At 35.2% G+C, this 576,716-nt stretch overlaps 8 protein-coding genes, 2 long non-coding RNA genes and 1 pseudogene across 13 annotated transcripts; 6 read left to right on the forward strand and 5 right to left on the reverse strand.

Moving 5' to 3' along the window:
- Positions 1-29,446: 29,446 nt before the first annotated feature.
- On the reverse strand, positions 29,447-46,877 carry LOC106622730 (serine-rich adhesin for platelets). Its single transcript, XM_036368275.2, has 6 exons — positions 46,594-46,877; positions 46,317-46,385; positions 36,470-36,592; positions 32,618-34,877; positions 30,603-31,017; positions 29,447-30,116 (listed from the first exon to the last, which is right to left on the reverse strand). Exons 1-6 carry the CDS (start codon positions 46,804-46,806, stop codon positions 29,981-29,983), a joined length of 3,216 nt encoding a protein of 1,071 aa, XP_036224168.2. The 5' UTR covers positions 46,807-46,877; the 3' UTR covers positions 29,447-29,980.
- Positions 46,878-51,673: 4,796 nt separating this feature from the next.
- LOC106620550 (uncharacterized) lies at positions 51,674-93,611 on the forward strand. Its single transcript, XM_014239075.3, has 5 exons — positions 51,674-52,161; positions 65,107-65,535; positions 69,334-69,447; positions 80,974-81,145; positions 90,857-93,611. The coding sequence occupies exons 2-5, from the start codon at positions 65,146-65,148 to the stop codon at positions 91,426-91,428; spliced, it is 1,248 nt and encodes a 415-aa protein (XP_014094550.2). The 5' UTR covers positions 51,674-52,161; positions 65,107-65,145; the 3' UTR covers positions 91,429-93,611.
- Nepl15 (Neprilysin-like 15) lies at positions 87,105-89,467 on the forward strand. The gene has a single exon (XM_036368274.2). The coding sequence runs from the start codon at positions 87,248-87,250 to the stop codon at positions 89,297-89,299; it is 2,052 nt and encodes a 683-aa protein (XP_036224167.2). The 5' UTR covers positions 87,105-87,247; the 3' UTR covers positions 89,300-89,467.
- Positions 93,612-100,376: 6,765 nt separating the features above from the next.
- Positions 100,377-173,526, forward strand: Nha2 (Na[+]/H[+] hydrogen antiporter 2). Of its 4 annotated transcripts, none has more exons than XM_070105576.1 (11): positions 100,377-100,508; positions 101,565-101,812; positions 124,513-124,774; positions 155,737-156,024; positions 156,083-156,265; positions 157,868-158,043; positions 158,152-158,261; positions 161,947-162,144; positions 167,314-167,457; positions 167,873-167,974; positions 172,604-173,526. In XM_070105576.1, exons 2-11 carry the CDS (start codon positions 101,584-101,586, stop codon positions 173,093-173,095), a joined length of 2,184 nt encoding a protein of 727 aa, XP_069961677.1. In that variant the 5' UTR covers positions 100,377-100,508; positions 101,565-101,583; the 3' UTR covers positions 173,096-173,526. The 4 variants fall into 4 exon arrangements, with proteins under 4 accessions (XP_069961677.1, XP_069961676.1, XP_014094553.2 ...); XM_070105575.1 differs by lacking the exon at positions 100,377-100,508 and adding an exon at positions 100,594-100,700; XM_014239078.3 differs by lacking the exons at positions 100,377-100,508; positions 101,565-101,812 and adding an exon at positions 121,124-121,321.
- Positions 128,306-133,404, reverse strand: LOC106620552 (odorant receptor 94a). Its single transcript, XM_014239079.3, has 5 exons — positions 132,490-133,404; positions 132,317-132,416; positions 129,729-129,995; positions 128,502-128,560; positions 128,306-128,395 (listed from the first exon to the last, which is right to left on the reverse strand). The coding sequence occupies exons 1-4, from the start codon at positions 133,278-133,280 to the stop codon at positions 128,507-128,509; spliced, it is 1,212 nt and encodes a 403-aa protein (XP_014094554.2). The 5' UTR covers positions 133,281-133,404; the 3' UTR covers positions 128,306-128,395; positions 128,502-128,506.
- Positions 136,259-138,558, reverse strand: LOC138855735 (odorant receptor 94b-like; annotated as a pseudogene).
- LOC106620548 (odorant receptor 94a-like) lies at positions 150,129-151,801 on the reverse strand. The gene is made up of 4 exons (XM_014239073.2): positions 150,898-151,801; positions 150,707-150,806; positions 150,259-150,525; positions 150,129-150,182 (listed from the first exon to the last, which is right to left on the reverse strand). The coding sequence occupies exons 1-4, from the start codon at positions 151,653-151,655 to the stop codon at positions 150,129-150,131; spliced, it is 1,179 nt and encodes a 392-aa protein (XP_014094548.2). The 5' UTR covers positions 151,656-151,801.
- Positions 173,527-238,840: 65,314 nt separating the features above from the next.
- LOC118681837 (uncharacterized) lies at positions 238,841-327,966 on the forward strand. The gene is made up of 5 exons (XR_004977588.2): positions 238,841-239,435; positions 316,293-316,599; positions 319,254-319,578; positions 322,239-322,516; positions 327,496-327,966. It is a non-coding gene; the product is annotated as an uncharacterized lncRNA (long non-coding RNA).
- On the forward strand, positions 253,286-253,972 carry Gbp3 (Growth-blocking peptide 3). Its single transcript, XM_014246029.3, has one exon. The coding sequence runs from the start codon at positions 253,416-253,418 to the stop codon at positions 253,896-253,898; it is 483 nt and encodes a 160-aa protein (XP_014101504.2). The 5' UTR covers positions 253,286-253,415; the 3' UTR covers positions 253,899-253,972.
- On the reverse strand, positions 257,729-481,973 carry klg (klingon). The gene is made up of 11 exons (XM_070105577.1): positions 480,390-481,973; positions 436,382-437,900; positions 310,185-310,322; positions 288,869-289,069; positions 287,545-287,666; positions 278,140-278,290; positions 275,732-275,829; positions 272,959-273,080; positions 268,774-268,954; positions 262,321-262,494; positions 257,729-261,818 (listed from the first exon to the last, which is right to left on the reverse strand). The coding sequence occupies exons 2-11, from the start codon at positions 436,851-436,853 to the stop codon at positions 261,585-261,587; spliced, it is 1,893 nt and encodes a 630-aa protein (XP_069961678.1). The 5' UTR covers positions 436,854-437,900; positions 480,390-481,973; the 3' UTR covers positions 257,729-261,584.
- A 3,383-nt stretch (positions 481,974-485,356) lies between these two features.
- On the forward strand, positions 485,357-528,868 carry LOC138855656 (uncharacterized). The gene is made up of 4 exons (XR_004977592.2): positions 485,357-485,568; positions 485,633-485,691; positions 505,559-505,769; positions 527,988-528,868. It is a non-coding gene; the product is annotated as an uncharacterized lncRNA (long non-coding RNA).
- The last annotated feature ends 47,848 nt before the right edge of the window (positions 528,869-576,716 follow it).

Raw genomic sequence — 576,716 nt, forward strand, 5'->3', positions numbered from 1 at the left:
AATATATTTATTAAACTTGTGATGGCAACCCTTTCACAACTTTTTTGTTTTATTCAAAACCAAAATTTTAGAATATAATACAATATGATAATTGAACTATTTTATTACTATAATAGCCTATTTTTATTTATATTACCGAGAAATATTGTAAAATGATCAATGTTGGCACACTTATCCCAGTTTATATTGTTTATAAGTTTAATTTTCAAATGCTATATCTTTTAAAATTTCTAAAAGTATTTATTCTTTTAAATTATATAAAATAAAATGCTTCTAAAATTAAGTACATTTTTTTTTCAACTAATATATGGAAGAAAAGTTTTATATATATATGTTTATATATAATATATATATCTTATGTATATTGAATACACTTAAAAATTTTAGTGCTTCCTCTTGAATTTCCCTTTGGTGATTAAAGCGTCTTCCCTTTTCGTATTGTAACTATGATATCTACTATAATTTGTAAGAACTATCCTAGTAAACATAGTTAAAAAATATATATAATCTACTTTTTAAACTAGGTTAATGTCATACAATTTTCTTTTATTGGCACATATTTAAATGTTTAAAATAAATACAAAGAATTGTTTGAAAAATTAAATTTTTAAATGTTTTTCTTTTCTACCAAACAACGTGCAGTTAAGAGAAATTATACGCTATCAGATTCCTATTGAGTTCCGCCAAACAATTTCGCACATTTATGTTGTTTTACTATGCGTTTTAAAGATTTGTTAACAAGATAAACCACTTAGAACTATAATACTAATACAGGACTAAGGTCCCACCTTGCCCTTCTTACCTCTTACTTTAGTATAAATACAAGTATATTATTATTTTTAATTAATACATTTTTTGTTCAGTTAACATTACAGTATCTAGTTGAAACCATAAATCGAATATTTGATCCAACGTGTTTTTCGTAAGAAATTATGGTAATAGTTTTTGAAATGATTTTATCATTAAATATGTAAGTGTAGTTTGTGTTTGATTTCTATCGCAAACTATTTTGGGTGTTAGAATTAAATTAAGGTTTGCACCGCGACCTAAGATTTATTGTGCTCACGATTTTGGGTGTCACGAATATCCTTGCGGTATTTCATTAAGAGTTTAGTCTAGGTCTAATGTATTTAAGACGGTTAATAATGTAATTCGCGCTCTAGAGTGTTATTGCTTAAATTTAGTCTTGGCTGCTATCTTCGTCGACACACGCAATGTCGGTATTCGGAATTATGTTTTAAGTACGCTTATTAGGGTAAAGAACACATATCGCATACTACATATAAAAGAGTCACAACTCAAACATTCTTAAAATCGATTTTATTCCGTATATCAATTCAAAATATATTTGTCTATTTACCCCTGCCATTTCATTGTTAGTGTTGACTTAATTGTAAAATCACCGCTAGGTCTTCTTTTGTGTTAATAGCGTCGTTTGCCTCGCTCTGTATTTGAAAAAAGTGAGTTTAATCATCTGAATTATTTGAAATGTGTTACTTTTGATCAGCTTAGATACTATATTTGCTTAGACCATTAGCTACTCTTATCGTAGTGCTAACGGAATGAAACTTTTGGTGCAAACCTACAAAAATTACTTGTAGATAAAAATGAAACTAGTGAGTCGACTTTTTGGGCATTTTAAGCATTTCAAAAGGACTCAGATCGGCTCCGCCAAATAAGTAGCTTCTTGGGGAGAAAAAGATGTGTGCCAAGTTTCAGATCGATATCTAAAAAACTGAGGGACTAGTTCGCCTATATACGGACAGATAGAGAGATATGACTAAATCCATTCAACTCGTCATGATGTTCATACAAGTATAAGTACATATGTACACACATGTCTCACATGGTCTGCGATATTTCCTTCTGGGTGTTACAAAACTTCGTGTTAAACTTAATTTACTTTGTTCTGGGTATTTTATATTTCATATGTTTCTATACATATTTTTAGTGCAATTTAATTTGCTATTTGGCGTAGATGGTTGAAATGGCACGGGTTTTAGTGCGTATGAGAAAAGTATTTTCAAAAATTTTAAGCAAAGCCGCCTGAAGAGAAAAATTTCCGGCCTGTATCCATTTGTAGTCCAGATATTTACTGGAGTTATCAAATATTCTTATTTCAAGTGCAATTTTCTCCAACGCTTCACTGTGTTTTAACTATGGAGTTCAATCAGTGATTTTGTTTGGTTAATATTTAATTTGGGTTAATTGAGCTTTTACTTTTCCTTAATTAAAGGTCGGTGCGATGTGGTTAAGGCAGACGTAAGTTGCCTTTGACTCACCATTTTTCTGCTCACATCTGCTCTCTTGTAAAAAAAAAATATCATGTAAAAGCAACAACAGAGTTATCGAGTTGAATTCTTACAAGAGAGTATGCGGTTGCCACAATAAAGTGGTATAACGGCAATTTTCTACCAAGTTTGGTTTTGTATACTTTAGATCAGTTTTACTATTGTGAATGGTTCAAATGACAAATATATTTTTTATACTTTTGCAACATGTTGCTACAGGGTATAAGAATTTTATTCACCTAAAGGTTGTTTGTATCATCTAAAAATAATCGAGTTAGATATACATAAATGATCAGGGTAAGGATATGAGTGGTTCCGAGTGATTGTCTGTCTGTCCGTCTGACCGTCCGCTGTAACTTGAGTAAAAATTGAAATATTATAATAAAACTTCACACACGCGTTCCTTGTCAAAAAAGTGAAGTAAACGAATCACTGCAACGCCCACAACTTCCCATTAATCAAAAACCTATAAATTGTCATATAGAAGCCGCCAATTAAGATACAAAACTGTAATTTGGCACAACGAACCGCAAAGGGGCACCTGTGTTTGAACATTCTTCAAAAGTGTGTGTGACCCCGCCCCCTTATAGGTTTAATGTTTATATATCACCAAAACTATTCAAGCTATATCACTGAAATTTGCACAGGATATAAAGTTTCGACATGTCTTGTGACAGTTGTGACCGGAAATGTGGACCCCAGTGTCTATGGCTGACTTTTTGCCGAAAATATCGGTCAATCTGTAAGACATGTCATTGAATTTCAGCGTTTTTGTTTTTTTTGATATTATACCTTTGTGATAAAAATGGTTGGAATCGGATTAATACTTCCATTACTCCCCGGTTGACTTTATACCACATACTTGTATATCGGCCAATGTTGGAGTGATTTTAATGAAGTTAAAAAACGGGGTTTTTCTAATAACAGTGTATTTTTGGGCCTAAAATGAATAAAACCGGGCGAAAACTTGCCTATGTCCACATATAACTAATATTCACGATTTTGAAACTCCAGCTGACCTTACTCCATATATATGTATATTTTAATATAATATAATCAAAAAATTGCTTGAATAGAAGAGCTTAAGTATGCCTGAGAAATGTCAAAAATTAAAGCAATTCCTTCCCTTCTATTTCTATGCCCCCAAGGATTTTAGTATGATTTTCGATGACGGGAAGTAAAATTTAGTAAAAAAACTAATACTATGTTCGTACCGAATTGAAATCCTCTTGAAAATACAATTTGTGGATTGTGGAACCAAAGTCGTTCTGACCGACATTGTGTGTTTTCGATGGGTTTTCATTGACAGTTCACACATCAATTTGTATACATTTGTTATGTACCCTACAAGAACAGTGACGGTCATCTGATGGGTAATATGACAGTCAAAGCTGACCATAAGTCCGTAATAGCTGAAAATTGTCAGTTATGACTGAAACGTTATCAGAAGTGAAAAATTCTTTTGCGCAGTAGATAATATAATTTTTATTTTTTTAATAAATTTCTAACTTTTAATCAAAATTAGTTAAAATAATATACTTAAATATAAAAAGGAATGCAACCAAAAATATAATAAAATATGAATATATAAAAATAAGTTTTCACTTGATGTCATCTCCTCCTCTCAATAGCTCTGCGAATCTTCTTTCTGAATTTAAAAATGCAAATGTAAATTAACAGTACTGACATATCAAATGTGAGTGTATTGGTGAACCCATCAGCAGTTTCTTGTAGGGTACGCTTAGGCCCATTATGGAATGTAAACAAATTGTCAACTGACATTTAGGGCTAGCAAAATATGTATTCTAATAATATCGATTAAACTAGAGCAGGCACCGATTATAATGAGTGGAATGTTTTCGTTTGTTAGATTTTGTATGGATGAAAATACAAGTTTTCGTGTGAAAACCTCTTTTGCTTATGAAAACACGAATTTTGTGTCGGTGCGAACATAGTGTAAGTAGTCTATGGCCTTCAAAATAAGTTAATATGATATCAAATTGAATCTTTCGAAAATAGGGGCAACAGGGAAAATAGGGAAAAATACAACAACGCTTTTAAAGCGACAAAATAATTGCTCCACCAAGAAAGGATCATAACACTGTTGCTCATGCGTCAGAAGAAATGTTAGCGCAGGGTTGCACCACAAGTGCTGTCGCTGGAGTGTAACGTTTGCCGTTCTGTCGAAGAATGGAATGGTGTGGACAAAATATTTCTTTTATATATGAAAAATGTATAAGAAGGCTAGGGAATTGACATAATTTCTATCACTTATAGGGTGTATTTTCGATTTATAAATCTTAAACTGATGACAATTGATATATGATTTTCGAAAGCTCAGACCACTTTTCATTTACACGTAATTACTCCACTATATCAACAACAATAACGTAATTTATCCAAACAATGCCAATTACTAGTGTTTATAATACAATATTACGTGGTTCCACACACACACACACAACAAAAAGAAGCATGCACACGAAATGACTGCAATAAAACAATTTGTTAAAAATTTAATTAACCGAAAAATAAGCTTACAGCTGAACGAAGAAGAAACAAGCAAAAAACAAAAGTGCAACAACAAAAACAATGCAAAGAATGTGCTGGTTGCGCAAACAACAACATAAATCAGGCGTGAGCAACGGCTCATGAAAGCAGTCTAACGCAAGCACTTTTCAATAGCACACACACACATACGTGCTCGTATGTACATACATATATATATGCGTGTTTACAGTAACATGTGCAAGTGTGAGTGCCGAAAGTTTGGTAGCGCCACACGTGAGGCAACAACTTTTAATGCTTAACTACAAGCGCATTTTGTTGCAAAAGCGCACACACACACATATATACATACATACACATATGTGCATTCCAGTGTCAAGGAGCTGCCTTGAAAGTGGCTGCTGCCGCTGCTGCTCCGACAGTAGCATTGGAGCACATAATTCATGCGCAAATTAAGTTTCAACTTTTGCCACCAATTTATTTATACGGCGCAACAACAACAATTTGTATTGTTGATATTTTGCGTTGTTTTTGTGGAAAGTGAACGTCGCTTTGCACTTTGCTCGTTGGTGTACGCATACATATGCGCTAAAGCAGCAGCAAAGACTTGCAACGTCGAAAACAACAACGACTATAACTACAACAACAACAACTTTCAATAACCGCTTGTTGTACTAATAACAATATCACGCGTATGTTGAGTGCAACAACAACAATAATAACAACAACAACTATACTACCACACACTAAACACAATAAATTAGATTTTCTTGTATGTTTCGTGGCCACTTGCATGTTACAACAACAAGAACACAGGAAAGTTATAATGTGCTGGTAGTAAGTTTTTCTTAAGACGGTAATGAAAATGTTGCTTGTAGCATGTGACACTGGGGGTTTTGTTGCAAGTAAGTACAGCTGTATATGCATGCATAGCTATGTGGCAGAGACAGAAAACGCAGTTTTTTCTTAGAACTAATGATGGTATTATGTATAGTTAACAACAACAATGGAAATGATGGAATACTCTCTATTTTCTATCTAGTTAAAACAAATAAACAATATTTTAGATCGCCACTGCTGGAATAAATGTTTCAACTTTTAAAAGGACGATACATAATGTAACCCGATATGGACGAAAGAAAAATAAAATTGTACGAAATCATAAGGTTAAAAAGGATCTTTTATTGGAAAGTATTTCAAATTTAAGACTATCCGATTGTTTTATTAAAAATTTACTTAGTCAAGGAATGTCACTGTCTTGAGGTACGCTGTTTTGTTCAAAACCCAGATTCTCAGTTTAAGCAATAAATTAGCGAACTCATTACTAAAAATTCAGCTGATTGCCGCTAATTCGATTTATATAAGTATTTATAGATGTAGAGTGACTTTGTAGAGGAATGAAATTTTCTAGAGAGAGAGAGCTATCAGCAAGCTGTCAAAATAAAAGATTTATGTTCAATACATTTTAACAAATTACCATATAAAGGCTTACGCCTGAATAACGCACACAGGCGTATTTGCATGAGAAATTCGGTCAAAAATAAAAGTCCAATCTCATCCAATAAATAATATAATTTTAAGGATTTTTAATAACCACCAGTAATGGACATACATGTGTCTAGAAGATCTAGTAGGCGATCCAGCAACCTTGCTCGCGCTCACAGGTGTTAATATTTAAGTATAAGTAAGTATTTCATAATTATTTTTGAATATGTCAAGTGGAAGCGATCAAGGGTCATAAAGTTTTAATGCGTGGTGCCATGGCAGTCACCCATTCCAATTTACCAAGTGAACAACGATCAGAAGAAGCAGCAGAGATCAAAAGTAAATACTTCAGAAGATAATTTATCGTAAATCATTAAGCATTAAGGCTATGATATAATATGCAAACAAATTGTTCAGATAATAAGAGGATATTCTTTATTATTTATGAATTATTTAAGATTTAAGATACTTAAGGCATTGAGAAGCATCAGCAGAATAGACGAATCTCAAATCAATGCTTATCACTTTCCTCGATTGATTTTGCCTAGCGCATATATTTGTCTTAAAAGTTAGTTGAGTTATAATTTTCAAAGAGAGTATATTCTAGGTTCCACAAAGCAAATAAAAGACTATACGTATTATATTTCAATCTCAGAAGCGATGGTGGAAATTTCTCAAATATCCTATATATTGCTAAAAATGTTCGCTTTTTGTTCTTATATATGATTTGAATGTTTGCTGATTAATTTTTATTGTACACAAATCAATTGAATTCTCCATAATCATTGCCGGAGAAAAAGAGCGCATACATTGATGGTAATTTCTTTGTTGTATTTAAAAAATGGTGGAACAGAGAAATGATATAAAAGTACGGTTCATAAATTACTGAATACTTATAGTCAAGTAATTTTCTTTCCCATACATTACCAAAAAAATACATTGAATTATAAGAGCAACTGTTTGATATGAAATTAAAATGACAGACCAACACACAGCTTGGCATGAAAAACTTCGGGTGCATCATAGCGTATGTGAAGCTTTTTGCTTATACATTTTTTATGTTTTTATTGCAATAATATATTCACGTTAAAAAATTACCTTTGATTATAAATTGGAAATACGGCATTACATATGAGGATAATTCAATTGCTCGGTGGAGTTTGGCAAGGCGATCAGCGAGAATGCAATTATTACGTGTGAGTATACACATACATATGTATTTACGCATTTATAAATAAAAAGCAAAAATAGCTTTTCATTATTTTATGAAGACTGCATGCTATGTAAAAGGAAAATAAGTCCAACAAATAGAGAACTGTTCTACTGAAAAAGGGTTTAAATTTGGAACAAGAGAAAAATGGTTTTTATTCTCTAGCAAAATGCTGCTACTGAGCATTATAGTTTTGTTCACTTAGCAATTGTTTGTATCATTTAAAAAAATTTAGATTGATATACGATTTTGTATATATAATATAAAAGATCTGGATGATGAGACAAGTTGAAATCCGAGTGACTATCTGTACGTCCGTTCGTCCATAACTAAGCTCCACAACAAAATACAATACTGTTATTTGTTACAACGAATCGCTGTAGGGAGGATCTTCTGTGATTTTAACATTATCGAAAATGTTGGCGGGGCTCCGACCTCTAATAGGTTTAATTACGAATTAAGCTCATATCGTTATCGTACATTATTTTCTTTTAAAAAGTCTAACAAACAGCTGCTGAAACAGCAACAACGGCTTTTTTCTTGACTAAATTGTGAAAATAAAACTCCGAATCGTCTGGACCACTGGTCGCAAAAATTTGGCTTCTCTAGTCAAACCAGTTTTCTCAGCAGCTTTTTAAAACGACAAGCCTTTGTAAATTGGTCACAATAACCACAAGATTTAGGCTGTTGAGTAGATTATATCACTAATCTACTTTGATTTAGCAAGATTTCGCAATACAAAAATTAAAATTGTTAATCTCGTCATCGAGCTGATTTGAATCTAATCTACACGACTTTGCCCTTTGCGACTCTGATTTAGCGCCATCTGTTTGTCAGAAGGGTATCACATTATCACAGCATCTGAATTCGCCTGGCAATAAACTTCTCAAAACATTTGGCTACGAGTCTGTATTATGTACGTATTTTATTTAAACGAATCACATTATAATATACATATTTAATACCGACAGTTATATATATACATACCTTTATCCAAATAGACCTTGTTGAATTTGCTTCCTACTGACTAGTCTCATTGCTGGCCGCTTAATATCAAAAAATGCGTCCATTATTTCCATTAAATACAAAATATTTAAAACAAGACGACTTTTATAAAAAGCACGAGGATACTATGTTTTCTTTTAATAATATTGAATGATGTGAATATTTCATTGTTAAAAACAGCTGTTTTATAAATCTCCAATGGCTGTGACAAGATGTTTATGTGCATGTGTGGCAAGATTAGTGAATAGATTAAATGTACAAATCATTTAAAATTTTTGATGGGAGCATCTTTGCTGCAAAACGCTTGCAGTTATTCTACAAATACAGTGTGTTTAAATCTTATGTCACCTCGAAAGGCACCTAAATTCTTTATAAAATATTTTCTCCTCGGAAATCAAACCGAAAAAGGTTTGGTGGGAAAAAAGTCACTAATTTAAATTCTCTAGAAAAATAAACGAAAAACCTGGTGGTGCTTACGTATAAAAAATCGGATTTAATACTTCGAGAGAAATAAAGAATGCGCTTACAGTGTTTACGAAGCCAGAAAGAAATAAAACTTGTATTTTAAAATTGAGGGTTCGAAATTTTGCTCCTTATAGCCATGAATATTACGAAACGGTTTAGCCAAGTCAATTTGTTTCAAAAAACTTCACGATCTATAGTCTTCTAGCTTTTTTATCGTGGCTATCAAAACTTGTTCCATTAGTTCCATTTGCGTTCTTTCGTTTTTAATTTCTGCTCTTTAGTATTTGTTTATATTAAGCATCAGTGACGAAGCCTTGGTCCAACATGTCGAGCAACTGATTTTATCAATAATATGTGTGTGCGGCCACAATCGTGCGTTTTGACTCTGAAGCTTTTTTGTATAAATACTTTATAAGCAGTTTCGTTTCGATGTAAATTCACCGCTTTCTGCATGCACTTACACAACCACACCGAGTATTTATTTACTTGTATTGGTGCGAGTGTTTATTTACACACATATAGAAGTCCATTGGTAGTTGTGTGCGGGTACAAGTAGTTGCAATGGTTTCATATAAATGACTCACTACATTTGCATTCGCAGTTCGTTGTGGTTGTTGGCGGGCAACGTGGCGGTGGTGAAGCGGTGAGTAAGTAGGGCGTACGAAAGGGAAAAAGGAAGTGGCAGGTAACCAGCACACCACACTTGTATTTATAAAACAAATTTCAACTGGTTTCGCTATAATTAATTAATCACATTAAATGCTGTCCGTGTGTGTACGTGTATGCTTGTGTGTGTGTTGACTTCTGTTGCTTTATAATTTAAATGTATTTTAAATATTTCTCTCACAATAAGGCGTGGCAGTGGCGTCAGTGGAATTTTTGTTGGACCATTTCGGTTGTCTGCTGGTTGATGAAGTTGATGATGATGATAATGATGATGACGATGGTTTTATTGAAGTACATATGGTATGTTGTATTCAACTCTGTGGTTAACCGTTGGGTAATAAATGAAGTAAATATGCTGGAGCATGCATTTAATTGTATGTGTGTGCTTACAAAGCAGCTTTGAAAGCACTTTTAAAGATTATATTTAATTATATGAGTGCGGTTTTATTGATGATAATGTGTAAATTAATGGATATTAAAATTGATACATTGACAAGTTTAATTTTTTCCGTTAACTGCTTGAGAAGTTATACAGTTATATGTATTTACTGATGATTGGCGAAAGTCATTGCAATGAGTGGTTTTGTAAAGTGAAAAAAGCAGCTTTAATTTTTAGTCGAAAGTGTTATCGATAATAATAATTTCGTGTAGTTTTTCGAAATATCGAGAAAGGTAACTATTAACTTTCACTTTTCTTCAAGCTAAAACAATTTAAGCAAATATGTACTTATTTATATAAATCTGTACTCAAAATCGATAAGCAATATTTATATATATATATTCAAAACAAACATTTACTTCGAAATTCAGTCCATATATGTACATACAGATTTTGAAGTTCAGAATTTCAGAAGCAATTTACTGTTGTAAAATACATTCTCGAAGACTTCAACTGTCAAAATTTTCAGCTTAATCGGAGGTTAAGTGACATTAAGTACATGTGACAGGAGTCATGAAGAATTCCACTTAGAAATCACATGAATATATATAGGATAGTGTCCAGTCAGAACTACAACAATTGTGGAGAGATGACTTTGCTGAGAGCAAGCAGTTGAATAGAGCTCTTACGTACCACTCCGGGGCGAATGTATTTCGTAACTGCACATTCACTGATTGCTTACCAACTCTGGCTAAGTTCTTGCGAGGTGTATAGATCCAGTCACAGAACGCACGAGGACAGGGAAACGTCTGCTTATTTACAGCCTGATTAGGTATGGGTAAGGGTGCCCGTGCAAACTAATTGGTTTAGCAGTTTCCAACAATTTAGCTGTAATCAGGCACTCAAACAAGTCTAATGTCTACGAAGTAGCTTGCCATTATTGCTAGTGTGGTCATTCACTTCTTGACTATCCTTGACCACACTGTCAGCTAGCTCGAGGCCTGTATTGCGGCATGGATGCTGACTTCGGTGTAGTACATCTACTGCTACCTTGATGGTTGCCACTTCTGCTTGAAAGACATTACCGACCCGGAGACGTAATTAGTTTTGATCTCGTGTAACAACGGACGTATCCGTAGATTTTTGAATGTAAAAATGACGGTATCGCCAATCTCTTTAGTTTTTCCGTGTTTTATTTGAACTTTTTAACAGAGTACCTTTTATCTACTATATACAATACAATAAATATTCGCTATCCATTGAAGAGCTGGTATATGAAGTTTGTTCGCTTCGGTCATAACAAGATGGCTTAAGTAGTCTGTATCTTGCCTTATATAAGTGCGATCAGCTTACGCTGTATAGCGTTAGGAACAAAAAACCAGCACCAGCGAAGATAAATTCGTCTTCACTTTTTTGCCAAGGAAGAGTGTAACAATTTTCAGTAGGATATCTCAAATTTTACTCAAGTTCCAGCTTGCACAGGCAGATGGACAGACGGACGGACAGAGAGACATCCGGATTTCAACATGTCTCGTCATCGTGATTATTTATACAAGGTGCGTTCCAAAGTAAACAGGACAAATGTAACAAAGTAAACTCTAGTGGCGTTATCTATATGTCGATCTGGAGAAGTCAAAAGTGAAGACAATGCTGATTTGTTTTTATGATTCCAAGGGTATTGTCCACAAAGAATTTGTTCCACCCGGCCAAAACGTTAATGTGGTATCCTACTTTGGAGTTTTGAAGCGTTTGGTGCGCCGTATTCGACGTGTTCGGCGCGAATATCGCGAAGATGGAAGTTGGCGTTTGTTGCACGATAATGCGCCGTCTCATCGATCGACGCTTGTGGCCGATTATTTGACCAAAAATCATATTTTGACAATCAACCACTCCCCGTATTCACCTGATATGGCATCGTGTGACTTCTACCTTTTCGGAAAAATGCATTTACCGATGAAAAAAAAGCGTTATACAGACGTGGAGGCCATGCAAAAGGCTTGCACCGGCATACTGACGGCCATACCGGACAACAAGCTAAAACACTCGATCGGCATGCTTTTGGACCGTGTAAAAAGCTGTATTAAAGCAGAACTATTTTGAATAAAATTAATTGATTTTGCCGATAAAACCATTTGTTCTGTCTTTTTTTTAAAGTCTTGTTTTCTTTGGAACGCACCTTGTATATATATATATATGTAGATATCACTCTGTATCTATGTCGTCTATTTGTGTTAGATAATACAAACGACCGTTAGGTGAACAAAACTATTATACTCTGTAGCAAATATTTTTCAGATATTTTTTCTATTCTTATATTATATTTTTGACTTCTGAGAAAATGCCGTTGCAAAAATGTAATTAAATTGAGGCTGATATTTGCCTCACGTATCAGTTCGAACTTTTTTTACAAATTATAAAGAAAATGTAGATGAATATAGCTTCTATGAATGCTAATGCACATCCTCGTTCGGCCCAAATACATTTCCGCTGAGATAAATTTTCTTCTACATTTCGATACAAATGGCAACGCCAAGCTAAGGATGCGTTACATTTTCAATGGATCCATTTGCAAGCGCATAAATTAGCCAAGCCGTGCTTAACGCATTACCACCAGTCCGAAGCGATAATGCGAAGGACATAATTTAAGCAGACTCCTGTCATCTTCTGTGCCTTTACTACCACCAGCACTACCAACACTACTATAGATTTTTCAACAGCGAAAATGAATTTTTATCATTGCTTTGTTGGCGCCACTCGCTGGCGGATCAGCGACCAGTGAGGCATTTGTGCTTGTTTCATTGACTGGATTGTAATTTGTTCTCGTGTAATTTACAGCGTTTCAACGAAATGTGGCGCAGTTTGAAATGTTGCAAGTACATCAGCTGGTCCTTAAATGCAATAAATATGTTTCACGTATATGTGTGTGTGGCTGTGTGTATGATACACGCCCAGCAGATATCATATTAATGAGCGGTGAGAGAAAAATGTACAAACACATATACAAGCACACATACATAGCCACTCAGCCGTGTTGCAACTCCATTTGCCTGCGCTTGTAACGGCGGCGGTCAATGGTGTGGATTTAACGCTGAGCTGTGGTCAACTTCTCACCCGAGAAAGCTGCTTTTCGTGGTCGCACACGCATTGTTGTTGTTGCTGTTGCATGCAACTTTATTGCAGTGCTGTCGCTGCAATTGCCGCCAGCAATTATTTTTAAATCAATTTTAAAATGTTCGGAAAAGAAATTACGCGCTGTCGTTTTTAACACACACCTACATACATATCTATCTGCAAGTATATGCATTTTCACACACACACACGAGTACACAAGTTTGGTTAAATATTGGTGGCGCTTGTATTTTTAAAATGTAATGTATTGTATTTTACGTTATTGCTGCTTGGCATTTTTTATTATTTTTGTTGCACGAAAAGGTTATCGCGTTCATATTTTATTGTTGTTGTTGTACTTTTCATCATGTAATCGACGTTTCTGTGTTTATTTTTCCAGGCGTTGTAAGCAACGCGTGCGTGTGTGTGTGTGCTCCGCCCAACATTTGGCTGAAGTAAATGCGGTTTTTGCGCTCATCATTAATTTTACAGTTGTTGCAAGTATCCAGCAATCATGGCACAGGTAATAATTTACGTTCATTCATGAATAATTAATGTTTGTTTATTTTCATATGTACTTAAATTAACAAACACCCAAATTAACATGCAACATAAACGTGCATACAAGCTCATATATATATAAAAATATATATTTAAATACATGTACCGTTATGCCTATATTTGTGCATATTATTAATTAAACGATGTCACGCGTTTACGTAAATTTGAAGATTTATTTACTTAGCGAAATTGCCGTACAACTGTAAGTGCACACACATTCACACACAACTGTAAAGCACAGTAAGTACTCGTTGTAATTGCCTAGATGTGTGCGGTAATGCGCTAGAGGCCCAAATTAAATATTTAAATGATGCATTGACATGTGTAAGTAGTCAATTAAAAGTGGTAATTTATTAAGGTTCAATGTAATGCCTAGAACTGAAGAAATCACTACTTTTTTATGTCGTTTGTATGGAACACTGTGTAGACATCACTTCAATACTATTCGAAATGTTCAGGTAGAACTTGTGTATATAGGTGTTTATTTGAGCAAACCTTTCGATTGCCCACGGAAAAATCGGAACTGCTTGTTTTCACTAGAAAATACAAAATCACTGCATGGAGGCTCCCTCTTTTAAAAGGGGCACAACTTTCTATGAAGGAACGCACCAAATACCTTGTAGTGGGCTTGAACAGCAAACTGCACAATGTGGAAGAAAGAGTAAGAAAGGCCTGTGAACTTTTTCCCTGTCTCATGCACTGGCGCTACACAGTGATTGTGAGACCAATTCTACTTTGCGGTGCAGTGGTGTGGTGGACAGGCTTACGAAAATCTACCTACCGGAAGTCAATAGTAAGGTTTCAGCGACTCGATGCGGTATGCATAACAGGTGCTTTAAGAACCATTCCAGCGGCGGGTCTTGAATTACTGCTAGAACCGCCACCTATAAACCAATTCACTGTAAACCGCGCGGCAAAATTGGCGGGGTAATTACCGGCTGCAGGAGCATTTATATAATGAACTTACTGACATAGCTCGAACATTTTATACTCCGGCAATTTGCAAAGATCAAAGTCGGGGTAATATATTGAAAATTTATGTATATTCTATTTTGGGGTTAGAGAAAGGTATGGGCTAATTGAGTTAATTTTGACATTGCTGAGATATATTTGAGATCATATTTGCAAGCAATTTTATAAATATATAACTCACCCTTTGAATGTTATGTTCGGCATAAGGTTTGATAAAATAACGAAAATCGATATATGTATTATTTGGGCGTTGGGGTGATTCGTAGACTAAATTCACATATTTTCGGCATCAAACTATAGTATATCCAATATTATGCGTTGAACTATAGTATGTAATATTCATCAAATTATTTTTCTAAGATACCTTACATACTGACTGATATATACATGTGGCATAAGGCCTACCGGAAGTGAAATACACCGTTACCAGAATAAAATGCTTCCTGAGTTTCATTAAGGTACCTCACATATCACCATCAATACATATAAGTATACGGAAAAAAGTCAACCGGATGTTTGGAAGCTCTGATATTAGTTAAATGGGGGCTAGGGCAAGTTTTCACCTGAGTTTAGACACAAAGATGCACCATTAATATAAAAGCATACCTACATAATTTTATTAGGATAGCCGGACAATCGAAATTTTTTCAATTAGGTATATGGAGACTAAGGGAAGTATTGACCCACTTCCATTAATTTTTGACGTACAGGCATACTATTAACGAAAAACACAGGTGGACTGTTATTTCCGGTAAAAAGCACCAGGGTCTCCATATTCGGCAATTGGGGGCTTGAGCAGTTTAGATCCGATCTTGACATATTTAAGACGTATTGCCTGATTTCTCAAATGCTATATTTAAGCAAACTTTTATCCCGATATATTCATTGGTTCTTGATTTGTATGCTGGAAAGTGTATGAATCAGATGAAATTTGAAATTGTGCTTAATGGAAAGTAGGTATGGTTATATTCCGATTTATTCCATTTTCACACTGTCACAGTATAGAATTTGTCCTTAACGATTTTGAGGCTTAGGAGATATATACATTACACCTATTAAAAGGCGTGACCACGCCTGCTTTGCCCTTTGTTGCTGCAATCTCCTGTACAAAACTACAGTTTTATAGCTGGATTATGTGATTAGCCTTCCTTTCAGTTTTAGTGTTGAGGAATGACTCAAATTTAGTTGATATTTTAGTACCCATTTCGTAAAGTTAAGCGTGCGTTAATGAATTTAAATACTTTACCAGTATCTATTATTTCTACACTGTATAATGGAATATTGATTTTGCAGTATTTGACGTTAAACATGGGATGTCACCCACATATTTCTGTCAGCTTTGGTATTAACTAGATTTGAAGGAAATGTGAGGAAAATGTAGTGGCCAAATCATTTGGAAGAAAATAAAAATAGGTTTTTTAAAATTTCTTATTAAAACTGTAAATATAACGCTTTAATTTAAATTATAATAATATGAAATTAATTAAATCAACAAGATAATTCTTGAAAATTTAAATTGAATTTAAGTAATGGAATAGTAATATAATTACTATTATAAAACAAATATTTTTTTTAAATAATAGATGTAAAATTCAACAGCCAATGTATAGCTATAAGACCCGAGCATTATAGGCCATCTATATAAAACGGGTTGTACCCTTTGCGAGTCCCCTCAAATCCTCCACATAAATAATTAAAATTTTAGTAATAATTTTCAGTTAGCCTTGTTTAAACAAACTGTCATCTACGACAAGAATAAGTGATAGCTTAAAATTAATTTTTACCTGTGCTCGCCACTAAATTTTTGAAATGATTGCGCTTGCGATATGATCACCGATTTGTATGCACAACAACAATATTCGCAGGAAGCAATTACAAAACTAATTTGTATAATTTTGTGGAAAAAAGGTCCTGCGGCCATAAAATTTTACGCTCATTGTGATTGTTGCACGATTTTGGCACCGATAGTGACAGCATAAACAATGCTAAGCACACAAATGCAAACACAGAACAGTGCATTGGCGCTAATGCGCTCACCGCTGAAAGCAAACAAATATGCACATGCCACCTAATGCATAAACAAATATGGCTCGAAAAGAGCGCGGCTTTGACAGCATCCAAGGATAGCGGACAGCGGGAAGTTTGCAGCTTTTGTTGTTTTCTCTTTTGTGTTTTGTTTGACGCCAGCCACCTGCTGGGCGACTTCGATTCGTGCGTAAATTGGATTATTGATATTTAAAGCATTTTTGCTTACCAATACACGTATACTTGTATATATGTACGTGCTCATATGAAGTTGCAGAAGTACATATGTATGTATGGTATGTATGCAACAAAGCAATTAACATCAGCGCTCCAGCTCCACAAAAATATTTGCTGGCATTAAGGTGTGCTTAAATTCCCTTTGGAAATGGAAATCTCACTATTTTTTTTAGGTATATATGATTGTATGGTATTGAATATGACTCCGGTGCATATCCGGTTGAATCATGTAATGATATGCCTGAGTTTCGAAGTCATTAGGCCAATGAAATGTTGGTCTACTTTCGTTTTTATACTCTGAACAAGGTATATTAAGTTCACCACGGAGTGTGTAACACTCAAAAAAGAATCGTCGGAGACCTTACAAATACATAAATACTGTGCGTCCGTTTGTCCGTCTGTCAGTATATAAGCGAATTAGTCCTCAGTTTTTATGATTACGATATGGAATATTGAACAAGTCCCTTTCTTCACAAGAAGCTGCTCGTATGTCGGAACTGCCGTTATTGGGTTACTATAGCATATAGCTGCCATATAAACTGACCGATCAAAATTAAGTTCTTGTATGTAAACTTTTTTATCAGTAAAGTTTCGGTGCAACTAAGTAACGTTTTTTTTTGAGAGTCTACTTTATCACGAACATAAATATTTGAGTGCCATAAAGCATTCAGTGAAAATCTTGATCCATCCACATCTGTTAAGAAAGAAATATGATAGTGTTACTCGTCGAGTTTGCATCAGAGAGATAGCAGAGGACGTCAATATCTTTTATGGATCGATCGTGGGTTTATGAATATGACGACGAAACTGTTAAACAATCTAGCGCTCCAAAAATGAGTTAAACCGAAAAAATCTAAATTCGCTGAAGGCCTAATCGAGACTTATAACAAGTGCATGGAAAATTAGATTAAGTGTGGCATGCTTATATTGGTAAAGGTCTTTTAAAGGCGATAGTAACGACTTGTATCTAAATACGTGATAATATATTTTTTTTGTGCCTGTTTTGTATTGTCCAGTCAAATTTATCTGATTCAAAACTTTCTTCATCGATATTCAAGCCTTTGGTGTGTCGTTCATAAGATTAAAGGCATGCTTTAATGTGAACTATGTGTATGACAAACTAATTCTTTCTAAATGGTAAAATTCGCCTTAGGTTCGAAACATACGGTGGAAATAGTTCAACGATACGCAAGTTATTTGTTATTAGAAGTTACAGTACTTAATTATAACTAAGGTCAAACTCACAGAGAGCTGGAAAACTCATTGAGTGATTCGTTAGACACTGGAAGAAATTTTGGAAATGGTTTGACATTTTTTGGGTTAAAACAAGTGGCCGAAACTATCAAAGATTTGCGGATCTGATTCCGAATAACAATAAAGAATGGATAAAATGCTTCAAAATTTCCTTAACATTTCATTACACTTATTTCCAATGAATTGAACAGTGGAGATCATTTGCAATTAGATTTGGGATTATAGCCATGCAGGCAACTATTAATGAAAGTCCTCAAGGCTGCAACACTATTCATAAACTACAAAACTTTAAACATATTTTGCTCAAAACAAGAGTGTTGAAAACTTATTAAATTATATATTGATTGGCATGAAATATATGCATTTCAGCAAAATTTATTAATAAAATTTAAGTTGTATTCCAAAGTTAAATCAGAGAGAGAGGATTATTATATCCGAAGTCTTACAGTGATCGCAGGCCTTGCATAAGCAATTTAATTAGGCTTAAAATAATCCCTTTTAACTAGAGTTCTTTGTTAGCCTTTTTTGATAGTTTAATAAAACTTAACATATCACTTTAGTTATATTATATTTCGTAAAATAAATAAGAGCTATTGAAATATAATTTTAAAATCATACCTTTGAATTATAAATTATGAATTTAATTTAATAAACCAACTTTGTATGCTCAGCGATAAATAACTGGTATGAGCACGTCTGTGCACACTATTGGGTTTTCATTCACACCAAGGGTCTCGTAAAATCTGCTTTGTTTGGCGCCGGGTACGTGCAATCATTTTCGCCAATAGTGTTTGCAAATTTACTAAATTTATTCTAGCCAACCGCAACATGTGGAATAAGAGTTGAATAACTTTGTTCGTTCCGTCGACAATTTTACCTAATAGTAACAAAACATTTTGAGATTCTATGTGGGTAAGCAAATTGCTTGCTTTAACCACTCGGAGACATTGTAAAACATATAAAAACTATGAGTATAATGAGCTGAGTCGATACAGCCATGTCAGTCTGTCGGAACCGCCGCTATGGAACCACTAAACCACTTTTTTTTTGTGACGAGATATCTGCACCACATTTGGCGTTGATTATTGTCCAATCTCCGAACAAACTGTACAGTTCGGACCGCTATGACACATAGCTGCCATACAAACTGACCGACGAAAGCTCAATTATTTTGCTAAAGATATAATGGTTTAAAATATAAGGGTAAAGGCGAGCAATCAGGCCTGCCTTAGGTCTAGATATATTCTAAAGCATATCCCAATAAATCACTGAGATAAAACGAAGTTAGAAACAATGCTCCGAATCCCGTTCCCACAAGCGTCGGGTCCATGGGTGCGAGATGATCCCATGTTAATAGTTGTCCTATCAAGAACACTCAACTTGCCAGCCTTACTCCAAATTAATTGAAAAATGTTAGGCCCCAACAACAACTCTGATCAAATTAAGCCACCCTTATTACATGTATGTGTGCATGTATTTTTTATGGTTTGCTTGTGTTTGCTCATTGCATTGGATTGCATATTTTCCGAATCTGTGTATATTGAGCGGTGTGTTTGGTTAAACACGAACACTTGTGTATGCTTACCGACAGTGACTACACCCTGTGCATAGTTGTTTTTGTCGTTATGCCTGCCTGCGGCAAACGAATTATCATAAACAATACCAGCCACGGTCACTGGACATAACAAACAGCAAGCGCCTGTTGTGTTATGCTCCACAAACCCACACACATTCACATATACATACATATGTGTGTATGTATATGTTGAGCATGTGCATGTGGTGCAAATTCATGGCGAAGTTGCATGGCATCATTTATGAAATTTCGCTAAAAGACATTCACAAAATGGAAATTGCACCAAACCAATAGCATTTAATGGACACTGAGCATATTCTGTGTTAATAGCATCAGAACAGCAGTTATGACCATGAAAAGTATTAAAATAGTAAATTCGAAACACTGCTTGTGGTCTTAATAAATATTGAAAATTCGTTTGACTTTGGCAATTATTGTCAGGGATGCATTGCAGATATTATCAAACAGCACGTGGGAGGCTTAAAGCCAGTAAATATATTAATGGAATATGAGATTAGGTAAATACAATATTCGAATGATTATTGTCGTTAAAGGAAAATTCTGAGTCATTTACGTTTCGAAATAAGTAAGTTAGAAGGCTTAACATTAGGGACTTCCGCACTGCAGATTGTGACTGTATGGGGAGTAAATGTGCTTGTGAATACAAACTTCGGTGGTAGAAATCTAAACGTTATTACAGTGGCACGAAGCATTTAGTCGAACTGTTGGAAAATCCTAATTTTGTATTTATTTATCTCTCTAAAAGCTATAATTATATCTACATAAAAAGAGCTTAAGTAGTATAATATTATTTGATTGAGTGTAAGTTAATAGTAAAGTGTATTCAAGGCGTTTTTAAGAACAGCTCGAGTTGATGCAAATATTATAATTAATTGCTTGAAAAATATTAAATACTCAAAATTCCAGACCCAAAGATCTTGCGATTCCAGTTTATATAAATATATCAGTATACTTGCATATGAATACATATTTAGAACTTTATCAACTACTTAATGCTTTGAATTTTATGAAAACCTTACTCTCACTCAACGACCAACTGAGCTGCATGAGGCCTCGTTTCAAATCTAAGGTAACCTCAAATCTCAAGTTCAAAACGTGACTTTTTTTGATATCCGAACTTAACAAATTGTTCCAAAAACTTTTCTCTCTCTCTCTCTCTCTCTCTCTTCTCATTCAGTTTTAATATTTCTTTTGTCGTCGATGTGTTTGAATATGCAATTATTACGAGTTGAATATCTTGCCAATAACCTCAAGGAAAAACAGCTTCAAAGTTAAGTTCGGGAACAAAACAGAATGCTTATACTGTGCTCTTTCTGTAGCTGAAAAATCAAACAAGACCAGATTTGCCAGTGAGAAATCCAAATATATCTCAGAAGTGTTATAACATTGTAGAGATCCTTAGTTAGGCAGACGTAATCAATGTCAGTGGTTTATAAAGTAATTGCTAAACTTACTGATAGATTTAATACGAAGTAGGTCGCAATATAACCGTGCATTTATTTCAATGGATTATTTTTATTTTAGACGTCATGAGAAATGAATACCAGGTATGGTGTAAAACTCCTGGAAGAGCACCAGGTACAACGTAATGATTATTTGGGATGTTTTTATTTTATTTTATATGACTCTTGGTTCGTATTTGGCTAAAAAGTCGGTCACAATCATAGTCAAATTTGACGGCGCATTATCGTAGTAAAAATTCATGGAAAATTCAGTCGTTTACGACAAAGTATGCTTTATTGACCGTTTGGCCCTATGGAACGAATTCATGGTTAACAATACCACGATAATCAAAGGAAATGATGAGCACCACCTTGAACTTTGAACGGTTTAAACGTTATTTTTCGGTTTCGGCTCAATTTTGGAGCGCCATTCGGTAGATCTTGCACAATTTCGACGTCGTATTCATAAAACTGTTTTTTTTTTTTTTAAATATTCAGTTATTTTGGTACGAGTCTAGCATCGACACGTTTCTTGACCGAAAAACAAAAAAGTGTTGAGTCGACCCATAAGAGCTATTGAGGTTCTTTGTTTCCTCTCTGAAGTCAACACGAAATTTCCAAGTACTCTTTTTTTAACTTTTTCGCTGTTAATGTTATTAAGAGAGGTGGATGGACGACTCACTCGAGGCAAGTTTTCGATGACTTCACAAACCTCACTGAAGTTTTGTGCTTTTAAAATACTTGTGTGCGTGATAAAGTATACTTACAAAACAATTCTGCGATATTTGCAACAGTTCGGTAGTCTTGTTTGCTTTAGAAACATAATATTTCAAGCAAATTTGTTGTTACATTTTTTTGCACGATAGAAATCGGCAGATAAACTAATTGACATATGTGAATTCGGGTAGCTAGGCAAGATATCATACAAAATATTTTACTTCCGGATTCTATTTGAAATGAAAAAAGTAGGTGTAGCTATACTCGTTGTGCTGCGACTCTCCCATTAAGTTCGATTTCTCGGTCGAGGTAATGGAAACGTTCAAAAACTTATTACTCTTTGACCTCAAATTTTGTGACTGAATATATTTGTAAAATCAAATAATATAAAATAAGCTAATTATGATCTTCAGTATCAATTAGAAAAATCTGATTTTTTAGTCGAAATTACTTCTAATTTTTTGATTATGCTTACATCCCTCCTTCCGATTGCTGAGCAGCGTTTTCCATGCGGCGGCATAACGTGCCCGAGAATCTAATTTTGTTAGTGGTAAACCAATTTCACCTTTTTTTGTTGTTGCATACTCCACGCTTCACAATGGGAAAATGTTATTAAAATTGAAATAACCGCACACTCGTTGCAGAGCGCGAACAAACAATGGCAACAATTTTGCTTAACAAACCAGCCACAAATTTCACGACGTGAAGCAGCAAACACAAATCGCTACGTGAAAGCACAGGCGCACACACACATAAACACAATACTATATGTATGCACATTTTATGGGGGTATGTGTGTGTGTGTATTTGCACTCGTACAGCTTCATACTTAAGTAAGCATAAATAAACGCGGAAAACACAATCAAATTGCAACCAACAGCAGCACAAACCACAACAACTATAACAATAACAACAGAAGCAGAAGCAATACAAACACATGCAACGGGCAAAAGGTAGTTGATAGTCGGTGGAAGCGACTAAAAACCGACACCGCGGCGACCAAAGCGAATGCCAACGCGCGTGTAACAAAAGCAAGAACAACATACAAACTAGAAAACGACTAAACAATATTGTGGGTGGATGAGCAATGGCTGCTGTTTGCTGTTTGCTGCCTGTTGGCTGTTGGCAATGGCACGGGCAATGGCAACAACAAAAAGGCGATTGGTGTGGCATGTTGTTTGCGCTGTTAACTATATATGTGTGTGTGCATTAATGTTGGTGTGGCGTACCGGAAGCCAAGCCATATAAATAAAAATTAAATTTCCATTGATTAGAAAATTGTAAATGCATAGAATTTTAGTATCGCTGGCGGAAAATCGCTACCAAACGCCATCTTTGATTTACATAATTGCTGCAGCGGATGGCGGATGTGCGCGCGTATACATGCCTACACACTTATATACATGTGCATGCGTACAAGTGAGCCAATGAATGCAGCGGAATTGATGTTGTGTGCTGCGGTTGGCGCTGGTCAGCCCTTTTGGCGCACGGACACACACACACTTACAAACCGCTAAGTGAACAACCGAAAGCGCAAAATGTGTATGCATGTATGTGCGCATGGTTGTGTGCTGGCAAAAAAAAATCGACGCATAAACAAATGGTGATGCTAATCGCTGGCCAAAAGCTACAAACCTGCTGTGGCCAGCTAATGCGCGCCGTGCCTGGCCAACTGCGCGGCGTTTTTTCCCAGTTTCTTAGCATTTTTACCGGGCACACGCACACCGGCCGCGCAGCAGCTCAGCGGATGCTTGTAATTTGCCATGTTCGCCGTTTGTCTGCGCTTCCGACAAAGCGCGCCAAAGCAACCGCGCGGCCGGGCAGCAGGCACGCTCCTCTCGTGTAGCGCGTCATGTACATAGCTTCCAGGGTTGTGCAGGATTTCGCTGTGATTACAATATTATTGAGCACAAATTTTTACACACTCCACAAATTTGTGAGTATTCGTAGCAACAACTACAACCACAGCGCTTGGCAACAACAAATGTGTACCGTCAACCGCCAAAACCAACGGGATCAGTGAAATATGTGGGGCTCTTGCTGCAGGAATTAGCACCAAAGCGTATACACAATGCAGAGCTGTCGCTTTTGCTGATTTCGGTTGGAAAATTGTGAATATTTATGGATATTTAATATTTAGCGCAATCCACGAAATGGCAGATTTACTTAATAAATATCTCGTATGGTTTGATTGCATTGCATTCTGTTACTGCTTCACCTAACGGTATATCGGTTCGGAAACTTTTAATTAAATTGCAAATTCAGGCAGAAATTATTTCTGGGCATAAGGTAAAGGTATGAAAACGGGTATTTTGAGAATGTGTGTAAAAGAAGACATTGCTTAGGTTGTTTCACATTAATCGCTTTAGCAAAAACGATTTAAAATCCAATTATGTTAGAGCTTGTATTTAAAAATGTGGACGTAGCAAATAGAGGATCGTACACCTTTTTTAAGTTGGTTGTTTATGGAAATAAGTGTATACTTCATCTTATTCTTCCCACAATTTATCCACAGGTAAAAATGCGCTGCGGCTAAATGTTTAAAAGGCGCTCATCCGGCAGCCGTGCAAGCTTCAAAGAAAATGCTTCTCGCACCCAAAGAAATGAGTTCAAAAATGTCAACATTACTTTATTTGAAAAAACTAAAGTGAGCGTCAGAAGCCCCTGTAATTTCAGTATATCTATGACTATAAGATATATATATATATATATATCTATAGGTTTAAAGAAAACGTTAACGCTTGTAAACTAAAATAAATTATTCAAAAACTATATCATACCATAACATTTCATTAAAAAATAACTTCAGCTTTAATATTATTTATTATAAAGGACTTCTGCGTATTTCATTTTCAATATAATTATATCAAACTCTCTACATTTGGTGATTTGAACATCAAATTCAACGCTACTTTGGTTAAGAATTATCGAGTTTCAGAATATTTTACTCAACCTTAAAATTGTCAGACTTAAGGACCAATAATTAGGGGGAAAAATCTCTAGTCTTGTACAAATATCAATTCGTTGGCATGTTGTTGTTGTTGCTGTTGTAGCGAAAGAATTCTGCCGAGTTGACAGTCCTTGGCCGGAATAAATCCGGGTCCGTTCCGGTTACGTAGACCCGACTGTCGACGGAACTGGCATGTCGTTCAGTTTGGCTAAAGTGCTCAACGTATTGCGGTACATGGCGTATACGTAACAAAATACTTCAGGTATTTCTAGTCAAGCCTTTTCGCTTTTATGCGCTGCGACCTTGTAAAGTATATATATAAATGATCAGCGTGACGAGCAGTCAGGCGAAAATTCAGTCATGTCCGTCTGTCTGTTCATCTTTCTATCCGTCCGTCTGTCCGTATATATGCGAACTAGTCCCTAAGTTTTTCAGATATCGATCTGAAATTTCGCATATAGCTGCTGTACAAACTGACCTATCAAAACTCTTGTAAGGCATATTTTTAATTTTTAAAGGTGCAGCCAAAGTTAAGGTTTTTTCTTGTTTCCCTATCACTATGGTGTCAGGTTGGACTTAATCCCATTTTTGCCTCAGCCATGAGTTTCAAGTTTAATTCTTTCTTGATTATGAAAAGTGGATAACATACCGTGCCAAAAACTATGTCACATAAATTTGTAGAGAGGCTCACGCCAGCTATGGTGTGTAGTAAAGTTAACCAAAGTGTAAATTAATTTAGTCTTCCCTTGCAACCTCTGAGTGGTTTGTTATATTTCCAATTTTACAAGCACGTTTATTAACCAAGAAAATTTACGAAAACAATGCTCTTTTCAAATACTTTAATATATTATTGTATATTTTCTACCTTGGATTTCTTGGTACATATAAACACTACCTGCGATGTAAACAGCAGATCGCGTAAATTGCTGGATACAAACCTGTTGCCACTGCACCGCCTTATTCCTGAAATCAGTGAACTGATGTCAGCACACCATCACACACAGACTTACAAACTGTCACTCATTCTGAAGCAATTAATTGCACTCAATATAAATTTAATGCGGCGCCTTCCCTCAACCGCTACCTTTCACTCTCCAAATGCAATTATAACTTCATTTTTTCCCGAGCAAGACTTTTCTCTTTTTTCTTCGCTCTGTTCGACGCTTTGAATTACACTTAATTCGTTTCTTCTTTTACGGCACGGCGGTTTCAGCTAACGCACCGCCAAAGCCCATTAGCCCGCAAAAATCAATTTAACCCCACAAATGGCGTCAAATACAAGGGGAAAAAGTGCAGAAATAAAATTCAATTATCGCTTTTAAATTAAACTGCCACTTCCGGTTTTGATGACATTATAATCAGTTGATTGCGAGGTGGTGAGCCGTGACAGGCGGGGAGCGGGGCGAAAGTGCTCTTAGTGCGGTTGCAACGTTAGCATAATAACCGATTAATCCGGCGAATGGACAAGCGGACGAACGTATGCAGAAATGAAGGGTGGGGTGGCGCGGTTGTATTTGCTTTTTGCTATTTAGTTAGTGGTGGTCGCCAGTCATCGGCGCTGCAGTTGCAATTGACACGCTCGGCTAATGGCAGTTGGTTAACAGACGCGGATTGAGTGGTTAACTGAGTTGTAGGTTAGCCGCACGATTTCTTTGCCTACTACCACCCACATGCCTACAAATCTACGCTATATTTATAAAGCTATTGTATATGGTTTTCTATTGTATATACATATATTAGGATGGTTCTTAATTTGTGAAAAATATTTTTTTTTAATCTCCCTTGAAATCTTTAGTTTAAGCCACAAATTTTGGTCACGGTTGTAGATGAAATAACAAATACAGCGTCATGTTTGGACTACCGTAGTCATTTCCAACTGGGTACAAAATCAAAAAGTTTCGATTTCGACAATAGTAGAGTAACAAAGGTATATTTTGTGGGGCTTAATAGGACCCTTAACTGTCTCAGGATTACAACTTATATCTACACCATAATTCGTTATTCGCTCTGCGCTTTTAGCAAGGATGGGTTTTCCTTAGCAGAAAAGATTTTAGCTGGGCATTGTCCAATCAGTGTCTAATTTAGTTGGAAGAAGCAAAGGAGGAATTATCTCAATATCTTTAGGACTGTCCCTCATTGTTTGAAGTAAGACGAGGAGGAATTCTCAAGAATTTTATTGACCACCTTTGCGAGCTGAAAGCAAAAGCTGTTTGGATTTCACACTTTCAACCATCCAGGTAAACTAGAAGAAACTATGAGCCAAAGTAGATCTGGGATGCGTTCATAAGGTTTTTCTAGCCATGAGACTCATCTGCAGGATTTTTCTTGTTTCCGAAAGGTCTAGCATTTAGTTATTTCAGCCATAAAACCTAACACAACTTTATCTAAAACCATATCTGTTTATAATTAGGATAAAGGTGTTGAGGTTAGGAAAACTGATAAAAAAATTTTTGTATTCTTAAGGTCCACCCTAATATAGATATTTACAACACAATATATATGTAGTGTGCATCGTTTAACACTGCAATTGATTTTAACGGTGTGCTGTGCTCGTAGGAGTGCACGAAAGGATGTGAACGAAAACTAATCAACATGTCATTGTTTTGCATACAAGAGGCTTGGCGCGCACAAAACAACGCCGCCTGCAGTTTTCGATTCAATATTGAGCTTCTTTGCAATTTGCGTTGCAGTTTTTATTATTTTTTATTTTTTGATTTTTCCAGCTTCAGCTCGAGCGCCATTTATACACAGTTATTTAAATAACAGCCACGGTTGCAAGTTGTGTTTGCGGTAGCAACGTCCACTGACATACGTCAACGCTTGAAAGTGCGTGTCACCCTCAGAGCTTTTGACCATAACGCAGCTGTCAATATTTCGTGGCGGTTTAACAATATTAATTGGTTCAAAAGAATTATTTTATGCAAAATCAGTCAATGAAATTTATCTCGGTTGCAATGGCGAGTCGTTACTCTAAGCAAAGCACGAAGGAATGGTCATGCCACCACAATCGCTGCACATGTTGAGAGGGGAACTAACAGTTAAGATAAAGAAAACTTTTTGGGGCGATATAAATAAGGAGTCTACACATAGCCAATAAAGTCCTCGTTCACCCGACACATTTATTTAATAGGTAATTCAGTTCAAATTTTCTGCATATATTTCTTCTTTATATTCTTAAGTTCAAAATGCAAAAACAAAAATGTATATCCCTATTTTCATTTTTGTGGCAACAGGATTTTAGTGTAAGAACAAGTAAACATAGGCAGCATTGTGTTTTTGAATCAGTCTCTCTGTAACAGCTTTCTTTCAGATCATTCGAGTATGTTAGTCGTTGATGACATTTATGATTTAAGCTCTGATAAGCAAAAAGTAATTATTTTTCCAATATATAGCTTTAGTAATCTGCATCTCATATTAAACAAACTTTCCCGCCAGTTTTAAGACAGCTTCAATCATTATTGTTTGTGTACGCGTTAAAACGACACCAGCGAAAAGAAAATACGACATAATTTACAGTTTTTCTACAATAAAAGAAAAAACGCTGCTGAAAATTTAATAGTGCTTTTAGTCGTAATTCTGTAACAGCCAAACACATTGTCGAAAATATCGATAAAATTATGAAAATCGTCTAATCCAACCATCATGTGGGCACTGTTTTAATTGTCATGGATCTGAAAATTTGCACAAAAATCCATTTGGAACTATTTATATTAGACTGGATACAAAAAGAAGTTCGATGTATGAGTGCCACACTACAAGTAGTTAACGCAAAAAAGAAAACTCATGGGCCAAATTTCCTCCAGCGAATCATTGTTGAGTCGCGACAAAATCGATTCATTTCTGAAGCGGACGATCACTTACGACAACATTAAGTGAAAAAGGGTCAAGGTCGAATCGGTGCATATGGTGACCAAGGCAGGAATGACTGTCAAGAAGGTTATGCTTTGTATTTGGTGAGATTGGCAGATAGTGATTTATTATGAGATGTCGCCTACGGCCAAACTCCTATTTCGGATCATTATTGTCAAGAATTGAACCGCTTGAAGGAAGCAACCGCTCTGGAGCGGCAAGCTTGGGCCAATAGGGATTGAACTGCGTTAATTCGGAACAACGCCAGGCCATACATGTCGATAGTGACTCGGTAGAATATCCGGGATCTTGGTTGGGCGGTTGTTTTGCAACCACCTTACTTATTTATCTTGGATTACTTATTTAATGGTTTTGGTTGTGAAAAACTCGCCTTAAGAGCAGCTTGTGTAAACCGACTGTCTAGTTCTTAGGCCACAGGGACGAGGATTTCTATGAGAGTGGCATTATGAAACTGCTTCAAATGGCAACAAGTTATTGAAGAAAACGGGAACTAAGAGTCTTTCCATCCGCCGTCGAAACTAATTATCAAGGCTTAAAATTACAGAGTAAAAGTTTTTTGGCCTGTTTATCCACTACTGGTATCTATAAGAAATAGACTAGATCTAAGACAAAGGCTAGGTTATACAGGTCTAGACAGAGGTTTTTTAAGCTATGTTCTCAAAAATACAATCATTACAAAAAAAATATATTGATTGTGGAAAAAATTCGGTTTCTATAGAATTTACTTCTTTACTTTTTATTATATATATATATGTATATATGTTAATGTATATAATAATTTCAGCAATCATTTTTCTCATTTACGCTTAAGGATTATCGTAGAGTGTTTGCTAAATTTGGCTTATTTTTACTAAATACTTTTTATAAAAATATAATTATGGGCCAACTAAACTTGCGCTTTAGATATATAGAATATAGTGTTATTGTTGTGGTTTTTCACTTTTGAACTTTGTAGTCATGAACGCGCTTGTTGTTGTTTTTCCTATTGGTGGTGTATAGGACCATTGCCTGCCGCCGATGTGGCATTAAGCCGTGCCCAAAGTGCTGGTGGCTCTAACAGCCAGTTGTTTTGTTTGTATTGTTGTATTGGTTGCATGCTGATGTTGCTGCAAGCAAACGCCTTTTTGTTGTTATTATTACTATTTGTTGCAGCATTAACAGTGTTCTGTTGTGGTTGCGTTTAGCTCAGCCACGGTGTGGCGCTGTATACGCCACGTCGATGGTGACCGTTGCACCAGTTACAGCTCGATGGCCGCTGTGGGTCCTTCTGTCGTCGGTGTCGTATCACCAACACAACTTAATCGCATTTTCAACACATAATCAGCACTTTCCGCTGCGGTTGCTTGCAACAACGCCGTCGTGTGAATGAAGTCTCTGAAAGAGATGTGAAAGTTTTTATAAAAAAGTGTGTTTATTAAATTTTGTTGAAGGAAAATGTGATGTAATTTTTTAATGACTTTATAAATTTACAGTTTTACAATGGTCTGTTGTTGTAAAACAATTTTAAAGTGCTTTTAATACACTTAAGCTATTAAAAGCGTGACTTCGTTGCCGCAGATGTTAAGCGGTTAGAAAATTATGCAATTTCAGCAGCAATGGCAAGCACTTGAAGCCTTCTTTTTGCAATTCTACTCTTTCACTTTGACATTTCTCAATAGACGCCTTTGTCTTTTTGTTGCAAAGGATTTCGCTGAAGTGGCGCCTTTTTGGTTATTTTTTATTTCCCCTCTCTTCTTTTGCACTTCAGCCGCTTTTGTGAGCAACACAGAAGCTTGTCAATACATAAGGGTCATATGGAACATACACACACACACATAAACATATATTCGCAAGTGCCGTTAGATGCACTCGTACACTTACTCGTGCGCTTTTATTCTAATCCAACATTCTCTAGCTTGCTCTAGTTGCTTCTCAATATGCCTTGAGTACGCATTCACCCTGCTTCCTCCCATATCTTGTCCGGCTTTGTGCATATCCTGCACATCCTTGTTGTCCTTGGCGCATGGTCCGTCTACGCAATCCACATTGTCCTTCTGGTCCACTCCACGCCATGCATCACTGAGCGCATTGTCCTCATTGCAGTGATCCGGATTGTTTTTGTTATTGTTGTTGCTGCTGTTGTTTGCACTTTCGTTTGCGCCCGCTTCCAGTATAAGCACCGCATCCGGCAGAGGCTGCCCCAGTGGTACAGCGACGAATGCGCGCTCATCACCAGCGAAGCGCAATATTGGTAAGCGATGCTCCACTTTGACATGTCGCTGTAACTGTGATGAGACTATAAACAAGACAGTGAATGAAGAAATTCAAAATTCAAATGAAAAGAAAATCTCTTTCTAAGAAACTATACCAAATGTGGTGAGCAATTTAAAATTTGTTTTAATAACATTAGATTTTAAGTAGTTGGTGAAATGAGATATAGTGCCCTGAAAAGCTAAAGAATGTAGAAACTAATCGCCCAAGAATTTGTCCAAAGTTAGGGTCTATAATCAAAAAAGGGGTTAATGCAAAGGACGCGGAATGACGAGCAGACCCAGTCTTCCACCAAAATAAATTAAGAAAGCTTCTCAACTCACTTACTGCAACCTCAGAAAGCCTCAGGGCACCATTCAAACCTTGTCTATCTATATATTTAGTCATGATCCATATAAACCGAACCGAACCCCAAACTTAAAGCTTTGGTTTGTGGTATAATCAGCCGAACACCTTTTAGCATGCGCCGAAGTGCTCGGCGAACACACAATCTTTCGTCAAACTATTTCGAAACGAAGAGGCTTGGTCGCTGTCGCAATGTTCAAGAAAATGTTGATAAACTTACAGGAAGCTACATTTCTAACAATGGAAGTATTGTATCTTTGCTTTTGCTAAAAGTAGTTTGGAAAAATCAATGCATTTGGCATTCATTTTCGAAGACTCAGGGAAAGCTCTCCGTGAAAAAGCTCACACATCTTCGGATTTAGATTGAATGTTCGAACAATTTAAAAAGGATCCAGAAGAGAATAAGAATTTGATCTTATGTGATATTTAGAACTGCCGCAATCTCTTCATAAGAAACGATGATTTCTCTACAAAAGCTTTGTAACCCAAATCACTAGTCTCTTGTAGCGTAAAGTAACGCAAAAAAACCTTAACAATTTCTGCGGAGCTTCCACCATTGCCTTAGGCAATAACCCATGCCAAAATTCATGAAGATTTCTTGTCAAATGAAAACGCTTTTCATACAAAAACTTGATTTCAATCTTTCAGTTTGTATGACCGCTACACGCTATAATGGTTGTTATCGGCGGTTCCGACAAACGAGCAGCTTCTTTGGGGAGAAAAGAACGTATGCAACATTTTAGATCGATATCCCAAAAACTGAGGTACATCTATACATAGCTCAGTACAAGTTTGCGTATATACAGACAAACAAACAAACATGGCTAAATCTTTATCTATACTTGTACATTTTACAAGGTCTCCGATATATCTTTCTGAGTGCTACAAGCTTCGTGGCAAACTTAGTATAGTGGAGAAACATAATCTTTAACCTCACTTTGGCCCTCGATGTGTAAACAATTTTTGAAACTGTATAAGATTGTTCTATATCTAACTCCTTAACCCAATATTAAGATTTCCGCTCTTCTGGTTATTGCTATCCTATAAATATCGGTAAACGGATAAGAAATCTTAACAAAATCAAGAAGTTTCGAACTTGGCTCGCCCGAGCTTGCTTCAAATGGTTAAAGATTGAAGTTAGGTTATTATAATCGAAACTAAGGAAGAACTTTACCTCCAGGGACCTGTACTCGAACCAAAATATTCAGTGGAAGTGGTCATTAGACAAGAGTCCTTATTGATCACATAATTCAACCGAAACCTACCAACATTCTACTCACCGTTAAATCTTACGTCGCAACCGTCGCAAGGACAACGAAACACGCCGCTCGTGTGTTCATCTTCAGCTTCATGAAAATGTTGGCGCCAAAATGTAGATTTCATATTGGACAAATGCGAAGGTGTGACTGCTGTTGCCGTAGGGTAGAGCTGAGCAGATTGCTCCGAAGAAATGAAAGTAGAATTAAGTGCGACATCAGAGAGGCACGCTTCAGCGCTTGCAGCCGCCATTAAGGGAAGCGGCGCATTCTCTGATGCCGTTGATGGAAAGAGCGATGATGCCAAAGACGATAAAGAACGCAACGACGAAGTTATTGATGATGACTGTCCCAAGCTGTCCACTGGCGATAACAACGCATTTTTGTGCACAGTAATAGCAGTAATTTCTGTAGCGTCATCAGGCGACGCACGGCATGCTTCAATTGACGCCGTTGAATCGTTTGGATCCACTGAAGTGGAGAACACACCGGACGAAAGCGATGAGGCAGGTGTTAGAAGTGAAAGCGCTGAAGAAGTGCAGTCACTGCGACTGCCGCTGCTGCCAATGCTGTTGTTGGAGTTTTTCCTGCTGCTTGCCAAACACTCTTCGCTGCACTGCCTCGGATCGGCAGATGTACGGAGCGCTGCATCTGTTGCTGCTGGCTGGCAGAATTTATTTAAATATTCAGTGGTAGAACTCAGCGTGCGGCTGGCGGGACGGCGCGTGTCCACGTAGAGCAACGTGGATGATGGACAATTGCAGATTTTATGCTGTTTGTTATTTTTGTAGTCATTAAATATGCTTTGAGACGGCGGTTGACTTCGCAGCATGGTCGGGCAACGTTCCACGGCGATGGCGATGACGTTGACTGCTGTCGGCTCTGTTGACTGGCTGTCAGTTGAGCTGTTGGCAGTTGAAAGCTGCTGTCGCTGCCTTTGATTTTGCTGCTGCTGCCACGTACTCAATTGTGAATGCGGTTGAACGTGCTCTTGCATCGGCGATATTTCTCCATTTATCCATTCTTTAACTGCTTCAAATTCTTCTTTTTCCTCTTCTTCTTCTTCGGCCGTTGGCTGCTTGTTTTCGCGCTCTGATGTGGAGTCATTTGTATTCGGTGTTGCTGTTGGTGGCGATGTTGCCGTGAAAACCTTTGACACGGCATTTACCTGCGCCAGCTCACTTGTTGTTGTTGTAGCATTTAAAATTGTTTTTCTTGTTGTCGCACAATTCAATGGCATTATCATCGCAACACTCGTCTCGGTCTGTTGCTGTGTGCGCATTAACAATGCGGGAGTTTTCGTTTCGGCTGCTGTGTCTTCCACCGCCTCACACATGCCGCCGCTGCCACCGCCGCCCCCATTGTTGTCACTCAAAGTCGAGTGGTTTTGTGCATTTTTCATCACCGTTTCCACTTCGCTGCTGGCATTTCGCACAGATCGATGCGAAATGGATTGCGTTGACTGGTGTGGACGCGCACTGGAGGGTTCCAAATGAATTTGCGTCACTGTTGCTGGGGTCGTTGCACCAACAGACATCGACAATCCATTATCAATGCTGCTCATACCAATAACTTTGCCATTCAGTTGTCCACTTGTAGCTGCAACACTTGTTGAGATATTCTCCATGGTTGTGGCTCTAGCATGCCATAATTTCATTAGAATTTTTTTTCTTTTACTCGCACACTTCGTAGCACACATTTCCGTTGCCTCAGCTGTGTCTGCCGTCTGCGCATCCACCTTCGATGGGGTGTTCGTTTCATTCGTGAAGCTAAAATGTCCCGGTTGCCCACCACCGGGTGCCACATGTTGACCCGCACATGACGCCGCTCCGTTTCCCTGTTTCGGTTTCAGCCAGCTCCGCTTTGCGTAGATACTCGCTGTTCTAACTTCCGTTTGCGCAACGCAGTCATCAATCGTTTGTTTGGCCGCCTCGGCGCGTCGCCAACGTCTAGTCAGCACTTTCACTTCACATTTTCCGCTCGGTCCGTATAACTTCTGGCGTAATTTGTCTTCATTGCCGCTACACAAATTGTATGCGCTCGTGATAGCTGCGTAGATTTGCTCGGCAATTAAAGCGCGCTGTGGCGTATAGCGGTCCCGGCAGATGGGACAACGTTCAGCGCGTATGCGACAGTTAAGGCACAGCAAGTGACCGTTCTGGCATTGCATTACCGGCGGTGCGATGGTGTCCAAGCAGACGGGACACTCGATTATGGTCAATATGGATTGTACAATGGTGGCGAGTCGTTGGAGTGTGCGTGGCATTGGCGCACAGCAAATGCTCTGTGTGTTGGTGTTGTTGTTGGCAAGTTGACCAAGAGTGAGAACGAGCGTTAAAAAATATAAAGAATTGCAATTAATTATAATGTAAGTGAGGAAGTTCGAATGAATGATTGAAAGTCTATGAAGTGATTGAATGCTGAGTGGAATTGTGTTGTTATCGACTGGTGATTAATTATCGGGTAGTTTTTGTTGATTGCTTTAGATAATATGCTTTTTAAAGTTTAGTTCAGAGCAAGTGAAAATCTTTTTTCCTTTTCGAGTATATCTAATGAGATGATGTTGGACTTCAAATCTGAAATGTAGAAGATGAATGGTTGGTTGGTTGTTCAAAATGGTATGCTCCTCAGAGTAGCAATAATAATGTACTACAGACTGTCAAGAGAAAGTTTTATATTTTCCTAATAGACTACTCTTCATTTTAAGGTAAATTCTTTATTTTGCGGTCTTAAATTTTAAGGTTTTAATGAATTGTAAAACAGAATTAATACCTTTCTGTTGTAAGTGATTCTCAATTGTCAAGATAACGACATAGTGTTTCTGGTGGACGTCTGCTATTATATTAATTATATGTTAGATGATTATGGGCTAAGGCAAAGTACCAATCCTGTTCAAAGAAGAAAGAACAAATACTTTATGCTATTTAATGTTATTCTAGCAACAAATTATTGCTTGGTTTTTTTTTATACACTAAGTCCTTATAGGGAAAATGAAGTACCTGTAATTTTCGGACGTGAGAGTTTTCGCTAATTTTTGAATTTCTCAAGATACTTATGTCACATATACAACAATTTCTTACTAATGAAGTATTCTTAAACATTTTTTTAGTTTCGCAATATTTAGGTCATCATCTAGTACGTCCATGCCATCTTTAAACATACTTTATTTTTTCTACTGTAAGGGGTCAACCGAGAAAAAATCTCTCTACGATGTAAGATTTTAGAAATCTGAACATAATTTTTGTATGTGAAGCGAAAGTCTTCGGGTGTTTGCTAATCTCAAAGCGATCTTTACAACGAAATCGATTGACTGGAAGTGTAAAATTTATATGTAAGTTTCGTTTGATATTTCGAAATTTTTTCTAAGAGTAAAAGAAGAATACAGAGTGTATATATTGCCTATAACTTAAGCCCTTTCCTTTTATATATAAATACCAAGTCTTTATTTGCCACAAAACGGTGGCTACTCTGAACTTTAATACACTAAATTATCCTGAAAATTAAATATTTTAAAAGTCTTTACCTGTTGTAAACTAAATTTACTGCTCATTATAAATTTCTACTTCCATTCTACAAAATTTTAGAAATTATTTATTAAATTCCAGTCGCCATTCCATTTTCACTACTTCCTGTACTTATTACTTTATTTCTTTATTCATATATCGACAACAATTTGGCTTACAGCAAGCCTTATGACTTTTCAACTGCAAAATAAAGCGGTAGCACAGTAGACTAAGCAGTTTTTGCTTTCACTTTACTATTATTTCCACACAAACTATGTCATAATTTACTTAAATCACAAATACACACACATACACATATGAAGGCAAATACATAAAACTATTTGTGAGGATGCAATGTGAATGCAAAATTTACCTCCGGGTCACATTTGAAATCACTACCACAGTTCCAAAGCAGCAACGTGACATGTCCTGATTTGGCTTGAACCAATTTTGCAATATCCGTTATGCGCAATCCCAACACGTCTTCGCCATTAACCTAAAAATGAAATTTTAAAAATTGTATTTTCCGCATTTTGCAAACGAACAAAACGAGTAACGCGCGCGCACACCCTCACACACACATATATATATAAATGAGAGTATTAGAGTTCACATATGCAAGTGGAAATAGAACGGCATAAATCACACATACACGCATATCAAGTAATAAACTAAATGTGAAGCAAAGCGGCAAAGATGCGAGATGCGAGATATACATATATATATATATATATATATTTATAGATATATATTAGGGGGAGCGAAAATTTTTTATTTTTGAACATCTAGAGGCGGCCCACACTTTTTGAGTTAAACTTTTTTTTGGACAAAAAATTTTTTTTTGGTTTAAACTCTTCACATTTACATATATAAAAATTACCGAATTTTACGGTTTCTGACTCAAAATAAATTTTAACGCTTTAGGAAAGCATGTTGTCGCTTAAGATTTTTTTAAAACTCCGATAATGACCACAAAAATTTGTTTTTAAGTTGATAACTTTTAACTGGTTAGAAGGAGGACTCCTACAGCTTCTAGACACTTACTTGAAATTTACTTTAAAAGTGAGTGGACCGCCTCTAGATGCTAAACAAATTTTTATTTTCCAAAAATTTTCTTTTTTTTATAATCCACAAATTTTACCCTCAGGCTAAGCAAACAAAAAAAATTTTTTTTGCTCCACCCTAATATATATATATATATATATACATACTCACAGTTATCATCTGTTTGTGCGTATGTATTTGTGACGAGCGAGAGTGAATTTGTGGTTATATTTACCTGCAAGTTTCTCTTGTTATTTCTGCTTGTTGTTGTTGTTGCTATTGCGGCAAAATTCGGCAGCTTGTATTCACCAAATCAATGACAGCGTTGCAACAACACAATACAACAAAGCCCGAAAGCTTACAGAAGGGTAGACAGTCCTATATTCTATACTAGCATTAGGTTAGCACAATTCTGACTTGGTCAGTAAGAATAAGAAATATTTATATTCCAGTAACACAGGAGTTTCTTTTCGCTAAATCAAATGAGTTTATTGTGGTCGCAATACGAAATGTTTTTAAACATTTTCAGAGAACACTGTGGTTGCAGTTCTTCACTATATCCAAATCTGGGTTCGCTCCGGTTACAATGGCTAACGAAAAAAATATCGAGATCTCTTTGGCGCAAAGCAAAGGTACTTTCAAGAAATATTCGCTGATATGTACCTACGGTCTCTAAAAACTTCGACTCAAAACTATATTTATACTGAACTAGCAACAAAAAAATGTGCGCCTATGTTAGCCAGCAGTGAATGACTGACAATTATTCCGTTAGTTTCGAGTGAGCCACCGCGAAGTCAGACAGCGTCAGCACAAGTCAACTTGTTTGCTGTCGGTGTTCACTTAGCGAATTTTTCTAAAAAAAAGATGCTGTGTTTGTTGTAAATGATATTGTTGGGAATCAAACGGAGTGAAGTGTTAGTTATGAGCAGCCTGGTTCTACAAGTAGATGGTTGGTAATTTGAAGTGCGAGTGAAATTGCAGATTGATATCTCTACTACTGATTTTAGACTACCTGTATGTTAACTACCAACCGTATTGCGAAATGCACTACTAATATAAATTGATATACATGTATGTATGTAGGGATATATGTACATATGTATGCAGTATGTGGATATATACATATATGTGAATGTACAGCTGACCTTTTATGCGGTTTTATGCACATATATCATTTATGTATATGCCTATGCGTAAGTATTAGGGTGGAGCTAAAAAAAAGTTCTTTTTGTTGCTTTGTCTAAGGTAAAATGGAAAATCGATAGCTTAAATTGACGACGCTGCGCTTGAAAGTCGGAATAATGACACCGAATTATTGCTTTTGTTTTTGTAACGCAGTTCAATATATATTTGTGTATATACTTATATTTATCTTCTGATTATCACGGCATTTGTGTGCCGGGGTACAAACTATGTCAGCACGACAATTAGAAAGAGATAATTGTGCCGGTAAAGCTTCCTATCAAAGGCTTGGCAAAGTTTCATTTACCGTTAAATGTCAAAAATGTGAAATGAGTGAAGAATTTTGTACTCTCTTGCTTTTCGCTACTCATAAAATTCAAACTCACTGTTGCAACTGCTTTATCGACCGCACGGCTTAAGCGCACTTTAAGCTTAGTTGAGAGGTACTCACATATATATGTACAATACATACTTGGAAGCTTTTCTATCGAGCTCAATGCTTTACAATTTGGAAACCAGTTTGTTAAGTTACACAGCTTCCGCAGCCACTTTTTATTGCTATTTTTTTCTTTCTTGTAATTTTTATTGGTTTTGTTCGTTTCGTTGGCTTATTGCTTAAACGCATTTTTTGATGTACATACACCACTACATAAAATATATATATATTTATAATATGTACATATAGGTGTGTAGTGTGTATGTATGTAACTGGTTCTAGTTTGCTCCCTGAACCTGACCTTGTCTACAAATAAGTGCCCATTCAATTTCTAAGCTGCGTAGCGTGCGTATTCAAAGCGTGTTGGAGCAAGAGCGGATGAAAAGCGGCAGGAGGGTTTCATTACATGCCTGAGCAAGTGTTCCTCTAAATGCTGGCAATGCGGAAAATATATGCGTAACACATTTCAAAATGACAAAAAAAAAATGCAATAGCTTTTGAATAAAAATATTGTTAGTAGAATACTCGGATGAGAACGTTGTGCCCAATTATAATTTAGTCGTGATTATATATCGATTAAACATATGTAGTTATGTGAAAATAAAGTTTAGATAGTGAAATGGTTATATAAATATTACTCTTCGGAAAAAATTAACTTTTGAAAACAATTAAGCGAAAGTGTCTGTAAGTTTTTTAACGAAGGTCAAAATTTTTAGGAGGTTAAGTGTTCCGTCAGCTTGTGCATCTTGCATACCTTTCCAATTTAGGTGGGTCTGGGTAAATGGTTACGGATAAATGAGGTATTAGCTTTCCCAAAGTTTACTGCAGAAATGCTTCACAGTATTGGCTCGACTTATCATAGATTAGATTCTATCTTTATCATACTTGACAATTATATTTAGCCAGAAACCTCCTGAAGTAAGGCATCATGTATATAGAAAGCGCATTAAATCTATTATAAATCTGTTTTGGGTGATTTAATTATACTCTCACTACCTTACTTGTAGCCCAGATCAAGGTATATTAAATTTGACACGAAGTTTATAACATCCAGAAGGAAACGTCAGAGACCCTATAAAGTATAGGTATATATAAATGACCAGTGTGATGAGTTGAGCTCATTCAGCCATGTCCGTCTGTCTGTCTGTCCGTCTATATATATGCGAATTAGTCCCTTAGTTTTTGAGGTGTGGATCTGAAATTTTGCACACACCACCGATATCGGGCCGCTAAAGCATGTAGCTGTTATAAAACACGGACCGATCAATATCAAGTCAAAAGAAGATATTTTCTTCAAATTTGACCTGGATTATTGATCAAGAAAACGGTATAATCTCTGAAAAAACTGTTCAGATCTAACTTTGCTAACATTAAATTTTTATAAAGAATATTCACTTAGCCCTCTTCGATCTGTGATAAAATACATCACATAGAGACTACATTACTTGAACAGCACTTAAACAAAATAGTGAGCTAATAATATAACGTCATTAAAATCTTGTTAAATACTTTGTCAACGCCATTAAACAAGCCTTTGTTAGTGTAACAATATGCGATCGGAAAATTTTACGAATGAAACATGTTGATTGCATCAAAAAGTGACACTTATGATACATACATATAATAACATATATATCCCAGAGAGCTGTTTTTGTTTGACGGTCGGGGTTTACTTTAAAAATTGGAATAGTTAGAAAAATATATGCCATATATTATACATAGTATATTAAGTTATTACCAAGCTCTTAGTCCAAAGTCACCTCGACAAGTGTTTGCTTTTTATTCACTCACATTAAATTCTTTAATTTGTGCGACTAGCAATAAGCGTTGTGGAAACAAATACACTACAAGTAGAATTTATTACATGATCCTATATTTACTGCAAATATTTGCTAAGCAAACGCTTTAGGAATTTCCATAACAACTCACTTTGGTACATTTTCAAATATTTATTGTCTATATGTATGTATATGTACATACATATATATTGCAGCAAAACAACTGTACATATTTATTTAAGATTGTCGCGGGTATTTTTATCTTGTGTGAAATATTATCCGTAATAATTTCAAAACAATTTGCTAATTTATTCAGTATAAAACATCATACTATACATATGTATGTATCATATAGGCATATTTGCAAGTATACAAAAATACTTTATTTCAAAATGTTCTTTATATACTTGGTTTTACATCACACGAAAATGGTCCATAAGTTTTTTCTTATCAAGAAATACTAATTTATTACACTGAGGAAGTCCGAATTTCCAAATTGATTTAAGAAAGGTAGCTCGACGTATTTCTAATATAGGCTATCTGGAATTGGTGGTTTTATATGTTATAGTTTATCATCCTTTCAGTTAGAGTATTAAAATTTTCTTCAAAAAAACTACTCGATATAGACATAAGGTTATATATGACCCCACACACATATATAAAACTGATTTAAACTGATTTTGGTGCCTCAGATTTTGAGATAATTTGTGGTAATTGTGAGGTAATAAGAAAATATATATATATAAACCAGAGCTGTCAGCTGACATCTAGTAGCAGCAATAAAGTTTAAACTAACTACCTCACCGAGTACAGATGTGGACAAAGCTACACCAAACCAAACAATTTAATAGTGGATGAAATTTCTTAACTCACAACACAAAATAGTTAATAAAATAGAGAAAATTTCTTACAATATTGCCATTGATTTATTTAAAAATATTAGAAAAATGTTTTCATAATAATTTAAATATTTTCAATGAAAATAAACCAAATTATAAATATATGAAAACATTTTGCAGATTCCAGATTTAAAAATTACCAAAAAATCATGACTTTTGCTGTCTAAAATGCAAAATGTTAGGTAAAGTAAGAAGTTCGTTCGGTTTTTATCTAAGAGATGGCGTTATTGTCCATTGTATTAGTGTTACGTATCGCATTATGTCATACGATACGGCGCTGAAAACGTGTTTATACGCGCCAAAAGTTTGTCTTTGACAGTTTTTTGATTGTTTGACTCAGTACGTTGTGAACGCTCGTCAAAGATGGACACCAGCAAAGAGAAAATTCGCTATATTTTACAATTTTTCTTCGATCAAGGCGAAAAAGCAGCCAAAGCGACTGAAACAATTAATTTAGTTTATGGGTCCGATACTGTAAACGAACGTGTAGCACAAAAGTGGTTTGCTAAGTTCCATTCCGGTAATTTCGATGTCAAAGATGTACCACGCGTCGGGAGGCCTGTCGTCGAAAATTGCGATAAAATCATGGAAATAGTGGAAACAGACCGTCACGTGATGGATTCAAAAAGAAGCTCGATGTTTGGGTGCCACACGAACTAACGCAAAAAACATGATGGATCGAATTTCCATCTGCAAATCGCTGCAGAATCGGACCAAGACCGGATTGACGGCCAGGAAGGTTTTGCTGTGTGTTTGGTAGGATTGGCAAGGAATCATCTACTACGAGCTGCCCCCCTATGGCCAAACGCTCAATTCGGCCCTCTACTGCCAACAACTGGACCGCTTGAAGGCAGCACTCATCCAGAAAAGGTCATCTTTGATCAACAGAGGCCGAATTGTGTTCCATCAGGACAACGCCAGGTCACACACGTCTTTGGTGACGCGCCAGAAGCTCCGGGTACTCGGATGGGAGGTCCTAATGCACCCACCTTATAGTCCGGACCTGGCACCAAGTGATTACCATATTTTCCTGTCCAAGGCGAACGCGCTTAATGGTGAGAAGTTAGCCTCAAGAGAGGCCTGTGAAAATTGGCTCTCCGAGTTTTTTGCCAATAGGGACGCAGCCTTCTACGAGAAGGGTATAATGAAGTTGGCATTTCGTTGGCAACAAGTTTATGAACAAAACGGCGCATATTTGACTTAAATCGGACAAATGCACACAAAGTTATCATCTTTTGAAAAACCGAACGAACTTTTTACTTTACCTAATAAATTTGAAAACAAAATTAAAACAAAAATATTTGCCGACTAATTTAACAGTGGTGTGAGTAGAACATGTAGATAAGGCGTGTAGAACGGCATGCAATACTTAATGTGACAACAAATATTTGTGTTTTGCACATAAAGATGAGCAATTATGAGTTAAGAAAATTAAATGGAGCCACGTGACTTCGCGTAATGGTATCACTAGGCATAGCAAAGTCTTTGGAATTTGGAATAGCTAGATTGGCTAGATTCAGAAAATTCAAGCAAATAATTATCAATAATAATTTCAATAAGGATGACGATTTAATCATGAGAAATTTCATAGCTCTGAAATATATATCAGATAATGAAGCATAGTTAAGGGCATGATACAAACTTGCATGAAAATATATTTTTTTGTGAGAAAATATATATAAATAAATTGAAATTTATATTGAAACTATCCATCCATTTTTAAAATGAATCCATTGTACCTAATTTTATGTTAATAAAAGATGAATTTTATATAAAATTTATGATAGATAGGTAGATAGAAAACTAGCTCTATCTACAAACCAAATGTATTCAATTTTTGTTATTGTTCAGTCTGCCTGGAATTTAAACAAATTTAGGGGCATACCTTGGGACAGCAAAAGAGGAAAGAAATTTTTAGGATTAAAAAAATACTGTAACAATTGTTTTAAAATATTAAGCGTATATTTATAAATATTTTCAGAAGAAACATTAAACTTTTGGGAGAAAAGTTGAAATATTTTTCGAGTTACATACGATTTCCGAAGGCACGAAAAAGAGGTCTCGCCACAGCTTTAGTGATTTCGACCTTCTCCGTAGATGAAATTTCAAACTAGTTGGTCTTTTATGAATATAATTTATTTACAATATAAATTTTTCTCATCCTATCACAAGCTTATTATTACCATCGGGGTATGTAAATGCAGTCAAAGTTGCTCTTGCGCTCATGCTATGTGCAAAAATAAAATAACTATATCTCACATTTCATAAGATGAGTCAACCACTCAATGATATAATTAGAACAAGTGTTCCAAAAATAAATTAATCTTGAGCGCATGCCAAGATATCACATTTGCCAATTCATTATACGTATTACAAACTGCGACAATTGTTTACAAAATCAAAACAAATGCAAATACATAAACAACAAACCGAATGCATTTGACGGTCTCGACACGAGCTGCATATGAATCACAAAAAGAAAACTGCAGCTCACATTACGGCAATGTTAAATATATGTACGAGTACATGGGTGTGAGAGTTATTATTTAATGAGAGTCATGAATGAGAAAATAAAAGTATGTATTTTTGACAAAAACTCTCAAATGCTAAAAATATAGCACAGCAAATGAATCCACCTCAAAGGTAAAAAAAAAATTAACATTAAAGTAATAACTGGCGAAAATGACAACAAAAACAGTAAAAAATCATTACATACATTGCGACATTGTTACGTCATAAAAGAGTAATAATGATAACAAATGCTTTTTAATACTTGCACAAATAAGTGATGAAAGTAATTAACACTAATTTAACAGAGCGTGTGTTCGATTGTAAAAATTTTGTCTGCCGCTTTGATGTAACTTTGATAAAAAGCGTAAAAGTTGATAAGTATACATATGTATTTAGAACACTAGCTAGAAGTTATATTATTCTTAGAAATTTAGGATTATGAACTTTATTTTTGATAAAATATTGTGTAAATTTGCCATACAAGCACTCGATTCCGATCGGTAAATTTGTATGCGCCATTTTATACTGATTCGATCTGAAGAATTTCTTCGAAAATTGCACCATTGCCTTCGGCTATTATATATGATGCAAAATTTAGTGAAGATATTTCGTCAAATAAAAAAGTTCTCCATACAAGCACTTGCTTCTGTCGTTCAGGAAAGGATTGGTTGAACTCTCACCTAACCATCCATTTAAAAATTAATATTTGGCAGCACTTCATTTATTTTTGCTTTAGTTTATAGCCACGACAACTCCATACCCACCACATTAACTCGATATTCGAAAGTTTCTTTTTCTCCGTCAAAAATTACGTATACGACATGGATGTCCTGGCGATTCGCGACTATTGTGTTGAAACAGTAGGTTTGAACTTGGAAAATTATGAAGTAAAATCAAAGACAATATTAAAAAATATCGGGAGCGAATGCCAAAGGAATATTAAAACCCTAACTTAATTTTAAAATTATTCTAACGTAACAACTTGCCGTTTTGAATATATAGGATCATGAAAATCGACGACTCTTCTAATGAGACATAGCAGCACTAATAACATCGGGGGTAGGTTTTGCTGTTAGAAGTGACGTCAATAGTTTTCAATATACCTTTAACATAGTATTTTACTCAAAACAGTGGGAACTTTCTTTTATTTAACGTTTCTAAAATTTTTATCTGCGTTTGAACCCGCTAAAGTAGGAAAGTGAAGTGGAAATGAAACATTTTTGGATTTCAAACAAACTTTTGTTAATATTGAATTTTTACACAACATATAATTAAAAAATTTAACAATGTTTTTAAACATTTTCTTTACTATTGTGACGCTTTTGAAGAGTTTTATTTTGAATTTAGAAATATGCGAATCTAGCGCTGTGTAATTTGGTTGTAAGAATTGAGATTCGAGTTTTAGCGATTTTGGACTTATTGTATTTTGAATTATTTTAATTTGGAATTGGGTAATTTTTGAATTTCGCAGTTAAGTATTTCAATTAAATTATGAGAGAATTGATTTTGATTTTAGAACTTCGTACCGACTCTGATATGAATTTGATATGTTAAAATGTTATGTATTTAATTTTGATAGCATTTTATATGATTTTGAATAAAAGGATCCTAAAACGTTGTAATTTTAATTAGTAAAACTTTGAGCTTCGATTTTAGGAATTTTTTTCCGCTTTCTAGTGCTCTCAAATTTATAAATTGCTTTGTTTTGAATTTAGAAATCTGTTGTCTTTTATTTATATATAATTTCAATTTTTAGGTTTATAAATTAAAAAGCGAATAGAATTTGGCTATTTTCACTTACTTTACTTTGACTTTTAAGGTTTTCAAAATCCAGATATTGATAGATATATTAAATGCTATTTTAGTTTTTTGATTCGCAAAATGTTTAACTTGATCAATTTTGAAGTTCGGTATTTTGTGGGCTTAGAATTTTTAAGAGTTTTGATTAAATTACTGTTGATAGAAATCGGTTTCGCTAAATTGAATTTCGAAATTATTATTATATATGTATTAGACTAATATAAGCCATCTCAAAATAATTATTAACAAAATCCCCGCATACAATCTCTTAATTCCTCGATTTGGTGAAACTCTTAGACAATTAACTAAGCATACATATGTAAATTATTCAACTAATCTAGTAACGATTTCACTTTCAAGCATTTGTGCTAAAATTCTTGACTAACTTAAACTAAAAATATTTTATACTTATTCCATAAAAGAAACCTGTTTGAGCGATTTATGAATGAATACAAATAGAATATTTTAGCACACACACATACACACACATTGAAGTCTTAATAATTGGCAATTAATTGCATTATATTGCATTTATATTAAATTTTCATGCTTTTGGTGGAACTCACTGACCTCCAGCACACAATCGCCCGACTTCAGACCGCTCATTTCCGCTGCGGTATGCGCATCGACCGCGCTCACCTAATGACAATGGAAATCGAGAACGAATGCATGAGTGGAAACGGCAAGGAAAAGTGGTTAGCAAATAATATTACAAAATTACATAATGTATTTATGTATCTACAAATATATTTATTTATGTTGAGCTCAGCGATTGAGAGCCGAACGCTAGGCGTTTGTTTTATCGCTAAGCATGCGCAATGAAGCCGTTGTAATCACTTATACGCACCCACGGATAGGGATCCCACTTGGTGCGTGTCAAATGGAAACCACACGATTCCGTTATAGTCTTTCGTATGCGCAACAAACGCACCGAGGGCTCATAATGTGTGTAAATGTTGTCCGAATCGGAGGCGATTGATTCGTCCCCCTCATATTCATGAGCAAAACTATTCTTAAAATCCGAAGAACTTTTACAATCGTTCGCACATTCGTTCTTCATCGTTGTGAATTTTCCGTTAATTTAATTTACAACCGTAACATTGGCGGCGTGTATTACACCAACCGCGGCGTCTAAATTCTACTGACTATGCAGCGCACAGCAGATCGTCTTCACACCGGTAGGTGCTGACATTTACAATACAATACATTTGCATATTTAAGAGCACATACATACATACACACGACATAAACAATGGCTCGGTGCGGCTAAGATCGTGTGCACGCGCCGCAATCCGCTCTGCTAAGCTAATTTTGATCGCAGGTGTGCTATGCGCAGAGTTGCTAACGCGCTCACACACACATGCTCACGTATGTTTGAGAGAGAGCGACCATACGCTCTCATTTTGCATATTCACGTGCGAGCGACAACAATGCTTCCTTTGCGCATGTATACACTTTGTTGGTGTGAGTTTAAATGTGTAAGCTGAGAGCACCACCTTATTTGAGAGATTTGGCTTTTTTCTCAGCTGTGCACAAATTTTGTTTGTAATCTAGAGCATCGTGCTATGGATGATATAATGTAAAGTATATAGCCACCTATTAATTTACTCTAGGGACAGGTTTACGAGCCAGTTATTTATTTTAATGGTTTTTATTTGAATTATATTACTCATTCATCAAGGTCAGCGCTGGACAGCTGATACGCGTTGAGATACGAGTTATGGAAAGATAAACTCGTTTTAAACTTTTGAGGAATTAGAGAAAAATATTTAAGCCTAGAACCTGGTTAATGTTTAGTTGAATGCTCACTTTGAAGGATTCTATAATTGATTTGTAGGAAGTTACTCCAGAGCAAGGAGCTGCTTTAAAAGATATTTAAGTCTATCAGATGAAACTTCTTTGTTTCGTAATGACTACTGCTAATTGTTTAAGGAGTGTGATCAAGCGACTGGAATTTCTGGTTCGGAATATATTAGGGAAGATACAGGCTAATATAACTTAAGATATAAGTTTGATGTGGGAAAAGGAGGAGTTAAATAAATCTTGCAACTATAATAATGAGGTAAACTAGACAGCTTTGTGATGGGAATCTCAATCGCCGAGTGATAGTGTTTTTTTGGTAAGTGTATTAGTTAGGACGATTTTAAGTTATTAAGCAATAAATCTTTTGTTCTACAGTCGAAAAAATCTCTAACAAAATCTTATAGCAATAACTTGCTATAGTCGATCGATTCTACTAGAAAGCGTTAGCTGATTATATGGAATATGACTAAGTGTACTCCATAGAATAAAGATAATGAGAGTTATGAGATACGTAGTTTCTGTAGAGGTTCAATATGAAGATGAAGTTACCACGACAAAAGTTCATCGACGATTAGACCCCCAAAGAATATTCCTTATGTGAAAGGCTGTGCTGCGGAATCTACTAACTATATAAAGGAAGAGGAAACTTGTGAAATACTACGCTGGGATAGGGCGCAGCGGTAAGGAGCGTTATCATGAGCTCAACTGTTAAGATAAGTAAAAAGACGATGTTTACAAGTGCTTCAGAAAATATAATTATTCGTATAATAATTATATTATTTATTCTAAGCAATAAATAGTCACTTTATCTGCCAAATGAAGTCACTAATTAAATATATTAACAAAAATATAAAAATAAACAAAACGTCGAACGCTTACAAAGGAAATAATCTTTCAGTATTCTACCTTCGAAATTGTCAATTATGGTGATAAGGCCTCCACTACGTTCTTACGTGACAAGATATTAATTAGTAGTGTTATTCAATTGTATTACTTGAAATGTCCCAATAAAAACTGTAATTAAAATAAATAAATTATTTTTTTTATATCTTCAAATTATTATATTACGAAATTTTCGTGATCTAAACATAGAAATAGGTGTATCAAGGAGTTTTCTATATCCTTACACAACTTTCTGTAGGCTTATGTCAAGCTCGCGACTTCGAGTCATTTGCAGAATATGCTGATTGACCAAAATTAGTTTGGTGGAGGTCGGTACTGTCCGATTTAGCCGATGCCAAAATCACCTGGGAGGCCACATTTGTTACGTTACGGCTGAGATATTGTTGGATATGTGCGAAGTTACTAAATACATAAACTTCCCAACTATTTAAGTCAAAATTGGGGCTTTGTTTTAATACAAATATAGGTTATATACCTCCAAACACCAGACATATTAAATTCGTTTTAATTTCAATAAAGCGATATAATGAATTACAAAATTATATCGAAAAAAAAAAATTGTTAAAATTTTTTATCATATCAGATTGTCCGTGTGAAAAGTCGTTTTTAAGTTTTTTAATTGCTTTCACAATTGTGTTTAGTGGTTTTATACTCATTATTAATATAAAAATAAATGGCTGTCAAACAATTTGGTAGAGTAAAGTAACAAAATATAAGAACCTAATTTTAAGATTTAAATGTTTTCATATGAAAAATCTACATTTTTCACACAATGAACCCTTTTTACAGTCTTTGAATTGATGATAGAAATATTTTTATTTTTTGTGGTTTAAGCCCTTTATAACCGAGACAATGTTAAGCTCGTAATGACATTTTAACCGACTGACCCACATACAATTTAAGGCGAAAGTGTATGAAATGGTATTATTTGCCATTATCACCATTGTAACCACAATTTCTATATATAATATAATATAATAAAGCACAGAAAAGCACAAATGATGACTTTTCACAAAAAAAGTTCAGAGTAAGCTCCAAAAAGCATACAAACGGGCAAGCGTCTCTTTCTATGAAATTTGTAGCAATTTCTGTACATAAAGGAAATTATGGCTTCATTTTTCACACCTTAGTAAAAATACAAAAAAATTACAGCTAATACAAATATTACAACAACAGCGTTGTCGAAATCCATTGAACAGATAATTAAGCTCCAAGCAAGCATGACAAGTCTGCGTGCAAAGCCTTTTATTGCACAAATAAATATATGATCGTGTGCGTGAATGTGAGCCATTGTTTGTAGGCAAACAGAAAAATTTATAGTATATATTTTAGCACATATGTGGTATGTGGCGTTTTAGCGCTCTTTGTAGTTCTCGCCGTCTCGGCTTGTAGCCATGTCTTCCCACTGACCATACATGCGCTGGCACGCAATTGTTTGTTTGCCATTTCAATAACGTCAATTATAATCAACTGTGCGACCCACAGTGTAAACACACACACATATACGCATACAGATGATCTATGCGCTTCGGATTGACTACATGACAGCGGCAGCGGTTTTACAATTGCTCTTTGACAGCATCCGTTTAGCAGCCGCAGCTTCTGTACGATGGCCCACACACACAAGTACACACAGAAATGAGTACTTGAACAGCTGATTGTGCTAAATAAGCAACTATAGTAATTTTTGTGAAAAAAATAATCAATAAAATTGAGTTTGCGGTTGCAAAAGTTCAGCGCTCCTCTGACGCAGCGACTGTTGGTGACTTTTGGCAATGAGCGCAGCTGTTGACTCCCCGTTGAACTCGAACCAAAACAGTAATTGTCTTGCAATTTATCTAATTATGTTTGCAAAATAGTTTTGTATGTTCGAAATCGAAAAAATGTATATATTTTTAAATTAATTTGTAAGAGTGCATTTAAGGGGTACCCAATTTGACAGAGTGTCACTGACCAAGCTTGAGTTGTACTTCACGGCTTTCGGCTGTGACGTGCATATACTTTATTGAGGACAGCAGTTTAATTATAAAAGTATCTAGTTTTACTTGGTAATCTGGAATGGCTTGAAACCTCATAAACTAGAACAAAATCGGCTGGAGTATTGATTTACAAATTGTCGAAGATATTTTTAATTACTCAGATGAAAAATAACTTATACATCTACTGATGGTAAAGTGGTTCAAATTCAGAAAATAAGGTCTCAGTTGCTCTTTCTATTCACACATTTTAGCCTTAAAAAACTATTTTAGCTTCACACAAGAAGTAGCTTACAAAATACTCTATATATGTCCGTCTATCAATGCATACGCAAACTAGTCCCTCAGTTTTTGAGATTACGACCCGAAAATTTTCACACGTCCTTTTCTCCCCAGACCACTACATCCATGCAAACTGAACAATCGGCATAAAATGCTTGTATGAAAAACTTTTCCATTTGACGAGATAACTTGACAGATTTCTCATAGATTATTATCTAAAGCATTGCTGAGTCCCCGAACATATTGTTTAGATCAGATTATTATAATATACCGACGCCATATAAACTGGCCGATAAAATCGGGATAAAGATCTTTTTATACCCTTTTATTCTATAAAAATTACACCTGTGATGGGTATTCTAGCTTTGATCTAGCGGAAGTTAACGTTATTGTTGTTTTTAGCTACCCTCGATTCGTAATATTTCTACTCGCTCAACTTGAGCGCTGCTCTCTTCTCATGAAATGAACATGTGAGCGTAGCAGAATTAGAATTTCCTACCGCATATGACATACATATTTGAACATCTTGTTAAATTTGTTCGCTTCGCTATCCTATAAAACAATATGACTCCAGGACAAAGATTTGAACTTTATACTCGCAAAAATAAATGGAAATGCTTTTACAACGTTAGGTTTAAACCAATCTTGCAAACGCGTTACATTTTCACCCAAATTGCTTATTTTTATCACCAACTAGTCAATATCCTAAATAATTTTTACTTCCAAAATAGTTTCTTAGCAGTAAGATTTCTAAAATTATAAAGAACTTTCCACATCAAACATTTGAAAGTAATTTTAAACATAACAGGCAACGAATAACTCCCACACAATCCGCACTCACTCAAGAAAGCTACTCAAAAAGCTCCGCCACGCAAGCTTACACTCAACTTTGGCTAAATGCAATGTTTTTAGCCACAAGCGCTAATGTGTTTGGCAGTAACAATTTTCAGATTAACACGGGTCTTTAAGTGGCGCGCACATATGTCTCTTAGTAAAGCTCGCGCATGCGCATTGAGAAAGCCAAAGTGAATTGTGCAAACAAGCCAAAGTTTTGCGAATTTTACGCGAAAAGAAATAGAAGAAAATAGCAAAGTTGTGAAATTATTTACACATGTGCATAATATTCGATTGCACCGTTTAACTAACCGACTTGAGCAGAGCGCGCGCATGCGTTGGCCGAAGTGTTGCAAGATCAAGCGCGTAAGTTAAAAGCGAGATTGTGTTTCAATCATTTCAAAAAAGATGAAATAATGTGAATAAATGCGACAACTATTGAAGTAAATCCGAGCTTAAAAGAAAATCAAATAAAAAAAATTTTAATTTGTAAAAAAAAAAAAACTAAAAGTACTAAAAAAGTGATATTTTTGTGAAAATTAAAAAAAAAATATATATATTTTCAAAGAAAATATTGCGCTAAAAGAAGGTCTTCAAGAATATTTACGCTGCTTTTGGTAAGTTTCGAAAACCGGTATATAGTTCTCGGAAATTTATGTATAATATTTTCTGAAAAAAATGCAGAAATTTAAATAAAATTGTATTCTTCAAATAATTGAGCATAAATAGCTTTTATTTACCAAAATATATTTATTTTTGCCAACTAATGTAATAATGACTAAAAGCCATAAATATTTTCCAAAAATATTTTTCAAATAATCAAACAGTTTGTACGCATTTAATATTTACCAATTATAAACTTTTTTTTACCAACTCATGTCATGTTTATGTGACAATCATCTGTAAGCATTTGATGACTAAACACCTTTAATTTCAAATTAGGTCTTATGCAAATGCTTTGAAATAAAGCCCTTCGTATTAGTCGTTCGTAATCAAATCATGTTTTGCCGCACGTGCATCGAAGCAGTGCGACCAACGTGATGCTGCGCCAATCAGTCATATGTGGGTTTCACTGAACTTTTTTGTTTATTAAGGTGACTTGCTAATTGACACAGGTGCTTGAAATATTTTCTGCTTCTTCTCCTTTTTTTTCAATATGCAAATTTAAATGTTATTGAACTGATTAATTTGATCAAATAAGAGTTTTGACTTCATTTCCTTAAATATAAACATATAGTTACATTAAAACTGGAATAATGTTACTCAATGCCAACCGGTATTCTTATTGTGGAGTGTTTTAACCGGAACAGTTTATATTCTTATTAATTTCGCCGCGGAGTTTATAACAGCCTGAAGAAAACGTCGGATATTATATAAAGTATATTTATATAAGTGATTAGCGTGATAAGCTGAGTCGATTTAGCCATGTCCTTTTGCTTGTCTTGCCATCTGTCAGTCTGCATATGCGCGAACTAATGCTTCCATTTATGAGATATCGAATTAATCGATTATCGTTAAACTACTTATATGATTGAAACGCCGATATGAGACTATTATTGCATATAGCTGTCATACAAACTGATAGATGAAGTCCTTGTATGGGAAACTTTTTTATTTGAAAAAATGTTCTCATAAAATTTGGTATGGCTTATGGTCCAAGCCAATACTACAACACTAATATTGTTCAGATCAAACTACTATAGCATATAGCTGCCATACAAACTCGCCAATAAAAATCAAGATAAAGATATGTATAATTTTTTTTTTTTATTAAGTAGCCTTAATTCAACTAACGGCACCATAACAAAAACCACAAAAAGTAATCTTATTGAGTTAAATTACATCACTAAGTTGCCAATTAACAGACTACATTTTCATATTATTTGGTTAACAAAAGTTGTTTTCTAATAAAGTAAAGGTTTCACTCGCTGTATAGTTTGCTCCAAAAAAGGATCTTAAAATTAGGCAATTCTGCTCATTAAGAATTTTTTAAGTTAGAGGTTCTCAGCGATTCATTTTTTTTAGTAGTCGGTTTGAACAGTAAGTATAGTTCACTTTTAACGTTCCGAAAGGATATGCTTAATCCTGGAGTTTGCACGTCGTTGGGAAATTTCAGTGTCTGAAAGCTCATTTTATTATTTCGCTTTGCTCAGTAGTGCTTTAAATCCGTTGCAGTATCTTTGTGTATCTGTGAACCTATCTAAGTCGATTGAGGACGAAGCTTTCGTCGAACATTTACTCAAATTTAACTCGGGAAAAATGCGGTCTAAAATTTTACTCGTAAGACATAATGTATTTAGAATCTAACTACGACCATATTGCTTTTGCATTCGCTAACCTATTTCCTACATTCTGTTAGTTGATTTCACTCCTTTTTGGATAATATTAAAAACAATTTCGTAACTCACAAACAAATAAAATGCCGTTAATATATAGGTTATCACTTCAGTATCTACCATGTCCACAACGAAGGTTTATAGAGTTCTGTAGTGTTACTATACATACAAGTACATATAGTTTCAAAAATAATTGTGATCCAACCACTTATGATGAAACTTTTAGGGGATGAAGTAAAGGTCATCTTAATGTGCTACTCTATATACAAAACTAGAAGCCTTTTATTCATTTTCCTTATACACCAAATGAAGTGATCAACCCTAAGTTATGAGGGATCGAATATTTTTAAATTGTTCCTTAGCAATTGGCTCAGATTATTTAAATATTATATTCTTAAGTTGAAGATCTATATTTACTAATTTGTCGTCATTAACCTCATTTACGTAAAAAAATCAGATTTTTTTTATTCGTGGAATACCATGTGTATTAGTAATGACAAATTGAATGACTGAATTGAGGTCATGAATTTTAATTTTTACTGATAACACTTTCCACAAATAATACATTTTCTACTTTAGTTGTTTCAGAAATAATTTATTAATAAGAATCAACACATCAAAACTAACAATCAGTCTGGAGTATAGTGAGGAAAGAGGGTTGCAATTACTGTCAATGCGTCGACAATTTTACTTTATTTGAAAAAAAATGAAATTTTTCATAATCATTTCCACCACTACATCACCTAAACTCCTTAAGTGGGAAATTTTTTAGAGTACTTTCTACCTTAAATTATTAATCAGCAAAATAAATACTCGATGAACTGTGAAGCAGTTTCATTAGCTCATATTGTTAACTTCCGTCTCTTAATTAAAACAAACATTTGAGCATGAAACTGGTTTCGTTAAAAAAGTACATGAGTACATACATATAAAAAAATAAACAAAAATTTGTATAGAAAAGGTATAGGTAAGCCTATGCAACTAACAAATGCTTTGGTCGCACCTATGGCCACTTAAATACAAAATAAACTGCAACTAAATGAGGACACAGCCAACTATTTGTTGGTTTGTGACCACTAAACGGTAGGTAGTAAGTCCGACAGCCACTACAGACCTCTAGAGGAAAGTAAATTAATTTTTTAATTATTTTAGACGATGCAAAAGTTAATAATGTAAACATATTAAACATTTTCCGAATCCCCAATGCTATTGGATCGCTAATTTTCCTATTTTAGTAGTCTTTTGTTGTGAAAGCACCGCCATAAACCTGCCGCATCTATATCAGCAAAAGATCTGCTATTTTTAAGTGAGCTGCGTTGAAGTAACATGCCACTTAAATGCAATGTAAGCACTCGTTTGTCTAGCGAATGGCGATATCACAAACGCATACACGCGGAAGCTCTGCGCACTCCGCTTAACTGTCAGGGGAATAAAACGCATGCGCAACAATTGTTTGCGGCAAGAGGCGATTGGGCCACATTGGCGCGTTTGTTTGTATACACTAAATAGTAGTTTCGCATGCTCTGCGGCGGTTTTTGTTTTCGTTTTAAAGAGCTTTATTTGTTTTTACACATTTGTGGGTTGGCGCTGAGCTGCCGGTATGACGGCTTTGCGGCGGGTCTGGCCGATATATATGAGCTATGAATTTGCTAATGCTTTGGGAGCGTATACACACAAGTAAACCTACAAACACACAGACGAGGTGTGGTTTCGGTATTGCCGCTTGTGACGTAACCATTTTGCTTGGAGCCGCCGACTATCTTTTCTTTTTGTAATGTTGCTGCATTTTCGCAAAGATTTTATTTGAAGTCGCTTAGGTACTGTGAAAAACTAAAAAAAAATTATCTTGTATGGATAAATATAAATATATATGCAACATATATTTACTTACTTGTATGTATATATCATATATTCCCACTAACCAACTTTTTTATGTAATTTATTTTTTTCACTTGCACTCCCGTTGCATTCCTCCTACAATAATAGATATGTATGGGTATACAGGTATATACGTATATACAGTTATGTTATTATTATTTATGTGCAATGTGCTTAGAAATAAACCGCAGTTAATATCTGACTAACCGCAAACTGAGCAATTGGAGCATGAACGGCAGTACTTAATTATTTATTTACGAACGTTTGCAATGCTCAGGCGCCACATAAAATACACGCGTTAATTGTGCATCCAACGACTTTTATTTATAACTTAATTTTGTAATGATTTTGTAACTGTTCAATTGTGATTGCCTAATGGGGCATTGCCTCTGGAATAATTGAGCTCATTAAAGTAGACATAACTGCTAATGGCGAAAGAATATATACAAACATCCTATATATTATATATATATATTTAACTAATATATATAATAAAAATATAACTTATATAATATATAATTTATGTAACATATATTAGGTCAAGTAAAAAGTTCGTTCGGTTTTTATCTAAGAGATGGCGTTATTGTCCATAGTACTAGTGTTACGTGTCGCATCATGTCATACTAAAAGTTTGTCTTTGACAGTTTTTCGATTGATTTACTCAGTTTGTTGTGAGCGCTCGTCAAAGATGGACACCAACAAAGAGAAAATTCGCTATATTTTACAATTTTTCTTCGATCAAGGCGAAAAAACAGCAAAAGCGGCTGAAAACATTAATTTAGTTTATGGGCCCGATACTGTAAACGAACGTGTAGCACAAAAGTGATTTGCTAGGTTCCGTTCCGGTAATTTCGATGTCAAAGATGCACCACGCGTCGGGAGGCTTGCGAGAAAATTGCGATAAAATCATGGAAATAGTGGAAACAGACCGTCACGTGAGCACTTATTTAATTGCTGAGGAACTAATGATAAGCCAGAAAACCGTTTGGAACCATTTGCATAACCTTGGATTCAAAAAGGAGCTCGATGTTTGGGTGTCACACGAACTAACGCAAAAAAAATTGATGGACCGAATTTCCATCTGCAAATCGCTGCAGAATCGCAACAAAATCGACCCGTTTCTGTGCGTCACTAACGACAACATCGAGCGCAAACGGTCGTGGTCAAAGCTCGGGGAAGCGGCCCAGACGGTGGCCAAGACCTGATTGACGGCCAGGAAGGTTTTGCTGTGTGTTTGGTGGGATGGGCAAGGAATCATCTACTGCGAGCTGCTCCCCTATGGCCAAACGCTCAATTCGGCCCTCTACTGCCGACAACTGGACCGCTTGAAGGCAGCACTCATCCAGAAGAGGCCATCTTTGATCAACAGAGGCCGAATTGTGTTCCATCAGAACAATGCCAGGCCACACACGTCTTTGGTGACGCGCCAGAAGCTCCTGGAGCTCGGATGGGAGATTCTAATGCACCCACCTTATAGTCCGGACCTGGCACCAAGTGATTACCATCTTTTCCTGGCCATGGCGAACGCGCTTAATGGTGAGAAGTTAGTCTCAAGAGAGGCCTGTGAAAATTGGCTCTCCGAGTTTTTTGCCAATAGGGACACAGTCTTCTACGAGAGGGGTATAATGAAAATGGCATCTCGTTGGCAACAAGTCTACGAACAAAACGTCGCATATTTGACTTAAATCGGACAAATGTACACAAAGTTATCATCTTTTGAAAAATCAATAAAAAACCGAACGAACTTTTTACTTTATATTTATATATTTATATATATATATATATATTCAAGCAGGGCGTACTGTCCGCGATGAACCATAACACTATTTATTAATTACCTTGAGAAGTAAAAATTATTAACTCATAGAGAAGAAAATGGCGAAAATTCTGTGCCATTTGAAGAAGAAGAGGAGTTGATGTCAAGAAGGTGTCAAGATGTCTATTTCTATCTTCCCAACGAAAGTTTCAAGCACTTGAGTAGAAGGTTTTCGAATTTCTAAGACATCGTCAAGTCTAGATACAAATAAATGAAAGTTCTTGAAACTAAGTCTACAATTCGTTCCTGAACACATACCAACGAAACACGAGTTGCAGTCTACTCTGATGTTGGGATTCTAAGAAAGACTTTGTTTCGAAATTTCAAATAATATATATAATTGACGAGACTTGTCAGATTTTACATTTGTATTTCTTCCGATACTATAGTGTCCGCGGATCCATCTTTTTAAGCTTAGATAAGGTTTAAATGTTTTCCACATACCGATTGCAAATATTTAAGAACGCTAATGAAGCGTTCTATGACAATGGTTGTCGAAATAATCTGCCAGAATGATTCCGTTCCTTGTTGATATTACTAGAATGCCACTTTGAAAACCTGTGAAACAAATAATTCATAAAATCTACCGTTTACGTAAATGCGAATTTTAATTTCGTCTTTTCTCCTCGATCCTTCCTTAAATAGTGAATATAGTTAGGAATGATGTTAAACAGCTCACGAATTTCTATTTTAAATATTCTGCAAACATATTTATTATTCTATACCGTCAGAAAACAAACCCTTTAACCATAGTTTCTTTGTAGAAAATATCACTCAAACCTTCCAAAAATTGATTTCGCATGAGATCTGCAGGTGACATATCGCCATCGCGTAAAATGTTAACCCAGCTAAGTCTTCTTGTTTGACTTCGTGTGTATTCCAGTACCTGTAATAGGTCTATTAAGAATGTTTTTTGGCTGGCTGATCGCCGCAGCTCAACTAAAAATTATCGAGTGATTTTGCTAACAAAGCAACAATTGAGATAACTCAAGTAGATGGAAGCGAAACAAAGCTCGTGGTATTGAGTCACTTGACAGCAGATAAAAATATTATTTGGCGTTTGAAGCACTTCCGTAATTGAGCTCACGCTTCTAATCTTTGCCTCTACATTTTTTACCAAAGCAGTAAAAAATAGCTGAAGAGCTCAAGAACCAAAGCCGTTAAAGAAACAAAAGAATATGTTAAGTTAACGCGGATGCCAATAGCTGATTAACTGTACCATAAATCAAAAGTGTTGACAGCAAAAGTTTATTCGAAACACCGTCGAGTTGGAAGTACAAAAACTACAGAAAACGTGAGCTTGCAAGCCGCGAGCAAACAATTATATTTATTTGCATACAGTTGTACTTATTACTATCTAACTCTTTATACTCGAATCAACCGGTAAACTATAAAAATATGTATATTGTATATATATTTTCGAAGCTACCTCATAATTAATATCTCTGCTATGCCAGACTTTTACATTCAAACAAGTGACAGTGTTCTTTTGCCAGCCGCCAAGCCGCCAAGCGCTATGTGCTCGCGTATTAAGTGCGTCTGATCAACGTCACGCAATGTCAATTCTAAATACTTGAAACCGGTATTGAAAACGATTTCATGGTCAATGTCAGTGAATAAAATTTAAAAAATTGCATGAAGCAGAGTTATTCGACAAAACCCGTTCCGAAAAAATATGATAACTGCATTTTTGAGAACACTTTTCAGCGCTTTCATAATTTAAGTTTAATAATGTCCAAATATGCGAGAATTTCCACGTCAATATTGTGGTCCCATAAATATATTTACTAAGCCTTCTTCTTCTGATATCGATCTGAACTTATGGTAAACCTTCGATTAGATAGGAATATCAATAACCGATACTTTTATTCAGGAAATCTATCGAAGAGGCCAAATAATTAGAAATTTTCTAACTATTATGAAGAAATATAGCTCAGAAGATTTCAGATGATCATAAACACATATGTAATTAACAACGAAATTCATTCAAAAAATATATATTTGGTCTGACGAAGGAATGATTTTTATTATATAGGCTCTTCTTTTTAAAATTTCAATTAAAAATTTAGGTCTACTGAGTTGTATGTGGCTCATCGCTGGAGATTTCCCCAATACAATTACAACTGAATCGACAAAGCGATTTTGGTCGAACGCGATTTATTCACGAGAAGGTTCACATCAGCTATTCAGTGGATAGATCAATTAAATCGTTTGTTCTGAAGCATCTTTAAGTCGAAATATATTTTCTATCATAAAAAACGAGAAAAGTTGTTAATTTCGGTTGCACGGAAGCTATAAAACCCTTCCAAATACAAAAGATTTTTTACAAAAATTTTGTTAGGTCAGTTTGTATGGCAGCTATATGCTATAGTTATTCGATCTGAATAATTTCTTCAGATATTGTATTATTGCTTTAGATAATAACAAATGCCAAATTTTGTGAAGATATCTTGTCAATTGAAAAAGTTTTCCGTACAATAACTTGATTCCGATGATCAGCTTCTTAGGGATAATAGGAAAATTTTAAAATTATATCTCAAAATAAGAGGGACTAGTTGATATATACCATATGCGGACAGACGAAGGGACATACTTCGAGAGATTCTTTGAGCTTTGCTTTCTGAGCACAAAAATTATGTTTTGGAAATGCATATAAGCCCATATGCTTAATATAGTTTTAATTAGATGATACTAAAATAATCTTAATTAATTTTTGGTGTGTGACGTGATCTTATGATATTCTAATATTTTTTTTTGTTTTTATTGTAAAACTTTGGCAGTTTATCTCTTCTATGTATCTATATAGAATATTTTTGTGTATATATTATATGTGTATGCTAAATACGCAACCTCCTCATTTCGTAACATCAACTTAATGAAAAGTGCGTCACTTTGGCATTTTGCCTTTCAAGTGTCATTCTAAGCGGATCTGTGGCGGCTTGGCTTCAGCCAAGCACATCAGCTGTCAGCAAGTTGATAAATGAAGTGCGAACTGTTAAACGAAAATAAAATATATTAAATAAAAGTTAACATAAAATTAAGAAAAGACACAAGAAAATATTTCGCTTACTCAATCAGAACTCGCAAAGCTGAGTTACATTCAGTATTCGAGTTATTCTGTTGAGCTTGAACGTGAGTGGGGGTATTGGAATACGGATATTAGGGAATGTTGGTATAAAAAAAATTAAAAATAATGCAGCAGCAAAACTTTTTCCGGCTGAAAATATTGCCGCCGTTGTTTGCCGCCAATTGTAGAGTCGAGCATGTGAGTTAATGAATTGCGCTGGCCATTTAAGCGAGCGAGCACCTACTTGTTACCGCATGTGTACATTTATTTGTATGTATGTATGTGTAAGCGGCGCTTAATACGTTTGGCTTGAACATTTATTAATAACTTTGCCGTTCGACAGCTTTTGCGAATTCGTTTTATTTGTTTTTACTTTTATTTTTTGCCTTTTATTCATTAAATACTTTATGTTTTTTTGGTTGCTGTTGCTGCTGTTGTGATGCTGTTGTTCATTGTTGTGTGGTTAAATGCGCTTGGGTGCTGCCAACATTTGCTCTCGTAGTTCCGGTATGAGCTTAAATACCTGTACTCACATATATAACTGTGTATTTATACACATATATATGTATGCATGTGTGTACGTGTGGGTACGTGAAGTTTTTTTGTGCGCTCATAATTATTAGTGTTGCTGTTGTGATTACTGCTTAAATTCGCATCTCACTTAAGTACGTAAATATGACCGCCTTGTGGTGAAAATATTTTATGGTGAGACAGTGGCAAAATTTTCTTGATTTAAAAAGTTATATACATTATTATACAATACATATATATATATATTTATTTTCCGTATGCGCATTTTTACTTCCCCCTTTCCAAAGTAAATCACACAAAATCTCGCACAATGAAATGTATGTGTGTGTGCATGCTCCTTTATATTAGTAATAGTTTTACTTAAATGTAGCAGCTAAAAGGAAATTATGAGCTCATTTCCAGTAAATTAAATAGTTTAGGTCAATAAGTAAATGAAAGTGGGCGCTTTGTTTTATATACAAATATTTCAATGTTTAATAAAAACAAAAAAAAAAAAAACGTTAGCTTCGGTTGCACCGAAATACAATGCAAATCACAATAAAAGTTTCCTTATAGGAACTTGAATCCGATGGTTCAGCTTGTATAGCAGCTATATGCTATAGTGGTCCGATATCGGCGCTTCCGATAAATGAGTAGCTTCAAACGAGGTAACCGTTAAAATTATGAGCTTTACCTGCTCTAATCGTTCCGTCAATAAAAAATCTAATAAAACCTAACACGATTTCTTAAATGCAGTTGAGACATCCATTAGGTTAGTTATTGAAGAGAATAAATTAATACCAAGATACTAGTGTTTTTCCAGAGAGATTTAACGAGCTTCTTTTTTTTACGGGTAGCCTAGCGGCGGATTATACAAAATCACTAAGTTCAAATGTGGCACAATAGACACGAAGGAGTTGAAATTAAGAATATTGGAGAAGCTTTCAAAGAGAAACATGGTAATAGATACTGGACTCCAGAACGTTATCAACAATTGTGTATATAATTATTGTCTCTTCAGTTGGTAGTAGATGATGAATGATGGATGCGCAATATTTGTGAGGATATTTTCAATGCAGGAAGAATAGAAGTATTACTAAAATTGAAAATATTCTTTGTTTAATCCTACTTTACAGACAACCCTTTTACCATACTCTGAAAGACTCCTTATTGAGCAATTTGGTTGATTTTCATGATATGATATAAGAGTATTTAATTAATTGTTACATAAGTATTTAATTGGCAATAAATTTCAGACCTGTGCAGTGTGTTCATTGTGAGAAGAGAGCATTTTTAATGAGAAAAGGTTTTAAAACTCGATTGTACTGACCACAAAAGTTCAATAACTCTGTTTTGCTTTTCTTAGTTAATTATTCAGACTGCTGTCAAATTTTAATTATATAAAGTAGATTGAGTATGTTTGGATCAGTTGGCAATGCGGCCGAGAAAAAGAGACCCATGAGGAATTAAACACAGCATTTTCAGTCTCCAGAAGAGAAGAATGGAGCAATGGTTCTGTTATCGACAGTTCCAAAGCCGTAATCTACAATTAAGTATTTCATGCCGAAATTGTGGCCATAACAGACCAGCAAAACTATAAACCTGCTGGTGAACAGCTGACTGGCAATTAAGTCTATGCTGGTTGCTAGGTTGTGCAAGCAAGCATTAATCAGACTCTCAGTGGGTAACAGAGTATCCAGTCATGTAGGAATAGAAGGCGTAGGACAGTCGAGGTTACCAAATCCACTGAGTTGATGGATAAGGCTTAATTTGGTTACCAACCGGGAGTACAATGGGCCTAATGATGGAGTAAGTGTGACTGCCTGTGACATCTTTTTTAACCAACCAACCAATCAACATCCAGTTGGACTACTTCGGGAGACGAAAGCGGGCCACTTGTGGCTAAGGGCTTATTACTCTCCTTTCTATCCACTCAAATATCAAATAAATCAGAATACCATAAAAGAAAACACACTCATTTAGTTCATATACATTTCTTCAAGTATGAAAAGCTAGATTAGATTTTGGGAAAGATGAAGGTGATCCGATCATTGTGTTGTCAATATTTTCTGGGTATGAATCAGGTGACTCTTGAGTTTTGATGAAACACTTCGAGTCTATCATAAATAAAAATATTATGTAGCTAATTCTCTCAGTTTATTTCTTCTAAATATCTGAAAATGTTGCAATTAAAATTTTTCTCAAAGTTACAGTAAAGCAATATGGAGCACCTAAATTTGAACCACCTTTCCGCTATACAGGCTCAAGGTCACCAAATGACGTTAACTTCCATTTCGTCTTCACCCGTTTCAGGGTTAAGCTAGGCAATTACTTCGCTGTCATCGAAAATGCCGCCAAGCCAAAGGCTTTTAGCCATTAATGCGTTCAAGCGATGCACACGACGGCGGCTTCACTTTCGATGGCGATAACGTGATCGTCATGTAAACGATGTCATTTGTAATACAACAAAAACAATAACATTAGCAACAACAGTAGGAACCGTACTAACGAGAAGAGGGCAACAACAGCGAGGTAACACCTGATCGACAAGCGACACACGCCACCAACAAAAACAACTAAAATTGCAGTAACAAAACAACAACAACATATGTGTACCTTTTAAGGCTGTCGAAGCAAGCAAAGAGACAAGCAAATAACAAAAATTAAATGAACATTTGGGCGCGTTCTCCGTTGCATACAAATAGACGCAACCATACATATACTTGTACATAAACAGTAATCCATGTTCATATATGCACGTAGTGCCTTGCTCAGGTGTCTACTCACGTGTGTTGTAATGACGCTGCGCACTTCGTTGTTGTTGTTGTTTCATTTTATCACATTTTGTTATTGGGGTTTTCTGTGTTAGCTCACAGCTCCGAAAAGGGTTATCAGCTTTGTTGCTGTCGTTGTTGTTTTTGTCATGTTTGCACACCGATTTTGTAGGTGAAGGCTTTGTGCCAATTCAAGCGGCAATTAAATTCACGTCAACAAACACGCATCAACGGCCGGTGATCGCCAGCGAACGCCAGTGAGTGCCAAGTGACAAGCACTTTAGCCCAGCGTCAAGCGTTGAGGGCACGTTGTCACGCCCGCTCACGCCGTTTGTATGTATGTATGTATGCGAGTGTGTGGCAGCTGTTAACTGTGTCTTATTATTGTGGCTTGGTAAATGGTGTGCTGAGGTCGCTGGGCCAGTGACTACCAAATACGAGTATGATTGTTGGATTTTATCTTTGTTGACATGTTTGCTATGCTGCTTGTTGGTTGCCGGGGAGAATCGCGAGGAATGATAGCACACTGTGTTGTGTGGTTATGTAAAATAGTTTTTTCTGAAGTATTTTTTTTTTAACTGGATCTTATTTTAATTATATACAAATTGAACCGGTAGTAATAGACCTCTGCCGAATTCCAAGCTTGCCCCAATAGGTTATGGAAGCAGGATTTATTAGTTTTTTTTTTTATCTACTGTATCGTACTTGAACCCAATCGGGTTGATGGACATAGCATTGAATTTTGGCAGTCAAAAATTTCGAATGCTAGATTAGGTTATGTTTTGTTATACTGGCTAACTGTCACGCCACATATATAATCACTGTTCATTTGTAATGGAGTTTCAGTTTATTTCAAGCTAAATTATTCGTCATACAGGATGTCAACGCAACTGCGAAGTTTCCAAATATCTGAGAAAAGTTCTAGGTCTAGTTCTCCTGTATTTTAGGTACTATAGAGCCCTGAATCACATAATCCAGTTTTTGCTAACTGAAATCCATCCAATTTGAAATTGTTGAGATTTAATTAATAATGATAAATCTTCCAAAAATATAACAGTTAAAATCGATCTTGACCATCCTGCGGCCATCATGGTTAGAACTCTTTGTAGATTTTTGAAACAATGTGACTAAACTACTGTCATCAAACAAGCTCACTGATAATATACTATTTTTATTTCCAGGGATCACTATCAGACAAGGGAGAAAGTAACAAAAAATAAATGTTGAACATCTGCAAAATAAATGCCTGTCCGAATGGCACACTGGGCTTGCATCTAAGTCGAGCACCCTGGGATCCCTACCCGTGGGTGAGTGGCATACAGGAAGGCTCCAGCGCGGAGGAAGCCGGCATGCGCGTTGGCGATACAGTGCTGGAGTTCAATGGCAACGATGTTTTGGGACAGAAAATTTTCGAAATTGCAAGCAGAATACGGGAGCACTGGCAGAGTGGTGCAACCGATGTCAGCGTGGTGATTTGGCGCAATCAAGCAGCGGTAGACAGCAGCTGCAGTGAGGACAATGCTGAAAATACCGATGATGATGAGGAAGAGAATGTAACGAATAGTAGTGATAGTGAGACGATGGCGTCACAGGTGGAGGGGCAACGAAAGGTGAGTGAAGTATATGAGTTTTATGTGTTTAACATAAGCTCTGCGTAATGTGCTTGGAACACAAATTAAAATCCTCTAGTTTTCATACTTGGGAATATGTATACAATCGGCAATTGAGAAATAACTACGAATGCTTTCAGCTTGGGACTACAAAAATTATGTTGGATAAATTGGATTCTGCGGCCTCATAAGAACCAACCTATATTGAGAGCATAATTGGTTTTTTTGAATGAATATAAAAATGAATTCAATTGATCTGGAGGTAAAATATCGGAATACGAAATAAAACAAGCAAGTGAACAATGAATCTACTTGCGTCTTAAGCCAATTGGTGGTGCAATAATTTTGAACTTGTCTATAGCTTCGTCTATCTAGAAGCCAACAACAACTTTGAATTCCAACCAATATTGCCCTGTTCAAACTGAGTTCACAATACAGCAGTAGATTTCTCTTACGACCCAGACAAATTACTTTTCTAAGTTTTTATTACCGTAAGCATCTAAATAGATGGTGTAAAATCTTGGAGATGATATAATTTCTATCTGATAGCATCTCAAGAGATTTGCTGAAGAATTCGAATAACAAAAATAATATATCTTCATAAAGAGAGGGGTTACTTTGCAGTTTCGATATTTTAGTCTCCAACTTTGGAAATAGTATAAAGAGTCAAATTATGCAAAAAGATTTCGTTAGAGTGTTGGGATAGTATGACTGGTTTTACAGCAATTCACAGACATAACCTTTTACTCTCTTTCAAGGTTGACAAATATACGACTCGAGAAAAACTTTATGCGATTTCACGATATCCGTTTGCTAAAACTTGAAAAAAAAATTCTCCATTCTGAGAATTTAGAAAATGATTACTGCTTCTGATGCCACTAAAATTCCGAACGCTCAGTTAAATGCAATTCCGTTGAGTCAGCCATGTTTTAAAACTACAACCATATATCTCGGAAATTATTACGCCAAACTACTGGTACCATAGCAACTCCAAGCCAAAGTTGCAAAGCTTCTAATGCGCGCCAATATAGCCCTTCTTTACTGTTTTTTTACTGTTGCCAGAACATCCAAACGTGTCGAACATGTTGCAACTTGCATGTCACGCGATGCATGCATTTTGTTAGCGTATACGTATTTTTGTTGTTGCAATTCGTTAACAACTTCTTCACGCAATCATCGTTAATTAAGGTAGTCATCACGCTTTGCTATTACATAAAAGCCAGTGAGTTGGTAGATGTTTTTCAACAGCCCGCTTGTGGTTATGATATGGTTTTTTGCAAGCTTACGCCGAGAATGTGGGTCAGTGTGACTCTGCAACGGTATTACACGCTTCGTTTGTTTCCAGCCATAACGGTAGCACTTAGCATTGGCTGGTAATGTTTCACGCGTAGTTTCCGAAGTTATTACTTAACCGTTTAACGGAAACATCTTGAAGGTCATAATACCGTATGTGGAGTTTTAGATTAGAAAAGCAATACAAAAATTACAACAAAAAACATTACGAAATTCAAAAATTTATGAAATCCACTGTACTTCATAAGCGCAAAGTACTATTGCAAATAATAATATTTGAAAGAGTAATCATTACATATAAGGGTGGAGACCCAGCGGTCTGATTTAATTAAGCAAATTGAGCTTATGAGCGATGGCACATGCAGTGTGGAAGACTTTCAGTGAATGCGAGCATTATCCAAAACCAAATTTAATAATGTGAATATCAGCAGCTCAAACATATACGTACACATGTATATATATGTCCGTCTGTATGCCACAGAGCACTCAAGTAGCCAGCAGCCATCCTGCTGCTCTCTTTGAGTTGAGTGCAGCAGCCAAACAACTTTATTGAATTATCCATGCAGAGGCAATATACTGACTATCATTATGCTGCATTACAATTTAATTGACCTAAATATGCAAACGTAAGCTATAAACAACCGCAAGCACACACGCACATAGCCACGCACACACACACTTGTAGTTTAATCGTCAAAGGTTTCTAGGCTCCTGAGGAGAGTGAGTTCATAGAATAGGGTGCATTTCAATTTCAATCAATTTTCAAAATCTGCCTCACACTGCGGTCAAACGCTTTGATAATTTACAAGTATATTTCTTACTTACGTCCGTAGTTTATACGATCAAAGTTTAATGATCATCATCTACTCAAATCACTTACAGCTTTGATCGGTTCCACATATTTTCATATATATATTTCATGTAATGTATAACCGACCCATAATTTATCCTTCCTACCAGCCCACTCAGGTGTTCGCATCACATGTACCGATGTACTTACTGTCGGAGCATTTTAGAATCTTGGGAGGAGATAGAGTAAAAACTGGCATATAGCATCTATACTGCTAGCCTAAGTATTGAAAATGACTCCTATATATAATATTAGAGAAGTTTTACAAATGAAAACAGTAGCAGTTTCTATTATTCAAAGAAATACGTTTGAAAATATCTTATGACTTTGAAATACCACTGGCAGACGTGGAAGCATTTAGTTAGGCGCTAGATACTCAGAATTTTAAATAATGAAGTCCAAATATCGTTATGGATAAACTAATATGTTGATATTGTATCTTCATCTTCACTGACTTTATAGACATATCCATCATGCAAAAGCTTCAAAATTTATTTAAAAAAATTTCTCTATGAGAACTCAACGACTTAAAAATAATTCTCTGTCTACTAGCATCGATTGCAAATCAAGGTTTATGGGAGTTCCAGGAAAGGCGTAGCCGATCAGTCGCTCTAGAAGTATTTTAGAAATTTTGTATGTGATCAAAGTGCTCAAAATATTTTTAATGACTATTAAATCACGCTTCGGTGAACGTACAAAATTTTCTAATAAGTATAAGGTAATAAGTGGATATTTATAAACTTTCAAACAATTAGCGCACATTATACCATTTCGGTTTATTAAAATTATTTTAAATTTTAGGGAAAAGTTTTAATTTTTACTTTCATGATTTTAGCATACTGAAGAGCTAGATATTAGTAAGAACTAAATTTGCTTTTTCTAAGCTTCTAGACCTTTTAAGTTATTAGTCGTCAGTAATAAGTCACGAAAGTAACTAAATCTTAAGATTTCAAAAGATTGAAATTTTTTTAGTTCAACTTCACCAAATACTCGTATATCTTTAAAGGTTACCCCTATCTAGGAATGAGAAACCTGGTCCAAGAGATTTTAGAATAGCAATCAAAATAAGGTAACTTTTAACTGGATAAGAAAGTTTAAATTAGATTCAATTATCTACAAGATAGCAGAATGTGTACTGAAACTACCAAACATGGACGCTGATAAAATTAAAATTAATTGGAAGAAATATTGAGTTACAAGTAGATAGTTGAGATCATTTTCTATAAGTAAGGCTGAAAGCTAAATAAAGAGTTTATTGAAGGAGAAAGCAAACTTCTGGCAAGCTAGTGGTATATCTTACATTTTTGCTAGGTCTCCCTTTACCAAGATATCCATTTCATTATTAAAAAGTATTCAAGCAGATCGTTGCAATCGATAGCTTTACCTGCAACTTCATTTATTTGGCCAGGAGAGTCTTATTTACTTACAGCTCAAAGGATTTACTCAATAAATTTTTATTTTTGATATGGACTACTTTGTTTTCTCACCAATCAACAAAAACTTTAAAAATGCACAAACTCTCATACTGTACTCCTTAATTGGAGAGATTTATTTAGAAAGTTTCCAAAATTTTTCTCAAAAATTTCCTTTGCCTCTTTCTCTTTTCATGCGAACACCGCGACTTTGCAACTTTACACTGCGGCGCATATTTGCAGCGTATGCAGCGGGCGCATCAGCAGCATTCCAGCATTAATCAGCAGTCACTGCAGAAGTTCGCCACATGCCTGCAACACATTGCCCAATTATTGGAGTGTCCTGTTTGCCTTGAGGTAAGTGGCATGCCTTGCATATCGATGAGTTGGTAATAGTTTATAGAGTGGGTCGCATAGAGGGGGGCAGCGGGCAGCCGTAGCACATGTTAAGTTTGTTGTACGCCTAGTTGCCGCTTCATGGAAGTACTTTATGGTCAGCGGGGGGAGGGTGGAGTGTGCACACTTTGTGTTCATGCATATTTGCGCGCTTTCAATATGCTTAAGTGTAATTGAGTCTATGTGTGTGGTTGTGTCGGTTTATTTGTATTTGTGTATATATGTGTGTATATTATTTGAGTCCTTAACGTGCATAGTTAGGCAATGATAGCGTCAATATGAGTTCAAAAGCATGTACTTGTATGTATGTGTGCATACACCAATTTAGCTTGTTAAGCCCTTTAGCTGCGTTGCGAGCCGAAGCGGCGGCGCGGAGTAGTCAACTGGTCAACTATTAGCTCGAACAATTGATAGCGTACCCATATACACATCATTCACATATGTGTGTGTAGGTGTGTGTGCCCTTGCTCACATATTTATGTTTGCACTGGATTGCAGTCACAATTGCTAATCACAGCCTTCGCATTTGTGTTTGTATTTGCTATTTACTTTAGTCGTTGCACGCGTTGCAATTGTTATTGTTTGTTTTGCAGCGCATTGCCAAAAAAGGACAAGAAAAATATGCGCAAAAACACACACCAAAAGTCTTCAAAAACAATATTAAGTACACACTTGAAATTTTATTTATGTGCACCAAGCAAACACACAAACACTCGCTGGGGCGGCATATATTCAAGTACAGCGGCTTGCTTGCAGCGGCAAATTGGGATGCCATGCGCTAAGTAAATATGAACAACTACAACAATAATGCATATATGTATGTGTATGTGTATGGCTAACTAACAAGCGCATCTAGCGAAATTAAGTTTGGCTTTGCCGGCGTTGCAAACTTTTTGCGTGCACTGTTTTCCGCGCTGCTGTTTACTAAGCTCCGTGTTTCCATGTGCGCTTCGCTGCTTGCGTTACTCGTGCTACAAAATAATGCACAAACACTTGCGCACTCCCAGCGCACCTGAACTAATACTAACATAAATAAAACTACAACAAAAACAAGAACAACGAAAAGTTAAACGTAGTCTGCCCAATCAATTTGCGTGCTGAAATGCGAGGCTATTGCGTTGTTGATTTCCTTGCACGCCAGGGCGTATGAGTAACACTTGCAGGAGCACTGAATGTAAGAAAAGCGGGTTGGCGAGGCGTATGAGTAACATGTGTTGGTAGCTGCTTGAATAAATCTAATGAATATGATGGCGGTGATTGCAGCTAGCTTTGCATATGCTAAATTTAGGAAAATAAAAGATATCGACTTAAAATAATAATAAATTAAGGAACAGTAAACGAAGTGAACGGTTTCGGTGTATCGGTATTAAGTGAGCGTTAAGGTACAAATGTGTTGGTAATTTTATTTTTTGGTTTGGGTGCCACATAAATGGTCAAATTGAATTGAAGACAAATGGAAACCCGAAAAAACACTAGTGAAATTTTGCTTCAAAGACATGAAATCGATGAAAACTATTTTTATTTTAAGAATCCCAAACGTAGAAAATTATGTGATATTTCGGGACAACCATCAATATCGACTGCAAAAACAGATCGATTCGGTAAGAAGGCAATGCTCTGTATTTGGTGGGGTCAGAAGGGTGCGTTATATCATGAGCTTTTAAAAGCTGGTGAAACGTTTCATACTAATCGCTACAGACAACAAATGATCAATTGGAACCATGCATTAATCGGAAAACGTCCAGAATGGGCCAGAAGACACGGCAAAGTAATTTTGTTACACGACAAAGCAACTCCACTTAAAGCAAAATCGGTTCAGGATACAATCAAACTACTTGGCTGGGAGCTGTTATCCCACCTGCCGTATTCATCAGACTTCGCACCTTCGATTACCATATATTTTCATCGCTGAGCAGCACTTCGATTCATACGCTGAAGTTGAAAACTGGTTGTCTGATTGATTTGCTTCAAATATTTCTATTCACTTGGTATCCACAAATTGCCAGAAAGATAGACAAAAGGTATAAAAATCAATGGTCAATACTTTGAACTGACTTTTTTTCAATTTTAGAAAAAAAAAAAATCATTCCGATACACCGGTAGAAAGTAATGAAGAAATACCTAAAGTTAAATGAAGAGAGAGAGCGGAAGAGAAAAGTGAGTGAAGATTTTATTGTAATTTAGTTAAATTCTTCAATTTTCACTTTTAATTTCACTATTTCGCTACTTGTATTACAATATTAATAATCATATGAAAAAAATTTTCATATATAATATTACAATTACTTGTAGTAATAGATAATAATTTTTCCTTTTTTCAAGGTTTTATGAGGAATAATAAACTTTATCCCATTTTACCTTTCTAAACTGTAAATATTCCTTATGAATTTAAATTAGGAAGCAAGTTTGTTCAACTCAAACGTTTCTTGTGAAAGTAAGCGTGTCTTTAAGGCAATATGCAATGTTAAGTGACTAATATTCATCACTGAGATATTTACTCTGAGTTTAATAAAGTGGAGCCAATGCTTAAGAAAAATGTGTGCCATAGTAAGTATTCATAAGTATATAAGGTCTGCTGTGGAAAAATGAAGATGAGACTAATATATATTAGTATGTATACAAAATTTTACCATGCGATCAAAATTGACTCGGACTGGAACATATAAACTGTTCAACAGTATTTAGCTGCTCTAAAAATTAACCGAACCGAAAGAATAAAAATTCGTTGAAAGCACCAAAAGCCGAGGCTTATAATAAGCGTAGATATGGAAAATTAGATTAAGCGTATTCTGAAGGTGATAATAAAGATTTGTACTAAAATACGTGAAAAAGGATTTTTTTTTTGTCAATCCGGAGTGTTTATAATATTAGTTACTAAATACATTTGGTATTAACTGTGTATTCATTTTTAATTATTTAATGATTTGGATTGACAATATTCCAACAATTATTTCTTTTTAATAATTGAAATATATATTTTTTTGAGAAATTAATAAATTTCATAGCTTCAAGATCATATTTTCACAAATATTCTCGATTAATATCAATGGAATTTACTCCATATAATTAAAGTGCAATGTTTCCGCTGTCTGCTACAAATGTGAATATTAAATTACCAAGCAATTAAAATTATTTGCATTCTGAGTTGGAAATAAGACAGCAAGAAGGAAACTTTTGCACCGAATTTGGAGAGACAAAATATGAATGCGAGTGTACTTACACACATACATACGTGCATCTGGAGAGATGTTATTGACACACATGCATTGGCACAATACTATTCACATACAGTTATGTAAATATCAGAGCCAGCGGCATTGTGTCTGAGAATTTGAAAGCACAACTTCGTTCAAATCAAAATTATTATGAAATTATTTATTAAATAGTGCAGCAACAAATTATCATTGCCAAGTCTGAATTGCCTAAGTGTCAATGTGGAAATTTTGAAATGAAAGGATGCAAAAGTAGAAATTGCAAAATTTTACCTACCAACGAATGGAAATTGAAGTGGTCAAGCAACAAAGCTTTGGGATTAGGCTGATTTTAGTCTATGTATGTATATAGTTGCTACTGTGTAACCCAGTTCGAAGTGTTGTGATATTTATTATCTAAAGGTGGTTGGAAAATTCTCAAGAAAGCCTTTTCATGTGAAAAATATGAACGCAGTTCGACATTGTCTGCCGAGAATATAACTTGTTTGCGTTTTTCTGTGAATCTACGAACTTTTGTTGTTTAGATTTCAGTTAGGTCAATGGAATTTGGAATTTGACAATCCTTTAATCGAAATTGGTGGAATCACTGCTCAAAAAGTAATGATTTATGATCTGATTTGACTCGGACTGAGAACAAAAACATTTTTTTAACGTATTTTAATACAAATCTTTATTATTGCCTACTGTGATGGCCCTCAGTGCTTTTAGCGAATGACATTTTATTAACTTCAATTGACACACGACGAGTTCCTCCGAGTGACTTTTTCAGTTTCGTAAACAGAAAAGGTCACAGGGATCCAAATATGGCACATACGATGACAGAGCCATAACTCACGTTTCATGTTTGACTGAAAGTCAGTCACAACTACGCTCAAATGTTCCGCCGAATTATCGTGCTGGAGATCAAACTTCGCACGTACATAAAAGAAGATTATAGCAATTCAAGAAAAAATTTTGATCGATTCGGTTTGTGCGCGCAATTTAAATGGGTCAGTCCGTATCAAATTTGATCGTGCGTGTAAGCATTATACATAGCAACCCAGGAAGGCTCTATCTATAATATTTAAAGTTATTTATTTAACAATTTTGTGCAAAGATCAATAAAATTTTAATGCGAATATGTAGTAGTTAATTTTAATACTAATTTCTCATATATTCTCTCTAACACAGCAGATCTCTCTACAATACATAGTAAATATCGACATATTCCCCTTAGGCTTATGTATTTATATTTGTATCTTTACGAAATTAATTTTATACCATTAACATATCTTTGCGTAGCCATAGAATATTCATGAAAATTAAATAAGTAATAAATTCTTGTACTGCACGAATAACGATAACTAAATGCAAGCAACAGTGCAATCTTGCCATGTTGACTACATACAAATAAGAAATGCAATTATAAATACTTCTAAGCCTATAGACACACAGGCACACACATACAAACACATATATATTCAGGCAATTATCTAATTTTCGAAAGCTACTAAACTGCTCGAAAACTAACGCTTTTGAGCTGTAATACACTTAATTTGCTTTAATGAATAATTGCTGATGTGCACACACACACACATAAATACATTGGGGTGTTCGTAATTTCCCAAGTTGATTGTCTTTTTGCAAAAACCCAAAAAAAAAAGTTTGCCCAGAAAAAAAAGAATACAACGTAAATAAGCTCTTTATTTTCAATTAGATCCGCGCCTAAATCATAATCTTTTGGCATTTATTTACAATAATGTGGGAGTTTTTGATATTTTGCATTTTGAAAGTAAGCCTACTACAAATTTGAAAAAGTAATATTCTTATATAAAATTTTCCGCTTTACACAAAATAATTTTTTTCACGAAAACATTACTTTAAAAGTTATCTGTAATTAAATTTATATATTAAATGACCAGAGCAATCATATGGTACAAACAAATGATTTATGTACACATTCTGTGTTGCTCATACACCATGGCGTACTCTGAATGAATACAGTACATCTGATGCAAGACTTTGACTGCGTGTAACTTTTAAGGAATGTTTACGTGAAAAACAAATCATTAAGGGCTTTGTTTGTAAAATTTTGTATTAGAATATCAATTTTTCAAAGTTGTAGATTTATTTGCTATATCTAAAGCATCTAAAAAATTTATTTAAAAAAAGTAAAACGTAAAAAGGAAAAGAAAAAGAAAAATGATTTAGGCACGAGTTTATTTCAAAATAAAGAGCTTGTTGGCAATGAATCCTTATTTAGACCAAATATTGAAGATTCCGAGGGCGTTTGCAAAAAAAACATCGACTTGGGAAATAATGAACATCCTAATATTCGTACAAGTTTATTATTAAATTTGAGTGAGTATTTGTTGGTGAGAGCTGTTATATGTGATTTTTAATTCTTCTCAATACTCGTGCTAGCTTCCAAGCCGATGCGTTGAAGTGGAATATTTTGAAGCTTAAGGTGAGCGTAGCTCGAGAAAGAAGAAGAAGCATAAACACAATTCACATTCGGTTTATATTATGATTTTAGCCTTCGGTAATCTGTTTATTTATTTAAACACTGTATGTGGTATGCAGTAATCTTAGCATGACTTTCTGTGTAACAATAACACCAGCAACTAACTTGAACTAGACACAACACTTGGGGAAATAATACCGTTATAAAGCTTTGGCAAATATGCTGCTGAGATCATTTTACAAGCACTTGTAGACAAAAATTATTTACAAATGTTCTATATGTCTTTGTATAGGTCTATGTATGCATGTATGTGTGCGTGTACAACTTCTGTTTATTGCTCAAGCTTTAATATTAAAAGCATTTTCACTGGGGAGATGCCAAATTTATTTGCTTGTTGCACTCTATATAAAGGGTGTTTTGTTTTTGTACATGTGGTTTTCAAGAATAAATATTACGCATATAATTAAATGTTTAGGCCGAGTATTTAGATTCATTATAAAGATAAGGGTTTGCCATTATCTTTTAAAAACGTTTCGAGTTAGTGACCACCGCGGCTGTCTTCAATAAATTCCAGTCGAGAGGCCCAATTTTCGACCACTCTTTGCAGCAATGTCGTATGTCATTCTCCTCCACAGCTTCAATCGTCTCGGGCTTATCTGTGTCGACAATCGACTTCACATAACCTTACAAAAATAGTTCAGCAGTGTCGAATTGTTCCCTATTCATGGTCATTCGCTTTCAATCTTTACACGAGTGAGATTTTGTAAGCCTGCAAGCCAAGATCCTTTCGCGAAATCTTTCATAAAATGGTGTTAGTTTTCCCACGGTAGTAGACAGTCCTAATTTAAAACTCAAATAAAACAACAGTGAAAATGTTTTTTTCGGAAAACCTTTCAAGTTACACCTATATTATTCACAAGAAAGTTTCATACCTGTTTAGACGAGATCAGCATTGATACAATTTGTTTGCACAACTCGCACTTGATTTGGCTTTATTAATATGAAATAAGACAAAATTGGCATTCAGGAATAATAATTTCGTGTATTTTTAGAGACATATTATAATTTAATTGCAACAATCTCTAACATGCCGTGTTAATTCATCGTTCATGTATTTCTATCTGCCAATTCTTATCTCACTGCACGTGAATCAGCAATTTCTAATTATGTTGCATAAGCAGCAATGTTAAGCGTTGGTAATTGTTGTTTTTGCTTTAATTGTTATACTGGTTAGTTAATATTTCATTCCTGCCGGCTACTGCCACAAACAGCAACTATGTCCTTGTAGACCTAACACACATAATGTATACAAATGAAATTCTGTTTCTTTGCACGTGTATGTGTGGAGTAACAGAAACTACCGCACACACACATACACATAGAGCCGAAGACAATATTTAATGACTACCTGCTTTACAGTTAAGTGTTGTTTCATTAAACATTTTCTTAACAAATACAAACATAGGGAAACACAGAAATTATTATTTCATTTGTTGTGCGCACATACACACATACATACACATACTTATAAATACATAAATACTCGTACATATTATATACGAGTGTGCTTTAGTTAGGCACACAATTTTGGCTAACTTGTTCGTAGCAATTATAGTTATAAATACGTTATTTTCGTGCAAAGATCACTTGAGGCTATGCACACTTGTATATATATATATATGAAGATAGAGAAATTTGTGTTAATAATGTATTTATGTATATGTTTGCGTAAGTTTACTTGTTATTATAATTCGCATGCTTGCATATATTCTAGCGTTTAAGCATATATTTGCTTGGCAAACAATTTGGAAGGCCATCCATATTGGCAATACATATGTATTTACAAAAACATTTCTCTATACATTTATTTACACATACGCATTTACATATCTACAGTTAAATAAATATTTATGATCATCAATTTATATGCGCGCTTTGCAAGTAAGCAATGATTTCCACAATGTAGAGACTGACTTAGACACACAAAAAACATATAGATGATAAATAAGTGAAATAAACATATATATATAAATATATGTATATATAAATATATATGTATAAAAACATTTCTATATGTATACAAATTGTAAATTTCCAGAATTGCGTTCTCCTATTTGCAGCTATTAATTTTCTTCTTCTTCTTTTTCTTCATCTGCCAGCAAATGGAATTAACATTTTTGTCATCATTTAATTCTATCATTGTGGTTGTATTTGTGGTTGAATTATGGTTATATGAATAGTTTTTGTTATCTTGACTTCAGCATTTGCACACTTATATCTACCATAAACATATATAGCATACATAAATATATGTGAAAGTGCATATGCACCCAGCAGTGAAGTCGATTGTGTTAGCGATGAGTGAGAGAAAAAATGCAAGTTTGTTAAAATGTTAAGTTATATAAATAAGTTCTACAACAACAACATTATAGTTACAACAACAACATTAGAGTTGCACAGGGGCATTTCATACAACATATAAGTCAAATTGCTTGGCAGCTATATGCTATAGTTGTCCAATCTGAACAATTTCTTCGGAGCTTATAGCATTGTCTTGGAGAGTAACCTATGCCAAATTTTGTGAAGATATTACGTCAAATAAAAAACATTTCCATACAAAGATTTGATTTTGATCGGTCAGTTTGTATGGCAGCTATATGTTATAATGGTAAGATTTTGGCGGCTCCGGCAAATGATATTTATTATAGTCTCCGACGTTTTTTTCTGGGTATTACAAACTTCGTTGCAAACTTAATATTATGTATCCTGTTCAAGTTATAACAAGATATGACTTAGCGTTTACAAGGAAAATCCCCCTCTCTATCTCTCTCTCTCTTTATCACTTTCAGGTAATCGATTAAACCTTCACATTTTATGACGCTACTTAACGAAATATTCATATTTGTTTAGACGATTCCTTTGGGTTGACCCTGGCATATTTCACTCTACACCAAAACTCGCAAAGTTAGGTTGGTTAAGGTTCGAGGCTTTGAAAACAAAAGTTAGGATTTCTGTGTTGCCAAAAATGTAGTAAATTTGTATCTATGTAAATCTTCATGTGTTGGCAAATCCCCTTGCACCTTAAATAAATCTGCTTAGACAGTTGATTTTTATTCTACCATAATTAGCAGCAAGTTCACCTGTGTTGCTAAAGATATAAGATCACAGGTGTCTTATAAAAGCTGGTTAGTCGAGTGTTCCGTTTGAACAAAAGCCAGTTAGAACCTTGTAATTGTGGAAAAGCTCTTGCCTTTGACTGGGTGTCAGAGAAACTTTGCAATGGCGCAACTACAGATGCCGTTAATAGTAATCAGTAGTAAACCGTAAGAAGACCACGGTGCTCCCGACAATAATTCATTCCCAATATAATGATATTACACTAGATGGGCCTTCCTCAAGCTCATCACCTTATCATACTAAAACCTGTTTCTAAATAGTTTAATTATACATAAATTTCAATTTTAGATGTCTTCGAAGAGAATCTTTTTCACTGCAGCTTTCCTAATTTCTTTATATAGGTACCTTCAATATTCAGTAGTAGTCACCAAATGAACCAGTCGCGCACTATCGCCAATCTCGTTATATTAACTACATTGTAGTTTTTCCTTTGCTTAGTTAGCAAAGATATACATATGTATGTATGTTTCCAATTTAAAGGCAATATTATTTGAATGAATTCGAAAAATTTGTAATTTGTTTACTTTTACTTTAATCAGCAACAGTTGTCATTTAAAATGGAAAATATCCAACACAGTTGACATCTTACAAATTTATCTGTATCATTTATTTGTGAATTATTTCATCAATTTTGCCTTAAGCTTTAATTGCTTGTGCATTTAATAAAAATTTAGTTTTGTATACATACAAGTTGTATATCAAGTAAAGTATGTAAGTTGTGTGTTCAAGTAAAGTATGTTAAGCGATCATTAATTTTTGTTAAGAATTATTATCTTTGTCGCTTAACATATCATTGCCATTTAATCGGATAATTGTGTTGAAAAGATCGATAAAGCTGTAATAGTTTTATTGAAGAATTTGATGGTTGAGTGCAGTTTAGTTGGAACAACTGCAGCGGTTCTTCACTACTTTACTACATATTCTTCATCACTGTATAGCTATAGGTACTTTTCTATATTTACTCCTTAAGTATTCAACTATGCTCCATATACTAAATAATTTATAAGTAGGGCTGACTTAAGAAAAGCTTGTTTCTAAGCTCAAAGTTACCTGATAGTTGTGGCTGACAGCATCTTGCCTACATTTAGAAGACCAGAGCCACTGGACTTTAATATTTCCAGTTATCCAGTATGTAGATGAAGATAAATATGACGAAATTATTCTTATCAATAATGATAGCAGCGAATTCACAATAGCCTATAGCATACTGGGGTCGGTCTGGACTGAGAACACAAAACTTCACCATGGGTCTCGAATCAAAAAAACCTTTCCACTGGAGCATCGTCTTCCATGCAAACGACGTGGCGACTAACAAGCGTATTCACAGAATTTTTATGCGCTTTACTATAGCCATGCCGCTATAGAGCTTATACAATTCCACCTTCTTCGATATTCATCGCGCAAACGACTCCAAAGATCTTGCGGAGTACAGTTCTTTCGAATGCTCCCAATCAAATCAGTGCTTTCTCATCTCGGTTCGTCTTCATCCATATTTCTGTACCGTATAATAGGACGTTAAAAATGAGAGACTTCCAGAGTGTAATTTTCGTTCGTCGAGAGAGGGATCTCCTTCTCAATTGCCTACCGATCTCAAAGTAGCATTTATTGGCATGATATATACTGCGCTTAATCTCTTGGCTTAGATTATTGGTTGAATTTATGTGGGTTCAAAATATACAAATGTCTTAACTTATTCAAATTTATAGCTTTCAACAGTGACGAAGTACCCAAGACGGGCGGAATCTTTATCCCAGTACCACTGCGGTTCAGATTATCAGCACATATCAAATTTTCCAGCTTTATATAGAAGAAGACGCACGAATGGAATCACTATGTTTCTAATCTGGTATCGAGTGGCTCGGAGAGAACCTTCCCGATTTTGACGGAGCTGATGGTTGTGCTCAACGTCATTCTGCATAACCGTATGAGTATGCACATCGAATAGGCGGCTTTGAAATCGACGTTTGTTATGGGTCTTCTCCAGGGTTTGCCATACAAACTAACAGCTCAAAAGTTCCTCTAAGGAATATTGTGAAGGCTATTAAAGCTTTAATTAAATTAAAAGGAAATTCGAAAGAATTTCCTCACATTCAAATGATGATCCGAAGTAAAATTGCAAGAAAGCTCTGTAGTTTTTCTATTATTTTATATTTTTCTATATAAACCACACGTAATGCTCAAATGAGTACTTGTAGATATGTCTATTTGTTTAGCTATGTCAATTTGTTGTTGCGTGTTTAATGCGGTGTACACGGTGTGTCAATGGGACCACTGAGCTTTACTATAACATTATGATTATGATAATTAGTTCATGTAATTGCGATGTGTTAGAATTTCTACATTTCCTTGTATAAAACCATACGTTGTTGTTGTAGATAAAATTATATATATGTGATTGTATGTAAGTGTGCACGTACGTATGTGTCTTTGCGTGTTAGTTATGCGTGCTTGCTTAATATAATTAATTTTGTAACGTTTTTTTTTTAATTGCAAAAAAAAATAATGCACTCATACACAAAAAGAATCCACAAAACGTGCGGCATATCAACAAGCGAAAATAAATATATATAAACATTTATGTTTGTATAAAATCGCTCAACAACATACACACACACAAGCGTATCTCACATTTATTTGCTCGCTCTTTATTTGTAGGTGATTCGCCCACCTGGTTGGCAGTGCTGTAACGGACATGTGTTGTGCAACAACTGCCGCAGTCGTTCGGTCAAATGTCCGGTGTGTCGTGTGCCGTTAGGACCCAGAGGACGCTGCCTACTCGCGGATAAATTATTCACCGTGTTGGCTGAGAGTTTTCCCTGTGATGGCGGTAAGTTAACCACAAAAACAACTCACTCACTTAAACCAGAACGCTTAGTTTTTGGAAATTAAACTTTGCCTCTTTTGCAACTTTTTCTAAAATGTGAATGCATTAGAAGTGTACTCGATGGGGGGAAAGTCTGGCTGAAATGTTGTAGCATTTTGTAAGTATCTTGCCAAACTCATTAGTTCGCTGAAATGATATACTTATACCGGAAGTTGGTTGGATTTAAGGTGATTAAGTGTGGGGATGCGTTTAAAACGCAGAGTTTACACAAAGTACCGTTAGAGAAATTAGAATACATTAGGGGTGCTCGAAACGTGAACTACTGTTAAACAATGTAATCATAGGATAACCATGTAACCCACGGTTTTTTACTTACTTTTTATATAGGACAGAAATCAAATCCACGTAAGGACTAATGTTAGACCTTTTGACCAAGTGAAGCTTTTTCAAGTTTAGTACTTGCTAAAATGCCTTGATTCAACCTACATAAGGACATCTTTTTTCTAATAATGGTCTCGACTCAGCAGCAATTGAATACTTACTAGCGACTTTCGGGCACAAAAAAGTTTCTTAACAACAGTTAGCCGTTCTAAATCCGCTTAAAACTTATATATCCTTATTATATCAAATCTCCGAAGAAGTTTGAAAAAATGTCTGGAAAAAACAAGAAAATTATAGCTTCAGTGCAACCGAAGTTAACTTTATTTTGATCATTCAGTTTGTGTGGCAGCTATATGCTATAGTAGTCCGATATCGGCAGTACTAACAAATGCAGATTCTTCGTGAGATACGGACGTGTTTAAAATTTCAGGTGATATTTCAAAAACTTAAGGACTAGTTTGGGTATATACAGACTGACAGACAGAGGGACAGAGGGGCATGGCCAAATCGACTGAGCTCGTCATGCTTGTCACTTAAATATTTTATAGCGAAACCGACGCTTCCTCCTACTGCCAAACGTTGGTACTCGTATAAGCTACTAAAAAAGTAATATTTCATTTGAAATTTAAGTCGTGGTTGCTCGTTGGAGTGGTTGACAAGCAGACGTCTTGAAAAAGAATTCCAAAACTCCAGTAAAATCGTTATATCGTCGTTTCCTGAAAAGTGCGAGGGTGAGATGAAACATATGTATATAAATTCGATAACCGCTTTCTGTACTAAGACATCTCCCAAACACAATATATGAAAATACGTGCGCATCACCTGTCAATGTACCCCACTTTTCGTGAAAATACGGATACCCTTAACAAACGGATTATAATACAGTTTTTCCGTTTAACTAACCACTATGCGATTTTCTTGTCATGACAACAAACTTCGTATATAACGAAGACAAAAATGTTAATAAAAACAGAAAAAAAATAGAATAAATAACTAAAATTCTTAGAAAAAAATATACTTCAACTTGTTGCCACTAATGACCTCTCCAGTGCCCAATTACGGTTATGCAGCACTGAGCCGCTATATGCTGATAACTTTTGCAACAATCATTAGAATGTGCTTATTAATTTCCGTTTAGTCGTCGTTGCCACTGACAGCACTTAGCTCGTTCGTTCGTCGGTCCACTCGTTCACTCACTTTTGTCATTCGAGTCTTCAGCAGTTTCGTTTACACTCACCGTGACTGCCACTGCGTGACGTGTCGAACTCTCGACGCTATCTTACTTCTTTCCTTACACTGTTTTTTTTTATCTTTTTGCTCTGTTGGGGGCCGTAAGTTTCATCTGCTATTTTTCCGAGATTTTTCTTTTATGTTTGATGCAGTTTTGTTTCTTCACGCGCTTCAACTTGTTAGCGCTTCCTCAAGTTTTCCAGAATGACGTTCAAATTTGCGTTAAGATTAAGTTTATGTTTACAGCCATTAATGATGTCAAATAGACCTCTGGGCGTCAATGACAGTGTAAAAGAAATAAAATAAATTTAAGAGCGAAATTATTAGAAAATGTAAGACAGTCTTGTGTGTGGGTGTAGTCCATTGAATGTTGAAATAAATTGGTGGAAGACACTGGCTGATTTTATGTTCTTTAAGTGCTCTTTGCCTGCATTAAAGTCGCGAAATTTAAGAGATAGAGACATTTTTGTTAGTATGTGTTAGCAGAAAAAATAAAATAAAAAGGAACATAAAGATTAGTGTAGAAGCTATAGGTATGAAGTCATGGTAAAAGTTGAACCCGCTTTCTACTGAATGTTTGCTATAAATTGAGAGTATCAAGTCATGGTGATCCTCAGCTAGAATTACGAGTTAATATCGAGTTCTTTGGTGGCTTGGTCTTACTTTGTAATAGGTTTCGAAGAAATTCTTTTTCCAGTGACTATACATTTTGCCTACAAAGAGTGGACAAGCTTTTAAAGAAACTGTTTCTCTTTTGTTAAATTGAGACATTATGAACTACACTGTGCGGCATTTTTGGGTTTTTACTACAAGAACATTCCTCTTTACCACCAACTTAAATGAGTTGTGGCTATTTATTATATTGTTGTTTCTACTCTGAACACTTAGTGACATCTTTGGAAGCCGTCTTACTAGAAATCTTCTGGGAGGCTCATTCTGGTCAGTGTGCCTTTCAGCTATCGCTCTAAGTAACGGTCAATAAACTTTACTCAAACGCTCTTTTCTTATTCTCTCAAAGGCCCACATAACAGAAGAGTGAATATTCTGTATCATGAAGTCGACTTTGGAGAGTTTTTGCCTCCTAAATCCAAAGTATGTAAAGTTTGGGTAGTCCTACATTAAATAATTGGAAAAAAATTGAGGTTTCAAAGAGGATGAGAAAGGGTATAAGCTGCTTATGAGAAATATAGATGTAAATTGTATGCTTGTAGACAATAGTTGCACCGAATTTTCCTTTTTTTCCATCTCTCCGTTTCATTCTCGCCTATTCGGAATCTTTTGTCTCAATATTTTATTCAAGCCATCCTACCATAGGAGTACCTTTTTGCTTTTGCACAGCGAAGCGAATGCGTAACGTCAGGTGTTAAAACAGTTTTTAAATGAAATGATGCCTTTAAATTTGTACAAAATACAACCGCGCTCTCTGATAGGCACAGATTTAAGAACATGTTTCTCACAGCTTCATAGTCCCATCTTGTAGTCCTTCGACTTTCAAATCACTAAAGTACCCGCCTGCTCTGCCCGTTAATCGCGTAAAGCATGTAGATGTTACGTTATGTGCTGTCGTAGCTGTCACAGCACGCATTTACACGCTGTTTCTTTCCTCTCCGCCGCATTACCGCTCGTTACCCGCCCCTGGTTTATTAAGCTTTATTTTATTTCTCTTTTTTACTTTCATGGAATAATTATGTTACATAAATTACTAAAGTTTTTCCATATCGTTAGTGTTATTGTAAAAGTAATCGCCGCATCCGGTGTGCCCTACGCATCACACCGCAACTCACCGCGTCGCGTCGCATAGCATAGCATGGCGTGGCACCGCATTGTTGTTGCGCTGATGTTTTTATGTTAATGTTGATGTGCAGTCTGTTTTGTTGTTATTGTCGTTGTTCTTTAAGTAGTTGCAGTGGTTATTATTATTACGCTCGCCGTCGCTTGTTGTTGTACGTTTTGTTGTCCCGCTATGTTTGTACGTTATGTATGCGCTGGCGTTTGCGTTGTCGTAAACTTTCCGCGTGTTTGTGATTTTCAATCTGCGCGCATTCATAATCTTAAACTCATACCGGTCCCACTAACGGATAACACCGAGCAAGCGTGCTCGCCCTACACCCCCACTTTTAGGTTAGGATTAAGTGAAGTTGTTCACATTGTGTTTTTTGTAACAACTTCCGTAGCTAGCGTTGTTGTTATGTAGTTAGCTCTTTGTTCTTTTGTTTTCCCAGGTCTTAAGGCTCATCACCCGCAGTGGGGTTGTATTAGTTAACGGTATTTTTATTTTTTTCCGTTATTTATCTTTATTCTATTGCAATACTTGCCTCCTCACACTCCTCCCACTCGCACAATCAGCTAGACTTGATCTCCACTCAAGAATAGCGCTCGGCGCAAGCGAAAACTTTTTTATGATGTACCCTAACGAGGCCAAGGGACACTTTCAACTATAATAAAGTTGAAATTGTGTAAACATTGACTGTGAAAGCATATTGTTGTAATCTTTGCGAGTATCCATTACAACAATAACAACAACAATAGCAGTAATAATAATAATAAACTATAAACACAAAAACAAAGGCAACAAAAGGCATAATGCGTTACTCGGTACTTGGTTGAAAAGGGTGACGAGAGAAAAGAGAAAGAAATACGTGTGAGCTTTAAATATTCTGCATAAGTATTAGTGCAGCGTTATTTACTGCTACTTACGAACTTATATGGTCGCATACTTGCAAGCGCATTTAAGCGTTTTTTTACTTTCATTAAATGTTGCACTTTCAACTTCCAACAGTTTGATCAGACTTCAAAGTAGGATTAACGGATAATGGAATTATTTTGTAATGCGCTTTTTTTTTCAAAAAACTGTTTTTTACCAGTTTCGCTGTAACTTTCGTGATTTAGTTCTAGTTTCATATAGTTTTAAGGATTGATATGTTACATGGAGCATATTCAAAAGGTTTCGGTCTCACCTTGCACATATAATATTATGAATCCGAGGACTTACAATTCCTCGATTCCGCTGTGGCCGGGCACCCATACAAGTCTAATACGAAAGAAGCTTGAAACGATGCCTTGACTAGTTTTGAGCGCTTAATGTCAGCATTGACGCTCAGTTATAGGAGTAAGTGTACACCTCCCTGAGGAAGCTGCTTGACATTATTGATTTAACTACGGTTTCATAGAGCCAAACACCACTTTTAGTGAAAGGCTTCACCTATTCCCAATTGCTTCTCTGTAACAGTATAAGGTGACCGATGCCTTCTTTACTCTCGCTTCGATGTTTGGTTCCATGTCCACTGGTTGAAGTATGGAGCCTCACCTGGTCACCTGGTAGCCTTGTTCCTCAAGTTCCTTCAAAAGATTGCTCACAATTAGGTTCCAGATCTACAATACAAAAAAACTTTTCAAATCGGGTCACTACAGCATGAAGTTAATGCCACTACTGATTTCATAAAAGATCTTTTGTCCTTATTAAGTAACCTCAAGTCGCCTCGAAGTTTGTTCATATCAAACAGCAATGCTATAAAGAACTGGCAAAGCGTTTTACGTTGGTGGCAGCTGTTTGCCGGTTATTTTTCAGATTTAGTTGCTGCTTCAGTATAGCCGAGGTTAACATTTTTTCTTCTTTTTCATTGCATTTCATTGAAACCTTACATATCGACCGAAATTTAATACAATTTGAAGTTCGTTGTGGTAATGAAAATTGGTATTTAATTTGAAAATTATTGGACGAACATAAATATGACTTATGTAATTCTTGCTTGCAACCGGCAGAAATTTTCTCATCAATCAAGTGCAATGCAAATGATCAAAGAAAATCTTTAGGTGTTTGACTTCTTATGTAAACTCATTAAATTTGTTTATTTTGTGTGAAGGCGCTTACTAAGTAATTAACGAAATTAATCAAATTGACCTTGATGAGGCGGGCTTTGCAAAACAAACACTGCTGTTTGACTCAAACTTTTAAATACTTTACTATAATTGGAAATAATAGAGACATTATATAAAGAAAAATAAAGAGACGGCGGTTGCTGTAATTAAATTAGGTCATACGGCTTAGTTCTGTTCTCAATTGCTATAGTGTATATGTGCAAATCTATGAATAAGTGTACAGTAGTTTATGACCGAATCTAAGCGGAGACGCACCGATGAGTAAAGCTTAAGAGCAGCAGTCTCGAGCCAGCGTAGCGCGAAGTGTGAGCGGCAACTATGCGCCAGCGGCTGATGAGTAGCGCGTGCTAATCGCTTAAAATATGTTCAATTAATTAGAAGAAAATATTAACTCAATTAATGAACGGCAGCGTACAGTTTTCGTGCGAGATGAGTGTACTGATATTGCGCTTACAAGGCGGTGAAGATGCTGCGGCAGCCAAACTTGATTAGTCAGTGTTGGACGAACGGTGTGTACGGTACGCAGTAACAGTAAACGGAAAAATAAATTGCTGTAAAAAAACAGTCTAAAACTGATATTCCTCTACTGAAAGAATCTATAAATTCCATAGTGAAATGTGCGCTGCAACGCACCACAAATACCTGCTTGCGGCCCTGGTGCTCCTGGCCAGCCTTAGCGCCACGCTGCAGCAAAACATCGCGCAAAACTACAGCAGCGGCGTCTTGCGGATGGCCAAGGCGGCGCAAATACGCGCCTACATAGATGCCGAGCGGTCATCTTGCGAGGATTTCTATGAGTTTGCCTGTGGAAGATGGCGAAAATTGCATGCGAGCAGCGCGTCAAAGCCGCGTTCCGCCTACTTGGATCAGCTGCAGGATCTGTATGTGCGCAAGAGCGCCGATATGTTGCAGAATGGACGCGAAACAGACAACACAGCCGATCGCAAGTTGACGAAATTTTTCGAATCTTGTCGCAACGAGGTTGCAGTGCAGCGATTGGGTTTGTTACCGATTATAGAGTTTGTGGATTTTCGTGGCGGTTGGCCGGCGATCAAATTGCAGAGCTGGTATGAATATGAATATGATTGGCTAAAAGTGGTTGCCGAGTTACGACGTCGTTTAGGTGTAAACATACTGATTGCCTTGGATGTAGTGCCGGATTTCGAGGAGAATGATATGAATCGGCTGAAAGTTGGTGCACCACAACTGAAGCTGGGTGGGAAACAACTTTATTTGGATAGCAGTTATGACGATGAACGCGAGGACTATCGCGATGATATTGCCGAAAAGTTGCATACATATTTTCCTGACATGGGTGAGCGTTGGGCCAAAGAGGTGGCACAGCAAGTGCTCGATATTGAGCAAAATTTAGCTAAAGGTCTGCCGGATAATTCGAAGCTCACGCTGCCGCAGATGACGCGCCAACGCTTCGTCAGCGAATTGAAGTCCGCTTACGGCAATTATGTTGACCTAAATCGTTACCTTACTATTGTGGTGAATCAAACGATCTACTCTAAAGTCTATGAGACACCTGACGAGTACTTCTTAAATCTAGTTGAGGTCATAAGAGACACACCTAAATTGCATATAGCCAACTATACGATGTGGCGTGTGCTGGAGCATCTGGACTTTGCCGGCGAGATCAATACGCCGAACAATGATAACTGGTGTGTGCGCAAGATTAACTCATTCCTACCCTCGCAATTGCAGAACATGTTCAATCGCAACTACAACAACATATTGATGGTGAATGAATTACAATCGACTTGGGCCGATATCAAACGCACTTTCCATGACGAACTTGGCACCGAGCTCGAGTGGCTTTCGGATGGCACACGTCAGCATGCCATACAGAAATTGGAGAAAATACGTCTGCGCTTAATTTCGCATGAGGACGCCGAGTTGGCGGATCAATTGCGTGACATTGACATACAGCCAGGACAATATTTCAGCAATTTGATCAATATTTTGGAGTGGGAGGCACAGTATAAACTGCAATCATTGTTTTCCAAACCGAAAAGCGCACAGCCTGAGGCACGCTTGCCCAGCTACAATCCACTGAACAATAATATAGAAATACCTATTGTCTTTCTGCAATCGCGTTTCTTCTGGGACGCCGAGTATCCGCATGCCTTACGTTACGGCACACTCGGTTATCTGCTGGCACATGAAATGCTCCGTGGCTTTGACGCCGCTGGTCGTCGTTACGATCAGCAGGGCTATCAACGTTCGTGGTGGGATGCGGCCTCAACTGAGGCTTACGATGATCGGGCCAAATGTTTTGCCGAAAATCACTATAACAATTTCAAATATCGCGGTCAGAATATGTTTAGCGCCAAAGCGGAAGCTCAGTCAATTTTGGAAAGTGGCGCTGTGGCGATTGCTCAACACGCTTACCAGGATTGGTGGTCTAATGTCGAGGACAGGGAAGATGTGCTGAGTAAGGAGTCACTGCCACTGTTGGAATATACGCCACAGCAGTTGTTCTTTATTGGATTCGCTCAACTGTGGTGCGTCGATTACCATGACTCGGTAGAGAAATTTGAGGCAACGCCGGAGCCACTGCGTGTGAACGGTGCATTAGCCAATCTGGTTGACTTTGCGCGTGAATTTAAATGCGAAATGGGCAGCAAAATGCATTCACAGCGAAAGTGTGAACTATTCTGAAGCACAGTTAAATATAATGGACGGATATTTGATATATAAAAATATTATGTATATATATATACTACTAAACTTTGTTTAGTGTTATGCACTGTATTATAATTAATAATCTACGATAATTGTCAGAAAAAATTCTTGAATAAAAATGTGTTTCTACCAACTAATAATCAATTACAATTATTTATAAAAAATATATACCAAGTATATTTTGATGTATAACGTTCAATGTCGACGCCTGAGTAGCGATAACCCGGTGACACCTACTAATATAACTCATGGCTTACTTTGATGACTTACAAATATATACTTACGAGTATATATGTATATGTATATATAGACAAAATTTCTAATCTACCTGTAGGGTGTTGTACGTTTGTTTGTTTCGTTATTTTATAAAATTTTTAAAGTCAATGTACCAGTTTCGTATTAATTTGATTATGGAAACGAGAGAAAGTTGAACTCTTATCACTGCCAAGCCATAATTATTAGTCTTATGAACCAGATTTCAAGGTCAAAACTTGTTTACTTTTAAAAATAGCTAAAATCTAATCATTTTAAACATAAATATGAACACATTAATTAAAAATATATTCTATGGTAATATTTGATCTTCACTTTATATTTCCACAATTCCTCTCTCAAGACAGTGAGTAACACTTTGTCACTCCTCACTCTCTGTTTACATAATCTTTTACTAAAAGTGCCCTTGTTATCAAGTTGAAGTAAAATACAGATATTGAAAGCAGTAACTATCCTAACACACATTATTTGTGAAACTGGACCTCTGTATCAGTTTTTGATACCTTTAACTTTTAGCTCTTATTCAGTATAAGAGTTTGAGAGTGCAGAATTGAGCGTTGAACTCCAAGGAGCCTGGAATGATATGGTATGGCGTTGTATGGTGGACGACTTTTGGGCTTCTTTTTTATCTTTAGAGTTAAAGATAAAATGAAGGGTAAAACTACAGATGATCTCTTTTATGAACATTAAATCCAAATGGCTCAAAGTATATAATACGGCAATTAATATAGTTTAAACTTAGAAGAGATTTTGCACTCGGTTTGTTAGAAGCGAGGTTAGCTTTTGTTACACTAGAGAACTCCCAATTGTATTTGGAGGAAATTCCCTGGAAGCATAGTGAGCTTTTTGATGTTTTCGTAACTTTTTAGCGACCGACCAACAAAGTAGATAGATTTAGACCATGTACGTCACCTCACAGAGTGGTTTGGGATCGGGAGACAAAATGTGATTGTGCTTGCCTTTTCTGATAATGGCAGTGAATTTTTGAATAAAACAAATACATCTAAAACTCGAATAGCTACTCAAAGTGATCTGAGAAGTTTAGGAACCTCTATTTATCGAATTTCATAAAGTCATAACCTAAAAAAATTAGAAGCTCTTAGTAGTAGCTCTATAGTACTTAATACTATAAACTGTTATATTTCTATGAATATTCATACAGAACTCTCCATAATTAAAAAGCTGCTAAAAATTTAAAATATTTTTGAATAGAAATCAGAATCTTTTCTCATTTTTTATTTAATTTTTTCTTCCTTGCAGTTCGGAGCAGTCGAAATTCCCCAAATGAGAAGCGCAAATGTTCACCTGAATCCAAAGGGCGTCCCAAGGCGACCACGACAGCAAGAATTCAGCAAAATGAAAGAGATCAGCAACACCCACATAACCAACAACAACTACAACATGAGCAACAAATCAAAGCCAAAGAAATGCAACAGCAAGATAAGAAGAAGGTCAAAACTGCTGTTGGTAGCCAAAAGAATGTGTCGAATGGAAAAGTTGCCGTCAAGGAATGCACAGCAACACCAAATGCTCACGCCGTGGCAGCACAACAAGTGAACAGCACGACTGACAATTGCACGGAGAGCAACAAAAAGTTAGCGAAGGCTGCTGGAGCTGAGGACGGTAGCTCAACACATCGCTGTCACTGGCAATGGCGGCGGAGTCGGGCGCGACTTGGCAAAGAACAGCAGCAACAACAACAGCAGTCGAGTGCAGCACCACAGCAAGTTTATAAAAGTTACGCAGATGAGCAATTGTCCATCACATCTTCCATGGCGGCGACAGCGTTGAGGAGGGTCCCGACAACGACGACGACGAATGTCAGCTGTTGAAGAGTCCTATAACTTAAGAGAACTAGCGAGGGGTGAAGGGGGTGCTTACGTTGCATTTTGTTTAACCAACTGTGGGTTCGGTCGGGGGAAGGGCGTTAAAAGCATCGCTGGGCGATGGCATGTGCGTGGCGTTGTGACGGAAGGAAATGCACTGGTCAACAATGTGCTCGTTAAACTCAAGTTGGAGTCAAGTAAGAAATCAGCAGATAACACAAAACAAGGTAGCAAAGTCACGCAATGTTCAACAAAAAGGAGCGCCAAGTAACAAGTACGAAAGTAACAATTTAAGTCGAAAACTAAAAATTGAAATAAATAAAGTAAAAGAGTTGCAGTTGCAATGATGAAGTTGCAAACAGCAACAACAACAACAACAACAATAAGTTCTGCAACTAAAATAAAACAACATTTATAATGCCCAGATTAGCAGTTGTTGGCATTAGCCCAGTCGTATTGAGCAGAACCGCGTGTGGCACGCCGTTGTGTTTTGCTGGTGGCAGCTACTGCTGGGGATTAGCAACAATATCAAAATTATCATTGTCCAACTGGGAAATCATGTGGCATTTGGAACGTGCAACATTCAGCACAATAAAGTGTGGTGAAAAAGCGAGCAAAACAATGAGTGGCACTGTTACAACAACAATAATGTTTGCAACAAATTACGCAAAACAACAGTATGTAACGACGGCACTACAAACAACAACAAGCTGAAACAACACAATATGTAATAAGGCAACAATCAAGTTGTTTACATAAAGATGAGGCAATACACCTCTACGTACAGTGTGGCAAAAATTGGTATAGGATCGCTCCCGCTTAGGTATTGAATTATGTAGTTTATTTGCAGCTCACTCTAAATGAAAATCAAACGGTGCAACAAAAATGTTCTTGAAAATTTTTGCTCTTTAGCATAAACATAACATGTTATGTAACTAGTTAGAAACTAATTTTTAATGTACCAGTTTGTAACTAGTCATTTGTTAGATATATTTTTAAAATGCACAAACTAATAGGAAACAAAAGTTTAAGTATTTGGTTTGAAAAATACTTCTAAATTAAAAAAATATATACAATTTTCATAAAAATTCAAATTAACAACATAATTTTATTTTATTTAAAAAATAATGTTTTACCACTCAAAAATCTTAAAAAATTCTAATGCTGAAAGTTTCTATTCCCTCAAAGAATTTTATGAAACTTAGTTAGTAGTTTCGTCCCACTGAATCTCTTGAAATTTTTGAAAAAGCATACAAAATTCTCATCAACAGTCCAGGTACATTGCAGTCATTAGTTGCTTCGTCTAGTTGTAGGCATATTCTTCTTTGCCAAAGCAGCAAATTGTAAAGTTGACGGAAAGACAATCTGACAATTTCCTGTAATAACAAACAATTCATCAGCCCAAATGAAGTTTTTTGAAGATTAGTGCTCAGTTGCAGAGATTTGCAAAGTGGTCGTAACTTCAGCGTCGAATATTGGTATAAAGGAAGTAAACTTTAAGTCTATTGTAGGTAAATTGTAATGAAATCATGCATTGCATCTGCCTCTTCACGTATCATATTACTTACTCACTGTCTAAAAATTAGCTTCAAAATACTAAGCCAAGCGTATTCAACTTCAAATTGATATTTCAAATGCCGGAAAGTGGTGACTAACTTTTGTCTCGTTTTTTGAGTAATATCTCTTTATCTATCTCTCTATCTTTCTTTCTCTCTCTTTCACTCCTCCCCTCGACCAGTGATTTCAGCAGTCATTAGAAGAATCGCGTGTTGAGTACTCGTTTTGAAATTTCATTTCAAGATTAATGGACTCTTAAGAATGCTAAACATAAATCTTGGGTAAATTCTAGCATTATAATCTTTATTTGAAATATATCGACAAACTATAATTGGAATATACTTAGAGTTGTATATATTTTACCAAACTATACTTACGGTCTTTCTTCATAGAAAATAGCCAGTCGAACCTCAATTAAATTTAGAAAACACAGATCCTGAAAATATGGGTATAGCAGCGATTCGGATGAGAATTCCAATCGAATTGTATCCATAAATTACTTTTATTATTTCTAGGTTAGTTGTCTCCAATTCTGTTTTTTCACCTAAACTTAATTCAAAGTAGTTATGTCCGAACTTGAGTTGGATTTGTTTTGTTCATATTTTTGTAATATTATTACTGTTATCCTTTAAACTTTAAAAATATATTTATTTTATTTCGTTAATTAGAAATATAACAATTAATTAAAAGCAATTAATTATTGTTTTTTAGTTATTATTATTTGAGTACAGGTAAGTTCAATGGTTCCAAGCCCGATTAAAAATGAAATATTTTATGAGGCAAGCAATGATCACAAGCTTTGGTTAGCTTAGCCTTACCCACTGGTGTTTGAAGTTCATAGTGTCTTCTCGCCAAGCAAGTAACAAGTAGATTGATATCGATATACGTCAGAGCGATTTCAACCCTATTTATAAGTTCAAGGCAACGTCAATCATTATAAGACACCGAACATTCATTTTCAAAAAATATCTTTAAGCATCATATTATAAAAAATAGTTTGGAATCACAAGTAAAAAATTTCATTGCACTTTGTGTCGCCTAACATAGCGCCATTTGTAGTTATCGCAAGTAGGGATTCTTTTTCCTCATCCTCTCTCGTTAACGATCCAAACCCGGATTTTATCTCTAACGATATGCTGATTATAGCAATATATCAAGGCGCCGCACAGACTTGAGTTCTTGACGTTTCCAGGACTATTGATCTGTTTTAATTGATTATGTATATTGAAAAAAAAAAAAATGCTAAATTTGCCATTTAAAATAGTTGGTCTGATGATTTTTGATGCTAGAAAAATTGATCTGAGACTCACCTGTTTAGACGAGAATACTAAGACTCTTCTATCTTAAACTCAATATGCTTTAAAGTTAAAGAGAAGTAAGATGTTGACAGCCAATAGCAGATCCTATTTTCAAAGTGATAACTTTCTTTTAATGATTATAAGCTACCGATGTATTTATTCTTCAATTATTATGCGGAAAAATGTGGGCCACCTCTAAATATACATATATGTTTGAAGTCTGAGCATGGATTTTCTTGATATAATTTTTAATGGACACGCATTTACAGCGCAAAACTAACCATCCATGTTGAGACAATGATCTTTACTCGTAAGCTTCTCTTTAGCGAAATAATTTCTTTTGGAGTCGAATACTGAAAAAATTCCCAAACTATCTTCTCACTGCTTTCTCTGCTAATAATATCTCTAATTAGTTTAAGAACTTAACGTTTCAATAAAAATATCAGGAAAGTAGATAAAAATGGATTTGTTCTAAATGCAAGTTGACATTCTAGAATTCTAGCTGTCAATGTGCATATTTTCGGAGCAAAATGTAATTGCGAACGTACCAAGTACTCTTCTGTAAAAAGCGCAGAAAATAAACCAAACTATATCGCCTTTAACAAGAGTGTCGAATGGAAGAAAAAAGAGGAAATAAATACAAAATATGCTACCATATTTTTCGAAGTAAACAGAAAATAGAAATTGCGAGCGAAGATGAATCGAGGAAGAATTCGCAAAAAAAAAACAAAAAGAATGTTTGGTAAAAGTGAAATCACTTCCATGGCACAGCAGTAATATGGGGCGAAAAAGTGAATTATTCGACAATTGCTACTATGAGTTAGCGTCTTGGTTTCCGTTGAACTGCCTGTCAGGCAATTGGCTGCATGTCTCCATCTGCTATTTTTGTCGTAACTGCTGCAGTTTGAGCTGCTCATTTCCAGTGACAGTTAGGTGGAAGTGCAAGTGGACGAAAATAACACACACACACATATCTACATACACACATACGAATACTTGAGTCAAAGTGTATATGTGTAAGTGCACGATGGGAGTGGAATGAAACTGCTTGGGCGTTGTGTCTGCCGATGTAGGACAGCTGAATTAAAATGTTCAAATGTTCGAGGTCTTCGGAAGAAGAAACATGGCTCAAATTGTTTGTTCTTTTACTGGCAACAAATGGAAAGTGAAAGCAAGTGAAATGAAATGACAGTCGAGAATGGTTGAATTTGAAAATGTACCGAGTTTAGACAGAAATAAACAGACGAACTGTGCTATTTACGCAATTTCAATTTTGAGCTCAAATGGGTATGGATGCAGGTGTACTAAAATTCAGGTGTACTAAAATATTGAAGTACTTGTTTTTTTTTTCTTTAACTACACTAATTTATATTAATTACAGGTATAAATCATTTTATAACAGCGCTTTTGTTTTTGAAATGAAGAAAGACCTTCATTATTTCAGCTTCAGATCAAAGGTCCTGGAAACGTCAGAAACTCAAGTCTCTTTGGCGCAGTGATATGTTGCTATAAACAATAAATCGTTGGACATAAAAACCGGTCTTGCATTGTCACCAAAAGAGGAAAATTAAATTACTTCATGGTATACAAATCAGTTAGGAGAAAAAACTCTTGATATTTTACTCTCCCGTCTCGAGGTAAACAAGCTTTAGTCTCTTTAAATAACGTGAATTGCAAAATAAGTTTGATTGCAATTTCTTGGGAGAGTATCGAGTCTAACTAAAGGTTAACGTCGTTGTTTAAACGGTTTATTCTTGTCCCGTCTCTCTCGTCGAAAGAAATGATTGGCAAGTACTGCTAGTTAATAAATACTTGTGTGAAACTAAGACAGACAGGATATCTGTACCACTTGTCCTTAGCAAAGTTCATCGTGCCAGTTGGAGTCAAATTTTCAAAGTTGTATGGAAGAAAGTGAGGTAAAAACATTCAAGCATTTTGAGGTTGAAACAGCTGGGCAGTCATAACATTGGCAAACCAGGAGACATAGCCGAAACAAATTTGTAATCGGCTCAAAGCGCTTTGTCGATTTATGAGGGTCTTTAACATCAATTTTATAAGATTTCTAGGTACCGAAACAGACCGGCGATATAAGCTGTCTAAGTGAGATCCCTGTAAGGATCGAGCATACTTAACACAATCTTTTATCTTATGAATTCAACTCGATCATTTTTTTGTTGCTCTTAAATGTAAATTTTTTGACAAGAGAGCTACGCTCCAGGATAGCAAGCTGAGAAATAGCGAATCGGAGAGAGCTTATATATTTTCACAACTATCGTTTACTTCTTTTATTGGTCGATTGACCAGAGATTTTTCCGCTTGTGTCATCGGTACATGCAAAGTGAAGTGAGTTTAAAGAAGGAATGGTTGATTCTAAGAGCTTTTTATTGGCAGAAATGTACACAAGTTTTCCAGTATCGAAAGATGAACCACCTCTAATATATTTATAAGATATTTGATTATCACAGGTTAGGTTAGGTTAGTCTGGTAGGCTAAAGTGTTGATCTTTAGCGATACCAGCCGCCTCGTAGTCCATGAGTAGTAGTGATACTTTTTGATACCGCTTGACGCGAATTTCAACAGGTTTTGTGGCCTCACTAACGATACCTCCTCTAGTATTTTATGCTCTGGAACCCCCAAAGGCTTGAACCGTTACCTTGTCAAAGCGGAACAAGAGCACAAAAGATGGTCAATTGTTATCGTGATAACTTGCTCTGGAATCAGTGAGATCTTGCGATCGTGGTTGCGTACTGGATTTTGTGGAGTAGTACTACATACTACCGAAAAAATATCAACAAAAAAAAACACACTTATTTGCAATACATACAAACATCCACACAAAGTACCTACATATTTGCATGTTAAATGGATTTTAATAATTTCAATAAATAAATTTGCGTCACTATTTGAAACGAGATTTTATTTTTCAAATTAAACGCAATAATGTTGCGACTGGAAAAAATTGCATACATATTTCAATCAACAAGGGCAATATTCTCTTAATAAACCAGTGCCACATGTACACTGAAAGCGAAAAAGCTGTGTACTCGTTGTAAAAAGCTCAATTTACATAATTTTAAAAATGACATCGCTTGCAGATTTTCAATAAAAAATAAAATAAAAAATGTCTCCATTATAATGCTGGACGCTTGTGAGCCGGCGTCCATGCAATGTTTGGCGGCTTATAAATTGCTTATGGCAATCTTTTTTTATTTAAATTTTTTTACATTTCTTATTTTTTAGCAGCAGCTTGCATGCCAAAAAATATTTATATGTCGACATATTTTACTCTATACGGCTACGGTTTTTTCAATTAACGGTGATTATATGGAAAGCAGATTGGAAAAAATGGCGTTCTGCTCGCTGCGCAGTGCAACATTTTTCGCAATTCCTTTTTGTAATCAATATTTTGCTTGATCAGCAAAGTGTTGCTGAAAATGTATGTATGTGTGTTGGTGGCGTGTGTGACAGCAGCGTGCGCTATGACGCGCTTTAGTTGCTTTTGTGTGTAGTTGTGTGTGTGCGTGCATTATTCGCCGCATTTGTGGTGTTGCGGGTGCGAGAATTAATAGACAGCGGTTTTTAAATTTTCATATTTCAAAAGTGTGAGTGGAAGAACTAAAAAGAATACAGGATATGTCGTATTATAACGACAAGCTGAGTGCTCGCAAATTGAAATGAAATAAATAACAACATTATTAAATTGAATAGTTTCATTATTCTCGTTGCATTTGTACCCAATAAAGTTATGTAAAAGGCATAGGTTTTTTTCGGATTAGCGAATATTTTACATTTAAATCGGATAACGGTCTAATAAGCACCACATTTGGTATTGTTAAAACATATCAAATTCATATATTACGCCTAAGAGTATACAATGAAATTTTAGTCTGCGTAATTTTGTCTTTTAGAACGATTTGAGTGTTTTTGCACTGAAATTGAGTACTTTTCTGTAAAGTTGAGTGGTTTGGGAGTGATTGAGCAAGTTTACAGATGTTTGTTCCATTAGTGATGTTGACTTTAAGGTGACCAGATTTCCAGTGTGCCGTTTAAGTCTGCAATTACCAATATTTTATATGAAGACTAATTCATTTAAATTTATTACAAAGAAAAAAATCGAAAACAATTGTTAAGTTTTTTATCTTGCATAACTCTTATGGTTACAATAAGATCTTAAAAATGTTTGTAATTGAATACAGTCTACCTCTTTGACGAAAGTTTCCTATTTAAAGCGTTATAATATTCTAGAGCTTTATTACCTTCGTAACTCGACTATAATTTAATCTCTTATCTTGGAAACGAAATGAAGCCCGCGTAAATGGATTTGGAAAATATTTGACGCTGTTATGTGTTTATATTAAGCTTCTGACGATATTGAGGTAGAGAGACTTTAAAAATTTTCTCATCATATAAATAATGCTGTAGTATATTTTAAAGAAATTCAGGCAGTCTTTGTAAAAAATAAAACACAAGAAAACCCGTTACTTTCGTTGCGACGCTTCACAAAAAAAAAGGTTTGCATACAAGAACTGGACTTTGATTGGTCAATTTGTATGACAGTTATATGCTAAGTTGGCCGACCACAACAAGTTGTTAGGAGATTATTTCGTTGTCTTCGTCAATAGATCCTGTCGTATAGAAAAGTTTTTCACACAAAAGCTTGTCTTCTTGGGTGGTATAGACTATGTGCAAAACTTCAGAGCAATATCTCAAAAACTGATGGACTAGTTCTCGTATATACATACAGACATACGGACAGACAAACAGTCATGGCTGAACCAACTCAGCTCGGAACGCTCATCATTTATTTATACATATATATTTTATAGGGTCTCTGACGTTTTGATTTAGGTGTTATGAACTTCATGTCAAACTTAATTTACCCTGTTCAATTCTACAGTGTCTATTCATGTGATAATTCGAAGATTTTATATTGGAATTTTCTTGGAAACTGTTATATATTACGCAGTTTAATTTGTAAGCAAAAAATGAAGCAAGTGATAAATGAAAAAAATTCTTTCATGGCTTTGCAACTAATTACTTATATTATCTGAGAGAATATTCAAAAATTATTAAATTGTAAAATATAAAATTTAGCATGTTAAACGAAATATGTATACCAACGATATGTCATAGGCATGGATTATCATTCTATTCTATTAGTCTTTTGAATCAAATTACTATTTTATTTCTTTTCTGCTGAGACTGTCATATTTTATATAAAAAATTGAAACTAGTAATGGGAAGCTACGGAAAGCACGAGCAAGGCAAAAGCATTTTCTTTCAAAGAAAAAATAAAATCACATAACGAAATGAATCAGAAGTGGTCCCATATGATCACAAGCGACTCTTTAGAATACATGCATTTCTAACTAAGTCTGGTCACCCCAATCGAGTTTCAGAGAAGCCACTTTCGAGTACATTTACATACACACATATATACTCTCACATGAGTAAGCAACAAATTCTTTGTTTATTTACTTTAGGTGCGTCCGCATGTTAATAGGGATATGTAATCGGCAATTAATGAACCAAACCGTGAAGGGCGTAAGCGACCTCTGAGACGAGTTAGTATAGAATTTTTTTATTTTATATAGTAGAAAATTCAGTAAAAATATTCTAAAAGTGTGATACCATACACTGGATTTTTTGTAAACAAATTCCAAAAGATAAGGAAAGAAAAATTTTAATCAAACAAAAATTATAATATAGAAAGAGAAGAGAGACGATCAGAGTTGGTAATGAAACTTGGTATCTTTTCTAATATTATTATTATTGTTATTATTATTATAAATCTTTACAGGGTTAACTTAAATTAAAATGACAGCTACTAGAAAACTTAAATTTTTTTTCAAATTCTCAAAATTTTCATATATTGACTTGAGCGATTTTGTGTCAAACAACCCGTTGTATGCACTATGTTTCCACTATTTCTGTTCGAAAAGTAATCCGCACTGCACTCATTGCCTCCGGCGCGCTCTTTTTGAAGGAATAGCCATTAATTGTTATTTTGTTCAATAGTTTTTTGTTTTGAGTCACATTTTATTGATTAAAAAGCGAACGTAAGCAACGCAAGAATACTCATATGATTTTCACCAGTGAGCAAAACCACTGCACCGCGTTCATTCAGAAGAGTTTAGTGCTATTGCGCCGACTGTTTACATATTTATATACACATTTGTATCTATAAACATATATGTACATATATATACATATATGAATATTTATTTTTATGTAAGTGAATGCTTGCTATATCAGTCGAGTCGACAAAAATTTTTGCGCTGTGATTTTCTTTAAGAAAACTTTTTTTCATTCGTAGACAGTGATAACGCCAGTGATGCTTGTGTTGTAATAAAAGTGCAATTTTGTTGTGTTCAAATTATTATAAAAATCTAAGTTCTATATATCCGAACAAAGTGCTTTGGGGTATGTATGCACATATGTATGTATTTACATATATCTTAGTTCATTTACACACTATACACTAATAACAGCACGTGCTTTTAGTGCTTTCTCTTACTTATATCTATTACCTAAATTTTTGTGCTCAGAATTTTTTCATATTCCCGCCTCTGCACTCTGACTGCCCGTAAGGAAATGATCGGGTGTTTAGCGCGTGTGACGTTTTATGCGGCACTCGGAGTTGAGTGAGTGACATTTGAACGCAGAATGCTGTTTTTACTATAAGCATTTGGTTGAAGTCTATGGAAAATATATTGTATTTGAAAAGTAGTTAGAGTTATACATTTTTTCGGTAGCTTTTTATAACCGGACAGGCTATATTAATATAGGTTATAATAATATACAATACGAGAACTAGTACCTCAGTTTTTGAAATATCGATCAGACATTTTGCACATATCCTTTTCTCGCCAAGAAGCTGCACATTTGTCGGAACTACCGTTATCGGATCACTATAGCATATAGCTGCCATTCAAACTAAACAATCGGAATTAAGTGCTTGTATGGGAAAGTTTTTCATTTGACGAGATATCTTCACAAAATTTGACTTGAATTATAACCTTAAGCATTACTACAATATATATAATAATATAAATTTTCTAGATCGGACGACTATAGCATATAGTCGCCATTCAAATCGACCGACCAAAATCAAGTTCTTGTAGGGAGACTTTTTTTATTTCTGAAGGGTATTTTAGCTTCAATGCAACCGATGTTAACGTTTTTACTTGTTTTAACTCCCATACCAATCCCCCACCCCAGAGAAAAAAAATTTTGTATCTTATTTACTACATTAACATATAACAGTTTATTCAATATTTTCAACAGCTAATTACAATTCAAATAAATGGAACCAAAACATCCGGAAGATAAGGCGGAGGCAGTGCCCTTATTAGCGCAAAGCAATCAAATAGAAGGCGAACCGGTAAAAGATGTTATAATATTGACGCAACAGCGAGGAGGAGTGAGGGCGGAAGTAGATAGTGAGCAGGTGGCCAGCCAAGACAAACAATGTCCAGAAGTGAAACAGTACTTACAAGAAAATAAAACGGATTTGGATATTGGCTTAAATAGCGGTAAGTTTTTTTATTCTTACTTGGTTTTAGTTGATTGTGATCACAAAATAATTACAATGTATAGTAAAAGTAGAGCGTATGTGCATATTTTGAAAAAGTATTAATAATATTATGATAATATGATAGTTATGAAGCTATCATCGCTTTTTAATTGAACGGCTATGTCTCAAAGTCGCCATAAATATCAATTAATTTTGCCATTTTCTGCCTTATCGGATGAGAAAATTACTCTCTTCTTTCTTTACCCTATCGGAGTTTTGAGTTTATTATCGAATAGAGCGGAGAAACTTAAAATAAAAGCAGATTTATAAATAATTAGATTAAAGTGTTTTTTTTTCTTTAACGGTTCAATTTCAGCTCTTGGAGAAAAACTTCAAAAAGCCAGTTTAGACCCAGATAGTTAATTTTGGAAAACAAAAAAAGCGTATCAAGATGAGAAACATCGCAACTGAAATCGACCATGTTGTAGGTAATGAAAACACATATAACTTTTAGCCATAAAGTTATTTAGCCATTTTTCATATCAGCTCAAAATTTTTGTTATTTGAATTTTTCACATATTCAAATAACCAAATTTTTCTCTCACTAAATTTAGTATAAACTTACCTTTTTATATCTCAAATACGCTGTATTTTTAAATTTAAAATATTTATTTTTGCTCCTTATAATGAGCTAATATCGATAAAAAACTTTGATTTTGAATCAAAAATCTCAAAACAAAATATCTCTTTTTTTGGAAAAAGTCGGTAAGCGTTTTCTTTGTTGATATTTCTACTTTCTGATGTTATAAAAAATATATACAATACTATAGTAAATTTTCTCAAAAAATGCAAACAAAGTCCCTACCAAAAGACTCTTGGAACTCAAAATTAATTTATATAGAGAGTAGTGATCTGAATTTCAGCATTTTAGCTGCACAAATTAAGTGGTTGGATTCGTTTCGAAAAATATTGTATTGCCCTGACCCCGTAGTCATTCTTCAACAGAACCACCGAAAAAAATATTTGGTAGTCAATATTTTAATTTTTGAGTAATCATTGATTTCTCAAAAATAATTCGTTTTTGTGGCAAAATAATCGAAATTATTATCAAAAATCTTATTCCTTCGATCATTATCTGGCAAACACAGTCCCTACTAATAAGGATGATGTGACTTTGACAGCTCATGGCGGCCTAACAAGGTCATGTAAAAAATTCAGGTCGAGCCTTCTAGCCGTTTCGGGAAATTTTTCACACCAAACCTGAAAAAAGCATTTCGAGTTAAACACGTTTAAAGTTTGGACAAAGTTAAAGAACTCAAACAAATATGCTCTTAACTGCGAAACTATTTTCCACATCAATTTAAGATTTGGTGAAAATATTTTCAATTAAATATATACTCGATACTTTTTGTTAAATTCAAATGTGGATGTATCCCCCTTAGAAAATTGCGAGAAAGGTATAAATATAATGTTCGTTCCAATTTCTCAATTCATATAGACTACACTCTGTTATTTCTTGCACTTCAATAAATGTCACAGCTGAGATACGTCAAACCTCGAAAAGTTGTGAATCGAACAAGTAACTGGAATAAATCAAGACTGATATATAATGGAATAGAGGTCGAATAACAGGATTAAGCTCTAGTAAATTAGTTTTAAGTGGAATTTTAAATTTATTAGACCTTTCTATATATTATATTATTTATTTAATACTTGAAACGATCAGTATTTACTTACTTCGGTGATATAAGATTAATAACTTAATATTTAACGAGGAACTCAGCAGTCTCCACTTTGTTGCAGTCAACCGCCAATCGTAGTAAAACGAATAATATGGTGTTGACAGCAAAAAAAATCTATTTGAGTCAAATCTTTGCAATAAGAAGCGTGAAAGCAAGCATTCTACACATTTTATGAGGCATAAGTTGAAGAAAACGGCATATACATATATGCATGTATGTGTGTATGCAAATAAATATGTTCAATATATGAAGAAGAAGAGGAGAAGTGTGGAAAAAATGCAAGCTGTAACCGGAATTCGCTTAACTTTCTTCACATGTAATACGCCCCGTCTAAACAAAAACATAGTCGGCTTTTAGGCGGTCGTTGACTGTGAGTGGCGGCAACTTTGCGGCTATGTGTATGTGTGGGCTTGTGTGCGAACCATAAAACTCAAGTGTAAATTGTGACATGCATGAATTGACTGCGGAAGCAAACCGACACAACCACACACATATTTATATCTCTGCGTATATGTGTGCGTGTGTGTATTGTTGAGTAAATAATCGTATGCCAACAAAATTGCTCGCAAACATTTGCAGCTAAGACCGCAACTGCTTACGCTATGACTTGCACTTCCGCCCGATTGCTTTGGTGGTCGCCATGGCGGCAGTCTTAACGGCGTAGCCACAGTCAACACACGCACACACATACAAACAGAAACTATTATTTGTTTTTATTTTTAGTACAGCAATAGGTATTTTCCATGCGTTAACACTGTCTACTGTCTTCTGTCTGCAGCGCTTCGTAGTAGGATAAGCGGAATCCTTGCCAAACAAATCTGCATCGCTGACAACATGCTTTCCGTTCAGCGCACTTACAAACACACACAAACACATTTTTTTACTTTCATATAACATGGCCTTGTTTGGGTTGCAGTGGCTTTGCTTGCTGCCTGCAGAGTTCGGAGCTTTAGCTTTAGCTGCAGCTTCGGCTTATGCAATCCTACATGCCAGTTTATCTCAAGGAATTTAACACGCTCTGACTGTGCTCCTGCTCCGGGCTGTGCTTGCTCCTTGTCTCCCTCTGCATACTTGAGCCGCTGGGACTTGTGCCTTAAACCGACATAATTATTACTGAGCACTGCCGAGCAGAAGTTGGGTGCGCGGCATTAGGCGCTGTCAGTTTTGGCAGCCACACCAAAGGACGTCCTTAGCCGGCTGCAAGGTGGAGTTGTGGGCTCAGACTCTAACACGAAGGTATAAAGAGAATTTCGCAAAGCAAAAACAACTGATAGGAATGTGTGATATAGATGTGATGTGTTTGAGAATATAAACGGAATGTATTTAAATCAATAAATGTGCATATGTTTTGAAGTCTAAATCATTGAAGTTCATCTGGAAATTATAAGTAATAAAGCTGAGTATTTTGTAAATCAATTCTACAGATCTTGGCTACAAAAAGCTGATGTCATGAAACGCACAGTTTTCTCTATATCAGCTCATTTTACATCGCTAAAGAGTCTGACGCAGTGATGGCTGAGCTCTAGAAGTTGCTTTGCTACGCTGAAGACAGTAGATTAGACCAAATCTTTCTCCACTTGATTTTTTAATCGTAATGGTATTTCTAGTCTAGGAAAGGTTTGTTCTCAGTAAGCCAGTGCCACTACGCAACGCCGAATTCGATATATAAATTGACCTGTCTATCGGTTACTTCTGGTTTCTTTCAACTTCTCATTGCCGTACTTTAAAACCTGTCTATACCATAATTTAAGGAGAGATTTGATAATTCCTCGGGTCATGGTGTTTTACTATGTGCTAAGGCTGCTCAAACTTCTTAAAAGTAGGGTAGTAAAACAGCCTGGATATTCTTATTTATTATATTTTCCATACATATATTTCAATTAATATTTCCGCTTTGTACGTTGTAGTAGTGGTTCCTACTTTTTTTGTAGGCGACATTGCTATATTATTTATTAATCGGTCTTTTTAAAATCTATCTGTTATCCTGAGGGTCTGGTAAACTATATCTAGGTATATATAAATCAGTGTTTCGAGCTAAGTCGATTCCACCGTGTTCGTCTGTCTGTCCGTTAATACGTAAACTAATCTTTCAGTTTTTATGATATTGATCTGAAATTTTGCACCCGTCTTTTTTTCCGCAAAAAGCTGTTCATTTGTCGGGATCACCAATATCGGACCACTATATAGTTTGGCTGACATAAAAAGTGAACGAGCGGAATCAAGTGCTTGTAGGGAAAACTCTTTCACTTGTTGGGATATTTTCACGAAATTTCGCATGTACCTAAGGAAATAATGCAATCTTCGAAGAAATTGTTCAGATCGGATCACTACAACATGTAGCTGCCCTACAAACTAAACGATCGGAATCAAGTTCTTGTAAGGAATCTTTTTGCTGGCTGTAATAAAAAAATCTAACAGAGCCGATTCTAGTTTATAAAATGTATTAGAGCTATCTTTGGTTTTTTCTTCTTTGACAAGCCAGCCTGGCTACCTATATGGCTATAGGCGTCCTGCCCGATATCAACACGTTTCGTGATCGTTATTTTTAATGCTTGGCGCTTTCCTTCACAACCTTGACTTGATGTTGTTTATAAACAGCAAATCGATAAGGAGATTATTTAAGAACCTTGCTGATCTCAAAAGGTTTATCTACTTTTATATTGTAGGTTTTTCCTGTGCCCATACCTAACATATGTAATATTTCCCGAATCTTTGTATTCACAACATAATATACGTATACAAGAACTACATAGTATATGCTTACCATTGAATGAGCGTTTTAAGTATGTCAGAAATTTGACAGTAACTGGTAAAAAGCACAGTTAAATATAAATTATTATAACACGTACATACATGCATATAAGTTTTTTTAGGAAGCACCAAATATGTATAATGAGCTGCATAAACTTTCCTCAGGGTTTCATACCACAATTTGTTGAACTACGCTGATGAGAGAGTTGCGATGAGCTATTTCTCATCATTGCATTTGCATACGAAAAGTTTTGACATGTGATGTTAATGTAGATATGTTTCTGAGTATCCCACAGTGCAATATAAACAATAGTTTTAAGCGTAAGTTTTTACAATGCTTATACGTGAATATTATTATGCATAATATTCTGTAAACAATAAAACTGTTATCCAATGATGAAAATTATATTAAAATAACCAATGCATATTAACAAAAAATTATATGAGATGAAGTTGAAAATGTTCTTTTACTTAAGCTTTCATCGCATTTATTCTGCAAATTTATCATTTAATGCGAAAGTTATCACGAGCAGTTTGCTTACTAGAAGCCTTACAATTTTGTTTGAAAACGTTTAAAGGTCAAGATAATCCGCGAATTCACTTCTGGTGATTTAAGTTACTTGCGAGGGTTTTTAAACACTGCACAAGTTAACTATAAATACTTAAAGCCGTTCCATTTTGATAGCGTCAACTGTTTCCAATTGCCTGCGAAATGGGTTCTGTCGAATGTATTTATGTGAGATTAACAGCTCTTGGTCATTGGTAAGTCACAAGTTGTAAAAAATATTGAAATCTTAGAGGTTATAATGAGATGATTCAATAAGTCGGTTAAAGCGTTCGGGTAAATCACTAGAAATATATTTGATACATTTTCTTAGGAACAAATATATAAAGTACTCTCAGACTATCGCAACCGGAAGTACAAACAATCCCAAATAAACAGTTTGAGAAGCAAATCAATGTTATCACATTCCCTATAGAGCTACATTGGGAATCAAAGAAACAATGTTGAATAAATTGTACTTCCTAAGATATTTGAGATACTGGCCCAAAGCACCTGCAATGGTCTGCTATGGGTCACATGACATTTTGCTTATTCCTTAATAGAGCTAAATCTCCTTAACATATAACGGGTGTTTTTTTAGACATGTGGTTTTTAATGAGGTAATACTTTTTTGGGAGTTAGTCTTTTTGACAGCTGTTACTTGATTTTTACTATATATTTGTAGAGTTTGGTTTGCCATTTCATAATGACTAGATTTACTCCGGGACAACGTTTTAGAGTCGTGCAAATTTATTACCAAATAATGGTTCGGTACTAAAATAATGGAACTGGCGAATGTAGATATTTTGGATCTTTAATTCTTAGCTTGATAAAATCCGGTGATGATATCATAAAGACCGTTCTGCTTAGCCATATAGGTATCATACTTGTTACCGATCTTAAAACTTTTTAATCTGCCCTAGATGGCACTATTTTCATTGATAAAAAGTTTTACATACTTCACAATTGTTTCATGCAGCCAAAAGTGTATGGAAACAATCAGAAGTATCTATCAGTTGTTGTACGAAAAATTAAGATTCCTTTAGCAAAACCTCCAGGTCTAAAGTAGTTGAATCCACTCGAATGGTTAGCTAACTTTGTGGCTTGATTTCAGTTGCTCAACTCTGTCGACGTCATATCTTTATAAATATCACTTCTGCTAAGTACTTTTTCCAGCAACATCTTTCATAGCTTTTATTCTCTCCACAAGAGTCTTGTACGCTCTCATCACTTACTACTTACTCTGAATCCTTTACTTCATCAGAAGCATAACTGCCTGACACGTTAACTTGTCGTACTTATTGAATTTTTGCTTCCATATCCCAAGCCTTCAAGTAGTAGGAAAAGAAGAATGTATCTTACAACTATGTCGAACTTCCATTTTCATTGGACTGAATTTAAGGTCATCACATATGATCGCTTGTAAAATTTATTTTCACTAACTAAGTGAACGAAATACAGCACAGCTGCACTTGAAGCCACTACTTACTTAAGTCCTTGCTTTTGCTAATCCTGTAAAAGAGCTCGCTTCATCTTAATTCAACCCTAACTCGCTGGCCAGAGGAATGTAATGCACTGAAATGTTGCATTAAAGCGCAAAGTAGTGGAAAACCCAAAGGCAAAGTTGAGTGGCAAAGTGGAATTGTTGTACTGTGGCAATGTGGCCGGGCACTTGGAGCTCTAGAACTGTTGTTAGATGAGTGTATGTGCGCGTCTGCGTGTTCTGGTCTACTCAGTAATGCTGAAAGCTTCACAGATAATCAACATCACATCACATCGCATTGCATGGTATTATATCATCTTGTTTTCGAACTCAATTCCACTACTCCAACAAATGTTTTTCATATTTGCCAATATGGTGTTGCTGTTACTTTTGTTGTCGAAAAAATAAAAAATAACATATGTTTATATACATGTATGTGTGTGATTGTGTGTGTAAAAATGCATATGAATAATCTGTGCGCACTCGCTCGCTTTTTAAATGCTTATCCAGTGCAAATCTACAACTGAGTCGTCAGTGTAATCCTTTTCGAGCGGCCTGAAGCAAGTCGAATGAATGAATTTCTTTGCAAAGCCAGTTAATTATCAAACGCAGCACATCAAATGCCTTTTACCCCCCTTCACAACACACTTACACACATACACACTTGAAAAAAAGTTACAAGTATATTCATTGGCGTCCAGTTTGAACTGTGTGTAAAAGTGAGTATATGCGTAATTGAGTACTGAAGCAGTTTTAATGGTGAATTGCCTACGAATGCATCAAGCTCTGAGACTGTCCGGGAATGTAATCAACCTAAATGACAGCCAAACAAGCGGACTGAATGAATGAATAGCAGCGCAGGCAAATAAAGCAGCACCTAAGCATTGACTCCCATATGAGTCAATGTGTGTGAGAGAGAGAGTGAGAGTGATAGTATGTTTGAGTGTAAATGCGAGAATCCTGTTTTTTTTTTGGTCTGTGGCATGTGTAGCTTTGGTAAGACAACTCCTCTCTTTGCTGATGCTCGGATTTGTCTTTTTGTTTCCCCAACTATACTCCCACTAAGTCTATGCACATTTACCGTTACTAGAATTCCGTATTAAGCTGTCCGAATTGAGGCATTCATTTACAAACATATATTAAATGTTATTTTTCCAGCTAGTTGGCGAACTAAGTTGCTTTGCTTTAATTAGGACTAAGTTACTTTAGACCGAGATACCTACAGACTGGGGCTGTCCGAAGGGTTGCGTTTGTAACCTGAAACGGATTATTTTATTAATGTCACAAAGAAAATTCTTATAAAATCAGCGATTCACACTTACTGTGATACCACAATGAAAATTGATACTAAATCGAATGCGAAGTTCAAACTTCAAAAGCACCGATAGAGAGGTCTGTGAACCCTGTTCTGTATTATTTCAAGCTCATGTTAAGTAATTTGGCTTGCTAAGGATTTTCTCTGAAACGGAAATAGATCAAACTTGAACAGCAATGAATATACTATATATATATACTTAAGGCGAGCTTGAGATTTCTTAAATCGGATCAAAAATTCCAGATGTAAATATAAAATGTGTTCGAGAGATTCGTGCCTACATAACTCTATAACTTCATGATTGATAAGTCTCACTCAGTCATGTTAAAAGAAAGCGCAGCTTGTATTTTTCGAAACACTAAGAAGACTGCATCGGTCTTATGCAAAGGTTTTCAAAAAAAAAAAAAAAAAATTCAATAAGGTTTAAACCTAATTTTATAAAAAACTTATTTCCGGTTTAATTTGAAAGGAAAGTTTTACGCTTTCTGAAAAACGATGATCATTTTTTATGTCCATGTGTAGTTCTAGAAAGAAAACAATTGACTCATTGATGAACAAAATAGACACTGATAGAACAATGGTAAAACCGCTTTAACGGCTTGTCCTTTCTAAGCTGGACAGCTAAAAGTTTTCTGAAACTAAAATACATTCAACGAAACAAATCTGTCTTAATAGTGGCCTCTTTAATTGTTATATAATCCCTTTCGATCATCGAGGCAAATATACAAATTGGATTGAAGTATTCGTCAGAAATGGCCGTGTATTTATGTATCTTTGGCATGTATATTTGAAATTTAGCTGTTGTTTAACAGTCCTATAAGAACTTACACTGAGAATCAAAACCTTCACTGCATACTACAAGTATTTAGAATGATTTCAAAACTAACTCAGATGGCTATGAAGCAAACGATGTAATAAATGAAAAACTCCGTAAAAATAAGCTAAAATACGCTGCCATAAAATTTAAACAAATATGGTAAATGTAAATAAAATCGCCAAAATAGAATGGAACTCAACTGAAACATAAGTAAGAAAATAAGCAAAAGAACAAGATGAATAATAAAGGGTACAAACAAAAATCAGCATAAGTAAGAGTAAGTGGAACATCCTTATATTCATTTTCCTCTGAGTAAGTCAGAGTGTACCACAAATGCTAAAGAGAAGGTCGCTTGAGATACCGCGGCTGCCATTTTTGATACACCACTCATCGTCTCCCCGCTTCAAAAGTCAAATGTCGACAATATGTTGCATGCTGCTGGCAACGTCGCTGACGGGCATTTATTTATGTGTCTTTCATTCAACGGTTTTCACAGTTTCTTCCTCCTCTCGTCTACATAACTGTGCTCTGTGGCTTCCTGTGCAAATAGTAATACAAATCATGGAAATCAAATATAAACATGACACAACAGAAAATTCTATGCGAGCAAAGTTGAATGCAATGTAATGTGAAAAAAAGTTGTAGCACAAAGGTTGTGAAAAAGTGGAAAAGTTTATGAAGAGGTAAAATTTTGATTAAAGCGGAATATTGTTGAGCGATGCTTTAGGTGCTCCTTTTACCTTCGTCCGCTAATGAGTTCGGCGAATTGTCACAAAGAAGACCAGAATTTATGGGTGGGAACTACGAAAATGTGAGCGTGAGTGGTCTACGAAAGGGAGTGTGAAGAAAGGGGTGTATAAGCAAATATTTGCATGTGTTCTGAGAGTAATGTAAACATTTACTTTTGTTATAAAATTGTAAAAAATTTGTAGCTAAGCAACAACAGCAATATTGTTAATCCCACTTTCTGTCTTTAAAAAGTTGCGCAGAGAATAAAAGTGTTTTAAGTATAGCAATATTTGATAAGCAAGAAGCTACCATTTTAGATAAATTCGTCAGGTCACAAAAATCAACTTTGGTTTTTAAATGCTGTTGTGAATATTTTTAATAATTTTGAATTAAGCAGATCTGCGTAAAACTTTAGTGTTGCCTCATTAAGTTTAATACCCTGCTGATGATGCAGCTGATGTGGTCCAAAACTAAATCGCTTATACCTATCCATCGCATAAGAAACAGGAAGAACAAATGCATACGTATGTGTGAATGTATTTGTGCTTGAAGAGGATCACCCTGAATGTTATACAGCAGACGGCGGTGGCGCATAAGCGACATAATTGCTTTCGACTACACACACACACACGCACACACTTTTAATTTTGTAATCTAAGTGCCTACGACGCTGGAAAGTAGGTGAGCTGCTTTCAGTTATTTATTTTACGAAATACTCCAGCGCAAGTGCATAATTTACACGCTGTTATTTTGTGTGCGTGCTGTGCCTCCAGTCGCTTAACAAAACTACTTCCTTACTCACACGAGCACACCAATTGTATACACACGTGAATGCCTTCAGCACACACAGCAGTAAATGGTTGCACCTCCATTTGCATTTGCGGCGACAGCCCATAGCCGGTATTTGGCTTAAGTAGCGCTTTTATTTAAATGCATTTAATTAGCGGCCTCAAAACTGCATAAAAACGCCGTTGCGGAATTCTTTTATTTACATACATACATACATGCCACATATCTTTTCAGCTGGCGTGTGCATTTTTTGACTTTGCTGATTGAGAAATATGTGCCGGCAGGAATTTTTACCACAGTTATTTGTTCGTTAGGTTGTTATGACTTTGTGCACATCGGTATTTATTTAATTGTTTTGATTAATTAATTCTCTCGAGTAAAAGTATGCCTTATGTAATCTAAAAACTAATTAACAAGAAAAAATGTTAACTTCGGTTGCACGAAGCCATTATACCCTTCACAAATACAGAAGATTGCTTACAATAACTTGATTCCGATCGCTCTGTTTTCAGGGCAGCTATATGCTATAGTGGCCCGATATCGGCGATTCTCACAGTTGAGCTGCTTCTTGTGGAGAAAAGGATTTTATATCGATATCGCGATAATTGAGATACTAATTCTCGTATATACACACAGGCAGACCGATGGACATGATTAAATTGACTCACCTTGTCACACGGATTATTTATATATATACTTTATGGAGTCTCCGAAGTTTCCATTTGGATGTTACAAACATCGTGCCAAACTTAATATTATACCCTGTTCAGGGTATAAAAGGAGAGGAAGAATGAGAAAAGAGAGGTTGTATAAAAAATTGTTGTATACGTGAAAGCGTTTCAATTGTTTTTCTATTATTTGTGGCCTTTATATGCTTTGTAAAAAAAATTTGCGCTAAAAGGGGCGAAGTAAATTTTTTTAGAGAACAATTCTGTAGAATATTTTACCCTCTAGCGACCGCGCAAATTCATTTTATATAATATAAAGCGTGTGTAAATAAATGTGGAAAATAGCTATTCGTGATGATTGAGCGAGTTATATTGCTCTACAAAATTATTGCTCGTAAATTATATTAAATTAGTTTATTCATTCTAAAAAAGACTTTAACCCTTCCTTTTTTATGAAAGAAAGAAGTATAATATGGCAACTAAAAATAATTGGCAAGAGTGCAAAAAAAAAACAAACACAAGAAAATTCCTAACATCGTCTGTACATAAAGACATGTGTAAAATTTCAGTTCGATATCTCAAAAACGGAAGGACTAGTTCGCGTATATACAGATATTCGGTTCCACTAGCACTTGGGTTCCCTTACGATATCGTTGCTCCAAATATATATACATATATTCATGCTTGTACTCAGAGATTTCATGCCAATTTGTACATTAAATCATTGAATACTTTTCACATCCAACACTGCGCTCTTTGGTGCCTTCAAGGGTTTCCAGGTGCTTAAGAAATTCTATTGAAAACACCGCACGGTTCTTTTTTGCCAGATTTACACATACAAAGTCATGCACTTGGCGCGTGTGTCGAAGTGTGAGACGAAAAAATTAGCAAATCAAGTATAAATGGCTTTGCCCACATATACACACACAAATACCTTATACACATATACGAGTATAATCCACTTTTCACTTGTTGGGTAATTAAATGCAGCTATTTGTTAATTAACTCAATACTTGAAATTACACGCATGAGAGCATACATAACTCGCTCATGTGCTCCAATTAAGTTGAAACGCTTTTTTCTCTCAGTATTTATCAAATTATCTACAGGTCACTTGGCAAGAAAAATGCCGAAAGATATAAGAACTCGACCATTTTGGGGTGCATTGGTAAAAGTGCTCAAAGTGGTATTGCATTGTGGATCCTAAGGTAATAGGTCGGATATGGTTGGGTATAATCATATTTAAATCATATTATGTGAGCTCTCAGAGAACTCCTTTCTTTTGTATCAAAATTTATGTAGAAATCCAATATCACGGATCAACGGTTTTTTATAGTTTCCTCTCTCCTTCGCCTAAATATTTTGAACCTTCCGAGGTATAAATATCTACCGAATTATGGTGAAAAATTAAAAAATCGCTTAAAACATATCAGTGTGTGTTCTAGAAGACCAAAATCCCAACTTATAAACTTTCTTTATTATGAAAATTTCGTCAGAATTAGATAAAACATTTTCAAACTGATATGTTCGAACGAAAACATGCTCGTAGATGGGAACCTAAGAGTGCTCCACCCTATCCGCAGAAAAGGCACTTTAATCTGTACTAATTACCATTGGATAAGCCAATCCTATCGAGCGTACTGTGTTAAATAGCAAAGCAAAAAAAAATCATTTGTGCTACAGAGCTAAATAGAGAAGGTACAGCTGCTGTCGGATGCCAATGATATTGACACCAAACAAACAGTCATCGCTTTAGCGACTTGGCTCCTACGTTACTGTTGATAGTTATACATAACTTTGAAGTTGTGGTTAATTTAGTCTATCTTGGAATCAGCATTTACACCAAAAACAATGTCATAAATCCAATGCAGATTCATTCTTTGCAACAGGTGCCATTTTGTCTTGAGTAGCCAATTGAAAAATATAGTCTTCTCTAGACGAACAAAGCCCAAACTGTACAAGTCCCTCATCATTCCCGTCCTACTATATAGTGCGGAGCCATGGGTAATGACAACATCTGACCGCCCAGCGTGAATGGCGATCGAAAGCATATTTTTGTGCTGAGATTCAGATGCTTGGTGGATTTGTGAAGTTTCCTTACATTTTCAGCAATTTTGGGCAAAAAGAAAAATCTTATAATTGTAATCTTCATATCGGGAATACGCCATAAAACCAAAAGTTATTTAAAATGGTACGGGGTACAAGGTTTCCATGGCAGGAGCTAATATATCAATCCGTAGATAGTTTATTTGATAATTCAAATGTTTGGGGCAATGGCGCAGTCGCTCAACCTCAGCCAATCACGTCCATCTTGGTGCAATATTATGGTCTGCGAGCAAGTTGGTCAAACTCAGCCCTTCTTCGGAAGCGCCTCGACTTGTATAGAGTCGAAACATGATTAGAATATTGCTACTGTTTCAACGACGAACTGTCAATCGAATACCAATAATTTTAGGTGCTCTTTTTTATATCAAGTAATTATGCATCGTAATTGTGATTTTCCTCACCTTTGGGAGGGAGTTATCTTCAATCTAACTATCGAAAACTATTATATTTCAATATTCATAACTCCTGCGTTACCGCTGGGCATCCGACGATGGCGCTGTTAAAAATCTCAAATTTTATGACTTCATTGTAAGTTTTTTCCCGCCGATTTTGTAATTTTTTGACTGACACAAAACTTCGGCGAAAATTATTGTGCAAACTTTTGGGTAACAATTGAAAAACTCCGGTAATTTATTTCACTTGCAGCTGCATAAATGGACATTCGCAAATGCAATGAGTATGTCGGTATGCACGAGCCGACTCGTAACTCTAAAACAACTCAAGCGCTTGTGGCCTTTGCCTTTGCAAAGCCTTCAACGATGAGAACAGTGAGAGAGTGAGCAAGAAAAAATTGATTTCAAAATTTACATTTCAGCCAAAAGATAGAAAAAATGGGAAATTTCATAAGTTCTACACAGCTCGTACTCGTCGTGGGCGCTCGAAATTCATATTCAAATTGTAAATTTCGTGCAGTGACTACCAGTTTGACAAGACAAAGTACCAAAGTGTGCCGAACTACGTCGAGTTCTTGTACGCGTGGCAAATGAAGCGTTTCCAAGAAGTTGCAAAAAAGTATTAAGTGTTAAAATAATTCAGCAGGCGGTAAAAGTGCAGTAAGAAATACCGAAATAGAGTTCGGTGAAAGATGGAGGAGGACTTAGCTTAACTTGGCATACAAGCTGTAAGGGTGTACATTAGGGTTGAGCATAAGTATTGGAAAAACTTTCTTTATAGAAAGCTCAAGGGATATACATACTTGTATAACCGGAAACTCATACCGACAAAGATTCGGAGTCAGAAAAAACTACTTCTCATCTCATCCATTACTGAAGGTGGTTGAAGTTTCTAGACTTTGGCGCCCTCTGAAGACCTGCCGCTTACTATTTTCACTCGGATCTATGCTAAATCTACACTCTAGTATATTCGACTTTAGTATTATCAATTAAGAGATTGAACCTAAAAATATCGTTGTTTGGGTTTTGAGCACCACCATAGGATACATACCATATATGTATGTACATACATTCCCAGCTAGTTACCCATATATTTGTAAGTAGCTGAAGTAGACGAAGTTCATTTTCTTGCGAAGAGTCGAGTCATATCTTATCAACTTGCATTCTGCATTAATATAACTTTTTAAGACATTTGGCAAGGGTAAAAAGTTTCATTATTTATTTGTTTGAGAAAATGACGAAAAATAATGTAGTTTGGCAATACTGGACTGATTTATTTTATGAAACTATAAAGATCTTTTTCTTTTCGTTTCATACACAGTTGTGTAAAATTGTTTAAGCTCTCATATAACATTTTAATACGATTATTTAGGGTTCGTTGGTTATTTTATTTAGTGCAAGGATCAATTAGCTTATGAAATGTCGCTTTACGGAGTGCTAAAGTTTTCTTCTGATGGCTAATAAAGCTTTTGTGCTTAAAGCTCAAAGAGGTTTTAACAAAGCTTCTACTACTTTATGTTCACTACTACTATTTACTACTACGTAGTCGAACATAAGTGCGAAGGCCGTACAAATGAACATATTTAATCTATTTAAATATCAATCCACATTTATCAATTAGACCATTCTCATCTAACGTTTTTGTACTATCTGACTTGCTCTTCTTTTTCTACGTCGACAAAACAATATATGTACAATATGTTAGGGTTAATGGAAGGTTTGGATCGACTTCATAAATTTTTGCACATAATATACTTATAAATATATTGAGAAATATTTTATGGGGCCTAAGAGCAGATCTGAAGCGATCCCCTATAAAATTTAAAAAGCGAACACTTTTAAAAGATTTTCAAACTATACATATGTACATCCTCTTCTCTGTAGACCTTAAACCAAATTCGACTTTTGTAGCATAATTTTTGACTTAGTCTTATCACTTCATATTTTTTAAATCCAGAATAGGGAATATTAATTCTTCCACGGAGTTTGAAACATCCCAAAGAAATTGTCGGAAACCCTATAATATATATACATATGTAAAAGATCAGGGTGACGAGCTGAGTCGATTTAGCCATGTCCGTGTGTCTGTTCGGCTATCTCTATGTACGCGAAATATTCCCTAAGTTTTAGAGATATCAATCTAAAATTTGGCATTCGGCCTTTTCTTTTATTATATGGAAAACTTTTTTGTTTGATAAGATATACTCATCAAATTTGGCATGGATTACATTATCAAGGCAATGTTATAATTACCGAAGAAATTGTTAAGATCGGACTAATACAGCATATATGTAGCTGCGATACAAACTGATCGTTCAAAATCGATATGACTACTTGTATAGCCTTTTTTATTTGACGATATAAGTATAATTCATGAAATTTGGCACGAATTATTGTCCCAGGCAAAGATTTATGGACACGGCTTCAGTGTGTTAAGGCAAACGAGTACCAATCTTTATCTCAATTTTTACTCAAATTATAGGTTAAACGGTTAGACGAATAGAGAGAGCGAGAGAGAGAGATATCCAACAATTGATCATTTTCTTCATACTGATAACTTAGGTAATAGTTACTGATTTCCAAACACCGCTTTTCCAACCACCGTTAGGTAAACGATACTAATATACTCCGTATAGAATGGGCGAGAGTATTTGTATAGGAATGATTATAAGATTGTAAATATTTCGTTGCTTTAACTGCAAAGAACTTCAATTATAATTTATATCCGGTTATTTACAATGTTTGTAAATTCAATTAAGTGCCTCATGTAAACAAACGAATAACAACAAATTACGGCAAAAATTGTGTAAACAACGCCTTAACATCTCTTTAATAACTGTAAAGATAATATTTTTGTTTATCAAAATACAAACTGGCGATAACAGCAACGAACGAAATGGAGCAAGTAAAACAAGTAAAAGCAATAACTACTCTAGCACAAATATTTGAATTTCCGTGTAAGTCGTCGGGTATTTCTAATTAGATGCAAACGCATATATACGCACAAGCCCACATACATATATATTTACGAACCCAGTGTAGTTAGAATTTAATAAGCTTTGCGGCTATGAGTAATATGGGTAGCCTAAAACTTAAAATTATTAATTCTGTCTTAAAGTAATATGAAGGGTTATTAAAGCTAAGGTTAGGGTGTGTCACTTGAATGTGTGATTTTGCCGACCACTGCTCTAGAGTATAGCATATGATGGGTCTGTGCGAGTTGTGGTTTAAGATGATAAAAAATTAAAATTTAAAAACAATTATTTATTATAAACTAAGGATGATCATTTTTGGTGCCATTCAATCCGGTATTTGGGATTAAATTTTTCTTTTTCAGTACGGAAATTGAGATCGTCAAATCAAAGAAACATTTTTTTAATTTTTTCTGCGTACAGAAGTTTAATTTAATACAGTAAATTAAATATTTAAATAATATGATATTTGAAGAACTGATATACCTTAACTGTTTCTAAGTCCCATGTTCCATATTTATAAATCGAAGTTTTAGATATATTGCTCAAATTGGGTACACGCTTTGTTTCGACACGGTATTTCTGTCTGTATTCGAATTTATCGGTATATTATAATATAATATTATAAGCACTAGCTGTTCTTTTCACCACTTTACATGTTTTTGCGAATCGAAAGCAACTGTTTTAGTTGGCATTGCCAAAACGAATATCATCATAATGATATTGGAAATGAAATATGGGATATTAATAGTTCTCTCCAGTAATCAAATATAATATCAATATAAGTATATATCCTTGATTGTATATATACTTATATAATTATATTATACCTATGTATATACAACTCAGGATTCAAGCTGTGAATTAAAAAAATTAATTATATTTTTGCATATTTGAGAATATTCTCCGAAAATTAGAAGTTGATTAGATTGTTGGTGATATTTGTAAGAATGTTTTTGAGTTAGTTAGTGTTATCGGCTGCCAAAATTTAAACGCGTTTTTTTCGAAACGTTTTTTTCAGAGTCGGTGAGAAAAAATTTTCGGGAACGGCCGAACCGACTAAATTTTCAATCGCTCGACCTTCTTAGATATAAGTTGTTTAAGGGAATCAACATTTTTTAAATATGAATCGCCGATTATAAAAGAACATTAAATTCTGAACGCGTATTATTTTTATTTCTTTATTAAACAAAATGACTTGAAAAAATCTTTAAAAAAAACGAGATTCTTCTGGCTTACATGTATACCCGCTTAAAAGAATTTTGTTATATTATTTTTGTTTTCGCTTCACTAAGACTTATTAGTGGTACCCAATTACTAAAAAAAAAGGATTTTTATGGGTACTAGTATTGATACTTAAACCAAATATTATTTTTTAATAAATATTGCCGTCTAAATTTACCTGTTACCAGAGATCGCTAATATTAGCGTAAGACAAATAAGGTTATCAAAATTTACTAATTAGTATTTCTATATTTAAGAAAATTACGTGAAATATGCTAAAGATAAGATAAAACAAGAAGAAATGTTAATTTCGGTTGCACTCAAGTTATAATACCCTTCACAAATATAAAGGTTCCTTACATTCACTTGATTCCGATCGTTCAGTTTGTATTGTAGCTATATGCTATAGTGACTCGATAAATTAGGTTTGGGGGCACGTACTACCCCGCAGGTGCAAATTATAACTTTACCGCAATGGAGACTTTTGTAGAACGTTCAATTCTGAGGAATACCTAATGGCGGGTGAGATAATTCCATCAAATGCCGCTGAGTTATAAAATTAAAAAGAAAAAAATATCAAGTTTTACGTGTATTTTAGATGGAAAATCTTTACAGGCCTTGGTGTAGTACTTAATATGAATATTAAGGGCTCAAACTTTCAGGGATTTGTTTTTTTTGGGTATTTCCAACAAAAAATCACCATGGGATCGAAAAAAAAAGTTAAAAAAAAACTTTGAACAATAACCCGTGTAAATTTCGTAAATATATCTCTCCAAATAAAAAATTTTTCTATACAAGCAATTAATTGCGATCGGTTTGTATGATAGGTATATGCTATAGTAATCCAACTTTGTTGATGTTGAATTCGCATCTCTCTACGCTCTTAATTTTTCATATAAGCATATAAGTATGTAAGTATATAACATACGTATATACCATATTATAAATGGATATTGGCGTCATAAAGTTATGACGTACCTCAACTCATAATAAGGTGTTGGTCTTTTATTTCGAATCAGACTTGAAAGTAGTCATACAAGTAGATCAATGCAAGAAAAGAACCGTTTACAATCTGTCCTATCAACTTCCACCCCAAATTTGACACTTTTCGTATATTTCTTGTAAAAAAGTTCTCTAATCGCTAAATATTTTCCTACAGGGTTTCCTTCTACTTACATATTATGTTGAACTACATCTTCATCACCGCCTGTCATCGTACTACAAATAAAAGTTGTGTCGATATTTTTCAATTTAATAAAAAATCATTCATACAATTTACCCAACAAGTTAACAGTTAATTTAAAGTGGTTCGATAATGTGTGAAATATCGAGTAAACATTGATGCTCCCGGTATTAAAACAACAAGCAAAGAAGTGCAAATAAAATTCATGTAGCGGTGGCTGTTAACTGTTGTCAGTGTATTTATGTTTTTTAGCTTATTGACAGTTCGCTCAGCTCACGTGTTGGCAGTAAATAAGAAAAGAGCTTTTCTCTTTTTGTGTGCAACAATTCAGCACGGATGCTCAGTTAAGTTATGGGTGTTCACGATCCTTTAGTGTTGATCTCTATAAGTGTGTCACCTGAAGTTGCGGTATGTTCAATATTGTGTCTCTCCCATTACTGCCTCATTGCTTATCAGTTGTTCGTTGTATTCAATTTTAAGTTTATTCATAAATATACGTTAATTTGTTTGTTTGTTTTTATTTGCTCGTCTTGTTTATTTTGCACTGAAGTGACAACACAACGAGAGCATCTTCGCTGCTCAAATCTTTCTTTATCTCATCGACACTGAGTAATCGCTTGCGATCTGCGTCGGTTGTTCGCCCTTTAAGTGCTCCAGTTGAGGTTTTTCATTGCGTTAATTCGGTTCGCGGCTGTTGCGTAAATGTCGCCAACTTCGCTCGTCTTCGCGGTGCTCTGTTGATTTCCGTATTGTTTATAGTTTTTCAGAACAAGTATTTGCCCAAAAATATTGTGAAATTGCAAAAGTTCTGAAGTAAGTTTCTGAAGAATAATTTCAATTTCACTTAGAAATGTATCTTTTTAAAAATATTAATTATGAGTATATGTGTGAGTGAGTAGGCAGCTTCTGATCTTCGAAACAGAAGCTCGTTAATCGTGTCACTCTGACGTCATCTATTTAAGGGTCCGTGTCATGAGCATATTTTCAGTTCTTCAATTTAATATTTTATGACTCATACTTAGAAGCAAAGTATTTATAGATCGAATTTGGACGATTCAATAAATAAAAGAATATAAAATAAAAAAAAAGTCTTTAAATATTAAGTCTCATTATTTTTAACTCCTTCATTTAAGTCTTCATCACACCGAATAACAAATCCTGTTCCTCAGAACAGATACTATGCATTATATGCTCAAATTTCACGCTAACTACAAGTATTCGCGATAGTAAGATAAAACTATCTTAGAAACTTTTATGCCTAGACTTAAGGAAGACAGCGAACCTTCGAAAAAATTTTCCATTTATTTTGATAAAGTTTTCAATTATTTTCGCATTAAAAATTATCTAAATTATAACCTTTAAAATAAAAAATCGGCTGGTTTGATAAAGACAATAAAACATTGATTTTTTGGAACGCCTTTGCGTGCTTTCCCCTCTTAAGCTAAGCCAAATATTGCCTTTCCTAATTAATACGGAATATGCCCAAAGGGTTTGAGTAATGTTTTTCAAAGACAATTTTATTAATTTTTTTTCAGAAAGCTAACTATTTTGACTATTCTGTCATCTTTTGCACATATTTTTGGTTTCACGAACTTTTTAAACTAAAGGCACATTTACAATGCAACTTACAAATATTTAAAACCCTAAAGAACTCTCAATCTTCCTCCAACGCTCTTAAAAAAGCAGAGAAACCTATACTTCTTAAACTTGGCTAGAATATCATCTGAAGAAATATAACCCAGGCTTAGACCAGTTTGGGCGAATATTACGCAAAAGTTAAAACAAGTGTTGGTATTCTTATATCGGCTCAGTAGCCGAAGGCCATAATAGATATTTGTTTTAAAAAAAGTTCTCTTTGTCAATCCGGGTCAAATGTGATCAGATGTTATATTCATAGCCGCGACATTCGTGACGTATGAGACTTAGCGAGTACTTTGTATTTAATGGAGAACTGTTCATGGAATGCGATGAGAGTGAAAAAATTCCAGCATTTTAAGTTTCTCACGCCACGTTTTAACCTATCTCTCATTGGGATATGATATCTAAAGCCATTTTTATGCAAAGATCTGCTATCTTCATTTAAATGTTTCTTTTCTAAAATTAGTCTGAAGATGCCAAAGTATGGTAGTTGATGACATTAACTCTACCAACCTTGGTGTAATTCAATCTCTCGAGTTAGGTAAACCAGGGCTGGACGAAGTAAGGACTGGTAAATAATATAGCGGTCTAGCTAAAATCGATTTCTCATCTATATTTTGATATATACCTTTATGCTATACCTTTAAAAATAACATACAAAAGCTTTTAATTGATATCTCGAATAGTTTTTGAGTTATAGCCTTCCAAACTGTAGCCGCTGAGTTCAATCACCTCCTTCAGTTTACCTTAAAACACGTTTTTCTTAAATTTTCTTGCGTGATTACTCAAATAAATCGATCACCATCAAGTTTTTTCTTTAAAATATGTATAAATATATCTTTAAATTCCAAAGAAAAGTTAAGTAGTTTTTGTAATCTCAAAAATCGTGTTTTGTTAAGGCGATCACATTAGGTGTGCCCCTTAAGGTTGATTAGCTCAGAAGTTTTCTCTCAGAATACAAATGCTACAGGAAACCTTTAATCAGTCTATTATGTACGCTGTCATTTCAGTAATCCAAATTTTAAATATTTTTTCTATTGAGTTTTTATATTCACGTCCATTTTCCACAGTTTCTGTCGCTGGAAAGTTACCGCAAATTAATTATACAGTATTTATTTGACAGAAAATTTATTTGGTTGCGCACAACCACTCATATAATACGATAACAAGCAACAAAGTAATTTAAAAAAATAAATTAATCAACATGCAGATTATTATAATTCACACCTCATCAAAATTGCTTGTTAAAAATTATTTGCGCAGAGGTAAAACATGGAGGCGCTTGAAAGCGGGCATTAATCAAGTTATACAGTTGGGAATGATGTTGACACATTGATCGATCCGCAAAAAAAAAAGCCAATAAATTCAAATATTTGCACAAACAAGTAACGGTTAATTGCAATATTTAATTTACACGCAATAAAAGTCGGAGAGAGAAAACTTTCGCGAGGCAGCTACTTCGCGCACGCCCTTACGTAATCAGCTGTCTATGAAGCGGAAAATTGGTGTTGCGACATTTGACAGGGCTACTTCCGCTGCCGTGCTGCTGCGTACGCGTGTGCTCGCAGCGGCAGCAATGTCGACAATGGCATTCAATTTAAATTATTAAACGCGTGAAAATGCGCTGCAAGGAAACGAAATGAAGCCAATTAAGCGACCAAAGTTGAGGCGCCACGTTTTGTACTGGCAAACTCGTGGGTGGAAGCAGTTGTTGCGGCGGCAGGTGGCAGGTGGAAGCGACGTCTCAGTTGTTATATAGCTTGTGTTGTTGTTGTTGATGTTGCTGCTGTTATCATTATTGTTGTTGCTTATATTGTTGTTGTTGTCATTATTATTATTGCTGTTGCTGTTAAGCTTGACGCCCTCAACGTCGTTGCTGACGCGTTGACTCGCGTTGTGGCAGGTGCGAAAAGTGGCAGCTAAGTAATCAGTGCTTATCAGCAGCTGACAATCTGTTTATGCCACTCGCCACAATATGCCAGCGGGCTGAGAAGCGAGTTGCTCATGGAAGCGTAATAAAAGTCGGTGCATACCATATTGCAACATTGGCGCACAACTGTGGGCAACTGGCGCGCTCATTCAGCTCTTATTTAAAGGGGCATAGACAAGATAATGGGGCGACACAACAAAAAAGGAAATGTGGCAAAAACGATGCTACACCGTTAGTTGTTAACGGTAGGTATACACCAGCTACGCCACCTTAATAATGGCCAAGGGCGCGTACGGCACACAACACGACACTTGCGTGCAACAAAATTAGTTGAGGAATGCAAGTGGCGCGTTAATTTTGTTGCAGCGCAAGCTTTTCGTTGCTTCCGTTTACATTTGCATACAATAAAATTTATGTTTTTCTTGCCTTATTTCAGGAAAAACGCCAGCCCCAGTGCAACGCTTAGAATCTTTCAACGAAATGACACAATATGGCAACGCAATGCCGGACCAAACATTAGACGGTCAAAAAGCGGCAGTCTATGGCCAAGGACAGGCAGGCGGACAAATGGAGGCGACATCACCATCAACACCAAGTCCAACAACAGCTGACAATACTATAGAAATCGGTGTTGGAGGTGACGGCGGTCCGGATGCCCCGGGTGCAGATGGGCATCATGATTACAAAGGTCCCAAAATGTAAGTTTATTTGTGTATAAACACAGAAATGTTTAATGTTTACTTAGTTTGCAATTTAGAGTGTTTATTCAATGCGTAGCTGCATATTACTAATGGTAGCTGTCAAATTCTAATTAGATGAACGACGGACAAAATTTTATTCGAAATTGTTACCCTTTGCTTTGACAAAAGCCCTCAAATGATTCGGTCATTGCTCAATAGCAGCACGGAACCCAAGTTTTTTTGAGATTCTCCAAATTTCTGTGGGGTATTTGACATGTTCTTCAGCTCTAACCATTAATTTTAGTCGAATGAATTTTAATCTGGACCTCCAGATGGCCAATCAGCTGCAGTTATGAATGCTATTGACCGTGTGCCACTGACGAAGCCACAAGTCTTTGCTAAGCATAAATTACTTCCATCGCGTTGTCAGAAGATGATTAGTTGACTGACGGGAGGCTTAAAAGTGAATTTGTTTGTGAATTCTTGGTTAAAAATAATACTGTGACGACATCCCAGCTTCCATGTTCGCCCGACATGGCTCCGTGTATTACAATCAAAGATGACATTTAAAGCGCATCGCTGAAAGAGCTAAAGACTGTAAGGGGAAGAAGCGCTGGCATAAGTGCATAATATCGAATGAGGGCTATTTCGAGGACGAAAACATGAATATAGGCAAATGAATAAAATAAATAAGGTATATGCATTAATTCGTGCGGGTTTTTTACGAAAATTAAGACTTTATTGTGAAAAAATTGTTATACATTTAATGTTCAAAGTATTGCCCATCGGAAGCTATGATGTTTGCCCATCTTTCTGGCTGTTTGTGGATCCCATCCCAAAAGAACTTCTCCGGCTTGGAGGTCAAGAAAGAATCAATCCAATTTCTGATACCCTGTTCTGAACTGAAGCATACTCCGGTGAGGGCATTCTGCATTTATCTGAACAAGTGGTAATCGGAAGGTGCTATGTCTGGGCTATAAGGCGGGTGAGGTAGAACTTCCCACCCACAGTTTTCCAAATACCTTTTTACTGGCCTTGCAACATGTGGCCGAGCGTTGTCATAATGAAAAATTATTGATTCTGGCCGCATATTATGGTCATTTTTCCGCGATGACCTTTTTCAAACGAATTAATCAGTAGAGGTCCCCATTGATCGTCTGACCCGATTTCAATAGCTCATAATAGAGCACACCCTTGTGGTCCCACCAAATACATAGCATAACCTTAGCAGCATGGATATTCGGCTTTGCCGTGGATGTTGATGGTTGGCCGGGCTTCACATACGATTTCTTGCGCTTTGGGTTATCATAATGAATCCATTTTTAATCGCCAGTGACAATCCGATGCAAAAACGACTTCTTTTGGTGGCCTTGAAGCAACATTTCCGACATGCAGAATCGACGTTCGACGTCTCTTGACTTTAATTCATAAGGCACCCAATTTCCAAGCTTCTGGATGAGTCCTAATGATTTTAATCGTCTGGAAACGGTTGCTTGATCAACTCCTAATACTTTTGCAAGTTCTTCTTGCGTCTGGCATGCATCTGCGTCGAGCAATGTCTCCACTTCTTCGTCTTGAAGTTTGTTTGGCTGTTCGGGTCGTTCTCCGTCGTCTAAGTCGAAATTGCCACTTTTAAACCGTGCAAACCACTTTTGGCACGTTCGTTCGGCTAAAGCATGGTCACCATAAACGTCCAGTAAAATACGATGGCTTTCGGCAGCACTTTTCTTCATGTTAAAATAATGAAGAAGAACTCCCCGCAAAAACACTTTATCTGGTACAAATTTCGACATTTTCAAATGAATGAAACAAATTGTTGTTCACGCTCAAACAATTTATATCTACTGAAAACGACGCGAAATGGCAGTACCTTTGAAATGAATATAGCCACAGATGAATACGACGCGAAGTAATACTAGTAGAGCCCTCTCTTAGAAAACCGCACGAATTAATGCATACACCTATATTTTTTCAAAAACTAAAATTCCCGTTGTTATTTGAACACACCATCTTTCCTTCAAATTTATTTTAGTTTGTGAGGTTTAAACATGCACAGATGTTTAGCTAGAAAATTATAAAATTGTTATCCTTTACCTGCTTAATCTAAAACTATAGTTATGGAGTTCAAAAAAGGTTCCTCAATAGTGAACTACATTTTGAAATAAAAAAAGTTTGAAATCACCTGATACACCCAAGCAACAAATGTTCGTGGTATTAAAACCGTGTATTGATGATATAGAATATAGCTTTATTGTTAAAATGTTTAACGGAAGAGACTCCGTACTCTACCTAAAGCGTGCTACTAAAAACTACTCTCTTGAAGCGCGCTCAAATAATTTGTCTCTTTAAACTAAATTTTTATACTCTCGCAACCTGTTGCTACAGAGTATAATAGTTTTGTTCACCAAACGGTTGTTTGTATCACCTAAAACTAATCGAGTTAGATATAGGGTTATATATATATAAATGATCAGGATGAAGAGACGAGTTGAAATCCGGGTGACTGTCTGTCCGTCCGTCCGTCCGTCCGTGCAAGATCTAACTTGAGTAAAAATTAAGATATCTTTATGAAACTTGGTAGACATGTTTCTTGGTACCGTGAGACGGTTGGTATTGCAGATGGGCGTAATCGACCCTGCCACGCCCACAAAACGCCATTAATCAAAAACAAATAACTTGCCATAACTAAGCTCCGCAATAAGATACAAGACTGTTATTTGGTACACAGGATCATATTAGGGAGGGGCATCTGCAGTTAGAACTTTTTTTTAAAAAGTGGGCGTGGTCCCGCCTCTAATAGGTTTAATGTGCATATCTCCTAAACCGCTAATGCTATAATAACAAAATTCACTGAAAGCAAATGTTTTTAGCACTTCTATTGACGGTGTGAAAATAGTTGAAATCGGGTGGCAACTCCGCCCACTCCCCATATAACGGTACTGTTAAAAACTACTAAAAGCGCGATAAATCAAACACTAAACACGCCAGAGACATTAAATTTTATCTCTGAGATGGTATAAGATGACTTTATAGGAACCACGTTCAAAATTAGACAGTGGGCGTGGCACAGCCCACTTTTAGGTGAAAACCCATATCTTGAGATCTGCTTAACCGATTTCAACCAAATTCGGTGCGTAAGGTTCTTTTCATGTTTCTATGTCATAGTGCGAAAATGGGCGAAATCGGATTACAACCACGCCTATTTGCCATATGACACCATTTTAAATACCACTTGATTTTTTCACTTTCCACTATGCAAATCAGGTATCAATGATTATATCAGGGTAAAACTTTGCGTGAATAATGCAATTAAAGTATGCCACCTTGCGGCCAAAAATTGTCTAAATCGAACCAAAACTGTTCAAACCCCTAAGTACTAAATATGTGGACCCCAGTGCCTATAGTTGACCTTCTACCGAAAATATCAGTCAATCCACAAAGAAATCTCAAACGAGTATACCATTTGACTTTGCGAGAGTATAAAATGTTCGGTTACATCCGAACTTAGCCCTTCCTTACTTGTTACATATAATATTTTAAATTCATAATCTTTGTTTCTAGTTGTTAATACCCATGTATTAATAATAAAGTGCAACAGCTAAATTTGCCAATTTAACAAATGTTGTTCGTTTCATCAAGCTAGTTGTGAAAAACGTGTTCGAAGTTATCACATTGGTAAGCGAAATAAAAAAGAAATAGCAGATTTCATCAATTCGAGAAAATAGCAATCATTTAATATACTTACTTCATTCAATTATTCATATTGAGTAGTAGCGCAAAAATGCTGTAGGCATTGTTCATGGTCTGAAAAATATAAAATGAAATTGATTTTAAATTAGAAATATTTTTATTTAGATTTTAAAAATGGCAGATAATATATATATTTTAAAACCCTAGTTTGGAAAATCAATTATTTCGGAGCAATGCCACTACTTGATAAAGGATAAAGTAGATCAGCGTTAAGGCGTATATCCAGCAAGCTGATTTTTTGTTTTGCATATTCTTGTATTGAACATATCTTTGAGAATATTCTCCAAAAATTTGAAGTTAAACCGGCAAATACTTTCGGCGATATTAAAGTATTTGCAAGAGTTTTTTAACTTTAAATAACCGGCTTCCAATACTTGAAACGCGCTTTTCTCGAAACGTTGTTTCGGTGAGCAAATTATCTTTCTTAGATATATGTATGTGTCAGGTCAAAGGAAGCAGTTTTTTGATAATACTTTCTGTTTTCCAGGCCAAACTTTTTTTTTTCAAAAGCCGCCATTTTTTCAAAAACAAAAAAAATGATTAAAAAAAAAAGAAAATTTTGATTAGTCCTTAGACCACAACCTGTATTTATCTATTATTATGATAACATGTTTTGGTCTGGCGTAATTTTTAACAAAAAAGTCGTCTTCACCGCCAGGCTGCTTTTTTTCGGTAGTCCTTCTGGAGATCGGCTCCAGGATCAAGGGAGTCCAGAATGTTTCAAAATGAATCCTCGATTGTTAAAGTACATCAAATTCTGCAAATCTACATTACATATTAGTATATAATTAATAGAATAAATTGCTTCTGCAAAACAATTCACAAACACCGCGATTTTTCGGACTTGCAAATGGATATAACTCCTTAAGAAGGAATGTCAATAGCGCTAAAGGTCTTTATTTTGAGAATCAATTAAGATCTGATTAAAAAATAATAATTTTCTAATATAAATATAGTTTAATTGCGTTGTATTTGACTGCTATTACCGCCTATCTATTATAAGATCCTAAGAACATTAGATAAAATATTTGTTTTAAATGCTAACAATGTTGAGAACAAATTATTTAATATATTATTGAGCTCTTCGTAAACGCATCTTAAACTTTATTGATTTAAACTTTTTATTTTTCTTCATACACCTATTGTTTAGACATCAGATATAATTATAAACCAAAAGGTCTTACACATATTTTGTTCAATATTTGTTATGATCCTTACTTACCTTAGCAAAAATAGGCAGTCCGATTTTGAAAAAGTTGCCAGACTTCAAATATGCTGGCCGTTTCAAAAGTTCCATATATAAAATCATAAATTTGCGCGCTGGCATATCAAATGTCGTCCAATCCGAGTTAAAAATGTCGTTTGTCAAAGCATTTGAGTGCTCAGTTACTGCATCGCCAAAGTAACAGGACAAAAAGATTTGCACGGTCATCACTGAGGCAAATTGAATTGTACTAAAAAGCATACCAATATTTTCCATGTTGTTCATCTAAATATATAGCAGAGCAGTAATGAACAAAGGAACAAAAATCATGAAGTTAGCGCTCAGTCGAACTTTATATACAGAGCTCTAGTTTTAAATTTTCTAGATTGTAGGTATATTTAAGACGGAGGGAAGATTTGTTCGTGTTAGGTATTACTAAATATCTAATTCCCGCCTACCAATTTAATATTAGGTACCAAATTTTCTTTTTGTAATAATGTATATAAAGTCGAAAGAATTATTTGAATTCTAGCTGTTGATCGTGGTCACTATCCGAATTTCCTAAACTAAATATGACACTTATGATTCTACCATCCGTAACATCAGGCTGCGAAAACTGAAGAGTACTCCCAACTGTTATCTAGTAGAATCTTTAGCGAATGTTGCATTGCTCTTCATTGCTGTACTCGCCAAGCTACTTTGGAAAACAAGCGTTTATACAGTGCGTCACAGCTTATTTGATACAGCAGTCGATATAAATTTCGAATCCTAATATTTTCTAAACTGAAAGGAATATTGGAAAAATTTAAACGCTATATTATAGAGTAAAGAATTTCATATATATAATCTACTTCATTTATTTCAAAAATATTTCATTTTCAAATATATGTATATAAAATTAAAATTACTGCTTAATTTCAGGTCACAGCTTATTTGATACAGTTCAATTCATTCTAAAATAACATAAACAAATCACTTTCCATCTTAAATTTTAATATTTTGTGTGAAAGCCTTTCGCCTTAACAAGAGCCTGGATCCCGGTTGGCATTGATTGGACCAACTTTTGTGTGGTTTCTGGGGTAATTTTCTGCCATTCCTCTAGTAACAACAATTGAGCAGCGTGAACTGGTCATAAACCATTTTAAAAATTGTAAATCGGTTCGAAAAATTGGTGAAATTGTGAACCTTAGTGCCTCCACTGTACATCACATCATTGAGCGATATTTACATGAAAATCGAGTGGAAAATAAAGGCAGAAGCGCGCCAAACAAAATTTTTAGTGCTACCGACGAGCGCTATATTGTTCGAAAAATCAAGGTAAACCCCAAACTATCGGCTCCAAAATTGGTTGTAGATGTTCAGCAAGAATTAGGAAAAACATGCATGCTGAAACTATCCGCCGCGTACTCCGCGAACATGATTTTAATGGCCGAGTTGCTCGTAAGAAACCATTTATTAGTAAAAAAAAAAAAAAAGAATTATGTCGACTAAAGTTCGCTCGGGAACATGTTTGTAAGACCCATGATTTTTGGAACACGGTTATATTTTCAGACGGGTCAGAATTCAATATTTTTGGGTCCGACAGCATGTCTTACGCTTGGCGAAAAAAGAATAGAGAGCTAAATAAGGAGAACTTGAGAGCTACGGTGAAACATGGCGGTGGAACTGTGATGGTCTGGGGTTGTATGTCCGCAGCCGGTGTAGGAAATGTGGAGTTTATTGAAGGGACAATGGACAAAAATATGTATCTTAATATCCTAAGAAGGAATTTGCTGCAAAGTGCCGAGAATCTTGATATAAAAGAAAAATTCCGCTTTTATCAAGATAACGACCCAAAACACAAAGCAGCAGTCGCTCAATCCTGGCTCATATGGAACTGTCCCCATTTAATGACACCCCCGGCACAGTCACCTGATATAAATGTTATTGAAAATTTGTGGGCATTATTAGACAAAAACCTTCGAAGCCACAAAATTTCGAACAAAGAGGAATTGAAAAAGGCGCTACTAGAGGAATGGCAGAAAATTACGCTAGAAACCACACAAAAGTTAGTCCAATCAATGCCAACCGGGATCCAGGCTCTTGTTAAGGCGAAAGGCTTTCACACAAAATATTAAAATTTAAGATGGAAAGTGATTTGTTTATGTTATTTTAGAATGAATTGAACTGTATCAAATAAGCTGTGACCTGAAATTAAGCAGTAATTCTAATTTTATATACATATATTTAAAAATAAAATATTTTTGAAATAAATGAAGTAGATTATATATATGAAATTCTTTACTCTATAATATAGCGTTTAAATTTTTTCAATATTCCTTTCAATTTAGAAAATATTAGGATTCGAAATTTATATCGACTGCTGTATCAAATAAGCTGTGATCCACTGTATATTGCTGTGAACTTCTGTTCTATTGTGTCAAAAATTACCAAAAAGATTAACGCAGTTTATAGAGAAACACAGGACTGTGATCAAACAACTTACTGAGTGGGATAGAAGAACGATGGGACATTAGACACTGTTAAGCTTTTCAATCGATACTTTCTGATATATATAACCTTATTTCTATACCGATTTCATAACCTTAAAAGTTAAAAAAACTTACTTGCTGTAGCCGATACCCACTAAAGCAGAGTATGAAAGCGCTGAAAACAATTTCTCCCAAAATTGGCACGGATACTAATGTCTCACATTGAGTCGTCAATCTGGGAATATAATCCATAAAATTATTATTTTTTTGATGTATTCGAAACTAGCTCGGTTAATAAAGTATCGTACCTCCTAACATTCATATGCATTTGAAAGATCTCGGACAATTGGTCAACTACTTCCGGTTCGTCTACTTTAACACCCACAGTATTCTTTAGTCGCCGCAAATCGCTCAAACGCCAACCAATCAATTTGTACAACAGCGATAGATGGAACATGAAGTAGCAGTATATCATGTCCAGCATAATATTCGAGACGCATGTCAGCAATATGCCAAGAGTGATGTAGGTCCATGCATACCAGTACTTATGCGGATGATGCCATTCGAAGGGCACATAAATGTTAACGGGTAAGACATAGACATCAGTTGGTGTCATTATGCCACCGATGCAAGCAAACACGACGGCGGCGACGCTACACAGTATATAAGTGTAGGCCACAATGGCGAATGAACGCTGGGCGCTCTGCCACTTGGTCGACTCGGACTGCTGGCGTAGTGCGTACATGGGTTCGTTGGCCAGTTCGTCCATATAGCGCCAAGCTGTGTTACCTTGTCGCCAAAAATACAATATCTTTACGACCAATGCGAGTTCCGTTAACAATATATGAAGTACACTGCTGATCTCCTCGAGGTCCTGCGATAATAACACCGCCGTAAACATTAGCGTTATGAAGATGAATGTGAACGGTATGTGCAGTATTATGCGATATGCATGCTCCAATTTTTCGAAGTATGGTAGGTGTGAGTCTCTTGTCCATTGCCAAAGACCGATTGCTTTGAGCACATGAACAATAAACTGCGTTGCAGCGATCCTCGACATTGAAGACGGGCTGCGTGATGACCACTTCTTAACCGCCATTTTTGTTTGAAGTTAACACGACTGATGGAAAATTTAATACAACAGCTGTGAGCAACAGTGAGGACCGCTGTTTTATATAATTTTGCACACTTAGCATAAAGGGTTTAAATATGCGGTGGTTGTGTAAAATAAAGTATCGAAATGTTTGTGCTTTGATGACTCGGCAACAGTCTTGTGTGGATATATGGAAAAGTGCATAGTTTTGCTGAGTTGGCTGAATTTAGCAAAACAATGAATTTCGAGCTCAGATCTAGTATGTGTAACATAAGATCGAACGGACTGAACGGAGCAGATTTTTGGTAGATTCATATTTGCGCCTGAGATCTCACTGATCTAAATAATGTAAGACTGCCGATTAAACGCCTTGGCGTGATAAATCTGGTTCTATAACGTTAAAACAGAACTGATGGGAATTTATGAGGAAGTAACGAGTATTCACATAAAACTAATTACTTCACCTTCCCTCTCCCTTCGAACCGACCTAGCGAAACCATTCGATTGCTGAACCTTCGACGAGGTACCCTCTGCGGTACTGTTATTGATTCTTACCACTAAGAAAGATTTGAATATATGAAGTTGAAAAGCTAAAAATAAAGTAGAGCAATTGCTAATGTGACTTCTTCGAAATTTCGAAGACAGAACGATGAGACTCTTTAAATGATCGTTACTTCAATCATTTTAAACCCTTGCTTATATAACACGTTGAAAGATAAAATAAAAGCTTGATGATAGTGATACATATCTTGGATTCGAAAACTGTCGTTATTTTGGTCTGGCTCATATCAACTGGTGTCTTTTGTGACCTCTACTGTACTGTTATTGATAGCGAATGTGTGTGTCTCGAATATGTCGATTTGAGGTATGGTATATTATATAGAAAATGATATTTTTGTTGTAGCGGCAGAAAATATGAAATAAATTTCACTTGCTAAATTTAACCAAATTCTGCCACCAATGTCCTTTTATCCGGCTTTACTTTATCTGCTTATAAGGCCTGCAATTTTGCATCATTTACTTTCACATAATTAGAATACTTAATGTATTTCCGTGTCAAGAACTGTTCAGTCCTTTGTTGTGAAATCTTGTTTCAAGTGGCTAGAAAATTACTTAACAACTAATATTGTGGCCAGTATTTCCGTATATGAAATGCATTTAAGTGCCTGTTTGTGTGGGTGTGCGAACAGTAATTGCTGTTATTAATTTAATTTAATTGGTTGCCACATAATTGTATATAATAACAGTAAATTGGCATAAACATTGTTGAATTTAATAAGTAAATTGAAATTTTGTTAAACGAATTTTAAATGATTTGTTTATTTTCACAAATACGCAGTTTGTTGATCTAATAAATACTCATTACCAATTTGTATTAGTTCTACTAATATATTGTATATACTTTTTTAAGAGACTTTCTGAAGTAGACATTCTTGATTTCCATATTTTAATTAAAGTGTGTTTGTCTTGCGATTTTTATAATGAAAAAAAAAAATTTACATCAAGTTTGGTTGAATTTTTATATTTCCAATGGACTCGTGTCTACGGAATCGTTGAAAATATTGCAAATGTAGCTAAGGGAGTCTATTTTATCACAAACAAAAGTATTTGAGAGGCACAAAGCATTCAGTGAGGGACGAGAAGTCATCGAAGATTTGGCTCACGCCATACGTCCATCCATCTGTGTTAATGGCGATAACATTAAAAAAGTAAAATAAACAGTGCTTGAAAATCGTCGTGTTGAGAAAGGTGCTACAAAAATGGGGCGAAACGGAGAAACTACGTCAAAGAAGAACAAAAAGTCATGCTTATCGCTTTTTTATACCTTGAACAGGGTATATTAAGTTTGCCACGATATTTGAAATACCCAGAAGGAAATTTCGGAGACTCTATATATTTATGTATAAATGATCAACGTGACAAGCTGAGTCGATTTAGTCATGTCCGTCTTTTTGTATATACGTGCACTAGTCGCACAGTTTTAAAGATATCGATCTGAAATTTGTTGGAATCGATTCAACTCAAGGCCTTGTATAGAAACATTTCTAATTTGACAAATTATCTTCACGAAATTTGGCATAGATTATTATCTAAACCAGTGCTACAATTTTCGAGCACGTTGTTTAGATCGGACCACTATAGCATGTATATGGACTGCAAACTGATTAATCAAATTTAAGTTTTTGTAAAGAGAGATTTTGTTTGACAAGGTATCTTCACGAATTTCGTCATGCCATTTGATCTTGGTCTTACTTTTAATGGGTTCTCAGAAACGGATTTTTGAGTTTCGAAAACAGGGAAGCAAGTCCGGCCTCTACGATGGCTGACTCTCGTTTTGTGGTTGGTCAAGAAGTCAATCCCAATCATCATCTTGCGCGTATTATCTTGGTGAAAAATTCACGAATCCAAAATGTATTGTATCAATCTACAGAAGATATTGAGGTCCACTAATATCTATCTGTAATAAAATGTTTTTCACACACTGTTTCTTTAACTTTTTTGATGTTATCGTCGTTAACAGAGTTGGATGGTCGACTCGCGTGAGCCAAGCCTTCGATGGCTTGTCGACCTTCACAGAATACTTTCAATGATTCCGTAGTCGTCAATTCAGTGGGAACACCAAATTTCAAGCAAACTCGTTGTTTAATTCTTTTCTATGGTAAAAATCAGTAGAGAAACTTTTCGCTTGGAAGACAAACAGCAAGAGAACTCATCCTAATTAACGTAGGGAGATCAAACATAAAGGAGTTTGAAACAAAAAGTAAAAAACAAAATGTGTAGCGTTTCAGTTCCCAGAACGAATCAAATTTGGTCAAATGGTATAGCTCACCAAATATATGTAGAGAATGAATTTTGTCGTTTAACAATCTTTGTTATTTTTGTCAAACCAATTTTGTAACTTCGAGGCTTGTAGACTAAAAAATAAAAAAGAAATATAAAACGAGATATTGTTGTTTCCAAGAAATTGTTTTTATTTGATATATTTAATTATTCATATTAAGAAGTAGTGTAAAAATGCTGTAGGCGTTGCTCATAGTCTGAAAAATAAAACATCATTTATATGTGAACGTTTTTAATTTAGATTGTTAATATGATCAAGTGTTGGACATTTTATATAAACAGTTATTATTATACAAAATCATAAACCGCATATTAAACTATGCAACCCTGGTTGCTGATCCACTCTGATTTTGTCAAAGAAATCAGTTCAATGTGGGTTAGAAATGCTACTATTTGGGAGCGATTCCACCACTGGGCTGGTAATGTTGACAGTGCTAGTTTAAGAAGGAAGGATTTTACATAAGTTGACAATAGCGCTAGAATATTTAGTTTTAAAAATCGTTGTAGGATTGTGAATAAATATTATATTCGCTAAAAAAAATTAATTATAACACATCAGCAGATTGAATTCACTATTTCATTATTATATGCAATAAAGCGCTATTTAAAATGGTCATAGGGTCATGCTAAAAAATAGCTAAGGAGTTGCCCTATAGTAAGAGAAATTATTTGTTTAAATGTTTAGTCAAAAGAATGTAAAATTGTGTCGTATACTGGTTAAAACTTTAATAATAAGTTTCGGTGAGATACATAATTCCATACATTTCACTAACCCTTACTTACCTTAGCAAAAATAGGCAATCCAATTTTGAAATAGTTAGCAGATTTCAAATTTGCTGGCCGTTTCCAAAGTTCCATATATAAAATCATAAATGTGCGCGCTGGCACATCAAATGTGGTCCAATCCGAGTTAAAGATGTCGTTTGTCAAAGCATTTGAGTGCTCAGTTACTGCATCGTCAAAATAACAGGGCAAAAATATTTGTAGAATCATCACTGTGGTAAATTGGATGGTAGTAATAAGTAAGCCAACATTTTCCATGTTGTTCATCTAAACATATAGAAGTGAAATAATGAGCCGAAGAACAGAATGAATTAAGTATGTTCAGCCGAAATTTTTATATGTCACTCATTATTTGTTGAAACAATTGATTTTTTCCAATATTTGTCTGAATTTCAATGAGGTCTACCGAAAACTTAAACTGGTGGTTTTGGCCATTTTTATGGCACGAATTTTCTAGTCTTGAGATAAAGATAAAGATTAAGATCACAACTATCATAAAATTGGATCGCAATTGTTGGACGTTATTTAGATCGGCTATCAAATCGAGTGTTATACGAATATATTGCCGGTTCTCTTAATTAATAACCCTAATTTCTTTATTATGATATTAAGAAACTGTCGACAAAATTCTGAGAAAAAAGATTTCCTTTGAAAACACAAAATTTGTGGATGGAAGCAACTTACATGCTGTAGTCGATAGCCACTAAAGCACAGCATAAAAGCGCTGGGAACAATTTGAGTCAAAACAGGTATAGATATTAAAGTCTCGCATTGAGTCGTCAATCTGGGAATATACTCAATGAAAGAAAATTATTTTGCTATATTCGCAACTTGTTTGGTCAATAAAGTATCGTACCTCCTTACATTCATATGCATTTGAAAAATCTCGGACAATTGGTAAATTACTTCTGGTTCATCGGCATGAACGCCCACGGTATGCTTCGGTCGCCGCAAATCGCTCAAACACATCAATTTGTACAACAGCGATAGATGGAACATGAAGTAGCAGAATATCATGTCCAGCATAATATTCGAGACGCATGTCAACAATACGACAGTACTGCAATAGGTCAATGCATACCAGTACTTATGCGGATGACGCCATTCGAAGGGCACATAAATGTTGAATGGCAAAACATAGACATCGGCTGGTGTCATTAGGACACTGCTGCAAGCGATCACAATGACGGCGACGCTGCACAGTATATAAGTGTAGGCCATGATGGCGAATGAACGCTTGGCGCGCTGCCACTTGATCCACTCGGACTGCTGGCGTAGTGCGAACATGGATTCGTTGGCCAGTTCGTCCATATAGCGTCAGGCTGTGCTGCCTTGTCGCCAAATATGTAAATATCGTTACGATCAAGGCGAATTCGGTTAGCAATATGTGTAATATACTGCTGGTCTCTTCGAAGTCCCGCGACAAAAACACTGCCGTAAACATTAGCAAAATGAAGGTGAATGTAAGTAGTGTGTGCAGTACTAAGCCGTATGCGCGTTGCAGTTTTTGCAAGCAAGGCAGGCGCGTATTTCCAAGCTGACTGCGGTTTCTTGTCCATTGCCAAAGACCGATTGCTTTGAGCACAATAACAATTAAATGCGCTGCAGCGATTCGCGACAACGGTGCCGGGCTGCTTGATAACCACCTTTTAGCCACCATTTTTGTTTTGATGCAAGCAGTGAGAAGCTTTGCTTTATATAAAAACGAGGCATGAAAATGTTGGTTCGTTAATGATTCGGCAACAGTCTTGTGTGGATATATGCAAGAGTTGGCTGTATGTGAAAGAAAAGAGCAAAACTTCATGCTTAGTTTTCTAGTACACATAGTGCTGAATCCAGCATAACAATGGATTTCAAGCTTAGAAATATGTAAAAAATCAATTTGGCATGCCATAACCTGAGCTCAGATGCTGTGTGAGAACTAAATGTCCAGAGGGAATTTAGCCCACACAACACATGAAGACGCACCCTGTTAAATAAAATCAACGCAGCGAGTATTGGTCTGCAACGGGAAAATCACGCCACTTCTAGCAACACACGCCATCCTAAGGCAACATGTTGCCACACAACAGTTAAATCACGCCACGCAAGCGACACAGCGAGTATTGGTCTGCAACGGGAAAATCACGCCACTTCTAGCAACACACGCCATCCTAAGCATCATGTTGCGAACGGGCGAGCAAGCAACACACGGCTTGGTGGAAAGCAAGCAGGCCGATCAGCAGTCATTCAGGATCGGACTGCGAAGGCGAGCACAACGTTGGCCGGATGATCGACTCAGGACCGTGAAGACGAGCACAACGATTGGCGGGCTTGAAGGATAGGGCTGCGAAGGCGAGCACAACGGAGCTGAAACACGGAAGGTAAGTCACCCCGGGACGCACGCTGGCAGATATACGCGATAGTATACCAATTATCCAACGGGAGCGCGGAAAGGTAAGTGACGTTTCGTGCGGTAAGAAGTGAATGTCTCGCAGTGAGTCGATCCTCTGGCAGGCATTTCACTCCTTAACGTGGGAAGGCCCGAAGTCACGCGTGAAGTGGGTAGTGAGTCGATCCTCTGACCTGCTCCACGTTTGGCATCGCGGCCGCTGTCACTGCCCTCCGTAATTCCGCGTGATAGTGACGCGCTAACGAGTTTCGAGAACCACTACCCTGTCAGAACGCCAGCAACGGGTGACGCTCCTTAAACGCAGTTCCAGAAAGCGTGAAGGAAACTGTCGGAACGCCAGCAACGGGCGGCGCTTCTGAAACGCAGTTCCAGAGAGTGTGAAGGAAACTGTCGGAACGCCAGCAACGGGCGGCGCTTCTGAAACGCAGTTCCAGAGAAGTGTGAAGGACACTGTCGGAATGCCAGCAACGGGCGGCGCTCCTAAAACGCAGTTCCAGAGAGTGTGAAGGAAACTGTCGGAACGCCAGCAACGGGCGGCGCTTCTGAAACGTAGTTCCAGAGAGTGTGAAGGAAACTGTCGGAACGCCAGCAACGGGCGGCGCTTCTGAAACGTAGTTCCAGAGAAGTGTGAAGGAAACTGTCGGAACGCCAGCAACGGGCGGCGCTGCTTGAACGCAGTTCCAGAGATTATAATAATAATATATAATAAAGTACGTGTGGTAGTGTGCACTTCTAAATAAAAGCGATTTGCAAAGAGCCCCATAGTTTACAAATTTATATTGTAACGAACCCTGGACACGGCGAGTATACCTCAGCAAATCAGAAGAAGCAGGGGCAACAAAAAGCTTCGTTACAATTGGCGCCCGAGCAGGGACTCGGCAAATCGTATAACATCAGGAAAATGACAGATCTTATGTGGTTGGACAACGTATCTAAGGAGCAACTAATCTCCTTCGCAGAGAATTTGGGCGTTGACCACATAGGCACCACGCGGGAAATTCGGAAGCGCATAACTGCACTGGCAGCCAAGGCGCACGAGGACTCCGAAATACAAGAGAAATTGTTAAAAATGGAAGCTGCATACAAAGGAAATGACTTCGCTTCACGAGACGAAGGCGATCAGAAGACACCACTTCCACCAGATCAAGGCAGAGGAACTGCGGACATTTTCGCAGATTCATCACGACGACTACCGCCACCAATAAGCATGCCGAATAGCGGCATGTCGATGCAACGGGGCCAGATGCTTACATTCGCACCTATCATCGACCAGGTGAGGGAGTGGTCCGTAAAGTACGACGGCGGGAGAGACCCATTAGCGTTCATCGAACGATTGGAAGAGCTTTCCGAAGTATACGTAATAGACACAGACCTTCTTCCAAGAACCATGCCCGAGTTACTGTGCGGTACCGCTCTCCAATGGTATCGCAACAACAACGAACATTGGAGGAGTTGGAGTACCTTCAAAAGGGATTTTTTGCGATTCTTCTTACCAGCACGCTACTTCGAACGCCTCGAAGACGACATGCGGCAACGAAGACAACACGTGCGAGAAAAGTACAAAGACTACGTCCTCGCTATGCAGAACCTAATGAGACACGCTGGATATAATCAGGAGCAGCGGTTGGAAAGGATCTTCCGAAACAGCCACACCGATTACCTACTCTACATTCGGCGTCGAGATTTCGAGACACTAGCCGAACTTATCACGCTTGCAGAAGAATACGAGAGCATCCATGAAGGACATCGGAGAACTGTAGAGACGGCACGCCGCGAGATGACGAGACACATCATAGGTGACCACGAGGTAAGAAATACATCACGGCCAGACCATCCACCCGTCCAGTCCGCATCAGCACGTTCGCAACAGCAGCACACGGTTTCTCAAAACGATACTACGGTAAACGCGCATCACCAACAACCATCCACGAACCCAACCTTTATGCCTGGAAACACATGCAGGAGATGTGGCCAGGAAGGACACTACGCTAGGAGGTGCCGTAATCCCAGAAAGATATTTTGCTGGGAGTGTGGTCGAGCGGATGTGCTAACCAAAGAATGCTGCGGCCAACGACAGGGAAACGGCCGAGGGTTCCGCCAGGAGAAAGGCGCGGCGGACCCACAGAACTCAGCGCCGACACGCCAACAATTATGCATCAGGAACGCGGCCGGTTGTACGCCTTAATCAAGCTTGGCGGAGAACCGGCGGAAGCCGTCATCGACACCGGCGCCTCAAAAAGTTTCGTATCGTCACGACTTGCAGAACGTATGGACACGACCGGGAGTGGTAAGAAGGTTACCGTAGCCATGCAAATACAAATGGCCGACGGTACCACCAGCAAGATTTACGACGCCGTTGAAACCAACATCCAACTCGGACAGTCATCACTCCAAGCAGTGTTGCACGTTATGCCCGGTGCGATTGATGACGTCATACTCGGGTTAGATACACTGGGGAGTATGGGAGCTAAGATATCCTGCGGAGGTCATCAGGTAGTGCTGACAGCACCAGATGCGCAGCATACAGCGGCCTTCTACACCATGCCACCAGAAAAGGTAGGCAACGCAACGGCAACTACACCAAAGAGCCGACTACAAAAATCCAGTAGAACGAAGTGCAACAAAAGACGTAAACTAAAGTGCAGGAGGATTAATAGAGTCGAGCCTAGATCGACCATCAACGAGAGAAACGAAGCGGCCCGCATACGCGACTTCTTAGCAGAAGAGCTTCAAAAATTTGAAACCATGAGTGGAGTGACGACAGTGGCGGAGCATAAAATCACTATGACCGACAACCGCCCCATCAAGCAACGATATTTCCCACGAAATCCAGCGATGCAAGCGGTTATCAACAATGAAATCGATGAGCTGCTATCGAAGGGATGCATCGAGCCGTCTCACAGCCCACACAGCGCGCCGATTGTATTGGCCCGGAAGAAAAACGGTAAGTGGCGTCTATGCGTGGATTATCGGCAACTCAACGCCCGATCAGTACCCGACGCATACCCCTTACCTAGAATACAACACATATTGGACAAGTTACGACGAGCAAGGTATATTAGTAGTCTGGACCTCAAGAACGGCTACTGGCAGATACCGTTGGAGCAAGGCAGCCGCACATACACAGCCTTCACCGTTCCTGGGCGTGGCCTATTCCAATGGCGCGTCATGCCATTTGGCTTACACTCGGCACCTGCGACGTTCCAGAGGGTCCTCGACCAGGTCATAGGCCCAGAGATGGAACCACACGCCTTTGCCTACCTCGACGACATAATCGTGATAGGCTCTACATTCGAGGAACATATACAGAATCTACGCAAGGTACTGCAGAGACTACAGCAGGCCAACCTTCGTATCAACCCTGAGAAATGCGAGTTTTTTAAGAAGGAACTTCGGTATTTAGGTCACGTGATCAGTGACAAAGGCATCCACACCGACCCCGAGAAAGTAGCAGCAATCCAGGAGCTAAAGCCGCCAACTAACGTAAAAGAAGTACGCCAATATCTTGGGATAGCCTCCTGGTATCGCCGCTTTGTACCCGACTTCGCGACGATGAGCCAGCCGCTCACCGCTTTATTAAAGAAAGGGAGACACTGGAGATGGGGAGCTGAACAACAAGAAGCGTTTGAAAGCATCAAGTGTAAGCTAACGGAGGCTCCGGTTCTCGCATGTCCGGATTTCAGCCAGACATTTACCTTGCAGACGGACGCTAGCAACATTGGCCTTGGTGCAGTGCTAACACAGAAACTAGAAGGAGGTGAACGCGTAATAGCTTACGCTAGCCGCAAACTGGATAAGGCGGAGACCAACTATTCGGCAACCGAAAAGGAGTGCCTCGCCATAGTCTGGGGTATCCGGAAAATGAGACCCTACCTAGAGGGATATAAATTCAAGGTGATAACGGATCACATGTCACTGAAGTGGCTGAATTCCATACAAAGTCCTTCTGGTCGTATAGCACGATGGGCTTTAGAATTACAGCAACATACTTTCGACATCGAGTATCGCAAAGGGAAACTCAACTTAGTAGCGGACGCACTGTCTCGTCAGCCGCTAGAGACCATACGACAAGCGACGACGGTGGCGCCACAATGCAACTGGTTGCGAAAACGAGCAGAGGAAGTACGCGCGAACCCCGAGAAGTACGCGGACTACATGGAAAAGGATGGCCAACTCTATCGCCACATTCCGTGTCGATCCCAGGATGAAGAGGCTGTACCCTGGAAGCTATGTGTGCCTAAACCCCTCCGCTTAAGAGTCCTGCAAGAGAACCACGATATACCTAGCGCCGGACATATGGGTATACGCCGGACAGTAGCCCGGGTGGCTAGCCGATATTACTGGCCAGGGATGTTTCGCGACATTAGCCGTTACGTACGCCAGTGTGAGTCTTGCCAGAAATACAAGGAAGGTCAGCAGAAACCAGCAGGAAAGATGCTTTCACAGGTGGCACAAGAACCGTTTGCCACAGTTTGCACTGACTTCATTGGACCCTTACCGCGATCCACGCATGGAAATACTATGTTACTAGTATTCTTCGACCGCTTCAGCAAGTGGGTAGAATTAGTACCCATGAGGCGCGCTACAGCAGAAGGACTTCGTCGCGCATTTAGAGAACGAATCCTCGCAAGATTTGGCGTCCCGAAGATTCTTATTTCGGACAACGGCGTGCAATTTACTAGTACGCTGTGGCAACACTACCTTAAGGAATTAGGGGTACGCCAGCAATTCACCGCACCCTACACCCCTCAAGAGAATCCCACGGAGCGAGCCAATCGGACAATTAAGCGAATTATTGCACAACTCAGTAAGGCCCGACACCAGCGATGGGATGATTTTCTCCCAGAGATCGAGCTCGCAGTGAATTCCAGCATTTCGGCATCCACGGGATATAGCCCAGCATTCCTCGTACAAGGACGAGAGCCGCGACTGCCAAAGGCACTCTTCGACGAAGTTAATATCGGCACCGGCATGACATCCACGACAGCTGAGGAAAAGTCCAATAGGATGCAGGAGGCCTTCAAAATTGTTCGACAAAATATGGAGAGGGCGGCAACGGATCAAGCCCGGCATTATAACCTGAGACGCAGAAAATGGACCCCCGTGATCGGAGAACTAGTTCTCGCGAAAGAGCATCACCTCTCTAAAGCCACTGAGGGCTTCGCCGCAAAGTTAGCCCCGAAGTATGATGGGCCTTATCAAATTCTCAGGTATGTCTCACCAGTGATCGTAGAACTTCGAAAAGTTGACGGCGGAAAGGAGAAAACGGTGAACATCAGCGAATTGAAACCGTACCACATGGCTGTAACCGTTTAATAAAAAAAAAAAAAATAAAAAAAAAAATAATAATAATAAAAAAATTAAATAATAATAGAAAATATTTGAAGGAGTAAATTTGGTGACCAATCGAGACAGTTCATTCATTCAACCGCGAGCTGTCAGCAAGGCAAGACGTACCGGACACTTTTAAAGAAAGTAAATTTAAAATAAAGAAAATATGAATAACGACGAGAAGTGGCAGAACAGTTTGAAGCGGTTCCGTGAACGGATGGAGGAGGAGAAGGTGAAGCTCCCCAGGACACAGGCACTGGAAGCAGCCAGCACCACAGGTACTAGAAGTGCTTGCTCAGCGCGTGCAGACGCTATGCACGCGGCGTCGCGACACCTAAAGCTGATACATGTGACAGCGACATTCGAGGCCAACGCTAACACCGCCAACGTATCCAAGGCCGTCAACACCACTACGCAGCTAACCGACCACAAACCCACTACAAGTGAAATGGATGCACGAACAACACAAGCCGCCATGAGACGCACTATCGCGGCCCACGTAGCCACAACGCCATGCATCGTCGGCCGAGTAGTTGTTCAGGAAATAGATGAACCAAATCAAGAAGAAGTCCACGGGAGTCCGACGAGTGGAAGAACACCAAGCGACAGCAGCAAGGCTAGTAGCGATACGTCTAGCTCAGATGATGCCACGGTACCGCGACAACCACCAGTGATCGAACTCTCCTCGGACCAGGAGAATACCGAACCTGAGAGGGATAGGGTGGAACTGACCTTCCCACCGGGACAAGGTGGAGTCTCCCTGTACCGAGCGGACTTACTCTCCCTAGAAGATGGATCCTGGCTAACGGACACCGTGATCGACGCCTGGGCAAAGTACCTGGAGACCGAATTTGGACCGAAAGGCACGATACTCAGCCCCTTTGTTGTCTGGCAGTTGAACCAACCAGGGGGACGAGAAGAAAATTTCCGCCGCATTCACCGCTGGATCCGAAACATAGACATCTTCGGACAGCGTGTAGTCCTAGCACCACACAACGTCGCTCATCACTGGTATGTGCTCGCCCTATCGAATCGCGAGCTTACGCACCACATGACCGACACAGTGTGTTGTCAACCACACCAGTTATGGACGGCAGATTCCTGGACGAGGGGTAAGGTCACCCATGCAACCACGGCCTGGCGCGAATTCCTCCAGTGGGAATATAAGGAGAGGTACGGCCAGGAAAAACTCGATTTCCGGGAACTCCTGTTAGAGGTGCCACAACAGGAAAATACGGACGATTGCGGCATTTACGTGCTGGAGACAATGGAACGAGTCATGCGCTATATAGGACAAGGTGAAGGAGCGCCCGGATGCATCTCCGAACCTTTCACAGCGGAGATGGCAGCGAAGAAGCGGGCTCACATGTTAGCTACCTTCAGACATCATCAAGACGCAAAGGCGACCAATGACGCAGAGGTAACAAGCACACCAACTTTAGCACCACCACCCGCGGAACAGCTTCCCCCAGAAGGTATAAAAGTACCCATCAACGACGCACTCGGAACAGGACTTGAGGCCTTCCCAGAAATCGCCGAAAGAGTCAGGAGGAGTCTCATAGACCTCACGACCGGCACAGGAAAGCACCGGCTGAAGTTTAGTACCACCAGATATCAAGTGGCTATGTATCGGTGGGGCGTACACATACGGAGGAAGCCAACATCAATAAAAACAGCTGCAAAACCCAACTAAAGAAGGAAGATACCCAGGAAAGATTACAAGTTATAACGTGAATTAATTGAATTTTAGTCTGTACTTAAAGTAAGAAAAAAAAAAAACTAGTTTATAAGTCTATGGAATTGAAAAAAAAATAATTGTATTAGAACGTGAAGATTATACAAGAATTAAAAGCAAGTTAAAGCAGAAAAAAAAAAAAAGGGAGAAAAAAAAAAAAAAAGAAAACAAAAGATAGATATAAAAGAAAAATTTGTAATACAATTTAAGACTTGAATTTAAGAAATATTGTAACTTAGATTAACTTTTGCATCTAACCTGATGCAAAACTCACCGAAGTGGGGGGGGAGTGTGAGAACTAAATGTCCAGAGGGAATTTAGCCCACACAACACATGAAGACGCACCCTGTTAAATAAAATCAACGCAGCGAGTATTGGTCTGCAACGGGAAAATCACGCCACTTCTAGCAACACACGCCATCCTAAGGCAACATGTTGCCACACAACAGTTAAATCACGCCACGCAAGCGACACAGCGAGTATTGGTCTGCAACGGGAAAATCACGCCACTTCTAGCAACACACGCCATCCTAAGCATCATGTTGCGAACGGGCGAGCAAGCAACACACGGCTTGGTGGAAAGCAAGCAGGCCGATCAGCAGTCATTCAGGATCGGACTGCGAAGGCGAGCACAACGTTGGCCGGATGATCGACTCAGGACCGTGAAGACGAGCACAACGATTGGCGGGCTTGAAGGATAGGGCTGCGAAGGCGAGCACAACGGAGCTGAAACACGGAAGGTAAGTCACCCCGGGACGCACGCTGGCAGGGTAGTATACGCGATAGTATACCAATTATCCAACGGGAGCGCGGAAAGGTAAGTGACGTTTCGTGCGGTAAGAAGTGAATGTCTCGCAGTGAGTCGATCCTCTGGCAGGCATTTCACTCCTTAACGTGGGAAGGCCCGAAGTCACGCGTGAAGTGGGTAGTGAGTCGATCCTCTGACCTGCTCCACGTTTGGCATCGCGGCCGCTGTCACTGCCCTCCGTAATTCCGCGTGATAGTGACGCGCTAACGAGTTTCGAGAACCACTACCCTGTCAGAACGCCAGCAACGGGTGACGCTCCTTAAACGCAGTTCCAGAAAGCGTGAAGGAAACTGTCGGAACGCCAGCAACGGGCGGCGCTTCTGAAACGCAGTTCCAGAGAGTGTGAAGGAAACTGTCGGAACGCCAGCAACGGGCGGCGCTTCTGAAACGCAGTTCCAGAGAAGTGTGAAGGACACTGTCGGAATGCCAGCAACGGGCGGCGCTCCTAAAACGCAGTTCCAGAGAGTGTGAAGGAAACTGTCGGAACGCCAGCAACGGGCGGCGCTTCTGAAACGTAGTTCCAGAGAGTGTGAAGGAAACTGTCGGAACGCCAGCAACGGGCGGCGCTTCTGAAACGTAGTTCCAGAGAAGTGTGAAGGAAACTGTCGGAACGCCAGCAACGGGCGGCGCTGCTTGAACGCAGTTCCAGAGATTATAATAATAATATATAATAAAGTACGTGTGGTAGTGTGCACTTCTAAATAAAAGCGATTTGCAAAGAGCCCCATAGTTTACAAATTTATATTGTAACGAACCCTGGACACGGCGAGTATACCTCAGCAAATCAGAAGAAGCAGGGGCAACAAAAAGCTTCGTTACAGCTGATAGGAAGTAAATATTAAGAAATAAACTGAGGTCATGCACTTGAATCCTTATGATATTTAAGACGAGAGAATGTATGTGTCACATAAAATCGCGCGGATAGTAAAAATCACAACAGATTTTGGCAAAATTTTTTTTTGTATAAAATCGGGGCCAATACCGTTAATCAGACCCTTAGAGGAGTTTGCGGAGGATAGAGTGTGTCCCTGGTCCATCAATATATTGATATTACCATATATTTTATTTATTTGAAAAAAAACTTGGTTCAGTTTACCAGATACATATACATATATTTTTGGTTGATCTTACATGTACTCGGAGGCATAAATGATAACATTATAATTATCGGGTAAAACATCCAGTAGAAAAATTGTTGCTGTTCTGAAAAAAAAAAACAAAATTTAATTTATGATGACCGATGATGACCAAAAGGTCTGCAAAAAATTTTTGCAGAGCACCAGACGCACATGAGAACTCCGGGCCCGGGGAGCATTGGGCCCGGTTTAGAAGAATGTGAACTTTCGCTAGTGTTTAGTTCCACAACATATCCTAATTGTCGTTAAACGTTAGAATATTAATAATTTTAGAATTTTTGGCCTGATTAGAAATTAAAGCCTGCATTTGGAAATGCTTTAACAAAATGAGTATTATAAAAAGCTTCTAAAAATCAGTGAGATTATGTGTTTCTTTTATAAATTGAGAATAGCACATAAAAGTGGGTATTTCCTGTTTTGATTAGATACTTTGCGGCTATTTGTATATTATTTCTTTTTATATATATTGATATATTTCTGTTTGATATTTAAAGCCATTAAACTATTTTTTGATACACTGATGAGTGTATATTAAGTTTGCCACGAAGTTTGTAACACCAAGGCGGAAACTCGGAGACTCTATAAAATAAATATAAGTATTTAGCCATGTCCGTATGTCTGAATATACGCGAACTAGTCTTTAAATTTTTAAGATTTGCTCTGAAATTTAACACGTATCTTTTCCTCCCTAACAAGGAAGGAACAGACGATATCAGACGACCACAGCATAAAGCTGCCTTACAAACTGACCTAAAAAAAATAAATTTCTTGTATAAAAAAGTTTTTATTTGACAAAATCTTTTCACGAAATTCGGCGTGGAATATTGTACAAAAGAAATAATAAATAATTAATCTCCGTACGCATTATTCAGATCGGTCTGCTATAGCATATAGCTGCTATACAAACCTACCGATCAAACTTAAGTTCTTGTATAGTAAACTTTTTATTTGATAAGGCATTTTCACAAAATTTGAATAGATTACTATCCAAGGCATCGCTACTTTTTTCGAAGGAATTGTTCACACGGACAACTATAGTATATAGCCGCCATACAAACTGAGTATGAAAGTATGGAAAACTGTTTGATTTGTGAAGCATATTAGAGCTTTGGTTAAAGTTTTTTCCCATTTTAGGAGCTACTTGTCATTAGCAAGAAGTCCTTTTCGCATAGTCACTAATGTCTTTTTATCGCGACGCTACATTACCGGCTCATAGCGGCTGAAATTTTCAGCATTTACCTTCACATAATTAGAATACCTAATGTATTTCTGTATCTATAACAGTTCAGCGCCTTTGTAGTGGAATCTCGCTTCCAGTGACTAGAGAACTACTTAACAACTAATATACTGGCAAGTACTTGCGTATATAAAAGGCATTTAAGTGTGTGTGTATGTGCGAACAGTAATTGCTGTTATTAATTTAATTTAATTGGTTGCCACATAATTGTATATAATAACAGTAAATTGGTTATACTGCATAAACATTGTGGAATTTAATAAGAAAATCGTAATTTTGTTAAACGAATTTTAAATGATTTGTTTATTTTCACAAATACGCAGTTTGTTGATCTAATAAATACTCATTACCAATTTGTTTGTTAAGAGCTTTATTGAAGTGTATTTTATGATAGAATGAGAAAATTTATGAATAAGGTTCACTCTCATACTGTTCAGGCTTTTAGCTATCAATTAGCTTTATTTGGAATACCCTCATGCTCTGAAATTAATTTTAATTAGCCCTTTCATTTATTTAATAAAAAATTACTGGATTACGATATAGTGGAACCCGCTGAGTGCCGTAAGCTAATATCTTCAGCCGTCTCAACACCTATTTACTCATATTCAAAAGTAGCGCTAGAAGGCTGTAAGCATTATTCATGGTCTATTAAGAAATAATGAATAGTATAAAAAACAGTTACTAGTTATATAATAGATTGTGTAAAAAGATATATAACCACCTTTGTGAAAACGGGCAGGCCCACCAAGAAGAAGTTGCCAGCTTTTATTTGCGCCGGTCGCTTCAGCAGCTCCATATACAGATTCATTAGCTTACGCGTAGGCGGTGAAAATTCCTCCCAATTACTGTTGTACACACACGTTGTCAGCGCATCCGAATTTATGGTAATCTCATTGCCAAAGTAACATGGCAGAAATATTTGCAACGTCAGCACGCTGGCAAATTGCAACATGGCTAAAAATTGGCCTGGATTCTCGCTAATTTGCATCTGCAAGGCATCTCAAAGCGAAGTGAGGTAAAAGCAAAGCAAAAAAGCACGACATCGAGGTCGAATTACATAGCCATGCACTGTGCACTTATTGTATTTTGATATGTGCAACGAGTGCGCATGAAATCACACATATAGAGACACACACATACACATATAAGGGGAATGCACTTTTACTTACAGTTTGTAAGCGATAGGCACAAAGGCATAAAATGAAGGCGCTCAGCACGATTTGCACCAGAATGGGCACGGACACGAGCACCTCACATTGCGTTGTCAACCTGAATTTTACACAGTATTAGAGCTGCTGACGTAACACACGGGCGCTTCTAATAAAGAGCGCGCTTAAAAGCTTACGTCAGTCTTTCTTACCTTTTGACTCTTTTATGTAACTCGATTATGTTTATCAGCTGTTGCACGGCCAACCTTTCGCTTAGATGCTGCAACGCCATTAGACGCATGCCAATTAACTTGTATAAAAGCGCCACGTGAAAGAGGTAATAACACAGCAGCATATCCATGGTGACGTTTGAGATGCACGTGAGTGACATCGCTATCAACTCATAGCCGTAGGCGTACCAATAATTTTGCGCGTTATGCCATTCGAATGGTAGCCAATAGTCGTAGGGCAAGGAGTAGCCATTCACGAGCAGTGTTGCGCCGAATGCTGTGAAGAGCACACACACGCCGCCGCCTATATAGCACACGGCAATGCGCGCAAAAAAGCGCTGCTCTCCGCGCCACCACTGACGTTCCGCCTGGTTGCGCAAAGCCAAGTTGTCGCTGTAGCTGAGCTCGTGCATAAAGTGGTAAGCGCGCTGCTCTAAGCGCCAGAAGTTTAGCGTCAACGCCATCATACCCACTTCGGTGATGGAGATGTAGAGTATGTGATCGGCGCGTTCCCAGCGCGTCAGCGCCTCGATCCACATGAGCGTATTGTAGGTGAAGGTGAGCGGCACGTGCAGTAGGTAGCGGTAGTAGTGCGTCAGCCAATTGCAGCATTGTGTTGAACTGCCATTTTTTTGGTGGCTTTCTTTCCATATTGGCCAAAGTCCAAGGATCTGCAGCAGGCGCATTAGCACACGCGCTACACCTATGCGTTCTCGCTGCGCTGTGGCCGTTGGTGTCATTCTCAATTCCAGTTTAAAAATGTGTTGCACGTCTATGCTACAAGCTAATTTATAGCCCAATAGTTGAGATAAGCCTAAGCGTATAAGGCAAAATCTTGCTTGGGTATGAGGGCCATTGCTCAAATTTCTGGTTTATTTTTTAATTATAAATTAATATTTTCGAATTTTGACTGTTAATTGTTTGTTATTGATATAACGTGCACGTAAACGGTTGTATGACACCATTTATCTTAACAATTATAATAATACAATAACAACATTTCGACGTTGACATAATTTTCTTAGAATTGCACCCTTCTTTTCGCAGCGGTGTGTCTCAGTGCTAGCACGATTTGATTAATGGGGGGCCTTAAAATATTAACGCTTTATTTAACATAATTGTATTTCATTGGATATTTTTTAAAAGCTGAGTGTAAGTTTTCCTTCTCGTTAAGTTGTACATGTCTGGTAGAGTTCTTATTAATACACAAAAAAACCCTTATTCAGACCATAAAAAATATTTCTAGTAGTGATTTAAACATCGCCGATAATTGACTGGGAAAATATCTGGCACCAAGGTCGTTGGGTAGACCCTAAACTCTGTTCTTCGAATTATGAGCAGATAATTTTTAACAAATCGGTAACTATTTTCATCAGCTGAGTTCATAAGGCAGGCAATATATTCTAAAACTCTATAGAGTCCATTGATCTAACTTGATTAATGTTAATTCATTCCCGTTATGTTTTCTGGAAAATCTTGAAGTTTATCTATTCTAGAATTTATTGACATCAGCAATAGAAATTAGAGATAACTCATTTCACTATCTCCATTTTATTAGATTAAGAAATACTAATTGTCTTCCGAATCGGAGATGCATTTCTAACGAACTAGGGAGTTATATGTATAATCCCATACTAGTCTAGCAGTATATCATATGTCTGCCAAAGCGCCACAAATACTTCATTGCCATAGTTGTAGGCGTTGGCATTGTGGTATATGGCTGATGGAGTGAAAGATATTGTAACAACACGAAGACTCTAACATTATTTAGAGATCTCACGGTTTGTGCTTTCACAAAGTATCGTAATAGAATCGACCTCTTTGCATGTACCTATATTATAGATTACATAAAGCAGAGAAGAGATTAAGTTTGCTAGTTTCGATCAGAAAGATATTTCCTGGAAAAGAGTTTTGAAACGTTTTCCATTAGTTAGTAATAAAAGCTATCTCTGCTGTTGGTAGCAAAAAAATTGAGAAGTTTTCTCTGAGTTAGAAATATAAATTAGAGAACCCATCATCAGCCAGTGGTTGATTTGAGTATCAAAGACGATGAACGATGTTTCGGATGAAAACCCAGAAATGGGTTTTCTAAAACCCTAAATAAAGTAGCAAGATAAAATTCATAGAACAAAGATATCAAGAGGAAGTTGAATATATCCTTCACGAATATTTGGGTGTGCAAAAGCGCTCAATTGACCCAAACCAATAATAATTTGTTAATTTTGAGAACTGTTTGGGGCTGATCCGTGCTTATAAATTTTAATTTTTTCAATGATATATAATAACGGATATAACGTGGCTACTCATTCCACTCCTTATTTCAATCGAGAGTAAATTAATTGCACACACAATCAAGATCCGGATTCAAAACAGAAGATATAACAGTCAGCTGATAAAATTTGACGTCTCAATTTCGGGATAAACATGAAAACTTTAATCGACTATCTTGAAAGGAGAGTTATCACAACTTTCCTAGACAAATTCCGGAAAAAAGTCCCATTTGATGAAGGAAATATTAGGGATATTCAGATCGAACATGTTAATCTGGTAATTCGCTAGTTCATACTTCGTTAAAACACTTAACTGTGCACATACTTTTAACTCTAGCTCAGTATTTAAAAAAAAAATCGCAAAACAAACAGCCTGGTTTAATGTTACCAAGTAACGAAAAAATTATTAAGCCTGTCACACTGGTACTTCGTTACTCGGTAGAACGATAATCTGTTAATTTAACAAAACCAAAAAGCACGTAAAAAACTACCGAATAAACACTAACGAATTAACAAAGATGTTGCTGGTGAATACCCCCATTGCCTCTTCAAAAATTTACCACAAAAATGCAACAAGCCACAAATCAATGCTAAAGTAAATAACATGTGGAACTATCGATTTGATTCCCAACAACATTTCCTGTTAGCAGATCTCAGCAAAATTCTCCCTGGAAATATAAGTCATGACAATAAAAAAATAATCGATGTCACTAAGGCCTAAGGAAAGTCGATCAACCACCTTATGGAAGATATTGCGGAAGGATCTTGGTTTTGTGGGCTTACAAAATCCAACTCGTGCGTCTCTCGTTCTGTGAATGGGCCAATAACAAGATGGCCACCAATCACGATTTTGACAAGAAAATTTGGTTCAGCAATAAAGCCCATTTTGGTTGAATTATTAACGTACACAAACTAAATTGTCGCATTTGGAGTGATTATAATTCACAAGCCGTTATTGAGACGCCATCAAAAAGGCACTGTTTCTTCTGCTCAATGGCAGAGAGAATCTCTGGTTCATATTTCTTACAAAATGAAGCCCGACATATTTTATAGTTGATAGGGAACGCTATAGAGCCACTATTAATGACTTTTTAGTGCCTGAATTTGATGGTGTTTACGTGGACGACCTTTGATTCCAACAATACCTCCAAGTTCGTGCGATTTAACAATATAGGGCTGGAATAGACTTTTTTTCTGTGGATTTACGTAGGTAAGCCCGAGACGATTGATGCTTGGAAAGAGAATATTCGGCACATTATTGCTGTCAAAAGTGATAGAAAATTGAGCCTATCGGCTGAAACTTATTCCAGCCAGCTGCAGCGTTAGCCCGAAATCATTTAAAAAAAAAAATGGCAAACTCTTATCGTTATAATTAAGCTAAGCTCTTGGTCATAACACTAAATTATATGCTTTTTATTTATTCTTGAGAACCATATATTTAAAAAAAAAATCTTTATAGAAATGGTCTTGAAAATTTGTAGATCGCGTTTGTCGATATATCGAAAGCAAGAAATGTGTTTTCCTCTGAAACTTACGAACTTTTCAGTGAGCCTGCAATAATGTGGAAGAGAAAGCTGTGTTGGAATTAATAGATAAACATTTTTCTCTATTTACATTCAAAAAGTAAGTAGTAAAAGTATTTCCCTGTCTCTAGTAACGCAGTGGAGAAGTTTTCAAGCAGCAACTGAAATATTATTTAAATTTCTGTTTCTCGCTAAACTCTTTTAACTTTAAGCCGCCTCACAAATGCCCACCCATTTAATTGTAGCTCAATTCTTTTGACTGAAGCCAAATCTCATCAAAAGGAAATCTCGTTTATGATAACAAACTTTTAAATTCGCTATGAATCACAACATTTACAGCTGACAAAAAGTAATTCAAAATATGCTGGAAAACTCAAGCCAAGCATGTTGCATTATATATAAAAAATTTTAAAATCCTGAAAATCCAATTAAAGTCATTAACTTTTTAATTGACAATTAACATAATTTTCTCTTTTAATGAAATGCGCCAGGCATGGCAGTGTTTGTGCCGAGCCATCACATATGAAAATTAATATTTGTTTATAGAAGACACACGAGTATATAGAACAAGAGGTGTGTGTGGCTACGCAACCCTTCACGCTTTTGTGCTTTAAGTGGGGAGGGAAGGGGGAGGGGATATTGGCGTGACTGCTTTTTAAAATGTAAACGAACGGCAATTTCATACAATTAGCTGGATAATAACAACTGCATATTTAATGAAATGAATTTTCGTCAACAACAAATACAACACACGTATACATAATTATCTCGTAGAGTATAGAGAGTTGGAAAATATAACAGGATTTCAGTGTTTTCAGTATTAAATACGGCTCTTTAACTCAGCGGTTAAACATTGTTTAACACGCGTGCACCGAGGCGACCCTGTTTCGGTGTCAATACCGAAAAATGTGCGCTCATAATTTCCAATTAAAAAAAAATGTAAAAATTATTTGTGGTTATTTATGCTTTTATAATTAATTAAATTTTTGTTTTAATTTTGAATTAAATTCGATTTTTCCCGCACACAGCTGGCGTATTATCGTTCAACACTGGCCCTTCATCTCGCAACCGCTGGCTCTGGTGGCCATCGCCATCGTTCTATGGATGATCGCTTATGTTCTGCTGCCCGATTATACGCTGCCAAATACGCCGATCATGCGTATATTCTTCCTGTTCGTGGGCGCACAATTGTCTGGTGTGCTGGTGACCTTTCTCCGCCTGCCGGACATGCTGGGCATGCTGTTTTTCGGTGTGATCTACACCAATGTGGGTTTGGCTGATTTCACGGGTTACGATAAATTTGAAGCATTTTTGAGGTGAGATTAAGTAATGCTTGTGTACTCAATCATTTATTCGTATTCTTATGTCTTGCAGAGAGATGGCGCTAATAAATATTATGCTCTTAGCCGGCTTGGGCCTTGACGCGAGCGCCTTCAAGAAGCTGTGGCTTATGATCTTGCGGCTCACACTCGTGCCAACGATTGCTGAGGTGACAATTATTACAGTGATCGCTAGATTTACTTTGGATATGCCATGGTTTTGGGGTATACTTTTAGGGTGAGTGTACAAAAAGTTTTATTTTCCCAGAATCCTTACAGTTTATGTATTCTATGCTTAAATAAAACACTAGTTGGAGACTTCATATTTTATACATTTAACTCCTTTAGTTGAGTTATTTGCATCTTCACAGAAAAAAACTGAGGCAGTCCTAGTTGAATATATGGCTTCAGCATAGCCGAAATTGCAAACGAAACTTTAATGAACCAAGTGATCCTAACCAAGCTCCAAGTTAGTAGAGGATAGTTGAATAAATTAGTTGACAGCCAGAGAGGCTATAAATTGTTCAAATTAATTAGTAGAATAGTATTTGTTGCTAAGCCAGTCGGATTTATAAGCATACTCAAGAGCGATATGATAAGTACTTGGCCTCACCGCCCGATAGCGCCAGTATCACAATAAAAATTTACGCTCTCGTAGAGGCTGCCAGTAAAGTTTGAACCGAATCGGACTTCCAGCTTTGTTCTGACAGCGTCTGGATAGAAAGTGTCCTCTCTCAATTATCTCGAAGACCGCGAGATAGCTGAGACAGTAGACATAACAAAAGACCGTGTGAGTCAGACCTGTGGCGAATCTGCTCTAAAGAAGAAGAAAACTATGCTATCCACCGGAAATGTGATGATCACTCGCCTTGGAAATTTCGGTGTAATGAAGAGGTTATGGCCGCCACTGAGACCTACTTTCCTCAGATCTTCAGAAAACATATTTTTCGGAAGGGGGGGTTAAAGAAGTAAATGAAACGCTTGGTTAAATGTTTAAAATCATCTTAGAACGTACGAAGCATTTTATACAAAGTTGTCTTATGATCGTTGAAACTGTTAGTTCAACCAAAGCTTTACGGAGAGCTTTTGTGCTTTGTATATTATATAATTTTTTATATTTATTATAACTATTTTTAAAAATTCCGAATACTAACATTATTTTTACTTAGCTCTTGGTAAATCACAGATAGATGTCGCTAATTAGTGTTCTACAGATAATATTCTTATAAATTAGGGCCGAGAAGTGGTTATCAAGTAATTATTTTGTATGAGAAATGAGTGTATAAGTAAGTTAACCTGAAAGGGTATATTAATCCAGCCGTTTCGGGTAAAAATATTCTCACCGACGCTGAAAAAAAATTTCGGGAAAAACGTGTTCAAAATTTTTGGAGTCGATTACAGTAAGTCTTACAACTACACTCATATCTACCAAAGAACTAACTGGATCAACTTAAAATTTTCGAAGAATATTTTCAAATACACATATATACCTATATTCGATATTACTGAATCGATTTTTTGAATTTCAAAAGGGGATACAAGCTCTTAAGACTAAATAAATGTTTCTTAACTTATTCATATTGTTTGCTCATGTAATTTCTTTACAATTTAAATATATAATGACATCAATTAATCCTTAAAATTTAGTTTATTTATTATATTTATTTATTAAACTTATCTCGCTTCAATTTCAAAAAACTCCATACCTAGCTCCACAGCAAAACGTTTTCCGCGCGAGGTCTAAAACACATTAAACGCTTCGCAAACTTATATAAATTGCGCGCTCATTAATGACATAAAATAACATGGAATATTTTTCTTTTAATCCTCACTCTGGCAGCCTTGTCATCACCGCAGTCTCTCCGAACGTGGTCGTGACCGTTATGCTGAAACTGAAGGAGGAACGGCTGGGCTTGAACAGCGGCATACACACATTAATATACGCCATGACCAGCTGCAATGACGTCGTTGCGATTTTTCTCTTTGGCGTCTTTATGAGCGTCATCTTTTCCACGGGTTAGTAAATGGCGGGTATTAATTATGCCGCTTACAAAGTAGTTTGCCCAGTTGCCGAGTGTAAAATTGCCTTTAATATACTCTATTTAATTTTCTATTCATATGTAGATAAATCGTTGATAGAGCAAATACTGCAGGGACCTATCGGCATTGGTATTGGCATTGTATTTGGCTATGTTTATGGATTAATGCTGACCATTTTGCCCTCAACAAAGACGGTAAGTGAGTTTCTGAAACATTTTTAATTTTAAATATTACAATATTAAAATGTACCGTTACGCACTATGGCACTTATATGCGGGCATAAAACTGTTTAATTTTTTCCGCTTAAACATTGGTGAGCAGCGAATTGAGTAACAAAGATTGAGTGCAAAGATTATTTTGAAATATTTTAGCATACTTCTCGGCGCGCCATCGCATGCACTTACAAGCGCACTCACACTTGCAACAAAAGCAGTTTAAAACTAATGCCATTAATTTTACATACACACACACACCCACAAAACACGCACATAGAGATGCACGTATGCATGCATGGCGAGGTCACCGTTGTATCTCGAAACTACTGCGTTTTATCGTTCATAAAGCGCAATGCAAAGGAACTGCCGCTACTGCTGCTGCCGCCATTGTAATCTTCGTCGCCACAATTTCGCTGTAACAAAGTCTGACGTAAGAGCCCAGTTGTAGCAACAGTAACAATGGCGCTGCAGTTACGTTGTTGCCGCACAAACCCCATATCACTACCGAAACGTCACATATCAAGTGCATCACATATCTATTTTCCGGTTTTTACACACACATATACCTACTCACAAATATGCGCATAAATGTGTGCGTTGGTCTGCCAACACATTTGCTGCAAGTTGCACCGTTAATGGCGCACATAATCAAACCTTGCCACGGCACTCGCACTCGAGCAGCGCCATCATCATCACCAGTCTTATTATTTCTTTATGCCTCACAGCGGGGGTTCCGTTTTTACACTCGAGTCGTTTGGCACTAACACCGATTTCGGCAGCACATTTATTGCTGCAGCTGCTGCTACGCCCACAATGCTCTGCTGGTTGGGCTGTCGCAAGTTGGAAGCATGTGTGCGAGTGTATGAGCCTGAGCCTGAGCCAGTACAGGGTCAACTGACTAGCTGAAATCATACGCATTTGGGGTAGTGGTGACGCTTAAGCTGGAACTGATAACATAACCTTTACCTTTTCCAGCAATTGGAATATTTTTGGGTTTATTTCGTATTGACTCAATGCCAGGGCAACCATTGGAAGCAATTAGAAATCGGAAATTTTAAGGTTTGCCGATATACGACTTATTTAGGGAATGGTCGTTACGAGCAATACAAGAATGAATTCTTTTGGAATCTATATGGGTAAAATATTCAATATGAAAACCGTGTGTATCAACTGTAAATATGAGGCATCTCATTTCACAAAATGAAATTCTTTTAAAGCTTGCACCGCTACTAAAGACTATTTCATCCCAACTGGTTAACCAACTCATCTAAATATTGATGTTTTTGTAGCAACGTAAAGTATATCACAAAATTATTTTGGGGAATGCTTTCGAATCTTGTCATTGACGCACAGAAATCCGACCTCCGAATTTTCTCTCTGTGTCCGAAGTGTTTAGGAATGCTCTTTGGATTTCCACTATCACTTGATAATTCGCTTCGAGGACTGAGTTTTAGTTTTCGATATGGAAAGGCCACATGGCCTACATAGTTGGTCTCTCACCCAACTCCAACAGTATAAAAACAACCTCTATGTGTTTTTTATTATGTGTATATGAGGAGTACTGAGATAAAAGTAGTCTCTCAGTCATTCGGAAGTAGTTAAAAATTTGTGGAGCTCCATATTTGTCGAAAGTCTAAAGGATTAAGAGAAAGATTCAGAAAATGAACTTATCAATTCGGCCACCTATTTGTAGTTGACAGTCTATTGCTCAGCCTGAATCATTCCTGGTTCTCACATACTATCCTTGTAAGCCACCCTGTAGGAGAAACATAAAAATCTGCACAACAGCGAAGCTTTCACACAAAACTACAAAGTGCTTCGTCCAAACACGGAAAAAAAGTATCAATCTGTGAAGTTATGAGCATAAATTTTCATACACTAAGAGCATTACATATGCACGCTCGTCAGACACCGCGACAATTGCAGCGCAACGAGAAAGCTTCTTGCTTTTTTTTTTGTGCTTTTACAAGTAAGCTTTTTTCGGCAATTCTTTGTCATACTGCAATAGCGCCAAGTTAGTATGCAGTATTGCCAGTGATTTTTATTATAATGAAAGGTTGTAACTTTAACGTATTCAACGCAGTAATACGTTGTCCTTGCAGCTTCAGGATGTTATAGCATGTGGAAAGCGATCACCGCCTTTTGATATGGACGGCGCTCACTCTTTCTTTGCTTACTCTTTCCACACATTTACAAAGAGAGCGAGTGAAAGCGAGTGGGTCGTTAATAAGAATGTATCCTTACGCAGGCTATAGAAAGGATAATAGGAAATTAAGTAATATGATGAGAAATATAATGCGTCCAAGGACATGCATAATGAGCGTGAATCTTTTTAGGGCAGTGAAATTAAGTTCACTCTCTTCTGTTTGTATATCTGTATGATCCGATATACTGCAGCAGCAATGAAATATACCAGCTTTCATGCCACGCAATGCATGTGGACTCTGAGAGAGACATTTAAAAATGTGAAGCATTAGTCGACGTATACAAATTTATGCATAGGTTTCTGGCTGGCTTTTTTTTCAACGTAATTTTCCTGACTTTTGAGCTTTTGGTTTTTTCGGCTACTTCTTTAAAGCTGCTTATTATACTATTAAAGTGATATATATCCTCGTTATTTATTTATGAGAAAGTTCAGAATTTCAATATAAATTCCCTAATTGAATGTTATTGAAGTACTATAAACTGTTCTCAAACCGATAAATATTTAAGTGTTTATCTAGTCGTCGAAATTAAAAATTAACCACGATTTATCCAAAACTTATTCATTAGTATTCAATAACTAGACCACAATCTAACAAACAAGAAACTATTTCAAAACATCTTTTCAAACAAGCACGAGAAAAACTTGGTGAACATTCACAGCCAGAATATATAAATAAAGTAATAACCTTTTATAGGGCTCTGAAAGCCAAAAGGCCTACAACTGTTTCGCGTAAGGTAAACTATGATATTTCAAATCAGGCATCAATTTGTATATCGATGTGTTTTTAACAGCTTGGCGTTTTGCGATCGCTAAAACCTCACTTTTCGTTGCTTTTTCGTGACATTTAGACCAAAAATATACTTTTTTTCAAAAATCAAAAATTTCTGGTTTTTTTTTAACACACTTCGATACCGATTTTATTTAGTTTTAGTTTTGGGGCCTATTTTTAAAATGTCCACCGTACTACTTTTAGGTTTCGAGTCGTGTTTACCGAATAAGTCGTGTACGCAATGCAATACAAAGTAGTTTATCTGAATAAAATTCACGTGAATGTCTACCACCGCACGTATCGAACGGTCTTTAGCACCAGGCGATTGTGGCGCCACCTAGTAATGTTTTGTTGTACTTGTTTCAATTTGGACCTATAATTTTATTTAAATGCTGGATATATGTATGATAGGTAATTATATACTATATGGTACTTCACTTTCTAGAACTATATGGTAAATGTATGATACAAAATTCACCGTAAGTCTTGATACCAGTTGCAATATATTGTATATAGTTTTTATTGGTAAGAAATTAAAAAAATTATCCCACTTATATTCAAAAAAATGTTTGAACTACGAACTCTTAAATTTACCGTAAAAGTCGTAGTTTTTAGGTATGCTACTCTATACTTTTTTTTGTATGCTTAAATTTAAACTGATACGCTTTTCCTTTTTCCCCATATTTTAGCAATACCTAAACGGATTGCGTTTTGTTTTGACCATCTTGGGCGGCACCATAGCGGTGATGGGCAGTCGAGCCATCGGTTATCCCTCAGCTGGGGCGCTTGGCTGCATGACGATCGCATTTTTTGCGGGCATCGGTTGGAAACGTCAGCAGCGGCAGCTCACGGCGCAGCAACGTCAACGTCAGTTGGAGAATGAAAATGTAAGTTGTTGTTGTTTTATATTTTTTTTTTTCAGCACTACCAACTCTGTTAAGACTCCAACGTGTGGGTTCATTTGCATATGAGCTCATTCGAAGCATAAAGAAAATACAAAAAAAAAAAAATATCACTTCCGTTGGAGGTACAATTGTAGGCATAAGGTCACACAAATCTTTCCATTCAAATTGGCTTTCGGTTAAGCTAAGTGAAATGTTTTTCGGACGAAACACTGATTTCCTTACAAAGTCTCTATTTGTATACTTTTGCTGAGCGCATTCGTATTTAGTGTGTATATGTGGGTGTGTGTATGTGCAGCATGCAACGTGGGCGTCCATTTGGAAACGGTATTTTTTGAAATGACAACTGGCTGTGCTGCAGTTGCAAAAGCTAGTCTTTGGCATTTGACATGTTGGCTTTATGCATATGCGCTCACACACATGCATGTTTGCAAGTTGGTTTGGTAAATTTGCTTTTCCAAGAAGTTAAATATTTTTTGCTCGCTTTTGGTCTGTCAAATGAATTTTTTCCGTATGTCAAAGTGATTTGTCTCTCAGATACACTCGTATTTGGTGCTCGCAAGCATACTTTCAGCTTTGCCGGGTATTGGAAGTGTGCGGATTTTACATTAACCTAGAAATGTAGTTCGCTGGAAAATTGAGTGTGACTAGTGGCTTAGTGTTTTATGTGTTTGAGATTTTTATTTTTTTGAAAATTTTCGATAATAATTTTTTTGAGACTTAAAAGGAAGATAAGTTCCGGTAAATGTGTTGCCATATTAAGAAAAATTGCTTGTGGGTCATTTTAGTGGAGTTCTTCACAATAATTATAACTAAAATTACCTTTTTTGATGTGATATGTATTACACTTAAGGTAGCTGCTCGATTTTTTCTACGAAGATAATAATAAAATAAAATCCAAAAATCTAAAAAAAATTGAAGATATTTGTAGAAGAGTTCGGTGTTTCATAAGCCCTTTATGTATATACCTACGCATCTAAAAAATTTTTAATGAGGATTGCTACAAGTTACCAAATTATTACCCTAAATAAGGTGTATTAAGCTTCCCAAAAACACAAAATTTACTTTTGCATTGAAAAATTTTTAATAATTAATCTATAAAAAAATTTAACGAATAATACAAAGGGGAAATAAAAGCGCATAGGTTATGTTTATATAACATATATTAAAACTTTTAAAAAATCTTGCGCTTTCACATCTCTGTACTTTACGGCCTACTTCATAAGTTCTTTTAATTTTTTGTTGTACTTCATATTAGTTAAAATTCAGTGAAAACAAGTTAGCAAAAAATAAAGTCACCAGCAACAGATATGTTTCCCATACACCCACATATTAAATCAGACACGGCGTATACGCAACATTTGACGTACAGATTTTTTGCAAAAAATTCACATAAAGAAATGTGAAAAAATATACTACACATACACACAGCCAATAATATTGTTTATAAAAACCTGTTATCAAGCAATGAGATATAATCGTGCTGACTGACAGCTCCACGATAAGGCAGCCCTACAACTGCCAGCCATGCAAGACAGTCAACACCTACCATATACACCATCCGCATGTATGTTTGTATATATGTATGTGTCTGTGCCGTTGCATGCTATTACATTTTGTTGATACTTCACAAGGCAATGAAGCTTATGACAGTTGATTTGTTTTCTCATTGCTTTGGCATTTCTCACAACAGCCAAGTACGTACGAGTGCGTCGAAAAAAAAACAGAGTTCAACTGCATTGCTCATACGACCCGGCAGACAGAAGCAGTCAGAGATACGCATAAACAAAAGCTGGCAGTCGTATCCTTACGCTTTGCATACTGAGATTGTAGAAGGTTTTAACATTTTTACTTGGAGCACTCCTTGCTGGGCTGCTGGCACTGTCAAGGCGAAAGAGGTGTTGGAAACACAAAGAAAAAATATATATCAAAAGCAATGTAAATGAAATGATGCTAGTGTGTTGTTTTCATACTCAAGTTGTATGGTTGTTTCTAATTTTTTACTCCGCAGACTTTTAGAGCCTCCAAAGTGGCTGCTCATTGCCAACCATACTCCATATTTGTTTGTCTCAGCACCCGGCTCGGATCACAACTAAACCCACTTGGGTTGGCTGACTGCATTTTTTATTAAACAACTGTTGTTACATTGCATGTGTGTGTTGCTATTATTGTTGTTTCGTTTTTTGTTGTGTCAATGTTGTTGGGTCTTTTAAAGGCCAAGTGTGTGTTTCATGCCATTCATTAGACACTTAACGGAAGTGCAAGTGGCAACCAGGCAAAGTGCCGGTGACACCAACGACGTTGAGACAAATCCAAACACAGTGTGAGCAATACAGCAGGAGGCGGTGTGCGTTGGTGAGAGTCTATCCAAGTACGCTTCTAAATCACCAGTTAGCCAGTTTGTTCGGTTGGCAGTTAGGCAGTGCAGCCTAGAGTGTAGAGTGGTAAACAACGAACGGAAATGGAAACAAACGGAAAATGGTCAACACTTTTAATTGTGAGGAAATGCAAATATTTTGTTTGGTTTTTCGTTTCTGCACTCTAGTTTTGGCTTAGTGACACACTCTCAGCGGAAAAAATTTGATGTTGGCTGTCGATGAAAAACAGCGTACCACAAAAAAGATAGTGAAATAAAAAGCAACAACAACATGTTTTCTATGTCAAAACTGAAAAACGACTAAGCTCTTTAGTTGGACTAAACAACACAAGCGTATCGAATAGCTAATATTAAGTGGTCGATTAACTTTGTTAGCCGCCTTGAAAACTGGCTGCAGTCGTTGAATGAAATTCATTCGTTATAGCAGTGGCAGAGTGCTGCATGCTTGAGTTTTATTTTGTATTTATCAATTTAATGAGTTAAATTCGAATGAGATAGGACTTCTGCCCATCATATTCTTAGCCCTACTACAAAAGTAAAATTATAGTTATTGATTTTTCTAAAGCTTACCTCAAAACAGCCAAAGTACAACAAAAATAGTATATTTAAACTAGTATGTTCTTCACACACAGTTATAATACAAATAGCAATTTCTAAAACTAGCAACGGTTAGGTTATGCATTTTTTCCACCGAATTTAGCAGTACAGATGACGCAATTAGACCTAATTTTATCATATCACATCAAATTTTTAGTATAGTTAATTTACTGGCTTGTTTATAGTTTTCGTACTATTCGTGATATACAATTAAGGCAGGGGACATATATTGTTCATTCAAGGCACGAGAATACACTATTATTGAAAAGCTTTGCGTGTTTTAATAAGCTAGCTCGCATATTGATATAAAGTCAACCTAAAATTCGAAAACCTTTAAATTTGATCCCCTTTTACCATTTCATAGCACAAGGCACACTACTATCAGGAAAAGATAATATGTAATGGTATATCTCAAAGATTTACACATATTTTCAGTAAACTATCAGCTACAAGCACTGTGGTTTTTTGACGTAAGGTACATTGCTCACCTTTGCAATTTTTGTATATAGTTTTATAACGTTTCGTACACTGTAAAAATAAATAAACATATAGAATTTAAAGTTGTGAAAAATAAAAAGAAGGCGTGGCCACTGTTTTTATCTTATTGTGAAGCTTTGTTATGGCAATTTATTGGTCTCCGAAGCAATTGTTTAAATCAGAAGAACATATCGGAATAAAGTTCTTTTATTCTTTGGAATTCATTCAGCATTCCGCTTCGAAATCCACTTTTAGAAAATAACCAAGCTTCTAAAAAATGTTTTGATCAAAGCATAATAAAAATAATAAAAATAAGTACATATGTTTGACATGTTATACTCAGATTACGCTATGAACTTACTTCTGAAAAGTTAACTGCGTAAACATTTAAAATTGTGGAAAATTTCATGTTGCATGATAGAAAAAATCCCATATGAGCATATTTAAAACAAAGTTGATAAACAAAAAAATGCTGATTGGCAGATTAGGAAGAAGTATTATTAATTGAGAGTTGACAAAAAGTGTATAAAAGAACGAAAATTTGTATATTTGCATTAGAACAATCCTGAAAGACCCTCCAGGCTACATTCAAATAAAGTTACAGTCTGTTGCTTGCAAACCCAAGATCTAACATGTTCGCAGACTTTTAAATTTAAAGATGGAGCCAATGTTGTGTTCAAAAGTGAATTTTTTTAGCTAAATTATGCTTGGCATTTTGCTTCCGTCTCAATATCGATTGTCTTGTGAAACCAACTTTTAATTGTAATTAACTTCTAGACGTCAAGTTCTTGTTGTAGCGGCAGAAAATATTCCTCATATAATTTTAAGTTGATTTGACAGTCCTTGACCGCAATATAAATCCATCTCTGTTCCGGTTCCGTCGACCCGACTGTCGTGGAAACGTGGGATATGTATTAGAGAACAAGATTCCATGCGCTGTAGACGAGGTAAGGTCAGGTAATGTTTGTAAAAGTGGTAATAAAATTAGAACAAAGGATTTTTTTTAAATGTAATTTCCTTTTGTTCTGTTCAAATATTAGGTGTTTAAAAATTGTATGCATTTGTCTGCTTCTCATCCCACCCGAATTATGTTCGACAAACAAAATTAAAATTTCAGTAAAATCTAAAATGTTAATGGCGCTTAGAGAGAAATATTTTCATGATATTTTTGTATATTTTTATTGCCTCATAACCACAATTTGAGAACTTTATATACAAAATTAAATAAACTTGTTAATAAGCTGTGCTGAAATTAAAAGTTAGTAGCGTAGTGCATAGTCTACCAAATTATTACTTAGCTTTTCAAAATTATATCATCACCTTCAGCTCTACGCCATAATTACAGCAGTTACTGTCTGACAGCTGTCTGAAGTCACGTTCATTAAAATTCCTTGGACTGTGGTATTAGGACAAACTGTAAATTATGCACACACACACACACATACAAATGTCTGTGCTTATGTAACAACTTAATTCATATAGTTTTTGGTGCGAATTTACAAATCATAAAAGTAAATAATGGAAAACGTAAACTTTTCATTTATTTTACTTATGAATATTTTCGCGATCAATTAACGCTAAATTCACCACACCCACCACTTCAACTAGCAACTTGTTTGCGTATTTTCACAATATATTTTTTCTGTTTTATTGCGACCTTTATTAATTTTCTTTCTTTATTTTTGTGCTTTATTTACTTGTAGGCGACGGTGCCGGCGCGTCTTGACCTATTGTGGAAATTTCTGAAGCCTGTCTCCTTCTCGCTTATCGGCAAAGAAATTAATTTTGCCGTATTGGATGGCCGTGTCGTCGGCTACGGTGCACTGCTGGTGCTGCTCGGAAGTTTGGTAATTAAACTCGACTGTTTTGCAACAACTTTTGCCAGTTTGCAAATTTATTTTGCGGTGCGGTTTATTTGCACTATGCGGTGGCGTCGGTCAAGAGTGTGTTGGTGGTGTGCCGCGCCAACCGATGGCATTGCTGTGCACTTCGCAGTTGTTGTCATATATATATGTTGTTTTTGGTTGACTTTAGCGTGCACTAGCTATTGTTGTTGTGACCACAAGGGTACACACATTAAATTTTTCGACAACGAACAAGCAATTTGATGCGTTTTTCGGCTGCCGAAATTACCGTGTGGCGACTAAACATGGCTCACATACCTTCTTAAAAATAAAAATTCCAATATTTTATCGATTATTTTATTGCAATAAGTTTTTAACCTTTATGCCGTTTAAACTTTGCTCTCTTTCTTATTTCCAGTTCCGTTTGGTCTTCGCCTACCTGTCAACCTATGGCGGCAATTTGACGCGCAAGGAACGCGCCTATATTACAATTTCCGGTTTTCCCAAAGCAACTGTCCAAGTAAGTTTCCGTTTGCAAAGTAGCGGTTTTTTCGGTGTTCCATTTCGACTGTCATCTTTCGAGCCAATTCCCTTGGTTGCGTCATGTTTGCATTACACTCATGGCTACTTAGCACAAGTGAAACGTATGTGTACTTATTTTCGTGTTAGGGTCGTTCTAAATGTGCCGAAATTGAAATTTACGTATTTTTTGATAATATTTTGTTTATATGACATAAAAATATTATTTTATATTTGTTATCAAATTGTTAAAAACATTTGTGTATGCCGGCATATTTTATGAAAAAATAATTAAAAACACTAAAAACACGTTGAGAAATAAGATGGGAAGTCTTTTCGAATAATTTGCGACAAAACTTTAACTGAGAGTGTTACACTCTCCCACAATTGATCTCTTAAGTTCAATACCGCTATTAGCTAAAATATCAAACACGCCCGTAATTCTATGGTTGTGTACATGGACTGGGCTTGGCAACCTTCTTTATTTCGCTCCCACAGCGCAGTACAGTGAGCATTTTTAAATTGAAAATATTTATAAGCAGTCTTCGATTCACCACTTTTCTGTAAAAGCAACAACAAAGTTATCGAGTTGAATTCGTTCAAAAGAGTATGCGGATACCTCGTTAAAATGGTATTATTGCTATCTTTAGTGATACCAAGTTTTGTTTTGTTATAAAATTCAAAGGAAAAAAAAGAGCTCTTTCTATCCGATCATAAGAAAAAAATAGATAATAGTAGTAATTAAGAGCTGATACTTGGAGAGCGTTTCTTAGAGTCGTCTACCAACCAATTTTTCGGACCTACCCTATACACTGAGCGCACACATGTGAAGTTACATATATTTGTATTTTTGGCAAAATATTCCGAATGCTTGTGGCGTTGTTATTTAAACACATGTACCGTTATGTCGCCGGACGTTAACAACATGCTTTGAGACCGCGTCAAACCGCAACGGTGCAGCAAAACATGCCACAATTCGAAGAACAACCGTTCACTCCTCCCCTGCTACCCTGCCAACAACAGCAACTTCGGATGCATTACGACATTAAATATTATCTTGCTGCTATATATTGGTATATGTATGTGTGTGCGAGTGCATGCGAGCAGTTTTTGCGGCTTTTTGTGCTTGTGGCAGATGAATTTAAATGCCACGTTGGGAAAGTTAATTTCTAACACGACCGCATTGACTGGCACCTATGCATACATAACTGTAAATAAATGTATACTCGTATACATATATACTTTTATATATACAGCAACTATATTATATGCATCTCGGCTTTTCTCACCCTCTCTCGCAAACCGGTTGACTATGAATTTGACAATGAGCTCGCTTCTTTCTCATTTAGCCCTTGTTCGTTGTCAGCTGCACCCCTCTTGAACTTTTATTTTTCGATTCGCAATTTCCTTGTTGTATGTTGCATGTTGTAATGTAGCCGTATGCGGCACATATGTTGCATGCTTCTGCGGTCAGCTTATACTTTGTTAGGCTAAATATGCGGTTTGCTGCGATTCACATTTTTCTCGCCCGCTTGGCTTTACTTGGACGCTCCCATTTGCGCTGGCCAGTTGACTAACTTGTTGGCCGGTTTGTTGGCAGCAACAGCGGTAGCAGCTGCTGTGTAGTTTGTTTGTTGTTCGGTAAGTCACGCGGTTGGCCACATTGGTCGGTTTGTTTGCTGCTGGTTGCTGTGTGTACGCGCTGAGAATTACACTAAGAACGTGTGATGCGCTCGAGTGTCAGTGAAGAGTGTTGTTGTTGTTAATAGAAAAAAGAACATTCTTTTGTATTTCATTTATTTCAATTTTATTTCGTTTAATTTCTTTAAATTAATTTAGAGAGTTTTGAGAAAAAAAAACGTTAAATTTACTTTTACTTTTCAACAACAACAACGAAATTATCAAAAGTTCCCGAATTTGAAAAAAAGTTGCACCGTTGTACATTTTATCATTTATTCTTCGTTCCTTACCTCAAACTTTGCCTGTGACATGTTTCGGAAAGAGTTTAATCTCCGAGGATTTTACGAATTTCTATAATGAATTTTTGTGTGTAAGGGTTAAAATCACTCTAATATTCACCCAATAGCCCAACTTAGAGACTAAAACCTAGCAAGTATACTTACGTTCTTAGTTCATCTTATTTCCATTAATTTATTTACTTTGCCTTTTTCTTTTGCTCGTGACCTCTTGTCTTAAGTTTAAAAGACATATCAAAGAAATGGATGCAACATTTTTTTTCTTGGCTCTTTACGGAAGCTGATGGAAAAAATATGCAAATACACACACCTAAACATATAAATATATGTATATAAGTATACATATACAAGTTTATGGAAAAAGTCCTAACAAACAGAACAAATGGGCGCGGAAAAAGAGCGAAATAAAATGTAATGTGCGTTAACAACAAAGAAAAGCATACAAAGTGCAAGTAAAAAGCACGCGGCTTTCCGCTTTTCGTGATTTTTTTCACGAGTTCTCTTTGAAGGTTTGCTGCAGAGACTAAATTCCACCTTTTGAAAATCGTTAATGCGTTTTTAATGAACGCCTATGTATGAAATATAGAAAATAGAACTAGTTTATAAAAAGTCTTCAGTAGTACGGGTGAGGTTTAAAGAAAGAAGAAGGCATAGACTACTCAAATACCATGAGAAGCAAATTCTTTCCTTCAAAGATAGCTTACCTTAAATTTTTATACTAACACTTTTGTTCGTCAAAGATATAGTCTTTCTATAGTTACCTTTTCATAAACCTCGATCTTAGAAGTGTTTAGTCGAAATCGACTGCTTTCAAAGAAGATCCGCAAAGAGCTAAGTAAAAGTTATATCCTTACGTGTTAATTTAAATTTGATTGTTTATGAGTAATACAGATTTGAAGTTTAATTTGTACTAAACCTTTTAAGTTCACAAGAAACTATAATACTATAACAAAATAGTGGCAGATGAAATGTTACAAGCTGGAGGCCAATGGACAGAGCAAGCCTACCCTTTATGGTGGGTAGATAGATTTTTACTTTTCAAATAAGTAGCGCTTAGACTCTGCTTATTATATTTATTCTTCTCTCTCGCTAGAGAAACTTCTCACCATCAGCATTTCTCATCAAAAACCTCTTTTAGAGAGTTCAAGCGTTAAAGCTAAGGTGCTGCATATCCATTTGTACTTTCAGGTAGTAAACCAATAAATTTAATATGGCTGGTACAGCCCACTACAAATAACCAAAAACTTTTTTTTTAGAGCTCAAGCCTTATAAATAATATCTGATGTCCACTTATCCAAAAGTAAACCGAAAAAAACCGTGGACGTGCTCTTATCCTAAACAGCTTCTAAAAACCAATAATGTTGCGCTCTTCGTTTGAATAACTTCTAAATCTATTTGTTAAATACAATATTGAATAATCAGCTTCGTTGATCTGGTAAAATATAGCCGAGTTCTTCCTGCTTCTTCTTATGAATTTCTTTTTATCTAAGCGAGTGTTTTTTTGTTACTCGCTTGCAGGAGAATGGGACTATAATGATGCCAGAATGAATAACTATTTGCGCTCTACCTAGCTAAATAGATTCCAAACTCTGCAGTAAGGCAGTAGTTAGGTCCACAAAAAACCAATATAAAAAAAATTAAAAGCTCTTTAAGTAATGTTTTTCTGAAACCGGTATTACAACCATATTTCTATAACATAGCTTAATAAAATACTATCAGCAGCAGATCGAAGTGAAAGTGGTGTATAGAAGGGTCAAGAGCAAAAAGAAAATAGACATAAAGAGCTTTTTGTAAGCTTACACACGTCATATAGCTAAATTTTTCTCTCCTTCATTACATTCAATGCTCACGTGTGCAAAAACTTGTTCATTTAAACTGGAATTTTAATTAAATTTCCTAGAATTTTCCGTGAAAAATCTCTGATCAGACAACATTGCTTTACTGCCACAAAACTAATTTATATTGGCTACGCACTGATTTAAAGTTGATGATATCGTTTGACTTCATATAACTACTCGCCACCTCCGACACGTCAATGGGTGTGGCCAAGTCTTCCTTCCTTCCTTCCTTTTGTTTGCGTTGTTCCCAACCATGGACCACTTAATTTTGTTTGTTTAATTTAATATATTAAATAATAACAACGCCACTGACAATATGGCATTTTATGAGCGTGTAAATTTCTTTATTCGTCTACGCGTCCAATTTTAACGCTCACTTAGCCGACAGCCGTAGGCAAGCGAAGGCTCGTGTTGACCACGCGAAAAAAGACGGACATTCTGGTAGTTGATTGCATGACGACAATTTGTGTGAGGTGCTGTCATTAAAGTAGCACCATGACCAAATATTGCGAGTAATAACGGTAGATAAAGTTGGAGCCGCAGATAGCGGGAGATGACTTTCAGAATTTTACTTAGTATATATTTCAATTTCAGATTTCGTTTATTTTCATGTTTTAATTTTATTACCATCATAACTTTATCCATCATTTCACTTACACATCTTCACACCGACTCACATACCCACACATACACAAAATTTGTATATTTTTTCTTGGTTAAGCAATAATATTCTTTTGTCAATTTTTTCCTTATATACTCTTCTCTTCATACATCTCGTTTTATGTTTCTTAATTTCCAACACATTTTCACCCTTAGGCTGCGCTGGGCCCGCTCGCCTTGGATATGGCCAGATCATTAAAAACGGTCGATGAACAGAGCCTCGCTTTGGCCAACAATGTGCTTATCATTTCGGTGTTAGCCATCATTTTCACCGCGCCGCTGGGAGCAGTGCTCATGTTGAGATTAGCGCCGCTTTGGTTACAACGCAGCGAAAGCGCTAGTAGCGGCAGTAACAACAACATCGATGGTAATATAAATGAAAATGCGTACAAGAAGAAGCGCCTCAGTGCTGGCAGCAGCCTCGGTGATACGTTGAATTACACGCAGAAAGTCACGCAGAGCCTCAGTGGCGTGTGTGATAAAACCGGGCATAATAGTAGCAATAGCCTCAGCGCCATGGCAGCCGTTGATGAGTCGAGTGCTGTGGGTAAGGAGACGCGCGTGGATGCCACGGATGCCACCTCCGTTGTGCGTACACCGTTGCCGCTGACGAGGGCGGAGACGGAGACGTCAAACCACTTGGTTTGAATCCAATTAACAATGCGGATAACTTGGCCCGGCCAAGCTACGCAACGGTCTACATTTGTGTGTGTATGTGTGTGTTATGTTGACGTTGTGGCCTTATGGCGTTATTTTTAGTGGAGATTTGATGTGCGTTTGTGCGTAGGCGGCATTTAAACACAAAAATATATGCGAAAAAACACTTTGAAAGTGAAAAAACGTTAGCATCTAAGATTGAAATATTCTTTTTGTCGCATATAATCTTTAGTGGTTTAATATTAATACTTAAAGTGACTTAACAATTACTTAATTGTGTAACAAAAGTAAGTGATTTTTTAGATTGGCGTGACTTATGATGTTTTACTTAATTTTAACTTTCGGATTTTTCATACAAATATTCAATGGAAAACTAAAAATTGTAAATAAAGCAAATATTTTTTAAAAACTTATTCAAATAATGTGTTTATGCTAACTGTGGTAAACTGGCAAGTCTTCTCTTAATGTGTAGGAGACTTAGTAAAAATTATTTTATAATTTATTATATACTTTCTTCAATCTTCTAATGAAACAATTTTCATCTGTACATTTAAAAGAATAATAAAAGCTATTGAAACATTCTCTGCCTCTCTTCATAATTTTTCTTTTTGGTGTGTGACTTGACTATACATCTTCCATTTATAGTGTGAAACTTCAGTATTTTCTCAAGTGAAGTATCCTTACCAAAAACCCATATTTACTTGTATATTTCTTTAACCGTTCAGAAAGTAATTATTTAAAGCTCTCGCTTACCTATGAATCGTGAATATAATTATACTTTATTTAAAAACGTAGATGTGACACGTTTCCTACCGAGTGATGTTTTTCTTTTTAGGCTTATGTTAGGTTAAGTTAGGCTACTTCACATGGATTTTATAGGAAACGGTCTTTTAAACATTACATTCCTTATTAACTAAATTAATCAACATATACTCGCGCAGTCAAACATTTTCTGGGCATTAGACTCCATACGTGAAAATTCACAAGACTACGACTTCAAACTATATTTTTAAACATCTGACGAGGCATATACCGGTATTTATCTGCAAAAGTTGCTTATTCAAGTCTTGCTCTTTCATTAAAACTTTGATCGACCGCCAACAAGGTTTCATAAACCGGCAATTCCTAGCACTAGGGAAAAGCTTTAATATTGAAATTTATTTTTAGTGTATTCTCTGATTTCTTCCTGCATTCAATGGTGCTGTGTTATACGAAAACGTCTATTTGAATTCAAGAAGCTGCATTTGTTATCCTCAAAGAGGCGTGTGGATTAATTTTGTGAACGTAGTCCACATTGCCGCAAGGTATATGGCCGCGAAAGTTGCTATCAAACTCTGAGAAACTGGCTATCGAAATGAACATGTGTCTAAACAACTCGAAATTCTCACATTAAAGGACAGCGACTCCCATTTGAGTAGCAAGCCATAGTGAAATCACAGGCGGTCGCCAGACCCTTCTGGACAAATGTACACCACAAGAGAATCGGTGATCACTTCGCGCTCAGCAAGGTTAGTCTTTCTCCTATTGTACGGGTTCTAACTGATCATTGCGCTATAAGTGTCCACGATTTAAGATTAAAAATATTACCGGCTCTCAGTTGTTGAATATGGGTAGAAACAACTTAACACTTTGTTTTTGGCTGTCCCTCATTCGGGAAGTCAAAGCTAAAATACCCTGGATTTCACAACGTTAGGTATCCAGTTGAGCTAGCAGAAATGTAAATTATACTTCTAAGCAGTTATGTAATAGTAGATTCAAGGCGGTTTGTAGACAGTAAAGATCTAATAACAGAAATTCCTTTTCTTGATTCATAAAGGACTGAATGTTAAACTGTCCAAGGGCGATCCCTCGCCGTGAGTTCGATAATAAGGACCTAAGAAAACTAAATTCAAAGATTAAATTTTTTGGCGAAATCTGTATTAGATCAGCCTTACTAGGCTCTTAAAATTGAGAAAGAGCTATTATTTTCAGAGCTGATTTTTGAAAAATTAACTAATTTTTGTAATGAGATCTCTTTAAAGTTGATATATCCGAGATCTGGTTGGGGTAAGACTTGCTGATGTTCGCAAATTCAGAATATTCCAAATAAGCGAATTTAAATGGCTCGCACTTTAAAGAGTTCAATGTCAACATTTCAAGTCATTCGCACATATTTGGCCAAATCATCAAGATTTCAACCGACCGCTTCGGGTGTTGTTTTCAGAATCGGTGAGATTCTATGAATTTTTTGCTCTCTCTACAGTTTTTTGGTGAATTTAGCATTAAATTATGACAAGAATGAACATCGTTTTTGTTTTTTTTTGTAAACGGGAAAGCCAAAACAAAAGTTTTATGCGAAAAATTGAATTAAAAAAACCTTTAAGAAACTCGTAAAATATTTCACTCAAAATTGTAAGATATACAGAGAGACTAAGGTTGAATGGTTATTGGCCGAAACCATTTCGAAGCGAAACTTCAGTTCATTTTGGGCAAATGAATGTGTTCGTATTTTTACCACGCTTACAGATTTGCCAGTACATTCCAGAGCCTGTTGTTGCCACCATTTGTAAAACATATCCTTGTGTGTGCTTATGTATGTTAATTTAGATACACTCACTCATATCTAAGCTGAGCTGTGCAAGTGTTTTGTTTTTCTCTACAGCTTATTTCTGCCCCCGCTAGCTATTATTATTCACCCTAAGTGTGGCACTTACAGCAGCCACTTTGTTCAAGTGAAGTGCACAAATGGAAGCATTGAAAAAGTTTTTAACTTTTCAATTGGTTTCTTCGTTTTTTTCTTGTTTTCGCATTTGCTGTTCATTTGTCTTCCAATTACTACAACAATTTTTATGATGGAAAAAATTATGTAATACATTTTTATTGGCAATACCGTGTTCGATTTGTACTTATTACGCTCTTTATGCTTTCTCCCTCTCCCCCTTTTGTTTTTGTTGTTTACGTTTTAGCGCAGATGGAGCAGCACACTTTATTCGCATAGATTGTGGAAACATATTGAAAACGCGGGGAGCGCGCAGTGGATTGGGAAGTCAGAAACAATGATTATAAAGCAAGCACAAAACAATAAGAGCTCAGTTTGCGCGCGTAAAAAGCATAAAATAAAGGCATTTGCCAGCTTGATAACGGCGTTGAATTTTTCAGGTGCGCCGTTGTACCTGCAACAATTATTTAACATTGCTTTTGTTTTCTCCATTTGATGGGATAGTCTTATGGCGAAGTTTTATGACTTTGGTTTTGTGCACATAAATCGATTTGGGATTAGGCGACGCTACGGCCAAAGTACTTATGTATTTCAAAAGCTTTATATTATTCACTTTAATCTTTCTTGTTTTTTATTATTACTATTTTTCTTGAGGAACAAGTGAGAATTCGCTGAATCTAGTATTTGAAAATAAAAAAAAACTAAATTCTCCAAGTACACTTTAGGGTCCCAAAATAAATATGCATATCTTCACCCGTTCAGCTGGAATTTTATCTTCGAGCTCCTCGAGCTTGCCTTGTTGAGTGGCCTAACCAGCTTGACTCAACATACCCCTTAGCGGCCATTTGATTGGGCCATTTCACGAAATTAACGAGTCGTCAAACTTTGCACGCAGTATATCCATGTTTAAACTTGAAACATGAGGCGTTGGAAAAAGAGATCATCCGCGTAGTTTCCATCAAATTTCGGGAAAAGAAGTCGGTCAAAATTGTGCATTTCCTGGCTCGATTCGAAAGAAGTAAGATCCGATGATGCCGTTATACTACAATCGGCACCAAACGGTCAATTGTTGGTGATGCAATTACGTTTTCTGAACCATATGAGGATTTGACACAAATCTGTAAGCAAACATGAATTCCACGAGCTGTCAAAATCTTGTCATCGGTATTGGTAGACGCTGTAGTTCTTAATTTTACTTAATCAAAGTTATAAGTTTGAGTCTGTTGAATTTTAAATTAACATTGCTTTGTAATATTAAAAAGAAGTATACTTTTCCTATACTTTTTTTTGAGCACGTTAATCTCTATTAAACGTCACAAAACAAAATAATTAGCTTGTTGACATTTTGTTTCCCTCCTCATAAATGAGTGGCTCAACCGCTGTGCCTTTCAAAAAATTTTCAAAATTTTTATTTTCAATATGTCATCGTTTTAATTTTGATGGTTTTAGTGCAGCTGTTTTATTGATGTGACAGCTTTTTAAAGTTGAGGCTTCTTTCGCTCACTTAGCTCTTCTTAATATTCCAGAAACAACATCGAAAGAGAATTCAACCGCTAATTTGAAAAGGCAAGACAGCTGTGTTGCTTTTCAATCTGACATATATAAAACAAAGAATATTCCCAATAAGAAATTGTTTATTCTATAATAAAGAATTTACATAAAAAATTTTAATTAATTGCAAAAAGTTTGACTATTTAACAATTAATAATTAAAAATATTTATTTACGATGGTTTTTAGAAGTACGAGTATGGAATTTCCTAGAGACATAGCTGTCAAATCAGCTGTTAAAAAAAAGCAAAAAACATATGTTTTGACATTTACATTTGTTGTAATTCAGAAAAGCATTTGAAACCTTTGAAAAATGTTTATCAAATGTGTATCTTCAACGATGTGACATTCTGGCTTTAATAATAATATATGTGGTGTTCATTCTATTCTCTAAAAGTATTTCTATACTTCGGACTTAACTCATGGTGGGAATGAAACTTGACTGTTTTAATGTAATAAAAGAAAATCAGGTCAGACAAAAGTCCAATAAAGCGTTGTAGATAAAGTTGAGAAATCGGTATATATACAGCAAAGATATTTCCATAGCTTTTGTTATCCAATACTTGAATTCTCTTAAAAGCGAGTCCTAAAACGCTGTTCCAAATGGTGACATCTCAGAAAACTTGAGAAAAAATATTATTCTTATAATATATGGAATGAATTTAACTCGATCTCTCAGATAGTAGGTCCCAGCATGACGGCCAGCTATAATCAGGTCAGAACTATACTTGAGTGAGAGTACGTTTCTTCTAGTGGATAATGCGCTTCCTTAGAGACGCCGCAGAGTGCCCACCAAAGCCGCTTTTGCTGTTGTCGAGCGGAGTATCGTAGAAGACCCGAATAAGTTCATACACTATAGCGCGTAACAATTTGGTTTGATGAGGTTTTGGTTGGTACGTTAATACAAAAAATTTTCGCGTTTGGAATGGTCATAATCCACAAGCCATTGTTGATGCGCCGTTACATCATCGAAAAGTCACTGTTTGGAGTGCTAGATAGGTAGAAGGAATCATTGGTCCCTATTTCTTTAAAAATGAAGCCGACCATATAGTTACAATCAATGGGGAATGCTATAGAGTCATGATTAATGACTTTTGCGTGCCTGAATTGAAGCATGTTAATGTGGATGCTTCTGTTTATAATAAAGCAAAATGATTGCTCATAACATTGAATTATATGAGTTTTATTCTGGAACCACATGTCTAAAATAAGAACAACCTTTATTTAAGTAATTATCTTCTTCCAATTCCTACAGGGTATTTTCGTGTACTTTTGACTTAGCAGAATTGTATCGAAAGTAATTTGATTGCAACTGTCAGCTGTTAAATTATTCGATGACATTTTATGACAATATTTGGACCCTAAACAAATGCAACAAAAACAAAACAAGACTAGCTGTCTTGCAATGAAAACCAAACCAAATATTATACTATAGCCATACCATTCAGAATGTTTTTTGTTGTTGCTTTTTTTTGGCTACTTCTTCACAAGCGGACGGATTAGTGATGAAAAGTTTATTTCGGATTTTCAGCGAATACTCAAGGGCATGGGGGTAACAATTGAGAATTTTGCCAATTAAAATCACTTCAAATGCATTTGATACCCATTATCCGTCTTAAGCGCTTGCTAATTGATTCGTTATGCATTAGTTGCTAATCGCTGACAACTATATAACGTCAGATTATTTGAAGCTTGTAATAATTGCTGGCTTACCCGAGAATCTGCTGTAAACTTTGCTAAAACTGTGATAATTATTTTGCAGCGGGTTTTTGGAAAAATTGTTGTTGAATTGTTTTTTAGAATCTTTTTGTGATGCAAATTAATTAAAATTATATTGCTCTGTTGCTTGCAAATAATAAAATAAATTCGATAATCACTTTTAATTAAACGCAAAAAAATTTTCGTGAACGGCTTAGCATTCTAAAACTCATTTCCAACAGAAGTTATACGTCAACAATTGTCAACAATTACACACAACCTTGTGCATAACGGTGGGTGACTTTCATTCGTAATTCGATTTTGCATTGCCACACAACGGTGCAACATTGTGCACTCGTATTATGTTGCACACAAATCGCCAACATAATTAACATCATGTAGCACACATACATATTTGCCAAACACACACACACTACATTCGCGTAGATGGTTGTTGTTGTGTGCTGTTGCAGTCAAACGTCATCGCATTGCAACATAGCTAATATTGCCGTATACATTTCAATTAAATACTTGCCAATTTTGATTGATGCCCGGAACATTTGTGTTGACAGCTGAAATCTGTGCAGCAACGGTGAATAGCGCGTTTTATATATGGGAGAGTACATGTTATGTGAAAATGTATTTATGTTTGCACGCATACAGGTTGATATACCCAATAAGCCGAAATGAGTGTAACACTACTGCAAAACTTAGTCTTTTTAGAGCTAAAAATATTTTCGAAGAGGATTGCCACCTATTTAAAATATTTATTGAAAAAATTCTTAATGTAATACAAGGGACATCTTATAGTCCAAAAAAGTTATGAAACAAAAACAAATAAAAAAATTGAAAATATTTTGAAGGAATTGCCACCTGTTTAAAAATGTTTTGTAAAGCAAACGATGTAATGCAAAGTATTCATATCAAATAGGCGTAGGTAATTTGCAATTAAATACATTTGATCCCGATAGGGTTGCCACCTGTTTTGAATTTGTATTAAATAAAATTGGTATTATAAGCGGAACGAAAAAAAAAATCCTATTCAATCCATTTTTGTAGTGCAGACATACAATTATCGTTGTTGATTACACTCTTCTTGAAGTCTCATTTTTGTCTGCATTTAGTAATTCTGTTTAGTTGATTTTCCTTTTTCTTGACTGGGTTATGACAAACAATTTATGCTAGAGTGCTTTGGTTTCAACAATTAGTCAGCGAACATTGCAATCCAAAAACAACATGTCGAAAAAGCCACGTACTGCTAAAATGTCAATGTACTATGAAACATAACCTCACAATTGTCTTTCGCTAACAATGCGATATGCACATTTCCGTGGAAATTATTATATAATAACACAAATGAAATTTAATCCACACTTTAGATACTAATTAGCGGTTACATATTGAAATTTGTAAGCTTTTAACTCATAAATTTACTTGTCAAATTGTTAACTGTTGTCAAAGAAATGCCAAAAACTAATTTCTGATTTAAATATCAAAATGATGCTGAAATGTTTTATGAGAAAATATATAGAGTGATCCATTTCGACGTTCTCTACTTTTTAATGAAAATGCACAGAAAATTCAAATTTAATGGGGAACGTTAATTATCATTTGAAAGAACATTCTTTGGCATTTATTTCTTAAAGATTATCTCTCTCAAATGTTGGCTGCTAACCGTTGAGTCCAATTTTCGATGACTCGTCCGACATTTCGACTGGTAACTGGCGAATGACACGCGTGATCTTTTGCCCCAAGGCCTGAATCGAAGCGGGATTGTCCGCATATACTTAAGATGTTACATATCCCCACAGGGAAAAGTCTTAACGGCCAACAACGTGAAATTATCTGCTTCCCAAAGAGTTCTTTAAATAATTCCATTGATTGATGCGATGTCTCAGAAGTGGCGCCGTCTTGTTGAAACCAAATGACGCCGAGATCACAAGATTCAATTTCAGGTGTCAAATAGTCAGTTATCATGGCGTGATAATGGTCGCCATTGACGCTTACGTTCTCACCGGCCTAATTTTTAAAGCAATGATTCCACCGACCCACAAACCACAGCAAAGCGTTGTTTTTTCTGCATGAAATGGCAGCTCTTGAATCTCGAATATTATCCAATAAGGAATGCTGGGTCTCAAGATGGGTGATGGTGTTGCGAATAGTAATCTCAGTTGAAAGTCTGAAATCATTGGATAACCTGATTTTTCCTTCCTATTAAAGCATACAGGTTGTTTAAAAAGTTTCTGCGCTCGAAATGAAAAAATACTGTTTTTGGTACGAAATATATTTTTTTATTCAATATAATCTCCCTTAACGTCAATACACTTATTCCAATGATCCACCAATAAATTTATGCCATCCCTATATTGATTTCCGGAAGCTCTGCAAAATACCCGTCTAAGGCTTTACACGAAGGAATTGTTTGAGGTTTCTGAAAAGGTAGTAGTCGCTGGGAGCCAAATCTGGTGAATACGGTGGGTCTACAAGCAATTCATATTTTTATTTATTGAATTTTGCCATTGTTAAAACACCTTTGTGAGCAGGTGCGGTGTCTTGATGAAAAATGATTTTTTTGTGCTGCAAACCAGGTCTTTTCTTACGAATTTTTTTATCAACTGATCCAAAAGGCTGCAATAATGCAGATAATCAATCAACAAAATTCCTTTTGCATCCCAAGTAACTGATGCCAAACCTTCTTTGCTGATCGGCGTGCTCATCTGCTTTAGAGCAAAACAACCAGTTTCATTGAAATATTAGAAATTTAATGAAAAGATTAATATGTTTTTTACGTTCAAGAATGTTTGGACCATAAGCATATGAAAAGCAGATGGATCTGTGCTCATGGCTTCCTTTGATATTGAATTAATAAAAGAATCTTGTTAAATAAAATTATTTGCTAAGTAAATCATAAAAACCATTAATAACAATGAAAGAACCTAAATGGACTCGAGGAGAAAAAAAAATTTACAATTTACTATCTAATGCATACTTATGACTCTGTTAGATGTCATAGTATGCGTTTTCATGTTAACTGACAGATGAGCGATCCACAAATTTGGCTAAAGAGTCTTATGAGATGAGTTTGTTCTTGCAAGGGCTAACACGCTATTATAAATTGAGATTTATGACATATCTGATTGAGAAGCCTGCCGAGAGGTAAATGGAAAACATTTCCACAATAATATATATATTATATCCATATTTTGTGGATTTCACAGCCAAGTTTCGAAACCATGACTTTTCGCAAGTAAGTAATGATCAACACCTACTATTATGCATAGTAAGTCAATATGAGATGACTAAGCATCTAATTAAACTCATTCACCTCAAGAACTATAGCTGATACTATTTCAATTACATCAATTCATTGCTAACCAAACTCAATTAAAGCACGCCTCACCAAATATCAATTATGTGAGGTCAACAAGTACAGAGAGCGATTGTGTCATTGCGATATGAGTATATTTGAGAAATAATTTTTCGCCTATAAACAAAAAGAACTTCACACTCAATGCTCCATTCGGTATATATATAATGTACTATCATTATGATATGTTCGAAAATTGCGCAAAAGTTGGTGGAGGCAGCTTCAAATATAAATGTCTACCAGTTTTAACAGCACCTTCTTCTCAACCGGGCATAATTTCTTGTAAAAGGTCTTATTATCACTCGAAACTTCAAATATTGAAGTAAACAGTGTAGGTAGAGTAGGTTATTATCAAATAATATTAGGTTTGGTTTTTATTTAAGAGATGGCGTTATTGTCCATAGTACTAGTGTTACGTGTCGCATGATTGACTCAGTACGTTGTGAGCGCTCGTCAAAGATGGACACCAGCAAAGAGAAAATTCGCTTTAATTTAAAATTTTTTTTCGATCAAGGCGAAAAAGCAGCCAAAGCGGCTGAAAAAATTAATTTAGTTTATGAGCCCGATACTGTAAACGAACGTGTAGCACAAAAGTGGTTTGCTAGGTTCCGTTCCGGTAATTTCGATGTCAAAGATGCACCACGCGTCGGGAGGCCTGTCGTCGAAAATTGCGATAAAATCATGAAAATAGTGGAAACAGACCGTCACGTGAGCCCTTATTTAATTGCTGAGGAACTAAAGATAAGCCAGAAAACCGTTTGGAACCATTTGCATAACCTTGGATTCAAAAAGGAGCTCGATGTTTGGGTGTCACACGAACTAACTCAAAAAACATGATGGACCGAATTTCCATATGCGAATCGCTGCTGAATCGCAACAAAATCGATTCGTTTCTGAAGCGGATTGTGACTGGCGATGTAAAATGGGTAACTTATGACAACATCGAGCGCAAACGGTCGTGGTCAAAGCTCGGAGAAGCGGCCCAGATGGTGGCCAAGACCTGATTGACGGCCAGGAAGGTTTTGCTGTGTGTTTGGTGGGATGGGCAAGAAATCATCTACTGCGAGCTGCTACCCTATGGCCAAACGCTCAATTCGGCCCTCTACTGCCAACAAGTGGACCTTGCTGCTGGACTGGCTTGAAGGCAGCACTCATCCAGAAGAGGTCATCTTTGATCAACAGAGGCCGAATTGTGTTACATCAGGACAACGCCAGGCCACACACGTCTTTGGTGGCTCGCCAGAAGCTCCTGGAGCTCGGATGGGAGGTTCTAATGCACACACCTTATAGTCCGGATCTGTCACCAAGTGATTACCATTTTTTCCTGTCCATGGCGAACGCACTTCATGGTGAGAAGTTGGTCTCAAGAGAGGCCTGTGAAAATTGGCTCTACGAGTTTTTTGCCAATAGGGACGCAGACTTCTACAAGAGGGGTATAATGAGGTTGGCAACAAGTTTACGAACAAAACGGCACATATTTGACTTAAATCGGACAAATGTACACAAAGTTATCATCTTTTGAAAAATCAATAAAAAACCGAACGAACTTTTTACTTTACCTAATATGTATGTCTAATAAAATAATTAATTTTCTATAAGAATAATGTACGAAGAGTATAGCAGCGAAGATAATCCGAGCTCTCTTACTAATTGCACTTCTCTTGCCCATCAATGCCTCAGTACATTACAACCCCCTATCCTTTGCGACTTTTCAATGCGTTTACGCCCCCCTAGCAACCGCTAACTTGGCAGTCACATAACTTTCTTGTTTACTTTTCAATATTATTTTCAGAGCCTTAGAATTTTTACTTTTCACTTTACTTATTTTGTTTTTTATTAATATTTTTATTTATACTTTCATTGTAAAAGTGCGCAATGTAATTGAAAACTGGGAGTGACAGTCTCTCCGCGCTGCGTTTGATTTTAATTATGTTTTACTCTATCTGCTATTATCGTGCTCACTTTGCTGCTTACTCGCTAAAGGCCCAGAGATTAGTGTCGTCGCTCGGCAGCTAACTATGGAAAAATGTTTTTGTATATTGTTGTGATATATAAGAAGAATAATCAGAAACTAGCTACGACTTTCATCTACTTTTTAATATCCCTGCCTGCTTTAAATACAACCTTTCCCTTAACACCACACACCTTTGCTTAACATAGATAGGGAGTTGCGAGCATATGGCCAAACCGATTAACACGGGCATTCTTTTCATATTTCACCTTTGGCGCTGCAAAACCAGTCGCTTAGTTTTCATCGGTAACTCGGCGGTGAACTGTATTTAAAATCGCTATATAGCTTTGCTTTTGCTATTTTTACTTTTTTGTTGCCATATTGTCATAGTTATTGAAATTGTTGTTGTAGCTGTTAGTAGTGTTATTGCTGCTTTCGCCCTTTGACTTTTGCATGCTGAATAAAGGCTGCGCGTCGTAGCCGGGCCTAACGGAAAGTAGTTGCGAGGTAACGGTGAATTAGTGGAATTAAAATTGTTGCATTAAAACTGCAATGGAAAATTGCTAACATAGGAAATTCTAATTTTTATGGCGCTACTAGCGATGCATTTATTACATGGCAAGCCAGGAAATCTGAATGAATTTACTATGCTTTTTGTTGGTTTGTTCGTGTGCAATGTGCAATTAATGGTAAGCGAAGAACGCTCAAATGAGTGACTTTTCTGCAAAATTTTAAATTTAAAGCCATTTTTGATAACGGATAATCTCAAATAATCTAACATGTAAGAGTTTAAAGAATGTTAAAAATATATATACAAAATATGAAATCAGCTCTGCTTAATGCCTGATTCATGTTGAAAGACATGAAAGTAAATTGTATAGTGTTTGCCGTTATTAAGTTACTTTTATACTTTCGAATACAATAGTGAAAGATAGGGCGTGGTTTTTATCTGATTTTTTATTTTAATAAACTAGAAGTGCGAAAGGAATATTGCAGCATTCTGAGTTGTTGTTGTAAATGTGGCTCTAATAACTTTTGATAAACTGGAAATAATATCGATATACGAGTTCCTTTAGTTGTAAACATACTGCTGACTATAATGCCTTTACTACCTTTATAGAAAAAGTTTGGCTATATTGGCAGCAATCAGGCTAAGGGGTAATAGATGCATATTTAGTAAAACTCACGAATTTTGAGTAGGTTCTTTAAGCCTTCCTTCTTTCAGGACTTCAGTTAGCTCTTACTATCTAATCTCTCCAGGAAACTTTCGGACTGCCGCTTAATGATATGGGCTGATTTAGAGGGCTTTATTATTTGAATCACTCTTTTACTTAACCAAGTGTTTTACGAGCAAATGTAGTAGTATTTACAGGAATGCGTCATTATCAAGAAATTATAGAATTGATAAGCTTACCAAACGCGACATACTTGGAACCAATTCATATGATATAAATATGTGTTGATTTTTAAAAGTATACTTGTGGACTGATATTAGATCCTCATGGCGATTTTAAATATTTCTTGGCATATTCTTTCTTCTAGCACGACAACGTATATCTAAATTCATGAGTTCATTAGTAGCGGTTTTCATAAATGATAATTTTGCTTCCGCAAAAACTTTTCAAAAAAAAATTGTGTCAACAAATTCAATGTTTCCAGCACCTTCCGCCTCAGAACAATGCCTAACAACTAGCCGTATTAATTAAGCCATAAATTCCACACACAAATCGAGAAACAAAAATAAAAAACTAATAACAACAATCCAGTAAAAGTCAAATAAAAATGGCGCAAAGCCGTGTGAAGGCGAGAAACCACAAGCCACAAACCGCAAATAACAATTAAATTTGATTGAAACATAAATTTTAGTGAATTTTTACATGAATTCGTTGATTAACATAGAAATTTATAGGAAAAAAAAAATGCTGCAGCTTTAATGAATACGCAACAGTCAAAGCAAATCAAGTGTACATATCTTTCTTTGTATATAAGTACACATACAAATATATAAAACCGCAAGGAGGCAAAAAATATTGTAATAAAACTTGACTTACCACAAAACTAGTTTGACTGACTGCGAGTTATGCCAATGAAAGTTCACGAATCACAAGAATACAATAGCAACAAAAACTTACAAATACAACAAAAGCAATTAGTGTGACAAAAAGGTATAAGCAAATAAAGGAAGGCGAAAAGTCAAGCCAAAAGGCAGCAAGGGGTGGCGCACCAGGGCGTATGAGTAACCGCCGATGGCATATGGAAAAAAGCCAGCGAATGCGGGCAACAAAAGCAATAACATTAACGACGCAATGCCTTTAACGGTGGGCTGAATGCGAAATATGCACATGTCACGTGATGCTTGTCATGCACGCACACAACAGCAACAGCAACAACAATTGGACATAACTGCGTGACTTGCTGTGATGCGAGGCGCCACATGCGAGGGAGCGCGCCGCGTGCGCACTTGAAGAGGCGTTGAAGCGCAATCTTAGCTATAACTCGGCGTGATAAAAGATACTTCGTAATTCTCCATTTCGACACTTTTTCGGCGATTTCTTTCATGACTGCGCTACACACTAAAGCGTCACTAGCTCTTAATTTCAGTTATTAGTGCACTCGCTGGTCGCAGCTGTCACTTGTGGCAGAGCTGGTGACTTGACATTTGTTGACTGACTGTTGTCACCATCAGTCGTCGCTCGTTTATCACCTATCACTTTGTTGCCACCTCACCACACACACACCCGTTTGAATGGTTTCAGCGCCCGCTCAAGTGGTGGTTCCCCTGACGTGGTAATAAAGAGCATGACCCTTGGAGCGTCTTAGTACGCGTGTGTCGTGGTAATGACTTCCTTTCAAACCACTTTTATTGTTTTGTTTATTCTATTTTCGATTTTAATTTCAACTAACGACAAACATTCAAATGCAACAGTCGTCTAGTCGTTTTGTTCCGATACAAAATATTCAGTTTCGCTTTTATTTTGCTCGTGTTAATGACTTATGTTTTATGGCTTTGTTAGTTGTTGTAATTAGCGGTAATTTCGTATAATTGAAATAACTGTTATTTTTGGCTGGTTTTATTGTTTATGGGCGCGTTGTTATGACTTCTTTGTTTGTGCTTTTGTTGTTATTGCAAATATGTACTTTCGTGTATCGCAATCTTGGTTGGTGTGACAAGGTAAATTCAATTAAGGCATCGTCGGCTATTACTCACTATTGGCTGAATTGAAGGATGTCATCGTTTTCCATTACACATATAATTTGAAGCACTTCGTCAAAAAGGTCTCTGAAGATTGTAAGTAGTCGGTAAATTTATGATGTTGCGGTTACCGTGGATCAAGAGTTCATTGAAGCAATTCTCCACATTTAGGTCCAGAACAATGTAGCCTATGCCCATGGGTTCCGAAAAGTATTCTCAGCAGGTGTAAAGTGGTTCTTGTTTAGACTCTAAGTATTGTAAACTCATTAGATTTCCTGTTTTCTAACACATTCTTTTACGTTTATATTTTTTAACCCTTAAATTAAAAGAATTGTCCTAGAATTAAAGAATTGTCTAGAACATAAAGTGCGTTGTGTCCAAAATTTTGCGATTCTCGATAAGCCTGAGACGATTGACACTTTGGAAGAGAATATTCGGCGCGTTATTGCCAACATACGGCCCCAATTGCTACAAAAAGTGGCGAAAGTTGGGTCTCTCGGATAGAATTTACTCCAGTCAGTCCATGCGGTCACTTGCCTTAAATCATTTTCAAAATACGGAATAGACTTATGTCAATAACCTCTTAAATTACTTATTCGCTATTAGCTAGCACTAACAGTGGGAGAGACAAGGGTTTCATTTGCGGAACCAACGAAAGTGTACAAAGCAGATATTTATTAACGATACAAAGGAAAGAAGAATTATTAGGAATATTGAATATTAAGTATGAAAACTAAAACCTTTTCAACCTAGGTTAGGGTAGGTCGTGGAGTTGATACAAACTCGATGAATCACATTTAGACATAAATTCGTCCTTTGTCTTATCAACCAACCTGGGTTGATCCAATAACGAAGCAATTAATTATTCCTAAGTCTGTTTTTAGCTCCCTTCGACTACAGCTTCACAAGAACCGTTATATACACTTAGTTAGTGCCCCATAAATGTTCCTCCTGGACTTAATCGCAAGTTCTATAATAAGCATTAATTGGTACAATTACTGCCCACACTGCGGCTCCTCTTTGCCGATTATCATCGACTAATTCATCTTAAACAACTAGCATTAGCGCGCCGCTTTAGAAATTAGCCGCAAGCGCAGTTATTTAAAAAAGTATATTTGCAAACTATCAGAGCACTAATGCAAACTTCGGCGTAGCAATCAATTATGCGGCATTTGACAAGTTGTCAACAGTGTGGCTTACGGCACTCAATCGATTTGCTAGCGCACTGACAATATGAACTTTTCTATTCAATTAATTACGAACAGAAATAGTTGACAAGCACCGCTAATCTAGCAAACAGTCGTTGACTATTAATTGGTGTATTAATGGGCAAGCAAATTAAACGCTTAACCGCCGAGCGAATCAGTAATGCGAAGCAACAACAAACACTTTTTTTCAATTAATTATAAAACATTTGTATAAGCGCTTAGAAATAGAGCTAAACGTTGATGGAAAAGTTTTAAAGCTTTGAAAAACTTGATTCGGTTTATAGAAGTGAATGAGCACTTTAATATTTTGAGACTAAAGCAACAACTCGCCCAAATGTGTAGAAAGAATTTAAATTCAATCAATTCAATTCAAAATTTGTAAGAATACTTTTTATTCTTATTACAACACTACCTGCCTCTCAACAATATGCTTATACTAAGCTTTCAAGTTAATCTGTTATCATTGATTAATAAATGACTATGATTAATAAAAACATATAATTGTATAGTTAGAAGCAATGACGCAAAAAATATATTAATTAATGGTCTATACATTCATTCAACAAATTCCATAACACACCAGCTCATCTATACAACAGTGAACTCCCTCTTTGCCATCTAACAGTTTGTACGGCTAATCTGTCGCTCTGTATCAACCTAATTTATTCTCCCATTACACGCCAGCTGCCATTCAAAACATTGAACGATGTCCTGCAGCTTTTGTTATACCGATAATTTTCTCATTCGTCATTAAATCTTCAGCGCTTGTCTGCTGCGCGTTATTGCTTCCAGCAAGATATTCGTCACTCATTTACTGCTACTTTCGCAACTTCAACTTAACTTTTTCACTCTTTTATATTCCTAAGAGCTTTAAGCTACTCAAAGTTGGTTTAATTCCCACGAATGCTATGATGAACTGTGCGACAATTGATGAGCGGCAACGAAATGTCACTGTTTGGAGGGTAGTTGTAGTCGAAGAGACTGAATAAGGACAGTATATCAGCTCACAGGTCGAAAGTAAATTAGGGTTATTCATAATAGAGTATATTTGACGATACTTGGAGTTATGCAGTTTTATCTGACAAAAGCAGGTGGAATTAAAGTTAATATTGTTATGAGGTTATAAGCAGTTTTACTTAAAAGAATAGCGAATAAAAGAGTGCAGTAAATTGTTGCTGAACTAAAACAAAGTTAGTTTAACCGAGACCATATATCCAGGAACCACCAAAAAGATTTTCTATTTATATCTAGAACGTTCAAAGAGCTTACTATGCCTCAAAACAATTTTTGAGGTAATACTTTCTGTCTTCTCGACTCGGTCTCGGTCATTCAAGACCAAAAAGGTTTTTCTAATCAGCGTTCTAGCGTTTCAAGTAAAATAGTTTTATTAATCATCCTCGATCTCAGCATTTCTGGGTTATTTATAGAAGAAATATATCAAAGAATGCATGTTAACGTTTAAAACGCAACTTTTTATTTGGATATTTTTGTATTTTGATTATTCGGTAAATTTCTGCGGGCAATTTTCGAAGGACGTGATTCTTGATAGTTTTAAAAAAATGGGTTGTAAACCAACGGTCAAATCCGAAAGATCGAAGTGAAGCACTCATAATTGTATGGAAAACGAAAGTTATGAAAGTAATAAAGCAGTGACTCTACTTTGGATTAACAATCGGAATTTTTTACCACCTTTTTTTATCACCTATTGAGAAAAGTTAACAACCCTACCATGTTCGGGGGAATGTGCGTATTGGAAGTGCGGATGAATTGAAACAAATCAACATCACTGACGGTAGAAATAATCGTTAAATTGGTTGACAACTTTTTTACGTGACGGATCAGCGTGATCCTATCGACTCCATATTCACAGGCAGCTGCTCATATGGCTTTTTTCTTCAACAAATTGTCCTTAATGGCATTCAACAACGCATTGAAGTTCATTTCTTTGGATTCGGCAGCCCATTTTGGTGTTGCGGCGGTTGTTTTAAGCTTGACATGAACTAAAAATTAAAATAAATAAACGTGAACGTAATACGAATGGAGTAAAATTACATAAAAAACACTTCACGTTTCAATGTAGCTAATGATATTTGAAAATCCTGGTTCACAACCCAGCCATAACGCAATTTTGGAAACGTCAAAAACAAAATATTCACAATCTCAATACGACATGAACCAATATTGAATTGAAAAATAGATTAAAAATACTCAACGAATATGCATATCACTTACCTTTTCGGCACAAATTATTAGACAAGACATCGCCCTTTACAAACAATCAGAAAACTTTTCGCACAACTGCACACTTAACCACTTTACCGTTATATATTTGAACAGCTGATATAGTAGTAAGGCTTGTTTGTAAAAAATTTTGTTTTGCAGATCGAAAAAAGCATTTTCGACATATTTTACTGTTCTATTATCAAAGCGGTACAAATGCAGTTGAAGCAAGGCGAACATTATGTGATGTGTGCGGAAAAGATGTGTTGACCGAACACCAATTCCAAAATTGTTTTGCAAGCTTTCGTTCCGGCAATTTCTGGAAGCCAATTTAAAGCCGATGCGGATAAAATAAGTCGTTAGTCGATAAAAATCGTCGATAACAAACTCGAGAGATTGCTGAAAGATTAAATTTGTCTAATGCGACTGTTTGCAAGCACACGAAACGTCTACGATTAATTTCGAAGCTTGACATATGGGTTCGTCGCATTAACGACTGTGATTTGCTTATCGAACGTCAAAGAAGTGATCCATTTTTGAAGCGCATTCTACCTGGCGACGAAAAATGGATTGTTTACAAGAATGTAAAGTGCAAGAGATCATGGTCTAAAAAAGAGGAACCAGCTCACACCACTTCGCAGGCCGATTTTCAAAAACAAAAGCTTATGTTGTCTGTTTGGTGGGATTTCAAAGGGATCGTTCATTTTGAGCTTCTGCCTCACAATACCACGATTAATTCTAGAGTATATTGTAATAAACTGGAAAAAATTGAGTGATGCACTCACACAGAAGAGGCCAGCTTTTGCCCATTGAATGGGATGTGCTATCACACCCACTATTATCTCCAGACTTGGCATCTTCGAACTTTTCTTGTTCCGGTCTCTGCTAAATTTTTTTGGATGCGAGAAAATTCACCTCATATCAGGACGTCAAAATCCACTTGGACCAGTTTTTTGCCCGCAAGGATCAAAAATTTTATGACTTTGGAATCAAACTCTTGCCCGAAAGAAGAGAAAATATAATTTCATAAAATATTTTACACAATACAAAAATCGTATTTAGTCACCCTCTCTAAGCTTTAGCCGAAATTTCCAAAACTCAGCAATGCGGAAGTCACCCTAATGCCAAATTATTTTGACAAACAAATATTCGAGTAAATTTCCGTCCGTGTTAGTCGAAGGCTGCTTCAAATAACTGCGAGGGATGGTGTCCGCATTGTGTCAGCAACTGCGAAATATTGATAAATCCGTCGAAAATAATGTGAAGTGTTTGTGATGATTTTAATGCTCGTGACATTTCAACACGCACACACTCACATAGCTGCAAAGATATAAATATATATGTTATTTATATAGAGTGTGGGTATGCGTTTGAGGCGCGTAGCAAATTTCGACAGTTAATTATTTGCTAGTTACTCAAGTTTAATCACTCATAAATTATGTGAAAAATAGCGCATTGAAGTGCTCTCCAAGTTCTACGTCTACTTCAGGTTGCTAAGTAATATAAAGTTGAGTGGCAAGTTTTCAATTGCCCCATACATATGTATACAAGTATTATACTTATATGAAGGCAGAGAAATCTATATTCGCGCAAATGAAGAAGTAGTGCTGCCAGCATATTTACTACGTATATATATATATATATATATATATTGTACATGCTGAGTATTTACAAGCTTATATTCACTTTTAGAACATTTTATAATATGAGGTAATGAATTGTTTATCTTTTGTTTAATTGTTTCATTTTGTTCTCAAATGGCATAAGAGTATTTACTTATAATACATTTATAGATATATATTATTTTAAATATATTTGCTATATATTGCAAGTGAGCTAGCAAGCTTATATGTTTGGTTCTGGTTATTATCGTTTTTGCTAACTTAACTACACTGCTTTTGAATATTTAATTAGCATGCTGGGGCATGTGGCACGTGGCATGTACTGTTGTTTAGCAAATAGAAATCGAATTTAATCTCCTTATTTGTAACTGCAAAATTAAATTTGCACCTTTATATTTTGGAGTGGAAATTTCCAAATATTTTCGATAAGTTATGTTTCAGGGCTTTTCCAGGTAAATATGGATTAATATTCATTTGACGATTTGTTTTTGAAGTAAACTAGAAAATGTGTAGATTGTTTTGTTATTGTAGTTTGATATTTTGAAATTATTTGTTGTTTTATCTTTCTATGTAGAAATTTCCTCATGAAAATTTCTCTCATTTATTTTGAGTTTCTGAAAATAATTTAGCATAAATGCTTACTACTAGCTTGTTAACTTGCTGCCGGTTATGAATTTACAACACCCAAAAGAAAGCGTTGGCGACCCTTTAAAATATATATATATATATATATATAATATAAATGATCAGTGTGACGAGCTGAGGCAATTTAACCATGTCCGTCTGTCTGTCTATCTGTATATACGATAACAAGTCCCTTAGTCTTTGAGATATAGATTTAAAATTTTGCACACGTTCCTTTCGCCTCAAGAAGCGGTTCATCCACCGATATCGGACCACTATATAATTTAGCTGTCATACAAACTGCACGATGGGAATCAAGTGCTTGCAAGGAAAACCTTTTCATTTCTACTTTTTCTTATGTCTTTATGATTGCTGAAATCTCTTCTTTCCGATGGTATTTAAAATATATACATTACTATCGTAAATTCGGTCTAATACGCTCGAAATTACTTTAAAATTTTGATATTTCGACTTGAGATTCTTTGATTGGAAATGAGGCTGCTTTTTCGATATTACTTCAATCTAAGAAGAAAAAGTAAATATTTTAAGTACAAAATATACAGTGTGTTTGGGACTTAAGGAGTTTAGAAGAAGTTCAGTATAATATTTGAAGAGAAAATTTGGTTTTTCAATTGGTTATTCATATCAGCTATTAAACACTGAGTGGTCCTGGCTAGAGCTGTAACAAGCCAGACTTAGAACGAACCTTTTGTGACTCCCAGTCCTGCAAATTGATGCGATAGAAAAGCGGCGTAATATTGGACCAACGATCAGAGCAACGGAGTCGTGGTGGCAATATGCCCGATATTCCATTCAATAATAGCAAATAATAATAAAAAATGGTAAAATTTTCTGTTTCGTTTATTTAACAGTGTTTCATTAGAAATTGAAGTTCAAACCTAAAAAGAAAACACGCTGCATTTATTCTTATTCAAAAAAAAAAAAAACAGCCATTCATTGAAAAACTTCCTTTTCAATCCAAAATCAACAGAATAGTATAAACATTTATAGTTTGTGTAAACTTTTTGCTGCGTTCTGCAATTTTTAAGTGAAACAAAGCGCCGTAAAAAGCGCTCTTCAAACATAGTGCTCTATGCGTGTCCATATATAAGTATATGGTACAATACAAGTAGTATATTTGTAAGAATGCAAGAATACATATTTGTGTGTTTTCGAGTACGATAGTGGGTCAAATGGATATTTTAGGCGGTGTATGTTTTTTTAACGTTATGGAAATATTTATATGCTACCCTTCAATATACATAAATATGTATGTATGAAAGATATCAACTAGAAAAAATATAGCATTAGTGTGAGAGGGTTAGTCTAGATCTAAAGTTTTGAACTGATTCGTATACGCATAATAAGTTGTTTGGCTCGTTTTACGGGTAAATGCATCCAGGAGGTCGACAAAGTGTTTCTGAACCATTTAGAAGACACCAAGCTTTGTGTAAAGTAATAGACTTGTTCCAAAATTAGTCCAACACTACTTCGACAGTGATACACAATTGTGATTTCTTTCGACTCTGAGTTCGGCCTTCTTTACTATTCACGTAAAGTCTGGAGATTATATTGTATTTTTGTACCCTGCCTCATCTTATTAGAGGACAGAGTTTAGAAACCGCATTATCAGTTGTGCCTGTGCCAGTCGTTTACATAGAAGCTTGGCTAAGACCCGATTTATACCCTGAACAATATATATAATGAATATATATATAAGTGATCAGCGTAATGATCAGTCCATCTGACAGATCCAAATCAAGATAATAAACGATATTTTTTCTTTATTAAGTAACCTCAATTAGACTTGAAGATGTTTATATTTCAAGCTTAACTTTTTAACTTTTTCTGGGAAATATACGCAAGTGGTTTAGCTTTTTTAGAGAATCGCTTAAGACGTATTCTCAAAATTCAGCCTAAAACTAAGGTCATTAAGATATTGAAGAACAGGGAAATCATAAGGTAATCGACTAAAACAAAAATACAGCTAACAATCATCAGTGTTTGCAGACTTTTCTTGATTTTATTGCCTTTCTACTTATACATACCTATATTTTAACCAAGAGAGAACGGAACACTTCGTAAAGCGTTTAAAAAATCTAAACTGTGGCAGTACAAGTTTTGTTGCGTCGAGAGCGCAATAGAAATAAACACTTCGAAGTGTATAATAGAGACTAGACGCGACGTAAATACGCACCATTGCAAAGTCGTTAAGTCACATACGAAGCTAAAGCAGCGGCAATAAAGTTATAAGGATGTGTGTACAAGCAGGAGGAGAAATATGGCTGGCGTCTGACTTATGGTGTTAAAGTGAAAAATAGAGAAAACGACATTGGCAACAGCACTTATATGCTATATACATATGTACAAGTGAACACATAAGGTTTGGCAAAACAAAATTAAAAAAAAAAAAAAAATAGAGATACTGACTAAGTTGACGGTATCAATACATTTGAATGGAGAAATGTTGGCGTCGCTTACTCGAGCACCCGCCATTACACGTAGATTTACGCACAATTCTGTGTAATTTACGCTTTGGGACGAAGTATAAACAAATTTGCAAAAGGAGCGAAAGGTTTCATAGAGTCAATAGCCGAGTTCGTGCAGAGTTTAAATATTTATGGAAATATTTTTTCGAGTTCAAGATAGTTCGAATCACAAAGTGAGTGAAGTTTTTCTTCACTTATACATAAAGAAGGAGTTAACCCGCAGTATACCACTTTGGAGTCAGAGACTTGTAGTCATAATTTACATGAATTCGTTGCCACATTTTATTTCTCTTGCTTAGAGCACACCCAAATTGCTTTGAATACTTCACAGAATATTCTTCGGAAACCTATAATCCCTCTAGCTGTTGATGGTGGTTCTGACATCTTTTTGAAAATGTCCGATTCGTTCACTTAATTCAAATTCTTTCAGTGTACTTGTCAACATCATTACATACGACCGGAGTGGGATGTCATCTCCGATGTTAAGAAGGCTTATTACATATCATCTCTTGGCGCTACAAGTTGTTGTGAGTTATGGCTTGCTTTACATGTGAACTCCAGACATCTCGATCATTTGCGGTGTCTTTCCAATTTTATATGCCAAGCGTCTTCATGTCTGTCTAGAGTTCGTTAATCCATTTTGATCGCGATCTTTCCACTGCTTTAGTGGTGTATGTAGTGGCGTCATCTCCTAGATTGACTCGAATAGGACAGGCATTATCTTCGATATAAATTCGTTGCCTTCTTCACGTGGTCTTTTCTCAGAAAATGCTTTCTTCATTACATAAGTAAGTCTGCTTAAAAGATCTGGTCTGACCTTCTTATTTTTGATGAAATTTCAGGAAACTCATATGTTTGAGGGAAAAAACTCCCTTTTCTCATTTTTCAACTAGGTCCCCTCATAAAAGTTGTGCTACGTCTTTTCACTTCTTTAGTTCACAGACCTAGTTAAAAGAGTTATGTTTTCGGGTTCGGCACTAGCACGGAAAATATCAGCCTAAAGTTTTTGAGATTTTAGTTATAAGTCGAGTAACTGACAAGGGCTGTTAGTCATATAAACATAGCTAGCAGTTTAATTGCGGCAAAGACTATTATTAGGCTTAGGGCTGCTAGATTCATGAGCTGTGCCATCCTTCACTACTTTGATTGCATCGTCCTCGCGGAACTTTCTCCTAGTGGTCCTTTCTCTGCGGAAACTCTAACATTAGGCTACCCCACCACTGCACTGCCTTTAAAGCGGAGGTGTCTAATATTAATGTACAGCTTCGAAGCGTAGTTACCTTTAATGAGGTCTGGATTCACTCCGAAAGCAAAGCGACAATAGGAGCCTCGAACTCGCCGTTATTCCTCTCATGGTTAGTGAATGACCGTGTGACCTTTTTCTCAGTAGCGCCAAGCTATTTTGTTGTTTGAATTGTATGAGTGCCTGCTCACTGCCAAACCGCCGAAAACTGCAAAGCCGATGAGTTCGCTAGAGTGGACATCATTTTCATCAGATTGGAATAAAGTCGATTTTCCGCGTTCCTCATACGTTCGATCTATGAATCACCACTAAGCTTGTCAAGTGCTAATCAACACTCAGACCTTGTACGGCAGCGGGATACTTTTGACCTAGAGTGCAACGTAAGATGTCCTATGAATACTTGCTCTTAGAAAGGTTAATCTCGGCGCTATGGTAGCTGTTCAGATTGGACACAGTCTAGACAGATCACATGCGATGAGGCCACATATCTTGTCGGTTGCAAACTGCCAAAGCTCTATAGAAGAAGGCGAGGTGAAAGACTAAGGTTAAAACATCTCAGTCACTTGTAAGCTGCCTTAAAAAGTTTGCGATAAGCTCAAAACGCTTGCTGATCTCAGGATCTGGTGATGCATATCTAGGAATTTTGGGAATCACAACGGACTAGCGTTCACAGCTGTCCAAGTTGGCTCCTATGTTGGTACGTCGATCAGCCATACGACATTTTATTGTGGAATCTGAGATTTCCTTTCAAATATTCCTTCTATATCCAGCAATTTGCAAACACAAAAAGCACAAATTGAACACCCTTTTTAAATTATTTTCTATAACGAAAGTCTCTTATTTTTATGAAAACATTTGCCTTGATTTCGGGCACTTCCTCGACATACTTGAATTTACATTGCACTATTTGCTCACTTTGTTTATAGATCACCGCATACAGTGCTTCCAATGTCTTCACGCACGTCGCCCTTGCAATGAATATTGTTTACCATCACAGCAGTCGTCTCAGCATCAGCATGCTTCCGTAATTTTCTTATTTTTCCAGGCAGTGTGCTTTCTTTTTGCACAAATGTTATCTTTGCTATTTTTTGCTGTCTTCACATGCGTTGTCTTTCGCCTTTTTTCTCTTTGCACTAACACAAGCATTTGTGTAAAACAATAGCTACTACTACTACTTGTACAATCACCACTACAAACACATAACCATTTCCGCTGTTTTATTCGTTGTAGCTATTTGCACTAGTGCTGGGTGGGTTTGTGTTGTTTTCCCATTGAATTTCCTTATTGTTTTCTTAGTTGGCTGCGAAAACAAAAGTTCAAACTCTGGCAGCATTTTATGCTCTCACAGTCGTTGTCTAAATGTTTTTGTAATTGTGCATGTGTGTGCGTGTGTTTGCAGAAAGTTTAAAACGATGTTATTTTCATTTTATTTGTCTGTGTGTGGGCGTGTACAAGCAATGTGAGGTTGGCTCAGCGCTCCCACTCAAATTTCATATACAAGTCGGCATATGCGTGTGTGCACTGTGTAAATGAAGTTGTACGTGAAGTGCAACAATGATACAAGTATTTCCCCACAATGAATAGGGGCAGCGAGTTGATGAAGCATCTGCACTCTAAATAAATTTTATTAATTCGCTTTATATTTTTTACTTCTCTAATTATTTCATCATAATTTTCATTTAATTTGAAAAACCATAGGGCGAGTAGAATGATATTAAAGCAAAAAAAAAAAATTTACTTTTATACCCTGAACAGGGTATATTATGTTTGCCACGAAGTTTGTAATACCTAGAAGAAAACGGTGGCGACCCTATAATATATATATATATATAAATAAAAAAAGGGTATGAAATTTAATGGTTCTAATATATTTATTTCGTGAGTTATCACGCATCGAGTAATTTTTTGACATAGACATACAGGGCGACTCATATTTTATGAAGTTTCATACCATACTTTAGACCTTTTATTTTGCATGAGCTCTTTCTGCTGGAATTTCAATAGTTCTTTTGAACATCTCGAGTACACTGCCGTACTATTTTCGTTTTATATAGCCGATATAATATTCTCAAGATTCGCAAGGTGTGATATGACGCGCCATCTTATTGAAACCATTAACCCATCGAGACTTCAGCTTCTATCTGCTTCCTACTTCAACATATATTCGAAGAACTTATCAATAATTCAACTTAGAAGATCGCCTAACTTGTATTGGCACAATTTTGAAAACGAATTTACCCAACTTAAACTTTAAAATTTTTTTTTTGTTATTTAATAAACATCCTATCAATTGAAGCTTTAATCGAAAAGCTTTGGTAAGAGGCTTTCGATGCGGTTTTCAATCCTTAAGCTTTGCTATTTCTAAATTTATCAAAATAAAAATTTTTCATCATCAGTTTTTAGGATAAAAGTCGGGTTTGCTACGATTGCAAGGTGGACGTTTGTGCAGGTGGTAGATTTGGCTGCTGACTACATTACTCGTGGCTCAAGCTACGGCGGATACTGGTTATTCTTATGGCCCCTTTAAATAAATTTAAGCGCCTTATACCTAAAACAATTAAACATGTTGGAACCTTGTAACCATGTCCTCGCTTGTCTATGTTTCCCATAACATAGTAAAGCTTTATTTTAAATGTGATCCTTATAAGAAGGGTGATTTTGGTTGTGAAAAATTTACATAAAGATAAGCTTGTAAAAATCGACAGGGTAATTTTTTTTCCAATTAGGACGAGCGTTTTCTTTGAAATATTACAACTTTCACTTAAGTCACACCTTCTACAATAAAAGCCCAGTATCCTTGAACAACCACGCCAGGCCACACAAAAAACTTCATACTTTGACAGATATACATAATAATTTTAAAAGGCTGTAGCATGCCACTGATGCAAGTCCAATTTGTTGCAACATTCATACATATGATATACCAAATGGATTTATTGCGAATTGTGTGAGCAAACTGAAGAGAAGGCTCAGTGTGAACAGACAGAGGAACAGCGTTATGGCTGATCGCCACCATTCGATTGATGTAGCAATTTAACAACAAATGCACGGTGACAGGGAGTGTTGCAAGCGGCCATGGCACTTGTTTCACGCTTTCGCTTATTGGCTCTGTTCGGTTGGCGATGGGGTGCATAACATTTTCATTTGCCTCAAGGCCATGCCTACAACGTAACGACTGTTACTCTGTAACTGGACAATGTATCACAAATACAAAAACAATAATAAATTTATGACAAAATGGAAAATACTGAGAAAGATAAAGTAAAGAACAACAGTGGGCTGCGAATGATTACAAACAAGCCGAGTTCATTTGGAGCAAACAGTTCAAAGAAATTGCGAAAAACAGTAAGGAACGCGAAGACATACATATACAGATATAGACGTATGTATGTATATATGTATATACCCACAAGCATCTGTGCAATGAAAGCAAACGAAAGAGAAATTGTATTGAAGACATCAAAGGGCAAGTGGCTGAAGGCCATTTGAAGGTAAACAACAATCGATGTGCGTGTTTACGTGCTTGTCTATGTATGTGTGTGTGTGTGCATCTGTTCCCCACTGTTGTGTCAATAAAATGAAGCGAACATAACACAAATGTAAACAGCTCGGAAATGTAAACAAACTGATCGATACAGTCAATATGAAGTAAAACAAAAAGTATTGAAGATATTTGCAGCAACAAAAAAGTTAAGTAAATATACACTGCTCATAGTTAGTTAATAATATTAAACCTGAAATATAACTTAGTGGTCTAAAGTAGTCAAAAGTTAGCGTAAAGTAACAAGTTTAATTTAATTTGAGGTTATATTGGAACTTAGTTGCCAAATCATGTAGTAGCGAAGAGGAACCTGCAAATCGGCTCGCCGATAGATGTTGCTGTTAAACAAATTCACTGTCGCAAGTGAACGACTGCGCCTGGAGTGCGTCAAATTACTCTTCGTGAAACGATGGATTTTCTGTGAAATGGAAAAGAATAACACCTAATATAAATAATCTACTCAAAGTTGCGTGTTGTTTTCTCAGAATGTTGCCTTCTAACTTGAAGAAAGTGCAACATTATCTGCCCTTCTCCAAACGAAAGGATGCGTGTTGTCCAGGCGATGTTTAATTTTCGTATTGATAGTTAAGTTATGCTTCTTAAACCAATTTTTTTTAACTAGTCATAATGAATCGATCAGTTTTGTTAAGCCAAGAACCAGTGAGAGTCAATGATATTAAGGAAAAGCAAAAAGAGTTAAAGAGTGCCGGGAAAAACAACTTTAGAGATGTTCAGGTGTTTTGAAAAGGTTATAAGGATATTAAAGAGAAATTTTATTCCTGACGAATATCATTATTTTGTGACCAAAATTAGGTAGTTCACTTTTTCTGCAATATTGAGACTAACGAGCTTCAATTACGATATAGAGCTTTATTCATATTTATTTATTTTATTTAAATAATAATTCATTACTTAGATTTATTATATTTCATATATTTTGTCTTGCTTAGAGCGAAAGTGGTTTTTAATATACTTGCTGTCTTGCAACATTGCTTTGGGGCATGACAGACTCTGAACTCAACTTCATGTTTGTTTTGCAATACAACAACTACTCCGCCATTTTGCACGTCGCAAAAACTCAATGTAGACTATTTTAGGAAGAAAAGCAACGGACATTGTTTATTGTCTGCATTTCACTTGGTCGGCTGCTTTCTCAAATATTTTTATTTGCAACACCGTCGGCTATTAAATTTAGGAACACTAACAAAATCAGTTGGCTGTTTCTATAACGGAAATAAGCTTTTGGGGAAAGAATAATATTGACAACTGTCTCAATTGTGACTTAATTGAAATTCAATAATTTAGAAGAATTGTCATTTCAAATAATATCTAAGCATAACAGCTAAAGTCAAGTGCGTATGAATACAGATCTGAAAGGAAATAAAGAGATTAAGATTTCGACTATTGTAGGAATAGATATTCCTAGCCGATGGAATACTGAAAGAAATAATCACCATGGTCGAAAAATCATCACAAATTATATTTGATGTTTTCTCTACAAACTCTCCTAATGTGCTTTAAGTCTACCAAGCTCAAATTAATGATTATTTACGAATGATATTAAGTCGTGTCTTTTAGTACTTGGATAAATCCAACAGTAATTTTTCGATGTGACACTTCTTCTAATACAGTTATGCAATATTGGCATATGACGAGTTAAAACGAGGACAACAGAAATTTTGGCTCAAGTACTCGAGCACTAATGAAAACTGTAGTAGAATATGTATGATATATCGTCCTATTCCGCATTAAAATGCTATGAGAACCTACCATGGTCCACTTAACGATCTAGGTGTTAGACTTTGGATAACTATAACAATATCTGAGTTGAACATAATAAGTATATTTTAGCATAAATGACGCTTACACCATTGTTATTTGAAGTTTCACCAAAAATGTAATTATATTTATACTCTCGCAACATGTTGTTACAGAGTATAATAGTTTTGTTCAACTAACGGTTGTTTGTATCACCTAAAACTAATCGAGTTAGATATAGGGTTATACATATATATATATAAATGATCAGGATGAAGAGACGAGTTGAACGCCAATAATCAGAAACAAATTAATTGACATAACTAAGCCCCACAATAAGAAATAAGACCGTTATTTGGTACACAGGATCAAATTAGGGAGGAGCATATGCAGTTAAATTTTTTTTAAAGTGGGTGTAGTCCCACCCACTAATAGGTTTAATGTGCATATCTGCTTATGAGATGACTTAAGAAGAACCGCGTTCAAAATTATACAGTGAGAGAGCGTGTTTTACTCATAACAGGGTATCTTTGTGCTTAAAATGAATGAAATGTGTGAAAATTTTACCTAATCCCCATTTAGCTAATATCAGGATTTTCGATCATTCATCTGACTTTACTCATATTATTGGTGATGGTATGTTTGGTACCTTAAAGAAATAGTGGGTGACTTTTGTTAGTCTGTGGCATGTTAGTAGTATGTGGTATTGGAAAAAATTGATCAAATCGGGTTAATATTACCCTCAAGTTCCATATACTACTAAGTTCCATATAAACTAATATAATAGTGAGTATCAATATTTTGTTTCTCAAACGAGTATACTATTTGACTTTGCAAGAGTATAAATTGTTCGGTTACATCCGAACTTAGCCCTTCCTTAGTTGTTTTAGCTAAATTTGACAATTCTGGCGTTATGCTTTAGATTAGTTGCCACATTTTTAGTAGTCTCAAGCTTAACTATTAGAACAAATGCGGGCGCTGTTATACCGATTTCGCCTATTTCCACAATCTAACTTTGTGTATAACTATATTCGTGCGGTTTGCCATGACATTCATTATTTCGTTGAAAAGCTACTGTTCTTTTGCCTCATTTTTTTAAACCATAATAATTTTTTTTCACTCAAATATGTTGAACTTTGTTTGTAAGGAGTGTGTTTTACGGGAAGTTTTTCTTTATTACTTTAAAAAAAATCTCAGCCGAAAGTCATCGTATTAAGGTGGAAGTTAAATGCGAACATGCTCTAATTGAGCGAATGTACCTAATGTGGTTTTCACGTTTTTATAGTGGTGATTTTGGTTTGGAAAACTAAAAACATTCTGGATGGCCAAAAAGAGGAACTGGAAGCATTACTCAATGAAGATTGTTGACGAACACAAGAAGAGTCTCAGAGAGAGTCTTTTTGGAAGTCACTCAAGCAGACATTTCAAAGCTGTCAAAAGCGGTCGGATACATTCAACGCAAAGAAAATGGGTGCCGTATGAATTACATTGAATTTGCAACTAGATACGAAGCAAACATTTTCTATCACAACAGCGTTCGACCTGATGTTTCAAGACCGATTAAAAACTATTCGGAAAACAGCGAAGTTTTGCTTCGAACGCCTTTAGGCCACACCTTGCCACTTCTGACTGCCGATGCAGAACGGCCTCAAAAGAATACGGTTCACATCAGAACAGAATATCAAAAATGTAGTTTATTCATTCTTGGCTGCCAAGCCGGCACAGTTCTTTTCGAATAGATTCCGTAAAGATAGGAAAATGTTATTACTTAAGATATTTTGAATAATGCTATTGTACTCGCACATGTTTTTCTTAAATAAATTTCAAATTGCGAAAAATACGGCACGAATTTAGTTATGGACCTATTGTTAATTTTTTCTTAGAATACTAAAACATTTTTTTATATTCGTGTGAAGCTTGAAAATATATAGAAGTAATTACTCCAGTTATATCATGACAGATGGTTATACAGGCATACCGAAAAATTTCATCCTGGCCATTCCGATATATGTAAGCCTATATCTACTCGTATATCCAACAGTTTTGGATATTAAAAACAACCGTTAGAACCGTGAGGCTATAAAAATGTCTCGAATAAACAATTATATGACTAATTTAAGCTTGTGTAGAAGAATATACCTGCATTTTTAGGAAGTGTACATTTTTTCCAGCTTGAAAAATATGCTCTCTCTCTTCTCTTTTCTATAATAAAAAAAAAAATCTACAACTTTTATGCAATTATTTAAGTTTAAATCCTATCACTAAAGTATTTTTTGTTGTTAGTGTCAGTTTTTGACCATTACAGGCAGCTAAATTCACCCAACTTGACAGAAGACAAAGTTCACTTGAGATAGATTTAAATTTTCCCTTTTTTTTGGCGAGAAAGAGTCAAAAAATATTTAAAGGAAAAATGTGTGTTTGTGTGTGTGCGAGTATGGAAATTCTTTGCATATGCACTTCAAATCCTATTGTATATATTGTGTATGTGTGTGTTATCACATGCATACATTTGCATTAGAAACGCTGCTTAGTCCCTCAAATCACTGAACTGGTTGAGTGACTGCAGTCAAAGAGCACTGAGTGGCATTCCAAATGCAATTTACTTAGTTTTCAGGCGAATTTCGAGTTTTTTAGTTAGCATGTTGCAAGCTTATTATATACGCTACAAGCACACGTGACTAAATATTCCACATTAAGGAGCTGCTTAGTAAATTCTAAAGATGGTTTATTTTTAGTTTTAATAAATTAATTGATAAAAAAATAGTTGGAGAAGTCATATACATACACATTTTGGATGCAATTTTGGGCGGTTAGTTTGTATCACACTGGGATAAAAATTCAGAATTAAAATTTTACCCCATATCGATCAATATTTATTTATTGTATTTTAGCTGCTATACAATAATATACGAGTTTCAGTTGAAGAAACAAGTATTATACTTTTTTACTTTACTAGGGCGGTCCGACATTGTAACCCCTGAACACACGTCTCAACAGTATATTACAGGGAAGAAAATGTATGTGTCTGGACTACAACCAGAGCGGTATCAAAGTTGAAAATGAGATAAAAAAAAAAACTAAATACAAAAAAGTTCTTAAGAACCACCCCAATGTGCACACATAAAGATCTCTAAAATACATAGAAACATCCAAATATGCTTAGCATAGTAGCAAATAACTCTATATGGCAATAGTTGTGCGTGTTGCAATGGAACTACGCAAATTTGAAAAGGAATAAAATTAAAAAAACAAAAAAGGGAAACGAAATAGCAACAGCAACAAAATGCAATAGGAATAAAATTCAGAAAAGAAGTCTAGTCTATTATTCACCGACCAATGTCCATTCTGAAATGCAACTGACTAACAAGCACTTGTGCGTATGTGTGTGCGAACTGTTTATGCATACGCTTATGGCTGTGCTTGTGTGTGTATGTGTATGTGGGTGTAGGCGACGGAAGCGTCTTTCACATGCATGTGCGGCATTGCAGTGGCGATTTTGTTGCAAAAGCAAACGACTTCCGCTAACCTACTCGTAACTACGACTACACATGCCACATGCCACAAGCTACATATTGCTTTGTATTTGTGTACACCGCTCGATATTGCTTTGAGCCCAATTGCATTGTTGCAACTGTAAAAGTCGGCACACAAAAGCTTCGTTACATCTGCTGTCCAACTGCCATTTTTGTTCTCCCCTCTTGCTCGGTATATTTCTAATTTCAGTTCTGTTTCCTCGTCATTTTTATGCATGCAACGTGGTGCATTCACAATGCCACTGGTGTCCGAATACTTTCGTGTGGCCGAAAACATGCCTCGATTGCCTCGAGTTATTACTAATATTCAGGCTTTTTTCTCTGTGTTTTCACACATTTTTACCAATTTATTGGCAACAGCTAACAGCATGGTAAGCCATCTAACGGGTTTTTGTGAGTTTATTACTTTTCTTTCCTTTGAAGCGTTACGCACACATATGTGCGTAATGCACAGAGCTTATAAATTTAAGATAAAATTGTGGAAGAAGTGGTCAGCTTTAACGGCGTTTTCGATTTTAAATATTCGAAAGCTCATCTTGTTTAAGAGTGCGTACTTTTCTTGATATTATGGTTCATTGAAAAATGTCCTGCAAGTCGAATCCATATATCTCCAAGAAGAGAAAGTTCGTCGAGTACGACCATTATGTAAGCACTGTTATGATTGCTCAGGAGCTAAGCATAGTACAAAAAACCATTTGGTATCATTCATATAAAAAGAAGTTTTATACAAGAGATGTATGTAAGTTAATGCAAAAAACCTCATGAACCAAATCTACATCTGCGAATCGCTGCTGAATCAGAACAAAATCAATGCATTTCTGAAGCAATGATTATTGGCAAGCAAAAACGGTCGTCGTCGAATAGAGGTGAGCCGAAGCAAATGGTGGCTTAGGCAGGATTACCTGTAAGGAAGTGTTTGCTGTGTGTTTGGTGAAATTGGTCAGTAAGCATCTGCTTTATGACCGATCTCTGATCTGTGCTATCAACATTTGGAAGGCAGGAAGAAAGCAGTCTGAAGAGTGGCTCAGAAGCTTAACTCTCCCAAATGCGGCAAAATGAAAAAGAAATTTCTAGTTGATGTTGTCTCGTTGTCTTTCCGACAACTACTAAAAGCTCTTACAAGTACCTATGATATATTTTCATAAACTTTCTTAAAACTCAGATTTATATCTACGGAAGCTGTCAGGTAAATCTATCGAGTCTGATTGTTTTAGAAACCAGTTCAAGTGCGGACTGCTACTTTGAAATCAGTTCAGCAGGCTTTCTTTAAATTTTAGTATCATCAAGACTTAGAAAAAATATATATATATGAGAAGTTTCAAGATTGATGTCTGCCCAATAAACCCAACCTATCGAATGTAATAATACTGCAGCTTAATTTAGATGTGCGTATGACCAAAGAAGAGTGAGAAAGTATAGTTTGAGATATTGTGTGAAGTCACTTCCTTTAGAAACTTTAGAGCCTTTAGAAGAAAGAAATACTCGCAAAAGAAAATGAAGAGTATTAGTGACACTGTAGAAGAGAACTTCGGAATAATCTAAAAAATTCGTACAAGGGTATTCAATAAGTTTACAAGAACTCGGAAAAGACTCGACTAGCGAGCGTTTCTCATAATTCGACAGCTATTCTTAATATTCAATTTTCTCAAATATTATACAAGAAGATTGGTTGGTAACATTTTTATAATTTTGTATAACGCGTGTTTTTGGCAGTTGTGAAAAAAGTACTTGTTAAAAACTAGCGATTGTCCTATACAAATTTTAACGATACTGATAAAAAATGGTGTTTTGGAACAAAATTAAATTTCCGGTTATGTAATAACACTTTTTTTTAGTACCTTAATTTTTATTTTTGAACTTCCTTACAGATCAACACAGATGGACTCGAACTGATTCAGATTAAAAACTATTCAAAATACGAAAAGCATTCCTAGTAACGTTAGTTTATCTAATAAACAATCCTCAATACCAAAAACGAATTTTTAAATTACCAGGTCAGGGTTAAAATTCTTAAATACGCAAGCCTAAACAGTTTATGCACAGTAAAGTCCATTTCGTAATAAACGAGCGGACGTCTCTCTTGAATCGAGACTAAAAAAGGAAAACCTTAAACGTTTTAGCAAACTTATACAAGTATGTAAAAGTGCATGTAAACTCATGCGGTAGATAAATGTGCACTTTTACAGTAATGCATAGCTCACAATTTCATATGCAATGCCATTTTCGATAGTTGCAAACATGCACGTTCTTGTTGCTGTTTTTTTTTTTTTTTCTTTACTTTGAAACCACTGTCGTTTACAAAAAAGTTACCAAAGCACGTTTCACGTGGAATTAACAAAACTTTATGGAATTTTACTTAGCAGTGTATGGCAAAGTTTCGGTGCATGAAATTTGGCACAAAGCAACAATAAAAACAACGACGAGGACGACGTTGAAAACGAACACGAAGATAACAAATATCGAAGACTGCACTGAACTTGAAAGACATGGCCACAGAGGCATTTGTATGCATGTGGCTGCATTGGAAACGCCCATAAGTGCGCGGGTGGCATGAAGAGGCCGCAACAGACATATGCATGCACGTGTGTATGTAGAACACTTGCTAGTTTGGTCGTTTGCCATCGGCGTGGTCTTCAATTTAGTTCACTTCAGCTGTTGCCGCCATTTAAAAATACTCGCTGTTTGTTTGTGCGTGTGTGTGTGCACATTTGTGTTTGAGGGTCGAGGCACTCGTACTTTTGCTGAATTTGCATAGTTAAATGCGCACACGTAAGTGCTCTCCAGTGGTATTAGACCTTTGCACTGTCATGCAAGGCTACCTCTTTTGGCTCAGGTAGTCCATGGCGGATACGCAACTTTTCATTAATTTGCGAGTGTGGGGATGTGCGCACACCGAAACAAAAATTTCATGCTAAGATTTCAAATTACGTTATAATAAATTTTTACCACTTTATTTATTAAAAGAAATTATTTTTTTTAATTTTGAAAAGTGAGTCATATACAATAAATGAAATGTGCAGGAATGAAATGAAAATCATGACATACAAGTATACGGCGGAATGGTTCGTTTAGCTCAAAATTTGACCTACAAGATCTTAATAGTTTAGACCCTAAACTGCCTCGAAAAGTGAACCGGATATTTACCGGATTAATTTCAAACCAGATAAAAGAGCTGAAAACTGTTTCATTCAGGATTTTTATTAAGAATATTAAGCTTCGTCAATAAAGAAAATTGCTCAAAAAACGCAATTGCATCCCCAAAAAATATTCCTTTACAATTTTTATTGCAAAAAATAATAGAAAAAAAATTTTAATGTTGACTAAAAACTAGGTGCGAACCATGCACTGGCGTAGTCAAGGTAACGTATACCTCCAACCACTATAGCTGGCAGCCGTTGTTGATTACATTAAAAAAATATATATTATTACTATTTACTTCACTTTAATTTAAATTCGAATTTATCTTTCTCCTCTCTCCAACGCCAAAATTAACATTTTCTCTGTAGCTGTCGCGATGCAGTGACACTCGCTCTTTTTTGAGTGTTTTAATTTTCATTTCAATTGCTTTCACACCGACTTCTTTTTGGCAATTTGTTGCATTACTTTAGCACTACGCTTTTCTACTTTCATTTGCGTTTTAATATTTTCAGCTTGTTTGTTGTTGTTGTAGTAGTTACGAAAGTTTCTTGGGTGTTGGAGCGCAGTTTATTTATGGTCGATTCGTTCGCATGCAAAATACGAGGAAAAGCAAGGCGAGGCACGCCTTTCAAGAATCTGAAAAGCGAAAAGCGTCTGATATGGCGAGCGAAATTCGGCGCTTTAGCGGGTGTAAGTGTGTGCCGGTGAATTGACTCTGCTTGCATTTTATGTGCAGCAAAGTTAATATTTATAAATTTAAAAGGAAAGTTGTGCAGAGTGCTGAATAGCAGTGCCTCGCCGCCTACAGAACAAACGTGAATATTTTTAAAGGTCTGGCAACTATTGTTGCTGTATTGAATTTAAATTATTTGGATGGATTTTAAATAAAATACAGTTGAATATTGACTCAGTGAATGCAAATCTATTTTAATTTGAATTCCCATACCATTAACGCCGATAAATATTTTCACAAATTGTTATTGTTGCGGCTTTTCGTTTAGCAATAAAAATATTTTTAAAATGCCGTTCAATTAAGCGTTGTTTTCGTAGATGCGCTAAAACACGAAATTCGTGACCCAACTCAATGCAAAAAATGCAAAATTTTTTATATGTACGCCACTAAAATCGATGTGCGTATTAACAATATACAAACATACAAAAGCAAATAGCTTACCGCCACCACAAGTCGGTTAAAGCTGTCAGTTGTTAGCCTTTAACCATTTAGGCTCAACTTCGGAAATTCGCTTGCAATCCGCCCCTGAATCAACAGCATAAATTATGCTAATCTATTGGACCCAAAAAGGGAAAGCAGAAAAAACAGAAAAAAAAGAAACAAATCAAGCATCAAAGTATTCAAAGTATTGGCAGAACACACAAAGTAGCAACAAAAATCCAAAAATGAAAAAGCCAAACATTGCCAAGCAAAAAGCAAAAAAAAAAAACAGATTTGCAAACGCTATGCACTCAATTTCTAACAACCAGTTAACAGAAGTATTTCCTAACCGATGTACTCAAAGAAGCAACGGCCATAGTTTTCTAAGCACCACAAAATCGATTGTGGAAGGAAATTTGAATATGGTTAATTCTTGCGTGTTAGCCTTGTCGGTGGTCTGCATTTATTTCGAAGCGTTGGATCCTCTATTGGGTGAACTACTACTTGTTTGCATATTTAGAGGTGGATGTTAGACATTTTCGCAACTATTTTGCATTTTGACATCCTCCTGACTTTCCACAAAAGGAAATTCGATACTGCTACCTTTGGTTACTCATACGCCATGTGTTACTAGATGTATACCATACACAAGTACAATGGTGCTCATAAGGAGGTTGTCATTAGCTAATATTAGTGTAGTACTTTTACTCAGAAGCTACATATTTTTTGCAACAGTTCCATGATGTTCCAAGAAAATAATTGAAATCTGGATTATACCAAAATTACACCTGTCCAGAGCAGACAATTTCAAATTTAAGGAAATATGCATTAGCATCTAAATATATTCCCTCTAATTTATGGCACTTGGCCACAGTGCCTTTGTCTGACTTTACACTGAAAATATCGATCAATTTGCTGAAAGTAGCCCTTCTTTCGAAAATTGATAAAATCGGGTGAATACTTTCCGTAGCCCCTATATGCGGATTTTCAAATTTTCTGAGTTATTGTTAAACCTTTGGCCCTGCGGTTTACATAATTTATTGTACTTGGATAATCGGTTAATCATTTTGATTTTTTTTTGATTCCTTGATCTCGTAGCCGAGAATTTTTCCGACTCTGAAAACAGCATTTGAAGAAAAACGCATTTAAAGTTTTAGAAGCCGGTTTCAGTGTGTAAAAAAGCTCTCAAAAGTACGCTCATATCTATGAAACTATCTGCCGAACCTTCTTAAATATTTTAAAGAATATTTTCAAAATATATACTTATATACATATATTCGTTGTACAAGTATGTAACTGCAAAAAAAATTTAAATTTTTAAATTCAGATGTGGATTTATCCCCTAAAGTAGAATCAACAAAAATGTAGAAGCTAAGCAACCTAACATTTAGCGACCACCCTAATATGTTTCTCAAAAAGTTATTGGCCCATAAATGTTCTGTCTACGCAGTTGGCAAATATCAAGTTTTGCAGAGGTTTCCTTGCAAATAACATTGAATTCTTAAATTTCGCAACATTTTTTATGTATTTAGTCTTTAAATTTGATGTTCTGTATTAGGTACAATGCCACCGCATGTGCAATAAATTATGCAAATAAAAGCTTTTGGAAAATACAAAACCCATTAGGTTAAAAGGAATTGAGCATACAAGGAGACGACCCTTCTAATAGCTGACGCCGCCAATCATATATCATGACCGAAATTTATTTAGTCATTAGTTTGAATAAAACCCTCAAAACAAACAAAAGCGCCGAATGTCTATAGTACCGGTGAGGCAGATTTATAATATTTTTGATTTGAATAAAATTATGTAAGCCGCTAACTCACGCCAACTAAGACCCCGAAAACTTGATTTTGTTTTAGTAAAGCATATGTTAAGGACATATATATACCACACACACGCATACTATCACACATACAGACATGCGTATACTTGCTATAATTTTATTTTTTACGCATTTCGTAGCGCTCTTTTCGCCAATAAAATTGCCTGCGACTCTGTTGATCTTCATTTGGTATCGCATAAACAACAACACAAATAACAAAAACAACACGAAAATAAACTATAATATTAAGCACCATTCAATGTGTGTTTTTATATCTATATATCTTCGCCGTTTCTCTCCAATTTATTTACGCAATTTCACCCGTTCTTTATTGGCATATTTCGCATATTTTCGCAGGCAAATTGTATTGTTTTAAATGTTGACGCAATTAGGGTGATTTGTTTTTTTATCTGTGTTTTTGTCCGAGCGTGGAAGGATTTGCGTGCGAAAGCTGAGGTTAGTGATTTAATAGCTTATGTGCTTGAAATAAATGCTCACGTTAACGTTACGGTGTGAAAAAAATTATAAAATGTAAATGACAATTATTTAAATTAAAGTTTTGTTGAATTTGCTTACTTAAATACTTATGCTAATGTGATGCATATGTGTTATTACTACTACATACATAATGTCCAGGCTATGGACTAGGTTAAATAAACAAATAATTGTGTAAGCTTTTTATATATTCTAATTCATATATTTTTCATGTGAAATGTTTTATTAGAAAATAATTATATAAATCGCTAAAATATAAAATTCACATATTTAATGCCAAAAAATCTCAGGAGTTTTTTTCGATACAGTGCGCGCCATCTGTTATGTCGGTTTGCAAACAAGGAATAACTTGGATACTTACCATTAAATTATGTTTGGAAACTTTAACAAATAATAAACTGAAATAGCGAATCTTACTTAGAAAATTATGTGTACATATCGATACGACCCATTTCATTTGATTTGGCGACGTTGCTAATAATTATAACCATATAGTCGTATGTGAAAATAAAAAATTAATTCAAAATCCACGAAAAGCCATCGCATAACCAAAGAGATATCATTTTGGCCGATGTTGGCTCATCATATCATATCTGCCGCATTTGGGTATAGAAGGCCTTGACGATTATTGGCTTTATTATTTACTAGTTACTGGCCACACAGTTCTCCACATTTTAAACCATAATTTTTTCTAACATAGTATTTGAAAATCAAAGCGAATTGCTTGATATTTGCTAAACTTAATGAAAATAAAATTTATTAACTTTATACCAATGTATTTTCCAAAGTTATTGAAAAGTGGACTAAGCATTAATTCAACATATAGTGTTTCAAAAAATGTTGCTCCAAGAGCTCTGTAGAACCTGTCTGCTCAACTAGACATTCCATGAATGGTATAAAGAGAATCATAATAAGATTTGCAAACCATCTTCGATAGTTTGGACTTTTATGCAAAGGCGGTTCGATGGTTCCGCCATTTGCAAATTAAGAAAAGTCATAGATTGACCAATATATAAGGTAGAAAGTAAAGTGAATGTTTGAAAATGTGAATATTAGCTATATGGAGGCTATGGGCTGTATTGCCCTGATTTCATCCATTTTGGGTAAGAGGATACAACGTTATTGGGGAGATGCTTAATCTGATTTTCATTAAAATTTCTTACATATTGACGAATACATACAATACAAAGTTAATCGGAAGTTCGAAAATATTTATACTAGATATATGGGGGGTAAGGGAAATATTGATCCGATTTTCCCCATTTTTGGCACGAGGGCATGCTGTCATCACAAAAATATTCTCGATTAATTTCAAAACCAGTTTTCACAGATTAACCGATATGTTCGGTAAAAAATCAGCTACACACTCTTCAAAAGTTATAGTCACATTTCGACAATTTTTGGCCGTTAGATGAAATATCTGCTATTTGTGCAAAGTTTTATTCTGATAACTTAATTGATGTTTGATTTGTATACCTTAAAGTGAACAAACCAGAAGGAATGAAAAAATTTGTTATATGAAAATATTCCATCTATTTTCACCGGGTATAATAAGAATATTTGATTAACCTCCATCTCCGTACAAATTGTTTGGATCGCATTACTATAGCATATAGCTATATATAAGTAAACAGACCGATCAAAATCAAGTACTTGTATGGAAACTTTTTATTTGTGAAGGGTGTGCAAGCTTCGGTGCAACCTTTCAGCAATTTGGGTCTAATAAGTTTTAAATATAGTAACTGTTGTCTTCATCGGATAGTAGTTGAAGGACCACAACATAGAGAAACAACTGAGGCGCCAGTGTAAAATTGTCTACGATAAATCGCCAAAGTCGTTAAATATTTTATAAATTAGTAAGAGAAAATAGTTCTAAGAGCTCGGAGACCGACGTTAGCATATACAAATATTTATTCTTTGACAAAGCTGAGAGTATAGACCGTCTAAAAATTAATAAATGATTTTATGTAAGATGAACGATATATTCGAGCAGGACAAGAACTAAAAGAATATATTTAAAAATCTATACAAAAGTTTTCTATTTTTGAAAAGTGTTTTTAGTAGAGATACTTATCTGCTAATATAGAAAATATCAAATTGCAAAAGGGAATTCTGAATTTGCTTGTATCTAAGCTTATTTTTAGTTGTTTTCCCAACTAATTTTCAAGTATTCAATACATTGTCGTTTAAAACCCTTAATTAGTAATTTTTGGAGACTGTGCTTTTTTTAGTTTATTAATTTTCACTAAAAATATTCATGAATATTTAATTTCCTTTATGCTACGATTTCTTCAATAAATGCTTCCTCAAATTTCAATTCAGTAAACACTTCTCTTTTTTGTCAATCTGTAGTTTTCTTGGCCATCTTCAAAGTTATTGCAGCGTATAATTGAGTTAATTTCCATCAAACTTTTCGATTCATTTAAATGTGCACAAAATTATAATTGTAAAAGTTTCTGCGCATTTTCGCACGCACTGGGGCACAGTTCGACACTTTTGCATAGAGAATTCGGTGGTCGTCGCAACCGAAGTGCCTTCGGCATATTTGCCATTAATACAATACACTTATTTGCTTAAAAGTATGCGCTGGCTTTTAATTAGCTCATTATTCAGTTGGCCGTGGGTGATCCTATCATTCACCAACTTTCGCACAATTTATTTTCATTATTTCCATTATTCATATACGCAATGTACGTCATTCTTTTATACTCCACACTAAATTAATTATAAACTTTTCTTTAAGTCTTGTTTGTCGCTAATTCTCTAAATGGATAGCTAAATTTCGATAACATTATAAACTTGATTTGGCAATTGTGCATTTTTTAAATTAATTTCAGAGTAGAGTTTTGTTAATTGAGATAGCTAACCAATTAGGGTAAAAATCAATAATTGGTTTCAGGTTAGAATGTAATTCATATATTCGGAATAATCGAATATTTCTTTAATAGTCTGAATCTAACCACCAAAAGTTTTCTGAAAAGTCACTTTTTGTAACTATTTGGGCCATTTAAACAGGGCGCGAAAGCCGAATCGATAAAGAAGTATTTTTTCTAGATTGCTACAACCTTTTTTTCGGCAGCTCTTTGTTTACGATGCAAAAGGTTTGTTTAGCGATTTTTATAATGTAAAAACAATGGAACATGGAAATAGGCTTGCTTCAAATTGGGTATTTCCAACATAATCATGACTACCGTTGAACCGTTGAAAATCTTGCAAAACTGTTTTTGGCACTAAGCATTCAGTTAAGGTCGTGATATCATCCTGAACATGCCACATGCAAGTCGTTGAACCAACTCTGTAAACACATCACAGAGATTCAAGGAACATTGCCGAGAGTTTTCATGGTGGCAACAGAGAGAGGAAGAGAGGATTCCAATTTCTTTTACAGATCGACTCAACACATTTTGGTCAATGCTTTGGGAATGAAGCATTAGAATGTTAGACTCATACCAATATACCTTAAAATTCCGGACTTTTTAGCAAAACCAACGTGGAGTAGAAGTCGCAAAAAATATGCATGGTAACCTGGCTGTGGACCTTACATTCATCAAACGCATCAAAAATTATTGAAAAACACGTCAAAATCGGTCAAAAACCAAAGTGATGCCTATCGTTTTCTTTAATAAATCTTTTTGGCCAAACATAAAACGACAGTCGTCGCTCAGCTACCGTATACACCAGATTTTACTCTCAGTTTTCGAAACTAAAGACACGGAAGACTATCCCAGCCGAGGCTTATAAGGAGTGTATGGAAAATTAGATAAAGCGCTGGCATACTTGTATTGGCTCAAAAGAATCTTATTTTTTAGGCGATAATATTCCGTTTAATGTATGAGAATCATTTTCGGGTTAAGAAGCCAAAAGTATGGTACCGCACTAGATGCTGTCAATTCAGGGGAGCCTCATATACTCGTAGGGACTCACACAAGTATACTCAATTCAAGTGCTGATATTGCAACAACCTAACACTGTTTGAATCGGCAAGCCTTAATAAAAACAATTTCATTATTCATGGTACCACAATTTATAAAACTTTGTAAGCCTATGTAGTTATGTAACGTTGGATTTCTGTGTTGCCATAATATTTGGGCATTCTGCTGTTTTCATAATTCAAAGCTATGGCAGCCTCGGCTTGTTTGCTGATGGAAGGTACTTTGTCTTATTATCGATTTCCATCGCTACCAAACAAATTAGATCTTTACCCGATCTATCGCAACTGAAACCAAAGCGTTATTATTGTCATAGTCCTCTCATCTGAGAATTCGATGCTTGTTCGCCAGATCTGTGTACGGTCAATACTAAAGCAAAGTAAATCCAGACAATATACAACAGAACTTAACATATTAGGAGACTTTCCTTGGCAACCGGTACTTTCGGCTCAGTTGGCAATTTAAAAGCAGAGCATCGCCCCTTAACAAATTAAACTATGTAAATAAAATAGCTATTTAGAGCGCATGAGAGAAGTACTCAAAAAAAATTTGGAATTCTAAAATAAAATTTAAGTTTATACGCATCTTAAATGATACTCTAATGAAAAGCTTGAATGTTCTTGCGACGAAGTGTATCTAGCAACTGGAAGCAAATAAAGGTACGCAAATGCAGTTGTCGATTACTTAGGCTGAAAAATTCCTTTACTATCAAAGAGAGTGAATGAAATTCTTGCGGGTTTTAGGTTTCAGCACTGACTACAGAAATATAGGCTATTTTCCTAACATCAATGATTCTATGGTGAAAATTTACATATGATGAAAGCAAGTATAACACAGCTAATGCATGAAATATGCAATGTACTCGAGGAATTGATGCTTCTGGAGCATTATCTCTGAACTGCTTTCTTATTATTTTCACTCTTCGAATCTGCCATCTTGTTTTAAGCTTAAAAGCCACCTCTTCTCTACGCGCGCACACACTGGCTTGTCTTGCTATTGAAATTCAAATGAGGCTTTACACTTTTTGCTGGTAATTCGAAGAAAGTGCACAACGAAAGTTGTTTGAATGCCATCTGCTGCGCAGTTAATGGGCTAAGACTGGTGAATGGAGGTGGTAAGCTCTTTTTTTGTTGAAATTCTTCGTGCAGCAGCCACAGAATTGTATTACAAGCGCTATTTTGCTCTTTCACTTTTACCTGATATTCGCTGTTGCTTAACAATTTCATTTTGCATTTTCGCAACCACACTATTGCCAACTATTTTGAATTTCTAATGTTTTGACTATCGTGCTTAACACCGCAGTATATTCAGCATATTCTATGGCACCAGAGAAATCTTACAAAAATGTGCTTGGCGATTGAGAAATTCATCGCGGTACTCATTCTTGTTTTTGCTGCTGTGAAATACTTATATAACTTGCATAGAAATGGTATCTTGGAAAATAATGCAGTTAGATATTAAATTTTTTCATTTCGTGCTCGCTATTCCCCTTCATTGTTACGTAGCTGATGCAAGTTTGCATGGCAAAAAATAAAGTTCAGCTAAATAAAAGTTTATATCAACGCTTTGTTTGCATACAACATGCTGTTCGGCGTGATTTAGATGCCAAAAAATAAAAAACAGAAAAATTTAAAAATAGAAAAACGACATAAAATAATAATAACAAAGAACTTGAAGCTTGCAGGCGCACAAAATATCTACGCAGCATTCTGAACAATGAAAATCCAGGAGTAAAAGAACTGGCATTTTTACCTCGCATATTTTTGCAAAAGTTACTCCAATCATCGTCATTGTATTCGTATTGCTTCTGTTTGCACTCCTTTGTTTTTGCTTACGCCAGCATGCGAGCCGCTCCAAATGCTCTAGCACACTAGCTTGGCGCTGCAACGACCCTGACGCGGCAGTGACTCCATTCGTTTTCGTATAATTGCTGTCAATTCCCCACATTTATCTTCGTTTTACTCTTACGCTTTACTACCAGTCACCTCTCCTCTCATACCGCGCTCTTACCGCCAGTTTTGCTTTACCTCCATTTTTCCATACCTTGCTCACCTTGTCTACTTAACGAACTTGCGAATTGGCATCGCTCTGCATTCTTCAGTTTCACCGCAAAGTTTCGTCAATGCGGGAATAACAATAAGGATCATAATCATAACTGTGACACGAAATGGATGCGCACAATAAGTTAAAATAGCATAAAAATTGAAATAAATTAGTATCCTGCGTCTACTTAAATATACTCCTTTGTTGTGACTTTTTGTCAATTATTTACTTTGCCTCCCCATCGCTGTGTCGCTGGAAGAGTAAACATAGACAAAAAAAAGTGAAGCTAATTAAAATGCAACATTTCAGTTGTTCCAGTCAAATTAAGTGGGCTTGGTGTGGTGGGGGCTACGGTACCTTTCGAAGGAAAGTAAGTGAAATTGAGTTCGGAAACTATAAAATATGCAGCTGTAAATCCAACAAAAGCAAGTTGTGTAACTCTAGGGATAACATTTTGATATACAATTTCTTCAGGATGTATTGTATAAAACTCATATAATAATTGGAGCTCATAGCAATAGTAATATACCTATAGTAACTAATCTTTAAAATACTTCAAAATATCTTGGACCTATATCTTCACTGGACTTTGGCAATTAATAGCTGAATCATCCGGATTTAATGGTTCGAGGATTCCAATGCCACTAGGTATCTATATCTCAAAAACTGCGGGACTAGAGTATTAGTATTGCGGGAGAGCAAGAGTACTAACAGCTCTGCTACTTTTATTATCACTTTCTGTTTTAGCAGGAGCCATCACAATACTTTTAACAGAACAGTTGTATCATTCTTTTTATAAGTCCTCGGTGGATTCAGTGACAACTAGTTGTATGAAATTTTTAAAATCTTAATTCACATCAATCACAATTATCGTCCCCACAAAACTAACAGCAAATAAAAGTCATATTATTTTTTTTTTAAGCCTGAGTGCTGTACTGTGAGGAATTTAAATCGCTCACGTTATTCGAACAACAGTCGTGTCACATCGTTAACCAACAGTAATTACAAGCTACATATCTGGAAGTACACATTGTTGAACACGCAAGCTGTGCTGCAATGGCTGGAGTTGTTGTTGTCAAACAATGTTTCTATTTCAAATATCCCACTCCCATTACAAAAAAGGACAGAAATAGCGGCGACCCTAGAAGCCCATTTAAGTGGGTAATAACTGGTTGTAATGCGACGCGTAAATTTTCACTTTTCAAATACAACTACACGACACCATGAAACCATAAATTAAAAAAGTCATCACTGTATGTGTGAACGCATATGCGCGTGCAGAGAGAACAACCGTTGAATCGCCATTGACGTTATTATGTAATGCTCACTGGAGTTCAATATGGGGGTGGTTTAATAAAGTAGTGACTTCTTGAAAGAAATATTTTTTTTTTTAAGTAATGAGTTAATGGATTTTAGTGGATGGAAAAGTTTTAAAAAACTTGTCTCCGAATCTCGAAAGACGGATATATTGTTCAATAATATCCAAGATATCAAGATAGTAAGTAGTATAGACCGCTGATCTTACCTAAACCCTTAGTCGTTAATTATTTTTATGTAGTAATTGGCCAAAAACTAAATGCTAAGAACGCCGTCAATTAGGACACTCGGGAAACGGACGTCTATAGTCACTCATTATAGAAAATGCAGGTGTTTTTCTTTTGGAGCAAATTTAACAGGCTTTTTGTGCCTCCAGCAAACAAATGCTTTTATTTAGTTAATTTGCCTTAATCTGCAATGTTAATCCATGAATCGCTTGAATCATATGATTATATCGAGTTTTTTTAATACAAGAAAATTAATTGAAATAATTCTGAACCATTTGAAATATTATATATAGACGTGCAGCCTCTCTAGTATTTATGAAGTCATATTTTGCAACACCGTTCAAAAACTTATTCTATATTCTTTCTTATCCGCCGAAGTTTGAAGAAAAGCTCAAAATCCACGAGCTATAAAGCCAACCTCGTTTGATATCGAGTTAGCAAACACCAAACACCTCCTCTTTTCACTTAGTCAGCTAAGTCTTTTACTAAGCCCACGAATTTATCACAGTTCTAGCAATAATTATTGCGCTTTATGTGAGGATTATTTAATTTTGAAGTTTTGGCTTGTGCAACTTTCACCCAACACTTTTCAAAGTAAAATACATTTGCTTATTGCTACGACAAATAACGCATAACACACACACACACACACAGAGGCGGGCTCGACTTTGTAGCTTGTGCCAATTTTCATCGCCTGCTTGTGACTCATTTGTCCTGAAAGAGGAAAAGTGCTGCACCGTTGGAGGCTTTACATGCAGTTATGCAACACAGCAAGTGTATGTGTGTGTGTGTGTATGAATGTTAGTGGTGCGTGTGTCTGTGACGAAATTGCATGCGTTGCATTGTGTTGTTGAACAAAGTTCGCTTATCAGGCGAGAACATGAACTGCTGGAATTTCATTAGGCTTAGGTCATGTCAAACTAGTCGAATGGTCATATGTCACGTTTACCCCCCCTGTTGCTGTCGCGTGTGTAACGTGGTGGCTCAAACTGCAATAAAGCATAGTTGCAGTTTAAATATTTCAAGTAAAAGTACTTCGGTACTTTTTAAAAACACGGTTGGACTTTATATTTAACTACCAAAGTTCGATATACTTTCAAAACATAGCTCGCTCTTTGAAAAATAGTCTAGTTATATGTTTTGTTGTCGGAGATAGTCAAATAGTCTCAGGTAAAAAGTAAGAGTAAAGAGGATGAGATTCAAAATGTGTGCGTTAATGCTACTTCATAAGGAAAAAGGATTTTTGACAAAGCTTTTTGTTTTGATATTAAGTGGTCAGTTTTTACGACAGCTATATTCTACAGTGGTCGATTTGAATAATTTCTTTGGAAATTGCATTATTGTTTTAGATAATATTCATGCCAATTTTTGTAGATATCTTGCCAAAAAAAAAAAGTTTTCCATACAAGAATTTAATTTGGAACGTTCAGTTCGTACGGCAGCTATATGCTATAGTTGTATGATTTGAATAGTTTGCTCTGAGATTGTATTGTTGCTTTCTACAATAATCCATGCATAATTTCTTGAGGAAATCTCGTCAAATGAAAAAATTTTCCATACAAGCGCTTGTCCCGATCGTTCAGTTTGTATGGCAGCTTCCCTATAGAGGTCCGATATCGGCGGTTCCGACAACTGAGCAGCTTCGTGAGAAGAAAAATACGTGTGCAAATTTCAGATGAATATCTGAAAAGTTGAAGGACTAGTTCGCGTATATACAGATGGGCCCTGTTCGGGGTATAATAATGCATAAAAGGATACCAAGTGTGAAATTTCTACAATGAGAATGGGATCTACTAACTACATTAGCTTTTCGAAGGTTCAACACACACTATTGTAGGTGGACGACTTTCTTAACTTTTCTCAGGCACGAAAAAAACGAACGGTAGACAAAACTCTGAAAGACTAAAATAACATAAATAAATGAGAAAAATTCTCCCATAATTCTATATCTGAACTTTTGCTACTCCAGAATGGATAAGTTGCATTAGAATTACATTTTCTATTCTAGTATAATGTACATAAAAGTTCTGAAGTAGATTACCACTAAAGGCATCCATCTCATTCCAGACGATCTTCGCATCCAAGGTAACTCAATCAAAATTCAAAATATTAGGAACACGATACTATACTTGACTTAACCAACGATTCAAATAGTTAATGCGACCCAGAAAAGAACGCTTGGTAGTTGAAGGAACACAAATTTCCCATCTTCAGCAAAAAATATTAAACTGGGGTCCAAGGGGTAAGTTTTCTCCTAGTCTTCTTTTTAAGTTTATAACTCAACATATTTACACATAATTCTAGTTTGTTATTTACACACTTAAACACAAAACTTTCCACAAATGCGTGTTAATTTTATGCCCCACTCGGTTTAATAAACACAGAAACAATGTATGAAACTCCATCAAAACAACCACAAAAAGAGCAAAACCTCTGAAACTAGCTGCTTTAACTGTACATACTACTGCTGGAGTACCACTATAAATGAATTTTAGCATAAATTACTCGCAAAGGAATACACGGAAGTTCACTTATTTGTTTGGTTTTGCTTTTTGATATAAAGGGTGAATCAATGAGAGCCACGTTGAAAGAAAAATAATAATAATAAAATAATAAACCGGCTGGACCATTTGATCATATGGTCTAGTCGGTCGGGGTGAACATACGCCTGTGGAAAGGTATTAAAGGTAGTTTTAAGATAAGATTTCAATTTCACACTTGCTTACTCAATTTGAATTTCTAACGAATTAAGCATCCCCAACTAAAACACCCTTTATTAAAATCAAAATGCAGAAATAGTTTGTTTTTTTAATCGGGCATTGTGTAGATTACATCATTGCTACAAATACACATTTAAATACTTATGTAAGTCGAATGTAATCACTCAAGTTTAAATTAACATTTCCCGCCGACGATTATTTTAATTGAGGGACAACAAAGTCGAAGAGTAAAACGTCAAAAAAGGGACATGCAAATGGTAGGCAACGAATTTCAGAGCATTTTTCTGAGTACACACGGGATGGTATATGCGTGCAACATTTCGAAATATTTAATAAATGCAATTTTTCATATTTAAAATGGGGCAAAGAAACAACAATAAAATAATAAATGAACCGAGCAGGGCGCAATGGTTCTGCAAATCCTTACCAGAGCGCTGACAGGCAGTTCACTTTGTGCGCTGTTCTTAAGGGCTTTGGAATTCCGAAAATTAGCATTTCATACAAATAACAAAGCATTTCGATTTTTATGAAAACAATTTGTAACGGCAACAAAATAAAAACCGTGTCATAAATAGGAAGAATGAAGAAAAAGTAAAAAATGAGCGCACTAAAAAAGAAGACTTTCACGAGTGATTCGCGTGTAACTCGCACTAAGCTTCTTATGCATACATGTATACAGTATGTAAGTGTGTTTTGCAGCAGTGTGGCATGCCACATGTAGCAAGTCGAAAAATCAGTCAGCTTTCCTGCCGTCAGCCACATGCAACCTAATGTCGCTAAGACACGGGACAACGAAATAATGCACAATTAATCACCACAGCGCTGCGCAAACGAACAGCCAGCGGTAGCACAGCCAATGCGAACCGAGTGAATAATTAAAATTTTAACTGCCGCAAAATAAGTGGATCCGAATTAGCTGATTCGGCCTTGGCGTCCAAAATCCGATGCGCATACGTCTCTGGGGTGTTTTGGCAGGAGCGCAAACAGTTTTTGGCTGCTGCTTAGCGACATCAACGAACAGAAGCAACAACAACAGTGTTGGCAACAACAGGTGAATATTTGCACACTTAGCAGCAGCTGACAGGCGTTCTCAAGGTGCGCTTGCTGGTAAATAATAAAGCCGGGAAGTGTGTTATATAAACGTTTATTCACTTGACAGTTTGTCGGTCCGCTCATCGGTCTTCTTAGGCCGCCATGCGCTCATCTTATCCAAATTGCGCTCAAATGCGATTTAAATTAACTTTATCACGCTTCAAAATGTTGTTATATAACACATGTAGCATACTGATTTGCACAGGGAAGCAAGCAATTAACGTGGAACTGAAAAATATATTGATATATTCTTATATATGGTATGGACTTACATGAGTGCACCGAAAGCATGCTTCTCTAACAGTACAATTGAACATGCAAACAGTGAGAATTGTAAATTATGCGCTTAAGAAACCAGTATGCCCATTACCTCCAAACTCTGCAAAAACGATACCAGTTGTCTGAACTTTTACAGATACTGTTACCACTCGTTTGATAAAAAAAATGTATTTCAACTTCCAAAGCTGGTAGTCCGATGATTCCATCGTTTTCGAAAGAAATGGCTACGAGGAAAATAAACAAGCTTCAATATAAATAACCATACTTTAACTTACTTAACGCGATTCAACGTCAGATATCTGAAGGAGCAGCGTTAGCTGACTTTCTGAGTTGGGATACCAGCAAATCAGCTGGTGACAAGGTTAACTGCTTCCGAGGCAGCGGCCGTGTTAGTTCGAAAGTGTGGTGGTATCTTATGGTATCTCGTAGGTTCTGATAATATACTGAAATCTCTTGGCTCCGACTAACACGCACTCTGCAATTCCAACTAATTTTGGCAAAATAGGTCACGATCTATGTAGCAGAATAATAATATCTTCAGCAGAAGGACTCGAAAAGGCAACGGTCGTATATATGAAAACCCTTTTTCTAATTTTTGGTGAAATATTTATTGAGGAATGAAGCAAACTCTGACGAAATTGGAAAACAAGAAAGCTTTGAACCACCTAAACAGCTCGGTTGTTGAAACACAGTAGTTGTGTTTGCTCTACGTAAAATTGGATAGCAAATCTTATCAAATCTTATAGGAAATCCCATAGCTTGGTACGAAGTTTTCGTGAATATAATGTAAAGGTGAGGTAAATATACCATAAATATACATACCATAATATATTTGTCATCTTTTTTAAGCTCAGAAGACATACAAATAACTTCTAAAAATTAATTGAGATATGCCAATATCCCTTAAGGTGATGAAAAATAAATTGTACAATGGTACTATTATAAATAAGTAGTTACGCATAAACTATAATCCCCTTCTCTTCTCCCCCTTTACAAGTTGGAAAAAAATGGGTGATTTGTAGGCCTCGAAGTTTTACTCTATCGAAACGTTAGAGAAACTTAAGTTGGCCGTTGCCACAAATGCAGTACTCTAGATGAAGATTGAGTCGAAGGATAAATCCAAAGACTTCTCAACTCAGTTAGTATTTGCATTTCGACGAGATGGTTAGTATCACTTATTATCAATGCTTTTCATGTACCCTAGACCTAAGCTTTCATGCTAACATTCGTGATAGAAATACTTATAGTCTGCCAGCGATTCTTTCAACTACCAACTCAATGATTTGTTCTGGTCAAAAACACAGTGCTACGGAAAAAACAAGGATCCTACATTAGAATCAACCTCATTTTAAAGTAGAGGAAAACCACAAGCGTCATGTAATTGAAAAGGGTCACATATACATACAGTGACACACACTCACAAAGCTAGCAATTACAATTTTACGTTCCAACTTAAAACAAAATAGCAATTTACATATTTTTTGCACAACAAGGAAGCAATAAATTTAGTTTTCGGGTTGAAAAAGCCAACAATTTCAGCATAAAGATTAACATGGCATGTCGAGAACAAAGAGAGCAAAAGCAAAATGTGCTACCATAAGATAAATGAAAAATTCTAATTATTTTCTTCAACGTACATTTTAGAATTTTTTACTCGCATTTTTGTTGTTGGTTGTGTGTTGTGTTTTTTATTTTTGTACAACTGACATGGATGAACCATTGGCTATTTCGAGCTTATTACCAGGCGGCACAAAACGCGGAAACATTTTTCAAATTCCACTTAAAAAACAGGAGACGAAAACAAGGCGAATTGTCGTCCGTCAACCTCCCGCCACCCCTACGAAGGCAGAATGAAATTATAAAGACTGAACAGCGAACGTAGGAGGAGAGGCGACAACGACGCAATAACAACAAGATGGACGTACAAGAGAGCAACAAAACGCCAACAGCCGCAGGCGGATGCAAAACAAAAGCTGTAAACACACACATACACACATACATATGTATTCATGTGTCGCGAGTGTGGACGCCGGCCAGTGACAGCGACAGCGACAACGACTACAACAGCAACTTGTCATGTTAAGTGGAAATTATGTGACTAAGCACATGCGGACGCCGCATGAGATAGCGGCTAGGGGCGGTGAGAGACGATGAATGAACTGTGGGGCAGTTAAGAAGCGGTTTGGTGTCGCTATGACGAGGTCATGGGTAAGCAGCTGCTCTGACTACAAAGCGGACCAAACAAAGCGTACGAGATTGTACAAAGCACATGGCAGCGAGTGACCCGGTAAATTAAAATTGTAGCAGCTGGACACACTGCGCCGAAATATATGCTAACATTCTAGATAGTACATGTAGTCGCTCCCAAAATGGCAACTGACCTAACTTGCGTGGCATGCTGTAAGTAGAACAAGATGTCCCTGCGGTAAAGCAACGTTGGCGAAGGTGGAACAGGGTTCTGTAGAAGGGCGATGCGGTTATTTAAACAAGAACTAGTTTTGTTCGATTTTTATTATTGTATATTGTTTTGTAACTGTCGAAGGCTTGGCAATAATTGTAGCGACAAACTATGTAACGTTGACCTATATTATAAAAAGGATATCTGACAAGTCCCAAAGTCCCGATGTCTGATTCAGATCATCACATGATTCTAACCTAAAAATATGTTTGTGAGTATGTCGCTTGTGATGCCAGTTAAGTAACGCCTGTTGAATTTGAGGGCTTCATTAATATTATTTTCCAAAAAGAATAGCAAAATTAAGTTCCTTGTAAATGCATTGAGCAGAATTCGAAAGAAAAAAGAAATATATGTATATAGTAGTAAATTTGGTTTCTCAATGAATAAATGAACTAACCGATTCTGAAAAATTTTCTTGTCTCAATTTCATTGGTGACCACAATAACACAAAACTTCTCTTTCTGTTTAGCTTTGGCAATAATCAAAACTGCGGATTGCATCATGCAATCGGCGAAAATAATTTAATTAAGCTTTTACCCGAAATTTGAGGTTTTCTACGCTTCGCAGCTCAATGAGTGAAAAAAGGAGAATTTCGTTCCACGTCTGTTTTTTTCCACGATTTCATTCGAGTTTAAAGGAAATGAACAGTCTTTTCTTCGTTTTACTTTAGATATTTGAGATAAGTTACCGCGAGTTTTATACAGTCAAGGTACAACATCGTCAGTTCAATTTCGTCATTCTTCGACTTCTTTATTTCTAATTTATACGTGTCAACATTAACACATCAAGCTTTTTAATTCTGCTGCATATATTCAAGGCAAATCAAGCCGCTTGATGTACTAACTAGGTCTACCTCTAATGCTGTCGCATTGTAAACTTTCAAAAGAGGATCCGAAGTTATCTGTAACCCACCTTAAATATAACGATTTTAGCATATGCATATATCATTAAGCTAAAGGCCCGGCGATTTCTGCTTGAACACTTTCGTCAGATAATAAGATCTCACGAGCACAGGCTTGTCAACGATATGCTTGGACGGTTATGTCGAATTTATATTGGTGCAGTTTTCTTCATAGAAAAAAATTTACAATGTTTGATCGATATTCTCCTCATAAGTGAAATTTCTTAAAAGATGTACTTATATATTTGTTTAAATTTTTTTACCGATCCTTACAGAAGCTACGAAAAATCGGATGAGCATTCCCAGCATAGATTCACATTAACTAAAGCCAATTGAGAGACCCTGCATATTATGATCAAGCGACGTGTTTTCGTTTTTGGCACATAAAAGCAATGATCATCTTTACCCTCGCATGGATAGAATACATACGCATAGAAACAAACATAGATAGATAAATGAGCAAACGAGCTGGTCAAGCGTTGTCTTATAAAGGGAGACGCAAACCTCAACCACTGGGATTTAATAGTAGCTTGAACCGAACCCTCACCCTCTTTTGCCACACTCAGCGTCGCAGGGAACGCATTAACGTCCAGCTTTTCACACTTTCCAGACGAGTGAGGCCGGTTTGAGCGACGTGCGGAGCCGCTATGATTATTTGGGCGTTTTCATGCAGATTTATGTGCGCATTTATGCATTTGTGTTGCTGCTGTGTTCTACATAAGTACATTTAAATGCGTATTTATGAGATTTTCCGTATGTGTATATGTGTGTACCATATTACTTGCGCCATTATTGCCCTGCCAGCGCATTGTGGCATAAGTGGCAGCGGCGACAATGACATGAAGCATAATGCTTCAGCGGCATCAAACAGTTGCTGCTGTTGTTGTTGTTGTGAGCCTATAAAATCACTTTCAACTCGTCAGCGGTAGCAAGTGGCGCTTTTGCGTGTGTGGCGAAAATGCGGAAACGTAAGCAAGGCGATATGAAGAACGGAAAACTTGTATTGTATATGCCATAAAAAACAGTAAGTAGTAAGATTATTCATGTAAAACGTTTTTCAGTACTTTAAAAGTTGATGCACTAGCACTTTCGAAAAATCGTCTTTTAGGCTTAAAGTATACTTTAGTATCCTAAAACCATTATTGAACTGGTCAAATATTATTAATAATTAAAAACCAGTTTTTCTGACCACCGCTTTAGTGCCGAAGCATTCGGGTCGTGTGTCATTTGTCATATCGGGCGACGATGGTATAAGGAATCAATCGTACGTATCTACAAACACAACAACAAAAAATTTGTCCATTTTTCGGTAAAAACTTTACCATAAATCACAAGTCCACCATTTTGCATTTATGTAAAACAAAATTTCTTTTAAATCCTAGAATTCTTAGAATCTCGTCTTTTGAAAAAGATGATTCTGAAGGTTGGTCCAGTAGCCGCCGTTATGTACCAAAATGTCACTATTAAAGTTTTTTGAGAGCTCTAGACTGGCTTAACCCGTAAATTCAGTAGAAGAATCGGTGAAGTATGGGTTCAAATCTGCATCAAACCACATCTTAGGCTAATTTCTAGAGTATGCCCTTACAGTTGCCAAAACCACAAGTCTCAACTGCTCACGAATTTTTATTCGAAACTTCGCTAGGGAAATTTATAGAGCTTACAAGAACTCGAATAGTTTAGGTTCGCTGATATTGTAGTATACAACGAGAGTTTTAACTACTGCACTCACTTCTTTTTTGTAAAATTCAAATGAGACACGAAACAGTGATCAGGCGAACTCTCAAGTTTTTCAAAATATCGGGACCTCCTCAAACATCGACAAAAATATATAATCTTTAAAAAGGAGTAAACGGTTCGGGCTTGATTGGAGTCGGATTTCAATTGGCATTGGGGTTTTAATGCGTTGAGGTCTTAACACATTAATGAAGATCTAAATGAAGTTACTTTGCTTAAAGAAAAAAAAACAGATCCACTGCTAGAGATGATAGCCTGTGGTATAGTATGATATTGCTCGGCAAACTTTCGACTAAAGCACCTTTCACTAACGCGATATACTTGTATATTATTTGAAGTCGTTTTTTCTTACGCCTCTGGTATTGCATTTATTGAGCTCTTAATACGACGAAAATAGTTTGGAATTGGTTCTGCTCTATAATTCGTAATTTATAGCTGCATCTTAATAAGTGAATTCAATAATTCCATATGTTTTCTGCGAATCACTGTAACAATTCCTCTACAAACACATGTACATCACATATTTACATAACATATGTATTGCTTTCCTTTACATTCGCCCTCGCATCCTTCCTTTCTTCCTGGCTTACAACTGTGCTGTGCCGCGTCATATCGTCTCACAGCTGCCGCTGCCGCAGAATTGTGGGTTAATATGATTTATGAAAATTGTCAGATTAACATATTTAAACATGGAATTACACAAACAACCCGCCAGCAACAGCAATACTCACATTATAGTGGACGGTGTCATATCAACAGTCTGAGCAGTTGCGCGGAGCATTGGCTCATTTGTCCATCAACGCAATGCGAACGCTTTAACTCGGTTATGTTGAATTGAAGAGCCCAGTGAGGGTGATGTGAAGGTAAGTAAAAGCGGTGAGCGATGTCAAACACTATGATTTGTGCTGCGGCTCAAAAGCCACTTAACGTAACACTTGACACAGGTGACACTTTTGTAACCAAATAAAATTTTTTCTTAACTTTTAATGGAGGTCGTCAGTCAACTTTTACTAAAAATATATTCTCCATAGAGGAGATATATATATACTTTATTCCCTCGTCCCTTTTTTGAGTTTGTTACTGCTTTAATATTTTCTTTCGACTTTTTTTCAGTTTTTCTTTTTTTTCAAATATTTTCCAGTGTTCTCCACACGCAGAATGTGGGTTCAGACATGCACAGAGGTCAGCGGGAGTGCCGACTTGAGGTTACAATGTCACACGTCCTGTATACATTTCATATTATCATTGATGTGACATTTATTGTGGAGTGCCTTTGTGTCGTATGAAAAACGAAAGTTGTCATTATACTTCTTATTTATCCATAACACGCATACATACACACATACGCTAGCTTATTGGTCTTTTTATACTCTGCTATTTACTGTTATGTAAATAGGGAAAAGTCAACTAAAGCCATGTTGAAACTGTCTTATGTGAAATAAATACAGGTATTTTTGTCAAACACAAACACACGCATTTGAAGTACCGTTATTATCACGTTATTTTAGCAATTCTATAGACACATACAATATATTCAGTATATACTCATGATTACTTATATAAAATATACCAAATATTACTACAGTTGTAGTCCACACACCGCATAAAGGATATATTGTGTAATGTGTTATTAAGTTTGTTTTCATTTGTGTGTTGATACACAGTTACATATGTATATATGTTACTTTGGCGAAATAATTTATCAACTCTGTTGAACTTGTGTGAAAGTGTGATATCGGATTTCCTTTGTGTCAACAGATTTGGGTCAAAGATACTTAAATGCGTTTCATTTCATTTCAAACATGTAGACTTAGGCTATGTTCAGAGTGCCACAATTTATTAATATGGAAATATAATGATGGCTGCCAAAAAAACATAAATATGTCAGATATTAAACATATATGGTTATATGGGAGACTCTGATCAAATTTGAACCGAACTGGTCGACTGAAACTGAACATAGTTGTGTACAACCGTTTTTATGTTCGTGTGAAATCGTGAATTGATTTAATATTGGTCTCATGCGAGTCGTTCATTCAACTCTCTTAATTATGATAACGTCGATAAGATTCAAAAAACCGTACTTTAAAATCGTCGGTTTGGCATCAGAGATATAGCAGAACTTCTCAACATCTCCTATGGTCGACTCAACTCATTTTGTTTAATGTCTTGTGCATGAAGCGTGTCATTGCTAAACTCGCACCAAATTGTTGGTTTTAAGCTATTTGATCTTAGCATGGAACACAGACGCACGTGTCGTCCTACGACCTACCAAACCGGAGTTTTGAAAGTAAAATTTTACAACTTTTTAAACGTTGTTTCGGTTCAGGTATTGTCAGAGTAAATCGAGCATAATGATTAAGCGTATGTGTTTACTTTGACCGTTGGTGAGGCAGTTATTCCTCTAAGAAATTCTATATCTCTAAAAACTAATTATAAGTAATTATACATACATATAATATTTTTTTTAATAATTTTCGTGTTTCTTAATCAGGCTGGTTATTTCTCTTGTCTACAATGTGTACCCACCTTTAGTTGTTATATTATTGCAACATGTTGCACAAAACATAGTTTCATTGTGCTATCGGTGGTTTCTTTTATCTTAAACAAAATTAATTGTAATGATTCGAACGTGACCGTTGTCCGTCTTTCCAATTATTTTAAATAAATTTGCACAGTAAAGCTCAAGTTTGGAGTAAAATGATACTCCGGATTGTAGTAAAGGAGTCAAAAGGGGCCTTAAGGGGCAACAAAAAAACTTCTGCATCAATTGATTCAACATCTTAAGGTTATTTTATACAAGTTTTGAGAATATACAGTAAAACTTCCGAAGAAAAAAATATTAAATATTTTTCGATTTTTGATCGAGTCCAAAACTGATCGGGTGATAGTGATCGGGTCATTTCTCTACAAGTGATCATTCAAGCAAATTTGAAAAATGTAGTTTCGAAAAAACGTTAAACGCTGTAACTCAAAGTCTTGGCAAGAAATCGATTTAAAATTTCGAAATATGAAAAATTAAAAATTTCAAACTCGACGTGCCCCTTAATTGGTTCAGAACTTCACCACGCTCTTGAAATTCATTCTTTCTTGAAAAATACCAGCTTTAAACTATTTTTCTGGCTAACATACATACTTATATATTTGACATATACGATAGAATCCAAAATGGCTAAAAGTAGGTATTTAATAATAAAAAAAATCTGAATACCATTGTACACGAAGTTATAAATAGAAACAGGCTCTTCAAATTTAACACACTTACGAAAGATGTGATGTCAGATATAATTTAGTTAAGAAATAACCTTTTCAGGGAAAAGAATTCCAAGAAGAGATATTTGGAGTTATTTAATGTTCTAGCTTCCTCGACTTCTTGATTGATTTGCTCGATTTCTCTTGTTTGGTTACACCCGAAACTAGCTTCTCCTTATTTGACAATTTTTTTTTACCTAAACATTATAAAGTTGTCAAATGAAAATAAATTAATTAATACCTACCTAATCAGTAACCCCTTACTGACCAGCGCCTTCTTCTAACTGCTGTATCTTTCAAACGACTTCGCATTTTTATACTCTCAGAGTATAAAAGTTTAGTTCTTCTAACGGTTGTTTGTATCACCTAAAACTAATGGAGTAAGATATAGGTTTATATATATATAAATGATCAGGATGAAGAGACGAGTTGAAATCCGGCTGACTGTCTGTCCGTCCGTCCGTTCGTGCAAGCTGTAATGTAAAAATTGAGATATCTTTATGAAACTTGGTACCGTAAGACGGTTGGTATTGCAGATGGGCATAATCGGACCACTGCCACGCCCACAAAACAAGATACAGATACAAGACTCTTATTTGGCGTACAGGATCACTTTAGGGAGGGGCATCTGCAGTTTACATTTTTTTTAAAGCGGGCGTGGTCCCGCCCTCTAATAGATTTAATGTGCATATCTCTTAAACCGTCAAAGCTCTAATAACAAAATTTACTGTGAAGAAATATTTTTAGTACCTCTATCGATAGTGTGAAAATGGGATAAATCATGTGACAACCCCACCCACTCCCCATATAACGGTACTTGTAAAAACTACTTAAAGCGCGATAAATCAATCGCTAAATGGCAAAATAAATGTTATCTCTAGGATGGTATGAGATGACTTTATAGGAACCGCGATCAAATTAGATAGTGGGCGTGGCACCGCACATTTTTAGGTGAAATCCCATATAATGGGATCTGCTTAACCGATTTCAACCAAATTCGGTACATAACATTCGTCTCATATTTCTAAGTTATAGTGCGAAATTGGATTAAAACCACGCCTATTTCCCATATAACAACAACAAGCATCAATGACTGTATCGATGTAAAACTTTGCGTGTATAATGCGTTTAAAGTGTGCCACCTTGTGACTAAAAACTGTCTGAATCGAACCGAAACTATTCAAGTCCCCAGGTACAGTCAATGTGTAAGATATATCATTGAAATTCAAAAATGGGTTGAATCGGACCAATACTTCCTTTAATATAAAATTTTGCCAACACCTGAAGTAATTTCCCGGGCTTTGATCCTTGCAAGTTGCGAGAGTATAAAATGATCGGTTACACCCTAACTTAGAACTTCCTTACTTGTTAAACATCACTTTAACTTCATGTTAAAAAAGTAATTTATAAAAAAAAATCGATTTTTTCAACTCATCACATGGGAAGACCATTTTAATCTGAAGAATAGGGCTCTCTCTTTTGTTTCTATTCACGTACCTGGCCAGAGATATTTTAACCAAGGAGAGTTTAGATAATACTATACAAAATTTAGTGATTGAATCAATATCTCTTTTAGTTCATCTTTTAATTATTTGATTTTGCATAACACCACTGCTTTATCTACCAATGTTCTGCTTATCTTCCAAAGTAGCTTCAGCAAAAATATATTTAAAGCAAGCAACTGTTTCTAAAGTTCTTAGTTTTTAACCTTGAAATACTACATATACTAAATTATACAACAAAATTTCTTGTTTTACAGAAAAGAAAAGCATGTCATTGCTGTCACTTATGTACTTATCAATCTTCTTATATATATAGTACAGTTAGCTGAAAAGTAAAATTGTAAATTAAGTTTCTGGTCACATTTTCGAATCATGGTGATAAATCAACGCAATTTTCGGGTATGTGTTAGTTGTTTACACAAAAGTGACATATTTCCATCAGACAGTGATGTGGCATACATAGAAATAACGGTACAATTGTGCGTGGGGCAACGTGATGTTCAGTTTGTTAGGAAATCAAGTTTAATGAATTTAAATGTGTTAGACCTCTGCATTATGTGTTTCCGTGTTACATAAGGTCTTTTGAACAATTTCAGCATATATTTACATCTAACTGCAATTGCTGGGGAAAATAAGGACCACTCATATACTATATGTGTAATTTGTGCTGTTTTGGCAAATATATGATATATATGTATATGAAATAGACACAGTTACGAACTTAAGTATGTAATATTGTCTTTAGCCGGTAAACAAGAAAAACTATCAGAGCAAATATATTACGTGCCAAGTGATCAGTGCTTTGTCGACAATTTTGTTCAAACCATTTTTATTTTGGTTTTTTCTTGAATTCAACGACAGAAATATGTGACTATATAGGCACCGGCGTCTGGTGGCTAAATAGCCACAACATCGCTTCGTACCTGGATATTAGAGAGGATAATATAATCGATTAGAGTGCTTCTTAAATGGTGTATTAATACCAAATCTCAAGTTAAGTTTGCCATAACGGTGATGTCTGACGTCCGATCGCTCTGTTCGTCGGTGTAAACGGGCGTTTTTTAAGACGTGCGGTTTTAACATGGCATTAGTTTTTTCGGGGTTGGTGTTTTTGATAGTTGTTACTTGGTTTATACACAGTTTGGCTTGCCATTTCATAATAAACAGACTTACACCGGAATAACGTTTGCAAATTGTGCAAAGTTATTACCAAAACTGGCTGGAACTTATTCGAGCCTGCCGTAGCGGTCACTTGCCTACAATATTTGTTAAGTCACAATGATAAGTCCTTATCTTTATGTTAAAGCTAAATTTTTGCCATGCCATTAAATTATATGAGTTTTGTTTGGGAATTAGATTTTTTCATTGTAGAACATGTAAATAGTTATGTAATTTATTTGATATACCAATTGTTTATTGTCAAAATTAAAGGTACAATTATTTATATATTTCACTAATAATCTTTTTTACAATACAACTAAAATTATAATAATTGTGTTGTTAATTGGAACAGAAGCTTTGCAAATATTTTGCTTTTCTCATACAAAAACGATTTGAGGGAACCACTGATAGTCTTAATTACACTTGAACTGAAAAGCGGACAATTAAAACATACCACTGGCATGGTTGTATCTCTCTTCACACTCATACACTCTCAAAAAATAGAACGTTTGAATCTTTAAGATTGCCGATTACTAATATAAATGACCAGCTTAACGAGCTGACTCGATTAAGTCATGTCCGTCTATCCGTCAGTACCTTCCATCTGTATATACGCGAACTAATCCCTCAGTATTTGGATATCGATCTTATATATATTTTGCTCATGTGTATTACTCTCTAAGAAGCTATTCATTTGTCGGTATCGGATATCTATGGCATATAGCTGCTACTAACTGACAGATAAAATTCAATACCTTGTATGGACTACTTTCTTATTTAAAAAGGTACCCTCATGAAATTTGCATAGATTATTATTCAAGGCAACGCCACAATCTCCGCATAAATTGTACAGATCGGACCACTAAAGCATATAGCTGCCATTCAAACTGACAGATCAAAATCAAGATGAAGATCTTTTTATATCTTTTTATGCTATAAAAAATGCACCTGTGAAGGGTATTACAGCTTCGGTGCTGCCGCAATTAACGTTTTTTCTTGTTTCTATTAATAAGTGCCTGTCTTTTATCTCGTTATTCTTCCAAAAATATGTATGCAATTATTCAGTGAGCAAAAGAAGCAAAGAAAACGGAAGCCAGAAACTAGGAAAACTGAAAATCACATTTTCACCCCATACTTATTAACAGTTTTACAACATACACAATTGAAAACGCCAGCAAAATTTTCATCTAACGCAATTATAAGTTTTGAATTCGTTTTTCTTTTATTTGTATTATTTAATAACAGTTCTGTGATACTTAGAAATGCATATTTAACACAAACTATGTGAGAAAAATTAAAATTTGAGCCAATAATTGAGCATTTCCGCGCTCCGAATTCAGAATATTTCTTTGAAAGCTATTGTTATTGTTGTCAGGTCAAGAAACATTTTTAATGATTGCGCTGCCATCAGCTGATAAATAAGGTATTATTGGTGCATTCAGAGTTTCTGATTTTATATTTTATCGTAATTTGTAATTGAGTATCGAATAGCGTTTCTACAAAGCTGTTGTTAAAACTAGCTTGTTATACCTATTTGACAACAATAAAATACAATACAATGTTTAAATCAGTGTGTTTTAGAATCTATGCCGTTTTCCAATGCACATTTTGTCAAGAGAAAAAGTGAAAATATTTTCTTTTGCCAGCTGTGCTGTGCAACTTTTCAAAGACATGTGAGTTTCGAAGTTAAGTTGGCGCTGTCTCTTTACTCATTAGCCGTTAATTGCTTTGCTTCGATTACAACGGACTTGCGATTACACCTCGTTCATTCGCTGGCATTGGTAGAGTAATCATTAATCATTACACTGATGCTTAATATTGTAAAATGAGAATATAGAAACCGATATACTTAGCGTATATTTGTAATTTTTTTGTTGTGGTGTTTTGTATCTCGATTTTTCACATGATTAATTGCTATGTAATGAGTTGAATTTACAATAAGTATTATACTGCTATGCTACCATATGTATATAAACTCGTTATGCCCTGAATTTTAAAAGCCATCTCTCTCTACTTTGTAAGTAGTTTAAACGAGTTGCTTAAATTTAACATATACATACAAATCTCCATAAGATCTTCTCTTGATGAGAAAGTTTCAACAATGACCACTGTTTACTCTCTCAGTCACTCCACATCATTTCTATTTGTATTACGATAAGTCGTGATTGTGTCGATAATGAAAATTTAAAAAATGTAATTTGGATATAAAAATTAATCATGACGGAGTGTGGCGAGGACACTAAAGTTCCGTTTAAGATATTATAATCATTCAAGTGGACAGATAGACTTGATTTGTGGCTTAAGGGCTATTTTAATATATTTGATAAATATCATCCTTTTTTTATATTTGATTAGTTTAGATATTTTTATATCTCACTAATAGGTTTTTTTCAAAGTCAAATTATGGGTTTTTTTCGAAATTGTTGCCAATAATTATTCTTTAAAATTCATAAATAAATATTGTGTTCTTGTAAGTTGTTAGTGCTCCTTTTTTGATTATTATTGCAATACAATATTGAAATATGCAATTTACAAAAATTTGGCAATTAATTATTACAAAGTGTACTTTTTGATGCACTGCCAACGCTGACTTTCCAACAGGCTTGTCGATTTCCGTTGCCATTTGAAACTTCACTCATTTCATTTCAATTCGTTTCTGAAAAAGTACGGATATTGTTAAAAAGTAAAAATTACTACAAAGCTTTTAAGTGAAAATAAATGTTGAGTGTTATTTTGGCAAATAGTAAGTGTTTGAAGTATTGTAACAAAATATTGGCTGTAATAAATACATGTATTCGTGTGAAAGCATAAACATATGATAAGGAGCAGTACTAGGCAACTATTTGTCAAAGGAGATTCCCTCTTTTGTTGTTACAAGCGGCTGAGAGTTCTCTTATCTCATTTTATAGCAAAATTTATTATAGCATTTCTGTTCAGAAGAAAATTTGTGACCATAAAAATAATGTGTAGCATACTTTTCGGCGATCATAAGGAATACGCTATATAGTTGGAAAGTTTAAATTGACTCAGCTTACAGTGTGAGAGTTACTATACTAAAGAATTTCTTAAAAATGAATTAAATAATTTAAATTTCGAAAAAATATTTGCTTTAATTTTTCGCAAATTTCAGTAGTTTATAACTAGATAAATAACATGTCATGCATGTACTAACAATTAATATGTCAAATATTTTTCGAGTTATAGCCTTCTAAAGCGTAGCGGCTCAGTTTAGTGGGCGTGGCTCCGAACACCTTTAGGTGAAATTCCATATCTCAACCTTTTTCGATACATAACATTATACTGACATTCCTATATTACGGTGTAAGAATTAGCGAAATCGGAGCAGAACTACATATGTCTACTTCCCATATAACGAAATTTTTAATTCCATCTGATTTCTTCGCATAACAGCTTACAAATAGCACCAATGCATATATTAAGATAAAATTTTGCACAATAGTGCCTGCATTAACTGCCATATTAAGTTACAATGTTGTCGAAACCGGATCATAACTGTTTATAACCCCAGCTGCCGAACATGTGGACCCTATTGAGAAGTATTATGGAAATTCGGAGAAACCCAATAATGGATTGATTCGTTTCAATTCTTCAATTACTCTCTAATATAAAGATTTTCCAACTTCCAGTTGACTTTATATCGCATTTATTGATCAATATGTGAGTTACCTTTCAGTTGGTACTTTCTTCTACTCTTAAAAACTCTGTTTTTGCTAAGAAAAATTTGTCCGTTAAAAAATTACAAATTCAATTTTCTCGTTCAAATATTGAAAAGTCGTAAAAAACTCTTTCAATAGCCATTCGAGTAATCAACAAGTTAACATTGTAAGCCACGATTTCAAAAATTTTTTCGAACTTTTCAATATTTATAATATACAAATATATATTGTAGTAAATTCGGACATCTACAATGGTTTAATCACGCCAATGGAGGCGTGCGCAAAAAATTAGCAATGTGCTCAGCCCATTGAGGCGGATGCAAATTTCGGAAATAAAATTTATCGTCACATTGATAAGAAATTTTAATTAAACTGCATGCAAAAAAGTGGGCATCGCTCGGTGCGAACACATTCAACGACGACAATCAAGGCGGTGCTTGAAAGTGATGACACAGCGGCATGGCGCTGCAGACACGGCGTTTAATTGAACAGCAGGCGCATTGAACACATCGCATGTGTGTGTGCGAAGGTGGATGCAGGCGTCACCTTTTGAATTCTCTTGATAGGTTGACGCTACCGCTGATGAAATTCATTGAATGGACTTCAATTTATCGAAAATTTCATATTGGTTCAGAGAAAGCGCAGACAATTACGCAGATTCAAGTCAAAAGCAGTGGACGCATTGATGCAAGCACACTGTTGCATTTAACAGCTGTACCGTGTGGCAACGTCAGGTGAGTTCTTTGAATTAAATAAATTGGTTTATAGCTTAACACACTAGTGTGTGTGTGTGTATGCTGATAATTTTGAAGTCGGCTTTTTGAAACTTCGTTTTCTTTAATTAGTCGCTCTGGTACATATTAAGTGGCACACTGGTATCACGGCCTAAAAACGCAATATTTGCAGATTTAAATAAAATATTTTAAGAATACACAGTAAAATTTTTGAGGAAGAAATTAACATTGTTTCGAGCTCTCTACTGCTGCAGTGATTCTGGCTTTCTCCGTGGCTGAAAACTAAACTGGTACGTCATTGTATCGAGAAAATTTTATTACGTACAGATCATGATGAAATTTGCTAGTGCTCAGATCATTATCCTAAGAGTAATCACTGCAGCAAGTTCTAAAATTGCTATTTCGAGTAAAAAGCGTTTTAAAATAGACTTATTATGACTGAACTGAGCGGCTACACTTCAGAAACATAAATATATAAAATATTCATTTAAATTTTTTAAAATTATTCTTAAAGCTATAGACCAATGAAATACGCAAAAAATAAAAAAATTAACAAGTAAACGAGTTAACGTCGATTGCACCGCTGCTATTATACCTTCACAAATACAAAAGATTTCTTACATGACCTAGATTCCGATCGTTCAACTTGTAGGGCAGCTTTATGCTATAGTTATTCGATCTGAAATATTTCTTCGGAGATTGTATTATTGCTTTAGATAATAACGCATGCCAAATATCTCAAAGATATCTCGACAAGTAAAAAAGTTTTCCTAACAAGAACTTGATTTTGTTCGTTAAATTTGTATGGCTGCTCCAATACCGGCTGTTCTAAAAAGTGAGCAGCTTTTTGGGGAGAAAAGAACTTGTAAGTCTCAGTTCCTTCACCGTTGGTCCGGCTTTTCCAAAAATGGACACAGAGATCTCTTCTTTACCTAGAAGACAAGTCCTGAGACTATAAGTTAGATCCCGTTTCTTAGGTGTTCTTAAATAGGTAGAGTTTAAAAACCTCCACTTCATCTAATATCTGCAGTTTACAAAATATTCTACAGAAAAAAAAAAATCAAAATATAAAAAATAGTTTTAGGTAAACTACCACAGACAATAAAAAAATAACAAAAATAGATTATATAAGCAACGACAACACCAAACAATTTATTTTTTTCACTTTTAACCTTAAAATTGTCATTGTTTTGATGCGAGGTCTCTCTGTTGCGTCATAATGCCTCAAACTTTATACAATATATTTATTTGACCGGTGGAAGAATGACAATAGCCGACCGCCTTCAAAAGCAAATACTCCAAAGGACAACCAATCGACGTGCCAGAAAATTAAATTCAAAATAACAAAAACGATGAATTCAAAAGAAACAAAAAGCCTGACCCGCCGCTGTTGCTGTTGCAAATGAACAGTAGAAAGCGTCACAATTGCAACAGTGAGTGCAACAAATGAAAAATAAGGGCCGTAATAATAACAAGTAAGCAAGCAAAAACCAACTTCAATGTTATACCCAACGCACAATAAAAGCAGATAATAATTTCGAGTTTAGTCTAAAGGAAGTTTAACTGAAAAACGGGGGGCGTACTCAGGTTAGTAGCACCAAATATGGCTTCAATTCGCGCGACCCGTAGTTTGACCTCTATTGAATCCTAGGAGTCCCAATTTTCGACCGTCTTTACTCGTTTTATTATTGTTCCGTGCAATAATCGCTCTATAAACAAAAAATTATAACACTTCCCCGCGTTTGAAAATATTAGTAATAAAATAGTATAAGCTTCTTGTCTATATACCTTTTATTCGTATAGAACGAACGCTATTTCAGAAAGCTGACATTTTAAAAGATTTTATATTAGGGTTGCCATCTGTTGAAATGATTTGTTCCAAGTGATTTATTAGTTGAATGAAGTTTGCAGTGTTTAAGTTTAAGAAAAATATTTATCTAAGATATTTACTAAAGGGGCTGCCACCTGTTTTTAATATCTTGGATTGTTATGAATGAAATCTCTAATTCTTCTCAATATACCTTTTTGAATACACTGCTTATATGGAATTTTCTGCACAGAATTTTTTTTTATAAAACTACCGTTATTAGTAGCATCCCTCTGTTGCATATTGCACAAGGGTATAGGAAATATGAGCCGACGCAACCGGGTCGTAGTAGTGTGACAGGTGTGAAAAATGCGCCACAACAATACAGTTTACTTACAACAAATAACAAAAAGAGCAAATATAGAAAGCAATAACAAAAACATCTTGAATATTAACGATGCCACTTGCAATAGAAACAAGTTTTATTAACAACTTTTGACTTTCTCGCATCGCAATCGGCAACGAATAGAAGAGAAGCAACAACAACAAAAGCACATTATTGCCAACATAAAGAAGTAAAGACCTATTCTGGCACCATTCTGCTAAAACATTTTTAGTATAGAAGGAACTTTACACTCCAAAATATTCCAATAATTTCTCGTGAATTGCTGAATTTGTATTGCTTTTAATCGAGATTAATGAAATTCTTTGACTTTTAAAACCAAATTTTTTAATTTTATTTTGTTAATTTTAGGTTATAAAAAAGTATAGATGCCACATGATCTAAATTACTCGTAAAGTACTAACAAAATCTATCATTTGAAATGCAGGTATTATGGTCGATGTTTCCAGCGTAATATATATCTCCTATTTTTAAAGAAGCATTTTCTCAAAACAAGAAGCATTTTCAGAAACAATAACATAATAATATTGGCCTCCTATGTTTAATCTTGAAATGATTCCAACGTTGTTATGTTCTATAGTAATTGTGTAACAGAAAGAAAAAGTTTCCAAATAGTACCAAAAAGTTGTAAAATATCAAATCCTAGTTATTAAGTTTATTCTATGTTTACCGAGTTGACTTTCCGTGGAAGGATAAAAAGTTCGGATCGTTTCTGGTTACGTAGATCTTACTGTACTGGGATTAAATCATTGAAATTTATAGAAAAAGAAATTCATATAAAGAGATTTGAATATTTAGCTCGAAGAAGCATCTTACTGTTATCTATCGTCCTAAAGGAATGGACGGAGAACCTTCAAGGATTCCTATTTGTCCTCTCAACTCTCCTTGATCTCAACGTTTTAAGAGACGACAGAAGTTCCAGGAACTATGTTAACCATGGATTGTGTTCAAGAAAACACGAGTCTTTTCTTCTAACATTAATATCCACAGAAATTGTTGATTTTAATTTCACAAATATTGCGAGTTTATTTTTTTTACAAAAATATCACTGCGTAATGCTTTTCTGCAGACCCCCGTATGTGTTAATATCATTACCTGGAATCAACCAAGAACCCGATCGGACTTATACAACGCGAGATACAGATAAATAACGGTATCTATTGGAAGCATAATGGATTTCTTTTTATTACATCTAATATTAAGTTTGCCACGATGTTGGTAATACCCCAAACGAAACGTCGGAGACTCTAAAAAGTAAACATCTAAATGATCAGCATGATGAGCTGCGTCGATTGAGCCATGTCTGTCTGTCTATATGCGAACTAGTCCCTCAGTTTTAATCGATATCGATCTGAAATTTTGTACACGTCTTTTTCTCCCCAAGAAGCTGCTCATTTGTCGGAATCGCCATTATCGGACTACTATAGCCTATAGCTGCCATACAAACTGAACGATCGGAATCAAGTGCTTGTATGGAAAACTTTTTCATTTGATAAAGTATCTCTACTAAATTTTGTATGTACTTGTATTATTGCCCAATGCAACGGTGTACTCTCCAAAGAAATTGCTCTGGTCAGAGTACTTTAGCATATACCTGCCGTACAAACTGTACAATCGTAATCAAGTCTTTGTATGGAAGCTTCATTATTTGCGAAGGGTATTCATGCATCGGTGCAAATGAAGTTAATGTTTTTTCATGTTTATTTTGTCAGTTTCTCAATTTCTTTTCCAACCTCGCATTATTTTCATTCGCAATATTAGTTTCCTTTTTTATTTGACATTTCCGATTGCGAAATATCAATTTCTCTTTGAACTCATTCGCCAAAAGGTTTGCCCCAAAAACAAGCGTGTGTGCTACAATCTCTGGTGCCAATATAAATGAGTATGACCAAATGACATGCCAAGTCAACGATAATAAAGCCCAAACACTTCAAGTAACTACTTTTTATTTAGACGATAAAAATTGACAGCAAAAAACGCTGTTTTCGAAAACATAAAAAATGTCTAGCGAGCAACACAAAAAATATTGACAAAACAAGAAATTACAAGGAGACAAGACGTAGAAAAAGAAAAAGACGTGTCCGTTTTTTGTCGCGAATTGCATGTCTTTCTCACATTTCACTGCATTGTCCTGCGTCGGTTAACGGCGACGGCGAGGGTCGGAGCTGTGAGTAAAGTAAAGTGTTTGCAATTTTTGTCGATCGTTCATTTGCAGCGCATTTCCGTTTGTGCTTGCCACATTGCCTGACAACATTAAACTGCAATAAAACAAATAGCAATTTTGGCATCGATATCAATAAGAAATGCCTTTCGGGGTACGGCAGGTGAGAGCGGATATGGAGAGCGAGCTGTCGGCTGCGATGTCTGTGTTCTTTGACAGGTGTTTGTTGAAATTGTTTTCTGTTATTGACAATTTTCCATTTTCATACTCGCTATTGTTGGTGTTGTAGCGAACTCTATTACGCAATTGCTTTGGTTCGTGTGCATAAATTTTAGGTAGTTGAGTGTAATTCATATTCGTTCATACAGTTTTAGGTGCATTTCGAATAAAATGAAGGCCGAAAGTTAAAAAGAGTGTGGAATTTTAAGTAAAGCAACAGTTCTTATAGCAACTACAAAATGTACGAGTATAACTAAATCTGAAAACGTAACCCGCCAGCGGTGCCTTCTATTCACGTTGTTTGATGTGTATAAACAAGCTTTAAGTCAAATAAGTGTTATTTAATAACGAAAACATTTATTTATGAAGATCTTTTTCTTGATTTGGATCGGTCAGTTTGTATAGGAGCTTTATGCTTTAGTGGTTCGAATTAATAATTTATTTTCCACAAGAACTTCGTTTTGGTCGATTAGTTTGTCTGTCAGCTATATGCTGTAGTGGTTCGATATCGGCGGATCCGTGTGCTCCTGATGAAGTTCATCAATACAAACAGTTTTATATGCGCATCTTCTGAAGCATCGTCAACAAATCCACGACCGATAGTTGCAACTCTTTTCTTAAAGTCTTGCACTTGCGTAGAAGATGTTCTCAAGTATCTATGCAGCATACATCCAGGCATGTCTCCCAATTAGACAGTGACCAGTTAGCATTCCTACTAGAGTTCTGTGGTCATTGCTTTTGAATTATGATAGTCGGCATGTGCGGCCTGCTTGTTGAGCAAGTTAGAGATTGACTTCACTGAGACTAGCTATATCTACAAGTAGCCATAGGCATACATATATAATTCCTCTTCATCGAATTTTAATATACTGGAACCCATTGCAGGTTTATCGTGAAAGAGGAAGTTTGTTTCATAGAAAGATCAAGACATGTTAACAAATATTCATCTACTACCGACTGAGGTTCGTTCGCTTATTCCCAGGTATAAGTATTAGAGAGCTGTCGGCTGATTTCAGATGAAGTGTAACTATGTAAAAAATTATATAGCTTATCACCCTCTAAATAACTGCTTCGTAGAAAATAAGGAAAGAACTCATGTCATGTAGATTAAAATACTGTCCAGTAGAAATTGTTAAAATAATAGCTGTAAGAGTCTTAAGTTTAGAAAAATGAGTTCGGAAGTAATAAGCTTTTCGCCATGTCTGTATTGGAAACGAAAAAAAAGAAATCAGCAGATGAATGAATTGTTCTGTATAAACAGGTAAAAAACTCTATCACAGTTTATTTTCAATGAAAGACATAAAAAATATTTGAAAAAAAAGTAAAAATGGAATCAAAAATAAAACTCCAATTTGCAAGTAATTTATTCATATAATTATACAAACTAAGTTATAGTTGATTGTATCCGATTTAAATTTATTGCGGCATATCAAATTTATTACCCTGCCAGATTAAGCAAACAAATTTGTGAATTAATTCGATGCAAATTAAGTGAAAAAGAAGCAAATTTCAAATAAATAAAATAAAATAAAGCCAACAATTTACGAAACATAAATGAATGGGATAACGGCTATATTGTGCGCCAACAAGCACATTTATGTATAATATCTGCCATAAATGCAATTGTATGTGAGTTTATATAATGGAGTTGCAAATCAGTTGATAACACTGCGCAGCTGCTTGCAACAAAGCATATTTAAATTGCACCGAAATACATAATATCGCAATAAAATTGAGCTTCTATATGTCCTTAACTTTTGAACGCTTTACGATGGGAGTAACTTCAACCATCTCTAATCGACCATGCCTTTTCAAGTGCTTTGACGGAGTTAATGGCTTATAAATGGAATACTGTGAATCTCCCTTACCCTTGAACTACTATGAAATCATAGTTATATTATGCTCTGAGCTAGGGTCTGTCTAAGAAAAAGAAATTGCTACGCTTCCAACTATCCGACTACCAAGGATTCCTAAGTTCTTTGAACATACTATCTGAAGTGGACTAATATAATAGGGTGTCAGCTCGTAACCATTTGTAAACAAATTTCCGAACTTAGTATGGCAAAGTTGAAAGGAGGAACATTTGATGGCCCTCAAATACGGCAAATAATGAATGATACAGACTATATCAAGGGTAGAACTCTTCCGAAAATTGAAGCTTAGAAAAGGTTTGTTTAGATAGTCGAAAGTTTCCTAGGCAATCACTAAGTAACAAATTATCAAGAATATGTGAAAATATTATGACAAACTGGAGCAATCTCTAGGAGCAAATTTTATCTATCAACTTAAAATGTCTACGTAATAATGTGGATAAGTTTTCGGATAATTTAGGAAATTATGCTAAGGAACATGGGGAACCGCTCAACTAGTATCTAAAAGTGATGGAAAAAAAGTAGCAATGTTACTGCGATCGTCATATGATGGCAGATTACTACTAGTTCTTAAAAAAGGATTGTCGGCTGGAAAATTATAAAAGGAAGTTTATCAAAGACGTTTTATTGAAACAAAGTGCGTTTTGTATGTTTTCGACATTTACCTTTCTGTTTACTTCGATGCATCCTAATTTTCAAAACAAAACTGGCATTACTAAGATCCCATTAAATTGTTTCTTGGTTTCTGATTTTGTAAAGTGAAATGAAAATAAAGATTTAAAAATAAACGAGAGCAAATCTTACTAAACCACTAATTGTTGGATGAACTGTGGGAACATATATATTCGAAATCGAACTTATACCTAGAGCAACAAAACCACTGTAGATCAGTAATATCGACTGCTATGAATTTCATATGTTAAACGTACTATTCAACGACGGCCCAATAACTTAGCCTATAAAAGAAAAACGAAAATTTTGGAAAAATGGTGATTAAAAAAATAATAATCAAGAAAAAAGGTCTGAAAAGTATAATTCTGGAATGGAGATGACCTTTTCATTCATCTCAAGCCCAGCGTCTGATTTTTTTAAGTTTAATAAAAAAAGAAAGTCTGCCGGAGCCGAATTTGGATAATACGGTGGATTGAATAGTACTGTATAACCTAATTCAAACAATATAACCATGTTGATAACGGAGTTGCAAGCCCTCGAAGCACCTTTGCCTTTCTTTGGTTAATTGAAGTAGATCACTTGTTGTGTAGTAGAAAAAGCGGTGCACATCACCTTTCCGAACGACATAATAATCTTTGCCATCTTCGGAGAGAGTTCGTGAAGACCACTTTTTCGACTGCTATTTGGTTTCTGGTGTACCAGTTGAAACAAGCATAAACTCCTTCCAATCTTGCTTGGGGTCACTGTTGCCCTTGTTGTCCAATGTGCCACCGGCTTTCTCGTGTCCAATACTTTATGCAGTATGTGACCTACATGGTATTTTGAGCTAACACTAGCCGTCCGCTAGAATGAACCACATTATAGAAAATTTGTTTTGAGATAGTGGCGCCATTAGGCGGAGAGGATAAGTATTTTTCCGACCACTCTCGTACTTTTTTATATATTAATTTTCTAAAGAAGGATTGAGGGAAAATTTTAGAGAAGAATACTTTTTTGTCAAAAAAAAAAAAAAAAATTCCGCTGAGTCTGAAGTTGCACCTAATGGCAAGAAATGTACACAACAACAACTGTTGTTAAGCAACAACCAAGGTCCTCTACTGCTGTCAATTATTTTAGTTTAGAATACTCATTTCCTCATTTGCATATTTATTAAAAATCTAAAATTTTTAATTGCACACACTGCGGTGGCTGCGGCCTGCTCGGCTCAGGGTTCGGTGCTGTAACATTTGGGCATATGCTGGTAATCAACTCATTTGCATTACATTATGATAATGAAATTGACATTAACAATATATTACGCATAATTTGACGGCAACTAAACAAAACGCCTGCCTAAATCTGATGGCTGGCGAAATATTTGATCTATTTTGAATTTCAATTCGATTTATGTGCATGAGTGTTGGGTCAAAAATTATGAAATATCGTAAATTATATGTGTTCATATAAACTAGGGTGATGGGGTTGGCGGCATAAATTAAATTTCAATTTTATTTTTAATAACACAAAATGCAGTGTTTCTTAATATAATTTTACATTTATTTGCAAATATTATTCTAAGTAATATTGTATGTCTTCTTTTTATTATATATACATACTCGTACATATATTTTTCCCAAAATTTTTAGATGAAAAACAGAATCTCAACAAGCAAATTATAATTCAGTTTATTAATTATTTAATTTTTAATGCTCGGAATTTGATTTGTCTCCAGGTCGGTATCATACAACAATAAAGTATGTTTGTTATATGCCATTTAACATTTGAGTAAGATTACAGGCATACTGTCATCATCAGCTAATCGTAGCTGATTTAACACAGAACACCTTTGGCTTGACGTACCCCTAACAAAAAATAATTTAACGTAGTCAAATCGCATAATTTTAGAGTTTAACCCCTTTTCTTTAGCACAATGGGCCTCCTAAAGGCCTAGTTGCGTCGTAAGACAACCACTCAACCTATCCCTTTTCTTCTCACCTTTATTATATGGTCACCAAAAGTTAGCACTGGGCGATTCTCTTTGTCGTTGAGAACCAAGAAATCACGAATCATTTGCTAGTAGCACTCAACACTGACCGTAACGTTGGCTACATCAGGTTGTAGAATAACAATGTTCTCAGCTTTTTGATCAGGTCAAACGGTAATTTTTTTGGTTACAAGGCACTTGAAAAGCTCTAATTGCCACTGATTTTTAAACATTGTTTGGATGTATTTCCTTACTTGCCAATTCACTGAAGAATACCAAACACAAACGACAAGCACCTATGTTCATTTTGATAGCTGGTTTGGTTTTGGTTGAAACCATTAATGGGGAATGCTGCTGACAACAACACATTAAATTGAAGCGAGAGAATGCCGAAAAAGACCGAAATTTATAACTAAATACGAGGCCCACACCTTGCCTCTTCTGACTACCATTTGTTCCGGTCGATGCAGAACATTGTCAGTGCAATAAAGTTCACATTAAAACAGGGTATCAAAAATTGCCTTGATTCATGCTAGGTTGCGGTGCAGATCTTTTGAGATGGGAAAATGTTATAACTTCCGATGGGCAATAATTTGAGTAATGCGACTGTATATGTTTTTCTGTAATAAACGTTCAAATATAGTGTATAAAAAACATAAACAAGCTTATAAATCGGATAACCACAATACCATTTCAAAGAAAAGGCACTTCGATTGCGATATTGTTTTCAGTGACTAATATTGCAGGGTGGTATCCAAGCCTGTATTCTGGTCAATACGAGTTTTCTTGCGGGTAATATAGGCCCAATCACAAAAAAGAAGCAAGACTGATAAATTGAACAATTTCAATAGCGCCTTTATCTTCAGCTGTAGTAGTTTCTCTTCTACCATTTTGTCTCATTTTCAAACTCTCTGGGAGTTACTTTACTTTGTGACAGCATAGTTTTTTTATTTGCGAGCTTCTCAACTGTCTTTCTCTATCCCTCACTCTCTCTATAAAACTTACTTATAGACAATGCAGTGAACGCTATGGAGTCTCAACACCCACCGAACATATTTTAATTATTTGTTATACTATTCTATTAAACACATATCAACATATGTCGGTATATGAGGCCTGGTTAAGTTAGTGATTTTTAACTCTTAATAGTTTTAATTAAGTAATTTTCGGTCAAATTTTAATTGGTTAATTTCAAAATTATATATTTATTGATTTAGCAACAAACACACTTTCACATATATATTTGAAAATGTCGTTATTTCGAAAGCCTTCCTCTACAAGTCCAGGTGCACTGTAATACAACTGTATACCTAACTCATTCCACATCAAAGTTGCATGCCACGAACTGTGCTTGGTTGCTGAGTCTGCAAAGCTTCTACAATAAAACCAACAACAATTACCGATTATTCGTTTGCAATTTACTGTGGTTACGCCGACATAATTTGATTATATGCATACGCTTGGCAAATGCTCGGAATTAGCGAGCAGCTTTATGCACCCAATCACGCACGCACACAGATAAATTTATTTAAATGATGAACTGCAGCTACTAAATATAATCGAATTCAGTTAATTATGCGCACAATATTGACCACAAAATACCAAATGCATTTGTTTGTTTATTGTCACGTTTTTATGGAAATCTGCATGCGGTTGTGCTTGTCGCGCCGAGCTAACAAAAATCACGGCATTAAGGCGGGCGTAAACTAAGCCGTTCAGCTTTTAAAGATTGATAACAATGCGATCGTTTATTTATACAATAATATGTATGCTTGGAACTAGATTAGGGTGTACTTTGAAAGTGACGCGAAACTTTTTCAGATATCTAAAAGTTCCATTGCATACATACAGGTTGAAGAGTTTTTATTTGAGTTCACATTTTGGACGACATTTAATTTTACCAATCAAAATAGTGGCTATCGAAAGCGATTTACTAAGCATAGTGATCATCTAGCTTTGCCGTTCAGTTCGGCCGTCCATTCGTCTCTGCAAGCTGTAACTTTAGTAAAATTGAGATATCTTGATGATACTTGGTACACATGTTTCCGACCACCTTAAGACAGTTGGTATTGCAGATGGACGTAATCAGACCGCTGCCATGCCCACAAAACGCCATTAATCGAAAACCAATAAATTGTCACAACCAAGCTGGACGAACAGACACAAGGCTGTTTGTTATTAGGTACTACGTACCATTAAGGAGGAGCATCTGCAGTTTAATTTTTTTTTAAAGTGGGCTTGGTCCCGCCCTGTAATAAGTTCAATGAGCATATTTCCTAAGCCGACAAAGCCATAATAACCAAATTCACTCAGAACAAACATTTTTAGCGCCCCTATAGACGGTGTGAAAGTGGGTGAAATCGAGTGATAAGCCCGCCCACTCCCCATATAACGTTTTTGATTAAAACTACTGCTGAGTTTAGTCATATTAAATACACCAGACAGTGACGCTGACAAGCGGTGTGGCACCACCCACTTTCAAGGGAAAACCCATATCTCGAAGTCTGCTCGGCCGATTTCAACCAAATTCAATGTGTGACGTATGTTACAGTGCGAAAATGGATAGTAACCATCATTATTGCCAATATAACACAATTTAAAATTCCATCTGATTCCTTCACTTTGCAGTATGCAAATCAAGCACCAATAAATGTATCGGGATAAAACTTTGCAAGAATAGTGCGCTTGACCACCTTACGACCAAAAATTGTCAAGATTGCACTACAACTGTTCAAGCCCCCAAATAGCGAATATGTGGACTCCCGTACCGCAGCAGATTTTTTACTGAAAATATCGTTCAATGCGTGATATATAATATATAATTGAAATTCTGGGAAGATCCTTTCCTGATAATAGTATGTCTGGATGTCAAAAATAGGTTGAATCGGATCAATACTTTCTATAGCCCTCATATACCTAATATAAAGATTTTCGAACTTCCGGGTGACTTTATACCGCATATATCGTTTAACATGTGAGTTATCTCAATGGAAATGAGAGAACGTGTTTTACTCATAACAGTGTATCTTTATGTTTAAAATAAATACAAACTCTATCTAGCCCCCATATAACTAACATCAGGATTTTCGAACATCCGGCTGGCGTTACTCCATATGATTGTCACGGTCAGCGAGTATTATGTATTTGCTTCAAAATACCATTTTGAGTATAACTGAGCAATGTTAAAATTATTGCCTTAATCCCTTTCTCTATCCCCTATATACTCCATAAAATGATTTCCGTCTTTCCATCTGTATTTAAATCGTTCAGATTGGTCAAAAGGCGTAACATTTTAATGAAAAATCTTAAACATTATGTCTTTTAGTGCTAAATTAGATTGGAATTGGTCCAATCCTCTGGTGGACGTTTTCCACGTCAACTCAATATATTAAATTTTTCGTTTGAGTGAATATCCTATAAATACTTGTATATCTCATTTGAAGGTGTTTTTAACATAATTTTAGCTGACGCGAACTAAAACCTAGCAATAAAACTAAGTCTAAGTTTATGGTCTTCAATTTAAGTCAAGAAGATATCAAATTTGATTGTAATTTATTCACGATTTCATCGAATAATGGATATAGCAAACGCTAGGTTGTTGGACAGTTTCGACGTCTAATATACTCAATAGAAAACCTGCTAAATTTATTTGAGATGGCTTTGATTCAAACAATTCTCAAAAATTGTATGTGGTGCAACTCAAAGGGATTAAATCAGAAAATTATATCTAACAAATTTATTTTCAAAATAATTCATTTGTACAACTATTTATTTGATTGCAAAAATACTACGATTGAGAATGTTGTCTCACAAATAACGATGCTAGCAGATGTTGTTCCCACACTGCTGATATAATTCTGTCACTTCTTGTCAAAAGTTTGAGGTTTCATGGCGTCGACACTGTTATCGATTAATTTATAACATTTGAGCGCCGAAATTTCTTGACGAATTGCGACATTTTATCGGACAATGATGTTGACAATCTGAACTTCATTACGTCTATAATCTTAATCCTACGAATCGATGAAGCTATGAAATATTAATTTTTATATATTAGATATGGCATTAATAGGAATGTGTAGAGCGATTGTAGGTAAAAAATCGCGCTGTGCTTAGTGGAACGTTTTCATATTGATCTAGGTATACAATCGATAGAAAGCACGGAGATCCACGTGATTTTCAGTAAATAGTGGTTAAGGAAAGATCCACTTTTGGAAGAAAGTTCCTTCATATATTTAGTACTAGCTGTACCCTGCCAGCATTGCTACGCCAGGAACTAAAATATATATATTTTATATGCATAATATTGAATTAATTTAAAGTAATTTTATTGGTATTGTAAATCTGTCGAAAATTGGTCGTATCAGCCCAGAAATCTTCTTTGGCTCATGTACAACAACTTTAAAAATTATCACAAAATCAAATGCATAGTTAACGATTCTATAAAGGACATACAGACAAACATTAGTTTTTATATTGTATATATAGATACATATTAAGTGTTGTTGCAATATCTTTCTGAATCCCTGAATTAAATTAATAACACAAGTATATATATGAGCTCGTAAAAGCTTAATTCCACAATTTTAATTTTTTCACCACAAAATCATTGCCACCCTTACTACTGTCACCTTCTTATTGTAACTCGTACGCTCACAAATATTAAGCGCTTAATCTCGTCGCAAACTAACGGTCAAGGGTTATCGCGCTGAGCTTCGAGCACAGCTTAAGTTTACAAGAAGCTTCATTCTTATCGCTTCCACGATTTCAGTAACAAACAGAATATCAGCGCGATTAGTGAGCCAACGAAGTTCTTAAAGAACGGAAACTTATTATTTTATTATAATATACCAACAACAACATCTACCTCAAACAACAAACAACATGCGTGGATTGTCGCTGCTGCACTTTGCCTTGGGCATTTTACTCTGCCTGCTTGCTGGTGATAAACCCGCTCTTGCACTGCGCATCAACGTCCGTACTACTACACCGGAAACAACAGCAACTAATACTGAAGCAACGAGCACATCATCTTATCGACCCATCGTTATCCACAACAACATACCAAACATCGATGCCAGCTGTATGGTGCGCTATAAGTGTACCGCAAAATTGAAGGGCGTAACAGTGGCGCCCAGACCTTGTACTAAATACTGTGTGAAATTCGTTGAATGTCCAAATGCAACGAAAGTTGCCGGTTCGCCCGGTGAATGCTTTGAGCTGGATGAGGCCGCACTTCGCCAACAATATGAGGGCGCTACGAAGAAGGGCAGTACAGTGCCGCTAATGGAGGTGGCTATGATTGATTTCCCTTGCCGTCCTGGTTTTCTGCCAGACGACTTGGGCCGCTGTCGTGAAGTATGGTGAAGAGCTTGTGCTGTTTTTGTTTCAACTTTTTTAAATATGCCCAAAATAAAGCCGTTGTATATTTTCGTGGAAAAGAGTTTATTATTTTATTTTAAGTTTTAATTGAAGTGCATACATACGAACATAATAGATTATTTTCTGCTATTCATCGAAAGGTTGGTCGAGTGTTATCGCGTCTACGTTTCCAAAAAAACTCAGCAATAAACTAAATATTCGAAAACCCCAAATATACAATAGCTATTCCTTAGAGGACAAGGAAATACGCAAATTGATGAAGACGCGAAAAAGTAAGAACTGCTATAACAAAATAAAGTTCTATAAATATTAAAATAATATTTCAGTGATTAAAAATATATATATATATACTGTACTGTTTTAAAGAAAAAATAAAAGTTTTTCTTCGGTAAAAAAAAATGTTAATTACAATGGTGGACTTAGCAGAAAACTTTGAGCTAAAGCTTGCTCAAAGTACTTTGTTCAGTCCAATGCTTTGAATGTATTCTTTCTAGTGTCGAACCCTTTTTCTACTAATATATTTTTGTTGATTCTTAAAAGGAAGAAAACATAAATTCACGTTTCTGAAGACGAATCTGTCAAGCGTATTTACCTTATATTTATATATAAATAATCAATAATTGTTTTCGGTGGATAACTAGGGACAATGTTTATATTTCCAGGAAGATTCTGGGTTTGTGTTCAATAACTTTCTGATGCACTTTAAATAAAATGATTTGAAAATCACGACTATAAAGCGATTAGCTTATGAGCTAAGTTTTTGAATGTAATGAATTCCGAATGTTCAATATTCACATTCAATTTATTACCACTAATACAAGTATTAATTGAAACGGGTACAAAAGTCTCCTCTGACGCATATAAAATGTTGAAACTACTTCTGGAACTAGGTTTAGACACTTTGTAATGCTATTAAACGGCGTAATATAAGAACTATTGGTTTTAGTATACAATAATTGGGACCATACTTCGGCGAATCCCAGAGTTTACGTGAAGTTGCATTGTAGTTATACTTCAGCTACTTGGATACACGAAGTTGGTATGAAAATAAGTTGATTGTGTTTGCTCGGTGAGAAAATAAAAATGAGGTTCTACAATCAAAAGGTTATCGTAACAACTATAAACATTTATAGGGTATTTTTTTTATAGGTATCAAATTTAATACAAGGTTCGTTTTTATAGTAGCTGTCAAAGTGAAGACACGACATATAGAGTTGTAACGTCTGTTGTCATAAAGACTTACATCCGTCTAAATAAAATATCGTGTTTTGGACGACAAATGAGGTACAATATCTGTATATAGTGTGAATAATTTCTAAGACGCTCTTTTACAAACAAAAACAAGAAGTCTGGTTCGCATGACGAGGGTCCTCACATTTTTATGTCCTGAACAGGGTATATTAAGTTCGCTACGAGGTTTGTCTGTCTGTATATACGGAAACTAGTCCTTCAGTTTTCAAGATATCGATCTAAAGTTTTGCACACGTCTTTATCTCCTATCACTATAGCATATAGCTGTCATACGAACAGTTTTTCAGAACGCATCACTACAGCAATCATGTTCTTGTATGGAATATTTTGAATTGTGAAGGGTATTATAGCTTCAGTGCATCCGAGGCCAACGTTATTGTCAATCATAAGCGCTTCGGCTAATATTTCGTGATTTCTTTGACATTTAGTTTTTTTCTGTGTTTTATATGAAATAAAAGTTCTATTTCTCAGAGGAAACGCCGTTTATATCGTTTGTAAATTCAAAAACCTTTATCCGGGAATATACTACAGTTATGATTATAATATAATCTGACTTCTGTTTTACTGTTGGCGAACGGTTTGCGCGATAAAAGCTTTTTATTTCACTAATAGCACCAACTGCTAATCCACTTACCGTTTGATTAATTACCGGAAGGATGTATAACAAATAATAAAGGAACATCGTTTTGTTTACATCTAATGTGTTCTTTTATTCAAGTATTTATTCATCATTTATACATGCATATGTTTTTATATATATAATTTATATATACTGTATATAGTATATAGCTTAAGTTTTTTTATCCGTAATGATGCTTAATTACACATACACATACATATTTATGCAATAATAGTATTAATTATAATAATAACGCAATAATATTAATATTTAAATGTAATTACTTCACTTATTTTGTTTTGTTCTTATTAAGTAATTAATTAAATCTCTTTTCATTACATTTAATCAATCATGTCTATATTGTGTTTGTATGTATGTTATACAATACAAGATAGCTAAGACAACAAATTTGGTACGTTCGCCACATACGGGTATACCATATATATATATTCACACGTATCTTTATATACATAAATTTATCATGTATATGATGTTGCAATATTTTATTTACTTATAAAATACAGTAATTACGCGCCATATAATTATGAAAATGTTAATGTAATTACATTTTACCGCGTGTGTGTTATTACAAGTATTCGGCATTTTTTGGGTGGGGTCTCAGTGTGTATAATGGGGGAGCGTGAACGTGTGTGTATTTTTATGGATGTATGTGTGATTGTTTGGCTGTAAAATTAGCGTTGATAATTTAAATAAATATTATTTACAGTATGTTTAAGTCATTGCTAAAAGAAATAAGCGTCTAAAATTATATTTAGAAAAATTATTAAGGAGAAAATTTTTAATGAAATTTTGGTTTAAAAGTATTTGTTAAAAAAGCATATAGAATGATCAACTTACAACAACAAAAGATAACTATTCACATAAATAAATTAATATAATTTAGTTTTATGTTATTTTATTAAACTTTGTTTATTTAATTTATTAATTTTTATATCATTCTATTTTATTATTAAATTTTTTTTTTGAAATAATTAATTAAATTTTTTTTTTAAGTTTATTTTACTTTATTTTATTTTAAGTGGTTGTATACACTTGCGAATTTCAAAAAAATCTTTTTTTTATATATCTAATGTATAAATATACAAAAATATTTTCCGAAAATCCTTATTTGATGTGACAAATAGTTTCGGATATATGCCCGGATTTTTTTTAAAATTTTGAACTAATTGTAATCAGTTTTCGAAACTTTAAACGAGTTTCAGAGACGTTGAGTAAAATTTTTGCAAAACAGCTGGACCGATCGACTTGACATTTTCACGTGAAATATCTTTTAGGTTATGATCGCGGAAATACGTTTTTGGATAACGATTTCAATTTTTTAAGCCGCTATGAAATTTAAATTTTTTCACAAAAGCCACTTTTATTTTGAGAAGCCGCCATTTTGTCAAATATCAACATTCAGACTAGCCCTTTGATCAGTACCTGTACTAATCCTTTTCCAAATTATAATATTTCAAAACTATATATGTATATCCAATAAATTTAATTAAGTTCAATTTATTTCAATTTGACTTAATTGATTTAATTCAAATTAATTTAATTTTTTTTCTATTTTAATTTATATTATTGTATTTTAGTTTTTTTATTTTATTATATTATTTAATAATTTTTTAATTTGTTATTTTCAATTTTGTTTTATTAGGCAAATTGTTTTATTTTACTGTATTTAATTCTTTTATTTCATGATTTATTCTTTAAATTGTTTATATTCACTTATATTCAGTAATATAAGTTTGTAGCTATTTAATGTAATTTTATTTTAATTAATTTTTGTATATTTTATTAATTTTTATATCGCTGACATATAAAATGAAATAGCAACTACTTTGAATTAATTTAATTTAATTTAATTTATTTTAATTTTATTTAATTTTATTTTATTGCGTTTTATGTAATTTAATTTAATTTTATTTAATTTTATTTTATGGTATTTTATTTTATTATATTAAATTTATTTAATTTAATTTTGTTTTATTTTATTTTGTATTAATTTATTTTATTTTGCTTTATTTAAATTTTTTTTTTTGATTTTAATTTATTTTAAGCAAGCAAGTTTAAAACTTAGCAAAATGCGGGACGTGGATGCAGATACCCTTTCTGAGACGACAGCTTTAATGAAGCTCAAGGCATTTTCTGCCCCTTCGGCCAAAAAATAAATTTTAATTAATTAACTTTATTTTAATTCAATTTAATTTAATTTTTGTTATATATTATAATTTTTTTTATAATATTTTGTTATCTAAATTTTAAATTAATTTTTTAGTTGCTCTGTTAAAATTAATTTTTCTTATTTATTTTTTAAAAATTTAATTTAATTGTATATTCATTATTAATTTTTTCCATTTTTTTTATATTGCCTTACGTTTTCGTTTCTCATTGATATTTTATTATTTAATTTTATTTCACTTAGTTCATAATATTTAAATTAATTTAATCTAATTTATATAAAAATTAATATAGTTAAAAGTAATTTCCAAGCATAAAAAATAGTAAAATATGGAAGCATGTGGCAAATTGCACGATAATTACAAAACAGAAGAAAACATAGTATAAATAAATTAGTAAAAATATTATGAGCTGCCGAGTAATTATTGGTCAAACAAAAAACCATTTATTTATGCAGTTGATATATAAATTTATAAAAAGATTCAAATTATCTAATTTAAATTATTTGCCAAACATTTGCGTTATTAATGATTTGTTTTTAATTAAATATTAACGGCAACTAATTGCTGCTTTAATTTTTGTTCATTTCGGCATTAATTACTTTTTACCACGCGTATGCTTATATTTATGATTAATTTTTTATACAAATTTGTCTATGTTTATTTATTTATTTCATTTTATTTATTATAATTTTTTCATCTTTGGTTTCTTTGCTTTGTCTATGTTCACATTCACTATTCTAATCTGCGTTTATTACAATTTCATGATTTATAATTTCATGTTGTTGCTGCTTTTTATGCATTTATGCACTTAATCAATGCAAATGTTTGGGAAAAGTTTCAAAAGTCCATTTTAATCAAAGTGAAATGATTTTTTCTATTTTCACGCATTAACTTAGTTCACTTTTCATATGCGTGGCCATGGGTCTAAGCAAAAAAACACACCACAGCTGCAATTTTCGCTTGATTTCATTTAGTCTATCGCATTGGTTTTGCACTAAGCTTAGGTTTTGTTGTTTTGGTTGTTTGGTCTATAAGTATGCGTCGAAATTCACATGCAATTGCTGCAATTTGCGCCTTTTTGTTTTTTTGTTGTTACAAAGTTGCTGGTATTTGCTTACAATTACAATTTTACCATTTCCTTTGTGTGTATGTGTGTTAATTACTTACAAACTAGGCGCAATATACAATAAAACATTAATAATTATGAGCTTTGAAAGACTCCAAATGTGCCGCCATCGCCGTTATTACACACATAAATAAATATAATATTTATTATTTCCACTTAATTTTTTTTTTGTTTTTGTTAAAAAACTACTTTCTTTTTTAGTTTTATTTGCGGTGACTTAAAATGCTATTTACAGTGTTTATTCAAATAAATTACCAATTTGTTGAGTAAAAACTATTTCAAAGTTCATTAAATTTGCGTTTACAAGCGGAAAATTCTCCTTTTTGCTACTTTTATCAATAAAACTTTATTTGCTGGTGGTACGCTTTTTATCTAACTCCACACACACACACATACAATCATATATGTATGTTCGCATGTCTGTGCGGCGAGTACTTCGCTTTCATTTCACTAATATTTATATATATGTATATGCAAGTGGTGTTCTTTTAATCGTAAAAAGTCGTGTGCATGTGTGCGAGAATTGAAATTCACAATTCTATTTGAATAATCTCAGTGTTCTTAGCTCTACGGAATATGTTTTATTTTAAAATTTAATTTATTTACAAGTTTCTACTATCTATTTTTTTTACTTAAATCAATACTCTGTATTTACAATTTATGTTCCTTACTTTTAGGCTTTTCAGACCGACGCTTAATTGAGTCAGTTAGCAAATTTTATGTTATGCCTCTTAGTGTAGACATTTAAGTAATTGACTAAATTAAGTAATATGTCTGAAATGCCTGTTATCGCATGCTTTAAAAATTAAATTAGTTTTAATCTATTGATAATTACGGACAGAAATCAGCATACGGTTTAATTTTGCAAGATTGTGGCAGGCATATTGAAAGAAGCCTGCTTTAGTTTGTTACTGTTTTTAATGCTGAAGACTTAAAAGATTTTCAGAAATTCCTTTCTTCCAGGAAAACACTTTGATCCAGCACTGGTGTAGATTTTGTGCTCTCTATGCATAAGTTCTGATTTTTGGCTACGAGTTAGTATGTAACTAGAATATAGATGATTCCTAGTTATATTCAAGAGCTTCTTTAATAATTATGACGGTGAAAATTTAAGCTTCGAATTTAGGAAAGAAGACAAGAGCCTCTTCAAATAATTTATTTTATTATTCCCGAAAAATTTTGTAAAAAATATCACACTTTTCGTGTGTGTTATATATAACCAGTTAGCACGAGAGCTCTACGTTTCCTTACATCACCCTATTTCTCCTAATTCTACTAACTTTTCAAATCTCTTTAAACGGACCATTTCCATTGTTAGAAAAACGACGTAATCTCATTAATAAAAAACTGAGAATTTTTAATAAAAAATTCGAGCGCTATTTTATTAAGTATCTCTCAAAGTCATGCCTGTATTTGGGGTTCTTGTGAATATTTTCGCTCACGACGACTCAAATCACTTTACTTGAAGCATTATAACTGGCCTAAGTGAGAAATTAAGACTTCGAGCGATTTTAGTGTGTTTTACATATTTAAGCTTATGACAACTGTTCTCAAGAGCTGAAGAATCATTGGGATAAGTATTTGACCGATAAAAAAAATTATGCTGCTTCGTTGAATAACTTTACAGAAAATAGTCTACTTATTCTTTAAACTATGATGCATTAATATTAAAGGCTTCCTTTTGATTGAAATATGCTTGCCTGTTTATTGGAACTCTATTTTCTGTGCTGTTAGTACTTCGGTAGGCATTAGTTTGCCTGCCTTTTAATAAGAAGGTCATCAAAATATATTCTGCACCACCAAAATTTGCCTGCTCTTGTCATCTTCTGCCACAAACTGAGTAAAAAATCATATATGCCATTTCCATATAATTTTATATACAGATAGACATAAAAATTGTAGCCCTTAAATATACACAGTTTGCTTAGGGTCTATAAGAATTTGAGATAGCATGTCTAATTAAGTCAATTAAATGCCTCATCAAACTCATACTCACTGACATTATGTTTTATGTAAATATACATGATATTTCGTTAATTAAATGATAAAAACCGCTAGCCAATAGATAAGTTCTTTTTGCCATAAAGTACCAGTCGACTTAAACTACACTTTACCTCCTGCGATTGGTTTTCTCAACTTTCGCAAAAAATAGTCATTGAACAAATGAACTAAAGAGCGTTTGACTCGCAAGGATAACGTAATTGGGGTTTTAAATTTAATATTTTTCTGCTGATACTTTCAATCATTTGCGGTTTTTCTGCTTATCGCAGTAAATTTGTTTTCTTACTTTATCTTAATCTACAATTTCCACGATTTTGGTATCTTTTTTACTTAATTTGTTTTTTTGTTTTAACTTGACCCTTGCTTATCATTTAAATTGAAAATAAATAATCAACAAAAGCATCGAATTACATTTCTTATTTTAAATTAATTTGCCGCCCACGAAGCTGCACACACTCATTAAGACGCGCGTTCGTTTCGCTCGCTTATCCCACGTTGGCGCAAACTTGTCGCTGATGTCTGCGCTGCAGCAGGCAACTCGCCGCGATGGCAAAGAGCGCACACCATACCATGGTTCGGTTGTGCGCGAGCGTTTGCAATTGCGTGCTGCCCGTGGCGGCGGAATTACTACGCGACTTGGAGCTGGCCACCACTTCAGCGTCCTCTGGCGGTATGTCCATGGTATTGCTGGCGACGATAAATTGAAAGATATCGCTGACCTGCAATCACAAACGAAAAAGAGTAATGAAGCAAATGGACCACGCGTGAGTAAGACTGAAATAATTAAGCGCTGCTTTATAAGAAACGGAGTGAAGTGAATTGTGCGGAAAAGATTCCCACAACGAGTTTGAAAAGACCAACGCCATGTATGCTACGCTATGGCACGGCATGGCGTCTGAGATTTGTTGCGTCACGATTCGAAGGTGATGCGTACTGGCGCAAGTCGAAAGATTGAGATAAAGTGTTTGAGTGAAGTTTACGATGTGCGTAAATAAAATTTATGCTTTATTAGCAGCTGCGTTGCGGTCAGGCAACGGGGTGGCATCTCTGATGAAGAAGCACAGTTAAAGAAATTGTGAGAGGGATATGAGTCGTCGCAGGCAGCTGAGTACGAGTACTTTACTCTTTAGTGCATATACAGTTATTTATTTGTTCTCTGCATACATATCTACTTGTATGTATATAATATATAAAGTATGTTTGTAAATATGTTCGACTCACCTCATTCCAACCGTAGCTATTTTTCGCCTGCACTATCGCCTCATAGTAAGCGCCAGGATGTAGATTCTTTATGGTGTATGACATGATGTGTGTAAGTGGCTCCGATGCGGGACGATGTTCAGGTGTCAGTATGAAGTCATGCCATCTTCCCGGTTGCTGGAATGTGTCATTCATCTACAATGAATTGAGAGATAAAATGAGAAATCTTATTATATATCTACAAGTGAGTGGAGGTAAGTTAAAATTTTATTTATTATTCGTAGAAGATGGTAAACGTTTACCATAAATTCCTACACATTAGGGTTGTCCTTAAAAATGTAACATTTTTTTAGATTTAGTAAGGTAACGGATTTCACATGTGTTATTGAATATATTTTTGTTCTGACTGAAGACAGTTAAAACTTGTCGTTTGGAACTTAGGTTGAACTTACTTTAACCATTCAATAGCAATTGAAATATATAGGTTATGTAGGTTATGTCTTAGTTGAAAGCTTTAAGTGTTTGCCAAGAAACCTCTAAGTGATCGCTCTGTTACAGCTTTAATCCTTTTTAATATGTATAAATATGCTTACTCCATATCATGTTCACAATACTATTACGAAGCGTTTGAAGTTTATCAAGTTAAGTGTGTGTATTTTCTATCCAGATTAATAACCAGCCTAGTGTATACTAATTCAGAAAATTATAGTTTATACTATAATGAAGCTTGGCATCCCCAATGTGTGGTACGTTCATACCACAAAAGCTTATACTACTGTAAAACAAATGAGCTGACCTTGAAGTTATCGTATGATTTCGAAATACACTTGGGCGTTACAAATTGAGATTTATGAACCAAGCAGTCTTCTTCTGAATAAAGCGTATGAGCCGAGCTAATTTCTTTTGTACCGGAATTAGATACAAAAGTACTTCAAATTATTCGTTTATAAGAAAAGAAGCCCATGCAAATGGCGCTCTGTAACTTGTTATGTAATTTTGACTTGGGCCATTAAGCGCGAAAATTTGTTCTGTTTTTTGGAAGTCAGTGCCTATTGAAGACTTCCAGTGAAGGTCTCTTCTCAAGTTGGTCTTTCTAATGTAGAGACACCAGATTTTGCCGCACTAAATACTTTCAAAGCTGTAGGTTATTTAGACATTTTAAAGGAATAACTTAGCTACTTTTTGATTGGGGCCTTCGTTCTAAATTTATGCCTTAATACTTTTCTTATATTTGTTGCGTCCTTTTATGAGTTTTCACCACAGTTTTTTGCAGTAGTTCAAAAATCTGCCGAAAAAACTTTATCTCGAACACTTCATAGGAGGTGCGCGTTTGAATTTGGGTGTATCACTAAGTCCAGAGAGGACTTCATTTTTGAAGTTATTGAAAGTAATTTTTGCTACGGAAAGAAGATTCTTCTAGCTATTGCTGTGACTTTTTATGTAGTTTCTTCCATATTTCTATATGTTATTAACCATTACCAGAGCAATTACTAGGGTTGAGACTGTGTATAAAAGATTAACATGATCTGTTTAAAAGAATTAACAATGTTTTCGATAATAACTATGAGGGCTCTAGTAGTTTACAATCACTTCAAAATGTTTTTGGATTTTCATGGAGAAATAGCTGCTTTTTATTAGGTTAAGTTGAATGGTTGTTTGACAAGAGAGGTCATGAGCACGCATTACTGCAAGTGGCCGTTCTGAAGCTATCATTATGTTCATTGTTCATAGTTAAGTTACTATATGTAGCTGTCTTTTATACGATTATTCTTTCAAAAAATCTTACCGAATGGGTCAATAACTAATTTCTAAACGTTATGAAAATCGTTGGGAATTCTCTATGAGATCATACAAATCATGCATTCATAATTAGACAGAAAACCTTTGGTGAGCTATGGTAGTACGTTCTAAAGAAGCTTAACCTCAATTTTATGCAATAAAGGAGATCATAACATGAGTATGATCAATTTAACATGCCATCCTCCAAACCAGCTGGTAGAGTGCGTATTGTGTTGAAACAAAGATGCACTGTGTGCGCTTCAGGATTAATAAGCTGTAAATCACCCTGCTGAGTTCCACATTTTCAAAAATTTACGGAATTTCTTGAGGAGGTTTCGAGGTACGAATATTTTTAATTTCATCTTTAATGTGGCTTTTATTCTGCTAATTTTGCTCTCAAACAAAAAAAAAAAAAAAAAATGTGGTAATTGAATTTAAGAAAAGTAAACAGCACTTGATTTATTTGTATTACTGGCGACCTTAACAGCTATTTGGTAGCCGCAGTACATAAAAAAAAATTGTAATTAATATTACAGTAGTGAAAAATATTTTTTTTAATAATATTTATTTTGTTCGCTGGCGCATAAAGTCCTCGGGCGGCTGTCAACGATGAAATAAAAACAACACACACATCGTCACGCTGCCCTGAATAATTGTCGAGCATTAATGAAGTATGTGATTAAAATTGTATTAAAACAGCGCCTGTGAGCTTAAATACAAACCAACACATGCAAACACTTGCGCACACACACATGCAAAAAAAAATTTCACACGAGTCAGCAATATCTCAGCATTGCTGCAACAAAACAAATGAGATTTTACGCAATCGGCGAAATTTGCAAGCGTTCCTTGCATGTGTGTGTGTGTGTGTGAGTGCCTGTGTGTGGCAGAAGTACCTGTGTGTGTGCGTATACCGGTGAAAATTGCACTTAATTATAAAAAATAAAAAAATATGAGACACATACAAGTATGTAGGATATTTGTGCCAACGGTGTATGTTTGTTTTTTGTGTTTTTGCACACGGCAATATGAAAATTAATAACGAAATGTAAAAGAAATTAATGAGATTTTCTTTTCAAAAGGTGTGTCAGCACACATATAATATTGTTTGTGGCAAGCTGCATAGCCCTACAAACCTATATACTCGTTCGTATATATAAATATGTGTATGTATAAATATCTATATACATACATATATACACATGTGTATGTCAATTTGTGCATAATTGGAAAAGCGTAAATGAGTCGTAGTGTAATTACAAAAGCTTATATGTGTATGCTTGTGTGTGCGCTTATATTAAAATTTGCTTTAAATATCCACCGTATCAATAGAAATTGCACCCACACACACACACACACACAAATAAAATTGCAACACCTTGTAAGTGCATGCTCGTTAATAGTCTTCGCTTTGCATTGCAAAATTGTAAATCTTCCAGCAGCTGCTACTGCCTCCCTCTCTGCTCATTAGTTGCTGGTATTGGTGGTTTCTTCAATTATAGAATTGTTAGCCATCAATACATTTCTCTCAATTAACGGTTTTTTAGTACCGTGTAAAGCACTTGAAATCTGCGACTTCATTAGTTTATGCAAAATCTAACGGTTCATCGCCTTCTTAATATCGGTTAAAATATTATCAATTTCTTTGCGATTTTAATGAGACTTCATTAATGATTTTCATGCAATGCAATTACCTAAGTGAAATATTGTTTTTAATTAATCTACTTTCAGTGTGTCAAAACGATTTTGCATAAATCTGTCACAAATCTTTAACGGTACTTAACAACGCTTACCAGGGCACTAATTTATGCAGTTACTGAGGAGAAAATGTTTCGGTACTTGTTAATTGTATAATTAAAGCTTAATTATGCTTAATTAATACGATTCATATTACATTTCCATTCAATTATAGAATAATTACTATTGCTCGTTAGGTCAAATATGAAAGAAATCTGATAGAAAGCGTCGCTTGACGTAATGAAGTTTCGAAAGCATTTGAATTTTTAGAATATAATTGCCAGTTAACTTAATTTAAGGACTGTCTTAAATATCTATCCGATCTTCAAGCCAGTTAAGGGTAAAGTACCATCGGATCATATTTGACTCGGACTCGTGCATTTAAACTGCGCACGCAAACCAAATGTGCTGTGCCTTTGGTAACTGCTTGTATACGACGCAGAAAGTTGGTCTGGCGATTTTTACCACGGAAAAACCAAAGCACGACGAGTTTGCTTACAATTTTTTATTTCCAATGGAATCACGGTGACTAGTACCAAAAGACCTGAATCTTTGCCAAAAACCGCATCGAGTTGACGTCGCAAAAGAAATGTTTGATAACGCAGCTTAGATTCCAACATTTAGCACAAGCATAATACCTGGTGAAAAGATTTGTGTTTGTGAAAACGACGTTGGTAGGTTAATAAAAAGTGTATGTGAAATTTGAGTAATGGGTGGCATGCTTGTATTAACCCAAAATGAGCTAATTTTGAGGGTGATAATGCAGATTTCTTAAAAAATACGTGGAAACTATGTTTATTTTGTCAATCCGGGTCAAATTTGATCAGATGGTAGGTACAACAAATGTGAAAAGAAGTTGGACAAATTGGTGGTTCCGCATTTAACTAACGATATTAATTCAGGCGACTCATTGTATTATATGAAATAATGAAACAGATTTTATAATTATGTAGAAACAACCTTTAATAATGTTCTTACAATTCATTTCTTTAATAAAACGACTTTTTCTAATCTTCTGTCACAATTTGTTTTTTCCTAAGTTAAATTAAAAATAAAGTTTTGAACTACAGCTTTGATCAAAAACGTCAGGAGCACCATATAAATATTAATTTAGAAATAAAATCTATTGCTCGCAATATAGAAAAGAAGTTTTATTCATATAATTATTTAATTAAGTTTGTTAATTATAATGAAAATTTCTAAAAAGAAAAGGAAAGTGAGTTTGAGTAAGTTTTGGTAATTAGTACTCGGATTTTATTATTTTTAGTTTATAAGAATTTTCATATAAATCATAAATAAAAAAATATTTTAAAATATTATTTATTCTTTTTATTATTTTTTTATTATATTATACCTACATATAAAACAGCTGACAACCCTTCTCCTTATTAAATCAAACTGAATGACTTTTAATGTAAAAAGTAAATGAAGAAAAATTAAATCGGTGGAAAATCTTTAACAAAAATTGTTAATTTCTTGTAATGTCTTCGAAATTTCCACAAATTATTTTTTCTCAATTTAAGTGGATTAACAATGCTTTTGATTTTTTTATTTCTGGCAAAGACTAACAATTGTTCTGGTGTACCTAACATGCAACATGAACACCTGAAATCTGATCCACATGTTTTTAGTTTTAGTTTAGTTTTGGCCCTTTCGACAGGTGGCAATGCTTTTTCAAAAAAGATTCAAACTAAAACCATCCCAAATTTAGCGACTGGAATTCCCTACGATTTGCAGTCGTTTTGAAGTTTTTAGCGCAGTTACAATTTTTACCTGTCTGGCAATACTTTTTTTTAATTTTGTCTAAATAAAAGATGGTATGAAAATGCTATTTAATATTCGTGCTTTCCTCAGAAACCATTTTTAGATCTTTAGAATCTTTCGCGGAAATTGGTACAGGTACCCACGAACTTTACGTACAGGATAATCGTTGCATAATTTGCATGTCAATATGAATAAAAGTAGATTTTTAAGTGATATAAAAGCGTCTGTTTCAAATTGGGGTTTGGGGTTTCTTTATTCACGTGCGAACTTAACCTAAATTTTTACTCGAACAAATATTTTTACGATCCTCAATTGCAGTGCAAATATATTTCTATTAAATATAATTTTTTGGCAAAAATAAATACACTTTGTTCAACAAATACCGTAACCCATTTAATTACTACCATAAATCTGCATAATAAATAAACACTCAAAACAAGCTTACGGTTAGGAGAACTACACACTCTTATACACACATATACATACATAGATACATATGCATTTAAGCGCCGTGCCGGCTTAGCTCGAGGCAAAACTAAGCTCTCTCATAAAACGCCATAAAAATGAAATCGAAAAATAACTGTACTGTGGTTAAGCGCAATATTTACTTTAACAAAAGCATAACGGAACAAATTACATAAGAAAAGACAGAAAAAACACCGATTGAAATAAAATCGCGAAACTAGAAATATATTTCAAACGTTCGCCATTTTTCGATTTTCCAATATTTCTGTGTATTTTCGCTTTTACTTTGGTGGCTTTTTTTTCGTTTTTGCATCGAACCAATAAAATATTGAGAAATAAATGGGTCAACGGCGTCGCTGTCAATGCTTTTGGTTTTGGCGAATTGCAGCTGCAATATTTGCAATTTACAGTTACCAATTTAAAATGGTTGCGAGAGTGTATGTGTATTTATACTCGCATACTAGTCACTTTCCTTTATCTCTACACGGAATTTATTTATTTGCAGTAAAAATTTACACTCACACACACACACACACTTGCGAATATTGCAACAATTTCACTTTAGTTGCACTCTTCTATGCTGACCATTTCGCGTTTGTTAACTTTTTGTTAGCTGTCTCATGTTTTATTTTACATTTTTCACCTTTTCATGATTCGGGTTTTAGCTAGTTTCGTTTACTCAACGTTTAATTCATATACAAATACACATAAATGTACACAGATACTCACCAATACACGCCTATAGAGCAGACGGACCTCCTGCAATGGCGGATAGCTATCTATTTTCCATGTCAGATTGTAGCTGTCCGACGAGCGACCCCATTTCGGTGAGTAGAATTCAGCTGGGCCCGGGCGCCCAGACAGCTCCATGTACTTGCGCGAGCGTCCGAGTGAGTTATCGGCTACACAGCTGCAATGTAATTGGTATTTATTATTTATTTGTTATTTGTTATTGTTGTGAACGTTGAGTGGATTAAAAGTAAAAAATAAAACGATGCGATGAGGGGAAAAATTAAGCACAACGCAAACAACAAGTAACTAATGTAAATAAATTTCAAGTATATACGTATGTACTACATAGACGTACATATATACATGCTTCTTTGAAACAAAGTATTTTATTTCCAAAGAAAATTTTTTATATTTATTTTTACATTTCGACACAGGTTTGCCTTTATTATACATTGCACAGGGTATATTAGGTTCGCACAAAGTTCTTAACATCCAGAAGGAAACGTCGGAGACCCTATAATATAATATATAAATGTTCGGCGTGAAGAGCTGAGTCGATATAGCCATGTCCGTCTGACTTTTCGTCTGTTCGTCTGCATATACGCGAACAAGTCCTTAGTTTTTGAGATATCTTTCTGAAATTTTGAATACCTTCTTTTCTCCTCAAAAAGCTGCTCATTTGTCAGAACAGCCGATATTGAACCACTATAGAATATAACCACCATACAGACTGAACAATCGACTGAACAAACGAAATCAAGTACTTGTATGGGAAACTTTTTTATTTGACGAGATATCTTTACGAAATTTGGCAAGGCTTATTGCCCAAGACAAAGTTCTTATGTCCGAAAAAATTAGTTAATTCAGATCACTATAGCATATAGCTGCCATAAAAACTGATTGATCAAATTGAAGTTTTTGTATGGAAACATTTTTATTTGTAAGGGGTATTAAAGCTTTGGTGAAACGCAGTTAACGGGTTTTCTTCTTTTTTAACTGTCATCCTAATTAATGTTTTGGGAACAGTAATGGCAGCGTCAGGTGTGTGTGTGTAAATTCCGAAAATGTGCTTTAATTTCCTTTTACATATTTGGACGTGGAAAAGGGTCACCAATTGCCTTAATAAATTACGGCTGGAAAATTGTTTTTGACCACATTAAAGTTGTTGGCCTTTATTGTATATTGCCTGAGGTCTTTGCGGGTAAACAAAAGCAGAGATAAAATAAACTTAATACATTTTTAACAAATCTGTACTACACTTTGCGTAAACAAGTTTTTCTTTTATACATCTAAAGTTTCGAAGCGTGAGTGTTGATTTTGAGGTTATATATTTTTATTAACAACTTTGAGTAGAAAACAGCACTGGCTTTGATTTTTATGCGTTTTTCTTAAAATTTTTTTCTATGACAGCCGTCGCATACTCATCTGACTTGATTTGGACAACACTTTACCCCAACCTTGGTCGAAAGAAGTATGGAAACTTAATTTACCTTCTTAAGCACGTAAAGCATATACATATGTTTTTTAATGGTCTCAACTTCATCTCAAGAAGATATGTCAATAGATATTTTTTAATATATATATTTTATTTTATATTAATTATTTAATAGATATCTTTTATTTTAATTAGAGACAGGACTTACTCCTTAGCCAGTTTCTTTATTCCAAAATTAAAGAAAATTTAAACTGAAAGAGGTATCAAGTTACAATTAAAGGCTCCTTGAAAAATGTAGCATCATATACTATTATCGCTGTCTACAAAAGACATTTGTTGTTCGCAAAAGGCTTTTAATACAAAAAAAAACTATCGGCTTTTATCAGTTATTCAACAATTCCTCTTACGTATTTACATAGTTTTAGTCGCATCGTTTTAGTCAACTTGTTTTAACAGTTCATAATGTTTTTTTTATAAAAGAAGGAACTCAATAATCTGTAGCCTTATATCGCAGATTTCATCTTCAGAAACTTGGTAAAATGGAGTTTGCGCTGAGAATGTTGAAATATTATGGTATTACTGTAGTGTTTTGCTGGTAGAGAAAGATAAGTTTCACTCGAAAAGAAATTGCGCAGCGGGAGTTGAAAAGCTCAGCATTTTTTTCACATTCAACAAAATTTTTGAATGGTGAGGAGCACATGCACGTGATGAGATTTGGAATATAATATTTTTTGATAAATTTGGTTGCCGAAGAAAGCTTAGCCTTTCCCTTAAAGAACTTTTTCAAGGAATATAGGTCGAAACTTATGATTTAATACTACCTTCTCTATTTGGATACTTGTTTTTGTAGCTGTAAGTTTTGACAGCCATGATAATGATTTTTATTTAATTTAAAGTAACTGGTGTTTAGCTTAACGAGTCGAGAAAATGTTTTTTGAACCAAATATTGATTATATTTATATTGTATTTTGTTGTATTGAGATTTTATTGATTTTCAAAATTTCTTTCACAATTGATATTGAAGTGTTGAAATGAAAGACTGCTCATTCTCAAATTTAAACTTGAAAAAAAAAACTTTATTTGTATGTTGGTATATCATTTTTATTCAAAAATATGTTTTGAAATGATTGCCACTATATGTTACGTTTAGACGGTTGTATACAGTATACAAAATGCTGGGTTGTGCGGCTAGATGGCGCCACTGGCTACCCAATGACTTGATTAGCTTAATTGCTGCTCCATATGCATATGTACATATATTCCCAAATTGGCAACAACTATTATTGTGAGGCAATATTTCCTCACTTCAATATTCTTTAATCTTTTCTGGACGATTCTAATCTTTATAGGTATACAAAATACGCCTATATAATTATGTATGGTATATAATATATGGATATGTATATCAATATCCTGACAAACTTTTAAAACTTTGCAATATATAAGTTCATATGTGCACACATTTAGTTCATAATTAATTTATCGCTTTCCTCATAGACTTATCGACCCGCAGTTGACTTCAGTGAGAAGTACTTTTACCTCGACTTTACACATTCACAACAAAAAACTAATTTCATGGCGAAAATGTAATTTCCTTTTCGATTTGGTACAGAGAGTCACAGTAGACACCACACAGCACTGCCTCCGCCTTCAGACCCCCTTATATACGAGCGCAGTCAAATCACAGACAAGATATAACGGACAACACCTGCTAACATGCGCACAGGTACACATATGTAAGGAATTAGGCATATATGCATACATATATATATATATAAACATATGTATGTGTAATATATGTGTATATATATAACCACACACACACCCTGTATATGTCAATCAGCGCATTGGCGAGTCAGAGATTTAACTTGAACTTCACATCACTTCACTAATCTGGGTGCCGTCGCTGTCGTTCTGGTCTAACTTTCATGCGAAATGCTCAGCGGCAGCCACGACGGCAACTTTCGTTGGACTTTCAACTTTGCTGCTTCATTGTTCGTCACATTTGTGTGTTTCTTTTCCATTATTTTTACCACTTTTTTCTCCTCGATTTTGTCTTTCGTTATTATGCTTTTGAAGCAGACAGTTTGACATTGATGTGAAAAAGTTGCTGCCCACACATGCATGACATGAACAGGCACATATACACACCAACATACGTGTAAACATACATATCTATATGCGAATACACGCAAGCGGTGTCACCTGGCGGCATTGACTTGCGCTGACGTGCGGCAAGTATGAGTGGCAAGTAACTGGAAATTCATATGACAGTATCCCTGATTTGGCTGCGAAAACTTTGTCCTCCTGTTTGATGGACAAAGGCGGGCAGAACATACTAACAACCAAAAGCACCACAAGCAAGTATCGACCAAAACAAAAAAGTATTAACTCGATTGACTAAATCAGCGCCGATAGCGGTAACAAGCAAATAAGCGGGCGGGCCAAAGCATGAGCAATGATTTGCTGCAAAGCAGAGAGACAGCGCTGCACTTCCAGCGCCAGTGGCTACATTTTAGTTGTTTTACTTCCTACTCTTTACTCGCCTTTATATGTTGAGTCAATCTGTTATCACAAGTCTGGCTTTATATCACTCGCTCTTCGCATCAATTTTTTTTTTCTTTTTTTTTTTTTTTTGTTGATTTTCTTTATTGCAGTTGCTGTGTGTTCGGCGTCTTCTTTCCGCTCTCACTTCTTTTATTTACTTTTTCATTTATTTATACGAATTTGTTCAACTCATCACTCACCTGTAGTTGCCAAAGTCCTCCTGTTGTATGTGTCGTATGGTGAGCGTATGTCGGTTGCCTCTTGTTGACATAATTCGCCTATCGGTCGTTTGTATCGGAAATGAGTTTTGGTACCAAGACACCTGCAAGCGAGGAAAAGTCACAAAAGAGTGAGTTTAGGAGAAATGTTCAAGAACTGTTAGTTTATATATATGGTTATAGTAAAAATTAGGTTCGAAGAGAGGGCGGTAAAAATAATAAAAGTGAGTATATTATAATAGTACAGACTGGCTTGAATTACGCATATAATATTATATTATATTATATTAAAGGAAAAAATTAAGTTTATAACAGTTATTTAAAAAGATTTACAATCTTTAAGAATATATTATGTCAACGGCAAAAAAGTTAGTACTTTTTTAGTAGTCTGCATACGAGAAATATTTGGAAAAAAATTTCTGTGAGAATTTCGGCCCCAACCTGTCAAGTCACACTATACCTATTCACACACGCGTACATATATAAATCGCTCTTGGTGTGCTGAAGCAAAACAGACTAATGATATTAAGCTCGTAAAGGTAATTGACGTGTAAAGAAGAAGTTTTAATGGAAAACTGTTGAATATACAAAAACAAACAAACTTCAAAAACGTGGTTTTATTTGAAAACTTGAACTCTTAGCAAAGATAAGTATATGCTCAAAAATACATATTTAATGAATGATAGCATGAACTGAATATATAGGAAAGGCGTTTAATAGAATTTTACTTAGCAGGTAATGAAGTGTGGATGCTTTTGGAATAAAAAATTGCATATGTATTGTATTTTGTTGTCATCGTTGTTGTACGTATCTAAATTATTACTGAAGGTAGGAAGTTTAGTGAGTTTATCTAACTGGAGATTCAAAAGTAACAAGATGTTTGCCAAAGGTTAGATAGAAGGGATGAGGGTTTTAGATAAATAGAAGTGTGGGTATTAGCAATGAGAGAAGAGACATATGGCTTTGGAGTTAAATAGAATATAAGACTCAATACATATGAGAACAAATAAACTAATCAAACATGAAAAGTAGATGAAATGCAGAAGTTTTGTTGAGAGTAGGTTGGGTTGGGTTTGATTTCTGATACAAGGATCGCACTTGGCACTTTATGCCATTTTTTGTGAAGCAATAGCAATATATAACTCCTATATCCGATCTTACAAGTCGGTAAAGCGATAGAAATTCGCTTAGGCATTTAATTTCTATTCCCATCAGCTCGGTGGAATATCTAAAATGTGAGCTTTTGAATGTTTAAGACAATCAAGAAACAAGTGTTGAGATATTTCCACCTCGTCATATTCCAAACAGCTTTTGTAGCTGGCATCCGGAGAGATTTTCAACCTTATAGCGTGAACGCTGTTAGAGCAATGCCCTCTCTCTAATGATCTCTTACGATCAGTCTTGAGCCAAAAGAATCTCGCGACAACGCGTGAACTGATTGTAGCACACGGCTGGCTAAGTTGCCGCGAAGCGCAGCTATCCAGTAGTAGAAACACTAGGAGAGTAGTGCACTGACCCGTTCCCATTCTACTGATTGCGTGCTATGATGGTTTTCCTTGTCAGCTTTAAAGTTACCTTCGCTTTTGCTGTGGCCTACAAGATTAGACATTTCTTAACCGGTCTTGAATGCACGGTTAATGAGCTCAAAACTTATATCGCCGTTCTGCTTTCAGAGTGAATAGTTACTCTTCTGAAGGAGACTGCACTCCGGAGCAGTAACCTGTTTTAAAGGCATAAATCGCGGCTTAAAAAACACTACAATAGTCAGGAAGTCTGAAACTGAAGAGAGAGTTCCTGACAATATTCGCCTCCATCAAACTTCTCCCCAAGCTTTGACCCATCCCATGAAGCTTGTTGAGAGTAATTTTTTATTAACTTTCCGGAGATTAAGTTTTACCTGCAAAGAGAGATATTTAAAGAATACTTGCAATAGCTGTTTAAAATTTCGGGCGGCTTGAAGTTCTGAAAACTGTCAAACTAAAATTTTTTTTATAATTGTGAATATCTGAACATGAAATTACGAAGGGCTATTTGAATTATTATGATTACTTACTGCCGCTTATTTTGAGATTTTGTATAGTCATTTAAATTAGTATATCATTGGTTAGGGAGAAAATATAGTAATATAAATATATAGCTTAAAATAAAATTCGAAAATTTCTTTTAAATATTGTTCATTATTATACCAGCATTGATTAACCTAATATTATACAGATATATACAATATGTATAAATAGGTGCTCCTTGGCGTATGAGTAACATGTGAGTTTATTTTAAAGGGTCGAGTCTTGATGAGCAAATGCCAATTTAACTCTAATATATGTAAACAATAGAAGAAATTTATTTTATTTAACTACTATATTTGTATATTAAAAAAATTGTTGCTTGAAGTAGAGTTTGAAATAAGTCCCACTTCAAGAAGCGAAAGTCTAGCTAAAGTGGTAAAAAAAGCTCAAAATTTTGTAAGAGATTTCGTGTATTCGATTTGCCATGTCTATTTTAACAGAATGTGCAAATCAATTTCATAAGTCTATATAGTTTAAAAGACTTTTTATTTAACTTACATAATGACAATTAATTTAATAAATGAGGAACAATGTTTAAAGTTATATTATATAAGCCTAATTTGATGCGATATGCAAAAAAAAAATTTTCACTGCGTATGAGTAATATTTAAAAAATGTATTTTAAACAGTTTTAAATATGATAAAAAATCGTAATGAAATAAAAGTACACAATAATGCTCATAACTAACCGTGGCCACCGGATCAGCGTAGACTATGCACACCAGTTTTGCTTCGAAGCCTTCGCCAGAATGTATCCATGACTTCTCCACTTGTATGTCCGGTGGATCTGCGAGAAAAATCCAAAACAATATAATATTAAGTACTAACACATTAAAGCAGAAATAATTTAATTGGCTGCGTAACGAAAGAAATATAATAATAGTCAAATTATCTGCGCCAAACCAAGCGGTAAGCACGCGCACTATACAGTTATATAGCCGTATTACGCGTAAAAAGGCGTAATAAGAAGACGTAAGAAATCATTTATCTGCACACGAGAGACTCGTTAAGTGTGGAAATTGCAACGTGCACTTGCAAAATATTATTTTTACAATAGAAAGTTGTTATATTTTCAGAATTTCTTATAATATGAAGCACTGCATACAATTGCCGTTGTAACGGTGTAAAAAAGCGAAAAAGCGGTATTAAGAAAGCTAGCTAGTATTATGCAGGAAAATACGTACTGTTTGCATGCGAGAATTCATAAAATTTCCAACTGATTTATCAAATATAAGTTTCCACTTTTCAATTTGAATGAGGTATGCAGCACAACGAATTGTTCGGCGGAATAAATGAAAGCGAAGCAATGAGCGCGATATGTGCCGTTGAAGGGCAAAGTGAATGCACACACACATACATATACATTGACGTTTACATTTCTCATTTTATGTGTAATATATATTTTTACAAGCCTTTATGGTTCGTTTTGTTGGTTTTTTTTGTTCCCCCTCCAGCCAACTCGGCTCACAAGCGACCTGCTGGCTTTTTACCATTTTCGTGTGCGCTTTGGTGTTTTTTGCACTTTACGAAAAGTTATTTGCATATCGCACACAATGCTGCCACTTAAAATTTTTTGCTATTTCGGCGCTCGCACTCAACGGCGAGTTCTTTGCCCACGTCACAACATATTCTTGGAAGAACATTTTCATGCCACTGAAGTCTAAATTCTTGTGCGTGGGAAAAAGAATAAAGCATATACATACATACATACAAACACATATGTGTTTTTTATGCGTATTCATCGACTCTGTTTTCTTCTTCTTCCCCTTAGCACCTTTTACCGTTGCCTTAAGCCATTTGTACATTTATCTTTCGAAGCACATAATCATTCCCGAAAGTCGCAGTGGTTGTAGCACACATCGCGAAAAAAAGCAACACAACAAAAAATGAATTTTTGAAAGTCTCAACGCGCTTTTGATGAATGGAAAAATGTCGGTAACGAAATGGAGTGAAGACGACGAACTTAACTGCGAACATAACTAAATCGAATTGTGGTAGTGGATTTGGTTGCTTGTTGCTAGCAGTAGATTTTTTTTAAATTATTTCTCTTTATGGCTTACGAAATTTTTTTTAAAAGTATGCGCAAAAGACAGTTATTGTACTACAACGAAGCAGTTTTTTTAAGTTCCATGTGCTACTTTTGAGATAATTAAGAAACTGAGGGATTTCTTTAAGCGCTTTAGGGAGTTTCTTTAATGTAGCTAGCAAAGTTTGGACGTTTAATTTGGAAAATCCTGTGGACGTTTCCGAGACTGACGGTTCCATGCAACCGCAGAGAAGTCAGCTTGATAACCAATCAAGAACAACCAACTCATCAGTTAGCTTAAACGATTTCTTTTAAATTTTGCTATTTGTAATAGATCCCATAAGCCATATAGTGGACCAAGTTTCGAGCAGGTAATGAAACATCGTAAAAAACAACAGCGATAAATTTAAAATATTATAATTTGGCAGACTTGAAACTTAATTCTCAAATTCCATAAAAAAAGTGACAAGATGAAGAGTCTTTAAGAGCTGCTGTTTGACTATAAGAGCAAAAGTATATCAAATTCACAACAGGCACTTCCAAATATTTCATATAAATCGCATCGATTCGAAAAAAGCTCTGTGAAAAGCCCTCCAAATCGATAAAACTTGAAAGATCTCTTTTAGATTTGGACAATAGCAATATGATTAGCATTCACAGAATTTTCACCAAAAGTTTAGAATCGCTTAAACAATATCCGCCATCAGCCAAATGGCTGATACATATGTACTTTTTATACCCTGAACAGGGTAAATTAAGTTTGCCACGATGTTTGTAACACCCAAAAAAAAATGTCAAATACCCTATAAAGCATTTATATAAATGATCAGCGTGACGAGCTGAGTCGATTTAGACATATCCTTTAAGTAAGTTTAAATTTTATTTGATTTAACTTGAACACAGAAACACTTTAATCAAACTTATTTACGAATATCTACTTTTGCACATATAAATTGTAGCTTCCTTTGTACTCTCAACCATTAAAAAAATGTATTTTAACACATCCTATATTTCCACTTGAATACCTAACTTAATATGTAATTGGAAGGCAAATTACTGAAATTCACTTACATAAAACATCCAAGCGCATATCGACTGTAACCGGTTCACCGACTCCATTGTCTGCGGTGCATTGATATACTCCAGCCTGTTGACGCTCCAGTTTCTCCAGTGTCAAAATTGGACCGTCGCCAATGCGAGCTGATGATTTGCCAGCGCCACTCTATGAAAATGCAAACGAATGAAAAGTGATTTATTTTTGCGTAATCAAAGATTTATTACATAGAATAAGATATTTATTTACTAAAATTTGCTGTTTTCGCGATAAAGTTAAATATTCGAGTTTTTTGCTGGTAGTTTCTTTTATTACTTTCTTTTTTTTTCTAACCTGATTATTAACACAATATCTGGAAAAATCTTGGATTCGAGAAATCTTTGCATGTAGATACAAGAAATAGAAGCAAAAAATTGCAAAGAAAAAAACAAGTAAGGAAAAGTTCGAGAGTAAGCGAACATTTCATACTCTTGCAACTCGCAAAATTCGGCTAAATGCCTTCAAAATGTAGCAAAAGGGTTCAACTTCTTGTTCGACGAAATCGTGAATGGATTACAATCGAATTTGGTCTCATATTCACTTATTTGGAAGGTCATAGACTCACTTAATTTAATTACTATATTTTACTTCCGGTCAGGGAAAATTCTACTTAAATCATCCTTAAATGAATTATATGTGACATAAACACAACCGAAGAAACTAACACATGGCCTGAAAAGCCCCGGGTCTAACAAAGAAAACACCGTTTTTTTTTTATATATTATATATTTATCAATATATTCTCCATCAAGAGCAATTCAATTCTTCCAGCGCCGTTCCAACATTTCAATACCACTTTTTTAAAACGATTTGTCTTTTGCCTCAAAATAGGCCTCAGTCTCAGTGATAATCTCTTCATTTAAGCGAAATTTCTAACTGGCGACCATTTTTTTGAAGTCTGCGAACAACAAATAGTCGCTGGGAGTCAAACCTGTTTTTTTGTTTCTTTGTTGTTTGTTGTTGCTTTCGGGCCCTGAAGACGAGCTTCACCAGCTGCTGCCCACTCAGTTGACGAAAGTGAAGTGAAGAATCCAGGTTTCATTCATTTGTCACATATCGACGAAAAATTCCGGTTTGTTGCGCTTAGACATGGCCAACCACTGTTCAGAATCATCAACACATTGCTGTTTTTGGTCAACAGTCAGCAAACGCTGCATCCACTTTGAACATATTGTATATTTCTCATGGACAAATGCATATGCAATATAAAGCCAACACGTTCTTTTGAAATTCTTACGATGTCAGCTATATCACGCAACTTCATTTTCCGATCATTCAGAACGTTTTTTTGGTTTTCTGGTGTTACAGGTTCAGTTTGAACGCCCACTGTGTTTTGCATCATTGGTGTGTCTACGACCACGTTTGAAGTCTGCAAACCAACGTTTTATTGTGGTCTCTAATGGTGCGAAATCCCCGTACCTATTACTTCCCTTGAATGGTATTTTTTCCAAGTAAGAAGCGGTGCAAAATTAAACACACAAAATTGTTTAACATCCATTATTTTTAAAACAATAAAAGCTGAGTCACTTTTAGCACAATATTTTGCAAACTAATGAATAGACAAACATGAAATTTTAACAGCTGCCTTTTGAAGGTTACTACTAACCGAAAGTGAGGTTAATTCAATAAAACTAGCGCCATCGAGGTGTGAGACCCGGGCAGCTCATGTCAAATATTAAATTTAATATTATATATTGAGTTTGAGAAAATGTTAACCAGAGGGTTGAAATTCATTATATTAGATACATTTGCCTTTAATATAACCTTATAACGTTTAAGAAAACGTGTCCACTTAATATTATTAAAATATCACACATTCTGACCAACCTCTACCATAAATTTGCATTAACCTTGGACAGATATACTTGAGAACTTATTTTCAATCAATTTTATAAATATACTAAAACTCACACAGCTCGACATATTCGGTATAAGGTTTGTGGGAGTAACGAAATTTATTGTTTGTAGTATGAAATGATTTCACTTATTTTCGGCATTTCATGTACTTTAGTATATCCAATATTATATTGTATTATATTAGGTGTAGTAAAAAGAAATTCATATATTTCCAATAGATGGCGTTATTTATCTGTATCTCGCTAAGTCCGATCGGCTTCGGCTACATGGCAGTTTTGTTTGAGCGCGTGTCAAAAATTGGCACTAGCAAAGAGAAAATAGCTATATTTTACGGTTTTCTTCGTTAAGGGCGAAAATGCAAGCCAAGCGGCTGCATGTGCGCAGCGTTTATGGCCTTGTTACTGTAACAGCCAGTCATGCGCAAATTTGGTTTCGTCGATACCGTTTCGATAATTTCGATGTCAAAGATGCACCACGCTTTTGAAGACCAAATATCGAAAAAATTGAAATAAAAAAAAACCGTTTGGAACCATTTGAATAAGGCTGGATACGAAAAGTAATAATTAAAGCTTTCAATTATTTTTACTACACCTAATATGTACGTTCTGTTAGTTTTGCTCAGATAGTTCATATGTATATAATATTATATAAGCAAACTACTTTTGCCATTAAATTACTTTTTATACCTCAAAAATCCGCAGTGTTGAAAGCGGCAGAGAACTGCCAACGCGCACCCTCACACATACATACGCTTGCAACTGCTGAAATGCTAAGCTCAGCAAGACTGTCATCTAGTTCACTTCACCTTCGCTACACATCTGCCATGCCACGCCACACTATGACACACGTACATAGATAGACATTAGCGGTATATTATATGCAAGTGGACGTGCAAGGTGAGGCTCTCGAGCAAGTCTTGAGATGGACGACAGCTTATCGCTGCGTTGACGTGGAATGAATGCAAATAAATCGAAAGAAATACCGTTGGTGAAAACGTAAAAAAAAAGCATAGCCTCAGACAAAATGTGGCATGCCACAAACGTTGCAGTGACTTAGTGTTGTTGGTAGAGCATACCTCGCTTTACTGCTTGCATGTTGGTTGAAAATGGGTGTTTGGCTTTTGATTGAATGTGTATGCGTTGAAGTATTTGCATAGAGAAATATGCGTGTGTGTGTGTTTGTGCAAAACATATTGGAACGCCACGCTGCTGCACTTCATCACCTATCTTCAACTGTGAAGGCGAAATATAGACGAAAAATTAGAAAATCAGTAATCCTCAACAGCTGCCGCTGGCAAGCGCTTCGCTACACCGAAGCAAAAATATACATACTCATGTAAATGTAGGTATATATGTATGTGTGTGTATTTTCTGTGTTGCCTGCACCTTGGACTCACATTAATTACAATTTGGCAGCTGCTTTATTTATTGTTGTTGCACCAACTGCTGCTGCCACTGTCAGTAAGCTGTTGCCAGTATTTTTCACTTATTGGTCTCCTCCCCCACATCTCCCCTTTTCACAGCTATTTGTCTTGTGTTTTCGGTTTAGTTGTTTGTCGCTTACTAACCTCAGCTCAGGTGAGTGCAACGTTTTGTCCGGCCACAATGCCGAACATACATCATTTGCCACAACCACAAGTCAGCTGGTGTATGAGTGTATACAAGTGTGTGTATGTGTTTGTGTGTGTGTAGTTGCAATATTTGCCTCGACTTCTTTGCTGTCGTTTTGCGAACGTGGCAAAGTGTATGACATATTGACTTCATTGACATTTCTGAACCAGTTTATGCCTGACAGTGATTTAGTGTACTAAGTGCGGCATTATATCGTCGCATTGGTAAACAATATGCTTGTGTGTTAGCCCGCACATTGCGCTCTTTGTGGCTCTGTAGCAATCTCCTTGTATATATGTGTGTTGGTACACAACTTCATGTGAGTTTCACTTTGAGTCGACGGTAATGGAGTTGGCATTTTTTTCTGATAGCTTGACAAAGCAAAACGATGAACTGTGCCAAATTGAAAAATTACTTAGGCGCATGCATAAGCGAATATGCACGAATATGCAAGCAGCTAGGCTTGTGTGCGTTATTACAAATCAAAATAATTAGAAACTTATTTTGGCTGCTAGTTTCAAAGAGCTCAATCGTTTTCGTATGATTGTGGTAATAATTGGTGTCAGCTATATGCTAAAGTGGTCCGATATCGGCCGTTTCGACAAAAGAGCAGCTTTCTAGGGAGAAAAGAACAGGTGCAAAATTTCAAAGCGATAGCACAAAAACGAGGGAATAGTTCGCGTATATACAGATAAACGTACGGAAGGACATGGCTAAATCAACTTAGCTCATCACGCTGAACATTTATGTGTGTATAGGGTCTCCGACGTTTCCTTCTAAGTGTTACAAGCTTTCTGGCAAACTTAATATACATTGTTCAGGGTATAAAAATGTCATAAACCGCCGATACACAAAATTGTGTTAGATTTCCTTATAATTGGAATATTATTATCATACACATACGTATGTATATGTGTACAGTACTTTAGCTGTAGTATAGTTTTTAGTTTAACGCAACAAAAAGGATCGTTAGTTAAGTAGTGGTAAACTAAAATCTTTATATAACTCGACTTAACGTTAAGGAACTTGAATTAACTGAATTTTACTTTACTCAACTAATTTAAACTTAACTTTACTTAACTTAATTAAATTTTACTTAACTTTACTGAACTTAACTTAATTTTACTTTACTTTACTTTTCTTTACTTAACCTTCATTAGCTTAACTTTACATTCCTTTACTTAACTTAACTTTACTTAGCTTAACTTTACTTAACTTAACTTTACTTAACTTAACTTAAATTAACTTTACTTAACTTTACTTAACTTTACTTAACCTAACTTAACTTAATTTAACTTAATTTAATTTAATTTTTTTTATTTAACAACCATTAAATAAGTTTAACTTGGTGAAAAAGGCATTTTTCAGTGCATTAAAGTAATATTCACTCTGTGCAGCTCTGATATTGAAAAACATAATGTATTGGAGTGTAACTGAAATGAACTTAACTTGGTTAAACCAAGCTTTTATTTATTTTACTTAACTTAACAAAATTGAAATTAACGTATTAAATTTAATTCAATTTTATATTTTTAGTAGACTTCAACTAGTTGTAAAGGACAATTTTTAGTTGAATACAATAAAAATTATACTGTTGCGGTTTGATCTTAAAAAAAAATATTATTTCGCACTTGTCCTTACTAAATTGTGTAGCTAACTTAACTCATGTAACTAACTAGCTGAAGCCTAGATTAATTTAATTTCATTTAACTAAATCAGATTTGTTTAACAATAATTAAATCGACTTAACTTAGATTAACAATAATTAAATCAACTTAACTTAAATAAGCATAATACGAAAAGTATTCTGTATTTTTCATGTGGCGTTAAGCGGGTTTTCTTTGCTTTTATCATTGAGCGCTACTCCTGAAAAATTCTACCGAATTCGACTTGACTAAATTATCAAACGAATTCATTAGACTTAACGAGATTTAAATTAAAAAGTTAATCAAATTGACTTAACCTTAATTACAGTGACTTAACTTAATTTAACTTAACATATATCTAACTCAACTTAACTTAGCTTCACCTTAATATTCCATAATATACGATGCGTAATGCATTTCTTTTCTACAGCATTAGCTTGGCTAAAATTTACTTGCAGAATAAGCCTAAAACTTAGATACAACGTCGATTTGATTCCGATTTTGCATAACTGGATTTGATAGTAAGTGGAAATTCTAAAAAAAAATAAAAAAGAAAAAATTAGCACCTAATGACGCACGTTGCCTCACATGATGACCATGTCAAACAATATTCACAAACCAGCATTTTCCTTTGTACTAACACTATTGGGTGGCACCAACAACAACTCAATTACTCAATCGAAGCTGCATTCCAACAAATGCGACGAAATGTGTATATTAGGCGGTAGAGTCATACACATATTTCGTAGCATTTCTTGGATTGAAGTTTCGATTTAGTAGCGTCAAAACGGCAACACACAATAGGCTTATGTTGCAATGTACCCAGCTGACCTTTGCTCCTTCAACTGAGAACAAAAAACTCTTTACGCCAACTCGATTTCCATGTCGTTGCACATTGTCCATAGTCCAATTTCTAAGTTTCGATTGTATTGCAAGGGTTACTTCTACGTTCCTTTTGGCCAAAACCAATTGCTTGTGTATCTTGTTGTCGTATGCAGGTTTGATTTAATTGAAATTACTCAGTCCGATATTGGCTGGTTTCCAGTAAAAGAGACTGACTTTCCGATTGTAGCACTTCTAGCGAAATGTGATGATTTCACTGAGCACAGTGTTAATAAGTGTACAGTAATATGTAAGCTTATGAATTATGTAGATTTCAATAATATTGTGAAATATTGTGAGAGTTAAAGGTAGGTGTGGTTTTACTTCTTGCCTTGACTTAACTAGACTTAGCTTAGTAAATTGTTTGTATTGTTTAATAAGAAAATTAAGAACCTTCAAATCTGATCGTCTTATAATCTCCGAACTCGCGTTATAGTAATTTTATAGTCTATCAATATCAACTCGAGGTTAAAGTACTCAACGAAATCATCTTCTTCAACCATGTTGATTCTCTATTTACCTAAAATAACCAATTCAAGCGAAATCAGTTCCGTTTTCTTGATTGGCGCTCTAACCGCTTAAAGGCATTTTTTCAAGTTCGCCATGGCTCCTCGTTTCGTAAGTCGGCAGAAATTCGAATTACAAATTTAACCAATAGTAGTTTGAAAAGAGAGTAGTCTATAGGCCAGGTGTCCGCTAGGTGGTCTGTTTCGAAAGTTGCTGAAATCCCTTCAATCTTTAAATAATTTAACAGACTATTATTTAAAAATCAGAAAATGGCATTCTGCTACTCATGCTCTTGCTTTGGTTTTCAGAAATGTCTTCAAGCTGGTTGCATCTGCAGCATCTTACAGCGACAAATTGTGGTACAAATATGTATATACATATCCAAAAAAGATTATTCTAACATAGTTTTAGGTCTGGTAAGACCAATCGAAAAGCTCCTCGAATGTTCCAATAGAAGTCAAAGCTCTAGTAGTGTCATTTTAGCTGTTGTAGTGGTAGAAAGCATTCCTAAAATTAATATTATTAATAATACTGTTAAGTTGGCAGTTTTTGGTCTGATATAATTCAGCGTTCATCTGGTTATGTAGACCCGTGTGAACCACACAAACGGCTTTTAATATATGTACATCAAATATAGTTATACTACCATATATTACGTCAAAGCCTTTTTCCTACCATGAATCCGACATTCAATTTGTCAAAACAACTATATCGCAGCTCTTGGTTGGCCTAATTTTTAGACTTTGTCTTAATGAATGCGTCGAGTCAACAAAACTTTCTTTATAGTCAAATCAGGTAATTAATATTTCCTCAACTGCAAATACTAAATCAGAGTTTCCTAGAAAGGCTATTTCGCTTTCATTATTCGAGCATGCCTGATGCAAGTTGCAGAACGAGGATTTTGCGACATCTTTATATACATCATCAACCCTCTAAGTCAGAAATCAATTCTCAAGCTAAGTTTCGAACAGAATTACATGTGAACTGCAATTTTAAAAATGCACATTCAACACCATTTACAGTGTAAGCCCCTTAAATCCCCAAAGCATTAGCAAAACGGACTTGCCAATATATTGTTCTAACAAAAGCGTTCATATGCAATTTACAGGCATTAATGCACAACCATGGAAAACCAAATCGCATAATTATAACGATCACTTCAACACACTCACTCACATCAGCACACAGACACACATACTATCAAAACGCACTCAACCCAAGCCAGCCCGCATATGCAAACTTCAATTCAAGCACGCATAAAACCCATCAAGGATTTGCGGTTGTCTTTATTATTGTTTTGCGTGTCTCGACTATAGTGAAGCTTAGGACCTCAGTGGCTTGGACCAAGCACACTTGAGCAACACACACACACTCACAAGTTTTACTATGTGGCAAGACCGAGGCGTTTATGTATGCCGACCACATTAATATATGCATAAGCCTGCAAACGGGGGGCATAGAAACCACACGTACACACACACACACACAACACACTCACATACTTAGAAATTTGCAGTAATGCATGCATCATTATATATAGGTGCTCATATCTGTCAGTTGTTGCTTCTAGGAACTGCAATCCCGATAGAAATTACAATATTATTTTGGGCATGTGTGCCAGACACACCCAAACATGTGTACATAAGCACGCATGTGTGTCTGTGTGTAGTACATGCATTTGTGTTAGTTATTTCGTACGCCACAATATTGATGTCCTTGTTGTTTTGCCTTAAGTCTGATAGTTACTAGAAGTGTGCTTTGTTTTTGTATTTTATATGAATGTGTGCATGTCTGTGCTCGTTCATCTGTGAGTGCGCGTGTGTGTTTGTGGTGATTCGACGTTTGCTTACACACGTAAAATGCTTAAGTGATTACGTTATTACATTGTCTTTTGGTTGTGAACTAAGTCAACAGTGTCCTACTTGAGTGTTCATAGCCATGCGCACACGTACACATACACACACACACACACGCATCTATATATAAGTGAATGCCCAGCAATGTATGTTCTTTTGTGGCATTTCGAACGTAGTAAATTCAATGAAATCATTGAGGTACATTAGTTCGGGTTGAGTGCGCCGTTCAGTAACTGTTATATTATACCTCTTAGATATTGATACCTCTCTTCTTTATACATATGAATTTTATATCAATTTAGACAATACATTTTTACGGATTCTGTTTAGGCGCGCAGTTTAAATAGACCCGTCCGAATCAAGTTTGATCTTGAATGTACTTTATCTACAAATTATTAAGACTTTTTCATGCAATTACGAAAAACGTATTGAGCCAGGATCTAACGATTTTCTTCGCATTTTTTTGTTTACATATTGATTAATAGACGAATTAGTTTTGCATTGGTGTTTGGTGAATCTCGAATAGATGTTTTGCGCAACAACTACCGCAATTTCGCTAGCTTATGTCGCCAAAGAACGAGAAATAGATCTCGTCGAGGGTTAAAACATATTAACATCAACTAAATCGGCAAGCTCATGCAGCCCATGAGAATTATAACATCTCCAGAAAGGGTCATATGAACAAGTTGGCTGACCTTAAATTTGACTTTAGTATTTTTTTAGCCAACTAAAAGAACTTAATGGTAACCCACCAATTGTGTTTCGTGGTATATTTTGCTCCAAAATAGAGCTGTGACGATAATGTATTGAGATGCAAGTAATCTCACCTCTTTCTAAGTTTTCTGAAGAATCAAAATATAGTTAAATAGTCTATTGAGAAAGTTAGAATTACCATAGATAACGCGATATTATAAAGGTTGATATAACTTCTTAGAGAACACAACGAATTTATATGCAATCTTCTAGTTATATAAATATAATAATATTTATAATTTTAAAGCATAAAAGTTGATCACTTCACTTACCTTCTTTGTCCAATAAATGGATGGTACAGGATTTCCAGATCCCTTGCACTCCAGTGTGATTGGACCACCCTTGCGTGCCTGCAATTGTCCAGAGGTGGGTATAGCGCGTACACTCGGTGGAACTAAAAAGTATAAATGATAAAAAATTATCTATGTATGCTCTATAACAATTTATTTTTATATTAAGGATCTGCGACTAAAATGCATATTTTTGTAAAGAGGAACCTAACGCTAGCTTTTTTCACTTATTGTCATTGTTTCTCTCAGAGCTTTGGTTTTTGCTACTAAAAGGCCGGAAAAAAAAATTTCCTGAATATTTCGATCTCTATTCATAATATTAATAATAATAAAAAATGTTTATTGAAAAGAAAACTTTTTTGTACTTCTTATTTATATGGAAATGTTATTCGCTATAATTTTTTTCTGTCTACCATTAATCGATAGCGATATTATAATGACGATTTTTATCTCTCAGTAACAAGGTTGCAAGCCTTTTGGGAACATTTCTTGCTTGCGTTTACTTAATGAGCCAATCAATTTAACTGTATTTTTTTTTAAATAAACCCCTGTCAAAACTTAACTAAAACCACTTAAGAAACTTAATTGTATTGTCTCTATATTTGAATAATTCCTTTAAAATTTGAAATTTGAAGTTTTTAAAATATTTAGTTTATATTTTTTGAACAGGTGGCAACTCCATTTTTTAACAATCGATTCATCTTTACAATAAAAGGGCTCAATATGCTGCGTTCGTAGTATACATAGTATCGTTCCGCTACTCTATTTCATTTCATTTTACTATCGAAATCCACATTCATTCCAAAAAATATTTAGTTAATTTTAAAGAAACTCAACAACAAACATTTTGCCATTTTCACATAAGTTTTTAATTAAAAGTTATTAATTAATTCTCCGATAAATTAAATGCGTAAAAAATGTTTAATACTCGTATCTTCTTCGAAATAAATATCACCTTGCAGCCGCCAATGGCAATATTCTTTGTTAAGGTCAAATCGTACCACATAAACGAATTGCTTTACACTTGCTTGTTTATGTGTGCGATGGCATTAGAGATAGCACTACAGCAACAAGAAATTACTTGAGCACACTACAACAATAGGCAATTGTATGTTGTTGTAACAGATTGCGCACCAAACAATGCTCGCATGCGATATTATATGGCATTGTTGCTGCTAATATGCCACAGGGCGTAATTTATACATAATATATATGTCTATACATGAGTATATATGTATATATTTGTGTGTGTAAGTGTTACTGTGTGGCGAATAAGTAAGTGGCAAGCCATTGTGCGCTGACTTACCCAATATTTCCACAGTGTGCACTTGATCACGATTTATTTTGTCACTGATTTGACATACATAATCCCCAGCATCTTGTGGCTCTAAATCTGATATCTCTAAATTATAACCGTCTATCAGTCTTATGCGCTCATCCCTTGTCACCATTATATTGGAGGCAGTGAGCACGTTGATGCCGCGTCGCCACAACAAAACGAAATTTCCTGCAATGACACGAAAAAGAAGAGAAAAAAACACACACGAAATTTAGTGAATAAGTAAAGAAATGGTTTTTTATATATGTATAAAAGGGTGGCACTTAAAGGTAAGGTTTCTTTTAAAAATCTTAATCTCTTGGTCCATATAATATAAGAAATAGTGAAGTACTCTTAAATAGTTATTTTCATATATAGAATAAGGTGGTACTAAATTGTAGGTGGATAATATTTAGGATTTAGTAAATTTATTTCTCGATCTTGGTATGAAGTAAGTTTTAGCAGCTACGGTCCAAAATATATACACTGATAATTTATAAATAAAAAGTTTTTTTTATATGTGAAGTAGGGTGGTTCTTAAATTTATGTTGAAAATATATTTTTTATAAATCTTCATCTCTTCACCGACACTATTGTTAAAGAAATAATTGTATCCCATTTTGAGTTTTCAAAGATTATGTAAGAATTGACCCCTGGTCCACACTCGTTAACCGTTTTCAATCAGAGTAAAATGTATATTTTTAATTTTAACATTAGTAAAACCAACAGAGAAGATAAGACTTGCATTTTTTAAGTACAACTTAATTTACACTTTTAATTCACAAAAAATACAGATAAATGGTGACCATCGACCTGTTTTTCTTTGTTTTAGGATAGCTGAGCTAATAGCGTCAATCAATGTCGTGCCAGCGTAGACCAATAACTTCACATACTCTCGGTATAAGCATTTTGAGAGAGCCAACTTGTAGGACCTGTGTGGCCAATTAGCAGCCACAGTTTCTGTTATGACAGAGTAATTAAAACACGAAGTTTCCATATGTGACGGATCTTTTTGAGTCTCTTTATGGCTAACCGCGTTTTAAATACGAAACCTTTTCTTATTTTGATATATTTTGAACAAAAAAATATAAATGTGAGTTCTTCGCAGTTTCGGATTTTATTTCCATGTGTGCTTAACTTTGTGTTAATATTAGTCTTCGATTTATAAATTTGCAATAATACTGAATATAACTGTCAAATCTATGTCATAACTTTGACAGCTAGTTTGGCAGCTACCCATCTTGGAAATTTTATGCTTCAATTAAAACACCCTATATACATAAGCAGATTCCATAAATGCACACACATAACCTTAGAAAAATATGTGTATTTATGTAAATAAGAATCCAAATGATCATACGACAGTCCACAAATGCGGCATACTAACCGCTTCGCTTCGTTCACATAAAAGATACAACAACTTTTTTTTTGTGAAAAAAAAGCAACAAATGTTTTTGTAAAAGTAACAAGCGTCTCTACTCGAGTGCACACCAAAAAGGACAAAGCAAATTTAAGCAGCTACAAAAGCTCATTCATAAATAAAAAGCGCGCATACACAGTCAAAACGGAAGTATGATAAATTCGCCCATTAGCAGGAGAGCGGCAGGGAGGAGGATAAATGAAATGCTGAAATATGCCCATTGAAAAGTGATGTTGATGAGCGCGTTGTGTACAAAAGCGCTAAAGAAAAGTTGTTTTCAAATTGTTGCTTGCCATGCCTCGCAGTTCCGCTTTATTCTGCTGTCTCTCCACATGTTACAAGTAACGGTTTAACTGTCGCTTTGCAGAATTGCATTTGCCTTTAGTTTTCTTCTTTGACGAAAACTATGCTTTCCCTCCGACTGCCTGACAAACTAACCGCGATTGTGGTTTGGAAATGTGTTTTACACATGTGATTTTATGCACATATATGTAGAGACATAAGTGTGCCTATGTATGAGTAAATAAAGTTCTCATGTATGTGTACAAGTATTTTTTATGAAAGGAAAATTGTCGCATAAACACAAATGTTGATTTGCTGATGTTTATTGGTATGTGTTTATTTTGCGGAAAGGATATGATTTATGCAAATATATGAATAATAAACGCACCTTTATTATATTTAGATATATGCGTGTGTTTTTTGTGTACATATTCTGCCTTATTTGCAACCTTAATGTATTTCTTTGAATTGTAGTTGCTTCTTGAATAAAATATGCAGATATTTCCGGTTCGGATTGAAGTTGGTGTTTCATGTGCCGTACTCTTGATTATACACTTATAAATTGCACTTGCTTGTACTTCAAAATACGAAAAACATGTAAAAATGTTAACTTTTCCATAAAAGCACTTCATTCCAATCTATCAGTTTGTATAACAGCTGAATACAATATCGATATTTCAAAAACTAAGAGACTGGTTTGAATATATACAGACTGACGGCTGAATTGACTAAGCTCGTCATGCTGATCATTTATATATATATTTATGGGGTCTCCAACGTTTCCTTCTGTGTGTTACAAACTTCGTGGCAAACTTTATATACCCTGCTCAAAGTTGATACGCAATACGAGTATATATTATTATAACTATCCGAGTGTAATGATGGATTGATTTTAATTTTTTTCTTTTATAATGGGCTCAAGATAATGATGAGCTTAATTGCAGTATTAGTTAAAATGTTCAACTCTCTAATATAGATTTGTAAAAAATTTCATATTATGCTCGCTCTTACTCATTTTAGATTATTCAACGAAGAGTTTCTCGTATATAAATATGCTCTAAGTCTTCCTACTTGTTATTATACGTCATATTAGCATTTAAAGAACACCGTCTGGTTAGGTTTTGTTTATAAAAAATAATAAAATTTCGTTTTAAAAAGCTGTTCTGCGCTATTTGATCAAACAGTGCTCTCTCTTTAATTTTAAATTAGTTAAGCACGAAAAGCATTGTTCTCTTTAATTTCAATACACCATTGCGTTTACAAGAAGAAAGTATAAGAGGCTTTCAAAACGGTTTTGAATGTCATTCTCTTCAAAAATACACAGATATATATTTTTTTGGTTTTAAGAGTAAGTCAACTCACTAGGTCTACTTCTCACTGATCCAGAAGTAAACTTTGTAATATCCTCATTTTTGTTTGGTCTATGTTTCTCAGTCCAATAATATATTTTTTGTGGATCCTTTCTAGACTATAGTTCATTGAATTAGGGTCTACAATAAGATGATCATGATTTCTCACAGATAGAGTTAACCGATCATTAAAATATTTGAACATCAACGAAGTTGGCCTCTTTGGCAGCCATTCGGTTATCTGACCGCTAGCACATTATTAATACGACACTGTGGCCAAACATAATATTATATTGAAAAATATCTGCTTGGAACATTTTCAGCAGTGCAGAAAGAAAATTTCGACTTTTCGTTTATGAAAACTAAATATTATTAAGAAAACATTAGTATGAAAATAGAAATAAATCATAGCAACCTGTATGAGTTCTCAATAACCTTTATCTTTCTCCTGTTTTGAATAGGAACTAATAGAAAGAAATAATAATCAATTGCACTAATAGTGGTTTTTGATGTTCTCTCTCTTTTTGAGTTCGCTAAAATCCCTCTAAGGAAAGTCCAAAAAGTCCAATAACTATGCCACTCACTATTCTAACTAAATCGTTAAGGTATAACATATGTGCCACAAAAACAAGTCACAATTGTGGAAAGACATATTTTTTATTTATATAAAAGTATTAAATCCTACAACTCTCGAATTCACTACAGCACTTGAAACTAATTAAAGTTTACTGTCATTCCAAACTAAACCCTCATTATCGCAATCTCTTTTAAACTCCGTATTTTCAAATACAATTTTATAACCCGAATATTATATCGTTAGTTTAAGTCGTTTAAAGCTGCAAGTATATTTTTTATCAAGTCGAATTTGGCTTGTGACCGTCGAATAAAGTACTTAAAGTGTTTAGTATGGAATAAAGCAACCTTTTTGAATTACCTGCCAGCAATAAGACGGCAATACGACAATACGAGTGGAACTCATAAAAAATTATTCGCAAAAAATATATTGTGACCGCAAAAGGGAGGCACGAACGCACAGAAGAACAACTTGCAGATGCACAACACTTGTACAACAACAGCATATTTCCACCTGAATGGACAAGAGAAAAAAAATTGGTAGTTACGGCAGAAAAACAATGTGGTAGCGCCCATTTTGGCTTTTCATAATGCCAGCGCACAGATTATATGGGGCGTATACGTGATCTGCCTGCACGACATGTAACGAAGTACAAGGATATATAGGCGGGTTTGTGTATTTATGTGTGAGTGTGTATGATTCATATGTGTGTTGTGTACGCACCTACCAATGTTGCATGCCACACAGTTGATACATATATAAGTGTGTGCGTATGCCTGCCAATGTGTTCATTTTGCCAGTGTATATTTTTATTGTTTTCGATTATTATTGAATGTTTATCATCGTAAAATAAATTTTTATTTTATTTTTATTTTTATCTGCACTTGTTTCATATTTTTGTAAATATTTTCATTGGCATCGATTTTCGCTACACATATATATTTATTCCTCTGTCGATGTGGTTGCGATGTTAAGTGCACTTCATTTCACTTGACTTCTTTTCAATTTATTCATTTGTACAGTGTCGATACAAACATGCGCACACACATGTGACTATATAGCGAAATCCATCTCTATTAGCCATAAAAAGCTCAATTTTATTGCTCAATTATTATTTTCTTCACATAACAGCCACTCATATGTGAACAGAAGACGGTTAATGCTTAAGTTTGCAATTTGAATTCCGGTTTGATTGCGAGTTTTTAATATGCGTTTATTTGTTAGTGTTATAAAAAAAAAGAATTTTCGTATTTGTTAGTATCTAAGTTGTTTATGAGTAAGACTCGTATATTTGTGGAAGAACAAAATGCGTATTAGTTGTTTATGGTTTTATAGGTAAAATTTTGCTTTAACTATTACCTATTAGATAAATTAAAATACATGAAATGAATCTATATAAATTAACGCTATTTCAGTAATAAAACCTTAAATACAGTAGACTCCATAATGATATTAAAAACAACTTCGGTTTATAACCCGTAAAACCATTAATATTTTCTGAAAATCAAAAAAAGTTATTGTAAACTCCAAAGGTTTCAATAATCAACAAAATTTTTTATAAATCCGGTGCAATATATTTTTTTGTCATCTCTATTGTCTTTTGGATTACTTCCAAAATAGTTGTGATAAAAAAAATTTGGCATAGATAAGATCCGCATCGACTTGATTTTTTAAGTTTACCACGAAGTTTTTAACACCTAGATTAAAATTTCAGTGACCCCCTAAAATATATAAATATAACATGAAGAGCTGATTCGATTAAGCCGTCGGTATTTATGTGACCTAGTCCTTCATAAAGAGTAAAGTGCTTGTGTGGTAAACCTTCTCATTTGACGAGATATCTTAACGAAATTTGGCCCGTGTTATTGTTTAAGACAATAGCTGCTAAAAAATTGTTCAGATCGGATCACTATAGCATATAGCATACAAGCTGATCGTTTGGAATCAAATGCTTGCATTAAAGGCTGTTTCATATGACGATATATCGTTAAAAAATTTGGCAGAGATTATTATTAAACATATCGCTACAATCTTCGAAAAAACTGTTCAGATCGGACTACTATATGTTATACCCGCCATACAACCTGACTAATCAAAATAAAATTTTTGTAAGGAATATTTTGTATTTGTGAAGGGTATTATCACTTCGGTGCTACCGAAGTTAGCGTTTTTTCTTGTTCATGATGACATTGTTTATTTTGTTTTCAAAAATAGAGATATTTTGTTTACTTTTCGAATGTGACGAAAAATATGCGTTATATGACATGGCCTTACCATACATCTCCAAATTTTATTTTTTTTGTTAATGGTGTAAATTGTGGCTGGAAGACAACAATATATCAACTAATGTTTAACATTTTTGAAATTTCTACTCTAAGCTGATGATATGAAAATACTTTCAAACATATACTTGTAGTCCCATTTGAAGATCGAAGGCAACCTAAGTTTAACCATCGTTAGAGGGGGATTAATAAATCAGGAGATTGAAAAAGAAATATGATTCTCCACATGATTTGTTTTATATATATACATATCACACGAAAATAAAGATGGTGGTGCCAATCCAACAAAAAATTTTCACTGCTTGCGCTGTTTAAATGGATTTGACCAGGTTAAATTTGTTCATATGATGATTGGAAAAACCTATTTACAAAGAAAAAATGCCAAACATTTTTTTTACAAACATAAATAGATTTAAAACAGATAAATCAGGTGGGACAATAAACACAGAAAATTAGGTAGGACTCTTTGAATTCGAATAAGTGCAGTTTTTAAAGAGGATATTCATATTGCATACCTTCAATACCACTAATTCAGTGTAAATCAAATTCATCTACCTTGAGCTTTATAGACCTACTTATAAGCGATAAAACGGCGACCCAATGCATACGAGTATTCAGAACGAATAGTTATCCTCCAAAGTAATCCGACGAATTTGCCATTAAGCTGTAGTTAGATTGGATATAGTTCAAGGTTAGATTTTTTTCTGGAGTCTGTCCGTTATGTATGCTGTTTTTTGTTCCCTGTCAGACTATTGCCACGTGCCAAAACCAGCTTTATTCATAACCTTATCACACTTTAAGCCACAAAGTCCAGTTTTGAAACAGCAAGTCACAGTAGAAAGACCATTTGTGTGGTTTTAAAAATTTCAAAAAGTAGGCGTGGTCCCGCTTTCTTATACGCCATTTCATTTCACGATTCACTATAAAAAGCGCACCTTTTTGCGCGTTGCTTAAACCATTTATTTGGGTTTTCTATAAATTATTATAAATAATTTTAAGGTGTATGTTTCAAAAATAAATGAAAAAAAGAAACTTGTAATTTCATCTGTCATTTTAACCATTCACAATAGTAAAAACGAGCTAAAATATGCAAAACAAAATTTGGTAGCATTGAAAAGAAGTTTAACCGCTTTAATGAGTATAACTGTATTCGCATACGCTACTGCTTCAATTTAACTCAATGATTTTGTTGTTGTCTTCATATGTACATTTTTTGGCAAGAGCGCAAGAAATGACCAATCAAAGACAGCTAATAGTAAGTTGTAAGATTCTTCTTCTTGGGAAAATATAACTTTACCATTATTGAAGTCAACTTCACAAAACGCGAACTTATTTATGGTAATTCTTACCTTAAGGTGGCCGCTAAGGATATGACTTTATACTACAAACATAGATGATTAAAGTAGTCTTAACTTATTCGGCTTGAAGTGCGCATGAGCATAGTACAAGTATGTACTTGTATATAAAACGTTAACTTCGGTTGCACCGAAGCTATAATGCCCTTCATAAATACAACGGCTCCTTAGTTTGTATGACAGCTTTATGATATAGTGAACTGATTTGAACAATTTCTGCGGAGAATACATTGGTCGCCTTAGAGCTTTTTAGCTAAATAGCTTAAAAACCGAGGCACTAGTTTGCATATACCTATATAGCCAGGCGAACAACCCATCTCATCATACTGATCATTTATGTATATATTTTATAGGGTCTCCGACGTTACCTTCTGGGTGTTACAAACTTCGTGGCAAACTTAATATACCCTGTTCAGGGTATAATTATGAAATTGTTGCTCTTTCTTAATTCTTACAAATCAACTAATTCATGACATCAACTTAAGCATTACCTGCAAAATGAGCACCGCACGAATAAAATGAGATATGATTGAGATTAAACCGCAATAGCGCCATCGAATACCTGACCTAAGAGTACAACAATTTTCGCTAAGGTTAACTATCTAAGAAGCCCTCCACTAATTACACGATTGAACTCGCTGTGGCATTAGCGATTTTGTTTTCAATGCTCATTCGCACAGCAATAGTCACGTAATCACAGTGACGAAGCAGAAAAGATTTTAAATAAAGAGAAAAGAACTTTATTGCAACAAATGCAAGAAAAATATCGTTATAAATTGCTAATAGTAAATGCTGGCAGCAAAGCAAACTCGCAACTAAATACAATTAGCAGCGCCTGGAGAAGCGTATATGTAATTCATTTGTGTGTGTGTGTATGTGTGTGCTTGTGTATTTCTTTGTATGTGTGCGCCTGCTTACACCGCCATTAACAACCGGCATGACAAGTGAAACAGCAATAAAATGTAATTAATCTGCAATAATAAATCCCTGCTGCCGGCGCACCGGCGAGTGGAAAGCGGGATGGAGAACAACGGTGCATTATAGGGAGCGAACGTAAAGCCGCTAGTTAAGCTGCGGCAAAACAAAAAGTGAAGTAAAACTTGCAAAAAACTTAAAAGAATTTTCCAACAATAAAATATGAAAGTGATGGAGGGGGTGGGGGGGAGGGATTTGCAAGGTGAAAAGGAAGCCTTGCAGCTGCGCGATTAAATATCATTAAATTCCAATTTGTAAACGGTCAGCAGCAGTGCGGCAAGTTGAAGGGTGACCAGCGTTGGGAGTCCATAGTAAATAGTGCATTGTTTACTAATTTGAGCTGCTGTTGCAATTGTTGTTCTTTTCCTTTGATTTGTTTTTAATACATTTCATTGCGTTCTACTGCGTTTTGCCTGCGCCCTTTTGCAGTCTATTTACAAATCGTATCAGCAATCAATCTGCGTGGGGTGTAAATAAAATCACACAGATATCAACAACCACACACATGCACACATTCGTTACATGTGTTGCGAATTGTGGTGTCGCCGGCCAGTTGACGCTTGACGGTGGAAAGTGCAGTTTTTTGCACACAATTTCATTTATTGGATTAACTCTGTCCGGCAGCAAATAACAATAGCAAACAATGACACAATTGTTTTTGTTTTTCGCTTTCATATAAATTTGTGTTTTGATTTGTACGAGTGAGGGTTAATAAGTCCTGAATGTTTTGCTTAAATGTTTTCTTTCGAAAACAATATTGTTTCCTTTTATTAAAACTGTTCCGTTTCAATACCTGAGTTTCCAAAATAATATTTTCTTCTCTTTATAATATTTGAACTATTCTCGTAACCTCTATTTAGTTATTTATTAATGTAAATCGTATAGGACTATCTGGACCTCATAGGGATACATCCATCACTGTTCAGTGTTTCTATTGCTCGCTTAACTTTTTATGATCGAAAATTCTTGAATAAAGTTAAAGAACTAGGAATTGCAGGTGACTATATCCGTCGTCTCCTTATGAGATTTGATTTTACGATCTCCAATACCAACTTTGTACTACTGGATAAAGGGATCAGCAATACTGAAGGCACACTGTGTTATAGCAAAGAATCCAGCTGAGTCAATACGTATATATATATATATAATATACAGAAAGTGGTTCGATATTTTCTAATAAAGGTTAAGATGAGATTTGCCATTTTCGCGACAAACTCGTAAAAATGTTAATCGATATCGTCGAAAAAAAATCAATAGAATGTGGTTTGGTATCTTCAAAATGAGGTTAGAAACTGAGTTTAACTTTCGAAACAAATTCGATAAATGTGAATCGATATCGTCGAAAATAGTCGATAAAATGTGTTTCAATATCTTCAAAACGAGGTTACAGTTTGATTTATACTTTCGAGTCAGAGTCGGTAAAATTTGAATCGATATGGTCGAAAAAAATGGTAGGATGTGGTTCGATATTTGCAAAAAAAAAACCGATAAAATGTGGTTCAATATCTTCAAAACGAAATTATAATGTTGTTCGATACTTTCGAGGCAAGGACTTTAGAATGTGATTCGATACAAAATCAATAATTCACATGAATCAGTATATGAAATTTGCAACAGTGGCTGGAATTATCGATTTTGTATCGAATCGAAATCTATCGACTTTGTCTTCCTTATGTTCGCCCTTTTGTAAAGATGTTTGTATTTTCAATCAATGTTGAAAAAGAACATTATACTTATACATCTAAGGTGTTAAATCGTCGTAAGCAAAAAATATGTTTCCCTTCTTCAAAGACAGGCGAAGAGCACGCGGTTCCTAATTTTCTGCGGTATTATTTCATTCGTTACTACAGCTTTTTGACTTATTATTTAGAGAATATAACTTTAAGTTCTCTTTCGGAAGCAAGTTGTGATCCATGCTTGAAAAGCTTGGAAATAAAAGTCCTGCCAAAGAAGAACAAGCTAACTAGCCTAAATCATAAGAAATTACGCCCCTTTCAACAAGTCACGATCCACAGGTATTGTATGATGGTATTGCATTATTTTATGAACAATTTCTGGTATTAAGATAAGTTTTTGGAAGCTTGGGAGTTTGGAGCAGAGAGGCAAGGATCTGTCTCAGAGACGTCTCTTTTCTGCAAAAGTAACCTAAATATTATTATTAATCTATAAATATACAAGATGTGCTATCTTCTATGAAAGTATATAATCCCTGAATAACTTACGCAGACTCTATTTTGGCATTTGAGCTTAAAATGTGAGACATTGAACAAAGTTTTACTTAGCGAACCGTCCTTGTAAGTATAAAACTTTTTCAGCACAATGACAATAGACACACGAGTCACCCATGAAGTACATAATTGTATATATTCTCCGTTTAAAAGTTGTTTTTCTTTGTAGACTAAAACTGTTGTGTTTTCTTTCCATAAGACAATAAATTATTGGACTAGCTGATTATCTATATTAAAGTTTTGTGCTTTACACATTGCTGACTCTAAATGTACATATGACCTTTATGTTTTACCGTTAATTTTTTCTTTTGTACATTTTCTTGACACTAAATGTGCCTTCTCACACACGTACCCATACTTTAATAGCCATAAATCCACTTTTATTGTACTCACATATATATACATATGTATGTATATATGTGTGTGCGTGCAGGTAATCAAATTGCCATCTCCGTTTGCACTTCGAATTTATTTTTAATTTGCTAGAAGAAAAATGGTCGGGCGTCATAAAAGAGGTTTCTTGTTTACATACATATAGTTTTAGTTACATATATGTATAAAGTTATGTATATGTATATACATACATCGTGCAAAGCTTTTGTTGCGAGTGCTAAGTGCACTTTTATGGCTTTTCATTGAACTCAATAGGATTTACGGGTCAGTCTTAAAAGCTCTTAGTTCAGTAATGTTTATTGAAATAAAAATTAAATCAAAATGAGTTCTTAATGGGCGGTTAGATGGAGTTTAATTTGATATCTGTATACGTATTATTTTTTTTGCAAACGAATTGTTGTATATAATGTACCACAATATTTGACAGCTAGTGTTATAACACTTATATGTTTTATTTAAAATAAATGGAGTTATAACAGAATAAGAATATTTCAGAGCCATAGCCAAACGGATTTAAAGCATTAATACACATTAATGATAATCAAACCACGAAAAAATAAACTAAAAATTTTTAGAATGAATTAAAAGTTTTATGATGTGAATATATGTATATCTATATTTAAAAAAAGTAAGCGGCAATCTCTTGATGACTAGCTTAGGTCCAAGTAATGCCAGAAATCTGATAATAAAATTTTGCTATATATTATTATTACTTTTAGGTTTTGTTAAACTTCGTGGTCGAATTAATATACCCAGTTCCGGGTATGAAAAGCATTTAGATAGTTAAGATATATCGGAAAAATATCATAAAATTTAGTTTCATAAGAGACAGTTAGAGGGTAAAATCTATTAAACCGGTTTTATAAAACAATTTTAAGAATAATAGTAAAAAAGGTAATATATTCTATAAAAATACTATAAAAATCACTTTTAGAAAATTATATCAAACAGACTGCTGCTCAACAAAAAATTCCTAAAATTCAATTTCCAGTTTTTATAGAGACAATTAGAAAGTGGCAGGAGTTTCGCGTTTATCGTTTCTTCTTCTAGTACTGTGGCTAGATCACAGCTCTAAGTCTTTTTCAGAAGTATTGAAGACCCAAAATGCAATAAATGAGTATTTAAAACAATAAAATTTATTTTTACTTATTTTTTCCAAATATTTCCTAAAAATAAAGAATTAAATTCTTAAATTAATCTATATTGCGTATACATGTGCCACATTGGATTTTATCCACTCAAGCATTAACTCGCATAAGTATTGTATATATGAAAATATGTGAGGCCCAAAAGTAAAACACTTTTACCACAAACTCCGATTAGGCGGCTTAGAATATTTGATCGCTTACAAGAGTTATTACACTTAGCCAAAGTCAAGCATGCACAAATCTTACGACAAAATCTACTCAATCTGCTCAATCCGCAAAGTTGCAGCTGATGAATTATTCATATATTTGCATAGAGTATGGACTGGCTATGACGGCCGGATATGCAGGATTTGTTGCTAATTTCGTATGCTGCTTGCAAGTATGTATGAGTGTCTGTATTCATTTGAATTGTGTTTGTGTGTGTGTGCATGTGGTGTGACTTGCATGTGCACAAATAAACATTTGGATATGTATATATGCATACGTATGTGGAAATGTGTGTGTTTGCGGATTATATTAGACAGTGACATTCAATTTCCGCTGAGGCAGGAAAGTAAGTGAAAGAAATACCACAGCAACAATAGCAAATGTTTTGAACAGCATTTATGCACAAATGCATGTATGTATATATATATATATATATAATATATGTATATATGTTTCCGACGATGGCAATTTAGTACACGTGGCGCCACCTGCTGAGCGAAGTAATACCAATAAGTAAATGACATTTATTGGCAGGCAATAAATAGCTATACTTGTATAATATATTGAATATACATACACATGTACGTGGGTATTTGATATTTTAAAAGAAACGTCGCAGATCCTATCAATTATACGTGTATATAATGACCTGGAGTGATGAGCAGATCATGGACAGTTACTCCCGGATTCGTCGTCCTCAGGGCTGCCCACATCCTACCATACGTCCTCCCCGGGGCCCGGTTTTCTCTCTTCGGCTCTGTATATAAATGATCAACGTGAAGAGCTGAGTCGATTAAGTCATGCCTGTATGTCCGTTTGTCTGTATATACGCGAACTAGTAACTGAATTTTTAACAAATCCATTTGAAATTTCGCACACGCAGCAATCCCCGATATCGAATCACTATAGCATATAGCTAGGGCTAGGCTGATTACATTTTCAGATTTTATTTTACTTATGTATATTCTATATAATCAAAGTTAACATTTTTCTTATTCATTCGATTTTTTCGACACACGGAGCTTTTATAATTATAGTAGACTTAAAGCATTTTCATGCCTGAAAGACACTCGGATATCTGACACTTGCAACCAAAGTGCAAATGTTCTGTTGTAGGAGTTCTTATGAGTCCAACATATAACCCTCAATATAATGTATTCTCCGCACTGGGCTCCCACAAACCGCCTCCTCCTCATTATCAATATTTAGCGCCAACAGCAATAACGGAAATTCAAGTGAACTACCTGATTCTCCGCTCTGTACTAGCAGCTCTGCAATCGCTCATTTTATTAATTTCCATTCGTATATTTAATGCTGACTCATAAAGAATCATGTTATCAATATACATTTTATACGTGTACTACTTAACACAATTACCAATTAATTGCGAATGGCTTTTCAATAAAGCTCAACCGACTATGTGTCGCCGTGCCTGACACAGAAAAAGGATAAATTGTGACCGCTTGCAGCAACAAACAACGCTTACAGCAACGAAAAAAGGACAGCCGATAAAATTGAAATGGGTAAAAATTAAAGAATTAATCAGCAATATGATGACAATATGAACGCAGTGACACACATCCGCACAGGCATAAAAGTGGCATTAAAGTGGCTTGCCGTACTTAATACATACATATATAGGTATGTACATATGTGGGTGAAATAATATCGCTACAAAGGCACTTAATACTTATTAAAAGCGCTATAATGCGCACGTCAATTATGGAAATTAAGTTTCGTGGATTTTCGTTCATCACTCAGTGTTGAAGCCAATTTGATGGAAATGTACTAGCAATAAAATAAAAAGCATTTTACCGGGAATCGATTGCTTTGTCCATGAACTGATTACTTATTTCTGTACTCAATTGACAAGTGACATATTGCAGAATTATTATCAAAAGGCTGAACTGAGACTTCTGAGCTTTATATGCAATATGTAAAGCTCTGTTGAAAATAGTGGCAGTAATGATAAATTATTAGGTTCACAACCAAAGCAAAGCGTTGAGTCTTTGATTATTTTATATATTATAAGTATATCGCTAATAATCCTCTATTCTTCACTATTGGTTACCGAATGCAGAGAACACTTAAACGAATCATCGCCGCTCATTCGTGTTCGATTTCGAAAGTGAAATCGTCTTAATTTATTGTAAATTTTCCTCTGGTTAAAAATTTTAGCCTCCAGCGGTGTGGATATTTTTAATATAAGAATTAAGAAAAACTGACCAACGTACTTTAAATACCTTCTCGTATTTTAAGTACTAAGCACATTCTCGTCAGCTACGTCAATAAAGAAAAAATTTAAAAGTTTTCAAAAATAACAAATTTAGAGCTGGACTCTTTCCTTTCTTTTAACATTGATCAAAAATTTTTACAGTGCTTTTTTGGCTCGTGATATTTTTAAAGTTTGTTCTTCAATGTGATATGTAATATTAGTAATGTTTAGGTAAAAAGGTCTCTTTCGCAGTGATGATGCTAGGATTGTGGAATACGCGAGCTTTATGATGACGCTAGTATGCCCTCATGGCATTTGTGGTTCCATATGTAGCCGACCTTCCTTGTTTCTTCAAAAAAAAAAAAAAAAAAAAAAAATTATAGGCGATCACGTGTTTGATTTCACTATAAATATTCTGTGTCGATTTCCTTATTTTCCATTCATTACCACATGTTTATTTTATTCTATGTACATACATATATATGATTTCACTTCTCAACTAACTAGGTAGGTTTGAGCTGCAACAGACCTATTTTAGTCATTTAAATATAGTTTTACTATTATATTAATATTTAAAACAGCCTTATTAAACATTCGAAGTCGATCAAAAGCACTTAGAATGTTCGACCTCAAAATATTGAGTACAATTTGTCTAATATAAATTGAACCATTTGAAAGCTTTCACAACTTTCACTAATTTTACATAAATATAAGTTTGTTCGCTTTGGGTATGCAAAATTGTGTTAAAACGTGAGAAATTCAATATTACTTTACAAAGAATACGATATACCTGTGTTTTGAAGTCATCAAAATTACTTTTCGTTTAAGGCAGAAGAGACAGAGATGAGAATAATTTAGTAAAATTTCGTTCGCGTTACAGTGATTGTAAAGCTTAAACATTATTTTCAAAATAAACCGCCAATCGATAGGTTAAGTATAATTAAACGATAGATGTGAGAAAACCATTAAATCTTATCATTAATTATTAAATAATAATGTTTTAGGTAAAAGCAATAGAGAATTGAAATAATTATAACTATGGTTAGTTTTTCCAGGTTAAATCAAGGCCAAGTAGGTATCCTTACGCAGAATTTAAGCGAAGTTTTCATGAGAGTATATTCTTTTTTGACCCAGCGGTAATGGTAAGAACAGCCGCAGTGGACTAAAAATCTGACTTATAGTTTTTATTTTTAGTTTTAAATCATTTATTTTTGCACCCAATTATTTTGCTTTTCGAGGGGAACCTTAGTTATGCAAAATTGTTGTTTCATTCACTCGCTAAAAATGCTGTGAACACGAGATTGCATTGATTTCCTGCATGGACTTAGCAGATTGTATAGTGTAAATTGAAATTATTTCTATGGCGGGAAGATGAATGTTTCCAAATGTTAACTTAACAAACGATCCATTATTTTGGCTGCACTTTAAAATCTTTTCAATAATCATCAAACCAACGCAATGGCATTCATATACTTTTAAATCGCTTTGCATTTCGTTAGGCCGCGATCTGAAATATTTTTGCTTAGCTTCTAAAAAAAAGTTATATGGAAAATTGGCGTGGTATACAAAAAACTTTTGCCACAGAAAGCTTTTTAGGAATTTTATTGAGTTTACTCGAAAGGTTCATCACTCAAATATTATTACCAGACTAAATTATTAAATACTAGACACATATCAGGGTTGAAAATAATGCATTAGAAAAATATTTGAATTTATTTTTTAATCCCTAAAAACTACCGGATTTACAAAAAAAAAACGTTTAATCTCAAGCATATAATAAAGAATTAAAAAAATTATATTTGCAATTTTGACTTTTAAATCTCAAACCTCATGAAAATTTAGTTTTTAATTCCAACGCCGGGATTAAAAAAACAAAAACTTAACTTTACATTTTTGAATTATAAAATTCGCAACTCTGTGCATAACCGGCCAACGGTTTTCAGCCAACTGAAAATGTTTTGCCAGTTCTTTCTAGCCAAGTTGTCCTACAAGTCGAATAAAGGTCACCTAATAATTAAAAGGACTTTTATAAATTTGTTTTTGATCAGTATGATTGAATTACAGCTACACATATGCTATAGTGTCCGATATCAGCAGTTCCCTCAAACGAGCAGTTTCTTGGTGAGAGAAGGAAAGTGTAAAAATTTTCAGATCAGTAACTCAAAAACTCAGGTACTAGTTCGGGTATAAACAGACGAAGATATAGACGGAAAAATCATATTTCACAGAAAAAAATTATATTACATAACCAAACAAATATGCTAAAGTCCTACAAGTGGTACGCTTGTCTCGAATCAACTGCTGCAATGCATGTAGAATGCGAGAGAATTGCGCTTTTTATTTTTACAATATTTGCATTCACATTAGCAAAGCGTCCTCAGTTACTTTCAACATTTTTTAATATAATCTCCAAGTGCGCCGGGTAAGTGAGTTGCCCATTAGACTAAACATTCTGCCTGCGTCCTTGCCGCTTTCGCCGCATTTGCACTCAAATTTCACTGTAAACATAACGGTGCAACAGTAATGGCTAGAACAGAGCCAAAGTGGCCGTCATGGCGAAGAGCAGTCAGTCTGTCACTGCCATGCACACTAGTCTTTGTGGTCCTCTTCACTTCACACTTCGCACTTCCCACATGCAACACTTTTCCATCATTTCATGTGATATGAGCCATGAACTAATGGAGTTACTTATGACATGAAATATTTATATGAACGACTGCAAAGGAAGGTGTGAAAAAATGCTTTACTCTCACATGTGTGTGGGCGTTTAGTTGAGTATATCTGTGAGCGTGGTGGTGTGCGTGGCAAGTTAATGTAGATAGTCTCGAGTAAATTGCTTGCACAATGTGTAATTTATACGCACTATTATCTACTAAGTGAAGCTGTTGCATGCAACAAAATGCATTGCAGAGCGTTGACAAGTGTTCTCCGTCACGCTCGCTGCATCACTTGCTTGCCTCTTGCCTCACTCATTCACTTGTCGTTTTCTCCATTACACTCTAACGCCATTTATGTCAGTTATAACTGTCGTCTACGTCGTCATTGTCTATGTCTTGCATGTTATTTTTAGCCCCTTTAACGTTTTTTGGTTACCTTATACTTGCCACCTCCCATTTGTGTAACTTACAACACACTTTACCTATGCAACACAACTTCTTGCCACTCCTTTAGGTAAATTTCTTAACTGTTTTTAACTTTTGTTGCAGTTCTTTCGCTCTTCAATGCACACGCTCAAACATGCACTTACACATTATGTATGTGTATTTGTGTATTAACATTTTCATATCCTCTTATGTTCTCGCTTCGTGTGACATGTTAGCACACATTTATTTGACATTTTCTAACACTGTTCATCACATGTTCCCAGACACATATATACATATCTTTGTATATAAGTGTGTGTTTGTACATATGCATAGCGCATATATTAGATAAGTGCCCCGTAATGGGCAATTAGTCGATGTTGCAGTCTCACCTAACACTTCAACGCGCCTCTATACACACACACACATACAAGTATATCTTCCACCATATATGTATATGTGCATACTGCTATATGGCATGTGTTAATATTTTTTTCGCACACTTTCTCATAAATTCTTATAATGAAGCCTCAACTGTTCGTGCTTTCTAAGTGGCAGGTGCGCCAGTCCTTGGCTGTCGGTATATAGATGACGTTCTGCAAATATTTTTTACTCTGCCAATATCTAATGGAATGGCGAGTGGTGAGTGAGTGACAGGCAGCTAATTGAGATATATAACAGTTTTATGTTTGTATTAGCATTTATTGCTCCAAATGTCCAACCAGGGTAATAAAAAATATGTATGTAGCTATATGGGTCATTCCACCTAAAAGTTACATTCAAAAGAATTTTTTTTTCTTTTTTGTGTTCCTTTAGGCAAACTATTTGACCCTTATTTTCTATTTCGACTCAAAAAATTCAACTTTTGAAAAAGTACCTCTAAGCATTTGCGTATACGAAGAAAAGTATATCTATATAAAAATAACTAATTTGAATTTTTTGCTGAATTTTATCGATTTTTTTTTTAAACCATTTTTGGTTTTTTAACCAACAATTTTTTTCAAATTTGAAACTATTTTTATTTAGTTCCTTTGGTATGAAAAATGAACATTAGGTTCTTCATTCCTGACTGTATAAATTTGACACTGGACCGTTAAAAACTGCGTCAGTAATAAATTTTTAATATCTTCAACATCCGCACTTCTAGCGCGCAATTGTTCGTACTCTATCGCTGCGAAGTATATTTGATACCGCATGCCGTTACTTCTCACGCTACTCGTGTTGAAAAAAGCTCACTGCGCTAACCGCAAACGCGAGAGACATAGCTTGAAAATTTTGTCAAAACTACAATTTGGTACCGTCCACTCCGAAACTCATAAATTAATAAGAAAAAATACCAATGTACATTTTTCGTTAAAAAAAACTGAATAAAATACTTTCTAATTTAAATAAAATTGTTTGATTATAAAAACGTACATTTTGTTTAAAAAAAATCGAAAAATTCAACATTTATCTCACTGTTAAAAAATCTAAGAAAAAATCGTAAGAAATAGGCCGGCTAGTTATTTTGCTTTAGAAATACTTTTCTTCGTATAAGCAAATGTTTAAAGTTACTTTTCAAAAGTTGAAATTTTTAAAATTAATATATTCAAAATTGAAATAAAGAAATTTTTTGTCCCAAAGAACACAAATAGAATGTTTTGTACAAAAAAATTTTTTTGAATGTAAATTTTCGTTAAAATGACCCATATATTCTACATTAATAAATATTTTTCAAATCTTTTTTTTCATGAAAAAATTGGTTTCTTTTCAATATTTTGTGAATTTTGTGATTTTATTGTAGTGACATAAACGATTTTTAAAATAGCTCAGTTTTTGCTGTCGTCGTAACAATTTTTGGTTGGATATAATATATATAATATATACAATATAGGGCTTTGGTTCTAACCAATAAACTCGACAGCGCTCTTGGAAATTAATAAAAGAAGCCAATACTTTAAAAACCAAAATTAAGTTGATAAAATAATAATCAAATTGAGGTCACCAAGAACCTTGTATCGAGTATCTTCTATGAATACTTCCAGATATGCTCTTAAGTTAGTAAATTTAGTTAGTTTTTTTTAATAGTTTTGCAAACTGTGATGTCTTCTGCAACTTCTTATGAAAAGTCAGTATTATGCCAAAACTTGCTACAGAGATACGTAAATAAATGTAAGAAATTAATATAAACAAGAAAAGACGTTAACTTCGGCTGTACCGAACCTATATTACCCTTCACAGGTGCATTTTTGACAGCAGGAAAGGGTAGAAAAAGATACTTAATCTGATTTTGATAAGTCAAAGCGTTTAGCTTTCAGTTTGTATGACAACTACATGCTATAGTATCATATAGTAAATGTCTCAGATAATATTTTCTGCTAAATTTCTTGAAAAAAATCATCAAATGAAAAAGCTTTCCATAGAAGCACTTGATTCCGATCGTTCTGTTTGTATGGCAGCTATTTGCTATACTTGTAGTGGTGCGATATCGGCGGTTCCTACTAATGAGTAGCTTCAAGGCTAGAAAGGAACCTGTGCAAAATTTCAGACTAATATTTCAAAAACTGAAAGACTAGTTCTCGTATATACAGACGGACGCACGAACGGAAAGAAGCTCGTCACGCTCATCATTTATAATATATATTTACTCCGACGTTTCCTTCTGTGTGTTACAAACTTCGTGGCAAACGTAATATAACCTGTTCAGGGTATAATAATTTTTTATAGGTATAGATGTGGCAATCCTGACCGATAAATAAACGGTCTTTTCCAAGAGCACGCAATATTAAAAAACCTTCCAATTCAAATTTTAAAAAGTAGCTACTTCCAACTTTTTATTCAGAATATAAATATATGAATCTTGAAGCAACCGTTAATGAATTTGCAAAGTTTTTTCATTGTCAAAGTACTGATTCCATACCCGAGTATAGTCACGTAAACAATTCAACAACAGGGGTTAAAGTGAGTGAACTCTTAGTTATAGATTTGGTAATTTAATTCGGAACACTGACTCTTCTATTATGGTTGCCTGCATTTCAGGAACGGATTTTTTTGTGATACACTTCATTCCGACAAGCAGTCAATTGTCGATATGACTGTCAGGCCTAAGTCTAAATTCTAAAAGTACTTAGCACTTACGAAGTCTTTACAAAGCATCAGATAAGAGTCTGTGCAAAGGCAACACAATTTCATTTTACTGGAGAAATAATCATCAGATTTATTTTTATATATTTAAAATAAATACAATATATAGTAGTCAACTGAAGGCATTTCAAATGATAACTCAAAGTGCCTAATTAATTTTTATTTATTATTTTTGAACCAGTAATTCAGTCAATATCTGCAAATATTTCGTCCATCCAAAGTGATTAACAGAATTTGTATACGCCTACCGTGAATGCCGTGTGATATAAAACCACCACGAACCAGGTCAGGAAAAAACAACTAAAAAGGAGCAGTTTTTATTAATATATATATATATATATGAAAGGAACATATAGACCCACTATATCCATCAGTGATTTGTGTTATGTTGTATCTTTTCCCAATATGTTATTTTTTATTTTAGATGAATTGCAAATATCTAATGCACTTTTAATGCTAAAATTTGAAACTGAAAAAATTTCTGATTTATTACTGATTTAGCTATTTGCCACAAAAATACACGTACTTTTATAACTCAAAAGTTGTTTTCGTTGTTTTAAATTTGCTTGCAGTAACACGGAGTTTAATAAACAGTTCAACAAGGGATTAAATTCAAGCACAACACAAATCAAAAACTAAAACAAAATAAAAGCAAAATGCAACAACTTACCCAAATTCTCAACTTGGCACGGCAGGACCAGAGTGTCGCCCACCACGGCGCGATATGTGTGGCCGCGCGAGAGAAAGTGCGGTTGCACACCCGACATGGAGGATGTCTGCGAAGTGCTCATGGGGCGTGTGTTGGTGCCTGAAATAGAGAAAACATAGTCATATTTAAAAATTTGCGAACAGACACACATACATACACATATATATCAATATATTTTAATATTTTTATATATACTCGTGTCTATATGGTATACATGTTAGATATAATAGTAATTTATTTTTGTTTGCAAACTTTCTATTCATTTAGTGTTGAAATGTTTATTATGTTGCGGTTTTCGGTGGCAACGTGCAACGCCAAATTGCGATTACCAAACCGAATGGAATGACATAAAAAGCAGAAAAATACAGAGAAGATAGAAAACAAAAGGTGTTAAGTGCTTGCATTGGAATTGTTTTTGCGCACTAAAATAAAGTTTCAGAAAAGCCTTCGCCTCTTTTTTCTAGCTAATTTCCACTACTCTTTTCTATGCGTCTCACAAATTTTATTTTGATGTTACTAAAACTTGTTTTTCTTGCTAAAAAAAATTCATCTGCTGCGAGCATTGTATTATTCCCGGCACGTGTGCGCCATAAAAATCATATTATTTACAGTTCGTGGAGCACACCTGCGATTTTTGAAAATTCCTTCGGACATTTTTATATTTTATTATAATTTTTTATCTCACACTTTGTTTTTTTTGTAATTTTTTGTATGTATTTTTTATAATTTTCTTTATTTTTTAATGTTATTTTTTTGTCTGTTATTTCCCTTTTGGAGAGTGCGCTGGGGAAGCAGTTATTTCTGTGAAATTAGCCGATAACCTGTTTCTGTCACGGCCACACAAATATCTTCGCTGCACAACACCGTCAGGCGCGCAAATAGCGAAGGCAGCGCAAGCAAACGCCAGCATTGAGCTGGCAACCGTTATACCGTTACGCTGGCAACTTAGGCGCAAAACATCCACACACATGGCCATAAAATGTGGAAATATACTCAGAAATATCGTATTTAGCCGAAAGCGAAGTGCAGTAATGCATTGGGTTTGTTTGTCCTAACTTCAAGCGGAAACGGATGTGTGGAAAGTTTTGGAAAACAATTTTTCCGAATTAATTTTTGTATTTCATATTGCAGCAAATGCGCTCTCAACGCGAGTCAATTTGGGTAGTTCGCTTTAGTTTTTAATCCGAACAGTTTTGAAGGCAATGTTTTTTTTGCGAAGTTTGGATGTTAGTTTCAATTTCAGTTACAATTTGTGTTGCGTAATTTCACTGGAAAATAAGTTTAATTTTGGTAATAAGTGCACAAGGTACTAATAATTTAGATTTGCAAGCTCAATTTGGGTATGCACAGGGTTGCATTGCCGTAGATTATCCGTTTAATTTTGATTTGCTTAAAACGTGTCTGCAGAAGTTCTAAAATCTGGTCGCTACATAAATTAAAAAGTGCTGTACTCATTATTATTATTATCCCATAAAAATAGAAAACCTACAAATAAGACCATAACATATTTTGTTCGAGAATACGATCCTAAAAGTATTAAAAGTTTCAATTAAATTTCTTATAAATCCTTCCATTACATTCTAAGGGTAACTAGTGTGTATATTTGGTATGCGTAGATAACGATAGGTCTTCTGCCAAGAAGTCTTTTCCTTTTCTCCTTTGGCCTAACTACATATGTACGATGTCAAATTATTTATTTATTTATTAACTTATGGGCAAATAAGCTTTTAAGAGCATTGGTCGTTCTTCTACAAAGTTTAGAGAGATATTCTAAATCCAGATTTATGACTCACTCGTTCGAAAATAAATGCCTCATTTTTTACTTAATGACATTTAACGACGAGTTTGCTTGAAATTTTGTGTTTGCAATGGAATCACGACTACGGAATCGTGGAAAATGTCGTAAAAGTGCTGTGGGGTATTTGAGTGGCACAAAGCACTCAAGCTAGTCGTCCATTCACCTCTGTTAATTACGATAACATGAAAAAGTAAGGAATCAGTGCTTGAAAATGGACGTGTTGGAATCATAGATAGTAGACGATCTCAACAGCTCTTATGAATCGACTCAACGCATTGATCGCGAAACCAGAGTCATCACTCAGCTACTGTATTTGTAGGATTTGGCTCCATGTGACTTTTTTCTTGTTTGGAAGCTGAAAAATGAGCTTCGGGAGACGCGCCATGAGTCCATTGACCCAATATATAAAAATCGCCAGATAAAATTTTGACACCGTAAAGAAATAGGTAAAAACACATACTAAATGACATATGGAGATCAAAATTTCTCACGAACGTAAACAAATATAATATTTATCGATGCCGTTTACCCGAGCGGCGAATATGGACGAGTCCGGGTCAAATTTGTTCTTTAGTGTATTATTGACTTACAGCACAGTTATGTTGCACAAACTCGACTCGTGGTTTTTATAGACGTATGTTAATCGCTAAACACCTCTCATAAACACGGAGTTTATAAAAAATTTTTATGAAACATGATCTTTTTAACACGAAAACTCGAGTTTTTTTGAGTTTATCAATAAACACTAGACTTACAAATAAGTTCCATTAATTAATCTATTTGAGTTCTTTGTTTACAACATTAAAATTAAACCCGAGTTGATGGACATCCTTGAACGTACTGCCAGTACTTGAAAGCTATTTTAGAAGAGTAGTCGTTTCGTTGTGACCAGGTCCACGTTGTCTTAGTTATAAAAACTTGTTTCATTACAGTATTCGAGTGTTAATAGACACTCTTAAACTCAATAATTTTTCGCAGATGGCTTTAATTTCTAGTATATTTTATATATTGGCTGTTAAGGTTAAAGTGTTTACGATAAAAATAGGCTTAATTTACCCAAAATATATAGTAAAGGTGGATATAAAAACTATTCATAAACTTTGTTGTGAGAATTCGTTAATTTACTTTTATTTTACTCTACCACCATAACCTAACCTCACAATTCGATAAGGCATTCGAAGTTTAGAGAAATATGTAGGATCTTCCTGAAAAATCTAAAAAATTAATATATCATATAATAAACAATAAGTTTCATAAAAGTTTACTGGTTTCATATAATATATATTTGTTGTAGATTATCCATATACACACAATCTTTTAATTTAAATATTACATTCGAGTATGAATTACAAACAATATCTATCTATATATTATATCATAACTACATACAATGAAATATATACGCTACTAACGGTATTATTTTCCGCAGTTCAATCTACGACCAAAACATTGGCATTTATACGCCTCACTAATTTCCTTATGACAACATTGAATGGATAGGAATTTTATTGCACGAATAGTGGGCAAGCTGAGATCAATGGGTAAGGATAGGGAAACGGAATTACATAAAACGCAGACAAGCAAAAGCCTGAATTTTATGGTCTGTAAATACTAACCCATACATAGCTACACATGTACATATATATGAGCGTATATGCGTATGTAAGAGTGTAAATATATATTGGTGTATTATATATACAGTTACAAAGAAGCTTAAATCTAGACGAGCGTTTAAACAATCGAAGCTTTGCAGAAGAAGTGTAGTGTAAGTTTCTTCTTCTGATTGTTAGTTTGTGAATACAAACTCATTTACGGGCGCTTGGGGAATTGTGGCGATAAGCCTGAAGCCTGAGAGCTGAGAACTACAAGGAATTTCAATAGATAGGACAATGTAGGCGTCATTCACGCTTGCTACGCGCCAGGAGATAAAATTATCGAGAGTTGCCAGCAATATATTTATATGTATGAGTGTATATACGTGTCTGTGAATATTTACATACCATATATATTTTATATGTGTGCGTGTGTTTGTCAAATAACGATTTCTTAAACTCAAAAGCAACAGTTTGCTTTTACACAATCTATATATGTACGTAAAATATGTATGTATGTATAGGTGTGTGTATAAAATTATATATGTACTTGTATATATGTGTTTGGGTGCGTCTGCCAAGCATAGCGAATGAATGAGCGACATTTTTATGCTAATTGAAAGCAATTCGTATGGAAACAAATTGCCATCGATATGCCAGTTCGCATACTAATGCCTTGACATACACACACACACATACAACTGAATGTATTTACATACCCACATGCGTACACACTTATATAAGCGCCATACAGCAAGTGACAAGTGCCTGGTTTTGAAGTGACTGTGGTCATGTGTACTCGTCAGTTGGTTGGCTTGGTAACGGAAGTGGGTGGAAACGGAAACTCAGCGTTAAGCCATGAAGTAGTTATGTGAGAATAATCTTTTTTTCTCTCCTATGCTAAATTGATACTAACGCTGGTAGTGACAAGTGCGGGGTTGCATTATAACGGCACATGGCCATAAAAGATAATCAAAACGCATACAAATTGCAAAGATTTGTATTGAATTGATAGTGACATAAAGGGCACGCGATGGTCAATGAAAAGCAAATGTATAAACAAACACTTGTTAGCGTAAGGGCACACATACAGACATCTATTTACAATACATAAGTTTAAATTGCGTATATATATTTCAGTAGAAATCCATATATACGAGTATATGTACAAGTTGTATGCAAAATAGTATCCTGCGTAAGACGATGACAATCTCTAAATACATACATACACAGACTTACATATTTCAAAAATACCGCACATTTTTGTGAATGCGTATTTAGTATGCAAATCTGTTTGTTTAAAGAGTTGACCGTTATCAAACGTTGCTAATAAATGTAAATGGGAACGATCCTGCTCCTAAGCTTACACATTTTTAATACTCCTGCCATTAATGGCATGTAATTCTCGACGTGACATTATGCAATTTAGCATTTATTTGAAAAATCTCAATATTATCAAAATGCCAGCGCAGACGCTGCTACTTTCTGCTCTTTCAAGATTGAAAAAAGCGCCTATTAACATGCAAAAAATTATGTTTCATAGGTTTTACGAGTCTAGGAGAAAGTGTTTAGATATTTCCACATCATCTTTCTCATTGCAACTTTGACAAAGTGCGTTCTCTAAAATATTTTGCCTCACCGGGCGTGTGTGCCAATGGGACAGTGTCCAGTTAGGACATTGCGGCGATGTGTACCTTGCTAACAGCTAGCACTCCAATAGGTCTTTTCTACTCTGGGCCTGAAGGCTTTCGCATCCCCCCAAGTGCTGTGTGCTGACTAACTCTTGCTGAGCTCACGCAAGGCCCATAGATTCAGCGCCAGAATGCACGACAGTGCAACCTCTGCTCGTTCCTGGGAATTTGGGTAAGGGTGCCTTTTCTTGCAAAAAGTTCATCGGCTGTACAGTAGCCGAGCTACTAAGTGGATCAAATAGTGATATAAATAGTCATGGATATTTAAAGTCATCTCAACACTTTCTCCTTGACACTTCCGCTTTGCGAGTTTTAAGTTGAAATACCGCAAACTTTTGGTCATCCAGGTTAAGTAGAAGTAATGTATACTTCAAGGCTTCCAGTCACTACAAGTTCGAAACGCAGCAGATATAGCTAATTTTTGATATAGTAGATCTTTAGGATTTTTTGGCATCATAAAGAATCTATCTATAATTATTAAAATGTTTATCTCTGTCGAGGATCAACCTTTGTACCTAACTTAAACTAACCTAAACTATTTTTTAGTGACTTTGTCCGGAATTGGATAATGATTTGCCCTGAGTAGTAATGGCCAGGTGCGTAGAAGAACATTACGTCGAAGCAGAACTATTTTTCCCGGCTTTTCTTTTAAACCCTATTCAACCTTACTACTGTGCTGCCATTTCTACCCAATAAAATATTTCAACTGTAACTTGGTAGCAAATCTACCATTGGTTGTATGGTCACTAAAATTTCTACATCTCTTTCAGCATAGCCGACTTGATTGAAATAAGTAAAAAATATTTACCGTCAGTTTTGGCTGATATGGCGGATGCCGTCTTTGTGTCATTTCGGAATGGGAAATGTTTATTCAGCAACTCCACAACGCAATCATACTCACGCTATGCGTCTGACAATTTATTCAATTTTTTCCTCTCTCTCCTTAACTCGCATTCTGTTCCACACTCTCTATGTTTTATTATTACAGAATACCAAAAAAGGGCAACAAATTGAAAGCCGAAGCAAGTTTTCGTACAGATAACAATGACATCTTGATAGCTACTTCAGTCAATAGCGAAGCCATCAAAGCTTCAAGGTTCTTTCTTGTCGCAACTTCCAGCCGTTTTCTTATCTCTACTACGCGAGTATTTTCAATTAAATTACGCATACATTTTGAATGACAATGTGTTGTTGCAAAAACGCAGGAAAAAATGCCAACAACCGAGAGTCGTAAAGATATGCCAACAACCGGGAGCATAACTGTAAATACGTACGACGAAGAGTGGTAATGTCAAGTGAGTTACGTTGTAAGCCTAAATTCGTAAATGGATGTGGACAGTGACACAAGATTTGTTGAATAAATAACACTGCAATTTGCACCACACACCGAAAAAAATCCGAAAATAAACCCGAAAAAGTGCTTTAAAGGCGAGTGTGGTGGACACAGGGACGAAGAGACACGAGCAGATATAACAAATGCGCCGTGTGTTGAAATCAAAAAAATTAAAGTGAGGCTAAAATATTTGACAGGCAGTCACTAACGGTATTGCAAACATGTTAACTCAACTAAGTTTACTAAAACAGAATGCAAAGAAAGACAATAACAAAATATAACAATGAAATTCTTGCAACTTGGCCAGAACTTCTTTGATGTGGGTTGAAGGAAAAGAAAATGCGATTAGGATAAAAGGATTTGCTTTGATCATCTTAAAACAATATATGAATCTAAAAGATAGCCTTGAAGTAAAGAAAATAATGTACAAGTAATGCGTTATTCAATAATTGAATGAACAAATAAGTAGATCTGTGTGATCCGAGGCTTTTGTTTTTGTTTTTATAAATTTAATAGGACAATACTGTAGACACTTGGAATTGGCAACTTTTACATTATATATGCAGATAAAAGAAGTAAATTTTGTAGGCTGTTAGTTGTGAGTTTCATACATCGAAGTAATGTTGTAAACTGATCCAGAGTTACTTATGGCAAACCTACAGCCTCAATTGGCTTTTATGGTGTAAAAGAAATATATTTATCAAAGGTTGAAAATTTCATGCTTTCTGGCCTAAAATAGATATTTGAAGATACTAGATATTAATAAACCATTGAGTCTCGAGGCATTCAATATGGCGCAATTAAAGCTGTTAGCCTTTAAATGAAACGGTGAATAAAAAATAATTCTGTCAAAAAATACATCTGTGAAATAGATAGACTAAGAATAAGCACTCTTTTGAAAGCAAAATTGTGCTTTAATAGAGGACAACAATAGCATGAGAATACGTGCTAAATAGTTATGTACCATATTCTACCAGAACTATAAGAAGAAAACTTTTTAAGTCATATTTCCCGTATCATTCTTTTGTATTAAAAATAAATTTTAAGTAACAATTCTGACTGGCTTGCTCGATGCAAAACGGAGAAAACTAAAATGGATGAGTAATGGGAAACGATCATGCCGTTGACTCTGGTACTAGTTCTGTGGACATTTATTTTTGTGTTTAGTTTTATGATTACTTGACCCAATATTTTTTAGAAAAACTTCAAATATGGACACCAGCAAAGAGAAAATACGCCATATTTTACAATTTTCCTTCGATAATTGAGAAAACCTCATGGACCGAATTCCTTTTGTTGAATCACAAAGTCGATCCATTTCAGAGGCTGATGGTCACTGAAAATGAGTCACTCACAACCACATCAAATTAAAACGGACTTGATTTAAGTGTAGTGAGCCAGTGCAAATGCTGACCCAGCACGGATTGACGGTCAGTAAGGTTTGGCCATTTGTTTGATGTGATTGGCAAGAAATCTACTACTATGAACTGCTCCTGTACGCAAGCCTTATATATCGGACTTTGCCAATAGAAAAGAAATTGTGTTCCATCAGGACAGCGTCTGGCCACATACAACAATAGTGACTCTCCTGAAGCTACGGAAGCTTGGTGGGGAGCTCTTTATGTATCCATCTTTTAGTCTGAATCTGGCACCTAGTGATTACTACCTGCTTTCTGTCTATGGCGTGTAGTTTGCTGGTGAAAAATTCGCCTCAAAAGAGTTTTATTAAAATCGACTGTGCCAGTTTTTTGGCAATAGAGACATTTCATTATTAATTAATGAACTTAGAATTAAATTTGCGTGTCTTTGGAGAGAGAGAAATGAAATACAATACTCGTTAACGCTTTAAATTTATTATATTCTTACTCAATGAAAGAAGATTTTAAAATTCCTTTAACGCTTTCGCACATTTTATCACTTAAGTGCTGTCAAGTGCTTGAAAACTCGGAATGAGCCAAATACCTGTAATGGTCGCTATGCGTCATTTTATTACCGCAATGAGATAACAGAAATACTTGAATCGCAGCTTAGAGAAATGCACAAAACTACATTTCACCGAAGAAATAGAATCAAAATAAGAAAACTACAAATAAAGAATAATAAGAAATATAGTTAAAAAATAAGAAAAGGAATTAAAATAAAGCGAATGACGCAGACACAAAAGCGCACACACGAATGCAGGCAACCCTCTCCGGACTTTAGTGCTCAAGCGCCAACAGCTCCTCAGGTGCACAATCTAACTGAACTCTTCCTGCTTTCTTATCTGCGACGCCCTGCTTGCTCGCCTCCCCATTCATTTCTGCGCCATTATCATCATTCGTGTCAAATTTAACGTGCAAATTATAAAAATGCAACGGTAATAAAATAAAATATAGACGAGTAAGTACGAAAGGCAAGTCAATGAAGGAGAGGGATCTTGCGGCGAGCGGTCAGAGAAAAAAAAGTGCCGCAAAGAAAATGAAAATAAAAGCAAGGCCAACTAATATCAGTGAAAACAAAAAAGTGAAAAATGTACTTTAATTTTACCGTTATAAAATGATGATCTGTAAAAATGTCTTTTCACGCTTGTTGAACATAAAGGAGCTCCTATGAAAATTTATTTACTTTTTATTTCAGTTTTTCCACCGCACTGACAAGTAAGCAAAATATAAGTAGCAGCTAAGAAAAACAACAAAAGCGACAACAACAATGCAACAGCAGCAGAAACGGTCAAAATAGCGCAAATATTGTACAAGAAAGTTGCATGTGCCACTTGTAAGAATTGTCCAAGCGTGCCATAAGCTCTGCGCAGAAAAGGAAGTGCAACGCCAACGCGCCACAACAGAGTACAGCAACAACAATAGCTGTATGGTGTAGCGCAATAGTTGAAATACAGCAAAACAGCATGAATTACACTGTCAGTGGCAGCGACTTGCGTGAAGTCTATCTTCCGGCGCTGCAGGTACAAGGACTCGCACTAGCAACAACAACCGCAACAACAAGTACTGCTGTTGGTGTGCTATGCTCGGTTCGCTTTGTCATTGTCTTTACGGCGCTTTGTTGTTGTTGTTATTACAATTGTTGTTCGTGTTATTTGTTGTTGTTGCTGTTATTGTTATGTTTGTTATTATTATTACATCATTGTTGCTGACGTTAGCGTTTCACCTTTTATTGTTGGAACAACACACACACACAAACACACCAGCGCTTTTCTATAACTTGTTTATTTCGCTGCTAAAATTTAAAAGTTAAGTACAGCACTATACAAACACACATATAAAACTGTATACATATATTATATACTATATATGTGTGTGTGCGTTTATAAAAATTGTCTTTCTGCTGGTCACACCCAAAGCGGATGCGCCCCGCTGCACTTATTTGCTGCTTCGCCGCATGTGAAAATGCACAAAAGGTCGGTCAGCAATTGCACTGTGTCCGTCCGTCCGTTCGTGGTAAACTTTCCACAGGGAAAACTTTTATCCAACGCATTGTTATTGCCTTGCCGCTGGGCAGTTTGGCTTGCAACAACGACCCAAGTTATACTGTATTGTTGTTATGTTTGCTGTTGTTGTCGTGGTGGCGAAGGCGTGGAAATTACTGTTATAAGTTGTGCTGCTGCAACTGACAATCTTAGCTAATAAGCTATGCCAGTTGGCCATTTACTGGAGAAATCAAAGTGCCAGAATATGAGCAGAAAAAGCAGGCAAAGAAGAAATAGAAGCAAAAGTGGAAGAATCATTATAAACCGTAATCATAAAGTCACTGCGAAAAAGTTTACTGCGGATGTAGAATTTGCTATCAAATGCAGTTGGAAGCGATAAAAATATGAAATAATGGGCAATCGTGCACTTTAGCGAGACATTGGTTCGAGTGATTGCGGCAAATCGGAAATCGATAAGCGCGCTATCAATGAGCTTATTGTGTGCTTAGCATTGTAATGGGTGTTTATAGTGAGCCACTGGGCTGCTTGTGGACAGTTATAATAAACTTTACTATATTATTCATAAGAAGAACATTTAGAAACTTTCTCACTGAGGATAGGATAAAGAGTCCCATTAAAACTAAAGCTGTGGTGTCGTCTTTCTGAAAAGTAGTAATCACGTCTTTAGAAGTCTTTCCACAGACAGGATACAGACCTCTTACAGAACAGAAGACCGAAGTTCAATTAAATTTCTTCATTGATATGAACTATAAGTTTCGTCAAAGGTCTGTTCAATCCATAGCTAAGGGGGAACTGAGTTGCCTGCTTAATTTATATGCGATTAGCTTAACCTCAAAATACGGCCTATAGAGTAGTTTTCCGAATCGAAAAAATCATACAAGTAGAGCTGTAAGAAGAAACCTCCCGTTGAAATAGCCACTATGCTCGATTCTGGGATTGAAACTGGAACTGCTAAGTAAGAAATTTATTTGGAGCCTCATATTAGATTAGGTTAAGTAGTTAGGTTGATCCTAATCGCTGGATCTCATTTTGACCACTATGAACGTTGGTTCTTTGTATTACCCATAACCTCGTAAAAATGGATCACCAGATCCTTATATATCGACGAGGGTGTGTCACTTCATTAGTTTGTCGTTAGGTCTGTTAGGTGTGTCTACCAAGATATTTCAATCTGGCAAAAGACGGGTAATAGGGGAGAAAGTTACAAGCCAATGCCACCTCCATACATCTTTGGCGTCCGCCAAAAAATTTAGCCGTATCGCGTGTGAACCTATCGGACAGTGTCAGTATGTCTACAATCACGAAGAGATCGACTTTGCTTAGACATTCTACCATCCCTCTTAACTTCGATTTATACGTAAAAAATCTCAATGCAGCATTTCTTCAAAGGCTCCGCCGCGACCATAAATCCCTCGCAGGTGTGTTAGCAGTTAAGGAACCGCAGGGAAAAGAGTCCGCTTTGCAGTGATCTAGATTGTCAGGAAAGCAGTCGAAATAGTGAAGAATTTGCGTGTGTTAATGTTTGAGCAGCCTCATATACCAAGCTTTCATAAGTTTAAAAGCAGCTTTCGCAAAGCAGCTGTCAGCTTTGTCTATAAGTGCCACGTGTGAAATGGCATTGAGTGCCATTGTTGGTGTTGCACCACAGATGTCGATTAGGGCCGTTCTTTGAACACAATCCAGCTGTTTAGGTTGCGTGGTTTTTCCGAGCACCCTCTTCCAGACAACGAACACACAAAACATTATTGGCTTAACTATGGTTCAACTACGGTTCCATAGAGCCAGAACACCACTTTTGGTGTCAGGCTCGATACAAAACAAAACAAAATTTTCTAGAAGAAAAATTAACGATGGATTAAAAGGTAAGAGAAGAAGTAAGGTGGAGTTTTTCTCACCTGCTCAGGTAATAGAAAAAAAATTTTGCTCAAAGCTTAAAAAAGCTTTTGAACTTCAATGACTATCTATGAAACTAGAAACACCGATCTATTGAATAAGCGCCAGGAAACCCCCTTGCTCATTATTCAGTCAAAAGAAAATGGTTTATTATATTTATATTAGTATAATATTTAAATAGTAATATGTATGTATAAAAGTAATTTATTTCCCAATTTTTTAATATGTGTTGTCTATCCTCCTTGACTTTTCTTGCTAAAACAAATTTTTCGCTATTTTCGCAGCTTTCAGTACAACCATCAACACAATCTGCACAGAATAGAAATCAGAATAAAAGTCGATCGTCAAAATAGCTGTGGCGCAGTGCCCATTAATGCAATACTCGCAGCTGAAATTTGCACCTGAAGTTGTGGAAAAAAGATAGCGGCAGCCAAATAACCAAACAACCAGCGAGCAACTAAGTGCAAGGCAAAGCAATTTGGTTGAAATGTGAACAAGAGGCACTCAGATGGGTGGTGAAGCGGACAACCCCAGCAGGAAGTTCGCAACTAACGAACTACTAGTGAGTATTTATTGTTTTAAAATAAGCAGCTGTCGACAGTTAATGCAAGGTAGTGTTGTTGGTATATAATTTTCAGTCCTATAAAGTATCTCTAAGCTTTATTTAATCTTTCAGTTGAGCTCAGTACAGGTATTACAAGTACCCCATCCCCAGTTTCCCCACTCAACTTTTATCCATTTGAAATAAAACATCGTCCATGGTATCCCACGTATCTTAGAACTTTTAATGAAAGGGTAAATGAAAATGCTTTAAAAGACGTGTCACAGAGTTCTCAAATCAGTAATTTTTGAATAAGAAGAAAGTCTAAAAAAATATGGAGGTTTTTGAAATATCGTCCCATGAGTTTACAATTAATAGTTGCAGTAGTATCTAGAGCTGCAAACAGGATCTATAATTTCGAAAAGAAAATTGTATGCTTCTGCTAGCCAGTTTAGATCTTATATTGTAAACCAATTGTTCTTTTTGCTCCTCGATCTAGGAGTCGATAAATAGTTTTATCGATGAAAGCAATCCTTGACGTAACTGCTATAGAAAGAAAGTTAGTTTTTTCGAAAAATTAGCTTGGACTGCTTGAAAGCTTTTTGGTCTTTAACGAAACGCTTCTCTGCCATCTGGAGGTGTGAGGCAACTTCTTTATCCAACAAACATACCGGTAAAGTTGGAAATTGTATGCGAAACTTTAAGGGGTTAGTAGGGGTAGTCAGCATTAAAAATAAATGATTTTCCTAATGAAATATTTTATAATATCTGACTAATATTACTATTAGCTTCAAGCTTTACGTCAATTGTGAGTAAAAATTCAAATGCGTTTTCCTTGACTGTTGACCACTGTAGCTCGAAAACTGCTCGGTATACGATAATATTATCTGAAAATTTGGGTTTTAGAAATTATTAAAATGTAACATAAAAGACTTAACTTAATATCAAGTAAGTGGCTTTGCATGTCAGGTACTCATATTTTGTATAAAAACGTTTCGAGCAGGATTTTCGGATACCATACTAAACGGACATCAGAATATTTAGTTTATTCGTGTCAACAGACTATCGAAGTGGATATTTGGACTATAAAACACACAGTTTCAACTCTAAGAAGAAAGGTTTTGAAAGTAGCACGCTAATTAGATAACCTTTTACACTTATCATTCTTTTTTCCCCTATTTCGGAGAGCTATACCTTCCGACTAGCAGAAAAGTGGTCCAAGGATTGACTGCGGTTGCTGCCGACAGCCCGAGGCAAGCGTCTGAGTAGCATTTTTTTTTATAAAAAATTAATATTCGTTCGAAGATAAATTTTTAGCAGAAGACGCTGCAAGCCCTTCTAAAAGCTTCAGAATTCCTTGTAGGGTCTAAAAACGCTGTATATTGGAATTTCTGATGATACCAAATTGTTTCTTCGCATATTCTTCGTGGATATTTAATTCCATAATCACATAATCCATTTTGATGTTGCAACGGTAAAAAATTTACAGAGAAAGAAGAAAATTTCTTAGATCCGTTTGATCCCTTGATTCACCAAAATTCCTACTGCGTTCTTACACGTTAATATGAAATGTATGCATGTGTATGTAGGTGTGTCGTGGGTGTTTGTCATCGAATTCAAAAAGTGTTGTTGCAAGTGTTGATGTGCAGCAAAATGGTGCTTGGAGATTTGTTATGCAAATAATGATATGCAAATGATATGTGCATAAGAATGCGTCGGTGTGAAAATCCAACAGCCAAAAAGGAAGTGAATGCACAGAACAACACACTTATATACACACACAGAAGCGCACATCCAAATGCCAAACTTGGCAGCTCAGCACAAATTCACACCAAAATGGATGAGCTTGATGGCACAAGAGCCACACAAAACGAGAAAAAAAGCAGCAAATAATGGCATATGTAGAAATAACGGTACTTGTAGTAGTAAAAATGCATATGCATGCACTCACACACACATAAACACCTCAGCGATATGCAACGCTTCAAGTAGCGGCGATGAATAAAGCAAATGGAGAGTAGAAGCAGAGCAGTAGGTGGAGAAGCAGAAGGACCGAAGAGCAAAAGTGTAAGTGCAAGTGCACTTGGAATATTTCGGTATTTTGGCAAATCCATTGAGGGTTACACATGAATAGATTGTCTATCGACAGGCAGCAGTGACAGGCGACATAAGCCAAATACATGTCAATGGCAGTGGTTGCACAACGCAATCTGCACAAGCTGCCAAGCGCTCTATATTGAAATGAGCAAAAGAAGCAGGCAAACGCTGAGCAAAACGAAAGCGTTAACGGGTTTTCCCGAGCGCCGGCTCAGCTTGACGTGGTGCGGTGCGGTACGGCATCGGGGTGGCGATTGGCAGGAAATTGCTGATAGCAAGAGCTGATTTTCAAAAGGTTCTTAGCAAGGTGCGCATATGTACAGTTATGTGTGTGTGTGTACTTTAAAGCACCTACCTTACGTTTATAGACGGCAGTATGAGCATTTATTTGCATATGAACATATTTGAGAATCAAATGTATTGCTGCAAGCGACCGGATATTTGCACGTAAAGAAGAATCTATTTGCATTTTCGGTGTGAAAACTAAAAACTATTTGTACACAGAGTTGCACAGAAATGCACAGAGACTTGCGCAAAACAAACGAGCGTACAGAATTTCTTAGCTCTGCATGCTTTTGTGTTTATTAGGGTGGTACTGAAGTATAGAAGACAATACCTCTGATTAACTCATATTATCTATGACTATTTTTGTCCGTAGTCCTAATAGTGATAAACACAAAACCCACGGTGATAGCTCCTAATCTTGCAAAATTGATTTAAAAAACATGAAAACACATAAACTCTGGCTGCACCGAAACTATAATATCTTTTACATGTACATTTTTTATAGCATAAAAGGGTATAAGAAGAACTTTATTCTGATTTTGATCGGTCACTTTGAATGGCAGCTATAAGCCATTGTGTTCCAAGCTGAATAACATATTCGGGGATTGTAGTGCTGCCTCGGATAATAATCTATGCCAAATTTTGTGAAAATATCTTGACAAAAAATAGAGTTTTCAGTACAAGAACTCGATTCCAATTGTTCAGTTTGTATGGCAGCTATATGATATAGTGTTTCGATATCGATGGTTCACACAAATGAGTAGCTTCTTGGAGAGAAAAAAACGTTTGAAAAATTTGAGATCGATATCTCAAAAACTGAGAGACTAGTTTGCATATATACAGCCAGATAGGCGGACAATGCTTAATCGTTTCAGATTGTCACGCTGAATATTTATTTATATATTTAATAGGGCTTTCGACTTTTCTAGGTATTATAAATGTCGTGGCCAACTTAAGATACCATGTTCATGGTATAAAAATATTTTACTGACGAAGCCTGGTGATAAATACATAACTAACTGTGAACCTTCCAAGTTTGATCTCACAAATCATATGGTATATCAGGCAGGTTGAAAAGTTCTTATCGTTTTAAAGACATCCTTTTTTTTGGCAAAATTCGATTTCATTATTCAACTTAAATGCCTAATAGCGCAATATACCGACGATTAAAAACTTTGATTTTTACCGTTTCCAGAGCAGTCTACGTAATCGAGTGGACCAGGATTATATCCCGCCAAACACCTTTCAACTTTTCGACTCAACTTTTGGAGTATATTTGGTCTTTTACTTATAAATAATCGTCTCGGCAAAGACCGCTTTTCAGCTAAAGTTGTTACCAAGGACCACTCTCCTGAGATCTAACAACAGAAAAGTTGTTAAAAGTTCAAAGCACAAAGAGTGCTCCAATAACACATGAAGATTCTTTTAGTTATTTTCTTTTGAAAATATCAAAATGTATTTCAATCAAAACGTTATATCTCGCGAACCAGTTGTCAGATCTGAGTAATTTTTAGGTTAGGTCTAACTAGATAATACGTTATGGAACTTAGCTGATATATTTTCTTTTATTGGTGATATTTTGGTTAAAATTACAAGACTGCTACATATAAACATCCGAAGACCAACCTAATGAGCATGTGTACATATATTTATCACACACACATCTTCACATGTATTCACAATAAACTCTAGCTGCCGCACAGCCAAGATGAATGTGGCGCAAAGCAAATAAATGGTTTTACGTTTGTGCAACTTTTGTCAGTTCGGCCAACTGCAGCTGCGCCTGAAAGTAGATTTTGATAAATGTACTAATACACTCCGTACGGATACTAACATAGTGGTATGACGTTGGCAGCTGCAGGATAAGTTCCCTGCTTCAGTGCATAGCTAACGGAACACACTGACTTACTCTCGGTCGCTTGATCGGCGGTCTGGCTGTATGGCCTTGAGAATATGTTAGACAAAAGTACATACGAAATTGTGAATTGAGAAATTGTAGAGCATGCAAAACGAGGAACAGATTTGATGAGTACTGTGTAGATTTTTATGGAAGAGCGCTTACTTTGCCCCCACCGCAAAAGATAATAGAAAAGCAGTGATTGTACTTTCAAATATAAACAAACTACAGTGAAGTATTTTGTGTGTGTATGTGTGTAGTAGTAGTGGTTGAGATGTGGCAGCAGGAAATGCATATGTTATGCTATCTCTTGTGCGAATATTTAATAAAAACAAAGGCAAGTGTGCTTGATGTTAGCTTGAAAATAGGTTCTTTCTATTTTTTGTTACTTATTATTTAATTTTTTTTTTATTTTTATGAAGAGGAACACACTTTTGCCGAAATCTACCGTAGTTCTCATTAGTTACAATAATAAATCAAGACTGGAAACTGAGAACAACAAATTTGCTTATTATTTTTTAAATTTTTTAAAAATGCAAATATGGGCGTGTAAGTTCAAGTTTTCTTACTTTTAAGCTCCATATACAACATCTGCTAGTGTTTCGTCTGTTACAGTTAGTAAATTCATGATTTTGTAACTATTATTCCATAAAAAAAATTTTTTTCTAGCTTTACGAATTAAATATAAAATTTCATTATATTTAAATAAAACATTGTGTAGCAACAACGAACTTGTCTTGTGGAACAATGGCTAGCGAAACATATGTATGTAGGAACTCTTGGCCAAAACAAATCCAGAAATACATCTCTACAGCAAGCTGAAAGTTCTCTAACACGCTGATACCTTACAGACATAAATATACACGACTACGAGATTATTGAATGAATAATTGAAGCGCAAGCAAAGGAAATGTTGCACAGCAATAGAGACGATGTACCGGAAACAACATGAATATTTCACTAGACGAAAAGTAAATACCCACAGTTATGCGCCGCGCGGCAGATAGTGGCTGGGAAAACTATGTTAAGTGCGGAAACGAAGCAGGGGGGTTAAGTTGCAAGTGAGAACTGCGTGTAAACTTGCGATAAAGTTAGAAAGAAAAAAACTAAAGCAAATCAGAAATTGGTTATATATGGAATAAAATTGTTTATAAATGAATTATTTTGGAATACATTTGAATAAAAGTGCAAAACGGAAACAACAGACCAGGTGAAAAAGAAACTATTGCAAGAAATTTTAATAAAATGTTCTGACTTTAAAAAAATACTAGAAAAAACCTTAACTTCGGTTGCAACGAAGCTATAATACCCTTCACAAAAACAAAGGCTTCCTACAAAAACTTGATTCCAATCGTGCATTTTGTATGGCAGCTATATGCAATAGTCATCCGATCTATATAATTTCTTCGGAGATTGCATTATTACCCTAATTAATAATCCATGCCAAATTTCGTGAAGACGGACAGACGGACAGACAAACGGACAACTCAGCTCATCATGCTGATCATTTATGTATTTATATTATCGGGTCTCCGACGTTACCTTCTGGGTGTTAAAAACTTCATATATATAGCCTTTTCAGGATATATAATATAAAAAACAAAATCTTAATATTTCTTTTCGATAGAGCTCTTCAATTTCCACTAATATTTCATGTTGTTGCATCTTCAGCCAAACTTCTTGTTTTATGGTGTAAATTACACAAACAATGCATTGCCACCTGCTTCACCAGCATGTGTGCCTTTTTACACTTTATTTGCAAGTTTTGTTTATTGAGCGGATATGAGAAAATGCTCGAGGCGAAAGTGATGGATGCAACCAGATGTGGCATGGTTAATGGCGTGCTGCATGCACTTTGTCTCGCTTTAAATGTGTAAGCGTGTGTGTGGGTGTGAATTGATACCGGCGGCGGCACATAGTACATCAGCAGGTAAGTGAAAGTGCGAAAGTGCTGAAAATAGTGACAAAAACAGCAGCAGGTGTGGCGAAAAAAGCGTAAACAACTGGAGGAAATTATATTTCTTATGTTTCTGTGCATTACTGCTGTTGTTGTGAATTGAATATTGTGGAGAGTTGCTTTTAATATAGTGAGAAAATTGTAAGGAAATATAGAAAGAATATTTATTTTGCAGACTTTTAGCTGGTTCAAGCTTCAATGACTTAATAAAAAATTGAATTCTTTATAAATTACCATAAGATTTTCTACTTTTTGATGTACTCTACTCCATTCCAATACTTTATAGCAACAAAACTGTAAGAACGATCTGATTATTCCCGGGTCACATCAATACAATTTTGTAGTGATAATCTAATGCGTCAATATTATATGAGCTTCAAAATATTTCAACGAATAAGAAACACAAAAAACAGACTCTTTTGCATCCCACTGAGAAGCAAAGCAGCGCTGTCGGCAGCGCTCTTCTGCGTCGAGACATTCGACCGAGCATTGATTTACAATAATCTTATAGATGTTTTCTCAAGCGATTGACCTGTCACCAATAGTTTAATGAAGTACTTACAAGAAACGAGCAAACCAACAAAAACGCTACCGCAAACTTTTGTGTGCCCGCGCAGGGCACTCACAATCGCTGCGCGAGCATCTGGGAGAAATTTTTTTGATAAGAGAGAGTTTAAGCATAGTTTTTAAAAAAATTATTATTCTCACTTAAAACAATAGCTAGAGCATAATGTTTAAATTTTGCAGTTATTTAATACAAAACGAGAGATTTTTTCACAAGACATCAGAAACAGTGGCACAACACACAATTGACCAAGGAAATATCAAAAATGCAAACTGAGTTGCATTTCAATATGATAGATGGCACAATCCTACTATCCTGGAAATCTCTAAAAACTAAGTGATGCCAGATTACTGGAAACAGTGTACAGAATATAATGTTGATTCGATAAATTATTTTATTTATTTATTAAACGAAATACAATTTTAAATAGTTATACTACCTATAAAATAAAACAGCACTAGCGCTAGAGCATTCGGCTCGAATTATTTTCATAATATGGCATACTTCCTATCCCGCTGATATCTTAAATTCCGCTTTGTTCTTTGTATTATATGGACTTATTTTATGAGATATCAAAACCGCTAATTTTGAAAATATTTATAATTGTATCTGCAATGTCCAATTAAAAATTTAATTTTTGAAGATTAGAAATATTTTGAGATATATAATATATTAATGTCTACTTTAAATATATGCGAAATCGATAAAGAAAACTCCTGTTATAGTACTTGTATAACTAAGTGATGATAGATATTCCTTCAAACATTTATATCGTACCATTATTTGACCAGATGTTATAACATTACCTCTATTATATTATACTATTCAGCAAAGTTTTGCAATCATAATTAAATTATTTTTATAACAACCTACTATTATTTATGCTCTCAAACGCATTGGCAACTCTATATTCTCGACGTGCAAATACAATACAAATTAATACACATTTTAAATTCAGCAAAGATTAAGAATATAAAATAACTTTATTACTAAATATGGTTTTTAAATTTTATACTTATTCTCCCGTAATCTGTTCTGGATTTAGCATACCTTTCAATATCGCTCATAAAATCATTATTTCATATTTAATTTTAATTGTTAACAACCTACTACTTTTTCATCTCATGTCTACAATTTTTAACAAGCTCTATGTTATTCCAATTTGCAATGTTTTCCCAATTATCTTAAAACTAAACTTCTGAAAACACTAATTATATATAAATCTACTATTATTTGTTCTCACAAAAAAAAAAACAAATCAACAAGATGGCAACTCTGTTTGGTTCACTATATATTTCACAATTTTTTTAAATATCTGCAGAAGTAAGTATTGTAAAACAAGTTTTCCAGGAAATCGTAGAAAAGTTTCAAATCGTGCAATTAAAACTCCTTAAAACTCTGTTTTTATCAAAATTTACTAGTATTTGTTTTTACAAATACAATTTGCGGTGTATTGAGAACTTTTATTTAAGATTTTTTTAATAAAACATTTTCTGGGGAAAAATTTACTTTTGTATAGACATTTATTCACGAGCAGCCCGAACATTACTTTGAATTGAAGATTTTTTGCAAATATCCTGCTATTTATCTTAACTATATAATAATCTATTACTATTTGTACTCAAATATGTTATTTTCCTCATACTGGCAACTCTGTTTGTCCAGCTGCTTATTCCAGTTTCCGCCGACATTTCAAATGCCGTCAAACGTTTCCGCGTTCGCATGATAGATAGCAGCGGAAAAGTAGTGAAAGTGTTAAAAATAAAGTTTTTGTTCAAATAAAAGAGGATATTGAGTGTTTTAAGTTGAAGCCAAGCATCATATTTGCTCAATTAGTATGTTATATTAAATGATGAACGTGAGTGGCTCAATGTAAGAAGCTAGTGCTTTGTAGTTGTGAAGAAAAGTGTTCGTGTAAGTGTTGGTTTTTGTGTGCAAAAGTGTTGCTAATATTGTGGTTACTGTTGAAATGTTGCGATTGCCAGGAAGCCACTGCATTTTTACATTCAAAAGGTAAATTTTCAGTATATTATAAATTCAATCATTCATCATTCAGGAAAAAGTAGAGTAAAAGAGTTGCCTTCTAACTCCATGAAATTTGCTGCTCACCTTTCGCATTTTGTTGTTGCATGAGAAGGTAATGTTTTTATAGCTCTCACAATTATAGTAACTCGATTGGTTATATAATATTTGTGAACGACACATTTTTTGAAACATACTTTTAGGCGTTTTTCTCAATAATACATTTTCAAACTGGCTGCAGTTGTAACTCGCAGACATATTATCCTACCGAGTTAATATTTTTCCATATATAATGGCCGGCTAAAAATTAAATAATTTTTGAGGAAAATTCAACCTTTTTTCAAACTCACCTTTTTTAAATTACATTTTTTTTAACTCTCATAGGATACTATATTGACAATAACTAATAGATTTGTAATATTTTTTAACTTTTTTTTTTTGTTTTCAATCAGACCGCAGTCATTCCAGCAATGGAGTACTTTTCTTTAGTAACTTGGGAAGTAGCAAATAACTCACTAAAAATTGAATTTTTTATTGAAATTCTTTGTGTTTTTTTTTTTAAACATTTCATGCAGTAGTTTGCTTACAGTTTTTGTTTTTAGGCGCTTTTGTTATAGGCGGTTACACTAGGTGTGCCCCTTAAATAAAATATTGTGCACACGCTGTGTGAGATATTAAAACTTACGCAAATCAAACTTTATCAAAATCAACCTAAGAACAAGTTTTTGTTCAAAGGACATGAGCTGAAGATTAGGTGCTTTTAATCAAAATGAACTCAAGGTTAGTTTTAATGCCTTACTACCGCTATTTTAACACTTATTTTGAAAAATTTTATTGCTGCTAAGTTTTTCAAAGCTTAATAAAATATTTCACTTACCTATTTAAGATATATTTGTTGCTTAACAAATATTCTGTTCAATGATTTAATATTAAAAATAATTTTAAAAATATTTTTACTGCCAGGATTAGCTAAATAATTTTCACTAAAGCGTACAATAATACCATTCTACAGTTTAGTATATTCATAAATAGTATAAAATACTACATTCTATACAATGCATTTATAAATATATATATCTGTCATCTGACTCTATAGCGAAATCACATAATAACTCTCTACAATGTGTAACTACTTTCAAAAATACAGTTCTTTGAATTACATTTTAGCACATAAATTACAAGAGTGTTCTTCAAGCAACTCATATCCCACTTGAATATAATTTAATGTGCAGCGAAACAAATACATATATCTACAACAACAACTTGATATATACCTATATCTATGCATACATTATACTTGTATGTATATGATATCTACACTAACACTTAGAATGAGTTATTTTTAATTTATTTGAAAAGCACTCGACGCAATCGTCAAGTTGCGCTTAAAGTGGCACAACCATGTGATCAAGTGTCTGTGTATGTTTGTGTGAGAGAGAGCCATCTTCAATGACAAATGGCAAATTTTCACATCGACTTAATGGGAAGGAGAACTGTAAAATTAAATTGCGGTGTTTTGTAATAAAATTGCATACAAAAAAACGAACGGGATAAACACAGGGCGACGAAATACAATACAGAAGGACAGACAGACCTAAATGTATAATGCCTACGCTAACACCTATGAGAAGCGATATAAAAGTATTAAAATGTTATTTATTTTTTTCGGATTCTCAGATGTTGCTGCAATAAGCTTTTGATTTGTGTGTGTTGAAGGGAGCTCAACGATATGTCTGAGGTTAACTGCATGTCGGTCGCATCTATTGTTTACATTTGGTGTTGCGGATAAAAAATATTTAATAAACTGCCCAACACATTTATAACAAACAGGTGAAAAAAACGAAAGAAAAAACGTTAACTTCGGTTAAATCGAAGCTATAATACCCAACACAATTACAAAATATTTCTTACAATAACTAACTTCGATCGGTCCGTTTGTATGCCAGCCATATGCTATAGTCATTCGATCTGAAACGTTTCTTCGGAGATTGCACCATTACCTCAGACAACAATCCATGCTAAACTTCGTGAAGATATCTCGTCAAATAAAACATTTTCCATACAAGCACTTTATTCCGTTCATTCAATTTATATGCAATAGCTGCCTGCTGCCTGCTATATTGGTCTGTACGATGTTATAGAACGTTTTGAAAAATACGATAGCGGTGCTTCGAAACACGTCTATAACATCGTAACAGGTGGTAAGTCGTGGATTTAGGTGTATTAGCCCGAAAGTAAATAGCAGTCGACTGTCTGTTTGTTTCCAAATGAGCAGAATCCAACAAATGTTGTTCGCCCACGAAGCACCTCCAAGCAAATGGAGTTTAATTGGAAAAACTGAATATGTTGCAACCATACCACCAGAACAACACAGAACTGTAAATTCTGAGTGCTACACAACCATTTGTTTGCCAGTTGCCCTTCTCTCTTCACCGCGACAATGCGGGTTTTCACACATCGACTGAAGCAACTGCATTTTTGAGCACTCAAAACATCGATTCGAGGCATCTACTGTAAAGCATGACTTCTTTTTATTCCCGTACCTAAAAAATAAACTAAGAGTTCAACGCTTTTCGAACCTGAAGAGGCGGTTGATGCGTTTAGAATGCATGAATTGGTGGTTAGAAAATTGCTTTAAACTTAAAGATCTTAATGGAGAATATTTTGAAAAATAATAAAGCGATTTTCGATGATTAATATTTGGTTTTGTTAACTACTAGCGAAATATTAGGTGTAGTAAAAATAAATCCTTTATTTTTGCATGAAATTGAATGCTTTGATTATTACTTTTCGTATCCAGCCTTATTCAAATGGTTCCAAATGGTTTTTCATGCAATGTTTAGGTCCTGGACAATTGAAATCGATGTTTGGACTCGGCGTGGTGCATCTTAGATATCGTAATTACCGGAAGAGAATTGCCGAAACCAAAATTGCGCATGATTGGTTGTTACAGTATTAGAACCATAAACGCTATTCGCATTATCTTATCGAAGAAAAACTGTAAAATATAGCATATTTTCTCTTTGCTTTTCGCACGCTCAAACAAAACTTAGTCAAGCCATTACAAAACTGTCAGAAAAGTTTTTTTTTAGTACGAAATATCATCTTTCTTTATCCGATCGGACTTATACAACGCGGGATATAGATAAATAACGCCATCCATTAGAAAAATAATGGATTTCTTTCTACTACACCTAATATTATATAAAAGGCAACCTAGGTATGTATATATATTTTATAAGCTTTCCGACGTTTCCTTTTAGGTGTTATGTGACAAACTTAATATACCCTGTTCAGGGTATAAAATTCATTTCTACATGTGAGTGTTTTATACATAGCGTGCTTTGCTGGAAGAATTTCTTATATATCGCCAATATATATCTTAAGTGAAAGTGTTATTTTCGTAATTATTGTCTTTAGTTTTCAAACATTTTAATTTTCAAACAAAAATGTGCAATTTACCGATTTCAATTTGAGGTAAGAGTTGTTTTTACATTTAAAACTGTTATAGTTTTCGCATTTTTATACCTTCTCAGAAGCTTAGTAAAATAATGAAATCGACGTTTTTTAATATTCTAAAAATAGTTATTCATACAAATTTTTAAAATTCTAATAACTCGAAAAAATTTGCATTTTGCTGATAACTAAAATCATGAAAGTCAACAAAAAAAAAAGTTACTTATAGTATGTGCCATAAATATGCGGACAGCATAACTTTAATTTCATTTTACAGTCTAATTTCTGTTAACACACACAAATGCATAGCAATATATTGTAGTGTTGTGTCTGTATGTAGCTCAAACGTATATAAATTATTAAATTTTATGCATTTTATTATCAACGAGTAGCAAGTAAATGTCAAAATAAATATGCGTGTAGATTTTGTGGGTGAATTTGCATGCGTAACAAAAAACGCAGAGAGCCATTATACAGTATTTACATGCAGTTTTACACAGAAACTTGTGTACACAGATATTTATGGCAAACTATAAATAAAGCAAGTAAGGCGGAGCTGGGTTCAAGCGGAAGCACTACAAAGTAATGCTGGTGCAAATTTTTGGAATAGGAAAATGTTTATTTTTTTTTTTTTTTGAATTATGATGTTATGTTTTTCAGAATGCAATGACATTTTTATTAAAATAATCTAATAATACACTTCCATCATACTTGTATATAATATTTGCGAATAAGAGAACGTTAAGTATTTTTAATATTCATTACAGTTCCTCCCTCACATTTAAGCACAGATAACAAAGTAATAATGCACTGGTGCCACATGTTGCGCTTGACTATAAATGCCTAAAAACTTTTGTGTTGTCTTTACAGCTAAAGTGAGTGTACAATGTGTCTACATTGAGGTATTTTATGCATTCTATACAAAACAAAATAAATATATTTTTGTATATACATTTATGAGTTTTACGACTGCTGTTTATAATTTATGTGGAATAAAATTTCAAAAAGAGAGCAAAATAAAAATATTTGCATTCCGTTTAAATCGTCTTTTCAACTTTTTTGACAAATATGTTAATTACTTATACACCGTATTTAGTATATACAAGTGCTGAGTGCGGAAACTTTTATCCTACAAAGTTCTATTGGAATAATTAATTTTCTAAAACGAAGAAAAGGGTGAATTTGTTGACTTTGCTGTAATTTTTACAGGAAAGTAACAAAGTACAGTGCTCTGTCTGTAAAAAGCAACCAAAGAAAAGTTCTAAATGAAGGCCGAAGAGATTAATTTGTTTAAGAAATAAAATATATTTGGAAGAAGTGAAATATGAAACTATGAACTTTATGTTAAACAAATGCTTTTCTTAATAAACATTTTTTTTTTTTTTTTGTAAAATCGCTCTCATTGTAAATGTGTAGCTTTCAATGTATGCAAGCGTTCATTGCAGAATATTATGACTTCAAAAATTAATTAAATTCATAATCATTTGCCTTGTTGTATTTTGGTGAGCCCATAGCAGTGTTCCGAATTTTTAAATTAATAAATTTTAAATTAAAAATAAAAACTAAATTTCAACTTATAATCAAAGATTAAATTTAAATTTTTAGTCAAAAAATCGGAATTTAAAAACTTTGGGAATTTAATAATTTTTTTAATTTTGTAATACGGTATTGAGAATAGAAAATTTATTTTTTTATTTCCAAAAATTTGCTTACAAATTTATTTTTAAATTATCTACTCGGTATTTGGGATTAATAAATTGAAAATTATTTTTTTTTTTAAGGTTTTCGGGACTATTATTTATATATTTACATAATTACCATTTTAATACATTATTTCCAACTCTTATGCATAGTTGGTTTAGGTTTAGGAAGTTTATTCTATATTCTGGCTCAACGAATCAAATTTTAGAGTGTTTCATAAATTTTTATAAAAGGTTCTATGTTAGATTTTCATGATAAATTTAAGTTTTAGTCTCGATTTTTGTATACAATAAAAATAAGCAAATTATTTACGAATTATAAAAAACAAAAATTATACTAAACTACTACCATCTACTATGTTACTTGATAGCTTAAAAGACAAGCTAACCTACAAATGTAATTTCCCTGAATTCTACATGTAGTTTAATTTTGTGCAACATTAATATATAATTACTCAGTACTATGTAATCAAACATAACTAAATTTCACCAATGAATTTAGTAGACATCTAAAATGTTTAATTTTACTGACTATCTGATGATTTTGCTTAACTTATTCTAAAAATTAAGAATTTTTTGAGATAACTGATATATAAATGTTGAAGATGTTTCCGTATTTTTTCAACGATTTCTTAAATTTCTCAAATATCTACAAGTATTGCAATATTAAATATATTATTACAAAAATTCTTAAATTAATTTTTATTAATTTTTTAGCTCGATGGCAACCTTTTACAAAAATATATGCTAAAGAAATCCCAATAATCTCTTATCTTAAAAAGTTAGTTTGCGCATTTTCAAATGTTATATTAATTTCAATTACGTAATTTAATTTTAAAAAAATCAAACAGATGGCAACGCTTTTGAATGATTGATGTTCACTCTAAACTTGCTGAAATGTATTTAGTTTCTTATGTACATATATACATTGTAATATCTCGTTTAACTTAATTTTTAGCTAATTACTGTTTTTTAAATAGCTGGCAACCCTCATCCAAACTTATTTTCAGCTGTAAGCTTTCGTGAGCCTATATTTCTCTATCTTATCATTTCTTTATTAATAGTAAACGGTTTAAAAACAATATTAAAATCGCCTAATCCTTCTTGATAGTTGTTTTTCAAAGTATTTCCTTGCAGCTGTGCGACTTTACTACCAGTACTTAAGAAATTTCAGGTGAAAAATCAATTAAGCGGCAGTAAACTCTTTAACATGTTTTGTTTTCATTGAAATAGCTTAAAATATTTTTTACCTTAATTTTATTGCGCATATTTTCCTCACTGCTGTGCAATTCATTGTCTAACTAAGATTTCTATTTATTACTTTATTGCTTACACACACATGCACAATACATATTTATGTACAAATTCGCATGCCCAAAACACTGTGGGTTCACACAACTGTTCCATGTATGACGAAATTTGAGTTGCTGCTGCAATTTACACACATATGCACATGCCGATTCATCATGCAAATATGCATCATGTGTGTATATTTATAATATTTATTATGCAATATATTGGAATTTCCTGATTTTACAGATACAAACATATACATACATATATACAAATATATATATTTTTCATATTTAATATTTAAAAATATTTTCTTTCACACTTGCGGATGTGTAGTTTGTGTGCTACCAATAATAAAGTGGAATATATTTTTATTTCGAGCGATTCTTTTTAATTCATTTAAAGAGAAATTGTGAATTCGCGTGTAGTGTGTCGAAAAAAAGTGTGCGTACGTAAATACAGTTTGGTTTATTTGCATGTCTGTGCATATGTTGTTGCTATTTTTCTCACAATTTTATTCATTTGCATTTAAATGCGCGAAATGCTCTGCTTACTATTTGATTGCATAATTGTTTGGCTTGCAGACATATCAAAGCTCACTAATACAGCTATAATTTATGCATTTAAATAAAAATTTATTCATACGCTAGTGGCCATGCGCAACAACAAACCAATGTATGACAATTAGAAATAGTCTATATATACTAATACTTTCATATACAATATAATAATAAATACCTACAAATATGTGCATGAAACCCTGGAAACTTTCAAAAAAAAAAAAAAAGTTTTTCAACTGAAAAATGTATTATCTATTTTAGTTTTATAGTTAGCTAAAGCGTAATGAATTGCTCAACAAAATGTAAGCTTGTAGAAAAAGTGTGCTGTAGTTTGAAATTTGTTTTAAAACCAATGAGCGGAAATTTTAAAAGAAGAATTCAAACAAATACACAAACTGTTGAAACCTAAATTAAATTATTGCCCATGGCAGAGTAAATATTTCTGAGTTGTATTATTCAATATAAATATATTCTGTTTAAAAAATATATTTATGACAATTTTTCACTAAAACAATAAAATAAATACGCTGAACTAGAAATTTCTCCTGAAAAGGGTTAACATATTTTAACGGTTCAATCAGACAACTAAAATTTCTACTAAAAAGTGGTAGCAGATTGTGAAAAAATATTTAAAAATAAACTGAAAGCAACGAATTTTTTTCAAAGTTTACATAATTGTGGCGGAAGGATATTGAACTGGACAAATTTTTAAAACTTTCGCGTCCAGTCTCAATTCTCGGGTGTTAAGGATACATTTCACATTTAGTGGGTTTTAACTTTCGTGAAATGCGCAGCGTATAATTTACATTTAGCGAGCATAAATATCATAATATTTTATTACTAATCAGCTGGTATATAGCATAAGCCTCCGATAAGAGGGTCAGAAGCTTGAGAAACAGAAACATAGCGAGCTTTGAGAATCATAATGAAAATTTCTAGGCATATCCCCGAGGCTTTGAATAATTTACTGGAAGAACTCTTCATTTGTAGGAACTTTCATTTGTCGTTCCTGCATGGTATTCTAAAGTTAGTGAACAATAAGAAAAAACGAAAAAAATGATATAAAAAGATCTTTATTCTGATTTTGATCAGTGAATTTGAATGTCAGCTATAAGCTATAGTGGTCCGATCTAAAGAATATGATCGGAGGTAGTGGCAATGTCTTATGATAATAACCCATGCCACATTTCGTGATGTTATCTCGTCAAATTAATGAGTTTTGCATACAAGCACTCCACATTGGTCGGTCAGTTGTATGGCAGCTATAAGCTATAAATTTGAAGAAATAAAAAATTTTTGATGCATGTTTTTATTTTGCGCAAAGCTTTACTGCTTTCAGAAAGCCTTTACAGTATTAGCTTTCAGCTCATTTAAAACAAAAATAGTGGAAATACTGCGCAATGCACGAGTATTTTCATCAATTCACGCATATATAGGTATATATTTTTCCCCTCAGCCACTTCATCTCATTGCCATATTCGCAGCTATCGTCAATATTTGCACCGTTAGTCGAAAATAACAGTAAGGGTACAAAAGTCATAAAAGCCTTCAGCACATGCCAACTTTTGCTTCAACTAATAGCCAATAAATTAATTTTTTTGACATATGAAACGTCAGCAGGAAAAGGATTATAAAATAGGAAAATGCGAAAAGTTTCACGAGCCAAATTCGCAAATAAATAAATAAACAGAACATGGCGCAGACGTTTAGCGTGCCGAGGTACAGAGTGTCACAGCGTATAAATCATACACGGTTTTTGACAGCCAAGCAAAAGTTAAGAACACCAGTGTGTAGATGAGCATTTTTGCAAATAATTGCCAATAGCGGTGAACAGCTGCGTGGCAAATGCTCGCAATATTAGGCAATAATGATTTGGAAACTCTGCATTTAAGACGAGTCTGTATTAACATACACGTAAATTGGGCATAAATTTTGTTCGCCATAAAGGGGCTGACGTAGAATTCACCATTTCTGCCGGTGCTCATACTTTTTCAGCATAACTTTGCGGTTTTCATATTTATTACCTGCCACTTATTTGGCATTTAATGGTAGTTTGTTTTTAGTTTTTCCGTTTTTTTTACTTATTTTTTATATCGTTCGCTGAAGATCAGCACTTTTTTCTACATTTGGAAAAATGGGGGTGCTTCTGCGGTGCACAGTTTCCACAGGAAAGTTTTTCATTCTAAAAATGCATAGGGCTGGCTTAAAGCTCTTACGATGATTGTCTTTATGCCTTGTGGAACTCTAGGAAGTGGCTCCAAAGCTTATTTTAACCGGGCGTCTTTACTGAAGACAATAGGCGAGAATGTGGTTCTCAATGGGTAATAAAAAGTTGATGGAGAGTCCTAAATTCTTTTAAGAAACTTCCTCCTGATTACGACTTCTGTATCCATTGAACAAGCTTTAGTTTACCTACTGAGGGTCTTACCGCGGACTAAGGATCTGTAGTCTAAAATATTCCCAAGATCAAGAACTTATTTAAGTGTCTGCAGCGGTACAAGAGTTTCCGCTAACAAAAACATTGACCTCTTGTTTTGTTTCGGTTCGGACCCAGTTTTTGTAGATGTCTTTTCCGGTTACTGAGAATTTACTCAATAGTGGCTTGGGGATTGTACAACGTTCTCATCCTGTTGAGAGATGATCTTATAAGATCATCTTATCTCAACTTTGAAGATCGGGGTCACGACTCTAAGTCTTTGAGTCTAAGGAGAGAATTTATAATTTATCTCCCGAGGCCTCAACGGTCGCATCCAATGCTGACATCTAAACTTTCTCTAATTTTTGCAGCCCAGTCTGGTTATCCTACTTTTTGTAGTCTTAAAAGATATCGATTTGGCGAGATATACTTTTGTTTCTGATAACAAAAAGAGTGGCATTTCTGTTTGATTCGGTTCAAACCAGGTTTCCTTGGTTACTTCAGTTGTTAAGCCGTAGAAAGGATGTAGAACAAGAACTCAAGAATGTTTCAAGCATCGTTGTGAGGCTTCGAAGGGACATCAATTGACCTCAACTTTAGAGCTGTTGTTGGTTTTTACTATGTTACTAGACAAATGGAACTGCAGACAATCTTTGGAATTGATGAGTGCCCACTTTACATGCAATACACACCTGATCCTTTATGATACGCTTGCAATCTCTTAAATCTGCTTTCCCTAAAACTGCTTTCTGCTGACTTTTATATATATGTTACTGTGATAGCAGATGTTATAATAACAAAATGTTTTAAGTGAAAAAGTTGAAGGCAAGTCTTCAGAATCTATGATTGCAATTTATTCCACTTTCTAAGCCTATTTGAATATTAAAACCGTTTGATCTTTATGGTTTCATTAAATCTGCCGCATTTTTTTCATTTCAAGTTAAATGCTTATATCGCGCACGTTTGTCCTTAAAGTCACTTACTGATTAAATCTTAATGCGTTTAATGTCCTGTAACCGCATTAAGGCAAAAAGCAAAGATAACAACAACAATAAAGCTAAGCACACATTGCCGACCGCTGAAGTAGACAACACAGTGACAATTGCACGGAAGCGACGCGATGTCTACGGAAATGGGAATTTCAACGCACGCGCCGCCATTTAAGCAAGTCACATTAATTGTGTGTGTGCCACAACCGCAATGGCTTGTAAAATGTCGCGCACAAGGCAAACAAAAAAAGTGGAAAAGAATTAATTTCTCTAAAATATGTTGAGTGTCAGTGCGTGGCCACGCTGGTGCTCGATGGCCGCTGGTCATGAAAGGCGCACAGTTAGATTGCATTATTTACAACAAATGGCGAAAGTTATTTCCACGAAACATTAAGCAATATATTTTTAATGGAGACATTTTTTTTTTATAGAGAATGCGCGCGGCATATTTCAATAATATTTTGTAATTTCATCGTGCATATTTAGCTGCGGAAGCACAAACTTTTCGCGCCTGTTCGAATTAATGGCGCACTAATTATAAGGTTTTCTTAAAAAAAAAAGCGTAAAGTGAAATACAGTAGTGCAGAGCCACTTCTTTTAAGATTCGATTAGTGTCACTCGCTTTGCGTAAATTCGTCAACTCGCTTCCTTCACCGCCGCATTCATTGCATAACTATTGTAGGGCCTACCTACTAACTACCTGCCAAGCGCCAGGCGTACTTTTCGCCCTAACTAATCACCTTGTACTGCAATTGTCTCTGTAGACTGGCCGCGCGCAGCTGGGCATTTACATAGCGCGCATATTTGTGGCGCCAAGCGCGCCTTACGACATTTTCCGCTTGCATTACTCACTGACTTGATCGCGCCGCGCATCCTCTTGCATTATGTATTTATGTATAAAAGCCAGCAATTCGCACAACTTTTACTATTTTATTTGCGGTTAGCGCCATTCTTTGCCAATAACGGGTAAAATGCTTTTTCATGCAACTTTTGAAATCCTTTTGCAGTATTTTTTTTTTTATGTATTTTTTTTCGGTACAACTTCATCTGCTTTGGCAAATTATTCTGTTATACTTTTTATCTCAACAACTGCGCTGCTGTTGGCATTATTGTCTCTGGCTGCAATTGAATTTTCCACATTGTGGTATTCGTTGCATATCTTCAGGCGCTGGCGCTTTGCCGCGCTGCCAGTTGTGCAGTTCCGTTCGGTTTGCTGGCGCGAAAGTTCGCATAACTCGATATTCAAAGCAAGTTCCAATTCCTTTTTTGTTGTTGTTGTATTGCTGACTTTTTTGCCCCGGTAATGCGCTGGCAATACGCTGCTCCACTTTTTTGTTGTTGCTTGATTTCTTCTTTATTCCAACTCAATCTACAATTTATATTATTCATGACGTCCTTTTGTTTTTGCCTTTGCATTTCAACCGCCATTCAAAGCCAACTACAAACTACTGGCTCTGTCTCGTTGTCATGAGCTGTGGCGGCACTTGCAAAAATGTCGGCCGCATAGTTTGTTCAATGAACGAATTATTTTCTCTTGAATTGATAAAATAATTATGTGTCATTAGGGATAATGTTGGCGTGATCCTTTTTAGCTGACGCTGTGTCTGCCTTACATTCGCTGTGGACATGGATGGTGTTGCTGTCGATGGTTGGCTTTAGTTTAGCATAAATTTCTTGGATTCTTTTCGTACGTTGCTTTTACTGTGCGGAAAGTTTGTATGTATGCCATATCTATGGTAAGGTTTAAGCGTGTCTTTTAATTCCTTGACATTTGCTTTTTAAAAGTTGGATTTAACTGCATGTAATTTCTTGTGAACAATGTAGGAAAGCAAATTTTTTTAACTAGCTTGAGCCATTTAGGCTCAATTATAATTTAGAATTTTAACCTGTTCAACCAACTAAAATCTGTTATGATAAATTAGTTGAACCGGCGAACTTTGAACCCTTTTTCAAAGGAATGTTTCCGATTAATTGGTTTTAAAATTCTTGCCTCACTTTGGTTTTACTTGTGTTTACATTTTAAAATCAAGAAATCATGAACGCTTTTTCTCTACTTTTCAGCTTTCTTAAAGGGTTGTATACACTTGTGAATTTTTTGTTTTTGCAGATATATTTTGAATATATGGTATATATATATATAATAAATATATATATATATATTTGAAAATACATATCGCACATCAACTACAAAATAGTCACAACTCGAAAAATGACAAATGTTCAGCAGGAGCAAAAAAAATTATTAAAATTTTACAACGAAACCGTCTTCCTTAATCTAGAATGTGTTCTTTAAAATGCGTCTTACTAAAATATGATTGATTTTCCAGTTTAAAAGATAAATTGAGAGACCTTTTTGATTTAAGGACAACGAATAACAGTGTGATAATCACAATTATTTTTTGAACGTGACAGTAGAAAACTTACGACATATTTCAGCAATAGTGACGTACCTAAAAAATTACCCTTTTGTTGATACTAAATAAGCGTATTTGTAAATGCTTTTTAACTTAGTGTAATCGGCTCCCAAAACTTAAAATGCGTTTGTATCGGAAAAAATTTCAACGAAATGGCTGAATCGGTTGAAATGAAATTTTGATACAACCTTCTTAGATAGATTTGTCGAAATAATACGTTTTTTGATAATTATTTCGATTTTTCAAACCACTCTGATGTGTAAATTTTTTCACAAAAAAAAAAGAACCACCATAATGGCAAAAATCAAAATTGTGACTAGTTGTTCGATCATTATCTTCATAATGATTTTTTATGGTATTTGCATTTGAGATAATTCTAAGCAGAAATTCATTCCACACCGTCAGTCAAATTTTTTCGGATGGCCAGGATCAAGGGATTCCAAAATTTTTCAAAATGTACCACCGCTTATTAAAATAGTCTAAATTTTGTAAATTTATATTTCAATAATGAATTTATTAAATACAATGCCTCTTCAAAAAAAAAAATATATATATAAAACACTTTTTTTGACTTGCAATTGGATATAACTCCTTAAGCGGTTAAGACAGTCGGCGCTATTTAAAAGTAATTTTTTATTTAATTTAATTTAATTAGTAGAATAGTAAAATATTTTATTATTATAACATAGAATAAAATACATTTTTTCGATTTAGCCACGCCCGTCTGTATCTACGCGAACTAGTCGTTTTTTACCCAAGAAGCTGCTTATATGTTGGAATTGCCGATATCAAACTACTGTAGCATATAGCTGCCATACAAACTGAATGATCGGAATCAAGTATTTGTATGGATAACTTTTTCATTTTAGAAGATAACTCCATGAAATTTGTTCAGATCGGAGCACATAGCTGCCATACAAACTGCCGATTAAAATCAATTTCTTGTTAGGAATCTTTTGTATTTGTGAAGGAAGTTAAAGCCTTTATTGTTTTGTTTTTTTACCGCCAATTCAAATAATAAAAACACCTTCTTTATAAAGTATTTGAAAAAATTGTATTTCACATCTAACTTCAAACAACTTCATAAACAAGTGGCTACTAAGTTTGGTCTATGGCTCACTTAAAGGAGCATACATCACATGATGAGGGTGCAGATGTCATCGCTTCCACAAGCTAGGTTCAGGAACAATTACGCATGCATAATGACAGATTTTTTCGCTTTTTAATAACATCTCATCAAGAAGGAAGTATTTATTTACGTTGAGGGCCAACAAGCAATTATCTTTGTAGTTGTGACAGCATACGAATCAAGATTTTTTGGTTCTTCTCACAATTGATTAAGAAGTTTGTAAGTCTTCGATGTAAAATAGGGATAAGGAAGAAGAAACTTCTGAAGTGTTTTTCCCAATGACTGTACCTGGCCTACAAGAGAATAAATATATAGAGGCTATTATGGACTCATTTTGGTCAACAACTGTAGTAGACACAATAGATAGGGCATGTAGAGAACAGACGAGAGTCAAGTGGGTCCTTGATAAGTCATCATACTCAAAGATAAGTTCAAAAATAAAAATTATGGATAGGGAAAGCGACTATAATTTTTGGGACTATAACTTTTTTATAATTATCTAAAATAAAACTACAAATATTTTTGCATCTAAAATTACAGAGTTGCCACATTCTGGTTTTTAAAAAACACAGATAATTCGCATTTGTGACATTATTTGTTAATATATTTTGTTTACTTCAACTGGATGAGATTATCTGATTTGCATTAAACTCTTGCAGCAGTAAAAACAAATTTCGTGATTTTTGGCTAAAAAAATCTCTTGTAGAAGCAGCAGTGATTTGAAAAGTAGTAATAAACCGGTTGGAAATAAAACAAGACATTAGAGAATGAAATATCGGTTAAGTATCAAACTAAAGTATGTAAATAACGACATACATATATTCAGTGAAATTTAGTTCCCTTTAACAACCCATCATTAAATGCTTGAATTTCAGCTTTTCAGCTTTGACCCACATATCGGCAGCATTAAGAAATATTAAAGAAAGCGCACTAAAATAATACAATAAAATAAAGAAAAATGATAAAATTGTGCAAGCGAAATAAGCGAAGTAGAAAGGCAAAATCATTACGCTCGAACGCGCCAACAAACAAGACATGACATTCATTTATTGTAACTAACCAACAAATAGTGAAGTAAACAAACGCTTGGCAAGTTACGACCATACGTTTATATACTCTTAAATGAGTGTGTGGTAAATGTGTAACAACTCAACAAAATAGCAACCGGCAAATTTAAACGGTTAACTATTCCAACGGTTCCACACATTCTCTCGACGAGTTAAACATTCGTTAGCAACATTCATTTATCTTCGAATTGACCTTTGCTGATTCGGACTGACAGAGTCGAAGCGAAGATTTGTGTTGTTCCACATACTTATATATTACATAGACATATTGTTGGTTTTGTTGTTGCTTGTGTATAGCTCGTACGGCAGTTTTTCGTTTTGATATCACAGTTACCCGCCAAACCTTCAACCCCAGAGCCGCCGTGGGCGCTGTCTTCTACAATGTCCAGCCGAGGGAGTTAATCAATTTAATTAGAAAGGCCACAAGGGTTAGACAGCGGCAGATAGGGTCGTTGAAGGCGTTGATTTGGCAACTGGATAATTGGATACGGATGTGTAAATATAGGTAGGTACTTATTTCTATATATAGACACCTATATAGGTATGTAATTTATAACTCGAAGTGCTTATTGCAGTTCAGAAACTGTTCAAGAATATTATTACTATGAGAAGATATGCTTCAAGCGTGTATATGTGAATACGCAAGTGTGTAAGGGGCTTTAATTCCCAGCTTTCGTTTCTTACATCAATAAGATCTTAAAGAGTATTCCATGTTAAAGAGTACTCCTTCAATGCTTCAAGCAAATAACTTAAAGCGCCTAGACCTTTAATTATTGGAAAAGTATATACTACACTTACTTGTAAATGACTATAATAAAGTACTACAAAGCGCTTGTGTGTGGGTTTATGTGAATTATTTTTGTATGTGTAACTAAATTAGCTTTCGCTCACTATAATTATGTTGCCGCATAATATTAAGCCCACTGAATAATAACCGAATGCGCTCAAAATAGCCTTTTTTTAATTTCCACAGTTAAATCTACTCTTATCCGTTTTAGCGGCGCAATGCAGCGCACACTTGCAAAGTAGAAGCAGCTGCGGGCGCACTTTAAAACATACAAAATAGATGAAAGAGCTGAAATATTGAAATGCTGCTGAGCTTTAAGCTTTCGCTATTGCTGCTTTTGTGCTACGGCGCCAAGAAATATGCAAAGCATGCGAGCGCACGTGATTTGGCGAAATGCATGGTGACGTTGCGTAAAATCACGTGAGCTTAGCTTAACACGAAAATGTGGTTATGCCACGTGATATCATAAGAAGTGCAGAAAGCTGAGAAAATACCGCATGCATATGTGCCGATGTATGTTTGTATGTATGGTGTATAAAATATATGTATATTTCAATATTATCTTCTATATATTGGTGTGTGTAAGCGCCGTAAAGTATGCTTCGTTCTACGTGCATGAAAAGTTTGAGAATTTATTTAATTCCACACGCCTGCATAATCGTCAGCTGCACACGCACACAGGTATATATCTGCACACACACACATACATCCATTGCCACAATCACCAACAACAAATGACAAAATTTAATACCAAGCATTATTTGGCAAGTTTTCTCGGTTTGCACCTACTTGTTCTATGCATATAAGGCTATGTGCATATGCAAAATTATGCTGCTGAGCGCCGCCATACACATTTACAGACGTCATACACATACATACACATCTGCGAATGTGCTCTGGCTTTGCCGATGACTTGCAATCACCTTGCCACGTTTTATGTTGCCGCATTTTTCTAGAGTTTGTAACATAACCCGGCAATTTTTGAATGGAACTTGCCTCCCACCAAACCAACAACAATTCTCTTGTAAATTTGTGTGAAGTGGTATTGAATAGAAATCATATATATGTATGTGTATATGCGTGTCGATTTGTATGCGTGTATACGAGTATACTTTGTGATTTCTTTAGCCAACTGTTTGGGCATGACTTTTACTCTTTTGCGCTTAAATCCTATTATTTGATTATAATAGAGCGTGCGGTGGGGCGTCGCCGCCATTGTTGGTTGTCTTGGAATTGAAAAAGTTTGGTTAGCTTGGAAAATTTATAAGCAACTTAGACGAGAGCAATCACGTGTGGTTTCATATGCGTGTATAATCTCGAGTGTATTTATTATTTGTGTGTGTACTTGAGAAAATGTACCTGTAGTGCCATCATGATTTCGGTTTGGATTTTTGGGCCGAGCTTTCAATCCGATTTTTGTTATAGTATTATCTGATGACTTTCTAATGAAATTAATTGTTACCAAATGTATTTCTCTCTACCATTAATTTTTTATAAACCTTTAGTTAGCATTTTTATTTTGCTGCTTCAAACGCTCTCTGAGTTATTGTCACGTACTTGCCATACTGTGACTACTGCGCTTAATTAAGTAGTTTTTATCAGTTCGAGTCTCTTATCACACACGCTTAATAGATATTTAATACGCTTTGACACATATTTTTTCCATTGCCTAACTAAAAACGGTTTTTGTTAACTTTTCAATATAAATATAATGGTAGTAAGTAATCAAAGTAATGACGATACCGCAAATATCATCGCAAAACAAAAATGAAAACCAAGCAAAATACGTAAAAGTTCTTCCTTGAAGTCAATACAATAGCATTGAATTGGAGTGTTGTAGTTATTAATTTGGTAAAAGGTTAGGGTGTACTTGATTCGATTAGTACATAACGTTGCATACCGCTTGTGAATTTGACGCACAATAGTTAGGTTAGGTTTTTTTTTTTAAACTATAATATGCGCGGAGTTTCAAAAACAAATTTTTGAAGATTTGTTGCTTAATCTTTATGAAGTCTTCGATTAGGAAAATGAATTCAGATATTTAAAACTAAAAATGCTAGATACAATATGGCAAGGTAAAAAATTTAGTAAACTATAGTTTTCCAATAAAAAACGAAAAACAAACATATTGATCATCGACAAAGATTTTGTAATGGCATAATCTAATATGAGAAACGTACAAGAAACGATAATCAGTAAGACCTAACAGAACAAAGCGAATGGGATTTCTTACGGTCATGTGTGATATCGCTCTAATTTTTGAAAGTTTTGCAAGAGATAGGAGAGATTTGAGAAAAAAGAAAGCATATCAAAATATAAATAAAAAAATATTATAAATTCGCAGACGATTTTACGGTTCAATGAAGAATTATAATCCCCGATGCCAAGTTAGAGACTCTGCACTTCCCATATGTGTAATTAAATGAATGAAGCGTATATAACTTGCACTAGACAGTTTTACACTTATTCAAATTCACAATGAAATAATCCCAACAAGATAGCGAAAGTAGTTTTAATAGTGACATTGATCTGTTAAACTCCTTACTGTTGCAGAGAACTCTGCAGTCTCTAAAAAATAAATATAATACTTTTTTTTGCAATACTAGAAATATAACCAATCCGGTCACCGGAGCAATGAGAGCGATTAGTGTTTTATCAATATTAGGCAAAAATTAGGACCGGTGCTTGGTGATATGGATCGATGTTGTTAGATTCAAAGACGGTCAACCAAGAAATCATATTTAGTTGAACTCATCACAGTGATAATATATGGCAAATCACCTAGAATAGTCCCAACAGCCACATATTACGGTTAATATTACTCCGCACCAAAATACAGCACTTTCAGAGAAATCCTGCTTATCAACGCATGTTCTCATTCTCCTTAGGGTCTGTGTCTATATATTTTTTTATATATAATTTATTATTATTTATAATATCTATATAAGTTTTTCAGAAATTCTAATATTGTGCGTGTAATAGAGTATTAGGGGATTTATATGTGTTATAATGACAGCTGATGTTATGTGTATCATGTACACATATGTATAATATATGTTGGTACATATAAACGATTATATACTAGCAGAAGCATGTATTGGTCTGAGCTCCGGCAAATACTTTAATAAAAGTTTGACTCAGCTGAGGTCGTTTAAGTGTAAATAGTTTGAATTTTCATGGCTTTTGGTCTCGTCACCTTTTGCCGACTGCTTTTGTGCGATAACGGTAATGTGTGGGAATGTTTCTAGTTAGTGAAGGCAATCAGCAAACAATATTATGTGTATGTACATGTGTACGGTTTCACATCAAGTCGCATTTAACATATTAAATATTTTCATAAACTGAAGCATCAAAACTTAGACCTCGCAGCGGACCATGTTTAAATAATGACTTCTAATTACGGTTTGGACTTTTTTGAAAAAGAACAAAAATAAACAAATGTTGTTTTATTTATTTTAGAAATGTATAGGCAGTTTTAAGAGTTGTAGGGTTTTAAAATGAGTTTAATTTCGCTTAGGTTATACTCTAATAAGGATAAAAATAAATAATAATACTAGAAATTTATGCCTGGTTTAAATATATGGATGATAATAGTGAAATAAGCAAAGAGGGAGCCGAGTGATGCTGAACAAATTTGACAACGCTGCAAAGTAATATTGAAATTAGTAATGTAGGGTCAGTATACACTAGAGATTTAGAAACTAGTTGCGAATATACATTTTCATACAATATTATATATAAAGTCATAGTCTTTAAAATTTTGATCTCATCATATATCTATGAAAGCTCTTTGTAAAATATGTTGCAACATGAAAGCTCCTTAGCGTACAACCTTCGCTTACCACAACAAATGTATTCAGGTTGATAGCCTGCCTAAATTTATTGAGGTTGTATCTCTCTCTCTCTCTCTCTCTCTCTGAAATAACACCGTGCAACTGTATGGAGTTTGTCCTGTGCTGCCGACTTGGTGACCCCTTTCCTTATAAGAAATTTGATTGGTGTGTGATTGGATGGCTAGAAGGGACTATAAGGCACTTAGTCTGTTAAGTTTTTCAAGAAATGCTCTGTGAAGGTGTATAATTTTTACATTCCCAACAAAAGCGAATGACGGATCAGCTTATTTTCCGCCTTGCTTGTATGACGGATGTGTTTTATTCCACCGTTATCGTTGGCGTTGACCTACATTTCTTCCTTTCTCCTAATGATTCATCCGACCGTCATGTAAACCCTGTTTTAATTCCCTATGATCTACACATTCCACAAAAAACTGCTTCAATAGCTGGATACAAAAACAGCCCGATGTATGTATGATACGCGACACCAAAAAATAACCTCATGGTTCAAATCGCTGCTGAGTTGCAAAAAAATCTCTTAATTTCTGAAGCTGGTGATGAAAGGTGAGTCACTCACTACAATGTCAAGCGAAGACTATCATAGTCGAATCGCGGTAAGCTAAACTCTTAATTCGGTCCTGAACTGTCAATAATTGTCCCGTCTGAAGGAAACAATAGTCCAGAAGTAACCAGTTTTGCTCAATACGAGATAAATTGTGTTTCATTGAGACAACGCCAGAGTACACATCTGTATAGTGAGTCGCTATAAGTTCCGGGGGCTTGTTTGGGAGTTTCTTATTAGTCCAGATCTAGCACCAAGTGATAACTACCTACATTTGTCTATGGCGAATAATTTTACGATTAAAAAAGAAGAAGAGAAGCTTGTAAAAATCGACCAATAGGGATGAGGGTTTCTTTGAGAGTGGCATTGTGAAAATACCTTCAAAATGGTATCAAGTTATAGAACTAAATGGTGCAGTAACCTGAATCGGATAATTCTCACCAAATAAAACCTTCAATTTAATGCAAAAATAATGAAGTTCTGTTCATTTGATTTTATATGGTGTTTAGTCTTAAGTCTTCCTTTTAGCATTTTTGTCCAACAGTGTGACTCTAACAGTTATGGCAATAAAATAGTACGTCAGTAGGGCATTTAAGCTTTAATAAATGAATAAATTGTGATGATGTATTGAATTTTTTTCTAACTACTTTAACAACTTTCTTTCTACTTGTACATATGCATGTTTGTTTGTAGCGGATCCCTCAAACGACGCATCTACAGAAACAAGGGCATGTCTACTACATGCTTAGTCAACCGCATATTTGAGCTAAACCACTCGAATATTGCTATTTTCCCCCCATTAGAACAGACTGTTGCTACGTAAATGGCTAATTAAGAGCATTTAATCACTTTTGGCACACAACTAGGGTAATGGATGTGAGTCCAACTAGAGTAAGCTACGAACTACAAGCCGTTTGTATATTACCAATAGCTCCCCAGTGGCTTTGAACTAACACTGTGTATACATTTTATATTTTATCGCTTTTATGTTGTCACTAACGAAAGTTAGGGAGAAGTGAGGTGCTCTTGTATTTTCATGTTTAACACACAGTGTGCTTCATAAATTCAAAAATTTATTTTAGATGCCGACACATAATTTTACAACTTAAGCTTTGTCTGTATGAGCACTATCTTTACGATTTTGGCTTAAACGCCCATAACTATGCTACATAATTTTACAATTGCGCTGCCAAGTAGGTGGCAGTGATAAGTCGAATCAACCATAACTTTTTACTACGATAAAAGTAAATCTGCATGCATACAATGATAGTTGCCACAGTTAGGGGCATGCATAAGTATGTTTTTAATGTAAGTGGGTGAGCAGGTTTTGTGTGCGCTACTCTCTCCCTCTTTAACTATTTTATTTTCACAATTCGCCAAAAATGTGCACAAAAAGAAATGAGTTAATGGGAAAATGAAGCGGTAGTTACTTTTAAATTTAATGCGCCCCAAAACAGCCGGCGGCATTGGCGCGGCAACAACGACGCTTTGGAAATGCGCTCGGCGCAGAGGGTATGCTGCAGCCACAAATAGGGAGTTTATGATTACAGAAATTAATGTGAAGGTGTTTTAGCTGGTGAGGGAAATTACTGATATTTTTTCGTTTTTGTTTTTGTGGTGCAAGTATATCTAAGAATTTATTTCACCGCGTTCTCTGGCTGCCACCAAACGCGCACACTATTCCGCTATTCTACATAATGCCACAGTAAAGTCAACAGCGGCGTCGGCAGCATCAGCCGCTTCATAACAAATTTTCTCTTGCTTTCTCTCGTTCATTTTACTTTTTCCACCACCCCTTCCACGCTGTGTTTTTGGGCAAAGTTGGCAGCTAAATAGCGGAGCACCATCGCCACAAATTTGTTGATGAGGGTTGCGTTGTTGGGAGTTAAAGTGTTGTCGAGCGCAAACTACTTTTTAAATAGCCACACTCATTTGTATAGTGCTGAAATGGATATTTGAGGGGTTTTAAGCTAGCTACAATGGCAGCTAAGTGGTGGAGGCATGCCACTCGTTTATAGTCGTATAACTTATATACAATATTTGGAATGTCTGGCCATTAGAATATATATGTCTACATACTTACAAATCTAACTATTTAAGTAATCATTCATTCGTCCATAGTGTTTATCTGCTGGCAAAGATTTTGAATAACAAATCGTCTGGAGCTCGTAGCATTCATGGCTTTTGTGTAGCTCGTAACAAGCTTTTTGTAACACATTTTGTTTTTACTGTTAATTTGTTTATGGAAATAATTAAAAGTAAATCGAAATTTCTTGCCAAAAGTATTTTCACGATACACATTTTAAAGCAGAAATGAAGGAAAAGATGAAATATGTGTAAAACTTTGGCCCATAGATATGTAAATTTTTATAAAAGCTGGTTGAGAACTCTTTGTCATGTGATCTGACCTGAGCGAAAAGCTCAATCTAATCTTAGTATAAAAATGTGTAAGTAAAAATTTATTTTATTTTTATGCTTTGGCTTGCAAAATGTGTTACTACATGTTATTACTTAGAGGAGCTGAACATAGAGACATATGAGAAGATAAGTAATAATCACATATGAAAGCGTGTATATTAGAAAACTAAGCATTATAGTTTTAAATTTCTGCATACTTTTGCATACAAATCACATATAAAAGTTTTCAGTCAGTTCACAATTACATCCAGTTTAATTCATTACTTTCAAGTATGTTACTTAGCTTTATATTAAGTATTTTGAGGAATACTGATACTTAGTCATAAGAATATAATGCTGAAGAGCTGAGAAAACACTATTTGGCTTAGCAAGGAAATGAAGATTTTTCCGTAAGTTTTACAGAGAACTCCATATCCTTCATGCCCAACTATAATCAATTTTAAAGAGGATAAAAAATTTATATCGACGATCGTTAGATTAACAAGTGTTAAAAAATGGATAGACAACCGGTTGTGTTATACGAATATGACAATGATAATGTTGGAATATCTTTAGATGAAAATAAATTTCTTGCTAGCATTTGTTAAGTATACTTGATTGAGTCGTATTGTTTTGTTGCGCCAGTTATTGTGAATTTTATCTATCAAATGTTTTGAGGATGCTAATGTGGGTCTACCATGAAGGAAAACTGGCAAGAGCTATATATATGGCGAAAAAAATCTATTAGCTTTGACACTAGAGCATACTAATATATTTACATTCCGTATTTCCTTAAAGCTTTGACGACCGTAGAATGTAGATCGAAGGTGAGTTATGAGCTCGGTAGTGTTCTCCTTATTCATAGGTTTTACCAAATAGTGAAAGCTTACTACTGCGATATTCTTATTCAGATACCTTTGAGCGCCTATTGAAGTTTTTTCGGACATAGTGTTACTAAGTGGTAGCAGAAGAAAAATAGTACCGCACTGGCATAAACGGTTGTGAAACATTTGGAATCCCTTTTCGACATTGTGTTCGGTCTAAACCAATTAGGAAAGTGCCAATATATACTAAGAATTTTATGTTGGATTTGTAAAATTTTTATGTCTTAGCCGAACAAAGGTTAAGCGAACAAATGTGAAATTTTGAAAAATGTTAGTATACTTATATTTTACTCAATTGAAGTATTGAAGTTCGAGCAAAATTAATAGTATTCGGCAAACAATAAATAATTTCAAAATCCTTAAATTTATCAACAACAATTTCACACACAAGTAAATTTACTGCAAGGAGACTTCCGTTATTTTAATTAAAGCTTTTTCGTTACTACCAGTCATACAATGCACATACAATAATTTAACTTTCAGTACAAAAACAAAAATATGCTAACCTTCCCTATTCAATTATCAACTGCTTAAACTAAAATTTATTTGAATTTCACCAGAATTCCTTTGAAAATTCCTCAGCAATCCACGCCAAGCTTTGCTTCTTTTTGCGGCCAATGAAAAAATAAAATACGAAATCCAAAAACACAAGCAAAAAAGCAATAAAAAGCATAGAAATGAAACAAGATTTAATGCAAAGCGGAGCAAAATAAAAGTAAAACAAATGAAATTGCAATGACATGAAAGTTCTCTGCTAACCATGAAATATGTTGTGAAATTTATTTGCGCTACAAATACTTAACCGCAACAATAAAAGTAACAACAACAACCGAGGACCGACGAGAGTGCGACGCACACAGAGAATATGACAATAGCAAAAACAAAGGCAATACATAATGAAAGCAGCAGTAAACAAGCTTGAAATGAAGGCACACGCTGCAAAAACTTGCACTTGCACTTGCAACAACAAAAAGTGCAACACATACCCATACCACTGCATACTTTAATGTACCCTTATATCCAAATACATACTTGTATATATGTTTACTGTATATAAATTGCAGGAAATTTCATTAAATTTTGCATGGAAACTGACTTTGGTTGTCACTTGAACCCAGAAGAGAAAAAATAAAAGTTTTTGGCTGCTATAAATAGAGTTTAAAGAAATGCGTATATTACGGGTGTATCTCTATCTTTATCTTTATCCTTATTCTTATCCTTATCCTTATTCTTAACCTTAGGCTTATCCTTATCCTTATCCTTATTCTTATCCTTATCTTTATCCTTATCCTTATCCTTATCCTTATCCTTATCCTTATCCTTATCCTTATCCATATCCTTATCCTTATCCTTATCCTTATCCTTATCCTTATCTCTAACTTTATCCTTATTATTATTCTTATCCTTATTCTTATCCTTATTATTATTCTTATCCTTATTATTATCCTTATCTCTAACTTTATCTTTATCCTTATTTTTATCAGTTTGTATTTATCTGGCTTCCATAATTCTTTTGAGCTTAATGAGCACCCTTTGTTATCATTTTAAGTATTTTTCTTCTAATTGCTAGCACAAACAGACAATGATCACATAGAAACTCTTAATAACAGACTGAGCAAATTGAGCAAAACAATTTTTAATTTTATTGGCATCGTTTTCCAACTTGATTCCTTCCAGCTCCGCATCTACTAATATAATTTTAACTTACAAAAAAGTAAAATCTTTCAAGCCAAATTGCGGTTGTATTTGGTTCAGAGATGAAAACTGCAAAATCAAGTAAGAGCTAGTAAAAAAATTAAGTAACTGATGGACTGAGCTCTGTGCTATTTAGTGAATCTTACATTTTCTAGATTAGTATATTTTCCCATGAGGGATTATCGTTCACCTCAGAATAAAATTCAAAGGTAAAGGTTATGTCAAAAAACAAAATGTGAACATGTAACTTTAATGATTTGGATATATTAGTATACACTGAATTTTATATTACATTAAAAGAACGAAATATTTCATCAATCAGCTACAATCAATATAAGGTTTTGCAGCGACAGTTTTTTAAATATATTTATAAAAAATGGCTGACTCGTATATAGAAAAATATAAGCTGCATTTGCTCAAAAGAAAAAATCTTCAAATTTCCCAGAATAATTTTCATTCGCTATTATCGTAACCTAGACAGTCTTCAAATCTCGATTTACTCTCCTCCTTTGAAATTTGGAATATTAAAGCAGAAATATAAGATCAATATTGACATTTTCTTGTGTTTCAAAGTATTCAAATATCTATTGAAAATTGGGTTACATTTCAAGTATTGCCTGTATTGGTTATATAGGTATGTTGAATATGATCGACTCAACCAGGATAGCGTTCTTAATTTAGGTGAATTGTAGAGATGCAAGATGTTATTAATAGTATTCATCTATAATTCATTCTATATACGAATATCTTAAAATGCAAAGCAAAATTTTGAAGTATGACATAGAAAAATTTCGGTTTTATACGTTCACGAATTTTAAATTTAAATTAAGTATTTGAACTTAATATCAAGCATATTGCCGCTAGGGACGATCAATATGGAGCTCAATACACAGTTTGAACAAATAGCTTAGAATATTTGGAAATCTACAACCAAATGCAGGATAGTGAAGTATATATGGCCACAAGACAAAAACTAAGAACTTATTACATAGGGTCTGGACAAGTATATACAGACTAAATGCTACCATAACGGAACATTGGCCATTTGAAGAACATGCGTTAAAAATGGGAATACTCTATAACAACACTTGTCGCTGCTGAAACCTCGAAGGGAGTAAGAAAACGGTTCTACACTTACTTTGTAAGTGTCCAGCTCTATCACAAACCAGATATCGAACTCTTGGAATCCATCAGACCAAACTTAACCTGAAATGTCTATCCACTATCCACACAAATGGTTTGAACACAACGATGAAACGTGATATCAAGACATAAGGGTCTTACGATATTGTCTATATATGGCGCATCTGGCGCTAATTGAGCCGGAAGGTGCTGCACTCTTACTTTCCTATCTACTATTTGCTATAATTAGCAAAAATGTTGAAAATTATTTTTTTTTTAAATTTTTGAATTATATAATTAATTCTGAATCTGAATCACTTTGTGCAAACAAATAGGTAAAACAGTTTAAAACGAATTCAATTCATAAGAACAAATTTAAATTGCTTAGAAATCGATATGTTATTTTTATTAGCAGCTGTGGTAAGTACATAAGCCTTTCTTAGAATTCATGATTAATTGATTGGAATTTCATTTCAGCCAGTGTCGGAATTTTAGTTCTTTTCCATTTTTCGATTTTATTTTATATTTTTGATTTATTTGTCGCCGAAAAAGCTTTGATGTTGAAATTCCAGGAATATTTAGCATGTATTCAGTTAGAAAAGTACGCCAATTTGCAAATAATTTCTAGGAAACCTAATCGCTTGCAATTTTAAATTATTTTGCTCGACCAGGCGTTATTTATTTGGAGAATTATTGATCACTCATCGAGGGTGAGCTTTAAGTCCCTACGACGACTGAATAGTGGACATCGTAAATGATAATATTGGTGAAGTGGAAGTGTAAATAAAATGTATATGCAGATACAAGAACATTTATACACATTAGCATAAATATATATATATATGTATATATGTGCAAATATATGGTTTCCGTTTTCGTATATATTGTGTCAAATCAAATATATTTCTGTTAACGTTCATGTGTATCTCCACAACTTCCGAAAAGTGTTTGTTAGCATTTACTTCAAATATATTAAACATAAATTTATACACATATGTATATAAATAGATAACATTATGGCTGTGTTTGTATAACCAAATCTGTGCAATTACACAGACACATATTTGCCGTTTTGACGCCATGCCCTAGTGGCCAGCTGAGTGTCAATTGTTCATGTTTTTGTTTTTGTTGCTGTTGTCCTTAGTGTCCTTGTGCCCATTCATATCTTTAGCATATTTTATTCGCATATGATAATATTGTGCAAAAAAATATTTTTATAGTGTAATGCTGCATAAATTAAGTTGACACAAACTTAATGGACCCAAAACCGTTAAGCCATGCAAAATTTATCTGACTGCCTGATAACCATCTAAGTGTCGTACATACATAAATATACATACATTTTTAGTAGTCTTGTTGATGTGTAGACGTGTGTCTGAGTAGCTGAGTGTTGTTGCAGCATATTTTGTCAAGTGCGGCATTGTTAGGAAGCGGACAAGTTGTTAGTTGCTGTATTGCAAGCTCATAATTTTATTTTCGCCCATTAGGGTTAGTGTTTATTTATTTATGTATTGTACGTATTTGTTGTTGTTATTTGATATTCATGCCACTTCATTAAATTATGCAATTTGATTATTTTTATTCGCGTATGCATGTGCTTAGCATTTTATTTATTGCTATTTTTATGTAATTGGCACACTTCACGGCTTCTAAGTGGAATGTCATACAATTTGAAGCAGGAAAACGAAAATAAATTTTAGATGAGGCATAAAGTGTGGCAAGAGCTTAAATTAGATTTCGCATGTCGCAGTGTTCATGATAGATTAAGAAATCAAGAAGGCAATAGCTTATGATGCTAAAATTTAGTGAGAAGGAGAAGGATGGATTATTCGATCTGTTAAGCTGTACATATGTATTAGCACCTCCCTCAATAAGAAGTAGCTTTTTGTACTCTAAATGTCAGGAAAATATTTGTTATAGCTTAGAAGCATTTAAAGTATTAATTTCGCTTTTGAATTTTCTATATTTTGTTCTCGTAAAACTATCCCGATTCATAAAATATCTCTAAAACAACAGGACCGTTCGACTTGTAAAATTTCACACAACCCCCTATTTTTATCTTTATTTAGATCTTTATTTTTATTTCTATCTTAATTTCTATCTTTTTCTTTTTCTTCATATACATATTTATTTTTATCTTTTTCTTTATCTAGATCTTTATCTCTGTTTTTATCTTTATCCTTAATTTTATCTTTATATTGTATTAATTTTTATTTTTATCTCTATTAGATCTTTATTTTTATCTATATTCATTTTTATCTTTATCTATATCTTTACTTATATCTTTAATTTTCTTTTTTTCTTTATCTAGATCTTTATCTCTGTTTTTATCTTTATCTGTATCTTTGTCTTTATCTAGATCTTTATTTTTATCTCTACCTTCATTGTTATCTTTATCTATATCTTTACTTATATCTTTATTTTTATCTTTTCCTTTTCCTTTATCTAGATCTTTATTTCTGTGTTTATCTTTATCTATATCTTTATATTTATTTTTATTTTAATCTTTATCTAGATCTTTATTTATATCTCTATCTTAATTTTTATCAATATCTGTATATTTATCTTTACCTATATTTTTATCTTCTTCCTTATTATGTCTTTATCTCTATTTTTATCTTTATCCTTAATTTTATCTTTATATTGTATTAATTTTTATTTTTATCTCTATTTTCATTTTTATCTTTATCTGTATATTTATCTTTACCTATAGTTATATTTTTATCTTATTATTTATATTTTTCTTTATCTAGGTCTTTATCTCTATTTTTATCTTTATCTATATCCTTATTTTTATTTTTATCTTTATCTTTATATTAATTTTTATTTTCATTTTTATCTTTATCTAGATCTTTTTCTTCATCTCTTTCTTTGTCTTTATCTTTATCTTTATATTTATTCCATTAAATTACCAAAGAAAATTATGCTTTGACATAATTTTGTAAACAAAATCGGTTCAAGTATAAAACGTCAACGCACTCCATAGCCTTAATTACATTAGTGTGCCAACGAAATAATAAAATCAAGTCAATGGTTAATAAAAGAGTTTTGTGGCAGAATCGAATTGAATGCCATCAATAGTGGCATCAATGCAAGCGCCGACAGCAATAAAAAGCTGAAGTAACAGTAATAGCAACAACACAACTTGCAACCACATTCGGCACCTACATGCATACACTGCCAGTTGGGCAACGAGTGAGCAAACTTCCAATAAATTTCAATTTGATTGTAATTTCAAATGAAATTTATAATGTAGGCCAAGAACCTGCACACACACACAAACATAAAAACACACGGACAGGCAACAAACTACTGGCAGTGTTCTGCAACTCGAAGTGTAGTTGTTGCCTACTTACAGGCTGCTGTGGCACAGCCGAGCAGAGAATTGAAATAAATTTGATGTGAAGTCATAGTTGCAGTGACGCGGAAGTGCGTCACAAGTAGTTGCGACAGGAAGGAGGGTGCATGAAAGAGAGAGTAAGCTAAGTATGTGATAGCGTGCGACGGGGCTGCCGGTAGTTGCAGACGTAAGTCGCTTATTGATGTGCTTGGCAATGTGTTTTAAGTGAAATGTACAGTTGCAGCTGATTCACTCGAGCGCAACCCAGCGTAAATGTGCTGTGTGGCAAGCAGCGGTTGCAAATTTATTGTAGGTATATACATACTAGGGTGGGTGAAAAAAAACGACAGTTTATTTCTTCGCTTCGTATTTTGCAAAATTGGTTGATGAACACCTCTAAAAAAGGCTCTACAAGTAAGAGCTCTTAATTGTATCATAACGGGAAGGTCCTCCGACTAATGGTTTTCTATTATGGTTTTTTCATATTACCAGATAAACAAATGCATATCGCTTTGCTCACTACTTGAAGACATATGTATTTTGTTTCATAGATTCTGTAGGAAATTGAATGCTCTACACAATAGACCATTTATGTAGAGCAGAAAATTTCCAACAAGACTGCGAGCTTTGCAATTTAAATAATTTTTTTTTTCATCAAGTTATGAAATTCAAAAGAAAAAAACAAATTTGCCTTAAAATAGTAAAATTTCAAACGTTAATACCTTTTAAACGGTTAAGTTTACGAAAAACCCGTAAAAGACCATTTTGTAGAGCATATTCCATAATAACTATGAAACGAAATATTTTTTCATGTAGTTGGAAGTGAGATATGAACTCTTCTATCTGATAATAAGAAAAAATTTTAAAATCGTTAGTCGGAGAACCCTTCCGTTACAATTAAGAACTTATAATTGGTGAGATCTCCTTAAAGGTGTCTATCAGCCAATTTTTCAGAGTACGAAGCGAAGAAAAAATTATTTTTTTTGACTCACCCTAATATAGTATATACATGTATTGCTCTTGTGGCATGACTGCAGCTGGCGTCTGCATGCTCATAGCTTTTGCTGCAAATCGAAATTGAAGTGGCAGTGCAAGTGCAAGTGTAGTTGCAACACACGCACACATATACATTTAGATTGCTAATATATAGCTGTGACATTATACTTCGATCTGTCTATTTTGCAAGTTATATATTTTGCTCGACTTATATGTAAGTACTTGTATATGTATATAGATGTACCGTTATCTTTTGCTATTGATTTCTACGACTTGCAGCATGGCTTTTTTGCCACACATCCTTGCAGCTTTATTCTCACACAGGTCCTTATGGCTTTGATTCACTTTTTAACTAGTATTTTGTATTGTTTTTTGCATTTGTTGTTGTTATTTTATTATTTTCTGCATTTCTACTACAGTTTCATGGACTTGCACGAATTCGCTTTGCAACGTATGTATATATATTTTTTTACTCTAAAGCCACTTGCTTTTTCTTATTTCTATATACACTCTCTTGCTCTCGTTTGCAATTGTTGTTGCCTGCACTGAGGCGAAAGTTGCAAATTATGTCACATACTTCGCACACATCCTTTGTTATATTAACTATATTTATTTCTATTGTTGTTGTATAAGTTAACTTTTATTATTATTATTGTTGTTGTTGTTAGTCAGTTACCGGCGGCTCGCTCTTTGACCAGCACAATGTCTGTGAGCAATGAATGGGGCCACTAAACTTGCTTGCAACATTTAGCTGCATGCTGTATGTCGCATGCCACACCCGCCGCCTACAAACTATACCCCTTGGCCTACTTTCACAATACTTGTGCATTTTATTTCCTTTACGCAGCTGTGATTCCACCTCGTTATTTACCCATTCCCTTGTTTTGTTTACTGTTAGCTCAGTACTTAGTTTGCTCGCTCTTCACATGAGCTCACACACACACACACACACACATACATGCGAGCATTTGTGTACTTATTTTTGTTTATTTGTTGGTTTAACTACGCACTGCTGATATTTTATTAAAAAAGGCTAGCTTCTTGCCTTCTCTCCACTCTTTACTTGGCCCCGCACTCTCCCTTCGTCTAGCTGTACTTCAATGGCTCTCCACTACTGTTTGTTTTATGAGTATCCAGTTGTAAGTTTCACGTTGGACCACACTGGGAGCGTTCACGTTGCAACATATAACTAAGCTTTCACTTAAATAAATACCGCATATCTACACATGGACCCCCACCTCTCTGTGTATGTATGTGTGTGTGTGCTTATGTTGTAATATATTATATAATTTTCCGTTTGTATGCTTTTGCTTGTGCTTCACTGTAACTATTGAGTAAATATGCGCATTTTGTTCGCCCATTTATTTAATCATTCAATGGAGTGATTAAATGTGGCACTCAAGCGCACATTCTCACTCAAACACTCGAACATTCAACCGCTCCAGCGCTCCAGCGCTCAAGCGGCGCAAACAATTTAGTATCTAAGTGACTACAAATGCATACTTAATTGGAATTCTTGTTGAAATAAGTAAATATTGACTCGCATACTCGCATATAATATTGATAATCACATACAATGCCCAATAGATGAACTGTAAATTGTCTAACAATATTTACTCAACCCACGCCATTAGCCGTACTTTTAAGTGCGATTAGCGCAACTATTTGTCTTTGCCGCAGCACTCGAAATTAACGCGGTTAGATGGAGAATACATATATAGAATTTATTGAATTAGTATAATGCATGAGTATATTGAGCATGACGTAATGAATGGTGCAAGACAGAAAGAAAATATAAAAAATTAGTTCTTCCATATACTCGGAAGCCATTGAAAAGATTTTGTTGCAAATTTGGTAACTTTGACGGCCGCTGATGGCGCTGGCTCCAAATCGTATCTGAAGCGCCAATTTTTGCTCGAAATATATATCAAATAGGTTGGGTCAAAAGTATAAACTGATTTTTATTTTACTTTATACTCTGAAAAATTGGTTGGTAAACACCTCCAAAAAATTGTCTTCAAATATGTGCTCGTAACCCTTTGCCGGGCAAGACCGTCTGTAGAAGGTGTTTGCTTATTGCCCATACAAATTCAAGTAATCAAATCAATTTTATTGCGACATAATTCAAAGAATCCCATTTAAATGTAATTAATAATTTGACTATTTAGCGAGTTAAAATTTATTATTTTGCGAAGTGAAAAGTGTTACATTAATTGCCTTAAAAATTTTACAAATTTTAATAGAATACGAATATGTTTTCGAGTATGATATTTGAGTTGGGAAGTTTTTTTGTAATAATATTGCTGGTTTTCATAATTCACTTCAGCTTCAATATCGAATAACAGACAAATACGATGAGTCTCAGTACTTTGTGAAGACCGTCTCTGGACTTAAACATGTACCAGATGATATGCCTTGGAAAAAGATTTTAGCAATAAAGAAGTACCTAGAATTTTCTGATGGAAGTAAACGTATCAAAAAAGGTGCACCAGTATACGATTCATTATTTCAAGTAAGGAAAGTTATTGATACTTTGAACTGTCGCTTCGACACCGTCTCAAAACGAACCTTTAGGTAGAAAAAAAAAATTGAAATCGGTTTTTAAATATAAGTTAAGTGCATGGAAATTAATCCGAAATAAGAATTTTAAAAATACAAATTTTGCTATTACTTGTTTGCTTGTCTTAGGGTCAATATTAATAGGAAGATGCTTATAAAATTGGCATGTAAAACCAAACAATTGTCGCAAAAGCAACAGTATAGTACAATTTAGTTCTCATAATTAAGGACCTTAACGTTACTACGAAGCAAAAGAATAATTTTTTGGACCAAAGACATTCTTATTTTAATTCACGTAGTTACCATTCTCTATCTTCTTAGTCATAGTGATATAGCTGGTAATTTTTTTTTAAACTACTTGTATATATATCTTCTTGTACCAGCATTTGAAATACAGAAACTAAACAGTCAATGAGAATGCCAACATTCTCAAATAATTCATGAAAGTATATTAATTGAGTTATTGTACATGAAAACAATGAAAACAAAGGAAAATATGTTACTCATACGCCATGACTCAGTTCAAACTTAATTTTTTAATTTTTATTTAAATAAACTAACTGTTTATTATCATAAGTTCCTCAATCGAAATTGAACAAAATGAAATTCAAGAATTTATACAATATTAATCGTAGCTATAATATTGTTGGCTCTTCTTATATGTTCGAATCCGGTGAGCGAGGTAGAGAGTAGCGTTACGAACTGTGAATGAATGTTTTGAATGTGTTGAATGGAAGGCTTATGCTTTAATTAGTCAAACCGAAGAAGTCCTAATAATTTCCAAATGTGATTCCTCATAGAATTTTTCTTTCCCTGATATTTTAGAGAAATCTACATCTAATTCTAAAGCATTATCTTATGTTTAGAAGTTTACTCGAATCATGCTACTCGATTCATAACGTTTCAATTAAATTATTTTTTTTTTTAATTAAAGTTAATTTGATTTATTTAGCAGAAAGTGACTTGAAACTAAAAAGAAAATAGTGGAATAAATAATATAGTCAAATATATCCAATACAATCTTTAATAAAGCAGTTTCCAATTTAATTCAACTCTTATTACCACATATCATTGTATTGCCCTCTTCGTTTGAGAGAAATAAGAGCTTTAGCAAAAAATGTTTAATATCGTTAAGCAATTTAATATATGTTGTCAAGTGACACATATGCAGACAGCTGAAGAAGATTAATAAGTCAAACAAACTCCTCCAAGTGAGAAAAATGAGCAAACCAATATAAAACACCAAAAACATTGACGTCTGTAAGCTTAACGAGATTAAAATGCGAAAAATCTGCTAAAACGCTTTGAAATAAATGTAAAGAGATATGAAAAATTTACAAAACATATTACATATGCATACTACTATGTTTGCAAATGTTTGTTAAGGTATGTGCGTGCAAACGTATGTATAAATAAAACACATGCAAATAACGGCATTACGAGAGACAAAGCAACTCATTTAGCGCTAAATGAGACACGTTTTGATATACACGCTCAGGCAAAATTTTTCTCTAGAGCATATACCTACAAGTATATATGTATGTAGAAATGTTCTGATATACCTCAAATCAACCGCTTTGATATCCTTGCTAATGCGCAGCGTCATTTGCAGAAGATATAAAATTGAGATCTCAACTGTGGCGAATGTCATTAAACTTCAAGAGTTGGAAAGCCGCGGAATTCAAGCCGCCAAATGCAAATTAACAAGAATGCACAGAGACATTTTCTACAATTTGAATTTGCCACACATATGTATGGCGGGCACATTTATATGTATACAGACTTTTGTAGAAAGCGAAAATTTGCGGTTGAACCGCTGCCGTTGGTATCACAGCAACAGCGCGTACTTGCCACAAATGTTTTTATGGCTTTAACGGCTGACACGATACTGACAGCGAATGTCTTGATTCAAGCAGCAGGAACAACAACAAATGCTAAGCATGTTGTGAGTACAGCAGCAAGCACGAATGACTGTTACCGCATTAGCCGCAAGATTTTGTGCGAGAAATTGTTTGTGTTGCGCCTAGGAAAGGCAGCGCATTTTTTTGGTTTCTTTTTGGCTGTCTTTTACGCGTCAGGAATGGTAGACTATATGCCGTGAAACCCAAAAACGACGATGTGCTAAAATATATATATATGAGGAATGTGTGTATGTGTTGGTTTGTGGTTACGCGATTCATTGACTGACATGCTTTTCGGTTGTGTTGTTGTGCTGTCTAACGTAACCTTAGATATTGTCTTTGACAGTCATGATAAAGACAAGATGCGTTGGCTGATGAAAAATATGCTTAAATACAGGATGTGCTGTTTTAAGTGAACTTATGAATGTGTCGTGGAGGTAGCGGCAATTCTTTAACTGTTGGGTTCATTAAATGAAAATAATTTTTGGATTTTAATTTAGAGTTTTGTGGAAGCACTATAAATAATCGTTTGAGAATTGGAAAATACGTTTGGCAATTATCTATTAGACGAATATGTAATACTATCGGTATTAAAAGAAGTTAAATCTTCTAATTTAAAAATCATTCCCGACTGTCCCTAATTTTTTCTAAAAAGTAGTATGCTATGATGACGAGGTTAATTGAAGAATATCTACTACTAGTTTTGGTTGCATTCATGTGTAATAGGTTTAGGTATCCCTCACAGATGCATCCCTATTCAGAAATCCCTTAACTCGAATTCCATTTCTCTTTGAGATAATGTTCTGTCCAAAAAATAAGTTTACTGTGAGTAGTGTACTTTTTTCTGAGAATCCGAATCTTCTTATCCAAAAAGTTGCATTAGAGTGGGCTATGTGGGTCTTCATACCTAATGCATGTAGTGAATTGTGCACCATAAAACCTTTGAGAGACTATAGAAATATCAGTCACTGATCTTCTCCCTTCTGCCTCTCTTTACTGCTGGCGAAAATTTTATTATTTTTTCACTAATTTAGAAGAGCTTTCTAAAGTACAGCCTGATGGCAGAGAGAAGATAATAAAATGACATATAAAAAGTTTGAAGGAAAGGTGAGAGAACTTATCGAAGGGAAACGACAAATACCAAAATATATTAGAGCGGAAAGTCCAACACGTTAGCGCAGTTTACGCAGTTTAATCGTGTCTCACGTCTATTCGGCATCTATTGAAACACATGTTATATTCCTTATATTATACTTTTAAAAAATGGATACTTAATTTCAGCACTAACAAAGTCTTCTAGAAAGTTTTCAATAGGTCGTAGGTTCTAAACAAATTTGTAAAATAGAGTTGCCAAGTTTCGTAAGATTTATTGACAAATGTATGCCAAACGCTGTAGAAAATTCCCTTAGATATATTCGAAAATCTGCTAAAAAATACTCGAAAATATTTACTATATTTAAATATTTTGTGATAGAGTTGCTATTATGTGGAGAAAATTAAGTTGTGAGAAGGTCTTCTGAAATAATTTCGAAGGCATTTATATATTGATATATTATATTTTTTAAAAGAGTTAAAAACAGTTGCCACTTTCGAAAAAATAGAGCAAAGTATTATACAATTTCTATTCAATTAAGATTTCAGGGAATTATTTAAATATTAATTTTGCGAAAAACTTGCCACCTATCGAAAAATAGTAAAACTAAACTAAATAATTTAAATTGAATGTCAAACGCTTTTGATTGACGGAAGATTACCGCAAAGTGTAGAGTTGCCACCCGTTGACAAATTAAAGCATAGATAATTAATTCAAATTGCACAAATTCAACGTTTTAGGAACTGACCGTTTTAAAATTTCTACATATTTTTATTATGACAGAGTTACCACCTATTTCGCCTTTCGAGGCAGTTTAGACCTTTACTGCTAAAATCCTGTAGATCAAATTTTGAACTAAACGAGCCATTCCGCCGTATATGTCATGATTTTAATTCTCATTCCAGCACATTTGACTTATCTGACTCACTTTTCAAAATTAAAAAGACTTTATTGTTTTCTCTTAATAAATGAAAATGTAACAATTTATTATATTGTAACTTTAGATCTTAGCTGTTGAAATTTTTGTTTCTGTAGCTGAGCAGTTTTAGATCTCAACACTTAAAAAACTCTCTTGCCTTTTCTGCCTCGGCTAATTCCGCACGTATGCGGATTGCGCCCCTCGCGTCGGTTGGGCGGGAGGAGGGTAATCGTTGGGTTTATTATTATTATTATTATCGGAAAAAGTAAAAATAAACTAATTCTTGTAAAGTTAATGACAAACGTTTCTCCTTGTTGGAAAAAAAGTTTGAATTTGATATAGTGTGATATAGAGTTGCCACCCGTTGAAAAAATAAAACTTAGATTATTATTACAAAATGGAGTGCTTCTGGGTTTTAAAAAACCGTTAGATTTTTAATATATTTTATGACAGAACTGCCACCTATTGGGAAAAAAAGGAGAGCAAATTATTATGAAAAATCGCCAAACGCAAGTTCAAAAACATATTTCGCAGGAAGATAAAGAAATCTCAGTTTTACTTTTCTAATCAAATTGGCGATGTAGTTACACATGAAACTGTATATGAGTTAAATAACAACACAAATATAGTTAAATTTTTAATATACTTTAAGTCAATATTCCACAACGTAATCAATAAAGCTGAGTACCTGCTGGTATATATTAAAGAGCTCAAATTAATGGCAGCGCTTTTAGTATTTTATATTTCCGCTTTTATGAGTTAATTTTTCTATCATTAATTTCAGCTTTTAGATTGCAGAGCCAAGCAATTTCCAATCGCTGCAGGCCACACGCCTTTTTATGACTTTACGATTATGGCGCTTCATAAAAAATCACTTACTTTTTTACAATTATTATATATGTATATTTGCAACCATTTTTACTTACATACACTAATGTACATATATGGGTAAGCAGCACTTATTGGCGGGTATTCATATTTAAACTTACCTGGAAAAAATAGAGAAAAAAGGTTTAAATATATTGTACAATATTTAGCTTGAGAATTAGTGGTGCTTGTAGTGTTTGAAAGAAGCAAAGTTAATTAGTTTACATTTGGCTAAGGGTGGTTTGCACAACCGAATACCTGACTGACATATATATACACACATATACTTCACTAACACTGAGGAGGAAGTGGTATGTTGCAAGCTGAGGTCATTGTACCGCAGAAGCAGGTCAGTTGATTTAATATTGTAATAAAGTAAAGCGAAGCACTTAAATCGTATAAATCGCATAGTAAATTGAAGAAAAGGATATTATAAATACACTTTTAATGATGGCGGATGCACTAAAAGTTTAAACCACAATAAATTTCCATTAAGAACTGAATAATTTAATTCATTATAATTTTTTTTTTTTTTTTTTTTTTGTGAATAATGATGCTGACTTTTTAAGGGTTTATTTGGAAAGGGTTAGCTGGATACCAGCGTAATATAAAAGGGTCAAACAGGTAATCAAGCTTAACGTAGCTGGCATGTGTATGTGTGCTCGCTTGATTAGCGTGTGATTCGCCACAAAAGCACATTTGTTTAGTCGATTTATTTTAGAAATATTTCACTTCCTACGTGTGCGCGCTTTTGGTATAAGCAGACAGGCAAAAACTTAGCAACAACAAAAAGAAATGAAATTTGTTTACGTACACTAGTGTTGGTGGCACGCATGCATAAGGTGCAAACACAAGCCACACACACACACGCCAGCTATGACTTGGCGCACATTTGTCCTTTAAAGCAGGTCTAATAGGGCTTGCAGAGTGACGCTGTAAGTGTTGTTCTCATTGGTACTTTGTTATAAATTATAAGGTTTAAGCATGCAAAACTAATTTGAAAAATGAAATTTTGCATGTCACCGCACAGCAGCAACAACAAATACGCGGTATAAAAAAAATTACAAGAACAAAAAGTATTATTTACCATACAAGTATATATACATGCACAAAAGCAGGCACGCACAATTGTATTTAACGCACACAAACAACAATTGGATAGTTAGCTTCAAATGAACATATATCCATGTATGTATGCATGTGCGTGAGTATGAGTACATTTAATCATAAAAAGCACATCAAGTCAAAGCTAGCCAAGAGGAAGTAGTAGTAGATGAGCAGCAACTGCGTGGCACGAGGTAACCAAGGCAGTGCTACAATGTCATTTATCAAAATTAATCGCTGTAGTTGTGTAAAGAGGAAAGGAAGAGTTAAAGTGCGTCGCAATAAGGTTGAAAAAATCACATCAATTCTCCAAAACGCCCGGTGAGCCAGGCATGAGTTGGCAGCCAACGTGGAAGCAACGACAGTGCGGTTGGTTGAACTCTGCGATAACAACACTACACACACAATTACTACCACAGTCTGCATTTGAGTGTAGATAGGAATATAATGGCACAGTAACCATGTCCTTCGGCACCCTGCTCATGCTGCCCTTGCTATTATAGCGTACAAGGCAACCAGATGACAGCGAATCTCGTCGGTGCTTTGCCGCTATGGCTATGTGTAATTATTATTTCCTGTTAACGCACGTGGCCTCGCGATGCTTGTGTTTGCTGTGCCTAGGTTCTTGCGTTCTGGCGCCCATGCTGGCTAATAAGTGCTGTATGTCGATTAATTAAATCGCATTGCATTCATGCGGCCTTCTGTAAACATACAATATACTACTAGTTTCCGATACCCACTACAACAAAAAACAATAAATTACGTTGTGATTTAACGAATCTCCATTTATGGAAAGCAACCGCACTTGACTGTGTAAATATTTATAAGAGATGAGTGAACGAAAGGTGAGAGAATTATGAATTGAGAATACTCCAAAATTAATTTTAATTTTAATTTTAATGTTAACGTTGATGTTAATGTTAATGTTAATGTTAATGTTAATGTTAATGTTAATGTTAATGTTAATGTTAATGTTAATGTTAATGTTAATGTTAATGTTAATGTTAATGTTAATGTTAATGTTAATGTTAATGTTAATGTTAATGTTAATGTTAATGTTACTGTTAATGTTAATGTTAATGTTAATGTTAATGTTAATGTTAATGTTAATGTTACTGTTAATGTTAATGTTAATGTTAATGTTAATGTTAATGTTAATGTTAATGTTAATGTTAATGTTAATGTTAATGTTAATGTTAATGTTAATGTTAATGTTAATGTTAATGTTAATGTTAATGTTAATGTTAATGTTAATGTTAATGTTAATGTTAATGTTAATGTTAATATTAATGTTAATGTTAATGTTAATGTTAATGTTAATGTTAATATTAATATTAATGTTAATGTTAATGTGCGATGAATTTTAATTTCATTCCATTTCCACTCTGCCGTTTAAGTAGTTTTTGTTTAAGTAGAACTTAACTGAGTACTTTAAAGTAAAATAATTATAATGTAAATTGGCTAGCTGCCCCGGCAACGTTGTAAGTGAATGAATGCATTAATATAAGTAGCTACGTGGGTGAGCTGAGCAGAAGTAAAACTTATTAATACATATTAACAAAGGCTTGAGGGATAAGAAGCATAACGAAAGTGTTGGCACAACAAATGACACAGCGTGGAGAAACGAGGGATAAATTTTCGGCAACAAATTCGGTGTTCGAGCAATTTAACCGGAAATGCTTTTGGACTTTCAACCATGCGCCAGCGGGAACTTGACCATTGGGACTAAGCGAATAGTTGAATTGACTGGCTGCCAGATATGAAATAGGAGACATACACATACTAAATAACGGTAGTGGTTGAGAGAATTGTATATATCTATATATGTATGTACAAATGTAATGTTTACATTCGTATACGTATACGTAAATATATGTGTGTAATTGCTTGTAAGCACAAGTGTAAGCAGCAAGCGTATTAAGTAGCTTGTAGTGAATGCTCAAAACGTAGAAATGGAAAAATATTATCGAACAACAAACTGCAAATTCCCAAAACGAATGAGTAGACATACGAAAATAAATTATAAATTTGCGCTTCGCTTGCAACGGCACAACTGAGCTAACGGAGAGTAAAGTAAAAAAAAAGTAGAAAAAAATGCACAAATACACATACACGAACACACACATTTAGGTATATCCTTCATGTAATCATAGTGTATTGCCATTGCTGGCAGTTTGTTCGAAGTGCAATCAATGTTACTCATATGCCCCGCAGACCACAAATATGCTTCATACAATCCTTGAAAGAGTTGAGAGTGCTTGTTGGATTTGAAGTGGGTCGGAAGTGGTATGACAGCTTTACGACATACACGTGAGCGTGTACACAGTTTACAGTGTTTGTTGTTGCTGCGTTTGCTTTTTTATTTCTGCACGTAAATAAAGAAATACCAACAACATTGCCAGCAGGGATAAAAATTGATAGCTCAAATACAAAAAATGACTGAAAACCGCAAACAAATCCTTTTCGTGTGCTCTGTTGCACAGGTGCGGCAGCAACCTGTCATGATACAGTTGCAGGTAAAAAAAAAAATTCCAAATTGCTGGCTAGCGAAAAAATGATGGCAACGCCCGTTTGTTTTGGAAGCTAAATCTTCTGATCAGTACATATGCTACAATGTGTAGTTGTACATTTGTTACAACAACAACAAATATACATGCAACATAGTTGTTTGCAACCAATGCAACACGAAACAGTTACGTATATTTTAGTGAAAGCATTAACCGTTGTATAGCACAGCATATTGATATAAAATCGGAGTTTCACACGCACACACACATCCATAATCCTTATAATAGTTACATATCATCATAATAACAGCACATCTCAGCTTAAGCACAATGCCGCTATGCACTGCGGCACCTCTGCTGCGTTAGCGGAAACGAAAATTGACAAGCTGACAAGTGTGCAACTCCTGGGTGTTTGTCTTCAATTTCGTAAATTGCCACATTTTAGTGATACAATATTACTGCGCTGTCCACCTGCCAGTGCTCGTTGTTTGTCATTCTCTTCCGCCAGCTTTGTTTTCCGTTAATACATTTGTTCGCAGAGAAAAATGAAAAATTTCAAATAGGAGAATGAGAGTAATACTAGATACTCTTCGATTGGCAAGTAGCTGCCGGCTCCCTGTGGCATTGTATTGCCTTGCAGCAGTTTACATAAAGCTTGCCATAGCGCTACCTTGGTTCTGCTGGCTAGCCAACGGCTATTTCCATTATTTATGTGTATTGCTCCGTTTCCGATTTTACTTTGGATCATTCCAATTTTATACATTGTTTGCTTGTGCACAGTTTTCTTGTCTGCTGTAGGAAACACTGTTTTTCTATTTACCTGCACTATACTGATTCACTCGATTATTTACAAGTAAAAAAAGCTTCTTTCAATTCTTGCATGTACTTGTGAGGCTTTTGTGGACACAGTGGGTATTATTAGTATTTTTTGGCAAAAATGAAAAATTAATTGTCAAAACAAACGACTTTTTTTAAACATTTTTAAGATTTTGTTTATAGGAATATTTCAAATTATGTGCACTATATTGAAAACTTTACATGAGGTAGCAACAACAAAGTTCTCCAGAATCTGAAATTCAAGACAAAAGAGTATGTGGCTCCTCATTCAACTGAAATAAGTACTTGTAATTTGATATATTTTAAATTATACCAGCCGCTTGCATTTATACCAGTTATTTGTTCGGTTCTCTATTCGTCAAGGTCGGGCAATTCAAAAGCAGCTGAAGTGTGTTAAATACGTACGTTTAGAACAACATAAGATATTATGTTTAATTATGGCAAACTGGTTCGATGCCATATCCGTAACATAACGAGTAGGAGGCTACAGTTTCTATGCGATATGAGCAATTTTTTACACAACGAACCCTTGTGAATCTCAAGTGCTCAATTAATTATCATAATTGCAGCCGTATTTATATGGTGTGAAGTTCGACGGTTTTCAATCAAAAGTAAGTGACATTCATTGACGGTCTTCGATTCGCCATTTCTTTGCTTGCTAGCTTTGGGAGCGACAAGATAGTGAGTGAGTTGAAACCTTTAATGCTAACAAATTTTTGCTTGTAGAATTTCTATGAGTTTACTATTGCTAATGGTCTCTGTTTAAGCAACTGGTATACTGTGTTCGATTCGCTACTCGCTAATTGCCATGTGTAAAATATAAAATATTGATAAGTCAGTACAAAAATTAAAATAATACTACGACTTTTTGCTACTAACTTTAAGTTTGTAGATTTCAGCACGCGCCATTATAGGCGAATAGCAAATAAAATTCTTTCCACTTTTGCATGACTTATATCTTTTAGATACTTAAAAGCTATTACGATTTTTTGAGAAAAAAACTTGCTAAATTAGTATATAAACCTTGGATGTGTGTATGTGTGTGAATGTGTGTTCTGCGATTGAATTTCGTTTTTCCATAGACAAAACGAAAACAAGCAAATCCATTTAAGCTGACTCATGCAACTGGTTAGTCCTTGGATTCGCCAAAATCTACAATATCTCTATGTATACCCTTACATTTGCAGTTATGAGTGTATGTGCTTGTGTGGCAGCAGCTGTTGCACAAAGCCGGCTGCGGCGCACATGTCAAAGCATATTGCAACATCGACAAATGTGCATAGACCGACACAGTTAGTGGAATGTAGACGAAATTGGGCATAGAGCTGATAACTGTGCTTGGAGCAAATTTTGTGTAATTGAAAACATATGTCGGCTTAACATCGTCATGTGAGTCGGATGTAAAAGGGATTTGTTGCAATGGATTGCAAATGAATTTTTTGAAGCATAAAAAGTAGTGAAGTTAGTTTGCACTTCAAAAAGATGCGAGAAGTAGAAAATGAGCGTCGTTATTAAATTTATGTGTCTTCTAAATGATGAGTTGAAGAATCCTTTAGAACTGTGTTACAGTGTTTTCATTTATACCTTAAATGTAGTTTTATTATTCCTAATAACCATGCTACTTTCGGAATATGATCCACGCTTATCTTAGTCGTCAGATAATTATTTTTTTTTATTTTATTCTTTGCTTTTTTGCGATAACTAAATGTAATTTGTCCTTTGCTGGCGTCTACATTTTCAACTCTTCGAAAATGTTTCAAAATTCTATAAGATAAAGAGCAGAAGAAAGGGTAGAAATTTCTACCACGTCACAGTAAGAGTAAAAATTGCAGAGGCATTACTTTTATCTCTTTAATGCAAAAGGTTTTGGCATGGTCGATAATATATATAAGATATTAGATATAGGTACGTATGTAAAACGTGTCAATTATGCCGATAACCTAGCGACTTATATAATGGGTAATTTGACTGAAATACCCGTTACAATGTAAGTAACGGTAAAGTTATGATCCTTCGCGAAGAATATGATATATTGGTAGTCTATCTGGGTAAATTATATAAAGAACTATCAATAATATAGGCTTAAGCACGATTATTCATTCCTCTTTGCATATCGCTGAAGATTACTTCGTTTGAACTTGAATACGGATTTATTGCTATATCATCAGAGGTACCTTCGAAGCCATCTTTAATGAATAATAATCAGACCTCGGCAGCCATAAAATTAACGATGTTATATAGTGTCTTTAATATGGCACAGAATTTGATAGCTGAACACACAAAGTTATGTTTTGATAAATTCATCGTTGCTGGATTTATGTGCCGTAAAGTAAAAGAATCGAATGGAGTTTAAAAAATTGATGTTTGGATAATACATATTCTGATGTAAATTGGGCCTGAATTCGTTGAGTAGTTCCGTTTCAACTGAAGCGCATTTTAAATGAATTTGAAACACTTCTGAGGGTTGTTCGTCTGTCTTTGTTTTCAAAACAATTTCGAATTTTTTTATCGATTCTTATTTGAAAACCCGTCCTATGAAATACAGCTTTCAAGCCTAATGTATAAGAAAAACTTATATATAGAGTCCATAACAATTTTTTTTTGGTCAATATTGTATCAAATTTGGATCAAATATACTCTAATATGCGATTATTATTCAATTATATAAGTTACAGTTACATGCATATTTAATTCTAGCATACTTTTCTGTAGCTTATTCGCTTTAATATTTAATGAACCTATTTATTTCAAACGAATATATCTCGAGGGAGTGCTCATAGTACTCGTATGGTGCGTGTCAATTAATTTGCGGAAGTTTTTTGTGCAAAAGAAAACAATAAATATTATTTATTTGCTAAGGCTAGTGTTTCAGTGCAAATATACAGCAAACTATATAATATACTTGTATGTATATACGGTGTTATTTGCAGATAAAGTTGTCAATATCTAAGCTAATATATCAACGCATTCGATGAAGTCATTGACAACTGGCAACTTTCAGCTCACATGTCGACTAACTGTCAAGCAATTTGTGTGCTGCTTGCCAACTGGAAATATTTCCGAATACATTTGAGAATTCAATAAAGTGTAAATAATATTTCTAAGTAAGTATATACATATATTATATACTTATGTATACGTAAATATATAGTTTTCTATTCTGAAGTTTCGTATTAATTTGATGCGATACAATAAGTAGCAAATCCACACAGAAACGCGCATATATTAGGTATGTGAGTGTTGTTTGTGTTTATTGCTTCGCCTCATTTCAGCAGTTCTCGTGTACAAATTAGAAAAGTTCTTAGGTGAAACTTTTACTTTAGCCGCATGTATTGACAATGACAACAATTTCGTATCTCTCATCCTTCAACGGGTAAAATTGCACCGGCGGCATTGCCACACTGCGCTGTTTGACTTAAGGAAATTTTTGTGGTACAATGGTCTTTCATGTTTTCAGTTTTTTTGTATTTTCGAGTAACTTCTCTTTATCTCACAATTCTTCTTGCTACTTTCTTTGCTAAGCTACACATTTTGTTGCTTGTTTCTCGACAGCATTTCAACTTTGGCTTCAGGCTGTATCGGATAAGATAGTCTTTCGCCTGCTTGAGAAGAGTGGCATGTAAGAAGTGACTTTTCGTTTCAATTACATTCTGGCCGCAATTTAAGTTTGATAGATCCCACGCCTTAGCCACGTCGCTACGTTACGTGTGCGGCATGACTTTTGCTGTTGTTTTTGTACTACTTAAAATACAATGTTTGCCTGCTGCGGCGCTACTTTCATCATGCTCGTGTTACATTTACCGTTTCGACTTGTTCGTTATTTCACTTCTGCTGATCGAATCAATAAAAGCGGCCTACACACAAAAAAAAAAAAAAAAGAAAGACATATGGAAAAAAACCGAGCGCCCGCATTCTTTGCCAAGTTTCTTCTCAATTTATCTGCGCTTTGGTTTGCCAGTGTATGTGTTTCCGATTATGGGCCCGTGTTGACTCCGAGCGAATGTCTTTTAATCAATGTGCATCGCCATAAAAACCATTTCGCAATGGTCATAATCGTATTGAGCGAAGGCTTATTTACGCCAATACGCCAAAGTAAAACTTTTTTATGACTGTAATTCATTGCATTCGTACTTTTTGATGAGACTGTTATGCTTTCTTTCATGTTTGTTTGGCTGTTTTCGAACTCTTACTCATTTTATGGAAGCGCTATTCAAGCGAATAAATTTCGGAGATGCAAAGAGGTGTGTTTGCATACTAAGAGTCTATATCTCCACAAAAAACACTAAATTATAGAATTGCAGTTCACTTTTATGACTTTTGTTTATTAAACACAGCAAGTAAATTAGAATTATTCTCGGCGGGATTATAACCCCAACTAGACGTAACAAGTTAGAAAAACTTCTTCTGTTTAAGACTGGGCTGGATTGATTGTATATAGTTAAACACGCATAGCACCCAAGCACTACGGCGAAAGGTGTAAGGCCGCGAAAATTGCTTTAGATTCAGAGATGCTGGGTAAACTAATGCAAACGTGTAGGATCACTCTGGTATTCTCCATCGCTTTAACATTATACCATATGAGTTGGATTATAAGGTCGCCGAACCAAGCTCTACCGGTCTTTTTTATGTAATCTACTTGCAAAGCAGATCTTAAGGGCAGGGTCAGGCTTGGGGAGTAGATTGTCGGTGGACTCTACTGTCAGGAACTGCATTTCTGTCAATACCAAAATTGCTGCCATTAAAGTAACCGTTGGTCTACTGCTTAGAGAAGTGACTATCCACTCCGATAGTAGAGCGACAATACTATCCTTCAATTCATTGATGAAGCACTCACGGTTGGTTAAGGAATACCTAACTATACTATCAACGACATCGGGTTTTATTGAATAAGACAATGTGGGCATCTTAGTCTCGCTATTATTGTAGTGGGAACGGGTCGAGGCTCTACTGACCTCTTGCTTGCTACAATGCAAAGCTGTACTTGGAAAGAGCTTAATGAGAACCAGTGAGTTTTTCGCGCTTAGCAAGCTTAGCCTTCCGTTTTTAGTAGGGCGCTCTAACTGCGAGAGATGAAGGCTAAAACATCTTGGTTTTCACATTGTTAAACATCTAGCTGAGCTTTCAGAACCTCACTACAGTTAATTTTCTGCCTTCGCAAAGGCTTGATCACAACAATCCTAGTGGGATCCTATCTTGGTATCAGCCATAAAAACTATTTTAACCCTACCATATACGACTTTATTAGAGTTTTACTAATAGAAGACCATTAAATTATATCAGCTTTAAACGCACATGAGCTTTGATGATATGAAGTTCTTAGTTTATGCAGAAAAATAACACTACTCAACAAATCTGAAGGAAAAATTTGCAACTGATATGCTAAGAGGTCTGTGGAGGTATTTGAGTTGCCCTGATTACGAATTTGAGTTCAAAAATTTTCTATCGTGTGCAGCTATTTTTGTTACAATATTCTCAGCCTCTAACATCACAGTCGCAAAATAGTTGTAAATTAGTGCAAATTGCGAGATACTGCGCTCTTAAAAGATGGAGAATATTTGGTTCCATGAATAAATACATAAAACATATTAACATATGGAATATCATCTTTTAAGATGTTTTTAGATTGATTGGTGAAAATATTCAAAGTATTTTTTATTAGAGAGAAAAGTTTTTAACAACGAACAAACACAAATGAAGAAGCAGCTAAATAAAGTGATTAAGAACGAAACCTTCGAACAAAAACATTGTGCATTAGACAGTAGCCATCATATAGCAGCCAATTGAAAGTTATTTGACAGGAGCCATCTGACAATAGTTTTCTGACAGCAGCCTTCTGACAGCATCCATCTGAGAGGAGCCATTTATCAATAGAGATATGACAGTAGCCACCTAACAACAGCCATATGGTTGTTTTCGGACAGGAGCCATTTGACAGTGGTAATATGACAGCAATCATTTGACATGATCTAGCTGAGCATTTAAACGTTTAAAAAATGAAATAAATCTATATAGATTTGCAGATTAGCTCAGTAATGAATCGAATCGATATTTCTATTTAAATAGATGAAAATTTTAAATCTAAAGCATTTGAAGGTACATGCATTCCAAAACTAGAAATTTACTCAATAGCGGTCTAGCGCCTTAAATGACCACAAAACCTCTTCAAACGGTATTTTAACAAAGATTTATAAAATCGCTCAATACTCACTTCATTACAGACTGACAAAATTTCGGGAAAATGTGCTAAAAACAATGGTATGGATTATACATGAGGCTTCTTAAAATTGTTTATATAGTTATAAAATTTACAATTAGCCTATAGTATAAATACTCGTATACTAAATATATCTGCAACGACTTTACACAATCTTAAATTGAAATTACACTCAATTAAAATGATTTAATTTGTGCTGACAACTAAAATTTACTCGTTGCTATGCACTTAAGCCTATTTTGTTGTTAGTAAAAATAAGTTCTAATTAATACATTAAAATTATATGAAGGCAGCAACTTAAAAGCTTTTAAAGGCGTTCGGAGAAAAAATGTTGGATTAGAAAATATTATGTTGTTAATACTAATTAAAAATTCTCAAATCAAAAGTTCAAAACAAAGACTTATGGCTTTAATGCCCATTAATTAGACAAACGCACTAGTTGGGTAGGTTTGGGTTAGGGCGTAGCATGACTTTAGGTGCTTAAGCTAAAAGATGAAGGATAACGTAAAAGCAGTAATATGAGAAAAACTGAAAATATATAAAAGTGTATTAGCTTAAAGAGTCTATGCATAAATTTTGAAATTCAATATAAAGCTGCTGAGAGTGAGTGCAGGAAGAGAGCAGATTACTTTGGTAAATTCAAGAAGTTATAGCCGCGCTTATATTTTCAATTAGAAGCGGCAAATGAGTGGCGGCGCTCACTTTCAGTATTGTTTCATCAACTAAAAACAACATCAGGTATATTTTAGGGCAGACGACAGACAATGTCAGCAATATAATTTCATGATAAAACCCAAAAAATATTGAAAACAATAACGATGAAACAAAATGAAGCTGTGTAGTGAGTGGGAGATGAAGTTGGATTGAGAGCTGTGTACGAGAGAGTGTGCTGCCAGCAAACGTTTAAAAGTAATTGCCTAGAAGCTAAGCACAAGCGCTGGACTTGTGTAAACAACAGCTGTAAACAATATAAAATCAGTATTGGTATACGAGAGAGATGTGAGTGTGCGGGCTTCGCAAAGTGACAAGTGCCTGAAATGATTAATGGTTGCTTGTAGTAACTGGCAGAGAAAGTATATTTATATAGATAGAATATATAAATTGGTATGTGTATATAAATAGTACACAAAGAAATATGTGGCAGGCGTAAAAAGCATTAACAATAGCAATCTTTACAACAAACTATGGACAGCTCTTGAACTTTAAACTCAAGCAGCCAAAAGTTGGGATTTCGTTGGAAATTATTTTAGGAGCAGATGAGTTTGTGTATTTTTATACTTTAAACATGGTATATATATTTGCCAAGAAGTTTGTAACACCCAGGAGGAAGCCTCGAAGATCATATAAAATATGTATGTAAATAATCGGCGTCAGTAGGTACGCCAACTTGTCCCTCCCTTTTTGAGATATCGATCTGAAATTTTGCAGCTGTTTTTTTCTCCACAAGAAGCTGCTCATTTGTTGGAATCATCGCTATCGTATCCCTATAACATATAGCTGCCATAAAAACTGATCGATCAAAACCAAATCCATGTATGGAAAACTTTTTTATTTGAAAAATTATCTTTACGAAATTTGTCTCGGGCTATTGGTCAAGGCAACGGTGTAATCCACGAAAAAATTATTCAGATCGGAACACTATAGCATATAGCTGCCATAAAAACTGATCAATCAAAATCAAGTTCCTGTATGTAAACTTTTTTATTGGTGAAACTTATTCAAGCTTCGGTGCAACCGTAATTAAAGTTGTTTCTGGTTTTAATTTTAATTGAAGTTTTACCGTTACTTTGTTTATTGCTGCCATAGGGCGTGAACCGCCTCTGGAATATGGAATGCTAAGCTTTGATGAATTTCTTGCCGGTGCCATTCTTGGCGCCAGTCACTGATATACTAATTCAAACACATACATACCATATGTTATATACGTACACACATGCATTACATAACTCAAAGGAACCTCCCTGCCCTCCTTAAATTATCGCAGCTATGACAAATATGCGCGCTGTTCGCTTTCAACAACAACCAAAATCATGCGAATCTTGACAATGAGAGGGACTCAACATCCAACTTTTGTTGGCGAGCGCCTTGGCAGGACATAAAACAGCGAAGTTTTACAAAACATATGCGGCAGCAAAAACAACAAGTAGTTAGCCCTAAGCGTTAGCACTTTTCGTGTATCCTCAACCGCCCTTTCATATGTTTACCACCTGAGTCATATCTTCAAGTTGTGACGTTTAATGAATGCCTTCAAGCTCAAAAATGTCTGCTTTGTACACACACATATACACGCGTTTGTATGTGTGCGTATGTGTGTGTTGAGCAACAGTAAACACCTTAAGGCGTTAACAAACCGGTGCCTTTGTTTGGTTGTGACAAGCAGCAAAGCGAAATGAAAATGAAATAAAATCAAATGAAATGAACGGAAATAAAGAAAGCCAACGCAGCAGTTTGTTGTTGTTGTTCTTTTTGTTGTTTCGTTGCTAAGTACAAATAATAAAAAATGTGTGTGTGTGTGGTGCTGTGTTGTTGCCTAACAAAGCGCCTATTTAAAGTGTTGCGTGGCACAATAAGACATGCCTCATAACAACAATAGCTACAACAAATACAAAAGTACGAATATGAACATGTGAAACAATTAAAAGTAAACAATTAAACAACAAAGCACATGCACACACACACATACTCACACCAATATGCTGTCCCCTCGCCGGCTTTACGTGTCGTTTATTGTTTGTAGAATACCTCAGCCGGCAGGTAAAAGTTGCCGCAAGTGTTGAATTCGATACAATAAAATAAACACAATAAATATGTAAATGAACGTGCGCAATTTTTGAAACTTTTTGTTTTATGTTGAAGCTTAATTTGGTGAAGCTTTTTACTTATTTAAAGATGCTGCAAATTAAAGTTTAAACTAAACAAATTGTAAAATGAAAGTCATTACAAGAATTAAAGCTTAATACACTGAAAGCGATGTGAAAAGTCGATAACTTTCTGTCAACAAACAGTTTGCAAACTGATAATTTTCTATCATCTATCTATTTACAATATATCAAAAGAAGTTAAAATATCTCAAGATCATCATGTTAGACAAGTCAGTTTGTTTGTTTTACAAACAGCGTTATCTATTGAAAATTTAAAGTATTAAACTGCATGTAAATGCATAACAGATTTAAAGTTACAAAACTTAAAATAAATTCGCTGAAACATACGAGTTCATGAAAAATGTATGGCGATGATTGTATGAGTTACACTCAAGTTTATACGTGGTTTACACGATTTAGAAATGGTCGTGACCAAAGACCAAGTTGCGCAAAAGCTAGTAATCGTGCTGTTTTGTTGGAAATGCTTCGTGAAATTACACAACTTCTTATCTATAACTTTCATTAATTACCGTATTTGAGGACCTTCTAAGATTTCACGTCAAACCCTTTGACAAATTGTTTTATCATTAAATAACTGAGTTTATTTTGATAAAATAATTTTGGCATAGATGTTTCACCCTTCCATTCACTTCCACTGGTAGAATGTGTCGATTTCTGGTAATTTGGCGACATCATTGTTTGTGAGTAATCCAGTGAATGATTTTAAACGCGAAAGCGATATTTTCATTGAGTAAATTTTGTAGATTGAAATTCTACATATCTCCACGTTAGACTTTTACTAAATCCTAGACTGACCTTCTGCATAATTTTTCGGTAAGGAGAGATCACGTAATGTTGGTATGTTCGAGAAAGGTACGCAGAACCTTAATTATGACTGGAAAAATTTTAATTTAAATAAAAATAAAAAATTTAAATAAAATTTTATTACTAACAAGCCGATAACTGATCAAATAAATTTCATGAATAAATTCGTAACTTGTACATTTTAAGACATCAAAATTTACTTAGGCATCCATCCAGTTCCGCCTTAATATTGGTGGAACTTAAACCCACAATTATGATTTCTCGGACGAAACTATGACATCAATTAAAACCCCTAGACACCCTTAAGATTTAACTGAAAAAGAAAATATTTTTTATTTATATATTTTATATGAATTTTTGAAATTCCATTATACAAAAACAATAAATTTCTGTAAAAATGTCTAGCTCAAGCCAAACACGAAATTAATTTCCTCACATACTTGTAACTCAATGACTTGGCTCCATAAGAGTCAACTAATTTTAACCAAAGATATAACATTTTCATGCTAAATAATTGCTTTGCTTAAAGTAGTTAATTAGGTATAAAATAAGTGCTGTCATTGTCTGTGATAAGCAATTTTTATGTCGGAGAATGTTCGCGGTACAAATCTATAATTTCCGCATTAGCTTCAGCTGCCACCTGTTTGCCAGAAGCGCTTATAAAAATATATTATTACATGACTAGTGATTGATTAGTATATTCTGTAAATCAATTGTCCTAAATTTGAATGCGTGCATTGTCTACAAAAATAATAACAATGTGGTAAATATGTCAACATGTTATTTCAATAAGAATGAATGCGCGAAAGCCTCACTGTACACACGACTAAGGCAATCAAGTGTAACTGTATGTACTTGAAAATTCGATGAAAACTTAAAGGTATGATTATACGTATGTGGTTGCGCCTAATTTTGGATATTTCAAAGCCTTTGAGAGATAAGGTTCTGCAACACAATATGTGTTATGAAACAGAATATTAAACAAGTAAGGAAGGGCTAAGTTCGGATGTGACCGAACATTTTATACTCTCGTAAAGTCAAATGGGTTGAAATTTCTTTGTGGATTGACTGATATTTTCGGTAGAAGGTCAACTATAGGCATACTTTAAACTTATTATTCACGCAAAGTTTTACGCCGATATAATCATTGTTGCTTGATTTGCATAGTGGAAAGTTAAAAAATCAAATGGAATTGAAAATGGTGATATATGGGAAAAGGCATGGTTGTAGTCCGATTTCGCCCTATAACATAGAAATACAAAAAGAACGTTATGTACCGAATTTGATTGAAATCGGTTAAGCAGATCCCAAGATATGGGTTTTCACCTAAAAGTGGGCTGTGCCACGCCCACTGTCTAATTTTGAACGCGGTTCCTATAAAGTCATCTCATACCATCCCAGAGATAAAATTTAATGTCTCTGGCGTGTTAGTGCTTGATTTATCGCGCTTTTAGTAGTTTTTAACAGTACCGTTATATGGGGAGGTGGCGGAATTGCCACCCGATTTCAACTATTTTCACACTGTAGATAGAAGTTCTAAACACATTTGCTTCCAGTGAATTTGGTTATTATAACATTGGCGATTTAAGAGATATGCACATTAAACCTATTACACGCCCACAAAAAAAATTTTAACTGCAGATGCCCCTTCCTAATGTGATCCTCTGTACCAAATAACAGTCTTGTGTCTTATTGTGGAGCTTAGTTATGGCAATTTATTTTTTTTTGATTAATGGCGTTTGTGGGCGTGGCAGTGGTCCGATCACGCCCATCTGCAATACCAACCGTCTCACGGTACCAAGAAACATGTCTACTTAGTTTCATAAAGATATCTCAATTTTTACTCAAGTTAGAGCTTGCACGGACGGACGGACGGACAGACAGTCACCCGGATTTCAACTCATCTCTTCATCCTGATCATTTATATATACATATGCGAGAGTATAAAAGTGAAGTACTATAAGCTCTTACAAGTATTAAGTATTAACTAATTGCTTTAAAAGTAATCATTATTACAGTGACAATTAAAATATCCTATATATATAACCAGCATTGAATTTAAGTGTATATCTACGTTATATCCTTTCGTTTATGATAAATTATCGGTGTTAACAGTGTATTTTATACACAAGCATAGCGTATATATGTTAAGCTGCATGATCAGTACTCAGTTACATTAATCAATATCGTCAGAGTGCACAAAGTGGCTGGAACATTCAAGTGTTATGCTTATAAGATAAGTCGATTTTTTTACTATGTCAACGCTGTGCTTAATTGAGTGGCTTTCGAAGACTAATAACCGTGCCATGGGAGTTTAGATAAGGCAAACAAGCTGCAGAACATTATTTTATGATTTATTGGGAAATCACGGCAAATAAAGTTTTACTAACTAAAAGCAGGTGAAAGTAGCTAACATCGTTATTTGATATTTTGGGTAATTCTCTTCCAGAAGTTTTTGTTTAAGACGGCTACAAATTTCTAAAACCTTTTATCAGAAATACATCGTGATTTGAAGATTTTATGGCAACAGATTTTGGAATACACGCTGCAAGCTTTTTAAACGGCTTAAGTAAAATATAAACAACTGAAATGTTGAATTATAATAAAACTAGTAATTAACAAGGCCATAATAAATAACTCTGGTAGAACAAACAGGTTTCTGCTATTAAGAGACTTCTATCTTAAAGTGTGACACAAAATTTAAAAAATATTATGAGTCATGCAATGCCAATTGAGCCATATAGTGGTCGGGGAAAAAAGACTTAAGTCTTACAAAAATTGTATACTACTCTTCTAGGTAAGTTAGACTAGTTTTAATTTCATTAAACCTACTTAAATATATATACCTAACTATTGTATTCATTCCGTATATTGGATATATTAATTTAATATATAAAATAAATAAAAACAAGTAAGGAAGGGCTAAGTTCGGATGTAACCGAACATTTATACTCTCGCAAAGTCAAATAGTATACTCGTTTGAGATTTCTCTTCATCCTGATCACTTATGTATAATTACCACTACCTAGATCTAACTCGATTAGTTTTGGATAATACAAACAATCGTTAGGTACACAAAACTATTACACGCTGTTACTTGCAACATGTTGCAAGAGTATCAAAATATTAATACAATAAATAGATACAGGCAACGATCGAAGGACTAGTCAAAATATAAATTTTTGACAAATCGGGCTCTTGCTAAATAAAAGTCGATTTGGGAAAAATTTACATTTCAGAATGACTTAAAAAATCGAAATTATTATCAAAGTCGTATTCTTTCCCTCATCTGAAAAGATTGTGCGAAATTTTCAAATCGACCCATCCAGCAGTTTTGGGAAAATTTTCTTCATCGATACTGAAGTCATTTCGAGAAAAACGAATTTAAAGTTTTGGGAGCCGATTACACTTAGTTAAAGGCAAATCTAATCAATACGCTCATATCTCCTTAATTATTTGCCTGATCAATTCAAAATTTTCAAGAATATTCTTAAATATAAGGTTGTCATATATCTCCCTTCCGCTTTTTTGCTCTTCATTCAATGCTTTATAAAAAGTGTTACAGTGATCGGATTTAGTTAAAATATGCGCCGTTTTGTTCGATGATCTGTTTCCATCTAGACGGCAACTTCATAATACCTTCCTCGTAGAAGCCCCCCTCCTTATTTGCGAAGAATTCGGACCACTTTTCACAAGCCTCTTTTGAGTTCAACTTCACACCACCAAGGGCATTCGCCATGGACAGGAACAGGTGGTAATCACTTGGCGCTACGTCCGGGCTATATGGTGTATGCGATAAAACCTCCCATCCGAGCTCCCGTAGCTTCTGACGAGTCATCAACGAAGTGTGTGGTCTGGCGTTGTCCTGGTGGAACACTACACCCTTCCTGTTGGCCAATTCTGGACGCTTCTGGTTGATCGCCTGCTTCAAGCGGTCCAGTTGTTCGCAGTAGATGGTAGAATTAAGCGTCTGGCCATATGGGAGCAGCTCATAGTGGATGATTCCCTTCCAATCCCACCAAGCACACTGCAAAACCTTCCTGGCCGTCAATCCCGGCTTGGCCACTGTTTGGGACGATTCACCGGCCTTCGACCACGACCGTTTTCGCTTTATATTGTCGTATGTGATCCATTTTTCGTCGCCAGTCACCATCCGCTTCAAGAATGGGACGAGTTCGTTCCGTTTCAGCAGCATATCGCAGGCGTTGATTCGGTCCAGAAGGTTTTTTTGCGTCAAATTATGCGGCACCCAAACATCAAACTTTTTTTTGTATCCAGCCTTCTGCAGATGGTTCAAAATGGTTTGGTGACTAACTCCCATCTCCTGGGCGATGTCACGAGATGCCATATGCCGGTCTAACTCGATGTATTCCATGATTTGATTGGTATTTGTCGTCACAGGTCTTCCGCCGGCTGGCTTATCCATGGTGTCGTTTTCACCGGCTCTGAATCGTCGAAACCATTCCTCCGCGGTTCGAAGTGATGAATTACCATCTCCCAAAACACCATTAATCTCACGGAACGTTTCTCTAGCGGATTTGCCTTTAACGAAGGAAAACTTTAAAATAGCGCGAATTTCGGCGTTAGTGAACTCCATGTTTACACGTCTATAACTGTTGAAGGCAATATCCAAACTAATCATGCATAGCGTTGTTTTGTAGGTTGTGTCAAGACTTTTCAAATTATGTATAGTGTTGCCAGATACGAGCTCTGTAGCGCTTTGTACATAGCCGCGAAATTCAAAAGACAAAAAAGCAGAAGGGAGATATTTGACAACCTTATATATGTAAATTCGATATACATATGTATGTATATGCTAAGCAAAAATCGATTTATTTAAATTTACAAGTGGATTTAACACTTCAAACATATATTTGAATAGAGTTGCCAATATCGATCAAACTATACTGATAATACTACAATATATTTATAAATAAAATTTGCAGATTTTGTTCCAGTGAAGATACTTCGGAAGTGAGTTGCCAACTACCGAAAAATACTTAAATTAGTACCTCTGCAAATGTTTTGAAATAGAAAAGCAAGCTAATAAAAAAGCATTAAAAATGTAACGTAAGACTTATTAAAATTAATAGTGAAAACAACAAATTTTTCTGGTATATTTTTTGTTTTATGAAAATATCTGTTTAATATTTCTAAATAAATATTTTTTTTTTAATTTTTATTTCTAGTTTATCCAGAGTTGTCTAAAAAGTTATAGGGGTAAGTGCCTCACATATTGATTACTAAATTTTCAAGATATTTTACTCAAATTATTATGGAACAAATTGCACTTAATTTGTTTAAAGTTCTCTATTTTACACAATATTTCAATCTAAAGTACTTTAAACGGTAAATAAAATATGCTAGCAGCAATTTAAATTCATTGCCACATAAATTTATAACGAAATTTTGAACGGAATACACAGAAAATCCCTGTAACTTTAACCCACTACTCTCCTTTCTGGACTGTCTAACATGAATATTAATTGGCATTTATGCGCCACTTCCGCCACCCCAGCGCGTAAGCCCCCCGTCAGCAGCTCGTGTAATAACTTTCAATGGCAATCAGTTCGTTTCTTTCATTATCCATAAGCTGCCTTGGGCTACGTAAGCAAGATGCACGTTCCAGCAGCCGGAGCTCGCAATAAAAATTGATGTCCAGGCTAGCGTGGCATAAGATATCTATGTTATCCATAAAACCTTATTGTTGTTTTTGTAGCGCGCGCTTCTCCGGCAAAGACAGTGCTGCTGAAGCTATTATTTTAAACAGCAAATATTCTGCTCACTAATCCCGACGCACATACACACGCAGTTGCGCAGTTGGTCTGTCAAGCTTGACGGTCTCCTGTGCTCATTTAGAGGTTGCCGGCAAGAAGTATGACAACAAGCCACTATCATCGCAATGAATGCAGGGCTTTTGTGTTGTGTGGCGACTTCATCATATCACAATTTAAAATCTCTTATTGCGACAAATTTGCGCTTTATCTGCAATCTTCGTATTATGCGCTGATGTCTTCTTCGTCCCTTAGTACGCTCAGCAAGCCGGCTGACTTGATTACGCTCGACAAGCTAGGAAGTTCGACAGCCAAAGTGAGTTGAGCTGAAACGTCTTCATTATTTCCTTGACGGCTGGCTGTTGCTGTGTCTGTGTGGTATGTGTGTGTGTGTTTGTGTGTGTGTGCTGTCAGTTCTGTTTACATTGTTGTTACAATAAACTTTCTGCTGTCTGAGATAGCTATACTGCATTTCGTCTCTTCACCTCATTCACTCAGCTCTCTTTACCTACCTTATCAAGCCTACTATCTTCCCAAGCGGATATCAGTGAGCGCGCGCGTGCTCTTCTTCCCTTGTCTCAATGTCATCTGTTTACAGCGGTGCGGCGTTTGTCATTCACTACGTCGGGCATTCGAGTCCCAGAAAGGTACTTAGCATCTTTGCAACTTAATTTTTATTTGAAATTTTACTTTTTCTTTTGTTGTTTTTCCTGTTTTCCATGCATTCTCGAGATTCAGCTTTGTTTTTGTCTCCTCTTGGTTATGCTTATGCTCTCGCCCGACTAGACTGATTTGCTGAGACTCGTTGGCACACGCTTCCTGCGCGCCGATAACAAGCAGAGTTGGTATTCCCTGCGGAAAACTTAGAATTACAATGGCTGACGTGCAACAAACTGTGGCAGGATTGGCTATGTCGGGCCCTTAATAAAGCATCAATGGCAGTAAAGTACCATGCTGAGTGACAATAGTGGAGTAGATAGTGTAAATATAAGAAGAGCACATAGACATCAGCATAACGGTCATTGACAGTTATTCATTATAACGCTCCACCTCATTTAATAACAACAACGGCGCCAGCTCATATCTGAGCTTCCTGCTTGGCTGAGCCTTCCGCTTGCAATCCCAACCAGTTGAAAACATTAATAACTACTTCGACTTGGCCCAGTTCAAGTGACCTGATTATGCACATACATATATATATATATATATATTGTGCGTACAAAATATGTACATATTATATTTACAACAGTCACTGGCATATATATTTAACAAGTATATATCTCAAAATATTTGTCAACTCTAAAAGACACGTGCCAATTCGCCATGTCGGTTTATCTTATTATCGCTCTCTTTAAAAAATTATGTCTGTACATTTAAATTAGCTGCAGCTCCTTTAAAGCCAATAATTTTCATTCTGAATTGTGGCAGCCGGGCATTTTATTTGCTGCCTATAAATTTTATAACCTAAAATATTTTCATATTAAATTTTCATTTGTGTATTTTTATCGTTTCAAAAAGTCACGTGTCTTCGTTTGACGCAAATTTAATTTTAGCTTTTGCTATTTTTATTTCAGCTGTCAGCCTTGACACGTGTAACAGATATAAGCGTTATCTTAATATTTCTCTCGCTATTTGTTTATCTTTCCCAAAATTATACTTCACATATTTTAGGGATTTTCAAATTGTCGCTTGAGGCGCTTGTTGAAACTCACAATTTGTTTTAATATTTTGAAATAGACTGAGGTTTGTTTTATAGTCGAGTTGTGAAAAATATCGATATACTTGTACACTTATAAATATGCAATAATGTAGTTAAAAGTGTATTATTATCTGTCCGTATAGATATAAAGTGAAAAAAAAAAATTTTTTGATTTGAAATATTTAAGGAACCGCTTTGTAGTTTGAAATAATTCAATGGTAATTGAAAAATAAATAATTTATTGTATATTTAAAGAGACGACGACTGCCTTAGGAAGAATACCTAGGAAGAATACCTTCGAACAACCTAACTTTATTCATTATAATAACCAAACGATTGGAGAGAGAGTTTGTGCAAACTGTTCCATTCTAAGAATATTATGCTAAGACTAGTGTATATAGGTAGACTTACCCTAGAACCCCATCGGAAATGCCCTAAGGCGAAAAGTAAAAATTGTTTTTGAACAGACTCTTACTTGTCAGAATGGATTTGGTAGCTAGGGTTCCAAACAACAGAGCCCTATTCCAATATAGGTCTAACCAAAGTTTTAAAAAGTATTTTAGTAATATACGGATATTATTCTTTTCTTTTAGTATATCAGTTGAGTTCTTAATTGGCGGATCTATTTCGTTATATGAATGGGTTCGCCCGAGTAAGGCAGTGGCTTCTGGCGTTGCACAATATACCCTGAACAGGGTGTATTAAGTTCGACATGAAGTCTGTAATACCAAGATAGAAATGTCGGAGAACCTGTAAAATATATACATAAATATACATATACTTGTATATATAAATATATATATAGATCAGCATCTATAGACATCATCATCAGCTATCGATCAAACAAAACATACTGAAGGATCGGAATCAAGTGTTTGTATGGAAAACTTTTACACTAGTCGAGATATCTTCACGAAAATTAGCACGGATTATTTGCTGAGGTAATAGTGCAATATCCGAAGACATTGTTCAGATCGGATTGCTATAGCATATAACTGCCATACAAACTAAACGATCAAAATCGAGTTCTTATGTACAATTTTTTGTGCTTCGGACAACCGAAGTTAACGTTTTTTCTTGTCTTTAATTTTTTTAATAGTCTGCAATAAGATTTAGTTCCTTTAATGAATATTTTCAACGTCATAAACACTTGAGTATTGAATGCAAAATTTTTAGTACACACCACACACCATAAGTACCGCAATTGTCCAAACATTTTCATAAATATCTTGAGTTTCAACTCAAAATGTCAAAAGTCGTGAAAAGTTTACAATTTCCACTTTTAACTTTCCGCTTTTAGTTTGCAATTTGCAGTTTACGCTTTTCAGTGTTTCAATGCAAAAACTTTCCTACTACTTGCGGCGTTCATGCGCATTTGGTCGGGATGAAATTAATGTTTCATTAAAAAGTGAATTTTCAATAATACCGAAAATGCCATTAGCAATGAATTGCGCTGCCAGCCAATGGCGCGTTAACGCAAACTTTTGCCAAGAATTGACGGCCGAAAGAACAACACAAAAACCCACTAAAATGAAGCTTGTGTGTTTGTGTGAGTGTGAGCCTTTGCAGCGCGCGCGAACAATGCACTGAGCGCGCCGCTTCACTGGAGGTGGCAGGAAAAAAGGCGCAGAACGGATTTCTTGACAGCTGCACTAATTGGTTTGTTTTGCCAGTGACACTAATTAAAAAATTCTATTCCACGACACTTTCGCAGTTTTTATTGTGCGCTTTTTGTCAAATTGCATGTTTTCGGGAAGGCTTCTGATTATTTGTGCCCTTAATTGAGGGCGCTGACACACAAACGTCGCATGCGAAATGAGCAGCATTGGAAATGACAGCGCCATTTTGGAATGGCTCCCGAAAAATGTAGGCACATTTTTTGGTTAAAGTGAATGTATGGCAACCATATTAAATCGAGCAAAAATCGCGGCTGAAAGAGAAGGCGGCAAAAGACAGCGGCAAAGAACTGTCAACACACGAACATTAAAACTGTAACGAATATGTGTAGGCGGTTAGAAATATGTTTTCTCTAAATTCTCAGATATAAATTATGATAATAAGTGCCGAAAAAAAACTAAATGACATTATTATTTTAAGTCGTTAGGCTGCACTTTTTTATAGCGCGCGCGGGAAAAACAAATTTTTTAGCGCGCATTTAGGCTCGCCAGCACACGGCAGCGTTGCGGTCGAAATAAAAGTGAACGACCTTTTTCTCTTTTGTTTCTTCAATACCACGAGAAAAATGAACTTCTATAAATCAGAGTAGACAAGTACGAAGCTTAAAGGTTTAGAAGCTTGCCAGTCCTCACTGCGTCGATACTTTGCACGTAATGTCGTTTAAATTTTATGTTGCTTAATTAAAAACGCAAATACGTAAGACTTTTTTATGAAATAGAGCGAGACACAAAACGACGGAGAGTAAAGCTGCAGGCGATTAGCAGCCGCTTTGGCTTTGCAACAGCCAGTTTAGTGTTTCCACAGCCTATATTTTATGCAAAAAAGAAAGAATACAACGAAGTTTACATAACTCTTGCGCTTGCGGCCAGTTCAGCAGTTAACGGTGTTTTTGTGTTTAATTAAGAACAAACGGCAAGTAATTGTGGGCAAAAATTAAAATAAAATTTGAAAAAAAGAAAATGCTTTGTATAAACCATTATGCCACGGGCATAAACAATGAACCCCTCAGTAAAGCATAGCATACAAGCAGAGGTTGTTTGCGTAGTGAAAAAATTAAGAAAAAAGGAAAGGCAAACAACCGGCTGGCTAAAATCCCCATTTAATGACGCAAATATTGGCACTGGCGGTCAGCGGCGATAATCTTATACCCATCACTAACGCTACACCGTGTCGGTTGAAGTTAAGACAAACAGCTAAAACTATGCTTTTGGTTAGATTGGGCTCATTTGGCAATCTGTTCGGCCTGCACGCGCCGTTTATAAAGTCATCAGTAAGCGGGGTGCTTAAAGCATTCGAAAATTTAAATGAAGAGAAACGGGTTTATGATAAGAAAAACCGTGAATAGTTTAAATAGTATTGAATAATGAACAGGGAAATAATGTGAGTCGAGTATTTCGGCGGCAAAAAATTTATGAAAAAAGTATCAACATATAAGTTAAAAATGACTGTTATTTTAATGACTATAACAAGCAATATTAAAAAGAGGTTTCAAACTAAAAAAAATTGTCTATAAATATTCCTTCTCTTCAACGAAAGTTGTCGTTTCTCCTTGCTTACGGCCCATTTTTATTATTTCAGCATCTTTTTATCTGTTCAACCCAAGTCGCCTTATTTGTTATTTACTTTAATATTCTATTGTGACTTGTAAAATTTTTAGTCCGCGCTATTACTTACCGTCTGCTATTATTGTTTGCAGTTTTTCGTTTGTTATTGCTTAACTAGTCGACTACGGTAAGCTGTTAATCCTCTGTTGTTTGAGAGGATGATATAACTTATTGTTGTTGTTAATTTTATGCATTATATAAAATATACAGTTATATACATTTTTAATTGCAGAGTTTCGTAAGAAAAAATGTATATTTTAATTTTCAAAGAAAATTTGTTTAGCGTTAGGTTTAATTAGCAAAAAGTCGGAGACTTATAAATTGCGACTTAGGTGGCACAAAATATGTATTCTGCAGTAAAATCAGCGTGTTTTTTAAGAGTTACGTTGATTTCTTGTGATTTACTCCTTTATGCATAGGGTATGTAAAGATTATAATAACGTTTCGCCATTATTGTTTTAATTTCGAATAGTTTTTTAGAATATTGAATATGGTCTGACATCTAAAGCAACCCTGGAAATAATATTAAGCTTTTATACTATGTTATAGTATTTTAATTTTTTCTATATCACTACACTAGTTCAACTTTACTTGTATAAAACCTGAATTTACAAGTTAAGGGGTTCCAAGTCGCATGTCTAGAATTACAAAACATTCTAAATAAATTAGTTGCTGATACTTACTTTTAGAAAAAAGATTATCGGCATTTTTTGAATTCTGAAAATCTGATTAGGGGTAAGAGAGGTGCAACTTTTCGATGGAGCTTTTCGATGGAGCTTTTCGATTCTGCAATGATGTTTAATTTTGTGTCAAACCGATACAACTACAATATGGCAGTTGCAAATTTCTAGTAAATGCCATTTACATCAGAAATATTCCCCAGATATTCTTAGGATGCCACTGTTATTTCCCAACGTGTATTTCTTTAGCGAAAGCTCTGTTCAATAATAAACAACGCTCTACATATTTGAACCCTTGACAGGGTAAATTAGTTTGTAACACACAGAATGCAACGCCGGAAATTATGAGCTTATTTCGTGTCATAACAACAGCTTTGATTCAGATAATAGCAAAATATGTATACTTTTATGACGAATAGGAAATCCATTTTGCAGTATTTTATTACAAGTAATCAGAACAGGAGAATAAAAATCGAGTCTCATCTACGTACATCTAGGCTCAACAAATTGTTCCATGTACATCCTCTAATCCAACCCAGTCTGAGTGTCTACTCACTATTGTTTTCAACTGGTACAAATCTACTTGCGGACTGTCTTTAGTCTCCAAAAAAAATATCCACTCTCATATCAGAAACCATTTCTTCTGTATACAAGGTGTAATTAAAAAGTTTTAGAAATTTTATTAAAAAACGAATATTATTTGTTTTTTTTTGAAAAATTTATTGGTCGCCTTCAAAATAGTCTCCTTCAGCCTGAATACAACGTTTTGCACGTTCAAGAAATTTTGGATGGCCTCCACGGCTGCATAACGCTTTCCCTTCATGGCCAAATGTAGTTTTACGAAAGGGTAGAAGCTGTACGGTGCCATATCAGGTGAATACGGGGAGTGGTTGATTGTTAAAATTTGATTTTTGGTGAAATTACCGGCCACATGCGTCGATCGATGAGACGGCGCATTATCGTGCAACAAACGCCAACTTCCATCTTCGCGATATTCGGGCCGAATGCGACGAATACGTGCTACCAAACCGCATTAACGTTTTGGCCGGGTGGAACAAATTATTTGTGAACAATGCCCTTGGAATCATAAAAACAAATCAGCATTGTCTTCACTTTTGACTTCTCCAGGCGCGATTTTTTGGGTTTCGACTCATTTCTCATTTATGTCCTCACGACCACTTTGAAAACGTTGAAACCACTCGTGAATACGGCTACGGGATAGACAATCGTCGCCATAAACTTGTTTCATCACTTGATGAGTTTTGGTAAAAGTTTTACCAAGTTTAAAACAAAACTTAATGTTGGCTTTTTGTTAGATGCTCATTTTCCGACCGACACTACAAATGTAATGTCACATGTAGCGCGATATCTCAGCTGTTATACAGGTCAGCTGTTGTATCAATTTTATACGACAACACTGAAGAATACACAATTGAGGGATAACAATTTCAGACAGATGGCGCCACTAGAAGCCGCGTTGTTTAAAAAGTCCTGGAACTTGTGTTGTACCTTGTATATCATAAATTAAGCAACAACAATTGCCATTTCTCAAAGCACACAAGCTTGATCGTTTTCATTAAGATTTATCAGTATATAATAGAGTCGTCGTTTCTCCATCGGACAAATAGACGGACAGACGAATGAATAAAGAGACAGGCAACGTGAAATTTATTCGAATTTTCTTCCTAATAATTATGTCATATTTAGATCTGCATGTGCCTCGATTATTTTAAAAGGTTAGAAAGAGCATTTAGCCTAAAAGGCATTTAGCCTACGAGGTAGCAGGAGTATAAAGACCACAAATACTCAAACTAAACCTCCAACAATCACATCGTGATTTTCAATAACTATGCTAAATCTAACGGTTTCCGGCTTTCACTTTCCAAACCAACTAATGTCGGATATTTCGCATGAGGCACGAACTGGTCGACCAAGTTTTCTCATCTCCGTATTTGTTAGCAAAAGTTACTTCCAAAGCCAGCAAAATGAATTACCTTATAAATTTCAGCAAAAAACAACAAAAACAAAAAAGAGAGCAGCAGCACATGCACTTTAGCTACTCAATAAACTAACTGAATATGTACGCATAGAAATTTTCTTCCAAGTTTAGCTGAACAAAAAAGATGCCAGTTAGTTTCGCAACAACAACAATGCACGCATTTTTTTTTTTGCACACAATAGATCAGCACAGATTCTTCGAAAATAAATTGAGCCAGCATTGATTATACTTTAAGTTTATATTTTGGCATTGAAGCGAGAAAAGTTCACTATTTTCTATTTAAACTTTGTGCAAAATTTATTTTAACACAAAAATGAAATCCTTTTTTTTCCAAGCAAAAAGTCAAAGTGTAAGAATGGGAGAAATAAATTAGCTTTATTTATGAGCAAAATTTCAGTTGTGGCGGCGAATAAAGCGCGTAGAATGCGAAACTGTCAATAACAGTAAGTGAGAGTTTGTGTGGTCTATAGATGTATGTGTGTGCCACGTTAGCAGCTAATAAGTACTCTATTTTTCCGCAGGAGTTTGGCGTGAGTGCACAAATTGCAACAGCGCGATTGCAAATGCGGTTGTGGCAAGCAAAAGTGTGCGCGAAGAAAATTATTTGAACATCAGCTTCTTTACAACTACAAATTATTTGCAACAACTAAATTTTTGCAACAAAAACTCGCTTACAACAACTACATTTTTGCAACAAAAACTTGTCTACAACAACAACATTTTACAACCACAACCTTTTAACACCAATCGTTTTTTACAACAACAAATTTGTAACATCAAAGAATTTGATTGCAACAACAACTTCCTTACAACAACAAATTGCATACAACAAAAACTTTTTTGCACCAACAACCATTTTTACAATAAGAACTTCCTTGCAATAACAGCGCGCGTGTGTGGTCATTTTGGTGGCGCGCATTGTGCGGTGACATTACTTTGCTGCCTCGAGTGTTTATTCAGCTCGAACAAAAACTTTGTGCCAACTTTATTTGATCCACTCGGTCTTTTATTTTTTGCTTTTGTGTCTCTTTTTGTTTTCTTAAAAGTTCGACTCTCCATTAAATGCTAATTTCTCCTCGCAGATAAACTGCGTGTCTGTTCGGATCAATTTATATCCCACACGCTTGAAAATAATAAAGAGCGCGTAGTTTCTTAGAACACGCCTTTCTGCTAAATAATTACAAAAAGTTTGGGGGAACAGCTGTTGGTGTTCTCAAAAGCTAATTTTCCAGAACGAGCTTCAATCTTATTTACCAAATAACAAGTAAACGCATTAATATTTTAATTTATTATTTATATAGGCGCTCCCTTACCGCGGAAAGCAATCGCTGGCAGACGGATGGTAAGCATATACAAATAAGCCACCAAAAACTTACACTTGGCTTGTCCATTTCGTGTTGCGTTATTTAATTTTTTGCTGCCTCATTGTCTTTCAAACTTATTGCCCTGTAATTAAGCTAATTACCTACAATTACTTCAATCATGGTAATGTTTAGTTGCGCGTTCGTGTCGTGATTGCGCTGCAAGTTTACTCTTTGCTTTACCTTTCGCTTAAATTACAGTTACTATTTGATTTAATTTAATGTCCATTTAACTCTCTCTGCACTCTCTAATTTCCTCGATGCTGCAAAATTTCTCATTTTTTACTATTTTGTTGTCTATTGAATTAAATTGTGTTGTTTGCTGAGATTGCGTATACGCCCTGTACAACGCGAAATTGTAAAAATAACATTGTGTTTATTTTGTAAATATGCTTAAACAGAGAAAAGTATTTTATTATTACAAAAGCTGGAAAGAAATTACGCATTCACACATCTTTCGTAAAAAATGTTAGTTAAAATCCTCATTTCTGGGCTTATTAAAGGATCTTAATATACTAAAAGCAGTAAAGCGCTGGTACATAGTAGTACTTAATTGTTATATAATAAAAAGAAAAGCCAATTAACATATTATTGTATATTGATTATACTATTTTTAAGAGGTGTGCCGAAATAATAAAGAAATATTTTTTAAAATGGTTTAATTAAATTTTGGCCCAGTTAGTTTCGTTAAATTCAAATTCAAATAACTGAAATTAAGAGAAATTCTTTCAATAAAATCCCTTTCCATAAGTTGTTTATGAAATATATATATTAAACTAATTTGAGCGATAGAATAAATGCAATTAGGTGGTTAGGACCAAGTAGTACTTGGCTGCTAAAAATCTTAATCTAAACGAGTTAACTATAAGCAAATGTGAACAAAAAAAGTATTTAATCAATCAACATAGATAAGTAGGTCCCCAAAAACATTATATATTTTTTTAAAAGAGTATGTTATAAGAGGCTAGATTCGAACCTCTTCAGATTTAGTGTTTTGAAATCCATCAGTAGCCAGAGGTTGAGTAAACTTTAAGTTTTCTTTGAGTTTTCTTGCCATACAGCTCATTTAAATGGACTTAAAACTCATTTTCAGAGCACGGAGAGCTGTGGCTACATTCTTTTCAGCTTGGTCCTTTGCTTCCTCCTTAAAACCTTTTGAGGTAACCAAACTCTTCTCAGACTGATTTGCACTATGATTTTTGGTTTTACATGTGACAGGTAACATCGTCTAAGGACAGTTATACTTTTATCTTAAACTCCTTTGGGAATACTACAGTTTATATTGTAGGGATACGTGGCCCAGAAAGAAACGCCTTTTACATTTGTATGCCGAGGCTAGCACTAGTTCAGCATTTAAAGCAAATATAACACCGTTTCAAAAATGGCGAAAGTCTGAATTTGGTATTTTGAGTTGACTTGAGACGTCACTTATCCACTTTATGGTCATAGAGCGGAACTTCGGATACATTTCTAAGATCCCAGAGAATGTAATTTTAAACTCGCGAACTTAATTTCTATGGTCTACTTGGATTTTCTAAAAAATTCTAAACTTTGAATATTTATATATACAGAAGTATAACTAAGTATTTGTGGCCTGTCACATTCTCTAACAAAAGAAACTGGGGCTGACTCGGGCACGTTCTGAGATGTGATTCAGACACAGGCAGGCGGGCCGCAATCGACGGGAATGCACAATGCAGGCCAACACGTTGAGTCAAATTTGCTCAATAAAAAATGATAATATTAGTATTAAATGACATACTGGTAAACGAGGAGTATTCTCAACACATCCCTAATCTATTTATGACCATACTTTGGTATTAAAAACGTTAAATTCAAAGTTCTGTTCTTCAGAAGAAAGCTTGAATTCATGTGGAATAAAAATTTTGTACTTGGCTTCTTTCATTTTTATAGCTTTTCTAGGATAAATACGGCTGTGCTGAAGCCTACAAATTGCAACCGCAAACTTGAACGCAGCCGAGTACGGTTTGCAAACGCAAATTAACTGTATAAGATGGCGAAATAAAATAAGAAAAAGAAACGAGCAAACAAAATTGCGTTTTTAAATATTTACAGGGGTCACTTTATTGTGCTTGTGGAAACACTTTTAATAGCACTGACCCACTACGCAAGTGAGCAGTAAAGAACTCTTCACGAAAAGGTCAGACAGCGGTGCGCAGTGGCAGACGCAAACAACAAAAAACTAAGCTATTTTTTGTCTGTAATCTAGATATTTAATATACAAACACGCCTAACGGATTTTTTTCAAGCCTTAAATGGTTTTTATTCTGTAAGATTTCTAAATTTCTCAAATCAGCTTAGCAGTCAGACATTTTTAAGCATTTCTTTAAATTTCAGTTCTTGTACACACATTATCATGCCTGTGAATAAAAACAAAAAAACGAAAAAAATTTCAAAAAATAAATAAAAAAGGGAATTGCTTACGTAAATTCGCCGTTATGAAGACCTTTAAGCAAGATTGCCATACAATTTTTTTCTACGTCTATTTACTCTCCAAACAACCACTTGTAAGTATTTGTAAGATTTAATATTCATTATGTACGGCGGTGAGCTATCATCAACTCACATACAAAAATACACACACGCCAACATGTAGGTATATACTTGTGCGTAAGGCTGTGTGTGCCTAAGAGTTGCTCACGAAGCAATAAGGTAAACATATGTAACCACTGTAAACAAGTCTTCGACCCTTTTCTTCGCATAAACTCACACACATGGAAATCTTTTTTTTTTCTCGCATACAGAAATAACGCCAGTTGCAGCCAGTCAAAGCGCCTAAGGCCAATATGGCGATAATAGTGCTTCAACTTGTTGGCAAAACATATCACGTACGAATGCTTTAAAATCCGTCGGCCGTCGCCTTTGTACACCATTTTTGTGTATTGGTGTTTGTATTTGTCGTTGGCCGCCCCTTTGCAATGCCTCGATGTATTGAAAGCGAACGTTTTGTTGAAAAATTTGTTAAAACTTAATTTGTTTATGGCAGATTTGGGCTTATCAACGTACACCTTAGGCAATCTATTGAGTATTGGCTGTGTGGGTACATACAGATGTTTTGCTTTTGTTGGTTAATGGCGCTCTATTCAATGCATTGAGATACTGGATAGAGTTAACATTAGTTAAGTAAGATGGAATTATTTTTTGGAGCGCATTTCAATTCTTCTGGCTGTGTTGAAAAGTTATTTATTTTAAGAATATCACACACTTTAATGTAAATTGAAAAAAGCACCGACATTTTTTCAACTAGTCTGGGGTTCTTGTGATAATAGTAATGATTTAAAAACTGTACCTAATATTTTTCAAAACAAATTTTTACGATGAATAATTAGTTTTGCTTGTGCTAAGTTATCAAAATAGTAAGAGATTTTATTATTGAGCATATTACTTGTTTTTTCCGGTTGTTTAAAAATTGGGTCATAAATCATTCACTTTGTTAGACGGGTTTATAAGTGAGCTTATTGTAGCATAAACGGGTTTAAAAAATCTGAGCAGCCTGTTTAAATGACAGTTATATGGTATAGTGGTAATTTTTATAAGGAATCGACTTTGATTTTACAGCTTCTTTGACAGCTATATTCTATATTCATTCGATTTCGGCTGTTTCAAAAAATAAGCAGTTTATATCAAATACTACCTACTCTCTAAAAAGTGTTAAGTTTCCATTGAATAAAAGAAATTTTAAAACTTGATAAAATCAAGGGAAAAATAAAAAGTGACTTATTGAACATTCAATTCTGCTAAAGTTGCTTTGTTTGAAATGCTTAACAGCAGACACACTGAATTCCATGCGAATAAAGTTACTCATACGCTGTGTGCTACATAAATTCTTATCTAATCAAAGGGTGTATACTTTTAAAGTTTAAAAAGCTAAAAATAGCGTACAGCGTAATCAAACTCTCATTAATATAATATGAATTTTAATAAAAATGAGTATTTACATTTTTAGCTTGTATTAGTATAGACTTACATTCAAATATATAGATAATCTAAATATATTCCACTTAACGACTAGACCTTTAAAATGTTTTAACTCACCTTTTTTATGTCTCTTAAAAGTACTTGAAAATAAATAATAATCTTAATTTTGATGTCAAGACGATAGGCACTCACAACATACACAAAAGGGACGCACAAAATAATAAAGCGCTCCGCCTTTGTAAATAAATATAATAATATTATATTTACATTTCGGCTCTTCTAAGAAGCATATATTGAGGCGTATTAATGCAATAGGAATACCTGAAATAAAAAGGCGCAAAGGTTTAGTTCGAAAAAAGCTCTCAAGAACCAATAAGAAAACTAGCTTGGCATATGAAAGTAGACATTAAGCTGCTTACAAAACCTTTAAGAACGACATGAAACACAATAAGAACAGCGATGAACTTGTAAGCGTGTATTGATATACAAAAACCATTCTACAAAGCTGATGCATGTGTCATGCAACCCGGTGAAGGAAAAGCGGGGTTTGTTAAAAATTAGAGCTTTTTATGGAAGTAGGTGAATTTCTGAAAATTAAGTTGGTTTTGTATGAGGGTTATGTTGAATTAACAAAATAATATTTTGGATTTTTTTTTAAATATTTTTAAAAATTATTTTGCTTATTTATGTATTTCGATAATACTGTTAGAGATTATTCGTATTTCGATTTTGAAATCTCAAATAAAAATTTTACGTAACGGTTTCATGTATTGAGATGTGAACGTTACTGCTATATTTTATTGGTTCCTTTTATTTAGGTTGGTTGGGACTAGTAATTTTACAGACTATCTTACGTATAATATTATTTCTATTTGCTGACACTTAACTATAGTTATTTTGATGACCTAAATAAGCCGAAGAAATCAAGAGCTTTCTGAGCACACTCGAAAGTGTAGTTCTTATATAACGTTTTATGTATCGATATATATTATATAAATGTACATTGTGGTACTTCTACATATTTTCCGACCTCCATACGTGTGTCCTCTTGTCCAGCAGCTGATAAGCACTCTACAACAACTACTACACAACTTTAAGCTACCCATTTGAATGTATTGCATAAATAGAAGCCATCGATATACATATTAAATTGTTATAATTTTCAATTCTACAGCAATCAGTTGCCTTCTAAAGTGGGATTTGAGAACCAAACCAGTCGTTATTACCTCATAATTACATACGAAATTTCCATGTTGTTAAGTTAAATATTTCACTCGTACAACTTGTGTACTGTTTGGTATTTAGCTAATAAGTGCTTATGTAATAGTAATAAGGTATTATTTAGCAGCTGACATGCACATTTTGGTTTATTTATATAACAGGAAATAATGCACGCAATCGAAATTAAATGAAATATGCTACAGATTGTGATTGGAGTGCTTCTTAATGATTGCATCGGCATAATTTATTGATTTTATGTATGATTGCGATGAATTGAAATTTAAATTTATTTATTAAAATCTATATTTGGCGAAAATTTCAAGCAATGGCTTATTTAGAGTCTAAAAAGTAGTTCAATTTGTTAGTGTTAGAAGTGGCAGCTTAAAAATATTGGTCTAACGGTTGTATATGGTAGCAGAAAGTAATCGAGATTCGAAAAAATATTGTTTAACCTATATTTCTCTATTTATATGAAATTTAGATTTAACTGTTTCCACTGAAAAGAGAAATTATTTATAAAAAAAAATCGTTTTCAACCGTTATTTGGCTTGAGGTTAACCTCGATATGAGCCCTTCGTAGTTATTTCGAGGAAACCTTGCACCAAGCTTCGCTCAAAACTCTTTTTGTCAAAATAAAGCTTCACAAATTTATATATACAAGCACCAGCCTAGTATTTATCATTATTCTAGGTTTTTTACGAAGCGTAATATCAATTTAAAGCATTAAAGTAGCATACTTCTAGGTGCTTTACAAAAATGCTATGTAGCATACTTTCAGGCGGTTTGCAAAACCACACCAACCTTAAAGCTGCGTTGCGGTGGGCAGCCTTTGAGCATCGTAAGCTTGACTAATATTCAGATTATGTTTCCGTCTTCCGCAACTTCAATTAATTTTATAATGAAAAGCACACACGCACATCCACACTTGCATATATTAATTTTTGAATAAGTAACTGGCATTGATTTCTGTTGCAACGTTATATATAATTTTCTATTTTCATTTGATAAGCACATAATCACGGAACAAATCACAGTGATGAGGGGAAAATTTCAAAAAATATTACATTAAATTTACAAAGCATTAATCAAAGCCATTGAAGTGTGCTGCGAGTGAAAAAAGGAACGGATGAGTGCTTTGTGCGTTTGGCGCACCGTGGGTGGCATAAAAGTAATATCTCGGCTGTCGAAAGTTAAATGGAGCCCATTAAATGCTTAAAGTAATAAATGAGCGACACACATACGTACATATGTGTTTATACATCCATATGTATTTATACATACATTTTTACGTATATATATGTTTATAAGAGTATATATGTTATGTATTAACGGGTTTAAGATTTTTCAATTGAAATATCTAACACACATAAGAAAAGTGTGGCTTTCGGGTTAGCAGAAAGTATGCCCCGTAGTAACTTAACCGCACAGTGGTGCAAAAATTGTTAACAAGTTGTAAAAAGTAGGGGTTGTATAGTTTCTTCTGTAGATTAGAATAAAATTATATTAAATGTTCGCTACAACGGTTTATTAAATTGTGGAAAATTTATTTATAACGAAGTGTACTCCATTATTATATACAGTCAAGTATGTATGAATATATAATAATTTTCCATAGAATTATACCAAAATAACATATGCCAAAAAATCTCAGCAGATTGCCTATGTTTAGGCCTAGTAATATGTATATAATCTTGAAAAAGTTTAAGTAAAGAAAAGGACAATTTTTGCTTTTATACAGAGAATACGAACAAATGTTGCATTGGAAATAAAAAAAAAATTTTTTAAGAAAAGTATCAAAAAGCTCATCAAGAAAAAATTACTTACACGTAATACTAACAATTGTTTCAATTTGTGACTTGTTTTGCGTAGAATAAATACAAGCATTTCGAGATGAAAAATGCCGAGAAAGTTTCAAAAAGCTCAAAAGCTCCAAAAGATAAAAGTTAGAATATTATTAAATAAAATATTACTTTCTAACATATAGTATTTTAAATTATTAAATTATTTTTTAATATAAACTTATCAATATTTCGTATCATAATCAGAAGCTTTCAATAATATTGCCTGGTTCAAAAGCACACCTGACTGGTTCAAACCGAACAGTAACTTTTTGACCTGACTTCTTTACCTTTTCATACTACAGCGGCAACCACTGTGCGCTTGTGGCACATTAAAACTTTTCTAATATCAAACTTTCGAAAACCGAGTCGGCCACCGAGTGCCAGACTACGCCAAACAACATTTAGCTGTGGCCAAAAACGTGGCAACCAAGGCACTGCGCAACAGAACTTCAAGAATTGTTGTGAGAGGTAAAACAAAAACTGGAATAGTAACATAGTTTTTTCATACAACTGTTGTTGTTATTCTTGTTGCTGTTGTTGTTGCTGAGGAAAGTGTGAGTAAGATAAACAATATGTTGGCCCTCTTTCGAGCGATAGTATTTAACGGCACGCCAAACTTGGTCAACTTTAAACTCAGTCAAATAGCAAAAACAAAAATATCAGCTGCAGAATAATAACAACAATACACTCGGAACGCTAACCAGCCATTGCAGTAATAAGACATTGCCACCAACAAGGCCACAAGACGTTACTTACAGCCAGCCGCAAGCACAAACTACAAGCTGGGTTAGTCTAGCCCGAAAATATGCCAACACACACACACAAAACATTTTGCTCGTGAAAAAAAAAACAATAACAACTGACAGCTGCTTGCTTGCCTCCGCTGCGGGCGCACGTTCATTACATTGACGATTACTTTTATGTTGCCGATGAGCCCAATAATGACGACGATTATGTTGCTGTTAATGAAGGTTTATATTTTTAGATTCGACTGTTATTAAATACGCCTGATGGGTTAAGCAAACAAAACTCAATGAAAAACGATACACAAATTGATTGTGAGTAGCGATGTATGTGTGAGTTTGGGTGTCTGTTGGTACAAAACGAGAGGTTGTTGGTTGTTTGTGTATGCTCAATAATGATGTATATGTGCCGAGAACAAAATTGTAAACTCGTCAGACGAGTCAAGTACACATATACATATATACATATTTAACCAAGCTATAAATATGGGTTTCCAGTAAGACAGTAGGCTCTTAAATTAATGTATTAATTATAATGTAACGGGGATCGAAAATATTTAAAGAGACAGATTTTAGACAATTTTATGTCTCTGCTTTTAATCCTATTCGATAATACTTAGACAGCTATGATATAAGAGACCGTTCCATTAAGCTCACTAAGTATTATATTATAAAATAAATGCTATAACCCATAAAATTCCTATAGGGCAAGCGCATATGTGAGATATATAACAAATCATTGAAGTATACACTTATGCTTCAATGTATTACTTTTAATGCCCCAGTGCGCGTCATACATCAACTTTAACAGCATGTTAAATACGCAGCTAGCGGCGCACATGGCGTATACGTAATATATTCAACTCGCGATACTTATTGGCATACACACAGGGCATTGGTTAAGAGAATGCTACGCACACTGGTAGTGGCTGGTTAAGTGTAGGAAATCGAATGCAAGTGTATGTGTATATGTATACCATATAAATATATACATATCTATAGTTAAATACACGTGTGTGTGTGAGTGAATTATACAAAATTACGACATCAAATTGAAGTGAAGGCGGCGGCAGACGTACATAAAACATAAAAATACCGAAATGTTTGAAATCATAAAAGACAAGTGCAACAACAACAGCAACAACACCCGCAATGCAGCTAAGACGGCGATGCATATTGATGTGGGTAAACGGTAAAAACGCTGAGCACACACCCTAATGCGAGTATCTATGACAAAAAGAAAGTTTATGATGTTTGTTATGCTCTAAAGCTCTTTGTTAGTGTGTGTGTGTGTGACACTTATGTTTCATGTTTTTTTTTTTAATTTTTGAATATTATATTTGACTTGCAGGGTATCTTTCGCTGCTTTTTTTACACTAATTTGCTTTTGTTTTGTTGCTGTTGGTTTTTGTGTATATTTATAAAAAGTTTATAGCTCGGAGCTTTTACTTAACTTTATTATTGCGACTTTAAAGCCAATTTAGGCCAACTCATGTCACTTTCACTTAGTCACAGGCGTGTACAAGTAGGCAAAAGAGCAAATGCTGCTAAATTATAACCGTTGTGTAGGGTGTATTAAATGTGCGTAAAATTTAAACTGACTGGCAATATGAAATGGCTAAGTGCTGCCAAACATATAAAGTTATTAATCTTGTTTTTGGTTGATTGTTAAAGTTCTAATAAACTTGATTGATTTAGAGTCAAGCATGTAGGCCTAAATATTCACTAAGGCCAGTTAAAAGCGTAAAGAGTTGGCGGTGTGGCAGATTTACATTTTTTTAATGTAAAACTCATTTTTAACTCACTTTGAATACTTTTTAGTGCATATGAAGAACAGATAAACAAGAAATCTGATTCTAATTTAAGTTTCCTTACATCACACATACACTCACGCATACATAAATTTATACTTATACGCCTAGTATATATCTATCTTGCTCCAACTTTATCTACACAATTAATTCAAACTTTTCTTATGCTTTACTCGTGCCAAAACAAAGGCTGTGATTGATTTTGCATACTTCAATTGCATTTGGTATTTGCTTTGAAGCAACGACATGTCTCCCATATAGCAGGTAACCTGAAATTACTTTGCAAATATTTTCCCATAGTCTTCTCTGTCGACAAGCGAAATGCATACAATTTCGAAACTATTACCATATCGATGACAAATACTGCCTGCAAGCAACAACTGTCGTTCATTTGCCCCAAAGCGGTGGCAAGTAAGTTTTGTGCAAATATAGCAGTGCTGCATGGGCGCCTAAATACACACACACATACAGACAGGTAGCGATGCTTGGTTGTGGCATATTCGACCTCTTCGAGGTCATTCGTTGCACTCACTGGCGCAATCTTTATTGACCCGCAGCGGGCAGCAAAATGCAAAAAGAGTGAAAAAAGACACAGTCAGCCGAATGTACATATATACATAGATGCATAACCTCATGCTCATGCATCTGATGTTATGCTCATGCCTGTGTATGTGGTCAGTCGTGTGTGTGTAGTAGTTGTTTGCAATTCATGCACTTTCAGCCGCCATTTGCTATTTGCCAGCCAATTCTTTTTCCAACAGTTCACTGCTTTTTCGCTTCTCCATCTCTCTACCGTCTCTTACATCGTATATTACCTATGAATGTGGGAAGCAAGCTTGGCTTATAAATTGCGATGCTGGAGTGAAGGCACACAGCAACATATACCAGCACACACAAATGATCACACATATACATCTATACTTGTATCCACACCCCCTCACTTGCACTGCGGCCATGCAAATATCCATTTGGCTTTGAAGGCGAGGCCACTTTCTGTTGTTTGTCTGTCTGGTGCACTGAATCCTGCCTAAGAGCTGCTCCATTTCTGTTATTTATTTATTTCATTTTTGCACTTTTTCTGCCCTTCTGGCATAGTTTTGCAGACAATTCTCTTCCAAATGAATTTGTTATTTATTTTTTCTAAGTCAGTAATTTGACCGAAATTCCCTTAAAGATTCAAATACCTTATTATTCGGAATGTTCTTCAATTGTGTAGCTTCCAGGTTTTGTCGGTGATTGGAAAGTGTAAATTAAATAGAGTTTGTTTTGTGCTGTAATTGGATTTATTTACCTCTTCTATACTTCATTCGGTTAAGAGTGCTTTGAGTCGAGAGTTAATATGTATTACTTAGGTAAGTTATATTGATTTAGTCTAGAAGAGCGCGATTAACTAATGTGAGCCGGTGCCGGTAGTCATATAACCAGGCATTTCTTTAACACCGCGTATATAAAGTAGAACATAATTTTTAAACAAGTGGAACATAACTTGCCTTGCTGTAATTGAAATAGCTCCCGATATCCTCGATATTAGTCTATCACTGCGGACTTTTACATACGTATAGTACATTCAGGGGTATTCTTGTTTAGAAGCCCGAATTTAGGTTCTTTTTCGGACCCGATAAAAAAAAACAAGAAATATTTTTACCATACATTTTTTATATATTTTTTATTGATATTTAAAGAGTAGAAATAGATTTTAATATTAAAAAAAAATAAAAATTTCAATTTGCCGGCAAAATGGCAACTGATAAAAAATAGCGTGTGCTGGCGTGCAGCATATCAGGACTCCGAGTAAGCCGAAATGACAATTGCTGAGTGATTCTTAAAGAAGAAGGATGTATTTATATATATATATTTTGGAAATAAATTTTTTTTACAAAATGGCGGCTGTTTGAAAAATATCTTTCGTTATTTCCCTGTTTTTTTGCCGTTCGGAGTTTTAAAAATATATTAAAATTTTTTTTTTAAATCCTATCGTAGTGCGATAGTATACTGTATAATGAAGCTCTGTATAAAATTTCAAGTAAAGCGATTGAGTAGAACTTGACATATCATGCACACCGTTTCTAAGCAAGTAGTTAAGAGATAAACGACTTTAAAGCTCGCGCTATGCTGCCAGTCGACTTTGCCGCCGCATCACAAGATAAACTGTAACTCCGAAAATAATTGAAATTTCAAAAAATCGGTTTAGGAACATATTCTAAAAGGGTTATAGTACAACAATGTGTAAAAAAAATTATTTTTTTAAACTTCTAAACCAGAATACCCTCTTAATAGCTCTCCACTAATTTTGGCAACTAGTTAATAGGTAGAGTAAATGTCTGACGAAGCCTCTAAATCTTTAGGTGGCAAATTGTAAACCACCGAAACTAAGATCACTTAACTCTAGCATGTCCCCTATGAACCATGCAGTACTTCTGATGAAGTTCATCAATACAAAATATTTTATTTGTGCAACTTCTGAGACATTGTCAAGAAACCCTATTTCGATAGTTGCAATTCTTTGCCTTTTGCATTTGCATAGAAGATGTCCTATAGACTCTTCTTCTTCTACTCCTTGCCAGCTTCTGCAATAGTCTTTGCATAGTGTTTCCTACCTGCGGGTATATCTACCAAGTAGACAGTGACGTGTTAGCACTCCTCGTAGAGTTCTTATGTCATTACTTTTGAATTTTAATAGTCGGCATATGCGGCTTATATTCTATGAGAATATGCTACGTTTGTTTGCTTGTTTAGCATGTTAGAGATTGACTCCACTGAGACTTAGCTATAATAAAATAAAAAAAAAAATGTCAACTAAATATCTACAATTAGCCAGAGACATATAAATTCCCTATTTATCGGAAACTAATTTTAGTATGTTCTGTCTGCTCTGGCTAATTCATCTGCTTCACAGTTACCAGGAATATATCTATATCTTAGAACCCATTACAGTTTTATCATGGAATAGGATGTTAGCTCCAACAAGAGATCAAGATATTATTTCCGTATCCTTGATGAAACCCCAAGAGACTTTAGTGATTTCAAACTTGAATATATATAAAATATATATATACTTGTATATTGTATATATTTTTTGTTGTGAGCACACTCTTTGTTAGAACAAGAAGGCTTTCCTGGATTGCTTTGATCTCCGCTTGGTAGACACTGCAGTAGGCAGGTAAACGAAAGACGAAATGAAAAGGCATCACCTCCCACACGATTATCTAGTTTGGACCTACCCGCATAAATATCCGCCTTACTCCTTTCCCACTCTTCTCTGGAAGGGAAGGTCATATTGGGCACCAAATTTAAGTTTGATTCTGCAGGATTTCGAAATTCCGCGGTATTTTGCAGAAACGGGAACATACTACTACTATATATCTAGACAGTACGATGATGCATATCTGTTAATAATATTCCACTCATATTTTACCTAAGAAAAAATCGTAATCGTACTTAACCCAACTCTAGCTGTTGAGTTCAATGTCCAAAGCTTGATAATAACTTTAAATAATTCACTTATCAACCAGGTTTGAATGTCGCCTACAAGTATATACACTCAAGAAAAATTTGTTTCGGACTGGTCCATTTAAACTCTGCACGCAAAGCGCATCGATGCAATCTATAATAATAATTTAATATTTTTGGCAACATACTGCACCCTCAACCTTTATTTCTAAATTCTTCCAAATAATGCCTTAAACAAAATTAATTTTTAAACAACTCAAAATCATGTCCTTGTAAATAAAATTTAAAAACTAACTGCTGACAGTGTCTGCTACAGCATAACAATAACAAAAATGCCGAGCAAGCATAAAATTTCTTTAAGATGAAGACAACTTGCAATGCACACACACACACATACGTGTATAGTTTTATATAAGTTGCCGACAGCAAAGTAATGTTGTAGTAGTTGACAAAGACGTGCGAATTTCAGCTTTGTAGAAAGTAAGAAACAAATGCGAGAGCATATGTTGCCGAACACCATGCACCCGTGTAACAGGCAGTGCATGCAACATGCAGTAGGCAACACTTGAGACGTATGCTTGTAGTGCAAGTGCGAGTGTGTGAGCTCAGAGACACTTATACACACTCACACTTACACGCTTAAACACATGTGTGTGCTCGCCTAAGCTTACTTGCCGCTCCATTAAGGTATGCTGCAGGAGTATGACTATGGTTTTTGTTGTTGTGGCTGCTTTTGTAGTGGCAGCAAACTTTTATGACAATAAAATTGAATATAAAATGGGAAGTGCACACTAAGCATGTAGCGGCGCTAGTTCTTTAACTTTAGCGCAAAGTTTATATGAAGAGTTATGGCTGCACATAAATATGAGTGTGCGCCTGCGTGTGTGTGTGTGTGTGCCGAACTGCTTTACTGGCGGAAGCAGCGAAATGCTAAACTAAAATTTGAAATTTATTATGAAGTGCATATGCAGCATATGCAACAACAGTAATAACAGTTGCAATGGCAGCAGCATGTTGCAAATACAAGTAACAACAATGAACTTGTGGCATTATGTGCACGCTTTCCAATTGCTAGCAAGTTCATATTAACACTTGCAACTTGCCACTTTTCTTTATATGTACTTGTAAGTACTTGCAGCATTGCGCTTAACACATGTGTATTTGTGTGGAAATTTTTGATATAAGGTCAGTAAGGTGGCAACGCGCTTTGCGTTTTCAAATTTACTTTCTCGAATTTTTTGCCGCCATTTTGGCTTTATTTTATTTGCGGTTTATTGGTACTCGCATTATCTGCAAAAGTCTGCTCGAAAACTCGAAAGCTGCTGCACATAACGGAATTTGTCTTTTCCATACTTTTCCTCTCTGCTTGTTGTTTATTCTTTTGCCAAAGTTTTGCTAACGAATTTTCTCCTCCGCTGCGTCCATATGCCACATTGGCCTCGTGCGCGTCTACTTCACTGGCGCTGGTGACCTTTCACGCTTACGCGTATTTAACTTTGGCCACAAATACTACACTGCTCGGCGCCGTTACTTTCTGCTGCCGGCTGCGGCCTGCGCTTAAGTATGCGGGTCCTCTACAAAGCTCATAAGCTTGTATGCTGGCATGAGTTCGTACTGAAAAGTTTTAGTAAAATATTTTTCAGTATTAAATTTAGAAGTTTCTTATTCTCTCTTTCTTTTGCCATTGAGAAAGTCATATGACTGCATTTAAGACATGACCACTAGTCATACGACTTTACTGGCGAGTTAAATTCACATGGTTTTAAAGCTTTGATTGGCCTTTAAAATTTAAATGCTCACTTAAAAGTTAACTGTTGCCAGAGGGTACTAAACTTTATTTTAAATTGCTTTATAAATTCAGAATTGAGTTAAGGTTAAGTGAGATGTCTACTTACACATGGAGTTTTTTGAAATAGTAATATTGAAACATACCTGTAAAAAGAAAAAAAAATTTGATTAGATATTCCTTATCTCGTAAGTTATGATTATTAGCAAATAATAGTTGGATTTATTTTAGTATTTGAGTAATTAAAGTTTTACGAGGACAAAAGTTGGGTCATAATACATATCAATATGCACAATCTCGTTCGAAAATTGTTTTCTGAAATACTTTGAGTAAATTTCTGTAAACAATTGATCTAGTTCTATCTTATGCCATAAATTTGTATTCCTATGCAACTCGCTAGGTGTCGCTGGTATCGCAATAATAATATCGGGTCTATTAGTAAGCGCTTTCCGTGACAATATATGTCTTTTGTTTTTTGTTAATTTTTGTTAGCTTAAATATTTTGGTTTTAATAATCAATTTAAGGCCAAAATTTCGGTGAAAAATCGATTTTTTTTTGAGAAACCGCCATTTTGTCAAAAACTTTTTTTTTTGCTTATTCCTTCAATAAACTTCAAATTAATTACTAGATTTAACATTACTTTAACGAAATCGGTTTGGTTTTTTTAGTTTGAGATGATCCAGTTGGGAGATGTAGTGGTCACCGCAAAACGTCTTGTTTAAGAGGAGCTCCCGGCGAACAATTGTAGTTCTTTTCCAAATAAATATTTTTGCTAGTATTAAGTCTAAAATTAAAGTTAAAAGATACCACAATATGTGTGTAAGTTTTTGGATCAATAACTATAAAAGTTTTCTCAGAAAAACTTCTGTAAAATTAACTTTTATTTTGCCTTCATACATAACCCCTTATGCTAGTATCTGGATCTTTTGCAAAGCAGTTGTTACGAGGTATCGAACTTACTGTTGATAGCAATATATATAAAATAAGTATAAAATATAATAAGATATAAATAAATTATTAAATATTAATCGAGAATATGAAATGTTCTGTAGTGCAGTCCTTTCAAAACAAGATAGCCAGAGCTAATGACCGCCGATTATATAGATTCTGAATAGTATTCAAAGTACCCACATAAAGAATATCCGTTGGTATGAAATATAAATTTAAATTTCTCTGGTGGAGAAGTTTATTTTGTTTGCCCCAATCATTTAGTCGCATACCCTCGACCTTACACAGAACCACACAAAGGTCATAGCATCAAATAATCATCATAGCTTTAAATATCAAAGAATATATGTAGATGAAAGGTTACATTTTTTTGACTTTAAACAGTGCAAAGTAAGAACAGACTTATTGAGAAACCCTGTAGCATTTGTGCACCCAAATATTTGAAAATAAACGCAAAGTAGTATTATTTTCAGAATTTTTCCCATTTGGCGTTATTGAGCATAACTCATTACATCCGTATTCGATTCGCTACTTTTATGCTCGCTATGGTTGACCGCTGCTCTATTGTCAAATAATATATATATACATACATAAGAAAGCAAAAACAGTTAGCGAGTTCAATTCGAAGCAAGCGAGTATCCTAATAACTCACTAGAGTTGCATAAACGTTAGCTATTCTAGCTCTACTTTGTTATGCCACTCTAATACTATTATAGCAGTTGTTTGTTCGATTCACAAATTTACTTGGTTTAATGAAAGCAAAAACCGTTTTGACGTTCGTTCTTCGGTTTTCGATCAACAGCGATATTTCTTAATTTTATTCAATTGTGAATAGCAGAAATATATTTGGGAAAATAATATTTCTTATTGTATTTTAGCTTAAATGTTTTATAAAAATATTCGCTTCTTCGTATTTTCTTTTTTTCCATTATTTTTTATCTCACTTTATTCCAGCAGCTTTAATGCGTAGGCAGTTTTTCATTATTTTCGCGTCATTGCAGTCGGTTAACTGAAGTAGCTACACTCAATCGTTTCTGCAGAAGCTTAGAAACGCAAGACTACCCTCCCGTACACTTACCAACACAGTTGATGTGCTGCTAAGCGACGGTACGCCTCTTCCACATTCGGAAATTTGCCACTTTCCCGCACGAAACTCTTTCCTGCCACAAAGTACACGCGTGTACCTAAAAATTTCTTGTTTGCAAACTTTTCCATCAACTGACAGGCATTTGTTGCAGGCCTATCGAATTATTGAAATATGTATGAGCAAATGTATGTGGGTATATGTAGTATGTGTTATTGAGGAGAAAAAAAAGTGACAGCCGCGAGTTTTCACTTCTTGTGTTACAAGTGTGTGTATAACTGTAAATATCGTTGAATTTTTGGCTTGTAGCTGCACGTATTTGTCTTTCTCTTACACAAATAGTCCTTACTTCGAAGTTCTCCGTATCTACGGGCTTGTCATAAGACGCTTCTTTTAAACCGTTTGGGCTTTGCAGCAATATTTATTTGGAATTTATTGAAATGAGTTTTTATTTTACTTACAATTTGACAGTTGTGCTTTATGCAAATAGTATGTGCTGTTGTTGTGCTGAATAGGAAAAATGTTACTCTACAAATGAATTCCTGACAATTTAACTGTAATTCTAATGCAAATACTCATACTCGTTCGTTTTGTGTTTGTATGACTTGAATTGGTGAAATTTTAAGCGGAAATTTCCCAAAACCTCAGAGTGTGCCCGAAAATGTGTTGCCTGCTTAAGGGCTTAATTCTATTCACCATACATATTCTGTAAATGTACCAAGCTGTAGAGATTATTTTATAGATTTAGGAAAATATTTCAAATTTACCATATACATAGATAGATATTATTGAGAAGGTAATCTCTCTGTAGAATAGTGAATCATTGGTTTTTTTTGTGCCTTTGAAAATCCTGAAAATTTGTTAAAAAGCAAGTTTACGATTTTTAAAGGATTATTTGGAATTTCGTCAGAGGCTTCTTCTGTAAAAATAATTTTTCTCTGGCTATTCGATTTTTAAGCATGCTTAACTTTCAATTATGTTTTCAACAATTGTACTTATCATATTAGAAATCAAGAGTTGGGAGTAATCTTTCAACAGTATTAGAAAGTAAGAAAATGTTTCCAAATTTTCATATGATTTACTCTCAGAAAGTTTGTGCGAATTATGTGATGCCTTCACATGTCGTAAGGCATGTTTGTCAGCTATGCTGGAAATATCTGACTTTCAGGCGATTTTTATTGAGTAGAGAATTAAAAAGTAGTTAATAAGCTACTTGAAATGTATATTTTTGTAATTATTAGACAACATTTGATTCAACCCCTCCAGTATATAAAATTTTGGATTATAGCTAACAAAAGAATGACATAAAAGAAAGCCAACGAAGCAAAAAAGAAACTAAAAACATTAACTATAAAAGAAATTTAACTGGATTCTACTCTTGCTGTTCGCGATTACGAAACAAAATTGCGTCAATCAAGAGACTTACTTGCCCACGGACATAAAATCAAAGTTACAATGAGAAATTTTTCTTAAAGCAATAGAGCTTGGAGTGTCTCGTACTTTGACAGCTATCTCGGTAGGAAATTCCTTAATTCTAAAAATAAACTTATTCATTTTTTGCAAAACACAACACCTTCTTTATTCACATGATTTCTAAGCCTCACTGCGTGAGCCTGTGCACAGTTAATAAAGTCTTCTATGTCTATATTTATACCTAGGTCTTGGTGAATGTTTATACTTCTCACGTACCATGGAGATCTAAGAATAGAGCTAAGGATGGTATTTTGGAATGCTTGGATAATTTTTATATTGGTTTTATTTGCGCAACCTTAAATCTGTGCGTCATGTAAGCATATCATTTGGAGCACACTATAAAGTTAAAAATCGTGTTCATGTGCTATATCGGCTCTGAAAGTGCTCTTCTAAATTACATTTAATTTTTTTCATTTCTTTTTATATGTTACTTTTCAAATTAATGACAGAGAGTTATTGCTAACTGCAAATTAAGCTTTTTTACTCAAACTAAATAAAAGCTCAGACAATATCGAAAAAAGCTCGTAAAAAGCTTTCCCTGAAAATATTTCAAGAAAAATAAAATAAGTTGAGAGTTGAAAGTTTAAAATGTATTTCATTTCATTAACCAAATATATGGGTCTTAAATCGGAATTTCAGTAAACTAAAAATTGTATCAGAGAATATAGACTGTAAATCAAACTTCTCTAAAAACAATAAGACTTATATTTCATACAAATTTCAAAAACAAAAGAAAAACCTAAATAAAAGCTTTCAACTTAAAACTTTAAGCTCATCAAATTTTATTAATAAATATTTAATATTCAAATTTTTTCTTTATTTTTATCTCCCGAAGCGTAAAAGATAAACAAAAATCAAGTGCGCTGTTTCCCACAACAAATAAATTAATATAAACAACACACATGCTTTTCTTAATTTAAGTGTTGAGAAAAAAAATGCGCTGTGGCAACAACAATAACCCGTGGCATGGTGCTTCAATGAAACATAAAATTATAATGATAATAATAATTTTTTACGCCACAACGCTTTTATTATTCTGCTGCTTTCGTAACATTGCGCGATTATTGTTGTTGTTGACGGTGTTTTTCACTATTTACGTTGCCGCTTAATATACCTGTATGTATGCGTGTGTTTGTGTGGCTATACAGCACCGACAAACGCCGTCGAGGTTAAGTATACGCCAGGGAGCCGCGCTATTTCGCTGACTGGCGCAAATATGCAAATAGGGAAATGTACAAGAACAACAAGTAAAACTCAAATAATTCACAGGTATTACTTATGCAGCAATATCAGTCAAGGCTAACGTGTAGCGGTTCATGATATTTACGGCACTTTGCGTGCAAATGTGTTGAAACTCCACACTTCCCCCACACTGTCACGAATTCAACACAGCCGCACACATGCCGCCAACTATGCGACTCTCACTTTGTTCTTGCTGCTAGTTGTTTGGTTTTTCTTCTTTTGCGACAATTCATATCAGCGATTGTTGTTATTGCTGTTGTGGCAGTGTCGTTGTTTGGAGCGTTGAATGAAATTGAATTTTTAAATGAGCCGCAAAAGGAAAATATGACAAAGTAGCAATACAAGTGACACCAAAAACAACAAAAAAACAACAATACGAGTAATAAGTAGGAAAAAGAACAATATTGAGCAGCAAGCGGAAACAAAGCGAAAAGTAATGTGAAAAAAAGCAACAAGAACACAATGGCATGCCACACACCAGCCAGCGAATGAATTGAGAATGGCAAAAACAGCAATTGAAATGTAAAATGGTTTGTACTTGCGGTGAACACGCACATTCATGCACATAGTATATATACATACTTATAGCCACCTATATATATTCACTTCTAAAATGTACATATATAGGTATCTCCTCGTATTGTGGCAGATAGCTTTCATAATGGCGGCGCTGCTTGCAAAATGAAATGTAATGAAATTCAACGGGATTTTATAAAAAGCAAGCTAGCGCAAGTAAAAAGCATCTTGGGAAAATTACCGCAAGAATATGTGTTGATAAGCGCACATTTGCAATTCTATGTATAAATAAATATACATGTATTAATGTCATATATATATACATATGTGTGTCTGCGTTTCTGTTGAATATAATCATTTTTTAATGAATCCAAAGCAGAAAGTCTTCTGGGCAAAAATTAAGTCGAAAAGCCAAAACAATGAAGCGCTCTTAATGGCAGTCAGGAGGCGAGCGCCACAACACACCGCTGCTTCTTGTAAAATATTCATTTTCTGCAAAAACTGTGGTTGCCAATGGAAAAGCCCGCTGTCTGCTTGCCGCGCCGTGTATAACGGTACAATGGAAATCGAAAACCCCGTCTATTGTTCGCCGGTAAAATGCGCCAGCATTGTCAGTTGCTAATGACCGTGTTAATATTTGGTGTATGTTTGGCCAGCAGCTATTCTCCCCACATAACGGTAAATGCAATACTTTTTTATATTATATTTTCTTTAAATTCTGATGATTTTTGGGGCTTATGTAGAGCTCTTTATAGAAACAGAATAGCAGGCCAAAGTACATAGGTAGGTTGCTGTCTGACGACGCACCTAGCTCTTTTGAAGGCGTATTGGGAAGCCAACGGAACTAGGGTTCCCTAATTCTATTGTCTTTTCTCTGAATAAGCCCTCGTAATTTTGCCGAAAATTGAGATACACCATTTTTAACCCTTAAAAATTCAATCACTACCAGACCTCAAATCGCTCATAAACTATATGTGCTTTCATTTTTGTTATTTTATCTTTCGTTTGCAATGTGTTTCAACCTACTATCAATTTCTTTTCATTTTGAATCTTTTTAAATGCCTTTTCTATAGTCTAAAATTTCTCAAATATTTTAAGCTATTTTTCCCCAATTACTATAGGAAATTCTGCAATAAATTTGAATACTACTGCATATTTAGTTCAATAAAGCACTAAAATATTCAACCAAAAGTATGTCAGAGAGAACCACAAAGCCAGAGAATTTAGGTAAAATGCGCTAAGAAAAAAATTACAAAAATTTATAAGGTACTATTAATATACCTCATCTTCTTCACATATGCTTCTAGAAGAAGGCACTCGGTTAGAGTTTCAATCTAAACGAGTGGCCTCTTGGTGTCCAAAGACACTAATTAGAACCTCTTTAATTAGGAAGGGGAAGAGCTGATGTCGTTGATAGTTAAGTTCGACATTCTTTAAGTAATCTTGAGCCAATAAAATCATAGCTAGTATTTCCAACCAACTATCGAAGTATACATACAAGTATGTTAGGTATTCATCTTAATTAGTTTTTTATATTATCCAACAAGTGGAAAATACTAAAATAGGACTACTTCAATGAAATTTTCCAGTAATAAGCTCATTTGATATAAATCGCCGAGAGTATCACTTTTAAGGAGGTTCGACACTTCGTCTACCCAAAAGTCCACAAGTCGCTAGTACCATATTAAGTAATTGTGGTAACCTTGGTTTTAAAGCTATCAGAGCTTGCCTTAATGCTACTACCAGTCTACTATTCACTCTTCGAAGATATGAAGAGAACTAAAGAATAAAGATTGATTCAACCATTTTCTCGTTTAAGCTCAAACAAATTAATGGGTACAAGAATCCCTGCCTTTCTAATCATACTATACTTTACTTTATAAATTCTTTTATAGTCTTAGCGACCGCTTCATGATTACTCCAAACAATTTCTACACCTTAGAATACCTAAATCTAATTGTGCTTCTTTTAGAAAGCACGGTGGTCTGCAGCTTAAAACCTATTGAGAAGTTTGCCATAAAGTAGTGAATATAAATACCAGAGTATTGTATAAACAATTTAGGCTTTCCGTAGCTTCTGCGTACATGGAGTAGGTGAGCATTTGAAACACGAAAGACGTAAATCTACTTTGCTGAGCTAATGCAAATTTACAAAGAAGTATATGACACATATTCACCCACTTAGCCACACGTATGCACATACGAGATCATACATTAACGCGATTGACTTTTGCTACAACAAATCCTGCTTTTTATTGCGCTCTCCATACTTCGTCTCGCTTATAAATAGTGAGTGCATGTGCTACATAGTAAAGGATTGCTATAAAAAGTTATTGTCAGAACACACATTTGACTTCAATACGAAGTAGATATTTCCTGCAAATACTTTCAGAATACTTTTCCTATATATATTTTTTTTTTTTTTGGAATTATAAAATAGTGATGGCAATAAAATGAAATAAGCCGTAATAAATATTTATGTTGAAGTTGGTTTTCTTTTTATTTGCGGCAGGTTACGAATTCGCGCTGCTTTATGCGTTTTTAGCACAAACAAACGGGCGTTCAAAAAACGTGCATATCATTTTACTGTTTTTCGTTTAAACATACATAAATGTGTATAAGTAACGCATAGTATGATTCTGCTATTGCAGCTGTATAATCCGCGCGAATTTCATCTTTTTAAGACTATAAATTCTTTCACAGAATTTGCAAAATATAAGCTAAAATTACAGAATAAGCTGAAATGTATGGCATTGGTGCTAGTTTAGTTGGCTTATTAGCTTTAAGAATTGCACTGGTGTTTTTATGCTCTCGCAACATATTGCAAGATGTAAGTCATCTTACAGACTAGTTTACCAATTCTATCCAAATTTGGTTCTCAAAAACTGAGAACGACTTAAGAAACATACATATAATATTTCTAGGAGATATTTTTAATTTTCTATTTTACACTCTTCTCTTTAACTCAATACAACTGCGTGGCTATTTATCTCTAGCATAATATTGCTCTACAACAAAATTAAGTGATATCGTGGTCGATAAGACAACATGGGTTCAGTATAGCTAAAGTGTTCAAAGTGGACTGGATAGTGCTAAAGGTTTTAACTATCCATATACCAAAACATTTTGTAATTTTTGCAATAAGCATTCATTAAGACTTCAATCAAAAGTTTTGGCGTTTGGTAACCACAAAGTCGAAAGGAAGTACAGTAAGCTACCGTTATCAAAGCAAGATGGTTTCCCAGGAGAATTCGATCCAAATGAGTTCTAACAGAAATTATATAATAATTTTGAATGTTTTAACGTTAACTTCGGTTGCTCCGATTACTTACAACAAGTTCTTGATCGACCAGTTTGTGTGGCAACTAAACTTCAGATCGATGTCTCATAAACTGAGGGTCTGTTTGGCGTATATACAGATGAACATGGCTAAATCGACGATGAGAGATATTCTATAAAAATTCCAAAGTGTAATACTAAAGTGACTATTGAGGAGAGTCGATAGTGTTCTCCAAAAAACTAAAATTTTTCTTCTATCCATTCAGCATGAATCAACTATTTTAGAGTCCCAAGCTAAAGTGTTTACTTTTGGAGCAGAAAGTAGAATTGGCAAAACTTGGTCTTCATGCGAGGCACTGTTTAATTTTTCAAAGATTTTTGGAATCTTTGCATTAAATATGGTCTAATCCATTGGATGCCATCAAATACCAAATTCCTCTCCACACACAATTCAGGGCTTTCTGCGATACTCTCAATTGGTGTAGTATATAAACCGGAAGTGCTACTAGCAGTGAGCCTCGTAACTTGACGAGCCTATATCGTTCTCTAGTAAAACATTTAGGGCCTCTGCTTGCCTTGTTTCAAGCTGTTAGGTGCAGCTTTTAAACTGTAAAAAAATATTTTGGCACCAAGCAGTAGAGTTCACATACGTTTTTTTTATCAAAAATTGTAAAATCATATACCGTTAAAAAACTTCATTCCGCAATCGACAGCATTGACACGGCTATACATTATGTCAAAAGTCAAGTATGATTCTATATATTCTATATATCCAAACAGATATCAGCAGTCAATATATGCTTTACGCTCCCCTATAAATATGTAAACAAAGTTTAGTGTTTGCTTACAAAAATCAGTTTGTGTCAAGTGTTTTTGTGTGTGTGTGTTGCCACTCATTCATATTACTTTACAGAATGCAACTCCATTAGATTTTCAATAATCATCTAACTACCACCACCAACAACAATAACAACAACGACCAGGGATTGCTTTCACTCTATTTGCGCTCATTTAGCAACATCCGCAACAACAACAACAATAACGGCAAAAAGTACGAAACAACGTAAATTTTATAATGCAAGCGCTTACATGCATACAAACACACACACACACACATATGTAAATATCAATATCTGTATATATGCGGACGTATCTCACACATACTTGTAATGTGCAACATGAAAAGTTCCGTTGCATCAAAGGATTGCCAGAGTTTTGTGCAAAGTCATGAATTTAAATGCGCTCGATGGTGTTGACCTCAAAGCGAACTCGGTTGAAATGAGCGAATCAACAATTGAGGCAAACCGTTATACTAACTGCACTTAGCAGTATATACTAGCGCATACATACATACATCTGCCATATACATGACAAATTAACGAACGACAGTGTTGTCAGCAGAGCTTCGGTGTGTATGTGTGTGTGTTTGTTACTTTGGTAATGGTTTTAACATTTCTAATAACAAGTGTATGTACTTGTGCTACTTTTTATCACTTTTTTCTTCCTACAAATCGCATACATACATATAGATTGCGGCAAGTAATAAATGCTTTTACCCAGCGCTTTTATTAGATGATACCAACTTTAGCCAAATGGTGCCCCATTTTTCGATTTTCGAGTGTTACTTTTCGCTTTTTTCCACTTCAACTCGTGTGAGCTCAATAAAGTGAAATTAAAGTGATGGCACACTGGCAGTAATTGACACCAAACAGAATTGTTAGTTGCTCACATTTTGTGTTAATTCATAAGAGAATATCTGGTATGCATATACCTGCACTTATATGAGATTGCAATAGTAAACATTTGATGTCAAAAGATGACAAATTAGGTTATATTTAAATGTGATATGGCAACAAGCTGCTAGTTAGTAGTTAGTCGCAACACTAGTAATCGGTATTGAAGGGAACTGCTCTCCTACGTTAGTTGTGCATATTCAATCACCGATCAAGAAAAATTAAAAATAAGGATTTAGGAAGGCTGACAAAACCAATGGAGTTCCTGAAATGTACGAGAAATTCCGTTCGAATCAAGTAATAACGAAATAGAAGTCGGCAAATAGTTTTTAGTATGTTTTCAAACACATTGGAAGACCACTTCAGGGACTTTTATAACAAAATTTAAAAAAAAATTACAATTGGACTCTCCAAACCCGCAGAATTTTAATATTCCCGTTATTTTATTGATACGTGAGCGTAAAAAACTTGAAGCGTAAAAAACAATGAATTTTTCAATCAAATGCGTCGTACTCTGTGCCTAAAGTCGTGTATTTCAGCGAAGCTCGTCTTCATTACTTTAAGACAGGGTTGCAAATAATGCATTAAAAAAATAATTTAATTACATTTTTTTTTAAATACGTACTTAAAAAACAAAAAAAAAATTTTCCTCGCAGAACGGATTAAACCAAAAAAAAAAATTTAATCCCACATACCAAATAAAAAAAAACAAAGTTTAATCCCAACTACCGGATTGAAATAATAAAAGAAACACTTTAATCTTAAGAATATAATTATAAATTCAAAAACAATTTGCATCAGAATAAACATTCTTTCGCGATCATTCAATTCAATATGTAATATTTTTAATTTAATTTTACCATCTTGGATTCAAAATTGAGTTCTGATCCAACATCGGTATAGTAAAATAAAAATTTTATTTTTAATCTCAAAATTTTGAATTAAAACATTCGCAACCCTGCTTTAATATGAAGCCTCAGCCGAAAGTCATCGAATTTTGGTGGAAGTTGTAGGTGAACGTGAAAATGTGCCAAATGGTTTGCACGATTTAAAAGCGATGACTTTGGCTTGGAACTGTAAGCATTACTCGATGAGGATTATTGCCAAATACAACGAGAGATCGCAAAGTCTACGGGTGTTATTTAAGCAGCTATTTCAAAACATTTAAAAGCAAGGAATTTGAGTGCCATATGCATGGTGGGATCAGAAGGACGTGCTGTATTATGCGCTTCTAAAACCGAGTGCAACCATTAATGGGGAGCGCTACCGACAACAATTCATGAAGTTGAAACGAGCGATTGTCGCAAAACGTGCGGAATTTTCGACAAGACACGAGGCAATAAGAACACGCTTACGCGGGTACTGTTTTTCTTACAAAATAACTGCAAAAATATAGTTCGCGATTGGACGCTTCCAGAAAGTGCAGAACATTTTGGAAGAAGGGATCATAAAACTTTGAACAGGAGCAGATCCATATATTCAATATTGAGATACATATATAATTCACGAGCAATGAATTTAGACTCCGAAACAGCTATGCTGTTCAAACCTGTGTTAATTGATTTTAGACATACATACAGAGATAAGGGCGCATACGAACTGGATTCTAATAAATTCAACGAATATTATTTTCCTAGTATGTTTTAAGAACCTTGCCATAAATTTCAAGCAAAAAGTGTCAAAAGTGCCAAGCCGAAAATTAATCTTACCCACAAAGGATTCCAATCTCTCCTTCTATGAAGAGTTTGAAAACCTTTCTTTATAAAAAGATGTCTGATATTAAGAGTCCACATGCTACAACCGTTACGCATTCTGCTTCATCCAAAAGCGATTGTAGTAAATTTTGCAAGCGGCTTAGGTGTATCCTTTACTAATACCTACACGCCTCCACACACACACGATTGCGCTCAAAGTGCTCAAAATTGTTTACGCAGCTTACATAAGTAAACGACAACAATAAATATATAACAAAAAAAACATTTAACAAGCAACAAACTAAAATCACTGAAGCTTAAGCAGCAGCCATTACAACAAATCCGCAACTAAACAACAACAAAACAGGCACTTAATGTACTATGTATGTGTGTGTAGATGTAGCAACAAATAGTTAATGAATAATCGCTAGCTGCCACAAGCAAAGCGTATAAAATTGCTTTTCTTTGTTTGTTGTCAGAGCAACTTTTCGAAAACATTTCCACTCAATTAAATCGCTGAAAACCGAAATTTATTAATTACGCGCGACTAAAAGCGAAAGCGAAGCAGCGCTGGCAACGTAAAAGTGGTTGCCATATCTATACTCGTATTATAAATATAAGTGGATATATATATATATATATAGAGCGCCATGGCAGTAGTTATTAGATATTTAGACTATTATAACGGTAAAATTGCATGGTAGAACAATGAAAATCAATTTCGACTGACTTTTGTGAAATTCTCTGCCACAACATGAAGTGGCAAGTAGCAATTTGCGAGTTCCAAGCGAAAATACAACGCTTACATAAACAACAGCTTCTGCAATAACAAAAAAAAGGCAAATATTTGGTTTGTAAATACATATAGCGCCTAATTAAAATATTCACGACAACTGTGCGCCCGAGCATCGACTTCGGTAATTAGAAATGATTAGAAGTTGAAAGAATAATTAAAAAAGCAGCTTACCCAACTCAAAGTGGTGAGCAGCGGAGCAAGGATTAAAGACAAAAGTCTGTATGTGTGTAGAGACAGCTGACACAAATGACACAACAGACAATTCCCACGAAAGTAATTGGCAAATATCTGCAAACCCCAACGATCCACTCACACATCCGTGCCCCGGCAGCGTAGCGGTAAAAAGCCGCCAAATGTTGTTGCTAATTTATATTTCCCGAATGCGCACACAAATTCGGGTTTTCTGCATCAGCTGTCACAGCGGCGAAAATCACCGCTGCAAATATTACATTGTTGCGGATTGAAAAACACGCTTTTTGTTGCTATTTATTCCGGGTATTAATCTGTTGTATGTTATGTATGTACGTCGATTTTATTTGCGCATGCACCATTTACGGGGATTTGTAAGGGGGTTACTCATCGGGTGGCGGCTCTAAATAACTTTAGGCTCGTTTGCGCCAAATCAATTGCGTACTCAAAGGGAAATGAAATATTCACTTGTTATGCGTTTCATACTGGTAATTATGTTTGGCAGTGAGACGAAAGTAATTCCTCGGCGCTTTGTAAGATAATAGATGTGCACTGAGTCGGATGGGCTATTAAGAATTGCTTTCTCTTTTTTGAGAAAATATTCAAAAAATTTGTAGAAATATTATTAATTCATTGCAAACTCCTCCAGCTATCCTTCGAATTATTTCAACCCACCAGTGAGATCGTAAATCAAACTGACAAAATAATAAATATCATACATCTAAATATAAGTTGGATGCATAAAAGCCTCTTAACCAAACTCTTAGACCTTCTGGCGACTCACTACTAATATGTGTGACCTGGCGTTGCTTTGATGGCATACATTTCCTCTCCTATTAGTCAAAACTGGCTGCTTCTGGGCAATTGATAAATTCACATGGTTCAATTGTAGACAATACTGGTCAAAACTAAGAGTATGGCTGCAGGAGAGCATTATAGTAGATTGTTTCCTGACAATTCCAACAAACACATAGCACAACCTTGCTTATCGACAATTCAAATATTTACTAATGGACATTAATTGACATCAAAATTAGCGGAACGGAATCGACGTAACAGCCAATTGGCTTGCTTTTTCGCCTTATCGGAGCCAAGCAATCAAACAACTGTCTGAGAAATTTCTTTAGTACAATATTTTGTACTTTGTAATGTGTGTAAAAATATTAGAATTATCTTTACTAGATTTAATGTAAAATAAAAAAAAATCATTGTAGATAGGGGTTCTACCTATTCCCGCAACAGTGAAGACTACGTAACCGAAACGAACCCGGTTATATAAACCCGAAGGTTATCCGCTCTGCAGCAATCTTTCAAATTATTTATGAAATATTTTTTGACGCTACAACAATAATAATGGGTCCATTTAAGCATGGTCAGCTGTATACTTTTCAAAATGCTACGAGGAAATATTTAAAAGCAAGTTAGACTATTGAAAAGCGAATTCTATATTTTCGCATATTTTCAGACTTCGATATTTGTTGAAGCTTATAATTATACTCATAGTATCTCATGTTGTTATTTGAAAAATGCACAGACCTCTAGCACTACACCCAAGGGTTAATAGAATTTTATGTAAAACCTTTTGTAACCAAAAATTCATTCGACAGTCTGTTATTGCCTGCAACTGTCGGCCCAGTTATTTTGGAAATATTTTTGTAAATTTTCAGATTTTGGTTTGGAAGTGATTTGAATTCTAGATATACTAAGTATATATCGCAAACTCTCGCGGTTGTGTACATATAACGGGAGATCGAAGTAGAGGTACTTTTTTAAAAGCATTTTCTTAACAGATCACGCATGAGTTGTGTCAAACTGTTGTGTTATATTTGTTTAATATTGTTTGACATTTTATCACGGAAAGACTTACGCCTGAACAACGTTTACAAATAGTTCAACTTTATGACGAAAATTCACGTTCTGTAAATAGTGTATTTCGCGCGCTTCGCTCAACTTATGGTCAACATAATCAGCCTACTAAGTGTACTGTTCGCAACAACATCACCCATCTTGAGACCCAGCATTCATTACTGAATAATATTCGACCACGTCCAGCAAGAACTGAAGCCGTTCGACCTTCACAAGCGACATCGCTTCCCTCTATGAGCTTTTGAAAAGTTTCAAGAAGATCCAACGTTTTCGAGTCAAATTATGTTCAGAGATGAGGCCCATTTCTGGCTCCGTGGGTATATAAACAAGCAAAATTCCCGCAATTAGGACAAAGAGCAACTTGAATATATTCAAGAGCTGATATTTCATCCAGAAAAAATAACGGTTTGGTGTGGTTCGTGGGCCGGTAGAATCATCGGTCCATATTTCTTCAAAAATGATGTCGGTGAGAACGTAACCGTCAATGGCGACCGTTACCGCGCCATGATAACCGACTATTTGATGCCTGAAATTGAAGCTCGTGATCTCGGCGACATTTGGTTTCAACAAGACGGCGCCACTTCCCACACATCGCGTCAATCATGGATTCATTGGGAGAACACTTCGGTGAGCAAACGTTTTACATTTTTGGCCTTTAGACTTTTTCCTGTCGGGATATGTAAAGTCTAAAGTCTGTACGGTTAATCCCGCTTCAATTCAGGCCTTAAGCCGAAACATCACTCGTGTCATTCGCCAGCTACCAGTCGAAATGCCTGAGCGAAACATCGAAAATTGGAGTCAACGAATGTACCATCTGATAATGAATACCAATATTTGAAATACTGACCAATATGTGAAAGAGAAAATCTTTAAAAAATAAATGCCAAAGAATGTTTTTTCGAATGATAGTATACTATCCCCATTAAATTTGAATTATCTCTTGTACATTTTTTAAGTAGAGAACTAAAGCGATTATTCTATCTATTCAAAATAAAACCTAAACCTCGAACAAATATGATTAGGAGCTAATTTAAAAGATATACTAGATTTAAATATTGAATTTAATTCACTTAAAAACTGGCCTTAAGCAAGAAAATCAAAAGAATAAGAGTTCTGTGGGGGAAAAAAGTCAAATCAATTACTGAAAACTTAATTTTTTATCAAAAATGTTTCCAGCGGCATTTGGTTGCACCAAACAGTAAGGCCTTTCTGCCTGAAATTATCTCATAAATTCGAAAAAAAAGTATTATTACTATAGATGAATACCAGTAACGATCCAAGGACTAGTCAAAATTCGGGTTTTCGACAAAATGTAGGCTTCTGAAAAAAGTAATTTTTAGTGGAAAAGTTAACATATTCCAGTGCCTTAAAAATCGAAATTATCATTAAAATTCCGTAAATTATTACCTAACAAATATTTTGAAGAAGATTGTGTGAAAATTTCAAGTCTATCGGTTTCGGAGAAATTTTCTTCAACAACTCTAAAAACAGTGTTTAAAAAGTTTTTACAAATACGCTCATATCCCCGAAACTATAAAACTTCAAGTTTCGAAGAATATTCTCAACATTTCAGAAAAACAATACATATATGCAAAACAAATAATTGATTATATGGCATTCAAATTGACAAAGCTTTTCGAGCCAGAAATTTTCTAATAGAGAATTAGAAGTATCAACTTGACATTATTTACTGCCTTATCTCAATTCTCAGCTGTACTAAATACCTGGGTATATATAATATTTTTCCCAAACATTATTAAATGATACAAAGTAACACAGATATTAAATTCATTAAATTTGAGGTTATTTTTCTCTATTCCCTGCAAACGTATTTTGCATTTAAAGGCAATGAAAGCTTTTCCATTATCTTTTCTGTTTAGATCTTGCACTTTTTCTGTGTAATATTTACGTTTGCTAAAAGAAGCATAGTGTAACCGTACTTCTAATCTACACTTAAATTGTAGTTTTATATATATTCAGTTAATTGGATGCCCGAAAACTTTCGTTAGCAGCAGATCTCTGTTTGAGGCAGCCGGCACACAATCTGGTAACTTACCTTCACAACTACAAAAGATCAGTTACAACATTTGTACAATATTACTTGCTGAATATAGACACATATATATGTACATATAAATATAGTAAAAGAAGCCTCTCGTCGCATGTTTCTACATTCTACTTGAGAATTTCGTTTTAGCAGCTGTAACGGTGCAGTTGAACTTAATTAAATTTGCAACTATTGCAAAACGCTTATGCAAGCACCCCAAATTGGGGCAGCGTTACATATGTATGTGTCTTAGTGCCAAAATCCGAGTATACTATACGTACAATTGAAAACTCATGCGAAAAAAAAATAAACGTTTGTATTTAACCAGAATTCCAAGATGTTGCTATCGCGTAGCTTCCGGCATTTTGTGTGCTCTTTTTGAAATGGTGAAGTTTCGAGTTTGCTTTGAACTGGCAATGGCATTCATATGCGTTTTGTGTGTGGCAAGGATTGGCTTTGTTTGAGCTGAATCTTGTATTCGTATTTGTTTTTGTATTTGTATTATAGAAGTATGTGTATCCTTTTATGCATGCGGGTAAAGAGACTCATCTCCAAGTTATATGAGTTGTGGCAAATGTTGAGCGATGTATGATTTGAACGAATTCGTAAAAGAATCATTTCGAAAAAACTGTGAGCTACTGCCTAAATAGCGGTGATTTCGTTTCCGCTTAGTAAGAAAGACTACTGTGCTTGTGGGTTTCAAAGTGTACTTTAAAGCGTTCTCTTTTCCTCTTGTGCATAAAAAGTGTACTAAGTTTTGGTTAATAGAAGGGATAGCACGTAATAGTTAGTGTTTAATGTGAATTATTAATGCTAATGGTTACTCCTCTTTTAAGTCGTTCTCGCATTCGGACAAATCAAATATTTCACGGTTTATGTTCCAAAGTTCAGCGTCGAATTTGAATCGTAGAAGTTTATAACGTTTTCGTCAATTTTAATACTGAAAGCTTTTCTCAAAAAGAAGCTAAAGATTCCAGCTCTTAATACGGGAAAACAAGTTTAGCTGGGTTAAAAGTCAGCTTGTATGCGATTGTGGGTTTATCAAATAATATCTCAGTATTCTGATTAGCTAAACATGCTAGTCAGAACATCCCTAGCAACTAGTTAAATAAAAATTCCTTGCCTGCTTTAGACCGCGTTCTGCTACTATTTTTTTGTGTGGTTATGTGAAGTCGCTTGTCTACGCAATATCTAAATATAAACTCCTTGCTTATTTTTGATCGCGTTGCAGCAGGCTCATCTGTAAATACCACAGCTAATAGCTATCCACTCATTTCAAATTTATCTTACAAAGCTTTAATTCGGTTCAGAATAAGATCCTGCCCTCACAAAGCCATATTAACAGCCTGATTTGCGACTACGTATGCGGCTTCATGACCCTCCACAGCATCGTATATTGGAACCGCATAAACGTGTGGTTATAAAATTGTTAAACTCTTTGCTGGGACATTGCTCCATGCGTTAGGGCAATGAGTCAGAAATATATCAGTCAAAATGGACGAAGTTTATCTGGAAGCTTTCAAAGCTTTGAAAGTTGGATTATGAAAGCTAGTTTTAATTTATAACATGTGGAAAGTTTTCTACCGTTCTACATATAGTACAATACAAAGAAGAAATGGAATGTCGTTGCAAGATAGATTCAAGTTTCTGAAGCCGTTCTAATATCCAATTAGTTTCCAATTCAAATTTAAAGAAAATCATAAACACATGGACTGACTGTCTTTCGGAACGGATCACTTCTACCGATTACGCCAAAAATCTTCCATACAATCAATTGCTAAAATAAGAAGTCTCGATAGAAAAACCTTTAGCCTCCAGCGACCATAAGGTGCCACAGGGTGTACGGTAAAATACTTGTAATTTTAAATAAAGCTTTGCAGATTATTCAGATCTAACATATAGAGGCAAGTAAATACATATTGACACACTTATTTCTGGAAAACGCTTAAGCTAATGCAAAATAATAAACTCGAGTTTTAAGTAGATCAACATAAAACTTCCTGCACTTCGGCAAACGCATGCTAGTAACCTAAAAAACGAAAACAACGGTAATAAAGGTAAGCGGCTGCAATGCAACGACAGACACACACGGTTTTCTTTTCGCAAGAATTTAAGTATATTTCCACGCGTTGCCACACAGATAACTTTTTAATTGTCTCCTACTTGCTGTAGTCGTTTTCATATTTACTTTCTGGGGTCTTGGCGCACACGAATAAGTTTGTGCGGCGCTTGCATGCATTCGTGTCAAGTTAAAAGTTAAACAACAGCCAGCCACCGCACGTAGTCCAACACACTGATTCGTGCATAGCGAGGTGCGGCGAAGAAAACGAGAACGAGAACACAAACTACTTTTAAGAATATCGTGAAAAGAGAGGAAAAAGTAAAAAGCCGACGTAATGTGCGTAATGCATAAAAAATAAAGCCGCACAGATGCAGCGCGTACGTGCCGGCGGAAGTGAGTGATCTGCGTATGCGCACAGGAGCTTTCGCATTTAACTAGAGGCGCGGTAAAGTGCTGCTAAAAATACATACGTACAGCTTTTAATGTAGTTGTGGCAGGTATTAATGCAAGCTTTGGAAAATTGTTGCTTTTGAAAGTGAATGCGCAACAAAACGAAAAGAGAAAATAGATTGCTTCAAAATGTGGCGGTATTTAAGCTCATTTCCGCAATGTAATTTACCTGTGAGGCTAAAAGTATTTACTTTGAAACATGGCGCACGCCTTTTGTCCTATTTTACTATGTATGTATTTCTGCAAGAGTTAATATTTACGCGAATGTTGCATAATGTCGCTAAGATAGCTTAGTACTGCTCGACATAACATAGCAGAGGATAACATAGCATAGTATAGTATAGCACAGCACAACATAGCACTGTAAAGCAGAGCATAGCACAGCACTATTCCTGTAGTATCCCTATAATAGTAACAAATAGCAACCGCATGTGGACGCGTTGTCGGTTTAAGCTACCTTCAACTCAAATACATACTTGGAACAAACCTTTCAGTCTAAAATTTGTTTCTGAGTGCGTTGCGGTGGCGCGTTGAGTTAATGTTGCCCGCTTAATTGTTGCCATTTGCAGCTCACGGTTGCTGCTGTGCTGTGGTCGCAGTTTAGATTCCTACGACTGCGAGTGAGGCATATTTGGAGTGCAACTGCACCTGGAGAAACTTTGATGTGATTATAGAGAAAACAATTGAAACATTTAGTTAATTATTTTTAATTCATCAAAATAGTGAGGTAAGTCGAATACATATAGCATGAGTAGTGAGACCATATATCTGATTCCACGTCATTATTTTAGTTTTGGAACACTTTAGTAGTCCAATCTTCGTTTAGTGAATGAAGTGGATTTTCTTAATTAGAGCACTGGCAAGTACTGAAGTGTTAAGTTTTCTAAATTACGTCATAATAGGAACAGATCTTATTTGTTCACCAAAAGTTCAGGACTAATAAGTGGAACGTTGTTATTGTAGCAGCAGGTAGACTCACCACATAATATTAATAAACGCTGTTGAATTGAAGGTCATTTGTCAAATAAAAGTGCCGACTTGTTTCGGTTAAGTAGACAAGTCTGTCGGAAGGCCCGATCGACTGCAATTTGAAGGCGAATGTGCACACTTCGTAATGATTAATGAAAATTCCACCAGTTTCTGATGCGGGGTTCTCCAAAACCTTAAGGAATTTTCACTCTTCTGTTGACAAATCTGGACTACAGGCTCTTCTGATCTCCACTATCTGGTCCAGCAGCACCTTGCCTTTGGCCTGTGCTCTGGAAATTTTTCAACAGCAAACGATTTAGCTGATGTCACACCCTTTGTCCTCGGTCTTTTGGCTAGCAGATTAGTCTCTTTAACTGACCTCTTGTCTTTTAGCTGTGCTACTCAATCCATCGCTGCCAGGATACTGTGGTATCTACCATATTACCAGTCGGCACCTTCCTGGAGGGTTCAACAAGGGATTTTTGCCATGTTGAAGAGTTAAGGAGAAGCTTTTCCTGCGGCAGAAATATACACAGAATTCAACTTATATTCTGTGATCTGATTTTTTCACAAAAATTTATAAAACCTGATTTGAATATAGGACTCCATCACTGAAACAACGCACTTGACTGCAAAGAACTACAATTCTCCATATAAAATGCCAAAACGCGGGATATGTGTACAGTTCTATTCTAATATTTTATCAAAGAAACTAGATTTTCGATGTTGTCGAAAAGATTATTTATGCCTAACAACCGTTTTTTTCGGAAAGTGAAGACTACCAAAGACTAAACACTTGAAATTTGTGTGTGTGACTACTCAATAAATAAATAACAATGGCTTTAGCTTAGTCTGACACTTGGTAATCACAATCTAGAAAAACTTTGTTAGCGGATGGATCTAAGCACAAAAGTAATCCCGTAAACTAAATGAGACTTACCGAAGTATTGTACCTTATTATTTTCTATAGATTATAGATGAAACGGTAAAATTTTATGATAACTGCTAGTCAAGATTAAGAGTAATATGAGGTTTTGGGATTATGTGGCAACACGAGTACATCTGTTCGTTATGTTTTCTATAACCTGAGCATTAAAATCGAATAAACATAGGATTTTGTATCCATATTATAGCAAATTATTTTATTATGAGGCAAACTGGGTACTTATTTGCGAAATTTACCAATATTTTGTATAAGTATACTGCTATACGCAATTATGTGAGTTATCAAATGAGAACCACTAAAAGTATAGCGTAGATTCACAGTTAGTTCTACCCCGAAACTCTGAAATTTAAAACCTTTATTTAGTACATTCGACCGAGTAGAAATGGTAAAATTGTATGAATAATTTTCAAGTGTATGCGCCACACAGTAGCGTCGAAGCGGGATTTGAACTTTCGAGTGGTTTTTGGTGTTTTCCACGCGCATTGTGGTCGCGCGTGTAACTGTGTGCATAGCAGGGTATTTGTGTAAATGCGTTTTAGAAGCTAGCAGCCGCGACTTGCAGCTACTTGGTATGCCGAGCGGATGTACGGCGGAGTGAACCGGCGGCGTTCCCACCGGCTTACGCAACCTATTTCGACGACTAGTATTTAAGCATTTACGGGTGTAAACAAAGGAAACTGCAAAACGAAGCTGGTGTGGGGTAAAAAAATGCGAAAAATTTATATGAAAGTGTGCGTGTATGTGATTGTAGGGGTGCGAAGCAATGGCAGCGCTGAAGGTTGAATTGGATAAAGTAAGGCAGGAAGTAAAAGGAAAAATGTGGAAGCTGACGCCTAAATGGAGCGGATTTATGCAATATATCTAGGCATATATATATATGTAATACTCTGAGCGCTCTCACTAATTCACATATATGGCAGAGTGGCATTGCAGTGTACTATTTGCAGAGCCGCACACATTTAAACACTCATTTTAATACATTTGTTTAAACGTTTTTCGCTTTTCTTGGTTTATTTTGTGGTTTCATAAATGAAGACACTTAAGAAAGCATTGAAAAGCGTGTTTTATGCGATTTTAGCAACTGTCTCATTTCATTTCTCACGCGTTGTAGTCGCAAAGTAAACATAGCAAGGGTGTATGTGTGTTCAGTATAAGCGAAAAGTAGCAAAAAATAATAAAATCTTTAAAAATGTAGCACTGCTACAACTAATGTGCTGAATTTGCATGGAAATTGCAGCATTCGTGCGCGTATGCACATAAATCCGTATAAATAATGGCAATTTTGTGAGTGCATTCAAATGCATTGCATACCTCAAGGCGCTGTCTGAGGATTTTACGCTGATTCCTTTTTCATCTTTTTTCTTTTGCTTACTGTTTTTATCTCTTTTCCTTGGCTTTTTTTTTTGCTTTGTAAGCATATTTTTATATTTTTTTAAAATTTTTAAAATTTTTCATACTCTGAAATGTGTCACGAAGTTTGTAACACCCAGAAGAAAACGTCAGAGATTTTCTAAAGTATTTATGTAAATGATCATCGTGATGAGCTGAATTGATTTGGCTATGCCCATCTGACTGTCCGTCCGTCTGATCAAATTGTTCAGATCGCGTCACTATAGCATATAGCTGCCATATAAACGGACCGATCAAAATCAAGTACATTTAAGGAATCTTTTATATTTGTGAAGTGTATTATAGTATCGATGCAACCGAAATTAACATTTTATATTAATTTTAATCTTTTTTTTTCTTTCTTTCTTTTATCTGCTACCACTTATTTACTTATTTTCTTATTTTTATTTTTAATTAAATTTTTTTGACCTACGTACGCTATCACTGGCATAAGTGTTCGGCACTTACCTCGATTTGAAATTGCTGCACCTGCACCATGCCACAGCATACCGGCATGCAGGATACAAGCGAGGCTAATTACAATTAAAATGGGGCAATTCATTCTGAATTGTGCCGCGTAGGAGCGACGTGGCAATGCTGTAGTTGATAGCGTGTTGTGCGACTGCATTTGCGATTGCCGTGTGGCTGCTGACGTAACTGTTGGCGACGCAACTGCCTGCAACGTGGTGGCGCAAGCCAATTCTGGCACAGCTAATGGTGACGCGGTAACGGACAATACGCTGACGCTGCGTTGCTTCTGTGGCGCAGCGTTTGCAAATATTTCGGTGGCTTGAGTAGATGTCTGTTTCGTAACGGTGGTAGCAGTGGTGGTGGTAGCGCTTATGGTGGGCTGTGTAGCGCTGTTTTTGTTAATTATATGTGCCGCGTTGGCGGCATAAGCTTGCGCGCCGCAACGTATGCTATGCGAAATTATGCGCATTGTTATGAAAATGGGCACACTTGAGCGCTAGTGTGCAATTGTTGTTGTTGTTGGTTATTGTTAATTTATTTTGTGTGCTTTATTAACGTACCGCTTCTTTGTTTTGGTTGCTTCTTTTATGCGTGCACTGCAGAGCGCACTTTTTTAACGTCAATTTAATACTTGTTTTATACTCGCTTTGTGTTGGCACTTCCGCCGTGACGCAGCCGCCTTTGCATTCGGAACAAAAACCAAGCAGCTTAAGCTAAGTGGCTTTCTTATTTAATTTTACGCTTTTATAAAATATTATTTCTCTACTTTCTACGCGCTGCTGTTGTGCATTTTTATGAGCGGCGCTTCCACGAATTTCCTGTCTTTTCTTACTCGCTTTGTAATTTACTTTATTTCCGGCACTCAGTTTGGCTTAAATGCTCTTATTGTTGTGCCTACTCACTTCTTAAGCGCTGCAAATGCTAGACAGCCACAATGTGTTGCATAGGCACAGGCGCTGTGGTCGGTTTTTCATCTACACGGCTGCCACAAGCTCATAGACACACTTGTATGCACTTATTTTTGCGGTTATGCATTTGTTAATTTGTCACCGCTATTAATCAATTACTGCGTTGTTGTTTTTTAATTATTTTTCTGCAATTTGTTTTTGTTTTTATTTTCATTAAGCACAAATAAATAAATAAATGCATAAATTTCGCATTAAGTATGCGCTGAAAATTGCAATTTTCAACAAATGTGTGGCGCTATAATTTATTACACGATTTTTAGCGTTGCCACCTGCATATGCTGGCAAATATTTACTCTGTCAACACGAAATATTTGCTATTTATGCAAATTAATTTTTAACACGTTCACGCCACAAAATGACACATATTCGCGCGCCGCAACACACACAAGCGCACTAGTGCCGCAACAGTGCGACAGGTGAGCCCAAATTTGCGCTGTTGTCGTTTGTTGCCGCCGAACACTCGTGAGAATCGCTGACAAGCTTTGATTTATTGCAATTGTTTACTGACACATTGGCGCGCGCTGCTTAACGTGAACTGATGCTGCCGCCTGAAAATTAATTTCGAAAAATAAAAAAGTTAATATTAAAATTTTACGCAAAGAGTAAATATATGCATGTGTGTGTGTATGTGTAAATATTTTATTTAAATATATATATGAAATAGTTGCGTCTAAAAATATTTTTGATATTATTTTGATTACTTACTAGTTATTTGTGCGGCCAAATTGAAGTAGTAAATTATTGATACATAAATCTAGTTTAAACGAAAAGTGAAATTTTAGCGCACAGGTAAAAAGTAGCCACGAAACTTGATTTACAAACAAATTAAAAATAAATGTGCAAAATTATTTAGATTTTTGACAATTTATCCTGCCTGCTTCTATAAATGCGTAATTTTCAGTATTTTTCAGAGATGGAAAAAGCTCACAGAAAATGCTTAATTTTTAAATAATTACTCATATATTTTTTTAACAATCAACCGACAGTAAAAACATGCATATTTTTTAATAGAAAAAGTAAACCTTTTTCAATGTAATTGAAATTTGGCAAATTTTGTTCAATAATTAACCCAAATGAACGCAATTTTGCTCTTAGTCATATAATAAAATAAATTTAATAAAAACGATTTTAAAGCACTTCAAACCGAAAAGTTTAAAATAATTCTTAATATAAACTGACAGTAATATTAACCGAATTAATTTTTGTGAGAAAAGTGTAATGTGTCCGATATACGAAAATGACGTGAACCATTCCGCTTTGTTTCACAATAAAATAAGCATTTTTCGGGCAATATTACTGTCAGTTTATATTAAGAATTATATTTCACTTTTTAGCTTAGTCTGTGTAGATCATATTTTTTACTCTTTTAAACCATATTAATTATTTGACTACACGTGAAGGCTTCACTTTCTTTAAGGTGCGCTTGAGTAAATTTGTTATTTAAATTAAAAAGTAATATATTAGCTGCATAGTTTTTTTGCATTGCCTATCAAACTGTTGATTGTTTTGTCAATGCTTTTTAGTTAAAGGGCCACTGAAAAAAGTTACAAATACACATTCATACAGGTTTAGCTAATAAAAACGTTATAAATATATACATAATATAAAAAAGTTTACGTTTTCAGTTGGTGCAACCTCATCGGAAACATTTTTTATACCAAATTTTCGTAGAATATTTGTCAGCATAACTTGATTCCGATTGTTCAGTTTGTATGAAAGCTATATGCTATAGTGGTCCAATATCGGCCGTTCCGACAAATGAGCAGCTCCATGGTGAGAAAAGGCCAGGTGCTAAATTTCAGAGCAATATCTCAAAAACTGAGGGACTGTATCGTATAGATACAGACAGACAGACAGACGGACACACGGACACACGGACTTGGCTAAGTCGATTCGGCTCATCATGCATCTTTAATTTATACATATAATATATTTTTTAGGGTTTCCGACGTTTTCTCCTGGGTGTTACAAACTTCAAGGCACACTTAACATATATATATATATGTATATATCATAGCATAGTAGTATTTTTGCAAAGTTTTTTATAATTATTATAAAAACTAACGTATATTTGTAAGATTTTGTTCAGTTTAATTCTGGTGGCAACTCTGTGCCAAAATTCATTAGTAGACAAGACGAGAATTTTCTAAGCTCTCTTAAACATCTTTCATTACATCACTGTTAAAAATATATGTACTTGCTTTTTTCGATGGGTTGCTACTCGTTTCTGTAATAAATCCTACTTGCAGACATCCTGTATGATTTCTTTTCGGTACATGCACATCAATATTTCATTTTCATTTGTAGCTGGAAAATGGTTATTCCAGTTCTTTTGCTAGTAATTGTAGACCCAGATTTAGCTAGAAGACCAATTAAGATTTCAAAATATATTAACGCTATGAGTAGAAAGCTCATTTAAAGTTTTGGACCACGATTATTTTTTCTTATTACTTAATATCCAAACAATTATTAGCACTTATATTATATATGTATGCTTATCTGCCTCTCCTAATTTCTGCCTCATTAATGTTCATATATGAGCGAACAATTCAAGATTTCAGCATACGACTGTACCACTAATCTTCCTATAGTCGTTTTAGACGAAAATCATATTTCTTTGATTGGCTTATAGTTCAATCTTCGTAACACTTAACGATGCTCTCAATGTGAAGGTAGTGATGCTTACCGAAATGGCCTCAATTCCAAGTAGATATGTAAGAAATGTTTTTTGAGAGCGCAGCTGTAGCAGATTTACCCTCTAGAAATTAGGTAAGGAGAAAGAGAGACAGACAGAGAGAAAGAGTCATGAAAACAGCATGGATATAACCTTTATCTTTTCATTTCGGAAAGAACTGCTTGTGACATAAGACCGTGATTGTTAAATACCTAATTGAATATATTACTTTTTTCTGCTACGTGACTTCTCCAACATTTTCTAATTGAGAGGCAATAAAATAGATGCACTGACTCCTGATAATCTCCACGATAATTTCAAAGTACGCTTAGAAATCTAATATCTTGCCACACTTAAGGGCGATGCAACGTTATATCTGTCTACATTGGAGCTAAGGCACACACAGGAGGAACACAAAGCCCAACAAGAAAGCAATAAAACTGACTAAGAGAGGGGAGATGATCCTCTGAGTATCTGAGGCGAAGACAGTAGTCTCCGTGTACTCTGTACTAAGAAAACTAAGCAAAGAGACATATACTACCATCTCCGGCTATAAATATCCGTAAGATAACTATAAAGATCTGTTCCAAGGTTCTAAGTAGATTAAGGAGGAGAATATACGTATATATATATACACATATACATATATACGATCCCACAGCCGCAAGCAACAAACTTTGGTTATTCTGTACCATTTTATTCCACTGAAATATTTTAGTGTTTACTATTTTGTTTTTGTTGTACATCTAAAGTAAATGTCCTCATATATTATGAGGCCCTTCAACTCGAACACCACTTTTTTCTACATAAACCCAAAATTTTGTATTTAACATTTTTTTTTACCACACTAATATTCCTACAGTAACTCTCCAAAGTGCAAACATTTAATTTTGTAACCAGAAATGAGACCACGACGTGCAATTACCAAATATTCAATTACCAAACTTTCAAAACTACTTTCCATGTTACGGACGTAATACTATATGAGAACACACACACGTGCTTACATTTATATTACGCTGGAAGTTGCATAAACACAGAGGCAATGGAGGAATATACATATATACTGAGACATGTCATCTCTATATTTTCCAACCGTTTGTAGCAAGGAAAACAAAAAATTATTCACTAAAAAAACCGCGCTTGTAGCAGGAAATGGTTGTTGGCACCAAGCCTATCAACAAAAACTGAAATTATTTCATTATCACATGCCGTAAAATGACAGCAACAACCACACTTTGCAAAAATAAAATGACAAAATCTGGGTTAGGTGGCATCACCAGAGCATTATATGCAGTTAAACAAGTTGAGTGAGTACATATTAACTCCGGCAGAAGGGCGCGAGGGGCACGCAACGCTCGGCATTCAATGGCGAAACAATGAAGTTATAAATTTAGATTAACCGCAAAGTTGCGACAGCAGGCAAAGCAGCACACACAAACACATGCATTTCGAGCAAACAAGGGCACTACACATGTAAACATACTCACACACACACACATATATGCAGATAAAGCAAACTTGGCAGCCATCGTTGGACAGTCTAAGCCAGCAAGCCATTAAAAGTCGCTACAAAAGTCGTCCGAAGCTAATAATTATCGTTTGCATTATGAGGGCACACACAACCACACGCGCCATATACATATACACGCAGGAAGATGCAAGCACTCAGACAACGGCCATGATACTAATAGCCCCTGTGTTAGTAATTTTGCGGATCAGCGCTAACGGTGGAGTGGTTTTACTTTCATTTTGTCTACAACAAATGCGCCACCATTTCCTGAAGGTGCAATAAAATGTTGTTGTACATTTTTGTTTTTTGATTTTTTTTACTTTTTCAAAGCGAAGCACAGTGGTGTTTTGCTGGCGAAAACTTTGAAATGTTTCTTCTATTCGATTGACGTAGTTTCAAAAGTAAAGGTCTAATCAAGTGAGGTTCACAATTTGTATGCTCGTCCAGAAAGCATAATAGGGGTGCGCGATGATAATCAGATAAGCTGTCATGGAAGCCGAATATTGAGAAGAAAGTGAGAAAGGTATCCATAGCCTTATACGAGTATTTCGCTCAGCAGCAAGAACGTAGTCCACGAGCGGCTATCATTGGCATCTGTGGGGTACTACGTACAGCGCCAACCCGTGGACATAGTCGGAAAGAAAACAACATTTGTAAATCTTCTCTCACTTTGACTGCATCCTTGATAAATTGCAGCTATACGTCATGTAGCCTACCTCTTGTGGTAACTTCTCCGCGCACATACCTTTGAGGAATATGTGAGTGGAGCGCAGCCGTTGGAAAAAGACACCGTGAACTCTTCCACAGATGGATCGTAGTTAAAGGTGTTGGTTGAAGGGAGGGTCTTCTGTAGGGAGCTCTCAACTTAACTTAACCTTTGCTAGAGACTACTAAGGGTTCCATTGAATTACTTGTTCTTAGCACGATTTATCTCATCGCAATGAGTTCTATTGGCACACAAGCTTAGAGGCTAAAGGTTATAAAGTCCCAACTCGTCGAAGTTGCATAGAGGAAAATGAGGTGGAAAAATTTTGACACATTCTCTCCCACTGTTCAGATTCAACCAGACCAACGTTGAAACATCTCAGTTATCATTCCTTCCAAGAACCAGGTGAACTGGCTGGCATTGATATTACACGCCTCAATAAATTTGTGGAGTATTGCCAAAATGAGCTATCTTTACTTAGAACTTTTGGACATCACAATGGAATGCGTTTGTAGCTGTACAAGTTTGATTATTCGCGACCCCACTGCTTACCCAACCGAACATATGTACATATGTTTATCAGAGTAATTTTAGATTGAGATTTCCAAGAAAATTAAGTAGAAATTCCATAGGTAAAATATGCCCGCTCTTTTTCTAATACTTATTTCTTAGCTAAGCGTGAATAAATCTCAAGTTTGGCTGAATTTTTTTGCGAAAATATTTCTATATTTCAATATCTTCGACCTTAATTTTTTTTATACCCTGAACAGGGTATATTAGGTTTGCCACGAAGTTTGTAACACCCAGAAGGAAACGTCGGAAACCCTAAAAAATATATATATAAATGAGCAGCATGATGAGCTGAGTCTGTCTGTCCGTCCGTCTGTATATACGCGAACTAGTAACTCAGTTTTTTAGATATCGATCTTAAATTTAGCATATAACCTTTTCTCACAAAGAAGCTGCTCATTTGGCGGAATGATCGGAATCAATTTCTTCTAATAAACTATTATTTTATCTGCGGTGCAAACAAAGTTAACGTTTTTTCTTATTTATTTATTTATTTATTTTTTGTCCAGTTAGAAGGCAGTATAAATATGTATGTGTGTAAAAAAGCTCGTTTTAGTATTTTTTTAAATCTAAGAAGTAACGAATCAACATTAATTGACCATAACAAGGCGTGCTTTTCAATTCTTGCAACTCAAATAATTTACCAAAAAAAATGCATAAAACCATACTACTGTACAGCAGCCATATTCAAATGTATGTGTGTATAACACACAAATCCGCTGCAAAAGTAATTACTCAAAAAGTTACTTCCCAATGGAGTGCTTTATGGGCAAGATAGCAGCGAAATATCTAAGCGAGCATGCGCCAAAGCGTGTAAATCAGGGTTTACATATGCACACTTGTCTCAATATGTATGCATTACACATGTAAATATTACCTATCAGGTAAGCTATGATCCTTGCACAGGATAATACAAGCGAAGAACAGGATAATAGCACCTGAATTAGTCAGCGCAAATGGCGGCTTGCTTCAGTCCGCTCCTCCAGTGGCGCAATCAAAGAGGAGCATAGATATGTTAAAATTTATCTGCATGTTTGTGTATGGCTGGAGGCGCACACACACACCCTCACAAATCTGACCTAACATATACATATGTGGAAGCACTAAGTTCACTTAGCCTGCACCCAGCTATTGTGGGCGCGCAAGCACCAACTCTCACAGACACACACACATTAACATACAAATGCAAGGACATGGTTACATTTTCGGTTATCTGTAAGGTTATCGCCTTTTATGTGATTTTACGGATTTTTATGTTTACACTCGCCACCTTTGAGGCGTTCGGTCAATATATTTTTTATGACTCAGCGCACACCGCCACCCACACATACATGCTGGGGCGCGAAAACAATGTCGCTGCGTGTTTATTTGTATTTAAGCACCGTGGCATGTCATAGTACTTAGAGATATGAGCTCGCCTCGCTTGGCAAAACGATTTCACCTTTTGTTCGTCCGCATTTTTCTTTTTTCAAACCAATTTGTTTGGCATTTTGTTGTTTATTTTTGTTTTTTGTTGCTTTTCTCTTTTTGTTGTTCTCATTTGTTTTGCACTCTGTGATTTTTGATTATTTTTATGGCACCTCAGCCGGTCATTTGATAACCTTCGCTCGCTAGCAAATGGTGGAATTATGTTTTTACTCGTTTATGCTTGGCATAAAAATTACCGTTACTGCATTTTAAATGACATTTCATAATTTTAACGCTGCTCAAATTCAAATTCCTTTCTGAATGACCGTTAAGCGGTGGTTGGCACTTGGGTGGGGTGCTAACGCGTATGGATTTAGATAAAAAATTTAAATGTGTTAACGTGGGAATAATAAAGGGTCATATACATGATTATACGATTAAAAGTCACGTTTTTTACGATGTTTTTGGTGAACACATTTTTGTTTTTCTGACGAGCGAAACAGCGGTGATTTGATTGACATGCAAGCAAAAGAGTTGAAGTGCTAAAGCGAGACCTGAACTGGGTCAGAAATAATTTTAAAATATATTAAGCCACTTTTTATAATGCAAGTGCTGACCCATCAAAATCATTAAACAGATATTTTTATACTTTTTTATGCTATAAAAAATTTACCTGTGAAGGGTATTATAGCTACGATCTAGCCGAAGCTTACTTTTACTTTTCTTCTTGTTTCTCATTGCTATTTGAAATGATTTCTGAGAGAGGCTACTCTCCAAAAACCTCAAAATATTCTGCTTGAGATTTCATATACAAAACATCGCAGTTTCGACCTTATGTCAAGATATATTAAATAGTAACATACGCTCTGTATACTTCTCAAGCAAACCCAGTCTCGAACGTTCGTTATATTACTAGTGTAATTCTCAAACTATTCCAAAGTTCAAATCAACGTTATAAAATTACTGTTGGATTTTAAAATTACCTCAAAGCGTAATATATACTCTTTTCTTTAGCTTTACTCTTACTTTGTCTCTCTCTCTCTTTCTCTATATCCCTTTCAAATCGAATATCTTATATCTCCTAGTAGAAATATTCACCGCAATCGCTGATCTTTTGTTCAGACATTGAAACCCAACACCACAAAAAATTGTCAAAAGAGAGAAAAGGAGTGTCCAAATTTTACCCAATACGCAGAGTATACTTGTACATATAGTTTAACATACATTTGCTCAGAGAAAAGCCTTCTGTTGAAATAGCAGTAAAAGGTACCACTTCCGAATGTTAATGTTATACGGCCCCTTATTTGAGAGTTTATCAAGTTATTGTCTAGATATAATATTCTACAGAGTTTATTCTCTCAGAATACTGCAAGAACTTTTGTGGTCCTCCTCCCAGACGAAAATGGAGAATTTTTATTTCGTAAAGAGTTTTCTACTTGTAGAAGCTGTGGAGAGTCCGCTTTCTGGCCAATTAAAAGTTATCAGCTTAAAAAAAATTTTTGTGGTCATTATTGGAGTTTTTAAAAAAGTCTTAAGCGACAACATGCTTTCCTTAAACGCTAAAATAAATTTTGAGTTAAAACCATTAAATTCGATCATTTTTGTATAAATGTGATGATTTTAAACCAAAATATTTTTTTTTTGTCCAAAAAAATTTTAACTCGAAATTAACTTTTTTTCCAAAAATATTATTCTTTTATAATCTACAAATTTCACCCTCAGGCTAAGCAACAAAAAAACATTTTTTTTTTGTTCGCTCCACCCTTTAGTTCCAAATAATATTTTGAGCAAAAATATTTTCGGCCTTTTGAAGAGTCCATTAATCTCGTTTCATTTTCAAGGGAAGAGGTATAGATATGTATCCATACATGGATCTGTTGCTTTCTTCTTCCCTTACTTCCTTCCCTCTAACTATTAGTTAAGGAGTCATTATGCTACCAGTAAAATACCGTTCACTTAGTGTTATACTGAAACCTCTTTTATCAGCGAAAAGCATTAGCATAAACATCAGTTATAATTCTTTAAACATAATTAACAATAATGACAGGCGGTATGACATCCAGACACTCATTACAAAGAGAGGGAGCTAATTGCCAGAGCTGTAAGCAACAAATTATTAATATTTATTTTTAATGAAACCCAATTCTCTCATTCGAACCTCAATTCAGCAAGCATTTTAATGCTTCGTTCCATTTTTAATTTATTTATTTACAAGGCATCAGCTGTCTGTCAAAATTTCGAAGTGGCAGCTGAGATGATGCTCTCAGAGACAATCAATAAGCTGACAATTAATCTGTCTGCCTGCCATAAAGTGGAAACGAATTGAGGCAATGAAAATAGTTAATTGAAAAAATGTTAAATTACGCAGATAATTTACAGAAACGTTGGGTTAAATACGAGAATCGCATAAGAAGAAGTGTATATTTTCAAAAATTTAGGGTAATTGTCGCTACATTTTTGGTTAACTTCAGTTTAGTTAAGCCTTTAACGATAACAATCGGGAAATATGTATGTTTAGGCGGGCGCAGCATTTTTACTAAGTTCTTCATTTTAAATATCCTTCAATTATTTGAGAGATTATTTGATTTTAAATATCGTCATTAAAGGAGACGACTTACCGTATTTAATAAGATGAACATCTTCCCCAAACTTTCTACACACAAAGACAGTGGATGATAAAAGAAATTTGCATTCAAACGATATAAGTTGCTTTATTTTGACCTTAGCATTTATGCATTCTTATTCTTAAGTCATATCTACAAAAGTATGTGTGCTTACGCTTCAGAGCAAGATTTGCTCTCTGCTAAGACTTTCATATAATCAGATTTCTTTGCATTTATATGCACTTGCGTTTGAAAATAAAACCTAATAATCCTTTACTGCTACTCTCTACACTCTGCGCAACTTTGCTTTTATTAAACACTCTCTACCCATCGCGCTGAAATCACGTGCGCAAACACGCGTTGCCTTCTTTGAAGGATTACAAACAAAGCACATATGTATATGTGTGTGTGTCGTTATAAATATGAGAATGTATGCTAGCTTTCTTTGTTCGAAATATCACAAATAACTGTATGAGCAACGCAAGACCTGTTGCATAAGGCAACAACTTAAACTTATAAACTTCACCCCATCGTCTTCAATTGTTCCACATATACTTGCAACAATATAGCAATGCAATCTTGCTTTGCTCTTGCTTGCGATCTCTGTGTCATCCATTTGTTCTTTAGAAGTTCGTTATCGCTTGGCTGCTAGTTGAGTTGTTGACAATAAAAGCAAATTTTCGGAAAATTGCAGGGAGAGTTGCATGACTTGGCGTTGCAGAGTTTGAATATTGGACTTTCTTGCTAAATGCAAGATTTTTGATTTGAAATTAAGAGAATTTATAAGCTGTTTTTGATTAAGTTGCGTAAGAAATTGAAGTAAGTAGTGTTTCAGGAAATTGTAATGTGTTTAAGAACGCTTCGTGGAACACTTTAGTGCTTCCATTAGATGAAAGATTAAAGTCTAGATTTGGAGTAGTGCAATATTTTTAAGAAGCACATATTAGAATCAAAGATGTTCCATGAATAACAATATTAATATTTCAGTGGAAAATATTCAAAAGTGATGAACTGCTGCTCGAGGAAAAAGAAGCAGAAAAGTTCTTGTCACTTCACTTCACTTATCATATTTGCGAGTACCCACTAATTAAAAAATATTCAGAAGCTTAAAATCTGACAGGAAAACATTAGCGCTCCATTAGAGCGTAGCGTAAATATAAGGGATTCTTTTTTACATTCAGGGGGAGGATGAGAAAATTGCCTACCGCATCATCATTGTGTCGTCACAGTAATGGTATATGCCACTTGCAGGTTGCTAAGAAACTCAACTCTCTCTCTCTCGTCTTGAGAATTTTCTTTTTTATCTCGCTAATTTAATGGCTTCGCGGGTAGCTTATTAATTAGAAGAGAAATTATTTAATTGAACAAAAAACATTTTTAGCCAACATCATATGTCAAAAATATATTTTTGCATAGAATTTTAAAAAAATTAGATTTTTAAAACATGTTTAGTCAAAATATTCTTAATGCATAAATCAAATAAAGGCTAAGTATAGTTAATCTCCCTAAAACTTCTTATATAAAATTTCAATAATGGTTAATAAAATCCGATATACTTGTTGTACAACAAATTATGTAATATTTGCGTAAATGTGTCATTTGCTACAGCACGCTTCTAATATGTATATTCCCTTTTATTTAGTGCAGTAAATGTCTTTTCACTGAATGCAATTACCCACCGATTTAGCTACCTATTGTCTCTTATAGACTAAACCGCCCTTTGCACGGGATGATGCACAAATTTTAATTATGGATGACATTAAGGAAGCACAATGGAGAAGAAAATCGATGAAATTAAAGAAAAGAAGAACGAGTAATAAAAGTAGCTTCTAAAATTAAACGAGAGGAAATGTCTAAAAAGATTTCAAATATATTACACTAAATTAGTTTGGATTGCATAAAATGAACAAAAAAAAACGGAAAAAAATAATAAAATAATATAAAATAAAATATTATATAGTAAAATAAAATAAAAATAAACTAAATAAAATGAAAAAAGGGCATAAAAAATAATAAAATATAATAAAATAAAATAATAAAAAAATACACAATAAAATAATATTAAATTAAATTAAATTAAACTAAACTAAATTAATTAAATTAAATTAAAATAAATTTAAAAAAATTAAATTAAAAATTTAATTAAATGAAATAAAGTAAAATAAAAAGAAATAAAAACTATAATTACAAATAAACTTAAATTAAATTGCATATTAATTACATTAATATTATTTAAATTAAACTTGAAATTAAAATTAAATTAAAATCAATAAAACAAAAAAATTTAAAAGTGAAGGTTAAAATTAACATTTGAATTGATTTAAATTAGAACTAAAATTAAAATCAAAGTTAATAGTGAAATTAAAATTACAACCAAAATTAAAGTTTAAATATAAAAAAAATTTCCTATACATTAAAAAGAAATATAAAATTATGAACAAAAATTTAAATTAAGTTTAAAATAAGATTATATTTGAAAAAATATAAAATTAAATTGAATATCATTATGTTACCTTAAGCCAATAAAAATGATTATTATTTGCCTCAAATCCATTTCCCCAATTACTGCTTTACGTGCCAACACAGGATGCACGTATGTATGAGCTAACACACTCACACACTACCATATTTGCATTTTTTTTTATTATGCTGTAATGGATAATCTTCTCTATAAAGTAAGCTCTACGGCTGGTTGTCTGCCTGGACGTGTGTGCTTTATTTGTGTTTGTATATGTATGTATGTAAGTTTGTCTGAGTAAGCGATACCGTTATGTATTGCTGATGGCGCTGCTATTTTTGTGTGCAAAGTATACTTATGAATGTTATGCATGCATGTGTGTGTAGGTGTGCTTGTGAGAGCAAGCAATTGGAGTTGCAAGCGAGTCCTCATCATTATTATCAATCGAGTTGTGAGTCGACTCATACATACATAAATATATATGCATACGCATATACACAAAGGCAAATAAATCCGCACATATGTATATACATATATGCAAATACATATACACGCATCGTATATGCAAATATCTTTTTCTCTCCAGCTCCTCTGTTCCGTAAGGTTTAACACGGGCACTTAAGCAGTGTTGGCAACATGTCTCCTATTGCCTGATGCTCTGAGTTGACTATGCTCTCATAAGCATCATATTCAATACCAATAGAACAGATTTTGTATGCTGTATACTTTAAGCACTGCATGCAGCTGTAGCTTGCCGCACACACACATACACATACAAGCATATACAATATGAAGAGTGGATTTTCTATGCATTTTCAATACTATCAACAGATCTTGTATTACCGAGCACTAGCTATTACTTGAAAACACTCACCCATACCCACATAAACATCCATAGAAGCACACTCTTCAGGCTCCCCAGCAGACTTCCTTCCATGCAACCTAGCCTAGCTAACGATTTCTTTACTTCCGTGGCATAGGCTTGACTTTCTTGCATATTCCACGTCATATTGACATGCTCGCTCTTCCCTGCTCCCTGCTCCATGGCTCTCGTGCAGCTTCGGTAAATATGCAGCAGAAATCTGATTTGCTCTGCCACGTTGCGTTGCGCCCGGATACATTATTATTATGAATTGTAATTGATATGGAAATTCTTTTATGCATATTTTGCTTGGGTAAAATGCATAGAAAATTGCGCCAGCTTACAGTATTTAGCACAAACACAACGCTCACACTACTTTCGGCTGCCAGTGCGCTGGCCGGCGGCTACAGATGTGCTACTGTGTGTCTAAGCGCCTGCATGTATCCTTGCCTACACAGCACTTGCCTATCTTTAGGCACGTATTTGTGTTTATAGGTATATATATGTAAATGCGTGTGTGTTCCACCTCAGGTCGCATGTAAATCTGTGTACGCAAACACTTTGGCAGAAAAAATGTCTTGCTGCATATTTTCTTGTGCTGTATACGTGCCTCTCGAAATAGCTATGCAGCAGCAGCAGCACTGTTGTTATTATTGCTATTATATTTAAGTGTTATGCATGTGATTTGATATGTGTGTGTGCGTGTATTGATATTAAGTCGCATATTGCTTTTGTTTGCATTTTTGCACAGAAGTGCTTCTAATTTTTTTACAAGTTTTTCTTTCTCTTTTTTCTTACTTTTTGCATTTGCTCCGCATGCTTGTGCCACATGTAGATGCAACGTGCATTGTCGTCAAAAATATTTGCGCATCCTTTATGCTCTTCTATGTAATATTATATTTCTGCCGAAATTTCCTGCACATTCCTCAAATATAATTGAAATTGGTGAAGAGCGCTGGAGCGCCTGTGCCTAGGCAATGCTTTCAGTTTGCAGCCGCATGTTACAACTCTTATGGACATTTGGGTAATAAATTATAACGGTAGCATCAATGGTGCTTCAGTTAGTCTCAAAATATTCCCCAACAAATACGAACAAGTGGCAAAAGCAAATATTAACAAGTATATATTGTATAACAAAGTATTTGCACACACACATACAAGAGCCTGTGTGTTATTTACCCAACAAAGCATCACATATAACGTAAATTTAACATGTTTCAAAGTAACGTGCATATAGTCATTGCAGTGCCACTCGTGTTAGCTGCAGCGCAAAGTGCTTGCAACAAAAATAGCCAGCTCATAAATTTCAATTGTACATTGGAAATGTGTGGCAAGAGTATTTTGGACAATTACGTACTTAAGGGATTTGGCTTTCTGTGCAATTACGGTATTTTGCAAAGTGTTCTCTTTTTTGATAAACAAATCTTGATGTTTTATATGTGGCAGCTTAACCTGTGCTCTATGCTAGTAGAAGGCAAATAAATCTGTTAATTAAGCGTTTCAAGATAGCCTACGAAATTTTATTATATTTATATAGAAAGTGAGAAAGAGAAAGGGGTGAGAGTTAGTGTAATTGAAAATAATACAGGCAATGCATTAGCAGGATCAAAATTTATTTTTGAATAGGCCATTTGCTGAGAGTGAAGAATACAAAAACACCGTCTTAGAATATGTTGAAAGGCATTAAGAAAGGAAACACTTTGAATTGAATTTTAGCAATATATTTATTAGTAAATCTACGTAAATCAATGAATTTGAAATTCAATTAAAGAAGTTTTATAAGTTCTTCTTTCCAACAAAAATTCGTTCCTTTTATATCTTTACAGTGCGCTCAAAAAATAACTTTTTTCTTTGCGCGCCGAATTTACGGAAAACTGTTTTTTTGCAAATTAAGATGTGTTCAACCGCGTTCACTGACGTTTACAATTCGATCAGTTTTTGTTTTGTTCTTTTTTAAGTGTCCTGTCGTGCCATGAAATAAGAAAAATTGAGTGCTTAGTGTAAGAAACGTTTTGAGGCAGTCTTTCTAAGGAAGCATCCTTAAGGTTCCAAATGAAATTTAAAAAAACTGCAAAGTATTTAAGTACGTATTGTACATTTATAAAGAGGTGATCTGACCATTATGGAGAAACTGGAAATCTAGATGACAAGCCAAGAAAAGATAGAAATCACGTGCCATCTAAAGTGAGAACGAAGCTATTCGTCTCCGTAAATACAATATGGAACAGATTTCAAAAATCTGGCTCAAATAAGCAGTCGTGTAATCATCACAAAAGAACCGCACTCCAAGAGAGCGCAGCGCGTAACTGTTCCCACGAGAGTCGGGTAAAAGTAACCGGTACGGACCCGGATTTTTATCCGATCAAGGACTGTCAACTCGGCACATACCTCGAATTTACTTCAGGAATATTTACTGTTAGTGTTTTCTGTGCAACAGCTCCAACAACAAAAACACCGAAGCGAGTATGTTAGATGATTAATTTTGTTATTATTTCTTTAAGATGTTAATCTCTATCTTGATGCTGAAATATGAAACCGTTTATTATCCTGTGCTTACTCAATCAAACTCAAGATAGCTGTTAGGTATATTTTTTTTAATTTTAATTATGAAAATAAGTATTTTTTCCAACATTTAATGTCGCTAAAAAGTGTATCCAAGAAACAAAGTAAAATCTAAAATAGCATTCATTTTGTTTATCGCACAGGTGGAATATATTAATATTTTTAGAGAATATCAAATAACGACATGAAGACACAGATGCCTATTAAGAGCTTAAATATCTTCGAAGTAATACAATTTTGCTTTAATTGACAGCTAAAGCAATATTTTTGCTTTGACTTGCCGACTTACTTAATACTTGCTTTAGGCTAATAAGACTTTTATATAAATTCATATAAAATATTTAATGCAGTAAAGGGAAGAAGGGCTATATGTTGTTTAGATATATATGTATTGTATATAAATATATTTTCTATATCCACAATCAAACGCTGATTTTCGCACTAACAAACTACTTGCAGTAAAGTTGAACTTTCAGAAGCACTATTTTCTGCAACGCCCTTTCCCCTACTCTTTACTTGCGAAGCCGTTGGCCACCGAAAACTTATTAAATATTAATTTTCCATAAATCTTCATGCATCTGTGCGCGCATATCCATAAATCACTTTTAATAAAAACGATATAGAAAATGTCTTTGCGGTGTGGCATAAACAAAAAAAAAAAAAATAAAATAACGAAAAAAAAGATAATCATAAAAAAAGTTCGCCGAAAGGAGGTTACCAGTGTGGCAAGTTTTGCTGAAGCAGAACGACATATTGCCGTCGGAATGCGAAAGAATACACGAACAATCAAAAACTGAACGCAGCAAATAAAATGACAACGAAACAGTGAAATGTACAATCGGAATGCTTTGTATTTTCGCTGGAATTGTATGACAAAAATGGCGATGAATGTATGTTATGCATAAAAATTCGCACGAAATTTCCAAGCGGAAAAAGGAAAGAGTAAAAAGAGCGCAAAACAGTAAACGCAATCAACGACAAATATGACACAGGCGAATGTGTTGCTTTTGTTGTTAATAAAAAACGAAGAGTAGCCTTCAAATGTTTGTATGTATGTAGTGTAGATGCTTTTTAAATTCATCGAATTTCAAAAGGTCGCGAATAGACGCTTTAAAAGCACTTGATTTAATGACGAATGTACGAATGGCGGAGCACAAATACTTTACCGCCTACATGTATGAGACAAAATTATTATAATTCAAACAAGCTGGTTAACGAATGACTGGCGGCTGAGATGAATTCGAAAAAAAACTTTAAAACGCGAATAAAAATTAATACAATTTTTTTGTAAATTTATATATTGGCGTTTGTATTTAAAAAACCAAATGAATGATTATTTTCTGTTTCGCTGCTCAAACAAGATTGTTCTAAGTAAACATTTTTAGATATTGGCTGGATTTTGAAGTCGTGTGAGACCGTTGACTTTAACTACACATAGTAACGGAGCACCCTAACGTAGCTGCTAAAAAAAAAAGAAGCGCAAAAACATGTTCTAATGTTCACAAATGCAAACTAGAAAAAAGCAGTCGAATTAAAATAAATGTGTCAAGAATAAAAATATATTACAAAACATAGCACAAAAGAAAGTGCATGAAACAAACAGAAAAATTGAAGAAGAAAAACCAATAATAAAAAACAAATACTATTCTGCGCTCAGTTTTCAGGAAAGCTTTAACGCAGAGGGCTTTACCGTACACATAAGCACGCATTCAATCACATTTTACATCCTCAGCATCCTTTACACCCCCTGAATCCTTTACTCCCGGCACACTGCAAGATATTGAAAAAGGTTGGCAGTTTGGTTATATTATATTAGCCACCTATAGATATCAATAAATAAAATTATATGTATACATATGTACACGCAGCTTTACTGGCAACAATCAATTCAGCGTGGCATACTGTAAGGCGTTCACGCTTGGTAAGCAACAGAATGAAGGGAAAATGCGCAAAAGAGTGGAAAACAGAAAGCTGCTTAAGATGTGAGCGAAGAAAAAGCTGAACAAAAAATACAAACACAACAGTAGCAACAACAATAAAGCTAAACGACGACACGCAACCGCAGTCAATACAAGCAGGGTTTCACTTAACGAAACAATAGTACCAGCTGCTGCAACGCATTCATTGCGGCTTTGGCTGTCGATACGCAATATACGATATAAATATGTGGATGTACAATACACACATGTTTTTTTCACATATATAAAATGGCATATCAGTAGCCTACTTTTCAATATAATAACACGTTTTGTTGTTGTGGCATTCATGCCACCGTCGCCAGGATATTTCTTGCGGCTCGTTGTCACAATGGGAAATGACAAAGTGTGATAAATGCGGCTGATCGCATAAGCAGATAGTTGACAGAGCGCGACGAGGCAGGTCACGTGGTAGCGAAAACGATTTTTAATAACCGATGGCGTGGAAGAAGAACACAGGCGTAAGGTTGAGTGAAAGGTAGAAGAAATATACGAGAATTACACTTTTCCCAATATTCTCAAGCAGTAAGTGTCGTATAAATTTCTTAAAATTCTTAATATTTAATCGGTTTAAGGCTTGAAGAACAAGAATATGCATGACAACATGGCAGGCTTAAGGAGTAGGCAATTTGAGGAGTAGGCAATTATAGACATAATTACATTCAGGTACAATTAACTTCACAAAATATCGTCACAAGAAGTGATATCTAGAGATTTGTGTTACTGGTCAATTACATCTCTTTTTGATATCTGACGTTCAAGAAATTTTTGTTTTAGGTCATTTTGTTGATACTAAAATGAGAATGATCCAACGCCTATTGATCTCGATTACTATCGACTGTTGAAAAAATGTAATCCTAGATATGAGCCAATGGTAAGGTAAAGTTATCAATTCTGTCTTCTTCTGTTTGAGTGCATCACTCAATTGTCCAGTATTGTTGGGAAAAAGCTCAAAATAAACGATCAGTTATAAATTCGCTTGAAAAATGGACCACTTCTTTGACATTTTATAAGCAAATCACAATCGTGCGACGAAGTAAATTTCGTTCAGTGTCAAGCTTCGAAATTAATCCTAGACGTTTCATGTGCTTGTAAATGGCATCTCTTTAATCGTCTTTAATCGTAATTCAATGATTTGCATCGACCAATGACTTTATTTTATTCACATCGGCTTCAAAATGGCTTCCAGGACGTTGTGCATTCTCGAAATTTCCGGAACGAAATCTTGCAAACCAATTTTGGAATTGGCGTTCGGTCAACACATCTTTTCCGTGCACATCACCTAACTATCATCTTGCTTCAACTGCATTTTTACCGTTTTGATAATAGAACAGTAAAATATGTCGAAAATGCGATTTTCGATCTTCCATCCACCAAAACTATTCCAAAAAATATATAAGAAAATTCAAAAAGTTTAATCTCACATCGCATAACGTCAGAATATGTCTATAGAATCAGGGAGGCTGTTTCAGGCCACGCTATATAATGAAATTTCCGAAAGGCTAACAGATATATCAGGGTGAGTTTTAATGCCGTAGAGATGTGAAGCATCACAAAGACCAAGTGCAAGGGAGCGGTAGGAAAACATGCAAGTTTTATACTACCACGATCTTGACAAGACTGCAGAACGTTTTTGGCATAGTCAGAGGTCCCAACTGACAGGCATCACATGCGAGCCGTAAGGGTATTATTGATGACAACAAATGTAGAAAGTGTAGGGTAGAAGGCATGAGTGTTCAGGGGACTGAAAGAAACATCAGAAATATATATCAAGTTTTTACTTCTAACTTCGCAAAAAGCGTTGACGTCGTGTATGACGTAACTTTATCCCGTGCTTATTATAACCTCCGTTTGGCATTAGAAAACACATGTTGGTCTTAGTATGGCGGCTAAGGTTATTTAAAATATTCTAAATAAGATGCGAAAGTCTCATAAAACTTTTATTTAATATTAGTAAAGAATTTTTTCTGTACTACGACCGAAGTCGCATAAACTCCAGTTGTGGTATACCATAAAACAAATTTCGAAAATTGCTATCGGTTCTCGGTTAGTCTACTGGCAGACATCTATTCAAAGAGGATGCTGTTATATATGAAAAAGTTAAAAAATTTTGTTCTCGCATCCATAGCTCTTAACGTTACTTTAGAAAGAATACTTGGTTGTTAAATATGACTGAACTTTAAGGCTTTTAATCGAATTTTAACCTAAGGTAAAACTGGGTCATAACATGAATACTTGAATCTACTCTCATAATTCCCTGGCTAATGTTTTGTTTTTCCCTGCTACGCGACTGCTTATTTATTCACTTACCTGCTCAAACTTTTTCATTTACTTTAATGGAGTGACGATTTTTTTTTTGGATAAATATTTTGTGCACAACTCAATGACAATTCTCGCAAAGCCACAACAACAAAAAGGTGGCTACCAGCAGCTGTCAAGCAGCTGTCATTGTTATGTCAACATAAGCGCACAGTATTAACTAATCCAATTCAAAGTTAGCGGATCAGCACTGCTTGGCGTGGAAGCGGTCGGCGGGAGCGACGAGTGGAAGAGCATTACGACAATGAATCAATTCTGACATTTCAATGACAGTCAGTTCTTCAGGCAGTCTGCTTGCTGGCAATAGACGGCCAAAGCGCACATTAATTTCGTTGACAACGTCAATGCGCCGAGTCGAGGACGAGTGAGTGACAAGCTCGCTAGGCAATTGTGTAAATTAAGTGCCTCAGCGCTGCGACCAATTGGCGCACACACTACGCACAGACAGTTAGATATGTACATTTGGAGCATAAAAGAGAAAAAAAGTACACGGCGGCGCATAAATAAAGCTATAATGGAAATAAATAAATGAAAGCATGAAAATTACACCAGTAATGTCTGCGGTTGATGACAGAAGCAACAAGCCAACAAAATTCACAAAATTGTCGGCTAAACAAATTAGCTGCGCAAATAAGGCGTACAGGTAAAGAGAGAGCCATTAAAGACTTGCCGGCGATGACGGCGCAATAACTGACAGTTGACAAATTGTTTAAACAAATAAATACTGCACTTTGTGTGTCAACGACAAGAGACCAATAAATGAAAACAATTACTTTGAAATGCAGCGGTTCGTTGAAGAAAGGGTAGAGGAGAGAGCAGAGGAAATTAAAGGCAAGCGCTGAGCGCGTAAATGAAAATGTTTATTCATATTTACTAATTCTTGCTGCGCAATAATCCAAATTTTGCCAAACAATAATGGTTTCGCCCAATTGTTTATGTCACACACAATGAAGATGGATGCATAGTTTAAGGCGCATACACAAATCAGTCTTCACGAAATTGTAAGCATATATGCAGGTAGGGACATTGCACGTATTGCTGGTACGTGTTTGCGTAAATACTGTGTAGGTTAGGTCACGCGTGCGTATCCGTTTCCGTTTATTTAGTGACTGCCTGTACGCATTGCCACGTCGCATTCAACAACAACATTTAGTCAGCACTACAAGTGTAATCGAAGTAAATTTAACTATATCTGCTTACGTCTATATAAATATATATTTGAGTGCGATTGAATTACTCAAAATAGTGTTGCATGCCACGCCGATGTCGTGTACATGTCAAAGCGCCTGCTGGTATGCCTTGATAAAGTTGTTTTGTCTTTAAAATTCTATTGTTTTGCAACTTGCGGTAGCTTTAAACTACTTGTGGCATATGTTTAGTGCAATATCAATTCAAGGCATCCTCTTTGGGGACTTACTAGTACCCCTCCTTCAAAAAAAAGGAACTATAAGCTATTTTTTGTAAATTACTGTTGAACTTGTTACTTGTTTAAATTTGGAGTGGATATTCTGCTTTAAAAATAAGCAATAAACAGTTTTCATCTTCAATATTAAATTGTTCTGGCTCATATAATCCTTATAAATAAAGAAGAATTTGCATTATTTTGGTATAAGTATTATTTATATAAAACGCTAACATCTACTGTACGGAAACTATAATACCCTTTACAGGTGCATTTCTTATAACATAATATGGTATAAACAGATCTTTATCTCTTTTTTTTTGAACGGTCAGTTTGTATGACAGCTATATGCTATAGCAATCCGATATGAAACAACTGTTTAGAGACTGTGGCATTCCCTTGGACAATAATTCATGCCAATTTCGGGAATACGAGGTGTGTTCAAAAGAAAAGGTGAATTTTGATTTTTCGTGAGCTGTGTACATTCGTCGTTTTCACAAGTGTACTATATCCGAAGGGGGGCGACAAAATAGATATTGGTAATAAATAAGTTCTTATCAACAAATTCAAAATTCACCTTTTGCTTTGAACATACCTTGTATATGTTATCAAGTACAAGAGTTTTCCATACAAGCACTTGATTCTGATAGTTCAATTTGTATGACAGCTAAATGCTTTAGTAGTCGGCTCTGAATAATTCTTTCGAAGATTGGAGCGATGATATGGATAATAGTCTATGCCAAATTTTGTGAAGATACTTTCAAAATTGAAAGACCTTTCCATACAAGAACTTGATTTTGATTATTCAGTTTATATTGCAACTATATTTTATAGTAGTCCGATATCGGTTCCAAAAAATGAGTGCAATTCAGATTTCAGAGCTATATCTCAAAAACTGAGACACTATATCGAGTATATACAGACAGACGGACGAAGACGGCTAAATTGACTCAACTCATCAAGGTGATCATTTACATATATATTTTTTAGAGTATCCGACATTTTTTTCTCATTGATATAAACTTCGTGGCAAACCCTGTTCGAGGTATAAAAAATAATATTATTTTATATTTAGCTTTACAAAGGCTAGTGTAAATTATAATCGCAGTAAATGAAAATGCTATTGATATGGGAAATATACTAGAGAATCATCTAAAATGTTAAGATCTAAAATACCCGATAGTGTTATAGATAGATTAATGCTAATAATTTGCGCCTAAATATATCTCTAATAAATAATTTCATTTCTAGCTTTTTGACAGACTATTGCAGTTTATGACTACTTCGATACACTTTAATGTTAGCTAAGTTATTTGTGCAGACCAGATTATGTTTTTATTTCTTAAACATCAACGCACTTAAACTCCGATATCTCTTATACTGAACTAACTAAATTTGGCTCACTAACAGAATGAATTACCCGAAAATCGAATGTAAGTATATTATTGAATAATTTAAAGGGCATTCTACCGCAATAGTTTGCCAACTCAATATGGATTATTGAATTGCAGTAAAAACTCACTTTCTTAACACACACATGCACGTTCGCGAGTAGCAGTACATTGTATTAAAATACATTTAACTGCAAGCAATAAAAAGTTACTTTTGCTGGCAATTGTTTCAATTACCTAATCTAACTTCTCAGCAATCGAACGTACAACTTAATCTTTATTCTGCGAACTTAGTTGTGTGTCGGTAGGGATAACGGAATGAATAACAGTAAAATTGTCCCGATATGCTATTAAAACTTTTGTTGGTAATTTTACTCACTACGTGTGTGGAGAGTTGTTCAATATTTGTTTTCTGGCAGTGTCGTTTTAGATATTTACAGAAGCATATCCACATATATAAGTGTTATTTGTTTTTAATGAAGTTTGATGGAAGTTATATAGTTTGGTAATATTAAGCAACACCCTATGGAACCCAACCGCTAATGGTTTTGTAACCTGCGGGCTCCAATTGCTAAGTTGGCTATATGTCATGTAGCGTCGTGTTATTGGAACCAAAGGTCGTTCACATCGACATCCTCCAATTCAAGCACGAAACAGTCATTAATATAGCATTTCCCATTGACTGTAACATTATGGTCGGTTTCATTTTATAGAAATATGGAATATTGATTCCCTCTGTCCATAGAGCACACTGAACAGTGACTTTCTAAAGATATAACGACGTCTCTAGAATGGCTAGTGCATTATCATCACTCCAAATGCGATTTTTTTTTATTAACATACGCATTTAACCAAAAGTGAGCTTCAGCGCTGAAAAAAAATATCGTTAGATCGATGGTCTTCTCGTTTTGTGCCTAATCATCGAACTTACGACGCACTTGATGGGTGTTCGTTTGTTTATTATGAACCGGCAAACCAAACTGTGTATAAATCAATTAACATCTATCAAGGTGGATTTACTCAAGAAAAAGTTTTGTCTTATTAAAAGTCACAGGTCTAAGCAAACTTAACATGAATTTTACCTCCACTAAATTCAGTTATAGTATTGAATAACGCATTAAGAAATTATTATTATTTAAATATTTGTTCCAAATTGCCAAAAGTTGGCTAATTTAGACAGTGCTTTGACGTTTTTGAAAATTGTTTGAAATTAACGCCATCTAGCGGTCATATTCTTAGTGTAAATATTCCAAACTAATCAAAAAAGCTGTATAAGTGGCAGCCGAGAACTGATTAATTTTAGTAAGAGGTGTGATTTACATGTGTTTTGAACACAGCGCCATCTGTTGACTAATATTTTTAGCCCAATTTTTTATTTTTATTTATTTACTTTTGCGCACGAAGAGCACATCACATTTAAAACGTGATTATAAAGAGATCCTTTCAAGGACTACATGTAGGAATACATATTGTGCAATAAAAATTTGATTGAAAGCTCATACGAGCACACGCTCGCTTCAGCTCGTTCCAAGGAGTTACAAAACTACCCACTCATACATAAAGTACCTTCTGATATTATGCAATAAGAGTGTACAAGTATGCGAGCCGATTATCTGGCAACCGCAAACCGCGTTCATGCCAAACTTACATTGGCAGCTAATCGATTTCACCATAACTCATTAAATTTAATTGAAACTCTTTAAACACGTAAAATTCCCGCCATAAGTATGAAATCTTAATTTCGCGTGTGAATATGTGTGTGTCGAAATAAATGAGTGCAAATACGAATATACTTCGAAGATTGACAGTGTGTCACATATACATGTGAATATATTATATGTGAGTATATAAATATATTAGTAAAGGTTTGAAGATAAACTTGTGTGTGTGTGTTTCTTTCATACATATCTTGACAAGCTAATAAGGCAGCAATATGAGGCGACTTCTGTTGCTTGCTTTACTGCTGATTATACCAGTATATTATATACAATAAAGCGCCGTTACAACGAGCAGCATGCGCTACATAGGGCGTGGCATGACACATATACATATGTATTTTACATATAATAATATCTATAGATATAAGTTTGCTCATATGAGCTGCTGGTATATATGCAAACTTATATAACACCTAACCTAACGGTACATGAAGCCACCAGTCGCTTACTAAGGTATGGCAAAGCGACAGAAATTAGTTTCTCTGTGCGCAGCGTTCACTTGAAATTAACTAAAGTTATGACTTAAATAAGCACACACGTAGGCAAACATGCACACGTTAATTTCTTGTACACACAAATATGTATTTATACAGATTTTATATATAATATATAGCATCACATATGTAGCAGTGGCACACACGTGTTCGCCGTTGCTTACAAATTGCGCGCCGTAAATGGAACCCTTTCGCGCTGCATACCAGATTCTTCGCCAAAGCCAAAAACACACGCTGTTGTTAGCAAGAACAACTTACATATACTTCTTTCGAGTAAATGTGTGAAAGTGTGGGTGTGCGTGCGCAAATACCGGGCAATTTGGTGCCTTAACTAATTATAGTAATTACCGTTTTACTCAAATTAAATATAAGTACAATAAATAGCGCAGCGTGCAAATGAAAAGCGCGCACACTCACACACACATACAATAGCACGCGCGCATACCAACACACCTGCGCGGCACAGCGCCACGTTTACACTTTTATTTTCGTTGTTGGCGTTTTCACTTACGCCAACCATCACTTTCACCGTGCGCGTCGAATTTAGTGTCTAACTGTATTTGTATATATATATAGATATATGTGTGTGTGCCTTTGGCCGTGTTGTAATCCGCACCTGCGCTACAATTTTAATGAGTACAAAGACAAATTCAAGCACTTTAAATGGTAATGCAAACAATTGAGCAAAAGAGCGCGCGCTCGCACCCACACAAACACCGACGCACGCAAGTACACTTTCGGAAACAAATACGAAAAAGTTGTGATGCCGTGCAGGTGACACACATATTTACCACTACACCCACAAATATATACGCAGATGTGTGTGTGCGTGTATCTGACACAATTCGCTCGTTTTTCGGCTAGTGTTTGCAAACGAAAGCAAAATGCACACACTTTGTGTAAATTAATACACTAATACAGGCGACTAATGGCATGCAGCTACGCGCGCGCCTAACGGTATTCCACTAATACGCGCCTAATACTGGCTAATACTTTTTAATTTGACTACGTTTAGTAGTGTGGGTGCGTGTTGTTGTTTTTGTTGCTTGTTTATTGTTTGCTACTATGCTGGCGCTTGTAATATTAGCCTACTTTTAGGCTGTTGTTGCTTATTTTTCCCAATTTCACGCGTAACAGCACCGTTACAATGCTGCTGTGCCAAATATTTTGTAGCACAAGCTGTTATTGTTGTTGTTGTTGTGTTATTTATGTACTCTCCATTGACTACACCTGCGTGCGGTTGCGCGCTCGAAGTTGTCATTAATTTCGCTTTGGTATGGTGGTTGCATGCGGTGATTTCTGTGCGGCTATTTTAACTGTGTTGCCGTATAGTACGAGAATCTAATTAGTATTTCAGTTTTCAAGGTGAATTGAGGTGATGCTCTGAATACTTAATAACTATTGAGACGACTCTTTAATACATGATAAGTAATGAATTTATTTGCAACTGCCTAATAGGGGATGCCTAATAAGGGAATTTTTGCAGAAATTGGAATATAACGATAAAAAATATTACACAATCGAGTTGTTTTTAAAGTTCTTCCAGCTGGCACCACAAAGCTTTGGATTTAAAGTAAAAGCGGTGAGCTAAACATCTCTATACGTCTTTAAACAGTAATTCAACACAGATTTGTATACTCTGAATAAGGTATTTTAAGTATGTCACGAAGTTTGTAACAAGCTGTAGGAAACGTCGGATGATCAGCGGGACGAGTTGAGTTTATTGAGCCATGTCCGTTTGTCTGTGTCTGTATATATAACCGAACTAGTTCCTCCCCTTTTGAGATATCGCATTCAAAGTTTACACAGGGCCTTTTTTCCTAAGAAGCTGCTCATTTGTCGGAACTTGTAGGAAAAACTTTTTTGCAGATCGAACAACTATAGCATATAGCGGCAATAACTGAGCCTTCGAAAATAAGTTTCTGTAGAAAAGCTTCTTCATTTTACAAGATATCTTATTGCAATTTCCTACAGATTATTTTCTAAGAAAACGCTAAAGAAATTTTCTAAATCGAACAACTATAGCATATAGCTACTTACGATTGAAACACAGATTGTTACTCTCTTCAACCTGCCGAGCTCTAGGTATATCAAGTGTTCAATATTAGTTGCCGAAACACTTCTATGCCTTCAAAGTACCGAGAAAAAGTCTACCAAAAGATGTTTTACTATTCTTTAAGCACAGCTTTTTTAAATCTCTCTTGAGTTGTCAGCAACCAACAGATCCTTGACTACAAATTGGTTGTCAGAGTAAATCTTTGTTGTCTCACTGGAGATTATTTTTACTGCAGTGAACTCTACAACAGCAAAAACTAAAAAATTTATAAACACAACGTATTTTGATTTCAAGAAATGCTTGATGAATACAAAATAGTTATCGTTATATGCTAAACAGGATGCCCTGAATGCTTTGGTACGGAAACGGTCGCTACTGTACTATAGTAATTAGGAGTGGACTGCATTATTATACTCAACTAAATAAACATTTCTATTCTAAGACCTCTAAAAGCAATTCTCCTATTTCTGCTTTTAGAAAACTGCTAATAAAAAGCCATCAGAATTAAAGCAAGAGCAACACTAGAACAGATGACCTCAAATTTACTATTTTCTATCCAATAAATTCATACTACTTTATACAATTGAAAACAAATAATTCCCACTAGAGCCTACACTTTCTAGTGGTGTAGGTCAAATAATAGTTTTTCAACTATTTGGGAGTTCATTAAAAAAAACTATGTTTCCTCAGTTGCAGAGAAATCAAAAATTATTCCATCTAATTGCTTTCAAGATCCATACCTACACTCTAGCTCATCTAGTCTACATTTATAATTCAACACACCGTTAATCTCTGTTTGTGTTAGTAAAATATTATATATTTAGTTACGTAATTGGGTTTGAGTTACATTCCGACACAAATCACCCCAAATTTTTAGCTACACACACACACACACTTGTGCGCTGGTTTTGAAAACATTCGTAATACACATGTTTTTGTGCAAGTATACCATTCAAAATTCGTTTATGTGCGTGCGTGTGTGTGCATTTGCAAAACTAAACCGCGCACACATTTTACAAATCAAACGTGCGGTTACGGCGAACTGCAACTGAATATTAGCGCAATAAGCCGCCGCAACCACGAACTCATTTGCTAATTTGGCGCATAATTTTTTGAAAATATCTGTATTAGCAGAATTTCGTATTGAAATCGACAAATTTGCTTCGAAACGTAATCTAATTTTGTGTTTTCAATTTCAGTGACTGCTAAAAGCTCATTTCGCCTCTACTTGAATTGGGTCAAGTCCTGCACTGTAATAATGCTCGCGCCATATTAGCAGCGCTCTTATTACGCTTTCAAGTGGGCTTATTACGCTTTTGTTGTAGGTTAACTGTAATGTTAAAGTCTGCAAGGACTGTTAGCCCGGTTTGTATTTTTCTTTGTTGATCTATTCAATGGTTTGCTTTGAGCTTATGTCATTGCTTTAAATTCAATAAGATCAACGTTCAACCAACTTAAGATATCATATTCAATTGGCTTAAGTTTTATTAGGAAATATAATAAGCAAAAAGGTAGTGATATTAACTTGAAATCTATAAGAGAAATTTTTCAAGTGTGCTATATACAGTTATATGTTATCAAAACTGGGAATGAGTACTGAATAAAAATTGAAAATATACAAAAAATCACTTTTTCTTGTCCATCAAACTGGAGATTGTATGCGGAAGTTTATGGTCTAAACTTGATTATTTGCGAAGTCAGAGAAAGATCTTGGTCTCTAGCAATGATACTGATGTTGCTATTGTTAATATTATTACTTTTATTATTATTATTTTAATAATAATTATTATTTTATTTATTTTTATTATTATTATTATTATTATTATTATTATTATTATTGTAACAATTAACTAAACGCTGTTTGGCAGTGGTAAATAAGGTGTTACCATCGACGTCATTTAACTTCTTAGTATTGGTAGCAGTGCTCTACTTTTGAATGCAACCCTAAATCAAGATACCAAGTTAATAGTATTTATAATGTTATCTCAAAAGAGATAAGTTTGCATCAGAATATCAACTGCAGGTTGAAAAATGTGAAACTTTGTGTTCATCTAATCAATGAGAGTTAGTTTGCGATTATTCTTGCAGACTGGCTTGACCTCCTAAGTAACATATTTCTATCTAGAATTGTCTTAACTACTTAAATTGCGTTACCCACTGTAGAACTAGGTTTTATTTGGTGGGAAAGAGTCTATTGAATCACAAAACCATTGAAGAGATTCAACTACTTCATCTACAACAAAAAAAACAGAAAAGAAGGAAACTAGAAATAAGAACACCATCGTTAAAATGGTACTTATAATTAAAATTTGAGGTTTTTTGAAATAAAAGGGCCAGACTGCCTTGGTTCAATCAAACACTTCTTTGGTAAGTTTGAAAGCTTGATGTGATTATTCCATGCAAAACATATTCTTAAACTAAAACCTAAAGTCGTAAAAACGAATAAAATTTCTCTTTATACCTTCAAATATATCAAATTTAAACCAAAATAGTCCAACACAGCTAACCTTTTAAGTGATTAGAGCTTATTTAAAATATTCGTTTCAACCCTTGCCCAGCAACCGCGTATTTACCTTCCAAATCATTTATCTAATTTATCACACGCTAAACCAAAACAAGCCATTAACTTATCAAAACTCAAAAAACGACTTGCAAACGAGCCAAAGTAATAAGTATAGAGTAACTCACAACGTTTTAAGTCAGTTATAAAATAGAAGCCTTTTAAGCTGATAAAAAATGATTTAAAGCATTTGAAAAGTCGCACCGAAACCCTTTACATTTTCTTAACGCGAAGAAAAAATCTCAAAAATACGATTAGAAATTAAAAAGGAAAGCTTAATCACGAAAACAAGCACGCTTGGCTGCCACAAAAAGGACATTCAATCATTTTTACAAACACTCAAAAGTGGCGCGCTGTGTATGTACATATGTGTGTGTATGATGTTCGCTTTCCACGGATATGTTAAGCAGGCGTCTTTACCTGGCGGATATAGCCAAATAAAAGAATATAAAATACTTTTTTGTTAGAAAAAATTAAAGAAATACAAAAACCATTGCCTACATTTAGGGGCAGTCGATTTTTAATGCGCGCTTTATATACTAGTATCTATGTGTGTGTGCAACTCTTTTCTTTCATGCTTTGATCATGTAACCTTTTCGCTTACTACCTTTCCTCGTTTGCCCAACTTGTGTGTCGAAATAAATTGTTTTTGCGTGATTGAGGTTTTCCGGTAGCCTTTTCAGCCTTGCGTTTTATCTGCTTTTTCAAATTTTTCACTCATTTATTTCCCACACGCTAACCAAATTTCGCTTTGTGTGTTATTTTTAATGTTGCCATTTTTATTTATTTTTAACTTTATTCTTATTTTTCACCTTCTTCCTATTCACTTTTTTCTTTGGTGGTTGCTCATTTAAGGTAAGCTTTTATTTATGACTTTACAATCAATGTGGTTTCATGCGGCTAAGTGGGAAGGGGGGTCTACAGAGAAAGTAAGAAGTAGTAATGCTTGTCCCTTAAGATCTATAAAGGCGTGTGGGAGTATGAAAGGTACATATTTTTTTTTGAGAACACGTGTGGCACGTGGCGAATAAGTGTGCGTGTGTATGTACTTCTAATTGATTCGCTCCGTACTTATTTTTGTTGTTTAAAACAGTAGCTCTGAGCTAAGAATAGATAAATGCTTGCCAACAGAACCTCTAGCATCTATCTACAAGAATCTTATTTAACTAGTCTCAAAACTTTTTTATACATATGATTCCTTTATATTATCTTAAAAAGAGGAAGAAAGAGAGAAGAAAAATGTATTATACCTAAAAATTCTGTGAACGATAAATTCAATAATGAGAAAGATAAGTTTTACAAGTATTGCACAATTACATTTTTGACAATAAAAATAGCTCATTATTCTCTTTTTATTATCCTATGACTGATAAGATGACTCAAATATTTCTCAATTTCTATTTATTGCTTACCAGTATTTAAAAAAAAGTTGGCAGCTCTTTTTTAAATAAAATAATTTTTTAGAAAAAATTTCGCTTGAGTTCTTTTAGTTTGATTTATTTTGTATTGTTTTGTATTGTTTTGTATTTTTAACAATATTTTTTAAATGATTGGCAGCCCTGTTGATAAGTATTTTTATTATTGTTATTTATTAATCGTGTGTGCTATAAGTTTAATTAATTATAATTAATATAATATATTATAATTTTTAAATATGTGGCAACTCTCCATATAAATAATTTAACAGTAAACTGGTGCACACATTTTAATTTTGATACTCATATTTTTGTAAATCGGTTACCAGATAAACATTATTGAAATATAAGTTTGAAACAGCTGGCAACTCCCTGCAAATATATTATTAATGATAAGCCCCTTTGAACTTCTCAAGTTTAATACCCATACATAAATAAATCTTTCTTTTCAAATATAATTTTAAAACAGGTGGCAACCTTTTTTAAAAATACTTTGAACGGCGTCTTAATCCAGTCTTCCAGTCTTGTACACATATTTTTGTAATTATTTTACCATATAAAATTAAACTGTGGTACATTTTCCAAACTGTTGGCAACTCTGTTTATTTGCTTCCTATTTGAATTTAAATTTCTATGTGCGACATATAGACATTATTTTTAATAAAATTAAAGAAATTAGTGCAGTATAGCAACTTTATTGAGTTTTATAAAAGGAAACAATACTTTCACAAAATCCCTAACGGTGAGTGATAATAATTGGTATTAAGAAAACAATGCGTACAATATATTATATATTTCATATCTTTCAATGTCAGTTTACATATATCTGTATGGTCTTGTATATACATCCGCTTTAAATAATTTCGTATCTGCATCGCCATCGTGCATGAAGCGAATATCAATGAAAGGAGCAAATGTCAAAGGATTTCACACGCTTTTCCAATGTACAGTTATTTTTCACTTTCTTTGCCACAACATTCAGAGTTGTTGTTTTTTTCTTCGCAAAATTTGATTAACCGAATTTTTAAGTGTATCCTGGGGTTTTATCTCATTGATTTTCAAACATTTTACATCATCATCAACATCTTTGTTGTTGCGTTTTGATTTGCTTTCATATTTCATTTATATTATAATTTGATTACGTTTGATATTGTTGCCCAGAATTTTACATATTTACATATATCATTCATATAGTTCGTATATGGTTGCTTGTAGCTCTCGTGATAGTTCACACACACGTGATTATATTGCTTATGCATGTATGCTTAGGTCTCACTTTGCTTGCTTTGTGGTTTTCAATTGTTGACTTTTCAAATTGAAATAGAAAGTTGGGCAAATGGATAAGAAGGGTTTAAACGTAGGTGAGACCATGGAGCACAGATATACTCCAACTCATAGACGCATGTTTGCATACCATTCTTTAAATAAATAGTGAAACCACAACCACGCAGCTAAGTTTGTGGTAAGATCTGATTTTCTGTAGAGTCTACTTTCTTTAAATATTAACCTCAGTTAGTAGTCCATGTGATCTAAAACTTTACTTTAAATTATTTTGTGGTAATCATGGTTTTAAGTTTCTGCACGGAGGTTTATTTGAAAGAATTAGTTAGATGAGTATTGGTTAGAAACTTTTAATGTTCTAAAAACTGTTTAAAAATTCTGACACTTTCACTGACATGTCCTTACACCACCTTGTGTTGAAACTTCAAGCTAGTCTACAAACCTCCAGCTTTTTTCTTTAATTTTCTTAATAAAATCGGACTAGTCAGAAAAACATAAGGTTTGCACCAGTTACGGTAAAATTGGTTCCTAAAGTGAGCAATGTTATGTTTTCGAATCAATAAATTTGTGCACAAAAAAAAAATCCCTGAAGACTTGAGCCAAGCTCAAATTATAAAAAATTCCAGAGAATAGAATACATAGGTGTTAAACAGTATGACGCTGATATATTTTCGACCGAATTTAAATTTTATAATCCCTTAAGGCGTTAGCATGTAAAATCAGGATAATATTAATAAGATTGGTTTGCAAAATAGTTGGGCTTGTGGTTCATAATAATTGCAAAATTATAGTGTCTAATTATAAGCGATTTTTTTACTAATATACTTAGTCTTGCCAAAAATTCCGTTACAAATTTTACAATACCACAATATATTTTATTTTATTTTTTGTTTTTATGTCTATATATAACTTACAGTTTTGTGATTGCTTTCGCATACTTACAATGGAGTGGAGAGCTATAGAAAATCGTATTGCGCTGTTCGCTTTACATAAGTGTGAACTGTTGGCGAATACATTCGCAAAATTTCCCCTAGAAAACAGAAAATTATATCGAGGGAAATGTATACTCGTCTCTCGACCAGAATAGTGTTTAAGACGATCTTGACATGACAACCTCAACTGATCATCTTCTGACAACCCGATTGAAGCAAATTAAGCGCAACAGGTGCAATCAGCTTCTATAGTGGTACGCGGTCAACGGCCAATGAAATATTCTTTTTACAGATGAAAAATGTTTCGCCGTTGAAGAAGTCTTTAATGCGCAAAAGAACAAAACTTACGCTTAAACTTTCAGGTTATTCCAAGGTTTCAAAGTAGTCTAAACTAGTCTCGTAAAGTGTTCCATCAGGATGTTTTAGAAGCAGTTAAGCAATACTCTCTTCGATGGAAAGCGTTGGATCTAGCAGAAAGATTCTGCTTAACAAAAACGATGCATCAGTGGCTAAAAAGAAATATACCTTTTAAATAGCAACAGATGATTCGACATTTGGAGGTGCAGATTTGATTCCATTGCGCTACTGTACTTTGAGAACATAGCCTATCGAATACCCCACACTATCTTGCAGATTCTCAAAATATCTTTGCTTAGAGCAGCGTCATCAATATCAATAGCAATTGTGCATGCTGCTATTGATAAATGACCAAAGCGTTATTAAAAAATATCTTATATTGTAGTTTCATTTGCATAACGGACTGAGCTTGTAACAGAACTTATTGCAGGACTTAGCATATTATTTTCGAAAACATTTAATGGAAATCAGTGTTTCAAATTAAAATTATTTTCACAATATTTCTGGGAACGCACAAAACATTTATTTCTAACAAGTCCACTAAAAAAATTGAGAAATTTTAATGTTTATTTTTCATAGTGGTGGAAATACTGCAAAAGTACTGCTGATATGATGAATACTAGCGATATAACGTTCCGCCACCTTATACATTATGTATAGTGTTTTCTTTTTGAATAAAAGGCTCTGATGTGTAAGTTTTACTTATGTACAACTTCCACAGGCAAGATGTTAGTGCGGAAGAGATCAAATTTATCCGCCAAAAATTATATAGCTACCTTAACCACTTCGAAATCTTGATGGCAGTTCAAGGAAAATTGGAAACCCAAAGGGTTCAAAATGTGCAAGATAAATCACAAAGATAAAAGGTTAATAATTTTTTATATAGGTAAATTAAATGCATATATCAATCAAGACTTCTGCTTAAAATAGTTTAATAATTTTAAAAAACCTATTCCGGCCTTCTTCGTGGATGTAGACTTAAGCAAAAAAATTCTAACTAGAAGAAAAATGTTGTTTCGAAAAAAAGCGAGTTCACAGATAAACTGATCGAAATTAGTATTTAAAAGCCTATAACTGAAAAAAATATTTGAATTATTCACTCAAACTTTCAGTAAGTTATTTTTCAGGGTATAAAATATATCTAAAAGAGAGCCTAGTCCACATACACGATACAAAGTAATAACTTTCCAAAAAAAAATTTTCAATAAACAATTTCGACACGAGTTCAAAACTAACATGATTATTTCAAAACTTATTTTTTAAAAAATGTATGACTTATTGCAAAACTAAAGAGAGAGAAAAAAAATCGCTTTTTATGCTTATTTTGTAGCAGTAACGCTCTTGCTGCAAGATATTTTCACTTTGATTTATTTACAAAAAAATATTATAAACATTTTTAATTAATAAAAAATATTGAGTTTCGATTTCTGGCCACCATTTTGTTATAATAAAAATAATAATAAAAGAAATATATAAATAGTTTCTACATATTATTAGCAACGCTTAGCGAAAGAAACAATATGTTTATACATTATTATTTATACATATTATACATTAATGCAACATACTCTGAATTACAAACATGTACATAATTTATTTTAGCACAGTGCACACTATTATGTAATTAAATATTCAAATGTATTGCCGAAAAAACGCTAAAGCGCAGCATTATTTTTCGGATAATGCACTGCGGAAGTGATTCTATTATGCTGATGAATTGGTTTATACGCACTTAACTACAGCTACGATAAATAGCATACATTTAGGCGCAAACAAATTAAAAAATCAATGAATTAAATAAAATTGATCAATGTCGGGTGAATTTTCGCGGTTGCAAATGAAATAAATATGACACCAAGCGTTAGATGTAATTTATTAATTACGCGCAAATTCAATAAGTTTCAGCTTAATTACCATTTTTGTGGTCGAACACTTTCTAGCGCACCAAAATGTTGCAATTAAAGTTTAAATAAAAATACGTGATAAAACAACAACTAATGTATGATTAAAAACTAATATTTGTGCGTTTTGAAAACTAATTGGAAAATTTTTGTATTGACCTTTCATATTTTTATATTTAATAAATAATTATTTTATTTTAAAAATCATATATATTTTATATAAACAATTGCATTGATTTATCATTTTGCTATTTCGTTATTTATATAAGCACATGACTGTAATCATATCACCTCATGCGAAAATTATTTGTGCAAACTAATTTCAAATTTGGCGTCACTTGAATCAATATTTTAAATATTCATCATATCGCATTCAAATTGCCCTTACTGCAATTAGTGTGCTAATTACTTAACTTTTTAATTGTAAAAAAAAGTGCTGCATTTGGTTGTATTTTTTGCAACATTATAGTTTATCGCTTTATTTACATGACACACGCATTCTTACAAATAATTACGTAAAATATTTGTTGTTTTCTCTTTATTTATATTTTGTGTTAAATTTTTGTTTTCTGTTTTTGTTGTTTTTTTTTTGTTTTTGGTGCATTATTTTATTGCCGCTGCACAGTAAATGACTCGCAATGTAATTAACTGCTGACGTGGAAGGAAAGAAGCAAAACAAATAGATTTAACTGCAATTGAAACCACAATAACGGTACGTGTAAGCGATGCAATGAATGCTTGATTTATTTTTCATGGCGTGCTGTTAATGAAAATCGCGCTAAAAACACAGCCTCTGATTTTAGTATGAACTTTAATTACATAAGCATTTTAAACTTGTAGATTACAGGATGATACAGAGATCGATAAAAATTTAATTAATTCGAATTTAGTAAAAGTTTATAGTCGGCTATATTTTATTTTTTTGTATGCATGAGAATTGTTTAAAAATTTAATAATTAATTTTCTATCAGAATTCCTAAAAATCGGTATAAAATTGTAAAGTGAATAATAAACTATTACTCAATAAATATATTTTACTATTTCTTCGGAAACACACAGTGTTTGTTGCTACTGCTGCATCTAGTCCAACTGCAGGTGCTGGCGTTGCTGCCCAAAATATGATTGTTTAGATGAATGTATCTTTCGTTGCAATTTTAAGTAAAATTATTTTTATAAATCGTTTGCGAATTACAAGTACAGCCTTCTTAAGATGAAATAATAGTAAACTTCCGCCTGAAATTTTAAAGGGCTTGTAAACGAAAAGTGGAAGGTATTTGGTTACGATGAAAAACATTTTATTCTTCATATTCGACCCTTAAATGAACTTTAGTTTAAAATCGGTCCACAAAAGGTTCCAAGAATTTCCAAGTCTTTACTTTATATTCATGTATGAAATTCCATGGAGATCAATAGTAATGAACTTCCACTTCTACTTTCGAAAAGAATATTTGCTGTCATTGATTCGCCAAGCGTTGAAGAACAATAAATCGAACGAACTATACCAAACTGGCAGCACTGTATATATAAACTAATACTATCATGTCCTCTGTCGCATGCATAATTTTGTAGGACTTCTTTCTTTGAGGGATAATTGCTTCTTTTCGCTATAAGAAACATGTATATAACTTCTTAATTTCGAAACCTACATTTCCTGTAAACAACTATACTCTATTTAAAGTCTTAAGTCAATGGAAAAATGTTTGTATTATTTTTTGAAAGAAATTTTTAAAACAAAGCTTAGGTATCTTTAAAGATAGCGGTAATACTTTATGAGGTATAGAAGGTAGCTTTGGTGTTGCTTTTACATTTTTGGACAATACGTAAAAATAGCGAGCAGTAAATTGGCGAAACGAACACACCTATCAGAAATTACCTTTGAACTAGACTGGCAACTATACAATGAGCTTTTACAAATTGTGCGAAAAAAAGAATATCAGTCAAAATACTATATAGAGATAATAGCCAAATATGAGTAAACAATAAGTGTCTTCTTGTAACATTTTCACTCCTCCTTTTGAGCTCTCAACTATTAAAATTACTTTTACGACTGCCAAGCAATAATACCAGCTAAAACAACAACACCCACTAAATCAACAACGCCAGCAAAAGGTCTGCATATATTAATAAATAAACGAGTCGATATAGAATTTAATTAAAAACTTGAAGCCAACAACATTAAACACAACCGCAACGATGCCAACACGACTCAAAGCGCCAACAACACTGTTTACTTGGCGGAACTCCTTTAAAGATTGGCTTGAAATATATAAATGAAAAGAAGTCGGTCTCGCCCAAACATGTTATCTACTTCGACGCTGGCTTTTAGGTTTATCTGCTGTTTTTGCTGTTGTTGTGGATACGAGTCTTTTCAATGCTTTCCTTCTGCACAGTCGCTGCTGGTGAGTTCAAGTGTGCATGAGTGAAGACTTGGATATGTGTGCAAACGTGCTGACGTGGTTTAACGTTACCAAGACAGAGTTGTGTGTAGCAGTGTCTATAGGTAAATAACGGCACATTCCATATGCCTACAAATATAAAATGAGACATTAAAACCGCCTCAGCAATGCCATGAAAAAGCACGAAATAAAACCGCCAACCTTGAAGAAATTGCAGTATTTCGACAACAAGCAACAACATTCGCAGAACAACTTGCATAAGTGAGCGCACAATACATACAGGCAATTGCAAAACACAACATCAAAATGGAGAATGGTCTTTAAAATTCAAAAATTTTCGTTCGCCAACACAAAACTAATTACAAATTCAAATGAGTCATTCTTTCAGCGCCGTGACTTTCAACATTTCGTTCAAGTCCAGTCGACAGGTTGAGTATTGACAAACACGCTTCGACTCATATACTCAAACTTTGTGTGTAATATTTATGTAGATTTTCATATACTTATGCCTACCAGCTCTTGCATTGGCCTATCATTAACATACCCTTTCGGGAGATGGACAAATGACTTTTCTAATTATTTCTCTAGCTCAGACATACTTACATACACTTGCTACGGCTTTCAATCGTTTGCGCTAAACGGTTCTATTTAAGTGTCTTTTGTCTCAAGTTGGAATATTTACGCTAAGCAAGGACGCTTATAAGTGCAGACGAAATATAATAAAAGCTTTTCTTGGAATAAATAATATGTATGAAATATTGTTTATAAGAAAATGTTATTAATACTTAATAGATTTCAGTTATTAGCTGGTGTTTGTCTTGTGCAGGTATTTCTATTGTAATAAAGATTTATTTTCCACAAAGTTTTAACTATTAAAATATTAATTAATTTTCTAGAAGTAGCTCTGTGAACTTTTTACACTTCGTTCAATATAGAAAGCTGCTCTGAAGTGCCTCATTAACAAGCTCTATGTATAATATCAATATTTTTTGAGAGCAAAAAATCGGATTACCCACAACACTGTACGGTAAAATCGGTACCAATTCGTCAAAATTTGTCCCACTATTTTTTGAATAATAGCATATTTTTTCGAAGATTCGAGTTCAAATCTTATAGCATCTGTTTTACAAACCTAACAAAAAATTGTAATATACCATTGAATATAAAGAAAATGGAAATGTTGGCTATATTTTTACTTGTCCGGTAACTGACTGAATAAGCTATATTTCGAACTCCGAAGACAAATATTTCAAATTTGGAAGCTATGTAATGTCGAAAAACGTTGAAATTACTTTTTTACTTAAGACTCAATCTCTAGAAAAAATTTAGTTTTGTTTAATACCCAGCCGAGTGTTGTACTGCGTAATGAAGGCAGAGTCTAATGAAACCGAGAAGTATCAGCCTAATTAATTAGGGCTTATATGAAAATATAGTTTTAAAGAAAGATAACATTAATTCCAATTTCTTTATATAATATATTAGATATATATACTGGCATGTAGTTTAACGATTATTTTTTATAAATGCAGACACTAAATAAGAGCTTTCTAACATCAGCCAATATCAACGCTCACAATTGCCCAATCAATTTGTATAATTTCTGACGTTTTCTCATTCTATCGTTTTCTCATACTCTCGCACAGCTCACTGAAAGATAAATATTTAAACTAGCAATTAGAAACCGGGTTTTATTAAAAGATATATGTAAACAACAAATATATATATATATATGGAATACATATATACATGTAAACTATTTTTCTCATTTCAACTTCTTTCTCTTGATCAGCAACCAACTTGAAGGTTCGCGCTGTCGAATGTGAAAGCTGCATTCGCTTGACATTCCGCATGTGCAAGAAACATCCCACATAAGTTTGTTGAGCCCATGAGTACTGCTGACGTGACGTGGGTTTATGAATCTGAGGTCTCAGTCCTCCAAAAATCTAGCGAATTGCGCTCTAAAACTTACCGAAAACCAAAATTCGCTGAAGTCACTAAAGGCAATCCCAATGAAATTTATACATGAACCAGTGCCTGATCAAAGGATTATTTTATTCAGACTTTTTATAAGCACTTAACTGTCTCGAAAATGTGGGAAAAATTTTCCTCAGGCCGCCATTATGTTATTGAAAAAAAAAGTTTCGAAAATATAAAACAATTTTTTTTTTTTTGCCCAGTTAAATTGAGATGAATCTGTAAGGATAAGTAATGGTAACCGCGAAGGGCTTCGGTTTTTTTATATTATTTTTAAAAAATTAAAAATTAAATTTCTGTCTCGGTTTTCTGTCAAGTCAAGTAAAAACCTTATTTAATGATGCTATGTTTTTACTGAAATAATTTAAAATTGTAATTTTCTTTAATAATTTTTGATTACACCTAACCACTTGCGTGAAGTACTTTTGCTTTGCCAACCAGGGTCAAATTTGACCATATAAGCTACGAATACAGTTCTAGTTAAATTTTAATTATCCGAAAAAGTTTTATAAACAGTAGCAATCAATTAATAGATGATTTATCAAACACGATGACACCTATGCCCTGTATGATTGATAACTAGAGTATGCCAGTAAACGCTGTCCCATGGTGCTTTTGATTATTAGATGTCTTTCACAGACTGCGCCACATAATTCTAATACAATAAATATTTGATTTGAGTTTTATGTTTTATAAAATATACTTGTATAATAGTTTTGACCTAGAAATGGTTTAACAGTGCAACGATTTCTAATCCCAATCGACTTCGTTGAGTAATGAGCATGAGTTTTGGGAAAAAACAATGGCACTAGAAATGTTTACTGTGAAATGCATAATAATTAAGCAGATATTTATTGATGAATAACCACATATAACTAAACATATACATACAAACATACACACCTCCATATGCTTTATATAACAAACATATGCTTTCCCTGACTAACTGCAATTATGCGGTTATATAATAACCTCGAGTGGTATATCTCTGTACAATATTGATGACAACCAATATCTACTTATTTACCTATATATGACTATCGTATATCGATATATGTATGTGTATATGTTCCAAGTACATTGCCACTTTTGAATTCGTTTACGAGACAGATAATATCAGCCCACACATGCTTTCGTTATATCATTACAATTCAATTTAGTTAGCTGAATACAGTTGTTGCTTGTAGTAAGCTTTAATATGTGTACGCTGCCTTTTTTTGTGTGTGTGCGTGTGTGGTCACACATGCTCATTTATAAACAACACCGTGAAAGCCGCTGATGGGCTGGCATACATTTCAATTTCTACACGGTGTGATATATTCAGCACACGACGAAAGTATCAATCAATCTTAATTTAATCCAATTACAACAAATAATAACATTAGTATTGCACCAGCAACAATGGCGTACAGGAAACCAAGTTGGGCCGAACCAAAGGAGGGGGAAGAAATGCAGGAAAGCAGCGCAAAGAAAGCATATCAAAAGTTCAATGCGCTGTTGAAGAAGAAGATACAAATAAAATAAAGTAAATTAAAGGAAAGAAAAATAGAGAAAAATTGGAAAAAATAGAAAAAAACCGAATCAAAAAACAAGACCGTTACGAAATTTACTTAACCGTTTTAATGTGGCAGCGACACTTGTAGCATCAAAATGATGCACAACATTACAACACGCTTCAGCTTTTTGAGCGGCAGCAGGCTTATAAAATGCTGGATAAGTATGAAAAATACAATATATATAGAAAAGCAAAAACCACAAAGAAAAAGAAAGCAAAACAAAATATTAAAATAACAAAAACAACCATTAACAAGGCCAAGTCAAGTGCATGCGATTTCGGCAATCGGCATTAATACTTGAATAGTCAGCTTAAATGACATCATATGCCACTAATCTGACCCCAAAATCAACAACAACAAGCATAGCATACAGCCTGAAATCCCATCAATTGATTATCAATCAAGTGGGAAAATTGCTGCCAATATTTCCGCTGCTGTTGTTATTGTTACTCTTCTTGTTGTTAGTCATATAACCGCCATTAGCCTTTGATTGGCAGTGTAGCGACGCGCTATGCCTAACTTGAAGTGGAGTTGTCCCAGACACACACACAGCACACACTAACGCGTCTCTATTTATAGCATACATTTGGGCACACACACCCAACCAAAGCCAAAGCTCCACGAGGGATAAGTGAATGAGTGAGCGAACGGCAAGCAATGAAATTCCTAATGGAATTTAAGCTGTCAATTTCTGGTGAAATGGTTGACAACATTAAACCAGCACAAAATAGAAAGCACGACAAAAAAAACACGAAAGCGTAGAAAAATTAAAGTGGAAACAAGCATTGGGTGTTACAGAAGTAAATTGAAATGGCATAAACAAAGATGGGGACAAGCGGCGAAGCTTACAATTCTAAAGGCAGTTAAATTGTGGGAAGAGCACGCTAAGATTGGGTCAGCTGCAGCAAAGGTAGTGAATTGTGAGCGAATGTAGGCGGGCGGAATGTGAAAATTTGGTAATGTCGTTTTTCACTAAGGGTGATGGCAGAGAAAAGCTTTTGAAAAGGAACGTAATATACATGGCTTGAAGGGTTAAATACATTGTACAACCGAAACAATAAAAGACCCCGTTTTCATACGAAGAAGTATACCTACTTTGTGGAGAACCAGCAATACTAAAAATAAATTGTTATTACTTTTAAACATATAGAAAACCATATTTTTAAACACATCATTGTTGTTATAGCATATTTTTGTTTTAAGTTTTAAGGATCAAGATTTCGTAGACAGGCTTCTTTAGCTCAAGCCGTTGCTGTCGACTTAGAAATACTACTGATCCTTTAAAAAAGAGCATGTCTAGTATTTAAACGCATTTCAAAGAGATTGTTAATCCCCATAAGTTAGGTTATTTATGATTAAATTAAATGCTCTAAAAAAAAGCTTAAAAAAGGCACGAGTGATAGAAAGATGAGTAAAAAATTTTTATATAAAAGTATAACATGATATGAGCTGATATATTATATATAGACAGACTTAAACAATGGGAGCTTGTAACTCAAGCATCAGTTATCCAAATATATATATATATAAATTTATGTTTCATTCTTGTTATTGTAGTAGTACAAAACACTACCCATTGCATAGAAGCAATAATGGTGTTTTGATCGGAATATTTTGAAGAATCTGCTGCAAACCTAAAACCAATGTTGGCTAATACTTTTCATATAAGCGTAATGAACTTGGAATCCTGTTTTCCTGAAAATTTCTTAAATTTCGGCATTTTATTCTTAAAATATTTCTTGCAAAATATAAAATAGTCACCAGTTCAACCAAAACCGTCTAAATTTAATGAATTCTTGTAATCTTAAAACTCAAGGAAAACAACATAGACTAAAATATATTTATTAACAAAAAAGTAAATGAGTTTTTTTTTCGCTCCTAAAGGTATGCTACATTTAATATTATCTAGCCAATATGGCTTGCTGTCCTTACACAACTTCTCTTATTTACTTACTTTTATGGCGTAGCCCCAAATAGCTGAAAGTTTTCGCTGTTGTTTTACTTCCAGCTTCTTGCCACAAATTTTAGTTCACGCCGTGGCATATACTTTTGGGCGCAAAAGCACAATATAGCGCAGGTGCTAGCCTGTTTATTTGTAGCGCGCACACAGTTTGTAGTACGTGTAGAGTGATATTTCTTATAAATGAGCGAAGTGCACGACACTCCCGGGTGTACTAGACCTGAAACAGGATAAACAATGTTATGTTGGTAGCTGTAAGGTTAAGTGTGCCTTCTTTTTTTTGGAAATGTAAATTAGACTGATTTGATTCTCGGCTCATCAGTTATTCACTTAAGACGCAATACACTTTGATATTATGGACACATTTTTACAAATGAGATTCGATTTTCAATTTGAGTTTGCCACACATTCCATTGCTGGCAGGTATTGGCATGTGTTGCAACAAACTTATTGATCGCTTGTTTGTATACGCTTTGCAATTGTTCCAACTGATGTCTTACTGATCTTCTTCTACACTATGCTTAAATCCGTATTAGCCATTTAAGCTTCAGGGCGTTTTCGCGTTTACATACAGACAAACGAAATGAGCGAGTAAGAAGGGATTATGGATAAAAGCGAAAAGCTTAACTAAGAGAAATCTAGTTACATTAAATATCAAATAAGTACCGTTAATCGTTAAATATAGGTGTTGGTAGAGCTACACACTTTTGCGCCTAAATGTATGCCAGGTATAAATAGGCGCGTAAATTCGAAAATCGTATAAGTTTGAATTGTTTGCCACACAACACTATACGTATGCAAAAAATACTTGCCACATTAATTACAGGATGTTTTGGTTTTATTTTTTTTTTTTAGTTTAACACCCACCGGTCTATACGCCTTAAAGTGTGCTTCGCTTATTCGATGCGTGAGCAAAATAGAGCACTACAATTATCCAACACGTGTTTATGATCGCACAACAATACTTTTAACACACACTGTTCGATTTATTAATTTTTATATTTTTATTGAAATAGAGTTTCACTTCGGTTGAACACTCCCGTTACTTTCAGAAATTATAAATTTAAAATTTTCTGTGTCATATAATATATCAATATTTTTCACAACAAACTCAGCTACAACAACTAGCTGCTGCTGCTTCAAATAAAAATCTGTCTATATACCGTTACAACGTTAAACATGTCAACATTGCCGAATAGTTCACTTCAAACTAAACGTTTTTGCTTTTACTCCTTCAAACCAACTGAAATTCCAACCAGACGAGCAGACTTCGTTATATCCGCCGTATACACACTTCGTGTATGCACTCGCTTCTTTAGCATAGCGGTATATGCCTTGTTACCACCGTTGCTCACGTCGTTATTACTATATGGCTGTTCGTTTACCGGGCTATCGCTGAGGTTCGTTGCTGTATTCGTGAATTCGCCGAAATGTATTAGGATGGCGCTCTTTGCTGTTAGGAGAGTCGTTGGCACGCTAATATAATGACAAGAGGTCGTGTAGTATACTGTTGAACCAGTAAATTGATAAGTAGAATGTGCAGCAATAAATTTTGACCGCGCTCAATAGACGACATCACGAAGTGTTGATCTACTAATGTGGCGAATTCGTTCAGAACTTTTAGAAAGTTTTTAAAGTAAGAGTAAAACGGTTCAGGCAGCTAAGAGTTCTTTGAGTTGGTTATATGTATGAGTGATCTGAAGCCCGAAAGCAGCTCTAGTTGATACTTAGAATATTTACTGACAAGTGGTTAAAAGTGAATCTAAGGATCTCTTCCTCGAGAATTCTGGATGATCTTAGTAATTTTTCGAAAACTTTCAGCAGAAATTGTTAACTCTAACTTTAAGTCCAGTAATATCAGTTCCCTTTCATCTGATAGTTTCCTAAAGCATTACTATTTTATTATAAATTCTGTAACGATTCTAGTAACTTCTTCAAACTATTAGACGATCTTACATAAAGTCTGGTTAGAGCATTTGAATATTAAACTTGGAACTTTGTAGTAGGTAGGTGGAGGATAAAAGTAATAGATCTGGATTTATATTCGGACAAAAACTGTAAACTTGGCAGCATTCTTTAAACTTATGTCGTCAATGGTACAACAACAATAAGGGAAAGAGAAATTATAGTTATATATTGTGGTGAACTTCTGGGTTAGGTTAGGTACTTCTGGGTAATATACAGAAAAACATTCGGTGTCAAAATCAAAATATAATTAATTTCATTCGACTTTTCTGCAGTGATCTACTGGGATCGGATACAATATATAATATTGCGTCATTTATAAAAACTCTTAAGAGTCCAATTTAAAACGCCTCTCTTAAGTAAAAACATAAAGCTCCTAACTTCTGAAGAGTCCCGCTATGTATGCAAATTTTGAAATCCTATAATACTAAAAACGAGACCTTTTGTCTCAAAAGTTAGTAAATTTATATAACTTACAGGAACAGTAATATTGATATCCGTAATATAAAATATTTCAAAATAAAAGACATCAACAAGTGGACACCATTTATCGGACATAGAATAAATAAATAGCAGATTAACACTTGAACTGCAAGACCCAAAATAGTTTAGTGTTGTGAAAGTCATGTAAGAATATTACGCCAAATAGGAAAGACAATTGTCTATAAAAGAAACTATATTTATTTTAAATTTTTCGTAATTTCAAAATCAATGAGAAGCGCGAAAATCAAAATCTTCTACGCACTTATTATATTAATTTACAATTAGAATCGCTTCTGAGTACCGGATGTGCTCTTTAAGTTAGTAAACCAACCGACTCTCTATCACATTCTCTCTTTCACTCTGTATTGCTCGTCTCAATTGCTCATTAGCTCACACGTATGGGTGCGCAAGCGCCAACTACCCCTAAAATTCGCCTTAAATGCCCCTTAGCAGCATACACGATTTATTCCTAAAACGTGGTGAGTTCAGCCAACAGACATTTATTTCGCTTTCGCTCAAATGTTGCTGCAACATTGTGACCAATCTGTTGCTCAACACTTAATATTCATTGAGGCGTATAGAGCGTGCACATATGCCCGAGCCCCTACATACCAATGTGCATAAAGGTTTACAGTTACAAAAATTTATTTTCTGTGTCATTCGCTGTTTGATAGCGAAAGTGAATGCTACTTGCGGCGAATTGCATGAAGCCGAGGGTAATGCCTCCATATTTTTGGCAAGCCCTTTACGTGCAGCATGTTGGCTAAACTGCCATGTAGGCTTCTGTGTTACTGATGCGTGGATGCTTGTATCTGTCTATGTATGTATGATGCTCGCATTTTTGGTGTTTTGCCAAATATATTTAGTACCTGGATTTTGTTAAGCGCACTCGATAATCCTTATTTTATTTATACTCGATTACATTTTGTTCGCTGGGAGTAGACTCGAATTTGATATTTTTGCTTCTAATTGAACATTTTTCTATCTATGGACATTTAGCGCCTATAAATTATTGCATACTTTTCAGCGTGGATATATCAAATCATAAGATTGTTGGAGAATTTTCTTAAATTAGATTCTTCCGAAAATTTTCAGATACTTACTTAGTCTCGTCTTGCTTATCGCAATTTCCAGTAGAATTTTTACCTAGCATATTGTACATAATAAAAATTTTGATAACAAACTGTGTCAAAATCTGTTTCAAAGGCATTAGCGATTGCACAGAAATTATAACCGAAACCTGAATACCTGAATATGTGTATTTACTAAAGTCGAGGTAAAAATTGTTAACCTGGACTTAGCACCACAAGTATGTATGTTGCTATTAAAAGTAGGGTAACCTAATTTCTTCGCATAGGATTTTCGATGAAATATGTTTTAAAAAGAAAAGGGTTTGATTATGCATATTCTTTATTAGTAGTTTTTCCAGAACTATTCAAGAAAGTCTGATGACAATGATTCTAAACTGGGTCATCGGGTAACTTATCTACCTTCTCCGCTTGACAACGTATTGAAAGCTACATAGTAAACTTTTTCATAGCTCAGAGACTTAACAATTTTCATCTTTTTAAAGACCGCGTTTCGTCGAAATTTTATATGCTCTTTGCTCTCATTGCCATATGCTCTCACCCAACTTTATAATATTTTTAACATAACCTAAAAAGCATATTCATGCTAACATTAATGCGCAGTGCAAATAAAAGACTGGTGTGGCCAGACAGCTGGTGAGTGAAAACAAATGTCAAAATATTAAGTCATAATCTGCATCAAACAAAGGCACAGCCGAACATGCCAAACACAACGGGTCATACGGGGAGTAGAAGAATTAATTGAAAGTCGACAGACAATTGGTCGGAGTCAAATTGGTTTTTATCACGTGGACGCCGCCAAGCGGGAGGTCGTACCGGTCGCATTTGAAAAATTATGCGTCGGAAAATTAGACGAAAAGCAAAAAATAAAATTCAAATGTGTATAAATGTTCGCTTGAAAAGCCGAACTAATCAGAAAGTCAGTTGGAAAATTAGCAGACAGTAGACAGGAAATGCAACGTCATCACGAATGCATACGAAATTATGTATGTAGAAGTGTGTGTTAGTGGTGGAGAAACGACTTTGTTCCTGTTTCGAGGTTTAGCTTTGTGGGGTGTGTTTTATGATTTATTAATGTGCAAGTTTAATTTCGAAAACATAATCAGATTAGAGCGACTGGCATGACAGCACACACACACACACACAAATACATACATACATACATACGAATATGCTTAGCTGAAAGGATAGCAGAAGCAGCAAAAAGAAAAAAACTTGAACGAGCGTGTCGAAGTAATGGAATTAAACTGGACTAAACAGTTAATAAATGGTAAAAAAATAATCTCTTTGACTGCTTTTGTTGTAGCAAAGTGTGAAAATGTGTGTAAAATGAGTGAATGGGACATTTATAAAAATACGAAACAAACCTAATGGTTATGGTAGACTATGACTAAAAAGTCATTAATTAAAATGATAACGCAAAAAGTAAACATTTAATTTTCGAATAAAAAAAAAGAAAATACACATTAATAATAGCTGGAATTTAAGCAAGATATTTTAGAGATAAGTGGTGGAATCAAATGAGCCTCGAAACAGAAAAAACTGGAGCTGCTTACCATGCGAGATTTGTAGTTTAGCCGAGCCGTGTAGCGAAACAAATTTCAACGAACAGTTTTGGTATACAAACCCATTGAATCGTAAGTTAAAATTTTACTACTTCGTTCAAAATTTTCGAATGATGTTAACAGATATTTTCGTTAGTCGAAATAAATTTCTAAATGGTATCTCATCCAGGATACGAACTCTCAATCTACTAAGTGGTAAGCATGCACCTGATCCAATCCAATATTTTTTGATAATATAAGAATGTTATATCTTTAAAGCAGAGTTGTAAATTAAAGGTCTAAAGCTACTATCCGTTTATTTAACCACAAAAACATTTTAAGAAATTTTTCGTATAGTTAATGACAACTGATGGTAGTTCAAAGGATTATTACTATTATTACTCCACAACTTCAGACAAACTAATGTTCTCTACAACAAATGCATCGGTCAGTTTTTGTACTCTTGCAACATGTTGCTACGGTAAAGAAATTATTATAGCGCTGACAATTGTTAACGTAACCTCCATCTTCAATTTAAAAAACATATGGATGAGTACCTTCTATAAACAGACTTTCCGTAATTTGTTTATCAGAAAGAGCCGGGACAGCAATTCTAAGAATATCTACATATTTATACCATGAACAGGGTATAAAAAGTTTGAAACGAAGTTTGTAACACCCAAAAGTAGACATCGAAGAAAAAGACGGGACGGTTGTGTATTTATATACGCGAGTTAGAGCTCAAATTTAAAAGATATCGATCTGAAATTTTACATACTTCCTTTACTCTCCGAATAGCTACTTATTTATCAGAACCGTCGATACTGGATCACTATAGAATAAAGCTGCCATACAAAATGGTCGGTCACAATCAAGTCCTTATATGGAAACCTTTTTTATTTGACAAGGTATCTACAACAAATTCTGCTATTGTCCAAGATAATGCTACAAATTCCGATATCGTTCAGACCTATACGATCTGCCATAAAAACTGATCTAGCAGCAATGCACCATTGAAAAATATGAAAGCTTCAGTGCAGCCGAAGTTAAGGCTTTTTCGTGTTCGTACCGCTATTACGGTATAAGCCTTCGCCAGGTAATTTGAAAAGAATATTGTGCATAAATATCAAACACAAGTGATCACTTTGACAGCTGATTTGGCAGCTATCCCTCTAGGAAATTAATTTGTCAAATGGTAATAAATTTGTATTTGCTGTACAAAACTAATTTCCGCTAAAAATGCCAAATTCCACTCTGTCTAAATAAAATAAATGCAAAAAGCAAACGTATTGAGTTGAGTTGAGTAAAGCAAATCTCTAACATCTCTTTAGTTAAAAAATAGTAGACTTAATTACAGACTGCCCATGTAGATCTCAGGCTGTGTGTATATAAGCGCAGTCCTTGGCCAACCCAAGGCGTAAACAAGCTTTTGCAACACAAAAACCAACTGAAGTAGTGAAACGGCAATCAAGTTGTGATACACGCACACACACACACACACTCACAATCAACATCCTTGCACCAACTGTCCACACACAGGTAACGAGCTTAACTTACAACGCAAAAACAAGTGTGTCTACATCGCTTGAATGTGGCATGCAACATCGAAATGCGGCATTGGCATTTAACATTAACATGCGAATAAATAATTGAAAGAAATTTTGCTGCCACACACAGCAGCCAACAGCCAGCAGCAATCAGGCAACGCCGAACTGGTGGACATACAAAACGGACACAGAATGTGAAATGGAATAGTGAGCGAGCGAAATTCCGTAGTGGAATACAAGAACAAGCGAATGCTAAATGAATACGAAGGCAATAATAATAACAACAGCATGAACAGAGCACAAATGCCCAGGCGGTGAGTGCTTGTGAGTGACAGGTAGAGGTAGACACACACATACATGAACTGATACACTAATACACACATATGCACCAACGCGAGTAATCAGACAGGGAAGCGTCTGCTGACTGTCAACACGGACCGACCAGCGAGACTGCCATTAACTGTGTGTCGACGCTTCAAATAGACGATGGATTGCTCACGCTCGTGTGTGTGTGTGTGTGGCCTTGTGCACCTTGTGCCGAGGTATGCGCACCCACCAACGGAGGGAGCAAATAATCATTGAGCCATCCGCTGTGTGCAATTTAAAATCCAAAGTTAAAACTCCAAAGTATGCTGGTGACTCTGACGCCTTGCGCCAAGCCACCACTTCACCGCCACCGCTTTACCTTTTACAGCTATTCACCCACCAGCTATGCTGTGCGGCACGGCATGCTGCAATCCTGCTGGCCATTGAAATCGGATATAAATGCCACAAATCATGTTTTACGTTGATGGCTTTCAAACTTGTGGCGGCCGGTGGCATTAATGGTGCTGTTGTTGCTTCAGCTGTCAATGCTGCTGTCTGCTCCCTCACTTACCCTACACACTTACATACACAGATATATTCTGCATATATGGTATATATGTAAAGTGTATTGCTTTTTGCTGTTATTGCTTCATTTGTTCGCCGCTTGTTGGCAGTTATTTTTGATGTTCGGCATTCAATCATTTTTCACTGCTTGTTTAGTAGATCTGCGGGCGAGCCTCTCGAACTTTTCGTACTGATTGATTTCTGTTGTTTTTGTTGCTGCTTTGTTTTCATTATATTTAATCTTAACTTTTGATAAAATGTGCTTAGTAAAAGCTGAAGTTGAAGTTGAAGTTTAACTTTATGTGGTGTGTTTGATGAAATGTGGCAATGGCGCTCTGTAATCGAAAAGGTAAACTAACATGTCATTAGGATTAGTCAGGTAGTCACTTGGTGACCACCATTTATCGTACTGGCTGAAAAAATATTTATAGTTGTTGCATTGTACATCTATATTCCTCTGTTCAACAAGCAGACAAACATGACATGAATGGAATGTGGCCGAACATGTGGGTGCAAGGCTTTTTATAGGAAATGAATTACAACTATCGACCGCTTTTTTGACGAAGTCTCGGAATTTGCACATTTAAAAATTTTCGAATTAATGAATTTCAGCAAGATCACAGGGCGGTTCAGAGAGGACATTTGTATATATCAATTTTGTAAACTAACTTTTATGATCAATTTACATATTTCGAACTTTATTTGAAGCGGGCTTTGTTGTTTGAACACATACTACACGAATCGTTGGAACTAAAGGAAGCTCATTTATTCGAAGAGATTGATAAGTATTATAAAAGTTGGTATATATTTTGTATCATTACATGGTTTGTTAATTTAAAAAATTCCATGCTAGATTTGAGAACAGGTGGACTACTACGATCCCAATGCAATGAAATTGCTCGATGTCCTCAACAACATACTTGGTGAAATGTTGGTATTGATGATGGAATTATAAAGAAAAACACAGCAATTCTTGAGTAAGTGAAGAAACCACGCTATATTTTTTTGTGCATAGATGCATGTTTTCTAAAGAGGTAAAAATTCACTAAGTTATCTAAATGTTGTTTTTCAACACCAAAAAGGAGAGAATAAAATTGGTTCAAATGATAGCTTTATCAGTATTTAGCAACACACGTAGCATCCGGTGGTTCCACATTATTTGCGTTATATAATATTATATATGGTAGTATTAATAAATAAATTTCTTCTTTCGTTGCAAGAAAACGCGTTAACTTCGGTTGCACCGAAACTATAATACCCTTCACAAATACATACATTTCAACAGAATTAAAGAACTTATTCTAATCCATCAGTTTGTTTGGCAGCAATATGTTATACTGATCCGATCTGAACAATTTCTTCGAAGATTGCATTATTGTGTAAGACTTATTGTCTAAAACAACATTCATGTAAATTTTCATGAAGAAATCTCCTAAAATGAAATCTTTTCATACAAGCACTTGATACTGATCCATCAGTTTGTATGGCAGCAATATGCTATAGTAGTCCGATATCGGCAGCTTCTTGTAGAGAAAAGGATGCAAAATTTCAAATCGATATCTTAAAAAACTGAGGAACTAGTTCGCGTATATATAGACAGACAGACGGACATGGGTAAATCGACTCGGCTCGTCATGCTAATGAGTGCCATGCGAGTAAAACATACGAGGCATAATATGACATTTTTGAAGTATTTTTTTTTTTCAGAAGTGATTTAATTCTGAGTGATCAAGTGTTCAAGTCCAAAGCCATAACTTTATGAGACAGATTTCTTATTAATACGTTTATATTTTGTCAGCACTAAAGTTAAGGTCTGGTGAAAACAAAATATTTCTGCTGGTTCTCAGATTACAACAAACACCTTTTCTGCTGTGAAACCCCTCAAATTACTTTTTTTTAGTACTGGATAAGAGATATTATATGAGAATGTCACCGTTACAAATACTTGTGTGTGTGGTTATGTAATTTTATAACTTTTTTATTGACGACAATGATGGCTAAGAGTTGGAAAATGCTAAGTCTGCGTCTGTTGTAAGTTACAACCACAAAGAAAAAACTACAAGCCTACTTTTTTTCAAGTAAAGGAAAAATTTTATTGTTTGCATTGAGTATGGTTCCGAAACTACTTGACGGATTTGAAGAATTCTTACGCTGTTTGTAAATTACTATATATCCGATGAAAATAGGCTATAATATATTTTTAAAAAAGTAAAGAGTACCTATTAGATTGCCAATAATGTAAAATGAGGTGCAAAAAGGCGTCAATGCGCCAGGGAAGGGAGTCAATGTCAAGAAATAAAGTACAGCCCGGCTTACTTGCGCACTTGGCTCGCTATGAGGCGGTGCCTGCTGTTTTTTCATATTTGTGCGGCTTAAATATTGCTTCTGGAACTTACAGTTACTAACGTCTATTTAGAACCTAGTTAACTTAGAATAAGGAAAAATAAGCGTCCTTAAGTTTGTTTCGATGCCAATTAACCCGTGTGGTCATAGCTGAGCTAGCATTATTGGTAAATGGTTGTGACACTATTCAGTGGTTGACATACATATGTTGAAACAGGAAAACTAACGAAAATATGGAAACAACAACAAAAACTTACGTAACAATAATAAAAGATTCAGCAAACTAAAAAAGTGTTCGGGAAAACACCTATCTATGTATGCACACATGTACAGCAATAGCGGCGTGAAATATGACAATTGTGTGTACATATAGTATGATAGAAATAGGATACTAATTTGTGTTTATGTGCCTGTGTAAGTGTGTAGTTTGTTAAGAGCCAATTTGTTGTGGTAATTTGCTTACGATGCGGCATGCATGTAAACAACCATGGCGCACGATGCTCATGGTACCCGCTGTTGTTGTTGTTGTTATTGTTAATGTTAATGTCAATATGACCGACTGGCTTGTTGTTGTTGCTATTACACGCTCTGTGTGTGTGCAGCAGCGGCGCTTTGGGATCAAAATACATTTGCAAATAAATAAGCAAGCAACATTGGCTGCAGTTGTTGCCGTAGCTGCCATGCGTGTTGCTGTTATTGTTACTTTAAGAGGAGCTGCTGTTGCCGTTGTTATTGTTGCTGTTGCTGCTTTTGTTTGAACAATTGTGCAAATATGTGCAAAATTGCACACGTGTGGCATGCAAACAGTCATTGCTATGCCGGCCACAATCATTGTCCAACACTGTCATCGTCATTACAATTGTCAATTGCCAATACACTCGTACCGTGTAAATGTGCATACATGCATGCATACTGTCAGCGTATATATGCGTGTGTGTGTGTGAAATGAGCGCGCCATTCGTGGTTGCAGCGGTTTTCCAGGTGCACAAGCACAACGGCGGTTAATCCACACAAAAGCGCCAACACTGGCACACACATACACACACACACATTTACACATATATATACATTCTTTTATGGCTGTGTTCGCAATAATCGCACTTGGGCAGTGTAGCTTAGCCAATTGGCTCGGCTCGCCAGGTGAGGATCAGATTGTGGCGGATGTGCTAGCAGGAGAAGGAGGCGATGGTGCCGACAGACAACGGTACTATACAGCAGCTATAGTAACAACACTCTATATATATATATATATACCTATATATATAGTATACATAAGCTTGCGAGTGTCTTTGTTGGCATTAGTGGCCGCAGTGGCAAGTAGTTATCGACCGATTGCCCGCAGTGTTTATGGTGTTGGTGACATAATAACAACTACCACTGCCATCGCGCCCACCTTTATTTACTTTGAACTCGCTCATTACGCTTTTTAATGGCGCCAACGCCACCGACCACCGACGACCGATTGCTGACTGCTGAGTCAAGTACAACTGATTTTCCAACCAAAACTACCATGGCTATTGCAGCATGCGGTTGCAACCATGCTACATTGTTGTTTTCGTTATAGCTCTTTTTGCTATTTTTTAGTGTGGGGTTTTGTTGTTATGTCAGCATTGTTGTTGTCACCACCGCCACAGCCACCGCGATCAACTGTAGTCGGGTTTAACCAATGCTGCTGCTGCTGTGATTGTTGACTATGAAAATTACAGTGCGAATGTGGCAAGTACAAATAAAATCGGAAATAACTGTGCAACGCAACCGATGAAAAAGCCAACAATAACAACTACCGGTAAATAAAAAAATAAACACTTATAAAAACAACAAAGCTAATGGCAGCGTGGTAGTTACTCGCAACGCTGAGGATGCTGTTTATTGTTGTTGTTGTTGTTTTTTTCCCTTCCCTAAACATAAGTCAGCGTTGTTTTTCTTCGTTGCGTTCAAAATGTTTTGATTTCATTTATTTTGCGTCAACAACAACATAAATTACAAAGCATTTTGTGGCATGCATTTCCTTGCATTGCGCTAATAACGGCGAATTTGGGCATTAAGGTCGCACTGCACCACCCCGCAGTGTTTATTGTTAGTCTTTGTCGTTTTTTTTTTTATGTTGCACGTCCCGCCTGCTCATCACCCGCTACGTATCCTCATAAGCCGCTTTGCCCGTTGCAACCAAATGTGTCCGCCACACACACCCGCACACACATAGACAACAATGGGATGACACGCGCTCGCTATCATTTATGGTTTTATTATTTTGATTGCATTTCCGTGGTTCTTTTGATGTTTCCGCCGCTGTCATCATTATTGTATTAGCATTTTACGCACACAAATACACATACACACATATATACTCACTCACTCATGGCACTTTACCGTTACCATTGTTAAATTCACTGACAATGTGCTAAAAGCCTATAAATTATGACCTAACGGTACACTTCCGTTATGTTGCTGTATAATTTTATTGGATTTTCTCAAATGTGTTGCCACATTTTAGTTTCATTTTGAATAAACAGATGGTTTCGTTGCTATGTGGTGGGGCGAAGCGTTGAAGGTTATTATTAGAAAGAAGAAGAAACTCTTAAAAATCCGCAGTAGTAATAATATGCATTATTCGATCAAGATTTGACCATCTGTACAGACATGAGCTGCAATTAGATCTAATAGATGTAGAAATTATGCAAAAAAAAAACTCTTCCAAGCAGTAACCAATTAAGTGAGGTTAGATGTGTATTTCATTGCGCCAAATTGAAGATAGTCCTTTTGCAACGTGAGCCGCGCCTCACACTTCAGCAACTGCAACTAACTTAGTGCGATTACTATCAGTACAAGAATGGTTGAAGTATTTTACTTCACTTGAACTACTTGTGGAAGTGTATTAAACCCATTTCCAACGAAAACGCAGATGGCCTCGACTATGTTAGGGCTTATACAGATTAAGTGTGAAGTGCTGCACTAGCCAACAAGCTCAAAAATTAAGGAGCTCGACGATTCAGCAGGACAAACTCAAATTGTTACCTAACCCATTCTATAATTCATGATCATAAGCTCGAGATTGTGACGTAAAACCTACCCACGCTATCAATGGCCTCCTATGAAAAGTATGACTAATACAGATGCGGATCTACATCTAACTCGCAATGCTGGTGAACTTACTAGGAAAGGCATATTTGTTTTAAAAATTAGCAGAATGCGAAGAAGTCGGAGATCCAATATCTCCTTGAGGTTTCTTAATTGATGAGTAAGCTTCAAGTGAGCCCTCCGTAAAACGCAAGAGTTCTATTGAGCATCTTGCTCTTGCCTTTCTCCAATGGTTGAGGTTTAAACAAGTCTTGAAAGTCTTTAAAAGTCTTATCGGATTCCACAAACTAAGGATGTAAGAGTATGGTTCATACAGATCTCAAAATATTGTAACTCGCACAAAAATGCGCAAACATAAAAACGACCGAGCCATAATTGAAAAAGGGGAGAAACTTAAACAATTAGCATATATCATTTTAATAGCGGCAAGAAAATACTAAATGTGCATTGGAATGCATTTAAGTGAACTAACAAGAAGTAATTAAAATAGTTCTCAAAGGAAATTGCGGTAATTACAATAATTAAAATCCAAATGTCCCAATTCACATATTTCAGAGGAAACTTTTACTTTCTAGCACAAAAACAGAACGCATGCAACTTGGCTGCTTGATGCGAAATCACTTCCTGCCAAACGTTTGAACAGCTGAAATTCCATTAAGAAGAAAATCCATAAATAATTACAAAGTAATTCTCCGAAATTCATTTGATCTTCACCGGAATTGCAAATAATTGCGCATGTGTGCGAACACACCTATATACATACAGACGCAGCAGAGCATATGTAAATAGGAAAATTGCAAATTACGCTTTAACGAATTCCTTAAGCAAATATTTATTAATAATAACCAATTTTGTGTTGTCCCAACACGCGTGGGACAGGCAGACGGGCTAAAGAGAGACTCTCTCTATAATAGGGTAACAAATAAATTAATTGCTTTAATATTGCATGGGGTGACATTGCAGGAAAAGCAATTGTATGTGAAATGGTAGTATCGTTTGCAGGTATTAGGGTGGTACTTAATTGTGAAAGAATTTCTAAATGAAGTTTGGTTAATCTTAAACGCATCGAGAGTACTATTATATTCAAAACTTTCATGTTATTACATGCACAAAAAACGTGCATACTCGCGTGATGTTTCTTGGGGTGGTTCTTAAATATGGAAAAGTTGCTTAATCTACAACCTTTCAAAGTCGCTACTATATTCAGATATATTATACTTCAAGGCCTTTTTGGGGTCAAACATGGCTTTTGTGTGTATTAGGTTGACCTTTAAAATACTTAAATTACAATAATTAAATTTTTAAGATTTTTATTCTTAATCGTTACTAGTTATTTTTGAAATTTGCGCAGATCTATTAACAGGACGAGGAGTAGTCTACAATTTAACCTCTCTGCGACGCCGTCACTTAAAAATCGAATTTACTTGTTTCCAACCACAAACTTAGAGATACCGACAGAAATGTAAAGAAACTAAGAAAGTCTGCGTAAAATTGTTTTTCCTACATTTAAGTACCGCCCTAATACTGCGTGCAGTGCTAATCGCATACTTATGAATCACACGACCGAAGGATTTACCAAAATAAAATGCATACATATCAAATGTTACCGAGAAATGCTAGCCAATTGGCAAACCAACTGAGAATTCATAAAGAAAAGAGATGTGCAGCAATTAGGAATAACGGTAAAATTAATTAAAAGTAAATTCATAAATATAGTATTAGGCATAAATTTTGTATTAACTTTGAAAGCAACAACGTAGTGGCAATAATTACGTAACAGAATGACGACTCGTGCCCCACTTCTGCATATGTATAGATGTGTGTGTATACTTTAATATATATGAGCGTATGTTGGCAATGATTCGTAGAATTGAGTTCGCCAACATCGAGAGACTGGAAAATCGCACAACTATTGGTAAAACACACACACATACATACATGTTAATACCACACCATATATTCAAACACACATATGTACCAATATATACATACATGCCACACTTTCAACACATATAGATGTTATAATTTCGCAACACACACTGGAGTATCCCCAGAGCGTCGATAAGCAACAATATGACACCCTCATCGGTAGAAAACCACAACCAGCACCTGAGTCTTACAAGTATGCTTAGGTGTGTGCGTGTGTGTGTGTACAGGCAATGAGGGTGTGCGAAATTACTCTTACTTTGCGCGCACAGCATGCTTTCAGGAGCAAATGCATGCAATTGTGTATGGTAGGTACGCAAAAACAAATACATGTATGTGTTGTTATTGTTGCAAATGTATGTTGTTTTATTATTTATGATAATGTTGTGCCATTCGTTTGGTTTATTGTGCTAATGTGCCGCAATTAAGATTAAGAAGATGATTTTCCTGCCGCTTTCCGAGCAACCAAACACATACAGACATGCAAATAATCGTATACTGTATACATATATGTATTTGCTCATATACATGCATGTGTGAACACAAACTATTAAATACACATAGAATGCAACACTCTTGCGTTTCTAGCTGCATATACTTGTATTAGTGTTTGAACAAAGAAGGTTTGTTGCTCTTGTGTGTGTATATGTATGTGTGTGTGGATGTTTTTGGTTTGCGCTGTGGAAATGAACAACTGTCTTTTGAGGGGCATAAAAGTATTATTAGCCACATTTGACCATCAATAACTATGGGGACTTGCATATAAATTCGATGGAAAGTTAAAATTGAGGTTAGGAAATAAGTCTTGTAATGATAAACAATTAAGGTTAAGTTGTTTGTACTCAAACAAAATATACTTTCTTCTTTGATCCCTAACACTTCCTTTAGATGAGAAAAAAAGCAAATGCGCCTAAAAGCAGGCATTTAAATAGTTTCGTTAGTTATCAGTTAGATCTACGCTTTAATTGGTATTGTGGCATTTATGTAATTCAAAGCTATTTTGTATGAGTGGCATATTGGTAGTCCCCGCCTTTCAACATATATTTAAAGTGAATAACCACGGAGCCCACCTCTTGGATGTTTATAGTAAGATTTTATGGGGTCTAAGCTATATTGAAAAGCTTCAACGATTGGATAAATGAAGAGATATTATTGACTGATCTATGTCCAGTTCCTGCAACTTTCATTCATGGGCTAAAGTATTCTAAAGAAAGAGAAGTAATATTAATTTAAAAGCTAGACTCAGGTATCACACTTTGGTCAGTCAGACTAGTTTTGAAAAGCTGATTAATTTATAGAAAACTCGAGCTTTCGTTAGTTAATTAAATGCAATTATTATCCACATTCCCGTAATATGATTTACCTATTTCCGAAGATTACTGAGTTTAGACACAGACACAAAAAATGTTTGATAAATGTATAAAGTGTTAAGGAAATAGGCTAGTTTACTCTTCGACTGTCTTAGATCTACGAGTATATTATTTTACATCTATTTTGAAAAAGTCTGCCCCACGTAAATAAATCCGGACAAATCTTTTGAACTAAACTGCTTCTTAAAATATACTAATAATACTTTTAATACCCAAAACATTAACGCAGATTGTTTAGTCGATCCATGACGAAATATTGAGACGCTTTACCATAACTCGGATGCCAACATCACGATTTTGAAGCAATGTTTCATTAACTATTTCGATGTTATCATCTATAACAGAGGTGGAAGAACGACTCTCATGAAGCAATTTTGACGATGACTTCACGACCATCACTAAATGCTTTGTGCCGCCTAAATACTTACAGTTCGAGATAAACTAAATTCTTCAAAACACTTCACCAATATTTCAAACGATGACTACGAAAGCCGTGATTCCACTAGAAACACAAAGTGTTTTCAAGGAAACTGGTTTTTAATTTTTTTCATTGTAAAATGACCAGATAAACTTTTCGCATCGTAAGCAAATAGCTGCCAAACGCTGATTGACATATAGAGATCAAACTGCAAACGAACATAAAGAATATTGTATCAATCTAGATAAAAAAGGCCGGTTCAAATTTGATCAGATGACCCAAGTCATTACATTTTACGTTTTTAAATTGCATTACTGTCTAAAATTTATTAATCCAGTAATGTTTTACAACAATTTTTTCTGAAAGGTTTGCCGTATATATTTATACTGCCGGACCCCACAGACCTGTTGGGATAGTTATGTATATATGTATACGGTCGAAACAGTATCAAATTTCAAAATAAATAGTCTACAGTAATATCCCTAAGAAAAAAGTAATGGATGTAGTAAAAAGTAACTAATGTGTCCAGCCGAACTATATTTAAGAGTTTACATTCAGATATGTATCGTATTTAGTAGCATAGCATTATGAATGTTTAGAAACTATATAACATACACATGTTTTCTCAAATCCCTTATATATATATGTACATATACAAGTATGTATGTGTATATATGTACATATATTTATGTGTATATGAACGTTGACAAGATTCTGGAAAAATAATGTTTGAAATAAAATAATTGATGTTTCACCATTTTTGACAAAATTTGTCCCTAAATTTATAGGAAAGCGATTACTTTCACTTTTAAAATGCACATACAATAAATTGAGTGTTCTTCTTTAACTAAAACTGTTACATAGACTTCTCTGGCAATACATTAAAGAAAGATAACCTTCGGTCTCGGTTCTCGTTGTCTTGACTGCCGGAACAACCAGACTATTTTGGCTAATGGGGAATATCTCTAATTATTTGTAATTTGATTTAAAAAAACAAAAAAAAAACACCCAACATATTGTGTTCATAAAAGTAATCTCACGCGCGCATCTTGCGGGCCCTCTTGAGTTCATTTCGCTTTGTTATATTATTTTATGATTTTTCGGCTTTTATACGTTGCATTTGCAGGCTTTTACCGTTATGCTGTGTGTACTAAATCGTGAAATTATAGCATTAACACTTCGTTAATGCGATGCTGTGGCGCTTAGCACTTTCGGTGATAGCTAAAACAATGACAGCTCATCTCTCCAGTTATGACTAAATACATAAATATATATATATATGTATATAGTGTGTGCATACAGTAATATTATGGTACCTTTAAGAGGCAGAAGATGAAAGAGAAGTTAAAACGCATTCAACTTAAATAACATTATACATATTTGCCAATATACAGCGACAGCCATTAGAATGGAGACCGTTTTGTTATTAATAAAATGTATATAATTTTTCTTACTTTTCTTCATCTATCTCTCTACAGCTGGTGGTTATGAATATTGGAATAGTTCAAATAATGGATAACGTCTGCAGGTATGGTGGCAATCTTCTGTCTGTTAATCTAAATATCGGTAGTAGAAAGTATAAATTTCCAGAAATGCTGTATACTTTAGTATATTATTGATGGATTTTGAAGTGCAATGCCTGTGTGATAAAATGCTTCCTTCTCGGATTTATCAATCAAATCGTTATTATACCCTGAACAGAGTATATTAAATTACGAATGGAAGAAAGAAAGGTCGGAGATCTTATAAGGTATACCTATATATACTTGTACATAAAAATCATCAGTATATAAAGTATATATACAAATGATCAGCACAACGAGCTGAGTCGTATTATTCATGTCTATCTGACTGTGTGTACAAAAACTAGTCACCCAGTTTTTGAGATATCCTTCTGAAATTCTTTTCTCCCAAAGAAACTGTTAATGCTGATATCGGACCACTATAGGATATAGCTGCCATGCAAGCTGACCGATCGGAATCAAGTGCTGTGTGGAAATTTTTTTCATTTGTCAAAATATCTTCACGAAATTTATCACGAGTTATTGCCTAAGACAATTATGCAATTTCCAAAGAAACTGTTTAGATCGGATTTGCTATAGTTTAAAGCTAACATACAAACTGAACGATCGGAATCGAGTCCTGTAGTGAAAACTTTTTATTTGAGGTATCTTCACAAAATTAAGCTTAGATTATAGATCGCACTTATGTATCACTTAGCTGACATTTAAACTGACCGACCCAAATCAAGATAGAAATTTTCATAAATGATATATTATATATTTTCCTTAATAACTCGAAAGTTGTTTATATAAAACATCATGGCTGAAAATAATTACCAAAATGTTTTCTTTTAGATGAAGACCATTGGCTTGCTATTCTCAGATTTAACTAAACATACATTTAGTTGATATAAGAACGCGTTTTCATGTTTTTCCTTATTGTCTTCTACACCCTTCTTCCGACGACCGTAAGTCAGTAAATAAGCAAATCGGTCGTTCTACTGCTGACATGTCGCAGAAACTACATATAGTAATTTGATGAGAATATGCCCTTGTTTTACATACCAATGTATATGTATATCCTTACACTGACTCTATAACTATATTAACTAGAAACTATTGCGAGCCACTTTACGTTTAAGCCTTTCCCAGCGCTCCTGGATCATTTACGATATAACCTTGCATTTTTAGTTTGAATCGGTTAGTATATCGATATTTTATTCGCAATAGTTTAGATGAATATTAATCTCCGCAGATAGAGGAATACCTTCGTTCTATTACGCTCAAAATCCTGTCTATTGGCACGAAGAGATATACTTTTGGTCTAAATGATATACATACCAATGTATTTGGTACAGACCAACCAACCAAGGTACAGACTACAACCATTACTCTTAATAACTCATGTGGCATTGTCTTTTTCTGCCGTACCGGCTGGAACTATTTCGTTCAAAGGTCGGATATTCAAAGTTTGATGGTAACCCATGCACTCCCTCCTTATCCGTCACTTTTCAGTTGTCTTGTTTAAGGTGGTTGCTTAACACAGACCATATACTTTCAACTCTATGTTTTTATAGGTATACCTCCTTCATCTTACCTCACATTGGTTGTGAATGAGTCTTAATTTTTTTCTATTTGTTTGGCATGACATCTGCTCTCGTTTGGGGGGATCTGAAGGGTGTGGTATATCAAGAGCTTCTCAAATCTGGTGAAATTGTTAATACTTATCACTAAAGTCAAGAAATGATCAATTCTAAACATGCATTGACCGACATGTTTATCCATAAATTACCATTAAAGTGGTCAAAATATATAAAAAGCTTGTATAATTTTTTTATTACTTTTCCGTTCAAAATTAGTATTTAATTTATACAAAAAACGAATTGTATCCATTTCAATGACCATATGTATACTCTACAGTATGTATGTATTTAAGCTCATTACAACCAAGCCTAATAAAGGTTCCCAAACATATCGTCACTGCTGATGGTCAATCCAATGGAAAAAGGGCAATGTTTGGGAATATCACCAGCATAATGGTGATAAATGGGAGTAAATATGCGTTGCTGTATAAATACATACACAATATACCCATACGTATTTATGTATATACTTTCATATACATATACATGTATATATGTGTATGAAGTACAAAGCAAATAGACTAATAAATGTGTTTTTGTATTAAGTGCGTGCGCATACAGTTATGTGTGTATGCGATTCCCTCATTTTACATGTGCTCAACATAAATACCGTTATTGTTGGTACGCCTCTGGTCTTGTATTCACTCAACATCCACTCCACACAAAACCACTGGTAACCACTTTACCAACCCACACCCCTCAGGACCTTTTAATAATATTCCGTTTACACATACACTTATACATTCATAGTATATGTATGAAGGAAACCGTTAAGCAAAAGAAATGAATGAGCAAGTAAATTGCAAATAAACTAAAAGAAGAAAAAACAGCGCTCCAACGAAATGACAAAAACAACACGCTCATTTAGCAATTACAAGGCGAAATGTGTCCTACTGCGATTCATCAAAATTATGCGGCAAGCGTGTGCACGCAACACACATACATACATACGTGCAGATTTACTTTTATTTGCGTAGACTTATTACATGCATGACGAGTACAACAGTAACAAGTGAACATACATTTGTATATATGTTATGTTTCGTATATATTAACTGCTTACATAAGCATACATACATATATACATATATATGTATTGTACATATTTACATGTGTATATATTTCTGAAAATTGTAATTGTGACAGTGAGGTGAGGTGAGTATGACAGCAGGTTTTTAAAGCAATGATTTGTTGCTCGGTGTATTTTGATTTGTTGTGTGGTTTTTGATGGAAGTCAGGCACGCAATGCGTGGCTTAATCTATGCGCCTAAAATCCGGCCATCAATATTGTGATTTAATATCAGGTATAAGCAATCTTCTCTCAAATAACATTGAAAAGAACAAGAAAAAACGAACTTTGACTGCACCGATGCTATAATACGCTTCACAGGTAGGTGTTTTTTTTACTATAAAATGCTTAAAAAGCATCTTTATTTTGATTTGAACCGATCAGTTTATATTGCAGCTATATGCTATAGTTTTCCAAACAGAACAATTTCTTTGGTTATTGTACCTTTGCCTTAGACAATAATTTCTGCTAAATTTTGTAAGGATATAACTACTATATACTATAACTATATACTATAATGATCTAATATTAGCGGTTCGACAAATGAGCAGCGTCTTTAATAGAAAAGGTCGTGTGTAAAATTTCTGGTGGATATCTCAGTATCTGAGGGACTTGTTCTGGTATATACAAACGGACAAGACCAAATCGACACAGCTCGTCACGCTGATTATTTATACAAGTATGTACATATATTTTACTCCGACGTTTCATTTTGGGTGTCTAATATACCCTGTTGATGGTATAAAAAGGACACTGGGTTGTATTTATTTTGGGGCTGATGTTTGGCTTCTTACATTAAATATATGAGGATAAAATTTATCTTGGATATAGCTAAGATAACGTTATATTTCAATAATCGGAACGAAGTTATTGTATTTAAAGATTTGTAGACCAGTCCAAGACCAAGCTGTCTTCAATTCGCTAAGCTCTGGAGATAAGTGAACGCAACAAACTATACCAGCTGCTCAAACAAACTGGCAATACTTACTTCATTATGGATTTGGCTTCGAGCAGCATTTATACCATACGTCTTCTATAGGGAAATTATATTTTTATTAAAATCTTTCATTTATTGTATATTTCTGATGTTATTCCCTACACAATTATCTTTTATATATTGTAATATATGCATAATGGTTATTTTAAAATTGGGCGTTATTTTACCTGAGTTCCACTTATTTTGACGTATCCTAAGGATAAAGAATAATTATGTTCACTCAGTTTATCGATTGTATGGACATGATGAACGTACGGTCTGACGGTCGAACAGACGGGCAAATATGCAGACCGACAGACTTGCGGAAATCATTTCGTGTCGTCATTCTGATAATTTTTGTATATAGAACTATCTACACGTAATATGTATATATAGCATATATCGATTATTTTTAGGCGTTATTAACAACAGTGCAAAACATTATAAGAATATAAGATATATTATATATTGAAACTTCGTTTACCATTTTAATAAGGAACACTCTCCAAATAATGAAATACCCCATAACAATCCTCACACAAATTATTCAATAAGGCTACCTTCAAGTTTCTCTTTATCGCATAACTGAATAATTGAAGAACATCTTTTCTTTCTTAATCGATAAAACATTTAAAATATTACCAAAATCTTGGGCTATACTAATCGTTGACTGCGGGCAGAACTTTTTGATACAAATAAAAAAGTTAGACTCTTGATCTTCATATATTCCTCTTTTTAATTACTATTTTCATTAGCCAGTTTCCAACATCTTATCTCTTAGACAGTTTCCAAGTAAATAAGCGTTGCTGAATTGATGCCAAAAAATGTATACTTTCGAATTCAATTTCAGGATGAATACAATTTTTCAAAACTCAGCGCCACCAGGAAACCACAAACTTTAAATATACATACATATATTTTTGAGATAATCTTTACATTATCTAAGAAGCCGAACGTATTTCATAGTATTTGACAATTTGATAGCCAATTGGAGAGGTCTATTTAAATATAAGAGTTTTATATATATATATATGTACATATGCACACGACTGTGTATACACGTTTGTACCCATACTATATTTTTTCTATGTAGAGCTGCAATGAAATGCCTTTTTGCACAAAATTTCGTGTGCTCAACTACAAGTGAATAATGGACTGAGTTAACGGGAAAGAAAACAAAAATAAAAGTAAAATACAACAAAATCCAATAAATAAATAACAATAAACGACAAGACACAATAAAACAGTTTGCAATAAAAATTGCTGGCTGAAAGTGTATTGATTTTATGAGCGACGAGCATTCGACAACACAAGAATTGCTCTCTTGGAACAGCCCCAGCGACTGGTAGAGAGGTGTTTATATATATATATATATATTGATTGATTATTGGCAACAGCAAGTGGAACAACAAACGTTGAACAATGTCAACTGGCAAAGCCGTTGCGCGAATTTCGCGGAGTGGACATCCCGCCTTCAGCAATCAGACAACACGAGCCGACGCTGTCGCAAATGAATGACGAACGAAACGTTTCGCATTTAAAGTATGCCACTTTACGGGCAGGAAACGTCCAACGGCACAAGCTATGATAAGAGGTGCGAGATTGTGGCAAGGGATTGACTGTTGGTAGACTGAGAAGACGCATATAAATAGAATATAAATAAATATGCATGTGTGCACTTATACACCTTCATGAATCATTAAGTTGCTGTTTGGGCGGGATAGGAAATAATGGAAGATATAGAACACAGGTTTCCAGCTAATACGTATGTTAGAAAATGACGCGGGTCTAAAGCTCTTTTCAAAATTCAGTCTTTTTCGAAAAAAAACCATTTCACCTTTATTAGTGTGCTTGAAAGACTCCTAGCACCAAATAGTCGTAAATTTCGTCAGTTTAAGCTTTTATGAGCAAGAAACTCTCATCCGTAGTATAGAAAGTCATTGTAATCGCTAATTCACAAGCACATAATCTCTTTCTCAAACACCTTAAGTTCCGGTGTTATTAATCATAGGCCAATAAAATGTTAATTTTGTATTGTATACCTTATATAGACAGAACCCAATGACTCTAGTTCTACGATGGATTTCAGATCTTCTGTTAGTAACTCTGCAGTACTTATGTAATTCTCATTTTTCGCCGATATGTGGAAAAAAAGTCAGGACTATATATAGTACGAGTATGTGTAAAACCTTTGGCTTATTTCGAATTGTTCCAAGGCGTTCAGTCTCCGAAGTCAATAGCAGTTCACGACCAAGTGTCCGAACAAAAAACGGCCCTGAATTTGTATCTGGTCATAGATCATATTCGCATCAGGAACATTACTCGAATTTATTTAGGGAAAAGTTTTATTATTTTTCAACAATAACTGAATGGCGACATATTTGGTCTCCAACGCTACATCTAATGTTCATGTACTAAAAAGCCAACACCCTTAGCGTGGTTATTACATCGATTTGTTCTTTCGGAGACATCAGTCAACAGAAAGACTCCTCTAACTTTTTAAGGTTGTTAGGAAAATGCAGGTTAGCAAATGCCTTCATGAAATGGTGAAACAAGTAATCACTTTAATGTATGTACTATTACAACATAAAATTTTCCGGTTGACAAATTTTGATGATTATTGAGCCACTTAGATGTATTACTTGATATCTATGCCTATAAACACCATTACTTCTTTTCTTCCTTGGACTACAACCGCGGGTCGATCACACAAAACTTCGCCAGTTGCCTCTATCCATTGGGAGGACACGGCTATTGTACATCCTATGTGCAGACAGATCCTTATTAACATGGTCCTTCCATTGGTCGCGTGAGCGCCCTTGCTTACGTTGATGGGGAGCGGGTCTTAAATCGAAGAAGCGTTTCAATGGAGCATCGACTTCCATGCGTGCGGCATGACCTAACCAGCGCATTCGCTGGTTTTGTATGCTCTAAATTTTATACATGTCGCCGTAGAGCCCACACAGTTCCAAATAGTTCCATCTTCTTTGATATTCATCGCTCACTCGGACTGCTCCAAAAACCTTGCTTGAACGCTCCGACTACGTTCTCATCTGGGATCGTAATCACTCCTGTTTCTGTGCCATATAATCTGACGGGAATTGTTATAGCGTAATTTATGTTCATCGAGAGAGAGATCTGCTGCTCAATTGTCTACCGATCCCAAAGTAGCACCTGTTGGCAAGAGTTATAGAGATAATATGATTATGATAAGAAAATTAATTAATAACTTTTTAATATTCGCCGAGTGCTTAAACTCAGTTTTCAGAGTTCGACTAACGCTTTAAAATTGAAAAATATTTACCCACATTTCTCTTTTGTCTCTTTATTACCACTGATAGTTGCCGTCGGATGAAACTCATATTGAGCACATGCAGAGAGCGCATATTGTGATTGACAGATGACCGTCGCCATTGAGTTCGATTTGACAGGACTTAAGTACTGGCGTGCAGTTCACTTTTATGGTAAAATCACCTTAAACAACAACAGCAGCAAACATCGTTAACAAAATAAAATCAATACGCGAAATGGAAATCTTCAAAAGCGTGAAACGTAAGCGACTACATATTTTTCACCGTTTTTTTTTCACTTTTGTGTGTGTTTTTTCTTTTTATACCGTTACACAAAAAAATACGCAGAAATCTGAAAAGCGGATATCAGCAAGGATATGCGTAATCTCTGCTTCTGTCCATAACTTTTGCGCTTACAGGCGTACACAAAAATGTTCGACTTTTTCAATGGTGATTGATGCAGTAAATCGAAATGGTTTCGGTTTTGTTGAGCACCAATTCCTTTTAGAGGCGCACTAGTTCAAGTTGGATTGCAAAATTCGTTGCTCAGCTACAGCGTTGAAAAATATGTATGAAACACTCTCACTTTTTTCGGGAGTAGTCTTTCCTGAAGCTTAACAACATTAGAGATCCAACCGTTAGTTACCGAAATAATAATTATTACGTGGAGGCAATAATATCATGAAGAATGAGTGTATAATTTAATCTACCACTGTGTTGACCACTCACAGCATTTAGTCTAAAGTGGCAGTAAACATTATTCTCCCACTCGTCTTCTCAGGAGACTCTATCGACTTTTCCTTCTGTGTTTTACAATTCACTTCTTTTCAGAAAAACAGCTCACTCACTTAGCCACTGAGTTCTCGCACTCGTTTGGCAGCGTGATAAATGATTGTCATAAATAAAACGATACGACTTTGCGCCGTCAAGGATAAGTACGCATATTTGTACCTATGCCACTACATATGTATGTGTGTATTGATACAAGTTTACCTATAAGCGCGCACACGGTATGTACGCATGGCCTTCACAATGTACAGTAGTGCGAAAAAAATTACATAATAAGCTCAGACGTAGTCAGTAAGTGATGAAGGCATAGTATGTGAGTATCAGGATCCTCTTCTTCCTACTTTATATATAGCTTTAAGAAACCTGGTATTTGTTTGGTTTTATTTCTGGAAATTTAACTCAATGCATAAAATTTTAGTAAAAATTAAAAAAAAATTGTGGAGATTACTTAAACTTCGTCTTGTTCACAAATAGCAGAGCGCCACCACAGAGAAGGGAGAATCACTATTAAGTCTCTTCTGCACTTTTTCATACACTGTGAAAATTGGTACGCACGCCCACTTTCCATCTATCTATCTATAAATTTCAAAACCTAGATGGCAAGGAAGATGTAAAAATTCCTAAAAGTTCCTCAGGAACTACTTGACTAGTTTCAACTAACTTAATGTGTGAGGTTATGCAAAAATTTCTATTGTATGCTTTGAAAATGAGCGAAAGCGGATGACAACCGCGACCACTTACCATATAACAAACTTTTAAATTCCATCAGATTTTCCCATTTTATAGCATACAAATCAAACATCAATTAAGTTATTATAATTAAACTTTGTACAAATAGTGACCTTAAGGTATTTCAACTATTGACCAAAAATTATCGAAATCGGACTATAACTTTTCAAGCAACCGCATACAAATATGTGGACCCCAAAGCATATGGCTGATTATTTACTGAACATAACGGTCAATCTGTGAGAGCTAATATTGAAATTTGGGGAGACTATTTTTGTAATAATGTCAGCGTTCCCTTGTGTCAAAAATGGTTAAAATCGGATGAATTTTTCCCTCGTGACAGACATACCTAACATAAATATTTTCGAACTTCCGGTTGGCTTTATACCGCATTTATCGTTTAATATATAAGAATATGAAATTCAGAAAGAATTTTTTTTAGTACCAGGCAAGCGGATAGCCTAAAATGGAAGAAATCAGAACAATACTTCCTCTAGTCCTTATTTATCTAATATATGGAATTTCAAACATCCGCTTGACATATTGCACAGCACACAGAAAGCAATTTAAATTTTTTTCAACCCAAATCAACATGACAACATTTTTCACAACACTGTAGCATGTACGCATATTTATTTGCACGTTATCATCCTTCCGAAACGTACACATGTGCATTCCGAGTTACTTCCACGAACTCGCATACAAATTCACAGTCGTCGGTGCGTTGGCATAAGGCAAAGAAAAATCCTTTTATCGTTGATTTTAAAAAATCATTAATCAAAATTCGATCTTACGCTTTCACAGTGTTCGACAGCGACAGACGCCAGCGTGCGAGATGTCATGGCAAGGCACCAGCAATTCGTTTGACGCGAAAGAGTTACCGTAAATTCACTAAAGTTGTACGATTGGTTGTAAACTTCTTGACTTTTACTGTTTCTATGATTTGAATCCTTTTACACGCTTTGCTCTCTGCTTTCTGCAGTAAACATTTCCTGTTATTAAATTTATGCTTCCTCCATTCATACCTACCAGTGACGGCTGGCAATATTTTTGTATTTGTCTGAATGAGAATGAATGAAATTGATGCCGCACAAGTACAGTTGGAAATTTATTGTTATCAGTTATTCACAGGACAACAGAACTTGCAACGTGCTGAATTGGTTGAGCAAAATCACATTCTAAAGATATTACTTTATTCGCTTGTTTACGATGTTATAATTCGTTATTTATGGTAAATATAATACTACAAATATTTGGTGATAACTATTATTGGAAACACCCAATCAACTAGGTTCAAGCAAGTAATAACTCTTCATACAATTTTTAAACAGATTTAAAAGTACTAGAGTAAATTTTTGTGCTCTCTATTTATATTTGCTGCTCTGGTTATCTTTGAGCTTTGAATTGAATTAAATACTCGGTCGTAACGTATGACAGCAATTAAAATTTGAACTTCTTCGTGGATTGTTCGAAGCTGAATGGTAAAATATGAGAGGCGAGTTCGTCGCATAAAACTTTTATTTCGGAGACGACACACCTTCAAACACCAATACATCTTGTGTAGGTCATATAACGTTTTTTCTAGAACATAAAGTATGAGGTCCGGTCTAAGGAAGTCATAAAGTAACTCATTTTTTTGGTGTGTAAGATTACTGTTTTTTTTACCACGGGATCCTAGGTGGGGGCACGGGTACTTCTAATTTTTGAGTGTTGGCGAAATCACAGATCTAACAGCTGTATGGAATTCTGGCTTAATGACTTCACCAACCAACAAAATTATCGCTATTGGGCTCGTGTGATTCAGGAAACGCAATTACATCCCTAAAAGTGTACTGTTTGGTATAGATTTTGGCGACTCGTTAATTTCGAGAAATGGTCCAGTCAAATGGTCACCAAGATCATACGATTTAACGAATTTAGATTAACTTCTCTAGGAGTATGTTAAATGAAAGTTTTACACCAATCAATCAGCAACACTCGAGGAGCTCGAGACATCATTCAGCGGCCTATAACCGAAATTCCAGCCGAAATGTTTCTCGCAATAAGAAATGTCTGATTATCTTTACTTAGTACGTCTCTAAAACCTTCAAGTACCTCTTTTGTTTACAGGAAAGCAGATATTGTGAAAAGGTCCTTACGAAAGAAAAATAGTTTTGCCCATTTAGTAATCTAGTAAATTAGTAAAAATTGTTCTTATACAAACTATTTCTCTGCAGTAAGACAAACTCTTTGCATGATAGTAATAACACAAGAAATATGCATTTTGCAAGAAACACGGTTTAAGAAACTTAAAAACCCCGATGTAATTAATTTAGTAAAGCTTGAATAAAGCTAGAATGGAAGTTTCGCCTCGGAAACATTGTTTGATTCAAAATATAAACATGTTAATTAGATTTATATCCTCACTTAAGACACATATTATATCATATAGAATTATTTACCTGGGGGCTGGGCCTTTTAGAGAAAAGTGAGACAAGAGTAAGTAGAATATACTGTTATCAACAATTTAGAAAGTTTATTGCTAACTGTGTAAACTATATGAATACTCACTTCTTTCTATTTTATTTATATTAGTTTATGTCAGTTTATTAGTCTTTCATAGACACGAGTTTTAGAACAAATCGTATTCGGGAAATGACTATTGGCAAATATAAAGATACCCATCACCTATTTGTCAATTTCAAAGCCGCTTTCACTTTCGGCACTGACACGAGCTGCCTATTCGACGCCATGTCTATATCTAGGCTTTCCTGCGCTTTCGATACCAGACGAGGTTTTGAGCGTGAATTTCGCTCAGACATCTTCTTCAAAATAATACTGAAAAAAGAGCTAATCGGAATCAGAGCAAACAGCGCAGCCTTTTCTAGCCTAGAAAGAGGAGCGAAGAGTACCTGGGGGCCAAACATAAAGATTTCTGGGTTGGTAACTTGAAAAAGTGATGGACTTTGTCAAGCTGGGAATCACCATAAATACCACCAACAATTTAAACCCGGAGATCAAGCCCAGTATGAATCTTACCAACAGGTGCTACTGACCTTAGGATTGGTAGGCAATTGAGTACCAGATCCCTCTCTCGATAAACAAAATTTAAGCTCTATAAGTCTCGTTATACTATCCGGCGCGCAAACATGGATAATGACGAACCGAGATAATAAAGCACTTAGAGCGTTGGAGATAACTGTTCATCGCAAGGTTTTAAAGCCGTTCGAGTATATCGAGCGTATACAGGGTATATTAAGAGTGCCAGGAAGTTTGTAAAAGCCAGAAGGTAACGCGGGGATCCTATAAAAGAAATATATAAATGATCAGCGTGACTAACTGAGTTGATTTAGCCATGTTCCTCAGTAGGTCCTTTTCTATCTAAAAAGTTGCTCAATTATCTGAACTGCCGATGTCATAGATACATTGTCATTGTATGAAAAACTTTTTTTTAGAAGATACCTTCACGAAATTTGCAATATTCTCCAAGTAACGCTACAATATTTGAAGAAAATTTCAGATCAGGAGAACTACATCATTTAGCTGGCAAACATCTGAATGAACGACATCAAATTCTTGTATGAAAGCTTCTTTATTTGCAACAAGTAACCCCAGCAGTTTTTATACCATTTATAGTTTGTATTGAAACTATAAGTAATATTAATCGTCCTGGGTATTCTAGCTTCGGTACAACCGAGGTTAACGCTTTTTCTTGCTATTGCTTAAATTGTAGTCATAAATTTCTTATTACTGGAAATTGTACAATTTGTGAACTGAATGGTTACTTTTGGACTTTTTCCTTTAAAGTACATTTGAAATAACTCGAAAGTATCTTTTCCTTTTTTTGGCATTTCTGCACTTTCTTCCACATCTTCTCCAAATCATATACACAGCGCCGCTCTCAGCGCTGATATTTAAAGAATGCTTCTTCTTTTTTCTTTTTTTTTTTGCTTAGTACGAAAATTCAAAGCACATGAGTATTTTACTAATGTTCGGCACGTGAATTGCATGGAGAACATTGGCAATTGCCACAGCGACGACAACATATGACTCTACATATTTACAGCTGCAGTAAGGCACATAGCTACTCGCAAAATCCACATGTTTATGCATGCAGATGGAAAATAAAAGTGCAACATGCAGAAATACACACACAAATTTCACAAGACACATACATACATACATGGCTTAATTTATATAATATATACAAACGTTCGTTCGTATGAGTAACGGACTTAGGAGTGCATAAAAGGGAAAAATTAAAGCAGCCAAACGCCGTAGATAAAAGCCGAGCGGCAAAGAGGCATGCGACATTGTCTTACTACACAAACAGTCAACGACATACCTCCCTTCCGTACTTACCGCCCGTATCAAACCAAATTTGTCAAAAGTTATGCCCGTAGTTTCAACGCACAAATCGATTGTTCTCTTTTGTTTTCATTTCACCAATGTTGCCATTTGTCTATTTGTATACACGATTTTTTACACATTTAATTTTTTAGTTATAATTTTTCATAATGTAAAAGCTCAAAACTATAATCCAACTATTAAAAATAGTTTTCCTATTTAAAAATGAGTGTACTCGACTGTGATATTGAGTAATTTTAAGAATATTTCAAATATATTCAAAATCATTTTTTAATTACTACAAAATATCGAGATCGCTACGTTGCAAGAGATTGCTCTTTCACTCGTTTTTACGGGCAAAATCCAATTTTCGTGGGTATTCTACCGTACGGTCTGTTGAAGCAGACGGTAGAAGCGGTGGTCACTGATCATTTACAGATAGGTCGTATCAGCTTATTCGGAACACGGTTTTGCGTCAGTGACTGTTTGTAGCTTTATGCGAGGCGCTTACCTAACAATACAGCGACATCTAAATAACCGTTTTAAAATTGAGATTTAAAATGCAGAAAGTCCGAAATAAAATGCTTAGTAAAATGTGCGCTGCGGTCACTGCGTGTGCAGAGATTGACTGCTGGTGGCCTTATGTTAGCAGGCAAATCAGTTCGGGACGAGGTATAGAGAGAAAGAGAGAGAGAAAATAAAGAAGAAACTGAATGCGTGGATATAGAATTTTGTTGCAGACTGCCTTTGGAAGCACAACTCAAACGCGCACATGTCACATGGAAAATTCGTGTGTGAATGTGGGAAATATACAAGGCAAGTTCACAAGGTCCGTTTTTCTTCAAACGTTTAAATGCAATACCATTTAACAGAACTTTCAAATCAGATAGCTCCTGATACCGGCTGTTATAAGGATTATGTACTAAACCAATTAGATGATCTTTGCGGGATTTATAATTAACATTATTTACTAACGTCGGTTTGTGGTACTAAACCTAAATTCAGATTTACCCTGGAAATCGTTTCGCGAACTCTAGTGGGATAACTTGGATGGACAGAATGGCAATTATTGCTTAGGATTGAAGGTATAACTTGGCATCTTAAAATTTGTGCATCGACTAAGGCAATACCGAGAGCGTATTCTTACTCCTTCATCCGGACAGTTTCTATGAGAGTAAGGTAGAAAGTTGTTAGCGAAAGACAATAATCTTAGACCAGAGTTAATAATTTTTAAAAGCAAAACAAAATCTTAGTAGGATGAAACCCTTTGGAAAAGGAAGAGAAAGTAATAATAATAAAAATTAGAAATAATCAAGTTTTTGAGTTTAAAAATATTATCTTGTACAAGTTTTTTTCGCAAAATTTGGTGTAAACTAATAACACAATGCTTCAAAATCAACCGTTTTTTTTAAATCTCCCAGAGTTTTAATCACTAGATCGCCGAACAAGCGAAGCTGTACGCGAATGCAAAAACATATAACTAAAAATATAACGGAAATTTAAAGCATATAAAATAAAGTTACTAACTTCAAGTAAAGCGAAAAAGCATCATACTAGCGCAAAATGAGTAGAGTACTTTAGCTCTTCAGTCTACTCTTACTACCTACTCTGAAACGCCCACATCACGCAAGTACGTGTAAGTACTTTTGCTCCTCAATGTAGACACTTTATATAATTAATGGGCGCAGACAGTGTCATTACCGTAAATGTTGCATATTCGCTGCTACAGCAGACGAACAAAAATAAACGTTTACAACTCTGCTTGGAACGTGCATTTTTTTGCACTGACTTAAAATATGTATTTTATATGCGTACATATGGAAATACATATGTATATAAAAAACTTCATCAAAATAAATAACACTTTGAGATGAGGTTAGAAATAAAGTCAACCGGATAGCTAGCTATTCCTGACAAAGAGACCGGATTCGACCATTCCTAATTAAGAGTTACCACATGTCCAAAAATGGTTGGTTTTAAATTGTGTTTCAATATTTTAAATGATGCTAAAAATTGTTAGCGGATCTACATTACATTCACCATCATTAAAGGCAAACGTAATGTTTCTGAAGCTGACGAAGTTGTAACACCCAGAAGGAAACGTCGGAGACCCTATAAAAGATATACATAAGTGATCAGCATGATGAGCTGAGTTGATTTAGCCATACCCGTCTGTCTGTCCATCTCTCCGTATATATGCAACCTAGTCCCTCAGTTTTAAGTATTCGACCTGTCCTTTTCTCACTAAGAAGCTGCTCAGAACGACCGATATCGGGTACCACTATATCATATAGCTGCCATACAAACTGAACAATCAGAATCAAATACTTGTATGGAAAACTTTTTTATTTGACGTAATATCTTCAAGAAATTTGGCATGGTTCATGCTTGCGGAACTGAGAGAGATTTTAAACAGAGATGAAATTGTAACACCATCAGATAATATGGTTTGAAAGGGGTTAGTAAAATTATTCGAAATCTTCATTAAAAAAAAAAAGTTCGTCTAAATTGCCCAAATAGTGCAGGCTTTTCTTCAAAATATCAGCGTTCAACCGCAGTGACTTTCAGCATAGGCCGAGGCGATATAAAATTTATGTGGGCAAAACATTGCATTACAAATACTGTAATATTGATGCTGCACCACAAAGAAAAATTAATTTTTCTATAACTCTAGATCTTGCAACTCTTAGTCCAGCCGACCTTCCTGTTCCTAGTCACACACTTAATATTCTTTCTTTTCTTTTTCTCAATATTTTCAAAGATATGAACTGTTAAAACCCAGTTTTAATTAAAATAATGAGCTACTTCGAAAGCACTAACCATAACTGAAATCATCTTACCAGCCAAACAACTGCTCCGTTATCTGCCGTAAGCTATCCTTTGTCTCATCTATTCTCTCCCTTTACTGCGCCCTAATATTTCGAAGTTTAAATTCACCATAATTAATAAACATCACAGCTGGTGCATATTCAATACACCAAAAATTTACTGCTAAGTATTAAAATTCACTTTTCTCAATTTTGCTGAGCGCAATAAACGGAAACTGCAAAATATGTACGTGTAATTATTGCACACAACGGGGCGCCTTCAAAGACAGTTCATAAGCAACGATTGGAGTGCAATATTTGCAGAGACATACAGTATGGACGCATTGAATTAGGACCAGTGATGAGTGTCTTTAGAGTTTCTTTGTTTGTTTTAGAGTTGATTTAATTGAAAGTGCTGAAAAAAATTTACCATTAGGTTTTTGTAAATATCTCCAAACGAGAGTTGTCTCCCAAAAAAAGTTATTGGATATCAATTAGTATTCAATCTGATGTTAAGGTTCGAATGAATGTTGAAAATTTTAAGAGAAACCAAAAAGTGTAAAATTTTGTTTTTTCATAGGATACGATCGTTTTGTATAATTCTGACTTATTCTATATACAATACATTTCAGACTCGTCGTACTATTTGTAAGAAGATAGGTCAGGTATATATATAACCAAAACAGGGTTATTCAGTTGTATTCAAATAAAAAATGTCTGTTAATACTTAATTTTAATGTTATACCAACATTTTAAATGGGTTTTTCGACACTTCGTATATTTCACTATTAACACTGGACTGTTTAAGTAAGACAGATAATGAGAGAACCGGTGTTTCAGCGTAATAAAATCTAAACACGTACTATTTACGAATCTTCTTAGCATACATTAACTTGTAGTTAATAAACCTTTTGACACCCTCGTAGCAATACTTCAGGTTCAAAAAAGCAACCTTTCGACATGTCGTAATAGTCGGGATTTTGAATGACAAATCGCTGGGGTTTTGTTTTGTAAAGTGTTGCGGTAGACTTGAGGATTTTGTGACAATTTTGATAATTGCCTCATTTACACTTTATACCCTTAATTTTGTGCTAAAAGTCAAAGAAGTAAGGTTAATTTCAGTTCCACAAAGACGGAATATTGCAGTCAAAAGTGAAATTATGATTTATCTTGCGTTATTGATTATTTGGTCAGCAGCTGTATTAATTGGTATGTTTATGTATGTGTATGTGAATTTATTGTAACGACTGGCTCTGTGCTGCACTTGTTTGCGTTTAAACAAAAAATATAGTTGTTGTTGTTGTTGCTGTAACTGCCTTCATACATTGTTCTTAAAACGTTTGTGGGCAAAAGCAAAATGTTTAAGCAAGCGCTCACAGTATGCAGCTAGTGTCAATGCGAAACAATGAGGTCAACACAAGCAATAACAACAACAACTAACACTATAGCAATAGCAATAGCAACAGCAATTAGAGTAGCTGCAGTCAGTGGCAGAGTAAATAATAATAATAACAACATAAGCGATTACAATGATGACAAGCTTTCCAGCGATAGTGGCAGGAGCAAGGCAAAAGCAAACAACAACAACAGCAAAAACAACATAATACAAACCACATCAAAGGCGTTTGCTGCCGCTGCAGTGAATGCTGCGTTATTACCGCGTTTATTAAAGTTCACATTTTTACTGTTGTTGTTGTTTTTGACTTTATCTTTTTTGCTCTTTTTACTTGTTATTCATTTTGTCCACTGCTGTGCCGCTTATTATAATCATTATTGTTAATGTTTGTGTCATTTTATTGGGCGTTGACTGGCGACTATATGAAGAACGCCTTGCCGTTGCCGGGATTCGTTGGCGAAAAAAAAATAAAAACAAAAAAAAAAATCATTAAAGGAAAATAAGCGAGTGAATAAATATAAATAAAAATGGCACGATAATATGCAACGTTGTGAAATGTCATTGTCGGATATGAAATGAATTTTCACGGATTTACGGGTAATAAAATAAAAACCAGCTTACTTACGTAAATACCCCGCTCTCGCGTTTCAGTTCATTCTTATCCTTCGATTTAATTTTGTGCTGACCGCGCCAGGCCATGCCGCGCCGCGCAACGATTCCTTAATGGCGACTGCTTTTCTTCATTGTTTGCGCTCGCATTGTTTTTCACCAAATTTGTTTTGCTGTAAAAATTTAACTTTTTAATGTTGGTTTAAGGGCAGTCCGTACACATTAAGACGCACACACGCGCTCGCTCCGAAAGGCCTTTATGCATATGTGAGTGCATTTGTGTGCGCGCGCATACATACTTATATGAGTAGGTGACTGTTTATATACTTATACGCATGTATTAGTATGTGTGTCAGCGCGCGCATTCGCCCAACTGGGCAACGAGCCAACGCAGTCGATGCGGTCAGAGATGAACCATGAATTAATTTACGGTTAAAAATGAAATCCTTGTGTCTACAAACACGCATGTAAGCGCTTCCATTCTACATATTCCACATATATACACACACTCACACACAAACACTTGCAGCTGTGTGTGTGTGCTGCTCGTAATGCTTAAGTGGGGTGTCTGGTCGTCGTATGCACACACGAGCGCCGTGGACCGCGTCAATCGATACCGCCTATTTGACGTACTGTTGTTGACTTTCTGTTCATTAAATCTTTACCGGCAACTTTTATTTACCGCCCATTTTTTTAAATTTACTTCAGCGCGTCGAAAGGATCGAAAGAAATTTAAATTTTGCTATATTTGCAAGTGAAAAACAATTTTCGCAAATATTTACATGTTTAACGGTAAAAATAAATACCCATTGGAGTTTTATGAGTTCTTGGAAGGTAATAACAACAATGATTTGCTCATTAAATCCCAATAAATTCGCAATCGAAGAGATTGTTCATTTGATTGAAAAAAGTTCCCCATCTGATTTTCGTTTCAGCCAACAACATAACCGCAAATATCTTATTCAAAAATTACTCTTAGAGGAGCTAGAATATCTGTAGTCGAAAACTATGTTGACGAAGTCAATCCGTATGATAACACACATCATAATGTGTTATTCCCCTCTTGTGTTAGCTACTGTCCTATATAAAATATAAGAATATATTTCTGATAATATTAATAGCTGTCCACAATTTCTAATAACAGTCGGGTTGAAAATTTGTTGATGGAAAAAGTGCTGCTTACTCTTAAAAGGCACTTGTCAAGTGTTATTCGGGTTCTGGGCCAAGTGAAACAAGTAATTTAACATTTTTTTAATATATTTGAGCATGGCAGTCGTGAAAGCCAGTGGATGGCCAAAAACATGATTTGGATAACCATAATATGAGGTTGACCGCGATAGCTGACAGTCTACAGATATCATTGGAACCTGTTCGACACAATTGTTCATAACATGACATGACACAAGCGACCGATTCTCCGAATCTACTTTACTGTTTCTGACTTTACTTTTCTCAGACCTTAAGAAAAGAATCGCTCGAGAGAAATCTCCTAGACTTAAGCTAGTTATGGAGCGAAGCCCTAATTGCACTAAAAAATTGTATCGAAAAGTCGGAAGCTCGTTAAAATCGGCTTATCTTTTTTGAATAATAGGGTAAAAAAGAAGAAAAGAAAATACTTATTTTGCCGACGATGTTAAGTGGCTAAAAGGCTAATGTTCTCAGTGCACAAATTCTTTTTATAAAAAGATAAATAGCAAACTCTTGTATGACCCTCATTTTTTTCACATTCTTTAGTTGTCGTTGGATATAAAGAAAGCTAAAATGTTTAAGTATTTAACATACACATCCTCTGATTAGAAGAGTCCGGTATTAAAAAACATTATTAAATTAGGAAGAGAAAATTTGAATCGACTAACAAACACAGCTGAACATTAAAGTAGACACCGTCTTTCAGCTCTTCGCCAACATACACTTATACTCATAATATAATTATTCAATCGGTAGCTTCGTTGTTCATTCGTTCTCATTTTCTGGAAATGAAGTACTATTTGATGGTTCAGATATAGATCGTATGCTTAACGTTGTCGTTGATGAAGCAGCAGTAAAAGTTTTTCAAAAATTAAGTCTATATTCGTGCGGTTTGCTAAGGGATAGCGTAACTTGAATATTATTCCATTGTTTCAATATTCCGAAAATGATTTGGAAAGCTACTGTACTTGTACGTCTTTTTCATTATATTATATTATTCATTTGAAGCATAAACAACAATAATACTTTTTCACTCTTCATCATTTTAATATGAAGAACTCCTCAGTCGAAAGTAATTACGATTTTCACCATTAAATTGATTGACATACTCTAGCCGAGCGAACGTGCCATAAGTGGTTTGCACTATTTAAAAGTGTTGATTTTGACTTGAAAAATGAAGAATGTCCTGGGTTTGTCAAACACAAGAGTACATTTAAAGTCAAGGCAATTGAATGCCATATGAGACCACGTTAAGATACCTTGGAAGACGATTTTGAATGTCAGAAATGCTGCTTGAACGCTGGCAATAGTTTTTGCATTATATTGTGAAAGATACTAGTTCCATTACGACAACTTAAGGCGCAAAAATTCATATGTAAAACGCGCCCAATCAGCTAAATCAACGACAAGTAATACTCCGTATTTGATGTGATCAGAAGGGCGAGCTGTATTACGAGCTTCTAGAACTGAGTGAACCATTAGCGGGGAACGCTGCCGATAAGATCTCATCAAATTGAAGCGACAAAAGCCGAAAAATGCTTGGAATGTTCGACTAGACACTAGGCAATCATTTTCCATCATGGCAACGCTTACCGCATGCTGCAAGACCGGTTAAAAACTATTTGAAAACAGCGGCTGCAAAATTTTGTTTCACCCGCCCTATAGCACGGATCTTGCCCCTTCTGACTACTATAGATCAGGACAATGCAGAACTCTCTTACTGGTTCACATTAGTATTAAAAATTGGCTTGATTCATTCTTAGCTGCCGTTCTTTTGCGCTGCTATTCGTAAACTGTGAGAAAGATGGGAGAATATTTAGTACAGGCTTACCTTAAGTAGACGTTCAAATTTTGAAAAAATTAACCCCACTAATATAGTTATGTACCCAATAGTTTTAAAGAAAGCTACGTAACTCACAATCTTTATACGGGTTCGTTCCGGATACGTAGAACCGACAATCTTGGAATAGGGTTTTCTCTAATATACTCTTATTTTTTCTTTTCACTGCTCGATGACATTCTCTTATGGCGCTCATTCTGCCCGACTGTTGGCGATCATATCCGAAACATGTTTTCACGAATGTAGAATAGGTAAAAGTTCAAACTGTGCAATGATTTTTGAACAAAAAGCTTTGATACCGTGGTTAATAACAGAACAAGAAGAATTCGAGTACTCTATTTATATGAGGACTTGTGGCATTTTATTGGACCCAGTTCAGGCTGCAATTGTTGTAGAATACCTGAAGTCTCTTAATTTTATTTTAGCTCCTAATATTCTTTTAACAAAAGCCCGTATAAAATTGTATTCATCGTTGCCACACGCAACCAATTTTCTCCCAAATTTATTGTCAACATTTAACAGCGTTAACAAATTTTTTGTAAATCCATTAAAAATATATTCGGTATGTCTTCTATTGCCATAATGACTGAAAATAACTCTAAAATGCATTTAGTAGTTCGGGAAACAATTACAATCGAAATCCAAATAAAAGAAGAACGCTTAGGCAGAAGAGTGAGCAACTGAAATTCCATGAAATATGAACAAATTGTTAGGCAAACAAAATGTGCATAACTATTTATGTAATAAATTGAAAAAGTTGTAAAATAAAATAAAAATAAAATACAAATTTGCAGAGTTTTGCTTTCGTTTTGTAATAGAAAACAGATTTGATTGCATGGACATCTAAATTTTATATATATTGTACATATGTTCAATATATTGTTAATTGCTCGACTACAACTTAGTTGGCAATGGAAAACCTTAAAAGAGCAGTGGTGTGAAATAAAAATGCATTCACTCATATATAAAGGGTGGATTAGTATAATTTTAAATACGTTGGAGAGGATAATATTTTCGGCAATATCAAAATTTCTGTTCAGTAATACTTCCACAGGCTATCCAGTTGCTTTGGCTTTAAATGTGTTCACCGCGGAGAAACCTCAAAATCCAATAAAGAAATTAAGGATTTAAATTAAAAACGCTAACTTTCAGCTATTTATCAACAATTTTTCGTATTAATTGTAGAGTTTAAATTGTTTGCTCATATGACCATTTTTCTGCCGCAGATTATGTTCAAAACAAAAAAAAAACACACAATTCAGCATACTCATATTCTTTGTTCACCGATGCAGCTTCCTTTAGAGAGGTGTGCATGCACTCCGATAGCCGGGCGGCTATACTGGCTTTGATCTCGCTGACTGTGCACTCCTTATAAGCAACAGCTTTAGGCCTCTTGCATATTAGACTTGTATGGGTGCCGGTCAGAGTGGAACCGCAGGAAACTACAAATCCGATGAGCTTGCTAGGGAGAGCACCCTTTCTCATATTTCATCCGATTGGAAGAGTGAAAACTGTGAGACTCTATTGAGCCCAGCAAGCGCTGGTCAACAACCAGAACTTGTGCGACTGCGACATACTTCTGACCCAGAGTGAACCGTAAGAGGTCGTGCGAACTACTGGCTTTCGTAAAGTCAATCTCGCAGCTGAGATTGAAATATATCGGTAGACACATCTTTGGTGAACTCAGCAAAGTTACTGCGATTGATATTATTCGCCTTAATAAATTTGTGTTAAGCTCAAAACACTTCGTCGACCTATGATGACTTGGTGATCTACTCTTAGGAGTTCTTGGGTAACACAAAGGTCGAATATCTCTCCAAGTGAGATTTATCGATTTTGGATCAACCGTACGACCTAACCTAACCTAACTCGTACTGTTCCGTTTACGAGTGTTCTCAAACTATTTGTGTTAGAATATTAAGTTAACTGCCGGATTGTCAATTATATCTTTTGATAATTAACGACATTTCAACAAATACGAACTAAGCTTATATGTGAGTCCTACGCAAGCTGTACATCCGGACTAATTCCCCCAGAATGCGACGATAGTTAATTTTTAAATTCTATTTTTTTAATGGAAAATGTGTCAATTCTGTTAAGCTAAGAACTAAAGGCAGCCAAAAAAAGTCTCTACACGAGAGTTAGTTGCTGGCAGATATAAATATTTGAGAAATATGCAATTCTGTTAATCTCATACGTAATATATGAGCTTGAAACGGACATCGGTATGATTGCTTCAAAGTTACCTCGCACGGGTTTAATGACGACTATGTACGATCTAGAATAAGTTTAGTATTATTTTCTAATGAGATATAGATTAATCATAATATAAGAAAGACAAATAGATATTTAACTATTGGATTTTTAAAGAAAAACTCTAGTTTCTAATATAATTTTTCCGGATACCTATTTAAGTAATTAGTGATTTGATATTACTTGGAGACTAAAGATAGTGGTACCATATGAGACTCAATACGAAAATTGAAAAAAATTAAATATAATAGACGAGAAAAGGTCAAACTGGACGAGAAATAACTACCGATAAATCCATAAATTCGTCGACAGCTTCTGAATATTCTAGTCCAAACAATAAACATTCAAGAGTTATGGATTTTAACGCAAGATTAACCCCTACTAAAGCAAATAAAGCGTAGAAAATTGCACCGGGAAGACCATACTCTGAAGAGTACTTCAGACAGCATTACGTAAATGTCTCTTGGAAGCAGACACGAATTAGCTGATACAAAAAAAAAAAATAATAAAATAAATTTTGTAAGTGTATTTTATTTCTTAGGAGCAAGAGATCTTGAAAATAATTTGGACAAGTGCGCTTGTGACGGAAAATTTAATTATTTTTAAGATCTTAAAATAGCCGATAGCATATTATATGGGAACATAAACTTGACCGACCAACTGCATGAAATTGAATTGTGTTATTATTGAAAAATTTCTTTGTATCATGTTCCAAGTTTACAAGAAATATACTGTAAACAAGAAAAAAAGTTAACTTCAGTTGCATTGAAGCCATAATACCCTTCACAAATACAAAATATTCCTTATTGATTTTGATATATTTTATAGGATCTCTGACGATATTCTGGATGTTATAAACATCGTGGCAAACTTAATATACCCTGTTCAGGGTATAATGATCTTCTTACGAAGACTCATTGGATTGGATTTTATGATCACATAATCACCAGTTTTCTCGCTGAAAGTCAGCACTTACAATTATGAGGTTCTCTCTTGCGATTTAAGCAATAACTTCAGCAAATAAAAGTTTAAGCGATGCCTGCTTTTAGTATAAAAAAGAAAAAAAATTCTATTTTGCGCTGCACTTTTCCATAACCACCCTGTAAATACAGCTCAAGCACGACTACATGCTTTACATACAAATTAACTGCTTACATAAAACGTTGTAGCATTCGCAATCGATTGCCGCAATCACTTCAGTGGCCATAATTGCTTACGAAATCTCCAAAGTATTACAACGTTGATTAGAAACATAAACTAAATGAATATCAGCAATTTTCAAAATCCAATTCAATACAACCAATTTAATAGTCAACTGAGAAAAAGGCGAGGCAAGAAGTGAGCGAGTGCGATCCGACCGGTGCCATTTGTTCTTTGCATAAACCATTAAACCGTATGATTGTGTGGTTGTATGTGTGTATGTATGTATGTATGTGTAGATACGCCTGCACATAGAAAATATTCTGGTGTTCGTCCTCTGCTTGTGGGATTGCATTGAAAGGCATCAAATCGAACTGAAATGTGCTTGGCATCGAGGACTGGAGCGAGCGAAATTGCAGCAAGTAGCGAGTAAACGAAGTGAGTGGGCAAAGGCGAGATCGAAAACAATTCCCATAACTCAATTCTAATGAAAAACGCACAAGCAGGCCAACAAACTCTTTCTGCTGCGCTGTGTGAAGGTAATAACGGTAGTACGAAGTAAATTTGCAAAGAGACATTGTGCCAACATTGTACTGGTTATAGTGGCGGGAAAAATTTGCTAAAGACCCCATATTTAGACACATTCAGATTATTAGTTGTTTTAGTATTTTTTATGTAAGGTAAGGTAAAAAAATAGAATACATCATATCTGCATATATTCTCGACGCATTTTGATAGATCTTTCAGCATAGTCTGCTCTTCCAAAATATATTCAAAATCTGCACTACAACAGCGCCGTGTCAATATACTTGTATATTCTCAAAAACTCTAAAACTTTAGAATTATCAGCAAAATTTCTTATAAATTATCAGAGACTAATCTTAATTTCACATTTATGCAAATATATCGAATTCATCAAAATATCTATTAATATACAATCTATCGAATATCTCGATTATAACAACTCGAACACCTTTTTTTAATTTATGCCCATCTTCGTCTATATATTCTATATTTTTAGATATTTTGAGGTTATTTAGTCACCCTTGTAGCATTGCTCTTAGCTGTTACTATGATCTCCCTTCCACCATAATTAAATCTACGTGTTCTCCACGGACTCGAATTTATATCTGATCAAATAAGTACATCCGTTCTATTTTGAAAACTGTTTCAAAAAAATGTTTCATGTCAATACAAAAATAATTCTAACAGCCACGCTTAGCCACGGTTAGCAAATATTCTTACCCTTTAATTTCTCCATTTTATCATCCCTTGTACTCGGACTCATTAGATAATTATGACAAATCCATCTACAGAATGGGTCTCAGTTCTTATGAAAATGAAAAGTCCTGCAAGTTTTAAGCCACCTCAAGACAGATAAAAGAATTTAATGAAGGCTATGCTTCCAGCCGGAAATGCTATCAATGGTTTGACGCAAGATCCTCATGGTGACAGCCTCGCAATCTACTCACCTAGTTTCTAGTGTTTAGTTCGCTCTTACTTTTTATAAACAAGGTATATTAGTATGGCGCTAAGTTTGTAACAGCCAGAAGGAAACGTCGGAGACCATATAAAATATGGCTTTGAAATTTTGCACACATACCAAGATCCGCATCAAGCTCTTGTATGGAAGACTTTTTATCTGAAAAAATATCTTCACAAATTTGCATGGATTATTATTCAAAGCATTACTACAATATTTAAACAAATACTGCAGATCGAACGACTATAGCATATAGCTGCGAAACAAATCGAACGATAAGAAACAAGTTCTTGTAGGGAAAACTTTTTTTATTTGTGAAGGGTATTCTAGCTTCGGTGCAATCGAAGTTTACATTTTATCTTGTTTAAGCAAGCTTTGCATAAAACTCTTAGTGCTTCAGCAGAATGACAGTGAATTTCAAAAATAAAAAGAAACCACGCACACAGGCTGGCAAATATGCAGTCAATACTTGCGCAAACAAACACTTTTCGAATCGACTGTTACGTAATTAAATTCAATAGTTTTAACTTCTAAATCCGCTGATTTGCAGCAAAGACAGCTACAACACTGCAACCGCAGGAAAAACTCGCACATTGAATGAATTGAATACAATTGAATTTGTAGACAAATCTCGATTTCCAGGCGCAAGTGTTAGTAAATATTGTGCGCCACTAGCACGCTAACACAACTACAAAGTTAGACACATACATAAAATGGCATTAGAATGCATGCAACACGCGACGTGTGAGCGCGCCGCAGCTGTGAAAACCACATGCATTCACATATACAATATACAGATATATATAAGTGTGTGTGTGTGTGTGTGCGAGCGAGAATATTTGCGAAAGCTTAGAGACACACAAACAAATGACGGACAAGCGGCCATAATCCCTTTACAATCTGCAGCAAATTCTGGTCCATTAACCGAACGTGCTTAAATGCCAAACATTGACATTTTGGTCAACCGAACGTGCAAGCGCACAAACACCAACCCAAACGAAGCATTCTTACAAATACAACCATTTAAGGGCACTCAACACACGGTGGCGCTGGCGTCGGTGCAAATCGCTCGGTTTAGAATTTGCATACGCAAATACCCTAACAAAAACACAGTGCGGCCCTAAACCAATACAAGCGGGCACACACGTACACATGCAATACTCACATTCATGCAACAGTCACACATATACCAATACATGAGCGCTTCTGAGTACATTGTTGGCTCCGGGTGTTTGTGAGGCGCAACCTGAAAGCTATTTAAAACGCTAAGTCACCAGCGCAAGCACACACTTAACTCATGCAACACACATATACCAAAACGTATTTTCACACACACATACACATAGGTTGACACAAAATCAGTAAAAATGATTGGATCGTCCCGTGCAGCATATACGAGTTCATATATTGCCACATGTGCAACAGCAGCAACAAGATTTGCTTGTATGAGTTTATATATTGCCACATTTGCAACAACAGCAACAACAAAATTTGTCTATTGAATTGCCACTGTTGTTGCAACATGAAACGAATGAAGTGGCAGCACATAAATATGACGTGACGTGTTGGTGTTGCAACAACTGCAATTCACCTGCTAAGCGCTTACAATCGGCAAGTCAGCGGGTCTCATGCCGTGTCCACATATTGGCAGCGCTTAAATGCGCCTATGTAAGCCAACAACCAACAGCGCGGCGGTGCATGCAACATGCCAGAGATGAGAGCCATGTTGCCACTTGATTACGCACGCGACTGACAAGTAAGTATGCATGCCACATTGGCGAGTACTACATAATTTTATGTAGCCACAAACACACGCACACACACAAAGCCACCCGTACTTGCCACATAAACATACCACTCCAACTTTGCGCCATTCACTAGGCCTGCGGTGCTTTCGACGCTAAGCAATCGCAATTGGAGTGCCGCTCTACACAGAATAGGGTTACATGCCGTTACCAATGTTGCCACATGCAAAAAAACACACATGCACAAATATTCTAACCATATTGCTATGTGTTTCATGGGTATGTGTGTGTGTATGCCCACTTGTAGTCATAAAAATTGCAGCGGGGTTAATTATACACATTCGCTACACTCAGATGTCCTGCAAATCATTAATTATTAATGATGCTTGTCTGTGGGATTGAGTGATCTATAAACTTTGTGTTCGTGCAGCGCTCGTATTGCTTTGAATTTTTGCATTTCTCGAAAGCAATTAGGTGAGTGCACACTAAAATTATTGAAAATTATTTACCAACTCATTAGTGCTTTCGTAAAATTGCTAGCAATTTGTGCAGCGCACTGCTCTTCGTTTTCTTTATTAACGCGACAAGCTATCGATTTTAGACGAGTACAAAGTTGTGCGCCAAAAGTAGAGACCTCTCTGCTTCTCTGCCGCCTAGTAAAGTTTTAGCGCTATAGCATTTAAATCCAATCGGTTGGAGAATCTAGCCATTATTTTTTAAGTATTTTAACTCACAGAAGCTCCATAACATGGACAATGTGGAAATTCATAACTAGATTTATTTATAGTATCCCATTCATAATAGTCTATGTGTGATGTGTGCCACTAACATAACCTAAAAAGACAGTTATATTTTCACCTTTTGTGGCTCTGAATAGCAGCTGATTTTAATATTGCTTTTTCTAACGTGTATATAGCTCTATCTCTCTTACCTAACTCTTTTCTATTTTCTATCTCTCCCTCTCTAATAATACTATATATATATATATATATATATATATCTCTCTCTCAGTCACTCTGCATTTACTTTAAATGTCTGACATAAACACAAAATTTACGGAATTTCGTTTGACGGAACTTCAAACTCTACAATGAAAGGTCTCGAAAACATTTTCATCGACTTCAACATTTTTGCATCGTAAATTAATAACGTTGTCCAAAGAATTTAAACGCACTGTACTTTTTTCTAAATACAATAAATGCAAGTTGTTCTCCGTTTCTGATTCGTTATCTCAATCGCACCTGGGTAGTGTAAAATAATATTCCTAAGTGTTAATTTCGGGTTGATATGAACTGTTATCAAGAATATGAAAACAGGGAAAACAAGTGTAGAGGGTCTCCATTTATTGTAGACATTTATAACAGGGTAATGGAATTAAAGCACGTTATTTAGTTATGTCGACTGTTTCTCAGGCTCACATGTGAGTTTGGGTGAACATAAAACTTCTTCTACCAAACGTCATCCATAATACTTTTCAAGTATATTTTAACATTTATAAACATAGTGTTAAGGTATGACGTCCACAGCAAGCGTGGGCTTCTAAGAGATATCTCCCTCTTGTTTTTTTCAAAGCGAGGTTTTGCTCTTTACGCTAGGCTTCGTTTTATTCGAAAGTACTTGAATGAAGCTTGAGTAACAATTTACTTAAAATCTATGCAATTTACGTTGTGATTACAGCTTTTTATCTGTTCTTGTATTTAAGAGCTCACACATAGACATACTGTTTTCCGTCACTTATATTTTGACTCTCTGGGTAATGTATTCTTTATTTTCTACTATCTGTTAAAATCGTATGCTAGACGAAGTCGTATGTTTTGTGCTGTTTACTACATTTTTCATTAGGATGTTCAAACAGCCAAACAAAAAGTTTATTTTTGTATACCTTGAAAGAAGTTTTCTCTAATAATAGTCACCCGTCAATAAGCTGATCAAACTTTCTAATGTATTCCTAACCCCAAACGATTACTTGGTGAGAAGGTTTAAACTTGTTTTCACCTATTGGCTGTTTAGCGCCAAAACATAAACCATTTAGAGGAAATTTAATATTTCGGACAATTAACTAACCGGTGCTTCCATACATTTACATTGATTATTTCGAGAATATAATATTTCATTGGGACTATTTTTAAATCAAAAATTTACGAATTAATTTATTTAAAGTTGCGTTTTTCTTAGTTGTCGACCATCTGTCAGTCAACAGGAAGCAATATCCGGCACGTGCAGTCAACGTGAAACGAATTCAACACTGGAAGCCTGTTGCTACAATAAAACTCACGTTGGATGCGGGTGTATCTAAATTGAAAATCAAAAGCAGCTAATAGGCAAGAGCTTCCTAGAAAACTGTATTTCATTTCTTTAAATATTTTAAATAGGCTGGTCAATGTTTTACACTGCCACTTGTGTTTCGCATAAATGAACCATTGGTAGGCTATAAGCTGAAGATAGGTTATAGAATTGACATCTGGTCAAGGTGCTAAGTTTACTTATTGGTTGTCCCAAGACTGGATTTTTTAAACACCAACTACTAAGTGAATACTAAAATGCTCAAAACTCCAAATGAGGAATACTTGACTTTGTTATAAGTTTTGTTTATAAAATATGGATGAGGAAAGCCTGAGGAAGAAGAAGTCGAGAAATTCATATTTTCATATTACCATAAATAATATAATGTGATACAATAAATCTATTTGCATAAATGATCCAAACTTCCACTTAAAAACACCTGTCAAACCCTTACTCAGGTATATTGTGTAACAAATATATCAGTCGAGTGATCGTAAGAATCAACTTATTGAAGGAAACTTTTGGAGAGCGCATTATATCGCTTCATAGACCTGTAGCGTGGCCTGCAAGATTGTCTGATTCAACAATGCTGAATTGCTTTTGTGGTGTTATGAGAAGTCGCTTGGATATGCAGATAACCCCAACACAATTGACGCCTTGGAAACGAATATTCGGTGTGTTATTGCTGCAAAAAGTGGTCGAAAATTGGGTCCTTTGGCTTTAATTACTTGAAATTACTTTTAAAACATAATGACAAACCCTTTTCTTTATAAAAAAAAACTAACTTATATGCGTTTTATTTCTTCTTAAAATACAGTCTCTCCGAAACAAAATGGCAGTGAGGAAGAGTTTTCTCTTCCAAATTATTTTGAATCCAAAAAATATATTATTGAAATAGATAAAATTAGATTTTTAGCAAAATGGCGGTAGCCCGAAAAATGTTGTTTTTGTAAATAAATTTGCACCTCAGAGTGGTTTAAGAAACTGAAATTTTTATACAAGCATATATTCCTGCATATATGCCTGCCAAATATAATATATTTAAGTAGGTTGTGTGAAATTTCAAGTCAACTGGTTCAGACGCTTTGTCAAGTTTTACTTACAGACACTTAAAATAACGCTTCGAGAAAAGCGCGTTTAAAGTTTTGAAAGCAAATTACACTACGATAAAGAAGCTCACAAGTAAGTTCATAACTTCAAAACCATGTGCTGGATCTACTTCGAATTTTCGGGGAAACATTCTCATAAAAATCAACATATGATATACGAGTATAATAAAAAAGGTCGACTTTTTGAAATGCACAAATGAATATAACCATATATACAACGCGATTACTTAAGACTACTCGCATGCTGAACCGTTATTAAAAACATACTAACATAGCATCGATGCCCTCAAAACATATGTCTTCGCTGTACATTTGTACAAATTAATTAAACAATTAACAGAAAACTAATTAAAGCGACAACATGCGAATATGTCCCAATATATGTGCTGGTGTGTGTGTGCGTCGATGAGAGTGTTAACGACAACTGATTCAATTATCCCGAAAACATGTGTCTACAAAAGCCAAAGCATGCCAACACCCACACAAACATGCATACGTATAAGAGTTTACCTATACCGAATTACATAATCAGATTAACGAAACCTTTATCCACCTTAGAGCTCACATCCACACACACACACACACACACATAACTGACTGCTTATACTTATGTGCGTTTATGCAAAAACCAAACAAGCTCTTGACTCATCGGGCACTAACTCACTGATTTAATCATCGAATAGTTTAGGGAAACAAACGCGCACACACACCTCTCATATACAACAACCAATACAGCAACATATTCGCCCGCCCATAGCCAATCACTAACGATCACATAAACAAACTAACCAGCAGCAACAACTATAAGTATCATTAAGGCAGCATCAACAGCATAACAACAATAATAATAACAGCAATAGCAATATCAACAACAACAACAAGCACCAAGCATGAAGCATCGATGGATAATTACGACGCCTCAACAACACTATCAGCGGCAATTAATTCAAATGAATGTGAAGGAATGACGAAAGGGACAACAAAGCGCCAACGCTGGCCGACGGAAGGATGGCTGGCTAGTTGAAACATATGTACATGCAAGTATATTATGTATGTATATGTATGCAGCTGTTGCAAATGGTTTAATTTAGAAGTTTGCTCATCAACATGTGTTTATGTGTGTGTGTGTGTGGCTGTGTGCTTCGGTTGGTCATGAAGTTGGGACAACAAATCAACCTCGACAATGCACACACACATACAAACAAATTCATACACACACACGCGCTCACAACTAATATCTATATGCTTAAGAACTCGTGTTGGCATGCTGAGGGGTTGAAGAGATGGGCGCGGGTGTGCTGATGGTGGCGGTAGGTGCGTTGATTTGGGGATACAAATAATTATGTGTTTAACAACAATAACATCAAATGCCACTAAGTGATTAATAATGGCGACATACACATACGCACGTGCACATAAGCGTACAACGACAACAACATTATAATCTTTATTGACGGCAAGTGCAGCGGTAACGGTAACAACGACTAACTGATTAATATCACCGCACACAACGGCAATTTCACGCCCATTCATTAAGCCAAGTTTTCGGAATTGATTGATAGCGGTGTAAATGGCGCACCGGCACACATGCCACACACACCGAGATTTATTTACTCCCACACACACACACACACAATCAAGGTTGGCCTTATAAATAATGTGCATAAGATATTGCCAAATTAGGCGCTTTGCTCATTTGTAACGGATGCCGACATTCGATATGCAAATTTACCGTTTATGTCGTCAAAGACACACAAATTCTTAGCCAGCGTTGCCATATGTCATATGTATGCTGAGTACAAATAGCACAAAACTTGCACGCATATAGGCCTGGCATTCTATAGGCCAGCAAATACCTGTGTTTAAATTTGCATTTATTTGACTCAGAGCGGAGATTTACGGTTTGCACAGTTTGCTGAGGACGACAGTGATTAGTAGCGCCTAAATAGCAAACACACATACTCGTATACATATATACATTTATAAATGAGACCGAGATAGCTATAAGAAAACGTTTTGACTTTCATCTACACACAGGATCGCACTCACTTGTAATGCCTTAGCCATCCATTTATAGATTAATTTGTAATTTTGTGTGTGCTTCTAGGCGCACAAGCAGGCATAAGTGTTTATTATTATTTATTTTGATGATTCTTAGTTTCTTAGAATTGAAAATTTCCCACTATACATTATACCAGCTGGCTATCACGCCATACGTAGACCTACTGGTTTTTTGTAATTCCACATGCAGGTTCAGTTTAGAACGAGCTATGTGCAACCGTGTAGACCACATTGATCTCGATCTTCTTTCATTGCGAACAGAGCTAATTATATGTTTAATGCCTGAAACCCATTTCAGTATGGAACTTTAATTTAAACTTAACCGCGCACCATCATATGCTGAGTCCCCCTGTACCACCGTCAATTATTACGTCAAGGATGGTGGAGCAATGCTTATAGCTTTGCAACAATCTGATTGCATTCAGTGGCAAGTTATATTTAATTGACAACACATCTGTTTCTCTCTGATTCCGCCCGGTGCATTGTTTGATACCAAAATCTTGCCTTATGCTTTAGGAAATTCAGTATGTGTTTGTTTGGTCCGGGTTCTAGTAGTCCGTTTAATATAAGAGTTCTCTTCTACGCTACTCTTCTTGCGCTCTTTGAAGTTTTATGAATTTAACGGCTATTTCGCACACCGCATTCTACTCATATTTTGTTTCAACGGTATACATCCGAATACACTCTTTCAGTATCACCTTTCTTGTTGGTATTGTGGACAGTGGAGTAACGTATGCTCTTCGTTCTTAATTGTCTGAACACTCAGCCATTGCTCATTTGTCGGAACCGTCGTTATCGGTTCACTTTAGCATATAGCTGCCATACAAAATTTGTTTTATTAAAACATCGGTAAACCTAAACAAAATCCAAACTGATATGTTTCCGAAAATATAAATTAAACTAAACCACTATTTAGGTGCTTTAAACTAGTATGAATTAGTGGTTTTTTTGTCCGAAAAGCGACACTTGAGGTACCGTAGAACAAACAATAAAAAGTACCAGTCGCTTGTATAGAAGAAATACAGGTGGCTGACCACATGGACTACTAGCTCATACTAGTTTCAAGGTAGTTTATAACTGGTTAATTTCTCTGCAGTGAGTCTATGATTATTTAGACATCAAAGCTTAATGCCTACTTCAATATGTATATGTATTAGACTATGTATATTGATATACATATATAAATACGTTAATTGTTTGTTTTTCAGTTGCTCTCACAGTGCAGCCTTCTTCCGCAACCGATGGCCGCTGCAAACGGGCAAATAGACAAACAAACGCATTTTTGCATAACCGCATTTTAGACCGATTTGCATTTGCATAGCACCACTAACAACAGCAACAACAACAAAGTAAATATCATATATGCAAATCACTTTAACCCTGCGTTGCGAGTGTTTGCCGCTTGATTTTATGCTAAATTAGTTTGGCCAATTCAATTCAATACTTAATTACATGTATTCCGATAAATGGTCATTCATCTAATTATATGATTGCATTGTGGCATGTTTTGTATCTATTTAATTAAATTGCATCCATTTACATGGTGTATGTGTGTATATATGTGTGTCTCATAATTTATATGTGTGTGTATATGTGCACTGCACAAGGTCTGCTAACTGCACTGCTTGGCTGTCTTCCCTCAGGACCTGCTTTAATTTGCATTAATCAATTGATGAATGTCCATGTACATTTATGTTCACTAAACCCACAGTAGCAGGAAAAATCGTTGACTTCCTGTATGTGGCTTTGATCGATATACGAGTACTTGTGTGGTACAAGACGTTCGTCTTGCAAATAGCCATTAATATAATTAGTTGCAACTTATTGCCGACATTCGTTGCTACAAATATACATATGTACGAAGGTGGGCCACTATGTGCCGGAAATGAGAAAAAGTTGCTTGTCAAATTGTGTTTGTTCAGACGAAAATTTCAAAACACTGTTTGGCTCAAATCGGCATCTCGCTGTGGCAACATATGAGTCCAAACTTGTGAAGACTATTCATTCGTCCGTATTAGTCATATCCTTTGATGCGAACAAGTTTTGTATGACTTTACATTACAATATATACATTGTATATAGGCTACGAAAGCCTCTCCCTTGTCTGCGTAGAATTTGAATATAGGTTTGAAAAATTTTATTTTAGAAATAAATTGGACTAACCTTCTATTTCTGTTAAAGCTTTTTCGAGTTGAAAATTCTTAGCACTGTATATGAATATAAATATATTTATTATATATAATATGTATGTGTCTACTTTATACAAAGTTATACCCGTATGTAGGTTCTTATAGTTAAGTACTTTTTAAGATTAACATATATATAAATAGTGTGTGATAGTGCCGAGAGCATTCGGAAGGCGTAAAGCGTGATGCAAAATGATTTAATTATGTAGCAACAATATTCCTTATGATGTTTGAAAATCAAAGCCAATACAACAATAATATTAACATAATTTATATACAATTGATTTAGAGTCGCTTTTCACTCTTTAAGGAGGCGTTCCAACGCTTGAATTTCCTCCTGTATTTATAATATCGATTAAAATTGCTTTGGAAATTGCCCCTAACATGTTTAATTTTCATATACCGAGTATAAGGATCTGCATCATTGCGGGTGATTTTATAGTGTATACCATCTGTTCATATTTGACTTTAACTTCTTCATTTAAACTGCAGACAAACCGACTCGATAAATTTTTTTTTTAACTTTTCGGTAAACGCATTATTACCGGTGCCGAAACCAGGGTTAATGAATGTGACATCGAGATTGTTCAACAATTGAGTTAATAGCGGATGCGAGGCATCGGCGCAGACTCCCTATAATAAAGCTTACTTAATGGCCATAAAATTTAATTATATGCATTTTATTTCTTCTTGAAACCCAGGTGTCTAAAAAACACACTTTATGTGCTCAAATAGAACTTTGTTTGAAGGAAATAATATGTAACGATTTGCATTAAAATACCTGAAAATGTTTTTTTTTTTTGTCAGCCCGAGAATATACGACCATATGTAAGATAGTTTAGGTAGATTGGCGTCAAAAGAGTTAAATGAATACCGTGTGTTCCCTCAGACTCCTTATACCAAATATAATGATTTTCGACTTCACGATTATACAATACTAACGATAAATGAGTAAGATATCGTTGCGAAATTAAGTGAGTATATTCTCTTAAGTATAATGTGGGTTGATGTAAAAATTGCATAAAAACGGTACAGATATGAGACGGGCCCCTCAATATGATAGATGTGTTATTAAACGGGACATTGAAAATGGGCTCAAATCTCCAGTAAATTGTTTTTTTTTTTTATAAAAGCTCTAGCTTAAAGCTATAAATTCATAATAATTTAAAAGGAAAGCAGAAAGAAAGCAACGAGTCATAGCGATATGAGAAAAACTATAGCTTTTCATACAGTCACGTATCTATATGTAGCATTACGTCTGTACCATATATTACAGAACTCATTAAAAAACATAGTAATTTATGCATGTCTGTAATCGTATGTATGTATATTTTTATATTTAACTTTTTGCAAATCATCTCTTTGCAGCAAAGCCGTAAACGAAATGATGGCTGGCAGCCACGACCACTACTGCTGTTGGAACACCTGGAGGGTGAGTAAATGTAGAGTTGCTTTGTTATTGCAGATATGTCCGTATTAATGCAGGAAAACTAACATAACGTTGCTGCTAAGCAGGAGATTTAACTAGAGGGAGATTACAGAAAAAAGCGCACGACTGCGTTGAAATAACAAAAATGAGTCGACATTTTTTTCCATAAGCCTGATGACAATACAAAAAACAAAAGAAAAATAACAGTAAAATATGAAATCAACATTCCAAAATTGTGAATTTACTGGTCGAGGTATATTTAACAAACCAAAAATAGGCGAATAGTTAGAGGTTAGTGAGTAAAATCTAAAAACGTTGAAATTAATGACAGTCAGGTGAGAGAAGTGAGAAAAGTAAGGGAGAATAAGCAACCCTTTGAAAATTTCATATGTTTTTTAGGTACTTGTGTGTCGCATATATTTATTTCCTATTTACCACAGCAGCAAAGCCACAATGATGTTGCCAGACAGCAGGTGAACTTTGGCTTTGACTGTTTACAATGGACTTTTACAGGAAAACAATAAGACTAAATAGACATAGCTCTATTTATAAATATAGCTTACAGACGCAGAATAGTGCAAGCGGCGCATGACAGGCATAAAATAATCCAATACAATTCAACAGTAGGATTTTTGTAAAAAATAAATGAGGAGTTGTGTGTTGTTTAAGAGTGGGGAGTATTGAATGCTATGAAAATATAATGATAGATATTTCGCATTGAAGGCGCACTAAAGCAATATAGCATACAGTGGTTTGCTTCTTTCTAAGTATCAAATTTTGAAAATCCAGCAAGAAAAAAACGTTGACTTCGTTTGCACCGAAGCTATAATACCCTGCACAAATAAAAAAGTGAAAAATTTGATTCTGATCGGTCAGTTTGCATGGCAGCTATATCACATAGTAGTCCGATCTGAATGATTTGTTTGGACAATTTCGTGAAAATATCTTGTCAAAAAGTTTTAAATATAAGGACTTGATTTTAAAGGATCAGTTTGTATGGCAGCTTAATGGTATATTAATCCAAGATCGGTGGTTGCGACAAGCAACTTCTTGGGGAGAAAAGGACTTGTGCAAAATTTTTCACGGTTTAAATCTCTCCTACCAAACCAAATCTTATTTTTCTTTCATTCTTAATATTTAGGAACAGATTATAATCGCAAGGTTCAACGATAGATGAAAAAGAATCGTCAAATGTTCTAATAAAAGACTAACGCATTAATAATTTAGTAGATTAGCTGTATTGCCTTGTAGATATGTACTATATAATCGCTCGAACAGTTTGGAATCTATCAAAGAGATATTTTCGCAATGTAAATATAAGCTTCTTACTTTTCTCTAAAATAGTTGCACAAATACGAGATTATAAATTTATTATTTTTCTGCCCAAAAATTCAAAAATCTGTTCAGTCAGTTAAAATGACCACTAGCTAAGGAATCTATGAAACATATTGAGCACTTCTGGACAGTCTTAACTCTGAAGACTATTTTTGGTCGACAGGCTGCGCTGTTTAACTGTTATCTTACAACATTAAGTTTGTTACACCAAACGGTGGTGTGTATTATCTAAAACTAACCAAAATGAATATATGATTATCAATATGAACACGATGACGAGCCGAATTGATTTTCGAATGTCTGGCTATTCATTCGTCTAAAAACATAAACTACTAATTCTATGATAATTAAACTCAGTGAGAATATTTTGTTTTGTCATTTCACGGTAAAATGATGTCGAAAGTAAAAATTATTTTCTTCAATTCCTCAATTTTGTGCCACCATGCGTCAACGCTATCAGCCAAAGTTCTAATTTCCAGTGCTTTATTGTTGTTTCTGTGCAATGTCTCGTTTTGTTTTTCAATCAAAGTGTTTTGCTTTTTTACAAGTACTCGTCCATATTTGATTTACTCCTCAGTTGTTGTAATTTTTGCAACTTCTTCTTTAACGGACTGTTTCGCAACTACAATCATTGACAGTAAACTGAAGTAGACGGTCAGTAAATAAATACGAAATCATAATATCAAATGTACAAGTGCAAGTGTATTGAAGAATCGACCCCAAGTCCACAAGTGGCTGTACACTGCTTCGCTTATGCAAATGCAATAACAATGAAGGAAGAAAACTTACAAGTGTGCGTGGGTGTGCGTGCTGGAGACAAGCACGGAAGCGAACTAACATGAAAATCTTCTCTCCGGAGACTCATTACGATGTGGATTGGATATGCGGACTAACAATTGCAGACGATTGTCAACTACAGTTATAAGTAGGCGAGCCCATTTCCCCATACTCCTTGTCATGGTTACTAAGCATTGTTACTTTTATATCGACGTTTTTGTTGTTATTTATTTTGCTATTTATATCGATAGACTCTCTTACATCTAGTATTGTCGACTAGCTTCCCGCTCATTAAGTGTCGTCTGTTGGGTTGCGTGCGCTCCGTGCAACTCAAGTGGCATGTTCGACCCCAAGCTGCATCGATGTGATCAATAAATGTTGAGTGTTGACTTCCCCCTTTTTGTTGCGGTTTTATTTGATTCCATTTTGCGGATTTAAATGCTGACCCGGCGTTTCTATGCAAACTCACACTTTTTATTTCGTATTTGGACTTTTAAATAAACTTGAAACTCTAGGGTTAGCTGCCAAATGGGGTCCCTTTTAATACACCTTCTTTCTTCTATTTAATGGAATCGCACACAACAGCTGTACTCCATTTAAACGGGTTTCATGTGATAAGAGCTCCTTGCTGTTATGCTTCAATAATATTGATATGCTTGTAGATGCATCTGATGTTGTTGTTATACTTCTTATTATATTATTTATAAGTATTTATTAACAACTTTAGTAAATGGTCTAGCAGATAAATCAGCTGCGAATGGCCAGTTGGGAAACAACCTTCGAAGCATTCCTGGTGAGATGCTGCAAAAGTTCAAAATGGGACTGTCAGACTGGTTTTCATTGATTACAGTTATATTTATTATGTAATAATAATTTAATTTCTGTGCTTCTAGAGAATACTCTTTGAAAATTATTGCCACTCAGCTTCCGGTTTATGCTTTTGATTTTTTATAACGCAACCCTTCTTAGCAAGACTTTGAAATCATATTTGATTCTTTTTTTCTAACCAATCGGATTATTGACTCTTTAGCAAACTTGAGTCTATTTGAACTACCTTTGGATTACATATATTACCTTATTAGATCTTACAAATAAGATACAAAAACTTACTCAAAGAAAAAAATCATAAAATATATTTCCATGAACATGTAGACAAACTTCTTAACACCACCAGACCATTTGGGATATTTTGGTATACAAAAGAATTTGAAATAATTTTAAAGTCGACAAAGGGTCGTCTAGCATATTTTTTGTCACATGAAGCAAAGTGTGATCTATACAAAAACATTAACAAAATAAGTTAACCTTTCCCTGACCACAATTTTCATACACATAACATTTCAGAAAAACCAGAGCTGTCGATTGATTCTTTTCTCTCATTTTGAATTCCAATTTATTGCGGATGCTAATAATTACAGAATTCTAGACCTAAGCAGTTTAGTCTTGCTAACTGAAAATTTATACAAAGATCATGGATTATTGAATGATCAAATATGGTAGATATGCCAAATGCTTGCGAAGCTGAAAGCTGGAAAGCATCCTTACAATTTAGATTTAAGCATATTAGGGGTATTTAGCAAAATAATATAGAATTCTAGTTAGTAGATAGCTAACAACTCATTGTTAACGCCGGCATCCTATCATATTATATATTAGGTAAAGTAAAAAGTTCGTTCGGTTTTTTATTGATTTTTCAAAAGATGATAACTTTGTGTACATTTGTCCGATTTAAGTCAAATATGCGCCGTTTTGTTCGTAAACTTGTTGCCAACGAGATGCCAACCTCACTATACCCCTCTCGTAGAAGGCTGTGCCCCTATTGGCAAAAAACTCGGAGAGTTAATTTTCACAGGCCTCTCTTGAGGTCAACTTCTCACCATTAAGCGCGTTTGCCATGGACAGGAAAATATGGTAATCACTTGGTGCCAGGTGCGGACTATAAGGTGGGTGCATTAGGACCTCCCATCCGAGCCCCAGGAGCTTCTGGCGCGACACCAAAGACGTGTGTGGCCTGGCATTGTTCTGATGGAACACAATTCGGCCGCTGTTGATCATAGATGGCCTCTTCTGGATGAGTGCTGCCTTCAAGCGGTCTAGTTGTTGGCAGTGGAGGGCTCAATTGAGCGTTTGGCCATAGGGCAGCAGCTCGTAGTAAATGATTTCTTGCGAATCCCACCAAACACGCAGCAAAACCTTCCTGGCCGTCAATCAGGTCTTGGCCACCATCCGGGCCGCTTCCCCGAGCTTTGACCACGACCGTTTGCGCTCGATAATGTCGTAAGTGACCAATTTTTCATCGCCAGTCACAATCCGTTTCAGAAACGGGTCGATTTTGTTGTCCATCTTTGACGAGCGCTAACAACGAACTGAGTAAATCAATCGAAAAACTGTCAAAGACAAACTTTTAGCGCGAATAAACACGTTTTCAGCGTCGTATAGTATGACATGATGCGACACGTAACACTAGTACTATGGACAATAATCATATCAATATAATCAATAAACTCCCCTAAGATCAATACTTGCATTTAATAGTCACGGCAATACAGTTTGCATGAGATAAACTTCGGGTCCAATTACGAGTTTTTTTATGTTCTTGTAATTATTTCTATACTTCTTATGATTGATTTTATACCACAGACTTTATTAAGTTTGCCACAAAGTTTGTAATACCCTATAAAAAGTAGTTATAAATGATCTAGGTAATATTCGGTGCAACCAAAATTAACGTTTTTCCTTATTTTATAAGTCTGTTACAGAAAAGTACAATTGTAAACCTTTATTTCTAATATACTATCGTAACCACTAGCTATATTTCATACAAAAAGTATGAGCAACGAAAGTAAATAATTGAAATTATTCACGTATAGTTTTCCCCCATTCCCAAAACGTTCGCCATTTCCAAATTTATATCTGTTTATACATACTTGGCCGAGTTAAGCTGTGAAATTCACTTTTTTTATTCAAGGGTGTCCGAAAGGGATTATGTAGTGTGCAAAACTCGATTAACACAACACTTGTCCGAAAAATAATTCTGGCTTAAACTATGAAATTTCGCAAAAAATACAACAATAACAATAATAATAACAATAAATTTGCACGAAGGAGACCGCAAATAAAAATGCTCCTCCCATTATTTTCCAGCAAATGTGAAAAAGTACTTTCTCCCAGCAACACGATTGTGTGTCTGTATGTGAGAGTCTTGCAATTACCTTTCTCTTTCCACATGTGGCTTGTTTTATTTGCAGGACGGCGCTTATCGCCGTATACCGTAATGCACACACGTACAATTTTAATAATAAAGCACTTTACTAGTGAAGCAAAGTTATGCTAAGCCTCTTGGTTAGACGAGCACTAGCCGATTAGAAGCCATGCTGATCCGCATTGAAATGAAGCTTAACACAATAAAAGTGCAAGTGAGATAAATTTATTTGTACATATATACATACATACAAAATCATAAACATCCATACGCACTAAGAGATAGTTGTTCCAGCTCGCTGAAGCCAGGCAATGTTGTTAGACAGATCGATTTTTTTTTAGGATAGTCTTAAAATTTTTTAATAAAACTATAAAAAAAATGTAACACAGATATTTAAAAATTCTGCATTAATATAATAGAATATAATATACTAAGTTCGCGCTCGCAGCGGATTTTATCAGACATTTCATAATTTCATTTAAGCAATGTTATAGACCAGGGATGAAGCCTTGAAAATATTTAAAAGTGATATAACAAAAATGTATATACTTTTTTTCCACATATGGTGACTTCAAAATTTTTGCGAAAAATGCTAATAAAAAAATGTTTGGTTTTTTATTATTATTATTTACAAACAAGTTTTTTCTTTCACCAATTTGGCGTAAACTCACCTTTTTAAGTACCAAACACATTGTAATCGTCTTGAATTAAAATATTTGTTTCTTTTACCTCATTTTGACTTAATAGCAAAGAGGTGTACGCTAATTTTTTAATCGGATATTCTCAAGTCAAAATATATGCTTTAAAAAAAAAAAAAAATTCCCGACCAGAGATCGCTTTACTTCCAATAAGTCTTGTCCTAATATTGTTTTTGTTTTTTTTTTTTGGTTGCAAAAATTTTAGAGTCCATTTGTTTTATGTAGTTTATCTCGATAAATCATGTCGTAATTTTATAAGTATTCACGCTTATCTAATATTTCATAATCTTTATAAAGTGAAATTACTTTTGGTGCTTACTGTATGTACATTTTTTGCGGCTTAAGTCCTAACATCAATTTTTGGTAGTGAACACGAGCCCGCAATCTGTAACGAGTCCACTCTTATTTAATTGCTTGAAAACCTATCGAACTTCTAATAAGAATTATATAAAAAGTTTAAAGTCGTGTTTTATTAAGTTTGCCACGAAGTTCTTAACACTACGGGGACCCTACAAAATATAAATATAAAAGATCAGCATTACGAGCTAAGTCAATTTAGCGATGTTCGTCTATGTGTCATCTGTCTGTATATGTATACACGAACTAGCTCCATAATTTTTGAAAAATCGATCTGAAATTTTGCACATATCCTTTTTCTGCCATACAAACTGAACTATCAGAATCAATTTCTTTTCAGTAATTTTTCGATAATTTTGTAGTCAATTCAAACAGCAAACTTACTCCAAAAAATAAATTTCTAAGGTATGAAAAATTTTAAATACCCAAAAACTACTATACAATTATATCTCCACTTGATTATATAAAAAACGGAATTATTTATGCGCATACAAAAAGCAATATTTATATGAGCGTCCGCCGCATGTTACTTGCGTCTAACATTTTTTATTCCGTAACGCTCAGAGTACTATTACAAAGAACAGAAATTAATAGCTGTAGTCGTAACATTGATATACTCTAATAATATAACATAGTTTAGTTTAATATGTAAGTAATGAATCGGTAATAAATTTGTACCAGACAATTACATTACCTACACTTAGGACCTTCATGACAGGGAGACTAACAAAACGAAAGCATTTGCAGTGGAAAATTCAGCTTTATATTATTTCCACAATTCCTAACGGTTTCTTTTGGCTGGTTAAATTATAGTTGATAATAATTTTTAGTTAACCTGTGGCATTACATAAAAGTAGACAAATAAATTGCTTTTGAACGGATTTGAGGGATAGTAGTATACATTGATAACAGAGAATGGACGAAGACTAGATATAGAGGAATCTTTATCTGATATTGATAGAAATTAATGGCATTAATTCGAAATAATATGTATTTTTTTAAATTCTTAAGCAGCTCACTTGCTTTTGGCTAACTTGGTTAGCAAAACCAAAAAAATTATGGGGATGCTCACGATTAGCTTTTTGCTGCAGAGATACCTATACTAAGTTTCTCACAAGATCTCTAACCAGCGAGAAGTATTATAAAGCCAAGAATCCAGCAATAAGAATATCTTAGAAATTTTTTTAAAATTTCTTCAGCCTTTTTACAGCATGTTGCTTTAACTTCTTCCTTCGGTTCTTCAAATAAATTCAAAGGCTGAGAACCCATCATAAGGGTAGGTTAAGTTAGTTTTATGAAGGAAGGTGAGGTGGAAAGACAGGTACTTTCTACTTCATTGTCCAGCTTTTGCAAGACTGAGGTTAAAACATCGCGGCAGTCACTTCTTCGACGAACCTGGTGATATAGTTGGAATTAATATCAGTACCTTCAACAAATTTGTGGCTGCCTCAAGCACTTCGTCGACTTTCGAGAGTCTTCTTGATCAATGATTAGGAGTTTTTGGATCAACCTTTTAACCTAACTGTAACAAATAACGTTAAATAATTATTTCATAACGCAAATAACAGTTGCATACAATGTAAATTTTAACCTTAAGACTACCAGACCCCTGGCAACAAGAGAACAAACCTCTTATTCTCACTCTCTTTTTGTTTTGACAAACAAAACAAAACTTGAGAGTACTTGTTTATGTCTTTACACTTCCGTTTGAGTCATTTAGACATTATAACATTAAAAATAGCATAACTAAAAAAAACTATTTTGAAAAGTCTTTGATTTTACATAAAACTGTACTAAATGCTAACGGCTTAAATCAAACGTAGTTAAAAAGATGAAGTATAAACATCAACTCATATTAATTTAGTTTACTCTTCACAAAATTTAACGAAAAAAAAGCAAGTTCTTCATAAAACACATTTTTGAGTTAACACATAATGCATAACGCATGCTAAGAGAAACGATTGTCCATACAAATTTTATCAAGTAATGCCTTTTATTTTTGAACTGATGCCACTTCCGCAGTTGTTATTCATATTTTTCTAACTTTTCTTGCTTCCGCCAGCAATGGCCTTTTTCATATTTTCAAAAACTTTCGTCCACAAAAACAGTAAGTAAATGAAGTAACCTTAAAGAAGTTTCCGAGTGTTTCATATTTAATTTCAGTGATGCGCTGTTCTTAGTGGTTTACGTTGAAAAGTTTTCATGTTCAGATGTTGAGTTGCAGTTTTGGGGTTTTCAGAAGAGGCAAATGATTTTATTTTAATTTTATTTCTTATAACTGCGGATATTGTATAGAACAACGCTGCGGCTTGTAATAGAGAGTTTTAAGGAAAAAGGATACTTAAGAAAAGTTTATGGAAGTTTAAGGATCACTGTAATGAGAGAGAGAGTTCCGCCTGTGTCCACCTAATTTTCGAAAGTAACTTTTATATCAGACTCTATACAAGAAATAATACTTTATCGAAAATGCGAAGCTAATTTGCGCTCGAATTCCATTTCGCCTTACTTCTTCTCTTTCAAGAGTTTTTTGAGTGCCATTTCACTGCTCTCTTGATTTGTGTATGAAGTTTCTAAGCACAATTAAATACATTAGAATAGCAAAACTGCTGTTTCTTTGTTGTTTTCAAAGCCACTTTCGCACACAACACGTACACACACCAAGCAAATAGAAATACATTATTGTGAGATTTTCACTTGGCCTCTACGAATGACATGCAAAACGGTGTAAATGGTCAAAGTTTCGTGTTTCTTCCATTGTTTGCTCATGTCCTTGCGTCCTTGTGCTAATTTTACTAAATTTTTTGGCAATAAATTACTGCAAATAAATTGTCGTAAGAAATATGTAGCCATATTTTAATGGCTTTTGGTTGACCAAGCTCTCATATATCAAAGCAAATAAGTATAATTTAGACCAAACACACTTGGAACTTGTTATTTATGTGTGCATGCATGGAGACTTATAGAATGCACTATACAATTTTATGGGTGGAGTGCACAAAGTATTTTAGAGTAATGTAAAAAGTGGACTAAAGTTGTTCTACTTATAGAGCAGACAGAATTTCTTTGGCAAACTTTTAGAACCGAGTAGTATTACAAGAACAGTTAACAAGAGAGCTGGAGGGTTAGAAACTGACTTCAAAAGCTTTATATGAGTATCGAAAATCTGTAGTAAGGCGCTGATAAGGTCGCCATCAATAAAAGTTAAAAAGCAAGATAGGTATCCAAACTAGGACAACAGCCGTTTTTCTTATCACCAAAAACCTTTATTATTTGATATGATAAATAGATAGAACCTTTATTTAGGTTATTTCAATTTTGTATGCAATTTTGTATTATGAATGAGTCCGAATCCCAAGATAGTTCAATATTATTAATGGCGCCCAGCGTCTGATGATACATAACACTACTCGAATGACGTTGAGTTGCTTCATGTAGAATCCTCAATAGTATACTTTGATAACCGTTTTATCCTGAGAAATAAACTCATGGTGAACTACATCACCTTAATTTTTTTTTTCATTTTGGCGTGGTTTTTGGTTGCGGCTCATTTTTGAAGCGCCATTCGCTAGATCGTTGGACAGTTTCGACGTCATATTCGTAAACCCACGTCTCGTGACCAGTAATGATGCATTTGATGAATGTTAGAACACGGCTAAATTGTCAAGCATCTCTTTGCGTCCTTTAATCGACGAAATTTTTGTGACAGAATTAGGTCTTTTGGTACGAGTCTAGCATTGACACGCTTCGTACTGAAACCGTTACCCAAAATGTGTTGAGTCCATCCATAAGAGATGTTAGTATCAACTGCTCTGCTCCTCCAATATCACCACGACGATATTTAAACACTGTTTCTACAATTTTTTTGATGTTATCGCAAGTTAACGCTGACTTTACGACCATCACAGAATACTTTGTGTCACGCAAATACTTGTGTTCTGGATAAAGTAGCCCCAAAACTCTTCTGCAGCATTTCAAATGATTCCGGTGCCGTAAATCCATTGGAAACACAAAATTTTAAGCAAACACGTTGTTTACTTTTTTTCCATGGTAAAAATTGCCAGACAAACCTTTTCCGTCGTAAACAAACAGCTGTCAAACACACACAAATTGACTAATTGATATGTTGATCAAATTTCACACGAACATGGAAAAGGTTGCACCAATCGGGACATTTTTTATCGATATTATGACCACAACTGTATTTTATTATAAGGGCTGCTATCGGAATGCGTGAATTTTAAATTTCAAGTGGAATAGAAACCGATTGCACCTGCCACACTGCCACCATTTGCTAATCATTCAAAGCTCACTTGTACTCGTATATACACGTATATACATACACAAGAGGGTGTGTCATTTTTAGACAACTATTTTTATACTCTTGCAACTAACCGTTGTTTATAACTCCTAAATCTAATTAAGATAGATATAGAGTTATATATATATATATATCTGAATGATCAGGATGACAAGACGAGTCGTATTTCGATTGACTGTCTGTCCGCCCGTCCGTACGTGCAGGCTGTAATTTGCATAGAGATTAAGACATTTTGATGATAATAGTGGTACACATGTTCCTTGGCACCATGAGAAGTTTAGTATGGTAGATAAGCGTAAGAGGACCACTGCCACGCCTACAACCCAAATTAAAGTACAAAGCTGTAATTTGATACAACGAACCTGTGCAATGGCACCTCTAGTAAAAATTAAAGTTCGTTCAAAGCAGATGTTCACTACCAACACATTTGTATTTTAACGCTCACTTTATACCAGCACACTGGATAATATTCGCTAATCCTACCATATTTGTTTTTTAATGCCCTTTAAATACAAAAATATGAACAGGCACCACTTAATATTATAATTAAGTACTCAAATTTTGACAGGCTACGTTCTTGACTATTTCTAAACTTTTTTTTAGTGGAAAAAGACAAAATGACATACCCTAATAAACAAATGCAAACACACCTATATATGTTCGTGAGTGAATAATTATTGGCTTAAACAAAATATCAATCAACTTGTTTATGTGAGAACACACATATACACACAAACAAATTTACCGTTAGTTAGCTATCATAAAAAATGCGCACACTTTAGCTGAATGCCCGAGCGCATTTATAAAACGCCAAACATTATACATTCATGCAAAACGCAAAGGCAAACAGGCGGCCCAACCACACACACACACACATACAAACAAGTGCGCTGCTGGCAGAACGAAGGACGCAGGATGAAATGAGAGAGGTAAGAAAAAAAAAACAAAATTAATTAATTAAAAGCCGACAGTCAAATGACTTTTATGAGCACAGTACCGCAATGCAACGGTAAATGTGAGCGTGGCAAACATTAGACAACACCACCACAGTGACCCGCCGCTGAATGGCCCGCACTGTTCGCTGTATAGAGCAGTGGTGGCAGTGGCAGTGGTGAAGCGGTGACATGGATTTTCCAAATGCATGTCAAAAACACCGAAAATATATATAAAACTTAATGAAAACAAATTACGATTTACATACGCCACACCGCAACAACAAACACACCCACACTAACAGCAGCACACTAAACTCGCCAGGCGAGCACAGTCGCTTGCATGCACGTAACGGTGCTTCCGAAAAAGTTAACAGTTAACACACAAATATCGGTATGCACGAACACATTAATATAAAGTCGTACTCAGCGCTGTGGACTCGATGCTCTAATAAACCGCAATCGACAGCGCGCGAGCGTCATGTGTGCCAATCAGTGGACCCTCGTCGTGAATGGCGGACAGTACGGATATGACAGACGCGTGACACGTGTCGTGGATTCGAGCTTTCAGCAACTCACAAACACACACACACATATATATATATAATATATATATGTAAACATATGAGCTGTGCACTTTCCCGTTAATTTGGAGCGCAAATGTGAAACGAAAGTGACAGTTTAAAAAATGAACTTAAAACTTTGCTTGACACACTGCTGCAGTAACCATTAGTTGTTGGGGACCGTTGGCAATCGCACGACTGTGACTTTAATTAATCTGTTAACGAATCAATATTTGACAATAAAATTGGTAATCGATGAAAATCAAATGTCATTGTCAGACTCCTGACAAAGAAGGGGGAACAGCGGAAATGAAGAATCATCGTTTTCGATTTGAAGTGAAATAATGGGGATTACTAGCTACAAACATGCGAGTATGTATGTACGTTTGCGTATATTTACGTAAATCAAAGAATATGAGAACGAATTTTTTGCTTTGCTTACAAGAAATATATTGAGGTCTTGTCTGTCTGTTAGTTTACACCGTAACATTTTTTAAAGAGATACAAGAAGAATCATACATATTTCGCTGCATATTCGAAAGTGCTAAAAACCTTACCTCGTTCATGCCATAGTTTTCACTGACATCTTATGGTAAGGTTTTATTTGTCTATTCTTTTTTACTTAAAACCGGAGTACTACACCAAGAATATTGTATCAAAATTTCAAGCCGTTTGAACTTAATTATGTATGTTACGCATTATTTTATAGAGTTTTTTCAAATGTGTTAATAAACTGGTCAAATAAAACTTCTTATCTTCTTCTTAATTGAGATTTTAAAAAACGCTCTCAACATTGCCTGTAGAAAGCCCAAAACTAAGATTAACTCTTCCTTGCTTTCCTTCCTTTCTTTAATTTTAATAAGCCATTCAATGTTGTGAAGTTGAAAATAGCTTTCTAATAACAGCTTTGTTCAGCGGTTAATCGGAAAAATGCTATAACTAAACTGTTACTTAAGCTAAATTTAGCAAACTTGTTCAGAACAAATATTTTCAGAACCTCTACTGAAAGTGTAAAAATGGATGAAATCGGCTTACTCCTCCGTCATCTCTCCATATAACGATTATGTTGTATAATACTAAAACTGCTATAACTCAATAACTAAAAGTAAAGAACAGTTAATTTTACTTCGAAGATGATACATATGTATCTCCAAACTTGTTCGACAGATTTCAACCGAGTTCGGTGGTTAACATATCATCTTACTATTCCTATGTTATGGTGCGAAATGGTCGCAATCGTACAAAAACCACACGTACTTCCCATATAACACACCTTTTAAAATTTCAAACATACTGATGGCTCTTCTCTAAAATTGATCAAATCGTGTCAATATCTATCTGTTTCTCTGCCCCAATATACTTTATATAATTATATCCGTCTTTCCATCTGACTGCAAGCCGTTTTGGTCAAAATGTGTGATATTTTAATGAAATTAAGGGAACAAGTTTTCTTAAAATTACGTGGCTTAGCGCTGAATATGGAAAAAATTGGTCTAGACATTTGTCCAAACCTTAAATCCATAATATAATGAATACCGATCCTTTGGTTGATGTCTTTCACATCAACTCATTATATTATATTTAACCTCTTCGGTTGAGTTTGTTTCAGTTGCGGATGATTTTAATGTAATATTCGCTAATGTAAGTAATATAAAACTATAGATGACCTATAATGGAACTTAATAAAATACAAAATTATATCGTAATCCATTCGGTTTCTTTTAATAATACTTGAAGCTATTTTCTCACCTTTAGTCCTTGGAAATTGTATGGTATGAAATGTTCGGTAACACCCGAACTTAGCACTTCTTTATTTGCTAGGAAGTAAATCATTTAACAAACTATTTCGGAATCAAATTAATTTGGTTCAGACTCAACTCGGACATTTTTTCGAAAAACTCATTAAAACATGACCGATTGCAAGTCGGTACAATATAGTCATCGAAAGCTTTCCACGAAGCACACGGTAAATTGAAATCTCCTAATACGATTATTGAATCTGCATTATTTGCCATCGAAGTAGCACTATTTATTAAAGAAGCATGCTGCATGCATACAGATATGTCCGAATGGGGTGGTATATAAGGTAGGGTTAAATAAATAAAGCAACTATTAACATAGATAGACAGACAGATAGAGACATTTAATTTCAAATGAGTCGGTTCGTGGAACAAGAACATCTTCAGATGGGATAGGGGAATGTACGGCAAATAGAACACCTCCACCGATTCTAATCAGTCGATCACATCTAAATATTTTAAATTCGCTGTTTAAGATCTCATTATCAAAAATGTGAGGTTTAACCATGTTTCTGTAAATCCAATTATATGGAAATTAAAATTGGAACTGTTTAAATACAAGTCGGTTAATTTTGTATTAAGACCTCTAACATTTTGATAACGAATGCTTAGCGAGTTTCTACCAATCAGTTTTTTATATCGGTGGTTGCTTTTGGTAATTTGGCAATGTTTTCCTCAGTATGACTTCTAAGTTTAGACTTAAATTCGCGTAGAAAAGCCCCAGGTGGCCAGAACAAACTATCTAAGATCTTTTTGAATGTTTCAAGAAATACGTATATTTTAAACGATGATATACTTCTATCATAATTGAAGTTAAATTTACGTATATTGATATCATCGATTTTTAAACGTGACGAAATGTAAGATTTAATGTCCTCCACCAAGGTATCTTTGGCAAGTCTCGAAATAAATATAGACTTTTTAGGTGGAATAACTATCAAATTTTTAACAAATGCTTAGTTATTAGGGGAGCCTCTGGAATTGTGAGACACTTATTACTATTAGATAGAGCTTTTGGGGAATTGAGCTCTTTGGAAGTTGACGGCTTATCACCTTGAGGGCAAGGAGAAGAGAGATTTATTAGGTCATTGGGAGGAGACGTTCTTTTCTGTACAGAACAACTAAATGCTACTCCATCGGAAGGACGTTTACGCTTAGGAGCAGGTTTGGAGGATTAGTGAGAATCATCGAGGCATTTAAAAGATTTGAACAATTTTTCGTAGTGCCTAAATTTTTCGGTAAGGTTTACAAGATCTCGACCGATTTCGGTTAAGCCATTGCGTGTCTCCCTATAAACTTTACATATAATATATCGATTTCAGCAGATCTACTATTTAAACAGGACCAACGCAATCCCTTACAGTCGAGAATAGAATGTAAGATTATGCCTGTCAGTCCAGCACATTTAATATGGGCAAGCCCATCACAAAGCCAGCATGAAACGTAGCGTTCTGACTCGCCTTTAATGTTACAGTTGGAGAAGTTACAAGACATAATAAGCAAGTGAACTAATCTCGTAACCAAAGCCCACATTATATTTATACGCTGAAAGGGAAGCAATTACGACCTTAATAAAGTGGACAGGTTTACTCTTCATATATATCCCTAAAATATTATTATCTGAAAGCCCATTGTCTACTCTAGCATTTGATAGGTGGGTTTTCAAAGAAGATACTCAGTTTATGTCTAATTGTAACTTCTGATATTTTTGCAGTTAAAATCAAGCTTATGCCTATATAGACTGAAAAGCGTACTTAGTGTCCTTTAAGATTTTCAGAATAATGGTTTTTGAAGGTATATTTCTAAATCTACGATACTCTCAACGGCTATCCTGTTACATACAATAATTCAAGTTCTCTAAATTCCTCAGCAAAGGCTTCTTGATACCACATTCGCAAGTCTAACATTTTAATATGGCGGTTTTGCGTAGCTCTCATTCTAAGGATTTATCTGTCAAATGCCAACTTGAATGAAATTTATTTATTAACGCAGAATGAACGAAGGTGCTTGTAAATAACAGCATATGTCATGCATTCAGAGGTGTGTGCGTATGTGTATTAGTTAGTTGCACAATTTACGCTGAACTACACCAAGTGTCGCTAAATTAATCCTTGCATCCTTCAAGTTGCCACAGCAGCACAAAGCTGCCGTTAGGGCTGACTTACAGGAAAAGACAAAGTGACAAACGGGATGAAAGACACGAAAAAAAATGAAATAGACACATGTATTTACAACTCAACTGTAGTTAAGCGTTGTTTATTATTAAGATGGTACTTAAAAGTGGAAAGATATAAAGTGCGAATTATGGAAGAAGCAATTTTGCAATACGAAAGCATAGGCAAGGGTATTACCAATAATTTTGCGACAATCCAAGAAAGTTAGGGTGTATCACCTAAGGGTTAATACTAAGGTCAGCCTTTGGAAATTCGAAAATTAAGTGTTTTATTATTGCTTAGAATAGTGTCTGTTCATAGGGTGCGTCCAAATACATTAATTTTTTTTTTAATGACCACCCTAATGTAGATAAATGTACATATAGGTAGCACACATGCACAAAAATCCAGTTGCTAAACTGGCATACACATACTATGTAACACTCTGCAGTCACGCAGCCGGCACATGTGCACGCGCATTTGTATGTGCGAGTTTATTCAATTTCAGCCGAGTTTGCGAACGTGTGTTTACGTCGTGTTTGCTGGGAATTAGCTGCATGCGCTAAATTTTCTTCTTTGTCGCGGCTGAATTAGATAATACTTACTGCTAACAGATACGCCATGTTAACACATGCTTGCGCTCAATGCAACGCACACACAGACACGCACGCACACATACGCGCGCGCATGCCAGTAGGCGTCTCCTGCACACTGAAATTCCTGCAGTCGCCGTCCGTTTCCGCTTGCCGTTTCTCATTTCACGCTTTTGCAAGTTTTTCGCGCGCTTCAACTTGACTTGCAGTTACGCCGATTCCAAATAACTTATACACACAGCCACAGAACGGCACACACTTACAACTTTCACCCGCCAATTCAGCGCGCCACAAAACGCGCTTGTCGGAGCCGTAAGTATGCCGGCGTTTTAATGTCAGACGTCAGCCAAAATGCTGGCTGGCAGTCTCTGGAGCATCGCAAATAAATTAACATAATGCGCGTGTATATGTGACAGCCGACTTCCGGTTTTTATTTCGTCGCAATTTATGTTCGTGCCAACAAACAGTAGTGCGACTTCACACGCACGCACACACACCATACACACACATACCATTATGAAGCACATGTGAGTAAGCGAATGCATTCAAATGTAATTGAGTTGACACACATGCGATTCAGGCTCCGTTTTTCAGGCTTCGCCTCGTGTGCATAGCCCGCTTCTTGTGCGCTGGTTCAGCTGTCGCCTAAATGTATGCTTGATTACTTGCACATAAGCAACATGATTTGGCGTGAATGGTGCCACACTAGAAGGAAGTGCAAAATTTTCTTAGCGCTTCTGGAATTTAATTGTGTATTCGTTACAGTTGCTTTCATTTGGGACGCGCTTTGTTTTTTCTAATTTTATCACCGTCTGTTAATTGCTCCCAAGCACACCATATTTCAAGAAAGTACTTTACACGGGTAACTCTTGTTTGTTTAACTGAATAGAATATCTGTACTTACGTGTGTTTTATGTGACTTTGAACAATAACGGTGGTTAAGTCAAAATTAGGTGAAAACTATTTAGTAACTGAGAAGGGTTTAGACTGCACTTTTTGCATTGCTTTAAACGAGGAAGAATCTAAACTACAAGAGTTTAGTCCTGTAGGACTTCTCTACATTTCCCCAATAGGTGTTGCCAGCATCGTTCAAGAAAGTCATCAAATTTTTTTAGCATACTCCCCAGTCGTAAAAACTGGTGCGCTACCTTTGATGTCAACATGTAAACTGTGAGAAATTTTCTCTTTTGCTAACCAATGAAGTTGGAGAGACATATTTCCATACTTAAGTTCAGTATATTTCTAAGAATAAATGAAATGTCCAACATTTTTTGAAAATAGTCGCCCAGCTGTGTTAACTTAACGTTCAAGTTGATAAGATCTATTTCACTCGACAATCGCCATCGGTGGATGTACATTATGAGGGCTGGCACATGCAGCTGAACAGCTGGTTCATAATTTTGTGAAACTAATGTTCTATCCAGCAATATCCGCGAAATTGAAAAAGTGAGTATGAGATGAAGAAGCTTATATATTGCGCCGTTTAACAGACATTATCACTGATTAATCTTGCGAACCGAGAAAAGCGAAATTTATTTGAAATAAAATTCGCGATTTGAAAGCAATGATGCTGATTCGCATTTCTGAAACCCGAATATGATTTTCTCTAACAACAATTTTTCTCTTTCTATAGTCTCACAACATTGCTGCAACAGCGTATACTAGTTTTGTTCACCTAACGGTTATTTGTAATATTCTAAACAAATCGAGTGAGATATATAGCTACATTTGTGAAAATTTATAAAGCGCTATAACTAAGCCCCACAAGTAATGACAGCAGCTAGGAACGTCTGTGGCTTGAAAAATAAAAAAAGAGCGTGATTCAGCCTTCAATTAGGTGCAATGCATATATCTCACAAATCGCTTAAGCGATCAACCAAACTGAGAGCAAATTTTCTGGCCGCCCTTAGGCTGTGTGAAAATGGGTGAAACCACGATCCAATATTACGGCTATGTTAAAAACCTCAACCTTTTCTCACCAAGAAGCCGTTCGTTAATTACCGTACAAACTGACCGATCAAAATCAAGCTCTTGCTTGGAACACTTTTTTATTTGACAAGATATTTTCATTATGGGACCATATTATTCAGATCAGTCAACTATAGCTTAAAGCTATCATACAAACTGGCCAACCAAAATCGAGATAAGAACCTTTTTGTACCCTTTTATGTTATAGTAGGTGCACCTGGAGAGGGTAGTATAGCTTCAATGCAGTCGAAGTTAACATATTTTCCTGATACTTATTACAATGGCAATAGGAGAATAGGAGTGTTTAATTATTTCACAAATGATGGTGATACAAATATTTATAGACAACAATTTATTTAACATAGGTTTTACCTTCGCTGCAAAAATTAAATAATTGCCTATGTTTCTGTCTTCAAAAGCATCCCTGTTATACATTAACGGACTGCCAAATTGAGAGAATTTCAAAATATGTTTTCCAATAAATCAAGAAGCTCACCACATATCGGATGTGTGAAGCTAATTTAATATAGTACAATATATAAAGCCACTATATACAAAATATGTTTATACAATTCATTACAAAGAATTATATTTGATCTTTAAGGTACCGAAATCGTACCCACATACATTTCCCACGAGACTGAATGATTAAAGAGTCAATCATTGAACCACAGCAACCGCGTGGATTATGAAATTATTAGCCAAATCGATGGCGCATAAATCATTTAGGCGAGAACCACAGATACTCACACACCAACGACCAGCGGCATAGAAAGTCAAACACACATGACGGCGCCTAAGCTGTTTGCACTGCAAATACACACACAGACACACATGCAGAAACTGTTACACAAAAGGCTCGTTTGTTTAAGCACTTTCGTATGCAGACTGTGTGCCCAGGTGCCAATCTATACCGGGTTTGCTCCGAACTTGGCCAATCATTTCCGCCAGTGCCGTGTGACTTTAGTTCTGACATCCCACTTCCAACGCGACCGAGCTCAATTGTTGCAGGAGCGATTTTAATATTCAGTGCTCACAGACAATTTGTGTGTTCGGAGTGTCCAACGACTGCCCTCCGCTGTCTGCCGCCTTGTTTGCGCTGCCTATTGTGGTAAGCTAGGCATTGGAGGCGCAGTAGTGGACGACGTGGCAAGCGTAGCCTCAATGATTATAGTGGATAAGCGCGCAATAAGACAACAAACATATCAGCACCAACACTCAACACCTTTGTGGGGCTGGGACTTAAATAAAAGCGAGGGAAAACGAAGAAAGAAAGCAGTAGATAAGATAATGTCGGCGCAGAAGTACGTCGCACTGTCTTTAATGCAACAACAACCGTGTTATACTGCATAATTCATATAAGTTGTTGTTGTTACCGCCTTTTTATCTGTTATTCTTATTTAATTTATTACTTTTATTTATTTCTTTTCGCTCTTCATAAATTTACGCCATTTCGTTTTTCTGCTTTGTCGCCTCACTGCCTTCGCCGCTTCGCAATTGCACACGCTTAGCAAATACATGCAAATTTATATATGCAAATACAATGACATACCGTTATGCATATACATGCATATCAATGTAGCAATCATTGCTGTTACACACACACAAACCGCTTTAGTCCCACCTTTGACTTTGCGTTTGTTCGCTCTCGCTTTGCGATTAACATAAATTTATACACTTCCGTTTCCGCTGTACTTTGTTGGCCTCCGCTTTGCGTCTGTCTAGAGACGTTTTGCATTGCGTATGCGTTTAGTGTGCGTCATTCACATCAAGCCGCCACAAAACCACGCACACTCACACTTTCGTATATTTTCACATACACTCATTTCTTGCCGTGTACTCGCGCTAATCCACCGTTATTACGAGTCAGAATTTTTTTTATATTAAAATTGATCCTTGCAGTTACTCTCTTGCGGCTCAGGCCGTCATCAACTGCCAATTGCGTCTGGCTTATGCGCCTACCACCTGCGTGTGCCGCGCCATCAGCATTATTGCCGGCAGTCACGAGCGCCACCTATGGTAGCTGCCTTGCTGCTGCTTTCATAAGATGTCTGTGTTCGCTATTTATGCGAGTGGATTACCTCTAGTAATAGGCGAGCATATGATTTCTGGTGTGCGCCTATGTTTATAAATCATCAATTTAATCTACAGATCGTGAAATGTTTTCGAAATGAACTTATATTATTCATACCTATTATTCATGTGCATTTATGTGCATGCATTTGTATCTAGTCGTGTGTCCTTCAAAGTGGCATTTGTGTACATACTTGTATTAAAGAAGGTTCTTTGGACGTATGGTGCTTTTATATCACCTTTAGTCTACCTTTCTTTCGCTTCACTTATTATAGTAAAATGTAAGCGCCAAAGTCTTGTTCGAAAAGCATCGGTAGTGAACGGAACATGACACTAGAAGTATAGCTTTCACAGTAGCTGTCAAATCAGCTGTCAAACTAACTGTCGAAGTAATCAATATTTAATATATATATTCAGTATATTTATGTACATAATAACAAAGCAATTTATACTGTTATATGTTTTTAAAATCATGGAAATTTATTCACAATACATTCTCACAAATTACCGATGAGGAAAGTAAGTCTGCAAAATTGTTGTTTTTGGAAGATGAACGATTCTGAACAGATTCTCCAGGCTACCTTACATCCAGAAAAGGCTATTGTCTGATGTGTTTTGCATGTTGAAAACATTTTTGATCCGAATTCTTTAAGGATGGAAGATAAGACCAGCATTATCGTCAAAGTTGGGTAGTACAAGCAACCGATCCGTTCGGCTCTATACATCATTACCATTAAGCTTAGTTATAAAAGGTACCAGTGGGATGGAGCAATAACAAGAAATGGGTCGGTCAATCTGGCGCCTAGATCTATGATTTCGCCCTGTTAGACTAGATTTTGTGAGGATATGTCAAGATAATGATCTGGGCTGACAAACCTGCTATGATTGTGTAGTTCGAAATTCATTTTTATTAGCCCCAGAAGCTTGGGAAAGCGTGTAAAATTGATATGCTCGGATCAGGTTTCCATAAAAGGTAGACCAGATGACCATATATCCAAAATTATATTGACCATTTATAAAGCAACTTGTTCAGTGGCTTTGGAATTTTTCCACCTAGTTGCTCAATGTCTCTTAAGTTGAAGCATTGGGAGCCGTAAAAGATATCCCGTTTCAGTCGGCTGAAGGCTGCGCATTCGCAAAGATAATGTTCCAGCGCCCCATCGTCCTCTGCGCATGCTCTGCATTTCGCCGAATCCACAATTCCAATTTTCTAAAGTTGAGATTTTAAGACTAGGTGTCCTGTGCTGACTCCTGCAATATTTCTAAGTTCCCTTTTGCCTAAAAATAGATGCTTTTTGGTCTCTCCACCGTGAACACTACCTCAAAGGTACGTGGTACGCTCTGTGTTGCTAGTGTTCCAAGTCCTGAGGTCCATTGCTCCAAATAACCCTTGAAGAACCTGAATTGTGTGGGAAGCTTAGAGAAATTGTTATCCTAGCTGCCCCTGAGCAGGCCAACTCGTTTGCCTTTTCGTTTCCTTATTCCTGTGTTTAATTCCTCAGAGATCTCCTTTTTTCGGTCGCATTGCCTATTTAGCCCGAAAATAGTAAAAGTAAATTTTTGAGTTGATTCAGGCAAAAAATTACTAATTATCCAAACCACATCTTAACCACAGTCTAAACGGGTTCAAAACGACCTATTAAGAATTATTTGCTAACAGCAAACTAAGCTTAGACTTCATCTTTAAATTCAATAAGAGTCAAGGCCAACATTTTTAAGTCTCACTACGTCTCACACTCACACGACTAAAATCGTCTAACATTTCCTAAATTTCAGCCACTATTTTGGCTCAATCATTATAACAATAATTTCTAATTTTTTTTAAATTCAAGTAGTGGCACATCCGTTGTTGGAGCTCCATTTTCGCTGACGATTATACATGTAAGGTAATGTAATGCTATAAAAATAGCATATCAAATAAATTTTAATTTCATTTGAATATCACCCGCGGTGTTGAGATATGCGCGCATATAAAATTTATACAACGCAGCGGGTGGCAACTCTCCGATATGCGCAAGGCAAACGTCAGAAACAAAAACAAAGCACACCACAGTCATAAATCTCAGCAAGTAAGGCGAAATCACCAACAGCACAACGAATGGAAAGGAACTTGAAAGTAAGAACAACAACATATATGCGAACAGCAATTGTAATGTGAGCGGAAGTGTAGCAGCCGACCGGAGTAAGCGATCAAACGCAAGCCACTGGTGAGATGAATATCGAAATAACGAAATCTAGTTGAGCAGGCGAGCACTAAAACCATAATAACAACATGAGTCACGCGTGCAACACGCATTTCAAAATCCCACACACGCTTATAGCGCACAACTACCGCGCGCTTAGAAAAAACAACGCTGCAAATTAAAGAAAACAAATTCAACAACTGTTAAAAATCTGATTTTGAGCTTATGGCACACAAGTTCAAAATCAGATTTTTAATTATTTTCAACACTTACCACAGAATGCATAACTACTCTTACAAATGTGTCGACAAGCTCACGCACACGCTTGAAAAGAAGCGACTAACAACCGCCTCCAACCCTCTTTATGTCCACGGTCGTTCGGTTGACATTTAGTGTGTTGCCGCTCATAATTGAGATGTACCTAGATCTATTCTGTTGATTTCATAACAACCGACGGCCGCCTGTATTGTGTCGTTTGCTGATGAGCAGACACCGAAGTTAATAAATGGTTTCGGACAAAGCCAGTCGGCTGTATGTGTGTGTTCGTTTTCAACAATTGACAGAATATAATCCGTTTAAGAGCATCTATCTTTTATGTGACAGAAGAATTTGCATACGCGCATCGAGCGGTTCGGCATAATGGAATTACCGCTATCAGGATTTATGTTCACGTGACAGACGTCTAAATTGTTAAGTAATCTAGGCTAAACAATAAGTGTTGAAAATAACAACGCAGAGTGTGGGAAAAGATGCGCATATGTAAAGTACTAATTTGTGCAAAAAAAAGTTTTGCTTGAAAAAAGTTCGTAAGTTAAACTTAAAGAAAACAGACGCATGCGGATTATGGGAGATTAAACGGCTTACTACGTAATCGATACGAATTTGATTTATTTTTTCACGCTAATTTCAAAATGTTGGAATTAACGGTTTATAAAGCAAGCCTTCAACAAACTTACTAAATTCGAAGCTTTTTTCTGCGCTCCTTTGTCGATTCAACTTCAAATCTTCGCAGAATAACGATTTATTGAAATGCACAACTGGATATAAATCCTTAAGTTCTTATCGGAAGGTTTCATCCAATGAAATCATGTTTCGCGCACTAGTTCCTCTCAATTTCGTTGTTCGTTTCTCCCCCATTTAATCCTTGCCATTTCAAACTCACAAAAATGTAAAGACTCGTATTCAAAGATAGAGAAAACAAGAAAAAAATGTTAACTTCAGTTGCACCGATGCTATAATACCCTTCAGAAATATAAAAGTTCCTTACAACAACTTGATTCCGATCTAATTTCGTGAAGATACCTCGTCAAATAAAAAAATTTTCCATCGATAGCTTAAAAACTGAAGAACTAGTTCGCGTATATACAGACAGACAGACGGACAGACAGACCGACATGGCTAAATCAACTCAGCTCATCATTTATGTATATATTTTATAGGGTTTCGACATTTCCTTCTGGGTGTTACAAACTTCGTTACAAACCCAGGTTATAAGAATGACTTAATGAATGAACTTCATTACAGATTTTGTATCCTTTAGTGCTATATACTGTCATATAATATAGTGTTCGAACGCTTTATTTGATAACTGATTGTTAATTCTTTTGTAACCTTTAATTATTTATTGTGAGAAATATGTCTGCTGCACTACTTCTTACAATACCTAATCCCATGAAATTCGAAAAAAGATTGCAAACACCTTTCACCAGCTTTTTTGCCAGTTTCATTTGAGGACTGGTGGTGCAATTAAATTTGGAATGCTTCCAAAAATACAACCCTGCGTACAAACAACCGCAATCCACACCCAAGTGATACAATAATGAACATAAATCATCGTCGCTTTTATTGAAATTTATATTTATGTGTTTGCGCCGCTGAGCACAAATATTTTATACAAGCAAAGATATACATATAGTTGATATATTATATATTTTCTCACATATATAGACACACACATGTGCACTTACATTTACATAACTGTAAACTGCTGAAAAACATTTGAGCAGAAGACACGAGCTCTTTTGCTATCTTTGAGCTTTCATCGCATTTTATTGAATTACACTGTCATAAACAAGTATCCGCGTAAATATGTTTGTTTTAAATCAAAAAAGTTTCAGAAAAAGTTGGCTCACAAGTCTGCACTTTTGTTTTGTCTGCATCTTTAAGACTTCCGCTTACTTACTTCCGCAAATACGCACACATTTCCCACTCCTACCGTCTGTGGCGCGTTTGCTTTTTGTTGTTGTAAATGTGACTTACGATTGTAACTCTTTTCGACATTTTCGAATTACTTACGCCGACAGCATTCTCTCGAAGTTGATTTCATGTATAGGCACAGTGGATTTGTCTTATAAATTTGGTTAAGATGGTTTCACTGAAGACTATAGTGGGATATTATACTTCGACTTCAAATAGTAAAATCTTGTATATATAGTTCACAACGAAGTTGACGGTAAAAAAATTTCGAAAGAGTATCGAAGACCAAGTAACAAATTCTATGTAATTCTATGTTTGTAAGAGGTGAAAACACTTATAGTTCAAACCAAATTAGAGATTTCATTGCATGACTTCAAGCAAATTTCGAAATGACACAACTTGACACACTTGTACAACCAACTCCGAACGTGTCGATAAAAGTAACAAAAGGCGTCATGAAACATCTTACGAATCTTACTATAAGAACTGTGCGTAGCTATATAATCTAATTGCCAACTAGTCTAAATGCGTATAATCTTTCGCCGTATAAAAGGTAATCCTGGGTCGGATAAAATCGGGTTGATTTCATTAACACAGAGCCAATATCTCGACATATGTCGAGAGAGTTTGTTTTCTGTTTCTTTCGTGACCCTACTTCTTAGTTCTGATTGGAGACAGAAAATTATCTTTTCCCAAATAGAAACAGTAAAAATCTGTACTACACATGAGGTTAACCTTTCGGAGAGCTTCTCGTTTTTGTTACCAAATAAGCAGAGAAGCAGCTGACTGGTACCGACTTTTGTGAAAATTTAATAATAAATTTAACGAAGATATCAATATATAATCTAGATAGAACATTGACATATACGCCACAGCAGGTATGAGCCTGCTTTTTCAACAATTTGGTAATATTATTCCACAAATGGCGGAGTTTACATTACATTTGTTCAGAAAACATAAATATACTCCGCTCCCGCGACAATCGGATCTGCGTAACAGGAACGGAAACGTATTTTTATCTGGCAAAGTACTCTCGAGAGCATTCTTACAAATTACTACAGGCATGTTTTTTGGCGCTTTAACAATAACAGCAATATACCATAAAGTCTGACTTTGTCAATAGATCTGCTTTGAAGTTATATGTATTTTAAATATTCGTATCCCAGGAAAGTACAGACGGCTACCTACAGCTAACTTCTAACTAAAGCAGTTATAAGTCAATACCTCCACAATATAGCTGCAATCGATTCACTAGGCTTTGAAAAGAGACGAATCGAACAAGCAGTTGGTATAAAAGCAATAGACTGGTATAATCAAGTAGGAGCAGAAAACAACAAATATACCAATCTTGAATTAAATTCAACTAGCTAACCTTTTTTTGCTTTAACAAGTAAATATTTTTTTCTAATAAAAAAGCGCTCTACAAAACTAAGAAATCGACCTATATGTTAATACACAACAACGCATAAATTACTCCTGGCTTTATTATTGCAGGACTATTTTTCTCCATTTGATTACTAAAATCTTTCACTGTACGTAAAAGTAACATTTTCGCTTCCATCCTCGCGCCAATATTATTCTTCCACCTACAAAAAGTTATATGACAAAGAAAACTTTCGCCAAATTGCACGGTAGCATAGACAAATAAATCTTGACTCGACAGAAATTATTGATTAAAATTTATGAGAAACTGATTATTGTCTCAGCATTGGATAAATAGTAACGGTAGAGGGCACATACACACATACATAGGCACATGTAGGCACTCACATAAATTGTAGCGAACTCACCCGCGTGCTAATGCGTTTCTAACTGTAAACGCTTATCCACGCCTTTCAAGCGTATGGCGCGCTGCGGGCAATGCCACGTCAAAAATCGTCCTTACACGGGCCATGCCTATATAACTATATTATAGGTATATATATGTATTAGTGTGTGTACGCACACGAAAGCAGATAACGATGCTGACAGCAGCTACTGTGCCGCACACACACGTGTCTGTCGTGTGGCAACGCTTGAGATTACACCGAAAAACAACTGCTTGAGAGTGTATATATGTGTGTGTCGATAAATTTCGCTCCCACGTACTTCGGCAGTAGACTCACAAGTAAAGAAGAAACAATAAAAGTGTATATGGACTCTCCCATAGTCTCATAGTGGGCGGCCCAAGCCGGCGTCGGAGTTTATTGAAAGGTCAAACAGATTATTGTGACCTCGGCGCACAAATGTATGCAACAATTCAGGCGGCCACAAGATAAGTATACACGATATTTGAACACAATATTTTTGGCTGCTGCGGCTGTAATTGTAATTTCTTTTTGTTTTTGTTGCAGCTTCCGTCGTTGCTATTGTTTCTGTTGATGCTTCTCCATATTTTGCTTGAAAAGCACTCAGAGTCGATGTAGCCCGCCGCTCGTTCATACATTAGACGCGTGGCCAACAGCCCAACCAGTAAATGAATGTACAATTAGAATTACAAGAACAACAACGTAATGTGGCAAAGGCAAGAAGAACAATTATGCGAAATAGATGCATGCGGTATAGCAAATACGCACTCACTCCGCGCAGCCACCCGAAATATGTGCGTATGAGCGACAATTGAATGCAACCCTTTGCTGTCTGTCGCAGCAGCATTTTTTTGTTCGTAGTTCAACGCAGCGGTTGGGTGCAAATTTGAAATTGATATTGTGCACACCGGGGAACCGAGCTCTCCCAGTATATGCGCGTTGTTGCTTGCTTCCGGCACAGCGGCCGGCAGTGGCATTGATGAGCAGCGCCAGTCGCCAAAATTGCTGGCAACATTATCGCCTTTTCAGCGCCACAATGTTAATGCATATGAGCATGAGGGTGGTTCTTAAAAGGGAAAAATAATAATTATGAGCCATGAAGTTAGTTTTCAACCATTTCCGTTAAGCAAAAATTGTAATTGCTTACGCATAAATATTGGGGTGATCCTTGAAGGTAAAAAAAATTCCATATCAGCATTACCTAGACTTTCATGTGCCTTGTCGCCACTACTCGGTTTGGCAAAAAAAACTTGCCTATGAGTATTCGGTTTTTGTATCTGGGTTTTATATCTTATAACCCGATTGAAATCAACTAAAATATGTCACAGTAGAAAAAAGTTTTACCTTGATAATCTTAAATCGAAATAATTATGATAAAATATATGTATATGGATTGTGAGGTACAAGTATATATTCTATAGTATGTTTGAAATTTAAATACCACCCTTTTACCCACAAATGATTGTACATAATTTTGAGCATTCCTCTTCCAGAGGTGCATATTTTTGGGATACCTTAATAATATTAGGTTTATGACAAATATCTTTCGAATATATTTTGCAGTTATTCCTCAACATTCAAAAGACTATCAAATCAACACGTAACTTTAAGAACCACCTTATTAGTATTGTATTTAGTTTTTATAGTATTTTCGTTTTTGAGAAAATATCTTCGACTATAGTAATTTTTCAATACGCGAGACATATAATATAATATCCTTCATTGGTTTTCTTAAGAACCACCTTAAAGTACATATCTATGTAATCAATTTATTTTTATTATGGCGAGGCATGATACGACACAAAGCACGGAGGTTGGGTGCCCTGCTGAGCTTAGCAGCTGTAAGTCTTCGACTCCCCAGCAAACTCTTGTTGACGCCAAAACCAAGAAACATACGTCGGCCCAGCCGTTCGACCCAAACCGCACCGCCTTTTATGGTCGTGATTTATTGAATTACATAAATAAGAATGGCAATGCAATCATGTGGCTGAAAACATCGACAGGGCGCCCTCTTATCAAGTGACCACTCCGGTAGCCCTCGCTACCTTCATACGATGAGCGGTGAAGCCAAGTATACAATATTTTCGACTCCATTTCGTTAGAAAGTCATTAGAGTTTTTTGTTTGGATTCCATTCTTGCTCAGCAGTTAGCTTTTCTTTTAGCTCATTTCAGCACCCCAAAGCCCGTTATGCGTGTTGCTCCACTCATTTCCCCCATTGAAGTTGCGGAAATGGATATCGCTCTTCAGCGCGCCTTTTTGTTGTTGTACGTCGACTGTAAATGTCCTGTAAAATTATTTTACGCTTACACGAACTCCCTTTGTGTAGATAAATCAAAAATGACATTTTTTCACTTCCGACCTCGTGCGCTCAACTCAACACAATAACGCCACCGAATTCACATATTGATTCCGATGCCGCTGGCCAGCTCCCAAATGGCGACTGCATTTGTTTTCGTATTTCTTTACACCATTTCCTCCGCATTGTTTTCAGCCAAGCGAAGTGCCTTTCATGTTCTTTCAATTTTCCTCTGACTTACAGCATCTCATATGCTTATTGCTGATTATTAATGTTCGTGTTCTCTTTTGCCCTTTCGCAGTTGTTGCGCGTGAATGACTCCGCCTAAGCGTCGGGCTATTTGCAGAGTTCTCCAACAAAAAATGGTCGAATATGAGTTTTCTTTATGAAAATTATCTCGCACTTGAAATATCCCTTAAGGTTTAGCACTACCCGTTTATTCCCTTTCAAATACTTTTCGATTCTCTTCATATTTTTACCATCCGACTCGAAGGACATAAGCGACATTGTCCACAGTAAATAAAAAAAAATGACTGTCGTCTAAAAAAGACAATCGAAAAAGGTTAAAACGAGACCTAGCGCATAGCGAGCAGCGTATAAACGGTTCACAGCTTTCGAAAGATCGGCCACACGCTGTCTTGTATCCCCCAGCGGCGGCTTGTCACACTTGGGTTGTTTCACTTTGTCCAAGTTCGCGTTGTTGCCGCCACAAGTTATGCATCTTTGGAGACTTTGGGACTGACTATGTTCATTGGCTCATACGCCGTTCGGTCGTTTGACTCGCACTCGTTGTCATTTTTGCTGTTGACTTTTTACAACTTGCGGTTTTTGTTTGTGATATCGATAGTACAAAGTTGTAAAAGTTTTTGAGTTTAATGTTGCGGAATGTCTTCCTGCAAGCTATTAAAGCGCGACTGCAGGTTTTCTCAACCAGAAGTTCGCATTTTGCTTAATCTTTGCAGTAAATAAAGTGGTTTATGTATTTATCAGTCAATTATTTATATTTTAGAGAAGATATCTGTAAAAATTGAAAGAAAACAAATTGTTGTGTAATCGAAGAAAACGTCTGTACCATGTACTGGCATACATAAAGAGCCCCTACTACTTTGGAAAGTAAGAGAACGTGCCTACTATTTTATAATCTATTCTACCGTCTTCATTTGTATGCTCGGAACCCTTTAAAAATTGGGATGTCAATCATACCAGTTCTTCTTTGTTAAATCTAGACTTACTTCGAAGGAATTATCTGCAATTGATTTTTTCACTTCCTCATTTTTATAGCTCTATGTTCGACATTAATGCCATCTCTAACTTATTTTTTTTTTTGATTCGGTAAAATCCTTTAGGATAAAATTTGAGCTATATGAGTAGTATTGGAAAACTTCCTCGTGACACCTACAAAGGCCTTGAATACTATTTCGAGGATCTTTCGGGAAAAATACAAACTTTGTATCCCTCTAGCCTTATTAAAAATTACAGCCTGAAATTCGAACTCATACTCTTCTCATGACTTCGTTAGTAAAAAGGTTTCCGGTCAAAATTCATATCTTTCTCGCATAAAACTTAATGTTATGAGAGATAAGGCTATAGAGATAAGGGTTTGCCATTATGTTTTAAAAATGACTTCGGGCAAGTGACCGCCGTCTTGAATAAATTTTTGCCGAGAGGCCCAATTTTCTTCCACTTCTTTCAGCAATTGTAGCCATAGGTCAGCAATAACGCGCCGAATATTCTCTTCCAATACCTCAATCGTAACGGTCTTACCTATGTAGACAAGCAACTACACATAATCTCATAAAAAACTGTCCAGCGGTGTTTAATCCCACGATCTTGGAGGCCACACCACAGGCCCACGATGCGATTTTATTAATTTTACTGTTTGTTTCATTGCTCGAATGACATGTAGCACGATCTCTTTCAACATCTTCTAATTCAGGCACGAAACTGACTTAATACAATATTATGGCTGCATTTTTAAAGACTCATCAACATCAACCAGCACCGTTTTTAGAATGTAATATCGTCTGAAACATGTCATGTGGATTTTCAAAATCTTAAAACTAGGAATTTTCCAATTGAAACACTGTCAACTCAACTGATAAAAAGGATCATCGCGGATCATCAGCGGAATCGGTTGAACGGTTTTTTCACGTGATTTTTCTTGGACAAAGACAAGTTTAAATTAACCTTTTCGATCAACGGCAGGCTATGTCAAATCACACCGTAAATTTATATTGGAGATATAGATATTGCACAACAAATCAATAAATTATATTCTATTTGAGACTCTTGATATGATTTAGTCCCACCAAAAGCAATTGAATGGGACCGGATCACATAACCTATGTTATGGTTTGACGAGCTATGACTATTAGGGAAGCGAATTTTTTTCTTGCTTAGCCTAAAGGTAAAATTTGTAGATTATAAAAACAGAAAATTTTTTAACATCTAGAGGCAGCCTACTCACTTTTAAAGTAAATTTCGAGTTGTGACTATTAGCAATCATTTATAGGGCTATTAAAAATAAATCCATTATGTTTGCTTTAAATTGGAGTTTTTATTTCGAATAGTAACAGTACTGCAATTTAGGTCAAATATGCATTGTTATGTTCGATAAGTTGTTGCCATTTTGTACGTAATTTCATAATACAACTTGTATAGTTACCGCAGTTCCTATTGGCCAATAACTTGGGTAGGAGATTTTCACAAGCTTCTGTTGAGCAAATTTTTCACCAGCGAAATAATTTGCCATAGAGAGGAATAAGTAAAAATCACTTGGCGTCAAGTTCGCATTATAAAGTGAATGCACAAGCACCTCGCAAACAAGATTTCGACAGATGGCAAGTCGTTTCATGAAGTTTTTTTGTGCTAATATTTTTAGTTGCAGCCTTATTTAAATGTTTCAAGACGCTTTAGCTACTGGACAAACGAAACAGTGCTAAAATTACGGTGGGATGATTTCCAGTGAGTTATCGATATTGCCGACAGTTGGTATTTCAGGACGTGACGCATCTCTCATAAACTGTCTCGAAGAAAAACTGTAGCATGTGACATATTTTATCTTCGCTGGTGTTCATCTCTGACCTAGTCTCAAGCAATACTGAGTCAAGAATCCACGAAATTCTGAAAATTAATTTTAGAACGAAATCTTATCTTTTTAACGCCAAATAGCGTAACCCGATCGCACTGATACAACATTAGATATAGATTACTAAGGCTTATTGGAAAAATAATGGAGTTCTACTAATTCTATTATCTAATAGAACAACTTGTAATTTTGGAGGTTTTCGAAAAAATGTATCCTAATGATCTGAGTGATATTTTCACTAATTTTAATATAAAAAATTTTCTAAACTTATTTAATATTTTATTATATTCTAACTGCTTCTATTTTACCAAAACCACTATACAGGGGTGGCACGCTCATTAGCACACCCAGTCATGTTCACTAAAATTAAAAGAAAACCTGCCCGTTATCTGCACAATAGGAGCAACACCATGCTTCGTAAAATAACCCCACACCATAACAGTTCCTCCACCAAACTTAACAGTCTTTCTTGTACACTTCGGGACCAATTCTTTATCTGGGGAGCGTCGCACATAAGTTCTCACATCAGGCCCGTGTAAGTTGAATTTAGATTTGTCGCTTCAAACTACAGAAAGAAGAATAAAGAGGAGAATCCCTATGCTGTCTGACAAAATCCAATCGCGCCTTTCAATTATTGTGTAAAACTTTCAGATTTTTAAACTTTGGCATCCCCGAAGCTTGTTTTCCAAAAATCGCTGTCTAACAGTTCTGCTGGCAATGTTTACACCATATTCATCCTTCATTGTAGCCCATATTTGCGAGAAAGTTGCAAAAGGATCTTTAAGCGACTGCCGAACAATGAGTGATTCATCTCGTTTTGAGGTCTTTTTGCGTCTAGATCTCTTTTTATTTAGATTTGATTTATTCTCACGATTATATCTGAGAGCGTTTTAAATTTTTTTCTTCGAGCTGCTAATGCAACCAGCAATTTTACTAATATTTTTCTCGTCCTGGAACATGTTTCATATTAGGCGCTTTTCCTCTTTACTGGGATGTCTATTCTCCGATGTCTATTTTAAATTTTACTTACAACTAATCTCAGAAAAAAATCACAACCTTAAACGCAAACAAATTACGAAAAACTCTCCTGATAGCACGATGTGCTTAGTAACAACTTATTAAAATACAAATTGAAGTAGACGTGTCGGAGTATTGGAAAGAATTAAATATCGCGCAGTGGTTAGATTCTTGGTTTTGAAAGGTTTAAAAGCAAAGGAAATTTATGAACAGTTCTTAGAAGGGTATAATGAGTCTTCACCTTGAAAACGCACCGTTTATTTTGGGCTGGTGAATTTAAACGTGGTCGTCTTTAAGCCTAAAGATGATCCACGCGAAGGACGACCAAAAACCGCAACCACACCAGAAATCATAAAGCAAGTTCATAATATGGTAAGTGAAGATTCAAGTTTAACTGAACGCGTTAATTAAAACCGTTTTTTTTGGGAGTGGGCTGGGTTATAACCCGATTTCACCAAATTTCACACTGTCGGTAGGGTGATAAAAAGATTTGTTCTGAGTGCATTTGGTTATTATAGCTTTAGCGGCTCAGGCGATATACACATTAAGCAATTTAGAGGGCGAGGCCACGCCCACTTTTTAAATATTTTTAAATTGCAGATGCCTCTTCCTGTTGTGATTCGTTGTACAAAATGATAGTCTTGTATCTTTATTGGTTTTCGATTAATGGCGTTTTGTGGGCGTGGCAGTGGTCTGATTATGTCCCTCTACAATAGCAACCTTTTTATGATGCCATGTACACCAAGTTCCATCATTATATCTCCATTTTAACTCAAGTTACACACAGACTGACGGATGGACAGACATTTACCCGGATTTCAACTCGTCTCTTCATCCTGATCATTTATATATACATAACCCTATAGCCAACTCGATTAGTTTAGGGTGATACAAACAACCGTTAGGTGAATAAAACTATTATACTCTGTAGCAATATGTTGCAAGAGTATAAGTATGTTTATAACTGTTTTAATATTATATTATATCCTTACTGCTTCTATATTAACAAAAGTGCTTCATATATAATATATAAATATATCAGCTCCTTGTATTTCCCATGGCGAACGTAATTTTGCACCGTTAAAAACCGCTAAGCCGTTGCATTCATTAAAATTAATGAGTGTTGTGTATTGATTTCGTGAAGAATTTCTTAAAAGAAACTCACGCCGAAACAACACGCGCAACTTAAGTAAGCAACAGCAAACGTAATTTTAAAACTACAGCACGATCACGCACAAACACACACACTAAGCAACAATTATTTGCATACACCGGCACTCGTGCTCTATTGTCGAGTTATACCAAAGAGATGGGTGGGGAGAAATGTGCGTAGATACCCTGGTATTGTTGCGAGTTTTTGAAACTTATCAAATTTCAATTGTAGTGAGCTTCACGTGCCACTCATTAACCACATCACTTGAAATAGAAAAATCAGCGTAGCAGTAAAAGTCGCACACATAAAAATAAAAGTGTATGTGTGCATTAAATGCCTGAGAAAATGGCGAGCAGCTGCTGAGCACAGCAACGCACAATAGCTATTAAAAGCGCAGCCATAATAACTAACAACATTACAACAATGTGTCTATGGTATATGCCTGTATATATATGTGTGTGTATGCGCGTAAGGCAAGCGAGCGCTCTCACTTTTCGCTACGCGGTTTTGCCGCACAAAACACGACTTTGCTACAAAAACCGTGCGCCGGCAACCACTCAAGCCCATTAGTACCATATATGTATGAGTGTGTGTGCGTGTGCGACAAGTCGTTTAGAAAAAGTGCCGTCGCAGCGCTGACAGAGCTGAACGACGTGTGCGGCAGCTCCGTGCGCAATCTTGAAAAGCGTTGAGCATAAATTAATTAGTCCAATTAAGGAGCGTAATTAAGTTGTTGCGTATCTGCCTGACTGACTGACTGCCAGCCAGAAAGCGAGCCGGCGAGCAGGTCGTTTGTTACAACAACAACAGCTTCACTGTCAAAACAATCCGCTTGCTGATGGCACAGCAAGAACTGTGAGCCGGTTGCACCCGGTTTTTCTAGTCAACTCTATCTGCTGCTAACTTACCTTTTACCTATGCCACTTGCCACACTCGCCACTTAGAGTTGCCAACTTTTTGCTACCCATCTTTCTGGTAATGTATTTCTTTCTGTGTTTCCACTTTCTTGATTTACTTCGTTGATGTTACGGGATGCTGCGCACTTTTTCGTTCAAGAATTTACGTTTTTTATGCTTATGCACCATGTTGCAAAGAGTATAATTGCTTTGTTCTTATAACTGTTGTATCTAAAATTATACAAATAAAGCGAGGGTTTTGACATATCTTTTTGAGCTTTGTAGTAAGTTGTTGTTATAGACGGACTGCCATACCCAAAAATTAAATTTATTCAAAGAAAAAATATCAAAAACAGCAAAATGAAATTATTTTTCATAAAACCATTTAAAACTGGGCGTGACCTCACCTTCTCATATGTGCAATGCCAAACAAATGAAAGCTATCACCTTCTGCATTTGATGATATATTATGATCATATAATAAATCATCATTATTAAATTTTCGAAAATTCTCCAAAAAAGTAAGAAAGAAAATGCCTTCATATTGATATTGAGAGGCTCCACTTTTAGAAGGAACTTCCCGACCGACTTGAACCAAACTGGATAAGTAAGATATACACCAAGCACTAAAACACTATAGCTGAGAAACCCTTAACAATAGCTGTCTTCTATTCGCCATTTCATTCTGCTCTGCTCGCTATAATAGTTTTACCATTGTGAATAGCTCATATAACAAATTATTTTCGAAAATGAGCCGGTGGCGTACAGTTGATTTAGTTTGTTCGATTCACTACTCCCCTATGCTCATCAAAGTGAGGACTGCTTAGAAATCACAATCATGCCTAGTTTCCACTTACTGGTACCTTAAGGCCATAAGCTTACTCAACTTAAAAATAAATAACAAACATTTTAAGATTCTTTCTGAAAATCAGGTCACGTTACCCCATTGCTACCAACCAATCTCCTTAACTGAACGTCGCTTGGAATATAGTTGTATAGCCCCTGAATATCGAATTTCAAGTAGTATTAGCTGGTAACTTAGATATCTAGAAATTACACCCCAGTTCTCAATTTGTACCATTATATATTATTATTATAGACGAACTCAAACATTCCTGCTGAAATCAATGATATAACGCCGATATAACAAATGGATTGATGTTGTACTTCAAAAGTAATGGGCCGCCATAATAAGTAGTAAGTATTTTAATAAGATAAAAATTCAAAAATCGGTCAAAGTGTTGTTATGTCACTCCGATATTTAATATAAGTATATAATTCCTTTTGTCTTTAACAGTAAAACCTACAAGTAAAATGTGAAGCAAGAAAGCCGTTTAAAAAGCGAGGAGTAAACATCGGAGAACCTAGAAAATGTATATATAAATAATCGGCATAAAGTGCTGAATTGACTTAGTCATTTATGTCTGTATGTACGTCTGTCTGTATACTTGCATACGGGAAGTATATTTTTCAGTTTTCGAGCTATCAATCTGAATTTTTGCAGCTGCTTATTTGTCACAATCCCTGTTATAGGACATCTATAGCATATAGCCGCCATAAAACTGACCCATCAAACTCAAGTCCTTGTATGTAAAACTAGATAAGATATCTAGACTAAATTTGATACTATACAATAGCTTCTTACACCCTTTTAACAAATAATTAACCTGTAAAGCATATTATAGCACAGCTGCAGCCGAATTTAATGTTTTTTTATTTCAGAAATCTCAAAATATTTCAATTGCTCTTAAGTCTTACCTCTTACACACCTCTAATTTACCTAGCCCACGATTCCGCCTGAACCTCTTACCACCTTACTTGTTTTTGCCTTTGTACTAAGCCCTTTTCACTCCTCGTTATTCTTAAGCTGTTTTTCTTCTTGTTTTTGTATGTGTGCTTGCCGTTCGCTTTGATTTTATTGCTTTCGCTTTTTGCTTTGGCATTTCCAGTCATTTTCCAAATTATTTGCTCACAATCAATTTGCGTTGCTCTGCAATTTCCCAAGCCATTTCGACAGTTCCTTGACTCATTGAAGTTATGTAGCCCGCACTGAGTTTGATGCATGGCTTGACACGCTTCAATATAAATAGTCGTATCTGCAATTGTAGCACGACGCACGTCTTTTCACTTTATTTCGCGCCATTTCCAGGATGCTTTGAAGCGATTTTATTGTAATCAACGCGCACGCATGCAGCCCGAGTCCCTCTGTCTTTTGTTGGATTTTCTTTGTTTGGTTGCTACAAGCTGCCTGTCCACAGACCTTCAGCGTACCGAAGAAAATCGTTTCGTTTTCCACCATTGTGCTCGCATTCTATGATCTGTCTTCCGCGTTGTTCTAATAACCGCATCAACGCCTCAGCAAAGGGTTTCAAATCTCCAGCCCGCTCACTCCCCATGCTGTGGCCCCACTGGCATTTGGTTGGTGTGAGTGTTTGTGGCACCTTCGCGGCCGCTGCTGTTCATGCTGTTGTTGCTGTTGTAAGCATTTGGCTAATTGCTACGAATTTGTTCCGCATTGTTGCGTACGCGTTTGCCTTTGACTGCGCCGATTTATTTCAACGATACTACCTAACCGCTTGGCTGCAGCCGAGAATGCTTTCGATGGCTTCGTTGCAAGTATACGAATATGTGTGTATTCATTCAAGCTTTAGTTGGTTGTTTGAGCAAATAAAAGAAAATTTTTGGAAAATAGAAGATCTTAATTAACGGATCTCAAGCGCTTTGAGCCGTGTCCCATAAGCAGGTGTTAGAAATACGAGGCCAATAAAAGTATTGATAAAGTCCATTTCTCGGACCGAAATTTTGATGTAAAAACAAGAAGCAAATAAGTGGAGGTAATAGAAATCACAGAAAAACGGTTTAAAATAAAAATATATAGACACTGTCTACTACCTAATCTTAAGATTTTTGTGATAAATGTGTTTAGAAAGTAATATTTGAAGCTTTTAATTTATTTTATATGCCCGTAGTCGATTAACCTACTAACCAAACACGTTATCCCTTCAATAATATGACAAGTCTGAAGCAAGCAATTGCTTAGTAGCGGCCAACATCCGTCAAGACAACGTCAGGCCACAAGCAATGGTAGTAAGTAACCAAAAGCTCTGGGAGATTGGTTGGGCGGTTCTTATCCGGACATAGCGTCAAGTGATTCCTACTACGTCTATAACGAATGATCTTGCAGGTGAAAAAACAGCCTCAAGAGAAGCTTGTGAAAATCAACCAATTTTTCGCCAATAGGGACGAGGGTTTCCATGTTAGTAGCGTTATAAGATAATCCTCGTAAATAAAATTCGAAAAATTTTTGTATGTAATACGTACATGCCTAGCATCTACATCTTTGCATAACCTTCAAAAAACGCTTGAATACAATTAATCTCTCTGGCCGATCTTTGTAAATTATCGGGTTTCACCGGAATGTCCTCAAAATCATTTCAGTGTTTGTTAGCTTGCTTTACGAAGTTGAGAGCTGAAGTATTTAAAAGGGTGTTACATTCAAGTTTGAAACTAAAAGTTCTGTTTGAGAGGTCTATAATGTGTGCTTAACTTGAAAAATAACTGTGAAAGTACCAATTATTACCTTAAAATAAGGAGTTCAAACTAGAAACTGTAATAAAAACCAAATAAATGGTTCATTGTTACTCTCTTTCATATTGGCTCTTCATTCATACGTCTGTCTGTATAATCAATTAAGCTAAAGAGATCAATTAAGCTAAAAATGTATTTTTGATATAGTGTAGAATGTACAAATCTGGTAAAAACTATATAACGGTATATTTGGAACCAAAAAATATGTAATAACTCCTAACCAGTAAAGTCACGAGCTTGAATTTAACTATAATAAGATTTTCACACGGATTTAATTAAAAATTGGACTTGGTTCACTTTTGCTTGGAACTCTGTATCTCATAAGCTATTCGATCGAATTGCACACATTGTGGTACGTGTAATTTTCAATATGTCCCATAGGCACAGTTTATGAGTGGACAAAGCGGACCACAACCAGACCCACTTTTAACATATTGTCATCTTATTCCGATAGTTAACTCGCGCAACAACAAAGATACTGAAAAAGAAATTTGTACAAACAGTGTTACGTACGTTCCAGACTTGTGAAGGAATGTCTCGACTGATTAGCTCTGGCATCGAGTTACTTTGTGATTAGACTTTTTCGGATGTCTGACAGCGACGAAATTGCATGAAATTGCAAGACTTATGTGCTTGCTAGTAGGTACTCAGTACAGGCAGCTGCAGACTGGCAACGGGTAAAGCCTTCACTGGCTTAATGCGTTGCAGTACTGAATGGTTGGGCCACAGGCATGTTCGCCAAGTGCTGGTCGGATACTAACTAGCAAATTTGCAAGCGCTAGGTCTTTCTGGCCCAGAATAAATCGTAATAGGTCAAGTGCGCGAATGTGCGATAGAATCTTTTCAGCACTTCTAAAATACCTCAACTCTCAGAAATATAAATACAGTATGTATCTAAGCAAGTTTGTGATAGGTTCAAGAATTTTCGTCGAAAATTAATTTCCGAATAGAAGAATTTTTTTTAGCTAGCTTCACAAAGGACTGCATTTAGCAGTCTTAGTGTAATTCTCCGCCGTCTTGTGGGAGCAGCCACCTAACTTAACCCAACCTACATTTGGTAACTCTGGTCGCTATTGGTCCAAATTTTCAAAAACCCAGTACGATAAGCTGTTGACCATATAAAATTGAACAGAGTAAAAAAAATTAATTCTTAAAGAGACAAGTTACGAATTTTTAAGTTTGAGTAACTCGGAAAACCGAGTAATAAGATTTCTTCATACAAAGAGTACAAAATGTAGGCATTTGGTCTTACAACCTAATTTAATAAGGAATTGCTCTCTTACGACTACTTAACGATTGTGAAACTTTTATGACTGGAATCGACGAATTTGGAATAGATTTGTACTTAAGCCAATAAGTGTGATTGCCAGGCAAAGGTAGCGCAGCACACAACTATATGTATGTATGTGGTGACTCAAACAACTAGCCAATTGGTAATTCGATATTTTTTGCGAAATATCTGGTATGCCAGTTTTTATCGTTAGATGCAATTTGAGATTGCGGACACAAAACATTTCAATAAATTTGCAACAAACTGAGGCAAAAGTCTATCGATCGATGCGCGCGCCCCCTTTCAATCAAGGCAATTGCAACAAACATGAATTTTTATGCAAGCAAATTGACTTAGTCAAAGGTAACGGTAACTTAAGACTTTGCAGACGCAGCTACAAGACACAGAAGGGTTGAGTATGGACGCGAGCGAAGTCACGTGTGTTTTTGTGTATGTGTATGTATGCTAGAAGAGTTAGCGAGTTTGCAAAAGTTTCATCACATTAAGTGAATGGCGGAATTCAATAACCATAAACACACACACACAAGCTCAGTCATTCATATATATGTATGTGTGTACTCATAAGTGTATTCCTGTGTAGGTAAGTCAGCCTCAATGATGATCAACAGAAAAGTAGCGGTCCAAATTTATAGAATATAAATCAAAGCCTAGACTATAACGGTAACTGCGAAGAGCAGCAGCAAATAGCGAACGCCCCTCACTCCTGTGTCATTTTGAAATTGCATTGGTTTGCATTTGCAATTGCTCTCCGCCTCTGTTCGACTCTACATTACTGTATTGCGCTCACTGCTCTGTTTTATTTCCGTCCCTTTTCCGGGCAATAATTTTCCACACACTCAAGTGCACAATTTCTGGCGCTTAAATGGTGAAATGCCAAAGTGGCGTCGGCAGACGTGAGGTCGAAATGCCCGCATTTCATTTGCTTTATTATGTTGAAGTAAAATGTGGGCCCGTTTTTAGGGCGAGTGGAGCTGGCGTCGTATCAGACGCAGCGCTGGGTGAAATACTCAACGAAATGAGCGAAAACAACAACACTGCGGTGGCGGTGTGGTGAGTATGCGGAAGTCAAGAAACCACTGCGAATAATGCGAATAATGTAAGAAAAACAATTTCCATAAACTTGAAATTATTAGTGCTGAAAAAAGACGCACAAAAAATCAAAAAACAGTTTCTCTTACATATTTGTATGCAAATTAGGGTGGTTCCGAGTGGCAGATGTATGAAGTAGTTTCGATTATTGCGTCTTTGAACGGGACCAAAAAATTAACAGTTATATCGACGTTAGAATAATAGATACGAAAAATGTTTAACTAAATATTAGGGTGGTTCCTCATTATAGATTATATATATTTTAATTTCAATTGTCAAACCAAAATCAAAACAAGAAAACCCGTTAACTTCGCTTGCGCTCACAATTACAAAAGAAAGGAAAGGAGGAATTGATTGTGACCGGTTAGTTTGTATGTTAGCTATATGCTACAGTGATCCAATCTCAAAAATTTCTTCCGAGATTGCACCATTGTTTTAGGTAAAAGCCCAAGTTGAATTTGTTATAGACACTTCGCCAAATA

Source organism: Bactrocera oleae, chromosome 2 (assembly GCF_042242935.1).
Source record: "Bactrocera oleae isolate idBacOlea1 chromosome 2, idBacOlea1, whole genome shotgun sequence".
NCBI classification, from domain to species: Eukaryota; Metazoa; Arthropoda; class Insecta; order Diptera; family Tephritidae; genus Bactrocera; species Bactrocera oleae.

What these genes read in the sequence shown, in the direction of transcription:
- Gbp3 (XM_014246029.3), top strand. Translation starts at nt 253,416, where the DNA reads ATGCGTGGATTGTCGCTGCTGCACTTTGCCTTGGGCATTTTACTCTGC.
- LOC106620552 (XM_014239079.3), bottom strand. Translation starts at nt 133,280, where the DNA reads ATGGCGGTTAAGAAGTGGTCATCACGCAGCCCGTCTTCAATGTCGAGG. An exon ending in ATGCATATGAATGTTAGGAG is followed by an intron (nt 132,417 to 132,489) that starts GTACGATACTTT and finishes TTATATTCCCAG; the next exon opens with ATTGACGACTCAATGTGAGA. An exon ending in GACTGCCTATTTTTGCTAAG is followed by an intron (nt 128,561 to 129,728) that starts GTAAGTAAGGAT and finishes TATATTTTTCAG; the next exon opens with ACCATGAACAATGCCTACAG.
- LOC106620548 (XM_014239073.2), bottom strand. Translation starts at nt 151,655, where the DNA reads ATGACACCAACGGCCACAGCGCAGCGAGAACGCATAGGTGTAGCGCGT. An exon ending in GTGCCTATCGCTTACAAACT is followed by an intron (nt 150,526 to 150,706) that starts GTAAGTAAAAGT and finishes GATGCCTTGCAG; the next exon opens with ATGCAAATTAGCGAGAATCC. An exon ending in GCCTGCCCGTTTTCACAAAG is followed by an intron (nt 150,183 to 150,258) that starts GTGGTTATATAT and finishes ATTTCTTAATAG; the next exon opens with ACCATGAATAATGCTTACAG.
- LOC106622730 (XM_036368275.2), bottom strand. Translation starts at nt 46,806, where the DNA reads ATGAAGAACGAATGTGCGAACGATTGTAAAAGTTCTTCGGATTTTAAG. An exon ending in AGTGGGATCCCTATCCGTGG is followed by an intron (nt 46,386 to 46,593) that starts GTGCGTATAAGT and finishes CATTGTCATTAG; the next exon opens with GTGAGCGCGGTCGATGCGCA. An exon ending in ATTAGAATAAAAGCGCACGA is followed by an intron (nt 30,117 to 30,602) that starts GTAAGTGTACGA and finishes CATCTCTTTCAG; the next exon opens with AGACTTCATTCACACGACGG.
- klg (XM_070105577.1), bottom strand. Translation starts at nt 436,853, where the DNA reads ATGCGCATAATTTCGCATAGCATACGTTGCGGCGCGCAAGCTTATGCC. An exon ending in GCACACTGTGGAAATATTGG is followed by an intron (nt 287,667 to 288,868) that starts GTAAGTCAGCGC and finishes TATACTTTTTAG; the next exon opens with TTCCACCGAGTGTACGCGCT. An exon ending in TGCTCTATAGGCGTGTATTG is followed by an intron (nt 262,495 to 268,773) that starts GTGAGTATCTGT and finishes AATTCATTGTAG; the next exon opens with ATGAATGACACATTCCAGCA.
- Nepl15 (XM_036368274.2), top strand. Translation starts at nt 87,248, where the DNA reads ATGTGCGCTGCAACGCACCACAAATACCTGCTTGCGGCCCTGGTGCTC.
- Nha2 (XM_070105576.1), top strand. Translation starts at nt 101,584, where the DNA reads ATGGAACCAAAACATCCGGAAGATAAGGCGGAGGCAGTGCCCTTATTA. An exon ending in GGATATTGGCTTAAATAGCG is followed by an intron (nt 101,813 to 124,512) that starts GTAAGTTTTTTT and finishes GCCTTATTTCAG; the next exon opens with GAAAAACGCCAGCCCCAGTG. An exon ending in TTCCCAAAGCAACTGTCCAA is followed by an intron (nt 167,975 to 172,603) that starts GTAAGTTTCCGT and finishes TTTCACCCTTAG; the next exon opens with GCTGCGCTGGGCCCGCTCGC.
- LOC106620550 (XM_014239075.3), top strand. Translation starts at nt 65,146, where the DNA reads ATGTTGAACATCTGCAAAATAAATGCCTGTCCGAATGGCACACTGGGC. An exon ending in AGGTGGAGGGGCAACGAAAG is followed by an intron (nt 65,536 to 69,333) that starts GTGAGTGAAGTA and finishes GCATATTTGCAG; the next exon opens with CGTATGCAGCGGGCGCATCA. An exon ending in AGTGTCCTGTTTGCCTTGAG is followed by an intron (nt 69,448 to 80,973) that starts GTAAGTGGCATG and finishes CTTTATTTGTAG; the next exon opens with GTGATTCGCCCACCTGGTTG.